Below are 554,245 nucleotides of genomic sequence, written 5' to 3'. Positions count from 1 at the left end.
AGGGGTGCCTCAGAGGTGATATGCCCTTTCCATTGTGTTGTATCAGGAGGACACGATGTCAGTATTTATTACCTGTGATGTCAACCTTGATCATTTGGTCAAGGTCATATACGACAGGTTTCACTCCAGTAAAGTTACTACTCTTTCCTTTGTGATTAATAGATATTTAGGGAGAGATACTTTGAGACTAGGCAAATATCACCATTAATTTTTCCATCCATGGTGGATATTACCTGTAGCAGATATTACTGCGGTGTTCCAAGGGTCACTTCCCATTTCTCTTATTCCTTCTTCATTTTTTAATTGGAATTCTTCTGTAAGGAAGAGTTGCCCCTAATCCCCCATTTATTCATTCACATCAGTATGGATTCGTGGATATTTATTTTATTCTTTGGGTTATTATAATCCAGTGCTATTGTTACGTACTTTCTTGTGCATGTTGTTCCAACTTTGGTCATTGGGAGTTCTTTCAGGTTGGCTCCTGTGTCCTTTTGACATGGTCCCAGCTTTTTTTTTTTTTAAAGCCCTTCCCTGCTTTCACCTGTTTCATGTAGTATTTTCCATGACTCAGCCCTGGAACCAATTGCTAATTGAAGGAGCCCTTGTTTCTTTTATTGGAAAATGGTATTTAGAAATATAGATCAGTTGTGTTTGTTGCTAGTGGTGTGTCATTGCTCTAGGACTCACTGTGGATAGATCTAGGAAGCATCTATATCTGTATCTGTATCTATATGCTCATGCATGCATATATACACATCTATACTTATTTCTGTATCTGTATATTAAACAAAAGCATGAGTCTACTAATGTCTCTGCAGTTTAGCACCAGTGGGTTCATTTTAACTTTGTCCTTTTCCTTATTTGTAACTTCTTTCTCCTTCAGTGAGGAAATTTGGCACTTATTATCTACAACATTTTTACATATTTGTTCAACTCCTAGTGTATGAGTTTCCTAGGGCTGCTGTAACAAATTACTACAGACTTGGTGACTTAAAACAACAGAAATGTATGTTCTGGGGGCCAGGAGCTGGCAGCACTGGCTCTTCCTTGAGGCTCTGAGGGAGGATCTGTTCCCTGCCTCTCCTGGCTTCTGGGGGCTGGTGACAATCCTGGGCATCCCTGGGCTTGTAGAGGGTCCCTCCAGTCTGCCTCTGTCTGCACATGGCTCTCCTCTCTGCATCCTTTTCTGTCTCATATGGACACTCATCATTGGATTCAAGGCCCACCTTAATCCAGGGTGATTGTTCTGGTTTGCTAATCCTGCCATTATGCAAAACACCAGAAATGGAATGGCTTTTATAAAGGGGGTTTATTTGGTTACAAAGTTACAGTCTGAAGGCCATAAAGTGTCCAAGGTAAGGCATCAACAATCGGGTACCTTCACTGAAGGATGGCCATTGGCATCCAGAAAACCTCTGTTAGCTTGGAAGTCACGTGGCTGGTGTCTGCTTGCTCCCAGGTTGCATTTCAAATGGCGTTCTCCAAAATGTTGCTCTTGGGGCATTTCGTCCTCTCTTAGCTGCAGCTCCTCTTCAAAATGTCACCCTCAGTTGCTCTGAGGTCCCTCTGTTTGTGAGCTCTTTTTATAGGACTCCAGTGAATTAATCAGGACCCACCCTGAATGGGCAGGGCCACATTTCCATGGAAACATTCAATCAAGAGGTCACACCCTAGTCAAAGGTGTCACTCACAGTTGGGTGGGTCACATCTCCATGGAAACAATCAGAAGGTTCCAACCTAATCAACACTAATACGTCTGAGATCACATTAAAGAATAAGGCTTTTGGGGGGACATAATACATCCAAACTAGCACAGTGATCTTATATCAAGATCCTTATTCCAAATCACATTCTGAGGTTTTGGGTAGACACACCTTTTAGGGGGACACCGTTCAACCCTACATATAGAGTAGTTTCAAGATTTACTCCTGTGAGAGAAAAATTGACCAACTGGAATAGCATTTGTGTTCAGTTCTTTATGCTTTTAATCTTACAGTATCCAGTCAAAGCCCCATTTGCCAAAGTTATTTAGGTTAGCTCCTCTCTTTCCCACCCCCTTCAGAGTGGTGGTGATTAATTTGTGACACCAAGTCGTTGGTCACCATCTGTATTCCTTCTTTCCCCATATTCTTGTTAATTTTTAAAAAAATTATTTACAGAAGATGTCTTTGTAATGCCTCATTGGATTTATATTTTGAATTTTGTTTCCCCCCTACCCCGAAAACAAGATGATCAGTAATAATTTATACTGAGGATGTGAAAAAGTTGATTTTTATACATTTTAGGCTCATGAAAACCAAGAAATCTGGAATGTATGCACCTGGGAGGATGTTGGAAATTCACCAAATCCCTCATTATAGCCAAAAGGGGTCACCTGGGGTGAAAGGTTTTAGTATTAATAAGCCTTCTTGACATCCTCTCTAGCACAAGTATAGTGCAGAATGGGTGGTGCTAAAGTATTACTTAGCTTTCATGTCTTTCTCAGCTCATTAGGGATGTGGTGAGCACTTGTTGGAAGTGGACATGCTAACCTTGCCGTGTTCACCTGAGCAATTAGTGCAGCTCTCCTGACACGACAGGTCCTGACTGGATCTGCCAGGGAAACGGTCCATGGCTCCTGCACTTCCTTTTCAAATCTATCCTGATATTTAGGCTTCTTCAAGCCTAATCTGATACAGTGAAAAGACAAAGGAACCTCCCCTCCCTCCCTCCCATGGAGAACAGAATGTTTGGGGGGATTGGAAGTGGGTTCCACAACTTAGTCCTTGTCGCTGAGGGTTTAGCTGTAGCCAAAGGACTATGTTTTACACTTGAGGTACTTGCCAGTTCTTGGATCCTCCGACCCTTTCATCTGAGTGGTCTACCCAGGGCTTCCCTCCCTCTTTCATCTTCCCAGGACCGTTCTGCAGGACTTCCCTCAAGTGTCCCTCACCTGAATGGATTCCTGGGACGTCTCTGTCCCCTGCTTTCTGTGGCTGCCCAGCTGGGGCCAGACCTGCTTGGGGTCGGTCTTGTACAGAGCTGGGACTCATGCATGCACACACCGCCCTCTGCTGGCAAAAAGCAAGAACTGCAGAGAGGATGGCTTCTTGGCTGTTTGTAGGTGGAAGTGAGCAGGGGTGGAAGGCTGTAGCTTGTAAGGCAGGGCACACAGAAAGCACTCGTGATGATTTGCCAAATGAATAAATAAAATCCTACTTTTTAAAGTGAAACAACACTTTTTTTTTTTTTTTTTAACGGGAGTACTTTTTACTGGAGAAAAAGTTCAGGTTTGAGAAGTAACCCGTTTTTTGACCCTGCCAGTTTGTCTTTTTTTTTCTTTCTTGTTAGATATTCCAGTTTCTTACCAGGGAGCTTGTGTCCCAGCAGATGTTACTTTGGACACTAGTGAGAATGACTGATTCTGTATCATAGCAAACCCCACACTGTCAATCCCATCAGTGCCACGAGAAGCAGCGTGGTCTTGGAGAAGTAGCCAGGCCTTTGCCCTTGAGTGTGAGTCCTGGCTCTGCCACCACTACTGTATGCTATTGGAGAAATAATTTTATCTTTCCGAGCCTCAATTTCCTCATCTGTGAAATGACCTAGCTCCCAGAGTTTGAAAGGATTAGAGAAAAGTCATGCAAAGCCGTGTGTGCCTGTCGTGGTCTCCATTGCAGGCAGCCACGTTTGGTAACTCAGTGTTCCAGTTTACTTAATGCTGCCATTATGCAAAAGACCAGAAATAGATTGGCTTTATAAAGGGGGTTTATTTGGTTACAAATTTACAGGCTGAAGGGCATGAAAATGTCCAAATTAAGGGATCAATACAAGTATACCTTCACTGAAGGAAGGCCAATGGCGTCCAGAAAACCTGTTAGCTGTGAAGGTACATGACTGGTGTCTGCTAATCCCGGGTTGCGTTCCAGCTCCTCTCTCAGCTCCTGTGCTTTTTTCAAAATGTCTCTCATAGTGCAGCTGCCTCTGGGCCTGTGCCAGTGTTTTTAAAGGACTTCAGTAAACTTAATCAAGACCCACACTGAACGGGCAGGGCCACAGCTCCATGGAAACAGCTTAATCCAAAGATTCCAACCTAATCAACACTAATACATCTGGCTCCACAAGACTGCATTAAAGAACGTGGCGGTTTGGGGGACATAATACATCCAAACTGGCACACTCAGTGTAGGCATGTGAAGAGGTCCAGCACACAGAGCTTCGTCCAAAAGTTGAGGTTCTTGCTCTGGAACTGAGCCACAGCGGAGGCGTGGAGTAGAGGAGGGTCCAAGTGTTGAGGAAGCAGAAGTAGAGAGGTAGAGAAAAGATCTGAGGATGAGGAGGCAGTGTGTGCAGTGGGCAGTGGGAACTCTACGAGCCCAGAACCTCTTCCTTCTGGGAATGGCACTTCCCTTCTTTGAAGAACTCTCCTCCTCCCTCCTAGAGCCCGTGTGTTTCTAGAAGGAGCTGCTGATCATGGTACCCTGCTCCCCTGACTGGCTGTACCTGCGTGGGGTGGCCACTGGCTGGATGGGGCTACTTCCTGGATGTATTCAAACTGGAGCTGGAGAAGGGCTTATTTCTCCGGTTACTAGTGGGCTCACGGTTTGTGGAGGCCATCTTTCTGGCTACAAGGAGGGCTCCCAAACATCAGGTTTCCATCTTGTATTAAAAGTGCATTTTTTAAAATAAAACAGATATGAGGGCAGGGAAGGATAAAAGAAACAGGTCAGTTTTAACGCTGTAAATATTCACTTCAAACAAATGCAGGCTTAAAATTGTAAATAAGCACAATTTCTGGTGTGTCCTACAGTTAAATGAAGAAAATAATGAGAATTAACAATATACTAAAATCAAAGTGCCCTCAAGATGTATTTTGCCTTGAGATGATCCTGAATGAAGTAGGCTAAAAAGGACTTACCTAGTTTAGAAACTGTAACATTATTAGAAGAGGTTCAGATATTGAGGTTCAGAGAGCTTTGGTGGTTATACGGGCTAACATTTAGTCATAAGGAAGAGTGTTGCGTGTTACTCATAAAAAGTAGTCAGATGTGACATCACCATCACTGGGTAATAAAATTGCAGCTAACAATGTTTACCTTCTGCTGGGTACTGTGCTAAGCACTTAGTACCCTGTGTTCTGGTTTGCTAAAGCTGCTGAATGCAAAATACCAGAAATGGATTGGCTTTTACAATGGGGGTTTATTAGTTCACAAATTTACAGTTCTAAGGCCATGAAAATGTCCCAATTAAGGCATAAATAGGATCATACCTTCTCTGAAGAAAGGCTGATGACATCTGGGGTTCCTCTGTCACATGAGAAGGCACATGGCGGGAATCTGCTGGGCCTCTCCGGGTATTAGCTTCTCGTTTCCAATGCTTTCTCCAAAATGTCTCTGGGCTTCTGTCTTGGCTTCTCTCTCTCAGCTACTGTGCATCCTTGCTTGTTTCTCCCAGGGCATTTCTCTCTAAGCATCTGGGGTCCTCTCTTAGCTTCTCTGGAGCAAACTCTGGATTTCATCTTTTAGCTTCTCTCCTGGTTTGGGTTTCAACAGCTGTCTCCAAAATGTCTCTGGGCATTTTCTTTCTAAGCTTCTCGGTCTGTGTTGGCTCTGAACTGTCTCCCTGAGCCCTCTTAAGGACTCCAGTAAACTAATTAAGACTCACTAGAATGGACAGGGTCACATCTCCATGGAAACAACTTAATCAAAAGATCCTACCCTCACAAGATTGGATTAAAAGAGCATGGCTTTCCTGGGGTGAATAACAGCACACCCTGTATCTCATTTAAACCTCATTACGGCCCTCACTGAGCACAGCCTTCACATCTACTCTGTAGGTGACGAAACAGAAAATTCAGGTCCTGTGATAATTGTCAAAACCCAAGTACCACTGATACTGGGTGACCTCAGAGATTTTACAGATAAGGCCTTGACTAACTTTTCCATTCTTTATTAAAATCTTTCCTAAGAATCAGAAAAATAACCTTCTTTCCCAACTGATTTCAGAACATATATTTTTACTAAATAAAATTGAATTGGTCATATCTCCACCACTTTGTTTCAAAGTTCCCTCACCTTTCAGATCCCAGAATTCACTTTAGGGTTGTGATTGTTGCATTCCCTGAAATAATGGAGATCAAAGGTTTTCTTTTCTTAGAAACTTTGAGTCTGTAAAGAAGTTTCATGTTTTGTTTCAGCCCGTCTTTTAGTCTAATGCCAGTAATCCACAGAGAGATTGTATTGTGTAGGCCTTTTAAAAGCAACAGCTTGTTGTTTAATTTGGGTTCAGTTGAGATTCTGCCATACTGACTGGCTGTGACTGTGGAGAATTTATTTAGCTTTTTGAGCCTCCATTTCTCCATCTGTGAAATGGGGATAATCATACTTACAACTCATAGGGTCAATGGGAAGTTAAGTGAGATGATGCATATGCAGAACGAAGAACTGTGCTTGGCTGTAGCAAATGCTCAAAACATGATAGTTTTTAAAAAGTTAAGCTATATTTGCATCTATAAAAAACAGAAGACAAAAACTATTACTTGATGCCTTCCAGAAATTATTACTGAATACAATTTCTATGTCAATAATTGTATTATTTGGTAAATTATTTTGAAGTGGTGTCTTTGCAGATATTTTCTTTTATTTATAATGCAGATTTTTTTCCTATAACATAAAGCTTAAATTAAATACCATAATAGTTCTTGTTGTTTTGTTTCCTGGCTGATGGCTGAAAATCTTAAACATTGTGATCTTATGTCTTTATATATTGCTGACTTAAAACCTTTGATTCCTTTCTGAGCTCTAACCTCAGAGAGAGCATCGATTGATGAGCAGAGACTGTCAACTCTCTGCCCTGTTAAAATTTCCTTTTTTATCTAAGATCCAAAGTTTTACATGTGCCATTCTCCATACCTTTGAGATATATTTTGGAGAATGGAAAAGGATGAGTAGGACCTGGAAATAAAATTATTTTGGAGGGACTATTTTTTTAAGTTGGTAACTGATGTCAACAGAAAATTTTATTGTTTTGCTTTCAAAATAAGAAAGTTCTGACTAAACAAATATTCTTATCAACCTGTCCCCCAACAGTCTCACTCATGTTAGTTTGGAATGTGTAGTTTTATTAAGGGAAATGAGTAAAATTCTTTGTCTACCTTCTAGTCTCTAGGCTATATTTTTCTACAGTTTTAGATTAACTATGCCAAAATGCTTAAAAGCAGTAAATAGAGAAGTCTCCTAAAAAATAGTCCAGTTTTGTCTATTTAAAAAGTGCTTTATATACATTAGTTCATTGGTTTTCTAAACCAGTAGCCTCCAAAATAGGTTTCACATACCCCAGGGGTGTGGAAAGAAAATATTAACACTCTATATTTAATTATTATCTCATCCCAGCATTGCTCTAAAAAGTATACAAAATATTAGTACCAGAGTACAGTGCAATTTGCAAATAAATAAACATATATTAAGGGTAAGAGTGCAAACCTTTTTTTATTGATAACTGATATTATCAAAAAGCTGTGGAGATCCCTGTTGTAGTCTTGGTGTTTCTCAAAGTGTGGCTGGAGAACCCCATCAGTGCAGAGGCCAGGGCCCCTCCTGAGACCTCGGAATCAAAATCTCTGAAGGACCAGGCCCAGAAATCTGCTTTTTAAACAAGCATTTCAGATGCTTCAGGGGCACAGTGAAGTTGGAGGACTTCTGCTTTCAACTCTGGGAAGTAAGAATGATCCCCATTTTACAGATGAGGAAGCTGAGGCTCAGGAAAATCACGTAACTTATGTTCTTTGTCTACCTTCTGATCACACAGAGCCTGGATCCAGCCCAGGTTTGACAGGACAAGAGTGGCTCGGGCATGTAAAGTCCCAGCATGCACCCTGTGGTCAGAGGTGACACACATGGTCGCAGTGTCACTGAAGAGCCAGCTCCCAATGCACTTTCCCCACCGCTAGGAGCCCATGGAAAAGTGAGATCTGAGGCTCACTATGCAAATACCCATTCTTTTTTTCTTTCTCCCTCAGGATTTTAAAGATGGCTTTCAAGGTGACTAACATGTGGTCAGCCAAGCTCCCCACTGCTTGGCTCCAAGCACTGTTTTCCTGAAGTTTTTGTTCTCACCTTGGTGGGCTTGCCATCCTCAGGGTCTCATGGCCTCCTCATGGAGACCAAACCTTCACCTGCTGCTCAAACCCTACTTTCTCTCTGCCCAGCTTTCCAGAGAACTCTAAAGCCTCATTATTCAAGTAGTGCAGGGCAGTCTGAGAGTGAAAAGCATGAATAAATGCAGTTTCTTTTCTCTCAAATACATATAGCCTTGTGCTTCCTCAGCGTTGCATTTATACTTTTATTGCAAGATACTGCAATCTCACAATTAGCATTCAGAAATTCTTAGTGAGCTGCATCATAACTCCTGAATAGACTGGAAACAGTTTTATTCTTTCATTCAACAAATAAAGTATAGAGTTTCCACCTTCTGCCATATGCCATCCTAGATTTGGGCAAAAGGCACATGTTTATTATAGTCACTTTAGTTGAAAATAAATTTGCTAGTAGTCACCTCTGAGAGGCTTACTTTAACAACCAGGTAGGGATCACCTGCTCTGAATGTTGTTTTTTAAAGTGGTTGAGGGTGCTTCAAAAATTACCAATCTGTTAAGATATGTTTACTCCAATCTGATAGATGGGAGAAACCTACACATTTAGTAAATATATAAATAACTTATTTTGTTATGAATTAACAGGCAGATCATTTACCATGGGAAAAAAGTGTCAGTTGGTCTCTGTTTAATTATCACAAATTCCAAGAGAGGATTTTTAAAATTAATGAGTTTACATTGAGAGGAAAAGAAAAATAAATAGAAGCACGAATTTCCACAATTTCATCATAAAAGACTCAGTGTACAAATAGGAGGCCCTTTTGGTAAGGAATAAAGTTAAATTCAAAGACAGAAGGCCACATCCTTTGTCCACTGTAGGTGATTGTGGAGATCGAAGGAAGAAGTAACGTTCCATCCTCTAAGTTACTTCACAATGATGACAGAACTAAGAAAGCCAGGAGCTCTGTGCTCACGTGCTGGCTTTTGGTGCCTTGTTCACTCTTGCTAGAGCTAGAGACACAGATGAGAGGGTTAGGAAGAGAGGAGAGAATCTTACTCTTTGAGTCAGAGGCAGCGTGGAGATAGAAAGGGGGAAATGGTCAATGTCAAACAGCTATTGAGTATGGACAGATAAGTGTGTGGTATAGACGAAATCTAAAATTCTCTTTACACTCTTGGGGGATCTACTTTGTCAATTATAACAATTTGCTAGTATCTGTAATGGAAACCAGAGAAAAGTATTTAATTCCGTATTTATAGGATAGCTTGATTTTCCCAGGAAATGTAATATATAAATGTAAATTACATATTAGATATGTAAATTTCATATTACGTGTAATTTCTTAGCTCAAGAAACCTATATGCAATATGTAAATAAGCTGAAATCGAGGTTTAACATGGTAAGAATCACGATACAATTTGCTAAGGAACTTGGAGAACTGCGACATCCACTCCTAATTGCATTTAGTGCCGTAGGTTCAGCGTGCATCTGTGATTTCAATTTGCCCAAAATGTTGGGAAAGGTTCACTATTTTCAACATCATTTTTCTGAAAAGATGTTGCACCAAGTTGCAGAAGTTCACTACCCACAGCAAGCTGCTCAGACAGCTCAGATAACCTGGTGGATGAGGCTAAAATCTGGAGTTGTTTTTCAGAAAGGATTCCGACTTTCCCTGACATCTTTTGGTGGAGCCTGGATATCGTGGTAAAAAAAGGGGGGGGCCAGATTGCTTAAAAGAGGTTTGAAATTCTTGGTCATCTGCAACCTTTTTGAAACAGTTTTTCACTCAGAAAGAATCCTTAATCTCTAAATGAGCTGTCAGTTACGGTGAACTCTCTGCAACAGTCCTAAAATGGAAAATTCACACACTCACACACACACACACACACACAGTCAATGCGGAAGTGTGTTTCTGTACAAGGAAAAGAGACCTATCTACACTAACAACTTACTCTATCCCCTTCCTTGTCTGAATTTTCTTCTTACATCCTTCTGTGATGGAGATATCAGGAGCAAGTTGGGATTGTGGGCCAGTCCTCCTTCCTCTGAACCAAAGACTTTACATGTCAAAGGTGCTACTGTAAATAAACTCTTTAACTTCTTGCTAACCAGCTCTATCCTGGGCTTTTGTGTTTTAAGGGCCTGGTGTGGCAGATTGTAAACCCACCCCAGTGCTAAAAGTCCATTCTTCCCCTTCTCGGTAGCATAATCTTGAATTATTTGGGGGAGCACAGAGCTAGGAAAACTACTTTTCCCAGTTTTTCTTGCAGCTAGATGTGGCCACATAACCAGATGCTGGGCAATCAGGTAAAAGTGGAAAAACTGATTATACTTTTGGGACGTCCTTAAAAGAGAGGGAGTGGACTTTTCTGATCCTTTATCTTTTGTCTTGCATGGAAAGCAAATGTAATGACTGTAACTCCAGCAGCCATTTTGGACCACAAGGTGACGTTGAGAATGGAAGCAAAGCAATAGAAGGAGCAGGGAGCCTTGATCCATGGCATGCCCTTCCTGCCTGGACTGCCACCTCCAGACTTCTTTTACATAAGGGATAAATATTTGAATAAACCATTATCATAGGCAGCTGTACCTAGTCTCCACTAAAAAGCTTAGGAAATTAAGGAATATGCACTCTGAAATATTAAGCATTTGATGTATACAGTGCAACAGCACACACACCTACAATGCAATTTACACTGCCAATTTTATCTCATAAGGGCTCTGAGAGACCCTGTAGAGCTGGCTTGTCATTGTCATAAAAGACTCGGGGTAATATATGCCCATTAAACATCTGTAAGAGTGCTATCCTTAAAGATGCTAGAAATCATGTTTTATGTTTATATTATAAATATTTAATAAAATTAGTGCTTTCAGTTGTGCGCATGTAAAAAATCTTAAAGGGCTCATTTCTAATTAATAAGACATCATTTTCAAGAGTGCTTACTGTGTGCCAGGCACTGTGCTAAACTCACTTGCAACATCTCATTTAATTCTCACACATACATGCTATTCTCACTGAACAGGCAGAGTAATGGAAAGGTAAGTTGCTTGCCCAAGGTCACATGGCCAAGCTGGAAATCAAACCAAGGTCAGTGAGACTTCAGAGCCCGTGTTATGAAACATCATATTACGGCGTCTTCCATGTTTTCATTTTTCTAACTCTTCCAAATTCTCCAATGAGCCACAACAGAATGGTTGTCTTTTGTTTATATAGATCAGAAGGCTGAAATACAGAGAGGGCTGGTTTTCCTTAATCTTAAGGTAAGTTTCGCACGTGTGGTCATGGTGTCCGAGTTTGAACTCTGGGGATGGAGAGCTATAGCTGTGCTCCATGCTCAGCTCATTGACTTGGTCTCCTCCTTGACTGCAATTTAGTAGCCTAGCTTTTTAAACTGACAAAAGCATTAATGGTAACTGATATTCAGTCTGGGAAAATTGGAACCACCTTTGAGTTAAGACAGACAGACACATATGTTATATTTTAATCAGAACTCAACATTTAATGGCATGGAACACTCCATAGATCACTTTGCTATTCCAAACCTCATGAACGTAAAACCCAAATATGACACAAGCAGTTTTAAGAATTATTTTGGCCAGCCTCCTCAATCCCAAAGGAGATTAAAAGGTAGTAACGTAAAAAAAGTGTTAAGGTCAAGGTGTCTTAATATCACAGCTAATGACTAACCATATGTTTACTGGTGACTTCTGCTCCACCCTGAAAGCCACTGAGCTTAACTCACTGTCAAACAAATGATTAGTTATTAGTTCCCTGGGTGATTGTCCCTGAAGATAAGCCATACTCTGGGAACACATTAGGCACTTTCACTGGGGTAGTTACCTGTTCCAGGGAGGGGCCGACATTTGGCTCCCAAAACAAGGTAAGGAATTTACAGTCAAACAGCACACTCCGCGACTCTGTGCTCTTGGGATTAAGGGTCTGGATCTCAGAGCATTCTCATGGACATCTTTACTAGATATTCTCGGGAGCTTGGAGGGTTGGCAAGCAGGTAGTTTAATTTCTAGATCTGCTGTGGACATGGGCGCAATGGCCAATCTGATTTTCTATTCTAGTGTCCTGAATGATCGCCCGTCTAAACAGAGTGATGCGCCAAGTATCTAAGAAGCAGTATGGCACAGATACCGGCAGTCGTAAGAGAGGATGCGTGTAAACACTGGTCAGGCTGTCCGGGTGCACGCTGGCGGAATGTCAGCCCTGGGTCTAAGGAGCAAACGCCTCCCTACACGCTCAGCGATGTCCAGACAGTAGCTTACTTCCTGCACAAACCCCCTCCCCTAACACGCCTCATCGACATCTTCTCCCGCAGTAGCAGCTTCTAACGCCGCAAGGGCTTCCGCCACTGCGGCGTCCTCGTCCACCGCCCCTCCATCCCGGCCTCCGAGGGAGCCCCGGGAGTCCTCCTGCTCATTTTTTGTATCACCCACAGGTGCAGCATGAGCAGGACCCATCTCCTTAAAGTAGACACTTAACACCTCTGTTGTCACCGCCTCGTTTAATGAATCCCAGCTTCTCCAGTCATGCTCCCCTGCCCTGGGGTGAATGCTCTCCAGGGGTTCATCCCCAGCGTGGTTCTGGAAAAGACAATCCCTTTCTTCATGAGCAACACTGTCTACTACTGAGCCCCAGAGTTGAGGGTAATCTGGGGCTGGGATCTGTATGATATGGTCTTGTACTTCTGCGGCATGGCTTTTGTCCTCGGAAGGAACCCTGAAGTCTCCATCCTGGATGACTGAGGTCTCTTTGGAAGCCGGCAGTGCATAATCCAGTTTCCTAGCACCCTCTCCATCGGGGAAGGGTTGCGTCGGGTGAACATCGTTTGCAGAACTGGCCAACGGGCCCCTGTCATCCCGGTGGGGCCTGGGATTCCCGGTGGGCTGCGAAGCAGCAGCAGGGGCAATGCCATCAACGGCACCTTCAGTCTCCTCCGTGCGGGGCGCCCCTCCGTCCCCCTGAGGCCAGCAAGGCACCTGCGGACTGGCTGTCCTGCTTCTGCTCTCGGCTCTCTCCAAGCCCTCATTCTGAAGGGCGTTTTTATGCACCAGGACATCACTGCTCTGCTTGCCTTTTAGTTTGACAGCATCATCTTCCTCTAACTTGCAAGTGCTTACTTCGTTGACATAGCCAGGGGAGGGCACTTGAACTGGATCAAAGATATAGCTGGGGGTGACAGAAAATTGAAAATCAGTCAGGTGGGTACCACTACTGATCCTTTCTACCACAGGCTTTGCTTCTTTCTACTATCACTGCTGATTTAATTTCTATGATCAGTTGTTCTTTTAAGCCTATATAGTGTGTCTAAATCAAATAGATGTAGTTGAGACAAACATGTTCTACCACTGGAAACAGAGCTTAAGAAGAGATCAAAAGAGGAGGAAAGGATGACCAAGTACAAAGTGCTTCATGGAATTTAAAAATAAAAATAAATAAAATGAATCCAATGCCAGGGAATAAATGGTTAAGTACTGAAGATCTATCCCCTCAATGGAATATTATGCAATCATGAAAACAATACTTTTGATGTCTGTAGCAGCATGAAAGTTAATTTTAGCAAATCTTTTTGAATGAAGCCTAACATCATATTATGATATCACTGGAATAAATTTATATATGTTATGTGTCTGGAAAAGAACCAGTGTATCGATAGTTTTATTTGTTAAGAAGGAAAGAGTGTCAGTTAACCATTTCCTTTTATTTTAGGTAGAATTCTATTCATTTAACCCAAATTTTTATGAATACAATATCGGCCAAATTAAAAGCACATTTTAATGTGGTTGGGGTTTTACTTTCAATGACGCAATTTATGCATCTCCTGAAAACTTAGCTTTTCTTTGTGTTGATACTCCCTGCAGTAATGTAAATTCAACCCAAATAAAATCAGTCTCAGAGACTGATGTTATTCTCAACATGCTCTCAACAGTGGGCAAAAACAGTTTACATATCCAGGCCACGTGTCCTCTTAAATGACATCAAAGCAGTTCCAAACTCTTAATTTATTGGCAATTTCAATCATGTCTCAAGCTGGAAAAATGCACTGAATCCATACATGGTCTTTAAAAGTGACTCCATGGGAATCCCAAGTTTCTCTGTTCAGATGAAGTAGTTCTTCAACATTACCTTTGAATCATTTTACAGCACCTGCACCCCATCTGGATTATTGTTTGTTACCATCTGGAAAAGAAGGTGTAAAAAGGAGAGAATACAGTGAATGATATTCTAAAAGGAATTAAGTTTGCTTTTTCTTTAGTAAACACTCAGAATCAGTAATCACAATTTTTGGCAAAAGGTTATTATGTGGGTTCGGGAGGGCACTGGTTACTGGGAACACCTTCACGCAACTGAAATCACGAACTCAGAGTTCCCAAACACATGTTGACACTTGTTTCTGTGCCAAACCCTTTCACCAATCCTATGAGTTAAGTATTTTCACCTCCATTTAACAAATGAATGAAGAAAACATGGGTCAAAGAATGCTAGGGAGAGAAGGATGGGGTTGAAAATGTTCTGTGCTGTCTTCTAATCCATTGCTTTCTACAGATGACACAACAGGAGCTGTGAACATGGTGAGAGGGTTCCTTGACAGGGGATTAGCTACTCACATATTAACAGGATGTCAGAATGATGGCTGATCTGTATGTGTTTGCAATATAGACCCCAAGGAATGTCACAGCCAGAGTCAGCATTGCAAGCTTAGCCTGTACGAAATTACTTCTGTTGTGCCTTTCCTATCTTGGGGCCAGTTCTGGCTATCAGCTGTGGACTCGAGTCTCTCACAGCTGGAGGATGTGCCCCTTCAGGCTTCCTGGCAGAAGAGGGACTTGGGTCTGTGCTTCTTTCATTTGCCACCTGCCCACTGTCCCCTGCTGCTTCTGCATTTTCCCTGCTTATTTCCCCCTGCACAAAAGCTTCTCTTCATGTAGAACTGATCAATGTTGCCCTGGTCTTTCCTTAGAAAACCATAAAAATTGGTGTAGAAGAATCTTTAAGTCTTTCTCCATTTCTACAGCCTTTAAAAAGATAAGTCCCAAGCCCTTAGTCTCTGTAAAACGTGTGCACTCCGTTCCCCCAGAGAACCTCTTTAGTTGCTCAGATGTGGTCTCTCTCTGTAAGCCAACTCTGCAGGTAAACTCACTGCCCTTCCCCTTATGTGGGACTTGACTCCCAGGAGTGTAAATCTGCCTGGCAACATGGGACATGACTCCCAGGGATAAACCTGGACCTGGCATCGTGGGATTGAGAAAGCCTTCTTGACCAAAAGGGGAAAGTGAAATGAAACAAAATAAAGTTTCAGTGGCTGAGAGATTTCAAATGGAGTTGAGAGGTCATTCTAGAGGTTATTCTTATGCCTTATATAGATATCCCTTTTTAGTTTTTAGTGTATTGGAATAGCTAGAAGGAAATACCTGAAACTGCTGAACTGCAACCTAGTAGTCTTGATTTTTGAAGACAATAGTATAACTATGTAGCTTACACAGTGTGACCTTGTAGCTCACACTCCCTTTATCCATTGTATGGACAGATGGGTAGAAAAATGGGAACAAAAAGTAAATGAATAATGGGGGGGATGGGATGTTTTGAGTGTTCTTTTTTGCTTGTATTTTTCTTCTTATTTTTTTTGGAGTAATGAAAATGTTCAAAAATTGACTTTGGTGATGAATGCACAACTATATATGAGGGTACTATGAACAATTGATTGTACGTTGTGGATGACTGTAGGGTATGTGAATATATCTCAATAAAACTGAATTGGAAAAAAAACCAAAACAACAACAACCACCATAATGTGTGCACTATGATGAGAGGGAGATCACTGTGGGCAGTGCCCTTGCTGCCCCCATTCTCTCTCCTTCCTTCTTCCAATCATGATGGATTTCCCAGGATGCTACTTTGTAAACCTTTGCCCATGGAGAAAATTATGGGTGCTTTTAAGATGTATAAATAGGATGCTTGTCATAGGGGACTAGATTTTACACTGATAAACAGAATCCACAAATAATTCCCTCTGGTAGGCAGAAAACTGCCCCCTCAAAAAATCCACATTCTAATTCCTGGAACCTGTGAATGTTACCTTATATGGCAAAAATAAATACATAAAGGAAGGAAGGAAGGAAAGAAGGAAGGAAGGGAGGAAAGAAGAAAGGAACGAAGGACAGGAGGGAGGAAAGAAAAGAAAGAAAATGAAAGGAAAGAGAAGAAAAGAAAAGGAAAGACAAGACAAAGACAAGACAAGACAAGACAAGACAAAAGACAAGACAAAAGACAAGACAAGACAAAAGACAAGACAAGACAAGACAAGACAAGACAAAAGACAAGACAAGACAAGACAAGACAAGACAAGACAAGACAAAAGACAAGACAAGACAAGACAAGACTGGACCAGGTCTTTGCAGATATGATTAAGCTCAGGATTTTGAGATGGGGAAATTTTCCTGGATCCTCTGGGAGGCAGAGGGAGATGTGATTACAGATGGAAGAGGAGGCATTGGAGTGAGGTGGCCACAAGGCAAGGAAGGCTGACAGCCACCAGAAGCTGGAAGAGCAAGGCACAGATTCCGCCCAGAGCCTCTAGGGGACTGCAGCTCTGCTGACACCTTGATTTCAGCACAGGGATACTGAGTTCAGACTTTCGGCCTTCAGAATGGTGACAAAATAAATTTCTGTTTTCATAAGCTGAGTCTATGGAAATTTGTTAAAGCAGCCACAGGAAACACACACATCCCTAAATCACTTCATTCATGAGCACCAAATCCCTTCTTGGTGAAACCCACTTGGGAGGGTGAAGGAATCTGTAGCCGAGTCCATTGGGCCACCCACCTCTCTCTTATCCACTTTTCTTTTCTTCCTCTGCTTGGTTTTTCTTTCTAGCATGTGTTACTACTGGACATTGTCATAGATTTATTTGTTTATGATCCATCTTTTCCACTACAGAGTAAGCTCTATGAGGACAGAGATTTTTTTCAAGTATGATTCTTTAGTATGTAGGATAGCTCCTGGCACTCAGTAGACGGTCAGTAAATATTTGGTGAATGAAGGTAGCACCTGACGGCTATCGATTAAAAGTGAAAGCAGTATTTTATGGGCTTTTGTGTCAAAAACCAATCCATACATTTTTAGTTTATGATGACCACGTCACATGGTTGTTGAGGGTGTGAGCTCTGGGGGACTGACAACCCTGGTTCAGAGTTGCCTCTTACTGGTTTCATGATGTTTGTCCTCAGCTACTTCATCTACAAATGGGGACGATAATACACGTGCTTTATGGTGTTTCAGGGGATTATGAGTTAGCATTCATAAAAAGTATAGATCAGCTCCTGGCACTTAGTAAATACTCAATAAATCATATTACCCAGCCCTGCTTGGATACAGTGTATTAAAAAGAGTAAGATGGTGGCCTTGCACCCAAAACAGATATAATCTGGTTGCCACGATACACATAGACAAACGAAGCATTAACAGTATCCAGTAGTATTTGTTTTTGGAATAAGGCCAAATGGTATATTTCTAACCACTTTGACACCAACTGAAAAGCAGAAACATCAAGCCCAACAAAAATTCCATAGAGAGAGAAATCATTAGGGGCTTAGCTAGTAATACGTGTACAACCTTTTGCTTTTTCCAAGCACTCTTGCTTAAATTATCCAAATTCCAAAGCCCAATCCAAAGGATTTTGTTCCCAGTCTCCACTCTCCACTTATGTTCATTTTCTGTTAATAATTCATAGATTAGATGGATAAATAGGATAAAAAGTAAGAAATACACTTCCTTCCCTCAACCAATACTGCCCCAGCCCCGTCCCCTGTGCCTTTTCTCATCCACAATCTATGCTAAAATCCTGCCTCTTTCTACACCTCTGTTTATCTCAGACTTTGTTAAAAAAAAAATCAGTCATGAGGATATGTGGCAAAAAATGTCAAAGAAAAGGAAAAAAGGGCTTTTAAGTATTTGAGAAAGAAAGAGGATAGATTGTGGTACATAGTCATGTAATTGAAGCAATAACAAAATATTCATTATTGAAAAATAAAGCTAGGTCAACTTTATGATGGTGAGTTCAAGAGTTGTACATGGGAAAGGTTTTCTTCTTCACAGAAGAAAGGAAGGAAGGGAGGGAAATAGATGGGGAGGGAGGGAGGGAAGGAGGGAAAGAATAAGGGAGGAGGCAGGCAGGAAGGAAGGGAAGGAGGGAGCAAGGGAGATAGAGAGATGGAAGGAGGGAGCAAGGGAAGGTGGGAGGGAGGAAGGAAGGGGAGGCACGTCTTAGACACCTTGTGTTCCCAGCTTCACAGAGGCTGACGAGATGGACCCTGCGAACACCGGCCATGTCCAGCCAGAAGGTTTATCCCCACCTCCACTTGTGCGGCCACAGCCACAGGAGCAACGTGCACTGGAATGAAACAACTGCTGAGCTTTAACAGTTCAACTGGAAAACCATCCCTTCCCTTCATCTTCCAGAACTTACACATCATCTGTGGCTTAGGAAAAGCCTCTTCCCCCAGGAAAACCAGAGGATCTATAGTTTTCTTCTAAGCCGTGTAACTAGTAGGGATGTTTGCATAGTCTTCCCCCTTGAGGATTGCATTTCCAGTTTGGCTTCTCTCCGGTCACCTCCCTTCAGGGCACACCGCATTGGTTTCCTGAAGACCTGGTCCCATACCCGAGGGCGATGCGGGTACGCCTCTCCCAAGGGTGACACCGGCCTCTGTCTGGTGAGAGGTCTGCCCTCTTTCATCTGCCTGTGCTGTCCTTCCCTAGGAACCTTCTTTCTCTCAATAAGACAGGCTCTAATGTCCAAGGTTGCGTGACCTGCTACTGAAAAGGGTGGGGTCTAATGTATTTATACCCAACCCCTGCATGGCCAGCACCTGCAGTTCTTCCTCGGACAGTGGGCCAAGAAACTTTTATCATTACATCATGTATAATTTCAAATCAATTCATTTATTTTTTCATTTGCTTTCCCACACCTTGTCTTTGTTTCTCCTATTTCCCGGTGCAAAAAAGAAAATTCTCCTTGCCCAGTCTGATGCAAGGAAATGGGAAAAAAAGTATGCTCTTTTGAAGTAAGATTGAATATAAAATGGACTGTTTATCTGATTTTTTTTTCTGTTTTTCCCTCTTTTGACAGTTAACTCAGAGGTGAGAACTCACCTTTCAGGTGCCCTTTATTACTAAACAATTACAATTTGCTTTCGCTTTGGAGAATAAAAAAGCAAAAGAGAAGCAAAGGGCAAATCCCTTGCAACCATCACCTGGTTTACACAAAGGAAAAACAAATACCATTAGCATGGCTGTGTTCACCCCCTGCTGGCGCCTGACGCCTGACCCCTGTGTCAGGGACTGACTGTCTCCCGTTTGTGTTCGAAGATGGCCATGCTAATGCCCTGTCAGTTGCTGGTGAAGTCTCCTTGCGGGAAAATCCTGTTTCACAGGGGTGGGGGTGAAGGTTAACAGTAGAGGTGGGCAAATGGGGGAGGAACAGTTTTCTAACCAGGTGGAGAAATTGGCTTGAGTTTTTATCAGGAAGTCAAAGGAATATAGAAAAAGGTTCAACCCATCTGGAAAAGGCTGCCTCTTTAAAATGAGAGACCCAAAGAATGACAAGGCCAGGTCAGGAGGACACAAAAGCTGGCTTTAGGGGTTCTATTGGCCAAATCTGGAACAATATTTGGGCATCAAAATAATTACTACCAGTAAGGATTATGACCCATTTAATACAACAAGAAGCCATGGGTCCACACTGATACAAATAAATAAAGAAGGGAAAGCTCTTTCTTGCAAGCATAAAGCCAGCTAACAGAGGAGAACTCAACTAGAAAATCACCATTTGGCAACCATAATAATAATAATTTATTCAGGCAAGAATCATCAATGGATGTTAAGACTAGTGAGTGAAACTTTGAGGCCAACAGAATATTTACATAGAATCAAAATATCTCCCCACCACATGCTTAGTAGTTACAAAGGATAAAATAGTAAAATAGTGGAGAAACCTGCTCCATAGCACCTTAAGCAAATGATCAATGTTTGCACTGCCAGTAATCAGCAGCCTGTGCCTCCTGATAGGATGCAATGAGAACTCAGTATCCTTCTGTGGTTTTCCTGCCAAAAATACACAGCTTGAATCTAAACATGAGGAAACATCAGACAAACCCAAATTGAGGGATATTCTGCAAAATAACTGGCCCCCAAATGTAATGTTACCAAAAACAGAAACTAAGGAATTATTCCAGATTAAAGGAGACTAAGGAGACGTGGCAACCCAAGTGCAATGCATGATCTGGAATTTTCTTTTCTTTCTTTTTTTTTTCCTCTTCATTCACAATTTCTATTTCTTACAAGTAATTTTTGTACCTTCAAAGTTGATTTGTCTTTTAAAGGAATTAATACTTCTTACTCATTGTATAATTCACCTCCCACTCCCCAACAAGGAAAACAAAACCAGAGAGGGAGTAATTTAGCATGCCATTGAAATGGGTACTGTAAGTTTGCAGCAAAGGCTTTCCAGCCCACCATCTTTGGACATGTAAAACAAAATGGCAAAACCTCAAGTTCACCTGAGTGAAGTCTCAAATTACAGTCTTAGGCCAAATGATGGGAGTGAATGTCATGGGAATAAGAAAAGGAAACTTGGTCATTGGTTTCCATTTACTTTACATACTAGTTAGCATGATCTTCCAACTATGACTCACTTGGGAAAGTCAAAAGGAAGCAAATACACGGAGCAACATCTTGACCTGGTCAGGAGTAATTATAAATGAAACCAGAAATAATTCACCTAAGTCATAGCAATGAAGTTGTTTTGTCATTTTTTCATTAAGTTGGAAGTAACAAGTTCTAATAATGGGCTTCTAAAAGCGTGCAGCTTTTCACACACAACTACCTAAAAGAATTTCTTCCAGGCAAACTCAGCACAATCAAAGACAGAATATTTGGAGGCACATGAAGAACACAAGAACAAGTAAGTATATGCTGAGGCCTTATGTATGACCAACATGGTATACTGCACAGATAGAAGCAGTGAATACTATTACAGTACTCCTTACAAAAGATAACACAACTGTAGTGCTAAATAGGATGTATGGCTTCTTTTTCCTTGCTCAGCCCCATCTAAAATACAGAACAAAACTACAGGAATGAATTTAGCAATCAATTAAAATCAGTAATATGTTGTAAAAATCATAATTTTTTTTTTTTTAAGTAACTCAGGGTAGTTAAATTATTTAAAGTACACGAAGTTCATACCTCCAGGGGTAAGGTTTCTCTCCAAGAAGGCTTCCTGGGGTAAGGGAGAGTGCCAGAGGGGAATCTTGGAGTTTAAAAGGCAAAGGGAACACACAACATCAAAATGCAGGCTAGCAATTTCCCTTTAAAGAAAATAACATCTCTGAAAATATTCATAAGGTCAACAACAGCACCTGCCAGTGGTTTTGTGGGGAAGGAGATGGCCTTGACACTAAAATGAGACAAGTGCTGAATTTAACCATGTTAACTGTGATAATGTATCTACTATAGATACCAGATGGTTAAAAGCTGGTAAAGGGTAATGATTCTAAAAGAAAACAAAAACAACAGCATTGACCTTTTCTCTCGATAACCCAGACCTCATTCATTTTATGCACTACAAAGAGCAAGGTGTGAGGCGTTTTATCATTATCAAATGTTGTATTAAAATAGACGATTTTTAGCCCCAGGTGTTTTTCCTGCATAAAAGACACCTATGTTTTTATGGACAATCTTTAAAAAGATGCCATTTTGGTCTTGATAAGCTTTAAAAAGATGTCATTTCGGTTTTTAACACATACCAACTGTTGTCAAAACTGAAATAAATACGCTGCCATGGCTCAGACCTTGCTCTGCTTCTCTGCGTCCACAATTCTGGCTGCCACAGACTGAGAGACACGTGGAGCTTTTTCCCACTGGCCCCTCCACTGTACTCTTAGGTCTTGGTATGGTAGAGACTGTCAGGCCAGGACTGTCCCCATGCTGCCCGGGGGCCTAGGAGTGGCTGGCTGGGAGCTGGGGGTTTGGTGCCCTAGTGCTAACAATGCAGGATAAGGTCAGCTCCCTTAGCATGGAATCCACCAGAAAGCTGGTTGCACGACGATCCCTTTCAACAGACTTTAGGGGAGTCTCTGCTTTTGCAGAGCACGAAATGAGCTTTTTAATTTTTTCTAAAGAATTGATCATCCATAGGTGTCCCAGGCTGTGTTATAATAGCTTAAGCTACCCAAGATTAATATTTGATTATCTTTTCTTGCATTACTATAGGTTTGATTTTGTTTGTTTTTAGGACTCCTTAAATGAGTCTACTCAATGCAGAATGAATAAGCTAGAAAAAAGAAAAAAAAGAGGATGGAATCTCCAATGTTCTTTTTTCAATTAAAATCAAGGAAATGTCACACAAGTTTTCTACTATCATTAGAAATTGTAATTTTTCCAATATGAATATTATAAATATTTGCTCAGCTGGGAGGCTCTGCCCCACTTTTATCTAAGCATTCACTTAAATACTGGTCTTTTGACCCTTTTGTTCAAGTTTATGTTTGTTTAGTTTTAAAGAGGAGATTGCATCATGAACCTAACTTAAGAGATTATTTGGATGGAATTGGCCCAGTCCTGCACTGTTATGTCACGATGGGGTCTAGGAAGTGGAGAAAAGTTTGACACTGGACTGGATTAACCCTCCTCGCTCCCAACACGCTGCCCGCTACTGCTGTCCTCACTGTCACCGCTGCTGGCGGGACTGATACTGTCCACGTCTCCACGGGAGAGCCCTGCGCTTTCAACATCCACCGCCGTTTCCTCTCGCTCCCAATCAGAACGATCTGAAGACACAGTTGATCCAGTGCTGTCCACTGGAATTCGTTCCATCTCGTGAGGACCCTGCAGCTGTTCCAATCACTGCTTCAAAAATCTCTGTTCTCATTCCAAGTTCTCGAGCTGGTGTTGGCTCTTCTTTCAGCTTCCTCAAGTCCCTTGAAGTGCGCTTTGGCTTCGTGGAGGAAACCTTGTCTGTGTCTGGTGCAGTCTGATCCCAGTGGAATCAGAACTTCTAAGTATTCTTTGAACACAAGTGCAGATGAACTCAATGATTTTCCCCCCCGGCTCATTGTGTGTAGATCTCAGTGTTGCTGTCTCCGCTGCGGTGTTTGTGCCCCGCTCAGCCTCGGTGCGGGCTTTGAATGCTGCAGCCGGGGGCGGCCTATACCATTGAAGGGCACGTAGGGGCGTAGCCGTGTTCACGCTCTCGCTCCTGGTGCTCCAAAACCTCGGGCGCCTATAGTATGCGCTGTGTGTTGATCCTTCGCACCCACTGTACGCACCTTTCCGCCGACAGGAATTTTATTTTGCTAAAAAAGGTCATTACTGGGACAATTGGTGAAATCTCAATAAGGTCTGCAGGTTATAGTATTAAATTAATGTTAACTTCCTGGGGTTATATGAGAGATTGTCCTTGTTTTTTTGGGAAATACACACTCAAGTATTTATGAGGAAAGAGGTGTGATAACTGTAAATGACTCCAATGATTCATAAAAAAAATAATGTGTGGCTGGATGTGCTGGATGTAGAGAGAGAGCATAAAGCAAATGTGGTCAAATCTTAACATCTGGAGACAATGTAGAGGGTATATGGGGATCCTTGTAATTTTCTTGCAATTTCTTTGTAAGTCTGAAATAATGTCAAAATAAAAAGTTAAAAAAAAAAAAGTGTAAAAATTTTTTTTTTTTAAGCATTAATGTCAGTTCTTGTTCTGTTTCCCCGGACTTAACATCTGTATGAAATCATTGATATTAAAAACAGTCCCTATAAAGAAGCACAAGAGAAAGATCTTGGAAAGCACCTTTCTCAGTTTAGCTGTCAATCTGCATCTATACCGAAGACCTGTACTCAATAGACAGTTCTAGGCACCAGAACTCCGAAGGCAAATAAAGTGTGATTCCTGCTCTCAGGTTGCTCCATTTTGGAGGGGGGTTTACGGGCTAGTGCTTCCATGTCTGTTTGCTGTCTGCCTCCCCTACTAAACCACCAGCTCCTCACAGGATCCAGCATTAACAATTGTTATTCAAATGAAGGGATGATTGGTGAGTGTATTAGTCACAATTCTCTAGGGAAACAGAATCAACAGGAGATATCTGTAAATATGAAATTTTATAAAAGTATCTCATGCGACTGTGAGCATGCACAAGTCCATACTCCGTACGGCAGGATGCACGAGTCCAAATTCTGTAGGGCAGGCAGTGAGCTGGCAATTCTGATGAAGGTCTTCAATGAATTCCCCAGGAGAGGCTGGCTAGCTGAAGAAGAGAAATTTCTCTCTCTTTTCCCTTAAAAGTCCTCTGATTGAATTAAACTGATTGGATTAAATCCAGTTGATTGAATTCTCTTATTGTGGAAGACACTCCCTTCATGTAATCAGCCACAGATGCAATCAACTGACTGATGATTTAACAAACCAGCCTGGTTTATTAACAAGCCACAAATGTCCTTGCAGTAACAGGCCAGTGCTTGATTGATCAGATCCCTGGGCACTATCACTTGGCCAAGGTGACACATGAACCTAATCATCACAGTGAGTGATAGGCAGGAATGAGTGAGTGATGGGTGTGAGGGTTTATAAATTATTTCAATAGAGGTTTACCTCTTCCCATGATCAAATTCTCACACTAAACAGTGGTCCAAAATTAAAAGTCAAGGACATGAATTCAGCAAAGTGGTGTGGTACAATATTAACAAAGAAAAATCAGTGATGTTTCTGTACAGCAACAATGAGCAATCCTCAAAGGAAATCAAGAAAACAATTCCATTCAGAATAGCAAATAAAATAACAAACTATCTAGTATAAATTTAACCAAGGATGTAAAGAACATACACAGAAAACTACAAATCATTATGGAAATAAATTTAAAAAGGTCTAAATAAATGGTAAGATATTCTGTACTTGTGAATTGGCAGAGTTTATATTGTTAAGATGTCAGTAGTACCCAAAGTGATTTATAGATTTAACACAATCTCAATCAAAATTCCAACAGTCTCCTTTGTGGAAATGGAAAAGCTAATCATTAAATTTGTATGGAAGGGCAAGGGACTCCAAATAGCCAAGACCATCTTGAAATAGAAGAACAAAGTTGGAGGACTCACTGTTCCCAATTTCAACACTTATTACAAAGCTATAGCAATCCAAACAGTGTGGTATTGGCACAAGGACAAACATATAGACCAATTTAATAGAATTGATAGCTCAGAAATAAACTTGTATATCTATGACCAATTGGTTTTTGACAAGGGAGTCAAATCCATTGTCACAGCCCGAGGGGGTTTTGCCAGTCAAAAGACCAAAGAACACCGAGCATTTTCTGAAACATGAACTTTATCTGGGGCTTATGCACAGGGAGGCTGAAATCAAATGGCTTTTTTCTCACCGTGTGGGTGCCTCTTTCACAGGGAAGTTGGCCACATGCTTGAAAGAGGACAACAAGCCAGTTATAAGGGTTTAAGACCAAGACATTCTTAGGGTGGGAGAGCATCTTGTGACATGGGGGTGGTGCAGGAAGGAAAGAATTATAGGATGAGGCTTTGTAAATAACCACAAGAGTGATAACACTTGGGGGCCAGGAAGCAGGTAGACCAGATTAACATTCTTGCTCTTTCGTGAGACCAAGAGTTTCTCATCTCCTGCTTACTTCTCGTTTGAAGTTACAATTTATCCTTTTTCTCTTTACTGGCTTACAAAGATGACAGGTTAAACATTAGCTGCCTAGGTCACGCAGACTGCTGTGCACCAAGGTCTGCACGCCTGTTCTGTTCAGGCCAGGGGCTGCCACATCCATTCAACAGGGAAAAAAGAGTCTCTTCAACAAATGGTGCTGGGAAAATGGGATATCCAAATGCAAAAGAATGAAAGTGGATCCTGACCTCACACCATATGCAAAAATTAACTCAAAATGTATTAATATGTTAAGTTAAATATAAGAGCCAAAACTATAAAACTTGTAGAAGGAAATATGGAGAACTATCTTCAGGACCTTGTATTAGGCAATGGATTCTTAGACTCTACACCCAAAGCACAAGCAACAGAAGAAAAATACACCAGTCTTCATCAAAATTAAAATCTTTTGTGCACCAAAGGATATTATCAAGAAAGTAAAAAGACAAACAACAGAATGGGAGAAAATATTTTGAAACCATACATTTGATAAGGGTTTAACATCCAGAATATATAAAGAATACTTACAACTCAATAACAAAAATACAAACAACCCAATTTAAAAAATGGTAAAGGACTTGAGTAGACATTTCTCTGAAGAAGATATATAAACAGTCAATAGCATATGAAAAGATGTTCAACATCATTAGCCATTAGTGAAATGTAAAGCAAAACCACAATGGGATACCACTTTATACTCACCAGAATGCTTACTATTTAAAAAAGGAAAATAGCAAGTACTGATGAGGATGTAGAGAATAGGAACTTTGATACACTGTTGGTGGGAATGTAAAATGGTGCAGCTGCTGTGGAAAACAGTCTGGAAGTTCCTCAAAAGTTAAACATAGAACTACCATATGACCAAGCAACCCTACTTCTAGTTATACCCAAAAGAATTGAAAGCAGGGACTTGAGCAGATATTTGCACACCCATGTTCACAGCAGTGTTATTCAAAATAGCCAAAAGGTGGAAGCAACCCAAATGTCCATCAGTAGATGAACAGACAGACAAAATGTGGTATACATATACAATGGAATATTACTCGCCCTAAGAAGCAATGGAATTCTGATACATGCTACCAGATGGATGAACCTGAAGACATAATGTTAAGTGCAATAAGTCAGACACAAAGGGACAGATACTATATGATTTCGCTTGCATGATATAGCTAGAATATGCTAATTCATAGACACAGAAAGTAGAGTTTAGGTTTTCAGGGGTGAGGTTGGGATGGAAGGGGGAAAGGGATTAGGGAATTAATGCATAATGGATGTAGGGTTTCTGTTTGGGGAGATGGGAAAGTTCTGGTAATGGATGGTGGTGAAGGTAGTGCAACATGGTAATTGTGATTAATCCCACTGAGTGGTATCCTTGGAAGTGGTTGAAGTGGGGAATTCTATGTTGTATATATGTTTCTACAATTTTTTAAAAAAAGAGTGACCAAAGTTACAATGGTAATTAAATGTAATACATGATCCTGAACTGGATCTAATCATCGAGGAGCATTGGGACATTAGGAACAAATTGTAATATAGATGGTAAACTTTATATGATTGTTAAATTTCCTAAACTTGGTAACTGTACTTGATAACTACATAGTGAATATCCTTGTTCTTAGGAAATGTACATGGAAGTATTAAGTGTTCAAGGAGCATAATGTCTATGACCTATTCTTAAGTATTGAGAAAATAGATGGTGTGCCAGTTTGAATATATTGTGCCCCCCAAACGCCATTATCTTTGATGTAATCTTGTGTGGGCAGATGTTATCAGTGTTGATAGATTATAATTCTTTGAGTGTTTCTGTGGAGATGTGCCCTACCCAGCTGTGGGTGATGACTCTAATTGGATAATTTTCATGGAGTGTTGGCCCACCCACTGGGTGGGCCTTGAACAGTGGAGCCATATAAATGAGCTGATGGGCAGAGGGAACTCAGTGAAGCTGTGAGTGACATTTTGAAGAGGAGCTACAGCCAAGAGGAACACTTTGAAGAATGCACTGGAACTGAGAGAGGAGCTTCAGCTTACAGAGACATTTTGAAGATGGCCGTTGAAAGCAGACTTTTGCTCCAGAAAAGCTAAGAGAGGACAAATACCTCAAGTGCAATTAAGAGTGACATTTTTGAGGAACTGCAGGCTAGAGAGGAATGTCCTGGGAAAAAGCCATTTTGAAACCAGAACTTTGGAGCAGATGCCAGCCACGTGCCTTTCCAGCTAACAGAGGTTTTCTGGACACCATTGGCCATCCTCCAGTGAAGGTACCCGATGGCTGATGTGTTACCTTGGACACTTTATGGCCTTAAGACTGTAACTGTGTAACCAAATAAACCCCCTTTTGTAAAAGCCAATCCATCTCTGGTGTTTTGCATTCTGGCAGCATTAGCAAATTAGAACAGATGGATAGATAGACAAATGGATATATAGTATCATATAGCAGATGTGGCAAAATGTTAAAAGTTAATGGATCTGGGTATATGGGTGGGGAGTATGTTGTAGTTCTCTGTATGGATTTTTGTATTATTTTTGCAACTATACTGTAAGTTTGAAATTATTTCCAAATAAAAAGTTTTAAAACAAACAAACCAACCAAGCACATGAGCTAAGAGAGATGGGAGAGACCATGGTTCCTCTTTCCCAGACTGGGAAACAGCAAAACCTCTGTTGTGTAATTCCAAGGGTCAGGGATATTCTGCTTCCAGAATTCTATTTAACAAGTTTTAAAGCTGCTTCTGGGCAGTGATTTGAGCTGGCAGTGAAGTTGGAGTACTTGAAAGAGAGATAACAATAACATTAAACACTTGAATTTCAACTCTGTTTTGAAAAACCAAGAAAGTACAGTCTGAGATTTCACATAAGCTGGCCAGCCCGCCAATTCGACAAATACTTAATGAGCTGTTTCTGGGTACTGAGCTCCTGGACTCAAAAGATACAAATGGAAATAACTCCTAGGCCCTGATCTCCCTTTATAGAAGGAATTGGAGCCTACCTGCTCAACTTCATAGACATCACCCAATCTGTAGTTTAAAAAGGCCTAGGAGATAAATTCTTGACTATCCAATCCATATCCCATTTTCTGGCAAGCTTTGAAAACTCACTGGACACATTTTCCTGGTGTGTATATTTTTCTCCTAAACAGGCTGAGCTTCTGTTATTTTGAGAAGGGGAGAGCCTGGAAGACTATGTCAAGATCATCACTATCCGCACCATCAATAGTCATTTTATGCACAATAGCTGATGTGCTATGATATATGTTAGCATCACCTGGAATGAGTTTGATGGGATATTCTGTGCAGAGATATAATCATTGATTATCCTCCCAATGAGGGTTGCCTGGTCAAGCAGGGTTGGAAAGAGCAGAGATTAAAGATGAACACACAACCACGGTTATGAAAAGGAAGTATTTTGCTTTGTTTAATCTAATGTTTTCCAAAATTATTTGGCCACAGAACCTTTTTTTTTTCATAAAAGGCTTATTAGTCAATAGAACTTGTGTTTTGTGGAATCTTTAGGAAAAACAACTGTCAAAATGACAGTCCTTATCATCAGGGCAGTTTTGTGTCCCACACAAATTCTGTAATAGGGTGTTCAGGCAAAGTCTGTGGCTCCATGCAGGAAGGTGGCAGCCTACAAGCCCTCTATCATGGAAATTGCCCTTAAGAAGCTCATTACTGCAAGGGAGAGGCTAGACTTGCATATAATTGTGCCTCCGAGTCTCCCCTAGTACCTCTTTGTTGCTTAGATGGACCTCTCTTCTCTCTCTCTAAATAAGCCACCTCGGCAGGTGAACTCACTGCCCTCCCCACTACATGGGACCCGACTCCCAGGGGTGTAAATCTCCCTGGCAATGCAGGATGAATCTGGACCCAGCATCATGGGATTGAGAACATCTTCTTGACCAAAAGGGGGATGAGAAATGAAATGAAATGAAGTTTCAGTGGCTGAGAGATTTCAAATGGAGTTGAGTGGTCACTCTGGTGGACATTCTTTTGCACTATATAGATAACACCTCTTAGGCTTTAATGCATTGGAATAGCTAGAAGTAAATACCTAAAACTATCAAACTCCAGCCCAGTAGCCTTGACTCTTGAAGACAATCGTATAACAATGTAGCTTACAAGGGGTGACAGTGTGATTGTGAAGGTCTTGTGGATCACATTCCCTTTATCTGGTGTATGGATGGGTAAGTAGAAAAATGGGGACAAACACTAAATGAAAAATAGGGTGGGATGGGGGGGATGATTTGGGTGTTCTTTTTTACTTTTATTTTTTATTCTTATTCTGATTCTTTCTGATGTAAGGAAAATGTTCAAAAATAGATTGGGGTGATGAATGCATGACTATATGATGGTACTATGAACAGCTGATTGTACACCATGGATGTTTGTATGGTATGTGAATATATCTCAATAAAACTAAATTTAATAAAAAAAAAAAAAAAAAAAAAAAGAAGAAGGCAGCCTAGCCACAGCTCTATCACCAACTGCATGGGTGTGGGGAAATCACTCAATCACTGTGATTCCTCAGTTTCTTTATCTGTAAAATAAGTCCAGGATATCAAATTTCTCTTCCAAGTTGGCAAAGGGGAGGAGGAGGGGAGCTTCTTTCTGTTCACTGACTTTGTTTTCTATCTAGTTTACACTGACAGGCAGGCATCACTATGCCACTTGTGCCGTTTGGGAACTGGCTTGGAGGTTTGTAAGCTACAGCCCGTCAGGACACTCTGGTAAGTGGCAGCGCTGAGATTCAACTTGAGGTCTGTTTGGATCCCAAGACCACACTCACAGCAGCCCATGGTCCTGACCAAAAGGAAAAAGCTTCTCCTCCCATTTCCTCCCTTCAGTCTCCCGTTCCCTGTTCTATTCCTTCCAGTTGCAGCTCCTTGGCGAAGGTCTTCTCAGCTTCTCTGCCCTGAAGAACTACTGATCAGTGCCCACAGGTTCCGAGATGGGGGAGGAGTGTGTGTAATAGCAAAGTCCCTGGGAGGGGTGCGGGACTCCGGTCAGGGAGACCCACTGCGAGTGGAGGGGGTGAGGTGCCCTGGGAGCCATTCTGCATTGGGAATGGGCTAAGGGGAGGCGCAGGCTACTGGGCTGGAGGGTTCCCAGTGGGTCCCAGGGCACTGGCTGGAGACCTTTGGCCTCCTGGATATATCTGTATTTTAATAGGGGACCATGTAAAAAGTCAGTTTTCTAAAGCTCAAATGGGTGCAGAGTTTCTGTTTGGGGAAGTCCTGGTAACAGCAGGTGGTGATGGTAGTACAACCCTGTGGATATAAATAATGTCACTAAATTGTATGCTTGAAAGCAGTTAAAATGGGAAATTTAATGTTGCAGATATGATATCGCAATAATAATAAAAAAAAAAGAAAACAAAACAAAAGTAAGTTTTCAGGAGCCAAAGGAATCAAGATGAAATATCAGGGTTGAAAGAGCTATTTCTTGGTCAAAGACTCTGCAGTGGGCCACTAGAACCACACCATATAAAGGGCTACCTCCCTGGCCTCTTCCCGAGGCCCTCCTTGCACTGCTGTTCACTTTTGGAGGGTGTCTGCATTGCCCCTGTGGAATTTTCATGGCCTGAACTCTGAGGAACAAGTCATGTCCTGGTCCCTGGCTTTCCTGCTGCTGGGTTCACAGGACCTTTGATGCTTGTGTTGAATGTGGAAACACAATTTCTTGAAACATATTTACAACTTTGCTCCATGGTTTTCTTCCTATGGCCCTTACACTGGTATATCAGAATCATTTTAACAGATCTTAAAAACACTTCATAGGGGTCCTTCCCTCTGTCCAAGATCTGACAACATTTGTTTTCATTTTCTGATGTAACAATTAGTCTGCTGTCTTGAAGACAGGCGTTTGATGAATGGTCATAGTTGCTATGTAGCATCTTCACTGACTCCACAACCCTCTATTGAGCATATAGTGTGAGAGGGCTTAGAGTTTCATGGGGGACAGGGGGGAGGGAAGGGGCATGGAGCGGGATGGATTCATATAAACATTTGGAAAGCTTCATCACAGCACGTGTCAGTTTCGCCTGATGCTTAGTGTTTAAGCAATTTAGAGCTGTGGATTCTAATTCCACCTCCATGGCTCATTAGCTTTATGACTCGAGGCAAGTTTCTTAGCCTCTGTGAGCTTCAGTCTTGTAATCTGCAAAGTAGGAATGATGCTAGTTCCTCTTGTTAGGATTGTTTTGGAAATTAAATGTGATAAAAGCATGTAAAAAGAATTTACTATGAAGTCTTGCATACTGCTAATACTTATTAATAATTATAGTAAGTAGTTAACATTTGACTGTTTATTACGTGTTAAGTACTGTTTTAGGAACTTTCATGTATTAATTCATTTTAACTTTACAACAACACTTTAAGGGGTTGTTGTAACTAGTATTTTATGGATGAGTAAAGGAATACAGAGAGTTCATGCAACTTGCTAGAAGTTATAAAAGTAAGAAAATGGTGTAGTGCAGCTATTATCAATGCTGTTGCTATTGTTCTCATTATTATTAATATTTGCTGGCATCCGTCTTAGTAGGTTCTGTTTTTTTTTTTGTTTGTTTTTGTTTTTTACCCTGAGTTCACTGGATTACACAACAGGAAGTAGCTTCAAGTACCTTTCGCAAATGGGCACTGGAGCCTCTTGATTTGGGCTGACAGAATTTTATAGTTGTGGTTTCACATATTTGCCACCAGGTGGCAGTATATAGAGGCGATGTTAATTGAATTTCCAGGGACTTGCTATAGGGAAGTTCTTTAGAAAGGAGAATTATGGCACAAATAGTGTAGGTGATTTACCACGTGGCAAAGTAAGGGAGTGGGTGATGTGGCAAATATTTCAGTTACTGTCAACTCTTCAATCCTGGTGGCTACAGCCCTATCATATGGCAGGGCCTCCTCCCACTCTGACCTGGTATAGGGTTTATTCCATAGTTTGACCAGACCATGACAAACTCCACAATTTGAGGATACTTTTTACACAATGACTGCTCATCAAGCCCCCAATGGGAGAGCCTGGGTTGACCACTTCCACCTGCATGTCTGGACTGTAATTTTGTCAGAGGCCGGGGAGCGACAAATATGCAGGCTGTGATCCTGTGATGTACCCCCCACCCCCAACCCCCAAGCCTCGGTTAGCCTCCATGCTGCTAGGCCTGGCCACGTGGCTGCTCCTCTCCTCATCTCCTTGACCTTCCTTGGCGCTCTCTCCCTGACCCCACGTGCTGCCCCTGGTCTCAGCTGGTCTTGGAGCCCCACCTCCTGGATAAGGCTATGTGGCCATAAACTAGGAGGTAAGAATAAGCCACAAAATAAACAAGGCCCATTCTGAAAGTTTTGGGGAAAGAAGCCCATTATTTTTATACTAAAATAAATTCAGAATATTGTGGATGAAAAGGAAAAATCTGCATGACTTTTTAGAATTAAACAGAAGATATAAAGAATTTTATGGCTGTGTCAGTATGTGTGGTCAACCCTCTAGACTCTCCATCAGTCCTTCATACCCTAAGGGAATTACTTTAGGGGAAATGTTTGAGAAGGTACACCCTTATTCTCTGCTTTGTAAACTCCTGGGAGCAGGTCTGGAGCAGATGAGGTGCAATTCATTGTTTAATAAAATCTGGGTTGGGGATCCTGGTAGACACCCAGAGAAAGGAGTAGAGGGCACTGGGCTGTTTAAAGAATCCAGTTAAGTCTGGATGGGGCCTGATAATTTGCATTTCTAGCAACCTCCCATATGATGCTGATGCTGCTGTCTGGGGACCAGACTTTGAGAACCACTGCTTTACCACTCAAAGGCCTCTGCTTTGTTGTGCTGCTGGTGGGTCTGGGTGAGCTTTATTCAAAGGTGGAGGATTAAAATCCCAAAACCTTTGTGGCTTGGTGAGTCCTTGGCAAACAGTGAAGGAGCTACCAGTACCACTGGTCCTTTTTGTTGACTGACTAAATGATTTGACCAATCACAAGATGGCCCATACAATCATTTAGTTAGAAGATAATTTTGGTCAGAAACTAGTATCTGTAATTGCTGTCCCCAATCCCATCCCCATGTAGTGCAGTTTTATAATTTTCTTCAATGTCTAAAAGTTTTGTCTGTTTTTCAGAATTTGCTCTTTAATGCTTTCTATTTTATGTTCAGCCAATTGTTCCTTCTCTTTGGGGATTGCAAGAGGGAAAAGTTAGAAGAAACAAAGTATGTGATAATATAGGATTAATGAGAACAGCCTAAATGTTTAATGATTGGCAAACAGTTGGAACAAACCTAAGATATTATGTTGATTCACTGCCTGTTTGCTCTCAGATCCATTTGCTGCCTTCCCTTGCTCAGCTCAGTATCTCAGTGAACCATATTGTAGAGACTCCTTTGCCCTCTGATCCCAGCAGGTCCCGCCAATGGAAGGTTCTGGTAGAAGACTCAATAGGGGATTTGGGGAGAAGCCAGGGTATTTCTGCCTTCTCCTCTCTCTCTGCTTTGGACAGTAGCTCTGGCAGTGGCCGTATCTCCTCCATAGCTACTGCCCCAGCTTCTGAGTCTGCTGAGATACTCCCTCCTAGTCTCCAACCCTAGTGGTGGTAACGTCTTCTTGCTTTGATACTCTCCATGTGGCCTCGCCATCTTATTTGGTTTCACAGCCTATACTAAATTCCTTCTATTTGAAGGGGGGCGGGGTTCCTTTTCATGACTGGATCTTGCCTAATACAGATAATGTCCTAGTCAAAGGTTTTCTGGCTAAGTTACTAAATAATACACCATATCAGCCATGGGTTTTGCAAAAATTGATGTCATCTAATGTACAGGTTGCTGCTTGCTGTGCGCCTGACATAGGGCTGGTCAGTGGAAGATGCAAGGCCGGCTGGGGAGGGACTTTAGCCTCTCCATCATCTCCATCAAGTTCTCCTCCCTTTCCCATCCAAAATCAGTCTATTTGCAACATTGGGACATATCTCCTAGCTTCCCTTCCAAACCCTGAAAACCCTTCTACACAGATTTTTTAAAACTGTCGCCTGGGAAAGTATAGGGGACAGCAGGGCTGTTGCACTATTTTCAATAATCTCATGAAAATATTCAACATCATTAATGGGTGTGAGTAACAGAAGTTAATAAATGAGTTTAGACGCTCTTTACGTTTTGCTAAAATACAGAATATACTCTGTATTATGTCTGAGAACGTCAGGCCCTATTAACCCATTCTCCATGACTAATATAGTGGTGGGAAGCTGATTTCAATAGGTCCTTCAACACATTAGTGAGCTCCAACTCAACAGTCTAAGAAAAATATCTAAAACTTGGATATTGCCATGTGCTTATCCCTGTGATTTTGAAGTATACGTTGAGGAAGTCATGCAAATTATCACAGACTCCCCTGAAGACAAAGTGGCTGAGACTATATAGATACCTCAAATAAAATCTCATATCTAAAATCAGATATTGCTGTCCTTTTGAAGTATACATTGAGGAAGTCATGCAAATTATCATGGACACCCCTGAAGAGAAAGTGGTTGAGACCACATGGAGACTTCAAATAAAATCTCATACAGAGTTAAATATTTTTTGGTGATACAGAATTGGGATGTTCCCCCCAGTTCTGCTAGTTGGGGTAGAACCTTGTTCACTGATGAACCAATAGACCATGTCATTCAAAACCAAACCAGGCTTCTTGGTAAGGGAGAATCACTGCAGCACCAAGATTCAAGCCTGACTGGCAATGGGTAAAGAGTACTGCCTTCTGGAAGGCTTTCAGTTTCTGAGAGTATGGTAAGAATCCTCAGATAATATATACATAGTTTATTTGAGAAGATTTAAAAAATTTTAAATGAAGATTCTTCACTCAACACTTGCAGTGTTTTGCATGTGGGATTCAGTGGATCCTCTTCTATCATAGTCTTGACCACTATGGGAACAGTATCATCAGGCAAAATTCATCTCAATGCAGCTTGTTAGGCTGGTTTAACTGACTTTAATTCAAGTTATATAGGAAGCTCTGTATCACCAATCTTTATTAGAGTACCTGCTTAAAACACAGAGACACCCTTGACATTAGTGAAGATTGTTTTCATTTTTATGGCCAATTACCAGAAGGACTGGTTAAAGAACATGTATAAAATCATATAGGAGGTCTAGTAAAAGACAAGGCAGAACTTAAAAGCCCAAAACATAGAAGACAGACTCAATATAGCAGTTAAGGGAGTGGCCTCTGGAGTCACAACCTGCACTGACCTATAATAAGCTGGGTGACCTTGGATAAGCTGTTTAACTTCTCTGAACCTCAGTTTTGCCATCCATTTGATGGGAAAATATTAATACCTCACTTTGTGGGGTTCTTATGAGGATCACAAGATTTAAACATGTGATGGGCCTCACACAGTGTGTCTGGCAAGTAGGAGGTTCTTAAAAAATGTTGACTGTTCTCATAGTTATGGTCACCATCTCTAGGAATAATCTTCAACCACTGTCATAGAACTCTTTTAGACACTGTGCATAGAAACGTGATGATCTGGTCAAATCCTCCTTGGAATCACATGGGAAAGAGGCATGTCTCTAACACAGGTATGCCTCCAATTTTGGTAATTAATGCATATACAGCTTTCAGAGTATACGGAGTATGGGGCATGAGCTGGTTCCACTGGAGTAAGTCATAGAAGACGTCATATTGCAAGATGGTCAGAGCTAGAGAGGAGATTTTCATCCCAAGATGAAAATGGCAGGGGAACTCGGGAGGAGAGCAAGTGAGAAATAAAGAGAAGGATGGTTCGTGGTCTTAGGACCTGGTTCCCAAACTTGAGAGTGCACTGGAATCACTGGATGGCTGAGATCACCCCCAGATTTTCTGGTCCAGTAGGTCTGGGTTGGTGCCTGAGAATGTGCATTTCTAACATGTTCCCAGATGAGGCTGATCCTCTGGTCTGGGGACTATGCTCTGAAAACCACTTTTCTGGGGTCTTCAGGAGAAACTCTGAAATGTCTATGGAGATAGATCGACTTAAAATCTTCCAGTGTGAAGATCTATTGCGTCATGCCTCATTACACACATTTTAGAATTGTATCCCAAAACAACAAAAGTAAAAAGGAAATAATGAAATTCTACTCAAACCTGAATGAACCAGAAAGAGATAGACTTTGGGGATTGCTCTGTCTCCTGACTTTAATGTTTTAGATAATAAAAAATGTAGTGAAAGACTGAGTAATAGAAAATTTAATGGAAAGGGGAAAAGATAGATTTTTTTTCCAATGCTTAGAAAAAGAAAATAAAATAGCTTACCTGTTGTGCTGATTGTCCATTAGTGTTCTCTATAAGTTTAACTTCTCTTCCTACAACAACAAAAAAATTGGAAATTGAGGACTTCAAGTTGCCTCCTTTACATAGGCAAGTCACACCGTGAATGCTGACAGCAGAAAGCGTTTCCTGAGGGCAATGGGCAGTGATGTGGAGGAGTGGAGGGCAATGGGCAGTGATGTGGGAGAGTGGAGTTTTCTGTGACAGCCCTGGCCCTGGTCTAAGGACCTTAGCTCGGGCTAGCAAGTGCTTTGAAATTTGTCAGTCCAGCTCCTGATACTCAGCAATCAACAACTGACTCACATTTCAGGTCTTCATTATAAAATAAGATTGTAGTGAGATTAAAATGGCATAACATGCAAGTTGTTTATCACATTCTGGGCATGTTGGACTTGTTCAGTAATCAAACGTTGTTATTGTTATTTATTACTGTTCATAAACATTAAGATGACAATACCCCTCTTCTCCGAAGGGTAAAGTTTCTACCATGCAGGAAGAAACCCTTCAAGGAATTTGTTCATTGGGGACATTTCAAACAAAGTGTCAATGAATAAATGCACAATGTTTCAATATAATACATAGTTTAGAAACTATATTTGCTTATTATAAAATATAGTAATGTTGAGAACTTGAGAAAAAAAAGCAAATGTTCAGATTTTTATCAACTTTTCTGCAATTCTTAGAATAATTCACTATTTATTCCCACACCTTTTCTGAGAAATGCTCTTTACTCTACCCCAAGTAAATTATATATTGAGATAATGAACCCTGCCTCAAATTTATTATATAATCTTGGAATGGTTACACCTTTTGGGCGATTCAATTCTATATTCTCGTCAGCAACATCATTTCACTCATTGCTTTTTACCGTTCAGTAATTCCTTAAAAATCTAACACATTGTTCAAATGTCACACTTTATTATGTTACTCATAATAGAATACCCTTTATTCTATTACTCATAATTCAATTCAAATATGATTATGTAAGGAAGACACTGAGGGTAGAGAGAGATGAGAAAGGCAAAGCCCGTACCCTCAGGGGCCTAACTGTCTAACTGGGGTGGGCAAGGAGATAAGAATATATAAATAACTAAAAATTTATGCAGAGTGCAAATAATGTTGCCTTAGTTTGCCAGGGCTGCTGTAACAAAGTACCACTGACTAGTTGGCTTGAACAACAGGATTTCTTGTCTCACAGTTTTGGAGGCTTGAAGTCCAAAATCAAGGTCATCACGGTTGGGTTTTCTCTGACGTCTACAGTGTTCTGGTGGTGGCTCGCTGGCAATCCGTAACTCAAGCTCTGCCTCCATCTCATGGTCGTCTGTTTCCCCATTGTCTCCTACTATTGTTTCCAAATTTCCTCTGCTTATTAGAAATTTAGCCATATTGGGTTAAGGGCCACCCGGATGCAGTCTGGCCTCACCTCAACTACTAACACCTTCCGCGACCTTATTTACATACGGGTTCACACCAACAGGACCAGGCATTAGGACTTGAGCATGTCTTTGTTGGGGACAGGATTCAATCCATAACAAACAACATCAAAGGAACACAAACCACACCCCGAGGACATTCAGGACTGGGAGATTATGTACATGGGCAGCTTCTAGAAGCTATGCTAGCCCCTGAGATGGGCACTGAAAAATGGGTGGTACAATGGCAGACAGGAAAACAAATATTTTGGGAAGGTCTTTTAGACAGAGAGAGCACTTGGCAAAGAGGAGGTAAGAAAAGATGGAAGAATATTAAGTCAACAAATAATTCTGTTTTCAAACTGTGTGCCAGGCCCTGGTAGGCACCGGAAAACTGGAGTAACAAGGACACCATGCTGTGAGCCATACCGAGTGACAGCATTAGTGCAGAAGATGAAATACTCTGAATTGTTTGGGGTTCAAAGAACAAGCAGTGAGGAGAGTTGTAGAAGATAAGGATTTACTTGGAGGACCATGAATCACTCCAAGTGAAAGGAGAAGAGGGTAAAAGAACTGTAAGGTTTGAAAATCTACGGTTATGGTGTGGAAAGGTTCTGGGCAAAAGAAAAAAGAAGAAGCTGTGGAAAAGGTTTAAGACGCAGGACTCGAGAGCATCACAGCTTGAGATATCAGGTCCTAATTAAACAATACCAATTGCTGTGCAGAGGACTGAGAAGATTCTTAAAGTAGAATCCTTCTCTTGACTTCAATAATACTGAACTTTATACACCAAATCCAAAATACACCCCTATAGCCATATCTTGGCTTCTAAAAATCAGACCAATATTTTGCATATGAGTGATACTGCATTTCTGAAGAGGAGAAGACTTTAACAGTCAGCTTGTGCAAAAGACAACGGAGAAAAGGACATTAACAGGACATGAAAAAACTGGAATATAGACTAGAGGCTTTATATCAGTGTTAAATTTCTTGAATTTGATAACTGGACTTAAGGTGGTTACATAACTACATATCCTAGTTAGGAAATGTACATGGAAATACTGAGTGTTCAAGGAGCATGATGTATATAACCTACTTTCAAAGGTTTAGAAAATAGGTAAATAGATAGCTAGATGGAAGATAAATAGAATGATATGGCAAATATGGCAAAACGTTAGAAGTTGGTAAATCTGGGTATCTGGGTGAGGGGTATATTGTAGTTTTCTGTATGGGTTTTGTATTATTTTTGCAATTGTCCTATAAATTTGAAATTATTTCAAAATTAAAAGTTAAAAAAGGACAATGAAAAGATCCTGTCATAGATTTTCGGAACACAAAATGGGTATGGAATATGTGATGAGGTTATTGAGGCCCTTGAAAGTAGGTCCAGATGAGTAAACGTGACATGTTCAGAAACAGGGAGCAGTGGTAGGTTCTTGAGCAGTAAATGGTATGACGGAAACAATTTCTTAGAAAGACTCACCTGGCAGTAGTAAACAGGGAAGGAAGGGAAAGGGTTTGGATACAGGGAGACGTGATAAGACTTTAGCTTTTGAATTAAGTGATGAGATGTGTGATGGTATCACAAGGAATTCCTGAGGAAAGGGAAAATCTGGTGAATTTTCTTTCAACCTTTTTTTGATTTTCAAGTTAGCATTGATTTCTACCTCTTGTTTCTCTTAGGAGCTTGTTTATACATCTGCTATGTGTAGTGCTTTGGGAAAGTTACAGTGCTCACTAAGCTCTGATTCCTTTTGTGTAAAATGACAATGATAATGGTATCTTTCTCATAGAGTATTAGGATTAAGTGAAAGAATATATGTAAAGTACTGAGCACTGTGTCTGGCATGAAGTATGGTCTCAGTGCTCACTATGACTCTTGATTGATCATCGTCAGCATTGTCATTGCCGTCGTCATCATCATAATTTATTAGTTTTCTAAGTTTTTCCCCTTGCCACTACACTGAAAGTTCCTTGAGTAAATGATTGCATCTCATTATCGTTGCTTCCTCAAAAGGGAATAAAAAGTAGAACTTCTACAAATCAGTACTGAATGTTAAGGAAAAAATGCAGATCTCCACAAAAGAAGGGATTTAAGAGATGAAAAGAAAGAATTATCAAAGTTATTCTTATTTTTGGAGGCTGACAGATGGGAAGAATGGTGATTCCAAAGCACGGCAGTTGTAAGGAGAATTCCATAGTGTTGGAGAGGCTATGAGTTCAGCGTTTAGCTTATTGAGTTGAAATTATGAAGCAGGGAGATGACAAAAAAAGATGGAAGACTGAAAAAATGCATCCAACCTCCTTCCATTAAAGGAAAAGAAAAGAACAGAAAAGAAAAGGAAAGGAATAAACCCACAGGGAGAACAGAGACAAAAGCAGAATGCACATGGATAGGAAGTAACTCACCTCACCTACCAAATCAACAGTTTGGAAAACCAAAAACTAGCCAATTCACATGGTAGAATCCTTAAAGGCCCTAGGAAATTTCAGTACTTGATACCTTTGGAAAATAGGAGTAAAGGGCGGGGGGCAGGGGGTGAGGCTAAAATAAGGATAAACTAGAAGTTGTTCAAGAAGCAGTTAGGTTCCTTAATCCCTGTCTGCACTCCTTGGGGTGGTTGCTATTCTCCATATCAACCAAAGTATAGAATTTTAGTTTCTGGAAAGGGTAAAACAGAAGGCTTCTGGACTGGGACACTAGAAATAGTAATTCCCAAAATAGGGATTAAGTGAATGTGTTTACATAGAATACTGTGAAGCTCAGCCCACCTCCCCTTCTTGGCTCTGGGAATGCTGGCAGCCATTCTCCTGGAAGGAGTTTGGAAGAATCTTCTCTGGGGAATCTGACCAGCATAAAAAGCCAAAGCTTCTGTGAATTTCCAGCAATTTACCCAGCCAGATCACTCTATAGTTCCCTCCACCATCAACAACTCCTCCCCCCACCCCAAACTGCTAGTAAGCTTTCCATTTCCCCAGTCTTAAACAAGCATTAATAACCAAGATACAAGCCAGATATCTGAGGAAAGTCTCTAACATGAAAGGGAGACATTGAAACCAACCAACTAATCAACAAACAAAAAAAGCACTTGGAGGAAACAAAGAGTAGGGAGAAGAAAACTTAAAAACAACAATTAAAAGCGAAAATGACAATAATATCCTCATCCTGTCATTTGCATCCAAATAGAACAGAAGGCTATTTTTTAAAGTCGGATAACAAAAAAGAGCTCTTGGAAATTAAAACAAGAAGGCAAAATGAATATTTCAATAGAGAAATCAGAATAAAAAGATGAAGAAAACTCCCATAAAGTAGTAAAAGAGACAAAGACAGAAAGCCAAGTAAAAAGATAAAAAAATTAGAGGACTAGTCCACACGGTCCAATATCCAAATAAAATAAGTTCAAAAGAAAACAAAGAATAGGTGGAAAGGATTCCTCAACAAAAAAATTTGAGAAAAAATTGCATAATGGAAGGAACTCAGTTACTAGACTAAAAAAGCTCACCATGTGCACAGCACAATGGATAAAGATAAGCTCACACCAAGAAACATCATGGTGACATTTCAGAACCAAGGTTAAAAATGAAGATCCTATAGGCTTTCAGAGAGAAAAGATAGATCATATAGGAATATCAGAATGCTTCTGGACTTCTTTAAAACAAAGGACCCTAGAATTCTAAACCTGTTCAAACTACCAATAAAGTGAGAAGGCAGGCTAAAGACATTTTACAATATGGAAGATCTCAAAATTTACTACCCATGCACTTTTTCTCAGGAGGCTACTGGAGGATGTAACAAACAATCGAGGAAGACAAGGGATACAGGAAATAGGGCATTAAACACAGAACAGAGGCAAAAGTAATCCCAGGATGAGGGATTTAGGGGATCCCAGGAAACCAGTGGTGTACAGGGTAGAAAGGACAACCCGCCCAAATTAAAGAAAGAAAGAAGGCTCTGGACAGCTTTCTTTTAAGAGATGCAAGTTATAGAATATCTGAGGTGTCCCTGTGATGGTGTGGTAGTTTGAAGCTGTTATATACCCAAGAAAATCATGTTCTTAATTTTAATCCATTCCTATTGGAGGTTTTGGACCTTTTGATTAAGCTATTTCAACTGAGATGTGAACCACCTCATTCAGGTGGGAAATAATCCACTTACTGGATTCCTTTAAAAGAGGATAAAATACTTACGGAAGCAGAGAGATGAAATTAGGAGAAGCTGAGAGATGGAGCAGCCAGAAGCTGAAAGCAACAAAACCCCGGAGGGAAGGACCAGCAGACCCCGCCATGCGTCTTCCCATGTGACAGAGGAGCCCATGATCTCCACGGCCTGCCTTCAGAGTACAGGTATCGCCCTGTTGATTCCTTGAGTTGGACGTTTTCACAGCTTAAGAACTGTAAATTGTTAGTTAATAAATCCCCATATTAAAAGCTAACCCATTTCTGGTATAATGCTTTCTGGCGGCTTTAGCACACCAAAACAGATGGTTACGTTTATGTGTCAACTTTGCTAGGTTATGGTGTCCAGTTGTTTGGTCAAGCAAGCACTGGCTTGATTGTTAACTTCATGGTTGAAATAATCAGTTGATTGCATCTATGGCTGATTGCATCTAAAATCAACAAAGGAAATTGCCTTCAGCAATGAGAGAAGTCTCATCCAATCAGTTAAAGGCCTAAGAGGGAGAACTGATGATTTCAGTCAGAAAGAAGAATTTCTATCTCTATTTCAGCCAGCCAGCTTCTCCTGGGGAATTCATCGAAACCTTCACTGGAGTTTCAGCTTGCGGCCTGCCCTACAGAATTCAGACTTGCAAATACCCATGGTCACATGAGCCAATTCTTATAATAAATCTGATGCATAGATACATACATTTTACACACACACACACACACACACCCGGTCATTCTGTTTCTCTAGAGAACCCTGAGAGATTCATACAATAGGGATGACTTTGTGGTTGAATTGGTGGTAAGTATATGGAACACTGAGTAAATGAAATGAAATGAAAAATGAGCCATTTGTCACCTCCAGAGAAAAAAGCTGTGTAGGAAAGGAAATGTAGGAAAGGAAACATAGTTATAATTTACTACCTTCCTTAGCTGTGAAGAGCATTTACATAGCCATAATAAATTAAATACTAGATATTTATCTAACCAAAACTGGTTGGAGGGGGTTTAAGTAGGGCAAGTGAACATTTGTCGTGTGTGGTGGGACAGGGGACAGAAGCGCTAAATCCTCTTTCATAGTGGAAGATAATACCTAACACTGTGGGGTGGAAATCAAGAAATGGTAATAGAAGCACCCATTTAGGGAAAAAGAGACAAATACCAAAACAAACAGATAAATATGTTAAAAGAGATTTCTTCTGAGGAACCAGAAATGTGGCAGAGAGGGGAATTGAGAACTTGTAGAACTAGAGAATTCTTTAATCTATCCACATGTGTATCTCTAATAAAAATGAAAATGTCAAAACATGATGGAGGATGGGAGAGGGTCAACCAGTGGTGGTGTCCCATAGGGATGCAAATGTGTGCCTAACATATAGGTGAATAGCCTGGCTCCAAATCTCCTTGACATTAAGTCATGAGAAAGGGTAATCAAGATGATAGCAAGCAAAAACAATGATGTTTTGGAAAAAGCCAACTCACATTCATTTGTTCAGTCTACATTTATTATTAAACATCTAATACTCTGGGCTATGCCAAGTCCTAGTAACTGATCGTAACAGGATGAAGTAGATATAAAGCTTACAATCTAGTGAGGTGGGCAAAACATAAAGTGTGGTAGGAATTAACCTTTCAGAATATTCTAGAGCTGTGCAGTTTTAACAAGCACATTCTAGCTACATATGGCTATTTAAATTAATTAAAATTATATAAAATAAAAAAAATTCAATTTCTTGGATCATTAGTTGCATTTCAAGGGCTCAAAAGCCATACGTGGCTAGTGGCTACCATAGTAGACAGGACCGACACAGAACACTTCCTACATTGCAGAAATTCTACTGGATAGCATTGGTCTAGAGGTTCTTAAATGCTGATTTTTATAGCATTTCCAAGGACAACATTAAACTCCTGAAAAGATCACATTCCATGATCTACTAGTAAATAGGGCCTTGCAGAGCTTAATATTTAACCAGCTAACTTGTCTGTGCATGGAATGGAATTTTTACTTTGTTAGCAATTTAGTTTCAAGTGGAGCTACTCCTGGAGCTAGTGAAGGGAACATTCTTCCTTCGCCTGATACTATTTGACCACCTACAGATGAGGGGGCAAAAGCTGTTCATAACTAGAACTCTGTCTTTGGGAAAATATGATTGTGTAGTGGAAAGAGGGGAGAGCTCTGAAGCCAGAAACCCCCGACTTAGTTTGAATTCTTACTCCACTATTTATAAGCTCTGAGGCCTCAAACAAATCTTTCGCCCTCTCTGGGTCTTAGTTTGTTCATATGAGGTGTAGAGATAATGCACTAATCAGGATTAGCGTGGTAGAAGCACAAGAATAGCAGCTGCCATTCTTACCGTTTTTAATCTCCAGCAGTCTATAACAGTAGGCCCGCTTCACCCCTCACTTCTAATCACTCCGCTATTTTCTGGCTTTTAAAGGATCTATCATTGCCCAAGAACTTAAGTACTTACAGAAGGAAGGAAGAATTTCTGTTTAAAGAAAGTGAAAGGAAAGAAAGGATGTGGAACGGGCACTGACATTTACTGAATGCCTGGGACATGCCAGACCCACTTGAAGCTACTTTATGCTGTTCTATAAATCCTCCCAACAAGGTCTGGGAGGAGCTGAAGGATTATGGAGCGTGGAAGGGAAGTGACGTTGGAGATGAATCCACAGAGATAGCCGGGGTTATATGGGGATTGGCATCTGAGTGCCATGCTAAGGGCCTCACTCTATGAGATTTGTGGTTCATAATAATAACTAGTGGCACCAAGGAGGGCTCACTGGTGAGGCAAGAGCAGACGTAGTGAAGATGAATACAGCCAGTCCATGAATTTTCTGCAAATAATCTTTTAACTCAGAGTTTATACCATAGAGTCCATCTCTGGACAGTCCATCCCTGTTACCTTTTTAAAATTCCATGAGGAGGAAAAACAAGTTTCTTTCCAAGTGGAGTTAAATTCTAAATGTGATAAGCCTGAGTCGGCACCCATACCAGTTGCAAGAATTTAACTTTTCCTTGTAATTTGTATATGCATTAGGTTTGTTTTCAGATTTTCTTTCATGGGCTTCCCCCATCCTCCATCCCCATGTAGGGCCAACATCTGAATAGAAAGAAAAGATCTCAAGCTGGGCTCCTTTCTCAGAACAAGCTTTGCAAGCTTTGCAACATCTTCCTTGGATACGATTCAGCTGCCGGCCTTCCCTGTAGTCCAAGAGCAACTCCAGCGTCCTCACACAGGAGCCTCTTTGTTGTCTGAGGTTATGAGAAGTTAACCACTATTTCGCACAAGGAAATATCTTTTCATTGTGTGAAGCAGTGATCAAAGAGGAATCCCATTTAAACCAAGAAAAACAAAACCGTGATTTATATCTAGAATCTCTACAGAAAAAAAAGAAAGATCCTGGTTACTTCAGGAAAGGACAATCAACTGCAGTGTGTAAAATTCACTCAGCTATTGATGGATTCTAAAGTTTAGTCCTCAGTATAGACCAAATTCTAAGTATTTTTTTTAAAGCATAACAGCATTTTTTCTTTTGCATCCCCTGTGCTCACAAATATCTCCAATCTTTTCAAAATGCTTGAAGTAATCCTGTTTCATAAACAGTTATATATTAAATACAACTGTGTGTGTGTATTTGTTATACACATGATTATACTTATACACACACATATAAAGTTTGGGAAAGAGAAAAAAATTTTTATCCATAATCATAGCCTCATAACATCAAGTTAGGTTAAATTTTTTCCTAGTATTGGTTTTAGTTTATGTCCACCTGCATACCAGTTTTACACAGCTTATAAACAACTTCCCATCTGCTTTTCTCATTAATCATTCGTCTTTATGGCTTAGCATCACTTTCAATTTTTTGAAAAAGCCACCCGCCTTGCAGCTTCCAAGGTCAATGTCTACAGTGCTGACTACAAACAATACATAATTTTAATATGTGAAATAATTTTGGTTTTCCTTGCCTTTGCATGATTTAATTTTCTTCTTACATGAAGTAAAGATGATCCACATAGGACCTATAACAGCTGCAGCCCAACAAGGTGGCTAATTTCCTCCATCACAACCAGGAAATGCTGGCTCCACAAGATATTACTGCCAGTTAAATTCAAAATTCCAGGTAAAAGTGCAAGAAAAACTTGCCCAACAATGACCTGTTTCAGGCAGAACATTTCATTCCAAATAGTTAAAGGCCCACACAATAGACCACAGAGAATTAGAGCCAAATTCATAACTCCAATTAAGTTAATTGTTTTTCTCTCTCTTTGCAGCCCCTTTCCAGATGAAGACAGCTAAGTGTGTCTCTCTTAGCAGCAGGGGACCCACAGGCAATGCTTGACTGTTATCCTATAAATCTGTAAGCACTCCAATGCCCTTTGAATATTGTCTTTTCTATTTATAAAATTTGTATTCCATTTGAATTGTCATGTATGTGGCATTAGAGATTTGTCTCAGATGTGTGAACTGTCTTGTGCACATCATTTACCAAGGGCGATGGGAGGGAGAAGAGGAGAGGACGGAGTAAGACAGGTTGTGGTGATTATAGCGGGATGATGGTGGTGGTGGTGATTGTGGTGTTGTTGGTAATGGTGGTGGTAGTGGTGGTGACAGTACTGGAAGTGGTGATGGTGGTGGTGGTGACGGTGGTGGTGGTGATGATGGTGATGATACATGATACTTGAGCATCTACTATGGGTTTAACACTTCATACTCACTAGCTCATCTTCCCAGCAATTCCGTAAAACAAACATGACTAGCTGCATTTTACAAATGAGGAAACTGGTTTGGCAAACTCAACGAACTTGCATAACATTACACATTGAGTGTAAATGGTGGAGCAAGGATTTATAGCTTAAGTTTTTTTCTTTTACACCATGGAATTTTCAGTATGACAGGATTATGGAATGAAGGCCATCATTGCCAGAGTAGGTGGAAATATGGGATACAGGAGATCAATTAACCTGGGCCTCAGCAGCATGATGCATGCTCAGAGCCATATTAACAGATTGCAAGAAGATATTGTTTCTCATATAGCGTTAAAGTTCAGTCTTATATTTCTATAATAAATCGCCAGTAGCTCATTAAGAACTAATACTTTATCAATTACAGGGGATCAATTAACCTGGGCCTCAGTAGCATGATGCATGCCCAGAGCCATATTGACAGATTGAAAGAAGATATTGTTTATCATATAGCTTTAAAGTTCAGCCCTATTTTTCTATAATAAATCGCCAGTAGCTCATTAAGAACTAATACTTTATCTTGAGCATAACAAAATTCCATCATTTTTATGTGTGTGTGCAACATTGCAAATTTGTACATGTAAGCTGTAGTATAATGAAAAACTTGGTTGGTCTTTATCCGCAGTTCCTGGGGAGGAACCTTCTGAATAGCTGGAATTTCCAGTGATAGGAGTGTCTTTTGTTACTCCTTGTGGGCCCAGGGCCACACCTGATAATTCATATGCTAACGAGATGGCAGGGTGGGGCCAGCCACACCTGCAGCCTTAAGGCTAGGGCTGGCCATACCAGGAAGACCAACCTTGTGATTAGGGGCTTGGGAAATGTGGATCTCCTTGACCTCTGGGAAGGAAGTGGGGCTGGAGATTGAGTTCAGCCAGTTGAGCCTTGATTCCATCAGTCATGTCCAGGTAACAGAACCCCATATAAACGTCTGACACGTGACATACCGGTGAGCTTCCGTGATTGATAATGACATTGCTCAGCCAAGAAGGTGACACATGGTAACTGCACATGGTGAGGACACAGAGCTTGCCTTGGAGACCCTCCTCAACCTCACCTTATGTATCTCTTCTTTTGGCTTATTTGTATCCTTTTACTATAATAAAGCTATCATCGTAAGTATTTCACTTTCAGTGAGTTCTGCGTCATTCTAGAGGGTTATTGAATCCAAGAGGGTAGTGGGGAACCCTGAATGGCAACCACTCGGTCTGAAGCGGTCAGAAGTGCAGATGGACCTGAACTTGGTACTGGTGCCTGAAGGGCCACTTTGTAGAGGGTCATCCTTAATGCATGGAATCTGGCCTAACTCCCAGGAAAGTCAGAATTGAATTGAACTGAGTTACCGCAGTGTTTGCAGCTGGCACCAGAAATTGTAGAGGATTTTGATAAACTACGTATGTGGGAACCCTGGACCCAGGGCCTTCCCCGAGGGCTTTGAAGACTGCACACAGCAGTATGCATGACCTAGGTCAGATAAGTCTTGACCTATTCTTGTAAAATCAGGAGCTAAATATAATCTATAACTTACCTCCCTCCTGAAACGACCTCCTCCCTGGAACTCCCTGAGACACTGTTATCTACAAGATAATCTATAATCCTCTTCTCCTCCCTGTTGATTACAATCAATCCCTCCCTACGTCACAAGACCCCTGCTCCCGCCTTATGCTCTCATACCTACTGGAATGTCGAGCCCTTATAACCAGTTTGTTCAGCTCCCCCTCCCCCAAATGGTGGAGTATCTTCACGTTGAGCTCTGAACCTGCCACCATTCAAAGCATCTCCTGAATCCAGGCAATGTGATCGACTTCCATTTTTCCTTGTAAGTAAAACCTGAATAAAAAGTTCATGCCTCTGAACATGCCCAGCTTCTTCTTTGGTCTCTCAGCAGCAAAGGCCCACTTGGGCCATGACAATTGGTGAGCCGCCAGCCTGGAGGCTAAAGAAATCCCAGGCATTGATGACATGAACTTGGGGAAGTGAAAGGGGAAATCACCGGATGGGACACTGGGGAAGCTTGAGACACCTTTATGAAGAGGGCTGGCTATTCTCCTAAATGAATGGGGCCCACCAAGAGAGTATGGAGGTGCATGCATCTCCCCAGCTGGACTAATCGCCATACTGCAGCAGACCGCAGGACTATTGGGACTTCAGAAAAAGTGTCGTCAAACTGCTGCCGCAGTAGGCTGGCTATTGTTAAGGGCTGTGCTCTAGTGGAAACCAGAGCCAAATGTACCCAAATATATGGAAAAAGACTACGAATCAGAGGCCCCGCATTAACCAATGCCAGGTATGGGGGCCAAGGAATTAAAGCAACACAGAGGCAGGTAGTAATGTAAATTGGCTGGCTGCCCCCTCAAACTTATACAGTGTATATATCCCCTATTCCAGAGTATATACTAGGAATTGACATTTTGCAGAATATTACCTTGCAAACTACCATAGAGGAGTTTCGTCTCTGGTGTCGAGTAGTCAAAGCTGTTCTCAGGGGCCCTGCTAAATGGTTGCCAGTGAAGGTGCCTCCTCCCAGGTGGACAGTAGCAGTATGTCAGTATAAGCTGCCTGGAGGCCACCAGGAGATCACTGTCACTATAAAGGAGCTAGAAAGAGTGGGTATCATTGTTCCCTCTTATAGTCCTTTCAGTAGCCTTGTTTGGCCACTAAAAAAACCTGATGGGACCTGGAGGATGACTATTGATTAGAGAGAACTAAATAAAGTAACACTCCCTTTTTAATGCTGCAGTACCAAACACTGCTATCCTGCTGCAAGATATCAGTACACAATTAGGCCTGTATCATTTTGTGTTAGATCTTGTTAATGCCTTTTTTGGCATTTCTTTAGATCCTTCCAGCCAATCCACATTCGCCTTCATGTGGGGAGGATGACAGTGGACTTTCACTGTGTTGCCACAAGGGTATCTCCGCAGTCCCACCATCTGCCATAGATTGGTAGCACAAGATATGAAGAAATGGACACCCCCTAAGAATGTTCTGTGTTTCAGTATATTGCATAATGCTAACCAGTAATTCTCTTCCAGAACTAGAAATCGCCACTAGCACAGTGGTGACCCACCTTGAAAGTTGGGGATGGGTGATAAATCAAAGCAAATTACAAGGGTCTGGACAGTCTGTCAAATTTTTGGGTGTTATCTGGTCAGGTAAAACTAAAACTATTCCTTCTGCCATTATTGATAAAGTGCAAAATTATCTTACCCCATGCACCCTCAAGCAATTAATGGCTTTCCTTAGTATGTTAGGTTATTGGAAACCCTTTATACCCCAATTGGCACAAATTCTAAAACCTTTATACTTGTTAGTGCGAAAGGGAAAAACTTGGGAATGGGATGTCCCCAAACAAACTGCCTTTGAAAGGTCTAAGCACGCAATAGTGCAAGTACAAGCTCTAAGAGAGGTGGACCCCAATATACCCTGTGAATTGGATGTGGCCAGTGCTCGTATTGGCTTTGCGTGGGGTTTGAGGCAAAGGTAACAGGCTAAATGTGTACCTATTGGATTCTGGTGGTCCCAGCTATGGAAGGATGCAGAATGCAGATATAGTCCTTTGGAAAAAGCAATTGTGTGCAGCTTATAATGCTCTGTTACAAGTTGAAGGGCTAACTCAAAGATGCCCAGTGACCTTACAGATGGCCATACCCATACAGGGGTAGATATGGGACACTATAAACAAGCCCCATTCAGAGAGTGCTCAGCTGAGCATGCTGACAAAATGGAAAGCCTACCTCCTGCAGTGCAGCATTTGTAATAACAGCCCTTTGAGTGCAGAAATGCATGAAATTTTAGGACAGGTCTCCTATGTGGACTAGCCGCATACCTCGCTTCCTGTTGATCCTCCTGAGGTGGCTCCTCCCATGCCCACCGTTGATGGACAAGGAGGTATACCTGACTCTGCATGGAATGGCACATGGCCAACCTGCTACCTGGATAGCCATGGCTGTCCAGTCCAGTACTGACACCATCTGGTGGGAAACTGGAACTTCGCAGAGCAGCCAGTGGCCTGACGTGCAGGCTGTATGGATGGTCATTGTCCATGAACCAGGGGATGCTTTGACTGTTTTTACAGACAACTGGGCTGTGTATTGGGGCTTAACTGTATGGATGGCCACCTGGAAGCAAGAACAATGGACAGTTGTCAGCCGTCCCCCGTGGGGAAAAGAAATGTGGGAAGACATCTGGACTGCCTGCCACAAACACAAGGTACCATTTTTCATGGCTCTGCCCATAACACCAGTTCATTACCAGGTAACATAGAAGCTGAAGCCCTAGCAAAAATCCGCAGCCTAGCACCAACAACGCATGAAGCTGCTGAGTGGATTCATTGGAAAACAGGGCACCGAGGATATCAGACCCTGTGGAGGCTGGTGCAGCAGTTTCAACTACCCATCACCAGACCCAATAAAAAGAAGTAGTGGACACTTGCCCCTCCTGCTCGCTTGCCCTTCCTGCTCGCTGCGATGGCCCAGAATGCTTCCTCACCGAGTTGGGCACTTGGCTGAGACCAGATCCTTGCCACCTGGTGGCCCCTTCCTCTGTCCAAAGGGGCAAAATATGCCTTCACTACAGTAGATATGGCTACAAGCCTGCTGCTGGCCTTCCAAGTGGGCAAGGCCAACCAACGGGCTAAAATACATAGTCTAGAAAAATTGAGTGCATTCTTTGGGGTTCCCATGCATGTGAACAGTGATAGAGAGACCCCATTTACCAGGCAGCTAACCCAAGCCTGGGCTGCTAAGCATGATGTCCTCTGGACATTCCACCTGCCCTACAACCCCACTGTGGCAGGGCTAATTGAGAGAATGAATGGCCTTTTAAAAGAACACTTGAAGGATGATAAAAATTCCCTGCAACCATGGACTTGATGACTGTACTCAACACTAATCAGTATCAACTCCAGGCCTAGGGCAGCTGCCCCTGCTCCAGTCGAAATGGTAACCACTGGGCCCATGCAAGCTTTGTGAATCCAGGTAAAGGGACCAGAAACCTTACAACCACAGTGAGGTAATGATAACATTTTACTCTTGCCTGTGCCACAAGCACTAGAATTGGGGAAAATAAGGTTGATTGGCCCTGGTCCTGGCCAATGCAGCCTCAATGGCTGGGTGTCCTAGCCCATGGGGGTTGGGATCACCCCAAAACTAAAGATTAGACCACAATTTATTTTAAAAATGCCAAAGGTTATATACATTGTTAACCTGGGGCCTCCTATTCCTCAAGGTACTATATGTATGACATTGACATTATGGACTCTTACTATGCCTAGGTTAACCATGGATGCAACCCTGGGGGTCCTTTGTAACCCCAAGGGGGAAAGATATGGTATTTAAGGCCCCCTCATAATGCCCTCTCACCTGGGACACTGTTATCTACTGATGGAAATGTAGCTTTATATTGTTAGACCACCAAGATTTGCCTCTTATTGTACCCCATAAACATTTTTCTTTTCGCCCACAGCACTGTAGGAAACACATTTCTACAGTGGGCATCTGCAGTAATCTCTGCACATAACAGGTCTTGGTGCCGGGTATGCACTGAGTTGCCGTCATCTGGCATCACCAGTACAAGATGGTTTGGGATGGCTCACTGCTGAGGCTGTAACCATAAATAAAGTGGCTCCAGTTTGTATGGAGCCTACTAAAGGATAGAAAGAAACAGGATGGTTGCCTCCTGAACTCTGTAGCATGATCATCCACCCAATAAAGAATAGCTATTTTCAGTGGCAAAATGTTAACAATAGCCAAGGAGCTTATCCATCCGCTAAGATATGGCTCTGGACCTGCAGGTGGAATGGCTGGCCCTACCTACCCTACAACTGGATTGGACAATGCACCTGCGGGCAAACCTATGTGCCTGCTACCCTCTATGACACTTTACCACATACACCCAGCAAGTGGGAAATGATAAAAACTAGATACAGAATAAGACAGACTGCCTGGTAGTTTTATCCTTTAGCTGTTTTAGCCCCAGGTGGTGCCACCATAGTAACTGAAGAGCATGTAGCTGCTTTAGCTAACCACATCATGCAAGCGCTTAATGAGTCAAAATTAGCGATATCATTGCTTAAGGATGAAACTACACAACTCAGGAAAGTAGTCTTTCAAAACAGAATGGCTCTGGATATTTTAACCGCTGCCCAAGGCAGTACCTGTGCTTTAAATAATAGTCAGTGTTGTATATATGTACCTGATAGCTCACAAAATGTAACACAAGCTCTTAATCACATGCAAGATCATCTACAAAATGTTGAACATTTATCTGATTATCCTTTGTCCAAATGGTTTAATTCTTTAGCTTGGTCATGGTGCCACTTATTAATAGGATTACTGTCCATATGTACTGGTTTACTTGTACTCTGCTGTTCACTGTATTGTTGTTGTGGATTATAGGTGCAATGTCTGTCCTATGATCAATGCAAATTGCATGGGGTGGACTGTGGGAACTCCGGGCCCAGGGCCTTCCCCAAGGGCCTTGAAGACTGCACACAGCAGCCTGCGTGACCTTGGTCAGTTAAGGTTTGGCATATTCTCCTTGTAAAATCAGGTGCTAAATGTAATCTATAACTTAGCTCCTTCCCAAAACTACCTCCTCACTGAAACTCCCCGAGATACTATTATCTACAAAATAATCTATAATCCTCTCCTCCTCCCTGCTGATTACAATCTATCCCTCCCTATGTCACAAGATCCCCACTCGCGCCTTATGCTCTCAGACCCATCAGAATGTCGAGCCCTTATAACCAGCTTGTTCAGCACCCTCAAAGGGTGGAATATCTCCTGAATCCAGGCAACCTGACCGACTTCCATTTTTCCTTGTAAGTAAGCCCCAAATAAAAAGTTCATGCCTCTGATCATGCCCTACATCTTCTTTGGTCTCTCGGCAGCAAAGGCCCACTTTGGGCCATGACATACATATAAGCATTTAAGGTATTTTTCAATTTTTATAATCCTGTTTTGTCATTACTTTACTACTTTAATATACTGAGAGCTTCAAAAACAACAACAAAAATAATGAGGCCTTTTTCAACCCCTGAGAAACCTTGATCTGATACCATGTTTGTTCTAGGAAAACCAGGTTGTATGTTCACCCTAAGCGTAATGTAAAAGGGAATGGGAGATATTAGGGACAGATTCCTGTGCAATTATTTAAGCAAAATTCTGGGGTGGAGGTGGGGGGTTAGCCTCACGTGCCTCTTTTAGAGACTCCACTATTTAGAGACCAACGCATCTTATGAGTTAAATAGTTTGTATTGGCACAGGGGACACAATCAATTGCCAGTAGCTGTTATTATGATGCCATTGGTCCTCACCTCCTGGGCCTCTCCTTTCCCAGGCAGGTGGGGAGGATCCCTGCTGCCATGAGCCCAGCTCTCTCTGACCCGAAGCTGGCCAGCCACGTCATGAGTGACTGAGACAACACACACTAAAAGTGGACATGGGCCGTCAATTAGTTATCCCTGGCTAAATCTCTCCCTTTCTGCAGTGAGGCTTGTAAAGTGTTTTGACACTCTGGTTAAGCTAACAGTTTTAGCAGAGACAGAGAGAACAAATAACTGGCTATTAAAATTGGTATGAATGAAGATTAGATTTAGAATTACAGCGTTTGTGGGGCTCCACCTATATCACAGTTTGGGAACTGAAGACCTGAGAGGCTGACTGCCGGGTTCATGGAGTGTGCCAAGATAGGACCAGGTCTCACCACAGTCAGTCCAGTATGATTTTTGCTAAACTCTGCTGCTGCCCTTGACGAGATCTAGAGCAGGGGTTGGGCTACCTGTTTTTGTAAATAAAATTTCACCGGAACACAGCCACGCCCATTCATTTACATATGGCCAAAGGCTGCTTTCATGCCACAGAGCAGAGTTGAGTTGTGATAGACACCATATGACCTGCAATGTCTTAAAATATTTACTATCCGGCCCTCTGGAAAAGAATTTTTGTGATTCCAAATCTACAGGAAAAACAAAGTACATGGTGAGGAATGAAGGGCCTGCTGGCAACCACATATGTGAGCTTGGAAGTGGATCTTCTGGGATCTGTCAGAAGCACTGGAGTGAGCTCGGAAGCAGATTCTCCAGCCCCAGCCAAGCCTTGAACTGACTGCAACCCCATGAGAAACCTTGAGCTGGAGGTATCCAGTTAAGTTGTGCCTGATTCCTGACCCACAGAAATTGTGAGATAATAAATGCTGGTTGTCTTCAGCTGCTAAATTGTGGGGTAATTTGTTAGTAGCACTAGTTAACTAATATAGTTGCTGTTTCTTCAGTTGAGCTCACCTTTTTAAGGTGAGTGAAATTGTGCCTCTTAGGTTAAATCCCCCAATGTGATCCGCTCTGTGGAACCCTTGGGCCTGGCGCCAAATGAAACCATCAAAGCACTGTGCCACCTGCTTATTCCGTGTATCTCATGGCCATATGATGAGTTATGTAGATGACTGTCTTGCAGCTGGTTCTGTGTCTTAATAAGTTTTACAATCACAGAATTAAATTTAGTGCATGTTATTCACAACAGAATAAGAATAATAAATATTTATCGGGTGCTTACTATGTGTCAAGAACTTTCTAGGCAGTATCTCATTTAACCCTCACAACAACCTAATGAGATAGGTACTAATTTTGAGCCCATGTAATAGGGGAGGAAACAAAGGTTACACAGAGGTTAAGGAACTTGCCTTAGCTCCTCTAGCTAGCAAGTAATGGAGGCAGGATTTGTACCTTGACTCCAAGGCTGCCATACTCCACTGCCCGAGACCCAAAGTTCCAGGATATGTGGTTCCAGTCTCGCCCATAAAGTGGTGGTGATGATGCCCTTTTCCTGTCTCTTAGGGTTATTGTGAGGAAAATCATACATCCTGAAATAGTTATTTTTAAGTTCTCAGTAAATGTGGAATCAAATGAATGATTTACTGATCTTCTGACTAAACAGCTCTCCCATGTAGTAGACCTGAAAGAAGATTAGAAAAACAGGCAGAGGTGGACAGAGGAAGAGAAGAGGAAAACTTAAATCTACCTTCCTTGGTCTTTTCCTGCTTCTGCTCCTCCCTCTCCTGCCCTTGGCCCTGCTCTGGTGCCACTCCGTCTACAATAATCCCAAACAGTGGTGGGTAGAGGGGCTGCAATAATGAGAAGAAATACACAATTCTTTGAAAAACACCTCATACTTTCACACTTCAGGTGTTTTCAATGGGACTGAGCCTTCTCTCCCTTCTCTCTGGAAAACTATCTTATCTGGTGATGTCTCACTCAATTTTGGCCTCTTCTGGAAAGCATCCTGGATCTCTCTAACCTGGATTAGTTGTCCCAGTTCTGAACTCCCCAAGCACCCTCTGCACCTTGCGTACGACAGAGTTTGAATTTTTCATAATCAAATCCTCAGTATATAGTAGAGTGTCCGATGCACAGAGGGCACTTGGTAGATTTTTGGTGAATAAAAGAAGAATTTTCACCCATTTCTAGGCTGTTCTCTGCCAGCAGCTAAATTCTCTCTCTTCACCATGATGTCCCTCGTGTTTAACACAATGGCAAGCATGTAGTGGGTGCCCAGTAAGTATTTGACCGGCCCCCAATACTGGCCTCATCCTATGTGATTCAGGACATTATGGTCAGATTAAGGGAAAGGTTAAGAAGACACCCAAACCAGAATGGACTCGCATGGACATGGGTTCTCATGACTTAAACTCTTGGACTTCATAATGCCATAACATCTCTGTTGTGAGTTCATCTTCTTGTTAAAGTATTATCTATCTATCATGATCAGACTGCAGCCAGTGACCTTGGATTTAAATTTCATCTTTCTTGTAGCAATGATTTTCAACATTAAAAAAAAAAAGTAAGATTATTATTTTTATATGTGTTACCTATCTCATCTTGCTTTCTTAAATGCCACTAAAAAAAGAAACAAAAAAAAAAACACTGCCTTTCCCCCAGCAACAACAAAATCCCAACAGACCAAAAATTTCCTGAGTTTCCTTTCAACATCATTTCTGATGAATTAAGTAAAATGGACATCCTAAGAAAATAAGGAACCTAGCATATTCTGAATATCAAAGCCATAAAAAAATTCTGCCTCATAATCACCAGGAAAATTTGCAGTGTATTTCCCACAATTACTGGGAAATATATTTAACTTTCCTAAGGGAGCCAAGAACTCTGTAGACATGATTTGTCTCCATAAGAGGATATTTAAACCTGAGTCAACTGTAACTTGCCCAGATACTATTTTTATCCCTGCCACTTAAGCACTCAGAAGGAAAGCAATTTTCCAGAAAATACTGGAAGGATCCCTAGTTGTTTTCATTCATTCATTTTTTTCATTCAATAAATATTAGATTTCCATTAGAGTAAGGTGGGAAGGAAGGCAGTACTCAAAATTTTGCAGGTCAAACAAAGTTTGCTTATTTAAAAGCTAAAATCAATAGAACAGCCCCACCTTTTGTAGTGTGGAATGTAATGCGGAAATATGGTTTGCGAAAACAATGTAAAACCAATTAACGTAGATTTAAGCAACCAAGCACATAAAAAATATGTGTGACAATCCACAGATCACAGCCATATTTCTAGCGAGTTTTACAGGATTGAAGTAAAACAATATTGGAAACTGATAAACTCTTAACCTACTTTTAATTCACTCAACTATGTAAATATGAGACAGGCTTAAATCCCCAATTTTTCAATCCTTAATGTTTTCGTAGCTTGATATACTAATACATAAGGTTCATCAACTTGCTTGTCATTGGAAACAAATCCTACTGCTTAAACCAGAGACTGCTGGAAATGGATACTATAATCCTCCTTAGCAAAAAGGGGTACATATGCGCACTGTAACAAAATGCATGACATTGCAGGAGACACTTATCAGTAACCTGCTCTGGGGTAGTCTGAAGACTTCTTGCTAGTAGTCACTGTTGCTAGTGAACTAACATGGAAAATCTGACCCCAGAAGTAGTCAGCCTGACTTTTAACTTCTCTTTATAAAAACAGGGTAAAAAGCTATGGTACCATTTCAGCTATGTTCAAAAATGTCATTGTTTTGGGGAAGGTATGATTTTTGTTCTGTATTTCTGGCAGGTCCAGGTTTGTAGACTAGTTGTACCTTACAGGCAGTGGTGTATTGGAAAATGTATTTTTTCAAGAATTGAAAGAACATTCACTTTGCTATAGTTATTAACCAGATCAAATCTCATGAAACAAAGATTCTAAGAGATCACTTGTTCTTTTATTTTATATGCATCTATAAACTCTATTCTTTATTCTGGATTTCAAGGATGCCAGGCATCAACTGATGAACCACACACAATTTCAGCCTACACAAAAAATTTCAAGCACAGAGGGGACATAAGTCTACCAGGAGTCAACCTAACTTTAAGATATAAGATACAGCATCAATAATCCACAGTCATATGGTTGGGGAGAAAATACAAAGGAAAACATAAATATGAGTCTTAAAGTTAGAAATACTAGAAGAAAAGAATTAATGGATGTAATCTAAAGTATTTAGATCTATCATAAATATACAGTACATTATTGAAGACAACTTGACATGTGTTTTTGGAAAGCACAGAATTTAGCCTAGAAACATTTTAGGGCATAAAGACTTTAGGTAATATATTGCTAAATTTAGCATCACTCTGAATTCAGAGATTTGCGTTCTAGCTGCTGTATCATCTTTCAAAACAACTCAAGCTAGCTTCCTGGGCTGAAAACATTCTAAATTGAAAAAAAGCACAAAATACGAACAGATGTCAAAATTAATATCTCAAAACATGAGCACTGAACCAGATGATTCAAATAAGATTTTTAGAATATTAAACAAGTATTTAAAATTATATATTTTAAGATAGAAGGAAGTAGGAAGCTTTTTCTCCTATTGCAGTTCACATAATATACACTTGGATTGCTCATGAGAATAGTTCCTTCAACTACAATATCATTTCAATTGAATATACACAGTTATACCATTTTATATGAATTTGGAAGGCATGCAAAGTAAATTTATGCAACTTGTCTTTCTAATTCAATCGCAAACCCTTCCTTTCCCACACTACAGTGGGCATATTTTCTGTCTAGGAAAGCATGGCTGTGAATCTCCTTGAGTTTCTTTCTCCCTCCCCACCCCCTCTTTTTTTTTGGTTTTTGCTTTTTTTCCCTTGAAGGGTTTTCTTACCTCACCAGGCTTCTGACTTCATCAGACATACACTGGAACTGTTTTCCTTTCTTTTCCAAAGATGAGCCCAGAAGGCTTGCGTCCCAAGGCTAAAATCCTAGCAGGATCTTAGAACTTCACTTGGTTGTGCAATGGTTAAAAACAAAACAGAAAATTCAGCCCTGGGCCTTCTTGGTGGGGTGTGGCTGCAGGTTGGATGTGTGGCTGCCTGCTATTGCGTAACAAAACCAAACACTCAGATAGCACTAACTGCTGCTGAGGTGTAGTGATTACCTATCAAATACAAGGAGCTGTACACCTTTCCTTGCTGAGGACATGAGTGATAACATGAAATCCCTTTAGTCAAAGCTCTTCAGGGACCGGATCAAATATTACAGAGCTTTTCAATAATTGGTATTCAACTAGCATCCGGAATAAAAACAAGCCAAGTGTTAACTTCCATTCCCTGGAGTTGGTGTTCAAAAGGCTTCTATTCAGTGGAAATGCAGGAACTCAAAAATTCTGAAGTGAAGCCAAATGTCACCATTCATATTTGTATTTTATGATTCATACTTTATGATTATCCCCAGATAAAGCTTGATATATGTTGAAACCAAGGCTGTGAGTTGACAAAAAAATACTATGCAAAATGTATATAATTTCCATCATTCATTGCAATGCTAAATTGCACTGAACTATTACATTATAAAAGCCCTTTTCTTCATTAAGTAGTAAAAGATGAGAAACCAGGGCAGAATGGTTATTAGGCTTGATAGTCGGCCTCCAAGCAGGCCCCCAGTGATCCCTGTCTCCAGGTACCACGCCCTTGTGTAGTTCACTTCCCACATTGAATCAGGGCTGGCCTGTGTGACAAACAGAATGTGGTAGAGTGACAGAGTGTGATTGCCAAGGCTAGGTTAGGAAAGGGATTGCGGCTTCGGCAATGGTCTCTCAAGCCAGCAGGCCCATGGAAAGGTCTCCGTGGGACGGCATCAACTTGCCAGCACCAACCTGAACCACGCTGGATGAAGGTCCTCCAGCCCCAGTCAAGCCTTGGCTGACTGAAGTCCCAGCCAATCTCTGATAGTGAATTCATGAGAGACGGCAAGCCAGAAATGTCCGACCTGGCTGCTCTAACATTCCTGACCCACAGAAACTGTCAGAGATGATAAGTATTTTCTGTTTTAAACTGCTGAGTTTTGGAGTAATTTACTGTGTAGCAATAGGCAACGAACCCATTAACAATGCATTTCCTGTTCTCAAAAGACCTCATGATGAAGATGATCTAATGCAGGCAAAGTATTTTGAGGAAGGAACCCTCTTTATATTTCACTTGTTACTCTTTGCCTCTGTCTTTTTGAAATGTAAATGACAGTTTATCTGTATGGGAATGTTATTATATATCAATATGTGGATATAATATGCAGAGTGTGTAGTTTTTGATAAATTAGAGGAAAACACAGAAAGCACATAATCCTCCCTTTGCTGTTATATAAAGACTGACTGGCAAACTCCAACAAGTCAGCCAAAGAACAGATTCAACCCCTGTTAGGCATATCAGGCTAAGGTTGTGGTAGTGACATCACTGTTAGTGACGACTTAATTATACAAGCAATGCATGGTTATTGGAGAAGAATTAGAAAATATAGATAAAGCAAAAATGTAATGAACACTGTTCAAAGACAGCCACCATGAACTTGTGGTTACCTCTAGCCTTTCCTTTTCTACTTCACTTAGAAACATATCATGAATATTTTTTCATGTCAAAAAGTATACATAGGTACTTTATAATTTTAATGAGTAGATAATAATCCTTGGAAATGGAAACCCTGGATCATTTTTTAACTATACTATTAAAAGTTTATGCCTACTTATCATCTCACAGACATGTATTAGAATACTCATTTTTCCATCAACAACACTGTATTATAGTCCCTTAAAATCTGTGATTAACTTCAAAGAAGATAAAATTTAATGATCTGTTAGATAATTCATTAAGTATTTGCTTTTAATGAGGGGGAAAGATTTCAAATGCTTGAAGCCTTGTGAATCCTTTCTCCCACTACAGTGTGACACTGGAATACTCATGCATGTCTGACCAATGTTACTTGCTCAGGACCGAGCTACTTGAGTTTCTGGTGTAGTTTAGACCCACGGTCTCCCAAATGGGGTGCCTGCACATCTGGGAGTTATGAAGATGAACCACTGGGGATTAGGAGGGAAATAAACTATGGATATTTGTTAATCACATCTTTGAAAACTTTCTATTTGGTGTATAATGCTGTTTAGAAAATATTAGTGTAGTAATACGTGTGTATTATACACACACAAACACATGGTTCATGGTAAATTTTTTACTGAGAGGTTGTATGATCCAAAAAACTCTGGGAAACACTAATTCACATCAGGTCTTCTTAAACTTGAGAGTGCTCATGAATCTCCAGGGGCATCATATCAAAGTCCAAGTTCTGATTCTGCAGGTTTCGGATTGGTTCCAAACTCTTTCTCACAAGCTCTCAGGTGAAATTGATGCTATTGGTCCACATGATCCCATTCTAAAGAGCAAGGATTTAGATAACTCTTCTGGACTTCACAGGACCATGTGCTTACTTAGAGAATTCATCACAGAATGTACGGTGTCCATACTCAAAGACTTTCTTTGTATAAACAAGTAAAGAATGAACAAAAAGCAGGAGGATTGTGTTCCAATCACTTGACAATGACTGCTACAGATAAGACATTTCATGTAAAACAAAGTTTAGAGGCAACTTGGTTTATTAAAATAAGCAGAGGATTTATTTTAGTCTGGGCCACTGATACATGCAAGATTTTGGTTCAGTTGTAAAATGAACTCAGCTGAGATTGTCAAATCATGTTCTGAAAAACAGTTAACTATTAGAAAGAAGAAAGGGCAAACTTCATTTTGCTCATTTGTTTTTTATTTTAGTTTTTCTAAGATTAAAAAAAGCCATTTATTTATTGCACTTCACCAATGTTGAAGAGACTTTTTAAACTATTGTCTCCATTTTGCAACTGCACAGGACAGCATGTTTCAAACTGAGGTTGGTGATCCACTAGTGGATTGGTAGGTCAAGTTAGTGGGTAATCACTGGCATTAAAAAAAAGGTAGACTAGAACATATCAGAATGCATTGCTTACACTACAGCTGAGTCTGGTATGACAAATTTTATTTTCTGAACATGGCCACAAGAATCTCTCCCATTTCACATGTTCTTCTTGCAAAGTGAACTTGACACTCCTCTCATTGAGTGGTGGGATCTTTTTCTCTTCCCCAGAAACCCAGATAGATGGAACTTTGTGATTGCCTTGACCAACCAAATACAGCAAAACTGACACAAAATATTTTCTGTGGTTAGTTCATAAAAATGCCATCCACTTCCATCTTTTTCTCTTAGATGCTTGCTCATAGAACCAAGCAACCTCTGGAGAGGACCCTGCCCCACAGCCTTAGCTGAGCTCCCAACTGAGAGCCAGCACCAAACTGAATCATCTTGAGGGTGGATTCAGTCCCTGCTGAGCTGTCCTAGCTAAGGTTGTATGGAGCAGAGACCAGGTGTCTGAATTGCAGATTTGTGAACAAAATAAATGTTTTTGTTTTAAAGAACCAAATTTTGGGGTGGTTTGTTATGCAGCAATAGAAACCAGAACATATATTTTATGAATTTTGTTAGGGCTGATATAAAATGTATTTTTTTTATTATGGGTCTCAGTCAAAGCAATGGGAATAGAAGGATCACAGAATAGGAAGATTTTAGAAGTGCCACAAAATCCAGATCCAGTGAGTGCTACTTTACCACAAGATATGATCTTCAAATCATTTCAGATATCTTGAGTTAGAAATATTCTGCTTCCTAAGATATCTGACTATTAAAGAGCTGGTAAATATACCACTTTTTGATGACCAGTTTCTCAACTCTGAATGGCTGCTATGATGGTCAATTTCACGTGTCAACTTTTACAGGTTATGGTATCTCCAGCTGTTTGGTCAAACACTGGCCTACTTATTACTGTGAAGGTATTTTGGAGGTTGAACTTGCATCTATAATCAGTTGATTGCATCTACAAGCAACAAAGGAGACTATGCTCAGCATTGTGGGTAATCCATTCATCCAATCAATTGGAGGTCTTAAAAGCCAGAACTGAGGGTTTCAAGGGGTCTGAAGAAGAATTTCTGCCTCAACTTAAACACTGAGTGGAATTTCCAGCCAGATAGCTTCCTTGGGGAATTTGGAATAAGGACTTAAACATCACCTTTATCAGAGTTTCCAACCTGAGGCCTCCCCTACAGAGTTCAGATTTGCCAGTCCCCACAGTCAAATTCCTTATAATAAATCTCTTAATATGTGTGTGTGTATTTACATGTATGTATGTGTGTGTGGGTATATATACATATAAACATTTATCTTCTTGGCTCTGTTTCTCTGAAGAACCCTAATACAATTGCTCAACAAATTCTCCCATCTCTCTCCATCCTTCCTTCCCAGAGATAAGAATCATCACATTTTCCTCAAGCATCAACTCCTCAATCAGTCAATACATGGTTTCTGTGTTGGTTTCCTACTACTATTCCAAAAGTCATCAGTGATCACAGTCATGAAATCTAATGACTTGTCCTCAATCCTCAACTCCCTTGAACCCTTTCAGCAACTGGAAGCAGATAGGTAGAACAGGCTTTGGAATTAGACTTAATTTTCAAATCAGGTCTAATTTTGATGAGCTGTGTGAGTATAAGGAGGTAATTTCAACTCTCAGGGTCTCTGTGACCTTTGTTATAAAATGGAAGGAAATGAGAGCTATTTCAAAGTGTTATATTAAAAATCAGTGATTTTCTGGGAGGGTAGGTACTGGCCGCTAGAAGGGGCATTAGGAAATTTGGGTGGGGGCTTTTTTATCATCTCAATTACTTGGGGCACTACTGCTAAGGTACTAACCGAAGTGTAATGTTTGGAATTGTCCAACACAACAAAGAATTGCGTTGCTCAAAATGCCATTTGCACCCTGTGCCGGTTTGCTAGAGTGTCTGTTATGCAAAATACCAGAAATGGATTGGCTTTTATAAAGAGGATTTATTAGGTCACAAATTTATAGTTCTAAGGCCATAAAAGTGTCCATACTAAGGCATCAACGAGAGGCTACTTTACTGAAGAACAGCCGATGGCATTCGGAACATCTCTGTCAGCTGGGAAGGCATGTGGCTGGCATCTGCTGGCCCTTTGCTCCCAGGTTGTGTTTCAAAATGGCTTTCTCCAAAATGTCTCTGTGTGTCTGTCTTAGCTCCTCCCTCTCAGCTCCTGTGCATCCTTGCTTCTTTCTCCCAGGATGTTCATCTCTAAGCATCTAGGGGTCCTCTCTTAGATTCTCCAGGGCAAACTCTGGGCTTCATCTCTTAGCTTAGCATCTCCAGATGTCCTTCTGTATGCATCTCCAAGCATCAGCAAACATCTGTGTCGGCTCTTGAGTTCTCCTAAGTAATCCGGTGAAACAATCAAGACTTGCCCTTAATGGGCGGGCCATACTTCCATGGAAATAATTTAATCAAAGGTATCACCCCTAGTTGGGTGAGTCACATCTCCATGGAAACACTCAATCGAGACTCTCCACCCAACAAGACTGGGTTAAAAGATCAAGACTTTTGTGGGGGACATAATATACCCAAACTGGCACACACCCCATTGAGGAAACAGTAGAAAAAAAACCATAAAGTGTCTGTACGGCAAATAATAGATGCCAATATTCACTTTCCTGATACTACTGGTAGTTTAAGGAATAGTTTCTCTTATCTGTAAAATGCTTAAGGCATTTTATAATTTGAATATAGTTGTATACTTTATCATTCATCTCATGATATCTACCTCTTATAATGAAAAGAGGTAGGATTCCAAGCTCCATAGCAAACCAGAGTACCATGGACAAAGCAGACACTCAATAAATGTTTGTTACTACATGATGATTCTCAAACTAATACACTAAGAAGGTATAGTTAACACAAACTTATGCTCACAAATGAATTATTTTTTTTTTCTAGTAATTTAAAAATATTATGTTGGAATCCTATAATTTGTCACCAATGAAAATGAACAATGACATATTCTTGGACCTCTGTGCTAGTATATACCATCTTTATTTAAATGTATATTGGTAGAACATCAGGTAAAGACAGTATTTAACAAAGCTAGCAATTGTGGTCTCTTCCAGAATCTTACTAACACTAGAATAAGAAGACATATATGAACTGGAAGAGGTGGAAGGTGGAAAGCAGGTAGATGAGTGATCACTCACTCGGCAGTCCTGAGAAAGTAGAAGGAGGAGATGGAAGAGGGACAGAAGAGTATCACCAATTTACACTGTAAGGTCCTCAAAAGGCTCCAGGCGTCTCAGGTACAGAGGGAGGCAGAGGCCAAAATAGTGTAAGAGTGGCTGAACCGTGTTTAGGAAGCAATCTGACCCGTCTCCCTCTTCAGCTACTGCAAGCTCCTGGGAGACTGCACCTCCTCCATCTCAGCTGGGAAGTTCATCCTCCAATGAGAGCAAATACCAGAGGATCTCTGGATTGGGGCATATATCAGGAAATATTCAGAGTAGGACACTATATAGAGACAAAGGATTAAGTGAATATGCGCACAGCAGACTGAGATACTTTTAGTCTATTTCCCATCCTCATGTCCCCAAAACTGGGAGCCAGGCCCTCACCCTCCAGGCATGATTTTGGAAGAGTTTTGTAGGGTCTCTGATCAGCCTGTGAGGAAAGCTTGAAAGGTACTATGGCATTGGAAGTTCCCCTAACAACCAGCTCAGCCAGATCATTACAGTCAATCTCACCGTGGTTGAGCTTTCCTCACTCCCATATGTCTAGAACTTCAATTTTTAGTACCCTGCTCTTAGCTATGAGCAGAACACCAACAATTATCAAACATCTGAGGAAAACCAAAAGCAATTTGGAGCGAGCAGAAACTATGAAAGAAAAAGAAAATTTCAAAAACTATTTTTTAAAAAACTCAGAGTTTTTAAAAAGAGAAATACAGTTGATTCTTATTATTTGTGGTAGTTGTGTTCTATCAAGTCTCTGGGAACACGAATTAGTGAAAAATGAACCATTGCCCCTCGGGGAAATATGGGTTAGGTTCCTGAGAGCCTCTGGCCACGTTTCCTCACAGATCAATATACAACCTTGTTTTATGGGTGTTTCTGGTTAAAGATACCTTAAATCTTTTGCTTCTTCCTTAAATTTTCATATGATTCCTAAGAAGTTTTGTTTCACCAGCCTTTTAGAGACCTCTCCCATTTAATCTCACCTAGAAACAGTATCATTTTCTTCAGAGCACTTTAGAGCAACATTTTAGACAAGGCTCTGATCATAAATTTAAGCAGTTTAATCATAAATCACATTGATTTAATCATAAATCACATTATGATTTATGATTTAATCATAAATCACATTGGGGAGGCAGATAATTGGAGCTCATTAAATAAGGTGTTAATTCATTAACACTGAACTCACAGTCAACAGCACTGTAACTTATGCCACAAAGAAGCTTTTCTCCACAAGGCATTTCACAGCCTTCTTGAACTTAGGAATACTAGACTGTACTTTGGCACTAAGCTTGGAGGCCATTTTAAACAGCAATAAAAATCACCAATAAAAAGCACAAAAATGTGAAAAACGTGTCACTAAATATACTGCAAAAATGACACTTGATTATAGGCTGAAACAAGAAGGCAATGTTGCCTTGTTCACTGAACCTCAATTGGGAACATGAGCATTGGGTTACTCAAATTTTTGCCTCTCTGTGTGTGTCCACAAATGACTGAGAAAGTGCCATGTTTACAGATTTAGCAAATAATGAGGGTTATATATTGCATCATGAAGTAAGAAAATCCTGTAAAAAAAGATTATTTGGAGAGAAAAAAAAGGCCCCAGCAATTAAAACTAACAGCATAAATAAAAAACTTGATTGAAAGAATGTAAGTTAAAATTGAAGAAATTATAGCAAAAAGACAAAGAAATGGATGGATAGGATAAAAAGATAAGAAAAGTATATGAACAATCCAGGAATTCCAGGAGATCTAGAAACCAAAAATAAACAAACAAAAACCCCAAACAAATCCACAGGAGAAAACATCAACAAAATAATTCATGAAAATTTCCCCAACCTGGAGGATAAATTTTCTGGATTTAAAGGATCCAATGAGTGTCCTGTATAATGGATGAAAATAAACTCACACCAAAGTATATCATTGTAAGATTTCAGAACATTAGGACAAAGAATATTCAGCCAACTTTCAGAGAAAATAAAGTTACATACAAAGGTTTGGGAATTGGAATGGTGCTATATTGTTCAATAGCCCACATTGTAAGCAAGGAGACAATGGAGCAATGCCTTCAAAATTATAAAGGAAGTAAAAACAGAAAAAAATTGGAACAAAAATGATTTCTAAGGGACAAATATTGTATGATCTCACTTATATGAAATAAGCAGAAGTATATTCATGAAGTCATAAACCAGCGTACAGGTTATCAAGGGCTGAATGGGGGAGGGGAATAGGGAGTTAATGTTTAATTGGTATGGAGTTTCTGTTTGGGGTGATATGAAAGTCTTGGCAATGGGTGATGGTAATTGAGGTACAACTTTGTGAATATAATTAACATCATTGAATTGTATATTCAAACAGGAAAAAAAAGCTACCACACATGCACAAACCCAAAGAACTGCACAACACAATGTAAACCCTGTGCTAAAGTTAACAGCATAATTATAATATAGTTTCATGAATTGTAACAAATGTACCATGCTAATGCAAAATGTTGATAATGTGAAAAACTGTGTGTGAGGCCGTATATGGGAATGCTGTAATTCCTGCATAACATTTCCGTAAACCTGTGTGGTGGTTTGAAGCTGAATGTCCCCCAGAAAAACACCTTCTTAAATCTAATCCATTCTTGTGGGTGTAAACCCATTGTAAGTAGGACCTTTGGATGAGGCTACTTCAGTTAAGGTGTGACAGACCTCATGTAGGGTAGGACTTAATCATATTACTGGAGTCCTTTATAAATGGAATGAATACAGAGGAGAGAGAAAGCCACAACAACAAGAAGCTGAAATCAACAAAACCCAGAAGAAAAGGGAGAGATCAGACGACATTGTGTGCCTTGCCATGTGGCAGAGGAGCCACAGATCATCAGCAGCTGGTCTTTGGGAAGAAAGCATCACCTCGATGATGCCTTGATTTGGATATTTTCCCAGTCTCAAAACTGTAAGCTACTAAGTTCCCATTGTTCAAGCTGAACCATTTAAAAGTATTTGCTTTAACCAGCCTAGAAAATTAAAACAACCTACAACTTCTGTAATTAAAACAATAATAATAAAGAATGATTTCCAACATAGAACTCTTTCTTGCAATCACTCTGTCAATCAAGTGGGAAGGTATAAGGTAGACCTTTTTAGACAGAAAGCTATTAAATAACTTTTACCTCCTATATACCTTTTCTGGAAAGCTACAGGAGGATGTGCTTTACCAAAACAAGGAAATAAAACAAAAAAGAGGAAGACATGACATGAGGTATAGGAAACAGGAGCTTCCACACAGGAGAGAAATGAAGTGATTCTTCAGGACAGCAATGACAGGATATTCCAGGATAACCAGAGAGGGCAACCAGTCCAAATAAGCAGGTCAAACGTCTCCAAGACAGACTTCTTCAGAAGCATGAAAGTGATATAATACCTGATAAGAAACTGACAGACTCACTGAAACTAGTAAGAGGATGTTTAGACAACTGGTAATGGTGTTGAATGAATGGTAGGAACACAAAAAATGAAACAAAACAACAATCCAAACAAAAAACAGACAAAAATAAATAAATAAAAAAAAAAGAAAATGATTAACTTCAGGGATGTTAACTTGTGCAACAAAGAAAACAAGTGTCTCATTTCTGGATAGCATTATCTAGTCATAATGTAAACCTTGAATATTTTTCTAATATATTTTAGAGATATGACTATATTGTAAGGATGGGAACTGACTGCATGTGGGGTGTGTGCTGGGTAGGTTCAGCAGCTGTCTCCCAGACCTTTCCTACCCCCCACTCCCCCATCCCCACTGCGCCTCATTTTCTATTGTGCACAACAGAAAATTTCTATTTGTTTCCATTCTACAACCTGGGGGGAGATGTCAGGTCTAAGGAAATGGCCCGGCCATACCTTAAACCCAGAAACTGGGAACGTGCAGCTCCAGATGCTCATCAGGGCAGGAATTCTCAGTGGCAGGGCACCTCACACTGGGATTTATAAATACTTCAAACTCAAACAGCAGAGCATCTCTCCCTTCCCAAAAGAAGAGGAATGTCCAGAGCTCTATCCACTGACCCTGACCCTAGCAATTTGGTCTCCCTGATACTCTGGCCATGATGGGATCTCTTTCCCTGCTCTTTTGGACTTCTTGTGCTTTATAAAGTGGTCATTTGCTGAAAGTTTCTGATGTGCCTGAGTCTGTGTTCTCAGCATGATTTAGCAATTCGCTCCACGGTGTCGATGGAAGACAAAGCTCAAGTTATCATCTGCCATAGAGGAAAATCAATGTACAATGCCCAAAACTAAAAAATCAGGAGGTGGCAATGCACTTGTGCTATTATGGTATATTGAGGTAAATACCAGCCAGAGAGTTGAAAGTGGTTTCTTTGGGGAGGGGGAAATGGGGAGCTGAGAAACTTGGGGAAGCTCTTTTTCTTAAGAAACCTTCTAGGGCTAGCAGATTGTTTAAACTGTACCCTAGTATATAACGCTGATGAATAAAGTATAACAGTAGATAGAGAGCTAAAAATTTCAAAATAATGTCTATATGGTTTAGGTACAAAATTTTTGGAGTGTTCACTTTCTTTTTTTATAAATTGAGACTTGGACTCTCATATACATAAATTTCTATATAATTTCCAAAGTCCCTTGGTATCTAAATGCCTATATTTCTTGTATTTCTATGTATGTTTACCTGTACTTATGAAAACAAAAACACAGATATTTCATAACCAACAGCAGAATTCCCCTGATTATTTTGATGAATAAAATTTAATATGTATTATATACACATCTACAAAGACACAACCCAATCCTACTAATAAGGCACAACAATCTACTGATTTGTGGAAAAGCACCCGAGGCTGTATTTCCGTCTTCCTCTGTCCACGTAACAGGAGACTCAGGGAAGAGACTAAAGTTCCCTGCTATTTGGACTCTGACCTGTGACATACAGTAGTGCTGACCTAAAAGTTAATATTTACCCATCTTAGTGAGTTGAATTTTGCTTGAGAACATGATGGGAAAAAGAAAGGAAAATAATTCGAACTCGGATAGAGATTTGTGTTAGGATGAACATTAATCTTGGTATCACAGCAATGTCACTTGTATCCTCTCTATTCAATGCCAAGGAAGAACATGACAGAGTCCCTTACTGATACCAAACTAAAACGGGGGTGGAAGGGGGGAGACATGGTCATGGAGCTCTGACTTAAAGAGAAAATGAAGACTTTCCAGTTCTAACCCTCCATTACTTATCAGTTTCATGATCTTAGGCAAGTCTCTATGCCTCAGTTTCCTCAACTATAAACTGGGGATAATAAAACATATTCCATGCAGTTGTTACAAGAATTACATGTGTTAACACCTGTAGGGCACTGAAAACAGTCTCTAAAAATAAATGTAAAGAACATAATTTGATTCACAGGGACCTTGGAGTCACAGCACTGTTTTTTTGTTTTGTTGAGTTTTTTGTTTGTTTTGTTTTGCTTTCAAAGATACATGACCTGGTCTTAAGAATGAAGGAAGAAGGGAAGATGGCAGAGTAGGGAGATGTAGGAGACACTGATCCACCCAGAACAGCTAGTAGACAGGCAGAAACTGTCTAAAACAATGGCTCTGGGGCTCTGTGGCCTAGGGAAGCACTGTACAGCTTCCAGGATAGACCAAGTTGGGGAGACCAAGAAGCTGCAGTGTATAAACCGTGAGTGAATTGTGCCACGGCAGTGGCCGGCACCCGTCTCCCACCTTTGAGGTACCATCTGTGGCCGGCTGCTATGCATGGAGAGGGTTGTGGAGGTCTTCCTCCCTGGGAAAAGTGGGAGCATGGATGAGGGCTGGGCGTGGCTTCTGATCAGTGAGTTTGGAACACTGAGTCTCGGCTCTGAATCTTGGTTCTAGCCTGCTCTGACAGGGTTCCCTGCAGACATTGTTTCCAAACTGCCCCCACCAGGGACAGAACCTGTGGAGGTTGAAAAAAAAACACTTTTTCCTTAGTGCTGCAAGGAATAGTTTGCCAAAAAGTGCCACATGCTGGGCATGCCAGGAAGCTGCAGCTTCTGGAAGCAGACAGAAAAGGCTTTTTGGCAACTTTCCTGACCCTCAACCCAGGGTCCCTTGGAACTGGTTTGTGCCCCCTTTGTGGACCCCTAGCCCTGTTTTGATTGAATACAGGCAATTCTAAAGATCTAGAATAAGGTGAACCAAGTGTCAAAGAAGAGACTTAACACAAAGCCAATCAATAATAAAACCCTAGGCAAGAGAAACTATCAGAGTAAACTCATCAAGAAAATCAGATGCTTAGACATCAGCAAAAACCATACTAAGAAACAGGAAGATATGGCCCAGTCAAAGGAACAAATTAAAAAGTCAGAGGAGACATAGAATTTGGAACAACCAATCAAGAATGTACAAATGAATCTCCTAAATCAATTCAAATCATGAAGGAAAATTTGGCTAAAGAGATACAGGATATTAAGAAGACACTGGACGAGCATAGAGAAGAATTTGAAACATACAAAGAAAAATAACAGAACTTATGGGAATGAAAGGAACAGAAGAGATTAAAAATAGACTAGAGGCATACAACAGCAGATTTGAACAGGCAGAAGAAAAGATTAGTGAATGAGAAATAGGACATCTGAAATCAAACAGACAGAAGAACAGATAGAGAAAAGAATGGAAATAATGGATGAAAATTTCCCAACTCTCATGAGAGACTTAACTATACATATTCAAGAAGCACAACATATTCCAAACAGAATAAATCCTAATAGATCTACTCTGGGAAACATACTAATCAGAATGCAAAATGCCAAAGCTGAAGAAAGAATTCTGAAAGCAGCAAGAGAAAAGTGATCCATCACATACAAGATATGCTCAATAAGACTAAGTATCAATTTCTCATCTGAAACCATGGAGGTGAGAAGGAAATGACACAATATATTTAAGGTACTGAAAGAGAAAAAATGCCAGTGGAGAATTCTTTATTTGGCAAAACTGTCCTTCAAAAATGAGGGAGAGTTCACAGATCAACAGAAACTGAGCAAGTTTGTCAACAAGAGACCTAACATACATGAAATACCACAGGGGCTTCTGCAGGCTGAGAGGAAAAAAAAGGAGAGAGAGGTTTGGAGAAGAGTGTAGAAATAAAGATTACCAGTAAGGGGTGACTAAAAGGGTAAAAAGAGAGATAAAAATATGATATGACATATAAAAGCCAAAGGATAAAATGGCTGAAGTAAGTATGGCCTTTATAGTAATAACATTGAATGCTAATGGATTAAGCTCCCCAATCAAAAGACAAAGATTGGCAGAATGGATTAAAAAAAAAAAGATGATCCATCTATGTGCTGTGTACAAGGGACTCACCTTAGAACCAAGGACACAAATAAGTTGAAAGTGAAAGGTTGGAAAAAGATATTTCACACAAACAGTAACCAAAAGAGATCTGGGGTAGCTATACTAATATAAGACAAAATAGACTTTACTGTTGTAAGAGACAAGGAAGACATTATGTGTTAATAAAAGGGGCAATCCACCAAGAAGAAATAATATAAATGTTTATGCACCTAAACAGATTGTCTCAAAATACATGAGGCAAATACTGGTAAAACTGAAGGGAGAAATAAGACATTTCCACAATAATAGTTGGAGACTTCAACACAGTACTCTCATCATTAGCTGGAACATCTAAACAGAGGATCAATAAGGAAACAAATAACTTGAATAATATGATAAATGATTAGACCTAACAGACATATAGAGAACATTCTACCCCAAAAGAGCAGGATATATGTTCTTCTCAAGTGCTCACGGATCACTGATAGAGCACATGTTAGGTCACAAAACAGATCTCAATAAAGTTAAAATGACTGAAATTATACAAAGCACTCACTCTCCCTGGACATAATGGAATGAAGCTGGAAAGCAATAAAAGACAGAAAACAAGAAAATTCACAAATATGTGGAGGTTAAACAACATACTCTTAAAGAATCAGTGGGTCAAAGATGAAATTGCAAGAGAAATCAGTAAATATCTCGAGATGAATGAAAACAAGAACACAACAAATCAAAGCTTTATGAGATGCATCAAAGGCAGTGCTGAGAGGGAAATTTATAGCTGTACCTGTTTGTATATATTATGTCCCCCAGAAAAAGCTATGCTCTTTGATGTAATCTTGTGTGGGCAGACATATCAGTGTTAATTAGATTGTAATTCTTTGAGTGTTTCCATGGAAATGTGCCCCGCCCAACTGGTGAAGACTCTGATTGGATAATTTCCATGCAGGTGTTACCCCACCCATTCAGGGTCGGTCTAAATTAAATCACTGGAGCCATATAAATGAGCTGGCAAACAGAAGGAACTCAGTGCTGCTGTGAGTGACATTTTGAAGAGGAGCTACAGCCAAGAGGGACACTTTGAGGGACGCCCAGGAGCTGAGAGAGGAGCTGCAGATGAGAGACAGTTTGAAGACAGCCATTGAAAGTAGACTCTTGCTCCAGAGAAGCTAAGAGAGGACAAATACCCCAAGTGCAACTAAGAGTGACATTTTTGAGGAACTGCAGCCTAGAGAGGAACGTCCTGGGAGAAAGCCATTTTGAAACCAGAACTTTGGAGCAGACACCAGCCACATGCCTTCCTGGCTAACAGAGGTTTTCCGTACACCATTGGCCATCCTCCAGTGAAGGTACCCGATGGCTGATGTGTTATCTTGGACACTTTATGGCCTTAAGACTGTAACTGTGTAACCAAATAAACCCCCTTTTATAAAAGCCAATCCGTCTCTGGCGTTTTGCATTCCGGCAGCATTAGCAAACTAGAACAATAGCCTAAATGCCTACATTAAAAAAGGAGAAAGAGCTAAAGATTAAAGACCTAACTCACACCTGGAGGAACTAGAAAAAGAACAGCAAACTAATCCCAAAGCAACCAGAAGGAAAGAATTAACAAATTTTAGAGCAGAAATAAATGAAATTGAGAATATGAAAACAATAGAGAGAATTAACGAAACCAAAATTTGGATCTCAGGAAAGAGCAATAAAATTGACAAACTCTTAGCTAGTCTGACAAAGTGAAAAAAAAAAGAGAGAGAGAGAGAGAGGATTGAAGATTATTAGGTTTTTTGAGCTGGAAGAGAAGAGACCAAAACTCAGTCAGAGAAAGTTTTATTTATGTGCAGGAGGGCTGAAGCCAAAAAATGGTGACAGCCCCAAACAAAGGAGGGAGTATAATTTTATAGCTTTTGGGAGGGGATTGGGGGAATAATTGTTGGCAGGTAAGATAGAGAAGTGAGGAGTTGACACTAAGGTATTGGTTTGCTCAAGGTCTGGAGTTTAAGCAGGGAGATTATTATGTTATGGGAAATTTTTGTTCTTGCTCAAACTGTCACCTCAGCTAAGGATGGGCTCCATGCAAACAGTCATGTTCATTGTGGGTGCAGGGAGCTCAAACCATCATGTCAGCTAAGGGTGGGTTCCATGCAAAAAGTCATGTTCATTGTGAGTGCGGAGAGCTTCTTGGAATATTTGCTAAAGGTGGGCTGTGTGTGTGTTGGGAGTGAGGAGTTCTGCCTAACAAAGGTGAAATAAATAAAATAAGAAATGAGAAGAGGGACCTCACTACTGAACCCACAGAAATAAAAAGGATCATATGAGGATACTATGACCAACTGTATTTCAACAAATTAGAAAACTTAAATGAAATGGACAAATTCCTAGAAACACATGAACAACCTATGCTGACTCTAGAAGAAATAGAAGATCTCAACGGACCAATTACAAGTAAAGAGATTGAATCAGTTATCCAAAACCTCCCAACAAAGAAAAGCCCAGGACCAAGTGGGCTGAATTCTAACAATCATTCCAAGAAGAATTAATACCAATCCCTCTCAAACTCTTCCAGAAAGTAGAATTAATGAACAAGTTCAGCAAAATGGCAGGATACAACATCAACAGGCAAACATCAGTAGTGTCACTATACACTAGTAATGAGCAATCCGAGGAGAAAATCAAGAAAAAATTCCATTTACAATAGGAAATAAAAGAACCAAATATCTAGGAATAAATTTAACCAAAGATGCAAAGATTTGTACACAAAAATACAAAATATTTCTTAAAGAAATCAAAGAAGTCCTAAATAAATGGAATGACAGTCTCTGTTCATGGATGGGAAGACTAAATATTGTTAAGTTGTCAATTCTACTCAAATTGATTTACAGATTCAATGCAATCCCAGTTAAAATTCCATCAGCCTACTTTGCAGAAATGGAAAAATCAATTATCAAATTTACATGGAAGGATAAGGGGCCCCAAATAGCCAAAAAACCATTTGAAAAAGAAAAACAAAGTTGGAGGACTTACACTTCCTGACTTTAAAGCATATTACAGAACTACAGTGGTCAAAACAGCATTGTACTGGCATTATGATAGTTATATTGACAAACGGACTCAAATTGAGAGTGCAGAAATAGACCTGCACATCTATGGTCAATTTATTTTTCATAAGTCTGCCAAGTCCACCCACCTAGCACAGAACTGTCTTCAACAAATGGTGCTGGGAGAACTGGATATCCATATCCATAAGAATGAAGGAGGACCCCTACTTCAAACCTTATACAAAAATTAACAAAAAATGGATCAAAGACCTAAATATAAGAACGAGGACCATAAAATTCTAGAAGAAAATGTAGGGAAGCATCTTCAAGATCTTGTGGTACGTAACGTTTTCTTAGACTTTGCAACCAAAGCACAAACAATGAAAGAAAAAAAAAATAAATGGGAACACCTCAAAATTAAAAACTTCTGTGCTCAAAGAACTTTGTCAAGAAAGTGAAAGGGACCCTACTCAATAGGAGAAAATATTTGGAAACTATATATCTGATTAGGGTTTAACATCTAGAATATATAAAGAAATCCTACAACTCAATAATAAAAAGACAAATAACTCAATTATAAAATGGGCAAAGACTTGAATAGACATTTCCCAAGGAGGAATTACAAATAGCCAAAAGCACATGAAAAGGTGCTCAACATCTCTAGCTATTAGGGAAATGCAAATTGAAAGCACAATGATATAGATTTCACACCCACTAGAATTGCCACTATCAAAAAACCGGAAAAGTACAAGTGTTGGAGAGGATGTGGAGAGAGGAATACTCATTCACTGCTGGTGGGAATATAAAATGTTGCAGCTGCTGTGGAAGACAGTTTGGCAGTTCCTTAGAAAGCTAACTACAGAATTGCCATATAATCTAGCAATCCTGTTATTAGCCATGTATCCAGAAGAACTGAAAGCAGGGATGTAAAAAGATATTTGCACACTGATGTTCAAAGTGGCATTACTCACAGTTGCCAAATGATGGAAGCAACCCAAGTATTCATCAACCAATGAATGGAAAAGCAAAATGTGGTATATACATATGACGGAATATTTTTCAGCTGTAAGGAGGAATGAAGTCCTGATGCATGTGACAACGTGGATGAACATGGAAAACTATGCTGAGTGATCTAAGCTAGGCACCAAAGGACAAATACTGCGTGATCTTACTGATATGAACTAATTATAATAAGCAAAATCATAGTTAGAATCTAGAATATAGATTAACAGGAGATAGAATGGAGTAGAGAATGGGGTGGTTGATGCTTAATTTGTGTAGAATTTCTATTTAGGTGATTGTAAATGTTTGGAAATGGACAGAGGTGATCGTAGCACGTTACTGTGAGTATTGTTAACAATGCTGAATTATGTGTGTGAATGATGTTGAAAGGGGAAGTTTTGGGTCGTGTATTTCATAAAAGGAAAGGCAGAAGATAAAACATGGGTCTGTATAACATAGTGAACCCTGTGATGGATGATTTTTGTGGTGAATAGCACAAATATAAAAATGTTCTTTCATGAACTGTAACAAATATGTTACTATGACAAGGCGTTAATAACTGGAGGGTATATGGGAAACATAACCCAATGCAAACTATGGACTATAAACAGTAATATTTTCATATTCTTTAAAAATAAATAAATCTATAGAGGCAGAATTAGATCAGAGGTTATGTAGGGCTGGGGAGGATAGAGGGATTGAAAGTTGACTGATAAGCAGTATGGGGTTTTTCTTTTTGAAAAAAAAGGAAAATGTTCTAAAATTAATTGTGGTGATGAATGCATAACTCTGTGATTATACTAAAAGCCACTGATTATATACCTTGGATGGATTTTATGGCATGTGAATATAACTCATTAAAACTGCTTAAATAAAAAATACAAAAGAAGGAGAGTTTCCCATGACAAAATTTGGACAAGTAGATCTCAAAAGGTTAAGGAACATATTGCACATTGACCATAGTAAATCCATTTGGTAAAATCTCAGGTTACATTCATTTGCACTAACATTCTGAATCTGACACTAAAGCTTTCTTTTAGTTGCCAGATTTATTTAGCACTCCGGATATGCCAGACAAACTTTGTGCTAGTGCCAAGTCAAGGAGTCCAACGGTTGGTTAAGGGACATTCTTTCTTTTTGTTATCTCAGGCCTTCAAGGAGAAGGTGCTCAATATATTCATTGAATTGAAAACAGAAAAATACATTGGTGTGTCTCTTACAGTCTAAAGTTACATAACTATACCTCATAGCCTTGTATTTGTCATTCATTTTTCTGTTTATACTAACACTTTTGTAGGTTAAACCACTAAATTAAATGGAGTTTTACCATACTATATTATAGTATATGTAATTCACATTTACAAAATTTAATAAGATTATCATCCTAGGGAAGTGGTACTCTTGATTGGTGAACTCTTTCACCTAAAAGCTTCCAAAAAGCTATGACAAAAATCAAAGCCATAACAACATAAATCAAACATCCCTCCCCCCCAAAAAATCAGACCAAAATATATATAATAATTTAGTGTATGAAAAATACAGAATTTTGAATCCATGGACTTTAGAATTATTTAACAAATATTGCTGGGACAACATACTTAATAGGAAAAATTTAGATCCTGAATTGTGTTATAAGAAAGCAAAAAATAATTGGAAAAAAATATAAATGAATATTTATCTAATTTGAGAATGAAGGAGGCTTTTTCAGGTACTAAAGATCTGGAAGAAACAAAGAAAAGATCAATAAATTACATAAAAAGTAAACATTATTTCACCTTAAAAACCCCATCAACAAAAAAGGCAAAAGACCAAATGGAACAATAGTTGTGACACAGATAATAAAGGGTTACTAGCCTTAACTTTAAAGGATTCTTAATTCCATTGCATATATATTAAAAACAACATTAAAATAAATAAGTTCATTGATTAAGGGTACTACTTCCTTAGGGTGAAAATAACATGATCAGCCAATTAAGATAAAAAAGATAAATCCAACAGTCAAGAAACATGAAAAATTATTAAATTACATTAACAAATAAATGTAAATAAAAATTGGATAACATTCAACTAATAAATTGACTTTTTGTATCGTGTTAAAGAGCCTTTAATACATCAAGAACTTTTGCTCCAAAAGTTCCAATTATTACAGATCAATCAAAGAGTATAATAAGAAAGATGCACAAAGATGTTTGGCCATGGGATTGGATTAAAATAATACAGGCAACAAATATATAGAAAGGGGCTGAATCCTGAAGAACACTTTTTTTTAATGTAAAAAAGACTATGAAGAAGATTCATAAAGAGCAACTATAGAAGTAAAAAAAGAAATAAAGACCTGTGTGTAGTAACAGAAGCAAGGGCATTGTTTCACTGGGTAGGGATTGGCCAGCAGTGTTCAATGATGCTAAAGGGTCAAGTAAGAAAGGACTATAAGTCCTTGGCATCAAGGCAGTTATTGGTGACCTTGGCAAAGGCAGTTTGGTGGCATGGCGAATCTGGAAACTAGACTGCTATGGGTTGGCCAGTAGTGGGAGGTGAGGAAGTGGAAACACTTTTCTTAGAAGAAAACTGTCTGTGAATGGAAGGTGACAGATATGTAGTAAGAAAGAAGGAAGGAGGACTAAGGAAAGGTTTGTTTAAATTGGGACAATCTTCTAGTGATCCGTATATATTGATAGGAGACAGCTGGAAGAAAGGGAGAGATTAAAGACACGTAAAGAGACAGGATAATTACTTGAGCAAGGTCTACTAGCAGGTAGGAGGGGTGGTAAAGGATTAATGAACCCTACCTAGGTAGGAGCTGGGTGATGGATAAGGTGGACTGATGCCCAGCGTCTTCATTTTATATGTCTTACTGCTCTTCAGAGGCTAGAGAGCTAAAAATCAGACTTCCCAGGCTCTCTTGAAGTGGGGTTCCCATAGGAGCTTACATTCAGGCTAAGAGATGAAAGATGAAAAAGGTGGAAGGAAGTGAGGCAGAAGCTGCACTTTGGCTACTTCTGCTGTCTCTGTTGGCAGGACCTGTGTGGACACACTGGATTTTTCTGCATCAGTGTTCTGCAGTCCAGGTACTTTGTGAGGGTCAAGAAGCAGAATGCAGAGCATTCGTTTTTTTACCTACGTGGATGGATCGGCCATGACATGACTGGGGCTACCATTTGCAGCAGCTCACCAGCTCAGGCAGTTTCCTGGAACCAAGAGTCCCAGTAATTATTTCCAATTCTCCTCCTTCCTGATTGTGGAGAGGAAGCAGCTACCCTGCAGGGTTAGTTCTGTGGTGGTGTTCTTGGTATTATTCCTGGAGGCTTCCCAGGCTGCTACTCCAGCCCTTCCCAGGATACCGCAAGCATTTAATTCCCTGTATCAAAGGTCATTTAGCTTGAAATAGCTAAAGCAGTTTCTGTTTGCTGCAAGACAACCCTGGTAGATACATAGAGACATCCTCTTGTATCAGGAGGGAAGGGGTGCAGATACAGATAAATTAGTTTTTCTGGTGATGGAAATTTCCTCAAATGCATTTTAAAATTAATTCATTAATTTTTAAAGTGGTAACAGATACATAACATAAAATTTGCCATTTTTACCATTTTAAGTATATAATTCAGTGGCATTAATTACACTTATAATATTGACATTCTTTTTTATTTTTATAGTTCTATGATTTAAAAAAAATTATTCCGGTAACATATAAAATCTAAAATTTCCCATTTTATCCATTTTCCTTGAATGCAATTTTTAAGTTGGGGTGCACAGAGCCCCAAGGAGTTCATGAATAAAATTCAGGGCATCTGTGAACTCAGGTGGGAAAAAGTTACCTAACTTTCTGCACTAATTCTAACTAAAAATTAGCAATTAAAAAAATTTCTGAATGTAGGCATCAAACTAAGGCATCAGCGCCAGCTGCTGTGACTTTGTCTCTAGTGAAATTCACAGATTTTTTATATTACATTAGAGTTGTTGCAGATCTCAAAATGCTGTTTACACTCATAACTGCGAAATTATGGTAGTTAGACTTGTTGCTAGACCTTGTTCTTTAATGCATTGATAAAGCACATATATTACTATAGCACAATTTAAAAATATTGAAAATTGTATTTCCTTTGTAATCTTACACACACAAAAAACAGCACATTGTATGTTTCATTTATATGAAGTTTTAAACACTAATCTCTGGTGGAAAAAAAATCAAAATAATGACTGACTCTGTGGGGGTAGGGACAAGGATTGACTGGGAAGGGGCATGAGGAAACTTCCTGGGGTGATGAAGGCATTATTTATTTTTTTGTTTACACAGTTATTCGCATTTGCCAAAACTCATCAACTGATACACTTAGATTTGTGCATTTCAAGATACACAAATCATACCTCAAAAAAGAAGGAGGAGGGGCAGAAAGAGAGGGAACAGGAGGAGAAGGAGGGGAAGAAAAAGAAGAGAACCATAAATAAAAATTGAACTCTAGTTAATGAAATGTACCCCTGAAGTGTTTAGGGGTGAAATGAACTGACGTCTGCAACATGCTTTGAAATATGTTAAAAACAAAAGATGGACTGACGGATAGAAGGATGGATAGATGGATAGACACGTGATAAAAGGAAATGCTGAAAATGTTAATTATGGATTCTAGGTGACAGTGTGGTTCATGCAAAATTCTTTCAATTTTTCTGTAGTTTGGAAATTTTCATGTTAAAAAAGGGAGTGGTTGGTGAGTGAGTATCTTTTTGCCTTTTTGAAGTATTTCATTAACCTTTGGGCAAAGAAAGCTGCTTCAAAAACAAGCAAAGCACTTCATATGGTTTTTACCCTATTTTAACAAATGGATCTTAAAATGTCATGCATATCATTTCGTTTTCAGTAATAGCAACCATCAATCACTACCTCAGCTGCTGCCACTTTCTAGATCACTTGGGCTGTGCCAGGCACTGTGCCAATTACTTTACATGTTAACCCCACACAGAGAAACTGATGACTTCTACTACTGTTTAACAGAAAGCTCTAGGCTGAGTCACATGTTCAGAACTTCCAGACAGCCAAGTACTAGGACAAAAGATGTCTTGGAGGAAGCTATGTCTGTGATGATGGTGAATATTTTTAGCAGAATATGATATTCAAATATGTTATGAAGGTATGGGACAGTGTGTATGTGTACGTGTGTTGGGGATGGTGAGCTGAGGTAGGAAAAGGAAAATGTATTTTACAGAGGATACACAATATAAGTCACAAAAAAGAAACAGTAACTAATCCAATTTCTCTATATAGAGAAGCCTTGTTCCTTTTCCCTTTTTTTCTTTCTTAAAGATCATATCCTTTGCCATATGATATCGTCACCAGGCAAAGGGGTGTGACAAAGTTTGCCTGGATTTGGTTACCTCCAGCTCTTTTGTGGCTCTCTTTTCTCTTTGACAAAGGTTGTGTGTTTGAAGGGCTGGGTTTTTCCTTGTTTGGCCTAAATGTTTCTTGCTTAACAGAATGATTAAACGTCTCTGAATGTCAACAAATAAGTGGTTTCAGTGAAGCTTTTTGGAATATATTTCCCTAAAGGCTGCTTGGTGGTGTGCCTGGAATTGGTTTGGTTTTGTGTGAAACTAGTAAATAAATGATGTAATTACCAGGCCACCAGGTCCCCATGGCTTATGATGCCTGCGGAGCCAGGCATGTGAGAAGAGAGCAGGGATAAAATATCTTCACCTAAAAGCAAGAATCAGAGGCTTTGAACTTCAACTTGACAAAATGACAAGGTGCTAAAGTGACAGAAGCCACAACTGAACTAAAGCAAGAGATCTCAGTAGCAATGGTGGAGCTGTCGGAGGTGCTAGAAAGAATATATGACTTATTTAATTATCTACTGGGGCAAAAAGACAAGCCAGCCTTGAATGAAGACATCTCAGTTTCCGATTAACTTTATTCTGTGTTATGGATAGAGGCCATACTTAAAGACTGATTCATGAAACAGTGCCTAACAGTACTGGCTGTGTACGGGGGAACATACTGGGACTGGGAATGCTATAGTAAAATCCCATATGGAACAAGTTCAGGGAGATCAGTTCATTTTATTTTCATGGATGGAATAGTGCTTCTTTGTAAAGCCAGGTCAAGTAATCTCTTCCCAGGAAGTAGCCAATTGACCTGCAAACTAAGCATCTTTTGCCTGACATGCAAGATACAGTGGACACATTTCATAAAATGACTTAATTAATGGCATCAAGGTTCCAAAAAGCCACAGACAGATTTTGAGACTTAATAGAATGCAGAAGTAAAAAACAAAACAAAACAAAACAAAAAAACCCAAACCAAAAAAACCCCCAGCTCCTTCTATTCAGCAAATAAGCAGGCAGTTTTTATTGGTTTGTGATTCATTTGGGACTTAATTGCAATAAAGATGATGTGAGGACATTTAAAAGCTTGGCTGAAATTAGAAACATGGAAAACTGGAGATGACTTTGGGACTTGTTGAGAATACAGAATATACAATGGAATGCAAAATAACAAAATGTTCACTTTTTGGGTGGGGGGTGGTAATTATGAGCTGCCTCGTACTTTCTGACAGACTGACCTCTTTACCAGTATGTAGCAATCAGTAGCTAAATTAACTGATGGAATGGGATATGTGAGGAATGGTCTTATACATACATTTATTTATTTATTAAAATAAAATAATCAATATAATCTTCTTAGCCATCTTCCCAGGATAAGAAACAGAGAAAAGTCTAACTAACGGCTTTCTTTCTTAGCAAGCAGTGAAGGAAGAATTTGAACTTCAGTCCCACATATCCCACTCCTCTCTCTATAAGAGACACCTGGCTGCATGGAAACTGGACTCCTGGACTGCAGACCCAGTGGAGTGGAGCAGACTGGTGTTTACCTGGGCTAAGGTGCTCTTCTGCTTCAAGGTGAAATGTTGGTCTCACCTGGTTAGAATAAAAATCCGAGAAATAGTCTGCCTCCTCCAGTAATATCTCCATCTTTGACATCTGGATATGGGGTTGATTAGAGGAATACTACTTGGTGCATTTTTTTCCTTATGGTTTTTACAGGATTCCTGATAAGAAATCTGATTAAGTAACAGAAATGTTGCCATAGCATGTACTGGGACTGTGCCATGAAGAGTGCTGAGGAATGAGACTTTTTAGGATGATTTTTCATGGCACGTGACACCCAGATACAGTGTAGGGTGTGGATTATCAGTGGTAGCACTGGCACTAAAACAGAAGTTAGAAGGGTTTCAAGAAATTGTGAAGTATCTTGAGAAAGAAGAATGAAGCAGGAGGTCTCACACACCTGGCTTTAAAGCATATTACAAAGCTACATGGTCAAAACAGCATGGTACTGGCATAGAGATAGATATACTGACCAATGGAATCAAATTGAGTGTTCAGAAATAGACCCTCTCTTCTACAAACAACTGATCTTTGATAAGACGGTCAAGACAACATAAATGGGACAGAGCAGCCTCTTCAATAAATGGTGTTTGGAGAATTGGATATCCATATCCAAAAGAATGAAAGAGGACTTCTATCTTACACTTTATACAAAAATTAACTCAAAATGGATCAAAAGACCTAACCATTAGAGCTAAGAACATAAAACTTTTAGAAGAAAATACAGAGAAATACTTAAAGATCTTGTGATAGGAGGTGGTTTCCTAGACCTTACACCCAAAGTGCAGGCAATGAAAGAATAAATAGATAAATGGGATCGCCTCAAAATTGAACACTTTTGTGCATCAAAGGACTTTGCCAGAAAAGTAAAAAGGCAACCTATGCAATGGGAGACAACATTTGGAAACCACATATAGATAAGGGTTTAATATCCAGAATATATAAAGAGATCATAAAACCCAACAACAAAAAGCCAAACACCCCAATTAAAAAATGGGCAAAAGACATGGGCAGACACTTTTCCAAACAGGAAACACAAATAGCTCAAAAAAACATGAAAAGATGCTGAACCTCACTGGCTACTAGGGAATGTAAATAAAAAACAGTGAGATATCATCTCACACCTAATAAATAGAATGGACATTATAAAAAAAATGGAAAATTACAAGTGCTAGAGAGAATGTAGAGAAAGAGGCACATTTACTCACTGTAGGTAGGAATGCAGAATGGTGCAACTGCTCTGCAAGGCAGTTTGGCAAGTCCTCAGGAAGCTAAGTTTAGAATTGCTATATGATCCAACAATCCCATTACAAAGGTATATATTTGGAGGAACTGAAGGCAGGGACACGAATGAACATTTACACACCAATATTTATAGCAGCATTACTCATGATTGCCAAGAGATGGAAACAGTCCAAATGTCCATCAATAGAAGAGTGGATAAACAAGCTGTGGTATATACATACAACGGAATATTATACAGTTGTAAGACAGAACAAAGTCATGAAGCATGCAACAATGTGGATGAGGCTTGAGGGCATTATGTTGAGTATAATTAGCCAGAAACAAAGGACAAATACTGTATGGTCTCACTAATATGAACTAACATTAATGAACGAACTTTAAGAGTTAAAGTTGAGAACACACGTTATCAGGAGATTGAAAGAGGGTAGAAATCAGGCATTTGATGCTGAAGGACTACAGAATGTTCAACAGGATTGACTGTATAGATCCAGAAATGGATAGAACAATACTGTGTGATGGTAGGACAATATTGTAAGTACACTGAACAAAGATGACTGTGAGTATGGCTGAAAGCTGGGGGCATGCATGACACCAGAGGGAAGATAGAAGTTAAAGATTGGGACTGCATAATTTAGCAAAATCTAGAGTGGTCAATGATGGTGATTAAATGTACAAATTTAAGAATGTTCTTACATGAGGGAGAGCAAATGAATGTCAACATTGCAAGGTGTTGAAAATAGGATTGTATAGTGAAAAAAAACAATCAATGCAACCTAGAGTTTATAGTTAACAGTAACACTGTAATATGCTCCCATTAGTTGTAACAAAGACAAGATACCAAAGATAAATGTCAATAAGAGGGGGATATAAGGGAGGGGGATAGGATTCTCGGTGCTGTCGTTGTTGTCTGACCTTTTTATTTTATTTTATGTATTTATTTATTTATTTATTCATTTATTCATTTATTTATTCTTCATTTATTTTTTCTCCTCTTTCTTTCTATTCCCAGAAGAAATGGAAATGTCCTCATATAGATTGTGGTGGTGAATGCCTAACCATGTGATTATGCCTAGCACCACTGATCATTTAATTAGGATGGATTGTATGGCATATGAATAAAACTGTTTAAAAAATAAATAGAGGGATACAAGTGCTGGAGAAAACATGGAAAGAGAGATGCACCTATTCACTGTTAGAGGGGAAGTAGAATGGGGCAGCTCATCTGGAGGGCAGTGTGGTAGTTCCACAGGAAGCTAACCATGGGGTTGCCATATGGTCCTGCAACCCCATTATTGGGTATATACTTGGAAGAACTGAGAGCATGGGCATGAATGGACATTTGCACACTAGTGTTTATGGCGGCAGAGTTCATGATTTGCAATGGATGGCAGTGACCTAAAGGTACATCGACTGATGAACAGAATGGTGAGCTGTGGTGTATGCATACAATGGAATATTGAGCAGCTGCAAGAAGAAATGAAGTTGTGAGGCATGCAATTAGGTGAATGACCTTGAGGACATATGTTGAGTGAAATAAGCCAGAAACGAAAAGACAAACATAACACCTCACTAACATGGACTAACTATAATGTACAAACTCTGAGAATTGAATTTTACAGCATAAGTCATCATGGGAAAGTGTATTGTAACGGTTCCTAGATTGTAAGTTTGTACTGCAGTCACATCTATTTCTGAGTTGTAATGATTATTTCTAAATTCTGAGATGCTGAGCTCTTTGTGTATAACCTGGTCAGTCCCTGGAACTTCGGGTATCTGTGTGACACCCGAGACTCAGAGCCAGAGTTCAGCAGCTGTGAATGTCAGCATTACCCCATATAGCAACTGTTAAAGAAGCTGAAAAAGAGATAAGACTTCAGTTAGAGATATGAATGAAATGGACTTGGTTAGGACTAAGGTAAATTAGGCTAAAGGGTAAAGAATGATATTGACTGTGTTTTAACACTTAAACTTTAGTGTGAGACCAAAGGAAGGTTTTTTTTGGTATAAAATCTGCATTTTATGTAGCACACTATATAATTTAACTTGTATGGTTAGTTTATTCAAACACCATTAATAACATGTACCCTTGAATAGGGAGTGAGATCTGGTTGGTTTGTACAGGTTAGTGTGAATCCCTGATACATCACAGAGTAATATGGGCAGAGAATAAAAATGTATTTGCAAAGCCCTCTTGAGGGACTGGGTTAAAATACGGAAATATTAAACTTCCCCTCCTAGGGAATTCCTGATATTCTTGCAAGAATTGGGGACTACCATTGTAGTAGGCCAAATCCTCGATCCTGGGGCTTGCCCTTATGAAGCTTGTTACTGCAAAGGAGAGTCTAAGCCTACTTATAATTGTGCCTGAGAGTCACCCCCAGAGAACCTCTTTTGTTGCTCAGATGTGGCTTCTCTCTCTAAGCCAACTCAGCAAGTAAACTCACTATCCTCTCCCCTATGTGGGACATGACCCCCAGGGGTATAAATCTCCCCGGCAATGTGACATGATTCCCAGGGATGAACCTGGACCTGGGCCTGGCATCATGGGATTGAGAAAGTCTTTTTGACCAAAAGGGGGAAGAGAAATGAAACAAGATAAAGTTTCAGTGGCTGAGGGATTTCAAATAGAGTTGAGAGTCATTCTGGAGGTTATTCTTATATTATATTTTGAATATTTCTTTAATCCACTTCTAAACTCTCACTGAAACCTAGACTATACCAACATTGCCTGACAATTTCATTTTCTAAATGTTTCTTGAATTAATTCACTTCTTTCATCTGAACTGCCATCAGAATCTGGACCAAACTACCTACATCCTCCTGCTTCATCTAATGCAAAATCTTTCTAACTAGTCTGTCCCCACCTCTCCAATCACTTCTCCACAACATAGCTGGATTAATCTTTTCGAAGTGCATGCTGTATTAAGTCAGCTGTCTGTTTAAGACATCTCAGGAGAAGACAAAGTTCCACTGCTTTCCTTCTAGCATCTTCCTCCCTGGGCTCCAGCTTCACAGGTTTCCTTTCAGTCCCACTTTGTTCTGTCCCCACCTACCACAGGGCCTGTGCGCATACTGCATCTTCTATGTGGTTAACTCCCATTATCGTCCTCAGAGAGGACTCCCTTCACTTCCTTTACCGGGGCAAACCCCTCCAACACTGACTCACATTGCTCTTGTCACTGTTGAAAATCTAGATCTGTGTGATTGGGTAATAATATTGGAATCTCCCTCTTCTGGGCTGCAAACTCCATGAGTTTGTAGAACACTTTTTTTTTTTTTTTTCAGCAAATGATTCCTTTTTATTACTTGCACAGTATAAAGAGTCCAGAGAGGGCAAATAATCTTCTTGTCACTTACATAGCACAGAGGGTCCAAAAGAGCAGGGTAAAATGTCCCATCTCGGCTGGTTTCTCGGAGTGACCTGCTCAAGTTGGGGTCAGTAGATGCAGCTCTGCGAGGCTCACTTTATGTCAGAGAAGAGACATAAATCTATACTATTTGAGTGTGCTTTCTATCCACCTCAGGAGGAGCAGTCCCTGCCACTGAGAATACCTGTTCTGGTAAGCATTTGAGGCTGCTTGTTCCTGATTTCTGGGTTAAGGTTTGTTTGGGCCCTTACATTAGATTTTTTTAAATTAAATTCAGTTTTATTGATATATATTCACATACCATACAATCATCCATGGTGTACAATCAACTGTTCACAGTACCATCATATATTTATGCATTCATCACCCCAACCTATCTTTGAACATTTTCCTTACACCAGAAAGAATCAGAATAAGAATAAAAAGTAAAAGTAAAAAAGAACACCCAAATCATCCCCCCATCCCACCCTATTTTTCATTTAGTTTTTGTCCCCATTTTTCTATCATCCATTCATACACTGGATAAAGTAAGTATGATCCACAGGGTTTTCACAATCACACTGTCACCTCTTGTAAGCTCAATTGTTATACAATTGTCTTCAAGAGTCAAGGCTCCTGGGTTGGAGTTTGATAGTTTCAGGTATTTACTTCTAGCTATTCCAATACATTAAAACCTAAAAAGTGTTATCTATACAGTGCATAAGAATGTCCACCAGAGTGACCTCTCGACTCCATTTGAAATCTCTCAGCCACTGAAACTTTATCTTGTTTCATTTCGCATCCCCCTTTTGGTCAAGAAGATGGTCTCAATCCCACAATGCCGGGTCCAGATTCATCCCTGGGAGTCATATCCTGTGTTGCCAGGGATATTTACACCCTTGGGAGTCAGGTCCCACGTAGTGGGGAGGGCAGTGAGATCACCTGTCGAGTTGGCTTAGCTAGAGAGAGAGAGGGCCACATCTGAGCAACAAAGAGACACTGAGAGGGTGACTCGGGCACAATTATAAGCAAGTTTAGCCTCTCCTTTGCAGTAATGAGCTTCATAAGGGCAGGCCCCAAGATAGAGGGCTCGGCATACCAAGCCGTCAGTCCTCAATGTTTGTGAGAACATTAGCAACAATCCAGGTGAGGAAGCCCAACACTTCCTCATTTTCCCCCAGCTCCTCAGGGGGGCCCTGCATATATATTTTTATTCTCTGCCCAAATTACTTTAGAATGTGTTGCTATTTCATGCTAACCTAAACAAACTTACCATATCTCACTTCCTATTCAAAGTTCCATGTAATTGTGGTGTTTGAACAAACTGACTGTAGAAGTTATATTGTTTAGAAAATACAGATTCTGTACCAAATAAACATCTTTTCTCTTGGTCTCACATGGAAGTTGAAGTTTAAAAACACAGTCAGTTTCAACCTTTACCCTTTGGCCTGATTTGCCCTAGTCTTAACCAGATCTGCTTCATTCATATCTCTAACTGAAGTCTGGACTTCTTTTCAGCTTTTTTCTTTCTTTTTTTTTTTTTTTAACAGTTGCTGTATGCGCTAATACTGACATTCATAACTGCCGAGCTCTAGCTCTGAGTTTCAGGTGTAGAACGCCTTTTGTGAAATACTCAATTTATTGATTAGAGTCTTGGGAGGGTACAGCTGAAACACAGTGTTCTGGAAGGATTCTTACAGAGAAAGGAAATGAAGGGCTTCAGAGAGAAATGGTTTGGGTTCTTGGAAGCATGAAGTATTTACTATAATTTAGCATCCTTTGAAATAAAAAGCCCATAAGAGAAATTGAAAAGGAAAGGTTATGATATTGGGTCTGAGTTCTAGAGATTTGTTTGGGTGTTTAACTTAAAAAAAGAAAAAAAAAACTTTTGATTTTGAAAACTTTCAAACCCACAGAAAATTTGAAAAACAAGCACAGTGAACTGCCACATACCTTACAGCAATATATTTAATGTTTTGATTGTGTTCTGAAAAAGCTGTTCTATAAGATTGACCTTCTCTGTTTGTGGTGGATAGTGTAATTCTGATTGTGCCTTCAGAAAGTTATAAGACTAGGTAATTGCAAGTCCAAAGCCCATACTTTAGGAAGAAAGGCTAGCTACGCCTACTGGCAAATAATTAATCAAGAAACATTCAGGGCCCTACCCTACATAAGGTACAGTGGAGGATAAAAAGAAGCTTACAGGCCTTACTTTGAAAACATTTACAGCTATTTGAGAAAATAACCAGCAATAAAAATAACAGCTAAATGAATGAGGGAGAGACAGAAAGTTCTGAGGGAGTTAAGAGAAGGACAAGATAATTTAAAGTTATATTTCTTCACAGCAAAGGGGGAGTTTTAAAGGATTCCTTCTGGCAAACAGCAAGACCTGTTGTCAATTAGTTACCTTGCACTAAAAGATGAACTTGGGATAATAATTTTACAAAACAAATTATAAATATGGTTATTGTGAACAGATGTGTAAGGAGTCTGATTCTTTATCTAAGTTCTATTTACAGTTATTTTAGTTCCTTATGGGAAGGACAACCCAAAGCTGGGGGAAGTAATTGTTCCTTTAAGAGCCAACCTTAGTGTGATGGACTTAGGCCAAATAACTAATCCTTTTTTTTTCCCCTAACAAAGAAAAGGCCACTACATTCACCTGAGGTACCAAGTCAGCCCCACACTAAGAGCCTGCTCTGGGGAGGGCGTGATTTGCAGTGAATCAGCTCACAGACCTGGAATTGGAGCAGCATTTCTCTCACAACCCATTATTTTCAGAGATCCATATCTAGGCTACAGAAATCAAACCAGTAAATAATTAATAAGAGCACAACTTGTTACAATGTTAATAATATAGGAATAAAAGAATCATGTAAATGATGGGTGGAGGAGGCCACTAATGACAGCTCAAAGTAAGTGAGGGTCTGCTTTCAAAATAGTATAAACTGTTACTGCATTTGGGCACTATACAACCAATACTAGACTGGAAATCTGCCCTCAGAATGATGAGATCTTCAGGTCCAAGGGCTCACTTTAAAGAAGGTTCTGTAAAGATGCAGTTCTCATATTGTGCTGGTTTGGAGGTGTATGTACCACAGAAAACCATGTTCTTAAACTTAGTCCGTTCCTGTGTGAACCCACTGTAAGTAGGACCTTTTGATGAGCTTTTGTGGCTCAGGATGGGTCTTAATCCTATTACTGGAGTCTTTATAAGTGGACTGAAACACAGACAGACAGAAAACCATGGGAAGCAAGAAGCTGAAATTCAACAGAACTGGAAGAAAACTGAGAAGCCAGGGGAGGCCAGTGTGTGCACAGCCATGTGACAGAGGAGCCCAGGACCAAGGATTGCTCAGCAGCCAGCCCCAAAATGCCAGTCTTCGGGAGAAAAAATTGCCTTGATGACGCCTTGATTTGGGTTTTCTCTTAGCTTCAAAACTGTGAGCTAATGAATTCCCATTGTTTAAAACAACTCATTGCATGGTATTTGCTTGAGCAGCAAGGAAATTAAAACAGGTACCAGGAGAGTGGGATGCTGCTGTTGTAAATACCAAAACACGTAGAAATGGCTTTAAAATTGGGAAATGAGTAAAGGCTGGAAGAACTGTGAGGTGCTTGATAGAAAAAGGCTCAACTGCTTTGAAGAGACCATTGGTAGACATATGGATGATAAAGACACTTCCAATGAAGCCTGAAAAGGAACTGATGCATGAGTTATTGAAAACTGGAGGAAAAGTGATCCTTGTTTTAAACTTGCAGAACACTTGGTGAAATTGAGTTCTGATGTTGGATGGAAGGCAGAACTTGAAAGTGATGAACTTAGATATTTAGCTGAGGAGATTTCCAAGTTTCGTGTGGAAGGCACAGTCTAGTTTCTCCTTGCTATTATAGTAAAACATGAGAGGAAAGGTATAAACTGAGAAATGAACTCTTATGCATAAAGAAACCAGAAATTGATTGTTTGGAAAATTCTGAACCTATGCAGATTGTGTGCTCTGAGACTAGGACCAGAAGTGACTCTATCAGGGACCTCCCTGAGCTTCTGGAAAGTGAGTACCCGGAGAATAGGGCTCCATGTTCAGTTCAACTGAAAGTGGATCCAGACAATGCCATTTCAGGGATGTCAGGATTGGAAATGCAATTATGCAGGAAAGAACTATGGAAAGTTCTTTTGTCTGATGGCTTAGATCCCTGTGAACTACTGCAAAGCTGACAGCTTTTTTGCAAAATTTGTATAAGTGCAACCACTGCCAGCTTGGACTGAAAGGGACAGAGAAGGGACAAATTGAAGGAAGAATGACTTCAAGGGCACAACCATGGAAGCTGAGGTCTATACCAAAGAGCTCTCCTTGGGCCAAGAGAGGCGGCCCACCCATGTTGGTAGAAAGTGTGGGTCTGCCCCTGCACTTGAGGGGTAGGCCTTGTACCCCATTGTTTAGGGACAGTACTTCCACCCCAATGCTCAGATGGTGGGGCCTGTGTCCTGGCATTTGTGGAGAGCCTGGCGGACATCCTAATGCTCAGAGGGGGTGGAGCCTTCACCCCAGTGTTTGGGGGAGAGCATGGCCCTGTGCAAACATTTGCAAAGGGTGGGGCTGCCAATCCTTCAGCCCCAGAGGACAAAACATCCATCTGTAGATGATGCTCAGTCCTTGAAATCTAATGGAGTTTGCCCTGCTGGGTTTTAAAGTTGTTTGGGACTGGTGCCCCATGTTTTCCTTCCAATTTCTTCCTATTATAATGGGAATTTTACTCTATGCCTGTCCCTCCATTGTGTATTGGAAACAGATAACTTATTTTCTAGATTTTACAAGTCCACAGACTGAGGAGAAATGTGCCCCAGGACAGACTATATCCTTAACCAATTTTTATGGGACTATGTACTCAGCATTGTTACTGAAATAACTTTAGGCTTTTGGAATGTTGTGATGGCATTAATGTATTTTGCATGTGGAAAGAACATGTCTTTTTGAGGTCCAGAGGGTGGAGTGTGTTAGTCTGGTGCTGTATGTACCCGAGAAAATCATGTTCTTAAATTTAATCCATTCCTGTGGGTGTGAACCCATTGAAAGTTGGACCCTTTGATGAGGCTACTTCAGTTAAGGTGTGGCCCAGGATAGGTCTTAATCCTATTACTGGAGTCCTTTATAAGCTGAATGAAACTAAGACCAACAGAGAAAGCCAAGGAACCAAGAAGCTGAAATTCAATGGAACCTGGAAGAAAACTGAGAGGCCAGGAGAGGCCACCATGTGCATAGCCATGTGACAGAAGAGACCAGGACCATGGATCAATGGGCAGCAGCCTCAAAATGCCAGTCTTCAGGAAGAAAGCACTGCCTTGAGGATGCCTTAATTTGGACTCTCTCTTCACCTCAAAACCATGAGCTAATAAAATTCCCATTGTTTAAGCCAGCCCATTGCATGGTATTTGCATGAGCAGCCAAGGAAACTAAAACACATATGTGCTTGGTTTTCTAAGTACAGAATTAGGAGTAAGAGTGTGGTTCTCTAAAATCTAAGTTTTAGATCAGAGTTTCCAATCTGGAAAGGGGCCAGGATGGGATATTGTTCTTAGAATGACAGGATTATTTGTGTTACTTAATTTACCCCTTGGACTTAAACTGATTTTTTCCCCCAATGAGTACATATTAATTTTACAATCAGGAAAAACCAATAAAGCTATTTAACAAAGATAAGAGTTAAAGCTTCTCATTTTTACAGATGGGAAAACTGCTGCTGTAGACAAGTAAGATTCTCAGACAAAAGCTACTGGGAAGTCATAGCCTAGGGATTGGGGGTATATCTGTGACGGGACAATTAATAAGTATCTACTGAACTCTTGACTAAAAACTTTAAGCTTAGAAGGCTACTGAAAGTACTAAGAAGTCTGTCATTTTATTATTTTAAATAGCTTTATTGAGATGTAATTCCATACCTTACAATTCACCATTTAAAGTGTACAATTCAATGATTTTTAGTATGTTCAGAGTTGTGCACCCATCACCACAATTAATTTTAGAACACTTTGTCATCACCTTCAAAAGAAACCCTGTATCCTCTAGCTGTCAATCCCAAGCCCCTGTTCTTTCTAGCACTAGGCAATCACCAATCTATTTTCTGTCTCTGTACATTTTCCTATTTTGGACATTTTATATGAATGGAATCATACAATAGATGGACTTTTATGATTGGCTTCCTTTACTTATAATGTTTTCAAAGCTCCCTGTTGTAGCATATATCAATGCTTCATTCCTTTTTACGGATATATCACATTTTATTTATCTAGTCTTCAGTTAATAGATATTTGGGTTGTTTCTATCTTTAGGCTATTTTGAATAATGTTGCTATAAACATTTGTGTATAAGCATTTGTGTGGACATGTGTTTTCCTTTTTCTTGGATATATGCCTAGAAGGAGAATTACTGAGTGATACGGTAACTCTATGTTTCACTGCCAGTGTTTTCCAAAACAGTTGCACAATTTTACATTCACACCAGTGGTGTGTGAGGGTTCCACTTTATATACCTCAGCAACATGCACTGCCTATCTCGTTGATTACAGCCATCCCAGGGGGTGTGAAGTGCACACTTGGTTATTTTAAACACGTTTTAAAATTGTTTTCTGATTACAGAAGTCACAGAAGTTAACATATAAAATTTTCTTTAGGAGTATGCATTGACTGGATTCCTAGCTTCTAGGCCAACAATAGTCTAATCAATGTGGTCGGCACAATTATTATCCTCATTTTACAGACAAAGAAATGGAGGCTCATGGAGATTAGGAAGCTCTAAAACTGGTATTTGAACCCAGATGTGTCTAAAAGCTTGTTATCCAGTTTCGATGACTACGATCTACATACATTAGCAAGTGAGGATCAAATGGGATAATAAAGATAACTGAACTTTATGAATTCAAGGTATCTAGTAATGATTAAAATATTAAAGGGACATGGCTTTTGGTTTATAGTAACAGGCAATGTGTTATCTGTTGAGAGTTTAAGGAACAGAAGTGATTTCTGCAACCAAAGAGCAATTTAAAGGAAAACCTGAGATTAAGCAGTCCCATGGCACTTTGGGTAAATTATTATCTTTCTCACCTCATTTGGAAAATTGGAACATTAATCTTCCTAAGGTTATGGTGATAAATAGCAACTACTTACGTGCTAAATGTATTTACTTTTCATTCCATGCACTTAAGAGAACTAGTACAGTTTCTCTTGAATTATTGCATTCTCTGAATGCAGTCAGATATGTTATTTCAGTTTTGTGATTATTTTGCACCTTATATGAAAATAGTCCTTTTTTCTCATTGTGGATGATGAAAAATTGGGAATAAAACTTATTTTGAATTTTGGCCATAATCACAAGCAATTCTGGAAATTAAAATCCCTCATACTCCGGTTAAATATTAATAAAAAGTTCCTGATCACTGAGGCCCCTTATCTATTCTGTCACATCACAGTTTCATTATTACATCTTTATCTAGGTTCTTTCCAATCTTCAATCTGTGACCCAATCAAATAGAAGCGCTCAAGGGAACTGATCTTCTGAATAACTAATTCATACACATTGCTAAAAGTGGTATATTTGTAAATGTAATTTCCTGAAGAGAAACTGGACAAAATTTCTCCCAACTTTAAAAATGTTAACAAAACAAGAAGTAGGCTACTTTTCACTGGGGCTATCTTAACAAAAGAGGCAGGTTAGTTTCAGTGGGACAGAGTTTATTCAAGAATGAGAAGTACAGACTAGAATAATTATTATTTTTAAAATGTTTATTTTGAGAAAAGGATCCTCCTTATCTCAATCTTTAGCTTGTATTTGGCATCTTGCATTTAAAGGGCTTATTCTCCAAGGGAGTAGGCTGGGCGTGCAGGTCGGGTGGAGGTGAATGAGATAGCAGTTCCAGTTTTACCACTCTTATTAATTTCATGCTAGGGCTGAAATGCTCAGTGGAAAAAAAGGAGCATTGTTTCTATGAACTGTATGAAGGAGAGGGAAGGAGGAAATGTTAGAAGGATGATTTCTCAATTTTATTTCTTAAAAGGTGCACCTGGGGCAGCTTCCTCCAAACCCAGTCCTCTGTATCCAGTTTGACTGAAACATATCCTTGTTGGTCTAGCTGTATATGGAAAGATAGAGACAAATTTTTCCTTAACCAGCAGTAGGTCAAACAGGAGACGTAGGAAAACGGAATGTGCTGATGTGCCTTCAGTGACAGTATTGATCTTTGAAATGATTAAGCCTTGGTATATCGATCTAAAAATGTGAAGTCAGTTACAAGCAAATGAAAATCATCTACTAAGTTGTATAAACGCTCCAATTTCAGAGTATCACTAGATCTTCACAGTTATATCAGTAATACCAATAAACATGTGGGAGGAAATCTAACCTAATGTGGAAGCGGCTTCTCTGAGGTGAGAAAAGGCAGTCAGTTGGCTAAGAGGGTGGGTTTGGGAGTCACACAGAGCTTCCTTGGCTTAGTCCTAGCTCTGTCACTTACTAGCTCCATCATTTTGAACAACTTGCTTAATGTCTCTGAGCCTCACCCCTCTGAGTTAGATAAAGCATAGGGACTCGGAATGCCTGGCCCAGAGTAGGTGCTCTCCTGACATACAGAAATGTAACTAATACCAACGTGACATGGGGCCTTCCCTTTCCATCTGTCCTAAATATGTATTAAATCATTCCATACTTTATTTGATTTTCATATCATCTGGTGACTTTCTGAGTGCCTCCTGTTAGGTACTGGGCATGGAGGAGACAAAGATGACCAAGCAACAAAGCAAGGAGGGTAAGCCTGATGATGTCATCAGCCAAGAGAGTAACGGGAGAGCAAATCGGTGGAGGTGGGCATGGGGCAAAGTGTTGAGTTTAAAGGATCTGTCCTGAGGGCAGAGATTTCAACAGATCTGTAGCTGCGTGGGGAAGGCAGGGCTGGAGAATCACATTAGGGTGAACGCTGTGACTCCAAGAGGTTGGTCTGGGAGACCAGAAGAGTGGAGAGAACAGTGGGAAGGGGAGAGGAAGGAGCTGGGACTTACCAATGCTAGAGATCAGGGGGTGGCAATTAGGGTTTTGGGCATCCCCTAGGTCCCCAAAAAACATTATTTGTGGCAACGTGGGTTTGTAAAATTAATATTTAACTTATTAAAATAACAAAGGCAAAAATGTGTTTTTCTTTCTTGAGTTTTTGAGTTCAACTATAAATCATGTATTCTGTTTAAAATTCTCTAAACCTTGTCAATCCTTCTAAGAGTTTTTGGACCAATAAACAAAACCTTTCCTAGTACTTAAGTCTGTTTATAAAATTAATATATTAAACTTATAAGCAAAGTGATGCATCAATTCTCTTAAAACATTTCAATACAGTATAAAAAAACAATATTATCTTAAAATTTCTAACCTAAAAATCCCGTCTATATCAATCACCCAATGACATTTTAAATTGGAATCACAAGGCTAATCATGTTAATAAGTTGTAAAACATTATAAATGCTTAATATACTAAATACAAATCCTCCCAACCTTATCTAAAAATATCAATACTTGGGGTTTTATTTAGTCCATTATATTTATACTTTATTCTAAACCTTCCCAGAGTTAAATACACTATCTTGTAAGGAAACAATTTGACTCTTCTAAGAAATCTGGGGTTATTTTCTTAGTGCAATTTCATAAGAGACTCAGCCCAGAATTCAGGATTTGATTTTCTCTTTGTATATTTGTTTTAATAAGGACTCCATACCTTACAAAGGGTTCAGTTTTCTTACTTATGTCCCTGAGATTCAAATTACTCTGTATCTAATTCTGAAGTCTGATTTAATTCTGAGTCCTCCCACATAGGTTGTCTTGTCAATTTATCTGAATCAATGAATCTGGTCATCATTTAATCCTACTCTGCATTCTTTGTATACCGTTCTTTGCTGACAGAGTCATAAATAATTGATATTTATAAGACCTAAGATTGGATTCTGCATCATCAAAGTCCCAGAATCAGGCTGATGATAGGTGGCTGAGGAAAAGGGACTGTACACAGAAGTAGAAGAACCAAGAGTGAAAAATATTAGTCAAAGGAAAGAGGACATTTCAAAAAGGAGGGCATCATCAATATCAATACTTTGAAATGTAGCAGGGAGGTTTATAAGGCAAGGGGATAAAATATGTCCATTTGATTTGATCAGTAAAATTTCCATGTCACGATGTGAATAGAAACCTAATAGCCACATATTAAGAGTAAACTGGAAGTGAGGAATTGGGAATTGCAGTTAAAGACAACGTTGACTCAAGAATTCTTTAACAACTTTTTTGTTTTGTTTTAAATAAGGGAAGCAGAGAGATAGGGTGGTAGCTAAAGGACTCAGAGGAAGATATATTTGTTAGATTTTTTTTAATTAAAAAAAGATTTAAGTGTGTTTACTGAGGAGAAAGAGCTGATTCTCTCACCTTTTTTTTTTTTTTTTTTTGGTGAGAAATTGAATAGGAGTGAGTAGAGAGACAAAATTAACTGGTGAACTTATGTCCCTGTCCCAGAGGATTGGGAGATGAAAATATGAGTCCACATGTAAAGGCCCACATGACCATGAACAGGGAAAAGAACTCTCATCCTCTGAGAATGGAAGGAATGAGGCTAGGATTGATACAGGTGTAGATAAATTTATGGATGAGGGCAGGGGCAGGAAGTAGAGGTAGCTCAAGCCTAACTGCCTGAAACTGGCACACCCTGGTGGGGCAGTTTCCAGGAACAGAGAACCTGGGCTAGGATGACGAAAGCTCCAGAAATGGCCCAAACAGAACCACCAGAGCTTTCCAGCAAGGCAAGAGTTCACATTAATCACAGATCAGGGAATAGAAGGAATTCTAGAGGTTTCTAGTCAATTCTGCTTTCTCAGTTAAAGAAAACACAACCAGAGGTTAAGATCTGCTCAAGAGCAATTACAAGGATCTCTTGAATAGAAACCAGGTTTCATGACCTGCAGAATTATGCCTCATTTTCTCAAGATCCATAACCAATTTTCTCCACCTCTTTCTAACTCCTCATTCTTCTGATCTTAGCATATCCCTTTCTTTGGCAAGCCTTCCATGAGCTCTCCCTTCCCACCCTATCTGAATTAGACCCCCATAACGGCTGTTATATGCCCATTTCCCTTTCCCTTGTTGCATCGCAATCTGCTATTCTATTTTTATTTAGAGGATTATTTATCATTAATATCTTTCTCAGAAGATATTATAAGCCACATGAGGACAGAGACTCTTCACTTCCGCATCGTGGTCAGCACATGGCACAACACTTAGCACTTAGTTATTATCCCAAATGCCCCAATATGATGAATGAACTTATATTTCAAATGTATGGTGTGGGAATATGGTATTCAATAATTTCATCTGTAAATTAAGGTTCTGCATTTGTAAAGAGAAGTCTGTGGTATTTCAGGAAGGCTGCTTTATACTCTCTGTAGGCCTAGGATATGGGAAATACTCAACACATATTTTTTGAGTGATAAGAGTTTCTGAAGTACTGGAATTTTAACTCCTTGAAGGAAAAAAAAAAAAAAATACATACCTTGTCTCCAAGCCACCCCAAATAATTTAAGGTTATTATCTAAGTATTACAATAAACCTAGGTAGACAAGCAAATTAAGATTTTTCACACTATGTTGTTTAGAATAAATATTAGGGTGCACTGATACTTAGTAACTGATTTATAATGAAAATACTGATTAAATACTTAAGGTAGCTTCTTGAGTAATACATAACTAGAAAACACAATGTTTAATTCCTGAAGTTTCACACTTGAAGGATCTCAGACACATCTTCTCTCAGCCCTGATGTTCAGATACTAAACGAACTTACCTACGCTTGGTGAAGAAATTTATGCATTTGCAAACATTTAAAAAGAAACGACATCACCAATGAACTGCCTATCACCTTTTTCACAGAGAAGGCAATTCACCAACATGTGTGCACCACAGAGTAGGCAAATATTTTTCCATGTCCCACCCAAAGCAAACAAATGAAAACAGAAACTTCAAGGACAATTAGAAATTATCTTCAAATTTAAAGACACAGCACCCTTTTCTACTTTGGCTTCCCACTTATTATCTTCATTAGAAATACACATTCCTTAATCAGCCCCAAGTGAGAAGTCCTAGCAGGAAAGCATTTCTATCCTTTTGATTATGAAGTAATTAATTTTTTCCTTACACTTCTTTACTCTGAAAACTTTATGAATCTCCCTCCCCCAACTGAACTGGATAGTAGTCACTCAAATATTTGTTGATTATGGAAAGTAAGTAATATAAGTGAGACCACTTGGTCTAGCCCGTAATCATAGACCTTATATCCTAATTCTTTCATAGAAATTTAAATTTCTGATAGAAGTTATTATCCCAAATGCCCCAATGTTTATGCATACAAATCCTATCTCCCAAAGTGTTGCAATGTTAGCATAAAAATGCTTTGCCATATCTGCTTGGGAGAAAATATGATCATCACTCTAGTGGCAAAGCAGATGATGGGTCTTTGCCCAGAAACGGAAGGGTCTAGTTACAGGGAACATCATTCCTTGAGTTTTCAGGGCAGACTGATTTCAAATAGTTGGTCTACCCTGTTCTGCTGTCTGTCCGACATATGTGCTATTTATTTAGAAAATTTGGTAACTATATCTCATACCAAGATTTCTATCAGTGTGATAGATTATTCCTCAGTCTGGCTATAGCTGAAAGAACAATGTAAAACACAACCTTTTCCAAGTACTTCTGAAGGTGCGCACACAGTCTAGGACTAGGTTGTATGGAGATAATACCGACTATCTCAATAACTCCTCTGGCACTGGACAATCCTGTTTTCGAATTTTTCTTTCTAAAATTTGTTGAACTGAGGTTCAGTCATATTCCTTCCTGTTCCATTTGCAATGAAGGTCCGCTGGCTATTACCCTACCCAATGTTGCAAATCCTTCCCATGACACATTCTCAGCTTCCACGTGAGATTGGTAATCAAGAGGCTTAGTGAGAACGAAATTTCTGCACTGGTAAAAAGAAAAAGGTGAGCCTCCTGAAAGACAGTCTTATAGTTGACTGAGGGGTAGCTGATTGGGGAGAAAATAATTATTAGTACTTTGCATTTATCCTGATTTCATTGTATCAAAATACTACTTTGCTTAATAACACTAGATATGCTTTCTGTTTTTCCCCAATTTTAAGATAAAATGTATAAATGCATTATATGGTTACCTTAAATACTTAAAGCATTGTTAATCCACATGAGACTAGCAACAGGAGAGAGAAAAAACTGGTTTGAAGGAGTGTAAAACTAAAGATATACACACACATATATTTTCCATTCTAAAAATCAAGCAGATGGTAGTTTTAAAAAGTGGAAAGGTCTAGGATATGGAAAAGGCTCACTTGAAATAAATTAATAAAATGTTGGAAACAAGCTCACCAAATTTGCAAACTGAGAGTGAGAGCGGAATAGATTGTGAAAGACAGCGGCTCATTTAGGTGATGAACACCAGAAGCCAAGTGCAGTTTAGCATAGACAAAAGTATTCTGATTAGGTTCAGGGGAAAAGAAGAAAAGAATCGGGCACCAGAGGTGAGAGAGCCAAACCCAGGCATTGAACAAGCTTGTGCAACTCCCATAACTGCCCCCGGCTAACTGCTGCTGGTCTAAGGACAAGGTGGTTCTCTATCCTCATTTCTGTGAGAGGAGGAGGTTTATGTCAGTGGAGAGTGATCGAGAAACATCCAATCCCTGAGCCACCCCACGATGAAGTCTGACAATCTAAAACACTGCTCTCGGCCCACAATCAGGCCAGGGTCGGCTACGTTTCTGTAAGATAAGAAAGAGCCTCTTTAGCAGACTCTGCGAAAAGGGCTCAGGCCAGTCCTCCTCGAAAGAGTTCTGACTACAGCTGTGGGAAATCATTGAACTTATCAACTAATTAAAAGTATGCCCTTCGTGGGACGGAGAACATCTTCTTGACCAAAAGGGGGATGTGAAAGGAAATGAAATAAGCTTCAGTGGCAGAGAGATTCCAAAACGAGCCGAGAGATCACTCTGGTGGGCACTCTTACGCACACTTTAGACAACCTTTTTTAGGTTCTAAAGAATTGGGGTAGCTGGTGGTGGATACCTGAAACTATTAAACTACAACCCAGAACCCATGAATCTCGAAGACAGTTGTATAAAAATGTAGCTTATGAGGGGTGACAGTGGGATTGGGAATGCCATAAGGACCAAACTCCACTTTGTCTAGTTTATGGATGGATGTGTAGAAAAGTAGGGGAAGGAAACAAACAGACAAAGGTACCCAGTGTTCTTTTTTACTTCAATTGCTCTTTTTCACTCTAATTATTATTCTTGTTATTTTTGTGTGTGTGCTAATGAAGGTGTCAGGGATTGATTTAGGTGATGAATGTACAACTATGTAATGGTACTGTAAACAATCGAAAGTACAATTTGTTTTGTATGACTGCGTGGTATGTGAATATATCTCAATAAAATGATGATTAAAAAAAAAAAAAAAAAAAAAAAGTATGCCTTGAAGCGATGCCATTTCCTTTAGGAAGTTCAGGATGTTGGTGTATTGTTGCAGAGAAAAGGGCACCCACTGACCTTCCCTTAGAGCCAATGTCCATTTCCCCAGCACAAGCAATTACGCAATGCAACCCAGTGCCCCTAACGCACTCGGTCTGTGTGTGTGTGAAAGAGAGAGAAACACAAAGGGAAGGAGGAAGAGGGGGTGGGTGGGAGTGGGGCGGGGGGTGGGGAAGAGAAAGCCTGTGAGCACGCCAAGTGTGGGAGTCTTTCTCCTGCCCAAATTTTAGTCTTATCTTCCATCTGAAGATAAACTAAAGTCTATCAATTGCTTTCATGACTACTTTCCAGTGTGTTGAACACAATGCTGGACGATGACTCTAAGTTTGAGCATGTAATTTACTGGAGGTAAAAGAAAGATTTATTTTCTTGACAGTCCAAGAAAAGCCAAGTTGTTCATAAATGCACTGAGCAGTAAAGGTGATTTAGCTTGCTGTAGAAGAATGTTAGGGTTCCTGGCCCTGGCCCTGTTATTAATTTAGGGTTTTGTGACTGTGGCCAAGTCATGAATGTCTTTAGGCCTCAGTTTTCTCATCTGTGAAATGGGGATTTTGAACGAAACGATCTCTAAGGCCCTTTTTTGAGCTAACATTCTGGAACGAGTGTGGTCTTTTCAGCAGAGGGAGCAATTCTTAGGGGATAGAATGATCAGATGGTTTCATGACCGAAATGGGATAGTTTGCTCATTTTCTGCAAAGTTTGTTTCCTCTGATTATAAAAGCAAACATGGGAATTTCAAAATATCCAGAGTATAGAAATACAAAATGCAGATTACAAATGTTCCTGGTAATCTGTGCCTTAGATCATTGTTACCTGTTTGGAATTTATTCTTCGAGACATTTTCTAGAAACTACTTGTGTGAAAATGGAACTTAGTGCATTTTTCTCCAATAATTTCTTTAAAACATAACAATATATTCTGGACATCTACTTCATTCTTTTCTAATCAGTGAAGAGTATTAGTGCAGAGTATTGCACTGTATCTATAAACTGTACTTCTATTTAACTGGTGTATATTGATGACATATGAAATGTTTCCATTTTTAAAAAATATGAACAATATTGTAATAAAACTCCTTATATGTCTGTGTTCTAAGGTTTGATCTTGATGTCTCTGCCAACTCATCCTTCCTTTTTCATTTTCCACCCTTCACCAGGTCTTGATGATTTTACCTGACACATTAGGAACCAATCCACTTCTGTCCATCTAACCGCCTACACATTATTCAAATTTGCATCATCTCTTGGAATAGCCCCATAATTGGTCTCCTCTCTCCCCAAGCCTAGCCTTCCCCAGTTTCCCATACTTTAGTCTGAGAGGCAAATCTTATTATCCCCCAGTTTAAAAGCTTCAATGGCTTCTCATGTTCTTAAGATAAAGACCACTGACCATAATGGTTGCATATTTATAATTTGCTTTCAGATATTTCAGAATAAAACACCTGGGATTTAAACGTGTATTGTTTTTAATTTGCACCCTAGGAAGTAGCTTAGTTGTCTTAATCAGGAACATATAATTCAGTGATGGTTAGTAAGAATTTTATCAGAAAGCTACAATCCAGAGGTGGCTTCTAGAGGTATGTTAGCTTCTCAGTCAACACAAAGGACTTTATTAATTAGCAAAATGGATGTTAGAGATTATTTTTCCTTAGTGAAATTAGTGTTATATATAAGATACATGCACTGGCTAGAAATATTATAGAGACATTCCACTCTTGCATCAACACAGTAGCTTATACCCTTCTGGAAAATGCCTTGTCTAGTGGCTAGTTCAAAGGATTCATGTTGCTTAAGTTAAACTTTTAGGCTAACTCAACCCTGCCTCTAGAAGAGTGTTACACTTGATGCTAATGAACCTTCCAAGAAGTATATACTTGGGGAACATAAAAGAACAGAGGGCTGGGACTTCACTGAGCTTACAGAACAGGGGCATGATTGTTTTTGTTCTAGCTTACTAATGTTGAAATGTTAGGCTGAATTGAGCCTGAGATTTGCTTTTGGACCAAGTGCAAGATTGTGAGGAAAGGAGACCCTTATCCTCACCCATCTGTAAATGGGGAAGGTTTTAATATCTACCAGAAGGAACCTAATAAGTATGAAGATCAAATTGGTTTATGTCCGTTTACAACATGTGGCTGACAAGGCTCTACTTCTCCTGGTAGTCCGGGGCTCCAGCCATATCCTGGAACAACCATCCCACCTCCGGACATTTGGGCACACTGTTCTTGCTGCCTGAGCCATGCCCACTTTCCCACCCTTGTGACTCCCTCTGCCTAGTTAGCTCCTACTTCCGATCTCAGCTGGACATCCTTACCTAAGGGAAGTCATTCCTGCCTGTCGGTCTGGATCACAACTCTCACTGTTCCCCTCACATCGCCCAGTGGTTCCCCCCTGCAGTGAGTACTGGAATGTGGAGTGATGACTGTACGGTTATACGATTGATATCTATTTCCCTCAGAGACTGAGCCCAGATCTGTTTTGTTCACCATCACGCAGCTCAATGCTTGCCCTCTATAGATTTGTTCAATAAGAATATTTGGAATGTATTCTACAAACATTAATAGAAAAGAACTTTTTTTTTTTGGCGGGGGAGTGGGGGCACCAGGTTCACTAGCTTCATTTTGGTACCAGGTTCATTAACCCTCCACAAGGAGAACACTTTAGTGATATATTAAAAAACAAATCCAATTAGACTCATAAAGGATGAAGAATATATAAAATACCAAAGGTGAATCATGGCTTTTTTTTCATATACTATAAATTCCAACTTAGTTATTTTGAAAATTATTCATAGAAACGATGACCAAGGAAAGGTCACAGTGATTGCCACCAACTTCCTTATCTCTCATTTCTCTGCATTTTAGAGGTTTTTTAGTCTCATTTTGTGGCAAGACCATTTCAGCATGAAAATAAATTCTGCTCTCTCAAAGAACTCCATTTTTACTTTATTTCCTCAAACTAAGCCCTCGGCACCTTTCTCACTTCAACCTAATGCAAACATAGAATTTTTACTACATTTCATCCCCAAGTACTTTACATGCTTGAGGTATAGTTACATTTTAAACTAAACCTGGATAGATATTTAAAACAGATATTTTTTTAAAAAAATACACAAAGTTATATATCTAGTTAGAAATTCAGAGGAACTTTCATGTGTTTAAGCTTAGAACTTTCTGTTACCGCTTGCGGTTTTTATCTCACGTAACGATGAGGTGAGCTGTGAGAAGACACCTGCAGCTTGAGCATCTCCCCCCTCCTTCCCTGCCACTCCTTCCCTCCATCCTATACTTCAAGACACTGCTCTGATCCAAACCCTTCATTTTGCAGTTGAGAAAACTGGCCGAAGTGACTCAGAATCAGATTTATTAAATATTTATGAAGTGCAGACTCAGCCAAGGTAGACTCACACTAAGAGAAGCAGTTAGTATCTCAGTTTTGTAGATAAGGAAAGTAAAACCCAAGGAGATTAAGTGAAATTCCTGTGGTCCTGAAACAAATGGCAGTGTCCAGATTCAAACCATTCCAGTTTCTTCAGGGGACAGCCAGTTCTGACTCCAAGTGGGTCACTTCTTTTCCTCCTTGGAGACTGACTCAAGAAGTGCAGTTGGCCAAAAGGCTCAGTGATGGAAGAAAATACAACCCTTTCCCACCCCCATTCATTTTCAAAGGGCTCGCTTAAAGTAAATAGACGGTAGGGCTCTGCAAACAGAAGTGAGTAAAGAGATTTACTAGTAAGAAACATGCATATGATGCTGTCATCTCTGTTTAAGAGGATGATTCTGCTGATTTCAGATTTATGGGCGTGGGTGTATGTGTGCCTCACCCACTCACACCTGCCAGTAGGAGGAACCTTGTAAGGTGCCAGGCAGTGAGCTCTTGAGGTTGGTTGGTTTGTTCTTTGTTGTTAACTATAACAAAACCACTGCATGTTGAGGTTGCATTTTCAGTAATTTTACTTTCTCTCAAGCTGCTTTAACTTTTTGTTGCTGTAGTTACATAAAAATAACACACCCATTTCCCTATTGAATTCTTGGAGTTAGGCAGGGTATTAAAAAAACAACCCTCTAGCTCTTGCTACACCAGTGGGCTGTGGCTTCACCATCCTTTATTTTCAGGCTTACCTCCCCTGAACTCAGCTGTAACTCAGCCCCATGTTTCAGCACCAGGAAACACCTGCCTTTCACCTTTGAAGAGGGAACGTGTCTCATCAATAGTAGAGACTGAACTCATGTCACGGCTAGGCGACAGGCCTCCGTTAGCGGTCTTCTGAGGTTGGCTGGCCTCTGCCTGGGCTGCAGCGTGTCTTTGAAGCCCTTTACTGTGTCTACTCCTAGAACATATGGTTTCCTTCACCAAAACCCAGTCTTTGTGAGAAGCATAAAACTTGTCCCATCAAGTTTTAAAGAGAATATGGACAAACTGCACTCTGCAAACCAAATCTTGATGGTCCAGGCAATTAAGTCTGCTTTATGATTCTATTTAGAGGTGACTGTAGCATTAAATGCATTTTGCTACATGGTGGATAGCTAGCAAGCCAGGATTCATACCTAGGTCATCTTTAATATGTGAGCTCTTTCAACTGCCCCTCACTGCCCATCAGAGGCTAGGAAATGTCACCACAGGGAAAGGGATTGCTTTAAAGCAGTTTAGTCACAGTGCTGGACTAAGGGATAAGGAATCTGGGTCTCAACCTCAGCTTTGCCTCCAACTTGTGGGGTTCTCTTGAACAAGTGACTTCCTTCCTCTGGCCAGGCCTTGCTTTTCTTATCTATAAAACAAGGGGTTTGGGACCAGTAAAAACCCCTTTCAGGTCATGATTTTACTACCTGTGAACATTCCTACAGCCTCAGCTTCATTGCTTAAGAAATAAGCTCAAGAAAAATTTATTTGGAAAACATTTTAATCTTTTCAGCATTCAAAGAATAAAAGGAAAGGGTTGTAAATAACTCACATCATTTGAAATACAAAGTGTGGCTTGTTGCCTTTGGGATCAATGTATGGATTCAATGAAATAAGATAATCAGGTGGGGGAGGAAATCAGTCTCTCTGAGGTATTTCAACTTTGCATGAAGTAACAATAATTACTTCAACATCACCGATATAAACTTTCAAACATCTGTCTGAGTTTGGCACAGTGTATATGGAGAAAACAGAAACAAAAAGTGATAAGTTTGATAATTTCCTCCAAAAACTAAGTACAAAAACTGCAGAGTGCTTTAATAGACAGATAGATGATTTGGCTTGGAGGTGGTACACATGGGTCCAAATCATGGCTCTAACCCCAGCTATGATCTTGGCTGAATAACAGATCTAAGTTTCAGTGTTCTGAATTGTGAAAGGGGCATAATGATACCTAATACTTAGATGTCACAGAATAGTTGGGAAGATCTAATGAACTGAAGAACTAGATAAAGAATGGTTTCGTAACACATAATTGCCTGCCACAAGAATTCTCCCACTAATATATAGGAAATTTACATGGGCATACAGATTTGCAATTTTAATGTTTGGACTGACTCTTGGCAAAAGTTGAAAAATTGTCACAGTTCAAAGGGATGGGGGCAGCTACCTTAAAACAAACAAACAAAACCACACCACCAAGCATCCTTCTTTTTCAATGGTAAAGAATGTGCAGATAGCATTCCAACCTAAGTTTGGGAAACATATTTCGGAATGTGGCAGTTCAGAATCATCTTCAACTCTTTTTATTTCCTTAGAATCCAATCTAGCATGAAGTCCTGTGGGATGTGCTTTGAAAAGCCTCTCAGATTGGACCTTTCTTCTCCATTCCCTTCAGCCCTAACTTGGTCCACACCTTCCTCACAAAGCCTGATGACTCAGGTTAATACAAGCAGCCTCTCTCCTCTCCAGCCCATTCCTGGTGCTGCCTGATTAACCTTCCTAAAAATCAGACTTCATCAGGATCCCCAGTGATTCCATCAGCCTCACACTATTTCCCTCTGCTCCAAAAAATACAACCCTCTTCTATTCAGGGAATTCTTTCACTTCCCTCAAACAGGTAAAATTGACTCTAGCCTCAGGGTGTATGCTCCTGCTGCTCTCCCTGCCTGGAATTCTCTTCTACCTTCCTTTGCCCATCTTAATACAATTCATGTTCCCTAGGTCCCCTTTAGTGTAGTGCTTCTCAGATTCTACTGAGCTTGGCTGTTCCCCTGTTGACTCAGCTGATGGTCAGCCAATCCCCAAAGGCAGAGCCACCTTGCTGGGCACAGATGCATGAGAGAGACTGGTTAGCCCAAACTGCTGAGCCACAGAATCACGAGCTAAGTAAATAGTGTTTTTTTTTAAACCATTATATTTGCATATATATGTATACACACACACACACATTTCTCAATAAACAGCAGTTATTAAAATACTTTGGGGGAAAAAAGGTACTTATTATAAAATGGATTTGTACATTTCAGTCAGTAGTGGGAAGATGATTGATCTGGGAATTGGTTCCAGCAGTTTTTCAATGGCCTTGGTTAAAATCATTTAACCTCTTTGAGTCTCTGTATCCTTATCTTTAAATTGGTTAGAGAAAGCAACTTTCAAAGTTCTTTTCCAGCTCTAAAAAGGATTAAGGGTGCATTTTTCTAAAATGCAGTACTTAGCTCCTTGCTAATAGACACTTCTGAACTCAATTTAACCTATTTCTTGTAGACTTAGGCTTCAATCACAACCTTCACTATGTTGTCTCTGCTGTCCACAGTTGGTTGTGATTGCATTTCATACTTATGGTGGACCTCCTTGCTGAATGTGCTTCTCCTCACCTGCTGTGAACCAGGAACTTGGATTGCCAAGCTCATTACAAATCAGATGTAAAATAAAGCCATGTAGGTTCTAGTGGGAATCCAAGTATGTGGCTTAAATCAACTATTTGCAGGTTCAGTGGACTTCTTTTGTTCATTTCTAGGTTGCAGTATTATAGAAGACTGAAGTTGTTGGCAATCTGACAACTGAATGAGAGGAATACTGTTTTACGGCCATAAAATAAGAATCATATCTTTGAATTTATCGCACACAAATGGCACAAGATGTGTACTGAATTATCAAATGGGAAAAAAAATTAAGAACCACATTAAAAGAAATTTCAAAACTCTTGCGTGTAGAGATCGACTCTGGTGCTAATTAACAAGTGAACTACAAATATATCCAAATACACTTTGTATTATATAGCCATGTATGTGACAGTGGGTTAGTAATGAGGGTGATTTTCACCTCTCAAATGCATTATGTGCCTCTTATATACCACTAGTATACACCCAAACACTGCACTTCTGCAAATATAATAACGTAGTCCTCTCTGCGACATACAGCAGGCAGGCCCTGTTGTGGCCAACTTGAAAAAAAATTAAAAGGCTGTTCTACTGTCTACTTCTATTAGTGTTAATCAATCGAACGTCAGGTTATTTTTAATCCCAGAAGTTAAGCTAAATCAGGGAATGTGTACACAATATGTGGGCAACAGTTCACCTTAACTTTGTCTTCAGACATATACATTTAAGCCCGCATAAAGAAGTACTAGGTTGTTGAAAATGTGAAATATAACTGACTCATTCTACAACAAATCCTTTTATTCTGTGATGGAAACGAATTAGGTGAGTCCTTAGAATAAATACATTGAGTATGGAGGGTATTGCAGTGAAATGTGGCTTATGTTTATCCAGCTGGAAAAAAAATGTATTTTGAAATGAAATTTAAATTAACTTCAGAGAAGCGAGCCACCTAATATTTTCTTAGAATTAAAATCCCAAATACCTTTGCTCCCTTAAATAACTTCTAAAATGATTTACTTCTCTTCCCTCTCATGTGGATTTTTGCAGCACTGCCTCTGGTCATTCTTCTTATTGCAGCCAGAGTGCACTTACTAAAATATAGATCTACTCATGTCACTTTTCCACTTGAAGTTCTTCATTGGCTTCTCCCAAGACTGTGAGATCCCTGAAGGCAAGGGCTGTGTCCCCAGCACCCTGCTGAGCTCTGGGTCTACACACATGTTGTCTCCAGGGCCAGATTGGGGATTCATTTTATTTTGGAGGGCCAGTTGTACACTGAATAGAACAGAGTTCACTATTTGTGGTAAAAGTCAAGGCACGATATTCCTTTAATCTTACGTTAATGACAGTTACTGCAGCTCAGGAGCGTCTTCTCTGAGATGCCTGACAACACTGTGAGTCCATATTTTGAATTCATTAAATCATCTGCTTCAGGACACATATTCATCTGATTGGTATGTTGCAGGTATGTTTTATAATAGCATCATTTTGATGATCTATGGTCCTTCCGAAGACTCCAAACTCTGTGGGACCATGGTATTCTCAGGTAAAAGGGGTGAGAGTAGACAAAACTTTTCATTTTTATTTTATACTCTTAAATAGCATTCAGCTGGTAACCAGAGTAAGGAAGGCCACAACTGGGTGACCCATCTGACCTGCCAGGTAGGTGAAGACTCTAAGTATGTCCTTTCCCAGGATAAGCCTACTAACTCTTCCCAACTATTCTTTTCTAGGTGTTTAGAAAGTCTACTTGCGACCAGAAAATCAGTCTAATGACTGCCTACCCCATTCTCCCCTTCCCCCCAAAACAGACAGGCAGGAGCAAGGTATTATTTAACTAAGATCCAAAAAGAGCCCAAGGTTCAGGATTATTGGAAAAAAATTAGGAGAATTTAAAACACAGTCCAGGGAGAGGAAATCCACTCCTGGGAGGCTGGTATTCAATTATTTGGAAATTAGAGTCCATTCCAAGAAGCACAGTCAATGGGCGCCCGAGGCACAAAGGATAGGGCCTTTCAGGGAGCCAAGAGGGCAGAACCTGCTCTGCACTTCGGTTGGGACTGGATTCTGGCCAGAGCTGAGCCAGGCTGTATTTCCAGGATCAGAGAAGTACTAGGTGAGAAATCAGGGGAATTTTTCCATTTTTAGGAAAACGGAGCACATTTAAGTTGAGATGTGAGTTTCGTTTTAAATTCCAGATGTGCAAACACTTATAGAACACGGCCAAGATTGGTCATACTTAATATCTTCAGAACCACTGAGGACAGCCCCTGGGACGAGGTGCTATGACATAAGCACGTATCACATACTTGCTGAATGAATGAATGGGCAGGGTCAATGGGTGGACACTGAGTGGGCAGAGAAGAGAAATTAAGCTGCCTCTCCCTTACTTAGTGTTTTCTGCTCCATTTCTCCTCAGAGATCAAGGCAGCTTGCTATATAACTGACTCTTCAAACCTAAGATAAATACAAATAACTCAGGACCTCAACTTTACTGTTAGATCTTCAAATTATTCTTTCAATTACCTGCTTCATGATAGTGGTTTTACAAGTTACCACTGAAGCTCTAGTATTTAGATTTAGAAGGCTTTTACATCTGTTTCTTCCCGTATAACATCTGTTGTCTTTAAAAGACGCAGCCATTTGCCATTTTTTTCTCATTCAACTTTCAAATGTTTCCCATGGTTTTCCCAACCATTGGTCCTCATAATGACTTGGTTACAATCACCCAGAGCAATTCACAAGCCACCATGAGTTGTAGTAAGTAACTCTCCAATACCTGTGATGGGGGCTGGGGGGCTGGGGGGTGGGGGGTGTCGGCAGACACAAACACCCTATTTTTTTAATTTCAACCGCCTCATAGAACAGTGACTTCCTTTTGCATTCATGGAGCAATCATGTATATGGTGAATGGAAAATAAAGTGTACTAAGTCACTAACGGAAGTTTTGCTTTGTTTATAAGGTTCAGTGCAGTGCTGGAGGAAAAAACATTGATTTCTGCCCTATATCACTGGAAAAATTCTTCAGTGGTGGTTTGTGAAAATCTCACCTCATCAGGGCTGTCAAGGTCAATGGGCCCTAATGTAATCGACCTGTGAGATGCTTGCCTAATTGTCAAATATTTCGCAAATAGTTTGTGACCATTTAACCCTTAGCAACTGTCACCTTTTTTCAACACATGCCTCTTCCGAGCACCTTATCCTCTCCCTTCCATGCCCTTCCCCTGTCCCAGCACCCAGGGCGCCATCTCTCCAAGGGAGGCAAATCCTGGATGCAAGCACATTTCAAAGAAACAGCTGCTGTCACATTCCATGTCCCCTTTATTCAAAAACACTCAGATGCTTTAGGTGAGTGTTGGGGGCGGGGGCACGGGGAGGGGACTTAAAATAAGGGAAAATATCTTGCAGTGTTTCCGATTCAAGTTTTCAGGCACTGCTCAAAGTTCATTAATTAGGGATTTAAGAACAAAAAAGTGTTTCATACGACCAATTCGATGCCAAGCTTTACAAACTGTCTTGGGCTTTAGTTTTGGGGATTTGGTCTTTAGTTTTTGGGAACTCCCCTCCCCTCTTTGCCCTTTGCCTCTCTCACCGTGCCACTGTTGAATTACGTGACTTTCTACAAAGAAATCAAACGAAGACATAGCTCACCCCCATTTTTAATTTTTCCAGGCAAAAACGAAAAAATAAACGAAAATGACCGCGAGAAGTCGGCAAAATAATGCCAAGTTCTGAAGGAGCCAACCCCCTTGCCCTCCCCACCGCGGGGCCCGAAGCGCTCGGCGGCTGACGGTCCCTACCTGGGGCCGGGCGGCGGCGGCGGCGGCGGCGGTGCGGTCGCGGCGCCCATGGCTTCGCCGGCCTCGGGCAGCCGCGCCGAAAACCGCGAGGGACTCTGCGCCGCCCGCAGCCCGCAGCGCTCGGAGCGGCCGCCCGGGTGCGGTCATTGGGCCGGCGCGTCACGTGGCGCGGCCCGCAGGCGACCCTCCCCGGCGCGCGTAACCCTTTACCTGCGCGCTCCGCGGCTCCCCTGGCCGCGCTGGGGCTGCACCGCGGCACCCGGAGCGCGCGCTCGGCCGGACGAGGCCTGGCACCGCTGGAACCCGACGTCCGACGTCCGACCTCCCCGGAGCGAGGGCCGGCAATCCCGGGCGCATTGAAGCAGAACATCCAGGACCCGGGCCTCTGCGGGCGGACACCCAGGTTGCACGCCCAGCCGCCTGCCTGTCCTGGGACACTTTTTGGTGCCGTTTTTCTGCCGTGGTGTAGGAACAGGGAAGCTTCCTATGTGGTTTTTGCTATTTAAGTGTGTGTGTGTGTGGATAAATAAATGTACTCACTAGCATATAGATTTGTATTTGTACCCCTGACCCCCGTGTGCTTGGGGTTTTCTGTTTCCTCCTCAATTCTGGCACCAACAGCTTGGACCAGTGTGTGTGCACTCTCTTCTGTGAAACAGCGGAGACGCTACCTTGGTGATCATTCCCGCGGATTCCACACACGCGCTTTCATCCTAAAGGCCACAGAGCGAGTTCACCTAAATCATGGTTCTCCGGCCGCCACCGTTTCCCTTTCTTTTCCTGGGTGTTGGGACCTGGGCTGCAACACTCCGTCCAACCTAACGGAACTCCACTCCCATAGTTCTTACAATCGATGTACCTAAGGTGGGTGGAGAATTGGTTGCTTCGCTCTAAAATACTCGTTTTTAAAAAGTATTCACCTGCGCTCAAAATAAATGCTGAGCTCAACAAGAAAATGTGTTACGCAACTGCGCCACCTAGTTTACCTTCTTTTCTCTGTTCCCTTCAACTCATCCAGGGAGTCAGAATAAAAGAGAAAGTTGTAAAAGTGAATGGAAGAAATATTATTTAAAGATTGACATTCTGTCCTTAGTTTTTCAATGTGTGTAATTCATTGATTCCACTGGCATTCAAAGGACATCTACCACGTTTTATAGGGGAAAATAATTATTTGATTGTCCTAGTTTTGTAGTTGCTGCGCCCTTTAAAATGAAAGATTTATAAGGGAAGTTCTATGGGTGTTACATCCTTTTTGGATAAAATTCTTTGTCACAATAAATGAGCCACGTGTACCACTTCTAGCTGATGCTTCACTAATGTCTATGGGATCTTGGTACATTTATCAGTTAGGTTATTCTGACCAAAAAGACTTTTTGGTGCTGTTTGAGTTTGAAATAAGTAGGGCCCCAAAATAGCTTTCTTGGTTATAGGTTATACATATTGAAATTCTGAGAAAATATTGTGTATTTAACCTTATGAGGGAATTATAAAATTATGTGACTCCAATGTTTTAGGTCATCTTGATCTAAAAAGAGACAAGGAATCTTATAATTATGATTTCCAAGGTATAAATTTGAGAATTAACGATTGTTATAGTTTTGATATCCACCTGTCTTTAAACTTACTTCTTTGAACAGAGTGGTTTCTCTTGCAGAATATTCAGTGGTGTCAATGGCAATTGGTTAAAGGTTTTGGAAATTATCTCTGTTAGAAAAAGTTAAAGGAACAAGGGTATTTGTCTTGGTTTCTAAAGTGTGGCTCCCAGACTAGCAAAATCAGCATCATTTGGGAGAAATTGGTAAAAAGGCAGATTCTTGGACCCCACCCCAGACAGCCAATTCAGAAATGGTTGTGGAGTGGAATGTATGAAGAAATCTGAGATTCAACAAGTGCTGCACACTCGGTTTGGGAACCACTACCGTTAAGTATATTCAAGTAGCTGGCTAAGTTAGTCTCATCTGGGAAAGGTTGGGGTTCTCTAAAGCCAGAGATGCTGTTATTATTGGTAACCTCAAATTACCAAAATAGAAATCTGAGGTGCCCTTGTAAAAAGGATGAAGAAAAACCTGTGGTTTTTGATACATGTGGAAATAAGAACACTAGGATTCATTTAGCTTTTTAGGTGTCTTCATTGGCATATAAATTGTTTCCAATTAATGAGTCATGGGAGATAGAAAAGCTAATGTGTTTGAGTGGATTTATTAACATGGTTCTAAATAAAAATAAAAGGAAATACTAAACAAAAAGTTTATGGTGTTTGCTTACATTATAACAACAACAAACCCACCATATGTTTAGACATATTATTAAGGACTTCTGGAGTCTCCATGGCTGGTGAGAAAGAGAAAACTAGTTGGATTCCTTATCTTCAATTCAAACTTTTCCAGTGGATGGACAGCATATTTCCATTTGCCTGCATGGAGGTCCTACCTTTAAACTTTACAGGTCCATGCTTATTTTATCATTTCCCCCAGTTTCATCCCTAACCTATTCATTTTACATTTATAACTCCGTTATCCACACATTTTTCAAACCTGGAATTTTTTGTTTCCCCTCTCCTTCATCACCCACCACTATCATTTAAGCCCTGAGATAGTCTTTGAATTGTTTCTCTTCTTTGCATCCTCACTGCCACTAACCTGAGATCAAGTGTTTCGATCTTAGATCACTGGAATAGTCTCTTCACTGGTTTCCCATCTTCTGGTTGCTTCCATTTCTAATTCTTCTGACACAGTCCAGCCTGAGTCATTCTAACATACCATTCCAATCAGGCCATTCCCTTTCTCAAAAAACATTTTTACAGCTCCCTACTGCCTACTGAATAAAGTTAAAAAATTCTAACATAGCATGTAAGTCATCAAAAACACGCTCTGACTCTCCCTGGTTTTGCTCTTGAGACTTCCTTCACATGAAATGTCTTTCTGACATTCTGACAGCAAAATCCTACTTGCCCTTCAATCCTCAGTTAATCTGTCACCTCCTCTGCGCCATCCTTTCCAGTTAGACTTAATTGCTCCTTCTGCAGTGTAACCTCAGCACCTGGCTTTGACTTTTATTAACAGCTTTTATCACAGTCTGTTTTACATCTGACTTGGTAGTGTTTCCTTTAGATTGTAGGCTTCTGGAGGGCAGGAGCCATGCAGAACTAATTTAAGCATCACCCTAGCGCACAGCATAATGCTTCCGACATTAAGAAGCAAGCAGTATTTGTATGTTCTTGTTCTTAGAAAAGATATTCTGCTAAACAATGATCTCCATGTGTATGAAATAATTTTATACAAATATTGATCAACTCTTCTGCACTCTTCTTGGAGAACAGAAAGAGAAGAGGTTTAACCTTTAACTTAGAAAATACAGATTAGACTCCATGAAGGAATTGCCTGGCATGGGTAATGGAATTGTTTTCAATGGGGGTACATTTTAAACGGAATTTAGTCTCAGCCACATGAAGATGAGAAGGCAATAAGCCAGACAGATAATTTCTTCAATATTTTCTTTAATATTTTCTTAACACTTCAATTTTATGTTTCACTGAGAACTATCATTTCATGGCTACTAGATACAAATTGTCACCTATTTCCTAGTCATCATTTAAACTCTCCAATGCTGCCTTTTTTAAAACAAAATTCTTTTCAGTGGTGGTGGTGGTGGTGGGGTTGTCTAAAATCCAAGAGGCCAGAAGTAAAGAAAGGCCAGATGAGAAGGCTCCCCCTCTTGATCTTGCTCTCTCACCTGAAGGGAATTTATGAGTGATACTATTGCTTTATCATCATCCTCCTCACCTCTGCCACCAGCCCTAGAGGGAGGTGCACATTCCTTGCACATAAACAGATAAAACCTTTTACATATCTGCTTTCCTGCTAAGACTGTGAAATATTTTATTTATCTTTGTGTTCCTGGTTAAATGCATGACTATCATGATTAACTTCACACATTAACTTGGTTAAATGATGGTATCTAGTTGTCTTGTCAAACACTGGCCTATTTGTTACTGGGAAGCTATTTCATAGATTGGACTTGTATCTACAATCAGTTGATTGCATCTACAAGTAACAAAAAAACGACTGGCTCAGCAATGTGTGTAATCTCTTCATCCAATCAGTTGAAGGTCTTAAAAGCCAGAAGTAAGGGTTTCAGAGGTCAGAAGAAAGTCTGCCTCAACTTCAATATTGGCTTTTGCTGAAATTTCCAGCCAGCCAGCTTCCCCTGAGGAATTCATACTAAAGACTTCCATATCACCTTTATCAGAATTTCCAGCCTGCGACTTGCCGTATGGAGTTCAGATTTTTTTCAGCCCCCGTGGTAACATAATTAATTTCCTTAAAATAAATATCTAATAATATTAAATTATTATTTACTAATAAATAATATATATTGTATAATATAAGTATAAATAAATACATATGTATGTATGTATCCTATTGGTTCTGTTTCTCTGGAGAATCCTGACTGATGTAATGACCAAATAAATATTTGCTGAATGAATATATCAACTATTTCTGTTTACCTGAGAAATTTGGGAGTTTGCAAAGACTTACAGTGATCTTCAGAGTCTAGCTTGGTCTCTAATATGCAAGTTAGACAATATCCTATAGGTCATTATTGGTAAATGTTACTGAATATGGAATGCAATATTTTATGTGCTTTGACAAAGTTAACAAAAATAAGATACTGATGGTGCACTGAAGTCCTGCTCAGCTTTTTTTCCTGCCCTTGGTTCCTAGGTGTCCTAATCTGTAAATATGGAATAACAGCAGTACCTACCTCATAGATTGTTGTGAAGATAACATGACTTGGGTACAATTCAAAGCTTTGAGGACAGTGCCAGGCACACAGTACGCATGAGCAATTATTGTTATTACTGAAGGTTTCTAACCACATACACCAAAACTGGGGGAGAAAAACAAACACCACACAAATCTGAGTAGTTTATCTTTTATTCATACAAACAATACATACACTAGACTGTACATGGTTTAAAGACTGCAATAATTTTCTAGTTTAACAACTCTGTAACAAAATTTAACTAAATGTAACATTTATGAAAATATAAATCTCTGATTGGGTAATTCTTCCCAACAATACAAAGTGTACGTAAAAACATTCAATCTGAGCTATCAATTGCAAACAAGTTAAGAAATGTCATTCAAGTCACTTGTTATATTCTATTGGCTTTTACATGGAACATTCACATACTACATTTAATCCATCTATTAGGCATTTAATTCTTAGAAATGTGTGGCATTGAGGTCCACCAGATAATGACAGGAATAAGTGTGTTGTCTCTGAAGAGCTAAAAAAGGACTGATTCATACAATCAACTCCAGGTGATCTGTACATGGGTTTGGGCATTTTTGGGCTACCATCTACCTGATTAGTATAGTAGCTAGACTAGGAGGAACACACTGAAAAAGTCTTTCACCATGGGGTGGGATATTTATTTCTGAATTACATCTTTGAATGCTTATGTGTCACACTGCTTTCCAGAGTGAAATACAAATGACTTGGCTTCTCTATGGGTTCAATCACTTTGTTTCTCCCATAAGCATCAATAAACAAGATGTCCCAGTATTCTCTGTTATGTAGCTCCCCAACATTCATACGAGGGCTGCAGTAGAAGCTATCGCTACCTACCTTTATTCTGCAGTTTACAAAAGCAATACCCTGGGGAGGTAAAGACCTGTCTATGGATACCTGATGAGTTCAGGGCAGAGCTGGACTGAAAGCAAGTCAGTTCCTTGTTCATTATTCTGCCTACTCAAGTCACTGTTGCAGCGTTCAAACCAAAGTAAACCAAACCAACCAAACCACCATTACTGATGCCCATTGAGAAGTTATCCAAGGACATGCCATGTGGAGGATGTGGAAGGGAGGAAATCACTTTCACCATTTGGGATGTAATATTTTCTATTAAATAGGTGAATAGTTTAAAAAACATTTAATACCATTTCACAGCTTCTGCTTTGAAACGTATAACACTAGAAAAGGCTCAGAACAGTCCTCAAGCAAGAATGTAACAGATAAAGAAGCATACATACAGTATGTAGAAGTAAGAAAGTAGTTACAAACTGAGACAATAAAGAACCTTTGGACACCCTTAAGATTTATGGAATATTTTAGCACAAAGATAGGCATATTCAGTTTGTCCCAGAGTATTTGGTCATCTATCTGCATTTTCCACAGGAAAGAGGAGGAATGAGAGTAAGGCAAATGTCTTCAGTATTTCATACATGGCATGTCGAGAAAGCTTACTTTCTATTAAGATTTACTGTAGGGATTTAGGAAATAATTTATGCTTCCATACAACTGTCTGAATAGTACAGACTTCTGTTAGTACAATGATAGAAGTGAACAGGTGTTTTGACCAAATTTGTAATGCCCTTTCCATGTTTCTTCTTTATAGCTGGCACAAATATGCATTTCAAAAGAGACAAGAAAAGATAGTGGTTTCTTAATAAACATATTCTTTTGCAACCCAGGAAATAGTTTAAAAATCATATTTTCCATTGTACAGAACCCCTTGCATGCAATTGCTGCAACTGTATTTTAATGAAGACTGACTCTCCATGTTCAGTAGCCCTATGATAGTGGTGGTTAGTTCTAGTCCCAGTCTAGTTCATGGCCTCGTGTTTCACTTGGCAAATGGGAAATACATCTGGGCATTTTTGTTACACTATTTTGCACCTTTATACCTTCCATATACAGACTGGGTTTACACAGTTTTCAGGATTGTAAAAGAGGGAGAGATTAAGGCTGTATTTATTTATGTCCACACAATCATTTGAAGTCAAACGACTCTCTGTCATGATTTCAACTCACTTTTGTAGAACTAATTTGAGTCCAAGTGGTCACTACAACTCTAGCCTCTCTTATCTGAACCAATGGGAGAAATTATTCTGCTTCTTACCACACAGCTAATTTTAAAACTAACCTATAACTTCCAGGTGAAGTAGCCATTTAAATACTATTTCTAGGAATTCTCTGTCAAGAATTCACTCATGGATAAACTTGGACAGAGACTGAAACCAAAACCAATTTCCTGTTTCTGTACATTTCCTAGAGCATCTTTCCTGCCTTTTAAGAAACAGTTTATCATTTGGGATATAGAAGACACAGTTTTTCCTTTTGTACGTGTATCATGTATTCCCACTGACCAAGACAGTCATTTTGTTAGTTATTGGGGGCAAAGCTGTGGCTCCTGGATTCCAGGACAGAGCACACCCGCTCATAACACGAATTGTGCTTCTTGGAGGGTGTTGCTTCACTGGACTCTGTGGAGTCACTCACCGTGATGGGGCTGTCTCTGGCAAAGACTTCGGTGGATTCTCTCCATAAGCAATCCACAGACACTTTAAAACAGTAACTGTTACACTTTGGTCTAGATATCTGTGTTGCATTGTTGAAAATCTGTCTGCTATTTGAAGTGGCGATTTTAATTTTCAGTGCGGCATCAACGCGGTCCACCACCGTGTATATCCCTATACTCCCATCGTCAAAGCCCACGATGATGTTCAAGTGTCTTTGTGAAAGTGCAAGAAAAGTTGGTGTTTTGTAAAGTGAACAAGCACCGATATTTTTGCCATCGGCCAGTCTCATTACAATTAAACTGGATATGGCACCATTTTCATCCTCCTCGTCTCCATTTCGGAAACAAATGTATACCAGGTAGCGGCCATCCCGAGACAACCTCTGCCGCCAGATGATCCCAGAGGCGTGAATCACCCGTAATTTACCACTGTGTAAATCAAGCACGTTGATATTTTCATCGCCCCGAGATATAATACCTAGCTTTCCATTTGGAGAGATTTCAAAATCCTCTAGGTTTTTCAAGAAGTTGTTTGGAAGTTGCACACGTCGGCATATCACTTCATCTGTCAGGCTCCAGATGTTCACAGTCTCAGCTGACGTGATAAACACCACGATATCGGGACAGTCAGGGATCAATTTAAAACTCACAATGGTGGTCCCATCTTCACAGCAAAATTTCTTGGTGATACTTCCTGTCCAAAGACTGACTGCTAGCACTTTGCTTTTGGTCATTCCAACCACAAAGGTATTTGCAGATGTTATAAAGGCGTTCTGCAAAGTGGTTAGAATGTTGCAAACTCTGTGGCCTGTAGCCAGTCTCCAAACCCTGGAGGCATTTTCCTCACAGAGTGAGACCACAAACTGGTCATTGTGTGTAATCAGCAGCTGAGATATTCTCTGTCCATTAATTCGGAAGAGGTTTTCACCACTGCTGGTGTGCCAGACGTACTGGCTGCTTTTGTCATCTGATGTTACCATGATGTCTCCAGAAGATGTTAACACACAGTGTTCAACTATTCCTTCATGCTTAAACACTGCTTCAATGAACCCGCTGCCAAAATTCCACTTATGAACACAATCAGAACCATCGAGGGAGTAAATTATTTCTCCTCTAGTCGGTAACATCAGACTTTGGATGGGTTTTCCAGTCTTATCTATGTTGGACATAGCTGTGATTATGTCTATATCCCATATGGAAAGAACACCACTGGTTGATAATGATAGCAGCATATTGTGGTGACTAGATTTAACCAACTTAACTATGGTACCTGAAATTTCTTGTAAGCTTGCCATGCATTGCCCTGTGTCCCGTCGCCAAAAGAACATAGCTGAGGTATTTTCCATGGTTGCTATTATGCAGTCTCCATTTTTGGACAGCACAGCAGATATAAAGCGCTCATTGTGCTTGGCTCTGAACTTCTCAGCCACCTTCCACATGCCAGTGTCTAAGAGTTCGATGCTGAGGGCTTTACAGATCAGAATTGCACTTTGGTCCTCTGAAAGTTCAATGCTGACCACCTCGCTATCTTCCCTTCGGCAGTCAAAGTCATCGGTCAGTTGGGGATTGGTGATGTCCTCAGTATTCCAAACAGAAAGGCTGCCTTCACTGTCTACCATGACCATTTCTTGAGCCGTGTCCAAGATAAGAAGAAACTTCACGAATCCACCTGAAAATTCAGATGTCACCGTACATAACTTTTCTCCACTTCCTAAATGAAATATGGTGGTAGTGTTCAGGTACTGTCCACAGAAAGCATATACACCATCCAGAGAGCACTGGACACAAGTCACTTCGTACCAGCAGTGGAACTGGTAAAGGGGCCACCCATAGAGCAGATCGATGACAGTGACATCTTTGCTGGCCTCCAGCCATGCAAGGGCATGGTTGACAGACAATGTGAATCCATTGATGTAGGTGGTCCCACTTCCATGCTTGGTTCCTTTAATTTCCACTTCAGAGAGGAGACAAGAATTTACATTGTCATAAACCAACAAGGTGTTATTTGTTGTAGCCACCACAAGGTACTTTTCATCACTGGTGAGTTTCATGCCCAGGATGACAGACTGGGCTGTGGTGATTTGCCTGAGGAGCTGGCGAGTTTCTACATCCCACGTGCTGATGGAACCATTTTCCAAGGCTGTGAGAACAGTACTGGGGTTACAGGTAGGCAAAATCTCTGTGACGTGCAGGTGACTAGAAGACAAGGGAAGGTGCTCTGGGCTGTAGGTCACATCCATGGATGAATGTAATGGCACGATGGAGCAATATTTGGGTCCGTCTTTGTCACATTCTAAAAGGAGGTGTCGAAGTTTGGGTAGGGAACTTACAACAGGCAGCAGTCTTTGCTGAAGCTCTGCTGAGAGGGAGCCAGGAAACACAACAACCTTGTTCTTGATACTGCGCAGGGTGCTGGCCAGGAACTTCAGCGCCTTCTCCTGTGAGTAGTTGTAAGCCAGCTCGATGTCTGAAAGCACTTTGTCGAACTGGCCAATTTTGATCATGGTATAGAGCCAGCTGAAGTTCATGATGATGCCGTAAAGCAGGTCGTCGGTTTTCCCACACCTTGTCAGGTGGTGCAAAAGCTCGGACATTTTCCGATGATTCACAAAAAAGATGTCAGGCTCCAGGGGATTGCACTGGAAAACCCAGGGCTGGTCCGGGGCCTGCCTGTCAAAGGAAGCCTGCTCCATGAAGTGCTTTTCTTCTTCAAGCAAGCTTCTGCTCTCCAAGTCAAGGCAGCCATTCAAGAAGGGGTCTTCAAGGCAGAAAGCTTTCCTTCTGCCCCCTGACCAGACACCCAGAAAATAATCTGCCAGGATGGTGTGCATTTCACGCAGGTTACTATTGTCCTGCAGATACAGTTTCTGGGCTATGAGCTGCAGGTGTCTATTGGCCCAGACAAGGAGTGTGACATTCTTCACATGTCTTTCTATTAAGTATCCACTGAGACCCTCCTTGAGCCTTGCAATGTACAAATAAGGTACTCTCAGAGGATTGCTGGGCCTAGTGTTCTCATTGAGCTCATTCATAACACTATTGTCTAGGGCCAAAACGTCCTCCAGTTCCATTTCACTCAAACCCATTTTGGCCATTGTGATGTAACCAAGAGCCCTGGAGACCAGCTTCTGACCACATTTCTTCTCCAAGGACCAGAATAACTGCTCTATGCTTTCATGAACGGTGAAGCAGAGAGAGGATTCATCGACGTCTTTGTGAGATCTCCAATGCCTCACCTCTCTGAAGGTCAGATTCACAAACATTGGCAGTGTGCACTTGGAGAATGCATTGTTCACGTAAATCTGCTGGCCGGATGTGACCTTCCTTTTGACCCGCAGCAGCTGGTGTTTGAGGACCTGGCTGCACATCTTCCTGTCCCGTGGAATCAGCTCGATGTAGTTATCTTCTTCGTGGATAAGGCACCTTAGTTTCTGCAGGATCCCATGCTTATTGGGCAGTGCAGAGAGCACTATCCGGACAAAGCGGGGAAGGTGAACAGGGAGCCACCAAAGCTTCCTGGCTTCGTCACTCTCTGACAGTTGCTCGAGGGCATCAAATATGATCACCAGGGGCCGCTGCAATGAAGACTCATTCAAAAGATTTATAAATAAGTCACGGAGGTCATGGATCTTTTTTGGGTAGCTTTGGACCACACACCGGTAGTTAACTGCCAATTGTTCACACACACTTAGAAGGAGAGTCCTAAGGTCAGTACTCATGTCTGTAGTTCCTAGAAATCTCACAACCACAACTGGGTCAGATTCTGGTCCTGTTTCTCCATGTAGCCAGCCATAAGCCTAAAACATAAAAGTGGAGGTTAGAATGGCAGTATATATGCACATAGTTGTACACAGCAACGTTCCCTCTCTCCAGGGATCAGACTTCTGTTAACCCCTACCAGGCAGAAGGGAGGGTAGAACTGGGACATGGAAAAATCTCCTGAGAAGGCCAAGGAGCTATCGCAAAGCTCATGCTCTAAGATCCATGGGTGAGACTCTCGGGATCACCCTTACTAAACTTAATAAAATAGTGATAATATTATTCAATAAGAAGGCAATGTTTAGCATGCATTCTAAGAACTATAAAGCATTTCATAATTAGTACATCCAAATATCTGGAATGGTCAGCTTCCAACACTGAATCTCCATTTCCCAGCAGAGATACTGGCACATGGTAATTGTTTAGCATTAGCATTTGTTTAAATAATTAATAGATTAATTAATGATAGAGACATTAAATTAGGTCAAATATTTGTGTTAATTGATATCACATAATGCATATATGGCTGATCAGATTTCAAATTAATTAGAATGAAATAAAAATAACCATTACTAAAATATTATATATAATCTTATATAACTCAGAAGACATTTTATTATATTGTGGTGCTATAGGGTAATCTTTATGATTATTGTCATAAAAATCTACATCATGCTGCTTAGAAGAGTTTGGTTAAAGTTTGTGCTTTATAATAGTTTACTATATAAATTTGCAGACATCAGCTCGCACATTATCTTTCTGAAGGACAGAAGGGATTACAGTGTCAAATAACAGCAGAGGAAACTCAGACCCATGTTTTATAAATGACTTGCTCAGAGTTAAATGGTTACTGAGAGAAAGAGTTGAATTATAAGTCATATTTAACTTTCATTCTAGTGCTTCTCCATTTCCTTTTTTAATAGCAGAGTTAAAGATACAATGTATATGAGGGGTCAGCTAAATTTACTATTTTTCTGCCTGGAAAGACAAAGAGAAGAAGGGATAAGATCAAAGTATACTTTTAGGGGTAGAGAAGGTCTTTCAGTAACCCTTGGAATTCATCAAAAAAGGTAAAGGATACTCCTTAGGAAAGGAACTCTTATTTTACACATTAGGAAGTAAGTGTATGAAACTTGTTTCCTCGAGATAGTTTGGGTTAAATTATGAATAGGTTTAGGAAAGATTTATGGAAGTTAGTTTCACAATGAGCTATTAAAGAAAATAAGCTTTTCTCGTTTTATTTTAGCTCCAACATTTGAAGCTGATATTGAGGAAGATAAACCTGCTATCCTACAGTTATGTGTTGGTGGCAAACTAGAAATAAAATAGTTTGTTTGCTCCTACACTGATTGCTATGATGATTATGTGCATCATTCTCCCTCCTCCAATCATGTGTTGCTGAATGCATGATGTCAATAGAGTGTTCATGAAAATATTGGGTAACAGGGGACACGAGATCACAGGAGAGCACTGGTGGTGGGAGACAGGAGGTAAGGCCCAGGCATTCTGGGCGAGAGAGGTAAGAGTACGGGGAGAGAATCTAGAAATAGGCAAGGCTTCTTGGGGGACCAGAATTCCAAACCATGAACACATGGACTCAGGTGTCTGGAAAAAAATGTGCAGAATGGTGAACACTCAGAAAGCCATTTCTCAAGCTGATCAACTCTGGACTCTGTCATCACACTCTGCCACAGCTGGTTCTGCTTATCTATTCAATGCATAGCAGCACATTTCCTCATATTTCTTTACCTTCTGTGCTAGAGCATGTGGAGCTGCATCACATGCAATTTAACTTAGAATCATTAATATGTGCCCTTCCAGCCACCTTTACTCCTCTCTCCCAACCAAGGGAAAACAGTCCTAGCTTGAGTGTGAAATACTAAACACGAATCTTTCCCCATTTCATTTCAGTTCCCATGTGACTCTCATAGTGCTAGTATTTCGCATACTTGTAATAATAATATGGGTAAGATACACATACCCATCAGTGTTTGCACACACACTCTCACACACACTTACTTTGATGCAATGTGGCCCCTAATACAAGCCTGCTATTTCTAGTGCTCAATTAAACAAAGAGTGATGTGTTCTAACATAAGAAGAAAAACCATCTGGGTTTGACATATTAAGAAATGGTAAATTATCCTTCCTAAGGCCTTTTCAAGGGTAAGGTTGATATAATTAATTTTCACCTCTAAACTTATTTTGCAACCTACACCCATGTCTGTACCCATTCTTGTCCTCAGGATGACCAACCTGAGATTGTGTAGCACACGACTGATTTGAGAATGTTCATTAGGTTAAAGAAAGCTCTGTTCTTAAGAGGGTGTTGGGGATCAAATCATGTCCCCCAACAAAAGGCACGTTCAAGTCCCAACCCCTGGTTTTATGAGTATGAATCCATTTGTAAAGAGGACCTTTGAAGATGTTATTAGTTAAGGTGTGCCCAAGCTAAATTAGAGTGGGCCTTAATCCAGTATGGCTGAAGTGCTTTATAAGAAAAAGAAATTGGACATGGAAGGAGAAGCCATGGGGAACAGCCAGAAGGAGGAAGTCAACAGAATCTGGAGGAGAAAGGAGAATACATTGCCATGTGCATTACCATGTGGCAGAAAAGCCAAGGAACCCCAAAGATTGCTGGCCAACCGTAAGATATCAACCCTGGGAGGAAGCAAACCTAGCCTCTGAAACTGTGAGTCAATGAATTCCTGTTAAGCCAATCCATTGTATGGTATTTGCTTTAGCAACTAGGAAACTGAAACAGAGGGTAATAAAAGGAAGGGCAATATAGATATTTTGAAGCAACACCAGAATAATAAGCCATTATACTTTGATACCAGGTTTAACAGGAAGTTAAAAATGGAACTAGTTTAGTACAGTTCAGGCTGAGATGCCAAGACAGTAGATAACACATTCCAAAGTGAGGTTCCAGACCATCATGTGGGAGTTGAAAGGGAGGCTGTGAAAACTACTTTTGCTACCTTTAGTGGACCACCCACCTGTAGCCTAAAAAAAAAGCAATTGGATAGGCTGATAATAAAGGTGGAATTATATCATTATATCAAAAGGTGGGTCATATCTATCACCACCCCACCCCAATAGAGAGGGCTGGGGGATGCCCACCTCTCACTTCCAGCCTAGGGAAAGGGACCTCAATATCACTCTCAGGATGCCCCCAAGAGCTTGGAGGACATGGTTATTTGGTGTCTGATGATATCTTAGAAAGATAAAGGATGGAGATGAGGCTGGCTACCTTCTCTGATGGAAGACTGATGGAGGGTTGATTTATAGGGACTGGCCTGTACTTACAGAGTGTTTCAGGGAGAAAATATACCTGAGTGGTTCCCATGTACCAGATGCAGGCCACAGGCAACAGTGAGCTGGCAATGGCCTTTGGTTTATCTTCTTTTTCCAGGTCCAAGAAGTTTGCTAAGCTGTGAGCAGATCATATAAGAAAGATACTGGAACAAGATGGTGGAGTGAGAAGCTTCAGGGCTCCAACTGCCAGAAAGCTTTGACAACCAGCAGGAACTGGCAGAAACCTTTCTCAAAGCTCCAGAAAATAGTTAAAGGATTTCAGTAACCGGGTGAGCACTGAATGAAGAAAAAGGCAGCATAAAAGCAGAAGAATCTCAAGGCACCCTGGCTGGTTCTTCCCCATCCCTTCAATGGCTTGGTGCCGAGCCAGCGCACGCTCCCAGTGAGAGACCCAGGTTCCAGTTCTGGAGGGAGCAGAGTAAGCCTCATACACATACTGGAAACATGTATGTCTGGCCCAATCTGCCTGCTTGTGTCCTGCGGCTCTCGCTGTCCCAGAACTTTCCCTGTGTGTAGGTGGCTTGTGGAACTCTCTTACAGAACACTCTGGGAGAGCAGTCAACTAATGCTGCCTGGGATGGGGGTTTGCTGGCTATAGGACACTCACTGCAGTGCCTGGGACTGTGAGGAAACTGTTTCCTAGGGAACAGGGGCAGTTGGAACCATGTAAATGTGGGAATTCCCAGAGGTGCATTTACATGGTGAAGAAAAGATGAATGCACAGAAAGGATCAGGAAGGCCCCTAGGCTTTGGCCTCAACCTATTCTCTAAAATCACTATATGGATAAGTTCTGAAGGAGAGCATTTGCACAGGTCTATCTGCAAAGACTGGGAAAGATGTTTCATTTTCTTAAAAAAAAATTTTTTTTGTTAGCATTCAAAGAAAGCTATGTTATAACACTAGCTGGATAAAATCTTAAGGAACAGATACCTCAGTGTATAAATTCAGTGAAAACATATTAGAATATCACAATATCCAGGTTTCAATAAAAGATTATGAAACATACAAAGAAACAGGAAATGATGGCCCAGGTAAAGGGGAGAATTAAACAGTTAGAGACCATCAGTGAGAAGGACCAGACCTGGGACATAACAGACAAAGACTTGTAAGAAATGGCCCTAAATATGCTCAAGCATGGACCAGGAACTAAAGGAAATCAGTAAAATGTAGGTGAGAAATGCTCAATGAGCAGAGCAGGGGGTACCGGAGGAAAGGAACTTCCTGGGACCCGCGTAAGGTCCCAGAAGAGTGGGGGGGGGGGCAGCTTTAAACACCTTCAAGACCAGAGAATACAGAGCCCAATTCACAACAGTAATGTTATATAAGAACTTTCTGGCGCTCTTACTTTCCTTACTTCCCTAAACCAGAACCCTAGAGGGGAAAGGAAAGGAGGGAAAGAAGTGCTATGTGGAGAAAGAAAGATGAAGATGGTCACGTTCCCATTTTTCACTGTAGATGCCTTGCTTATGGTTAAGCCTCAGCTGGGGGTAATAAATTTAATAATTACAGTGGACATATTCCTTACTAAACGAGGGATGTTTAGCAACCAAAGCCAGTTGGAGGGCTTTTCTCTATCTGAGAGAGATGAGAAGAGTCACAGGGTCTGCCCTAGTTTTTATCCAAACGGGAGTGGAGGTAAACTAGCCCCACAACATGAGTTTGACCAAACAGTGAGGGAAAAAATAGTTGCTTTATAATTGCACCCCATGAGTCATGCTCTTTCAATATAACTGTTATACAAGCACAAGAGAATCACTAAAGTATCCATTCAAAAAATACTAATTATAATTCAGATCGTAGTTAAGTACAGAAATCGGAAATGAATTTATTCCATTTTTCTTCTCCCCAAAGTAAAAGTTGTTCACAAATATACATGGAAAAGAATAGAGATTTACCTTTTTTGCTACTTCAGCTAGCAGAAGAGTCTTTCCAGTGCATGGTCCACCATATATAATAAGAGGGTTTATGTGCCCAGTTTTGCTTGGAAGAATGTATTTATGCACTATGTTTAGAGATTCACTTTTGTACTCGTAGAAGGAGGCATATGTTTTACATAATGATGAATGCTGGAGGATTTCATCATAGAGTGTATCAGTTTCAGTGTCAAAATTCTGTTGTACTGTTGCTTGAATGATATCAATCATGTCCTCATAAAATTGCTTACCCAGCCCTTCTATGTAATGATTTTCTATTTCTTGGGAATAGCCTAGTTTCATATCACAATGAGTAACAGATGTGTACACTCTCAGATTAGATGACGCAACAATGGTAGGAATAAATTCATCCCTGAGTTTTAAGAGCTTCTCTTGGGCTTCTGGGTCACGAATAATCCTTGGTTCTGTTCCAGTTATATCCATGTATTTTCCCATCTCTGGGATTTTCACAAAACGCTCAATGTTAGCAATTTTCCTAATGTAGCAAACACATTTCTTTAGGAATGCTGGAGTTTGCTTTCCTAGAGCGAAGTCAAACTCATCCTCTATAGCTGAAAGAAAATAAGACAAGTAGTTTATGGCCTAGAACAAGAAGCAATGAGCCCACATTTCAATACTCAACTCAGTCCTCGGTGGTAGATTGTTTTGCTTTTAGTTTGTAACACAGTTGTCTATAGAATAATTTCTTAATTCCCTAATTTCCTATTCCTTTGACTTTTTCTAAGCAGTCTGGAATCCAGAGGAATGGGTTTTAACTAAAATTACTTAATTTCCTCCGCAGTCTGAGGGAGATGTTGAACATGAACATAATAAAGGAAGCATCCTAAGTTTATCATTGATTCCTTAAAGTTGCTGCTTAGCTTGATCTCTCAGACTTCAGCCGTCCTAAGAGTGAAGAGCAGGGACCAATTTGGGCCAGGAAAGACAAAGGACAAGGCCAAATGGCAAATCTCATTTACATACTCCTTTACAGTCTATTCTTTGCAATGTGGCTTCACCATTTTATTTGCAGTACATGGTACCCAGGATATATACATTCGAATATAAATACAAAAGCTTGTTTCAAAATATAATCCTGTTCTGATTACTGAACAATCTGAATTATCCACGTCACTATTAAGTTCTACTATATCCATCAGAACAGGTAATGAGCAAATAATTTACATAACTTTACTTCTTCTAAAATAAACCATGTTATGGTTTATAATACACATGCTTACACACATGCAAATATGCATTATAAATCATTTGAGGTTCCATAAGTGCATTTGAAACTAGATTATTTGTAATGAAAACATCATTGTGCATGATTTTAAGGAAGAAAAATAAAAAGAAAGAAAACTAACGATTGGAAAGGAATTTTAAAACATGAAATCTTTTAAAATTGGCTGCCATTCATTCATTCATCTAATTGATCTTCAATGAGCATCAACTATGTGCCAGATACGCTGCTAGCTGCTCAAGATACAATGACAGAAAAATAGACAATTCCGAGAAAAATTGCTATTACGGAACTTCTAGTCCAGTAGAGGAAGGCAGAGTCACATAACATAGAGAAATACAAATAAGTGTATTAGGACTGTGCTAAGTCCTGCCTGAGGGGAAGAACATGGTGCAATGAGAACAAACAGTCAGCGGAGTTTAACCTACTGGGGAGATAAAGGAAGGCTTTCCTGAGGAGGTGACCATTGGCTGGGATCTGACAGAAGAATGGAGAGGCTCTGAATACACATGGCTGGTCTGTCCAAAAACTAAAACAATTTAATGTGCTATCCACAACTCCAATACTGCATAAAACTTACATAGAAATATTCTATAAAGTAATTATTAAGGAAATGGGAAATTTTATTAAAAATGGTTGAGTGCTTTTTAGTGGAACTCTTGTGACATTTTTCCCAGTAATGATAGTAACAGATAAAAATTTGTGAATCAAGTAAAACATACCCATTTATAGATCACCAGGGAGTTTTCTGTGAGCTGTGCCATGGGCATGACTATGTTTTACAAAGGCAAGTTGGTTAAGGAGGACAAAGTTACACAATCTATATCTACTCTTCTTTTTACAGAAGTGTGAGATCTTGTAATGTTGACAAGAGAAACTGCAAGAAATCTCTATATCATGTGCAACTGCAGCACATCTCATTCCCAGCCATCTGTGCAAAATGCTAGAAAGTCCAAGGGAGTAGCAGGAAGTTACCTTCCCAGAGTATCAAGAAAAGAAAGGAAGTTGTCAAATTGTAGTATCTATACATAATGGATGACATTCAGAAATATGCAATGTCACCTTTGACTCCCAGAAAACAGCTCAACTGGAACCTAACACTGTTGTCACAGCAACGGAAAGAGTGTGTCACTCAGGAGAGTGCATCATAAAAAGAGATACTAATAGACCAAGTAGGTGGTGCCCATCTGAGCTTGGCTTGGGGGAAAAAATGGCTCTGGAGAGAGTGCCTGGATGATGGTATAGACTTAATAAATATACCTGAATGAATGATGGGAGACAGTCAACTTTATAGAGTCGTTTGTAGAAGCAAAATATATCTCCTTGTGATTTGAAGGGATTTTATTAATAATTTCTGATATTTATCTATAGACTTTTTATCCTGTTTACTAGAATACTATATTTGTTCTCTGTCTTTGCATTTTCCTTACCATTCTAAAGCTCAATCAGACACAGTACCCAATGAATTTAACATCAGGGGTTGAGTTCCAGCCTGGCAACTGTCACCCAAGGGATATTAATCTCTTTACTATCCCTGAGACCACTCAGTTTTGAAGTACACAGAAAGGCACCATTTTGGTGTGTAATTTATTTCTTTTCCTCTCCATTGTTTAAGAAGATGATATCAGAAATAGTGTGAAAAATTATATCCAATGTAAATAGTACATCTATATAGATTCTATCTAGTATTCTTATTTTCAATATTTCTGGAAATATTAAAATAGTATACTATATCCATTTAGCAATTTTGATTGTGCAGGCATGGTCTTCAAATAACTTTGAAATGTCAAATAAATAAAATTGTCACGAACAAGCATATCATTAAGATGAACACCATTTGGACAGGTTCTTAGTGTGGAGTAATTAGGAGAAAATGTTTGCAGATGAAATACATGAAAACTTGAACTGTATGATTCTAAATAAGAGAGTGCTTTCCCAACGCTTGTTTGTGTTTTTACATAAAGAATAGGAAAGCTTATGCTTGGGTTATTTTTGCTAATATAGCAAATTTTTAGTAACAGAGTGGTTTTTTATCTTAAAGCTGAAGAGTTAGAGCCTCAAAAATAGATGAAAAAGTGCTAAAGGAAGCTGGATATATGTTAACCTATATATTTTAAAGATAAAGCTATTCCTGCCAATCTTAATATTTTCAGGGAAATCTAAAATATGATGTATTTTTTTGACAGCTTCCAGAAAGTGAATTTGCCAAAATGATTTATAATTTCTCTGAGCTCGAAATATATGTATCCTGGGAAGATGGTTTCAAGTTCCTTATAGGTTTTCACAAATGATTTTCCACTCTTTGAAAAAACAAAGTGAAAATTCAACTACTATTGCCCTTTTTTCAATAATTCTTTACTATCAACTTTCAAAATAAATGTACATATTTGATTATGTTTACCCAGTAGTATTTGTTCTCTGGAAACTATGACTGTAGTTTCTTGTGCAACTTCTAATAAAAAAGTTTCCTTTCCATTTCTGAGAAAGGCTAAAAAAAGTTAGTTGGCCTTTTTGCTCGTAGTTCGGAAGAATTTTTTTTTTTTTTTTAAGTTAAATTAGATCCTGCCACTCCCTTGTATCTCACTCTTATGTGGCTTCCCATTCTACCTAGAATAAAACATAAGGTCTTTATTAAGGTACGTGCCCACCCCTCGGACCCATCTCTGTCATTCTCTCTCTCCCTCTCTGGGCCTGGCCACTTCATTACTTTCTTTCTGCTACTAAGGACACGCGAAGCACATTCCTGTCCAGGGATCTTGAACTTGTTCATCCTTCTGCCTGGAATGCTCTACCTGGGATCTGGCGTCTGGGGCTCTGATTCCTTCTTGTCATTCAGTTCAAAAGTCATTCTGTTAATACTTACCCCACCTAAATCCGGATCCCCACACCCTTCAGCAGTCACTATTATTCTATTACTTCTTTATTTTATTCATAGCATGTATCACTTCTGAAATTATCTTGTTTGCTAATTTGATTACCTATCTTTTTTTTTTTTCCCCACTAAAAGGTAAGTTCCAGGAGACCAAGGACCTTGCTCTCTCACTCACTACTGCATCCCCAGTGCTTGGCACATAGTAAACACTTAAGAAATGTTTGTTGAATGAGTGAGTGAATGAATGAATGAATGGCTCAACTGAGAAACACTGGCAGAGTCTGGTTTATTATATCCAGATTCCTCTGACTTCTTTTTAAATCACATTTTCTGGAGACTTCCTCATGCTAAGTAAAAGCTTTTCTAGGAGTTAAAACAAAAGAACATTTGCCTCTCCAGGACACAAAGACATTTAGAAAAAATTAAATTTTCCCAGGCAGTTAAATGACATTAAAATTTTGGAATAATTAAAAGAAAGCAGTGAATGTATCTCTGATTTATCTATTCCTTAGTTTACTGAGGATGTGTGAAAATTACCTGAGAAAAGGTACCTCTTAGCTTGGCTGTGTTTCATTTTCCCCTTTTCATGTAACAGTTTTACAGAAGTCTTAAATATCTTCTTGATCTCATCTGATATCTCTTGCCATTTCTTCTCATTTTCAGCACTGGCAGAGGGCTGCGTCTATGGAAATGTAAAAGCAACATATTAGTCTTAAAGTCATCAAAGAGAATAATAATATTTAAGAACAAGAGAATTATTTTTTTTTGAGGGAATACTATGTGCCAACACTATGAAAGGTTCTTTACAAACAGTATCCCATTTAATCCCCCCAAATTTTTGATAGTTAGAAATTTTTTTCCATATTATGTGTGAACTTGCCCAAAGTGACACAAGGATGTGAACCCAAACAGGATTTAATTGGCTCCAGATCCCATGGGCATTTTTATTATACCATGTTTTTCCCTTTTGATTTTTTAAACTTTTTATTTTGAAATACTTCCAAGCATACAGGAAAGTTACAAAAATAATACAAACCCCAAGCAGAGAACCAACATACGCCAAACACCCCAGATACCCGTTCCAACAACTTTATTTTGCCACATTTGCTGTATCATTCTATCTGTGTCTATCTGTCAATTCACTTTGTGAACATTTAAGGGTAGGTTGTATACATCATGCTCCTTGAACACTTAATACTTTCATGTACATTTCCCAAGAACAGTATATTCACATATGTAACTGCCTTAAATGCAGTTATCAAGTTCAAGAAATCTAACATTGATATAAAGTTTATACTCTATATTCCAATTTTTTTCAATCATGTCCTTTTGACCCTTTACTCCTCACTTGTAAGAGCCCATCCAGGACCATATACTGCATTTAACTGTCACTGTCTTTTTAGTTGATTGCTTATTTTTTCCTTTATTAGAGAGTTGTGGCTTTAAAAAACAATCATGCATAACAGGATTCCCATATACCACCCTATTAGTAACATTTTGCATCAATGTGGAACATTCGTTACAATGGATGAAAGTACATTTTTATAATTGTACTATTAACTATAGTCCATGGTTTAAGGGTTCTCTGTGTAATGCAGTTCATTGGATTTTTAAAACATTTTTATTCTGTTACCATATATCCAAGTTAACATTTCTTCTTTTAATCACATTCAGTTAGGTATTTCGGCACTGTTAATTATGTTCACAATGTTGTGCTACCAACACCACCGTCCATAACCAAAACATTTCCATTGTTCTAAATAGAAACCCTTTACAGTTTAAGTCTTAACTTCCCATTCTCTATTCCCACTCTGTCCCCTGGTAACCTATATTCTAGATTCTCATTATTTGAGTTTGCTTATTCTAATTATTTTATTAGTGAGATAATGCAATATTTGTCCTTTTTTGTCTGCTTACTTCACTCAACATATTTCTGATGTCTTTAAGGCTGAATAACATTCCATTGTGGGTGTATGTGTGTAGGCAATATTTTGTTTATTCATTCATTGGTTAATGAATATTTGGGTTGCTTCCATCTTTTGGCAATTGTGAATATTGTTGCTATGAACATCAGTGTGCATTTTAGTTTCCTAGGCTACTCAAGCAAACACCATGAAACGGGTTGGGCTGTAGAGTGAGAATTTATTAACTTACGGTTTTGAGGCTAAAAGAAAGTTTAATTCAAGGTGTCAAGGCAATGCTTTCTTCCTGAAGTCTGGTGTTCAGGGCTGGCTGCTGGTGATCCTTGGTCCTTAGCTTGTCACATGGCAAGGCACATGACAGCACCTTCTGGTCTCTCCTCTTCTGTTCTCTCCTTCTCTTCTGGGTTCCGCTGATTTCAGCTTTTGACTGCTTCTACAGTGGCTTTCTCTCTGGGGACTCCAGTAAAAGAATTAAGACCCACCCTGATTGAGGTGGGCCCCACTTTCTTAACTGAAGTAACCTCATCAAAATTCTTACTTAAATGGGTTCACATCTACAGGAATGGATTAAATTTATGAACACGTTTTTCTGCATACATGCAGCTTCAAACTCTCACAGTGTGCAAACATCTGTTTGAAACCCTGCTTTAAATTCCTTTGGCTATACATATAGTAGTGGGATTGTCATCTCATACGGTAATTCTATACTTAACTTTCTGAGGAACTGCCAAACTGTCTTCCACAGTAGCTGCACCATTTTACATTCCCACCATCCATGAATGAGTGTTCCTTTATCTCTGCATCCTCTTCAACAACTGGAGTTTTCCGTTTTTATAATAGCAGCCACTGTAGATTTGATATGCATTTCTCTGATGGCTAACAATGTTGACCATCTTTTTCATGTGCTTTCTGGCTATTTGTATAATCTTCTTTGGAGAGATGTCTACTCAAGTCTTTTGCCCACTTTTTAATTGGGTTGTTTGTCCTTTTGTTGTTTGGTTGAAGGATTTCTTTATATATTCTGGACATTAAATCTTCATCAGATATGTGGTTTCCAAATATCTTCTCTCATTGTTTAAGCTCTTGTTTTCCTTTCATGATAAAGTTCTTTGAGGCTCAAAACTTTTTAATTTTGATGAGGTCTCATTTATCTATTTTTTCTTTTGTTGCTTGTACTTTGGGTGAAAAGTCTAAGAAACCATTGCGTAACACATGGTCCTGAAGATGCTTCCCTATGCTTTCTTCTAGGAGTTTGATAGTTCTGGCTCTTATAGTTAGGTCTTTGATCCATTTTGAGTTGCTTTTTGTAAAAGGTGTGAGGTAGGGGGGTCTTCTTATTTTTTTCTTTTCAAATGGAGATCCAGTTTTTCAAGTACCATTTGTTGAAGAGACTATTCTTTCCCAATTGAGTGGAGTTTGCCCCCTTGTCAAAAATCAGTTGATTTTTTTATTTGATAAATAAAGTAAAAGGAAAAAAAAAGAAAGAAAGGATTGGGTGGCTAAATTAAAGGAGATGGTGTCTAATTGTTTTATTGTTGTTTTTCTTTTCTATTCAGAAAGAGACAATAGTACCAGAAGGACTTCAGCTAAGAAAACATTCAGTGTTTAAAAGACCCACTTTCATGAGAATGGAGTAAAATAGCTAAAATGTAGACAATTCCAAAAGGACAAGACATGAGAAAAGCAGCCTTCTAATCTAGGGTGCCAAGGAAAAGAGGGATATAAAATTGGAAATTCAAGCCCCTGGAAATTCCAAGTTTGTGAAATAAGTAGGCATGTGAAGGAGCTAAAAGTAATTTTATTTCCTTTGTTACACATTTTATTTGTATTAAGAACAACTGGTACTCTCACTTAATTAAAGCAGTTCTGAAATTTTGGTATGTTTCATTGTTGGGCTATGCACAGAATGTTCCCATAGTCTTTGTTAATGTATTTTGAATAAAGGTAGATTTTATATTTAAAAATATCAGTTGGCCAAAAATGTTAGAGTTGATTTCTGAGCTTTCAATTTGATTCCATTGGTTTATATGTGTGTCATATATGTGTGTGCCAGTACCATGCTGTTTTGATTACCATGACTTTGTAATAAGTTTTAAGTATGAGTCCTCCAACTTCATTCTTCTTTTTGAAGATTGTTTTAGCTATTTAGATCCCCTTACTCTTCCATATAAATTTGATGAATGGCTTTTCCATTTCTGCAAAAAATATTGTTGAAGTTTTGTTTGGGATTGTGTTGAATCTATAAATTAATTTAGGTAGGACTGACATCTTAACAATATTTAGTCTTCCAATCCATAAACATGGAATGCTCTTCCATTTATTTAGTTTGTTTAAAATTTCTTTTAGTAATGTTGTGTAGTTTTCTATGTACAGATCCTTTATATCCTTAGTTAGATTTATTCATAGATATTTGATACTTTTTGTTGCAATTGTGAATGGAATTTTTCTTGATTTCTTCTTCCAACTGTTCATTGATTCTGTTCAAAAATCAACACCAGTGATTTTTGGGTGTTGATCTTGTATCCCACTACGTTACTGAATGCACTTATTAGCTCTGTTGTGGGAACATATATACCTCATAAAATTTCCCATCTCAAACACTCCCATGCATACCGTAACGTAGGATTAATCACACAATGTTGCAGTACACTCACTCCATTCCACTACTAAAACTTTCCTCCATCATCAAACAAAAACACTTTATCCATTATGCATTATGTGTCAACTCTCAATTTCCCTTGCCTCCAGCCTTTGGCAACCTATACTCTAATTTCTGTACTTATGAGCTTGCGTATTCTCCAATATTTTCTTCATAGTTACACGGGCTTAAATTTAACATCCCAAATCTATAACAATCTACTTTGATAATATATTAACTTCAATAGTATTAAAAACTATGTCCCTATACCTCTTTGTCACCTCACCTTTATGTAGTACCTATCATAAGTTACATGTTTGTACATTATGAGTCTCAAACCACTGATTTATTGTTATATTTTATGCAGATGCCTTTTAGATCCCATAGGAAGTAAAAAGTGCAGTTACAAACCAAAAATATAATTGTACTGGTATTTATATTTACTCATGTCATTACCCTCACAGGTTATCTTTATTTTTTCATTTGGCTTTGATCTACTGTCTATTGTCCTTTCCTTTTAGCCTGCAGAGCTCTCTTTAGTCTCTCTTGCAGGGCCAGTCTAGTGGTGACAAACTCCCTCAGCTTCTGTTTACCTGGGAATATCTTAATCTCTCTCATTTTTAATGCAATTTCATTGCTATATATTCACATACCAGATAATCACCCAAAGGGTACAATCAATGGTTCACAGTATCATCATATAGATGTACATTCATCACCACAATCAATTTTTGAACATTTTCATTACTCTAAAAAAAATTAGAATAAAAATACAAATAAAGAACACACCAAACATCCCATACCCTTTATTGCCGCCCCCTTCCCCCATTTTTTTGTCCTTGTTTCCTTACTCATCTGTCCATACACTGGATAAATGGAGTGTCAGTCACAAGGTTTCCGCAATTATACAGTCACACCTTAAAAACTATATAGTTATACAATTGTCTTCAAGAATCAAGGCTACTGGATTACAGTTCAACAGTTTCAAGTATTTCCTTCTAGCTATTCTAATACACTAAAAACTATAAAGAGACACCTATATAATGCATAAAAATAACCTCCAGAATGACCTCTTGACTATTTGAAATCTCTCAGCCACTGAAACTCTATTTTGTTTCATTTGTCTTCCCCCTTTTGGTCCATGAAGGCTTTCTCAATCCTATGATGCAAAGGCCAGACTCATCCCTGGGAGTCACGTCCCACGTTGCCAGGGAGACTTACACCCCTGGGAGTCATGTTGCATGTAGCGGGGAGGGTAGTGAGTTTACCTGAAGAGTTGGCTTAGAGTCTCTCTCATTTTTGTCAGATACAGTATTCTTGTTTGGCAATTCTTTTTTTGTTTTCAGCACTTTAAATGTCTTCCCATTTAAAGTGTCCAATGTCACTCTTAGTTGCTCTGCATCTGGGCCAGTGTGGCTCTTTTTGTACTCCAGTGATCCAATAAAGACCCACCCTGAATGGACGGGGCAACACCTCCATAGAAATAATCCAATGAAAGGTCTCGCCCACAGTTGATTGAGTCACATCTCCATGGAAACACTGAACCAATAGGTTCCAACCTAATCAACACTAATACATCAGTCCCCACAAGACTGCATCAAAGAATGTGGCTTTTTCTGGGGGACATAATATATACAAACCAGCACAATATATTACTATTCCATTGTCTCTGGTTGTTTCTTCTTAATTTTTCTCTATGATCCTATAAGTTATAAAACAGGAGAACTGCCTACTAAGAAAGTAATATTTAAACAACCTTGATAATAGTCTTATTCACACATTCACTTATTTAAGAATACTTTCGGCAGGAGTATCACGTGGGGTTTTGGGAGTAATTTAAATTTCCCTGTAAGATCATAGAACAAATGGAGAACTAACAGCAAGAGCCAATTAAATGGTAACAGATGAGAAAGTCCCTTCAAACCACTATGTAAATCTGGTTTCTTGAGGGATCATGTTCTTTGATATCTACATTTATCTGCTGTGATATTTACTCCTAGCATATTTGACTGGGGAATGATTCAAGTGAACCTTAATATTCCTATCCAGAAAGGTGATAGTCTCATAGATAACTATGTAGAATAAAGCATGTTAGGGGGAAGAAGAAAATTGAAGGATTCTGATATGATTTCATATTGCATGGAAAAAATGTTTATGTTGTATATATAAATGACAAATATACTAGGTCCTTAAATGAAGAACTGTGGTCAACCTCCTCTTGGAGCTGCTTGGGTGTTGACTGTATCAAGTATATTCTCTTTTTTTAAAAAAAGGGACATGTACCTAGGTCTTCTTTTCAATCATTCCATAAATCCATGCAATGAATAATCCCACCCCTTTTATCTTCCACCCACATTCAGGGGACACAAAGTAGGCAGACTTGGGACCCAAGGTGCAGAGGAGACAATATTTTTCCATCACACTCATGAGTGACTCAACATATAAAGGTTTACAATAAATTGATATGAGACTATAAATTAACTACATATAAAATGTTTAATGGCAAAATTTTTGAATTGAAAACAAAGACTATAAAACTGTTAGGCAAATTTTTAAAAGATGACTCCTGTGCCCTCACTCTCACCCCAAAAAAACTTTCACAAAATGAAAAATACAACTGTTGAACTCGAATACTCAATGTATGAACAGAGTGGACAGAGCTGAAGGGAAAATTGATGAACTGGAAAAATATAGGATGTAATCTCCTGGAAGGCAGCACACGGAAAGAAGGAAATTGACACTGTGAACGAGATTTAATAAGCATGGAGGATAGGCTGAGAAGGACTAATGTTCATCTAAATAAAGGCCAAAAAGGAAAGAACATGGAATAGAGGAGATGACTGAAAATTCTCCAGAAATGACAGAATATATGAATCCACAGATCTAGGAAGCATGACGTATACTAACCAGGAAACACAAAAGACACATTGTGGAAAAATGGGCAAAATAAGAATATTTTCAGATAAACACATGCCTAGAGAGTTTATCACTTCATAAAAGAGACTTGAGGAAGAAGTAAATACTTCAGGAAGATATGTTTAAGGAAGAAGGAAAATGGTCCCAGAAGGAAAGTCTGAGATGCTAAAAGAAACAATGAGTCAAAAAAGTTGGCAGGTCCCTTAGTTTTGGATTTAGTTGTTAAAAGGAACATTAGGGCCCATGGAAGAGCAGCTCTACTTTGTTTTTTTTCTGTGGAGAAAACCAGCCTTAAATGACATAAACGGTTTAAACTAATGGACAGATAAATCCTTGGGAGAGCAATATTTCAGAGAGGAAGGTAACTTACTGAATGTTTATTGCTTTTCAGCATTTCCAATTTGGGTCTGAGGTAATAAGCTGCTGGCACTGAGTTCTCATCTCGACAGAACCACTCTTCCAGTAATTTGGTATCCAGCTTTGCCTCTACGGCAGCATCCCAAATCATTTCAAACTCCGAGGCTTCGACTTCTCCAGGGATTCGGATGTTTCCATATTTTTCACCTAGTAGTCCCTGTGTATCAACCAAAAAGTTCAGTTTAGTGTATCACCAAGAAAGTTCATTTTGGGAGACGCATCATGCGGCCACTCAGTAAGTGTTAATAAATAGATAATGAGATACACTGTTTCATTAGTTTGCTCTAATGAAATAGTGTTTAATAACAGTGGGATATAGTTTAATCACAATGGGATATTAGTTTTCAATGGATTATTTAATAATTAGTTCATGTACAGTATAAATATGATAAACTATTCACATACTGAAAAATGAGACTCTCACCTCATAGAAATTCAAAATACAGTTTTTGCAGCAAATTTACTTTCTCAAAATATTTATATAATGAATCAAATGTTTTATTCTTAGATTTTTTTTTTTTTGTTACAAACATGAAAAGTCTTGAAGAAAATTGTTTGTAAGGAGTTGCCAGTAGGGTTCTAAGCCCAGAACTAGATTTACACAGCTACAAAGGGAAGAGATTAAAAATGATACCCCTTTCAGTGTCACTGGCAACTGAAAAACATTCAAAATATAAACAAAGTATCATCTTCTTCCTATTACATTAGCAAAAACAAAAACCAGAGAACAAAACATGTGGTCAAAGTTATGTGACCGTCTGAGGAAACCACAATAAAGTACAGGTGGGCAAGTAAATGGGTCCAATATTACTCTGAAGAGAATTCTGGCAGCATGTATTAAAAATCTTAAAAACGTATATAACTTTTGACTTGGAAATTTTTCTTCTGGGACTATGTCCTTAGAAAATCATTAAGGCTGTACATAAAGAATCTGGATGCCGAACCAGTTTTAACAGGAAAGAGACTGTTTAACAATGTAAACGTCCAGGAAAGGGGAATGTTTAAATAAATTTTGGTACATCTATTCAGCAGAATACTCCTCAGCCAATGAAATTACATTGCAGAACTATATTGATTTAGAAATACATTTATAATATATTATTATGTGAAAAGGCTCCATTAAAAACAGTATAAAGTGACTCTTATGTTATTATATATAGTATTTGTTGTGTGTATGCATATAAATTTGTATACCCATAAGAATACATAGCAAGATTATCAATGGTTATCTTTGAGTGGGTGGTTTTAAATTTACTTAGGTGGTTCTATGAATTTACTAATTTCTTTATTAAAATTATTTTGCAGTACACGTGTATTGTTTTGTAGTGAGAAAAACAGGTACTTAAAAAATTTAAAACCTAGTGATGCTGCCTGTGGTTTAGGCAACACTTCCAAGGTTGCTCTAACCATTTGCTGAAGTTAGTGGTTCCCAAAGTGTGGTCCCTGGACCCTAGTATCAGGAACACCAGGGAACTTATTAGATATACAAATTCTTGGGACCCACCCCAGACACAATGAATCAGAAACTTTGGATTTGGGGCTGATCAATCTGCATTTAAACAAACCCTCTAGGTGAATGAATCACTGGTTTAAGCTAAAATATTAGCTTACATAGTACCCAATATTTCAATTAATTTTCAATGTCTTAGAGGGAACATGGAGGAACTTGATCGATAGTATCCAAGGCAAATTTGTCCATTTAATACTATCCATGGAAAGCTTGTCTGTTTAATCTGTAGGCATCGTCATTCTTTCCTCTGGTTGACTAGCATCTTTAGTATGAACTTCAAGCCTTGTTTATCCACTGGAGTATGAAAAGTTGCTTTGGCTTCCTAGGGTTACTTCTTGGAACCTGTATTGCTAATTACTGCAATATCCACAGTATTCTTTTCATCTGTTACAGGCAGGTGAGACAATACAAAATGTTCTAGGTAGATCTGTGTCCAAAATAAGTTCATGACCTAGAATCTACTACAAGATGGCAAGCCCCATGATGTCAGAGGGCAGAGCTATTTGTTTCTAGCACATAAAAAGTATTAAAAAACATATTTGTTAAAGAAATGAATGAACCAAGACAGAGAAAGAAATTGTTAGAGTTCTGTTCTTTTCTTAAGCTTTCATTTGAGATGGCACAAATTGGGAAGTTTGTCAGTAGTACTCATTTCAATCCAGTTTAAGAAGGTCCTGGCTAAACACATCCCCAAATGGCTCATGACCTTTCTATCTCCTCAGGTTGTAATACATTTCATAAAACTGCCTACTGCAGGTGCTTGTGGTTAGCTGAACTCACTTCATCAAGCTCAGGTGTCCTCAGCACGTGCCTCCTTGACAGACAGGAGATAGAAACAACCCATTTGTTCTCTTTGGCTGCATAAGCCCCTTACAAAATGGGCTCAAACTCCACATTGTTGGGCTCCATTATTTCAGCATGGTAAGTGAGGGTGCATACAGGGTTCTTTAGAGCTAACAGTGCTGTAACTCCAGCTAACTGTATCACTAGAAGGCCAATTGAGAGCAGTTTAAAAAATCTGCATTTGTTTGGGGCCATTCTTGATAACAGGCTGTATGAAATAAAAATAATGTATGTCAAGTAGTTCTCATGTATAACAGTCCCTTTTCTAAAGTCTCTTATGATGAGATTGGGTAATTGTGCAGGCACAACCTCTCATTTTATCACAGATACAGAGGGATATGATCTTTTTCAGGGTAGCCAGACTGGTGATTATCCTATTCCCCTCGACTAATTATGGATAAGGATAGTCAGCACCCCCAGCCAGGGCTATCTGTCACGAGAAGGGTGTTTTTAGACTGAGATGAGGCACCCAGCAAACCCACATGGGCAGGTGAGAAATTCTAAGAAGTAACCACTGGGAGAAACTAAAAAGGCTGCAGTTGGAGTTTGGCCATGGCTGGAGGATCTGGTGGGTGCATGAACATTACATAAATGGGATTTGCCAATTGACAACTCTCCGTCAAGCAGCCAATGAAGCCCAGCAATACCATGGACCGAGCCACCACAATCTGAAGCAATATCCAGCCAGAATTTGGGCAGGAGTCAGGAAAGAGGGCAAAATAGTGACTTCTGAAACAAAATCTAGAGCCAGGGCACAAAACCAGGGCAAGACCTTCATCACAGCACTAACAATTTACTAACTGGTGTTCATGTTCTTTCTGCTGTAAGTAAGGTTGGTCTGAGATTAGTGCAGAGCCAAATCTATGGATCAATTTCTAAAATGTGCCCCAAGGGTTACCTGCACCTGAATCCCCCAGGATGCATGTTAATATGTAGGTTCCTAGATCCCTTTTCAGATCTACAGAAATATTGTGGAGGGAAAAGTCAGGAATCTTACATTTTAAAACGAGGTTTCAAATAAATCCAGAATTTGAGAATCACTCTATGGGTGAGGCATATGTGGTCTCATGAGTGACGGTAAGCAAGCACTGAAAGGGCAGGCTAGGAACACAGCAGATCATTACAAAAATCAAAATCACCTGGCACTATATACTAAAATTATTTGATCAATATAGTAAGGAGAAACATTCCTTAGAGTAGAGATTACCCAAGAGGAATAAATATCCTCATTGAATTCATATGACCAAAATATATATCGAGTGCCTACTATATATAAAGTTTTATATATATATATATATAGAATGTCAGAAAAGTAATAATGCACTGTAGGTTTAAAATTATGTATTGGATTGTTCTCTCCTGGTCTTTTCCTTCTCTCCATTGATTCTTTCCTTAGGTGGAATGCTCATAAATCATGAAGAAGTTATTTCTCAGAAATCCAAAACAGGATTCTACTTCAGGCTTATCTCATTATTTGAGAATAGCAACCAAAAAAATTATGACTACATTTTTCAGAAAGGCTCTCTGGGGTTGTGTGTGGTTACAGTTCTGAGGTAACATACTGAGAGTGGTTATACTTACCAGGGCCAGACAGAGTCAATTTAGAGAAAGAGTAAGTCAAACTCAGTAGTGAAGTCAGACAACTGCCTTAACTCTGAAACCACCTGGAGTATCCGGGATGATGCTAGGGAAGCTACAGAAACCATGTGCAAGAAGGCACCCTTCTCTGTTCACTGGCAATGGAACATGTACTACTCGACCAAAGGAGAAACAGACTTTCCAATCCTTCTGACTCCAATACCCAAGAAGCTTGTTTTTGCTTTGTTAAAACAACTTTGCCAGCTTGTAGGGGAAAACTTGGTGGGGAGTTGGGGTGGGGGGAGTACATTTGATTTTGCATTGAAGCCCATTTTTATTAGTTACACCATTGCTCAAACTGCCTGTGACCCTATATGGAAGACAGGAATATGACTAAAATAATTTTCAGCATTTTATTTAATTGTTTAAACACCCTGTCGATACACTTTTGGGCATAAACATATGAGATTTTGCATAACCACCTTTCCAATCCACCTTTTCAAATGTAAAACATGTTTGAATATCCCATTCTTTAAACACTGAGAATAATATTAGACAGAGAGCAGAATCCAATTGAGTTGCTTAAGTACAATCTGGGGAGTTAACTCCAAATGGTAGAATAGCCTACAATAATTTTCTAATATTGTTAGTTGTAGTTTCTGTATGTAAAATTCTAGCATAAGAAATGCTTTCTGAATTACTGGACTCTATAACTAGGAACTTAAATGTAAAAGGATTCTTTGTATTCCCTTTCCATCTTATATACTGATATAGATACATCTCACTGATTTTTTATATCCGTCTTTATATACTGATATAGATACATCTCATTGATTTTTCTTTTCTATTGGGTAAACACTGATTCCTGTAGTTAGTTCTGCTTGGGCTTGCAATTGAGAATCTTTGGGGGCTGAATCTGATGGTATGCACTTTCAATTGTAGCAGAAATACTGTGGAAAACAGCCAAGAGGAAATGAAGTATTGTTGAAGGTGTCGGTGAATTCAGTTATGTCCTTGACGTTACTTGGCTATGGGATGACATGAAACACAGACGCAGGAAGGCTTTTTGGGGTTATGGATTTCATGCTATGGAGGGAGGTGGCCAGATGTTCCCTGGACTGTCTGTTTATGAGCCATTGCTCATGGGAGCAGCTGGAAGGAAAAAAAAAGAGATTTTCCCTCAATTGGAGCTATAACAAACATGAAGCACATACTCAGTTAATGCCCTATTCCCCACAACCCAGTCTGCAAAGAAACGTAGGTGGAATTACTCCTTCCTTTCTATAAGCTTCCCTTTCACTAATTAAATTTTTAGATACAACTCTACCTCACACATGATCTCATTTAATGTTTACAATTCTGAAGAGTAGGGGGAGTTGTAGATGAGGACATAAGACTCAGAAGCCTCAGCTGACGTGCCACCTTGCTAAGAAGACATGGTGGTATCAGGACGTGAATAAGAGACTTTTGATCCAGTACCCTTGCTCTTTATACTCAAGTTATCACACTAGTCTCCCTTCCGAAAGCACCTGCAGGCGGCTTGTTTACTTGTGATGCCTCTTCTAGCCAGTGCCCTTGGCAGGGCTACAACGTATGGTCATGCAGGTGGAATGCTGCACACCTCCAGGGGGCACTGTTCACAAAGGCTACAGCATGATTAGTACCTTCTGGAGCTGTTTGATATTATGGCATTGGGTGTTGGCATTTAGTTTTATCTGATTCATTGCTGGGTGGAGGGATAAAGGTGGTTGTGATATATTCCCTGGAGGTGATAGCCAACCCTAATATTCAGAGCTTCAGTTGTGAAATGAGACCAACTGAACCCTGCCAAAGAGTCAACTGCACCTTCTTCACACACGTGATGTGGTGGAAGGATTGGGTGATAGAACCAGATGGGCTGGAGTCATTTTGGAGTTTGCAGTTAACTTACATCCGTTCCAAAGTTTACAGCCCTCCTCTTCACCAGCTGTCTTACAAAACTGAGGACTGAGACATGCAGAAGGAGTACTGGAATCCTTCTTGAATGCTAGAGAAAGAATTCATTGAGAAAGTGAATACAAAAGAGGAGGAGGTTTTTTGGGGTAGGCAGGGTAGTGAGGAGACAGTTTTGGCCATATGAGAAGTGAGACATACATGGATATTCATTAAGCAATTGGAAATACGGATCTGCTTGTCAGAAGAGTAACCTGGCTGAAAAAATTGTTTTGGAAGTTATGATGAGTCCATTCAACAAATACTTATTGAGCACCTGGCTTACTTTGTAGGGTGACCCACTGTCTTTTGCTCAGGATTGTCCCAGTTTGAGCACTGAACATCCCAGGAAACCCCTCAGTCCCAGACAAGTTAGGAGAGTTGGTGACACTGTGAACAAGGCAGTCCCAGTCACTGCCCCCTGAACTTTCATTCTAGAAGAACAGTCAGATATTGGCAAGGATCAGATCAAGGAGAATTAAAGAGTAGAAAAAGAGCAGGGTTGAGGACCACCAACTTTCAGTGTGGCCAAAGAGGCAGGAGGAGGGAGAGCAGAACAGTGTCACATAAGTCAAGATGACACAGTTTTAAGGAGAGAATGGGAATATTGAAAACATTTATAAAGAGCACTAATAAAGCAGTGGAAAAATGGAAGGAGGACATGAACTGGTGCTTCATAGAACCAGAAAAAAAATGCCAACAAGCATGAAAGTAATATTCAGGTCTATTCAAATCAAAGAACTAAAAATTAAAGCATGAATGTGACACAGTCCTTTTGCTTATCATACTCATGAGGAAATAATACTCAGTGATGTCAGGCAAAAAGAAAATGGGCACTCTCAGACAGAGAGTGTCAATAAAAATGGGCATAACCTTGCTGAGAAGGCAATTTGGCAGTAGGTATAAAATTCTTCTTAATACATGCATAAAGAGTTATGTACAGAGGAGATCCAAGATGGTGGATTAGGAGACACAGAAGAAAATTCTCCTCCATGAAAAACACTAGATAAAAGACAGAAAGTGCTCCAAAATACCAGTTCCAGGTTCCACCGCCTGGGCAGGGACTTACATATTGGTAGTGACTGAACACTTGGAGAAACTAAGAGCCTGGGTTCGGAATCGTGTAAGTCTTTGACCTGGAGAGCTGCTGGGAAAACAGCAGCCGGACTCATGCTGTGTTTGGAGGTGGGTCAGAGTGGGACCTGGGGAATGGCCAGGTAGATGTCAGAGGGAGCTGCGGTTGATTGAGGTGGGGAGTACCTTCCATGCCCCGGGCACTGGCCTCGGTAACTGGTGTGAGTGATAGCCTTTTGCACACCCACGGGTGAAGGCCCCCGAGTCACAGACAAGCCACTGCAGCAAGCAGATGATTGTGGAAGTGGGTTATTTTCCACACCCAGCAGAATCATCTTTGAAGTGGGCTGGGAGCCACCCCTTCAAAGCACTGCAGCTGAGAGCCTCCTAAAGGGAACTCAGGATTCAGCTGGCTCATGACAGCGCAATTCCTCCTCTGCAGAAGCCCAGGGGGTGCACATCCTAGAGGCAGGGAACCTGCACAGAAGTGATAAGAGCCCTACACCAAGCACAGGGACTTGTAGGTCCACAGCAGAGAGGGACTGAGGGGAGTCTAAGCTGAAGGGGTGGATGCCTGGTGCAGCCCCAGGGTATCATAGCCACAAGTCCAGGAACAGCCGGGAGTTCTGGGTTTTAAAGACTTTTTTCCTGCCAAACTGCACAGGACACAACCCCTACTCACAGGGCTGGCGGTCCCCACTGCACATGGAAAACTGGTGCACTGATGGGGCATCCACATGGTTTGGACCCCTACTCGCCATATAAACGAAGTTGGGGAGAACTGGATTGAGGATAAGAGGTGGCTTGGGAGCGCCATCTGATGGGATGTCAGGGAAAGTGCACTGCATCAAGCTGTAGCTCTGTCAAATTATAGATAATTGTTTAAATAAGCCTGCATATCCCAAAAGAACCCTGTCAAGATAAGCAAATGCCAAGAGGCCAAAAACAACAGAAAATTATAAAGCATATGAAGAAACCAGAAGATATGGATAACCCAAACACCCAAATTAAAAAATCAGAGGAGATACAGAACTTGGAGAAATTAATCAAAGAAGTCACAAACACCAATACCATGGCTCAGGATATAAAGGACATCAAGAAGATCCTAGAAGGGCATAAAGAAGAATTTGCAAGAGTAAATAAAAAAAATAGCAGCTCTTATGGAAATAAAAGAAACTTTTGATCAAATTAAAAAGAGTCTTGACACATATAGTAACCATCAAAGATTTAGAACATTCACAAATCTCTACACACTCCTAAACAATCAGTGGGTTAAAGAAGAAATAGCAAGATAAATTGCTAAATATCTACAGACGAATGAAAATGAGAGCACAATATATCAAAACTTATCAGATGCAGTGAAGGTGGTATTGAGGGGAAATTTATAGCTCTACATGCGTACATTGAAAAGGAAGAAAGAGCTAAAACCAAAGAAATAATGTAACAACTGAAGAAGCTAGAAAATGAACAGCAAACTAATCCTAAACCAAGCAGAAGAAAAGTAATAACTAGGATTAAAGCAGAAATAAACAACATAGAGAAGAACAACAACAAAGAAACAATAGAGAGAATAAATAAAACCAAAAATTGGTTCCTTGAGAAAATCAACAAGATTGACAAGCCCTTAGCTAGACTGACAAAATCAAAAAAGGAGAAGACCCAAATAAACAAAATAATAAAAGAGAGTGGGGACATTACTGTGGATCCTGAAGAAATTTAAAAAAGCATAAGAGGATACTATGAACAAATGTCTGCCAACAAATAAGATAATGTAGAGGAAATGGACAATTTCTTGGAAACACATGAACAACCCAGACTGTCCAGAGAACAAATAGAAGACCTCAACAAGCCAATCACAAGAAAAGAGATCCACTCAGTCATCAAAAAGCTTCCCACAAATAAATGCCCAGGGTCAGATGGCTTCACAGGGGAATTTTACCAAACTTTCCAAAAAGAACTGACACCTATCATACTTAAACTCTTTCAAAAAATTGAAGAAAATGGAACACTATATAACTCATTTAATGAAGCTAACATCACTCTAATACCAAAACTAGGTAAAGATGTTACAAGAAAGGAAAACTGCAGACCAGTCTCCCTCATGAAAATAGACACAAAAATTCTCAACAAAATACTTGCAAATCGAACCCAAAGAGACATTAAAAAAATCATACACCATGAGCAAGTGGGGTTCATTCCAGGCATGCAAGGATGGTTTAACATAAGAAAATCAATCAGTGTAATACAATACATTAACAAATCAAAAAGGGAAAAATCAAATGATCATTTCAATAGATGCTGAAAAGGCATTTGACAAAATCCAACATCCCTTTTTGATAAAAACACTGCAAAAGGTAGGAATTGAAGGAAACTTCCTCAATATGATAAAGAGCATATATGAAAAACCCACAGCCAGCATAGTACTCAACAGTGAGAGACTGAAAGCTTTCCCTCTAAGATCAGGAACGAGACAAGGATGCTCGCTGTCACCACTGTTATTCAACAAATGCTAGCCAGGGCAATCCAGCAAAACAAAGAAATAAAAGGCATCCAAATTGGAAAGGAAGAAGTAAAACTGTCATTATTTGCAGATGATAAGATCTTATATTTGGAAAACCCTGAGAAATCGACGATACAGCTACTTGAGCTAATAAACAAATTTAGCAAAGTAGTGGGATACAAGATTAATGCACATAAGTCAGTAATGTTCCTATACACTAGAAATGACCTAACTGAAGAGACACTCAAGAAAAGGATACCATTCTCAATAGCAACTAAAAACATCACGTACCTAGGAATAAACTTAACCAAGGATGTAAAAGACCTATACATAGAAGATTACATAACTTTACTAAAAGAAATAGAAGGTGCTCCGGTTTGCTAATGCTGCCATTAAGCAAAATGCCAGAAATGGACTGGCTTTTATAAAGGAGGTATATTTGGTTACAAAGGTATAGTCTGAAGGCTACGAAAATGTGCAAATGGAGGCATCAACACAGTACACCTTCATGAAGGAAGGCCGATGTCATCTGTTAGCTGGGAAGGCATTTGGCTGGTGTCTGCTTATCCCAGATTGCATTCCAGCTCCACTCTCAGCTTCTGTGCATTCTTCAAAGTGTCTATCTTCGCTGCAGCACCTCCTTCTTACTGTGAACTTTTTTTTATAGGACTCCAGTGATTCAATTAAGACCCACCCTGAATGGGTGGGGTAATACCTTCATGGAAATTATCCATTCAAAGGTCCTGCCCACTGTGGATTGAGTCACGTCTCCCTGGAAACACTCAAAGGATTCCAACCTAATCAACACTAATACGTCTGCCCCCACAAGATTGCATCAAAGAACATGGTGTTTTGGGGGACATAATACATTCAAACCGGCACAGAAGGAGACCTAAAAAGATGGATAGGAAGGCTAGATGTCATTAAGATGTCAATTCTACCCAAACTCATCTACAAATTCAAAGCAATTTCAACAAAATTCCAACAATCTATTTTGCAGACTTGGAAAAGCTAGTTATCAAACTTATTTGGAAGGGAAAGATGCCTCAAATTGCTAAAAACATTTTAAAAAAGAAAAACAAAGCAGGAGGACTTACACTTCCTGACTTTGAAGCTTACTATAAAGCCACAGTAGTCAAAACAGCATGGTACTGGCACAAAGATAGACATATTGATCAATGGAATTGAATTGAGAATTTGGACATAGACTCCCAGATCTTTAGTCGATTGATCTTTGATAAGGCCCCCAAAACCACTGAATTGGGACATAACAGTTTCTTCAACAAATGGGGCTGGGAGAACTGGTTATCTATATCCAAAAGAATGAAAGAGGACCCTTACCTCACACCCTACACAAAAATTAAATCAAAGTGGATTAAGGACCTCAATATAAGAGACAGTAACATAAAACTCCTAGATGATAATGCAGGGAATCATCTTCGAGACCTTGTATTAGAAGGTCACTTCTTATACCTTACACCCAAAGCACAAGCAACAAAAGAAAAAATGGATAAATGGGAACTCCTCAAAATTAAAAGTTTCTGTACCGCAAAGGAATTTGTCAAAAAAAGTGAAGAGGCAGCCAACTCAATGGGAAAAAAATATTTGGAAACCAAGTATCTGACAAAAGACTGATATCTTGTATATATGAAGAAATCCTACAACTCAATAACAATAGTACAGGCAGCCCAATTATAAAATGGGCAAAAGATATGAAAAGACATTTCACGGAAGAGGAAATGCAAATGGCTAAAAAACACATGAAAAAATGTTCATCTTCACTAGCTATTAGGGAGATGCAAATTAAGACCACAATGAGATATCTCACACCAATTAGAATGGCTGCCACTAAACAAACAGGAAATTACAAATGCTGGAGAGGATGTGGAGAAATTGGAACTCTTATTCATTGTTGTTGGGACTGTATAATGGTTCAGCCACTCTGGAAGTCAGTCTGGTGGTTCCTTAGAAAATCAGATATCATTACCCTTCGATACAGCAATTTCACTTCTAGGTATATACCCAGAAGATCTGAAAGCAGTGACACGAACAGATATCTGCACAACAATGTTCATAGTGGCATTATTCACAATTGTCAAGAAATGGAAACAATCCAAATGCCCTTCAACAGATGAGTGGATAAACAAAATGTGGTATATACACATGATGGAATACGACGCAGCAGTAAGAAGGAATGAGGTTGTGAATCTTCTGACAACATGTGTGAACCCTGAAAACATAATGCTGAGTGAAATAAGCCAGACACAAAAAGGGAGATATTGTATGTTACCACTAATGTAAACTCTGTGAAAAATGTAAAATAAATATTTTATATTGTGGAATGTAGGGGACCTAGAGATACACAGCAACTAGTGAAAGTGGAACGATGATCTAATAACAGATAAGCTATTGAGGGTAATCTCAATGTTATGGGAATGCTCAGGAATGATTCTGGTTTGCAAACATTCTTGGATATGGGAGGATCATGTTGGAAGCAATGTAGTTATTTTAGGTTATTTGTTTTTCTTACTCCTTTGTTTTGTTAGGGTTTGTTAATTTTCTTGGGTTATGGTAGGGGCATGTTGGAAGTCACACAGTTATTTTAGGTTAAAAAAAAAGAGTTATGTACAAAGATCAACAATTTTAGTTGATATTCTGGTCTTATTCAAAGAAATTTAAAATTTACCAGTGTTGATATAAACAAGAAAATCAAGCATCGGGACACAGTGGAAGGGAGTAAAAATGCCAATGATAATTACTAATTCACACAGCATATGGAAACCAATCCTGTTCCAAGTTTCCTTTTTTCTAATTCTGAGAAATTTTAAAAATAGAGAAACTTCTGAAGAGTAAAATAATCAGCGATGTTCCCACAGTCCAGCATTGACATCTCAACACTTGGTCATATTCTGAACAGCTCTTCTTTTAAAAAATTAATATACTTTAGTTTTTAGAACAGTTTTCAACTTACAAAAAATTGAGTGGCTAGTACAGAGATCTCATAACCCCACCTCCCCTCAAAGCCCCATATACAGCTTCCCCAATTAACATCTCATATTAGGGTGGAACATCCTTGTTTTTTCCCTAATGTCCTTTTCTGTTCTTGGATACCATCCAGAATACCACATTATGTTTCACTGCTCTGTCTCCTTAGGCTCCTCTTGGCTGTGACAGTCTCTCAGAATTTTTTTTGTGATGACCTTTGGATGACCTTGACAGTTTTTAGGAATACAGGTCAGGTGTGTTGAGATTTTCTGATGTTTTCCTCTTGATTAGACTGGGGTTATGGGTTTTTGAGAGGAAGATCACCAAGGTCAAGTGCTATTCTCATCACATCACACCAAGGGGACATATTAGCAACATGACATCACTGCTGAAATTGATCTTTATCATCTGGCTGAGACAGTGTTTGTCAGGGTTCTCTCTTTTCCCCCTGTAGTCTTTGGAAGAAAGTCACTATGTGCAGCCTACATTTAAGGGGTAGGGAATTATGTCCTCCCTTCTTTATTTGGGATTCTCCAGAAGATATCTGTCTCTTCTCCCCCATTTATTAATTTATCCAATCACTTAATTATACCAGAATGAACTCACAGATATTTCATTTATATGCTGGGTCATAATTCAATATTGATTTATTTTGTTTCTTAAATTGTTCCAACTCTTTCAGTTGGCTCATGTGTCCCTTTGACATACCTTCATCATTGTGGGATTTGTGTGTGTGTGTTTTTAAGAACTTCTTTACTTTCTATAAGATAATCTGGACTCATTTTATGTATTTCCAGCCCCAGTCCTAGAATCAGCCATTTATCCAAGGAGCCCTGGCTCCTTTTATTGGAGAAGAGTGTTAGAAATCAAGATCTGGGTGTTGGATGTCCCTGTTGCTATTGGGGTGTTGCTTTTTCTAGGCCCTCTCAGCTGACAGAGAAATGAAATATATGTGTATAGGAACCTGGGTATACATATACCTATCTATAAATATTTCTATATGTAACCATCCATATCTATATTAAGTTAAATGTGTTCCTTTTGATGTCTCCAACTCTAATCTCCTTGCATCACTATAAATTTCCACTCCAACAGTAAGAAAACTGATTCCACCATCCACCATCCATTTACCTAATATTTCTCTTCCACTATACCTGGAGAGCAGTATCAGGATTCTAGTCAGCAACAACCTTATTGATTAGAGTACGGTACTTCTATGTAGTTCCTTTTGCATTTAGTTTTACAGATTCATTTCCAACACATCTCTCTCTTAAGAAGTAAAGCATAACAGATAAAGTTGAATTTCCCTTTGAACAGCAAATCCAGGCCAACTGCCCCCCACTTTCCAAGATGCAACTATTATTATAATTTTGCTGTATACCTTTCAGTTCATTTAATATTCACATACATATTTACATCTATATGCTTTCTATTTAAAATTTACATAAATTATGAGATACATTCTGCAAATTTTTTCATTCATATTTTTTTGCAATGGCTCTATGTTGATAAATTTAGATTTAGTCCATTCCACTGAATAGCTGCAATATTCTGTATTCCATCATAACAATATACCACATTTTCTGTATACATTTTCTTGCTGATGGATATTTAGATTTCTACCTATTTCCTTTTTTGCTTTTACAAGTAATACCTTTTTAAATAGCTCATTATTAAGCCAATAAATATTGGGACCATTATGTCAGTGGAAATAGTACATACATATATATATTTTGTTGTACACCCTTTATAAAGATCATGTATGTTTTCATATTCAATAAGTTTATTTTAAACCGTTTTAGTACACACCATACAATGTATCCAAAATGTACAATCAATGGCCCTTGTATAATCACATAATTCTGCATTCACCACCACAATCAATATGAGAACATTCTTATACTGAAATTCTTATATTGAGAATTGAACATTCTCAATTTATATTTAACATATAAAAAGTTCCGTGTTCAGGCCTGACTTTTCCATATTTGAAAAAAAGGATTCCTGCCGTGTTTCAGTGCCTCATGGGGCCGATGCCTGCAGCCGCTGTCCTGCTGGCCTGCTCCTTCTCCCAGCTTGTAAGCATCACACAATGCCTGGCCCGCAGCAGCTCTCACCTCGCATCCTCCTACCTTGTAGGAGTCAGCCCTGTTCAGTGTGCCTAAGGGTTCTTTCAAAACTGCCTGTGTGTGTGTGTGTGTGTAGTCCTTGCTGAGGAGGCCTTTTAGGGCTGCTTTGAAAGCCTTACAAAAAGCCTTAGAAAAGAGGAAACTTTTCTCAGAACTGTAGACAGAACAGACAGGCTCAGGAGGAAGCCTGGTATGTGTGTCTCAGGCCCGAGAGCTGGATGGAAGGAAAGCTGGTTCATTCAGTGTTAACTGTGTCAGTGATGACACCAGCATTATTAATGGGAATTCATTAATAAGGCCTGGACTCATGACAGCCTATGCAACTTACAGTTGCATTGAAAGTGTTCCTTTCAGTAGATGCTTAATTTTCAATTGGATTTTCACATTTATAAGTCCCTCTAATATCTTGCACAATATTCTCTTTCCTTAGATGGTATTAAGTTGACCCAGTATTTAAATATGCATTTAAGTAGTTATCATCAAAAGGGATTTTAATTTTATCATCTTTCCTGATGGACTAAGATATTGAGTTACATGTTATAGAGCCTTTCCAATGTGTGAAAATGGTATTTATGTCATCCATGTTTCCCAGGATCTAACAGCTGGTGATAAACTTGGTCAAAATTATTGCCATAAAATAGGATTTCTCTGGCTTTGCTTCCATCCACTCTGTGGAGCTCAGAATTCCTCGAATACATCCAGAAGAGGTTGGAGAGGACTCGGGAGGATTTCGGGTATGGACTGGGGTCTGGTGGTCTCTGCATCACTGCTCTGGTTTTACTTTTAATGCCTTCCTTGTCTAAGGCCATGTCTCTGAACACAGTTGCCAAATGCAGCACCTGGGATGTTGAGCCCCAAGAAGGTGCAACCACTGCTACCAGTATCCACCATGGATCTTGATGCTGGCACAGGTGCCCAAAACCTTTAGGCCATGGTTGCCGGTAACTGGTGTTAAAGCTAGGAGTTTACAGAAGCAGGTCGTTTCTATCTGCCCGGGTGGCTGGCGCTGCCTCCTCTGGTCACTGCAGATGCACTGGCTCAAGCACTCCTGTGGTCTAAGGGTCTGTATGGTTTGCTTGCTACATTTGGCCTGACCCCACTTCTGCACCCCACTTCCTCATCTTGGGGGCTCAGACTGGATGGCAGATGCACTGTACTCAGACCACCCCTCCCTTCCACCCTGGCCCATTTCTTTGGGACCAATCCTAGTGGTCTAAATCCACCAGGGACCAAATCCTAGTGGTCCGAATCCATCTGGGACCAAACCCAAGTCTTGGTTTACCTTTCCTCAAGATGGAACTTTCCATAGGCTTTTCCTGTAAGCTTCTTGCAAAAGGGTCAGACCCACCATTCCTCCCACTTATGCAGACATGTCTGAATTCTGGGGCAAGGACAATTTACTTAGGCTCATTCTAGGATTTCTCTATTTAGCAAAGACTTCCAGTAACTTTGGTGGTCATAATCTGGATATTAGATATTTTCTGCCAATTATAAAGTAACAACTCATTTATACAGCCCTGTCAGCTTTTTCGCATGAGGAGGAAGAATAACATGGACTCATTTTCTTATATCAACTCATTTGATACTTATAACAACCCTGTGAACTACTGAGAAATCTGAGGATCAGAGTAGTCAAGTAACTTGTTTAAGATCACACATCTGGTTAACGATAAGGTTAGACTCTGAATCAGATTTCTCTAATGCCAAAGTCCATGCTTTTTCTACCATATCATGCTTTCTTCACAGAGATTTCTAAGTAGCCAATTTGTTCATTTAAATACCTTAAAAACTCTTTAAAACAAATTTCAAAAGTCAAAAAAGGCAAAACTATCTTTCATACTTTTATTCCACACTTCACATATGTTCTTGAACAGAAGACACTGGATGCATTTTAACTTTTATTGGCAAGGCAGCACCAAGAATGGTTAAGAGCATAGGCTCTCTGCTGTGTGACTTTAGGTAAATTACTTAACCCGTCTGTGCCCCAGTTTCCTCATCTGTTACCATGTGGATTAAGAAAATTAATATAAGTAAGGGAAGTAGAATGGTACCTGCAACACAAATGCTCAATAAAAGCTAATACTTTCATTATTAATGATATAGTCAACATTATAATCTATCATTGTATGTGTTGATCAATTCTTTTCCACTAATACACTTTTTTGTTTCTTTTCTAAATGTCAGCCTTGAGCTGTCATTTTTCCTGTTGTCACTGTACCCACTTTCGGCAGTCTTCCTTTTCTAAATCTGATTTAGAATGAAGAACAGACAAGCCAACTTTTTTAGAGCTGAACGTTAAGTAAGTCTGAAGGATGTATGGAGAGGGAGGATTCATGGCTTTAGTGGAGTTTTCATTACAGCCACTTCTGGAGTATAAAGGTAATTTATCTTTGTTCATTTCTGACTGTTGGGCTTTTATTTTTTTAGACAGCTGAGGCCACTGGAAGGCTGATCCCCAGATGAGCAGGATGTAGTTCTTTATAGTGTGAAGAAATCTAGCATAGGCAGTAGTTATTTTAAGAAAAATGGCTTTTCCATAAAAACTCTTAAACATACCCTAAAGTAGAGAGACTAGTATAACAAGCCCCTAGGTACCTATTACCTAGCTTCAACAGTTATCAACATGAAATTTTGGTTCATCTATCCTTAGGCAGCCTTGTCATTTCATCCAAAAATATTTCAGCATGCATATTTAACTTAAAAGTTTTAAATGTAATCATCATGTGATTATTACACTCTTAATTTAATCCCACACTCAGACCATATTTATATTTCCTCAAAAATTTCTTTTTACAGTTGGTTTGAATCAGGATCTACAAGATGAGGTTCATATATTTTCATTAGGTCTGTATATTTTTAAAATCTATTTTATTCTGTAACATCCCAATTCCTCTCATGTCACTGATTCATTATACAAACAGAATAGATAAAGACCAGTGGTTTGCAAAGTGTGTTCCCTAAAAAATCACCATCATCATTTCCTAGGAACTCATCAGAAATGCAAATTCCTGGGCCCCATCCCTGACCTACTGAATCAGAAACTTGGGGAGTCAGGCCCAGTAATTTGTATTTTAGCAGGCTCTCCGGAGGAACTCTGATACATGCTAAAGTTTGAGCCTCACTTCACTGTTGCAGAAGCTTCCTTGTTGTAGATTTGGCTGACTGCCACCTCCCGGTGCCGTTTAACTTCTTTACTCAGCCACCATGTTTGGAGAAATGGAAGGCCTCCTGGCTTAACAAACTATAGAGCAGGGCCTTCCCAAAGCTCCGGATGTCTGAAAGCGGACACTGGGCTAGGAAAAGGCCAAAAGCTTTGCATGTCTGAAAGCAGACTGCAATTTAGATGAGGGAATAATCTCTGAGCTCCTGCTGGGTTCCTTCCGTGCTCCTGTCTCCCGCCCCCACTGTTTCCCATCTAGCCCCCGAAGAAATTGTCCCTTAAGACTAAAGATATGTAAATACACCTCATGGCTTTAGAAAAATGTACCCTCCCTGAAATGCCTGAGAGCAGTCACGTAGGAAACTACCTTGTATGCTATAAAAACTTGTAGAAATGAGTAAAAAAAAACTTTCTTTTGCAGGAACACAGAGGACGGAGTGGGCTCCCTTCTTTCACAATTGGTGCCCTGTGTGAGGCTCACGAATCCTGACCACGACGTTTGGAAGCTGCGCAGTAAGTACAAGCGAGTTGTCTTGCAGTGGGTCAGTAGTTTCAGCCACTCAACGATATGGGTCAGTCTCTCAGTGTTCCCCACCGCAACGGCTGCTGCAGGCTAGTGAGGCTTGTTTCAGAAAATACTTTGTACTCTTTATTGTATGATGCTGTTCAACGTAACCCTTTGTTTCCTGAGGAAGGCACGTTAGACCTAGATGTGTGGGAGCGCATTGGATGAAATTTAAAGCGCCACTTTGAGCGAGGACAAAAAGTTTCCTCTAAAACATTTACTACATGGGCTCTTATTGGCACTGCCCTGGCCCCTCTTCATATTGCCGAGACTGAGAGTTCTAAAACTGAGGTCCCTGAAAGAGAAACCGCAGCTCTCTCTGATAAATGCCTCCCACCCCCCAAGCCCTTGGTCCCCATACCGCCAGCTGATAAAGGCGGCGGGGAAATGACCACAGCCTCGCTCCTTCCCCTTTCTCCCTTACCGCCGCCTTCACGGCCGCCACCGGCACCGCCACCACTGCCACCACCGCAGCCTTCCCTCTCTAAAAGTGCTGCACCAGTTTTGCAATGCTGTCTTCACAAGGCAACATTAGCTGGAAATTTTGTTTGCCTCACTATGCTTAACCAGTTGCCCAGAAATTTTTCCTAGAGTACCGGGACTAGGAAGTCCAGATGAAAGTGCCTGCCACAGACAAACACCAAATGCGTCTGAATTAAGGTAGCTTTACCATTCAAACTTTCCCTGTGCTGGGTGAGTGTGTAATTTTTTGTTTATTGTCTTCACTTTGCTTTCTTTTATTTCAGTCTATTGTGTAGTAAAGCTAATTAAGTTAATCCAAGGTTCATGCATGCAAACTCAGTGGGTTTGAGCCCCACTAACAGTAACCCCAGATATGTAGTTCTCCTTTTAAATTTTGTGCAGTTTGCATAGTTCGCATTTGTGTAAAAAACCAGTAACATTTAAACAGCTCCTACTCCTATGTTCTGTCTTTATAATTTCTTTTGCTGTTGTTCAGCCTCAAAACGTGCCGGTTTCATCTTCCTTAAAAACTATTCTTGATAATTGGCCTAAATCTAAAAAATGTCATTAAAATTGTTAATGAGCTATAGCCGTAGCCAGCTGGACTTTGTGTGATATAGCTAGCTATAGCAAACTGTCTCAAAAAAGACAAAGAAATCTGTATGTTAAAAGAAAAGTTACAGTTTAAAAAATAAATGCAGAACTTTCACATCTGCTTTAATATCAAGACTTCAAAAGCAATTAAAATAAAAGAAATAATAATGTAAATGTACTAGCCTATCTGTTTTTAAATTAAGAAGTCAAAAGAGTCCTTACAAAAACCTAAAATTGCTAAAAGAACATCAAAAATAACTAATACAATTTAAAAATCAGCAAAAGTGCAAATTTTCAAACCAGTGTCATAAAATAAGATCTCTTCTGAGGAGTCTGATAATGAGAACTCTGACTCTCTCTCTCTATAAAGAATGTTTAAAAATATTTAGCATCATTCTAAGAAGTTTAATTTTGGTGGTAATAGCATGTTGTATAGCAGGTATAAAGAATGTTTTTCTAATTGAGGGAAAAAGGCAAGTAGCTTTGTCTTAAATGACTGTTTGGGAATGTAAAATAAAGCCTGGAAGGATAGGAATGTGGGATAAAGCTTAGATGGATACAGAAAGTTGTAGGTTTGTAGAAAGTGGAAAATTTATTTCTCTGGTCAAGGTTAAAAGATAAATACAGAAAGCTGTAAAAAGTTTGTAAAAACAATTATTTCTGTGGTCAAAGTAAAAACCAGTAATAACACTGCTTAACAATAAAATCTCACAACTTAAAGAAAAAAAGGTTTTATAAAACAAAATAGCATTAAATATTTTAACCACCACTCAAAGCAATAATTAATATTCAATGTTGTGAGTATGTGCCTAATAATTCACAGAATATAAACATTCCTCACCGTACTGCAAGCTCCTCACGTTACGGTCTGCGGTTTTTATTAAGAAAAAGGTTTCCTTAAATTATTAAGGTGTTACCTCTTGATAAAAAGTTATAGAAGTGTTTTTCTAAGTAATCAGTATAGGATGCAAAAAGTCTCTTTTATCAAAATAACTTCTTGCACTCAACATATGTCTTCTCACTTTTAAAAAAGCTAAGTCTTTTCCTTAACTTTAACTAAATAAAAAAATATATATATATACTGTTTCAAACCTAATAACTTTTAACATTTTACTTTCTCAAGGTCAAACTCTAAAGAATGTCTTTTTATTCCCAGCAGTTACAAAGAATTTATTCTTTCACCTTAAAAAAACAAATAAATAAATTAACTACTAAAAAATAATTAAATACATGCAGTATGTTATAAATTGCAGAAAAAATGTTTAGACAATGTTATAAAAATTAAAAACTTCTAAATTTCTTTTGGTTCCTAATGTGCATAACATCAAACAAGAATATAATACTAATAATTATAATTTCAGTTATTTTTAAAAGGTTATCTGTCACAAAACAGCCCAGTGGAACCCTGAAGCCCACCGTCCTGCTTCCCAGAGGACCAACGATGCTGTAACAACTGTACAAAGAAGATACCTCCGAAAGCTGACTCCAGTGAGGATGGACCAGCCTAAGAAGACGTGGCACCCGTTCCCAAAACCCCCATGATATCCCTATGTATAAGTTTTATGTCACTACACCAAATTTAATCATAATAAAAAGGGGGGAGAGGTGGAGACGTGGAAGGCCCCCTGGCTTAACAAACTATAGAGCAGGGCATTCCCAAAGCTCCGGATGTCTGAAAGCGGACACTGGGCTAGGAAAAGGCCAAAAGCCTTGCATGTCTGAAAGCGGACTGCAATTTAGATGAGGGAATAATCTCTGAGCTCCTCCTGGGCTCCTTCCATGCTCCTGTCTCCCGCCCCCACTGTTTCCCATCTAGCCCCCAAAGAAATTGTCCCTTAAGACTAAAGATATGTAAATACATCTCATGGCTTTAGAAAAAATGTACCTGAGAACAGTCACGTAGGAGACTACCTTGTATGCTATAAAGACCCGTAGAAATGGGTAGAAAAAAACCTTCTTTTGCATAAACACTGAAGACGGAGTGTGCTCCCCTTCTTTCACAACCATGTTTTCTATAAAGTGGCAGTTAGACCCAGAGCTTTGATTACACTCAGGTTCAATTTTTTAGGTAAGAATCCTTCAGAGGTGGTGCTGCCCTTTCCTATTGCATCAATCATGAGGCCCGCCATGTCTGTTTGACCCATTCAGGAACGCTGAGAGTGGCCAGTGCTGGGGGTGTCAGCCTGGTTCTCATTTTAGCATCCACCGATGACTGTTGTCTAGGCCCATTATTCCCTTTGGGATTTGTAACATGATTTTCTAATATTGATTCATTTATTAATCATTCTTATTCCTTTCTGGTTGTTGTTTCTTACTTGGGACCATGGCAACCACGAGGGCAGATTTATAGTATACAATATGTATGAATTCATATGCTTTTTGCTTAAAAATTAGAAAACATGTCTTGAGTATCTTGGAATGTGTATGATAATTGAAAGTGTGTATGATAATCATAGACACCATAAGCAGCTTAGAAACCACTCATTTAATCAGTGAAGAAACTATGAGTCAAGAGTTTTGAATCTGGGTTCTGGTTCTGAATCAATTACTGACCACCTGTCTGCCTGTGTTAGGACACGTAGAGCAGTCTCTAATTAGATTAGTCTCTAACTGCTTTACACATGAGTTCACACCCACAGGAAGGTAGATTAAGATTAAGAAGATGTCTTTTCTAGAGGACATGATTCAATCTATCACACTCTTTTACTCTAAGATGACAATATCACATATTCCTTTCTACCTACCTGAGAAGGGTAATAAAATGTTCACAGCACTTTGGGTGAAATTATAAAAATGTGTCCCTTATGACTTTTTAATCTATGAGGTACAGCAATGTTTCTCAAACTTTTCTTCACTGAGACCCATAGTAGAAAACACATTTTATACTGTGACACTGTTTAAACACACACATGTACACACGTACACTCCCACTTGTTCAAAGTGGAAAGTCTTGGCCTCCACTCCAAACCTACTGAATCAGAAATTCTGGGAGGGGGACTAGTGATCTGTTTCACCAAATAATTGTTAACTGGACTACATGCAGTGCACCATGATATTTTCTCTTTTATTCTTGGTTCTGTTCTATTCTATTCCATTCCACTAAAAATTTCTGTAGCAACCCACTAAAGAAGAATGATTTCCTGATCCACTATTTTATCACAAGCCACATTTTGAAATATGTATACTCATCCAGAGAAAAACCTCTTCTCTTACTTAGTTCTAGAGTTACTCTTCATAAGATTGCTTCATTCTTATATTTTGCTTGCCTGCACTCAAGTGTCCTTGATCTCAGGCACACACAACTCACTGCAATGCAAGGTGGTGCTGTCATAATATTCTAAAAGGAGTTGACAGAGGTGGGTGCTATTGATTTGAACTAGAGACACAAAGGAGGCTTAACAGTGAGGGTAAGAATTCATTCATTCATTCATTCATCTTTCAGGTGAAGAGGAAGATACAGTAAACGGAGGGCATGATTCCTACCCTCCCTGAGGTTACAGGCTGTATGGGAAAGAACACAGGCACGTAGGACAGGGAAGTAACCATAAAGGCAGAGTAAGATTCAAGAACAAACAGCATTACATGGTAGTGTCAGTAAGGGTTTTCAGACCTCAGAGAAGGTGGGACTAATCAGAAAGCTGGCTGTAGATGGAGAAACAAGCAAAACTTGAACAAGCCCCTGCTGGAATAAAAGCATTTAAATAGGCATATATGGGTGAAGGTGGGAAAGGATTTTTCAGATGGGGCTAGCAGTATATCAAATGCTTGCAGTTATCAGTGAAAAGGGGGACTTAAAAACGGCAACCAGAAGGCTGACAAAAACAATAACAACAACAAAGCTTTTATTTTTATTAATACTAATAGTATTTACTAAACATTTACTGGGAAGTTATGTTAAGTGGCAGTGCTCCCAAAGGTGAAAAGGTCTAACTTGGTCACACAGCAAGTAAATGGCAGAATGGGGATCTGAGCTCACATCTGCACAACTTCAGATTTCACAGTCTTGTCCATTATGCTCTAAGCCTGACTGGGACAGAGAGCTCATGTTAAGAGTGAGCATGAAATAGTAGGTAGTGGTTTTAAGGGGCAGGTGGCTTGAGCGGGAACTGGCTGAGGAATCTGGACTTAATTCTACAGGCCCCTGATTATTATAACTTGATCAGCTGCAAGATATCAATTTTTACTGAAAAGAAATTACTAAAGTTTGTGAATGAAAGCTTATTAGAGCTACTAATAGCACCATTCTTACTAGTTTCCATTCTGATATAGACACTTGAATGGGACTAAAAGGGCTGGAGTTTCAGCCAGACCACCACAAATTGCCCATTATCTAAGACTTCTCTCTTTTATGCCTCAGGCCAAACAAGTATCTGTGTCTACCCAAAGAAATGTGTCACAAATGTAAAACCTATCTTGAGGTGTCTGTTTTGGAAAAACAAGTCAGGAGTTGTGCTATAGGACATCTAAGATCACCTATGCCTTTTAGCTTTTGCCCTAGAAAGGATTTGAGCTTTGAATTGGGTCTGAAGTTGCCTCAATTTTAGAGGAGTCATCTCCATTGGGGAAACTGGATCTGACTCCCAGGAGTTTGTTTTCCAGTGGAACAGACCCACTGAAGTCCTGACTTACAGTTGGGCAGCTTGCTGGGTGCTCCCTGATATTTGCATGTGTGGCTGCTTTAATCATTGTAGTCCCAGCTGAGAAGTCTCTCCAGCTAGCCCTTACTGGTCCACCAGAAGTAAATCAGTCATTTAAGTATCTATTACAACACCATGTCTTATTATTTTCCTGACCCTTATCAACAGCTCACAAGGCCTTTTGGAAATTTTTCTTGTTTTATTTGTTTTCTCGTCTACATTATAAGCTCCAAGAGTACAAGGCCTTTGTCTACTCATCACTGTATTCTCATGCCTAGAACAGTGCCTGGCACATAATAAGAGACAAATAAATGTTTGCTATATAAATAGATGGATGGATAGAGGAAAGCTCACAGGAATGACCAGCTGTGGGCTTGGCAATCTTCCCATGACCTTTTCTTCCAGTAGACTTTGTTCTTAGGGGCCACATAGAAAGATTAGGAAGAAGTGGACCTTTTATTCCTCTTTCTCAGGGGTTTAATTACTTGGGTTGGGGCCTCCTAGCCATCAAGAAATCCTCAGAGAATTCCAAAGATTTTGAATTTCATGGGATAGTCAACTCTAAATGCTTTTCTTATGAAATGTGGTTCATCATACTCAGTAACTAATAGATTTTGTATAAGAAAAGCTGACAACAGATAATGGCAATGGATGAAATAAAAAAAAAAAATCTTAGACTTGGTAGAAACCTTAAGGAGAATGTAGTACTGACCCCTCAGTTCATAGATGAGGAAACTAAGTCTTCCCGAAAGAATAAACGGCATGCTTAGAACCCACGCAGCTGGGTTAGCGGAAGATCCAGGGCTAAAACCTAGAATACCGAGTCTCAGCCCTTTCTTTCTACTTTACATATAAGCCTTTGTTTTGGTTTGCTAAAGCTGCTGGGATGCAATATACCAGAAATGGGGTGGCTTTTACAATGGGGGTTTGTTAGTTCACAAATTTACAGTACTAAAGCCATGAAAATGCCCCAATTGAGGCATCAACAGGACAATACCTTCTCTGAAGAAAGGCTGATGGCATCTGGGGTTCCTCTGTCACATGGGAAGGCACATGGCTGGAGTCTGCTTGTCCTTCTCTCCCAGGTTTAGTTTCTGGTTTCCATGACTTTCTCCAAAATGCCTCTCGGTTTCTGTCTAAACTCTCTCCAAAATGTCTCTCTGGGCATTTCTCTCTTAGCTTCTCTGAGCTTTCTCTGTGGGCTCTCTTAAAGGACTCCAGTAAATGATAAAGACCTGCATTGAATTGGGCACGTCAAATTTCCATGGAAACAACCTAATAAAAAGCTCCACCCACAATAGGTCTGCCTCCACAAGAATGGGTTAACAGAACACAGGCTTTTCTGGGGTACATAACAGATTCAAACCAGCATAGCTTCTATACCACCTTCTTAAGATGACAATTTAATTGATCGATAGGCACATATTCTGGATATGAATGAAGTAAATTGCATTTAAGTAATATAGGAGAGTATGAAAATGACTGATAAAAATCAAGTAAAATCATTTTCTTTTCCACATACATCTGTGAGCATTCAACAGTTTAACAGCACACAATTTGATCTGATGTGTGTGCTGGATTGAAATTGTTATGGGACCCTGAAGGGCCATGGTCTTTTAACCAAATCTTGTTGGGTGGAACATTTTGATTGAGTGTTTCCATGGAGATGTGACTCACCCAACTGGAGGTGACACCTTTGATGGGTTATTTCCATGGAGGTGTGGAACCTGCCCATTCAAGGTGGATCTTGATTGGTTTACTGGAGTACTTAAGAGAGCTCAGGAGCCAACACAGGGCTGATGTTTAGAGATGCTTATAGTTGCAGACAGGAGGACGTTTGGAGAAGCTAAGCTAAGAGATGAAGCCCAGAGTTTGCCCCGGAGAAGCTGAGAGGACCCCCCAGATGCTTAGAAAGAAAAGCCCTGGGAGAAAGAAGCAAGGATTCACAGGAGCTGAGAGATAGGAGCTGAAACACAACCCAGGACCAGAAGATGCCAGCCATATGCCTTCCCAGCTGAGAGAGGTGTTCTGGACACCATCAGTCTTCCTTCAGTGAAGGTATCCTCTTGTTGATGCCTTAGTTTGGACACTTTTATGGCCATAGAACTGTAAATTTGTAGCCAAATAAACTCCCTTTATAAAAGCCAATCCATTTTTGATATTTGCTTAATGGCAGCATTAGCAAACCAGAACAGCATGTAAGCATAAAATCTAGGTAAATTACCATGTTTGTCTCTGGGAAAGAGAAAAAGATGGAAAGGATACTGCCCCTGATCTCAGGCAGAAGCTACTGACTACAATGCATAAGGCAGTGCTGTAACGAAAGTTTAAAATGGGTCCAAAGAGGTGAGTGCCATTGATGTGAATTAAAGGCACTGGGAAAGGTTTTGCACCAGGAAAGGTTTCACACAAGGACAAGAATTTCAATCAGCAGAGAAAAAACATTCCAGATAAGGGGACTAGAAAGAGCAAACGTTCCGAGGTCAGAAGGTGGATGCTGATGCTATAAGAACAGTTGGCAGCTGTGCAAGGCTGGAAAGAGATGTGTGCAGAAGACAGCGATTCTGGCAAGGAAAACAGATGGATTGTGGAGGACCTTGAGACTAACATTAAGAATTTCTTTTTCTAATTCCTTTTGGACATCACTGAACCTAGGAAATGTCCAAAGTAATGGAAGGCAAGTTACAAATGGGGGAGGCACTGCTGTATTTGTAAACCATGTGGAGACACTAATAGAGGGGTAGGAATTGTAGGCACAACTGTGTTATGAGTTGAACTGTGTCTCTCCAAAAGACATATTCAAGTCCTAACACCTGTTCCTGTGAATGTGACCTTATTTGGAAATAGGGATTTTAAAGATGTTATTAGTTAAGATGAGGTCAAACTACTTAATCAAATATGGCTGGTGTCCTTTTAAGAAGGGGAGAACTGGACCCAGAGACACAGCAGAGACTGCCATTTGACAATGGAGGCAGAGAAGGCCCCATGGACTGCCAGCAAACCACCAAAAACTAGAGGAGGCAAGGAAAGATTCTCTAGTACACACTTCAGAGGGGGTACAGCTCTGCCAATACCTTGATTTAATATTTCTACCCTCAGGAACTGTGTCTGTTGTTTTAAGCCATCAATCTATGATACATTTTTATGGCAACCCCAAGAAATTAAGACAAGTAGAGAAAGAGATAACTGGTTAAGAAGATTCCAGGGGTAGAGAGCAACTGAGGCTGAAGTATCTTTGGAGATAGCTTTTCTTGCTAGACAGTCAGGAAACAGGGCCAAAAGGAGGTGAGTGGATATGGTGAACTGGAGACGAGCTGGGGCAGTCAGGGGTTCGTGGCTGATGTCTTCTATTTCTCATTGAGGTGGGCAATGGGGACCCTTGCTACAGAGAAGAGAAAGCAGAGGGATTTAGGGATCAGATGAATGAAAAAGGCTACACAAAAAATATATTGTGGGCTATTGCAGGAGATACGGCCCCTAATTTACCAAGTGGTTCATTGATATTCATACGTATCTCTCTCTATTTTTAAATGAATGTTATTTTCACTTGTCCAGACTGGTAAAATATTAGTGCCTTGTACAAAATGTATGCAACATCAATAAATGATAGCACATGTTACTGAATCCTTAATATCTTTCTGTACAAATAAATCTTGTTTATGTCCACTTTTAAGGATACCTATAGAAAATATAAGAAGAAATTATTAGTTTTATTTAGGGAAAGGCTATCTGACTTTTCCAAATCTCATTTCAAGACATGCAAAATGATTGCGAATAAGATGAATGACTTTTTATTTTGTTTATAAAGCAGTAATTGTCACCATAAAAGCAAAACACTTCCATCATGGCTCCATAAAATATCCATTTGTCAGCCCCTTGTCAAGAACAAGTACACAAGTGAGTAAAAAAAATTGAAATAAAATGTTTGAGAATATTAGGTTGGCTTTCTAAACTTTGCCATGAATCAGGGATTTTTTTTGTTTTGTTTTTTTTGTTTTTTTTTTAATGTTACCTCTAAGGGAATTAGTGGCTGGAAACGCTGCCTCATACAAGCGGGAAAGACACACCACTACTCCAGTTTTCTGATTAAGAAAGGGCAATTCCTCCCCACTGCAGTTTGGTTAATAGCCACAGGCAAATGGAAAAATCCATGCTGAATAGCAAGCCTGACACCCCAACACAGAAAGTAATTTCTCTTTATTTTCCTGCTGGAAAGACTGCCGAGGAAATTGAGCTGTTTGCTCTGGGCTTCTTCATTACTTAAGATGCACAGGACAGACAGGAACCCATTTGGAGCCTAACAACAGGAATATCAGAGAGGATGGGAAGGAGAAGTAATGATAAAGGATTTAAAAAGAAGCAATTTACCCATGTGTACCTGTTTAGATTCGGTCAATTTCTAAGGTTGTTGAATCTTCCAAATTTTGAGAGTCTACAATCTGGCTTAGCTACTATTCCTTACTGATTTAGAAAACATGGAAGACAGAAGAGAAGTGCCTGAAAGCTTGAGAAAGAATAACCTGGTGCAGTGGTGCTCACACTTCAGCATGCATTGGAAGGCCCTGGAAGGCTTGTTAAAACACAGATTGCTGGGACCCATCCAGAGTTTCTTATTTAGTATGTCTGGCCTGGGGCCAGAGAATCTATATTCCTAACAAACTTCCAGGTATACTGATGCTGCTGCTCTGGAACCACATTGGGAAGAAACCACAGTGAAGTACAATCCTGATATCAAGACTGGACTGGCTTTAAGAATTTTTGTATTTGATTTGTTCTACTTTCACATCATCTCCAGTTAGCTGATACACATAAGTGACAACTGTAGAAGCCTGGATATCCATCAACACAAATGAAGGAATAATGTTTGTTTCTAAGGCATCATATATTCCCATGGCAGAACTGGGGTTAATGTAGAATTTATTTTCACACTCAAATGCTTCAAATTGTGCGTCCCAAGATAAGAATGTCCCCATCCAACTGCCTCTGCAACAGGGCTAAACTGGCCATATCTCCCCATGGAATAACTTGATTTCAATGGACCAAACCAATTTTGAACTGTCCAACAGCCACAATTTTCTCTTCTGGATAATTTAAATTCTCATTGAAGTCTCCTCTAACAATATGAACGACACTAGTCAGAGTCTTGAGATAGTCATAACTCTCTTCGGTGCAAAGGCTGTTTCCAGTGCCGCGAATGTGCTGCATCTTTCCTGGCACCAGCAATTTTTTTAAATTTAGCTGAAAAATTGTTGCACTGGTATGGGATATGCAGATCTCCTAAAACCGCACCAATCTGTGCCCAGCCATCCTGTCAAGTGACTCTTTTCAGACACCACAACTGCAACTGCCCTCTTCCTCAGGCACCTCAGTCTGTATAATTCTTTTAATATGCTGTTGGATTTGGTTTGCTAGTATTTTATTGAGGATTTTTGCATCTATATTCATAAGAGATACTGGTCTGTAGTTCTCTTTTCTTGTGGTACCTTTATCTGGCTTTGATATGAGGGTGATGTTGGCCTTGTAGAATAAATTAGGGAATATTTCCTCTTCTTCATTTTTTTGGAAGAGTTTGAGCAGAATGTTTGGTAGAATTCCCTGTGAAGCTATCTGGTCCTGGACTTTTCTTTGTTGGGAGGTTTTTGATTACTGATTCAATGGAATTGAATTGAGAACAAAAATTAATCCTCACATGTATGGTCAACTGATTTTTAACAATGAGGCAAAGACCACTCAATTGGGAAAGAATAGTCTCTTCAACAAATGGTGCTGGAAAATTGGATCTCTATTTGCAAAACAAGGAGGACCGCTACTTCATACCTTATATAAAAATCAACTCAAAATGGATCAAAGACCTAAATATAAGAGTCAGAACTATCAAACTCCCAGAAGAAAACTTAAGGGAGCATCTTCAGGATCTCGTGACAGCCAATGGTTTCTTAGACTTTACAGCCAAAGTACAAGAAACAAAAGAAAAAATAAATAGACCACATATCCAATGAAGATTTAATATACAGAAAATTTAAAGAAATCCTTCAATGTAACAACAAAAGGACAAACAACCCAATTAAAAAGAGAGCAAAAGACTTGAATTGACATGTCTCCAAAGAAGATATACAAATGGCCAGAAAGCACATGGAAAGGTGCTCAACATCATTAGTGATCAGGGAGATGCAAATCAAAACCACAACGAGATACCATTTTATACTCATTAGAATGGCTGCAATTTGAAAAAATGGGCAGTTACAAGTGTTGGAGAGGATGCAGAGAAATATGAACATTCATTCACTGATGGCGGTGATGTAAAATGGTGCAGCCACTGTGAAGACAGTTTGGCAGTTCCTCAGAAACTAAGTATAGGGCTACCATATGACCCAGCATTCCCACTACTAGGTATATACCCAAAAGAACTAAAAGCAGGGACACAAACAGATATTTGTACACCCATGTTCATAGTGGCATTATTCACAATTGCCAAAAGATGGAAGCAACCCAAGTGTCCATCAACTGATGAATGGATAAACAAAATGTGGCATATACATACAATGCAGTATTACTCAGCCATAAAAAGGAATGAAGTAGTGATACATGTGACAACATGGATGAGCCTTGAAGATATGTTAAGTGAAATAAGCCAGACACAAAAGGACATATATTGTATGATTTCACTGATATGAAATAATTAGAATAAGCAAACTCACAGGAGTCAGAATCTTGAAAGGTTACCAGGGGTTGGGGTGGGGATAGAGAATGGGAAGTTAAGGCTTAAAATGTACAAACTTCCTATTTGGAATGATGGAAGTGTTTTGGTAATGGATGGTGGAGATAGTACACAACATTGTTTGCATAATTAACAGCACTGAAATATGAATGGGATTAAAAGTGGAAATGTTAGAGTGTATATATGGTAATAGAATAAAAAAATTTTAAAAAATCCATGGAACTACACAAACAGTGAACCCTAAGTTAAACCATGGACTATAGTTAATAGTACAGTTATAAAAATGTGGTATCATCAATTGTGGCAGGTTTCCACTCCAGTGTAAGCTATTGGTCATGGGGTTGTATATGGGAATCCTGTGTTATTTGCATGATTGTTCTGTGAACCCACAACTTCTCTAATAAAGAAAAAAAAAATGACAAAAAACACATAATAGGAAGAATTGGAGAAAGTGGCCTTACATGGCAAGGAGAGTAATTTTAAAGTTAGGTATAAGGAAAATATTTGGCCACCAAGTTATAGCCTTCAGATGAGTGATCTAAAAGAGAAATTCTTCATCATTTTAATAAAAAAACAATACTTTTAAGATTTGTAGCTAAGAAAATAAATGAATTTGAAAGAAACAAAAATATCCCTTGCTTTAAAAATACTTATGCTAACCAAGATGTTTGGAATTTAAGGAAAACACAACAGAATCTGGTATTCTTAAAGAACGTCTATAAGGAATTATACTCATGTTTGAAGCATGATTATTTACCATTGGAAGCCTATTCCTTTGGCAATTCTCTACTAAAGTAAAGGATTGCTTTTCAAAGGTTAGCCTTTTCCACTAGCCAAGGGGTAAAGGGAATCAGGCCAATTCACATGGCTGAAGCATGGCTTTGAGCCTCAAGGACAGGAGAGAGGACGCTGGCTTAGATGAAAACAACAGAAGGAGCAGTAGCTGGCAAAGTCCATGTTACGTCAGGAGTTGTAAAGAGTGCAGGCAGAGGGAAATTAGGAAGCCAGTATCCCCAGATTCACACCTGCAGAGTGGTAGCTCCTGTGCAGAATTCAGCTTTCCAATGTATTTTGGAAGAAAGACCTAGTAGTGGTCCCCACTGAAACACAACAGGGTCCATTCACATGTCTGTGTACTATTTGCATCCATTTTGCATTTTATATATGCCTGGAATATCTTCTCTGGAAATTTTCAAATTATAATCATATTCGGTAGCTATGGATTTTCTTTACTCTTTATCACATGTTCAGATATTTATTCTCATGACAACACATAGTTCAATAAATAATGAAAAGCCTTGATAAAAAGAAAAAAACAATTAAAATTTATTGAGAACCTCTTCTAAAAATTTGCTTTAAGGGTCAATAGTTTCCCTTGTAAATTAGGTAATGTAGATGCTTCTGACAGAGAAATGCTATGATAAAAAGTTCACAAGAAAGATGATTATTTATAACATTACAGGCAGTTTTCTCTGAATTCTATCATTTTTGATTATAATCAAGGTCAGAGTTTTCTCCGGATGTGTTTTGCTGGCCAAAAGTGGATCCTTTGTTTTCTAAGAAGAAGGCCCAACGTTCAGGGCTTGGCCTCGCTGGCTGCTCCCTCCTTCCCACTTCCTGAGGCTCAGTGGGTCCGAGCCAAAGCAGTTCAGAGAAGGGCACTGAAGGACAGCTTGCTCCCAGTCGGCTGTTCACTTGAGTATGGCAGGAAATGATTTTATGTCAGTCGGAGTCTGGGGTCAAGAGAGTTCCGACACAAACACAACTTTCACAGACACCCAAGTGTGAACAAGAGACTTCCTTGATACTCGGAAATTCTCCAGAGAGACCAGTTCATCTCATTTTAAGGAGCCTCTAGAAGGGGTCAGACAACTCTGACTGGTGGAGATAATGCTAAGGTGAATACACTCCCAATGGCTGAGCCAGTCTTCACTCAGAGGCGTTTACTGAGGGCCCTGCCAAGTGCAGAGCTCTGTAGGAGCAATTAGCAAAGCTATGCTCAAACTGTACAAAATCGTGGTATCACAGTTCAGGGAGGTACACCGCTGGCTACTCTTGCCCACTTCGTCATCTAATACTAAATGAACTAACTGTATCTCAAGCTACTGGTTCTCAATCAGGTGATTCTGCTCCCCTGGAGACCTATTTTGTTGTAACAACCCAGAGGCAGAGGGTATGTTGGGTAGTGCTGGAGTGGTTGTTACTGGCATCTAGTGGGTAGAGGTCAAGGATTTTGCTAAACATCCTACCTGCACAGGACAGCCTCATGACAAAGAATTATCCATAGGGCCAAGGTGGTGAAACTCTGATCTACGTGGTCTGGTTTAAGTTTTTCAATTTTGTTTTATTATCTAAATAATAATCTTTAGCTTTTATGGGGCTGATGTGGCTCAAGTCTACCTAATACCCTGTTAGTAAGCATATGAACTTAAAAGGCTGTTTTTGCTTTTATTTATTCATAGTTGAATGAACTTAGTTTACAATTTAGTTTAGCACCTAGTCTAATGACACAGCTTAAATGTACAGTTTTAAGTCAATGAACACATGCTCAGAATATAGTGATTCTTAATTATCTCTCCAATTTGGTGAGATGAGGTAGTGTATTATAGCCGAGGGAAGATTCCAGAGCAGGAGTGAGGGAGAAGTTGTGGGGACTGATTGTGCAGCCTTGTTGAAGTCTCAGCTTCTGCATTTGGACCATAAGGAGGATGGCCTTTGTCTCCAACTTCTTTTTGGGTTCTGACATTGTATCACAAAAAACCTCTTAATAATGGAAACCTGTATACTCTTTTCACCCATTCCATGTCTTTACCAAATGCGTCCCTCCTTCCCTCCCTCCCACCTACCAAGACACGTTCCCAAAGATTCTCATTTTCCATTACAAAAGATTTCTACTCTAATTTAAACAAGATGATAATTAAATAAGTTATTTTAGGACTTTATTTAAATCTAAACTCCTTCTCCCCACTCAAAAATCTTCTTTTCAAAACCTCTCCTGACCCCAAACACACCTATGACTCCAGGACATGCATATTACCATGTCCTCCAGCTGTCGTCACATTTATTTATAATGAATATTTTCATATTGTAGCTATTTTTTAAATGTCCTTTTAATCCTAAAAAAAAATCTGTGTATCTTCTCCCTCAACAGATCACAGAATTCTTGAATATGAAGGCATGCCATTTAATTAATCATCATACTTTATTACGTGTGGAGTTTTTGACAGTCTTTCAGTGATTGCCAGAGACAAGGCATCACCAACCCCTAAACTCAGTTTCTGAAGGAAAAATGAAAGAGGTGAGTAAAATCACCTTGATGCACTCAGAGATGTAGGTGGTAAATGTCTTCAAACTGGATATTTGTGAAAACAAAAATTCAGCTATGTAGAGTTTGTTGACACACAGAATCTAATTTTAACTAACTCTGTAAATGAAAATGTAACAGATAAATTGCACAGAGTTATTTTTTATAACTTCACTTGGGAAACAGATTAGACAGATGTGATCGAGTCTCCATTCTGGTTCTCCCTTCCTTTTCAAAAGCCTCTAAAAAATGAAATGCCATATTCACTTGATTTTTGATAAATTCCAAAACATCCATCAGGGTTCTTCATGAAGCTTCTCTACTACGAGTGTGACTTCTGGCAAGTTATTTAAACTCTCCTGATCTCAGTTATTTCATGTAAAAATCTAAGAGAACTGACCATCATCTCTAAGTCTTTCTGGATCCAATTTTTGATGGATTTAAGACAGTAAGTCTCAACATCGGCTACACATTGGAATCCGCTGATTAGTTTTAAACAATCCTGATGCCCAAGAGACCCCCAGATCAAATAAATTAGAATCTCTGGGGCTAGGCTGAAACAATGGTATTTTTAAAAACTCACCAGATAATTACAATGTTTAGCCCAAATTAAGCCCAATTTTCACCCCAATTAAAGATAACCAAGTTTCCTAGACTAGTGGCTTTCCAAAGGTTTAAAAAATGACCTATTATTGAGGCGGGGCAAGATGGCAGTGTAGGGAGGTGTGGAATTTTGTTAGTCCTCTAGAGCAGCTAGTAAAACAGGAACAACTAGTAAATACTCTGGAACAACTGTTTGGGGGACATCCGTGACCAGACACACATGGTACACCAGTCTGGAATGGGTGGAGTGGCTGAGATCACAGTATTAAACTGTAAGCAAAGCCCCTCAAACTGCAGAGCTGGCACCCCTTCTCCACTGGCATGGCAGGCTGAGTTGGAACTTCTCTGTGGGAAAAGGAAGTGGTCTTTGCTGGGAGCAAGGGAAGGTAGTTCAACCAAGCTCCAACTGCAGTTTTAATTAACAAATTTGGACTACTGAATACAAGCTACAAGCATGGATAAACCCGGAGCAAGCAGGAAAGGAATGCTGAGGTCTCTCCCAGCAGAGTGGAGGCAGGGCTGATGGAAAAAGAATACTCAATAAATAAAAACAGAGGCTTTTGGAGTCAACTGAACTCAGAATACCAGAAAAGGGCTGTGTGTCAAGAAAAGGGGCACACAGAACCGGGTATCCACTCTGGCTCTTGACTGGTGAAAAACAGGGGGCTCAGGACTGGCTCCGAAAGGGTATTTCTTTCTTTTTTTTTTTTTTCTCTTATGCTGAGTAGCTCATTAGAGAAAGCCTCAGGAATTTTCAATTGTCAGCAGGGGTGGAGTTAACAGAGTCAGAGACACAAAGGAGGAATTCAAGTGAAGGAGATAATTCCCTAAAGGGCATATTTTCCCTAAGAATGGGGATGTAGGGCCCAGCTCAAGTGGCCTCCCTCCCTCACAGAATTCAGACCCCAGGGCCTGGGGAAAATAAACAAAAACAAAAACAGAAGCAGTGTAAGCTTGGCTTCTGACTCCCCTTCAGTTCCAGGGAGAATTTAAATTCTGCTGAGAATTTAAGGCACCACACCTCTTTATGCCAGTGGGGAGCTGCAGGCTGGCAAGTGCCACCTGCTGGGCGAGATATGAAAAGCACAGAATCTAGAGGCCTCACAGGAAAGTCTGACAACATGCTGGGCCTCTTCCTCAGGGAAACTTGCTACTGATTGCACCTTCCTCCTGAGACCTGGGCTGGTCTGGTTTGGAAAACTCTGTTTGGGGTAATCAAGGAAACCAGATGCCAAGAAAACAAAAAATTACAAGTCACACTAGGAAAATGAAGATATGACCCAGTCAAAGGAACAAATTTACATTTCAAATGAGATACAGGAGTTGAAACAACTAATTAAAGATGTCCAAACAAATAAAGTAAATCAATTCAAAAATCAAATCAATGTGTTGAGGAAAGATAAAGCAAAAGAGATGGAGGACATAAAGAAGACACTGGGCAAATGTAAGGAAGAACTTGAAAGTTTTAAAAACAAATGGCAGAACTTATGGGAATGAAAGGCACAATAGAAGAGATGAAAAACACAATGGGGACATACAACAGCAGATTTGAAGAGGCAGAAGAAAGGCTTCATGAGTTAGAGGAAAGGACATCTGAAATTTTACACACCAAAGAATAGACAGGGAAAAGAATGGAAAAATTTGAGCAGGGTCTCATGGAATTGAATTACATGAAGCACATGAATGTATGTGTCATAAGTGTCCCAGAAGGAGAAGAGAAGGGAAAAGGGGCAGAAAGAACAATGGAGGAAATAATCACCCAAAATTTCCCATCTCCAATGAAAGACATAAAATTGCAGATCCAAGAAGCGCAGCATACCCCAAGCAGAATAGATCTAAACAGACCTACTCCAAGACACTTAATAATCAAAAGCCAAAGACAAAAAGAGAATACTGAAAACTGCAAGGGAAAAATGATCCATCACATACAAGGGCAGCTTGGTAAGACTATATGCGAATTTCTCAGTAGAAGTCATGAAGGCAAGAAGGCAGTGGTATGATATATTTAAGATACTGAAAGAGAAAAACTGCTATCCAAGAATTCTATATCTGGCCAAACTGCCCTTCAAAAATGAGGGAGAGTTTAAAATATTTTCAGACAAAAAACATTGAGATAGTTTGTGAACAAGAGACCTGCTCTATAAGAAATACTAAAGGGAGCACTACAGGCAGATAGGAAAAGACAGGAGAGACAGAGTTAGAAAAGATGTAGAAATGAAGACTATCAGTAAGGGTAAAAAGAGAGAGAGAGAAAAAAATAAAAATAAAATAAGATATGACATAAAATCCAAAAGACAAAATGGTGGACAGTAGACATTACATTGAGTGAAATTAGCTACAAACAAAAGGACAAATACTGTATGGTCTCACTAATATGAACTAAGAATAATGAGAGAACACAGGTTATGGGAGATAGAAAGAGGGTAGAGATTAGGTATTTGACACTGGAGGAGTACAGAATGTTCAACAGGATTGATTGTATAGATCCAGAAATGGATAGCACAATACTGTGTGATGGTAGCACAATATTGTAAGTACTCTGAACAAAGATGAGTGTGAGTACAGTTGAAAGAGGAAGGCTAGGAAAGAGGAAAGATAGAAAATAAATACTGGGATTGTGTAACTTAGTGAAACTTAGAGTGGTAAATTACAGTGATTAAATGTTCAAATAAAGTTTTTACATGAAGGAGAACAAATGAATGTCAACATTGCAGGGTATTGAAAATTGGATGGTATAGGGAAAAAATACAATCAATGGAAACTAGAGTCTATAGTTAACAGTAACATTGTAATATGCTTCCATTAATTGTAACAAACGCAATATAACAAAGCTAAATGTCTATGAGAGGGAGATACAAGAGAGTGATATGGGATTCTTGGTGGTGGTGTCGTCTGACCTTTCCATTGTATTTTATTTTAATTTTGTTTTCTCTTCTATCTTTTATATTTTATTCTTCATTTTTTTTTTTTCTCCTCTTCCTCTTTCTTTGCAGAAGAAATGGAAATATCCTTATATAGATTGTGGTGGTGAATGCGTAACTATGTGATTAGTCCAGGAATCAGTTTACTCAGGGTGGGCTGGATGTTACATGCATAAAACTGTTTAAAAAATAAACAGAGAGATACAAGAGATGGAGAAAATGTGGACAAAGGGATGTACCTATTCACTGTTGGTGGGGAAGTAGAATGGTGCAGCCCACCTGGAGGGCAGTGTGGTGGTTCCACAGGAAGCTAAGTATGGGGTTGCCATATGGCCCTCCAACCCTGTTATTGGGTATATACTTAGAAGAAATGAGAGCAGGGACATGAATGGACATTTGCTCACTGGTGTTTTTGGTAGCAGTATTCAAGAATTTCAATGGATGGAGGTGACCTGAGGCTACACTGAATGGTGAGCTGTGTTGTATACATACAATGGAATAATGGAATAATGAGGGGCGGCAAGAAGGAATGAAGTTAGAGGTACACAAGTATGCTACTAGGTGAATGAACCTTGAGGACAGCATACTGAGTGAATTAAGCCAGAAATGAAAAGACAAAGATTATAGCGCCTCACTAATATGGACTAACTATAATGTGCCAACTCTGAGAACTGAATCTTAGAGCATTGGTTATCAGGGAAGGCTTCTGGTAAAGGTTCCTAGATTGTAAGCTCTTACAGCAGTCACATCTATTTCTGAGTTGTCACAGTTATTTCTAAATTCTGGGATGCTGAGCTGTTAGTGTATAACCTGGCTGGTCCCTGGAACTTTGGGTATGTGGTGACACCTGAGACTAGAGACAAAGTTTTGGAGATATGAATGTCAGCATTACCCCATACAGCAAATGTTAGAGATATGAATGAAACGGACATGGTTAGTATTAAGGTAAATCAGACTAATGGGTAAAGGATGAGATTGACTGTGTTTTAAAACTTCAACTTCTATCTGAGACCAAAGGACGAGATGTTTGTTTGATGTAAAATCTATATTTTTTGTAGCACACCATATAATTTAACTTGTATGGTCAGTTTATTCGATCACCATAATTACATGGAACCTTGAATAGGAGTGAGATCTGGTTGGTTTGTACAATTAGTGTAAAGCCCTGATACATCCCAGAGTAATTTGTGCAGAGAATAAAAGATATTTGCAAAGCCCCCTTGAGGCACTGGGGAAAAGTGTGGAAATATTAAACTTCCCCACCTGGGGAATTCTGGATATTCTCAAAAGCACTCAGTACTACCAGTTTAGTAGGCTGAGCCCTCAATCTTGGGGTTTGTCCTTATTAAGCTTGTTACTGCAAAGGAGAGGCTAAGCCTACTTATAATTGTGCCAAAGAGTCACCCCCAGGGAACTTCTTTTGTGGCTCAGATGTGGCCTCTCTGTCTAAGCCAACTTGGCAGGTGGATTTGCTGCCTTCCCCTTACGTGGGACATGACTCCCAGGGGTGTAAATCTCCCTGGCAACGTGTGATATAACCCCTGGAGATGTGACTATAACCAGCATTGTAGGATTCAGAAAGCCTTCCCAACCAAAAGGTGGAAGAGACATGAAACAAAGTAAAGTTTCAGTGGCTGAGATATCTCAAATAGAGGCGAGAGGTCTTTCTGGAGGTTATTCTTATGCAATAGATATCTCTTTTTAGTTTTTAGTTTATTAGAGTAGCTAGAAGGAAATACCTGAAACTGTTGAACTGCAATCCAGTAGCCTTGATTCTTGAAGACGACTGTATAACTATACAGCGTATATGATAGTGACCACGTGATGTGAACACCTTGTGGCTCACACTGCCTTTATCCAGTGTATGGACGTGAGTAGAAAAATGGGGACAAAAAGTAAATGAATAATAGGGGTTTTGGGGGGTACTGGATGTTTTGGATGTTCTTTTTTTACTTTTATTTTTATTTTTTAATTATTACTATATATTTTTGGCGTAATGAAAATGTTAAAAAACTGATCGTGATGATGAATGTAGAACTATATGAAGATACTGTGAATAACTGATTGTACACTTTGGATGATTGTATGGTATGTGCATATATCTCAATAAAATTGCATAAAAAATGACCTCCTGTCAGAAAGAACATGGCATATTGTGCCCAAGTGTATACACACAGAAACATATTTTAATATTTAAATATTCAATAAAATAATTTTACGGAAGGTATGTTACATTTTATAAAACAATTTGCATGCACTCTGGTATTTTATACTTCTTTTGTTCCATAGATATATATTTTTTAAATTTCATGACCCACAGATGGAAAAACATTGTCCTAGGCACAGCTCATGTCCTACTTTTGGCCACTAGATGGAAACCTCATATTTGGAGAAGTGAAAAGTGCAACCCCAGGTTAGGAACTTTGCATTGCAAAGCAAAATTAACATGCATATAATTTAACATTAATCTTATATCCAGACAAAGTTATTTATTTTTACAAGAAAAGGAAAATGTTGGAAAAATGAGAGTTATAATAAGAGTAGGTAACACTGATTTAGGGCTTATCACGAGACACTGTGTTGAGTATTTAAGCTGGCTCCTTCATCGCCACAACCACCTGATGAAGGTTGACTCCTTTGTCCATGGGGTAAAGTGAGACCCAGAAAGGCTTAGTCACATGACAAGCACTCAGTAAAATTCAGCCCTTGTCACTGTGGAGCTAGCACTGGGCAAAGATGGGTTTGAAATCTAGACACAAAGTTACAAGGAAGCAGAGGCTCTTATCACTGTAATAAAATGAAAAAGATCTAATGTTTATGTGGTAGACTGAATTATGTCCTCCAACAAAAGGCATGTTCTTGACCTTAATCCACCTTTCTGAGGGCCTGAACCCATTCGTAAGAAGTTAAGGTGTCGGCCAAATGATTCAGGGTGGGTGTTAATCAGGATTCCTGGTGGCCTTATAAAAAGAAGAAACCAGAAGTCAGAGGTCAGAGAAAACCACACCGGAAGAAGGCAAAAGTTAGCGGAAACCAGAAGAGCAGACATAAGAAGACAGGATCGCCCATGTGATGAGAGGCAGAGATGCAAGCCAAGGAACTCCAAGGGCTACGGCAGGCAACACCAGAATGCTACAGACTTTGGGGAGAAAGCCTGGCCTTGTTGATGCCTTGATTTTGGATGCCCAGACATCCACACCGTAAGGTAACAAACGCTTGTTGTTTTTAAGCCAACACACTCTGTGGTGTTTGTCATAGCAGCCTAGCAAACTAAGACAGTTCATAGCATCAATATGCAGATATAAGTTGTTAAAACAGAAGCATACTTTTTTTTCGTTCTCATGAATCTAGGCTTAAAAAGTCATACCCATTTAATCAGATTCCACTGAGGGATTTTCAGTAGGGAAATGGTGTGGTGGGATTTCTGCATGGCTCCCTCAGTTCTTTTCCTCAGAGATGCCTTTCTGATCAGCCCATTTGTAATAGCATCCCCAACCTCCATCCCCTTAGCAGTTTTATTTTTCATCAGCATGTAGCACTAGCAGAAATTATGTTAACTATATCTTTATTTACTATCTTTTGCTCCTCAACTACATGTGACTCCATTAGTTAGAAAGTCAGTAACCCAAAATTCATGCCTGCAAAGTGGCTTAAAAAAAAAAAAAAAAACTACTGCTATAATCTTTCTGAATACTCACTATGTATGTACCAAGCACTCTACATCAATTAACTCACTGAATCCTCACAATGACCCCATGAGGTAGATACTATTATTGTTCCCATTTTACAGATGAGGAAACTGAAGCACAGATTGGTTTAGCAACTTGCTTAAGGTCACTCAGCCAGGAAGTAGCAGAGGCAGGATTTGAATCTGGACCAGTGGCTCTTAACCATTACCCTATTGATGTGTCCAGCACCTAAATCAGAGCCTGGCACATAGCCACTTAAGAAATATGTGTTAGAAGAATAAATGTTTCAAAAGGGTCACTTGGGCTGTTGCATGGAGAATAGACTAGAAGGGATGAAAAGGGAGATTTGGGGATTGGTTGGAGGGCCTGGTAGAAGGTAAAAGGTAAAGATGGTAGTGAAGGTACCTACCGCTAGGTAGATGGTTTTCTTACATTTAGCAGCAGAGGTAAGAGGATATGCTGATGGATCTGGTTTGAGGAATGAGAGATAAAACATCTAAGTAAGACTGCTCTGTCAAATATGATAGCCACTAGGACACGTGGCTATTGAGCACTTGAAATGTGGTTAGTGCCAAACAAAATGTACACACACTGGATTTATAAAAGAGTACAAAAAGGTAAAATATTTCATTCATAATTTTTATATTGCTATAAAGATGATAATATTTTGGACATAGAGAGTTAAGTACAACATATTAAAATTAATTTCATCTATTATCTTTTATGATGACTACGTGAAAACGGAAAATGACACAAGTGGCTTGCATGAAATTTCTATTTGGGTGGCACTGATCTAGGATAACATCCTGGTTTCTTGCTTGGACAATGCAATGAACGGTGCTGGTGCATTTACTGGCATGGAAAGATGGCATAGGAGGGAAAAGCAGGTTTAAGAACAAAAATAAAGATTTCTGCTCTGGGTATAAAGAGTTCTATAAAGAACATTTGAGAAATCCAGGTGGAAAAAATGGGGAGCCCGGAGCTCAAAGCAGAGGTCAGAGCTGAGGCTACACAGTTGGATGTCATGAGCATGCAGATGGCACTGAGAGCTGAGTTAGTGTATGAACCCCTTCTGCAGATCCTATTGTAGGCAGGGTCCAATAAGGACCTGGGAACTAGCTCTGGGACATCCCAACGCTTAGAGATTGGTAGCAGTTGGAGGCCAGATATTTCAGAAACAGTACCACATTTCTATGCCCAGTTTCCTAGCTTGGATAATACTTATACATTCAACATGGTTTTATGTCAATATATCCTTGTTTGGAATTTATGTTTTCTGAGAACTGCAGTTTATTTCAGTATACATTAAGGATTACTTTCTATATTTTTCTCAACATTAGCTCAGTTTAGCTGCAGAAATCCCTGGAAAGCTTTCTTTACATAGGAATAACAAAACTCATTATGATGAACAAGTATCGGAGATAAATCTCACAAAATCCCTAAATATCCAACACCAAGGAAAGAAATAAAACCGCTTGAGCTCTAATTCAACATCTCCGTGGCAACTGCCTTGGTAAGGCGATGTGCTGAGAGAGGAGAACGTTTTCAGAGATTAAAAAATCATTTAATGCTCAAATTAAGTATTTCTTTCTAGAACTCAGTTTTAGACAATAATGTATAGTGAGGTAGTTAACAGCGCAAACCCTGGCACGTCGGAGTTAATGAAGCACTTAGCTGAGTTCCTGGCATCATGCAGTGAGCCCTCAGACACTCTGTTGTTGTTGTTATTATTAATTCTAGAAATCGCTCCTCACCTTTTAATTTCTAACATACCTATAAGGGACCATATATCATGATAAAATCGTATCAAACTAGTTTCTGTGTTTCCCACTCTTTTTCTGACAATCTTCTCCTGACAGGGTAGCCCATCCCTGGTGGGGGTTTCCCAGGTTTGGTGTTCAGGTGGAATGTCCACTGTGCTCCTGATGTCTCCATGTGGAGGGACGTCTCGTTAGGGAAACACTCCGGTCTCTTGCCCTCCTTCAGTCACTCCTGTTGAGAGTGAGGGAATGACTCTTTGGAGGCTTTGGGAGATGGAGCTGAGCATTTCTTTTTGGTGTCTAACTGTTGGCAGAGAACACATTCTCCTCTACTCCTTCTAGCAGCAATTTTCTCAGGGAACAGTCCCCTTTGGGAGAGGCCGGAGGCTGTCCAGCCATGGGTGGTTAAGTCAGGAATGCGGTTCCTAGCAAACTCATTTGCCCGCAGATCTCCAACAGCTATATTCATAGAAAAGGTGGTATTTTGATTGCCACCTGCCTGACTCCTGTGTTTATTTCTCAGTTGGTTCAGAATTTAAGTAGGGAAAAGGGGGGGGAGGGAGTGTTATTTACTGATGCCCCCCAAATCCCAATATCTAGAGCATTATACTGAGGACTCTGAGAAACAGATCAAGAGTAGAGAGGTTTTCAGTGGGAAGAGGATATACAACTTTGGGCCTCTGTGGCAAGCAGAGAGGAGTCATGGGTTGAAAACCAGGTGGTAGAAGTTGTCTATATCACGCCGTGCAACTGGCTTTTACTGTTGGCTTTTAACTGGTGTGGCTGGGCAGAAGGCTGAAGGCTTTGGTAAGTCTGGGTCCTGGCTTAGAGAGGCTTTGTCCACAGATGAATGGCTGTTTTTAGACAGGCAAGAAGATATTTATATTGTAGCCAGGGCTGTAGTAGCCAGCCTTAGAAAGTAGTCAGAACTGAGGCCAAGATGGAAAAAAAATCTGTTTAAATATAAACCTCTAGGTATTGGGGAGCAGAATGACATTTTACTGCTGTTTCTCAGCCATGTCTGTTGGCTGGAACTCACAACAAGCAGACAGAGCTGAGGCTCTGTGTGCACACAGGGCACTGGTGGGTTCTAACTTTAAATTATTAGTGCCAAGCTCAGGGAGATGGAATTATTCTGGCTGACTCAGTATCTGTGAACTACATTCAGGGTCAAAAGAAGGAATTAATATATCTAACCTCTTGTAGTATGTGGCTTGCCAAAAGCTCTCAAGGGTCACCTGTGAAAGGTAGTGTTTTCAGAATGATTAAATAGAATATGCCATCTTTTTCAGTAGAGATAGAGTACTCAACAAAACTACTACAAGCTCAAATGCTAAGGAGGCAATTGAAAAGGCCTGTCACTATAATTCAGGGAACGAAAGAAGTATTCAAGTGCTTTGAAAAATGTGCTTCAGTCTGACAGTCATATCAGAAGCAGCAGAAGAGTAGAAACAAAATAATGAAGACAAATGATTAAAAGCTAGAGGAAAGAAAAATTTCCTTGAGTGAAAGGCTGACATCATAGAAGACAGGCTAAATAGACATAAAACCTTTGAAGGCCAGGCGATGGGCCTGTCTATCTGCACCAAAAAAAGCATATCAGAAGAGAGGAGAGACCTTTGAGTTGTTATTAGATCAGAAAGGGTGACTTGGACCCAAAGAAACTCAACACAGGGCAGAAGGCAAGATCTCGGAAAACTACCTAGAATTACTCCCCCAGAGGATGCTGGAATCAAGAAAACTTCTGCAAACACCCTCTCAGTTCACAGTAAGAACCACTGGGGACCCATGTTCTGAAGATTAGGTTAGTGTACAACATAGTTACATATGTGGACAGATTTTATATAAAAAGACAGGAAAGCAGTGCAAAATAGTCATTGACCTCTTAAGTGAGATTCCAGAAGACAGAGCCATTGGAGGAGGCATGCAGGTAGGTTTTCCTTCTGCCTCGAGGGACTTGCTCAAGAAATTTATGGGATTAGGACTCTAAGAGAAAACAGAGATGAGACAAGATGAGACATTACATGTGAACAGGCAAAAAATAATGGATCAAGGGAATATCTGACAGCAGAATACTGTCTAAGGATTCTCTAACTCATGGAGGGAAGAGTCAGTGTGATCTGTTTGTAAAGTAAAAGTATTTGGCATACTCAAGAACTCGTAACTTTGTATTTCTCACCATAGGAGACTCACATGATGAAATCTAAAGAGTTATCTTAGAACATAAAAGGTTTTGGTCGTAATTCAAAGAGAAAGAAAGAAATAGGGCCCCAGATTCCATAAATAGAGCTAGGCCCATATATATTAGAAAAGGAAAGAGACCAAGCTATGGATTAGGTTAAACCATTGGAAATTCCCTTGAACTTTCCTGAAAGACTAGATGATGCTGCTGCAGAGAAAGATTACCCCAGAAAAATGCTCCTTAGGCTTGGAAAAGTCATAAACTAAGGGAAGAGTGTCTTAAGGCGCACACGGCAGAGGAAATGGTTCTCAGTTGGCTCCCGAGACACTGACAGCCACTTCAGTTCAAGAATCCTCTTAGGGTGATTCTCCAGTTGGAACAAATTTGTGGACTCAGGGAAAATCTCCTCTAGGAAGCACATTTCACTGACTTAAGCAATGTCATAGTAAGAGCCAGTAGCAGTCATGTGGCCCAGGAGTTTCATTGAAGATGGATTATGTCAATAGAGTCTGTACCTTCCACATAGCACTGGGGTGCCAGAAACACAGGGTTCAGAGGGGAAACAGGGAGGGAGAGGTTTGGGATAACAACATTAGAAAAGACAGGAAACTCTCAAATAAACTTGAGTCGTGGTGTTGTCACTATTCCAAATATTCAAATATGCAAGAAGGAAGGAATATCTCATTGTCACAATTTGTAAGGGGAAGATGGTACATCCAGGAGAAATTTCCTCTTTATTATTACTAATCTTAAACTATTGGGTGCAGTGCCCAAAATTCATCTCTTGATGGAAGTCTTCTCCCAAATGAACCTCAGTTCACAAGTCGTCATCATTGAAGCACATGCACAGACCACCCAGCATCCGGGCATGACAGAAACCAGGACCTTCTCTGTTGACTCCGTTTCACTTGCTACCACTTCCCGAAACTTTGCTGTGGGTTTCGACATGAAGTATGGGTTTTGAGACCATAAAGGTGCCTGGGTTAACTTCTTTAGGTTCTTGGATTGGCTTGTTTTCTAAATTTCATTGGTGTGGGGCCAGTGCTAAGATAATTATTTGTGTTTTGTTAACTCTTTGGAAAAATGAAATTATAGTTCATTTATGAGATGCTGAAGGAAGAACACCTATCCAGAGGACGGTCTGAGCTGTAGTGGTAGCCAGGTATCAAGAAAGACCGAATGAAACTGAGCAGTATCAGATATTGGAGAAAATCAATTTCAAACTTTAATTTTTTCTACTCTCAACCCACAAAATCAATAGAATTTTATCTTCCACTAAAAATATTCTAGAATTTTACTTAACTATCTTGTACTTTAATTCTTTGGAACGTTAATCTTTACACTTTAATTTATCCCTGTGCAATTAATGGAATAGGGTTTATATTCAATATAGGACTGTCATATTACTAGCATATTATTAATAGAATAGCTATACACCATCATTTAATCTCATTCTGGAACCTCTGAAGGCTGTTGGACAAAGCGGATGGAAATAATTTGGCATGGGAAACAGAAAACAGTCTGAATTTCAGATCTAGATACAGAGTAGCTTGGTATTAATTTAATAGTTGCACATTTCTGATCTGTTTTAGAACTTTCTGGGGACAAAATGAATGCTGCCTAGCTATGGGTCAGTGAAGGTACCAAAGAAACTGCAGTTGTATTGGGGGAGAAGCCTCGGGAAGTTGAGAACAGTCTTGCCCTGGCAGATGTTAATCTCACCTGAGGGGACAGTCACCCACCTGGTGGACTGAAGGTTGAACCCAGTGAAGTTGAGAAATCACAGATCCTTGACGGAGAATGGGATTACCAGTCTCCACTCAGGGTGTTTCCATCTGGGGGAGCTCCACTGGAGTACATCCTTGGTCTCTCTCTGCCCTTCACTCACTTCTCCCAAGAGGGAAGTCACTTACCTGATTGGTGATGTGGAAGCAAAGACAGGACATGGTGACTTAGCCTTTTTTTCTTTCTGGGACTGTCTGCCTGAGGAAGATATATTCACTGAGCTCTAATATTGCACATGGCACAAGAGGCTGGAGGTATTAGGCTGCAGTAGATGGGCCATTCTGTCTCTTGCAGGGATGAAAGAGTTAATGATTTTGTTGGCATCGGATCTAAGCCATGTTCTTCAACAGCTTTATGAGCAAAAAAGGTGACATCTTTATCCGCATCTACCTGATGCCTGTACTGCTTCTCATTTGGTTCTGAATTTATGGAGAGGAAAGAAGGGACCTTTACCACTCAGTTCTTCCGGGGAGAATAAAATGATTCCTTAGCTTGTTGAAAGATACCATGGGGTAAAGAAGTGGATTCCTAATTGTGTTCCATGGAGATGTTTAAGGGGCTTCCGGGAGTGGAGTGGAAACAGCTGGGGAAAGAACTCTAGGTTCCCCTTTGTCCGCTTCAACAGGGCAGTTCTGTCTTCATCTGTCTTATAAAGAGATACTTTGAATACATTCTAATTTTAAAAAACAAAACAAAACAAACAAAACTTCCTTGAGACTTGCTGGCATGGGAGAAGAGTCCTCTGCCTGCAGGCTGGGGGCTGAGTCAATGTCATCATTTATCAGAGTATGGTTTGGGTCAATTCTGCTTAGTTAGTCTGTCTCAGTTCATCCAGGTGAAGAAAGAGAATAAAAAACCTTAGTATCTCTTGGGGGATATTAAGAGGACTGAATGATAAAATATTATGGAATGTTCTTTGTAAAACCAAAATGCTTGGCACAAAAGTGAAAGTATCCTGGACTAGACTGTCTGGGTTTGAATCCCCGTTCTACTACTTAACAGTGTGACCCCTGGCAAGTCGTTCAACCTCTGTGCCTCAGTTTATGCTTTTATAAAGTAGAGCTAATAACAGTACCCTCCCCATAGGGCTGTTGGAAGGATTAAATAGTTTAAAAATCTTTAAAGCACTTAGAACAGTACTTGGCATGCACTAAGTGCTTGGTAAGTATTTGCTATACATATTCTTTTTTGTTTTGGTTGCTATATTTATTCTTATTCTTAGGTTTAGATGACTATATTAGCTTTGCCCATCACAATTCTTTCTGTGGAAACCCTGCAAAACAACAGCACAGAAAGGGTGGCAATTTTCTGAACCTTATAAATATGATAAGACATTGGGAAAATTCATGAACCATGTCATGTGGCGTTCCATTGAATTACCCAGACAGTTGAAATCAAAGAGGCTGGGGAGAGGGGGAATCCAAATTACCAAGCATTTGCCAAGGTTTGACTTCCCTTTATATGATCAGCTTGATCTTTGAATTATAAATGTGAGCTGAAATTGCAGGCAGTTTTATAGCCTCAACATAAATGAAATCAAACTATTCTATTAGTTTTATAGTTCTTAATTGTAAAACTATAAAACAAATGTTCCTTCCCCAAACAACTTTAAAACAACAAACGTCTTTGTGAATTTCAACAAAATGTCCAGGTCTTTAAACGTCTCAATTTTTAAAGAAATCAGTAGTTGAGCCCACCATTACAGAAAAAGCACAATCTTTTAAAAATTATTTATAAAATTACATTTGAGGAGGACACATGGGGGTTGTATTGAAAGCACCACTTTTACAAGATCCAGCAAATTGTATGTCCCTCTGACTCAAAGGTCACTCAAATAAAAAACATATTCAGGGAAAAAAGGCAAAACACAAGAGCCAGCAGAAAGATAATTATATAACTGGCTAAGGAATTGTCCTAAGATCCTGGCAAAACCAGGTTGAATTTGGCTGGCATTACCCATGGCTGCCAGGGAAAATGGAGTTCCAGGCTACCTTTTTTGAAGTTGTGGGTCTGTCACCCAAAAAGAAGTACGAATAAATGAAATGAGTGACTCCTGTCGCACTGCTCACTTCCTTAATCAAGAGCTTCATTATTATTGTTATTTCTTGGCCTGTGTTTCAATTTTCTCTTTGAGGAAGTTTAGATAAAATTGCACTCAAATCTGTCCTAAAATGACTGTCACATATGTCCTTTATTTTTTAGACACCAGTATAGAAAAGCATAATAATAGAACATTAAAGGGTCATATTTTTTATTATAAAAAAGATGTTCTAACCTAAGATATATTTAAGTTATTTTATTCTAAATACGTTTTTTTTTTCCCTGAACTTTTGAAGTATATTTGGCCTGACAGAGAAAACAATAAAAACAATTTGACTTTTGTAAATCCTTATAAAACCTTATCAGTGAACTTCAGGCTACTGAACTGAGTTTTGTTTTTTTTGTACAGTTTTACGACACCAAACATCGAGAAATATTTTTGAAAGCATTTCTTTTTTCCTTCTTTACAATGGAAAGAGAAGGAAGGGGGTGAGCACTTCTCTATTTTCTGAGGTTCACATTGTGGTTGCTGCATCTTTGCTCCTGAAATCACAATGTAATTTGAGTGGTCACGACTCTTGCATCTGCCCTTGAGTTCAGCCTTATGGCACTGGCCTGTAATTGAGTCTATCCTTACGAAAGTGGCCAGCAAATACTAAGAGCTCTAAAAAGCTGCCTTTGAGGATACTTTAAAAAAACATTTGCTACTGGAATCATGATACTTAATATCACAGAATGTCCTTTGGAAGTGGAGTAATTTTACATTCAACCTAATACTGCTTATCAGGCAGTAAGCTAGGTACTGGGGAGTTGGGACAAAGATAAAAATCCCTTCTCAGAATTCAAAGTCTATTGTGGGAGAATGTCAGGTAAACAGAAAACTCTAATGTAAGTCTTAACAGGGCTCCAGGCAAATGATGTGAAAGCACAGAACCCATTCTTAAAATTAGTTACCATTTGGGGACTGCTTATTATGCACTAAACACTTTCCATACATTATCTTGTTTAAAACTGCCAATAAACCAGTGAAGTATTATTACTATCTGGACTTTAAAGATGAGGAGACCAAGGTTCAGTAAAATTAAGGTTTGTAGCATCAGAATTATCTTTGATTTCAGGAATAACTGGATAACTTCCATTCCAGGCTTCACGCCAGAACAATATATCTAGTATAGAGATGTTCTATTTCTTAAAAGATGAAAAGCATTCATCTTGCTCAAGAGCTTCTGACAAAAATGACTGTGTTCTCAACCATTAGCTATATTACTTTCTCTGAGGCAGGAATTAAGAGGTAAATCACAAAAGTCAGTGCTATTTGTAGGTGTTGTTGCTGTTACTATTATTATTTCAATATCTGTGATTAAATCTCCCTTTTTATTCCTAATTTTGCATCTGTATATTTTCTCTATTTTGTTAGATTCATCAAAGCTTTATGTTTATATTGCTAGTAAAAATTATATGTCAGCTCCAGAATTTTTTCTACAATTATATTTTTGATGATTGCTTCTGTCCCTAGTGTTCTTGGGTCCTCCCTAAAAACACCTGTAATTTTAGGGTTGGATTCACATTCTCTGCTCTGTACCTCTATTATTTTTTCCCTTTTATTTTTCTTCTGTATTTTTCTTCTGTACACTAAGAAACCATTTCACGTTTTATTCTCTATATCACTGACTTGATTTTTACTGTAAATTCTATTCTTTTGTCTTCTTTGCAACCCATCCCTATCACTTGGCTGTCTTTGCACATGAGTCTTTTCTTTATATATGGTTTTCAGTCTTAACAGAATATTTTGCATCTTACTGACATGCCAACAGGTTTTCTGAAGTCTGCTGTTTCCTGCAGCAAATTATTTTCCGATACACTCTTCAGAGTCCATTTTGTAAAATGTTTCCAAAGGCTTTTTTTTTTTTTAAGCCAAACTTGGTATTAGTGAAATATAGGATGTCTGGCTTGCTCTTTTGTCCTGATCATGTTCCATCTGGGTGTTGGTTAACTCCTCTTCTTCATCTGCTGCTGGAGGACAAACTGATTGCCTTTCTCCTAATTCAGAAACCACTGTGTATAGGCACTCAGATTGAACTGGATCTTCTATCCATCAGTGTTGCTAATTCTCTAAATGTCTTCCAGGTTGAATAAATAAATATTTAGAAGTCTCAGAATGCAGTGGTATTAAGGTGTTTCCAACCATCATTCTGTTTACTGGTGATATCCATGCCAAAATACAACCACCAAACCTGTATTATGTTCCTTGTTTATGGTGATTTGCAGCTGCCGAATTTGAACCAATTGCGCTTTTGAGATTTGGCAACCCATCTAGAAAGCTACTTGGACACAGCAATGGAGAGTTTCCCAGTGTTTTTCACAGTATAGACCTGGGTTTTGTGGCAAAGGTTAGGTATGGGGTCAGAATGAAGAGTCTTCTCACCACATGTCAAGTAGCAAGTAAAATGTCTAAAGAAAGCATGGAGAAGACCATGAATTTCAAAGCCAGTCTGTCTGGCTTCAAATTCCAGCTTTTCTGTACCTGTTTTCTTGTCTGTAAAACTGGGATTATAATAGCACTTCCCCTCATAGTATTGTTGCAAGGTTACAGTATATGTAAAACGCAGAACATTGCCTGGCACATAAATAATGCCAAGTAAATGTCTGCTATTATTATTTATTGTCCAGAGTTGGTGAGTCTTAATTTAGCTCTATAGGTCTTATAACTAGTTGAATTTCCTCAATGATTCAGTCTTATTTTACCATTATGAATTATCACCTTTGCCTTGTAACTTCTCAGTTCAATAGGAGGCTGGGAGAGGCTGCATGGAATATGACAGCTGGAGGGCACTGACAATGTACCTTTTAATTCTGTATCACTTATTTCACTGTCTTCAAGGATTAGAGGGACAAAATAGATGGCTATTATGGGAGACAAAGGAACATGAACTCATAATTCCCAGAAATAAATAGTGGTTTCTGTGCTGCAGGGCACATTGGCTTGTGGTGTGCCTCAAGACAGGTGGTTCTAGATTTGGGAACCAAAAGGAAAGAATGAAAGAAAAAAAAATAGAATGGAATTGAGAGACAGGTGGAAGTCAGGAATGATATTCTTTGATCTTGATATATACGTATACACACACACATACACACAAGCGCACACAATAAAATGTGTTTAGTAGACACCACTTCTTCAAAGGGGACTTCAAAACCCATTGATTAAGAGGACCTTTATAGACTAACTGAAATGAACATACCTTAACTCAGGGAAAACAAAAGCTGAGTGAAGAAAAATTAAGAAGCAACGTGGTGGAGCGGTTAAAATTTAAAACTCAGAACAAGATCACCAGGGTGCATGTTCTACTCTGTTTCTTACTTGCAGTGTGTTTTTGCATCAGTCAGGAATCCTCTTTCCCTTGGTTTGCTCATCTGTACAATGGTAATAACAATGGTAGCTACCTCAAAAATTACTGGGAATAAACAAATACACAAAAACTCTTAAGAATCCAGCCTGAATAAGTGTTCCACTATGTTTTACATGTTTATATAGATCCTTGATTCTTCAAATATAAGATGCCAGATCTTTTTTTTTTCATGAATAATAAGAGTCAAACAAATCAGTGTGTTCAGTTTTAATAAAATTGTTTGGTAGAGATAATAAAGATAGTATATAAAATAAGATACAAAGAAAAAGCTATTTAAATTAATAAGATAAAACTCTTACTTTAATTTCATCTATGAGTTATTTGAAAAGATTCTATACTATTTATGAGCATTACCCTAATTGTCTTATTTAAAATACACTGCATTTCAACAAATAGAAATAATTTCCTGAATCCCTGAAATTTACGTGTATTCTTTTCTCACATTTTATGAATGTTATTACCATGAATACAGCTTTCCTTCACTCTAGAAGGAAATTGTTAAAATACAAAAAAGCTAGCTATTGTAAAATGCCATTTCTCTGCATTCAAAAACTTTTAAGAAATGAAAAATAATTCTGCACTAGAGGGCAGAATTAGATAGAATATGAGCACATGTTTCAGTATTTTCTCCAGGGGAATAAAAAGGCATACCCCACTAAATTCAGCTGGTAGGTGTGCCGGTTTGGATACATTATGTCCCCCAAAAGTCATGTTCTTGAATGCAATCTTGTGAGGGCAGACATTAATCTTTTGATTGAGTTTTTCCATGGAGATGTGACTTAATCAACTATGGGCAAGACCTTTGATTAAATTATTTCCATGGAGGTGTGACCCATACATTCAGGGTGGGTCTTGAGTAGTTCACTGGAGTATTTAAGAAAGAACCTAAGAGGCGACACAGACCCAGATGCTTGCTGACACTTAGAGATGCTTGGAGATGTGGAGAGAAGGATGTTTGGAGAGCTAAGCTAAGATGAAGCCTGGAGTTTGCCCCGGAGAAGCTAAGAGACAAACCCCAAATGCTTAGAGAGAAATGCCCTGGGAGAACAAGGAAAGATGCACAGGAGCTGAGAGAGAGAAGCTAAATGAGACAGAAGGCCAGAGACATTTTGGAGAAAGCCATTTTGAAACCAGAACCTGGGAGCAAAGGACCAGCAGACACCAGCCACATGCCTTCCCAGCTGACGGAGGTTACAGACTTTGGTACCAGAGAAGTGGGATGCTGCTGAGTTTGCAAATACCAAACATGTTTGAATAGTTTATTAAATGGATAAGAGGAAGATTCTAGAAGAATTGTGAGGAGCTTGATAGAAAAGGTCTAGACCGTTTTGAAGAGACTGTTGGTAGAAATATGGACTCTAAAGATATCTCTGATGAGGCCTTAAACAAAAATGATGAATGTGTCATTGCCAACTGGAAGAAAGGCCATTGTTGTTTTAAAGTGGCAGAGAATTTGGCAAAATTGAATCTTGGTGTTTGATGGAAGGCAGAATTTGAAAGTGACAATCTGAAATACTTAGCTGAAGAGAACTCCAAACTAAAAGTGGAAAATGCAGCCTGGCTTCTCATTGCAGCTTATAGTAAAATGTGAGAGGAAAATGATAAGCTGAGAACTGTGCTCTTGGGTACAAAGAAACCAGAAATTGATGGTCTGGAAAATTCTGGGCTTCCAGAAAGTAAAACCCCAGAGGCTACAGCTCCATGTGAGGATATGATGAAACCTAGAACCAGCCAGCCATTTCCGTATAAGCCAGGATTTGAGATGGAGTTATCCAGAAAGGATTTGTGGAAAGTCCTATAGTCTGATGGTTTTGACTCCTGTATGCTGCATGTCAAACCAACAAATTTTTTGTGAGATCTCTATAGAAAGAATCACTGCCAGTCTGACTAAAAGGGACAGAAATAGAACAGATTGAAGGAAAGATTTCTTCAGAGAAGGGAGAACCATGAAAGCCAAAGTCTGGAGCCAAGAACTCTTGGGCAAGGAGAGCAGAGAAACCAATGCATGTGGAAAGGGTAAGTTTGCCCCAGAGACAAAAGGCAGACCTTCTGCCTTGATGCTCAGGAAGAGTGCTGCCACACCATTCCTCAGAGAGGGTGGAGCACATTCCCCAGAGACTGGGGAGAGCTCTGTCACCACCCCACTGTTCTGAAGGGGTTGAGCATGTGCCCTACAGATGGAAGAGAGTCCAGGTGCCACCCTGACACTTGAGGATGTTGGGGCCGAGACGAGGGTGGTCTCCCCAATGTGTAGATATGTTGGAGCACTCACTCCAGCGTTTGGAGAGAAAAGGGCTGCCACATAAGCCTTTGGAAAAGATGGAAGTGATGCTCTCTCAAGCCCCGAGGATAAAACATCATTCTATAAATGACTCTCAGACTTTGAAATCTAATGAAGTCTGCTCTGTGGGTTTTAGGAACTGTTTCAGACCTTTGAAGTCTCTTTTCCTTTCAATTTCTTCCCACAGTAATGAGAACATTTATCCTATGACTGTCCCTCCTTTGTATATTGGCAGCAGATAACTTGTTCTAAATTTCACAGGTCCACAGCTAGAGGGGAATTTTGCCTTAGGACAGACCATGCCTGTAACTGATTTTGATAAGATCTTGTACTTACCTATTGTTACTGAAATGATTTAAGCTTTTGTGATATTGTGATGGAACGAATGTATTTTGTATATGGACAGACCATGTCTTTTTGGGGTCCGGGGGGTGGAATGTCACAGTTTGGATGTATTATGTCCCCAAAAAGCCATGTTCTTTAATGCAATCATGCAAGGGCAGACATTAATCTTTTGATTTAGTGTTTCCATGGAGATGTGACTCAATCAACTGTGGGTGGGAGCATCGACTAAATTATTTCCTTGGAGATATGGACCCCACCTATTCAGGGTGGGTCTTAATTAAATCAGTGAATTCCTATAAGAGAGCTCACAAACAGAAGGAGCTCAGAGCAGCTGAGAGAGACTTTTGGAGAGACGCTTGCTGATGCTTTGAGATGCTTGGAGACATTTGGAGATACTAGCCCAAAGTTTGCTCCCAAAGAGCTAAGAGAAGACCCCGACACTTGGATGCACAGGAGCTGAAGAAGCTAAGAGAGACAAGTACAGAGACATTTCAGAGAAAGCCATTTTGAAATACAACCCAGGAGCAAAGGACCAGCCAGCTGACAGAGGTGTTCCAGATGCCATCAACCATTCTTCAGTGAAGGTATCCTCTTATTGATTCCTTAGTTTGGACATTTTCCTGGCCTTAGGACTTCAAATTTGTAACTGAATAAATCCCTTTGATAAAAGCCAATCCATTTCTGGTATTTTACATAATGGCAACCTTAGCAAACCAGAACAGTAGGCTGTGATGCCAAAAGGAGAATTGGGTGCAACACTTAGTAACCTCAAGCAAACACAAGCTAGCTCCTATCAACTCATGATTATGGATTATACACAATAAAGTAAGAAAAGAGAAGTCTCTTGCCTCCTTCAGTTCCTGAACTGCTTCAACAGATTTAACAAGAATAAAACACCATGGAGAAAAATTAACAGGATTAGCTTTCCATACTGAAGTTTATTTAAAAAACTGCTTAATAGTCTATTTTGGCCATCTTTTAAGAGAGAATTAGAAAGAATAACAGTGGCTAAAAAGGAAATACAGAAATCCTTATTGATTAAAATTTTACCCAATACTGTTAAATGTATTTTTAAATTGGGCAGTGACTTTACCTTCTGTAAATTTAAGCTTCTGGGTTAATCCATAGTGTGTGTGTGTGTGTGTGTGTGTGTGTGTGTCTGTGTGTGTGCCTGTGTCTGTGTGTGTGTGTGTGTGTGTGTCTGTGTCTCTGTGTCTGTCTCTGTGTGTGTGTGTGTGTCTGTGTGTGTGTGTGTGTGTGTGTGTAGGTAAGCATGGTGTTCCACGTGGGTGTACCAAGACCCTAGGTGTAATGTGCATTGTACAGGACCCAAATTAACAACAGGTAGACAAAAATAATAAACACTGCCTAAATTCAATCTGTAGGTTTTGTTCATGCCAGATGGCATAGTTAGAAAAGGGGTGAAGGCTATACTTAGTAAAATGACATAGAAAGCTACTCAAAACTAAGGCCAGGCTGAACATTTTCTAATTAAGCTTTAGCCTTATTATTTACCTATCTTGAAGAAATGAGGTATAGAGTTGGCTATAATGACCAATCTAGATTCTTTTAAATCATATCTCATCTGCTACATTTTGGAACAAGTTCAGAGTCTGGTACTTCATTGAGACTGCTACAGGCAATTAAGATACAGTTGTTTCCCTGCTGTTGGTTAATCAGGGTCACCTCTATATTTACAACTGATTCAGGGTTGAGACCAATTAATACCCATTTTCACAGAGATAAAATTCAAAGCCTCTTCCCCATGCTTACTCAGCTGGCTCTTCCAAAGGTGGGTAAAAAGCTATAAGACTGCTCCCATTTTGGGCAAGAGAATAATTCATAGTTAAGGGAAAGCACCATGGATAATCCATTTGTATGAGGCGATATGTTTTAAGTTATGTATTGCTGGTGGTATATATGTACTAGATTCTAGTCCAAATACATTAATCTTAACAATAACGTTTGTAAACTCATTAATAACAATGATACGTGTTTTCGTATAATGATAGGCAATGTGAACATATTTCCCTCACCTCAAGTTAAAATAAAAGAGTTATAACTATTACTTCCTCCTAAATCATAGATATCATATGTTCTGGCCTTTGGAAGTTGCATTAAAAAAAACTGAAATATTTAAATGGTCTCAAACCATTCAGTTCAGATCTGCAGAACACTTGTGAAGATGGTTTCACACCTTTTCATAGCAAAGGAGGGAAGGGGTGAGGTGCAGCGCTAATCCAATAATTAAATCTGCACATTCTCCAACATTTTTGAAGCAAAAGAAGGAAAAGAATAGGAAGAAGGCGGGGACCTCGTGGTAACTGGGGACAGCTGGGACAACAGAGTGTGCTGTAAAGCTGAGACGTCTCACAAGGCCATGGGGTATCTGTGCATATTTCAAAGCTGGGAGAGGAACATCTGCTTGACTACATCTCCACATTTGAACCCTGGCATACCTTTACAAAATTGCTCCTTCCTTGAGACCTTAAAGAAAGAAAGTAAAAAAGCAATATGAGAAGTGCTTATAGGATTTTAATGGTCTACATTGATTTTGTGATTTGACTTGTTCCTTATTCACTTTGGTTACTGACTTCACTCTCCTCCTATGCTGCCAAAGACAGAAGAGAGACTATGATTAATCAAGAATATTGTACATTCTTGCTGGTTAAAATAGATTTTATTTTTTAGCAAATAATTACCTTTTATAAATTATGAATTGTAGGTTGCTCCTTACCATGTGTTTCTGTGTGTATATTTAAGCATCCTGATAGTGGACTGTGTGGAAGAGCTAATACCCCGGGCACTATCACAACTTTTAACTCATCCTTTTCCCTCAACCCCACAATGAAATTGTCAACAAGTCCTCATCAGCTCCGTGTCTGACCTCTCAACACACCTGTTTAACTTCCACCTGGCTCATGACATTGACTGGGTTCCTAGTTAGATATCTCCCCCTGACCTCTTTGTCTCGCTGCCTCCAAAGTTACAAATCTGGACAGGACATTCCCCTCACTACTAATAAGTTCAAGCTGAAACTTACTGATCTGCAATATATTGTTCACAGTATGGCCTCAAACTACATTTCTTGCCTCATGTTTTCAGGAATTGCTGATCTCTGGACAATTAAGGCAGCTTCACATCCTCTGCCCCAGATCCAGAGATGGAAAACTGCTGGTTCTCAACCCCCTGAAAGTATTACCTCTTCTGCAGTTGTCTTCTGACCCACAGAGTCAGAACAAATCGGTTTCTCCATTCTGCTCCCACAGTACTTATCTAGTACCACATTATTGAGCTTATCCCACTATATCATATCCAACTGCACCTGCATCTCTCTCTCTATTTAGGTGGATGCTTAAGAGAACAGAGGTACAAAAGTGAACACTTTTGTGCATCAAAAGACTTTGGTAGAAAAGTAAAAAAAGCAGCATATGCAATGGGAGACAATATTTGGAAACTACCTATCAGATAAGGGTTTCATATCCAGACTATGTAAAGAGATCCCACAACTCAACAACAAAAAGACAAACAACCCAATTAAAAAACTGGCAAAAGACATGGACAGACACTTTCCTGAAGAGAAGATACAAGTGGCTCTAAAACATGAAAAGATGCTCAACTTCACTGGCTATTAGGGAAATGAAAATCAAAACCATGATGAGATATCATCTGACATCTACTAGAATGGCCACTATTCAAAAAAAAAAAAAGCAGACAATTACAAGTGCTGAAGAGGAAGTGGAGAAAGTGGCACAGTTATTCACTGTTGGTGGGAATGCAGAATGGTGCAATCACTCTGGAAGGCAGTGTGGCAGTACCTTAGGGAGTTAAGCATAGAATTGCCATATGATTCAGGAATTCCATTACTAGGAATACATATGGAGGAACTGAATGGACATTTGCACACTTATGTTTATAGTGGCATTATTCACTATTACCAAGAGATGGAAACAGCCCAAATGTCAATCACCGGATGCATGGATAAACAAACTGTGGTATATATATACTATTGAATATTAAGCAGCTGTAAGACAATAAAATCATGAAGCATGCAAAAACATGGATGAACCTTGAGGACATTATGTTGAGCGAAATTAGCCAGAAACACAAGGACAAATACTGCATGGTCTCACTAATATGAACTAATATTAATAAGCAAACTTTGAGAGTTAAAGTTGAGAACACAGGTTATCAGGAGATAGAAAGAGAGTACAGACTGAGCATTTGATGATGAAGGAGTACAGAATGTTCAACAGGTTTGACTGTAAAGATACAGAAATGGATAGTGTAATACTTTGTGATGGCAGCACAATATTGTAAGTACAATGAACAAAGCTGAGTGTATGGTTGAAAGAGGAAGGCTAGGGACATGTATGACACCAGAAGGAAAGATAGAAAATAAAAACTGGTACTGTATAACTCAGTGAAACCTAGAGTGAACAATGATGGTGATTAAATGTACAAACATAAAAATGTTTTTACATAAAGGAGAAAAAATGAATGTCAACATTGCAAGGTACAGAAAATGGGATGGTGTATGGAAAAATACAATCAATGCAAACTAGAGTCTATAGTTAATAATAACATTGTAAAATACTTCCATGAAATATAACAAAGGCAATGTACAAAAGCTTAAATGTAAATAAGAGGGGGATATAAGGGGAGGGGTATGGGATTCTTATCATTGTTGTTGTTTCTCCTTTTATTTTATTTTACTTTAATTTTTATTTTATTTTTATTTTTTATGCTTCATTTTTTCCCCTCTTCTTCTTTCTTTGTGGAAGAAATGGAAATGTCCTTGTTCTCATTTGCTAATGCTGCTGGAAAGCAAAACACCAGGAATGGATTGGCTTTTATAAAGGGGGTTTATTTGGTTACACAGTTACAGTCTTAAGGCCATAAAGTGTCCAAGGTAACACATCAGCAATCGGGTACCTTCACTGGAGGATGGCCAATGGTGTGCGGAAAACCTCTGTTATCTGGGAAGGCACGTGGCTGGTGTCTGCTCCAAACTTCTGGTTTCAAAATAGCTTTCTTCCAGGACGTTTCTCTCTAGGCTGCAGTTCCTCAAAAATGTCACTCTTTGTTGCACTTGGGATATTTGTCCTCTGTCAGCTTCTTCAGAGCAAGAGTCTGCTTTTAACAGCTGTCTTCAAACTGTCTCTCATCTGCAGCTCCTGTGCTTTCTTCGAAGTGTCCCTCTTGGCTGTAGCTCTTCAGAATGTAACTCACAGCTGCACTGAGTTCCTTCTGCTTGTCAGCTCATTTATATGGCTCCACTGATCAAGGCCCACCCTGAATGGGTGGGGCCATGCCTCCATGGAAATTATCTCATCAGAGTTATCACCTACAGTTGGGTGGGGCTTATTTCCATGCAAACGACCTAATCCAAACATTCCAACTTAATCCCCACTAATATGCCTGCCCCACAAGATTGCATCAAAGAATATGGCTTTTTCTGGGGGGCATAATACATTCAAACCAGTACAGTCCTCATATAGATTGTGGTGGTGAATGCATAACTATGTGATTATATCGGGAATCACTGATTGTTTACTTGGGATGGATTGTATAGTGTATGAATAAAACTGCTTAAAAATAAACAGAAAGATACAACTGCTGGAGAAAATGTGGAGAGAGGGATATACCTACCCACTCTTGGTAGGTAAGTAGAATGGTGCAGCCCCTCTGGAGGGAAGTGTGGTGGTTCCACAGGAGGCTAAGTACAAGATTACCATGATCCTGCAATCCATTATTAGTATAAACTTGGAAGAACTGAAAGTAGGGACAGGAATGGACATTTGCACACTGGTGTTTACGGTGGCAGTATTCATGATTTGCAATGGATGGAGGTGGTCTAAGGGTACATTGACTGATGAATGGAAGGGCGAACTATGGTGTATACATACAATGGAATATTGAGCAGCTGCAAGAAGGAATGCAGTTGTGAGGCATGCAACTAGGTGAATGAACCTTGAGGACAGTATGTGGAGTGAAATAAGCCAGAAATGAAAAGACAAATATTATAAAGCCTCACTAATATGGACTAAATATAATGTGCAAAATCTGAGAACTGAATTCGAGAGTATAGGTTATCAGAGGTAGGCTTATTGTAAATGTTCCTAGACTGCACACTCTTACAGCTGTCACATACAATCTTGAGTTGTTATGGTTATTTCTAAATCCTGAGAGGCTGAGCTCTGTGTTTATAACCTGGTTGTTCCCTGGAACTTTGGGTATCTGTGTGATAACAAAGACTCAGAGCTAGAGTTCTGCAACTATGAAAGTCAGCATTATCCCTTACAGTAACTGTAATAAAAGCTGAAAAAGAGATCAGATTTCAAGTAGAAATATGAATGAAGCTGATCTGGTTAGGAATAAGGCAAATCAGGCTAAAGGGTAAAGGATGATACTGATTGTGTTTTAAAACTTCAACTTCTGTGTGAGACCAAAGGAAGAGATGTTTATTTAGTGCAAAATTTTTATTTTTGGGGCATACTATCTAATTTAACTCGTATGGTCAGTTTATTTGAACACCATAATTACATGGAATCTTGAACAGGGAGTTGGATCTTGTTGGTTTGTACAGGTTAATGTGGTGCCTGATCCATCCCAGATTAATTTGGGCAGAGAATAAAAGAGTATTTGCAAATCCCCCTTGAGGGACTGGGGAAAAATGTGGAAATATTAAACTTCCCCACCTGGGGAATTCCTGATATTCTCACAAGCATTGGAGACTACCAAGTTAATAGGCCAATCCCTCAATCTTGGGACTTGCCCTTCAGAAATCTATTCCTGCAAAGGAGTAGCTAAGCCTACTCATAGTTGTGGTGATGATTCACCCCCAGAGAACTTTTTTGTTGCTAAGATATGGCCTCTCTCTCTAAGCCAATTCTTCAGGTAAACTCACTGCCCTCCCTGCTACATGGGACATGACTCCCAGGGGTGTAAATCTCCCTGGCAGCATCAGACATGATTCCCGGGCATGAGCCTGGCCCTGGCATCAGGGAATTGAGAAAGGCTTCTTGGACCAAAAAGGGGGAAAAGAAATGAAACAAAATAAAGTTTCAGTGGCTGAGAGATTTCAAATAGAGTGGAGAGGTCATTCTGGAGGTTATTCTTATGCATTATATAGACTATAATATTCTAGTTTTTAGTGTATTAGAATAGCCAGAAGGAAATGCCTGAAACTGTTGAACTATAATCCAGTAGCCTTGATTCTTGAAGATGATTGTATAACTATATAGCTTTTACTGTGTGACTGTGTACTTGTGAAAACCCTGAGACTGACACTCCCTTTATCCAGTGTATGGACAGATGAGTAATAAAATAAAGACAATAAATAAATAAAGAGGGAGATAAGGGGAATGGGATGTTTTGGGTGTTCTTTTTTATTTGTATTCATATATATATATATATATATATATATATATATACTTTGAGTAATGAAAATGTTCAAAAATCGATTGTGGTGATGAAGGTACAACTATATGATGATACCATGATATTTGGATGATTATCTGGTATGTTAATATATCTCAATAAAATTGCATTTAAAAAAAAAGAGAACAGTGGTAATATGTTACTTCATAGCCTGAGCACAGAGCACTTAGGCAAAGCTCAGACAACTTAGCACAGAGTCTTACATGTGATAAGCATGCCATAAATTTGCTTGTTGTGCTTTACTGAACTGTGTTAACTATGCATTTCCAAAACCAGACTGTAATTTTAGGTTGGTTCTGTATAGCAGACCTGGACCTTGCACTATGAGCAGATACCAGGAAAATGGAAGGGGAAATTTTTTAACAAACTTTTACACTGTTTTCACAATTTGCATTTATGGTATTTTCAAACATAGGTTTTGGCAGCTCCAGTTTCTCTGTACAAGGAAACTAGATTAAAAAGTCAAGTTTTTTTTTTTTGTAGAATGTAATGGTTGACTTAAGCAATGTTTTGAAAGACTTGGACGACACAGCTTCATTCCCCACCAGAGAAAAGCACATTGCTTATTAGGCCTGTGATTATTTAATCCAACTTATTCAACCTATGTGAGAATGCTGCAAAGAAAACTGGAACAGGAAGTTATGGTACAATTCTTGTACTTCTGTAACGGAAAAAAGTAATGGACTAGGAGAAAGGGACTTGGGTTCTAGAGACCTATGTTGGAATCCTGGCTCTATCCTATGCTAGTTGTGAGACTTCGGGTAAGTTACCAAAACCTCTTAAGTCTCAGTGTCCTCATTGATAGAAGTGGAAAAATAACAATTGCCTCAATAGGTTGGTGTGAAGATTATATGAAATAATACGTGAAAAGTGTTCAGCATGGCACCTGGTATATTTCAGTCACTCAGGAAATAATGGTTTCCTTTACTTCATTAAGTCTCAGTTTCTACCAGTATAAAATCAGTACTTTTAACTACTTAGTTACTAGATGATCCCAGGCTCCTAAAAGCTCTAAAATCTTATCTGTTTATCCTTGGTGGCACAAATAGTATCAGGATTATTTGGAAGTGTTTTAAAAGCTATTACATTTCAATAAACATGCTTTTTCCCTCCTACTCTCTTTAGGTTAAATTTTCTCTTTTTCTGGCCTCTTGAGATGGACATTTAAATCATTAATTTCCAACGTCTCTTCTTTTCTAATATATGCATTTAAGGCTACACATTTCTTTCTAAGCACTGCTTTCACTGAATACCACAAGTTTTGATATGTTGTATTTTCATTTTAGTTCAGTTTAAATATTAAAAAGTTTCCCTTGTAGATTTTCTTCTATGACCCATAGTTCATTTAGAACTGTGTTGCTCAATTTCCAAATATTTTAAACTTTTGTAGTCATCTTCCAGATTTTGTTTTGTTTTGTTTTTAATTCCATGAAAGTCAGAGCAAAAATGTAATATGACTTCAATTCTTTGAAATTTCTTGAGATTTGTGCTCTCACCCACAATACAGGTGGGTCATACTTTACAATTTAGCTTTACACTTTAGCAAAGTTCCATGTGTAATTGAAAGAAGTGTACTCTACAGTTGTTGGATGTGGCATTCCATAAATGTAAGTTAGGTCACTGTCAATAACCAGTTTATTCAAATCTTCTACATACTGATTTTTGTTTTCTGCTTGTTCAAAGGAGTTCTGTAAAAATCTCCAAATATGATCATGACTTTATTGATTTCTCCTTTTAGTGCTGTCAAATTCATTTTGAAACATGTTATTAGGTGCATACAGATTGCAGAGTATTATGTTTCATGTTGAATTGACCCTTTTATCATTATGAAATATCCCAAGTTATCTTCTTAACTTAAAGTCTATTTCGTGGTACTGGTATAAATAACTTTCTTTTGATTACTGTTTTCATGATGTGTATTTTTCTATTATTTTACTCTTAACCTATCTGTGTTCTTATAATTAAAGGGAACTGTAATTAAAAGTATATATCTGTATTTTAACTGAAGTGTTTAACCCATTTACATTTAATGGAACATTTGTGTTTAAGGCTACCATCTTTTATTTGTTCTTTATGCTTCCTTTCTGCTCTCTTTTAGATGAATTAAATTTTTATTACCCTATTTTATCTCTTCCATAAGATTATTTATTTACACTTTTTGTATTTCTATTTTGGTGTTTTTCCTACATAACAGGATATTACAATATTCCTCCTTGTGTTATCACAGTTCACCTTAAATTTGTACTTTTACCACTTCTCAGATAATGCAAGATCACCTTTAAGAGAGGTAACTAAATTTATCTCTTTTGCCTTTGTATTATTTTGGTCTTATATTTACTTCCTTATATGTTATCAACTTCACAAGGCATTAACTATTGTTGTTGTACACAGTCAAAATTCTTCCATGTTACCCCTTGCAATGTTCTTAATTCCTTCTTATGGTTTCCAGCTTCCATCTGTGATTGTTTTCTCTAAGGCAGAAACACTTCTTTTAGTTTCTCTTTAAATGTAGTTGAATGATGACACATTCTTTGTTTTTGTCTGAAAACATCTTTATTTCATCTTCACTTTTCCAGGATATTTTCATTATGTTTAGCATTGTAGTTTGGCTTTTTTTTTTTTTTTTCCTTTTAGCTCTTAAATGATGACATTCCATTGTCTTTTAACTTCTATAGCTTCTTGATTAAAGAGTAAGTCTAAAGTCCTTTTGTTTTTTGAAAGTAATGAATATATTTGTCTCTGCCAGCTTTTAAGATTTTTTTTTCTCTTTTTAATTTTGGTTATTAAGCAGTTTTATCATAGGTACTCAGATGTTTACTGAGCTTCTTGGATTTGTGAGTTGATATCTTTCAACAGTTTTGGAAAATTCTAACTTGTTTTAACTTCTTCAACAATTTCTTTCTTTCTCTTTTTCTAGGACTCCAATTACACTTATGTGAAACTGTTTGATGATGCCTCTCATATCATTTATGCTTGTTCTGTTTCTCCCATTCCTCCTCTTCTTTTTTTATTTCAAATCTTCACTTCAGTTCGTATATTTTCTATTGCTCTGTCTTTGCATTGATTAATTCAGTTTTATCCTCTGTTCAAACTGCTTTTAGCCCATCAAATGAGTTTTTCAGTTTAGACACTACATCTTTTAGTTCTAAAATATTCATTTTTTATAGATTCAATTTCTTTGCTGAAATTATCCATTTCCATCCACTTTATCAAAATTTTCTTCTATTTTCTTTAACAAATTTTAATAATTATTTATAATAATTAATTAAGTTCTTGACTGCCAACTCCAACATCTCAGTCATCTGGGGCATATTCTTTAATTGTCTATTTTTTCTCTTAATTTTTTGTTATATTTCTTTGATTCTTTGCATATCTTGTAATTTTTCATTGTACCCTTGACATCGTGTATGAAATAACTATTATTTAGGGTCTCCCATTCCTTTGTTAGAGTGATAGGATGAGAGGCTGATCATATCAATCAATCAGTAATTGAACTGGGCTAGGCTAGGTTGCAGCTGCAGGCAGATTCAATTTACCTTTGAATTAAAATGTCTCATGGACAAGATTTATTAAATGTTTGTTTTAGGTTCTAGTTGACTCTTTTTCCTAAATACCAAGCACTTGTGAATGCCTTTACCTTGCCTTTCCATCCCACCTTCCTACACTCCTATGTTGTCCAGTGCTAGGCAAATGTCTCATGGAGAAAACCATTGAAGCTTTTGGAGATTCTCTATCTGTAAAAAACCAGCCCACCTAGAAAAATCTGCTTCCTCTGGAAAGTAAGTGTGTCTAATCATCTTAGTTTCCACAGCTCTACTACCTCTTTAAAAGCAGGATTTTTGTAATTTGTCTTTTTTTTTTAGTTCTTGAAATTAAACCCAGAAACATAAGACCTTTGGAATATATTTTTAAGTGAACATTTCTCTTACCAATTAGATAATAAGGGGTTTGTGTGCCCTCCCATTTACTTTCTTTGCTTTTCTTTTATCTCACAAAAATATGCTGTTTTATTTTAACTGAAATGATGGTTTAAACTATGGAAATACATACGTATTTGTAAACATTTACTGGGGAAATATTTTGTATAATATCAATGATTTAATAAATGGCTCTCTCTTGGATTCTACCAGAAAGAGAGTTTAGTGTTTTCGAAAAGAAAGCCAGTTTCAATTTTTGCCCATTCTAAATGGTAAATCAATCATGTGTTGGCATGTGGATAAAATGAAATATTTTCTAATAAAAACTGTTTAAATAAAACAGTTTTGAGAGTTCATAAATCACTAAATATATGGTTTTCTTTAACTGAAAATTACTTAAAGTAAGAATTATAATGTAAGTCTGAACTGTCAAGGAGGCATAATTAAATTCTTAATTTTGGTGACAAAATTAGATGATAAAGAAGTGATCTCTGTGTTGTATCCTTAATGTAGCAGTGTCACTCAGTGATGCACAAACAGAATGGTTGTAGTTTTTACTTGTAACAGCTACTGTCATTGCCTTGTCTTGTCTTTACTAGTCTGCCTGGTGGAAAAACTTAAACTTGTTGAATGATAGATTTCTCAGTGCAGTTCATTATGCTTGTATATTTCTGCTTTAAAATACAGTCCAGTCCATTTAAAAAACATAGATCTCTGGGCTTCCTTATTCTCCTTTTGTGCATACTGGTCTTATGGGCAGTTGCCAGGACCTGCTTGTGGCAGGCAACAGCATGGCCTGATCTTGTTCCCTGTCCTCTATTATCCGTGTCACTGAGGACAGTGTGGGGGGGATGGGTGCCAAGTCTGCTTAGGTATCTGCTTAACAACACAAGTATAAATGATGGCAATAATCCCATTCTTTTGGTCTTTGCTACTACTCTATCCAATGCAGACAAATTATGTCTATTTATATCTGTGCAATCTGGTAACCCCAATGCCATATGGGCTTTGGCTCACTGATAGGTCTGTGGCGTTGACAAAATATGGCATAGGCCGTGTTTCCTTCACTCTCTTCTGAATGTGAAGTCATGGAATTTTCTGTCACCTGCCTCCATCAGTGTAACTGGTCCTCCCCTCACTGGATGCAGGTGTCTGTCTTGGCTCTCTTAGGGTAGCCTGCCAATGCCTCTCTCTCATTAAATAACTGTTGCATCCCTCAGAGCTGCCACACACTTGGGTGCCTCAATGCTCTCACTAAGACTTTCAAGTTCCAGTTCTTTAAGCTGGCAGAACATGAGGAACTTTTATGAGTCACCCATCTTTATCAACTTCTGCCAAGAGGCAGGCCCTCACTCAGGGTCCAGGGTCAATACTCAAATTCTACAAGCAACTCTTTTGGGGGTGTTGTAATTTTTGGGGTACAAGAAGAACTTCTGCTCCCTCCATTAACACACCATGGAGGGGGGTGGGAATAAGATAGTTAGCATTACATGAACTCTCCAAAAGGCAGTATTCCTTCTCTCCCTCCACTTTTATATGGACAATGGAGGTGAAACAGCTTGGCGGGGAAGACACTCCTGAATTTCCCATACTTCGTAAAAGCTGAGGCAATGCTACATACTTAAGGGGTGAGGCAGATGGTGACTTCAGACTCAACCACGAGCTGTCTCTTCTTGTTAACTGCAGCCTTGGTCCAAAGCCATCCTTGGGAGCAGGTAAGGGTATTAATCAGTAAATTCCAGCAAATTCATATGTAGCACGGTAACATATACTGTCTATATATTTCACCAAGTCTCTTGACTCAGAAATATGAATGAATTCAACATCCTTTAATATTTGTCTGTTTGAATCAAGTCTTAATACTTTCTACATTTAGACTACCATCAATATTTTTAAAAATAAAAATTTCCAATATCAAATGAATGTCCAGTATGAATGATAGTTTTTTATTCTCATTGGAAAATAATTTAGATCACAGTTTAACAATAACTAATGGCTGTATAGCCCTTTATAGTTTACAAAGAACTCTTATGTACATTATCACATTTGGTTCCTGTATTAGGGTTTCCTAGGGAAACAGAACCTACAGGAGATATCTGAAAATATGAGATTTTATAGAAGTGTCTCACGCAACTGTGGGGATGCATGAGTACAAATTGTGTAGGTCTGTCACAAGCAGGCAACTCTGATGAAGTTCCTCGATGAACTTCCCAGGAGAGGTTGGCTGGCTGAAGATGAGATGAAAATTCTCCCTTCTCCCTCAATAGTCTTCAACTGTTTGGATTAAATCCAACTGATTGAATTCTCTCACTGTGGAAGACACTCCCTTAGTTGATCATAGATGTAATCAACCACAGATGCAATCAATTGACTGATTATTTAATAAACCAGCTTTCTGGTTTATTAATCAGCCATGAAATGTCCCTGATTCACCCAACAACTGGGCACCATCACCTGGCGAAGTTGACATATGAACCTAACCATCACAAACAGACATGTATTCAAAGTTTACTTTTACTTTTAGTTTACTGTTATTATTTTCCCATTTACAGATGAAATAATTAAAGCATAGTGCAGGTAAGTGACTTGCTCTGATAAAACCAGGGCTCTATCTCAGGTTCTGAAATGAAAATTCTGCACTTTTCTCACTCCCTTTGCCTCCCTCCTAAACACGTGCACAAATGCTGTTCTTTCTCAGTAGAGATGGTGTATTCTCAGTATATGTCTCCTGAGTTAATCCTCTGAGAGTGGAACCAGACATATGTACAGTCATTCTTACCCTATAACCCTGCTTTCTTTGTAACCAAAAGCATGTGTCTACACAGCTGTTCAGTATTATCAGCATACTCTGCATGTCAATAGGACCTCAAAGCCATATCCAAAATGACAACTTTTAGAAAATGAAGTTGAAAAGCACCAAGTACATACAATATTTAAGTCTCTGTTACCTGGATATTTAAAAGGGAAGTTTTGTTTGGTCCTGAACTTATTTGTATCTAATGTAAAGGCTAATATCTGTGAAGTCTTTGAAGATACAAAAATGTTTTTCATTCAGCAATGGTGAATTTCCTTGCCAAAGACTTTAGCATTTAGGGAAGTATTATGCCATGCTTTGCATCCCACATGGGTCATCATGACTTCTAGAAATATCATAAGGGAGCTTCCAGCAAGGAAACTAGAGCTCCAAAGCAACACATGCAAACCAACTGTTACCATAGATACAATGGGAAAGGCCATAAGAGATGGATTTTTTCCAATAAGCAGTGAGATGAGCCTTGTGCAATTTAGGATCACTGGGGTGAATAGTTCCGGCTCTATCCACAGGATCTCATGATTGCCCTGAGCTTCAACACATAACAAACAGGAAGGAGGGACAAATTATTTGTTTATGCTTAATAAAATAGTTACTGATGTTCTATCAGTTATCCTTTACTCAGAATCTGCACAAATGCACAGTCTTGAAATGATTCAGACCCATACAAGCAAATTGTTGGAATCAAGGGCCATGACTAATTTTAGTTAGTTTAGGTATGATGTTCCTCACGGTCATAAAAGGGGGAAAATTTCTCTCATTCCCAAATTTCTGAGGCTGGCTCAGGTTAGAGGTAAGAGAGCAGGGAATACCCTTAATGCTTTGTGCCACCCAAATCTGGTTTCCAAGCATGATGGCATCTGGCTTTATCTTCCAATGTTTGAGTGTATTCTACAGCACTTCTGCCAGAGTGGATTCTACTCTTTACTTTGATAATAACTTTGCTGGTGACTCACTCATTATAATTTTAGCCAGGTTATTTGATCTTTAGACAGCTTTGACAGATAATGATAATGATAACAATAACAACAATAAACTAACACTTACTGTGGGTTACTACATGTAGGCCATTATAAAATTTCGGCTAAAGCAGCCGAAATGCAATACACCAGAAATGGACTGGCTTTTACAATGGGGGTTTATTAGTTCACAATTTACAGTTCTAAGGTCATGACAATGCCCCAATTAAGGCACCAAGAGGTAGAAACCTTCTCTGAGGAAAGGCTGATGGCATGTGGGGTTCCTCTGTCCCATGAGAAGGCACATGGCTGGCTCTGCTGAACCTTCTCTCCTGGTTTAGCTTCTGGTTTCATTGACTCTCTCCAAAATGTCTCTGGGCTTCTGCCTTAGCTTCTCTTGGCTCTCTGCTTGTTTCTCCCAGGGCGTTTCTGTCTAAGCATCTTTCTTAGCTTCTCTCAGCTCCTGCAGGTCCTCCCTGCTTCTCCTGGAGTCAAATTCTGGATTACATATATATCTTAGCTTCTCTCCAAAATGTCTCTATCAGCTTCTCCAGAAGAAACTCTGGGCTTCATTTCTTAGCTTAGCATCTCCAAATGTCTTTCTGTCTGCATCTCCAAGTGTCTGGGTTTGTGTCGGCTCTGAGCTCTCTCTCCCTGAGCTCTCTTAAGGACTCCAGTCCTTAACAAAGACCCACCTTGAATGGTCAGGGTCACACCTCCATGGAAATAATCTAATCAAAAGGTCTTGCCCACAATTGGGTGGGTCACATCTCTGTAAAACAATCTAATCAAGAGATTCCATCCACAATATGTCTGCACCCACAAGACTGGGTTAAAAGAGCCTGGCTTGTTGGGGTACAGATAGTTTCAAACTGGCACAATTACCATGTAATGTCATTTGATTCTCAGAATGACCACATGAGGTGGATACTATTATTATTATTCCCATTTTAGAGATGAGGAAACAGAGACTTAGAATAGTGAATTAACTCCCCAATGTTATACAGCTATGACATGTCAGAGTCAGACCCAGGTACATAAGACCCCAAAACCTGAAAGAAAGCTATATCCTGCAACTTGTCCTTCACTGTAGCTGAACACTACCTTCTTGTCATTTCCATCTACTGGCCCTAATTCTACTCTCTGAGGACACGTAGAATAAGTCTTCATTCCTCTTCCACTAGTAGTTTTTCAGATATTTACACTGGGTTTCAGGTCTCTTTCAGTTCTTTCAATAGCTTCTCAACTGCTTTCTCTGCTCTACTCTTACATTCTATCCTGTACCCAGCAGCCACATTAGTCCTTGCTCCAGTTCACTAAGGCTGCCATTATGCAAAATATCAGAAATGGACTGGCTTTTATAAAGGGCGTTTATTTGGTTACAAAGTTATAGTCTTATAGCCATGAAAATATCCAAACAAAGGCATCAACAGTAGGGTATCTTCACCGAAGAACACGGATGGCATCTGGAAAACCTCTGTTAGCTGAGAAGGTACATGGCTAGTGGCTGCTTGCTCCTAGGTTGCGTTTGAAACTGGCATTCTCCAAAATGTCTAAGCTGCAGCACCTCCTTCTGTCTGTGGACACTTTTATAGGACTTCAGTGATTCAATGAAGACCCACCCTGAATGGGTGGGGTACCACCTCCATGGAAATTATCCAATCGAAGCTCTCTCCTACAGTTGATTGAGTCACATCTCCATGGAAACACTCAAAGGATTCCAACCCGATCAACACTAATACGTCTGCCCCCACAAGACTGCATCAAAGAGCATGGCGTTTTGGGGGACATAATACATCCAACCTGGCACAGTCCTCTTTAAATATGTTGGATCACTGTGGTCCTCTGCTCAAACCATTTTTGTGCTGTCTCATGTCACTCAGGGTAAATGTAAAATCTTCATAGCTAATTTCAAGATTAGAAAGCCCCATGACCTCCCAAACTCTCTCCTGTGCCCCTACTGCTCCAGGCACACTGGCCTGCTCCTTCCTGTTCCTTGGGCATTCCCAGCACACTCCCAGCCCCTCTCTCTGAAATGCTCTGATCTAGAATATCCACAGGGCTCCCTCCTTGTCCTCTTGCAGTCTCCCTTCCAAAGCCACGTTATCCATGAGGCTTGCTAGGACCAAGCTATTGAAAATAACAAATCCCTCCCCTCCCTTGTATTCCCTCTCCTCCTTTCTTTCTGTATTTTTCTCCATAGCACTTGTCACCACTTGACCTACTATTTATTTTACTTAGTTTGTTTTTTCTCCTATCTTCTACCTCCTGCACCTGCTTAAGAATGCAAGTTCCATGAGGGCAGAACATTTCATCTATTTAGCTCAATTATTTGGATGAAACATAAGGAATTGACTCACAAAAATGCCTGTTTCATGTGGGCCAACCCAAGATACTCAATCACTAAGTAGCACTCAACACAGCAGAGCAGCACTCAAAAGGAGTTGATGAATAAATGAATAATTTAAATTTACCAATATACTGAATACTAAAAACATTAAATTATCGAGATTTTATGTACTCTATTATTCTTGGTAAGAACTTTACAATCAACTGTTTAGATTTTTTATATTATCTATCTTCCTATTCCTATGTGGAGCTGAATACAGATGGATGTGTAAATATATATTAAAAACATATTTGTTAATACAAAAAGCCTACCTTTTAATGGTACAATATGATATGTTTGCCACGGCACTCACTTGTAATTTCAATACTCATCCATCAGCGTCAAAGCATCCCTATCAATTGGCAGCATCTGTCTGGATTCAAGATAAGGCTCTCTTTTTTTTTTTTTAAGCAAAATTAAGGCAGTGATTTTGAACAATAAACTGCCATAGAGTGATCTACTTAACTCACCACCATTGCATTTACAGAGAAGAATGGGTATTCTTCAGAAAATAATAATGAACTAATAATAATGTTTCATGTAAGAAATCTCTTGTTAATTTGTAGCTTATACTGGGCATCTAGCTCAAAATTATTGCAGAAACGAACTTTTCCACAGGGAACCATTTCCTACTGGCAGACCTGACATAGTATATTTGGTTTACTTCACCAATGTTTCAGCTGCTGTGCTAAAAAAAAAAAAAATTAAAAGAAATTCTAATGTTAAGAAACAGAGAAACTATGATAGAATAAATTACACAGTATCATAAGAAAAATTGGGATGATTATTGCAGGACTGACACAGTAGTCCTTATTTCTGATCACAAGGTGTTGTTGAAAATGTTTTCAAACCTAAGTCATCCCTTTGATTACCATTTCAAATTATTCACAGTTAATTTGCAGCACTTCTTATGGAAAGCTGGAGAAGGTTTTATTCTCACACATTAAGGGCCAGGAGACAGTTGAGAAATTTTGAAAAGACATAAAAAAGAGAATATGGTTTCTTGCCCATTAAAATACCCCTTAATGATCACAAATCAGCAAGATTTCTCAAATTCATTTATAATTTGATATAAAGCATTAGTTTTTTATACCCACAACAAAACATGGACCTGCAGAAGTTTTCAAACAATCCTCTAGCAGCTTCATGCGGATCTTCTGGAGCTCTGGGTTGTCCCATTCATCTTCTTCAACTCCCCAGTACAGATCTATGACCTGGAAACAAATGCATGAGGCAGCATTAATTTATCTGTGGGGAAATTTAATTTACCAGTGGGCTTTGCTCTCGTTCATAATGTGAAGCTAATGTGGCTTTTAACTTTTCTCTTTACAGCATGCTTTCCCTTACAGAGGGAAAATGATTTTAAAGATCCATTTAAAGAAATGCCTTTTTAAAAAAAATGCCATAATGAGTAGGGGATGAATATTATAATTCTTTTTTTGTTCCTGAGGATACTGTTGATGTGGGCCCAGAGAAAATGAAATGCTAAATGTTTCAGATTTTGCAGCACAGACTTTCATTATTTTGAAATGGTAACAGAATTTCAAGAAAATGTCTGAAAGCAGTTGGGATAAGATTACTACATTATTTGAGACAATTAAATAAAAAAATATAATGTTACCATATATTTAAATGTGAGAAGGTGAAACCACAATGGGCATTAACATATACTGATTGGAAGTCAAACATCCACATTTCTTAAAGCAAAACAAAACATAAAAAACAAACCCAGTTATTATCATGCTTTATCCCATGGGGACATTTTGCTTATGTCTGCTCTATGTAACCACTCTAGCTTTCATCAATATATATCTGAAAACCATGCTGTTAGAAAACAATGAAAGCTATGCCTTACTAAGAATTGAGCATTACAGTATTCACCATTTTCCTACTTCAAAGACTACTAGGGAAGATTCTGAGAGTCTATAAAAACTTTTACACAGCTACACTCTTTGAAAAGTGCTATGAAGAACAGTATCAATTTCTCTCCCTTTCTTGACTGCTATCTGCATAAGGTAATGTTACCAATTGCAGCTTTGAAGATTTCTTCTTTTCCCTTCTTTGTTTCCCATAACAGAAACATAAACCTCCCCCTCCCTATTTGCTATTTGCATGGCATTCAGTGAAATGGAAGCACAAAGAGTGGGGGTCCTCTCCTGGGGCCCAAGTAGACCCAGGGAACTTTGTGTGGTTTCCATCTCTCAGCTGCGGCCCCTGCATGGGTGTGTTTGGACCAGATATTTGTCTATCTGCATTTGAGTTTTCATAGGACTGATAAGTACTTTTAAAAGAAGTATTCCCATGGCCCATTCCATGAGTTTCATAATATTTGAAACTATCAGTACCAATTGGGGGTTCCTTCTTATGAGGTTCTACCTTAGAGGGTTTAATCACACAGTATAAAGGAAGGGGACATGTGAAATTATAACTGCACTATACAATATGAAAGACTCTACCTGTGACTATTGAAATTTAAATCTATTAAAATTAAAATTCATTTCCTCAAGTGCTCAATAGTCTCATGTGGCTAGTGGTTTTTTCATGTTGGACAGTGAAGATATAGAACATTTCCAGCATCAGAGAAAGTTTTATTGGACAGTGCTATAAATTGCCGAGCTTCAGAAGAGCACAGACATCATCGAGTAATAAAAGGGGAAGTGATGACCTTGCTTTCCTTTTAACCCACCCCTTTCTTATAAATACCTCCTCATTAATCTTTTTTTTATTAAAAATTTTTTTATTCATTGAGATTGTTCACATACCATACAATTATCCAAAGATCCAAAGTGTACAATCAATTGCCCCCAGTACCATCATACAGCTGTGCAACCATCACAATTTTTTTTCAATTTTTAGAACATTTTCATTACTCCAGAAAAGAAATACAGACAAAAAAAGGAAACTCAAATCCTCCCATACCCCTAACTGTATGTACCCACCAGTGTTGACTCACAGTATTGGTATAGTACATTTGTTACTGTTGATGAAAGAACATTAAAATACTAACTGTAGTTAGTTTGCAATAGGTATATTTTTCCCTATATGCCCCTCTATTATTTTTTTTTAAGTTTCAGAATAGTATTTAATTTTCAGATATTTATTGTGTTATAAATTTTACAGATGAGGATATTGTTGCACTATTATCACCATACATAGGTTGCAGAATAAATCTGAATACAGATCAATACTTCCCCTTCCTTCTCCTTTGTATATTTACAAACATGCCTACATATAACCCTTGCTATTCAAATTATTTTTATCTGAACCAAGGAACTAAATGCATTGAGATGATTTTGATTTGTTTATAGGAATTTTCACTGTAAACTATACAAGCTTAGAGATCAGAGAGTAACTAGATTTTTTTTTTTGCCAAACCCTCTATATGAACTCTGAAGCTAAAATGGTTCAGTATTTTCCATTATGCAATAACTAGCAAATCTTGGGTCCACCATTAATGTTTTTTTGTTTCAGTGTATGAAATAGAAGTTAATAATTGCCACTTAAATTTAGTGGCTCAATGACTACAATAACAGATGTCTCTCCATATATAAATCGACATTTTCACCAACACTGCTCTCTATATGCCTTTGCTCTATATATCCCATGCCTATCTCCAGACAATGGCATCTAATCTACACCAACCAATAAAACATAATTGAGAATACACATTTTCCAATGCTCTCAAGAAGTATAAGTGTATTCCTTTGGATTTTCAAAAGAAGTCTATATTTTCAGACTTAAATTTAATAGTTTTTTATTATTTTAATTCCTGTTTTATCAATTAGGAAACTAAGAGCCATCTTACAAGTTAAGTGAGATGACTAGATTTACAATTAGCAAGTCAGAAAAGTGAGGCAAGTATCTTCATCTTCTGACTTCTAGTCTTTCAGAAAGAATGCCATACCATAAACCTGAGTTATCGATTTGAAACAGAGTGAAAGAAACGGTAGCATGGAATAAGATGTGATACCACGTATGTTTTCTCCTTCATAATGTCACCATTCTGCAATGTCTGTTTATTCCTCTCTGAAATACAGAATTAAAAATTTAATATAGGGTTGTGTCTTATGATGACTGTGATAATAAAGCCAAACTTATATTCAGTGGTCACTATATGGCTTAAAAAATGCATCTTCATCTAATATTATGGAACCTTTCTCCATCTCTCTCTCTCCTTTCTTTGTTTCTCTGTTGATAGGGCTCCCTTTAGTATCTCAAGTAGGGCAGGTCTTTTATTAGCAAAATCTCTCAGCATTTGTTTGTCTGTGAAAAATTTAAGCTCTCCCTCAAATCTGAAGGAGAGCTTTGCTGGATAAAGTATTCTTGGTTGGCAATTTTTCTCTCTCAGAATTTTAAATATGTCTTGCCACTGCCTTCTTGCCTCCATGGTGGCTGCTGAGTAGTTGCTACTTAGTCTTAAGTTTTTTCCTTTGTATGTGGTGAATTGCTTTTCTCTTGCTGCTTTCAGAACTTGCTCCTTCTCTTCAGTATTTGGCAGTCTGATTAGAATATGTCTCGGAGTGGGTTTATTTGGATTTATTCTATTTGGAGTTTGCTGGGCATTTATGCTTTGTGTATTTATGTTGTGTAGAAGGTTTGGGAAATTTTCCCCAACAATTAAAAATACGGAACGCTTCACGAATTTGCATGTCATCCTTGAGTAGGGGCCATGCTAATCTTCTCTGTATTGTTCCAATTTTAGTATATGTGCCACTGAAGCAAGCACCTCATTAATCTTATATCTCCTCTATCTATTCATTCTATACTGAATACCCATTGTGTGTCTAGCACCGAGCTAGACAGAATAGGGATATAAGAGCATTTAATTCAGTAAACAATGGATTACCCAAGGCATCATACTTCTAGCAAAATGAAAGGGTAAAGAAGTAATTATTCCTAGTACATCTATTTTGAATATTTCTGGGTGGTCTCGATGCCACAGAGTACCTTGTAGTGAATTAATATCCTGCCCCATGATGACTTATTTATGCTGTTTTAGGATTCAAAAGCTGAACCTTTCCAAAACATCACTAAACCAGGAGATATTCAAAGGGCTTTGGCAAGTGCTGGGACACTAGTCTCAGGGGGTGCAGCAGAATCCTTCTGATATGCTGCTGGTCTCCTGTCCTGCAAGGACTGTCACATCCTTGGACTACTGCTATTATGAACAATGGGTTAAAAAATCAGCTGGCAAGTGGAGGAAGAGAAGGGGTGGTTTAACTGGTTGGTCAGAGCTTGGGAGCCATTGGGCTTTACTGGTGGGCAGGGTCATGTTGGCAAACTCAAAGCCCATGTGTGGTAAGACCTCATGTCCTGTCTCTCACTTCTTGGATCTCTGATGCGGGCATAGAAGGAGGGCTAGAACCAGGTCGGGTTCTTCTCCCCAGCCCCTCTCTGGCCTGTCCATGAGAGAAGGCCATGTGGTGATATAGTTGGATAAACTAAATGGCTGAGGCCCGCTGAATGCTCAAAAGCCAGACTTATTTAGTGATAGGCACTGAAATCAAACCTACTCGTCTTATTTGCTGTTGATCCTTTGACTGGGTTGAGGCAAGAACACTACACGGCTCTTAGTTTCAGGTCCCTCTTGGGATTCTACTAGCTTTCCCTTTTGTTTGACTTAGAAAGTCACCTCTTCCATACACTTTATTTCCATGTACCAGAAAATTGTTATGATATGCTAACATCATTAGAACAAGATATTTCTGGCCATCCGCCAATATGCTGTCAAAATAAATATCTGAATCCACTGCAATGTGAATGGCAGCCCCTTAGTTGTGCTGTGCTTAACCAAATACCTGTACACAAAGCCCAGTCTCTGTCCCTGTGTCTGAGACTTGGTGTATTTCATAAGGGTCCTGATTTAGATACTAGGTGGGAAACAAATGGCTCTATATTCTAAGACAACATTTCAAATCCATTTTCTGCCAGAGCTTTTCACTGGAGCATCTAGTACCTTCCCGTCTATTAATAATACAGACCTTTGCTTGGGTGCACGAATGCACCATTGGTTGGAATGCCAGCAGAGGCCAGTTAGCAAGCATGAAAGAGGTCAGTTCTGAACTATGGCAATTTTAGTAAAACTGGAAATGATACACATTTGCGAGATGAAACCCCAAATCTTAGAGAACAACTAGTGGATGAAACAAGAGGCAAGGTTGAGCAGGTGGGTGTGGTTGCAAAGAGAGAAGAGTCAAATGCAATTCCAAATGGGAACTTTCTCCTGAGTTGTACAGAGAATATGCTGCCTTATCTTCCAGTTAATTCTGACTATGTAGAAATGCAGTAGATAATGCTCACAATGATTATTACCACTGAATTCCTAAAGTATCAGCTTCAAGGTTTAGCTTAAATACAACCTACTATAAGAAATCTTCCCTCATTCCCAAAAGACATGAATATTTTTCTGCTGAATCTCTAGCATCTTTTGTACTTTTTATTTAACGTGATGCTTCCTGGAGTTCCACTCTGGAATGGCAGCACAAAGAGCTCTGCGAATATACTCCCTAATGAAACAAGCATAACTGATGAAAATTACAACAAAATAAAACCATTTTAAAGTCTGTGGTAATGTCTTAGGGGCATATAGGAAATGAAGAAACATTTATTCAAGAAAATCTACTGAACTTTGGTAAGAACAGTCAGAGTCAGTGGCATCTGAACCATGACCCATTGCTCCCAACTCCCTCCTAGCACAATGTGAAGAAATCTTCACTCCAGGTGGGTGCAGCCAAGGGAACAACAGTCTCTCTTCACCCAACTCTCAGTCAACAGCTATCATATTTTTCTAGGAGGGGCAGGTTGCTAGTATCTTTCATCCTTCCCCCATTAGCTACATGATGGAGAGGCTAAATTCCAGATGAATATCACTGAAAAGTCAGGGTCCCCTTCTTCCACCCAGTACCAACTCTTCGGGTAGAGGTTCTATCTTAAGTATGGCCTCTGAGACTACAAGGACCCTGATCATCCTCACGCTTGCTCTTTCATAGAGATTCCATGCCAGAAGAAGAAAGCCAAAGAGATCATAGGTTCCTGCCCCCATCCAGTGCTCTGCTCCTCAAGCAACGCTTATGCAGAGAGAAGTGTGCCATTGTCCCTGCCTCCACCTCCAGAGCAAAGTGTTCTTGTGGCTCAGAGTTTTAGCTCAGAAGGAGAGGCAGGTCATAAAACAGAGTTCTGAAACTCTCCTCAAACAGAATGTAGGAAAGTCCAAACCCAAGGGCGCTCTCAAAAACAATGGAGGTTTCAGTGGAAAGCAAGTTAAGAATGGCTGGGAGCTTTATGTGAGATACGAGCTAAACCTTAGGCCAACTACTTTACCAGAGAGAACCAGGGAAAGAGACAGCCAACAAGAGCCCTCCAGGGCTTAGAAGAAACCTCAAACAATGACCTCAAAAACTACTTCTGAAAAGGAGTCCAAATTTAATTGGACCAGATTGAGGAACAATTTATTCCCCAGGGCACTGTCCAAAACAGAGCAATCAGCCAGCAATTAGTAGAGCCTATCAGCTTGGCATGAGAAAAAGAGTCAGTAAAATAAAGTTGCTACAATGACTGTCATCCCAGCATGACTGCATGCATATCCAAGGCTCAGCATAGGAACAATATCAAATGCTTCACTCTGAGGGAGGAACAGACTTCACTAAAATGGTCCAGCTGGTCACTAAAAAAATACACAAGCAAATTACAGTAACAGGCCCTGGAAGGTGTCACCACAAAATATTATCTAAAATGTTTCATTTTCATAAAAAAATTTACTAGATATAAAGCCAGAAAGTGTGATCCCTACACAGGAAAAAAAGCAGGGAATAGAAACTGCTTGTGAGACGGACCAGATGTTGGGTTTAACAGACAAAGACTTTAAGGGAGACATTATAAATATGTTCAAAGAACCAAATGAAATCATACTTAAAGAATTAAGAAAGGTATGATGCTAATGTCTCATTAAATAGAGACTATCAAATAAGAGATAGAAATTATTAAAAAAAAAACCAGATGGAAATTCTGTAGTTGAAAAGTACAATAACTGAAATGAAAATTCACTAGAGGAGCTCAACAGCAGATTTGAACTGGCAGAAGAAAGAATTAAACTTGAAAATAAAATGATACAGATTATGCAATTAAACAGAGAAAAAAGAATGAAGAAAAATAAACAAAGCCTCACAAAAGGTAGAACATCTTTAAGCACACCAACATACAAGTAATGAGAATACCAGAATGAGAGGAGAGAATGAAAGGAACAGAAACTGTATTTTAAGAAATAATGGCTGAAAATTTCCCAAATTTGATGAAAAACATTAATCTACACATTCAAGAAGATCTACAAACTCCAAGTAAGATAAACACAAAGAGATTCACACACAGACACATCATAGCAGAAAGGGTGCAAGTCAAACCAAAAAACATAATCTTAAAATAGGACAAGAAAATGGACTTGTCACTTACAAGAGAACCCCAAAAAGATTAACAATGACTTCTCATCAGAAACAATGGAGACCAGAAGGCAGGGGGATAACATATTCAAAGGGTTGAAAAGAAAAAAAAAAACCATTGCTAGCCAATTAGCCTTAAAAACAATGCTCAAAGAAGTCCATCGGGCTGAAAGTTGTGATAACATACAGCAATTTAAATTAACACAGGAGAAGCAAAGAGTACCAATAAAGATAATTGTGTAAATATAAAAGTATAAATGAATATTTATTCTCCTGATTTAAAAAACATTTATGTGAAACAATATATGTATATAAATGTAGTCAAGCCTATTATTTATAAAAAAAATAATGTATTTGTCAATAACAGCACAAAGGAGTGGAGGAAAGTAGTATTGGATGAAGGAAGTGGCAGCCAATGGTAACCTGAATCCACAGAAACAAATGAAGAGAACCAGAATGGTAAATATATATTTGCTCTCTTTCTCTTCGCTTCATCAAAAGGCATACAATTATATAAAATCATTAAAACAAGGTACCACTGGGTTTGTAACATATACAGATGTCATAAATATAACAATAATAGCACAAAGGTGGAGAAAAGGGAATAACACTATATAGAAGTAATGTTTCTCTGTCTTGCTGGAATTTAGTTAGCATAAATCTGACATAGTTTCTAATAAGTTAAGACATATATGATAAGCCCTAAACCAACCACTGAGAAAATAACTTTAAAAACAGTGAAAAAAATCAATAAACAAATTAAAACGTTACACTTGAAAATTTTCACTTATATTCATTTATGCAATAGAAAGAAGTAAAGGAAGAATACAGGAACAAAAAAGCAACGAGACATATAGAAAACAAAAAGTAAAATGGCAGATAAAAATTCAACTATATCAATAATAAAATTAAATGTGAATGGATTAAACAATCCAATTAAAAGGCTGACCTTGTCAGACTAGGTAAGAAGCAAGGTTGATCTATATGCTGTCTACAGAATACACAACTCAGATTCAATGATACAAACAGATTGTAAGTAAAAGGAGGGGAAAAGAAATATCATGAAAATAGCAACCACAAGAAAGCTGGAGTGTCTATACTCATATCAAATGAAATAAATTAAAGAGTGAAATATACAATTCAAGATTGGTAGTTGGAGACTTCAATTCCCTACTTTCAACAAAGGCTAGAACAACTAGGTAGAAGATTAATAAAGAAATAGAAGACTTGAAAAATATTATAAACCAACTGTTTTAACATACATCTGTAGAACAATCTGCCCAACAAAAGCAGGATATGCATTCTTGTCCAGTGCACATGGGACATTCCCAAAACAGAACATATGTCAAGCTATAAAACAAATCTAAGTAAACTTAAAAGGATTTAAACATACCAAGTATGTTCTCTAACTATAATGGAATAAAATTAGAAATTAGTAACAGAAAGAAATTTGGGAAATTCAAAAACATGAAAATTAAACTCCTAAATAACAAATGGGCCAAAAAAAACAAAGGGGAAATTACAAAGTATTTGCGGTGAATGAAAAATGAAGATACAATATAGCAAATCTAAAACATAAGATTTAGTGCAGCTAAAGAAGTACTTAGAGGGGAATTAATAGCTGTGAACACCAGCATTAAAAAAGAAGAAATATGTCAAATCAATAGCCTAATTTTCCACCTTAGGACACTAAAAGAGAAGAGCCAGATAAACCTAAAGCAAGCAGCAGAAAAATAATAAATATTAGAGACAATTAATGAAATAGAGGATTAAGGATCAGTAGAGAAAATCAATAAAACCAAAAGTTGATTCTTTGAAAATACCAACAAATTGGTAAAACTTTAGCTGAAATGGCAATGATAAAGAGAAGACTCCAGTTACTAAAATCAGGAATGAAAGATGGAACATTATTATGGACCTACAGAAATAAAAAGGATTACAGAGATTAGTATGAACAACTGCATGCTAATGAATTTGATAGCTTAGATGAAATGGGCAATTTCTTTAAAGGATACTGTGCTGGTTTGGATGTATTATGCCCCCCCAAAATGCCATGTTCTTTGATGCAGTCTTGTGGGGGCAGATGTATTAGTGTTGATTAGATTGGAATCATTTGATTTGACTGTTTCCATGGAGATCTGACTCAATCAACTATGAGTGAAATGTTTCATTGGATAATTTCCATGGAGGTGTTTACTCCACCCATTCAGGGTGGGTGTTAATTGGATCACTGGAGTCATATAAAGGAATTCACAAAGAGAAGGACCTCAGAGCAGCTAAGAGTGACATTTTAGAGAGCAACTGAGAGTGACATTTTGGAGAGGAGCTGCAGCTGAGACAGACATTTTGAAGATGGCCGTTGAAGCTGACACTGACATTTTGGAGAAAGCCATTTTGAAACATAACCTGGGAGCAAGCAGATACCAGCCACATGCCTTCCCAGCTAACAGAGGTTTTCCGGATGCCATTGGCCATCCTCCAGTGAGGGTACCCAATTGTTAATGCCTTACCTTGGACACTTTATGGCCTTAAGACTGTAACTGTGCAACCAAATAAACTCCCTTTATAAAAGCCAATCCATTTCTGGTGTTTTGCTAAACAGGAGCATTAGCAAACCAGAACAGATTTTTGTACCAGAGAAGAGGGGTGTTGCTGAGTTTGCAAATATCAAACACGTTGGAATGGCTTTTTGAAGGATAAGGAAGGATTCTGGAAGAAGTGTGAGAAGCTTGATAGAAAAGGCCTAGATTGCTTTGAAGAGACTGTTGGTAGAAATCTGAACACTAAAGATACTCCTGATGAGGCCTTGAAAAGAAATAATGAATGTGTTATTGCTAACTAGAAGAAAGGCAATCCTTGCTTTAAAGTGGTAGAGAATTTTGCAAAATTGTGTCCTGGTATTGGATGGAAGGCAGAATTAGAAAGCGATGAGCTAGGATACTTAGCTGAGGAGATTTTGAGACTAAATATCGAAGGTGAGGCGTGGCTTTTCCTTGCAGCTTATAGTAAAATGCAACAGGACAGAAATAAGCTGAGAAATGAACTCTTGGGTATGAAGAAATCAGAAACTGATAGTTTGGAAAATTCTCGGCTTCCAGAAAGTGAGAACCCAGAGGCTACAGTCCCACATGAAGATTTTACCAAACATGGAACCCAACCACCATTTCAGTACAAGCCAGGACTGGAGATGCAGTTATCCAGAAAGGATTTGTGGAAAGTCCTATTGTCTGATGTTTTTGACCCGTGTGCTTCATGCCAAGCCAACAAGATTTCTGAGACAACTGTATAGATGGAGCCATGGCCGGCCTAGACTGGAGGGGACAAGGGAACAAATTGAAGGAAACATTTCTTCAAAGACTGAGCCATAGAAATTGAGATCTGGAGTCAAAAGGTCTCGAGCTGGGAGAGTAAAGCAGCCCATGCACGTGGAAAGGGTGAGTTTTCCCGAGGCAGAACACGGGCCTTCTGCCTCGATGCTCAGGAAGAGTACTGCCACACCAGGGCCCAGAGAGGGTGGAACACATTCCCTGGAGATTGGGGAGAGCCTGGCTGCCACCACACTGTTCAGAGAGAGGAGAGCCTTTGCCCCAGACAGGCAGAGTCCGGGTGGCAACCCAGTATTTGAGGAGGGTGGGGCCAAAAAGAAGGTGGTCTCCCCAGTGTGTGGATACATTGGAGCACTCACCCAAGCATTTGGAGAGAAAAGGGCTGCTGCATAGGCCCTTGGAAAGGGTTGGACTCCCGCTGTCTCATGCTCCAAGGATAAATGACTTTCAGACTTTGAAATCTAACGAGTTTGCCCTGCAGGTTTTAGGAACTGTTTTGGTCCTGTGAACCCTGTTTTCCTTACTGTTTCTCCTTATGGCAATGGAATGTTTAGCCTATGAGCTTCCCTCCTTTGTGCATTGGAAGCAGATAACTTGTTCTAAGTTTCAACAGGTTCACAGCCAGAGGGGAATTATGCTTTAGGACACACCAAGCTTGTAACTGATTTTGATGGGATCCTGTACTTAACTATTGTTACTGAAATGATTTAAGTTTCTGTGATACTGTTATGGGATGAATGTATTTTGTATATGGAAAGATAATGTTTTTCGGGGGTCCAGGGGGTGGAATGTGCTGGTTTGGATGTATTATGTCCCACAAAACACCATGTTCTTTGATGCAATCTTGTAGGGGCAGATGTATTAGTATTTATTAGATTGGAATCATTTGATCGAGTGTTTCCATGTAGCTCTGACTCAATCAGCTGTGAGTGAAATGTCTGATTGGATAATTTCCATGGAGGTGTTACCCTGCCCATTCAGGGTCAGTGTTAATTGGATCACTGGAGTCACATAAAGGAGTTCCCAGACAAAAGGTCCTCAGAGCAGCTAATAGTGTCATTTTAGAGAGCAAGTGAGAGTGACATTTTGAAGAGGAGCTGGAGTAAGAGAGGAGAAAACACCTCAAGAGCAACATTTTGGAGAATGCCATTTTGAAATGCAAGCTGGGAGCAAGCGGACGCCAGCCACATGCCTTCTGAACTAACAGAGGTTTTCCGGACTCCAAAGGCCATCCTTCAGTGAAGGTACCCAATTGTTGATGCCTTACTTTGGACACTTTATGTCCTTCAAACTGCAACTTTGTAACTAAATAAACCCCCTTTATAAAAGCCAATCCATTTCTGGTATTTTGCATATCATCAGCATTAGCAAACCAGAACAGATACAAACTACTGAAACGTACTGAAAGAAAAATAGAAAATCTTAATAGAACTTTAGAAAGAAATTGAATCAATAATCAAAAAACTACCCTCAAAGAAAATTCCAAGCTCAGATGATTATTGGTGAATTCTACCAAATATATAGAAAGAAAAAAAAATAGCAAATTTTCACAAACTTTTCCAAAAAATATAAAAGATAATACTTCCCAAATCATTCTATGAGGCCAGTGTAACCCTAGTACCAAAACCAGACAGGGGTATCACAAGAAAAGAGAAGTACAGGTCAATATCTCCTTTTTGTGTCATTATTCTAGTTGTTATAATTTATTTATTTATTAGAGAAGTTGTGGGTTACAGAAAAATCATGCATAAAGTTCAGGATTTCCTATACCTGCCAACCACCAACACCTTGTAACATTTGTTACAATTGATGATAGCACATTTTTATAATTGTACTATTAATTAAAGTCCATTGTTTAACTTTGGGTTCACTGTTTGTGTAGTGTGGTTTCACTGATTTTTAAAAATTTTATTCTGTTACCATCTATAAATCTAACATTTCCCCTTTTAATCATATTCAGATATATATTTCATTGCTATTAATTGCACTCACAATGTTGTGCTACCATAACCACCATCCATTACCAAAACATTTCTATCATTCCAAACTGGAACTCTGTATGTTTTAAGCCTTTACTTCCCATTTTCTATTCCCACACGCCCTCTGGTAACCTATATTCTAGATTCTGACTCTATGAGTTTGCTTATTCTAATTGTTTCAGAACAATGAGGTCACACAACGTATCTCTTTTTTTGTCTGACTTATTTCACTCTACATGATGTCTTCAAGATTCATCCACGTTGCCACATGTATCAGGATATCATTCCTTTTTATGATTGAATAATACTTCAGTGTATGTATATGCCACCTTTTATTTATTCATTCATCTGTTGATGGAGCCTTGGGTTGCTTCCATCTTTTGGCAATTGTGAATAAAGCTGCTATGATCAACAGTGTGCAAATATCTGTTCATGTCACTGCTTTCAATTCTTTTGGGTAGATACCTAGTAATGGGATTGCCAGGTCATATGGTAGTTCTATACTTAGATTTCTGAGGAACCACAGAACTGTCTTCCACAGCAGCTGCACCATTTCACATTGCCACAGCAATGAATAAGTGTTCTTATTTTTCCACATCCTCTCTAATCCTTGTTATTTTCCATTTTGTAATAGCAGTTATTCTAATGGGTATAAAATGGTATCTCATTGTGGTTTTGATTTGAACTTCCCTAATGGCTTATGATGTTGAACACCTTTTCATGTGCTTCCTAGCCATTTGTGTATCTTGGCTTGGTCTCAGAAAATCATTCAATATAATACATCATATCAATAGAATAAAAGACAAAAACCACATAATAGTCTTAGTGGATGAGGAGTAAGTATCTGACAAAATCCAACAACCTTTCATGATTTAAACAGTCAACAAACTAGGAATAGAAATTAACTTCAACCTGATAAAAGGCACTTAAAATGCACAACTAATATCGTACTTAATGGTGAACGAATGGATGCTTTCCCCTTAAGATTAGGAACAGGAAAACAATGCACACTCTTACCTCTTCTATTCAATACTGTCCTAGAAGTTCTAGCCAGGGAAATTAGGTAAGAAAAAGATAAAAGGCATCCAGATAGGAAGGAAGAAGTAAAGCTATCTATGTTCATAGATGACATGATGTTGTATACAGAAAATCCTAAGGAATCCACTAAAAAACTGTTAAAACAAACAAGTTCATGCATTTGCAATGAACAATTCACAAATGAAATTAAGAACACATTTGCATTTACAATGGCATCAAAAATAAAATTCTTAGGGATGAGTTTAACAAAGGAAGAACATAGCTTCTGAAAACTGCAAAATGTTGTTGAAAGAATCTAAAGAATATCTAAATAAATGGAAATACTTCCTATGTTCATTATCAATATTAATATTAACAGACATCTTAATTAATTTGGCAATTCTTCCCAAATCAATCTATTGATTAAATACAATCCCTATCAAAATCTCAGCTGGCTCCCTTACAGTGATTGACAAGCTGATCCTAAAATTCATTTGGAAATTAAACGGACCTAGAATAGCCAAAACAATGTGAAAAAAGAACCAAGTTGAAAGACTCTCACTTGTTAATTTCAAAATTTACCAAAAGGCTACAGTATGGTACTGCCATAAGGACAGACATATAGATCAATGGAATATAATTGAGAGTTCAGAAATAAATCCTTATATTTATGGGCAACTGATTTTTGACAAAGGTACCATGATTAATTCAACTGGGAAAAGAGGAGTCTTTTCAACAAATGGTCCTGGGACAAATTCAACCAGCAAAAGGGTAAATTTAGACCTCTACCTCACACCATATACAAATATCAAATCAAAATAGATCAAATATATAAATGTAATTGCTAAAACTAGAGAACTCTTACAGAAAATAAAGGTGCAAAGCTTCATGACTCTGAATTTGGCAAAGGTTTCTTAAGAATGACACCAAAGCACAAGCAACCAAAAAATATATAGATAAATTGGGCTTCATCAAAATTGAAAAAAAAAAATTTCTGCTTTAAAAGACACCATCAAGCAAGTGAAAAGACCACCCATAGAATGGGAGTAATATATTTGCAAATCATATATCTGATAAAGTATTTGCAACTGGAATATATAAATAAATCTTAACAACCTCAATAACCCATTAAAATTGGGAAAAATATGAATAAACATTTTTCCACTATACACACACATACACACACACACACAAATGGTCAGTAAATAAATGAAAAGATGCACAACATCATTAGTCATTAGGGAAATGCAAATCAAAACCACAATGAGTTAACAAGCACACTCACTAGAATGGCTATAATAAACAAAGATAATAGTGTTGGCAAAGATGTGGAGAAATTGGAAGCCTCATAAACTGCTGATGGGAATAGAAAATGATGCAGCCACTTTGGAAGACAGGCTGGCAGTTCATCAAACAGAACAACAGAATTGCCACATGACCCAGGAGTCCACTCCTAGGTATATACCCAAGATAAATGAAAGCATATGTCCACACAATAACTTGTGTACAAATGTTCATAACAACATTATAATAGCTAAAAAGTAGAAATAATCCAAATTTCCAGCAATGGATGAACAGATAAATAAATGTGGTGTACACAAGGGAATATTATTCAGCAATAAAAAATAATGAAGTACTGATAAACACTACAACATGGATGAATTTTGAAAACATTACACTAAGTGGAAGCAGCCAGTTACAAAAGACCACAAACTGTATGATTCCATTTATATGAAATGTCCAGAATAGGCAAATCTACAGAAACAAGAAGTACATTAGTGGTTGGGGAGACTGGGGAGTGATGGCTAAAAGGGACAGGGTTTCTTTTTGAGGTGATGAAATGTTCTAAAATTGATTGTGGTGATGACTACATAACTGAGAACATAATAAAAACCATTGAACTGTACACTTTAAATGATACTTGAATAAAGTGGCTACAAAAAATGATACATTGCACATGTAACTTGTATAGTAATTTTTCTACAAGTCCTTATAATCCATTACCATAGAATAGTTCTTGAGTGCAAGAAGAGTATCTGTTTAAGTTAAGCACCTAGCACAGTGACAGCTAAACAATAAGATCTAAATAAATATGTGTGGAACAAATGACTTTGGAGAAGATGTCAAAACAAGGCTTTCATTTATAAAATTTTTTTTTTTATCAGAAGCCTGAAGGATATTACATGATGTATTTGCCATCTATGGGAGTCATTGGTAAAAGTTTTTGTATCTATGTTTTCTTTAAAGTTTGGCCACCACTGCTCTCATCCATGCCTTCTTCAAATCTATTTTCTTTAGTATCTTCTTTAAAAGTTGTCCTGCCTTCATCCTTCTTCCCTTAAACTCCTCTTTCCTGTATATATTCATGGTCAGAAAATGCCAAAAAAGATAAATCAAACAACTATGAACACACAGAAGAAATAAATAAATGAAACGTCCAACTTATGCAGTAACAAAACACCAATTTTGGCAAACACATATGCCATATATCCACATGATCAATAACTGGCAAAAAGCACTTGGGAACTTCAGTCCTCAAAAAGACAAGATTTATTATATACTTAAAAAAATTAAATTTAGCTTTTAGCCTGATGTCCAGAACACTGCAGACACTGGAATCTAATTTGCCATTTATTGGAATACGAACTTGTTGACAGCACATTTTATGTGCCTTTACTTGTTTCATAATTAAGTATAAAAGCTCAAGAGATTAGTTTGATTTTATTTTTTTTACTTAAAACCACCTAACTTGTATTAAAATCTTGTAAGGAAGCTAATTTGTCATGCTTATTATAAGGTGCTGAATTTGTCTGGAAAGACAAAGGAAGCAAATAAAAAGTCTTAGCAAATCTCACCACTTGAAATCAGACATAATCATTTAAATACTAAGATTACCTAACACAAAATCAACATTTAAAGAAATAAATAACTTTATACCTTGCTAAAAAATAAAAAAAGTCAAATTTGAATTCATAATGGCCCCATGCCACCATTTCTTCAGAGTATTTGAATTGAAGTATTTTACCAAATATTTTCTTTCTCAATTTTCCAGGCCATATAATACTATCTGAATGCAAAATAGAAATGCAATTACAGAGATGATATGACTGATTTTTCTTAATAAACACAGTTCTGAAATGAAGGTTGTTTTTATTTTCAAAATTATTACAATGGGGGACTACACACTCATTCCAATAATGCTGCCTCTGCCCAGAACATCTCTTCTTTTGGAATTATCTTACTTCCCACTGAAAAAAAATCCTGTCACTTCAGAGTTGGAGCCTGTTTTGATTTTTAAAATGACATTTCTCCAGTCTTGCTGTCCTTTATGTGTATAAGACACAGCTTTGAAAAAAACTTTAGTTCTTTCAAAAAGTGAAATCTGTTTTTAAAAGAATTAATATTTGTCACCACTAAAAATATTCAAATGAACAAAGGGCAGGTTCAAATATGTTGGACAGAGACAATATTATTGTGTTAGGGTCATAGCTTTCCCAGGTAAATGTGGTGATGAGGAAAGCACTCATTTGAATTTGTTTTAGTATTTATGTCTCGAGAATGTCCATCTCAGTGCAGAAGGTATGTGGGAAGAAGTAAAAACTCCTCCTTAGTCTTGGTTTACTGGATGCTGTTGGCCAGAGGTGAGTATGGTTTATAGCTGTGATCATTCTCACCCAGATGCATGGGACACAGGTCCACTAGTACCACTGCAAGAGTCAGTTTAAGTCACCTGAAATTATTCTCTTGGTCATGAAATAGATGACTAAGGGATACATGGGAGCATCACTAAAACAGGCAATTCCGGGAACAATACTAGATCAATCCTAGGAAGGTCGTTTGTGATCACCAGAAAGTGTCCAACAGTATGAAGTAGGATGAAACTTCATCCAAAGCCTCACAAAGACAGCTAACTTCTCAGACTTGAAGCCCCCTGTGGCTTAACAATTATAATACAATGTCCCAAAGGTCTAAACCAGGAACTAAGGCTGGATTTCTGGCTTTTAAGGCTTGAAGAATGCAGAGACTGAGAGAAGGTACCAGGAGATGCTAGAGGCAGAGAAGCAGCGGCCAGACAGGAGTGGTGTGCATGTGTGCCAACTGTAAGTCAGAGAAACTAAAACGCATAAAGGAACCTTAGTCAGGCTACAAGAGATACCAGCTTCCCTTGGTGGCAGTACACCTGACCAGAAACAGAGTGTGCCTCGGTGAAAAACCCTAAATTGTCTCTTTTCCTGTCACCAGATTCCAGCAACTACAGTAGAGTGGCGTGTGTCAACACAGGTATTCGAGTGACCCTCTGGTTGTACATGTGTCTGTATTACTACCGTGGCTTCCTCAAGTATTTTCTAGCTTCCATTCTTGCTTTTTCTAACCCATTAACCACATTTCAGGGACAGGGATCTTTGAAAACTTCAAATCTGATCATAGTAGCTAAGATCCCCTTTTACAGTGTCAGACACTACATGTAATAACTAATTTAATCCTTAAATAAGTAGATATTTTTATTATCCCATTTTACAGAAGAAAATGCAGAGGCATAGAGAAGTTAACTTGCTCAAAGTCACACAGGGAGCAAGTAGCAGTGGTGGAATGTGAACTTGGGCTCTTACCATTATTGTACAGTGCTTTCCATCCTAAGGCTTCCCAATTCCCTGAAGATAAAGTCTAGAATCCCTGACATGATTTCTGAGACATGCCAAGATCTGGTGCCTGCCCGACTCTCCACCCTTATTTCATATCATGTTCTCCCTTTTTGTTTATGCTCTAGCTATATGCAAACACATGCACACACACCTAGAGAGAGAAACGTGTGTGTGTGTGTGTGTGTGTGTGTGTGTGTCTGCAGTTTCTCAGATGTGAGCATGTAGGAGGCTATAAGTTATTGTTTAAGAGCATGGGTACTAGGGGCCATTGGTTCAAATCTTGACTCTGCCACTTATTAGCTGTGTGCTCTTCAGCAGTAACTTACTTCTGTATATCTAAGTTTCCTCATCTAATAAAACAGGGATGATAGAATTTAGCTCTTAGGCTCACAGTAAGGATTAAACAAGTCCACATATACATAGCACTTGGAATCAGTGCCTGGAAGGTATTAAGAACTACATAAAACTAAAGTTCTCTCCCACATTTGTCTATGAAAAAGGGTTCTGTCTGCCTGGAATTTTCTTCTTTTAACCTAGCCACAACCCCCCCCCCCCCCACTCATCCTTCAGGATTTGGCTTCAATATCAGCTCCTCATCAGGCTTTCCTGATGCCTCCAGATGTGAGGAGGTCCCTATTATGCATGATACGAGTACCATGCATTTTCTTTGCAGCATACATCACCTGGTCTCTCTTCTTATGACTCTATGCTCTGTGAGACTGTAAAGTCCACAAGGGCAGGGACTACTTTTGTTTTCAGCACTTTTGCTATCTACCACACCCCAAACTCAGCCTGGTGCAGAGTAGAGGCTCATTAAATATCTGTGCATGAATGAAGTCCAGAGGACCAAGAACCTTAAACAGCTCCTGGGGTTTTGCGGCAGACTTCATTGAGGAGTTAACATAATTGTTTGGTTCCGAAGGACATGGACATAGGACGCCGTTCTTCAGAGGGCGTAGAAAGGCATTCTAGGAACAGAGGACAGTGCTGCAAAGACAGAAATAGAACACTGCTTGTCCATGTGGACATGATGAGAAGAAGGTCATGGCATCATACACTTTGGAGGCTAGAAGGAAACACTCTGTAGATGAGAAAACTGAGGTTCAAGGATCTATAACTAATTATTGACAAAACAGACCTCTTAAAGGACTTAAGCAGTCTTTATTCCCCTTCCTATAAGAAGCAAAAATGAGGGTGGAAAGAGATAGCTATTTTGTATTCACAATTTGAGAAAGTTCTCATGGTGACTTTACCCAGTTGCGAGACTTAAAATTCCCCTGTAAATGGGGACCACTTCTCATTCTGTTTATTGATGGACTGATCCTCTTGGGGGATTTCTATCACTGAGGCAATCAGACTGCCACAAGAAACAGTTTCTCAATAAATTCTGGAGCTCCCCACAATGCCTCTGCTATATATTTAGGAAAAACATTGGGCAGAAGATTGTCCATGAGCACACTTCAGTAAAGGAGGAACAAAAATGCTTGGGGAGTCAGGAGTGAGAATTCCAGAACAGCCATGCCATGCTAAAGAAATAGTCAAGATTTACAATAAAATTGGAGAGATGAAGGTCAACTACAACACAACATTCCTTCCCTTCTGCTTTTTATCATCTTACGTAGCTTCCATCTCCTTTTCTATAAACTGGCTCACTCCCTTGTATGAGAGAAGGACAATTGATGTAACATGCTTATAATTCTTCTAGAGAGTATCAACTTGATAAGGCCTGTCTCAGCTTTGATGGATGGCAGTGAAATGTAAAGTGATCTGGAAAAATTGGAGCACTGGTCTGAGTGAAATGAGATATGCATTTCACTTGAGAACAAAGCATGCATTTGACTAATAGAAAATGGAAGAGGGGTGATTAATTAACAATGTGATGAAAAGATCAAGGGGATCACAACAAATCCTGTCAATTATAAAGCCAATGATGTATTTTGGTAACTCAGGAGGCAAATTGCATTTTGAGATCCCAGAGCAGGCAGGCAGTGTGGAGAAGGAAGGACGAGCACAGAGGAAACCAGACTCAATAGAACAGGAGGGTTGTGGTGGAAGTATGGAATGGTGGAGGAAAAGTAGGTAGGGGCAGCTGATGATAAATCCTCAGTGTGGCTTTAAGTAACATTCCAGTCAATAATTAATAATCTGGTCAAACTAATTTGCAGACACATAATTTAACTTAACCTACAACCTTCAGGTACATAAAGAATGTAACTTCTTTATTTTGTCTAAAAGTATTCTGGGCTTCCTGTTCAAGTTGTTTGTTGGATAAAGTGAGTTTTTAGCTCAGTATAAAACAGTATAAAACATAGCTTGAATTGATATTTTTGAGGACCTTTTATTTAGTGTCCATTCTCTCCTGGATCAAGATGACCAGTCTCTCAAAAGGCTTCCCCATTCCCCTGCTATTTTCTTCCCTAAGAAGACGTCCAAATGACTTCACGTCCTAAAGACAAAATTGGAGTTTTGGTGGGAGGGGGGAAATGGAGTTCACAGGTGCAGTGTTGACTTCTTTAGCCTCAGGTGATGTCCACTGTCTGCCTGGTTGCTGGCAGTCACGGCAGGTTTAGGGCAGGTATAACCCCTGGACTGGTCTTTCCCTCTCAGCCTGGTCAGAGGCTGGTGCTGCTCTGCAGCTGACCCAGCTCAACCTCACCACCTTCATATGAAGAGCCCCCAATTTCTGCCCCATGATTTATCCATCTATTCACTCCAGGCCTTTTGTGTGGTTGCCTCTTCCTGCCATTGGGACTGGCAGTGGCTTTCAACTCAGTGTATTAATATACAGTCATTGAGGGCATATCAGAAAAGTCAAACCTCATGGTCTCTGGTTGGCATGTCCTTGGTGTGACCATGCCCAGGTTGGGGGTGTTTGTGATGATGGGGAATTGTATGTACCCTAGGAAAACATGTTCTTAAAGTTAATCCATTCCTATGAGTATGAACCCATTGTACGTAGGACCTTTTGATGAAGCTACTCAGGTAAGGTGTGACCCACCTCAACCAGGATGGGTCTTAAATCCTATTACTGGAGTCCTTTATAAGGCAATGAAATTCAGACAAAGACAGAGAAAGCCACAGATGGAGCAGCCAGAAGCTGAACATCAGTGGAACCCAGAAGAGAAGGGAGACACCAGGAGACCCTGACATGTGCCTTGCCATGTGACAAACTAAGGACCCAGGCAGTCAGTCCCAGAACACCACAGTCTTTCAGGAGAAAGCATTGCCTTGATGATGCCTTGATTTGGACATTTTCCCTGTCTCAAAACTGTAAGCAGGGAGAACCTAAGAGGGTGGCTAGGTGAGACAGGGCAAAAAAAACACCTCCGTGAAAAATACTAGATAAAAGCCAGAAAGTGATCCAGGACACCACTTCCAGTGATGCACCGGCTGGACAAAGTCTGCTAAATCCACAGGGACCTTGCATTTGGTGAAAATGGGAGTCTGCATTCTGAAACAAGTGAGTAAGCCGGCAGAAAGCCCAGCGGCCACACTGCGGTGTGGGGAAACCTTGGGTTGGCATTTGGAGACGGACTAGTTCTTTTTTTTTTAAAAAAAAAAAAACTTGGAAGCGGCTGCAGATATGGCAGTGAGAACTGCACAGTGAAGCACTGCAGGAGCAGGCTGTAGCCAACGCCTTGGTGTCTGGTGTGGAGGATAGCACTCCCCACACCCACTGCTGACTGTCTCAGGGCCAGGGGGATAGAGGGGAGCCAAAAGGAGAAAGAAACCGCGCCCCTTGCAGCCATCTCCCTGGCGGGCTAGAGACACTCCTGCCCGGGGATGGAGCCATAGCCCAGAGTCGCGCCAAGAGTGTTTCCCACAGTGCCACACACATGCCACAATATCGGCCGTGGACAGTGGCCTTTAGTGCACACACAGCTAATTGTCCCGGAGCTGGGAAGGCAGCGCTGTGTGAAAAGGGGGAAATTAATACACCCCATTCAATCATCTTTATAGCAGGCTGGGAACGCCCCTGCACGGCCCAGCAGCCCAGGGCTTCCCTGGAGGGCCGGTGTGCACTTGTGACATGGCACAGCCTTCCCTCAGCAGAGGTCCTGGAAGAGCACAGCTGGGAGGGGAGGGGACTCATTCGGAAATCCCAGGGACCCTACACCAATGCCAGGGATTTGTGGGTCAGCGGTAGAGACAATCTGTGCCAAGACTGCAACGAAGGCTTAGATTCTTGTAACAGCCTTAAATCTCCAGGAACACGTGGGAGGTTTGATTTTTAAAGCTGCCCTGCCTCCCTAATCACCCAGACACATGCCCCACATTCAGGGCAGACAGCTCCAACAACACACCCAAACTCAGTGCACCAACTGAATACCACAAGAATCAGATCCCCACACACCACAAAGACAAAGTCGGGGAGAACTGACTTGAGGGGAATAGGTGACTTGTGGATGCCATCTGCTGGCTAGTTAAAGTATATGCCACCAAGCTGTAGATCTGAAAAATTAGATATCGGTATTATATCCAGAAAGAACCCGATCAAGTAAAGCAAATGCCTAGAGGCCAAAAACAACAGAAAATCTTAAAGCATATGATAAAACCAGACAATATGGAGAACTCAAACCGAAACACCCAAATCAAAAGATGAGAAGGGACACAGTACTTGGCACAATTAATCAAAGGCCTAAAATCAAACAAGAGCATGGCACAGGACATAAAGGATATGAAGAAGAGCATGGCACAGGATACAAAGGACATAAAGAAGACCCTAGAAGAGCATAAAGAAGAAATTGCAAGAGTAAATAAAAAAATAGAAGATCTTATGAAAATAAAAGAAACTGTTGGCCAAATTAAAAAGACTCTGGAAACTCATAATACAAGATTAGAGGAAGCTGAACAATGACTCAGTGCCCTTGATGACCACAGAAAGGAAAATGAAAGAGCAAAAGAAAGAATGGGGAAAAAAAAAATAGAAAAAATCGAAATGGATCTCAGGGATATAATAAATAAAATAAAACATCCCAATTTAAGACTCACTGATGTCCCAGAAGGGGAAGAGAAGGGTAAAGGTCTTGAAAGAGTATTCAAAGAAATCACTGGGGAAAACTTCCCAAACCTTCTACACAATATAAATACACAAAGCATAAATGCCCAGCAAACTCCAAATGAATAAATCCCAATAGACCTACTCCAAGACATATTCTGATCAGACTGTCAAATACTGAAGAGAAGGAGCAAGTTCTGAAAGCAGCAAGAGAAAAGCAATTCACCACATACAAAGGAAACAAGATAAGACTAAGTAGTGACTACTCAGCAGCCACCATGGAGGCGAGAAGGCAGTGGCATGACCTATTGAAAATTCTGAGAGAGAAAAATTTCCAACCAAGAATACTTTATCCAGCAAAACTCGCCTTCGAATTTGAGGGAGAGCTTAAATTTTTCACAAATAAATGCTGAGAGATTTTGCTAATAAAAGACCTGCCCTACTTCAGATACTAAAGGGAGCCCTACTGACAGAGAAACAAAGAAAAGAGAGAGAGAGAGAAAAAAATTTAACAGACATATATAGAACATTACATCCCAAATCACCAGGACAAACAGTTTTCTCTAGTGACCATGGATCTTTCTCCAGAACAGACCATATGCTGGGACATAAAACAAGCCTCAATAAATCTAAAAAAAAAAAAATTAAATATATTCAAAGCACATTCTCTGACCACAACAGAATACAAATAGAAGTCAATAATTTTTGATTTGTAACTCCACTATTTACTTCCTACAGGATATAAAATACATAAACTCTAATGACAAATCAGTGGCTTTGGACTCAATGTATAATATGTAATTTCTGACAAGAACTACATAAAGGTGGGGGAATGGAGGAGTATAGGAACATAGTTTACGTGTCCTATTGAAGTTAAGTTGGTATCAAAGAAAAACAAAATTGTTATAGATTTAAGAGGTTAAATTTAAGTGCCATAGTAAACACAAAGAAATTATCAGAGAATATGACCATAGAGATGAAAAGTAGAGTATGGGTTATGAGAAGTAGGGGAAGGGGCAATGGGGAGTTAAGAAATGATGGTAGGGTTGCTGTTTGGGGTGAAGGGACATTTCTAGTAATGGATGGTGGGAAGGTGATAGCATTACAACATTCTAAATGTGATTAATCACACTAATGGAATGCTAGGGAGGGATTGGAATGGGAAGATTTAGGCTGTATATGTTTCCACAATTGAGAAAAAAAAAAAAGAAAAAGGCAGTCTAAATAGGCAATGATAATTAAATGCCAAGGATGATCCTGGATGGGATCTGAGGATGGAGGAGAGGAGGCTAAAAGGGACACAGCTGGGACATAAGGAAAAAAAAAAGGAAATATAGAATGTAAGCTTTGCATCAATGTTGAATTTCTTGAACTTCTTAGCTGCGCTTAATGGGGATGCATAAAAGAATGTTCTTGTTCATGGGAAATTTATATGTGAATTATACTGTTTGTTCAAGGATCTGTGCAGCCTGCTCTCATGTGTTCAGAAGACAGAGCAATAGATGATGGATGTAGGGAGGGAGGGAGGGAAGGAAAGAAAGAAATGGTGATGTGACAGGATGTTAAAGTTGGTGGATCGGGGTATCAGGGGAGGGGGGTCAGGGTATGCTGGAGTTCTTTGTACGGGTTTTGTATTGTTTTTGCAACTGTTCCTGTAACTTTGAATTTATTTAAAAACAAAACAAAACAAAACAAAACAAAACTGTAAGCAAATAAATACCCGTTGTTTAACTCAACCCATTTAATAGTATTTGCTTAAGCAGCCTAGGAAATTAAAACAGATTTTGGTACCAGAAGAGTGGGGTGCTGTTATTGCAAATATCAAAAATGCAGAAATGGCTTTAGAATTGGGTAATGTGTAGAGGCTGGAAAAATTGTAAGACGCTTGATAGAAAAGGTCTAGATTGCTTTGATGATACTGTTAGTGGAAATATGGATGCTAAAGGTACCTCCGATGAGAACTTAGATGGAAATGATGAATGCTGGAAACTGGAGGAAAGGCAATCCTTGTTTTAAAGTGGCAGAGAACTTGGTGAAATTGAGTTCTGATGTCAGACGGAAGGCAGAGCTTAAGAGTGAACTTGGATATTTAGCTGAGGAGATTTCCAAGCTATGTGTGGAAAGTCTAACCTCATTTCTCTTTGCATCTTACAGTAAAATGTGAGAGGAAAGGGATAAGTTGAGAACTGAAACCTAGGCACAAAGGAACCAGATATTGATGGCTTGGAAGATTCTGAGTTTTCAGAAAATGAGTCCCCAGAGCATAGTGTTCCATGTGAGGGTTTAACTGAACATGGATCCAGTCAGCCACTTCAGTGCCAGTCAAGACTGGCGGTGCAGTTACCCAGGAAGGACCTGTGGAAAGTCCTATTATCTGATGGTTTGGACTCCTGTGTACTACATGCAACAGAAAAGTTTTTTTGCAAGATCAGTATGAATGGAACCACTGCCAGCCTAGACTTAAAAGGACAGAAAAGGGACAGATTGAAGGAAAAATCAGTTCAAAGACAGAACAAAGAAGCTGAGGTCTGTACCAAAAACATCATCTCAGGCCAAGAGAGTGGGCCCACCCATGTGTGTGGAAAGGGGAATCTGCTCTGGTACTTGTTCAGGAAGAATGCTGCTGCATCAGTGCTCAGAGAGGGTGGAGCGCATGTCTCGAGGCTTGTGGACAGTCTCGCCACCCCCACTGCTCTGAGAGGTTGGAGGAGCCTGTGCCCAGGGATCACAGTGAGTCTCCCACCCTGTTTCTTGGAGATGGTGGAGACTTTACGTAAGTGTTTAGGGAGAGCATGGTCACTGGGTAAGTGCTTGGAAGGGGTGGGGCTGCTGCTTCAATAAGTCCAGAGAACAAAATATTGTTCCAGAGATGACTCCAAGAACTTGAAATCTAATGGCATATGCCCTCCTAGATTTCGGAACTGCATGGGACATGTGATCCCTGTTTTCCTTCCATTTTTTCCCTATGGGAATGCAAATGTTTAGGCTATGCCTGTCCCACCATTGTATCAGAGGCAAATAATTTGTTGTCTATTTCACATGTTCACAGAGGAGGGGAATTGTGCCCCAGGACAGACTATACTCATGACCAATTTTGATAAAACTTTGTACTTAGCATTGTTTCCAAAACGACTTAAGGTTTTTGGGATGTTGTGATGGAATGAATGCATTTTGCATGTAGAAAGAACATGTCTTTTTGGGGTCCAGAAGGTGGAATCGGATGATTTGGAACTATATGTACCCTAGAAAAACATGTTCTTAAATTTTATTCATTCCTGTTGGTGTGAACCCATCATAAGTAGGACCATTTTTTTAAATTCAATTTTATTGAGATATATTGACATACCATACAATCATCCAAAGTGTACAATCAATTGTTCACAGTAAACTTATATGGTTGTGCATTCATCAACACAATCTATTTTTTTTAACATTTTCCCTGTACCATAAAAAGTATAAATAAGAATAAAAAATAAAAGTAAAAAAGAATATCCAAATCATCCCTCTTCTCCCACCGTATTTTTCATTTAGTTTTTTGTTCCCAATTTTCTATTCACCCATACATACACTGGATAAAAGGAATGTGATCCACAAGGTTTTCACAATCACACTGTCACCCCTTGTAAGCTACATTGCTATACAATCATCTTCAAGAGTCAAGGCTACTGGGTTGCAGTTTGATAGTTTCAGGTATTTACTTCTAACTATTCAAATGCATTGAAACCTAAAAAGAGTTATCTATATAGTGCATAAGAATGCCCACCAAAGTGACCTCTCAACTCCATTTGGAATCTCTCAGCCACTGAAACTATTTTGTTTCATTTTGCATCCCCCTTTTGGTCAAGAAGATGTTCTCAATCCCACGATGTCGGGTCCAGATTCATCCCCGGGAGTCAAATCCTATGTTGCCAGGGAGATTTACACCCCTGGGAGTCAGAACCCACGTAGGGGGGAGGGCAGTGAGTTTACCTGCAGAGTTGGCTTAGCTAGAGAGAAAGGGCCACATCTGAGCAACAAAGAGGTACTCAGGGAGACTCTTAGGCACAATTATAAGCAGGTTTAGCCTCTCCTTTGCAGTAACGAGCTTCATAAGGGCAAGTCCCATGATAGAGGGCTTAGCACATCAAACTGCCAGTCTACAGTGTTAGTGAGAACATCAGCAACAGTCCAGGTGAGGAAGCCCATCACCTCTGCACTTTCCCCCAGCTCCTCAGGGGGGCCCTGCATATATATTTTTATTCTCTGTCCAAATTACTTTGGGATATGTCGTTATTTCACACTAACCTATGCAAACCTACCAGGTCTCACTTCTTATTAAAAGTTCCATGTAATTATGGTATTTGAACAAACTGTATGAGTTAAACTGTTCAGGAAATATAGATCTTGCACCAACTAAACTTTTCTTCCCTTGGTCTCACATGGAATTTGAAGTTTTATGTTTTGACCCAATTTTCCTGAGTCCTAACCACATATGCTTCATTCATATCTCTAGTTGAAGTCTGGACTCTTTTTCAGCTTTTTTAACAGTTGCTATATATGCTAATACCGACATTCATATCTGCCGAGCCCTAGCTCTGAGTTTCAGGTATCACACAGATACCCAAAGTTCCAGGGATTGTTCAGGTTATACACAAAGGGATCAGCATCTCGGAATCAGGAGATAGCCAATACAATTCAGAAACAGATTTGACTGCTGTAAGAGCTTACTATCTAGAGACTGTTACAATAAGCATTCCCCTGATAAGCTGTGCTCTAAGGTTCAATTCTGAGTTTACAAATTGTAGTTAGTCCATATTGGTGAGGCATTATAGTGTTTGCCTTTGTTTCCGGCATACTTCACTCAAAATGCTGTCTACAGGATCCTTTCACCTCACTGTGTGTCTCTCAGCTTCACTCCTTCTCACAGTTGCCCAATATTCCATTGTATGCACACAAGCTTTCTGTTGCTCAGTCGATGTGCCCTTAGGCCACCTCCGCCCATTGCAAATCATGCATACTCTCTCCACAGACACCAGTGTGCAAACGTCCATTCATGTCCCTGCTCTCAGATCCTCCAAGTAAATGCCCCTTAATGAGGTTGCAGGACCTTATAGCACCCACATACTTAGCTTTGTGTGGGAACCACCCCACTATCCTCCAGAAAGGCTATACCATTCTGCCTCCTAACCAACAGTAAATATGTACATCCCTCTCTCCATGTTTTCTCCAGCACCTTTATCCCTGTTTATATTTTTCCATACAATTTTATAGAGCTATATTCACATACCATATAATTATCCACAATGTATAATCAGTTGTTCATGGTATCATCATACAGTTGTTCATTTATCACCATAGTCAGCAATTGAACATACTGATCACTAAGGAAAAAAAGTTTTTTTAAACAATAAAAAAGATAATAAAAAGAAAAATAAAATATCATATAATACAATATAATAGTAGGGTCAGACAACACTACCACTACCAAGAATCCCATATCCCTCCCTTGTATCCCCCTCTCATACATATTTAGCTTTGGTATATTGCCTTTGTTACATTCAATGGAAGCATACTACAATGTTACTGTTGACTGTAGACTCTAGTTTGCTTTGATTATATTTTTTTCCCAACACCATCTCCTTTCCAACACTCTGCATAGTTGACATTCGTTTGTTCTTCCATTTGCAAGAACAGTTTTATATCTGTACATTTAGTCACAATCATTGCAAGAACAGTTTTATATCTGTACATTTAGTCACAATCATTGACCACTCCAGTTTTTGCTGAGTTAAACACTCCCAGTCTTTATCTTCTATCTTTAACTCAGGTGTCATACATGCCCCTAGCCCACCTCATTCAGCTTTACTCACGGATATCTTTGTTCAGTGTAGTTACAATATTGTACTACCATCACACAGTATTATGCTATCTATTTCTGGATCTATATGATCAATCCTGCTGAACATTCATTAGTCCTTCAGCATCAAATGCCTGATCTCTACCCTCTTTCTATCTCCTGATAGCCTGTGTTATCAGCTTTTAACTTTCAAAGTTTGCTCATTAAATGTTAGTTCATATTAGTTAGACCATACAGTATTTTTCCTTTTGTTGCTGGCTAACTTTGCTCAACATAATGTCCTCAAGGTTCATCCATGTTATTGCATGTTTTGTGTCTTTGTTCTGTCTTACAACTGCATAATATTCCATTGCATGTATGTACCACAGTTTGTTTATCCACTCATTATCAGCTTTTAACTGATGGATATTTGGGCTGTTTCCATCTCTTGCCTACTGTGAATAATGCTGTGATAAACATTGGTTTACAAATGTCCGTTTGTGTCTTAACTTTCTGTTCCTCTGAGTATATACCTAGTAGTGGAATAGCTGGGTCATATGGCAAATGTATACTTAGCATCCTGACATGCTGCCACACTATTTTCCAGAGTGGTTGCACCATTCTACACTCCCACCAACAGTGAATAAGTGTGCCTCTTTCTCCACATCCTCTCCAGCACTTGTCATTTTCTGTTTTTTGGATAATGGCCATTCTGGTAGGTGTGAGATGATATCTCATCATGATTTTGATTTGCATTTCCCTAATAGCCAGTGAAACTGAGCATTTTTCATATATTTTTGAGCCATTTGTATTTCCTCTTCAGAAAAGTGTCTGTCCATGTCTTTTGCCCATTTTTCAATTGGGTTGTTTGTCTTGTAGGCTGCCATTTTGCTATATTCATTGATTAGTTCTAATAGCTTTGCGATAGATTTTTCTGGATTTTCTACATTTAGAATCATGTCATTTGCAGAGTGAAACTTTTACTTCTTCCTTTCCAATTTGGATGCCTTTTATTTCTTTTTCTTGCCTAATTGCTCTATCTAGAACTTCCAGCACAATGTTGAATTAACAATGGTGACAGTGGGCATCCCTGTCCTGTTCCTGATCTTAGAGGGAAAGCTTTCAGTCTCTCCCCATTGAGTACAATGTTAGCTGTGGATTTTTCATATATTGCCTTTATCATATTGAGAAAGTTCCCTTCTATTCCTATCTTTTGAAGTGTTTTCATCAAGAAAGGATATTGAATTTTGTCAAATGCCTTTTCTACATCAATCGAGATGATCATGTGGTTACTCTGCTTTGATTTATTGATGTGGTGTATTACATTAATTGATTTTCTTGTGTTGAACCAGCCTTGCATACCTGGAATAAACCCCACCTGGTCATGGTATATAATTCTTTTAATGTGCTGCTGGACTCAATTTGTGAGTATTTTGTTGAAGATTTTTGCATCTATATTCATTAAAGAGATTGGTCTATAATTTTCTTTTCTTGTAGTATCTTTGTCTGATTTTGGTATTAGGGTGATGTTAGCTTCATAGAATGAGTTGGGTAGCTTTCCCTCCTCTTCAGTTTTTTTGAAAGTTTTGAGCAGGATTGGTACTAATTCTTTCTTGAGTGCTTGGGAGAATTCACATGTCAAGCCATCTGGTCCTGGGCTTTTCTTTTTGGGGAGCTTTCTCATGACTGACTCAATCTCTTTACTTGTGATTGGTTTGCTGAGGTTATCTATTTCTTCTCAAGTCCGTTGGTTGTTTATGCCTTTTTAGGAAGTTGTCCATTTCATCTAAGTTGTCTAGTTTTAGCATATAGTTACTCATAGAATGTTCTCATTATCTCCTTTATTTCTGCAGGGTCAGTATATATGTTTTCTTTCCCGCTTCTGATCGCATTTATTTGCATCTGCTCTCTTTTTTTTTTTTTTGTTAGCCTAGTTAGGGGTCCATCAATTTTGTTGATTTTCTCAAAGAACAAACTTCTGGTTTTGTTGATTCCCTCTATTTTTTCCTGTTCCCAATTTCATTTATTTCTGTTCTAATCTTTGTTATTTCTTTCCTTCTGTTTGCTTTGGGTTTAGTTTGCTGTTCTTTCTCTAGTTCTTCCAGGTGAACAGTTAATTCCTCAATTTTTGCTCTCTCTTCTCTTTTAATATAGGTATTTAGGACAATAAATTTCCCTCTCAGCACCACCTCTGATGCATCCCATTAAGTTTTGATATGTTTTCATTGCCATTTGCCTCAAGGTATTTACTAATTTCTTCCTTTACCCACTGGTTTTCTAAGAGTGTGTTGTTTAGCCTCCATGTATTTGTGAATTTTATAATCTTCTGCCTGTTATTTATTTCCAACTTTATTCCATTATGATCTGAGAAAGTGTTTTTTATAATATCAATATTTTTAAATTTGTTGAGACTTGCTTTGTGACCCAACATGTGATCTATCCTAGAGAATGTTCCATGAGCATTTGAGAAAAATGTGTATCCTGCTGTTGTGGGGTGTAGTGTTCTATAAATGTCTGTGAAGTCTAGTTCATTTATCATACAATTCAACATTTCTGTTTCCTTATTGATCCTCTGTCTAGATGTTTTATTCACCGATGAGAGTGGTGTACTTAAGTCTTCAACTATTATTGTAGAGGCATTTACTTCTCCTTTCAGTGTTCTCAGGGTTTGCCTCATGAATTTTGGGGCACTCTGGCTTGGTGCATAAATATTTATGATTGTTATTTGTTTTCTCGATGAATTGAACCCTTTATTAATATAGTGTCCTTCTTTGCCTCGTTTAATTGTTTTACTTTCGAAGTCTAATTTGTCTGATATTAATATAGCTACTCCCATATTTCTGGTTGCTGTTTGCATGAAATATCTTTTTCCAACCTTCCACTTTCAGCCTATTTTTGTCCTTGTATCTAAAGTTAGTTTCTTGTAGACAGCACATAGATGGGTCCTGTTTTTTAATCCATTCTGCCAGTCTGTGTCTTTTTATTGAGGAGTTTAATCCATTAATATTTAGTGTTATCACTGTAAGGGCAGTACTTTCTTCTATCACTTTGTCTTATGGATTTTATATATCATGTCTTATTTTTTCCTCTTTCTCCTTTTACTCTTCCTGATAATCTTCATTTCTACACTCTTCTCCAAACCTCTTTTTTCTGTTTTTTCCTATCAGCCTGTAGCACTCCTTTTAGTATGTCTTGTAGCACCAGTCTCTTATTCACAAACTCTCTTAGTGTCTGTTTGTCTGAAAATATTTTAATCTTTCCCTCATTTTTGAGGACAGTTTTGCTGGATATAGAATTCTTGGTTGGCAGTTCTCCTCTTTCAGTATTTTAAATATATCATACTACTGCCTTCTCGCCTCATGGTTTCTGCAGAGAAATCTGTACATAGTCTTATTGAGCTCCTGTTGTATGCGATGGATTGCTTTTCTCTTGCTGCTTTCAGAATTCTCTCTTTGTCTTTGACATTAGACAACCTGATAAGTAAGTGTCTTGGAGTAGGTCCATTGGGATCTATTCTGTTTGGGGTATGCTGTACTTCTTGAATCTGCAATTTTCTGTCTAGAGTTGGGAAATTTTCAGTGAATATTTCTTCTATTATTCTTTCTGCCCCCTTTCCCCTCTCTTCTCCCTCTGGGACACCAATAACATGTATATTTGTGTGCTTCATGTTGTTACTTAGTTCCCTAAGACCCTGCTCATATTTTTCCATTCTTCTCACCATCTGTTCTTTTGTGTGTATGAATTAAAATGTCTTGTCTTCCAATTCACTGATCCTTTCTTCTGCCTGTTCAAATCTACTGTTGTATCCCTCCATTGTCTTTTTCATCTCTTCCATTATGCCCTTAATTCCCATAAGTTCTGCCATTTGTTTTTTCAAGTTTATGAATTCTTCTTTATGGTCATCTAGTGTCTTCCTTATATCTTTCATCTCTTTTGCTATATCTTCCCTCAGTTCATTGACTTGATTTTTTAATTAATTTAGGAGATTTGTTTCAACATCTCTAATTAGTTCTTCCTTCAGTTCATTGAATTGATTTAGCATTAGTTGCCTCAACTCCTCTATCTTGGTTGAACTATTAGTTTGTTCCTTGGGTTGGGCCACATTTTCATGTTTTCTAGTATGGCTCACTATCTTAAGCTGTCTAGGCATCTGACTTTCTTGACTACTTTATTCTGGGGCTTGTTTTCACTCTTTTACCTAGGGTTTTCTTGTTGGTTGGCTTTGTTCTCTAAACTTTGGTGTTTAGTTCAGCTTCATTCTAGGCCTCTAACATAGGTTCTATTTAATTGATCAGAGTTTTTTCACCTCTTGTTTTTCTGTTTCTTGCCCTGCCTCTATGTAGCCTTTTTGTGTGAGGGTCTCCTCAGATATGGTCAACCCTAGTCAGATTTTCCCAGTCCAGAGAGGCCCAGGTCTCAGGAAGAGGGTATGGAGTTTCCTTGAGAATGAGTCCCTCCTGTGAGGTCTTTAGATTCTGTGCTCTTCCCATCCTGTCCAGCAGGTGGCACTTGCTAGCCCACAGCTCCCCACCAGTGTGAGGAGGTGTGGAGCCTTTAGTTCTCCCGGTGACCCTGACCTTGTCAGGGGTGTCGCTGACTGAATTTGGTTTCTGAATTCCAGCCCCTGAAGTCTTGAGTTCCCTGAAGGAGTGCTGCCACTCGAGCTGGACCATGCCCCCCTTTTCTTGGGGAAGTTATGGCCTTCAGCGAATTGTCTCCTCCACTAGACTTATTGCTTTGTCTCTCAGAGCTATCTTAGCTGTGCTCCTGCCTGGGCCCAAATTGCAAGTCTTTGAGACTTTCATTAATGGGCTACTTAGAATAGTTATTTAAAAAGAAAAAAAGAGAGAAAAAGATCAAAAATAAAAAAAAAAAAAAAAAAAAAAAAAAAGAAAAAAAAAAAAAGAAAAGTCCAGTATAGACTATTTAAAGAAAAGTGCTTTAATTCCATCCTTGCAGTCTGATGGGCTACTGAAATGCAAAAAGACACGGAGTTGGAGAGCAACTGGGGAACAATCAAGAAACCAGAAAAACTGGCTTTTTAGAGAAGGTCCTGGCCCCCTGGGTTTGCATATGTGCCTGATTCTGTTTGAGCCCAACCCTGCTCTGTATTATGTTCACCCCTAACTCCAAAAGTCTCTGTTTTTCTAAGCTGTTTTTTTTTTTTTTTTTTTTTTTGCTGTTTTTGCCAGCCCTATCTCCTCTCCACTGGGCTGACTACTCTCAGATTCTCCAGTTTCTGGTCTCATTTTATCTATGGTTGGAGTTTTTGTTCAGCAATCTGAGTTTTTAATCAGTTCTGCAACTGGAGTTCTCCCTCCTGGTTCCCAACAGCAACAGCCCCTCCTGCCTCAGGAAACCTGGCTGGGAGGGTCTCAGGCCCCCTCACCACAAGAACTTACAGATTTCGCTGATCTCAGCTGGTCCACACACTGGAGATTGTTGTATGACGTGTGCCCAAACTCAGATTCCCCTGAGGTGTTTGGTCCACACAGTTCCTGGCTATATACCAGCTGCCCCAGAGGAGTAACTAAAACTCACACCTCACTACTCTGCCATCTTGTCCCACCCCCCATAAGTAGGACCTTTAGAGAGATTACCTCAGTTAAGGTGTGACCCATCTCAATCAGGATGGGTCTTAATCCTATTACTGGAGTCCTTTATAAGGTAATTAAATTCAGACACAAAGAGAAAGCCACAGATGGAGCGCCCAGAAGCTAAACCTTGACGGAGAGACCAGAAGACCCCACCATGTGCCTTGCTATGTGGCAAACTAAGGACTCAGGATTTCCAGTAGCCAGCCTCAGAAAGTATGGGGAATGAATTTTAATGATGCATTGATCTGGACATTTTCCTGGTTTCAAAACCATGAGCAATTAAATTCCCATTGTTTAACCTGACCCACTTCATGGTATTTGCTTAAGAAGCCTGGGAAACTAAAACAGGATTTCTTTCCACTTTCTAGAGTTCTAAATAGAGAAATGATACAACCCACCCTCAGTGTTACCTTCACTTATGTAACCCACTTTCTCCTTTCTGAAGCAAAGCCATAAGAAAGGAAATGGGCAAGAAAATGTGCTGAACTCTACCAAATTTCTTCCTTGTGCCTCCCTATTTCTGTCTCCTTCCAACATTCTCCTAGACTTCTGTCTTGCTGCATAATCCTATCTTGTATGTGAGACAATAAAATATTTCCTGAATTTTCTTCCATTCACATTCCTTCTATAACATATCCTAAGCCACCTTCAGATGGACAGATGCCCCAGAATGACCAGGACAAAGATCTTTTATTGTCCTCAGAAAGGCAAAGGAAACATACATAGGAATAATTTCATTACATTAAGTTCTTTTTTTAAAAAATTTTTCCCTACATTTTTTTTTTTAATTAGAAAAGTTGTGGGTTTACAGAACAATCATGTCAAATTAGGTTCTTTATCAGAAGAAAGAGTTACAAGGTGAGAGACAAAGAAATTAACATTGGTTCAGTGTCTGCCATGTGCCAGGCACTTCATGTTAGTTATCTCATTTAATTCTCACAATAATCCTGAAGTCTGTAATACCTGGAAATGTAGTGATTAAGAAATGGGCAGAGGGGAAAAGAGGATGAGTTCTATTTTAGACGTAGTAACATTCAAAAAAACAGAGAACTATGTCCAGAGAACTACTGGAGGGGAGAGATCTGGTGTAATGGTTTGGAGGCTTTATGGACCCCAGAAATGTATGTTTTTGAAGTTAATCCATTCCTGTGGCTGTGGACCCACTGTAATCAGGATCTTTTGTGACTACCTCATTTAGGGTGGGTTTGAATCCACTTACTGGAGTCCTGTACAAAAGAATGAAATTCAGACACAGAGAAAAAAGCCACAGGAACAGAGAGGAAGCTACAGAAGCCAGAAGCTGGAAGCACCGAAGCCCAGGAGAGAAGGCAGGGACCAGAAGATGCCACCATGTGCCTTGCCATGTGACAGAGGAGTCCAGGATCGCTGGCAGCTGGTCTTCAAGAAGAAGGTATCATCTTGATGATGCCTTGATTCAGTCGTTTTTGTGGCCTCAGAACTATGTTTGTAAACTAATAAATTCCCATTTTGTTAAAAGCCAGCCCACTTCTGGCATATTGCACTTCGGCAGCTTTAGCAAACTGAAACAGCTAGAGATGCTGGGATGAGGAATAACCAGGCAGGCAGCAGCTCAAAATTAGGGGCCTAGGGATGAAGAAAGCCAGGTAGACAGGTCTGAACCAGTGGGTATGCTGCAAAAGGAAACATGTAGAGACAGAAGTACAAGTGAACAAGAGAAGACCAAATCCCAGACTGTTTTAGCTTCTTAGGCTGCTCAAAGCAAATACTATGAAATGGGTCCAGTTAAAGAATGAGAATTTATTTGCTCATGGTTTTGAGTCCAGGCAAGTGTCCAAATTAAGGCATAACAAGGAGATGCTTTCTTCCCAAAGACTAGCTGCTGGCAATCCTTTGCTCCGTGGTCCCATGGCAAGGCACCTGGCAGCATCTGCTAGTCCTTCCCTTCTATTCTGGGTTTTGTTGATTTCAGTAGTCTCATCAAAAGGAAGTAGTAGAGACTATGGAAGCAGTCTCATTCAAAGGTCCTACCTGTAATGAGTTCACACCCACAGGAATGAATTAACTGTTTTTCTGGGGTACACACAGACCAAAGGGGCATCAGGAGGCACCTTTGAAAAGGATGAGCATCCATATCTTTGGTGCCTTCAGGTGGCAAGATCTTCCTGCTGGTAGGAGCTGTAGATTCCCTACACACTTCCCTACACACCTAGGAACCCAATACTTGCCTGCCAGAGTTAGGAAAAAGGGCTGGGGCCAGAACACGGGAGCTTCTGCTTTGAGACCATCTTGTTACACTTCAGTGCAAGGGTATATGGGGGAAAACTTTTTTAAAGCTACATTTAGCAAAGGTGTAAAAGGTAGTAAATGACCCTCACCAAGACAAATACTGTTAATTTAAGATATGAAAATAAGAAGGATTAGCTTTCCCATCACTTACCTCTCTTGATTTCAAAGAAAGTGTCCAGTATAAATATAGCCGGCTCATGAATTACAGTCATTCAGTCCTGATTCCACAGTAATTTTGAAAGTTGCAGAAACTATTTCATTTTATGCACCCTATTAATGCAATGTCCCAAAGTGATCACATAAGGGAAAAATTTACTTATCTGACAAGTGGAAAATTATTTTTTTAATCAATATTTGGATTTTTTTTTTGCATGTACAAATGAATCTCCCTTCCTACCGTGGCTCGTCTAATTAAGGCCCTCCATCTTGCTCAGCTTGACTGTCATAGCCTACTTCCAAGCACTCAGGCTTTCGTCCCTGTCACAATGATCCCACTCTGACCTTGCTACTGTCTAGAACTTAGTTGTCCAGCACAGGAGCCAATGGCCACATGCTGTTGCCAAGCACCTGAAATGTGGCCATCTAAACTGGGATGCGTTGTGAGTGTAAACCATGCACTGGATTTTGAAGACTTGGTATGAAATAAAAGAATGTAAAATAATAATTTGGATCATGTAATATGGATTACATGATGAAATGATGTTTGGAATATATTAGTTTAAATAAGATATACTATTATAATAAATTTTACCTGTTTTAAAATTTGGTTAGCAGAAATTTTAAAATTCCATGTATGGTGCACATCTGTGGCTCACATTACACTTCTTTTGAACAGTGCCAGTCTAGACTGTCAGCTTCTGGAACTTGTTCAGTTAATCAATCAATTCAGTTCAATGAAGTAACATTTATTATGAATCTAGCATGTATCATGCACTGTGCAAGGTGCTGGTGATATGAGGCTATAAACAATGTGATTGCTGACTTCTTAGATCTTCCAGTTAGTGGGGGAGGGGTATTTAAAACAGTACGACAAATGCTATTAAAGATTAGAAACAAAACACAATGGAATCTCAAAAAGAGGAAGTTCACTGACTCTTAAAGAATGAGTATAAATTTTTCTATTCATTTGTGTGGGGATGCAATCAAGAGCCTCTCAGACAGAGGGTACAGTGGGGATGAAGGCTCAGGGAAAAGAAAGAACATGCTTGGCGAATTGAATGTAGCTCAGAAAGGCTAGAACAGGCTGCCTGTGGGAAAGGGTGACAGATGACCTCAACGGTACACAGCAGTGGAAAAAAGAATCTTGCATGCCACAATAAGAAGTGTGGTCTCTATCTTACAGACAAAAGTGTCAATTTGTGTTTCAGAAATTCCACTCCAGCAACATTGTGGATGATGGACCAGATGGATAGAGAGGTTCGTTAAGGAGGAAAAAGGAGAGATGAAAGGTAAATAGAGACCAGTTAGGACACCTATTACAATAGTTAAGGTGACAATAGTATAGATTTGAACAAAAGAGATGGATTAGAGAAATATTTAGGGGGGTAGAAGTGGCAGGACTTTGGGATTTACTTGTTAGAGGTAAAGAAAACAACTGATTTATGAACTTTGATCACTAAGATGAAGTCAAATATGTACCAAGGGCTCACTAAAGAAGCTGGCTATTAGAAGTCATTCTTTTTTTTAATGCAATTTTATCGAGATATAGTTACATACCAGATAATCATCCAAAGCATACAATCAATGGTTCATGGTATCATCATATAGTTGTGCATTCATCTACTACAAGCGATATTTGAACATTTTAATTACTCCAAAAAAAGGCATAAAAATAAAAACAAAAAAGAACACTGAAAACATCCCAAACCTTATACCCCCAATTTATTTATTTCTTTGTTGTCTTTATTTTCTTACTCATCTGTCCATACACTGGATAAAGGGAGTGTCAGTCACCAGGTTTTCACAATTACACTGTCACACCATAAAAGCTATATAGTTATACAATCATCTTCAAGAATCAAGGATACTGGATTACAGTTCAACAGTTTCAGGTATCTTCTAGAAGGCATTCTTAAGAAGCTAAGCAGAGTGGCTTGACTCAAATGAAAATTGCTTTCAAAATAGGAGTGCTCTACATGCCCTAACTAGGTTATCTGTGGCTCCGTATTTTAGTGGGGGCCGTGTGCAGCAGGTTTATAGGGGTTTTGAGAGTAGGAGTGGGGTATACTAGGGAATCAGAAAAGACTTCTTGGGAAAGCTAGGCATGGAGTTGGATTTTGAAAGAGGGGTAAAACTGGAACAGGATTTGGGGGGAAGAACAGTATTTCTGATAGGAGGGGAGAATTGAAATAAATATGAGACCTTGGAGTCAGGAATGAATAATCAGCAAGACAAGCTCCAAGGAAGGTTGAGAATGGCTTGACTAGCACAGAGTGTTTATGCTGAAGTGGGAAATGAATTAGAGAGACAGGTGGGGTCCTATTAAAGAGAGCCCATAGGCAGCATGGATCCAATTAAGAGCTTCTAAGCAAAGGAACTGAAAGTATGACATTTAAATAAGATTACTCTGGTGGCATTGTGTAGAAAAACCCAAATAGGGTGATGGTGTAATCAGTTCTGCTTAGGACATTTTTATTAAACCCCACTAAATACCAAACACTGTTCCTGGTCCCAGGGATTTAAAAATAAACAAGATATGTCCTCTTCCTCAAGGACTTGCAATCTATTGGAGAAAGGAGGCAACAAGTCTGGCTAAGATGCTTTGAGTCATCCAAGTTTTGAAGTAGTGAGGGCTACATCAGAGTCTTGACAATGGGAATGGGGAGGAAACAGCTGAGAGGAAGAATGAATGGTATTTTATGAGTATACTCTCAAGTTCTATATTTATTAGGTCCTATACCACCTGTTTTTGTCCTGGACTATCTTTATTTTTTACAATTTATTCCCCTTCTTCCTATTTTCCATCCTCTTCTCTGTAACTGAGGTCACTTAATGAATACTGGCAAATCAAATAACATATCATTTAAACATCATGTCTTTTTTCTGAAGCCATGTGTGTTCTCTGTTCTGAGTGGGTGTGGCTTTCTTTCCACTCAGTTGTTTCCATCTGTGATATATCTGTAATGTGTGTGTGCATATAAAACTAACTGAAGTTCACATAACCCAAGTGTAGTGCATTTTCATTAATTATCTCATTTTAACACAAAAACAAAGAAAATACTACAGCCTGCCAAATAGGCAGACAGATAAAAAGTTTATGGGCTCACTTAAATTGAACACCCTATTCTGTCAATTTAATTCAATTTAACAAAGATTTAGCAAACTCACTCACTATGTGCCAGATACCTGACTACCTAACTATTGGGATATGTTGATTAAGACACAGCTCCAGTTGGAGAATTTTTAGACTTGACAACCAAGGATAAATGTATCCAACCAGATGATGCGTCTTTATCTCCATTGCTCACCCTAGTCCATGCCACGATCATTTCTGGCTTGAATTGGCTTCCTGCTTCTCCCGTTCCTCTCCACTCTCCTCACAGCACCTGACTGAACCTCTTAAATGTAAATCAGATCCTGTCACTGCTTCCTTTCTTGTTCAGTAAAATTCTAAGTCCTTCACTTTGGCCTCTAAGGTCCCATACGATGTGACCTTCCTGTCATCTCTGACAGTGATTCACCTTGCTCACTTTACTTCACTCACAATTGGCTTCTTTATTGTACCCAGAATATTCCAAAAAGTCTCCCACCTCAGGCCCTATTCCTTATCCCCTCTGCCTGGAATCCTCATCTCCTGGACATCTGCCTGACTCGCTCCCTGACACCATGCAGGTCTCTGCTGAGAGTATACCTTACACCAAGGCCCCCTCTGACCACCTGGCATTCCCTAACTTCCTCATCCTGCTTTATTTTGCTTTATTTTTCTTAAAAGCAGTTATCTCCACTGAGATAAAAAATATTTATCTGTTTATTGTCTGCCACCTCCAACAAAAATGGAAGCTCTACAAGAAGAGGGTCTATTTAGTTCACACCTGAATCAGCAGCACTTAGAATGTTGACTGACATACGGCCAATGCTCAACTAATATTTCTCGAAGGAAGTGGATGAATGACTGGGAGCTATGCACGGGAATTTAGGGGAGCAAAGAGGAGGGTGCATGGAATTTCCTGGGAAGAAAGGGTCAGGGAGTCAGAGAAGGCTTCCTAGAGAAGTAATGTTTGGGTGACTATGCATTCATTTGTTCATGCAGGCATTAATTCATTCAACAAATTCTTACTGTGTGTTCCCATGTGCCAGGCACTATTCTAGGTACTGTCAATGTAAACTGCCATGAAGTCAGACAAGTCCCTGTTCTTACGGAACTTAGAATCCAGTGGGAGAAGGACACTAAGCAAGTCATTACATGAATAAACAAGAAAAACTTCTCAAAGTGATATGTGCTATGCAAAGAGCTAAAATAGGGCAATATGATGGAGAGCACATGGGTGGTTACCTTTAGACTGGTACTTAAGGAAGCATCTCTGAAGAAGTGATGTTTCAGTGGAGTCCTGGGGATAATAACAGGGATAATAAGAAATTGGACATGTGAAGAGGAGGGGGTGAGCATTCCTGGCAGAGAGAACAGCCAGGGCAAAAGCCTTAAGTGGGAACAGGCTTAGAATGTTCCAGGAGCCAAAAGAAGGCCAGGGAGCTGCTGCAAAGTCAGAAAGGGCAAGGGGCACAACTCAAGAACAGACGGGGAAAGTTTTCAGAATGGGTATGAGCTAGGAGGCGAAGCAGGGGAAGAAACAGATCAAAAAGCTTCCTGGGTGGAGAGAACAGCACAAGTAAAGACAAGGAGGCATAAATAGATGAGTCTGTTTGAGTAACTCCAGGAAATTCATTTCTGCTGGTTTCAATGCACAGCCTAAAGTGGAAACCAGAATCCTGTATGGGTAAACTGTTCTTTTTTTTTTTTTGAAACTTCTGGAAGTAATATTTTGTTGCAGTTGAGGAAAGAGAAACATCTTGCTAAAAAACATATCCTCTGGGAGATCTATAATCAATATATAAGACAATACTAAAAAGTATGTTCTTCCAAGATTCAGATATCACAAATACGAGCTCCTGTTAAGCTTAGAGCTGTGAAGCAAATGCAATCTTGAATACTTTATTTTATTCTAACCATAACCGCAGATGTAAAAGCTTATCACCATACCCATTTTAGAGACTGAACTCAAGGACCCACAGGTTGTTACTGCCAGTGGAGAACAGGGACTCAGTCCCACATCTTCTGTGCCTACTGCTGCCTGCCATCTCATCGAATGATCCTGTGCTCCTGCCTGGAACGGTCCTTGCCATCATTTATTCTATGTCCAGGGCCTTCTTACTCTTCTGCTTTGTCTTTATCTGTCTTCTGCTGTGCCTATAATTTAGAAAATACACATTTTCTTTTTTCCCCTCAGCTAATCCTAATAAACACAATGTTTCATGGAGGCTGTTTTGTAGCTCAAAGACTTCCTCCCTCTACTGACAAAAATGATGCACATCAAAACAAACTCAAAGATGGGATTAGCAAGCTTGGACACATTTCTTCCCCTACAGTAACTGAGACCCAGAGGTGCGTCTAAGTCTTTGGGAATCTTGACAGCTCAGAAGTTTTGTAACAATCAAGATCCTGTTATCAGTAGCACCAGATTTCTCAGAGAAGGTTGTGCTGAATTCATGACAAGGAAGTTAATTTAGGTTCACAGTTTATCAAGTAAATGGTGACTTATGAGTAACATTCAATATTTGTGTCATAGTGGCCTGCCACCAACTGATATTATGCATTGAGACTGCAGCCTTTTTCAGACTGTTACTTTTTCCATCACATTAGAAAGCTGCAAGAGGTATACTAAGATAAATATTTATCCAAGAAGAAAGAAATGAAGGGTGAAATTTTCTTCCACTAACAATGGTGCATTCTGCACTCTTACACCACAAGCCTCTATTGCCTACTCATCACTTGAAAATGTAAATATGTAGTTGAGATAGCATTGAAAAATTAAGTTTTACCTTGTAAATGAGGTTGAAAAATAAATAATGTTATCTGTTGTAGGAGCCACTTACTTTTTCAATTGTTATTATGTCCAAAATATGGCCAATGTTTTCAAGCACTTACTTTCCAATCAGGTGGCAAAATCAGTGGTGTAAAAAAATGCCAGGGTGTTCATAAATTTTAGCAACAACACGCAGAGTTATCTTTTGAAAGGCTGAAGTAATTTTTTTTTTTTTTTTTTTTTGTAAATGGTAAAGGCCTAAAATGCTCAGGAATAAAGGATATTCTACAATGTGAAAAACACTAAAAGGTAAAATACAAGCAAGGACTGGCCAGGCTGCTTAAAGAAAATACTGTTTTTAAAAGTCAATCCCAATTTTTAGATATAAAACATTTCTGTAAAACAGATCCTAAGGCAGGTGCTCTGTAAACTTCACATTTTTTCTAATAGTGGAGACTGTCATAAAAACAAATAGATGGGTTTGAAGAAAAAGATGGGCTAATCCCAGGCAGGGTCAAACAAGAAGAGCACAGAAGCGCAAAACACAAAAATGGCTACAAATTTTATTGCATCTTTCCAATGTTTGATTTCACCCGTGTTGATTAAAGAAAGGATTTTTTCAGGGCTTAGGATTTATCTTTCGTAACACTCAAGTTGTGACGAAAACAAAGACTAATTCTTTACTTGACATAATTAAAAATGAGATTAGTATCAGAGTTACCTGAAATTCCAATCCATAGTTTTCTCTGCAGAATTCTCTCAGTTTAGGATACACATTTTCTCTTAGTGCCTGTCTTTCTGCTCCCGTGTCTGTAGTAGAAAAACAAACACACAGAGAAGGTGAGCACGTCCACATGGATATTTCTGGGGAATATGAGCAGTACGAAAAAACAACGAAAGCTTCAAACATAAATGTTGACATTAATGTAATCAAGTTTGGCGCTGAAATTGTAGAATGGTGGGAAATTAGGCTGCTGGAGAGACCTGCTCTTAATTCCGCAGGGATCCATCCAACAGGCAGGTACAAGAAGCCCCGAGGATGGATGGGAGCCTCACTGGTGAGATCTGTGTGCTGGCAGAACTGAGAAATCACAGGTGATTCTTTATGCTCACGGAGGCCCTCACTTCAGGCTCTTAAATAGCCATGACTACACTCTCTTTGGCAGAGGTAGAGGGAAACACTGTAGAGCCATCAGATGTGTTAGCCCTGTAATGTGTAAACAGTTTCAATATATACACATTCATTGATTTGGTTACTGATTTCCACAAAATAACCAAAGCCTATATTATTTCCTATAATATTAAGAAACAATGTGACTTTTTAAAAAATTTGGCAACGCATTCCTGCAAACAAAACAATAATTAGGAGAGAGAAATTGCAGAAGCAAACAACATAAACTAGCAAATTCCATGCATGGTAGATTCGATTGGTCATTGGTTTAATAGAGTAAAGTCTCTCACCCAGGGTGTTCAGACTCACCATTATTATCAAGGAGGAAAATCGTTTTCTATGGGCCATGTCATGCAAAAGTTCTGAAATAAAATATTTTTTATTATCCCTATTATTAAACAAATACAGCAAGAAGAAACAGGGAACCTGAAGTCAGAAGAATCACAGAACATTTAAGGATTTTTTTCTGATGGTATTTCACAGGAAGAGATTACAAAGCCACCTGTGCTAAATGATACTCTTGGGGCAGTGATGACACTGTGAGGATCACTATATCAAGGGAAGTCTGTTCATTGCCCAACTGACTTCAGTGAGAGATAAGAAACATAGTTTTTAAAAATTAGGTTAACATATTGTCCTATGAAAAGTACCATCTGCTAAATGTATCTCAGTTATAACGATGAAATATTTGCTTACCACATTTATAATAAGGAATCAGTTTAAAGGAGTTTCCTTATTTTTCTCTAGCACATCTGTCCATGCAAATTCAACCATATGTGTGTTGACCTACTCTACTTTCCCACTGTTCTCAAGCCTATTTTGGGAAGCAGATAACCTGTCTCAAGAGTTGGAAATGCAGCTGCAGCTTGTATGAGTGACAGGAACCAGTGTTTACACAGAAACCAAAGATTCAGAGGATTACAAAGTTCTTCTAGATTACTCTTTAAACTCAACAGATGGTGTATTTTCAAACCTTAGATCCAATATGGTCCTAAATCAAAAGGAAAAGTCAGAGGACCAAGATCAGCGGCTGTATATTTAAGCAGGGCCCATGCACAATGCTGGTGAAGGCAGGATGTCAGTCAAGCTTTTACATAATTTATATTATCTTGGGATCACACATTCATCTCCCCTCACCACATTTTAAGGGCTGAAGATATTAACTTCACAATAATAACATTCAATCAGTCTCTCTAAAAGGCTACCGTGGAATCTTTTTCCATTTTTCATGCAATTTTATTAAGACATATTCACAAACCACACAATCATCCAAAGTGTACAATTAATTGTTCACAGTATCATCATATAGTACTGCATTCATTACCACAATCTATTTTTTAAACATTTTCATTACTCCAAAAAATAAAAATAAGAATAAGAATAAAAATAAAAGGAAATAGAAACACCCAAAACTTCTCATACTCCCTCCCCTCCCACCATTGTTCATTTACTTTTTGTCCCCCTTTTTTCTACTCATCTGTCCATACATTGGATAAACGGAGTGTAAGCCACAAGGTTTTCACAATCACATAGCTACCCTGTATAAGCTGTATAGTTATACGATCATCTTCAAGAATCAACTACTGGGTTGCAGTTCAACAGTTTCAGGTATTTCCTTCTAGCTCTTCTAGTACACTAAAAACTAAAAAAGGATATCTATATAATACATAAGAATAACCTCCAGAATGACCTCTCAACTCCATTTGAAATCTGTCAGCCATTGAAACTTCATTTTCTTTCATTTCTCTTCCCCCTTTGGTCAGGAAGGCTTTCTCAGTCCTATGATGCCAGGTCCAGGCACATCCCTGGGAGACATGTCCACTTTGCCAGGGAGATTTACACCCTTGGAAGTCATGTCCCACATGGGGTGGGAGGGGAGCGGGGCAGAGAGTTTACCTGCCAAGTCGGGTTAACGAGAGAGACCACATCTGATCAACAAAAGAGGTTCTCTGGGGGTGACCCTTAGGCACAATTATAAGTAGGATTAGCCTCTGCTTTGCAGTAACAAGCTTCATAAGGGCAAGCCCCAAGATCGAGGGATTGGCCTACTGTAATGGTAATCCCCAATGTCTCTGAGAATAGCGGGAATTCCCTAGGTGAGGAAGTTTAATATTTCCACATTTTACCCCAGTCCCTCAAGGGGGCTTTGCAAATACTTTTTATTCTCTGCCCAAATCACGCTGGGATGTATAAGGGTTTCACACTAACTTTTACAAACCAATCAGATTTCACCCCCTATTCAAGTTTCCATGTAATTTTGGTGTTTGAGTAACAATTTAAATTATATAGTGTGCTATAAAAAATACAGATTTTGCACCAAATAAACATCTCTTCCTTTGATCTCATACAGAAGTTGAGGTTTTAGAACACAGTCAGTATCATCCTTTTTCCTTTAGTCAGGTTTACTTTAGTTCTAATCAAGTCCATTTCAGTCATATCTCTAACTGAAGTCTAATCTCTTGTTTGGTTTCTTTAATATTTGCTGTATGAGGTAATGCTGACATTCATAGCTGCTGAACTCTGGCTCTGAGTCTCAGGTGTCACACAGATACCCAAAGTTCCAGGGACCAACCAGGTTATACACAAAAAGCTCAGTATCTCAGAATTTATAGATAACTGTTACAACTCATGAATAGGTATGACTGCTAGCTTACAATCTAGGAATCTTTACCATAAGCTTTCCCTATGCTCTCAGATTCAATTCTCAGAGTTTGCACATTACAGTTAGTCCAGATTCGTGAGGTGTTATAATGTTTGTCTTTTTGATTCTGGCTAATTTCACACAACATATTGTCCTCAAGGTCCATTCACCTAGGTGCATACCTCACAACTTCATCTCTTATTGCCGCTGCTCAGTATTCCATTGTATGTATACACCACAGTTCACTATTCCATTTATCGGTCAATGTACCCTTAGGCCACCTCCTTCCACTGCGAATTGTGAATACAGCTGCCATAAACACCACTATGCATTGTCTGCTCATGTCCCTGTTCTCAGCTCTTCCAAGTATATACCCAATAACGGGGCTGCAGGACCATATGGCAACACCATAGTTAGCTTCCTGTGGAACCACCACACTGCTCTCCAGCTTGACTGTGCCATTCTACTTCCCTACCAACAGGGAATAGGTACATCTCTCTCTCCACATTTTCTCCAGCACTTGCATCCCACTGTTTATATTTTAAATAGTTTTATTCACACATCATACAATCCATCCTAAGTAAACAATCAGTGATTCCCAGCATAATCACATAATTATACATTCACTACCACAGTCTATATGAAGACATTTCCATTTCTTCTGCAAAGAAAAAGGAAAAGGAGAAAACAAAATGATAAATAAAAATAAAAAGATAGAAGAAAAATAAGCATAAAATAAAATACAATGAAAAAGTCAGACAATGACACCACCACGAAGAATCCCATATCACTCCCTTATATCCACCTCATAGACATTTAGCTTTTGTATATTGCCTTTGCTACAATTAATGGAAGCATCTGACAATGTTACCATTAACTAAAGACTCTAGTTTGCATTGATTGTATTTTTCCCCTATACCATCTGTGCCAGTTTGTATAAATTACGTCCCCCAGAAAAAGCCATGATCTTTTAATCCAATCTTGTGGGATATTGGGATCAGGTTGTTTCATGGAGATGTGACCCACCCAAATATGAGTGACACCTTTGATTAGGGTGTGACCCCTTGATTTAATGTTTCCATGGAAGTGTGGCCCTGCCCATTCAGCCTGGGTCTTGATTAGTTTACCTGAGCACCAAAAGAGCTCAGAAAGAAGGAGCCCAGAAGAGCTGGAGCTAAGACAGACATTCTGAAGATGGCCATTGGAAGCTGATGCAGACATTTTGGAGAATGCCATTTTGATATGCAATCTGGGAGCAAGCAGACACTAGCTACATGATATTTGATAGTCTGATTATTAAGTGTCTTGGAGTAGGTCTATTTGGATCTATTCTGTTTGTGGTATGTTGCACTTACTGGATCTGCAGTTTTATGTCTTTCATAAGAGATGGGAAATTCTCAGTGATTATTTCCTCTATTATCATTTCTGCCCTTTTCCCTTCTCTTCTCCTTCTGGGATACCCATGACATGTATGCGCTCGTATTTTTCCATTTTTTTCCCTATCTATACTTTTGCGTGTAGGATTTCTGATGTCCTGTCCTCTAGTTCCTGACTCCTTTCTTCTGCCACTTCAAATCTGCTGTTGTATGTCTCTATCATGTTTTTCATCTCTTCTATTGTGCCTTTAATTCCCTTAAGTTCTGCCAATTGTTTTTTCAAACTTTTAAGATCTTATGTTCACCCAATGTCTTTTTTCTGTCCATCTCTTTTGCCATATCTTCCTTCAACTCACTGATTTGCTTTCTGAATTTATTTAGCTTATTTTTTGAAAATCTTTAATTGGTTGTTTCAACTCCTGTGTCTCATTTGAAGTGTAAGTTTGTTCCTTTGACTGGGCCATATCTTCATTTTTTCTAGTGTGATTAGTAATGTTTTGTTGTCTAGGCATCTGGTTTCCTTGATTACCCCAATCAGATTTTCCCAGACCACATGGGCCCAGATCTCAGGAAGAGGGTTGTTCTGGTTTGCTAATGCTGCCGGAATGCAAAATACCAGAAATGGACTGGCTTTTATAAAGGAGGTTTATTTGGTTACAAAGTTACAGTCTTAAGGCCACAAAGTGTCCAAGGTAAGGCATCAACAATTGGGTACTTTCAATGAAGGATGGCCATTGGCGTCCGGAAAACCTCTGTTAGCTTGGAAGGCATGTGGCTGGTGTCCACTTGCTCGCAGGTTGCATTTCAAAATGGCATTCTCCAAAATGTTGCTCTTGGGCATTTTGTCCTCTCCAAAATATCACCCCTTAGCTGCTCTGAGGTCCTTTTGTTTGTGAGCATTTTATAGGGCTCCAGCAATTAAATCAAGACCCACCCTGTAGGGGTGGGGTCCACATCTTCATGGAAATAATCCAATTCAATATTTCAATCAAGTTGATTGAGTCCATGGAAACACTCAGTCAAAGGATTCCAAACCTGATCAACACTAATACATCTATCCCCACAAGATTACATCAAAGAACATGGCATTCTGGGGGACATAACACATCCTAACTGGCACATTCCACCTCTGGACCCCAGGATGACATGATCTTTCCTTATACAAAATACATTTATACCATCACAATATCACAAATACTTAAAACATTTCAGTAACAATAGGTAAGTACAAGATACTATCAAAATCAGTTACAAGTGTGATCTGTCCTAAAGCAAAATTCCCCTCTGGTTGTGGACCTGTGAAACTCAGAACAAGTTATCTGCTGCCAATATACAAAGGAGGGACAGTGATAGGATAAGCATTCCCATTGCCATAAGGAGAAACTGAAAGGAAAACAGGGTTTAAGGGACCAGAACAGTTCCTAAAACCCACAGGGCAAACTCCATTAGATTTCAAAGTCTGAAAGTCATACACAGAACAACGTTTTATCACTGAGGCTTGGGAGAGCGGGAGTCCAACCTTTCCATGGGCCTTCATGGCAGCCCTTTTCTCTGCAAACACTGGGGTGAGTGCTCCAGCATATCCACACAATGGGGAGACCACCTTCTTCTCAGCCCCACCCTCCTCAAATAACGGGGTGCCACCTGGACTCTGCCTCTGTGGGACAAAGGCTCTCCCCTCTCTGAACAGTGGGGTGGTGGCCAGGCTCTCCCAAATCCCTGGGGAATGTGCTCCACCCTCTCTGGGGTCTGGGGTGGCAGCACTCTTCCTGAACATTGAAGTGGAAGGCCCTTGCTTGCCTCCAGGGCAAACTCACAATTTCCACTTTCGTGGGCTGCTCCACTCTCCCCACCGGAGACTTCCTGACTCCAGACCTCAACCTCTATGGTTCTGTTTTTGAAGAAATTTTTCCTTCAGTTTGTTCCTTCTTCAGCTCCTTCAGTCCATACCAGCAGTGGTTCTATTTACACAAATTTTGCAAAAATTATGTAGGCTTGGCATGCAGTTTACAGGGGTCAAAACCATCAGATAATAGGACTTTCCATAAATTCTTTCTTGATAACTCCATCTCCAATCTTGGCTTGTACTGAAATGGTGGTCTGGTTCTGTGTTTGTTTAAATCCTCACATCGGGCTGTAGCTTCTGGGGTCTAATTTTTTGGAAGCCCAGAATTTTCCAAATGATCAGTTTCTGGTTTCTTTGTACCCAAGAGTTCGTTTCTCAACTTATCTCTGTTCTGTCACATTTTACTATAAGCTGCAAGTAGAAGCCAAGCTATATCCTCCACACGTAGTCTGGAGATCTCCTCAAGCTAAGTATTACAGCTTGTCGCTTTCAAATTCTGCCTTCCATCAGACACCAGGACTCAATTTTGCCAAATTCTCTGCCACGTTAAACAAGGATCACCTTTCTTCCAGTTTGCAATGACACATAGAACATTTCTGTTCAAGGCCTCAATGGAAATACCTTTAGAGTCCATATATCTACCAACAGTCTCTTCAAAGAAATCTAGCCTTTTATATCAAGCTCCTCACAATTCTTCTGGAATCTTCCCCTTATTCATTTAAAAACCGTTCCAACATGTTTGGTATTTGGAAACTCAGCAGCACCCCCACTTCTGGTACCAAAAATCTGTTCCCATGTGCTAATTCTGCTGTTTTCCAAAAAACCAGAAACAGATTGGATTTTATAAAGGGGGTTTATTTGGTTACAAAGTTACAGTCTTACGTCCACAAAGTGTCCAAGGCAAGGCATCAACAACTGGGTACCTTCACTGGAGGAAGACCAATGGTGTCCGGAAAACCTCTGTTAGCTTGGAAGGCACGTGGCTGGTGTCTGCTTGCTCCCAGGGTTGCATTTCAAAATGGTATTCTCCAAAACGTCAGTGTCAGCTTCAATGGCTGTCTTCAAAATATCTGTCTCAGCTGCAGCTACTCCTTCTGTCTGAGCTTTTACAGGGCTTTAGAATCAATGCCCATGCTGAATGGGCCCAGCCACACCTTCATGGAAATTATCTAATCAGAGTTATCACCTACAGTTTGGTGGGTCACATCTCCATGGAAACAACCTAGTCCAAAGGTTCCAACCTAATCAACACTAATACATCTGCTCCCACAAGGTTGCATCAAAGAACATGGAGTTTTGGGGGACATAATACATCCAAGCCAGCAAAAGGGTGTAATCAGTATCAATTTTCCTTGAGGATAATATCCAGAAAGTTGTCAGATTTCCTGTAAGGCCTCTAGATGCTGTTCTTTTCCTATCTTGCCCAGCAGGTAATGCCTGTCAGTGCACAGCTCCCCAACAGCATAAAGAGGTGCACTGCCTTTAATTCTCAGTAGACCCTGTCCCTGACAGGGTCTGAGTGTCAGAAGCCAATCTTAACATTTTTCTGTTTTTTTTTCTTTCCCCCAGGTCATAGGGTCTGAGTTTTCTAAGGGAGGGCTGCCACTTTTGCTGGTCCACACCCCGCTGCCTCCTGCCTTTTCTTAGGGAAAAATAATCCCCTTAGGGAATTATCTCCTACACTTGAGTTCTTCCTTTGACTGACTATCTTTACTCCACCCTTGCCTGGGTCAGTGCTGACAAGTGAAAACACCTGAGGCTTTCTGTAATTAGCTACTTAGAATGAGAGAAAAAAAAAAGAAAAGAAAAAAGCAAGAATTCCCCTTTTCACAGCCAGTCCCCAGTCCTCCAGTTCACCAGCAAGAACCAGAGTTGGTACTCGGTTCAGTGTGCCTCTTTTCTTGTGGCACAGCCCTTTTCCTGTTTCTGAGCTCAGTCGACTCCAACAGCCTCTGTTTTTATTTATGTATGTATTTTTTTTTCCATCAGCCCCACCTCCTCTCTGCTGGGAGAAACCTCCGGATTACTATCCTGCTCGCTCTGGGTTTATCTGTGCTCATAGGTTGTATTCAGTAGTCCAAATATGTTAATTAAAACCACAATTGGAGCTTGGTTGAGCTACATTCCCATGCTCCCAGCAGGGACTGTTTCTTTTTCCCACATGTTCCAAATCAGCCTGCAGTGCCAGTGGGGAAGGGGTGCCAGCTCCTCATTTGGGGAAGCTTTATTTACAGTTCTATGCTGTGACCTTAGCCATTCCACCCATTTCAGACTGGTATGCTATGTTGTCCGGTCACAGAAGTCCCCCTAACATTTGTTCCAGATTATTTACTAGTTGTTCCTGTCTATTTGCTAGATTTTCTAGGGACTAACTAAATTCCACACCTCCCTATGCTATCATCTTGCCCTGCTTTCTATCATGGACTTTTAAAACCCAAATGACAAAGAAGTCACTTCTAAAATAAACAAATACTGCCAGATGTAGAACTGAGACTATCTTAAACAAGGATTATGGTTAAGAAATTCTGAAAATTAGTATCAAGATAATATATGAAAAATTATGAAATAAGTATCAGAAACTTGTTTCTTAAAAAAAAGACACTGCAACTCTTAATAATAGATACTGAGACCTGAGTGTGCAATAGTAAGGAAGACAAGACAGAAATGTAGTATACAATTGCTAAGATTTATTGAATACCTACTATACCAGTCTAGCAGTGTGCTAATAGTTCTATGTGCAATTTCTTAATCATTTCCAACAACCACCCTATGTGATAGATAAAATTATCATCCCATTTTTTTTTCAGAAGAGGAAATGGAAACATTGAGGGATTAAGAAACTTGCCAGAGTCATATGGCCACTAAATTGCAGACCTGGATTCAAATCCAGGCACCCAAACACCATAGTGGCTCTAATCATGGTAACATGCAACTGTGAAACAAATTCAACCTTCAAAAATGAACAATAAGATAACTAAAAAATGGTTAAGGGATGTCGATGTGCTAAAGTTTATCACCACCCAAATATGTGAGTTAGTCCTTACGGATTCCTTTCTTTCTATAACACCCTCTGCAACATTAATAAATTCTCTGACTCTACCTCTAAACAGAGCCTGACATAGGCTACTACTGTCATCTCTGCTACTGGGTGCAAACCAACTTCATCTCTCATTTGGACTTTACCTCTCTGCTTCCACACTTGCCCCCTTTAACCTATTCTCTACAGAACAGCCAGACTGAGCTTTTCAGAACAGAAATCAGATCATGGCTCTCCCTTATTTAGAAACCTCCAGTTACTCTTCATGGAACTTGGACTAGAACCCACACTCCTTACCTTGAACGTTTTCTCTTTCCCTAAGCTCTTACCATTTTCCCAATCCACATCATTCCAGCATTCATTTGATTCCTGGATTGTAAACAATGCACTCCCACTCACAGTACTTGGCTCCAGCTGTGACATCTGTAGGGAATGCTTTTTCCTGAGACCCTCTCATGGATAGCTCCTCCTTGTCATTCAAGTGTCAGCCTTTATTGCCACCTCTTCAGAGAGGCCTGCTCTGAGCACCCATCTACAGATGCCACTGAGCCACCTTCCATCACATCACCTCATTTTAATCCCTTACACAGTACTTATCTCTATTGTCCTTGCTGTTTGTTTTCTGTCTGCCTCCCCCACTGGAGTGTAAGCGCAAAGGAAGTGGGAATCTTCTTTTGTCGCATTCACTCCTGCCTCCCCAGGGCTTGGAATGGTGCTCAATTCATGAATGAGTGCACGAGGAAACCCACATATAAACCACCGACAAATATGGGCTGACAGGCAATACTCCTTTGCAATTGCCTCCAGAAACAGAAAGGCTTCCAACATTACAAGTTGTCTTTGGATGGACATAGACTCATGTGCCGGTTTGAATGTATTATGTCCCCCAGAAAAAGCCATATTCTTTGATGCAGTCTTGTGGGGCAGACATAATACTGGGGATTAAGTTGGAATGTTTGGATTGGTTGTTTGCATGGACATGCACCCCACCCAACTGTGGATGATAACTGATGGGATATTTCCGTGGAGGCATGGCCCCACCCATTGAGGGTGGGCGTTGATCAGTGGAGCCATATAAACATGCTGACTCAGAGATGGAACTGAGTGCAGCTGTGAGTGACGTTTTGAAGAGGAGCAAGCTTGCTAGAGAGGAATGTCCTGGGAGAAAGCCATTTGAAACCAGAACTTTGGAGCAGACACCAGCCATGTGCCTTCCCAGCTAACAGAGGTTTTCCGGATGCCATTGGCCATCCTCCAGTGAAGGTACCCGATTACTGATATGTTACGTTGGACACTTTATGGCCTTAAGACTGTAACTGTTAGCCAAATAAACCCCCTTTTTATAAAAGCCAATCCATCTCTGGTGTTTTGCATTCTGCAGCATTAGCAAACTAGAACAACTCAAGACTGCAAAGTTCTCAGAAATAAATGATGGGGAGGAAGCTGATATCATGAAGTAAGTGAATGAACTGAAATACTGATGTCTTTTCTGGTTTCTGTGTTTCTAGCAGAATATTCCCCCATTTTGACCAAGTTATTTTGAACCTCACTAAGAATACGAAGGAAGTGTATGCACATATCTGATGGGCATTCTGTGCTATAACTCATATTACAAAAATGAGTCAGATTTCTTATATTTGTTTTAATATATGATGGTTGGCTCTGGAAATGGAAAATTAACTTAGATGTACTGGATTAATTATGATGGATTGACAGAGAAGCTGGCTTAATTAAACAGAATAAACTGATTCATACCAACAGCAAATCTGGATGGTTGGCAATTAAAAAAACATTAGAATGTCATACACAGGAAAAATTTACTCGTAACATATCAACAAATGAATATGCACCTTTCAAAAAAGTGCAGATCAAAGACCAGGTATGTCATAATTAATTCTTTATACCTAATCATACTATCCATTTATATTTCTCCAGCTCCTTAATCCTTTGAAAAGATGCATTAACTTTTTGGTAGCAAAAACTATTAGGTTGTATTCTCTAAATGATTCACTGGTAATTTCAGAGTGAATGAAAATCTCTGTACAGTGACTGAGTTCCCCACAGGAAGTATGTTAGTTGGGGGAGAATTATTAATCAATACCATTGTCCTTGAAGCATCTTGATTTTAATTCAAAAAGGGTTTAGATTAATTTCATAGTTTTATTAGAAATAAAAGAAGTGTCTAATGACCACTGGGTTGGAATCTTGTACCATTTGCCCCTTCCCCTACCTAAGACCATGTGTATTAGATTGAGTCATTTTTCTCATGCACTTAGCAGCTCTGAAAATTTATTTAGGATCCACCACACATCCTCTGCTAACACTCTTACCAGTCTTGTCTCCCAAGTTTTTGTACATTTATCTTCGCACAAAGAATAGGGTTGGGTTCTCTCTCTTTTTTTTGCTTGGCTGATGATTTATACAGACATCCTATCTGGCTTTTTTACTGTTGTTTGGTTTGATTTCTTGTTTGGTGGCTTTCTCCCTAGGCCTCTGGTAAGTGGTGACTTCCTGTCCTCACCCTTCCTTATTTCAGTGTCACTATATCCTGCCCATTTTACTTCACGAACACCTTTTAAATTTAGCCACTGTCTATTTTCACACTCACCCTTTTCTCAACCCAAGAGTCTCCTATTTGATTGACCTGTTATCTGCCTCTGCTCACTGCAATCTTATGCTCCATAGAGACGCCAGAGATCAATTCCAAGACAAAAGTAAACCTAATTTGATCATTAAGGGCCCTGGGGGCATCTGGTGGCTCAGAGAATAAAGGCTAGAATGCTCAGCAGGTATAAATAAATCTCCCAGCTAATTTCCATCTTCTACTGCTGCTTAACATGTACCCTCCAGAGAATGAGTTTTCAGATGTTACTTGAATCTGGGCTTCATCTTTGCACAAACTGCTTTCCTTGTGCAAAAGTCGTTTCTATTGCCTCTCCTTTGCTTGGCAGACTCTGCTTTGAGTCTCAAATCAAAAGGCAGAATCTTTGTGAATGCTTGGCAGTCAGACAGGGCCTCCCCTCTCCGGGTCTCCCATAGCACTGTGACCACCCCTGTATAATGGCACTTACTGGGTTGTATTGTAGTTGAGTATATTCATTATTTTGCGTTTGTGTCCCTCATTAAGCTGTGAATTCCAGGAAGGCAGGGACTTCTTGTATTTCCATCTTAACATCACAGACAATTAGAGCAGACCTTAGTACCATAGTTGGGACTCATATTTGTTGAAGGTATTTATTCAGTGTGCACATGGATGCTATGGAAACGCTGACTAATCCAAACTAAGGAATTAATTTCTCTCCATAAAGCCACATAAATCAAAATCCAATGTCATTTTCAAGTAATTGTGACTATGTCGACAGCATTATAGTCATGGGTACAGAGTCAGTCTAGGGTGATGTTACAAAAGAATATGACAGAGTATGGCAGAGGGTAGAGCCTGATTTTTCCTCCCAAAAAAGCAATGCAAAAACTGGACAAAGATGTCAAATAACCATTTCAGTAACAGTAAAGTCACTACCATAATCATGTATCTTTTACTGCATTCCTTAAATGACTCAAATATCCTATAGTTTTTTTCAAAGCTATAGGTCAAATAATTAATTAAAAAACAGATTTCTATATATTTTTTCATAACATCAGTTTATCAAAAGTACTTTGAAGTTCCAGTTGGGATCCACTAACTGTATTATTTCCACACCTTAATACATTTTAGGGGAAAATAAAGAGTAAATGAGAAAAGGTAATGTTGGATTCTGATAAGATGAAGAACAAGAAACCTGCATAAAAATCACAGTGAAAACAACTAGCATATGGCAGAAAATATTTTAAAATCAGTCTTTTAAAATGTGTTATGCAGCTGGGAAAAAACTAAGCAATGCACAGAGGCCAAAGACACAGTAAAAGCAAGAGTCCTGGAATGTAAGTGATCCCTGAGACCAGCTTTTGCTTATTTTTTTATCAAATCCTGGTGACCTCTACATTGGTTAATCATGTGTGGCTGCAATCAAAGGGAGAAATCTAATAAGAACACCCTTCAGAAGCTGTAATGTCAAAGATCTACATCTTTAGTGTGAGGATGAACAACAAATATGCAACAGCAAGAAATTGGCTTCACATTAGGTAGAAGAAAAACAATATCCCCCAATATTTGCTCTCACAAGCTGGGCCTCCTGCAGGGTTGCAATATTTGCAAAATAATATTTGCAATATTTGAAGAAATAATGGCTGAAAACTCCCCAATCTGTTGAATGATACCAGTCCCCAGATTCAGGAAAGCAAACAAATTCAAGGTAGGAAAAAATATAAAAGAGTCTCATAATATATAGAAATTCCATCTCAGAAAGAAAATGAAAAACACCAAAAACAAAAGAGGGTCCTAAAACCAGCCAGAGAGCAAAAGATGGATTACCTACAATATAATGACAATTATATTTTCAGCTGACTTCACAATACAACAATGGAAGCTCCAAACTGTGAAATATTATCTTTACTATGCTGAGAGAATATCAACTGACAGCCTAGAATTCAATAACCAGCAAAATTATATTTCAAGAAAAAGGGCAAAAAAAGGACATTTTTAGAAACAAAAATAGTGACTTTACTGCCACCTTCCATTAGAAGAAATTCTAACAGATATATTTCAGGTAGAAGAAAAACTGTCCAAAATGTAACATCTGAGATGCAAGAGGTTATTAATGTATAAAGAAAGTGTTACATACATAGTTAACTTTAAATAAACATTAACTTCATAAAGTAATAATATCTAATTTATGGATATAAAGGAGATAAAATTAAAAATCCTAGTTAAATCATCATATCAATCAGCAGTGACAAGAATTAAAACCTTCTTAGTTCTTTACACTTCTAGAAGAATAATAATGTTACTAAGCAACTGTATTTTTTGTTCAGCTGTTTGTTAAAATTTCTATAGTAACCACTGAACTAGATATTAATATCACAACAAAGTGTGCTATTGATGAAATTAGTACTTCTTCATGCTTTCTATAACAAAATAAGCCCAGGAAATTACAAACTAGGTTGTGCTCTTTGGTAAAATGATTCATCTTAAATAACCTAGAATCAACTGCCAATTGGTGGCTCACTAAAGATAGCACTGTTAGAAAACAACATTAATTCCAAACCGTTGTGTTCATAATATTCCATTAGAATATGGAAGTCCTAGAGACATTAGAGGTTGTCCACTACAAAAACAAAATTGGAAGCTCTTAAATCCGTCTTACTACATCAACTCTGTGGTTCCCTTGAATTACTTTCCCTCACCTGACAATATAGAAAATCTTTCTCTCCTTAAGAGTCTAGTGTGGAGGAATGACTTCCTGTGATTTGTGGAAAACCCTTGACCTGTGTTCAGGCTTTTACTTATAATCCCTTAACAGTGCTTTTGATTAGAAAAGAGAAGAATGTTGAGTGGCAGGCCTCCTCTGGTTTGCTAAAGTCTAAACTTTTTCCCTTTTTCTTTTTTTAATGCACAGTGTCCTAGGCTTACCACATGTTTAAATACTAAACATAATGCATGGCTTACAACAGCTGGTAGGAATAACAATAGTTGAAGGCTCATTCCACTAATAAGAGAGCTCTTTTAAAACCTTAATATTGTTAATTAAAAGCAAATATTTATTCTTCATATAAATTTATTCAATATATACTGTCAACACAGTCCCCCCCAATAAAAATGTAATGCATCATCTGGTTACAAAAAGCTAAATGTACAAATCACTTACAGGTGAGATGTTCTTTAAAGAGAATTCAGTAATACACTCTACACAGCTGGAAAGGTAGGTGTGGTGATTTGGCACTGTATGTACCACAGAAAACTACGTTCTTAAAGTTAATCCATTCCTGTGAGTGTGAACCCATGGTAAGAGTAGGACAGTATGATGAGGATACTTCAGTTAAGGCATGGTCCAGTGTTGGGTCGTAATCCTCTTACTGGAGGACCCTTATAAAGAATGGACTTCAGACAGAGAAAAAGCTAAAGAAGCAAGAAGGTGAAAGCAATGAAACCTGGAAGAGAAGGGAGAGACTAGCAGACGTCACCATATGACATGCCTTGTGGCAAAGGACCCAAGGATCGCCAGTGGCCAGTCTTTGGGAAGAAAGCATCGCCTTGATGATGCCTTGATATTGGACATTTTTGTTGGCCTCAAAACCATAAGCTAATAAATTCCCATTGTTAAGCCAACCTATTTCATGGTATCTGCTTTCAGTAGCCTAGCAAACTAAAACTGTAGATAATTGATCTATTTTGGCAACAAATGAAATATGAAAGTGATAAACATTCATGTCGTGGTTGATGTCCAACAACAGTTGGCAAGTTTGAAGATTATATTCAAGTTGACATTCTTGTCTTAAAAAAAGTTCTCAAAAAAACATCAGTTAGGCATTAAAATAATTCCCATAGTGGCTGCTTTGGAGAACAAAGGAGTAAATAACAGCCAAACTTACATGGCTTTGATTTGTTAGATGCCCCCATTGAATTTAATTATTATCAAACATACATTGCCTCCTTTCTATGCACAGAGCACTGTTGTAGGTTATGGAGAATATGAAAAAAAAAACATGATCTCACTCCTGCAGGTAGGCAGTTTAACCTCTATTGGGCAAATAGATATTGACACAAATAACTACAAATCAAGGGAGCATGTGATGTTACAAGTTAAAGAAAATCATTTTATGGTTTCATAAACATGGGGGTGAGGAGGAGAGAGAGGGAGACTAATATATTGAGATTGATTGACTTCATGTAGAAATTAAGAAAAATAAGACAGCAAATCCTGACTTTTTCAAACAAACTATTTTGCTGGGAAAAAAATGTGTTAATGTTAGTGTCAGAGCCGGCCCACTGACATTTGACCAGACACTGGGCATTACCAGTTGATGCATTTTCTAAAATAGATTAAATCTGTTTTATAGGCATATGTATTTTAGAGAACACAGTTTGGATACCTAGGGATGCCAGGACACCTCATGTTTGAACGGAAGCCTGGAGCAGGAGGTGAGCAGGGTAAGACTCACCCTCCCTTGTTAACCCTGCAGAGGTCTTTGGAGCATCTGGGAGTTTGCCTGGCAATAAATCTGGTAAGGGAAGGCAAGAGGCTAAGCAGAGAAGGCAGTGAACATACTAAGACAACACTCTTTGAAATATTTGAGAATCATTAAATTTGACCTTATAGCAACTGAAAAAAAAATCTAATGCTGTGTGATCCTGTTTCAATGATTAACCCAAAGTGATTTTTACAAATGCTTTGGTGTCCAAGGATTCTGGTTACACTCAGAAAGTGTTTCCCATCTTTTCAAAACGATGATATAAATTCCAGTAAAGAGCTTAAGCTGTTACAGATATCAAAGGTATATGATGAATGATGCCTTAATTTTAGTGTTTTGGGATACATTTAAATATCTTGACCGTTAAATATTTATGGATCTGTTTCTTCATCTTGGATTCGTCAGAGAAGGGATGAACTATCTTGGTCAAATCACACCATATGAAGAACATTAATACAGTTTTACATGAAAGAAAAGAGAAAAACAGAAAAAGTTTTAGTAAAGCTATTCTCTCACTCTAATGCATTTATGAATAATATATTAATGTTTTTAGTGTGAACTTCTAAATACTACTCACAGATAAAGGTTGTAAAGGTTTTCTTTTAATCCATTAAAGGATGTTTTCACTTTACTTTTCCCCAAAGTATCAATATTGAATGTTATAAAAAATACTTTTAGCATTTGCTTTCAAATAAAATATTCAACGCTCAATGCTCTCATGGAACATTTTCCCTTAAAAATCCATTAACTAAACATAAATATCTGCACAGAAACCACTAGACTGATGTAATTAAAATTAAATTTACAAAAAAGGTAATGGAGATTGTATCAGCAATAGCATGCAATCCAGTGCAGTAGCTAACTACTCTGGATTTTTTCCATGTAATCTTATCTGGGATGAACAAAAAGTTGCATTTAAGGCATTTTCTCAGTCCCATAGCAATATTAAGACTGGATTATTATTTTCGCCATGGCTACTTATTAATTTTATTACAAAGTCTTAGTAGTGCAAGAATATCAAAGAGATATAGAGATGAGAGCTTGGCAACATTTAGCTATTTTTAAATTGCTGAACTAACTACTCAGGGCTGGTTTGCCAACGAATCTGCTTATCAGTGAAGCATGTCCTGGGCCTCTGAAGGTGTAGGTTAAGTTCAGGCTCTGGTCAAGGGATCCCTGTGATCACTTTTAGGTTTGTTCTGGGGGCTTCAGACTAGACAGAATTTCACAGTTAAAGAAGTCCTATTAAACCCAAACCTCATCCTATCATTCCTTAACTATAAGACCTACTTTTTAACTCTATCTCTTGGTATTGCTGAAACAGTACCACAATCAATTTCACATTAAATTCAGAAGCTGATCCAAGAGTCAATAATGTATAGGGGAGAGTTGAGTGAAGAGTGGAAGTGATGATGGTTTAACATGTCAAATACTCTAACTTCTTGTGATAAATGTTATGGGAACTGACATGATTTACCTTATCTCCTTTCTCTAGCCTTCACCTTTTATCACTTTCCTCCTTGCTCTCTACAGTCCAGTCTATCTGAATTATTTCAGTTTAAACAAAATGCCATACATTTCTCATGCTGTTTCCACATGCCTGCAATCTAATCCCTGCATATCCCTTTTACTTTAGTTTTTTCATATTTGTCCTTTAGATATAGGCTTAAAGGCGATTTCCTCCAGGAAGCCTTCCTTGACTACCTACTGCCTTCCAGAAATCTAAATCATATCTAACCACTATCCACTCCTGTAACTCCCTGCATCTGATCTGTAATCCTCAGCACATTTGAAATCACTAATTAATATTTTCATCTCTTGATGTAAGCTCTTGAGGGCTGAAACCATGTTTATCTTGCTCAGTGCTGTACCCCCATTGCCTGGCAAAGGGCCAGACATAGTAGAGGCTTAACAAATATGTTTGAACACAATACCTGAATAGATACCTAATAGTTATTGGTTTATGTGTCAGTCTCCCTTACTGAGTTTCCCATTTAGTTTACTCATCTTAATATTGCCTATATCTAGCCCAGTACCTGGTACAAAGTTAGCCCTTAATAAAGAATTAGTGTCTTTGATCTTAATTCATTTTACAATCTTCTATGGCAGAACATATCATGTATAATATACAGAGAACCTTTTTATTATGACCTTTTAAAGCTAGACATGATTACATCATATTACAACCAAATGCTCTGTTCCCTTTAGGGAAGGAAGCAGATGGTGATGATCAGGATTTTAACTAAGTGAACAATGACTTATTTCTTAAAAACAATAAGCTGAAGCCTATATGGCAAAATATTTGTTAAACTAGGTAGTTGAAGCACTTTCTGAATGTTTAAAATTTTTCAGAATTAAAATTTAATAATTAAATTAAAGAAAAAAAAGGTGATCACTACACTACGAGTGCCAGTGATGTCAACAAACCACAGAATATATAGAGTTTTCTGGGATCTACTTACCAGGGAAAGGAAGGGAAAAATGAAAGGAAAATGCAACTATCCAAATAATAACACAGTTTCTAATAAAATTGCTCTTCTAATAGATTCATTCTCAAAAGTATTCATTCTCAAAAGTTTTCCTTCATATGAAATAATGGATGACATGGGTGAGAAATGGGTGAAATGACCCTAAATTTTTCAGGAAACAATTCTCATTAGTATGATAATTATTGACATGTAATAATACTTACAATGTACTCATTAAACACTCAGTGAAATGCTTATATTTGAGAATTGGTGCCTCTCTGCAAAGATGTGTGTGGTAGTTTGAATTTGTATGTGCCCCAGAAAGGATCATGTTCTTTTAATCCATCCCTGTGGGTGCAGACTTACTGTAGGCAGGACCTTTTGATTAGGTTGTTTCAATTGAGATGTGACACACCCCATTCATGGTGGGTCTTAATCCACCTACTGGAGTCCCTTTATCCTCCTTTATTAGAAGATAAAAGCCACAGAGAAGCTAAGAGATGACATTAAGAGAAGCTCACAGCACAAAGCCCAGAAGAGTTGAGAGAGGAAGCCACTGAAGCCAGAAGCTGGAAGCAACAAAACCTGAGAGAGGACCAGCAGACGTTTGCCATGTACCTTCCCATGTGACAGAGGAACCCAAGCTCCCCAGTAACCAGTCTAAAGAGAAGGCATCATCTTACTGATGGCCAAATTTGGACATTTTCATGGCCTTAGAATTGTAAACTTGTAAGCTAATAAATCTCTATTGCTAAATGCCAATCTGCTTCTGGTATATTGCATTTCATCTGCTTTAACAAACCAAAACAATGCAGTATTAGCATCTTAAAATGAGAACTGCTGCTGATGAATCTGGAAAAAATACAGTAAGTTACATGGAAATTGCCAATTTATATCATCTGAAGCTAGATTATTATTTGTGATAGTAACATTTAAATAGTACAATCATATTGGAGACATCTGTACAAAAATCCACCAATATTTAGATACCAGCTTGAATTCTGGGCTAAGGTAGTCATTATGAAAGGTCCTTGGAAACCTCAGGGGCTAAAAAGAAAATAAGGCACAGCTAAAATACTGTATACAAACCATATGTGGAATTAACATAAGGACAATAAAAATCAATTACTAATAATTCAGCATATTTTTATAACTTTTTTTCCCCTCGAGCTCAAGATTATTTAAATAATTAACAAATTAATAAATGATTCATCCGATACGTGTGCTTATTCCTTTATGTTCCTAAAACAATCTGGGTTCAGTTAGGCTTATGAAAACTAACTACCCCTGCCAATTCAGTTCTACTGTTCAGTATTGTGTAATAAATGGGCAATCACAGCAATTTCCACAAGTCCGCTGTCAGCATATGGACATTGCCACAGGAGGCAGAAGAGATTGTGATGCCTGAATTCTATTCCAGAATGTAACCACTAGACCTCCATGGTAATAACAACTTGCTGATTAGATTTCTGCACATGCTACCCTGAGAAATTAATACTCAGGCTGACAATTAAGAACACTATAAATAACATGTTTAATTTGATAGCTTCGTTATTGAAATGAATCTAACAACTGTTTCTCCCTTTTGCCAGATTCATTTTCACCTTGGGTTAAGTGATACTGGCTAAAGTGATTCTGGAACTGAAGGCATTTGCAGAAAGCTAAAGTGTGAAATTAATTTTCCTCATGCTGGCTGTATTCCTGTTGACGGAAAGGATCCACATACAACATTTCACACTAGAAACTATCCTGTCTTTTTTATACTGATTTTTTTCTTTTAATGTCATCAAACTAAATTAAGCTCTGTGAGGATACAAACAAAAAGGCTCATATTCAACTAACATTTATTAAGACCTCCTCAGTAGCTGCTAGGTACTTTCACATACATTGTTTCACTAAGCCTCCTCACAACAGCCATGTGAAGTAAGTATTGCGAACTCTATATTACATGAGGAAACTCAGAGTTGCTAAGTAACTTGCCTAGGGGCAAACAAGTTGCTATTGGTTAACTCATGGTTTAATCCTGGTCTACACATTCAGTCTCTCTCTCTCCATCTCTTTCTCTTCTTCCCTCCCTCCCTCCCTCTCTTTCTCTCTCTCTCTCTCATTTTTTTTAATTAGAGAATTTGTAGGTTTACAGAAAAGTCATGCATAAAATACACAGAATACAGAGTTCTTTATATTTTAACTATAGCCCATCATTCATAATAAGGTACACTGTGTTGTATAGTTCTATTTTTCAAAAAAAACTTTTATGCTACTAACATATATACAACCTAAAATTTCCCCTTTTAAACACATTCACATGTATAATCCAGTGTGTAAATTACATTCACAATGCTGTACCACCATCACCAATACCCATTACCAAAACTTTACAATCAATCCAAATTGAAGTTCTGTACAATCCAAGCATTAACTTCCCATTCCCTACCCCCAACCCAACCCCTGGTAACCTCTAGTCTAGATTCTGACTCTATGAGTTTGCTTTTTCTAATTATTACATATCAGTGAGATCATACAATGTTTCCTTTTAGTGTCTGGCTTATTTCATGCAACATGATGTCTTCAAGATTCATGCATGCAGTCATATGCATCAGAACTTCTTTCCTTTTTATGGCTGAACAATATTCCATCATATGTATATACCAAATTTTGTTTATACATTAATTGGTTGATGGACACATGGTTGTCTATCTTTTGGCAATTGTGAATAATGCCACTGTGAACATCAGTGTGCAAATATCTGTTTGAGTTGCTCCTTTCAATTCTCTTGGGTATAACTTATAAGTGGGATTGCCAGGTGTTCTAGTTTGCTAATGCTGCCGGAATGCAAAACACCAGAGATGGATTGGCTTTTATAAAAGGGGGTTTATTTGGTTACACAGTTACAGTCTTAAGGCCATAAAGTATCCAAGGTAATACACCAGCAATCAGGTACCTTCACTGGAAGATGGCCAGTGGTGTCCAGAAAACCTCTGTTAGCTGGGAAGGCATGTGGCTGGGGTCTGCTCCAAAGTTCTGGTTTCAAAATAGCTTTCTCCCAGGATGTTCCTCTCAAGGCTGCAGTTCTCAAAAATGTCACTCTTATTTGCACTTGGGGTATTTGTCCTCTTTTAGCTTCTCCAGAGCAAGAGTCTGCTTTCAACAGCCATCTTCAAACTGTCTCTCATCTGCAGCTCCTGTGCTTTCTTCAAAGTGTCTCTCTTGGCTGTAGCTCCTCTTCAAAACATCACTCACAGCTGCCTGAGTTCCCTCTGCTTGTCAGCTCAATTATATGGCTCCACTGATCAAGGCCCACCCTGAATGGGTGGGGCCACACCTCCATGGAAATATCTAATCAGTTATCACCTACAGTTGGGTGGGGTACATTCCATGGAAACACTCAAAGAATTCCAATCTAATCAGCACTAAAATGTCTGCCCCACAAAATTGCATCAAAGATAATGGCATTTGGGGGACATAATACATTCAAACTGGCACACCAGGTCTTAGGATAATTCTATAATTAACTTTCTGAGGAACTGCCACACTGTTTTCCACAGTGGCTGCTTCAGTTTACATTCCCACCAGCAATGAATGAGTGTTCCTAATTCTTCACATCCTCTCCAACACTTGTATTTTCCTGTTTGTTTATTTTTTAAATAGTAGCTAGGCTACACATTCTTGAGTCCTCCTTTTCAACTGCCCCACACCACTGATTCTAGTTCACAGCACTTTTGCTCCATACTATCCCATGTAATTGTCTTTGCACATGCATACTTTCAATGTGAGTTGAGCTTCTGTCTTTTGAATTTCTAAGTTAGTGTCTCATGAAGGTATCATGAAGGCACTTTCTGGTTCAGGGTTGCAAGGGTGCCATTCAAGGCAATCTAGTATGGCAAGAAAGAGTTAATGTACTTCTACTCTAACCTAATTCAGGCATTGGGGGAACCTGACCCAATACGCGTAAGTGCAATTTGGATGATATTTCAACACTAGGATGTCTTGAGGATATCATCAGCATTTTTGTCATTGTTAACAGACGTGCTAAGTAAAGAGGAGTCTCCAAGGCTGATGACAGATACAACTCAATACTATATAACAGTGATTAACTTAACAAATCACATTAGAGAGTTAATTTGTTTTACAGAAGACAAAATTTATTTGAAAATAACCATTATGCATTTTTAAGTGATACTCTGTGATTCTATATTCTATTTGTTCAGTCAACTAAATACAGAAGATAGTTCTCTTTAGATTTCTATTGCCAAGACTTCTAAATCATTCCCCAACAACACATACGGCCTAAGGCCAACTGATGTAAAGATTTAACACTGAACCACTTTAAAATCCTCATATGCATCTTATGAGTCTTTAAAGAAGCAGAGTGAAATTCTTTTCAGTATAGGTTTGATACTAAAGTAATTTTAAAGACTTGCTATCATTTGAATGATATAAATACACTATTAAATAGAATACCCTATATTCTGAGCTTCATAGAGAAAATTTTCTGTATTTACAACTTTTTGTTGAAAAAAAAACATTGCTGCAATATTCTGCATAAAACTTTCAACAAAATCATGTGAACATAAAATATATAGACATATATAAGAATCCCAAATAATAAAAATGTATTATTAACCAAAGATAACTTAGAAAATATTAGCTAGTCCCAAAGAAACCAAAGCATATATGCTTTCCTGAAGCAAATTAATTAAATATTAGGAAACAACATCCTTCATATAGACAGGAAACAGTTGATTTAATAAAAATTAATTTGTAAAAGCAAGCCCTGATTATTTTTTCATTTGATTCCTAGGTACACATAAAATTATGTATCTGGATTACCTTACTTTCTCTTCTATATTTCTATAAACATGGTATTATATTGTGTATTACCAGAAGGTATTAGAGATCAGCCAATGAAATCATACTTCAAAATACAGGAGAAATTTTTAGAATAATTATCGACAAATGGGTTTTGACCCCTATTGTTTTTATTTTTCCTGACAATTCCAGATCTATGCAAAAAAATAGCCCAATGTTATTAAATTACAAGGAACATATATGCAGATAATTTTTAAAATAATCTATCTCCTTAAAAGATACATAGTCACAGAAATGTTGCTATATTAGGAAACTTTCTTGGGGTAGAGTAGGAACATGTTGGAAGCAAAGTAGTTAGCTTAGGTTAGTTGTCTTTTTCTTACTCACTTGTTATGGTCTCTTTGAAATGTTCTTTTATTGCATGTCTTTTTAAATTTCTTTTATGATTTTTTATTTGTCATACAGTTGGTTTAAAAAAAAAAAGTTTAAAAAAAAAAAACAAGGAAAAAATATGCAGAGCCCCCTTGAGGAGCTGGTGGAGAATGGGGGTATTGGCCTGCCCCACCGTGATGGTTGCTAACATGCCCACAGACATAGGGAACTGGTGGTTTGATGGGTTGAGCCCTCTACCACAGGATTTGCCCTTGGGAAGACTGTTGCTGCAAAGGAGAGGCTAGGCCTCCCTATGGTTGTGCCTAAGAGCCTCCTCCCGAATGCCTCTTTGTTGCTCAGATGTGGCCCTCTCTCTCTAGCTAAGCCAACTTGAAAGGTGAAATCACTGCCTTCCCCCCTGCGTGGGATCAGACACCCAGGGGAGTGAATCTCCCTGGCAACGTGGAATATGACTCCCGGGGAGGAATGTAGACCCGGCATCGTGGGATGGAGAACATCTTCTTGACCAAAAGGGGGATGTGAAAGGAAATGAAATAAGCTTCAGTAGCAGAGAGATTCCAAAAGGAGCCGAGAGGTCACTCTGGTGGGCACTCTTACGCACAATATAGACAACCCTTTTTAGGTTCTAATGAATTGGGGTAGCTGGTGGTAGATACCTGAAACTATCAAACTACAACCCAGAACCCATGAATCTCGAAGACAGTTGTATAAAAATGTAGCTTATGAGGGGTGACAATGGGATTGGGAAAGCCGTAAGGACCCCACTCCCCTTTGTCTAGTTTATGGATGGATGAGTAGAAAAATAGGGGAAGGAAACAAACAAACAAACAAACAGACAAAGGCACCCAGTGTTCTTTTTACTTTAATTGCTCTTTTTCACTTTAATTATTATTCTTGTTATTTTTGTGTGCGGTGATGAAGGTGTCAGGGATTGATTTTGGTGATGAAGATACAACTATGTAACGGTACTTGAATAATTGTACGATTTGTTTTGTATGACTGTGTGGTATGTGAATATATTTCAATAAAACGAATAAAAAAGATACATAGTGTGCTGGAAAATTCACTGGAATGGAAGTCATGTGAATTAAATTCAAATTCTGACAGTAATTACTTTGGCTTGAAGAAGGCTTCTGTTCGTCACTGGTAAAATGAGTGTACGTGGGAGTGGTGGGATGGGGAGAAGGAAGGATTGTTACTTTATCCAGTATCCAAGGTCTCCTACAGTTCCAAGGACTTCTTATTATTAGTATGCCATGTGACAGAGGAGTCCAGGATCGCTGGCAGCTGGTCTTCAAGAAGAAGGTATCATCTTGATGATGCCTTGATTCAGTCGTTTTTGTGGCCTCAGAACTATGTTTGTAAACTAATAAATTCCCATTTTGTTAAAAGCCAGCCCACTTCTGGCATATTGCACTTCGGCAGCTTTAGCAAACTGAAACAGCTAGAGATGCTGGGATGAGGAATAACCAGGCAGGCAGCAGCTCAAAATTAGGGGCCTAGGGATGAAGAAAGCCAGGTAGACAGGTCTGAACCAGTGGGTATGCTGCAAAAGGAAACATGTAGAGACAGAAGTACAAGTGAACAAGAGAAGACCAAATCCCAGACTGTTTTAGCTTCTTAGGCTGCTCAAAGCAAATACTATGAAATGGGTCCAGTTAAAGAATGAGAATTTATTTGCTCATGGTTTTGAGTCCAGGCAAGTGTCCAAATTAAGGCATAACAAGGAGATGCTTTCTTCCCAAAGACTAGCTGCTGGCAATCCTTTGCTCCGTGGTCCCATGGCAAGGCACCTGGCAGCATCTGCTAGTCCTTCCCTTCTATTCTGGGTTTTGTTGATTTCAGTAGTCTCATCAAAAGGAAGTAGTAGAGACTATGGAAGCAGTCTCATTCAAAGGTCCTACCTGTAATGAGTTCACACCCACAGGAATGAATTAACTGTTTTTCTGGGGTCACACAGACCAAAGGGGCATCAGGAGGCACCTTTGAAAAGGATGAGCATCCATATCTTTGGTGCCTTCAGGTGGCAAGATCTTCCTGCTGGTAGGAGCTGTAGATTCCCTACACACTTCCCTACACACCTAGGAACCCAATACTTGCCTGCCAGAGTTAGGAAAAAGGGCTGGGGCCAGAACACGGGAGCTTCTGCTTTGAGACCATCTTGTTACACTTCAGTGCAAGGGTATATGGGGGAAAACTTTTTTAAAGCTACATTTAGCAAAGGTGTAAAAGGTAGTAAATGACCCTCACCAAGACAAATACTGTTAATTTAAGATATGAAAATAAGAAGGATTAGCTTTCCCATCACTTACCTCTCTTGATTTCAAAGAAAGTGTCCAGTATAAATACAGCCGGCTCATGAATTACAGTCATTCAGTCCTGATTCCACAGTAATTTTGAAAGTTGCAGAAACTATTTCATTTTATGCACCCTATTAATGCAATGTCCCAAAGTGATCACATAAGGGAAAAATTTACTTATCTGACAAGTGGAAAATTATTTTTTTAATCAATATTTGGATTTTTTTTTTGCATGTACAAATGAATCTCCCTTCCTACCGTGGCTCGTCTAATTAAGGCCCTCCATCTTGCTCAGCTTGACTGTCATAGCCTACTTCCAAGCACTCAGGCTTTCGTCCCTGTCACAATGATCCCACTCTGACCTTGCTACTGTCTAGAACTTAGTTGTCCAGCACAGGAGCCAATGGCCACATGCTGTTGCCAAGCACCTGAAATGTGGCCATCTAAACTGGGATGCGTTGTGAGTGTAAACCATGCACTGGATTTTGAAGACTTGGTATGAAATAAAAGAATGTAAAATAATAATTTGGATCATGTAATATGGATTACATGATGAAATGATGTTTGGAATATATTAGTTTAAATAAGATATACTATTATAATAAATTTTACCTGTTTTAAAATTTGGTTAGCAGAAATTTTAAAATTCCATGTATGGTGCACATCTGTGGCTCACATTACACTTCTTTTGAACAGTGCCAGTCTAGACTGTCAGCTTCTGGAACTTGTTCAGTTAATCAATCAATTCAGTTCAATGAAGTAACATTTATTATGAATCTAGCATGTATCATGCACTGTGCAAGGTGCTGGTGATATGAGGCTATAAACAATGTGATTGCTGACTTCTTAGATCTTCCAGTTAGTGGGGGAGGGGTATTTAAAACAGTACGACAAATGCTATTAAAGATTAGAAACAAAACACAATGGAATCTCAAAAAGAGGAAGTTCACTGACTCTTAAAGAATGAGTATAAATTTTTCTCATTTGTGTGGGGATGCAATCAAGAGCCTCTCAGACAGAGGGTACAGTGGGGATGAAGGCTCAGGGAAAAGAAAGAACATGCTTGGCGAATTGAATGTAGCTCAGAAAGGCTAGAACAGGCTGCCTGTGGGAAAGGGTGACAGATGACCTCAACGGTACACAGCAGTGGAAAAAAGAATCTTGCATGCCACAATAAGAAGTGTGGTCTCTATCTTACAGACAAAAGTGTCAATTTGTGTTTCAGAAATTCCACTCCAGCAACATTGTGGATGATGGACCAGATGGATAGAGAGGTTCGTTAAGGAGGAAAAAGGAGAGATGAAAGGTAAATAGAGACCAGTTAGGACACCTATTACAATAGTTAAGGTGACAATAGTATAGATTTGAACAAAAGAGATGGATTAGAGAAATATTTAGGGGGTAGAAGTGGCAGGACTTTGGGATTTACTTGTTAGAGGTAAAGAAACAACTGATTTATGAACTTTGATCACTAAGATGAAGTCAAATATGTACCAAGGGCTCACTAAAGAAGCTGGCTATTAGAAGTCATTCTTTTTTTTAATGCAATTTTATCGAGATATAGTTACATACCAGATAATCATCCAAAGCATACAATCAATGGTTCATGGTATCATCATATAGTTGTGCATTCATCTACTACAAGCGATATTTGAACATTTTAATTACTCCAAAAAAAGGCATAAAAATAAAAACAAAAAAGAACACTGAAAACATCCCAAACCTTATACCCCCAATTTATTTATTTCTTGTTGTCTTTATTTTCTTACTCATCTGTCCATACACTGGATAAAGGGAGTGTCAGTCACCAGGTTTTCACAATTACACTGTCACACCATAAAAGCTATATAGTTATACAATCATCTTCAAGAATCAAGGATACTGGATTACAGTTCAACAGTTTCAGGTATCTTCTAGAAGGCATTCTTAAGAAGCTAAGCAGAGTGGCTTGACTCAAATGAAAATTGCTTTCAAAATAGGAGTGCTCTACATGCCCTAACTAGGTTATCTGTGGCTCCGTATTTTAGTGGGGGCCGTGTGCAGCAGGTTTATAGGGGTTTTGAGAGTAGGAGTGGGGTATACTAGGGAATCAGAAAAGACTTCTTGGGAAAGCTAGGCATGGAGTTGGATTTTGAAAGAGGGGTAAAACTGGAACAGGATTTGGGGGGAAGAACAGTATTTCTGATAGGAGGGGAGAATTGAAATAAATATGAGACCTTGGAGTCAGGAATGAATAATCAGCAAGACAAGCTCCAAGGAAGGTTGAGAATGGCTTGATAGCACAGAGTGTTTATGCTGAAGTGGGAAATGAATTAGAGAGACAGGTGGGGTCCTATTAAAGAGAGCCCATAGGCAGCATGGATCCAATTAAGAGCTTCTAAGCAAAGGAACTGAAAGTATGACATTTAAATAAGATTACTCTGGTGGCATTGTGTAGAAAAACCCAAATAGGGTGATGGTGTAATCAGTTCTGCTTAGGACATTTTTATTAAACCCCACTAAATACCAAACACTGTTCCTGGTCCCAGGGATTTAAAAATAAACAAGATATGTCCTCTTCCTCAAGGACTTGCAATCTATTGGAGAAAGGAGGCAACAAGTCTGGCTAAGATGCTTTGAGTCATCCAAGTTTTGAAGTAGTGAGGGCTACATCAGAGTCTTGACAATGGGAATGGGGAGGAAACAGCTGAGAGGAAGAATGAATGGTATTTTATGAGTATATCTCAAGTTCTATATTTATTAGGTCCTATACCACCTGTTTTTGTCCTGGACTATCTTTATTTTTTACAATTTATTCCCCTTCTTCCTATTTTCCATCCTCTTCTCTGTAACTGAGGTCACTTAATGAATACTGGCAAATCAAATAACATATCATTTAAACATCATGTCTTTTTTCTGAAGCCATGTGTGTTCTCTGTTCTGAGTGGGTGTGGCTTTCTTTCCACTCAGTTGTTTCCATCTGTGATATATCTGTAATGTGTGTGCATATAAAACTAACTGAAGTTCACATAACCCAAGTGTAGTGCATTTTCATTAATTATCTCATTTTAACACAAAAACAAAGAAAATACTACAGCCTGCCAAATAGGCAGACAGATAAAAAGTTTATGGGCTCACTTAAATTGAACACCCTATTCTGTCAATTTAATTCAATTTAACAAAGATTTAGCAAACTCACTCACTATGTGCCAGATACCTGACTACCTAACTATTGGGATATGTTGATTAAGACACAGCTCCAGTTGGAGAATTTTTAGACTTGACAACCAAGGATAAATGTATCCAACCAGATGATGCGTCTTTATCTCCATTGCTCACCCTAGTCCATGCCACGATCATTTCTGGCTTGAATTGGCTTCTGCTTCTCCCGTTCCTCTCCACTCTCCTCACAGCACCTGACTGAACCTCTTAAATGTAAATCAGATCCTGTCACTGCTTCCTTTCTTGTTCAGTAAAATTCTAAGTCCTTCACTTTGGCCTCTAAGGTCCCATACGATGTGACCTTCCTGTCATCTCTGACAGTGATTCACCTTGCTCACTTTACTTCACTCACAATTGGCTTCTTTATTGTACCCAGAATATTCCAAAAAGTCTCCCACCTCAGGCCCTATTCCTTATCCCCTCTGCCTGGAATCCTCATCTCCTGGACATCTGCCTGACTCACTCCCTGACACCATGCAGGTCTCTGCTGAGAGTATACCTTACACCAAGGCCCCCTCTGACCACCTGGCATTCCCTAACTTCCTCATCCTGCTTTATTTTGCTTTATTTTTCTTAAAAGCAGTTATCTCCACTGAGATAAAAAATATTTATCTGTTTATTGTCTGCCACCTCCAACAAAATGGAAGCTCTACAAGAAGAGGGTCTATTTAGTTCACACCTGAATCAGCAGCACTTAGAATGTTGACTGACATACGGCCAATGCTCAACTAATATTTCTCGAAGGAAGTGGATGAATGACTGGGAGCTATGCACGGGAATTTAGGGGAGCAAAGAGGAGGGTGCATGGAATTTCCTGGGAAGAAAGGGTCAGGGAGTCAGAGAAGGCTTCCTAGAGAAGTAATGTTTGGGTGACTATGCATTCATTTGTTCATGCAGGCATTAATTCATTCAACAAATTCTTACTGTGTGTTCCCATGTGCCAGGCACTATTCTAGGTACTGTCAATGTAAACTGCCATGAAGTCAGACAAGTCCCTGTTCTTACGGAACTTAGAATCCAGTGGGAGAAGGACACTAAGCAAGTCATTACATGAATAAACAAGAAAAACTTCTCAAAGTGATATGTGCTATGCAAAGAGCTAAAATAGGGCAATATGATGGAGAGCACATGGGTGGTTACCTTTAGACTGGTACTTAAGGAAGCATCTCTGAAGAAGTGATGTTTCAGTGGAGTCCTGGGGATAATAACAGGGATAATAAGAAATTGGACATGTGAAGAGGAGGGGGTGAGCATTCCTGGCAGAGAGAACAGCCAGGGCAAAAGCCTTAAGTGGGAACAGGCTTAGAATGTTCCAGGAGCCAAAAGAAGGCCAGGGAGCTGCTGCAAAGTCAGAAAGGGCAAGGGGCACAACTCAAGAACAGACGGGGAAAGTTTTCAGAATGGGTATGAGCTAGGAGGCGAAGCAGGGGAAGAAACAGATCAAAAAGCTTCCTGGGTGGAGAGAACAGCACAAGTAAAGACAAGGAGGCATAAATAGATGAGTCTGTTTGAGTAACTCCAGGAAATTCATTTCTGCTGGTTTCAATGCACAGCCTAAAGTGGAAACCAGAATCCTGTATGGGTAAACTGTTCTTTTTTTTTTTTGAAACTTCTGGAAGTAATATTTTGTTGCAGTTGAGGAAAGAGAAACATCTTGCTAAAAAACATATCCTCTGGGAGATCTATAATCAATATATAAGACAATACTAAAAAGTATGTTCTTCCAAGATTCAGATATCACAAATACGAGCTCCTGTTAAGCTTAGAGCTGTGAAGCAAATGCAATCTTGAATACTTTATTTTATTCTAACCATAACCGCAGATGTAAAAGCTTATCACCATACCCATTTTAGAGACTGAACTCAAGGACCCACAGGTTGTTACTGCCAGTGGAGAACAGGGACTCAGTCCCACATCTTCTGTGCCTACTGCTGCCTGCCATCTCATCGAATGATCCTGTGCTCCTGCCTGGAACGGTCCTTGCCATCATTTATTCTATGTCCAGGGCCTTCTTACTCTTCTGCTTTGTCTTTATCTGTCTTCTGCTGTGCCTATAATTTAGAAAATACACATTTTCTTTTTTCCCCTCAGCTAATCCTAATAAACACAATGTTTCATGGAGGCTGTTTTGTAGCTCAAAGACTTCCTCCCTCTACTGACAAAAATGATGCACATCAAAACAAACTCAAAGATGGGATTAGCAAGCTTGGACACATTTCTTCCCCTACAGTAACTGAGACCCAGAGGTGCGTCTAAGTCTTTGGGAATCTTGACAGCTCAGAAGTTTTGTAACAATCAAGATCCTATTATCAGTAGCACCAGATTTCTCAGAGAAGGTTGTGCTGAATTCATGACAAGGAAGTTAATTTAGGTTCACAGTTTATCAAGTAAATGGTGACTTATGAGTAACATTCAATATTTGTGTCATAGTGGCCTGCCACCAACTGATATTATGCATTGAGACTGCAGCCTTTTTCAGACTGTTACTTTTTCCATCACATTAGAAAGCTGCAAGAGGTATACTAAGATAAATATTTATCCAAGAAGAAAGAAATGAAGGGTGAAATTTTCTTCCACTAACAATGGTGCATTCTGCACTCTTACACCACAAGCCTCTATTGCCTACTCATCACTTGAAAATGTAAATATGTAGTTGAGATAGCATTGAAAAATTAAGTTTTACCTTGTAAATGAGGTTGAAAAATAAATAATGTTATCTGTTGTAGGAGCCACTTACTTTTTCAATTGTTATTATGTCCAAAATATGGCCAATGTTTTCAAGCACTTACTTTCCAATCAGGTGGCAAAATCAGTGGTGTAAAAAAATGCCAGGGTGTTCATAAATTTTAGCAACAACACGCAGAGTTATCTTTTGAAAGGCTGAAGTAATTTTTTTTTTTTTTTTTTTGTAAATGGTAAAGGCCTAAAATGCTCAGGAATAAAGGATATTCTACAATGTGAAAAACACTAAAAGGTAAAATACAAGCAAGGACTGGCCAGGCTGCTTAAAGAAAATACTGTTTTTAAAAGTCAATCCCAATTTTTAGATATAAAACATTTCTGTAAAACAGATCCTAAGGCAGGTGCTCTGTAAACTTCACATTTTTTCTAATAGTGGAGACTGTCATAAAAACAAATAGATGGGTTTGAAGAAAAAGATGGGCTAATCCCAGGCAGGGTCAAACAAAGAGAGCACAGAAGCGCAAAACAAAAATGGCTACAAATTTTATTGCATCTTTCCAATGTTTGATTTCACCCGTGTTGATTAAAGAAAGGATTTTTTCAGGGCTTAGGATTTATCTTTTGTAGCACTCAAGTTGTGACGAAAACAAAGACTAATTCTTTACTTGACATAATTAAAAATGAGATTAGTATCAGAGTTACCTGAAATTCCAATCCATAGTTTTCTCTGCAGAATTCTCTCAGTTTAGGATACACATTTTCTCTTAGTGCCTGTCTTTCTGCTCCCGTGTCTGTAGTAGAAAACAAACACACAGAGAAGGTGAGCACGTCCACATGGATATTTCTGGGGAATATGAGCAGTACGAAAAAACAACGAAAGCTTCAAACATAAATGTTGACATTAATGTAATCAAGTTTGGCGCTGAAATTGTAGAACGGTGGGAAATTAGGCTGCTGGAGAGACCTGCTCTTAATTCCGCAGGGATCCATCCAACAGGCAGGTACAAGAGCCCTGAGGATGGATGGGAGCCTCACTGGTGAGATCTGTGTGCTGGCAGAACTGAGAAATCACAGGTGATTCTTTATGCTCACGGAGGCCCTCACTTCAGGCTCTTAAATAGCCATGACTACACTCTCTTTGGCAGAGGTAGAGGGAAACACTGTAGAGCCATCAGATGTGTTAGCCCTGTAATGTGTAAACAGTTTCAATATATACACATTCATTGATTTGGTTACTGATTTCCACAAAATAACCAAAGCCTATATTATTTCCTATAATATTAAGAAACAATGTGACTTTTTAAAAATTTGGCAACGCATTCCTGCAAACAAAACAATAATTAGGAGAGAGAAATTGCAGAAGCAAACAACATAAACTAGCAAATTCCATGCATGGTAGATTCGATGGGTCATTGGTTTAATAGAGTAAAGTCTCTCACCCAGGGTGTTCAGACTCACCATTATTATCAAGGAGGAAATCGTTTTCTATGGGCCATGTCATGCAAAAGTTCTGAAATAAAATATTTTTTATTATCCCTATTATTAAACAAATACAGCAAGAAGAAACAGGGAACCTGAAGTCAGAAGAATCACAGAACATTTAAGGATTTTTTTCTGATGGTATTTCACAGGAAGAGATTACAAAGCCACCTGTGCTAAATGATACTCTTGGGGCAGTGATGACACTGTGAGGATCACTATATCAAGGGAAGTCTGTTCATTGCCCAACTGACTTCAGTGAGAGATAAGAAACATAGTTTTTAAAAATTAGGTTAACATATTGTCCTATGAAAAGTACCATCTGCTAAATGTATCTCAGTTATAACGATGAAATATTTGCTTACCACATTTATAATAGGAATCAGTTTAAAGGAGTTTCCTTATTTTTCTCTAGCACATCTGTCCATGCAAATTCAACCATATGTGTGTTGACCTACTCTACTTTCCCACTGTTCTCAAGCCTATTTTGGGAAGCAGATAACCTGTCTCAAGAGTTGGAAATGCAGCTGCAGCTTGTATGAGTGACAGGAACCAGTGTTTACACAGAAACCAAAGATTCAGAGGATTACAAAGTTCTTCTAGATTACTCTTTAAACTCAACAGATGGTGTATTTTCAAACCTTAGATCCAATATGGTCCTAAATCAAAAGGAAAAGTCAGAGGACCAAGATCAGCGGCTGTATATTTAAGCAGGGCCCATGCACAATGCTGGTGAAGGCAGGATGTCAGTCAAGCTTTTACATAATTTATATTATCTTGGGATCACACATTCATCTCCCCTCACCACATTTTAAGGGCTGAAGATATTAACTTCACAATAATAACATTCAATCAGTCTCTCTAAAAGGCTACCGTGGAATCTTTTTCCATTTTTCATGCAATTTTATTAAGACATATTCACAAACCACACAATCATCCAAAAGTGTACAATTAATTGTTCACAGTATCATCATATAGTACTGCATTCATTACCACAATCTATTTTTTAAACATTTTCATTACTCCAAAAAATAAAATAAGAATAAGAATAAAATAAAAGGAAATAGAAACACCCAAAACTTCTCATACTCCCTCCCCTCCCACCATTGTTCATTTACTTTTTGTCCCCCTTTTTCTACTCATCTGTCCATACATTGGATAAACGGAGTGTAAGCCACAAGGTTTTCACAATCACATAGCTACCCTGTATAAGCTGTATAGTTATACGATCATCTTCAAGAATCAACTACTGGGTTGCAGTTCAACAGTTCAGGTATTTCCTTCTAGCTCTTCTAGTACACTAAAAACTAAAAAAGGATATCTATATAATACATAAGAATAACCTCCAGAATGACCTCTCAACTCCATTTGAAATCTGTCAGCCATTGAAACTTCATTTTCTTTCATTTCTCTCTCCCCCTTTGGTCAGGAAGGCTTTCTCAGTCCTATGATGCCAGGTCCAGGCACATCCTGGGAGACATGTCCACTTTGCCAGGGAGATTTACACCCTTGGAAGTCATGTCCCACATGGGGTGGGAGGGGAGCGGGGCAGAGAGTTTACCTGCCAAGTCGGGTTAACGAGAGAGACCACATCTGATCAACAAAAGAGGTTCTCTGGGGGTGACCCTTAGGCACAATTATAAGTAGGATTAGCCTCTGCTTTGCAGTAACAAGCTTCATAAGGGCAAGCCCCAAGATCGAGGGATTGGCCTACTGTAATGGTAATCCCCAATGTCTCTGAGAATAGCGGGAATTCCCTAGGTGAGGAAGTTTAATATTTCCACATTTTACCCCAGTCCCTCAAGGGGGCTTGCAAATACTTTTTATTCTCTGCCCAAATCACGCTGGGATGTATAGGGTTTCACACTAACTTTTACAAACCAATCAGATTTCACCCCCTATTCAAGTTTCCATGTAATTTTGGTGTTTGAGTAACAATTTAAATTATATAGTGTGCTATAAAAAATACAGATTTTGCACCAAATAAACATCTCTTCCTTTGATCTCATACAGAAGTTGAGGTTTTAGAACACAGTCAGTATCATCCTTTTCCTTTAGTCAGGTTTACTTTAGTTCTAATCAAGTCCATTTCAGTCATATCTCTAACTGAAGTCTAATCTCTTGTTTGGTTTCTTTAATATTTGCTGTATGAGGTAATGCTGACATTCATAGCTGCTGAACTCTGGCTCTGAGTCTCAGGTGTCACACAGATACCCAAAGTTCCAGGGACCAACCAGGTTATACACAAAAGCTCAGTATCTCAGAATTTATAGATAACTGTTACAACTCATGAATAGGTATGACTGCTAGCTTACAATCTAGGAATCTTACCATAAGCTTTCCCTATGCTCTCAGATTCAATTCTCAGAGTTTGCACATTACAGTTAGTCCAGATTCGTGAGGTGTTATAATGTTTGTCTTTTTGATTCTGGCTAATTTCACACAACATATTGTCCTCAAGGTCCATTCACCTAGGTGCATACCTCACAACTTCATCTCTTATTGCCGCTGCTCAGTATTCCATTGTATGTATACACCACAGTTCACTATTCCATTTATCGGTCAATGTACCCTTAGGCCACCTCCTTCCACTGCGAATTGGTGAATACAGCTGCCATAAACACCACTATGCATTGTCTGCTCATGTCCCTGTTCTCAGCTCTTCCAAGTATATACCCAATAACGGGGCTGCAGGACCATATGGCAACACCATAGTTAGCTTCCTGTGGAACCACCACACTGCTCTCCAGCTTGACTGTGCCATTCTACTTCCCTACCAACAGGGAATAGGTACATCTCTCTCTCCACATTTTCTCCAGCACTTGCATCCCACTGTTTATATTTTAAATAGTTTTATTCACACATCATACAATCCATCCTAAGTAAACAATCAGTGATTCCCAGCATAATCACATAATTATACATTCACTACCACAGTCTATATGAAGACATTTCCATTTCTTCTGCAAAGAAAAAGGAAAAGGAGAAAAACAAAATGATAAATAAAAATAAAAAGATAGAAGAAAAATAAGCATAAAATAAAATACAATGAAAAAGTCAGACAATGACACCACCACGAAGAATCCCATATCACTCCCCTTATATCCACCTCATAGACATTTAGCTTTTGTATATTGCCTTTGCTACAATTAATGGAAGCATCTGACAATGTTACCATTAACTAAAGACTCTAGTTTGCATTGATTGTATTTTTCCCCTATACCATCTGTGCCAGTTTGTATAAATTACGTCCCCCAGAAAAAGCCATGATCTTTTAATCCAATCTTGTGGGATATTGGGATCAGGTTGTTTCATGGAGATGTGACCCACCCAAATATGAGTGACACCTTTGATTAGGGTGTGACCCCTGATTTAATGTTTCCATGGAAGTGTGGGCCCTGCCCATTCAGCCTGGGTCTTGATTAGTTTACCTGAGCACCAAAAGAGCTCAGAAAGAAGGAGCCCAGAAGAGCTGGAGCTAAGAAGACATTCTGAAGATGGCCATTGGAAGCTGATGCAGACATTTTGGAGAATGCCATTTTGATATGCAATCTGGGAGCAAGCAGACACTAGCTACATGATATTTGATAGTCTGATTATTAAGTGTCTTGGAGTAGGTCTATTTGGATCTATTCTGTTTGTGGTATGTTGCACTTACTGGATCTGCAGTTTTATGTCTTTCATAAGAGATGGGAAATTCTCAGTGATTATTTCCTCTATTATCATTTCTGCCCTTTTCCCTTCTCTTCTCCTTCTGGGATACCCATGACATGTATGCGCTCGTATTTTTCCATTTTTTTCCCTATCTATACTTTGCGTGTAGGATTTCTGATGTCCTGTCCTCTAGTTCCTGACTCCTTTCTTCTGCCACTTCAAATCTGCTGTTGTATGTCTCTATCATGTTTTTCATCTCTTCTATTGTGCCTTTAATTCCCTTAAGTTCTGCCAATTGTTTTTTCAAACTTTTAAGATCTTATGTTCACCCAATGTCTTTTTTCTGTCCATCTCTTTTGCCATATCTTCCTTCAACTCACTGATTTGCTTTCTGAATTTATTTAGCTTATTTTTTGAAAATCTTTAATTGGTTGTTTCAACTCCTGTGTCTCATTTGAAGTGTAAGTTTGTTCCTTTGACTGGGCCATATCTTCATTTTTTCTAGTGTGAATTAGTAATGTTTTGTTGTCTAGGCATCTGGTTTCCTTGATTACCCCAATCAGATTTTCCCAGACCACATGGGCCCAGATCTCAGGAAGAGGGTTGTTCTGGTTTGCTAATGCTGCCGGAATGCAAAATACCAGAAATGGACTGGCTTTTATAAAGGAGGTTTATTTGGTTACAAAGTTACAGTCTTAAGGCCACAAAGTGTCCAAGGTAAGGCATCAACAATTGGGTACTTTCAATGAAGGATGGCCATTGGCGTCCGGAAACCTCTGTTAGCTTGGAAGGCATGTGGCTGGTGTCCACTTGCTCGCAGGTTGCATTTCAAAATGGCATTCTCCAAAATGTTGCTCTTGGGCATTTTGTCCTCTCCAAAATATCACCCCTTAGCTGCTCTGAGGTCCTTTTGTTTGTGAGCATTTTATAGGGCTCCAGCAATTAAATCAAGACCCACCCTGTAGGGGTGGGGTCCACATCTTCATGGAAATAATCCAATTCAATATTTCAATCAAGTTGATTGAGTCCATGGAAACACTCAGTCAAAGGATTCCAAACCTGATCAACACTAATACATCTATCCCCACAAGATTACATCAAAGAACATGGCATTCTGGGGGACATAACACATCCTAACTGGCACATTCCACCTCTGGACCCAGGATGACATGATCTTTCCTTATACAAAATACATTTATACCATCACAATATCACAAATACTTAAAACATTTCAGTAACAATAGGTAAGTACAAGATACTATCAAAATCAGTTACAAGTGTGATCTGTCCTAAAGCAAAATTCCCCTCTGGTTGTGGACCTGTGAAACTCAGAACAAGTTATCTGCTGCCAATATACAAAGGAGGGACAGTGATAGGATAAGCATTCCCATTGCCATAAGGAGAAACTGAAAGGAAAACAGGGTTTAAGGGACCAGAACAGTTCCTAAAACCCACAGGGCAAACTCCATTAGATTTCAAAGTCTGAAAGTCATACACAGAACAACGTTTTATCACTGAGGCTTGGGAGAGCGGGAGTCCAACCTTTCCATGGGCCTTCATGGCAGCCCTTTTCTCTGCAAACACTGGGGTGAGTGCTCCAGCATATCCACACAATGGGGAGACCACCTTCTTCTCAGCCCCACCCTCCTCAAATAACGGGGTGCCACCTGGACTCTGCCTCTGTGGGACAAAGGCTCTCCCCTCTCTGAACAGTGGGGGTGGTGGCCAGGCTCTCCCAAATCCCTGGGGAATGTGCTCCACCCTCTCTGGGGTCTGGGGTGGCAGCACTCTTCCTGAACATTGAAGTGGAAGGCCCTTGCTTGCCTCCAGGGCAAACTCACAATTTCCACTTTCGTGGGCTGCTCCACTCTCCCCACCGGAGACTTCCTGACTCCAGACCTCAACCTCTATGGTTCTGTTTTTGAAGAAATTTTTCCTTCAGTTTGTTCCTTCTTCAGCTCCTTCAGTCCATACCAGCAGTGGTTCTATTTACACAAATTTTGCAAAAATTAGTAGGCTTGGCATGCAGTTTACAGGGGTCAAAACCATCAGATAATAGGACTTTCCATAAATTCTTTCTTGATAACTCCATCTCCAATCTTGGCTTGTACTGAAATGGTGGTCTGGTTCTGTGTTTGTTTAAATCCTCACATCGGGCTGTAGCTTCTGGGGTCTAATTTTTTGGAAGCCCAGAATTTTCCAAATGATCAGTTTCTGGTTTCTTTGTACCCAAGAGTTCGTTTCTCAACTTATCTCTGTTCTGTCACATTTTACTATAAGCTGCAAGTAGAAGCCAAGCTATATCCTCCACACGTAGTCTGGAGATCTCCTCAAGCTAAGTATTACAGCTTGTCGCTTTCAAATTCTGCCTTCCATCAGACACCAGGACTCAATTTTGCCAAATTCTCTGCCACGTTAAAACAAGGATCACCTTTCTTCCAGTTTGCAATGACACATAGAACATTTCTGTTCAAGGCCTCAATGGAAATACCTTTAGAGTCCATATATCTACCAACAGTCTCTTCAAAGAAATCTAGCCTTTTATATCAAGCTCCTCACAATTCTTCTGGAATCTTCCCCTTATTCATTTAAAAACCGTTCCAACATGTTTGGTATTTGGAAACTCAGCAGCACCCCACTTCTGGTACCAAAAATCTGTTCCCATGTGCTAATTCTGCTGTTTTCCAAAAAACCAGAAACAGATTGGATTTTATAAAGGGGGTTTATTTGGTTACAAAGTTACAGTCTTACGTCCACAAAGTGTCCAAGGCAAGGCATCAACAACTGGGTACCTTCACTGGAGGAAGACCAATGGTGTCCGGAAAACCTCTGTTAGCTTGGAAGGCACGTGGCTGGTGTCTGCTTGCTCCCAGGTTGCATTTCAAAATGGTATTCTCCAAAACGTCAGTGTCAGCTTCAATGGCTGTCTTCAAAATATCTGTCTCAGCTGCAGCTACTCCTTCTGTCTGAGCTTTTACAGGGCTTTAGAATCAATGCCCATGCTGAATGGGCCCAGCCACACCTTCATGGAAATTATCTAATCAGAGTTATCACCTACAGTTTGGTGGGTCACATCTCCATGGAAACAACCTAGTCCAAAGGTTCCAACCTAATCAACACTAATACATCTGCTCCCACAAGGTTGCATCAAAGAACATGGAGTTTTGGGGGACATAATACATCCAAGCCAGCAAAAGGGTGTAATCAGTATCAATTTTCCTTGAGGATAATATCCAGAAAGTTGTCAGATTTCCTGTAAGGCCTCTAGATGCTGTTCTTTTCCTATCTTGCCCAGCAGGTAATGCCTGTCAGTGCACAGCTCCCCAACAGCATAAAGAGGTGCACTGCCTTTAATTCTCAGTAGAACCCTGTCCCTGACAGGGTCTGAGTGTCAGAAGCCAATCTTAACATTTTTCTGTTTTTTTTCTTTCCCCCAGGTCATAGGGTCTGAGTTTTCTAAGGGAGGGCTGCCACTTTTGCTGGTCCCACACCCCGCTGCCTCCTGCCTTTTCTTAGGGAAAAATAATCCCCTTAGGGAATTATCTCCTACACTTGAGTTCTTCCTTTGACTGACTATCTTTACTCCACCCTTGCCTGGGTCAGTGCTGACAAGTGAAAACACCTGAGGCTTTCTGTAATTAGCTACTTAGAATGAGAGAAAAAAAAAAGAAAAGAAAAAAGCAAGAATTCCCCTTTTCACAGCCAGTCCCCAGTCCTCCAGTTCACCAGCAAGAACCAGAGTTGGTACTCGGTTCAGTGTGCCTCTTTTCTTGTGGCACAGCCCTTTTCCTGTTTCTGAGCTCAGTCGACTCCAACAGCCTCTGTTTTTATTTATGTATGTATTTTTTTTCCATCAGCCCCACCTCCTCTCTGCTGGGAGAAACCTCCGGATTACTATCCTGCTCGCTCTGGGTTTATCTGTGCTCATAGGTTGTATTCAGTAGTCCAAATATGTTAATTAAAACCACAATTGGAGCTTGGTTGAGCTACATTCCCATGCTCCCAGCAGGGACTGTTTCTTTTTCCCACATGTTCCAAATCAGCCTGCAGTGCCAGTGGGGAAGGGGTGCCAGCTCCTCATTTGGGGAAGCTTTATTTACAGTTCTATGCTGTGACCTTAGCCATTCCACCCATTTCAGACTGGTATGCTATGTTGTCCGGTCACAGAAGTCCCCCTAACATTTGTTCCAGATTATTTACTAGTTGTTCCTGTCTATTTGCTAGATTTTCTAGGGACTAACTAAATTCCACACCTCCCTATGCTATCATCTTGCCCTGCTTTCTATCATGGACTTTTAAAACCCAAATGACAAAGAAGTCACTTCTAAAATAAACAAATACTGCCAGATGTAGAACTGAGACTATCTTAAACAAGGATTATGGTTAAGAAATTCTGAAAATTAGTATCAAGATAATATATGAAAAATTATGAAATAAGTATCAGAAACTTGTTTCTTAAAAAAAAGACACTGCAACTCTTAATAATAGATACTGAGACCTGAGTGTGCAATAGTAAGGAAGACAAGACAGAAATGTAGTATACAATTGCTAAGATTTATTGAATACCTACTATACCAGTCTAGCAGTGTGCTAATAGTTCTATGTGCAATTTCTATCATTTCCAACAACCACCCTATGTGATAGATAAAATTATCATCCCATTTTTTTTTCAGAAGAGGAAATGGAAACATTGAGGGATTAAGAAACTTGCCAGAGTCATATGGCCACTAAATTGCAGACCTGGATTCAAATCCAGGCACCCAAACACCATAGTGGCTCTAATCATGGTAACATGCAACTGTGAACAAATTCAACCTTCAAAAATGAACAATAAGATAACTAAAAAATGGTTAAGGGATGTCGATGTGCTAAAGTTTATCACCACCCAAATATGTGAGTTAGTCCTTACGGATTCCTTTCTTTCTATAACACCCTCTGCAACATTAATAAATTCTCTGACTCTACCTCTAAACAGAGCCTGACATAGGCTACTACTGTCATCTCTGCTACTGGGTGCAAACCAACTTCATCTCTCATTTGGACTTTACCTCTCTGCTTCCACACTTGCCCCCTTTAACCTATTCTCTACAGAACAGCCAGACTGAGCTTTTCAGAACAGAAATCAGATCATGGCTCTCCCTTATTTAGAAACCTCCAGTTACTCTTCATGGAACTTGGACTAGAACCCACACTCCTTACCTTGAACGTTTTCTCTTTCCCTAAGCTCTTACCATTTTCCCAATCCACATCATTCCAGCATTCATTTGATTCCTGGATTGTAAACAATGCACTCCCACTCACAGTACTTGGCTCCAGCTGTGACATCTGTAGGGAATGCTTTTTCCTGAGACCCTCTCATGGATAGCTCCTCCTTGTCATTCAAGTGTCAGCCTTTATTGCCACCTCTTCAGAGAGGCCTGCTCTGAGCACCCCATCTACAGATGCCACTGAGCCACCTTCCATCACATCACCTCATTTTAATCCCTTACACAGTACTTATCTCTATTGTCCTTGCTGTTTGTTTTCTGTCTGCCTCCCCCACTGGAGTGTAAGCGCAAAGGAAGTGGGAATCTTCTTTTGTCGCATTCACTCCTGCCTCCCCAGGGCTTGGAATGGTGCTCAATTCATGAATGAGTGCACGAGGAAACCCACATATAAACCACCGACAAATATGGGCTGACAGGCAATACTCCTTTGCAATTGCCTCCAGAAACAGAAAGGCTTCCAACATTACAAGTTGTCTTTGGATGGACATAGACTCATGTGCCGGTTTGAATGTATTATGTCCCCCAGAAAAAGCCATATTCTTTGATGCAGTCTTGTGGGGCAGACATAATACTGGGGATTAAGTTGGAATGTTTGGATTGGTTGTTTGCATGGACATGCACCCCACCCAACTGTGGATGATAACTGATGGGATATTTCCGTGGAGGCATGGCCCACCCATTGAGGGTGGGCGTTGATCAGTGGAGCCATATAAACATGCTGACTCAGAGATGGAACTGAGTGCAGCTGTGAGTGACGTTTTGAAGAGGAGCAAGCTTGCTAGAGAGGAATGTCCTGGGAGAAAGCCATTTTGAAACCAGAACTTTGGAGCAGACACCAGCCATGTGCCTTCCCAGCTAACAGAGGTTTTCCGGATGCCATTGGCCATCCTCCAGTGAAGGTACCCGATTACTGATATGTTACGTTGGACACTTTATGGCCTTAAGACTGTAACTGTTTAGCCAAATAAACCCCCTTTTTATAAAAGCCAATCCATCTCTGGTGTTTTGCATTCTGCAGCATTAGCAAACTAGAACAACTCAAGACTGCAAAGTTCTCAGAAATAAATGATGGGGAGGAAGCTGATATCATGAAGTAAGTGAATGAACTGAAATACTGATGTCTTTTCTGGTTTCTGTGTTTCTAGCAGAATATTCCCCCATTTTGACCAAGTTATTTTGAACCTCACTAAGAATACGAAGGAAGTGTATGCACATATCTGATGGGCATTCTGTGCTATAACTCATATTACAAAAATGAGTCAGATTTTCTTATATTTGTTTTAATATATGATGGTTGGCTCTGGAAATGGAAAATTAACTTAGATGTACTGGATTAATTATGATGGATGACAGAGAAGCTGGCTTAATTAAACAGAATAAACTGATTCATACCAACAGCAAATCTGGATGGTTGGCAATTAAAAAACATTAGAATGTCATACACAGGAAAAATTTACTCGTAACATATCACAAATGAATATGCACCTTTCAAAAAAGTGCAGATCAAAGACCAGGTATGTCATAATTAATTCTTTATACCTAATCATACTATCCATTTATATTTCTCCAGCTCCTTAATCCTTTGAAAAGATGCATTAACTTTTTGGTAGCAAAAACTATTAGGTTGTATTCTCTAAATGATTCACTGGTAATTTCAGAGTGAATGAAAATCTCTGTACAGTGACTGAGTTCCCCACAGGAAGTATGTTAGTTGGGGGAGAATTATTAATCAATACCATTGTCCTTGAAGCATCTTGATTTTAATTCAAAAAGGGTTTAGATTAATTTCATAGTTTTATTAGAAATAAAAGAAGTGTCTAATGACCACTGGGTTGGAATCTTGTACCATTTGCCCCTTCCCCTACCTAAGACCATGTGTATTAGATTGAGTCATTTTTCTCATGCACTTAGCAGCTCTGAAAATTTATTTAGGATCCACCACACATCCTCTGCTAACACTCTTACCAGTCTTGTCTCCCAAGTTTTTGTACATTTATCTTCGCACAAAGAATAGGGTTGGGTTCTCTCTCTTTTTTTGCTTGGCTGATGATTTATACAGACATCCTATCTGGCTTTTTTACTGTTGTTTGGTTTGATTTCTTGTTTGGTGGCTTTCTCCCTAGGCCTCTGGTAAGTGGTGACTTCCTGTCCTCACCCTTCCTTATTTCAGTGTCACTATATCCTGCCCATTTTACTTCACGAACACCTTTTAAATTTAGCCACTGTCTATTTTCACACTCACCCTTTCTCAACCCAAGAGTCTCCTATTTGATTGACCTGTTATCTGCCTCTGCTCACTGCAATCTTATGCTCCATAGAGACGCCAGAGATCAATTCCAAGACAAAAGTGAAACCTAATTTGATCATTAAGGGCCCTGGGGGGCATCTGGTGGCTCAGAGAATAAAGGCTAGAATGCTCAGCAGGTATAAATAAATCTCCCAGCTAATTTCCATCTTCTACTGCTGCTTAACATGTACCCTCCAGAGAATGAGTTTTCAGATGTTACTTGAATCTGGGCTTCATCTTTGCACAAACTGCTTTCCTTGTGCAAAAGTCGTTTCTATTGCCTCTCCTTTGCTTGGCAGACTCTGCTTTGAGTCTCAAATCAAAAGGCAGAATCTTTGTGAATGCTTGGCAGTCAGACAGGCCTCCCCTCTCCGGGTCTCCCCATAGCACTGTGACCACCCCTGTATAATGGCACTTACTGGGTTGTATTGTAGTTGAGTATATTCATTATTTTGCGTTTGTGTCCCTCATTAAGCTGTGAATTCCAGGAAGGCAGGGACTTCTTGTATTTCCATCTTAACATCACAGAAATTAGAGCAGACCTTAGTACATAGTTGGGACTCATATTTGTTGAAGGTATTTATTCAGTGTGCACATGGATGCTATGGAAACGCTGACTAATCCAAACTAAGGAATTAATTTCTCTCCATAAAGCCAACATAAATCAAAATCCAATGTCATTTTCAAGTAATTGTGACTATGTCGACAGCATTATAGTCATGGGTACAAGAGTCAGTCTAGGGTGATGTTACAAAAGAATATGACAGAGTATGGCAGAGGGTAGAGCCTGATTTTTCCTCCCAAAAAAGCAATGCAAAAACTGGACAAAGATGTCAAAATAACCATTTCAGTAACAGTAAAGTCACTACCATAATCATGTATCTTTTACTGCATTCCTTAAAATGACTCAAATATCCTATAGTTTTTTCAAAGCTATAGGTCAAATAATTAATTAAAAAACAGATTTCTATATATTTTTTCATAACATCAGTTTATCAAAAGTACTTTGAAGTTTCCAGTTGGGATCCACTAACTGTATTATTTCCACACCTTAATACATTTTAGGGGAAAATAAAAGAGTAAATGAGAAAAGGTAATGTTGGATTCTGATAAGATGAAGAACAAGAAACCTGCATAAAAATCACAGTGAAAACAACTAGCATATGGCAGAAAATATTTTAAAATCAGTCTTTTAAAATGTGTTATGCAGCTGGGAAAAAACTAAGCAATGCACAGAGGCCAAAGACACAGTAAAAGCAAGAGTCCTGGAATGTAAGTGATCCCTGAGACCAGCTTTTGCTTATTTTTTATCAAATCCTGGTGACCTCTACATTGGTTAATCATGTGTGGCTGCAATCAAAGGGAGAAATCTAATAAGAACACCCTTCAAGAAGCTGTAATGTCAAAGATCTACATCTTTAGTGTGAGGATGAACAACAAATATGCAACAGCAAGAAATTGGCTTCACATTAGGTAGAAGAAAAACAATATCCCCAATATTTGCTCTCACAAGCTGGGCCTCCTGCAGGGTTGCAATATTTGCAAAATAATATTTGCAATATTTGAAGAAATAATGGCTGAAAACTCCCCAAATCTGTTGAATGATACCAGTCCCCAGATTCAGGAAAGCAAACAAATTCAAGGTAGGAAAAATATAAAAGAGTCTCATAAATATATAGAAATTCCATCTCAGAAAGAAAATGAAAAACACCAAAAACAAAAGAGGGTCCTAAAACCAGCCAGAGAGCAAAGATGGATTACCTACAATATAATGACAATTATATTTTCAGCTGACTTCACAATACAACAATGGAAGCTCCAAACTGTGAAATATTATCTTTACTATGCTGAGAGAATATCAACTGACAGCCTAGAATTCAATAACCAGCAAAATTATATTTCAAGAAAAAGGGCAAAAAAGGACATTTTTAGAAACAAAAATAGTGACTTTACTGCCACCTTCCATTAGAAGGAAATTCTAACAGATATATTTCAGGTAGAAGAAAAACTGTCCAAAATGTAACATCTGAGATGCAAGAGGTATTAATGTATAAAGAAAGTGTTACATACATAGTTAACTTTAAATAAACATTAACTTCATAAAGTAATAATATCTAATTTATGGATATAAAGGAGATAAAATTAAAAATCCTAGTTAAAATCATCATATCAATCAGCAGTGACAAGAATTAAAACCTTCTTAGTTCTTTACACTTCTAGAAGAATAATAATGTTACTAAGCAACTGTATTTTTTGTTCAGCCTGTTTGTTAAAATTTCTATAGTAACCACTGAACTAGATATTAATATCACAACAAAGTGTGCTATTGATGAAATTAGTACTTCTTCATGCTTTTCTATAACAAAATAAGCCCAGGAAATTACAAACTAGGTTGTGCTCTTTGGTAAAATGATTCATCTTAAATAACCTAGAATCAACTGCCAATTGGTGGCTCACTAAAGATAGCACTGTTAAGAAAACAACATTAATTCCAAACCGTTGTGTTCATAATATTCCATTAGAATATGGAAGTCCTAGAGACATTAGAGGTTGTCCACTACAAAAACAAAATTGGAAGCTCTTAAATCCGTCTTACTACATCAACTCTGTGGTTCCCTTGAATTACTTTCCCTCACCTGACAATATAGAAATCTTTCTCTCCTTAAGAGTCTATGTGTGGAGGAATGACTTCCTGTGATTTGTGGAAAACCCTTGACCTGTGTTCAGGCTTTTACTTATAATCCCTTAACAGTGCTTTTGATTAGAAAAGAGAAGAATGTTGAGTGGCAGGCCTCCTCTGGTTTGCTAAAGTCTAACTTTTTCCTTTTTCTTTTTTTAATGCACAGTGTCCTAGGCTTACCACATGTTAAATACTAAAACATAATGCATGGCTTACAACAGCTGGTAGGAATAACAATAGTTGAAGGCTCATTCCACTAATAAGAGAGCTCTTTAAAACCTTAATATTGTTAATAAAGCAAATATTTATTCTTCATATAAATTTATTCAATATATACTGTCAACACAGTCCCCCCAATAAAAATGTAATGCATCATCTGGTTACAAAAAGCTAAATGTACAAATCACTTACAGGTGAGATGTTCTTTAAAGAGAATTCAGTAATACACTCTACACAGCTGGAAAGGTAGGTGTGGTGATTTGGCACTGTATGTACCACAGAAAACTACGTTCTTAAAGTTAATCCATTCCTGTGAGTGTGAACCCATGGTAAGTAGGACAGTATGATGAGGATACTTCAGTTAAGGCATGGTCCAGTGTGGGTCGTAATCCTCTTACTGGAGACCCTTATAAAAGAATGGACTTCAGACAGAGAAAAAGCTAAAGAAGCAAGAAGGTGAAAGCAATGAAACCTGGAAGAGAAGGGAGAGACTAGCAGACGTCACCATATGACATGCCTTGTGGCAAAGGACCCAAGGATCGCCAGTGGCCAGTCTTTGGGAAGAAAGCATCGCCTTGATGATGCCTTGATTTGGACATTTTTGTTGGCCTCAAAACCATAAGCTAATAAATTCCCATTGTTAAGCCAACCTATTTCATGGTATCTGCTTTCAGTAGCCTAGCAAACTAAAACTGTAGATAATTGATCTATTTTGGCAACAAATGAAATATGAAAGTGATAAACATTCATGTCGTGGTTGATGTCCAACAACAGTTGGCAAGTTTGAAGATTATATTCAAGTTGACATTCTTGTCTTAAAAAAAGTTCTCAAAAAAACATCAGTTAGGCATTAAAATAATTCCCATAGTGGCTGCTTTGGAGAACAAAGGAGTAAATAACAGCCAAACTTACATGGCTTTGATTTGTTAGATGCCCCCATTGAATTTAATTATTATCAAACATACATTGCCTCCTTTCTATGCACAGAGCACTGTTGTAGGGGTTATGGAGAATATGAAAAAAAAAAACATGATCTCACTCCTGCAGGTAGGCAGTTTAACCTCTATTGGGCAAATAGATATTGACACAAATAACTACAAATCAAGGGAGCATGTGATGTTACAAGTTAAAGAAAATCATTTTATGGTTTCATAAACATGGGGGTGAGGAGGAGAGAGAGGGAGACTAATATATTGAGATTGATTGACTTCATGTAGAAATTAAGAAAAATAAGACAGCAAATCTTGACTTTTTCAAACAAACTATTTTGCTGGAGAAAAAAATGTGTTAATGTTAGTGTCAGAGCCGGCCCACTGACATTTGACTGGACACTGGGCATTACCAGTTGATGCATTTTCTAAAATAGATTAAATCTGTTTTATAGGCATATGTATTTTAGAGAACACAGTTTGGATACCTAGGGATGCCAGGACACCTCATGTTTGAATGGAAGCCTGGAGCAGGAGGTGAGCAGGGTAAGACTCACCCTCCCTTGTTAACCCTGCAGAGGTCTTTGGAGCATCTGGGAGTTTGCCTGGCAATAAATCTGGTAAGGGAAGGCAAGAGGCTAAGCAGAGAAGGCAGTGAACATACTAAGGCAACACTCTTTGAAATATTTGAGAATCATTAAATTTGACCTTATACCAACTGAAAAAAAAATCTAATGCTGTGTGATCCTGTTTCAATGATTAACCCAAAGTGATTTTTACAGATGCTTTGGTGTCCAAGGATTCTGGTTACACTCAGAAAGTGTTTCCCATCTTTTCAAAAAGATGATATAAATTCCAGTAAAGAGCTTAAGCTGTTACAGATATCAAAGGTATATGATGAATGATGCCTTAATTTTAGTGTTTTGGGATATATTTAAATATCTTGACCGTTAAATATTTATGGATCTGTTTCTTCATCTTGGATTCGTCAGAGAAGGGATGAACTATCTTGGTCAAATCACACCATATGAAGAACATTAATACAGTTTTACATGAAAGAAAAGAGAAAAACAGAAAAAGTTTTAGTAAAGCTATTCTCTCACTCTAATGCATTTATGAATAATATATTAATGTTTTTAGTGTGAACTTCTAAATACCACTCACAGATAAAGGGTGTAAAGGTTTTCTTTTAATCCATTAAAGGATGTTTTCACTTTACTTTTCCCCAAAGTATCAATATTGAATGTTATAAAAAATACTTTTAGCATTTGCTTTCAAATAAAATATTCAACACTCAATGCTCTCATGGAACATTTTCCCTTAAAAATCCATTATACTAAACATAAATATCTGCACAGAAACCACTAGACTGATGTAATTAAAATTAAATTTACAAAAAGGTAATGGAGATTGTATCAGCAATAGCATGCAATCCAGTGCAGTAGCTAACTACTCTGGATTTTTTCGCATGTAATCTTATCTGGGATGAACAAAAGGTTGCATTTAAGGCATTTTCTCAGTCCCATAGCAATATTAAGACTGGATTATTATTTTCGCCATGGCTACTTATTAATTTTATTACAAAGTCTTAGTAGTGCAAGAATATCAAAGAGATACAGAGGTGAGAGCTTGGCAACATTTAGCTATTTTTAAATTGCTGAACTAACTACTCAGGGCTGGTTTGCCAATGAATCTGCTTATCAGTGAAGCATGTCCTGGGCCTCTGAAGGTGTAGGTTAAGTTCAGGCTCTGGTCAAGGGATCCCTGTGATCACTTTTAGGTTTGTTCTGGGGGCTTCAGACTAGACGGAATTTCACAGTTAAAGAAGTCCTATTAAACCCAAACCTCATCCTATCATTCCTTAACTATAAGACCTACTTTTTAACTCTATCTCTTGGTATTGCTGAAACAGTACCACAACCAATTTCACATTAAATTCAGAAGCTGATCCAAAGAGTCAATAATGTATAGGGGAGAGTTGAGTGAAGAGTGGAAGTGATGATGGTTTAACATGTCAAATACTCTAACTTCTTGTGATAAATGTTATGGGAACTGACATGATTTACCTTATCTCCTTTCTCTAGCCTTCACCTTTTATCACCTTCCTCCTTGCTCTCTACAGTCCAGTCTATCTGAATTATTTCAGTTTAAACAAAATGCCATACATTTCTCATGCTGTTTCCACATGCCTGCAATCTAATCCCTGCATATCCCTTTTACTTTAGTTTTTTCATATTTGTCCTTTAGATATAGGCTTAAAGGCGATTTCCTCCAGGAAGCCTTCCTTGACTACCTACTGCCTTCCAGAAATCTAAATCATATCTAACCACTATCCACTCCTGTAACTCCCTGCATCTGATCTGTAATCCTCAGCACATTTGAAATCACTAATTAATATTTTCATCTCTTGATGTAAGCTCTTGAGGGCTGAAACCATGTTTATCTTGCTCAGTGCTGCACCCCCATTGCCTGGCAAAGGGCCAGGCACATAGTAGAGGCTTAATAAATATGTTTGAACACAATACCTGAATAGATACCTAATAGTTATTGGTTTATGTGTCAGTCTCCCTTACTGAGTTTCCCATTTATTTTACTCATCTTAATATTGCCTATATCTAGCCCAGTACCTGGTACAAAGTTAGCCCTTAATCAAGAATTAGTGTCTTTGATCTTAATTCATTTTACAATCTTCTATGGCAGAACATATCATGTATAATATACAGAAAACCTTTTTATTATGACCTTTTAAAGCTAGACATGATTACATCATATTACAACCAAATGCTCTGTTCCCTTTAGGGAAGGAAGCAGATGGTGATGATCAGGATTTTAACTAAGTGAACAATGACTTATTTCTTAAAAACAATAAACTGAAGCCTATATAGCAAAATATTTGTTAAACTAGGTGGTTGAAGCACTTTCTGAATGTTTAAAATTTTTCAGAATTAAAAATTTAATAATTAAATTAAAGAAAAAAAAGGTGATCACTACACTATGAGTGCCAGTGATCTCAACAAACCACAGAATATATAGAGTTTTCTGGGATCTACTTACCAGGGAAAGGAAGGGAAAAATGAAAGGAAAATGCAACTATCCAAATAATAACACAGTTTCTAATAAAATTGCTCTTCTAATAGATTCCTTCTCAAAAGTATTCATTCTCAAAAGTTTTCCTTCATATGAAATAATGGATGAAATGGGTGAGAAATGGGTGAAATGACCCTAATTTTTCAGGAAACGATTCTCATTAGTATGATAATTATTGACATGTAATAATACTTACAATGTACTCATTAAACACTCAGTGAAATGCTTATATTTGAGAATTGGTGCCTCTCTGCAAAGATGTGTGTGGTAGTTTGAATTTGTATGTGCCCCAGAAAGGATCATGTTCTTTTAATCCATTCCTGTGGGTGCAGACTTACTGTAGGCAGGACCTTTTGATTAGGTTGTTTCAATTGAGATGTGACACACCCCATTCATGGTGGGTCTTAATCCACCTACTGGAGTCCCTTTATCCTCCTTTATTAGAAGATAAAAGCCACAGAGAAGCTAAGAGATGACATTAAGAGAAGCTCACAGCAAAAAGCCCAGAAGAGTTGAGAGAGGAAGCCACTGAAGCCAGAAGCTGGAAGCAACAAAACCTGAGAGAGGACCAGCAGACGTTTGCCATGTACCTTCCCATGTGACAGAGGAACCCAAGCTCCCCAGTAACCAGTCTAAAGAGAAGGCATCATCTTACTGATGGCCAAATTTGGACATTTTCATGGCCTTAGAATTGTAAACTTGTAAGCTAATAAATCTCTATTGCTAAATGCCAATCTGCTTCTGGTATATTGCATTTCATCTGCTTTAACAAACCAAAACAATGCAGTATTAGCATCTTAAAATGAGAACTGCTGCTGATGAATCTGGAAAAAATACAGTAAGTTACATGGAAATTGCCAATTTATATCATCTGAAGCTAGATTATTATTTGTGATAGTAACATTTAAATAGTACAATCATATTGGAGACATCTGTACAAAAATCCACCAATAATTTAGATACCAGCTTGAATTCTGGGCTAAGGTAGTCATTATGAAAGGTCCTTGGAAACCTCAGGGGCTAAAAAGAAAATAAGGCACAGCTAAAATACTGTATACAAACCATATGTGGAATTAACATAAGGACAATAAAAATCAATTACTAATAATTCAGCATATTTTTATAACTTTTTTTCCCCTCGAGCTCAAGATTATTTAAATAATTAAGAAATTAATAAATGATTCATCCGATACGTGTGCTTATTCCTTTATGTTCCTAAAACAATCTGGGTTCAGTTAGGCTTATAAAACTAACTACACACCGCCAATTCAGTTCTACTGTTCAGTATTGTGTAATAAATGGGCAATCACAGCAATTTCCACAAGTCCTGCTGTCAGCATATGGACATTGCCACAGGAGGCAGAAGAGATTGTGATGCCTGAATTCTATTCCAGAATGTAACCACTAGACCTCCATGGTAATAACAACTTGCTGATTAGATTTCTGCACATGCTACCCTGAAAAATTAATACTCAGGCTGACAATTAGAAACACTATAAATAACATGTTTAATTTGATAGCTTCGTTATTGAAATGAATCTAACAACTGTTTCTCCCTTTTGCCAGATTCATTTTCACCTTGGGTTAAGTGATACTGGCTAAAGTGATTCTGGAACTGAAGGCATTTGCAGAAAGCTAAAGTGTGAAATTAATTTTCCTCATGCTGGCTGTATTCCTGTTGACGGAAAGGATCCACATACATACAACATTTCACACTAGAAACTATCCTATCTTTTTTATACTGATTTTTTTCTTTTAATGTCATCAAACTAAATTAAGCTCTGTGAGGATACAAACAAAAAGGCTCATATTCAACTAACATTTATTAAGACCTCCTCAGTAGCTGCTAGGTACTTTCACATACATTGTTTCACTAAGCCTCACAACAGCCATGTGAAGTAAGTATTGCGAACTCTATATTACATGAGGAAACTCAGAGTTGCTAAGTAACTTGCCTAGGGGCAAACAAGTTGCTATTGGTTAACTCATGGTTTAATCCTGGTCTACACATTCAGTCTCTCTCTCTCCATCTCTTTCTCTTCTTCCCTCCCTCCCTCCCTCTCTCTCTTTCTCTCTCTCTCTCATTTTTTTTAATTAGAGAATTTGTAAGTTTACAGAAAAGTCATGCATAAAATACACAGAATACAGAGTTCTTTATATTTTAACTATAGCCCATCATTCATAATAAGGTACACTGTGTTGTATAGTTCTATTTTTCAAAAAAAAACTTTTATGCTACTAACATATATACAACCTAAAATTTCCCCTTTTAAACACATTCACATGTATAATCCAGTGTGTAAATTACATTCACAATGCTGTACCACCATCACCAATACCCATTACCAAAACTTTACAATCAATCCAAATTGAAGTTCTGTACAATCCAAGCATTAACTTCCCATTCCCTACCCCCAACCCAACCCCCGGTAACCTCTAGTCCAGATTCTGACTCTATGAGTTTGCTTTTTCTAATTATTACATATCAGTGAGATCATACAATGTTTCCTTTTAGTGTCTGGCTTATTTCACGCAACATGATGTCTTCAAGATTCATGCATGCAGTCATATGCATCAGAACTTCTTTCCTTTTTATGGCTGAACAATATTCCATCATATGTATATACCAAATTTTGTTTATACATTAATTGGTTGATGGACACATGGTTGTCTACCTTTTGGCAATTGTGAATAACGCCACTATGAACATCAGTGTGCAAATATCTGTTTGAGTTGCTCCTTTCAATTCTCTTGGGTATATACTTATAAGTGGGATTGCCAGGTGTTCTAGTTTGCTAATGCTGCCAGAATGCAAAACACCAGAGATGGATTGGCTTTTATAAAAGGGGGTTTATTTGGTTACACAGTTACAGTCTTAAGGCCATAAAGTATCCAAGGTAATACACCAGCAATCAGGTACCTTCACTGGAAGATGGCCAGTGGTGTCCAGAAAACCTCTGTTAGCTGGGAAGGCATGTGGCTGGGGTCTGCTCCAAAGTTCTGGTTTCAAAATAGCTTTCTCCCAGGATGTTCCTCTCGAGGCTGCAGTTCTCAAAAATGTCACTCTTATTTGCACTTGGGGTATTTGTCCTCTTTTAGCTTCTCCAGAGCAAGAGTCTGCTTTCAACAGCCATCTTCAAACTGTCTCTCATCTGCAGCTCCTGTGCTTTCTTCAAAGTGTCTCTCTTGGCTGTAGCTCCTCTTCAAAACATCACTCACAGCTGCACTGAGTTCCCTCTGCTTGTCAGCTCAATTATATGGCTCCACTGATCAAGGCCCACCCTGAATGGGTGGGGCCACGCCTCCATGGAAATATCTAATCAGTTATCACCTACAGTTGGGTGGGGTACATTCCATGGAAACACTCAAAGAATTCCAATCTAATCAGCACTAAAATGTCTGCCCCACAAAATTGCATCAAAGATAATGGCATTTGGGGGACATAATACATTCAAACTGGCACACCAGGTCTTAGGATAATTCTATAATTAACTTTCTGAGGAACTGCCACACTGTTTTCCACAGTGGCTGCTTCAGTTTACATTCCCACCAGCAATGAATGAGTGTTCCTAATTCTTCACATCCTCTCCAACACTTGTATTTTCCTGTTTATTTATTTTTTAAATAGTAGCCAGGCTACACATTCTTGAGTCCTGACTTTTCAACTGCCCACACCACTGATTCTAGTTCACAGCACTTTTGCTCCATACTATCCCATGTAATTGTCTTTGCACATGCATACTTTCAATGTGAGTTGAGCTTCTGTCTTTTGAATTTCTAAGTTAGTGTCTCATGAAGGTATCATGAAGGCACTTTCTGGTTCAGGGTTGCAAGGGTGCCATTCAAGGCAATCTAGTATGGCAAGAAAGAGTTAATGTACTTCTACTCTAACCTAATTCAGGCATTGGGGGAACCTGACCCAATACGCGTAAGTGCAATTTGGATGATATTTCAACACTAGGATGTCTTGAGGATATCATCAGCATTTTTGTCATTGTTAACAGACGTGCTAAGTAAAGAGGAGTCTCCAAGGCTGATGACAGATACAACTCAATACTATATAACAGTGATTAACTTAACAAATCACATTAGAGAGTTAATTTGTTTTTACAGAAGACAAAAATTTATTTGAAAATAACCATTATGCATTTTTTAAGTGATACTCTGTGATTCTATATTCTATTTGTTCAGTCAACTAAATACAGAAGATAGTTCTCTTTAGATTTCTATTGCCAAGACTTCTAAATCATTCCCCAACATACACATATGGCCTAAGGCCAACTGATGTAAAGATTTAACACTGAACCGCTTTAAAATCCTCATATGCATCTTATGAGTCTTTAAAGAAGCAGAGTGAAATTCTTTTCAGTATAGGTTTGATACTAAAGTAATTTTAAAGACTTGCTATCATTTGAATGATATAAATACACTATTAAATAGAATACCCTATATTCTGAGCTTCATAGAGAAAATTTTCTGTATTTACAACTTTTTGTTGAAAAAAAAACATTGCTGCAATATTCTGCATAAAACTTTCAACAAAATCATGTGAACATAAAATATATAGACATATATAAGAATCCCAAATAATAAAAATGTATTATTAACCAAAGATAACTTAGAAAATATTAGCTAGTCCCAAAGAAACCAAAGCATATATGCTTTCCTGAAGCAAATTAATTAAATATTAGGAAACAACATCCCTCATATAGACAGGAAACAGTTGATTTAATAAAAATTAATTTGTAAAAGCAAGCCCTGATTATTTTTTCATTTGATTCCTAGGTACACATAAAATTATGTATCTGGATTACCTTACTTTCTCTTCTATATTTCTATAAACATGGTATTATATTGTGTATTACCAGAAGGTATTAGAGATCAGCCAATGAAATCATACTTCAAAATACAGGAGAAATTTTTAGAATAATTATCGACAAATGGGTTTTGACCCCTATTGTTTTTATTTTTCTGACAATTCCAGATCTATGCAAAAAAATAGCCCAATGTTATTAAATTACAAGGAACATATATTGCAGATAATTTTTTAAAATAATCTATCTCCTTAAAAGATACATAGTCACAGAAATGTTGCTATATTAGGAAACTTTCTTGGGGTAGAGTAGGAACATGTTGGAAGCAAAGTAGTTAGCTTAGGTTAGTTGTCTTTTTCTTACTCACTTGTTATGGTCTCTTTGAAATGTTCTTTTATTGCATGTCTTTTTAAATTTCTTTTATGATTTTTTATTTGTCATACAGTTGGTTTAAAAAAAAAAAAGTTTAAAAAAAAAAAACAAGGAAAAAAATATGCAGAGCCCCCTTGAGGAGCTGGTGGAGAATGGGGGTATTGGCCTGCCCCACCGTGATGGTTGCTAACATGCCCACAGACATAGGGAACTGGTGGTTTGATGGGTTGAGCCCTCTACCACAGGATTTGCCCTTGGGAAGACTGTTGCTGCAAAGGAGAGGCTAGGCCTCCCTATGGTTGTGCCTAAGAGCCTCCTCCCAAATGCCTCTTTGTTGCTCAGATGTGGCCCTCTCTCTCTAGCTAAGCCAACTTGAAAGGTGAAATCACTGCCCTCCCCCCTACGTGGGATCAGACACCCAGGGGAGTGAATCTCCCTGGCAATGTGGAATATGACTCCCGGGGAGGAATGTAGACCCGGCATCGTGGGATGGAGAACATCTTCTTGACCAAAAGGGGGATGTGAAAGGAAATGAAATAAGCTTCAGTAGCAGAGAGATTCCAAAAGGAGCCGAGAGGTCACTCTGGTGGGCACTCTTACGCACAATATAGACAACCCTTTTTAGGTTCTAATGAATTGGGGTAGCTGGTGGTAGATACCTGAAACTATCAAACTACAACCCAGAACCCATGAATCTCGAAGACAGTTGTATAAAAATGTAGCTTATGAGGGGTGACAATGGGATTGGGAAAGCCGTAAGGACCCCACTCCCCTTTGTCTAGTTTATGGATGGATGAGTAGAAAAATAGGGGAAGGAAACAAACAAACAAACAAACAGACAAAGGCACCCAGTGTTCTTTTTTACTTTAATTGCTCTTTTTCACTTTACTTATTATTCTTGTTATTTTTGTGTGCGGTGATGAAGGTGTCAGGGATTGATTTTGGTGATGAAGATACAACTATGTAACGGTACTTGAATAATTGTACGATTTGTTTTGTATGACTGTGTGGTATGTGAATATATTTCAATAAAACGAATAAAAAAAGATACATAGTGTGCTGGAAAATTCACTGGAATGGAAGTCATGTGAATTAAATTCAAATTCTGACAGTAATTACTTTGGCTTGAAGAAGGCTTCTGTTCGTCACTGGTAAAATGAGTGTACGTGGGAGTGGTGGGATGGGGGAGAAGGAAGGATTGTTACTTTATCCAGTATCCAAGGTCTCCTACAGTTCCAGGACTTCTTATTATTAGTCCTACCTTCCCTTAGACATGGGAGCAAGTGTCCATGGGGCTGGGAGAGGCCCTCATTGGTGAAATGAATGCTGTGGTGTCATCCCCAAAGGCAAACAAGCTAAGTGCCCCAGGAATTCTCACCAGCATTTATGTCCTCAACCTTCTTTGATGCTTCCACCACAGGGCTCCAGCCATTAAAGGGACATAAGGAGAGTGTGCAGCTGAAAAGACACAAATATGCAACCGTGGTCTGGAGCACAATCAACCACGAATGCTATCAGCATCAGTGAGCACCAGACACCTGTCAGTATTGGACAGAGGTGTGCGCCCTGGGTTTACATTCTACTCTTCCAAATGGAAAAATGCTTTCCTTCAATCACTAAGTTTAAGTGATTCATGTTAAAGAGATGTTTCCTGCAGATGGGCTGTGGAGATAGAGCCATCAGATTTGTGGGGCTATCCTAGGCTTAAAGAAGAAACTAGATCTCTGGAATCCTGTGAGGGAATCTAGAGGGAGGCCAGTGGGGCTGAGGACATGAGAGCTCTTCCAGATGGGCTGTGAGGATGGTGGAGCACTCTGGGCTTTTGGATTGGATGGGTTAAATCGATTTATAAATCAGTTCAATACCAGTGGCCTTCCAGAGAATAGTGCCAAAATATTTCCAAAATGAAATTTAAATTAAAAATTTGCAGTATCGTTTCAATTTCATAGAATGTACATTGATTAAGGGCCAACCCCTTAGTTTAAATGATGAGAAAACCGAAGCCCAAAATGCTTAGGGGACATTCCCCAGAATCTTTGGTTTCCTGACCCCACTCAAGAACACACAACCACACCCCACAGAAAGGCCCTAGATACACTCCCAGAGATGACGTTTTTCTTCAAAACTGTATACTACTTAGAAACTATTGAGATAGTGAGAAAAATCTTGGTCAAACTATCCAACATGTTTTCAGTGAGCAGGATCCCACCACTACATGTAAATTTCCATATGATTTATGTTAATAAAATTTACATTCCAACTCTTTAAAAATACACAAATCATAAGACTTATACATTATTGAGTCTTATCCAGTTTTGTTTCCAATCACTGCTAATACACAAGGTTTTTAGAAAGATGTAATGCTATTTTCAGGAAGCATGAGATTTCAATAACTTGTAGTAATAATACAATTCTGCATTTGTAATTTATTAAAACACTGACAACTACAATTACCACAAGATAGAAACAAAATCTCCCAATGTCATTAAGAACTCTCAGATGGCATGGACAAGCACACTGAATCACAAAAATTAAAAAAAAAACCCACTCATTAAAAAGAACATAAATGCTCTTTAAGAAATGATTTTGTCAGTTTGGTTCGTCCTCATAGAAAATTTTTCCTAAAGTTCTGTGTTATTGAGTCTACTATTTCTCCATATTTAGATAAAACAGATTATTTTATATTAATATATTACCAATATTAATTCTGATAATTTATACATTGAGTGGGGGAAGGCTTTCCATTGGTTTCAGAAGGCTGGATTTAAGGCGAATCCAGTAGACATGATTATTTAATGACTGCAAGGCAGCACAGCTAGTGGTTATGAGCTTTAGAGTCAGGCAGATCAGGATTTGAGTCCTGGCTCATCCATACACCAGCTGCATGACTTGGGACAAGTTACTAAATCTCTTTGAGGCTTCACTTTCCCCATCTGTATAAGAGGGATAATAATAGTGTCTTCCTAATAATCTGTAAATAATTTAGTAATCATGTAACAATCATGTATGCACCTGGGTAAGTGTTCAATAAACTGTCATCTATTACAATTACACTATTAGTATCTATCAATAAATTTATTTCTCCCAACAATCCTAAAAGGGAGTGACTATGATACAAATTTTACAAATGTGAAAATGGAAGCACTGAGAGTTTAACTTCTCTGAGGATACACATGGTATAACTTTAGCCACAATATTCAGTAAATGCTATACATGCAGACTGAAGGACAGAATAAGTCAGTGTCTGAAAATATGCTCAGCATAATAGCTAGAACCAAATATAAATACATAGTGAATATGAATGATGGAACCGCACTTGAAAATTTTACAATTCAAATTGTATGAGGATCCCCAGATTGACTGGAAGGTCAATGGGTCTGACTTAAAGAATTACTGATTTTAAACTGGGAGAGTGTTTACTATTTTTACAGTCACAGACTGCAGTCATTGTGCAAGAAAAGGTATCTGAGTAGACAAAAAAACCTTAGCGCGCTTTCTTAAGCACCTAAATTACTTCAGGGCCAGGAAATAAAGCATGCTCTAGAGAGAAAAATCATTGTTGTTCTGCTGTTTTTTTCCTATCTCAGAAAAAAAAATACAGCTACAATGTAATCAGTTTCATAAGCAACAATTTTGTTTCAATTTGAGCAGTAGACTAGCATCCTATGCATAAGGTCTTCAGTGTTTTGATTTTCATCTTTTAGCAGCCTACCATTGAAAGAATTGTGGCTTTTTCAATATGGTGGTATTTTAAATTGAGAGATATTCATTTACACAACTGCACATTAAAGACTTGTGAAGAGCTGCTCTAAAATACTGCCTGAGATAAGCAAAATTGTATTCACTGTAGTGAAGAGAAATCCTGAAGACAGTTTAAGTATGGAAAAGACAGATCTTTCTATGGAACCATAAATGCTGTAATTTTTAGCCAGACTACCCTGATTTAGATAGCAGGGTGTTACTGTTTGAGTAAAACAGATTTCAAGTTATTTATGATTTTTATACCCCTAAATTAGTTTAAAATAAAATTATTTTCATAAGAACCACAGTGATTAAAATGTTAGACAACAGAGAGCAAGAATATAAATAAGGAATTAGAAGTTCTTTAAATTGATCTTGCTATTTTTTTTGCTAATATTTGTTTGCTAGCATTGCTGCTATTTTTAAACAATGATGAATTTCATTCTATCATCATACATGATGGATGCAAGGAACCCAGTGCAAACTATTCATAAAGCTGTGAGGTGGGGTTTGAAGAACTATTACTCTGTGCTTTCAACCTCTTTACAATATGGGTGGTTTGGTACAATTAAATAAACATTACTTGATTATTTAACACTGGAAGAGGCTTGGTAGGCTAAAAGAGAAGGCCTGTTAAGTGGTTAGCATAATGCTGATTCATAGAAGTTCCTCAATAAATGACAGTTATTACCATCAATAAAAATGTCTCCTCTTATCTCCCTTAGTCTTTTTGAGTGTTACCTTTCTGAGCTGGGAAGCAGGTGGGAGGGTGCTGTAATGGTTAAGAATGGAGGAGGATTGGGGCTCAAGCCACACTACCTAGCTCAAATCCCAGCCCAACCTCACTGCTTACTTACTGTGTGACCATGGGCATGTTATTTAACCTTCCTGTGCCTCAGTCAGTTTCCTATACATAAAAATGAGGATGATAGTGGAATGAATTCCATAGGGTTGGTAAAAGAAAGAATGGTATAGAGTGCTTAGATGAGAGATGGATCCCAGTTCTCCTTCTTATTTGTCTGTTCTGTTCTCTCTTAATTGATCTAACTGAAAATACGGACTAAGGGTGTCTTTCCTTCCTCTTATCCTATCAGGCCCTTGATGGCTGGAATTAAGTCTTTATATTATCAACTTTTAATGAACTAACACATAGTAGGTTTTAAAAAAACATAGAATTCTATTAAGCTCCTCAACTGATCCCAAGAATACTTTTATGGTTCAAAAGAGATGGGACCTAAAACTTCTTTAATAAAAAAAAAAATGTATTTAACAAAAGAGATAAGGGATGAAAGACTGACCAAAGGGGACAACCATGGGATAGTTTATCTGAGAGGCGTAGTTTATCTAATCTGAACTTTAAAAAGTTTAGATCTGAGTTCTGCAACTGACATTTATGCTTGTCTCTTTAGTGTTCATACTGAATTTACTTATGGTTGTTTTTAACCATATCTCTCCATGGGACTGTAAGTTTTGTAAGATCACCATTCTAAAATAGTACTTGGGTCACCTTTCTTCGATTTGTCCCTCCAGATCCATGCTGTACTTTCTCCACTGGCTCTCTAGCTCTGCCAGGAGGCTGAATGGTAAGGACCATGTCAATGGGGAGCCACAGCAAGATACTCATCAAAGAAAGGAGAGGAAGGTCATGGTATTTATTCCCCAGGGCACCTCCCTCTAAGGTCACCTCAGACTTGCTATGTCCCCCAACCAAAGACTGCAGCTCCCCTCAGGCAGACCTTCTCTTTATAACTCTGCAGTGTTCTTTCCCATGGGTCCTTTGGAGCTGGGGTGGTATTTCAGTTGGCTAAAGCTGCTGAAATGCAATATACAAGAAATGGGTTGGCTTTTCCAATGGGATTTATTAGGTTAGAAATTTACAGTTCTAAGTCGATAAAAATGTCCAAGTTAAGGCATCAAGAGGAAGAAACCTTCTGTGAAGAAAGGCTGCTGGCATCTGGGGTTCCTCTGTCACATAAGAAGGCACATGGTGACGTCTGCTGGTCCTTCTCTCCTGGGTTCTGGTTTGGCTCTCTCCAAAATGTCTCTGGGTGTTTCCTTCAGAGTGTCTGTGGGTCCTCTCTTAGCTTCTTGAAGGCAAACTCTGGATTTCATCTCATGGCTTTTCTGAACTCTCTTAAATGACTGCAGTAAAGGATTGAGACCCACCATAAATGGGCTGGGTCATAGCTTCATGGAAACAACCTAATCTAAAGGTCCCACCCACAACAGGTCTGCAACCAAAGAATGGATTAAAAGGACATGGTGGGGAGGGGCAAGATGGCAGCACAGAAAGGAGTGGAATTTAGTTAGTCCCCTGGAACAGCTAATGAACAACCAGGAACAACTAGTAAATGATCTGGAATAACCGCTGGACTGGACTGGGAGGAATGCCTGAGATAGCAGTGTAGAATCTGTAAGTAAAAGCTGTGGAACCGTGCCGAGAGCTCCTCCGCCACGGCAGGCTGAGTTGCGAAACCTCACTGTGGTAGAGAATGGCACTCTCCAAGCGAGCAAATGTACCTCAGCTGAGCTCCAACTGGGGTTTTAATTAACAAAAAGTGGACTGCTGAATACAAGCTACAAACCCCCAACAAGCAGACAGAGGCTTTTAGTGACAACTGACCTTAAAGAATCAGAAGACTCATCTGGCTCAGGAGGGAGAGCCCAGAAAAGCAGGTATTACCTCTGGCCATGAGTGAAACTGGGGGGTCATGTACTGGCTCTAAAAGGCAGCTTTCTGTCCCTTTTTCTCTCTCTTAACCTAAGGGGCTCAGAGGAGAGAGCCACAACCATTTTCAGTTCGCAGCACTCTGACCCAGATAGGTGGAGATAACAGAGTCAGAGAGACAATTTAAATGCAGATGATAACTCCCTAGATGGGGGTATCTTCCGTAAGAGTAAGGAGGTGGGGCCCAGCTTTCTCTTCAGAACAAGACTCCAGAGACGGGGGAAAACAGCCAAAACAGAAACTAAGGAGGCCACACCTCCTTACACCAGTCAGGAGCGAAAGGCTGACAGGAACCACCTGCTGGGCAGGTTAGGAAAAGCATAGCGAATGGAACCCTCACAGGAAAGTCATTCCTCTAAGATACACCCTGAATATAACTGTGTTCTAGTTTGCTAATGCTGCCGGAATGCAAAACACCAGAAATGGATTGGCTTTTACAAAAGGGGGTTTCTTTGCTTACAAAGTTGTAGTCTTAAGGCCATAAAGTATCCATCAACAAAGGGTACCTTCACTGGAGGATGGCCAATGGTGTCCGGAAAACCGCTTTTAGCTGGGAAGGCACCTGGCTGGTGTCTGCTCCAAAGTTCTGGTTTCAAAATGGCTTTCTCCCAGGATGTTCCTCTCTAGGCTGCAGTTCCTCAAAAATGTCATTCTTAGTTGCTCTTGGGGTATCTGTCCTCTCTTAGCTTCTCTGGAGCAAGAGTCTGCTTTCAACAGCTGTCTTCAAATTGTCTCTCATCTGCAGCTACTCTCTCAGCCTCTGCATTCTTCAATGTGTCCCTCTTGGCTGTAGCTCCTCTTCAAAATGTCACTCTCAGCTGCACTGAGTTCCTTCTGTTTGTCAGCTCATTTGTATGGCTCCAGTGATTTAATTTAGACCCACCCTGAATTGGTGGGGTAACACCTCCATGGAAATTATCCAATTAGAGTCATCACCCACCTTTGGGCGGGGTGCATTTCCATGCAAGCAACCTAATCCAACTGTTCCAACTTAATCCCCACTAATATGTCTGCCCCACAATATTACATCAAAGATAATGGCATTTTGGGGGACATAATACATTCAAACTGGTACAAACCCCATTCTGAGACCTGAATCCATTCTGATCTGGGAAAACCTGACTGGGGTAAGCAAGGAAGCCAGATGCCTAGACAATAGAAAACTACAATCTATACTAGGAAAAAGGAAGATATGGCCCAGTGAAAGGAACAAACTTACACCTCAATCAAGACAGAGTTGAGATATTGTTTCACTGTAATGAAACAATCTATTAAAGATTTTCAAAGAAATATGCTAAGTCAAACCAAAACCCAAATCAACAAGTTCAGGGAAGATATAACAAAAGAGATGAAGGCTATAAAGAAAACACTGGGTGAACACAAGGTAGAAATAAAAAGTTTGAAAAAATAACTGGTAGAATATATGGAAATGAAAGGCACAACACAAGAGATGAAAAACACAATGGAGACATACAAGAGCAGATCTCAAGAGGCAGAAGGAAACACCCAGGAACTGGAGAACAAGATAGGTGAAATCCTATACACATAAGAACAGATAGGGAAAAGAATGGAAAAATATGAGCAATGTCTCAGGGAATTGAATGACAACATGAAACACATGATTGTATATCTCATGGTTATCTCAGAAGGAGAAGAGAAAGGAAAGGGGGCAGAAGCAATAATAGAGAAAATAATCAATGAAAATTTCCCATCTCTTATGAAAGACATAAAATTACAGATCAAAGAAGCGCAGCATACCCCAAACAGAACGGATTTGAACAGACGTACGCAAAGACACTTAATAATCAGATTATCAAATGTCAAAGGCAGAGAGAATCCTGAAAGCAGCAAGAGAAAAGTGATCTATCACATACAAAGGAAGCTGGATAAGACTATATGCAGATTTCTCAGTAGAAAGCATGGAGGCAAGAAGGAAGTGGTATCACATATTTAAGATATTAAAAGAGTGAAACCGCTAACCAAGAATCCTATATCTGGCAAAACTGTCCTTCAAATATGAGGGAGAGTTTATAATATTCTCTGACAAACAGACCATGAGAAAATTTGTGAACAAGATACCTGTGCTACAGGAAATACTAAATGGAGCACTACAGACAGATAGGAAAAGACAGGAGTGAGAGATTTGGAACACCATTTTGGGTGATGGTAGCACAACAATGTAAGTACACTGAACAAAGATGACTGTGAATATGGTTGAAAGGGGAAGGTTAGGAGCATGTGGGACACCAGAAGGAAAGAGAAAGATGAAGACTGGGACTGTATAATTCAGTGAAATCTAGAGTGCTCAACAATTGTGATCAAATGTACAAATATGTTTTTACATGAGGGAGAACAAATGAATGTCAACCTTGCAAGGTGTTAAAAATAGGGTGGTATTGGGGAAAAAATATGATCAAAGCAAACTAGAGACTATAGTTAATAGAAACATTGTATTATGCTTCCTTTAATGCGACAAAGGCAACATGCCAAAGCTAAATGCATTTAAGAGAGAGACATAAAGGAGGAGTATGGGACTCTTATTCCACTTTAGGTTAACCTTATCTTTCCTTTTGTTGCTTTTTAGCTGTCATGTTCTTTTTTTCTTTCTTTTTCTTTTTCTTTTGTCTCTCTACCTTCTTTGACTCTTCCTCCTTCTTTGTGGAAGAAATGGAGATGTCCTTGTATAGATAATGGTGATGGTGATGAATACATAAATAGAAGACTGTACAGGGAACCACTGATTGTTTACTTAGGACAGAAATATGGTGGGTTAACAAAACCATCTGTAAAATAAAAATAAATGGATTGATGAAGAGACCTTGAGGGAACTACACTGAGTGAAATAAGTCAGACACATAAGAACAAATATTACAGGGTCTCACTGATATGAACTAATTATAGTAAGTAAACTCATAGACATGAAATATAAGTTACCAGGATATAGAATGAGGTTAAAGAATGGGGAGTGGTTACTTATTATGAGCAGAATATTCAACTAGGTTGAACTTAAGTGCTGAAATGGACAGAGGTGATGGTGGCACGTTATTATGAGAATAACTAACAGTGCTGAATGGTGTGTGAATGTGGTGGAAAGGGGAAGCTTAGACTCACAAATGTTACCAGAAAGAAAGCTGGAGGTTAAAATATGGGAATATATAGAACAGTGAATCTTGTGGTGGACAATCTCTGTGATTAACTGTGCAAATATTAGAAATCTCTTTCATGAACTAGAACAAATGTAAGGAACTATAACTAGAAGTTAATAATAGAGGGATATATGGGGGAAAATATAGATATTGCAAAGTATGTACTACAGTTAGTAGTATTTTAACATTCTTTCATCAATAGTAACAAATGCACTACACCAATACTATGAGTCAATAATGGAGGGGTGGTAGTTAGGGGTATGGGATTTGAGTTTTCTTCTATCTTTATTCCTTTTCTGGAGTAATGAAAATGTTCTAAAAAATTAAAAAAAAATTGTGGTGATGGATGCACAGCTGTATGATGGTACTGTGGGCAACTGGTTGTGCACCTTGGATCTTTGGATAATTGTATGGTATGAGAACAATCGCAATAAAACTAAATAAAAAAAAAATGACATGGCCTTTTCTGGGGTACATAACAGTTTCAAACCGCCACAAGTGGTAACAGCTCTATGGTTAGCTCCAGGGGGCTGCACTCTCTTGTAATTTTTCTCAACTCTATCCACAGCTTTGCTGACAAGCCTTTTCTTAAACTCTTCTAGAATTAACCTAGTTTGAGGGTGCCATCTGTTTCCAGTTGTAACCCCGACTGATACAGTAGTTCAGATACACAAAGAGAACAATAAAATAAGAGTCAAGTTTCCTCTGGCTATGCAGCCAATTAGCAACCACTTTTCCTCTTTCATACCCAAATATGTTCCTCTTCACTGCTCACAGGTGACTCTTATAAATCTCTCCATGCATTCTGAAATGAGAAAGGCTCCTCTCTTCATTCTTATTCTTCTGCAGGGAATTCTTTAAAGGGAAAAGATGCCTGCCATAATTTAGGGATACTTTCTATTTCCTGGTTTTATTTTTTGTTTTTGGTTTGAGTTTGTACTTGTTGAAGGCATCCATTCACTTGATTATATTCTGCTGTGCATGTTTAAATTTAGCTACGGGTGATACTGTAACCTGAGAATCTTTCAAAAGAAAGTTTGCTCTATAATAACTGAATTTTCTCCATGAATAAATGAATAAGAGTTGTAAATAAATTTACAAACATGCCATTGGCAAGAAAACAATGTAAGCCATTATTTTCAATGTAACGCAGATAAAACAGAGATGCTTCTATTTTTTAGAAACTTTTTCTGCAAATTTCCTGCAATCCAGTCTGACTTTTAAGATAACTTTAAAACAAACTTGGGCATAAGCAAATGCATTAATTTACACTGAACTTCTGTCTCTATGTATTATTTCTAGAGATTCCATTATGGAGTTATAAAAATGAAAAGAAAATTATTATGTTAAATTTTTCCCTGCAGGTATAGTCTTATTGTTACATGACTTTTGTTGTCCATAACTCAACCCCCTTCCATTTGGTATGAGGGATTTTCCATCAAATGCTTTGTTCTATTTCTATTTATTTTGGCTTCTGAAGGGATGAATATTCAGGCAAACAATAGAAATGTGGAGCTAGAAATCTGTCAGGCAAAGTTCCTTACCACAAATTGATCTAAAGCCCAGAAAAGTCTAGCAAAATATCTACACCTTCTCTATTTAAAAATACGGTTATCAAACATGTATATTCCTCTATCTTATACTTATTTTCATCTTTTTTTGCATTCTGTCATCTTTTTTTCTCACTATTTTTCTGGATGTTGTGTGTGATGGTTAGGTTCATGTGTCAACTTGCCCAGGTAATGGTGCCTAGTCGTTTGGTCAAGCAAGCACTGGCCTAACCATTACTGCAAGGACATTCGTGGCTAGTTAATGAACCAGAAGGCTGGTTCATTAAACCATCCGTCAATTGATTGCATCTGTGGCTGATTACATCAATGGAGGGAGTGTCTTCTGCAATGAGAGAATTCAAAGCTGGATTTGATTCAAACAGTTGAAGACTTTTAAGGGAGAAGAGAGAACTTTTACTTCTTCTCCAGTCAGCCACCTCTTCCGGGGAGATCACGGAAAACCTTCATCAGAGTTGCGGCCTGCCCTACAGAATTTGGACTCATGCATCCCCTTAGTTGCATGAGACACTTTTATATCATCTCATATTTACAGATAGCTCCTTTTGGTTCTGTTTCCCTAGAGAACCCTGACTAATATATTGAGCAAAAAGCCAAATGCAATGAGGGTAAGTACCCTAACTGAGTCAATTTTGTTCTGTCTTTCGATGGACTTGACAATCACATCCATAACAGAGTATCTTTTCATGGGCTTGAATAAGCTGAACTAAACAAAGCTGACTACATGCCCTGCCTCTTTCGGAAAAGGAGGCTTTAAAGACACAATTGTGAGCCAACTGTATATAATGGGACAGGTGAGGATGGTAGTAAAGTCATAAAATGGGCTAAATGTTTATCTTGTGGGTGTGTGTTTTTGTGGAGTACCCCATATCTCTGCTGCCATGTCTGGGTCAAGTACAGTCTGTTGACAAGTTAGTACTGGGTTTTTGATGGCACAATGATCAAAACCCTAACAAAGGTAGCAATACATTTCATGATTCATTTAAATGCTACTTTTCTAACTGATATACCATGTTTCAATTCTTAGTGAACATTTGCTCACATTTGAAGAAAAATGTCACTTACAATTTATGGTGTCTTACTATTGATGTTGGCCAGACAGCCATTAAGACTTAGTTGTCATTGATCTTGGTTATAGACGTTCATCACATCAAGTTAGTTGTGGACATTCTTGGTATGGCAAGTGTTGAGTTTAACTTGTTTATCGTGTCTTCAAAAATATTATAATCTACTTTTTCTTGAGAGAAAAAGTTACTGAGCACACAAAAGGCATGAAAATGAGATACACTTAATATTAGTGAATCACAAGTTTCTGGAATTGCATTTAGCCCATTTTCTGACTTTACTATACCACCCTCACTTGTCCCATTAGGTACAACCGGCTCACAATTGTGCTTTTAAAGCCCTCTTTTCCAAAAGAGGCAGGGCACGTGGTAAGTCAGTTTTGTTTAAGTCAGTTTATTCAAGCCCATAAGAAGATACTCTGACAGTTGTTTTCAATTTCATCAAAAGATGAGGACAATCTGCAATTCCATAATGTCTTGCAAAGTAACATAAAAGTGCTTCACGGGACCCAAGAAAGGAAGATACCTTTAAGTAGTTGATACTGTGTTAACATTTTTTACTGAGATACATGCACAAGTATTGCCTGTCCCATAAGCCAAGCAAAGTACTGAAGGCAGGAGAAGCAGTCAAATCCCTCAGGATAAATGGAAGAAATTTTGAAGTAACAAGAGTCTTCTGTGACTCTTCCGGTTTGCTAATGCTGCCGTTACGCAAAATACTAGAAATGGATTGGCTTTTATAAAGGGGGTTTATTTGGTTACAAAGTTACAGTCCTAAGGCCATAAAGTGTCAAAGGTAAGGCATCAACAATAGGGTACCTTCACTGAAGGATGGCCATTGGCATCTGGAAAACCTCTGCTAGCCTGGAAGGCATGTGGCTGGTGTCCACTTGCTCCCAGGTTGCATTTCAAAATGGCGTTCTCCAAAATGTTGATCTTGGGGTATTTTGTCCTCTCTTAGTTGCAGCTCCTCTTCAAAATGTCACTCTCATTTGCTCTGAGGTCCTTCTGTTTGTGAACTCCTTTATATGACTCTAGTGATCCAATTAACATCTATCCTGAGTTGGCGGGGCAAAACCTCCATGGAAATTAATCCAACCAAATGTTTCATTCACAGTTGACTGAGTTACATCTCCATGGAGACACTCAATCAAAGGATTCCAATCTAATCAACACTAATACGTCTGCTCCCACAAGACTGCATTAAAGAATATGGCTTTTTCTGGGGGACATAATATATACAAATCAGCACAGTGACTAATTCATGCAATGCAGAGAACTGTTGAGACATTTTGTCAAAATTTAATTGGCCACTCTTTTCCCTTTATTAATGATTTATGAAATAATTATGTTTCTTAAAATTAATGGTGACTTTTATTTGACAAAATATAGTAAATGCAATATCACAGAAAGTAAGGCAATAAATCATGTCAAGGCTAAAAAATGTTCCTACTTTTACTATTTTTTTTTCTTTTTTTTTTTTTTCCTGTTTGTCAGCTTTTAACTCCCAAAGTTTGTTCATTAATATCTGTTCATATTAGTGAGTTCCTACTTTTACTATTGTAAGGTTTTTACATTTTATATAAAGTGGCATAATGTTAACTCTAAGTAGACTGTGATATGTTAAGGATGCATAATGCAAACCTAGAACAATTCCTCAAAAATAATAAAAAGAGGTATAGTTAGAAAGCCAATGGAGATATTAAAATTGTATACTAAAAATATATGATTAAACCAAAAGAAGACAGGAAACAAAAACTAGACGGTACATCAAGAAAATGTGACAATTACAATAAATATAAATGGGCTAAACATACCAACTAAAAACATATATTGCCAGATGAGGTTGAAAAGCAAGAACCAACTATATGCTGTCTACAGGAGATGCACATTAAATAAAAAGACAGCTGAAAGTAAAGGAATGAATAAAATATATCTTGCAGGCAGTAAGTATTGGAAGCCAGTATGCCTATAAATCAGACAAAGTATACTTCAAGATAAGAAGTTTTAGCAGACATAATGAGAAACATAAAATTTCCAACATGCATAAACCTAATTATAAAGCTTCAAAATACATGAAGTAATGACTGAAAGAAATAAAGGGAGATACAAAGAATTTCACAATAATTTTAACATCCTTCTCTCAATAATTAATAGAATTCAATGAAAAATACTAAGGATATAAAAGATCTTACCAACACTGTCATCAACACTGGCTGTCTTGGTTTGCTAGGGTTGCTATAACAAATACCACAGACTGGCTTAAACTGCAGAATTTACTGTCTCACATTTTTGGAGGGTGACAATCCAAATTCAAGGTGTTGGCAGGCCATGCTTTCTCCAAAGTCTGTGGTGTTCTGATAGTGACTTGCCAGCAATCCATTACTCAATCTCTAGTTTTATCATATGCCATCCGACTACTCTCTCTCCTCCTCTCTCCTACCAACGCTGTGTCCAAATTTCCTCTGCTTATAAGTATTCCAGTCATATTGGATTAAGGCTTGCCCTGATTCAGATAGGTATCATCTGAATAGGATCTTCAAAGATCCATTTCACAAATGAGCACACATCCACAGGACTGGACATAGGATATAAACATGCCTTTGTGGGGAAACGATTCAATCCATAAAACTGACTTACCTGACATTTTAAAAATACTACCCTAAAACTGCAAAATGCACATTTTGTTTTCAAGTGCACATGAAACTTTCATCAAGACAGACTACAGACAATAAAATAAGTTTCAATACATTTTAAAAGGCTGAAACATTATACAGTGTTGTCTGGACACAAGATAATTAAATTAAAAAACCAATGAAAGTGAGGTAAGCAGAAATCTCCAAATATTTGGAAGTTAAATAATACACTTGTAAAAAACCCACCGGTCAATCAAAAAAGCATAAGTTAAATTAGAAAAGTAATTGAACCAAGTAACAGAGAAAATAATACATATCAAACTGTGAGGGATGAGGCAAAAGCAGAGCTTACAGGAAATCTTATAGTTTTCAGTATTTCTATTAGGACTTCCAGCTATGGCCAAATGAGGAGATCAGCAACTATTATCAAAACCCAACCATAAAGTTGGAAAATGGACAAAAATAACTCAGCATCCTGGAAATGGACCAAAGATATACTACAATTGAGAAGGGTTTATACTTGAAAAACACTGAACTTCAGGTAAGAACAGTGAGAATCTCTAGCTCTTATGGCCTGGCACTGCTCCCACCAGAGCTGCGTTGCCATGGAGATTCTGCCAGGGTAAGGCAGGCCATGGTGCTTTGTCTGTTGCAGGGAAGGGGAATCACTCAATTTGGGGTCACAGGTTACACACACCACCTAGTAGTGATAATCTCAGTGGTAGGAAAGTGGGGAGGGCAATGACTTTATCAGCCTAAAGCTGCACTCACAGTTGAAGCAAGTGTAATTCTGACTGATGCTGTATGCATATGTAGCAGAGACCTGTGAGAAGATCCAAGTTCTTCACACAATTCCGACCAACCCTGAGGTACACAAGTGCACTCAAGAGACCTTGAAGGGTCCAGCTAAAATCGAGGCTGTGGAACAAATTAAAATGACCTGAGCTTTGAATGTGTTCCCCACCACCTACACAATTCTTCAGCAGAAGACAGGATACCTACTGGCTCAAGGTAACTCCTAGGAAACCAGACCTACCTAACACTAAAATAAGAAAATATCTTTATCTATGTCACTATCCATGCCACGTGTACTGTATACATACAAACCGAGCAGCTAAATCAGTGGGTACATACTGAAAGAGAAAGAAATTTCACAGAATTAGCTCAGGAAAATTACTAAACAGTGAAACAAAGTACAGAAACAACAATCCCTAAGGTAAAATTCAGAATCCAGAGTTTTACAATATATTATTAAAATTCCTAGTTTTCATTAAAAATTACAGGACATGAAGAAATAGGAAAGGGCTACACACACACACACACACACACACACACACACATACACACACACACGAAAAAATCTGTCAATAGAAACTATCTCTGTATATTCCCTGATATTGTGGCAAAGACTTCAAAGTAGCTATTACAAATATGTTCAGAGAACTAAAGGAAATCATATTTAAAGAATTAAAGAAAAGTATGGCCACAATACAGTCAGAGAGATTATCAAGAAGGAGAAAAAATTATATTAAAATAAAAACCAAACAGAAATTTTAGAGGTGAAAATGACAATCAAAATAAAGAATTTACTAGAGGGATTAACAGCAGACTTGAGATGGCAGAAGAAAGAGTCAGAGAAATTGAAAACACATCAATAGAAATTATCCAACCTGAAGAACAGAGAGAATAAAGATAAATGAACAGAAGTTCAGAGACCTGTGGAACATCAAACATGCCAACACTGGAGTCTTATTAGAGAAGAGACAGAGAGACAGGGGAAGAAACATTTTTTGAAGAAATATGGCTGAAAACTTCCAAAACTTGATGAAAAATATTAATTTACACACCCAAGAAGCTCAATAAACTCTAAGTAAGTTAAGTGCAGAAAGTTCCACCTAGACAAATCATAGTCCAACTGTGGAAAGTCAAAATCAAGGAGAAACTGTTGAAAGCAGCAAAAGAAAAACAACTCATCATGTACGAGAGGATCCATATAATCAATGGGTGGCATTTCATCAGAAACAATGGAAGCCAGCAGACAGTGGCATGACATAATCAAAATGCCTACAGAAAAAGAAAATTAACAAAACCAAACTCTGTAAAGCAAGGATTGTATACCCAGCAAAACTATCCTTCAAGAATAAGGGATCCATTCTCAGATAAACAAGTACTGAGAGTATTTGTTGCTAGTAGACCTGCCTTACAAGAAATACTAAAAGACTACATTTAGGCAGAAAGAAACTGACTCTAGACAGTGATCTGAATCAACTGGATGAAATGAAGGGCAGCAGGAATGGCAAATATGTGGGTTAATATAAAATACTCTATAGAAATTTTATCTCATTTCCTAATTTCTTTAAAAGATAAGCTGTATAAAGCAATAATGTTATAACATTTAGGAGGTAATTATATATATATATATAATATATATTACATATATATAATATATAATAGTAATACTTAGAAGGAGGGAAGGGGATATATTGGTGCAAAGTTTTAATTTTTTACCAGAATTAAATCAATGTCACATTGAAGAGGATTGTGATAAGATGTATATTATAAACCCTAGAACAACCATTAAGAAAATAATTGGTTTAAAGATAGTTTAAAAATAAACAGAGGTTTAAAATTATACACAAATTCTTCAGAAACAAGTCACAGAGAAAACAAATAGCAAAATGGGAATTGTAAATTCAACCATATGAATTATAAAATTAAATGTGAATGGTCTAAACATTCCAATTAATAGGCGGAAATTGTCAGAATTGGTTTTTAAAAAGCAAGATCCAACTACATGATGTCTAAGAGAAACATCTTGGATTCAGGATACAACTAGGTGGAAAATGAAAGATTGGAAAAGATATACCATAGAAACAGTAATCATGAAAGCTGAAGTGGCTATATTAATATCAGACAAAATAGACTTGAAGACAAGAACTATTACTAGAAATAAAGGGGGGACATTTTAAGCCATAAAAGTTTCAATATATCAAGAATACTCAACTGCAAAAAAGGTAGTATGTATTTAACAACTGTCTCATTATACGTGAAACAAACATTGAGAGAATTGAAAGGAGATATTGACAATTTAAAATAATTTGATATTTCAATACCCATGCTTAATAACTGATAGAATAACTGGGCAGAATATCAACAAGGATAGGAAAGACTGAACAAAACTTACCAACCACCTCAACCTAACAAACATTCACAGACACTCTACCCAACTTTGGCAGAATACCTGTTCTTTCCTAGCTCGCCTGGGACCATATTTTAGGTTATAAATACTTAGAAAAGAAGAGTGGTTTAAATCAATAATCTAAATTTCCACTCTAATAAAAAAGAACAAGAAGGGCAAATTAAACCCAAATTAAGCAGAAAGCCAAAAATAATAAACAGCAGAAAGCAATGAAATAGAAAACAAAGAACAGATAAAATTATCATAGCCAAATGACAGTTGCATGAAAATATAAACACTATTAATAAAAATAATAGAATGATTAAGATTAGCAAAATTAATTAAGAAAAATATTACAAATATCAAGAATAAAAGAGAGGATACAACTAGATATTCTACAAGGATCAGAAAAATAACAATGCAACATTATGAACAATTTTATGCCAATAAATTCAAAACACCTTTAATGAAATGGTCAACTTCTTTGAAAAACTCAATCTACCCAAACTGACACAAGAGAAAACAGAAAATTTAAAATATTCTTATCTATTAAAACTTAAAGAAAACTTCAGCCCAGACGTTTTCAGTGCTAATTTGTATTAACCATTCAATTAAGAAATAATACCAATCTTACACTATTCCAAAATAGATGTGAAAGGAAAACTTCTGAACTCATTTTATGAGGCCAGAAATACTGATACTAAAATTAGACAAATACATTTTAAGAAAAGAAAACTACAGATTAATATGATTCATGAATAGATACAACAATCCTGAAATATTAGCAAATCAAATCCAACAATATATAAAAAGCTAATACATCACAACCTACCTGGTTTACTCCAGGAATGAAAGATTGGTTTAACATTTGAAAATCAATCAATGTAATTCACCACACTAAGAAAATCAAAGAGGAAAAAACCATGTAATTATCTTCAAATGATGCATAAAAAGTCTTTGATAAAATGCAAACCCATTCATAACAGAAGCTCTAAACAAAATAAGAATAGACAGGAACATCTTCAGTCTTATGAAGAGCAGCTACAAGAGACCAACAGTTAACATTATACTTACAAATACTTTCTCCCTAAGATTGTAAACAGTCAAGAATATCTGTTTTTATCACTTCTGTTCAACAACTTATGCTTTTGCACAATAAACTAGTGCAAAAAGGCAATAAATAATAATAAAAGATAAAAAGGTTTAAAGCATACAAAAAGGTGCTAGGCGAAGACATAAAATGCAGAAGCTAACTATTTTTATTTCCAGATTACAGGATTGTGTCTATGGAAAATACTAAGGGATTTATACTAAAGAATTACTAGAACTCCTAAGTGAATTTAGTAAAATTGCAGGGTTTAAATTCAATACAGAAATCAATGGATTTCTATATTCTAGCAGAAAACACTTGGAAATTATATAAAATAATTCCACTGAAATTAGCATACAAAATTAAAATATTTAGAAAATAATTTAACAAAAGACCTGAAAGACCTCTTCACTGAAATCTACCAAACTGTTGACATATCCATGTCCATGGATTATAAGATGCAATATTGTTAGGATGTCAGTTATCCCCAAAGTCATCTACAGATTTAATGGAAGCCAAATGAAAACCACAGTAAGCTGTGTTATATAAATTAACTGATTTTAGATTACATGGAAATAAAGAGCTGAAATGGCCCAAACGATCTCAAAGTTGGGAGACTTACTGTACTTGATTTCAGGACTTACTACATAACTGCATAATCACGGCAGTGTGGTACAAGATAGACAAAGTAACTAATGAAACAAATAAAGGTTCTAGAAATATACCCACACATACCGGGCCAACAGATTTTCGACAAAGATGCCAAGGAAATTCAATGGCAAAAAGAAAACCTCTTCCATAAATGACATGTGGGCAAATGGATAAACAGTAAAAAGTGAGTATCTACCCCTACCTTATACCACATACAAAATCGACTCAAGCTTAATTATAAAGCTAAAAATACACAGCTTCTAGAAGAAAGTGTAGGTGATTATTTACAGTCCATGAACAGGAAAAGACATCTTTGTTCCCAAAATACTAAATAAAAAGGAAAAATTTGATAAATTTGATAAATCAAAATTTAAAACTTCTGCTTATTAAAAGACATTTAGAAAATGAAGAGTATGCTATAGTCTGAGAGATAATATTCATAATATATATATACATACATATATCTGAAAAAGGACCTCATATCCAGAATATATAAAAAAATCTACAAACCAATAATAAAAAGACAGCCTGACTAAAAATGAGTTAAAACTTTGAACATGCAGGTGGCAGGCTGAATTATGTACACCAGGAAAAAACATAATCCTAATCCATTCCTGTGGGTGTGAACCCATTGTAAATAGGATTTTTTGAAGATATTATTTTTATTAAAGGTGTGGCCAACTGAATCAGGTTGGGCTTTAATCAAAGTTACCAGAATCTTTTATAAGCAATGAAATTCAGATACATAGAGGGAAAGTCAGGGTAAGAAGCTGGAAGTCAATGGAATCCAGAAGAGAAAGGAGAAGGCACTGTCACATGCATTGCCGTTGACAGAAAAGTCAAGGAAGCCCAAAGATTGCTGGCCAGCCAGAAGATACTGTCCCTGCCAGGAAGCAAATCTAGCCTCTGAAACCATGAGCCAATAAATTCCTGTTGTTAAGCCAATCCACCGTATATTTGTTTCAGCTGCTGTGAACCTAAGACAATGCATCTCTCACACGCACACAAAAGATACATGAACGGCCAAAGAAAAGTTGTCTCAAATTAATAGTCCTCAGAGAAATGCAAATAAAAACCACAATAAGATACTACTTCACACTCACTAAAAGACTGACAATACCAAATGATGTGAAACAACTGAGCTGCTCATACGTAGCTGACAGGAGTGCAAAAGGGTACAACTATTTTCGGAAACTGTTTGACAGTTTCTTATAAAGTTCAACATCCATCTTCCAATTCAATCAAGAAATGAAAAAATAAAGCAAGATCTGTAAAAAAAAGTTAACAGCAGCTTAATTAAAAAATGCCAAAACCTGGAAACAGCCTAAATGTCTATATGAAAGATAATTCATAAACAATTTATGGTATGTTCATAAATAGAATAGTACTCAGCAATTAAGAGGAATGAACTACTCATGCGCACACAATGTGATTACCTGAAACCTATTCTGAGTAGTCAAACCCAGAAGCAAAAGAGTACCTATTGTATCATTCCATTTAAATGAAGTTCAAGAACAAACAAAAAAAATCAATAGTGATGGAAATCAGAAGAACAGTGCTTATGTGAGGAAAAGATTGACAGGTGGAGAGCACAAGGGTAGTTTTTGGAGTGATGGAAGTGTTCCATAGGTGATGAAAGTACATAGTACAGCTTCGCTAGGGTGTAGTCACACAAGTGAATCCACTGTAAAAACTCATCAAATTTTACACTGAAGATATATGTATTTCACAGTATAAATTTTATCTCAGTAAAAAGATTGTTAGTAATATGATTCTGGACTAACCTTTCACATTTTACATTAATATTCTAAAAATAATGCATGCACAGCTCAAGTTCTCTCTAATTAAAAGCACAGCCAAACACTGAGAGCAGTATGAGATGAGGCAAACATCTGGGGGTCCTAAATCAGACAATAGTGAGTGACACCATCATTTCCAATATGTTGCATTTTGATTTTTAAAATAAACTGATCTGTGACAAGTATGTGAACTTTACTAGAGCCAAAGACCCAAGCTATCATATTTAATTCCTATAAAACCCATGATGCAAACATCTACATAATAGTAATAAAAATAAATTTCATAGTGGCAAAAGGATTCCTCAAATACTAGGCTTAGAAATCACTGCCATAGGAAATCTGGAATTCTCTCCAACTGACCTTACTTGGTTAAAAATCAGATTTTCTTTGATCAGTTAATGGAAATAAATTCTGATGATTTGCATTTGTCAAATGAGCTTTAGCACCACTTCAATAATTATGGGTGCTAATGGGCTACGCCAGGCATTTAGTAGAATCCTGGACCAGGCACTCATTTGTCTCACATACCTGATGTACAGCAACAGCCTCGTAGCTTGTCTACCTGCTCCTGTCTCCCTGCTCGTCAATCCACCATGCATATGACTGCAAGATTAATTTCCTTAGAATACTGATTCCTTCATGCCAACAGTCTGCTTTTCTTCCCCTTGAATACTTCTAAATAGCTCTATAAGACCTACAATTGCAGGACATGTTGCTAGTGCCAAAGAGTCTTACCACATAAAAGTACCATATTTCTATTTACAGTTGTTAATTGTCTTGTCAACATTCAAGTTCTGTATTGCAACACCACATATTCATTATGCAACTTTCTGGCAAGGCACTGTCTAAGGTGCTCAGAATCTATACACAAATAGTTCTTTCTTTATTAGCTAACTACGAATTTAGGAAACAAGCCATAAACATTAGATAAAGTGAAGCAATATTGTAATAGATCTATGATTAAACATCAAAATTTAAGTGATAATTACTCTGGGCGATCATTCAGGAAGGCTTCCTGCAGGAGGTAGACCTTAAACAGGCATTTGAAAAACTCATGGTTTTTGATGAATAGTGGGCAAGGAGAAGAACACTCCAGGAGGTAAAAATGAAAAACCAAAAGCGTCATTTGGAGGGGAATATGTAAGTGTAGGGGACAAGGAACAAATCAGCTGGCTGGCAGGATGATATTGAATTATGGAAAGTTTGCCCTATCAGGATCTTGGGTGTGGACTTTATCCCAAGGTAGTGAGAGGTAGTTAGACACTTCTAAGTCGAGAGCCGGCAAATGGAAAACAAATCATATCGTTTGTACAGAAGATTCCGGTGGAAATTAAGACAAGCCATAGAGCAGGGAGAATCAGAAGAGAAAGAGTGGTCAAGATTCAAGGAATCAGGACTGGGGGCAAGAAACACAGTAGTCTCATAACACCAGGTTCAAACAGCTTTCACAGCTCTAATCACATCTAATTTTAACTTTCTGTTTCTGTGTTTGTCTCCCTCATTAGACACAAAGTCCTTGGAAGCAGAGCCCATTTGTTGCTGATTTTGTAACTATATCAATTACTGCTTTAAATTATGCTGTAATGATATTAATTATAATTAATTCCTGGCACTCAATAAATCTTTGCTTATTTTAAAGAATTAGAACCAGGACATATGTGCACACCTGTAGATATACAGAATGCAGCTCTGTCTGGCTAGACAGATCCCTGAGTGAGGTCCTTGATTCAAAATCCATGATCTTGTTAAGGCTACAACATTTCAGAGAGAAGAGGCATATAAAAAAATGTCTGGGTCCTTCAGTGTTTGCATAGAGGTTAAGGACACCTCTTATGGCCTGATAGGTTCTTATAAATTCTTAAAAGTCGTAGGCTCTGATGGAGTTGATACGGCCAGGGTGGCACTGCTTTCTTCCAATTCTCTCTCAGTGCTCTTCTCCCTAAGCTCCTTCCCTCCCTCTTTGAAGGAGTAGGCGCCTTAATATGAGTCATAGCCCTTACTATGCATAAATCATCATAGTAAACCGTCAATAAATAATTAAATGAATGACTGAAAGAATCACTACAAAATAAGGGGAAAAAACCCTGCTCTTCTGCAATGACAATTTCTAATTAATGTGAACATGAAATATTTATGGCAACAGTGTCATAGATGAGGTCCCAGAACCAGGAGACAATATCAACTCATAATTTAGTTTTATGTTTCTCCACATTTCCTTTATGGTCATATGCATTCTGTACCAACCCATACTCTTTGCTATAAGCCTTTCTTTTTCTACCAAAATTGCACTCATCTATCAAGTTCCAGCTCAGTCTGTAACATTTTCTCATCTCATTAAACTCCATAGTGAACTTAATTTCTCTTGAGTTGCCACCACTTATTTTAATTAACCTAGAGCTTCCTTGAAATATCTCTTCTTCTGAGGTGTTACTTTCAACTCATTTTAACATTAACCATACATTTACCATCAGCAATGCATAGTGCTAGCCAAAAAGGGTGGGGTGAAGATGAGGAAGCTACAGATAAACACTTCTCTTAAGGACTCAGGATGTCAGAGAAAAATATGATCAATGATAGAAGAAACACATAGAGAAGATAAAATAAAGATTGTGTAAGTTACAGTAACAAATTTAAAAACAAAATGTAATGAAGTTTGAGAAGTCACATCCGGGTGGTAGCTGCAGGAAGTATTATTTTTTCTGCACAACACCTTTTCCCTTCCTTTCATCTGATAACCCAGATTCTTTTCCCTATTTCCCATCTCCAGCTTCACTACATAACCATCTGGCCACAGGGATTGGTCTAAGGGTTGGTGTGATCTAAGCCAGGCCAATCAGAGTCTTTCTCTCAGAATTTTTTTTCAAAATCCAGCTGAGGGAGAGAGCCTCTTTTTCTGATTAAAGTTTGCAAAACTGTGAGAGTGAAGGTACTTTGGCCACACTCACCTCTGCCAACAGTTTACAGAGGTGCCCTGAGATAATTTGGTGGGCATGTGCTGACAAGTTAAAACAAGAAGACGATGGAGTCCTTATAGTGTTCAAATCCCTGATCATAGCTGTTTCTGAGGCCAGATCACCTGTGCTAAAACACAATTCAGCTAACCTAAAAACGTCAGCCGTTCTTGCTTAAATCACTGGAGCTAGTTTTCTGTCACCTGCAACCAAAGTGTCATGGCTGATACGGAAAAAATCAGAAATACTGAATGGAGAAACAGATCTTGAGAATGGCCTTGGAGGATGGCTAGGATTCTGAAAACAAGAGGATACATGAGGATTCACAAGAAAAGGAAGAGAGGAGGGAAAGGGCAGGATTGTGGCCAGGAAGGATGTACTTAGGGGTTTGGTGGGAAAGAACTGGAAGAGGAAGGCTGTGGCATTGTTATAAGATTTTGAAATGGAAGTTGGATATGAAGATTTGTTTTCTTAGAGCCTCCAATGTTGTGGTTTCTCAAAGCTTCCAATGTTCCATGCCATCGATAATATTTTGCTTTGCATGAACCTCCTGACATACTGAGTCCTCAAAGGAAGTATTATGTGTTTCTCATCTGAATAAAAGCTCCCCAAAGATGTCCATGTCCTAATCCCTAGAACCTGTGAGTTACTTTTACATGGCAAAAGCATCTTTGCAGGTGTGATTAAGTTAAGGATCTTGAGATGGGATATTATTTTGGATTATCCAGGGAGGGGGCAATGTAATCTCAAGGATCCTTTTAAGTGGGAGGCAAGAGGGTAAGAGTGAGAGCAGGTGATGCAACTATGAAAGCAGAATCAGAGAAGATGTGATGATGGAGACGGGGGACACCATTGGAGAGATATATACTACACTACTTGCTTTGAAGATGGAGGAAGGGGCCATGGCTAAGGCACGCAGGCAAAAGCTAGAAAAGAGACATTTTCCTCTGGAGGCTAGAGAAGGAACCAGCCCTCCTGACACCTTAACCTTAGCCCAGTGAGACTGATTTTGGACATCTGACTCCAGAACTCTAAGATAATAAATCTGTATTGTTTTAAGCCACTAAATTTGTGGTAAATTGTTACAGAGGCAATAGGAGACCAATACAGATGTTTTGGTTTATTAAATTTGCTTTTTTGAGTTTTCATATTTCAATGTAAGTGCTATACTGTAAGCTCCTTGGTATAAATCCTATTCTCATACTTCTGGGTGTAGGGTCAATGAAAAGTTACTAGTTCGTATAATTCACTACAGGTCACCTTATTAGAAGTGTATCATTTTATATCTGGATCTTGAGGTCTTACCATTAAGAATTATTCAGTATTCTCATCGCTGTCACAAAACTTTCCTTCTCCCACTAATCTGCCTTTTTTTTTTTTTTTTTTTTTTTTGGTAGAAAACTTCGCAATGAATTCACAGAATGGGCAGGGCTTGGATTAGAAATACAATAGCTTGCGTTGGTCTGATTTTAATGTTATTGACAGTTGTGTCAATTTACTAGCTGGAGACTTGTTTTCTGGTTCATTCTACACTATAGGTTCTGTAGTAAGCACCTGCCAGCATTTTTGATAGTTTAACTGCTATGGCAGAAAGGTTATGCCAGAAACAAAGACAATGCATATTTGTATCTTCTGGATGCCATTCTGGTTGGCAAACAGAACAACACTACTAAAATATTTTTAAAAATACATACATTATATACTTGTAAATATTACCAGTCTAATAGAATTTAAATGATAAATTAAATTTTTATATTATATAGAGAACACAACTGCATTAACATAAAAGGGCTAGATCTTATATATATTTTTGCTTCTAATGTTATTTCTTATAGATTTAAGCTTCATTTTTACATTTTACCTTAGAGTTTTTGAAAATGTCTGATTATATGTTGAGATCATTCACTTTTATTATATTTTTCTGGAGCAGGGTATTTCACAGTGCTACAGACTTAACAGCTTCAAATACAGATTGAAATATTAGTTTGACATATGGACACATCCAGATATAAATATATTCAACCTCCTCGGGCAAAAATCTCCAGAACACCACATTTTCTCACTGCACAACAAAAAGACTTATTTAGGGAAAAGGTCAACTGGTTATAAAAAGACAAAATGATAAGTAAAACAACTTTAGAAGGAATGGAATAGAGAAACATCAATTTACTTAAGGGAAGGGAAACTAGCAAAATTGGACCTTCCCCTCTCCCCCAATAAAGTTCGTTCTTTGGAAACGCCAGGAACATATGAGGTTTATTGCAGATATTAAGTTTCAGAGAGTCACTTAAATTTTCCATGCCTTGTTATTATGTAGGAAAGGACTGATTAAAAAAAAAAATGAATCACCTCATCTCATCTGAACTATGCCAGGACTTAAATTAAACTGCAAGTTACATCAGAATTGGGAGTAGATGGATTGAAGAAGTCACAATCCAAAATCTCCTTTAGTTTAAATGAGTGCATTGAAATCCAATTGAAATGACTGGAGCTGCTATCAACTGCCCTGTTGCTCCACTCTAGAATATCCATTTAATAATCATCGGATACAATCCTAATGCTCTCTTTAATTACTACCTCGTTCCAGAGATGCCCATGAGGTATTCTTCACCTCCCTGTTTACAGGGACTCAGTTAATGCTCAGGAAAAAATACAATAATCAGTTGCTTCCAATGACCATCCAAAACCCTATTGCTAAAATCATTTCTTATTTTTCTTTTATAATTTAAAACCCATGTCAGCCTATCATTCTCTTGTCTTTAAATCTACTCTCTGGCTCTATTACATTTATAAGGAATGTGAACATTTTGTCTTCACCCAGCTTGACACACTTATTAGGAATTTTCCTTCTGTACTTTTCCTCAATTTTCTCCTCCCCTCCAACCCTTCCTCTCTCCACTCTCCTTCCTTCTCTTCTCTCCCTTTCTCTTTATCATATCTTCCCTGCCCCCTCTCTCTTTATAATTCTACTCCCACTTTGAGCCATCATAACAATAAGTAGTATAAATGTGTCTACCTTGTGCCAGGCATAGTGCTAAGTGCTTTCCATACATCATCATTACAAGACAGTACTATTACTAGCCCCATATCACAAGTGAGGAAACCAAGGATCAAAGAGATTAAGGAAGAAGTCACATTGCCAGAAAGTGGTGGAGCCCAGATACCAGATGCTTTAGTTTCCTAGGCTGCTTAAGGCAAATATCATAAAGTGGGTCGGCTTAAACAATGGAAATTTATTAGCTCACAGGTGAGGATGGAAAATGTCCAAATCAAGGCATCATCAAAGAAATGCTTTCCTCCTGAAGACCAGCTGCTGGCATCCTCAGCTCCTCTGCCACATGGCAAGGCACATGGTGGCATTTTCTGGTCTCTCCCCTGTCTTCTGGGTTTCATTGTTTTCAGTTTCTTGCTTCTATGGTTTTCTCTCTCTGCATTCACTCCATTTATAAAGGACTCTGATAATATGATTAATACCCATCCTGATTGAGATGAGCCACACCTTACTGAAGTAACCTCATAAAAAGGCCCTACTTATCATGGATTTACATCCCCAGGAACAGATTAAATTTAAGAATATGCTTTTCTGGGGTATATACAGCTTCAGACAACCACACCAGACCTAGCACATTCTGATTCCAGAGCCAAGACCTACACAATTCTGTACTATTATTACTCTCATGTACAACCCATGCTCCCTCAGCTACCGAACCAGACTGGGGAAGGGAAAATGGTGGACAGCTCCAGGTATGCAATAAGTGTTCCCTGAAGGAATGGATACATGCATGAATGAAAAAGTAATAAAGAAAATATTATATTCTTGGTTAATTTGTGGACCTGCTCTCAACCACATGGCTTATACGTTCATTCTCCTTGGGGTCATTAAATTTTCCTGCTGCAACAATTATGGGTCCTAATATATATATACAAAGTGCTCTGAGATCTTAGCTGCCAAAGCTGTCCATGCAGCCTCCTGTTGTCCCCGATCGGGGTCACATCACAGCTGCTGTATCATAGTTGCAAGATGCCCCAGGTGATAATGAACTAGGCCTCTGATGTTGATCTTTATCTATCTCATCACTGCTGTTCATGACTTCACTGAGACAGATCTGGTAGCGGTGGTGGTCCTTGTCCCTTCAGCCTTGTGATGGACTCCCTAATTGCTGCTTTAGTCTCCCATCTTTCAAAGAACTGTTGATGGGTGTCCTAGGTGCTTTGGATAGAAGACGTGGCAAGAAATCCACCTGGTACTGTACCAAGAAGCATCCTGTTTCACTTGCCAGCACCCAGAGATCAAGACTGAATCCCCCTTCTGTCACCTCACAGAGGGTTCCTGTCTCTCCAGGTCATGTGTGATAAGGTGCCTCTTTCCTCTCTATATGAGTATATTACTTCAAGGTTTGGGACACTGAACCGCCTGATACCTCTGAAGCTCCAATCACTGTGTATGTCATCCCTTTTCCATTTTAGTTCCTAGAGGCCTGGGCAGCCTGAGGAGAAGGTACATTGAAGGAGATGCAGAACTTGCAGGAAAAGAACCAATCACATTTGTTTAACAAGCCCACCAAAACATACATCCAAGTAGCACTGTCATGCTCTCTTTCCAACATGGCTGTCAGCAGAAAATACTGTTGGAATCCTCTCTTAAAATCACTTCGGAACCTGTGCGTGGTGTGTGTGTGTGTGTGTGTGTGTGTGTGTGTGTGTGTGTGTGTGTGTGTTAAATATGTTGAAGCAGTGAGTGACTATATTCCCTAAATAAATAGTGAAAATCCTTATCCTTTGTGGGTAAAATCGGTTTCTGGAGCTAAGACTAGTAACCATGGTGAGTAACCCCACATGACTTGGCTTCCACAAGATCCTTGACTTTGTATCCCACCAAGGTTCACACTCAACAGGGACACAAGGATACAGCTTACTAGCAGTGTATAGATGGTATCTGCTCAGGTTGGTTGGTGTCCCACCATACTGGGGGTGTTCATTAAGTTCATGTGTCAACCAGGCTAGGACTTGGTGTCCAGGTGTCTGGTCAAGCAAGCACTGTCCTGGTTGTTACTGTAAGGACATTTCATGGACTTCAATCCTCTCAGTAAGTTGACTGCATCTATGGCTGATTACATCTACAGTCAACTTAGGAGATAGCTTTCAGAAATGAGAAACATTTCATCTAATGATTTGAAGGCCTTAAAGAGAGAACTGATGATTTCAGCAGTCAGAAGGAAGAATTTCCCTCTCTACTTCAGCCAGCCAGCTTCTCTTGCGGAATTCATTGAGACACCTTCATTGGAGTTCCCAGCTTGCAGCCTGTCCTATGGTATTCAAATTTACCTATCCCCACAGTTGCATGAGCTAATTCCTATAATAAATCTCACCATATATGTATATATATCCTATAATTTCTGTTTCTCTGAAGAACCCTGACTAATATACCAGGATGTTAACTTTTTTGAAAACTGCCTTTGTCTCCACTTACTCTGCATCACACTGACCTTGCTCTTCTTTGAACACTCTTGAAGTGCTCTGCTGCAGGGCCTTTGCACTGGCTGTTTTCCTCTGGTGGAAATACTCGTCCTCCTCATGTGTGCTTGCTCCCTCTCTCACTCCATTCATATCTTCGTTCAAATATTATCTCATCAGACAAACTTACCCCAACCACCCATTACTGGGAAAGAGTAACTCTGCCCATTACTCTTTAATTACCTTGCTTCATTATTCTTTACAGTGCTTATCACTAATTCCACAATCTTTACAAACATATTCTATTTTAAAGTGTACTTGTATATTTACATTATGCTCCCTCCATTAGAATGTGAGCGCCAGGTAGGCAGGAGCTATGTTTGGTTAAATTCTGTATCCCTGTGTCAGTTTGAATGTATTATGTCCCCCAAATGCCATTATCTTTTATGTAATCTTGTGTGGGCAGACCTATCAGTGTTAATTAGATTGTAATTCTTCGAGTGTTTCCATGGAGATGCGTCCCACCCAACTGTGGGTGATGACTCTGATTGGATAACTTCTATGGAGGTGTTGGCCCGCCCATTGGATGGGTCTGAATTAAATTACTGGTGCACTATAATAAGATCAGACAGAAGGAGCGAGCTTGCTATAGCCAAGAGAGACACTTTGAAGAAAGCACAGGAGCTGCAGATGAGGGAGTTTGAAGACGGCTGTTGAAAGCAGACACTTTCTCCGGAGAAGCTAAGAGAGGACAAATACCCCAAGTGCAACTAAGAGTGACATTTTTGAGGAACTGCAGCCTAGAGAGCAACGTCCTGGGAGAAAGCCATTTTGAAACCAGAACTTTGGAGCACATGCCAGCCACGTGCCTTCCCAGCTAACAGAGGTTTTCTGGACACCATGGGCCATCCTCCAGTGAAAGTACCCAATTGCTGATGCGTTACCTTGGACACTTTATGGCCTTAAGACTGTAACTATGTAACCAAATAAACCCCCTTTATAAAAGCCAATCCATTTCTGGTGTTTTTCATTCCAGCAGCATTAGCAAACTAGGACAATCCCCATGGCTTAAAACAGGGCCTGGCATGCAGAAAGTCATCAACAAGTATCTGTTGAATGACTGTTGTGAATTTCTGATTTAAAATGGGGTTCGACTATAAAATAGAAGATATGTCTGCTCTTGTAGCTTATAAACTAATTTCTGATGATAATTTCACAAAAGCACTTTTAAAAATGATTATAACAAACATGGCCTCTTAAGATGTCAATATTGACAGACAGTTGGAAATAAACATTCTGACTTAATATAAACAAAGAGAAAATAAATGTTTCCTAACTGTGTCATCATGTCACCCATCTTTTCCTTTCCTATGGAGTGGGCAATAAATACACCACTAGCAGATGAGTACTTTTCTTAGTGATTTCCAGCTGGTTGAGCCAGGCTGGATGTCTTCTCTTTACAGGCTGTGTTGTCAGCGTTTCTTAGGGGAGAAGATAATGAAGCTAATAATAATAGTAAGAGTAATAATTCTAGTTAATATTTAATGAGTGCACTGTGTGCCAGGCACTGTGTTACGCAAGCTTTATCTTATTTAAGTCTCGTAAGTATCCTATGATTATTTCAATTTTAGGCATAAGGAAACCTAGAGCTTAGAGAAATTAAGCAACTTGCTTGAGGTCACCAATTAAGAAATGGCACAGAGCAAGGTTTCATCTCCAAGTGTTTCCAACTCTTGACTCTGGCCTTTCACCTCTATTATTCACCATATCCTGTACATATCCTGTGTTGAATGTTGCACACACACTGGGTTGCATCACACAATTCAGGGTTGAGAGGTATGCGGTCGGGGTTACTGCTTCTAGGGGGAGTGGCGGCCGGTAGCCGAGCCCTCAGCTCTCGGGGCTGCTTAAAGGGTACCGGCGGCGGGGGCTCTTTCCCGGAGGCGAGGGCGAGGCGGAGGACGTGGCCGGGTCCTCGGCGAGAGGCGTGCAAGGTGTGGAGGGCGGCGATAAGGACAAAAACACTCTTCATCCAGTAGGAGTATGCGCCAAAGAGATTTATTCAGGGGTGATCACAGGTTATATAGGTTGGTAAGAGGGGCAGGGCTGGAAAGGAGGTGAAGCAGCCTTAAATGGCAATATTGAAGGGAGAGGGGCTAGGATTGGTTCTGAGAGGACGCAGGAGCCGTTGCAACGGGCGGGGGTTGTTTTGGCCACGGTGCATGCGCACTGGCGGTGGCAGGAGTGGCCTTGGCACAAGGGAGTATGTGGGTAAGATAAGGAAGTGGGGAAAGGGCAGTTGGGAGAAAGGCGGTTTCCTCCGGCAAGCCTCCCCTGCCAGTGGCATTTTGGGTGAGGAAAAGGGAGCTGCCTTGACCTCGCTCCCCAGGCTCGGGGGGGCTGCAGAGGGCACTCACGCCCGTACCTACTACCCTCCCCAGGGGGTGATATCAGGTCCCCTGGCCCAGGCCTGGCAAGCCGAGGTACAAGCTCAGTCCCCGCAGAGGTACAATCACTTCTATCCAGGAGTTGACGGTCATCCACCTTACCTAACATCCTAATCATTTTTATCAACCTTAAATTCTTTTTGTGGACCAAAGGAAGTGGTCCTTTTGGCTTATTCATCCTACTCAGACTCTCAGGATTTAATCCTGAATGTTTGGGAAAGAGTTTCTAGATTCTGATGATATTTGCCACTAATTTGTTATATTCTCCCCATTCAAATTATAAATGGTTTACAATTATGTAGTGCATTGAAGTTTCTAAAGTGCTTTTCCATCTATTGCCAAGACAAGCTGATGAGGCAGGAAGGGCAGGTGTTATTATTTCTATTTTTCATGCCATGGAATAAACACCTTCACAGAGTTAGGAAAAAGAGCCAGGTTCCACACTTACTCTCCTAAAAAAGAAATAAAACTGGAGCTGTGGGAGAGTTTCAAAGAAATGGAATGATGTTATGTTGGAGTTTTAAGGGGTCCCAGAGGTCCTGTTTTTCAATCACCTCATTCTACAGATGAGGAAACAGAGTCCCAGAGAGAATGCCGGGTCCCAGAGCCAGTGTCCCAACCAGAATTAGAAGCCAAGATATTTAAGTCCCCCTTACCGCCTTCTGATGTCTTGAGGACAAGAACATTATACGACATGCACAAACTATACTATTAGAAAACAAGGAGAAAGCTCTCCAGCGCAAACTCTCAAATCTCTCCAACTTCTAAATGGTTGTAACACAAGCCTGACTGTACATGATTTAAATGGAAAACAAAATGAAACTTTCCATAAAAATAATGTTACAGAAGGTGGCTAGGTTCCTAACTGGTCCCCAAAGTCAAAATGCAGTTAGACCATAATACTAGCAGTACTCAGTTTCTCATTGTTTTTGTGGAAAATGCACAGGAATTTAAAACCTTGCTGCTGTTGTCTAGTTTCATGATAGAAATCACCTCACACTTCTCATTCCTCAGTTTCCCTGCTTCCCTGGAGGGTATATAAGTACCCTCCTCCTCTCACTTCCCTCTCTATCTGGTGGTGATAACAGAAAATGGGGAATTGTTCCTATGGAATATGGTTGGTTGAGGGCTCTGCCTTCAGGGTGTAGGAACTCTAGGGCTGGGTCTCTACAACCATTCCTCTGGGGATCTAATTTCCCTCTGAGTGGGGCCCTATCACCCTGGGGTAAAAGGACAGGGGAGTGGTACTTGGAATGAAGAGTTTGGGAATACTGACAGAGGTTAACTCTACTGGTGGCAGGGCTGGGAGATGTTAGGGGCAGGGTCATAGGGGGATGGGATTTGGGAATCTGGTGGTAGCAGGGCCTGCAAGAATGCGTGAGAAGGTCAGCTCAGGAGGAGGACACATCATCCAAATCTTCCTCTTCATTTTCCCTTCTCTTAAGTCTTTTTAAATTCAACAAGTATTTCTGGAGTACCTACTCTGGGTGTGTGCTAAATGTTAGTTACTTTATTAGAATGTGACAGTTACTTAATGTGGGTTTAAGACAGTTTATCTCTCTCCTGTGTTTGGAAGAGTTTAAAATAAAGAAAAGTGTTTTGTTTCTATGGTGCACTCATAGTTTGTACACTTCATCAGAGTTAAATTTATCCTCAAGAACTCCAGAAGATACACATGAGAGATTTTATATATTTTTTTTAACAGAAGGATAAATTGAATCTTAAAAGTTCTAGAATCTACCCTAGGTCACAAAGCTGGCAAATATTTGGCAGTGCAGAACTCTAATGCTGTGATTCTTAAATGCTCTGATATCAAAAGAAACTCATGCCATGGAAATCCTCACTTGCAGCCCCTACCTACAAGTAAGAGCTGGCCAAGGAAATTTACCTATACATTTTGAGGTCAACACTATGTTAAAAGGGGAACCTTGTGAGTAGATACCTTACCTGCTGGAGCTGCCCCTGGAGCAGGGCCTGCTTTCACCCTTCTCTGATATCAGCAGAAATAAAATCCTTATTTCCCTTTGACCTAGTGGACATAGACTGCAATTTTCCAGAGAGTATAAAGGTTAGGAAAAAAAAAAAGGAAAAGATTATCCAAGAAGTATAAAAGCCAAAGAATGAATTTCAAATTAAAAAAAACAAATCTCAGTAAAAGAACCAAAGCATTCAACTATCCTGTTAATTTCCATTTCTTCAGATAATCAGAATAGGTAAATGCAGGACAGGAGGCTCACTGCCTTCCCCCAGTCAGCTGAAGCTCAGTGCCCTGTCTTCCCACCACAGAGGGACTGAACTATCTAAGTTTCTAGCCTTTTTAAAGTAGCACCACAGTACAAACTTAAAAACAGAAGCCAAATCCATTTGTGTTCCCAAAGTCCTAGGTGCAAGAACCTTTTCCCTCAATCCATTCCAATCTCTGATTTGCAAGGCAGAATCAGTGAATAAATGAATGATCAACACTTTACAAATTCAAGTCATTATCCACTGACCCCTGGCCCATGCTCAACTTACTCCTACTTTCTCTTCACAACTCCTCTCCATCCTCCTCCACCTCCAAACATCACCATCTATAGGAATGCGTACATTACTTTCTAAAAATGTGGGCTTACAAAAACCATGACAGGCATGCAATTGGAACTATCAATTTAGGGTAAGAGTTGGGTCATTCTACCTCAGTAACCACTTAGATTCATTTTTCAATCATGCATGATTTTGTCTTCGCATCCTTATTAAACAACAGCAGCTGCTCATTTTTATCGCAGGGTCCTCCTACATAAATGTGGGCACCTCATGCTCTTGGGAACATCTGTGACAAGCAAACTGTGTATCAAGGTCTAAAAGATTAACAGGACTGAAAAGATAAAATAGGAACCTTTATGTAGATTTAAAGCAACATTAAAGGGATTCTTTTTCTAAGGGATTCTTTATGTGTGAAAAAATATGATTTTCAGTATAAGATTTTAGCACATCTTACATTAAATGGTGCAAGTGCTAACCTTTTATTCTCTCTGAATACCATCTTATTGAAATCTGCTTGTTGCCTATAGTTTCAAAAGAATGGTCTTTTCTGCCAGCTACTATTTTTGAAAATAAATTATAAGTAATTGATGATCTGTTATTTAGAGATAGAAGTTATTAACTTAATACTTTATAGTTTGGGCTGAATTCACATTTTTTAAAGTTAAAGCAACATTTAAAAATATGCATTATTTTTATATAGTTCACTTTTGATGAAAGCATATGTGATAACATAGGTGGCATAATTTGGGAAATGATATCATTCTGGGATTTATAAAAAAAGGAGTTATTTAAGTAAATCTCATTCTCTAACAATTCTTACAACCCTTCTTTATCTCCTAAGGCTTTTTGCAAATTCTGACCTGTAATTTTTTAGTACTTGCTATTTTTCAGGCACTGTTTTATTTGCTTATTTACAGCATTTCATTTATTTCTCACAACAACCCTGTGAAGTTGTTGTTATTATCCTCAACTCTCAGAAGAGAGACTGAAGCTTGAGGAAATTAAATAATTTAACCCAAGCTTATAACAAATCCCCATGTGGCGGAGGTAGGATTCACTTCCAGATCCAGCCCCAAATTCTTCATTCTTAGCCAGCATTTGTTTCATTTCCCTAATTGTGCTTATCTATTACTGCGTAACAAGCCAAAATTAGTGGGTTAAAACAACAATTTATATTGTCCTCAAATCTGGAAATGGGCAGGGCTAGGTGGAGAAGGCTCGTCTCTGCTCCACACAGCATTAGCTGGGACGGCTCAACGGGGCATGGAGGATCTACTTTTGAGACAGCACACTCTCTTGGCTGGCAAGATGCTGCTGGCTATTGGCTCCTTCTCCACAGGGTTATCTCCATGGGGTGGTTTGGTTCCAAGAGCAAGTGTTTAAAAAGAGAGAAAATGGAGTGATCAATTTCTTATGGCCTAGACTGAGGAACTGGCATGGTGCCACATCTTCCATATTCTATTGACCAAAGCAGTCACGGAGCCCAGAATCAAGAGGAGATGTTAGAGATCCCACCTCTCAGTGGGAGGTATACCAAAGAATTTGCAGGCCATATTGTAAAACAAAACAAAACAAAAACAGACAAAAAAAACCATACCTTGCAGATTTCCAGTTCAGCAGTGATTTTATTAAGTTACAAAATTCGCTAATTTATAAGTGTTCTCCCCATGATTTTGCAGATAAATACCTCCAAATAGCAGCTACTTAGAGAGCAGAAGGTCTAGATCTTTCTTCATTTTTCCTACTCTTTTCCTTTTTGTTATTGCAATTGCTTTTGAATGCAGATTACTTAAGTTTCTGAATAGCGAACCTGGGTTTAAAAGGAACTTTTATTTTCGTGTGTTTTCAGTAGTCTCAGAAGATTTTCTTTAACATTTTAACATTATTTTTGGTTAACTTTATCTCCTTTTGTCTCACAAGGGCCTCAGTAGTTTCTGAATTCCATTTTAATTTGAAAGTTTTCTAGTACATCATCAATGGAGCGTGATCTGCTAAAATTATACTCTTTGCTTAGTAACTAACTAGTCGGCAGGTCCTACCTCATGCCAAGTAGATTTTCAGTCAATTTAATAGTTTCAACACATTTTCCCCCTTTGGAAAGCTGTGATTCTACTAGTCATTTTGGGTGATAAAATGTCTCACTAGTTAATTCTTTTTTTCATTTTTATTTTAATAACATATACAATCTAAAGATTCCCCTTTAACTACATTCAGGTTTATAATTCAGTAGTGTTAATTACATTTACAATGTTATGCAACCATCACTATCATCCATTACCTCACATTTTCCATCACCCCCAACAGAAATTCTGTACCAATTAAGTTTTAACTCCCCCTTCCCTAGCTTTCCCAAGCCCCTAGTAATCTATATGCAAGTTTGTGACTGTATAACTTTGCTTATGCAAATTGTTTTGTATCAGTGACATATTAAAATACTTATCCTTTTCTGTCTAACTAGTTTTACTCAACATGAAGTCTTCAAGGTTCACCCATGTTGTTGCATGTATCAAAATCTTGTTCTTTTTCATGGCTGAATAATATTCTATTTTATGTATACATCATATTTTGCTTATACATTTAATCTGTTCACGGAGACCTGGGTTGCTTCCATCTTTTGGCAACTGTGAATGATGCTGTTATGAACATCAGTGTGCAAATATGTTTGAGTCCCTGCTTTCAAATCTTTTGGGTATATGCCTAAGAAGTGGGATTGCCAGTTCATACCGTAATGTTCTACTTAATTTTCTAAGGAACGCCAAACTGTTCTCAAGAGTGGCTGTACCATGTGAATTCCCACCAACAATGAATGAGTGTTCCTATTTCTCCACATTCTCTCCAACACTTGTTAGTTTTGATTTTTTTTTAAAGTGGCCGTTCTAGTAGGTATGAAATGGTAGCTTGTTGGGGTTTGATTTTAATTTCCCTGATAGCTAATTATGTTGAGAATCTTTTCATGTGTTTTTTTGGCCATTTGTACGTCTTCTTTGGAGAAATGTCTATTCAAGTCTATTGACCTTTTCTTGACTGGGTTGTTTGCATTTTTGTTGTTAAGTTGTAGAATTTCTTTATAGATTCTGGAAATTAAACACTTACCAGATACATGGTTTCCAAGTATTTACTCCCATTCTGTAGGTTGTCTTTTTACTTTCTTGATTAAGTCCTTTGATGAGGCCCCATTTATTGAATTTTTCTTTTATGGCTTGTGCTTTCAGTGTAAGGTCTAAGAAACCATTTGTCTAACACAAGGCCTGAAGATGCTACCCTACATTTTCTTCAAGGAGTTTTAGAGTCCTGGTTCTTATATGTAGATCTTTGGTCCATTTTTAGTTAATTTTTGTATATGGGATGATAAAGAGGTCCCCTTTCATTCTTTTGCATATGGATATCCAGTTCTCCCAGCACCATTTGTTGAAGAGACTATTCTTTCCCGATTGAGTGGACTTGACACCCTACTCAAAATACAAGTGGTCATAGATCTGAAGATCTATTTCAGAACTCTCAATTAGATTCTATTGATCCATATATCTGTCCTTGTGCCAGTACAACGTTGCTTTCACCACTGCAGTTTTGAAACAATTTTAAAATAAGGAAGTATGAGTCCTCCAACTTCACCCTTCTTTCTAAAGTTGGTTTTGGCTATTTGGGGGTCCCCTGCCCTTCCAAATAAATTTGATGACTGGCTTTTCCAGCTATGCAAAGGCAGTTTTTAGAATTTTGCTTGGGATTACATTGAATCTGTAAATCATTTTGGGTAGAATTGACATCTTGATAATATTTAGTCTTCTAATCCATGAGCACAAAATGTCCTTCCATTTATGTGGGTCTTCTTTGATTTCTTTTAGCAATGTTTTGTAGTTTTCCATGTAAAGTCCTTTGCATCCTTGGTTAAATTTATTCACGTATATTTTATTCTTTTAGTTGGAATTGGAATTGGAATTTTTTTTTAACTTACTCTTCAGATGGTTCATGACTAATATATAGAAACACTGCTGATTTTTTTTATGTTGATCTTGTACTCCACCACTTTGCTGAATTTGCTTATCATTAGCAGCTTTGTTGCAGATTTTTCAGGACACTATATAGGATCATGTCTGCATATGGTAAAAGTTTTACTTATTGCTTTCCAATTTGGATACCTTCTATTTCTTTTCTCTTTCCTAATTTGCTCTGGTGAGGACTTCCAGTACATTGTTGAACAACAGGGGTGACAGTGGGCATCCTTGTCTTGTTCCAGATCTTAGAAGGAAAGCGTTTTAGTAGTGAGTCTTTCATAAATGCCCTTCATCATGTTAAGGAAGGTTCTTTCTAGTCCTATTTTTCTAAGTGTTTCTTGTTGTTGTTGTTGTTGTTGTTTTTACCAAGAAAGGGTGCTGGATTTTGTCAAAAGCATTTTTTGCATCAATTGAGATGTTCATGTGGTGTTTTTCCCTTTGCTCTGTTAATGTGGTAATTACACTAATCAAGGTTATTATGTTGAACCATCCTTGCTTACTTGGGATAAACTGCATTTGATCATGGTATATATTTCTTATAATGTGCTGTTGGATTTGGTGTGCTAGTATCTTTTGCATCTGTATGCTTAAGAGATATTGGTCTGTAATCTTCTCTTCTTGTGGTATCTTTATCTGGCTTTGGTATTTGGGTAATGTTGGCCACATAAAATGAGATAGGTAGTGTTCTCACCTCTTCAATTTTTTAGAAGAGTTTGTACAGGCATGGTATTAATTCTTCTTGGAATGTTTGGTAGGATTCACCTGTGAAGCCCATCTGGTTCTGAGATTTTCTTTGTTGGGAGGCTTTTGATGACTGATTCAACCTCTTTACTTGTAATTGGTCTGTTGAGATCTTTTATTTCTTCTAGAGATAGCCTAGCTTGTTTGTGCATTTGTAGGAGATTGTCCATTTCATCTAGGTTGTCTACTTTGGTGGCATATAGTTGTTCATAGTATTCTCTTAAGATCCTTTTTATTTTTGTGAGGTTAGTAATAATGTCCCCCCCTTCATTTCTGATTTCAATTATTTGTATCCCTCTCTTTTTTTCTTTGTGAGTCTAGCTAAAGGTTTATTGATCTTTTCAAAGAACCAACTTTTGTTTTAGTTGATTGTCTCTTGTTTTATTATTCTTTGTATTATTATTATTATTTTGCTCTAATCTTGGGATTATTTCCTTCCTTCTGCTCTCTTTAGTTTTAGTTTGTTGTTCTTTTTCTAGTTCCTCCGGGTGTGCAGTTAGGTCTCTGATTTGAGCTCTTTCTTCTTTCTTAATGCAAGGGCTATAAAATTTTAGGGCTATAAAGTTTCCTCTGAGCACTGCTTTCATTGCATTCCACAAGTTTTTATATGCTTGTTCTCATTTTTATTTGTTTCAAGATATTTGCAGATTTCCCTTGTGATTTCTTTTTTGATCCACTGGTTGTTGAAGAGTGTATTATTTAACTTTCATATATGTGTGGATTTTCCAGTCTCTGTTGTTGATTTCTAGCTTCATACCATGAAGTCAGAGGAGATGCTTCACATAATTTAAATCTTTTTAAATTTATTGAGACTTCTTTTGTGACCTAACATATGGTCTGTCCTGGAGAATGATCTGTGTGCACTTGAGAAGAAAGTGTATCCTGTTGTTAAGTGGTGAAATTATTCTGTATGTGTCTGTTAGGTTTACTTCATTTCTCATATTATTCAAGTTCTCTGTTTCCTTATTGATCTTCTGTCTAGATGTTCTATCCATTGAAGAAACTGTTGTACTGAAGTTTCCAATTGTTATTGTAGAGACATCTACTTCTCACTTCAGTTTTGCCAGTGTTTGCTTCCTGTATTTTGGGGTGCTGTGGTTAGGTACATAGAATTTGACTATAATTCCTTCTTGATGGATTGACCTTTTCATTAATTTACAGTGTTCTTTGTCTCGTGTAACAGCTTTTGTCTTAAAGTCTATTTTGTGTGTTACTACAGCTACCCCAGCTCTCTTCTGGTTAACTATTTGCATGGATTATCTTTTTCTACCCTTTTACTTTCAACTTATTTGTGTCTTTGGGTCTAAGGTGAGTCTCTTGTGAGGAAAATATAGTTGGATTATGCTTTTTAAAAAAATCTATTCAGTATATCTGTTTTATTTCTTTTTGATTGGAGGGTTTAATCCATTAACATTCAGTGTTATTACTGTAGAGGCAGGACTTACTTCAGGCATTTTATCCTTTGTTTTTAGTATGTTCATATCTATTTTGTTTCTCTTTTCCTTTATTGCAGCCTCCTTTTGGGTACAGTTGACCTTTTGTATTGAATCTGATTGATCCCCTTTTCATTTCCACTTACGTATATTTTTAAAACACTTTCTTTGTGGCTATCAGGGGTTTCTATTATACCACCTAAATCTATGACCTACTTATTTGGAAATAATACCAACTTAACTTCAACAGCATACACATTCTCTGTTATCATATCCCTCTATTTCCCCTAATTACATTGTTTTTATCCCACATTACCTGTTTATATTCTGCATGTTCATTTTCAGGAAATATGATTAATTCTTGTTCAATAGTCTTCTAACTCCTATAGAAATTAAAGAGTAGAATTATGTATTGAGGCTACACTATGATAGAGTTTTGCATTTACCCATTTAGTTACCTTTACTGAAGGACTCTCTTTAGCAATTATTATAGGACAGCTCTTTTATGACAAACTCTCTTAGAGTCTGTTTATCTGTGGATGTCTTAAACTGTCCTTTATTTTTTTGAAGGACACTTTTTTTCAGATACAGAATTTTGGGCTGGTAGTTTTTCTCTTTCAGTACCTTAAATATATCATATCCCTGCCTTCCCCCTCCATGGTTTCTGATGAGAAACTGGCAGTTAATATTATTGACGATCCCTTGTATGTGATGAATCATTTTTCTCTTGCTGCTTTCAGGTTTTTCTCTTTATCTCTGTCATTTGACATTCAGATTAGTATGTGTCTTGGAGTAGGTACATTAGAGTTTACCTTATTTGTAGTACATTGCAGTTCTTGGTCGTGTTTGTTTATTTCTTGTGTAAGAGAACTGGGAATTTTTTGGCAATTATTTCCTCAAATATTCCTTCTGCCCCTTTCCCTTCTCTTCTCTTCAGTCTGCCACACGTCCCTTAGACACTGCTCATTTTTCTATTCTTTTCTGTATTCGTTCTTTTGACTATATGAGTTTGATTGTCCTGTCTTCTAGTTCATTGATTCTTTCCTCTGCTTGTTCCAATCTGCTGTACCTTTCCTCTAGTGTATTTTCAATTTCCATTAGTGTTCCATGTCCGTAATTTGTTTTGTTTCTTTTATAAACTTTCTAATTCTTATTTTTGCTCACACATTTTCTTCTTAGTATCTTTTAGCTCTATATCCACATTTAGTTTATTTCTATCCATATTTTCCTTCTACTACTTGAACTGATTTAAGAGATTTGACTGAAAGTCTTTAATTGTTCTAAAATCTGTGTCTCATATGAAGTTTTAATTTGTTCATCTGGCTTAACCATATCTTCCTGTTTCTTTGTATGGCTTGCAATTGTTTACTGATGTCTGGGCATTCAATTATTTTGACATGCTAACTCTGAAAGCCTGTTTCTCCCTCTCGCCTAGAGCTTTATTATAGATTGGCTGTGTGTTAAGACTCTCCTTTGAGGCTTGGTCCAACTTATGCTGAACCTTTAGAGCAGCCTGTGTTTAAATGTTCACTTTTTTTTTCAGATCATCTGCACCTGTTTCTTGCCCTATACATGAGGTACAACTTCTAAGATTGCCCTTTTATGTGCGATTGTTTAACCTCCAGGAGAAGGCTTCCTTTCATATATTCCTTCTCCAGGAGGCCTGAGCTATTCTGTTTGTGTGTGTGTGTGTGTGTGTGTGTGTGCACGCACGCAGAATTTTCTCCCCAGCCCCTGTAATTTGCTTGACTGCTTTCCCTCACTCAGTGCCCCCTTTTCATTACACTTTTCTGTCCTTGGGCCTGTCCTGCATTACTGCAGTTAGGCTTTACCTTGTTCTCCTGGAGGCTTTTCTGACTAACTTCTCTATGGGGTATCCCTCCTCAGGTAGACAGATGGGGCCAGTGTTAAAAAACTTCCATTTCTCATTTAGGTTTTCCAGCAATTAGAGACCAGGTTGGGTACGTGCACCTCTTGCCAGCAGTTCCACTGCAGGTCTCTTTTGGTTCCTGGGGGCCCTTTTGCATGCCTGGTGTTCACCAGCCACTTGGCTTCTGTGCTCAGTCTATCTGGCTTTGCTTTCCTGTGACTAGATATGCATGGGTTTCTAACTCGCTGCTGTGAGTGGCTCTGTGGTCTGCACCCATGTCAGCAGGTACTCCTGCCAGAGTGCTGTCACTGACTCTTAAGCCACGCAGACCAAGTGAGGGGGAGGGGTCCACACTGGCAGGTCCTAATTGCAGGTCTCTACCTTCTTGTTTGGTGTTTTTAATTTTTTTTCTCTTTTTCCTTTGATTTAGCTTTTGTGGAGTTCTTTGCCAAGTCTCTATCTTCCTCCTGAATTCCAAGCAAGTGGAATTTGTCATTGTATTAGTTGTTTCTGAGAAGAGACTGTCCCAGAGTATGTCTTATATTGCCATCTTGACATCTTACCAGTTAATTCTTGGGCAAAAGTTTCCTATCTCATTCCAGCTTGTCCTCTCTGCTTTGGCCAAACAAAATAAAGCAGAAGGCTCTTCCCTGTTTATTGCTTATGCTTTCCCATTCCTCTACCCTACAATCTTCACAGACACAAATATACTGCACAAATAGGATTTACAGCATTCCTCACCCACGGCAGACATTACTAATCACTGCTGTTCTTCCTACTGAGCCTGAATGCGACCCCACATCCTCTTTACAAAGCTTTCCAGGCAACCACTACTGATCGAGAACTGAGATTTACCAAACTTCCAGGATATATACTATTCCTTCTTTCTGGAACGTCTCATCTTCTTCAACTAAGATGATCAAGTCTTTCTCAACTTTCAAATATTGTTCTAAATTCCTGACTCTTGCTGAATAACCCTTCCTGCTGCCCAGTCCCTGCATCCATTCTCTGACACACCTGGAGCCACATGATGTGCCACCTGCAGTGCTAGCTTTTATCAGTCTCTTGGCCCAATAGTGACCACAGCCTGGAAATGTTGAACTATTCTTTCCCAGCCCTCGGGGCCTCAGTATTAAATTACTCAGGCAGCTGTTCTGGCTCTGGCTTTGGGATCTGGTCCATGGAACATACTTGTACCTTGCCCCAAGGCTTCGGTTCCATCTTATAACATGAAGCTGGCATCCTGTCTTGCTTTTGCTAGACCCTCCCTGCTGACTCTTTTTCCCCATATGTCCCCACTTCAAGATGGAGAGATCTTTTGCCCAAACCCTCATTTCACTTCCAGGCTCTGTACCTACCCAAACACCTCCAGTTGTTATCTGTGTACTTTCCTGAGTTATTCTTCTGACACTTAAGGAAATTAAATACATTTCAGTATATGCTTTGCTCATTTGCTGGGAAATTCTAAAGGTTCTATCAGCTTTTTTTGTTACAAATGCTTTATCTTCAAAAACTGTGTCTGGAATTGCTCTGATCACCTAAGACTAGACTAGTTCCCCAGTGGCTACCCCATTAGAGTAGATGGCTCTGCTTTTCAGATCTGTTCTTTCTTGCTCTATCTCTTTTGGCTAAATTTGACTGGCTTATGCCTCACTGAGATACAAGATATGAGAACCTGATTCCATTCATTCCAATTGTTCTTAGTGTGTAAATAGCCCCCTCCCAACCGTAGTGTTGGTATTTTTTTATTTGTATTTGTCCTGCTTCCTAGATTTATTAAAGAATAAAGAGAGCAGCATGTATTTCTTACTTCCTTTGTAACTCTTCACATCAACCAATTAGGAATCTGTCTGTATATAAAGGGTATCTAACAAATATTGCAGTTGATGCACAGAATAAAATACAAAGGAAATATATTCAGTGGCAAGAATCTCTGTGAATGGCACTATACATAATGGATCAGACTAAGCATTATGAAGGATACTCTTTCAATTTTGTGGTTTCATTTCTCAATTAGATTCCATAATCACTCCTGGAATAAGACACCTGACACTTGTGTTTGCTCTTCGTTTCAAGTGTGCCCATGTCAAACTCGTTGAAATATTTTCGACTGAAAATGAGGTTTCAAGGAAGTATTTCATTGGAAAGGGTTAGTATTCCCTCTTAACTGCATCCAAAGCCAGAGATTTTCATTCTTCTATTAACTTTCTATCACATAACTCCTTTTTCTAATTAGACATTAGCCAACATATTTTAATTTGCAGCCTCCTTCATCCAGGGAACTCCAGAGACCTGCCTGGTCTGTTTTGTTTACTGCTGTAACTTAAGTACCTAGAATTCCATATGGAAGTAGGTGCTTCATTATTATTTACTGGTTGAGTAAGTGGAGGAGAGAATGAATGAATGTGCCTGCTTCTCCTGGGGCTAGATCCTATTTCTTCGCTATCCATTATGACTTCCTTCCATGCTCTCCCTTGCAGTGCAGGGGCTGGAAGTATGGAAGTTCCCACACTCCCTTGTTGCCAGGGTTCCAAATGCAGTTCTGGTTCTGCCACAGGGATGCACCTGCACAAGACGTGGAGGGAGAAGGGAGCCCAGGAAATTCTCCCATTGCCAGTTGTGGTGGCTGACACACAGGTTTCAGCAAATGTGCATTTGCAGAGGTTGGTCAGCTACCCGGTACCCAGGTACCCGGTACCCAGGAGCAGCTGTGATACTGTCAGTGGCTTCTGCAGTCTCCTGACCTCTGGCTGGCAGCTTTAGCAAAATGGCCTGAATGCCCAGTGGTGCTCCTGGCTTCTGATCTCAACCCTTCCAATGACAGTTGGAAGCACCTATTTCTCTGGAATAGCTAGAGTGGGTTCTGTTTTACTGTTGCATTCTAACTGAATCATGTCTATAAACTATATTCCCTGAGACCAGGAAATTCCTTATTTTTCTTCACTCATCCATAACCACACAATATCTGAATCACAGTAAAAAATAACAACAAAGGTAATAATAATAGCAAACATTTATCTAAATTTTTAATATGCATCTGCCACTGTTCTAAGTGCTTTATCTCTATTAGCTTATTTACTCTATTTAAGAACCCTGTAAGGCAGGTGCTATTATTGTCATGACTTAACAGATTAGGAAACTAAGAAGAGGTTAAGCAACTTGCTCAAGGAATCACAGCATTAAATGGTGGATTCGGGATTCAAACTCAGGACATCTGAGGACTCAGAAATACAATCACAAGATTTCAGAAATAACACTTTTATTATAAATATCCTATGTATGTTTAGGATAAAATAGCAGATCCGTATTTTCTCCTTAAAGGCTCTTAATTATTAAAGATGTTTCTAAGGTATCAAATCAGTTATTAGGCTGTTGTGTGTGTACAAATGTGTCTATAAACATATATACACATACACATACATATATAGATCTGTAAAGATCTATATAGACATATTTACATATTTTATGATATACATTTCTTCTATTAGAGACATATATAAAGATATGTCTATCTGTATCTAGCTATGTTTATATGTTGCTCTGCTTAATTGTATTTTTCCCATTGCTTGAAAAAGAAATGAAAGAACAAGGAGCTGGAAATAACAAATATTGTAGGAATAGTAAAAAGAACAAAGGTGAAGAATATTCATAGGTTGCATGTGTATTCCTTGATGCAAGTTTTTGCACCTTTTGCCTGGGAAAACAAGCTAAAGCAAAGGGACATTGGTCACAGCATCTGTGCCTGTGTACACATATGAAAGGAAAACATTTCTCTCTTTACTGTGGCTTCCACCAAAATGTAGATCAAGCCTTTCAACTGTGATGATCTGAAGTTGTATGTGCCTCAGAAAAACACGTTCTTAAACTTAATCCATTCTTGTAGGTGTGAACCCATTGTAAGTAGGGTATTTTGATGAGATTACTTCAATTAAGGTGTGGCCCAACCCAATGGGGATGGGTCTTAAATCATATTACTGGAGTCCTTTGTAAGTAGACTGAAATTCAGACAGAGACAGAGAAAGTCACAGAAAGAGAGAAGCAGAGCATTAATGGAACACAGAAGAGAAGGTAGAGGCCAGGAGATGCCGCCATGTGTCTTACCATGTGATAAGCTAAGGACCAAGGATCACCAGCAGCCAGGCCTGCAACACCACAGTCTCAGGGAGGAAAGCATTGCCTTGACGCCACCTTGATTTATACTTCTCCCCACCCTCAAACAGCGAGCAAATAAATTTCCATTGTTTAACCTGATCCATTTCATGGTATTTGCTTGAGCAGCCTAGGAAACTAATACACCAACAAAGACCCCAAGAACATGGAGAAAAGTCAGAGAAGATGCAACAAACATGTAGAGAAAAAAAATCACATAGGAATGACTGAGCATCTGTTCATCAACACTGTGGACAAAAGTAGAGGACGCTCAAAAGATGACCAACACATAAAACTGGGTGGACAGAAAAATGCACAAAGCTAGGTGTTAGGGTATATTTATATTTATCTCAACTCTAGCAGTCTATTTGCATGTGGAGAGAGATTCATTTGTACAGAAGCCCTGGACAGTCTATGCCATCACTTACTCCTCAGGGAAAAAATGTCTTAATCTGATGGATGTGTTTAGAAGGAAAATCTGAGCATGGATAGCCTAGGCCTTTCTCTTCTCTTGTGAGTAACCTGCCATTTTTCTCTTCTTTTCCATATCCTAAATTTTCTGAGGCAGACCCTGTCCCTGTAGAGGAAGCTCTGTACCCCATCCATTGCTGAGAATGACTGGGAGGGTAAGTCTGTGTAATTCTGAGGTTCTATATCAGGAAGCCCACTTGTCTAGATTTAAAAGTCACATTCTCCAATAAAGATTCAAATCCCTCACCTGCAATTACCAAATCCCCAAATCTTAGAACACAAAAAGTTCTCCTGTTCATTTGGTAGCAAAACCTGAAGTGACAAAATCTGACCTGAACTGACCTGAAGCTACTTATGATCTTTATTACTCCACTTGGAGCTCTGCTGTCTTATACAGTAGCCACTAGCCAACTGTGACTATTAAAGCTTAAAGTAATTGAAATAAAACCAAGTTAAATTAAAAACTCATTTCCTCAGTCACAGTAGCCACACCTCAAGTGCCCATGTGAAAGAGTTACAATATTGGACAGCACAGATAAAGAACATTTCCAGCACTGCAGAAAGTTCTACTGTGCAGAACTGAGTAAGAGTAAAGTTATGTTTCCTTAAAGATACATTAATTTTTATGTGATTATGTGTGTGTTTATGTGATTATGGGATGCTACCCCAGACTCCACATAATAAGAGGTATATTTACCATTTTTCCCAAACTTTAAAAAATTCAGAATTCCAAAATTATACCTGGCTCAGAGGATCACGGATAAGCAACTGGGGGCCTGTATCAGTTTTCATCAATAATAAAGGTGATACGTTTGTCTTCCTTCTGCTTTAGATTTTGCCTTATTTTAAACTGGTTAAGAATCAAGGCAGGGGAGAGGAGCATTATTTTGGGGGGCCCTCAAACCTCAATAATAGAGAATCATGCAGGCTCCTCTCCTCTTCAAATTCATGAACTGTTCAGGCTAATCAGGTGGAGGAGTTTATATGTTGTAGAATCATCATTCCAAGGAGTTATAAGTACCATTCTGGCAGAAATACAGCAGCAAAATGACTAGAAGACTTCTGAGGGTTAATAAGATGCCACAGGCGGGATTTCAACACTGGGTGGGTGGTGGGGACTAGATGAAGTCCAAGCCTATCCATGTAAGAGAATCGAAAACAATGCCAATGCCTTTCCTATGCCGGTTTTGCTGTAGTGTCTTCTTGTGGTGGGGACTGCTGAGATGCAGATATACGTTTGGATATGAACATGTCCATTAGAGTCCTGCACATTCTGAAATTTCCTTGAATGCCTTCATGGCAACCTCTCCATGGGAGCAAAGTGAGCCCATGCAGCCATGTTCTCTTCCCAATACTCACCACCTTCCTGCTTTCAGCTTCAAGCACATGAATAGCACCTAATTCAAAGAAATCTGGCATGTGCCTAGGAAGCCAAAAAGTACCAAGAGAGGAGTGTGGAGTGCCCTGGTGGGCTCCACCATGTTTCACTCTCTTATGTGAGTTCTGGCAAGTAGCTTTACCTCATGCAACCTCAGTGTTTTTCCTCTGCAAAATAGGGAGAACACTTCCTGCTCCAACACCCTCACAGGATTGTTTTGAGGATGAAATAAAAATTAACATACTGCATGGGCTAATAAGTGGGAAGGTAATTTTTTTTCACTCTAAAGACATGTATTATCTTTATTACTGAAGGGAAAAGCCCACCCAAGCCTTTCAAAGCAGTGCCTATTAAAACAAAAACCTAAGCTGGAGCCTGGATGGATTCTTAAAGAGTTGCTGTGGGTTCAACACAAAGTAGCTTTTATTTAGAGCATAAATTGGATTTCTGCTTGCAAAGGAAAACATGAGATAATGTTCTTTGTCTTAATTTGACAATGGAGAGGCTCTTCAGTATTGGCCAGGAATCTAATATTGGATCGTACCAAAACACAACCATTTGCTTCCTGAAATTGCATCCATAAAGGTCCAGCAGTAAAATGCTGCCTCTTACAGAGCATTTACCAAGATTGCAAGGCTTTCCATTCAGATTGCAAAATAATGACCCTCTCTGTCTTTTTTATTCAATATACCCTCGGGTGTCCAGTTTGGATAAAATTTGAGGTCCAGCGCCTATCAAAGCTCCTCAGGTAAGTTCATTTCTGGACTTCTAATATCAGTGTGGGAACTGCCAAGCTCAAACAGTGACCAGAAGGCATGATGGGCTCCTCCCTCCTGTTTGCATTCTAGGATTAATGTATGCTAAAGCTTTTATTTCCAGAAACAAGGGAATTTGAGGAATCACATGGACAGGCTTAAGAAAACGACTTTATTCTTGTCCATATTAGTTAATTATACTAAGCTGACTCAATACAAATTCATTATTACCAATTTTCATCCTCTAACTTGCAAATCTAAAGCAAAGAAAATTTAACTACTGATGACATTAACAAGAATTTTATTTCATTGTATTTTAGAAGCAATTTGTGTAAAGCAAGGGATTGTAAGCCGGCTTTACAACCACAGCTTTAAACACTTTTTATAAACATTTTTTTTTTAGGTCAGGTTAATTGAAATTTTAAGGTTAATTAAACATTTTCTAACCCTTCTCTCAAACACTTTAAAATGTTTAGTAATGTTTTTAAAACCACACTGAAAAATTAAGGTGCACATTTCCTTAAATAAGCTTCACATGTAAATTATGTTTTCTTTATCTATTTTTAAGTAAATATCTTGGCAGACATAATGAGGTAAAATTATTTTTAAGTGAAATATAGTTTCCTAAAAAGCCTCCTTAATTATTAAATTCAGTGAAAGTGAGTTGTATACTGATAAAAAGGAGAGGCCATACCCTCCCTCCAAGAATGCAGGCTTTCTAATACTTACTAATGTATGTGACTATTTCACTGTTTCCCCAATTTCCTTGTCATAAAGTGAGTTTTACCTGAAACTTCTGCTAGTGCCTTTACTTTGAAAGGATAATTTTTTAGTAAAGTTGTTTTTGTTGGTCCTCGCTGAATGCTTTTCACAGGCAACCAGTCTGGGGTTTTCAAATGAGAATTCTATACAGTGACTGGATATAAACTTTCTGGCTATTCTGTTCTTTCACTTTTTAATTAGACCCAAAGCCTGTTAGAGTGCAGGAAAGTTAAATTTCGGGTCTCGCATGTCTATTTCAATCCCCTTTAAACTATTTTACGGCCAAACATTTTTTTTTCTAGAAATGTGCAATTCTTGCAGTTTTATCCAGCACTAAGTCAAATGCATCCTCCTTTTTTTTTTTTTTTTTTTTTTTTTTTTTTTAAAAAAAAAGAACACCTACAGGGAATGAAAGTTAACATTCAGGAATGAGAAATGAAAGTGGTGAAAAGCAAGGCGTTAATATACCTAGCGCTAAGCCGCTATGATTTGTGAATGCAATAGAACAACATGCTTTCACTGAGCGCCTACCAGGTGCTCAGTCTTGAGCAGAAACACGATTTAGCAGGCCTGGTTCTAGACCTGGGAAATCAAGCCTAGGGACTCTACTGCGGAGATGAGCTGCCCCTGAGAGCTCCACCGCGAAACCAGTGCTGAGCTGAGCCCACTCAGTCCCGGGACCCCACACACAGCTCTCGGACCTCCGCGGGTCTTCGATTCAGAAGGGTGTCCTCCGCTCCACAAAGCGACTCGCAAAAAGCGGATCTCCAGGAACCCTGCGCTCACCCTGCCCGGGCTAGAACAAGTGGCAAAGGAAGCAGCCCCCAGTCAGGAACCTGCCTCCAAGTCGAGAGCGAGAAGAGCTACTACTTGTGTTTGCGATAACCTCGGAAAAGAAACCTCTTAAAAGACAGGAGAGGGTGTGTAGGTTGGGCAGGATGGGGCTTGGAGAAGTGCCTGCCAATGTCTCGGATATTTCTTAGCTGTACCCGGGGTGGGGGTTGGGGTCACCAAGAGAGCGAGTGTCCTAGTGGAAGTCAGCAGGCGGAGGAGATGAGAGAGAGGTGAATAAAAGTCATTCAAATTAAATTCCCAAGCGCGCTCAGGGCAGCCAGGGATTTAGCAGGAGGAAGGGAGTGCCGGGAACGCAGGGTGCATCGGGCCGTGCAGCTAAAACACTTGCCGGCTTACGCCGCGCGGACGGACAGAAGGACAGACGGATAAAACCAAGCGAGGGACTTACCTTCAGGATTGGCACTGATGAACACCCGGACGCTGCGGCCGGCGGGTACGAGGTGAGAAGGCAAGGCGGTGAGGTTCCCGGAGAAAGCTGCCCGCCGGAGCGCAGAGTCCCGGGGACAGGGCAGCTTGGTGCCCGCTCCGGCCGGCCACATCGCCCTCTGGGAGGAACAGCGGCCGCCGGCGCCACCTCCTTCTGCTCCTCGGGTCCGGCCCGCGGCTCCGCGGAATGGCTAGGTCGAACCCCGCAGACGGTGGGGCTCAGAGCCGCTTCGAGACCGAGGCTCCAATGGCGAGCTCCTTGGCGCGCACCACCCGCCGGTGGGGAGCGGCCATACGGACCCTCGGGCTCCTGTCGCCGCCGCCGCAGCCTGCTGCCCTTTTCGGTGTCCGCCTTGGCTCACTGCCGGGGCTCTGCACGGCAGTCGGGCGGAGCGGGAGGTCAGCGTGGTGGCAGCTACGCGCCCGGGGCCCGTTTGCGCCTGGAAGCGCCCGCGCCGGCCGCTGAATCCGCGGCCATCTCCCCGCCCGCCTCCCCGCCCGCGCCCGTCGCGACAGAAGGGGGGGGTGGTACCAGGCGGCGGGGTCCTAGTGGGCGAGGGGAGAAGACCAAACTTTATCTGCTTTGAAAGGCTTCGGGAGTTTATGGCAAGGAGCTTTGCGCCGGCAGCCGCGTGGCCCCGCCCCCCGCGCGGCGCAGAAACACCCCGCAGTTTAAAGGGCAGCAGATGTGGGGTGCAGGGACCTCCGGGGTACCTCTAGGGACAGGCCTGGGAGCTCGTTGCTGCCTGCTTTGTGTAGGGCAGTAAATAAATTAGCCTGAGGTTCCTACTATTGCTCCTCCAATCTCCTAAAGGTCAAACAAGATTTGAGCATTTTCGGGAATCCACGCGTGCCGGCGTTTTTGCGCTTATGCAAGGAATCCGGCCTCAAAGTTAGACGCGCCACCGAGATCGCACCCTGAGACCAGACCCCGAGAGTCAAAACGAATATCAAGACTCGGGAGCGACTTGGTGGCAACTTGGATGTCCTGAAGGGAGGGCTAACGTTTCCCGGTCTCCCGGTGGTGGCCGACGTCCTGCCGCTCGGCTCGCTCTCCTCTAGCGGCCGACGGGGTTTTTATAGCGAAGCGGTGCCTCTCACGTGCTCCTCTCCGCGTGGTGTCGGAAGCTTTCTGGGAGCGGATCACCGCGGGGAGCTCTCCCGGGGCCTCTAAGCTTCCCGGGGTTTCTTTTCGGTCCAGTTGAGGCGCGTACCGCGGCTGTTCCTCCGGGGGCGGTGGCTCCTGGGCCCGTGGGCCGCGAGGATGCCGGGAGTCCAGTGTGGCCAGGTGTGCGCCTAGGCCGGGTGGATGCCCCGCGCGAGTTCTTCAAGGAACGTGCGAGGGTTCCGAGTTGGCATTTACCCGCGATTCCTTATGTTTGCACTTCAGCCCCCATTTCTAAATCCGTGAAAAGCAAGTGTCGGTCCACCTGACGCTGATCCAGGGTGGCCAGAGCGTACGTAGGATAGTGCAATCTGGGGTCGGGGCGCGAGGTGGATGGAAGGGGGGGCCCGGGTGACGTGAGATATAGAGAGACCCAGGCGCAAAATTGCCATGCAGGGACTACACCCCACTACACCCATAGAAATACTACAAATTTCAAGACAGGAAGGAAGACCTCAAGGAATAAAAGTGTGACTATGGTGCTTGTGGGATGGGGGAAGGAGATGGTTTCCAAACTCCTGATTTTGAGCTTTAGAGGAGAAACGCTTGTCTTTTAAGGAGGAAGAACTGTTTTTCTTTATGTTTGAAATTGGGCATAGGAAGGGTGGGCACTGGATGAGGGCAGCTCCTCGGCAAGTTTTATGCTACCCTCCTGGGGGCTTCTGCTCTAGGCAGCTGCTGGCCTCTTCGGGGCTGGCCTGCACTTCCTCTGGGCCCTGCCGGGGGCAGTGATGCACTACACACTGCACTTTGCTGTGTTACCCCCACCCCACCCACGGCAGCGCACTTTCTGGGGTACCTCTTTGGAGGAGTTGGATCTCTAGGTTTTTAAGACTGTCTCTTCATTCCTGAAAATCAGGGGGCAGACGGTTACTTTGGGGTAATTTCATGCAACCCATAAAGAAGCTCTGAACATACCCAAATATTTGTTCAGTTGATTCTATTTAGCAAATTATCTTCTCCCCATTTTTAGTCTTATCACTCCCAGGTGGCAACCTTCCCATCAAGAAGGGGGTCTCTGAAAGATCCTCTTTTGTTCCAAGAGTTACAGACTGAGAGCTTTGGAACAGGCTATGAATGTGCAGTATCTATTACAGTACCATCCTTTATGAATATACAGCTCTGTTACTGGGGAAGGGAGCAGGCCCACTTTATGCCTGGTCTCAACTCACTATTGTTTATAAGAGATTGGATAAGGAAACCTCCATATTGTCAAGGACCTTCCTTCCTTTTTTTTCCTTTTTTATTTGTGGGTGTTTTTTTTTTTTAAACTCTGTTCTTAAAAATGGGACTCGTGTTTGTGTCTTTTGACCTCTGCCTCAGACCTCTAAGTATTGTGCTTTCTTAATATGACTTTGGGATTTTGACAGCCTTTATAACCTAATTGTCTGTTCTAGACAGGCCAAAGTTTAGCATCTGCCAGTGTCACTGCAGACCAGTGCTGCAGAGGAGAGAGAATTTCACATTGCCTGTGGAGCCATGCTTTAAAAGGCTCCCTGCATGGCCAGCCTCACTTCAGGCAGAGTGGACTTCTGTCTCTGGGATATGAGGGAGATTTCTGCCTAAGGATACCTCTTCCCCAACTCCTTCCCCATGTTCTTCTTCCACCCTGTCACTTGGTAACATCTGATACTCTAAAACCAGAGATCATTTGTTAGCATGCAAATGGCATAGGGAGGGTCACCTTGGTACCAATACCTTGTTATCAATTAATTAGATCTAACTACACAACATCAAACCTGAGGAACTTTTGGCTGCACAAGTTAAGTGGAGAGAGAGAGAAAGAGAAACTGAAAAGGGTAGGAGAGGGCATAAATGTAGTGGGCAGACCCTAATTTAAAGTTTGGAGCCTACTTTATTTTTTATCTGTTTAGAACACTTTACAAACTTTTTCTCCTCTTCAATAAATATTGCAAGTGTTATTCTTATGGTCGTTTCACACATGAGAAAACCAAGGCTCAGAAAAGTGAAATGACTTGTCCAAGGTCACATAACTGGTTAGAAGTAAAGCTGGGATCCAGGTATTCTAGCTCCTGCCCTGGCGCTCTTTGCATCATCTCTGTTTCCTAATTTTGCTCAGGTCTGGCCCTGGCTGAGCATCCTGGAAAATAGATGCTCTGGCCTGTGTTCACAGCTGTGGAAGGCTGGTTATCACTTCTGCTTTCCAGATAGGAACGATCTATGTCCACAAGATCACAATGGACTAGGCTCTTCCAACTTCTTGGATATTGCCAAGATGAGAAAGATTTCCAAATTCCTTTATCCTTCAGTTCTTGCTCTTTCCTCATGAGATCCCAGGTAAATCCCTCCATTCTTGAAGTAGAGGGAAGAACTTAAAGTATATAGAAATGGGAAGCCAATGTACATGAAAAGTGGCCCTGGGATCAAGCCTGTTATCTCAAATGGTTATTTTCCCAAGAACAGGCATCCCTCTCTCCATTCTCTCATACACTCCCCAGTTGATAGGCTGGAGGAGCACAGAGAGGATTAAGTGTCCTGTGCTGAGACCAAAGGGCTTCTGGGTTCATCCTACTCATAGAGCTAGAAGGAAACTTTCTGATTATGGAATCCAAACCCTTTGTTGAACAGGTGATGCTCACTCCCCAGTATAATTTTATACAAAGGAGGAAGGACAGAAGGAAGGAAAGCTAATATCTAACAATACAAGAGTGTCTTCTATATGCCAGACACTGTTTTAGACTTTTAATCCATATCTCATTTAATTCCATTGCATCCTGGATCTGAGCTGGAATCTTTCAGTCTGATGTCTCTTCTTGGACACAGCTGCCCCTTGTATACTTGTTGAATACCTTTTCTGATGTGTGTGCACTTTGCTTGTTCCACAGTGCATGGAACACAAATGTACCTGACTAACTTCCCTTTACTGCAGTGGCTGGTGATTTTTCTTCCAGCTGCATAATGGTAGCACATCTTCAGTCCATCCTCCTTATATAATGGCAGTGGTGAATGTAAAGCACACAAGTGGAGACCCTGTTACTGATTCTGACTCAACAGAAGAAATACTCATCACCCAACCTGTTTTTGTCTGCATGCACACATTTTGGTACATCAAATATCCTGGCCTGGAAACTTCTGCATCTCTGTACTATATGTGTCCTATTGTGGATTGAAGTGGAAATAGAGCCCCTAGTGTTGTAAAGAAGACTAAATTAACATACCGTACCACTGTAATTTTCTCAGGAAATCTAGTCAACAAAGCCAAGGATGTGTTTGTGTTTCCCAAACTTATATTCACAGTGTTTCTCTGATTTGGGTGATGAATATTTAACTCTACGTTGCCAGTGTGAGAAAATGGTCATGCAAGCCAAGACTCCACTTCCCAAAGTTCCAGCTGAGGATATAAGCTAGACCATCAGAAACCCACTCACTTGTTTACAAAGTGGAAATTTTCAGTCTATGTGAGAATTCGTCAGCATAACAATTTGCCAAAAGAGAAAGTTGATTCAGAGGTGTCTGCAGCAAGATAGAATTCACAGCAGCTCAGTTTTAAATAAAGTTACACCTTTCTGAAATCGTTATCTGATGTTTTCATGACTCAGAAATTCTAACTTTATATCCACCCCTTCTAAATCTGTTTAATGTATTTTTTGATCAGTCTGCCTCTTACAACCTACCAAACACTTGCATTGTTATGAGAGCACTATGTGTATCAGCAAAGTAGAAGAAAGTAAGATTTTTAATTAAAATTTATAGATTTTGATATATTTTTATAAATTAATTTTTTCATTTTATAATTGCAAAGGTTTTTTTTATTCCTATGACATTAATAACAATTACATTATTTAAAAAATCCTTTTCCTTTTTGTTGCCTTATCTGACATTATTTGGGGAATTGCTTTTTACAAAAGCACTTTCATACATGTTAGCTCATTTTGATTCTAACCTTAGGAGACACATTCTGTATTAACTATAGTTCCCTCCTCTAACTCCTTTTTTGAGTACAAAAAAAAAAAAAAAAAAAAAAAGCAGATCAAGAGATTTCAATGGTATGTCCAAATTCACTTAGTTGGTCGGTGACAAAGCCAGTATCAAACCTGGATCTGCAGACACCAAGCCATGCTCGTTTACATTATCCCAAGTGGTCACCAAATTATAACAAGGTCCATTCAGCTAAAGATTAAAGATGAACATCCTTTGCACCTCGTTGGGAGATTTATACTGATTATTAGTTGTTTTTAGTCAGAGTTCTCCAGTGAAAGAGAACCAACAGGGTGTGTGTGTGTGTATATGTGTGTGTGCGTGTGTGCGTGCGCATGAATATTAAGAGACCTTGGGATTGGCAAATCCAAATTCTGTAGGGCAGTCTGCGAATTAGAAACTCTGATGAAGATGAGCTTAAATTCCTCAGGAGAAGCTGACTGGCTGAAGAAAAAGCAGAAGTTCTTTTTTCTGACTTCTGAAATTCTCGATTCTGGTTTTAAGACCTCCAACTGATTGCATGAGAAGACATCTTTCAGTGCTGAAGGCAATCTGCTTTGTTGATTGTAGATGCAGTCAACTGATTATAGATGCAAATCCATCTGTGAAATACTCTCACAATAACTAGCAGGTCAGTGCTTGCCTAACCAAACAACTGGACTCCATAACCTAGCAAGTTGAGACACAAAATTAACCATCACATTAGGCAAACTAAATTAATATTTGGTAAAAACAAAAACACTACTTGGAGGGAAATGGTAACTACATTGCCTATTTACATTGAATTCTATACTTTCATTAAGCAAGAGCTAAATGCCATATCCTTTAATTACATCAACAATCCAGTTTTGCAGATGGGTACAGGAGGCTCAGAGAGTTAGAGAGTCACAAAGGCAGATAGCTAGGAAGTGGAGAAACTAAAATGTGAAGCCAGATTTTTCTTTCCCATTATATAGACACAGTCTTTCACCATGCAACACTGAGTCCACAATGAATAAGATAAGAAAATCTTCTTAGAGTGTTCCATACTGACATGCCCCAAATATCTCAAATATTTTGCCCACATCAATTATTGTATTTGCTTTCTCATTGTTTAAATGTTTACTACAAAAGCACTAAGCTTGAAAATATGTTGAATTTACTTTTATTTCCAAAATACTCTAGTGGGACAAAAAAATCTTGGATATTTTCCCTGAAAAAATCAAATATAGATGACAATTCTGTATAATATTGTAACAATTTCTCTAAACACAATCATATGGGTTCTATTTTCTAAAAATAAATTACGGTTTTGCCTTTTTTGCTTTTCTCTCTACTCTTATAGTTCTGATTTTATGTATGTTAGTTGACAGAATTCAGGAGAGAATGCCCCCGCAACAGTCTTTTAGCCTAAAATAGTTGCAAAGTTGCATCTTTTTGGGACACACTCCATAATGTAAATGATCTTATTGCCTAAATTTAGAAAACTATATGTGGAAACTGACAGGTCATTTGCATTTAGTTTGAGAAAGAAAATAGGCAGCCAATTTATCTTTGCTGTGAAGTTTTGAGAAATAAATACAAATCAAATACTTCAGGAACAGATTTTAAACTTAATTCCTGTCACATCTAAATAGGCATAGGTAGATCAGTTCCCTTTGGGTATCATTTGGTGCACATTTAAAACTTAGGATACTTTTTCCTCCCAAAATAAAGGTAATATAGCTTTTATTATGAAACTGAAAACTATGGACATTTTTTTAAAAAACAAAAAGTATTGTTCTATTTCTGCATTAGTCAAGATTTGTTGAGGGTAAATAACTGAAAACAACAGGAAGTTCCTTATAAGAATACAGGAGTTCATTACAGAATCCAAGGGCAGAAAAGGATTTGGGTCTCAAGAAACACTGGAAGCAGGAATTGGACATCCCTTAGATAAATGGAGATTATTTTTTTGCATTTCATCTCTGGTTCTCTCTCAGCATCATGAACACCTTTGTCTTTGTTTCTCTCTCACACACATACACACTCACACACCCACACCCACTGACACAACACCCACATACACAACCATTCACACATATCTCTTTGGCCTGTAACGCTTATGATGGAATATGGCCAACCCACAGCTCAGGCACATAGAAAGACTGATCAACTTTTTCTTGAAACTATTTTTTCAAAAGCTGTTAGATAGCAAATTAATTGAGTAAATACATTTTTTGTTAGTTTTGAATTGATATTTGACTTCAATGAAGTTATCATACCTTACACAAATACTGAAGTCAGATTGTGATAGTTGCTACATTACTTCTTAGGAAGTAATGGAGAATTATCTAAAATATTTTTATTCCTAGATTTCCAAAAATAACTGCTATGTACTTCATATTAGTGAGGATATCATAGTGTTGCTCCAAACTAATATTTCTTTGTAAATACTTCTGCAAGTCTTTTCTAGGCAAGAAAAGTGATTTTTTTTTTTTAATGATTTAAACATTAGTTGCTCAGTTGCAGGATTCTCAGGGGAAGAAAACTAAATAGGAAGTAGTAAGTTAAAATGGAATGTTACCACCTTCTCTGCATAATTGTGATAATAAGGATATGACAATAAAAGCTGCTGAACATAATCCAATGTATGACTAAACTATCCTTGGAAATCAATAGCTTGATACACACACACGCACACACACACACACACACACACACATATGATTTAGAAAAATAAGATATCACCCACCTGTCCTGCACAGAGTTCTTGGCTGCAAACAGGACTGATGTTGATTGACTTAAAAATATTAGCAATTTACTGGAAAATTATTGGGGAGTCACAGTATTGATGGGAGGGCTGGAGAACTAGGTTTGGAAAATGGGAGGGACCCAGATGGGGCCAATTGATCAGACACAAAGCCAAAGTAGCAACACAGGAGCGGACATCTAGGATAGAACTGGTGTTGCTGTTGCTAAATCCTGAACCCTCTGGCTGCACCCTTGCCATCATTGGTACTACTTGCGTGACACCGCCACTGGCTTCATTACCACTGGGTACAAGATGCTGCTATCGCATTTGCCCCATATGGTTCTTCACTCTGGCTTCTGGAGCTAGGGAGAGTGGCTATCTGCCCTCACCAAGACGCACACTGTGCAGAGATCTCTAAACTCTGGAATGAACCAAAATCCCTTGTACCCCTCCTCCCAACAAATGACCAGTACATTTCCTCTGCTGTAATGTGATGCAGAACATTCAGAGGCCATGAACAAAAGATGAGTTGGATGATTTTTGCATTTCCTAAGAATAATATTAGCGCAGTGATGCTCTACCTATCCAAGTCACTGACGTCTGGCAAGCTCACCCCTTCTGGACCACAACCAAGAATAAGAATGTGACCTAAAAAGAATCCTCTAGGCAGCCAGACTATTTGTTACAATGTTCACACACTGATGCTCACTCCCTTGACTAATGGGAGACCCCCAGACGTTCTCTGTTAGGGTCTCTTCATGCTTACTGTGTACATGATTCAAACAAGCTGGGTTTTCCTGGTTGGCAAACCCATGGCACATTAGAGACAACAAATTATATGAGGAAGGGCTGCTATTAGCAAATACATTGCTGGAAATGAGAAATGACCACTGACACCAAAGAGTCAGGAGACAGAAGATGGCAGACTTGGGGATGGAGGTGATAGGTATTCACACGCACACACACAAAGACACACCACTCAGCGATCTAAGGACCACTTGATTTGGTAACAGTAGAACTTTATACATCTCAAAGTGGGACAGACCAGGAATGAATAGACTCTGAAGGTGAAATAGACTAACTTCAGGGTATTGCAAGTGCTTGGGACAATTGTCAGCAGCAAACAAACCAAAGAGTTTAGACAGAGGGACAAGTGACACTAGTGATATTCAGTAATAAACACCAAGTAGTAGGTAGGTGGAGATTAATACCAAATGAAGCAGGTAGAAATTCAGGCAGAATCCTACTTCTAGGTGCCTGAAGTAGTGGTAATAATAATGATAAAAATAATTATAATAAATAGTAGTATGAAACATGTATTGAGTGCCTGTAATAGGACTGGATATGGTTCTACAAACTTGACTTATTTACCTTACTTAGCTATAAAATGTTATCCCTGGGAGAAAGGTACAATTATTATCTACTTCAGGACACTGCAATAAACGCTAGGAGGCAGCTGGGCCTTGACTTTAACGCAGGCAGTCTGGCTGCAGAATCAGTTTTAATCACTATTATATTCTTTTTATTTATAAAAAGGGGAGAGGAGACATAGACAGACTCAGGGAAGAAGGCCATGTGAAGATGGACACAAGAAAGACAGCCAGGTGAAGATAAAAGCAGATGCGTCTACAAGCCAAGGAACATCTGAGGCCACCAGAAGCCAGGAGAGAATCATGGGAGAGATCTCCATTTCTAGCCTCCAGAACTGTGAGACAATAAATTTTCTGTTGTTTTAAGCCATTATTTGTGGTACTCTGTTATGGAAGCATTAGGAAACTAAGACAATGCCTATGTAGGGCAAGACTCTAATGAAATGAACATTAATCTATTTGGTGGGTTCCCAAACACAAGTAAACAAAATAAGACTTGTGTTCCCAAACAAAAGTAAACAAAATAAGATACTTGTTTTGACCCCTGCCCTTATTTATTTATTTATTTTTTGGCATTTTGACCCCTCATTCTATCAAGCCCCTTTTATGCGTTATGATAGATTGAATTATATACCCCAGAAAAAAATATGTTCTTAACCCCATTCTTGTGGGTGTGAACCCATTGTAAATAGGACCTTTCAAAAATTGGTTAAGGCATGGCCCAAGTGAATCAGGTTGGGCCTTAATCTGGATTATTGGTGTGCTTTATAAACAAAATGAAATTCAGACATAAATAGAGAAAGCCATGGAGAGGAGCTAGAAAAAAGAAGTAAACAAAACTTGTAAAAGAAAAGAGAAGACATTGCCATGTGACAGGAAAGCCAAGAAATCCAAGGATTTCCATACTGCCAGAAGGCTACCAAACTTAGGAGGAAGCAACCTTCTATCCTCTTCACTGTGAGCCAGTGCATTCCCAGTGTTAAGCTAACCCATTGAGGTGTATTTGTCTTAACAGCCAGGGCATGTTAAGAATGGGATTAAGAACATGTTTTTTTCTGGGGTATATAATTCAAGCTATCATAACATGTAAACGGGGCTTGATAGAATAAGGGGTCAAAATGCCAAAAAAAAAAAATAAGGCCAGGGGTAAAAAAGGGGTTTGGTGAACAAAGGCTGCAGTAGGCTATAACGGTGAGGTATGGGTTTTGGAGATGGATAAATAAATCTTGGTTCCAGTACTGGGTCGAACACTTACTGGCTGTGACCATAGTCGAGTAAATCTCCTCTAAGCCTCAGTGTCCTCCTCTGTGAAATGGATATCAGATGCCTACTTTACAGTGGAGAATCGTAAACATCTTAATTTGAATAAAGGACCTAGCAGCATGTCTGCTACTAAGTGATGGCAGTTATTGTTAGTACAGAAGCACAGTAGGACATCTAGTTATTGATTCAAAAGAGGACTGTGGCAGCAAAACTGTTAGATTTCTTAAGCTTTGTAGTTTTTGTCATCTCTGGTTTATATCCCTGGAGTCTAGTAAAACAAAAAATCAAATAAACCAATCAACAAAAACACCTTTTGAGGAATTTTACCACTTTGTGTCTTGTTTTTGGGGGTTGAGAACAAGGGCTTCAGGGCCACCAATAGGAGGTAAGGACATTGGATTTTACTCCATAGCCAGTCTCACTGAAATGTGAAAATCTAGGTAAGGTATGTGCTGGAGCAGCATGAACAAGGAGAGGAAAGCAGGTGGAGTCCTTGGAGCTGTGTCAAAGAACAAAAAGAGATCATAAAATCCCAAAGAAAATCTTGCTATCTGAAAGTAGAAAAGCACAATACCTTCCCTGGTATTGAAGTCCAAGATGAGAGTGGGCCAAGGGACAAGTTTCATCTGTTTAGATTCATGCTCAGTAGGCAGTAAATATCCTCTGGCTTGGAGATAAGGACTCTAGATGCTTGGGAAGGTGGGAGGTAGGTAGTGTTGAGGCTGTAAATATGAACGATGAAGGGATCTGGCAACAGGAAACAGGCAGCACTATCTTGTCCTTTGCAAGACCCTCCTAATTGACTTCTCCATCTCCATTCTTAATCTCCAGTACAGATTTTCACAAATATTCTGTTCCTAACTTGTGTTTACTGTCTTCTCTTCCACTCTTCCTTTACATGTTTCTCCTGAAGTCAAGATACAGAACTTAAGATTCTGTTTCCCCATGCTGAATGGCTTTGCTCCCATCCTTCAAGGTTTATCCTCCCCAGGTCACCTCTTTGGAAAGAATTACCTGATTTTGCCAACTAAATGGAATCCATCTGTATTTTGTTCCTGTTTGTATTTGCATTATTAATAACTGGGTTCATATCTATATCAGTCAAGATAGGAGAAGTTATGCTACAATAACAAACACCCTCAAAATATCCCAGTTTCTTTTCTCCGACATTGTCCTGGAGGTTCTAGCCAGGGTGATTAGGAAAGATAAAGAAACAAAAGGCATTTTAGTTTGGAAGGAAGAAGTAAAACTGTATTTGCAGATGGTATGATCCCGTATGTAGAAAATCTCAAGGAATCCACTAAAAAACTACTAGAACTAATAAAATAAGTTCATTAAGGTTGGAGTATACAAGAACAAAATACAAAGTCAATTGCATTTCTATATATTCCAACGAACATGGAAAAAAATTAAGAAAACAAGTTCATTCACAGTAGTATCAAAAATAATAAAATAATAAATTTAACAGAATTGTAAGATTTAAATGCCAAAAACTACAAAACATTACTGGAAAAGATTAAAGAAGACCTAAATAAACAGAAAGACTTCCCATGTCAATAGATCAAAAGACTCTTCTTAAGATGGCAGTACTAAAACTCCCAAATAGCTAAAACAATCCTGCAAAAAAGGACAGAGTTGGGGGATTTACACTTCTGGATTTCACGACTTATTTCAATATTAATACATGGTGGTACTTTATGGTACTGGAATAAGAATAAATATGTGTAGACTAAAATAGAATTGGAATCTTGAGAGCCCAGAAATAAGACCTTATGCTTTTGGGCAATTGATTTTTATCAAAGGTGCCAAGACAATTCAATGGAATAAAGAGGAGTCTTTTCAAAAAATGGTTCTTGGGCAACTGGATATCCAAAAGGATGAATGCAAAAGGATGAATTTCTGTCCCTACTTCACATGATGCACAAAGATGTACTCAAAATGAATCACAGATCTAAATGTAAGAGCTAATACTCTAAAACACTTACAAGAAGACATAGGAGTAAATCTGTATGACTTTGGGTTAGGCAATGATTTCTTAGATGACACCAAAAGCACAAGTGATAAAAGAAAATATTGAAACACTGGACTTCACCAAAATTAAAAACTTTTGTCTTATAAACAGTATCATCAGGAATGTGAAAAGACAACCTACAGAACAGAAGAAATCTTTGCAAGTCGTATCAGTGATAAGGGACTTGTATCCAGAATATATAAAGAACTCTTTTAACTCAACAATAAGAAGACAAATAACCCCATTGTAAAATGCTCAAAGAATTTTAGTAGACACTTCTTCAAACAAGATTTACTGAGTACAACAAAGTGTATTCAACATTGTTTCTAATTAGGGAAATGCAAAGTACAACCTCAGTGGGATTTCACTCACACCCACTTGACTGGCTATAATAAAAAAAAATCCACACAATGCTTGAACACGAATTTTTGTAGCAGCGTGATACATAAATACCACAAAGTGGAAATAACCTAAATGTCCATCAATGAAAGGATAAACAAATGTGATATATACATACAATGGAATGCTATTCAGCAATAAAAAGGAACAAACTACTGAGAGATACCACAACATGGATGAACTTCAAAAACAGTATGCTTAGTGAAAGAAGCCAGTCATACAAGACCACATATTATAAAAAGTCTGTTATGTGAAATGTCCAGTATAGGAAACTCTACAGGGATAGAAAGTAGATTAGTGATTACCTAGGGCTGTGGGACAAGGGGGAAATGGGGCATGACTCCTGATGGGTATATGATTTCTTGGCATGATGAACTGTTCTAAAATTAGATTATAGTGATGGTTACACAACTCTGTAAATATACTAAAAACCACTGAACACTTTAAATGGGAGAATTCTATGGCATATAAATTATATCTCAATAAGGATGCTTTAACATTTTTCAGTGGTTTGACACAATAAAAGTTTCTCATGCTACATAGTCAATGCAGGCTGAGGAAGTGGCTCTGATCATAGCAGACACTCAAAGGCTCTGGTTGATGAGAGCTCCAAGGTGAGAACACCAAGGTAAGACAAAAGGAAGGTGGGGCATTGCCTACTGGCCTTAAAGCTCCAAGCATGGAACAATGCACATTACTTTAACTCATGTTTCATTGGTCAAAAGAAGTCACTTATTCACATCCACCTTCAGAAAGACAGGGAATTTCAATTCTACTTTAAGCCCAGGAGAAGAGATGAATTGGAATATTTGTCGAGAGTTCTAATAAACACCACAGTGTCCTACCTTGTTTCCTGGATTATGATTCCTGAGGACAGTGAGTACAAATTCCTCTCTGCAATGGAAAAGCATGTTTCCTCAAATTCTTTCTTCTTTTCTTTTTAAATAAGATGGAGGTATTTAAGTTTACAAAGGAAAAACCTTAGGCACCAGCCTGGCATAGAGTTCTCTTTACACTAAATGTTTCATAGTTGTGTACCAGTTGAATAAGTGAACATGAAATGATTCAGCAGCAATGGAGACTAGTGAATGATTAAAAGCACCATGTGAGAGTCAAGGATGAGTACAGCAGGAGTTCAGAAAGGAGGAGATCAAGGTGAGCCGAGGTCTCGCCAGCATGGTAGTTGATGTTCCCAACCCATATATCGTGTATCAGTACAGATGGATCACTAAGAACTGCTGCAGTGACCCAGATGGAAGGTGTAATCTGTGTCACGGTTTGTTTTCTTCCCAGATATGGCTCGGGCAAAGCCCTGCAAGCTTAATGAGGACAGAGGAAGAATTGGATCTGGAATCACTTAACCTTTCTGAATCTCTGTTTGCAAATCAAGATAGTAAAATGTAGCTGTATAACACTTTAAAGCCCTGTGATAAAAGATGTCATTAGTATTGTGTGCAGAATCTATTAAGAGCAAAACCGTACTCCATGGATATGGAGTTGCTGAATATGTCAAAGCCTTAATAGCCAGTCGGGAGGGAAATCCTATTTATCTGCTGAATTCAGAGATTTCACAGAAATGCTTTATTAAAGACCTCCTTCTTTCCAACCATTCATTAGCAGTATAGTTACATGCACACTTAAGTCATTTTTACATTATGGAGGGGTGTTAAATTAAAAGGAGTGCTGACAGTGCATTCAAGACGTGGCTAATTCATTTCATATGGTCTTTAAAGCAAAAGTTTATTGCTGTGTCAGCTGATAATTTCCATTTCCTTCACATTCCTATTAGATATATGCCTTTGTTAATTTCAGTTCTTCATGCCAGGACCTTTTTCCCCTAAGGAGGTTTTTTATGTGTCCACTCTTGGTATTGGTTGATACAGTGATCTGAGTAAACTGATACTGACCATGTCTTCTCCATCTGGTTTGCAGACAACTCTAAACACCTTCTTTTAGAAGGTTAACCTTCTTTTAAAAAAGGTTAACCTTCTTTTAGAAAAGTCTGCTAATTTTTTTATCTTCAGTTTTTCTAAGAAAAAGTTTAAAAGCATTTTTTTTTTCTTCCACCAGAAGGGAACATAATAATTTCAGTTTTTCTTCTTGGGGAAGAAAAAAAAAGCCACATACATTTAAATCTTAGTTTAAGCTATTTTAAAATAAGGAAAAAATAACCAAGAGATAAGGAGCAGCTTTCAACTTTTGAAAACTACTTATGATTATGGAAAGAGTAGAAACGTGACAAACCATCAGAAAACTGGAATGGCAGACAAACCATAACTTAAAATTTATATACTCAATCTTAATAGTTATGGTTTTTGGAAAGATGTAGAATTTCTATCAGGAAGGTAAAGCAAAACCATTTCTTTGCCATACCCACTGATCTTAGGTTTTGATTTATTAGAATTATGCAATGCTTGGAATAGAGGAGCTGCTTAATAAATGTTTCTAGAATGAATTGCTCTTGCCCTGGCAAATGATCTGGAATATATTAAAATAGCATATAGGCTGTTGCATCTAGCAGGGAAGTGCATACCTGCAATAGCACCAAGAAAACCATATGTGGAGCAGAATATTTTTAGTCCTTCCCTAGGGGAACCACACCTACTGCTAATTCTAAAAAAGAAAAACTCACAGTCTAGAGTTGCAAAGACAATAATGAATAATGTTCTGGACATTTCCATAAAGGACTTCCAACATTTATTTACATAGATTTAAAATTTACCCCTGCTCTTTTTGCTTGCCCGTCAGAGGAGAAGAGGCAAAATCTAACATGCAATGCTTTACACCTATGAGATACAGTTAATTTCAGCAAGAATGCCTTGAGCTCCTATTATCTTATTTGGATTGCGAGGTGCATGATTGAAGGTAGGACCCTGAGGAAAGATAGAGTCAGGGAGAAAAAAAATGACATTAAAATTTTAGTCCTGATAAAATTATAAAGGAGCAGAAATTGATATTTACTTTATGCATTGTTATTTTCTAATTCCCTTACTTCTATTTGGCTTAATGATATGAGAATTATGGTAAGTGAAGAAAGCCCTCCATCTGTTAAAAATTTATAATAAAGCATTTAATCTTATGGACAAGTACATAGAGACCTAGGAATTTTCTCACAATTGAAGTAAGTGCAGGCGCCCACCTTTAGTTAAGTGTAGCTGAAATAGATTTTTGAAAGATTGATGTCTAATACATGGAAAGATTTGCAACAATTTCTAAGGGTCTAGTACTTTTCTCTGTTCTCAAGTGAGATTATATATATATATACACACACACAGTAGGCAACCGGTGTGATGCTAATAGTATTTACTTACAAATTAGAAAGACAATTCACCATGTAGTATAAATAAATCATGCAGCAGATATCTATTATGTTCTTTCTCTCTCCATAATCCATTCCATGTTTTCATTCCAAGTGCTTGCAGGACTGGCTCTGACTGCCATGTCCATATAACATTATCCCAGCACCTTCCACATTGATCAGTTCAAGGGTGGGATGGTCAGAGTCCTTTCTCTGATAATTTGGACCTGTAGCAGATATAGCCAGGAGGCATCAGTGGTCATGTTCTTTTCTGTGGACAAGAGAAGTGAGGAAGCTAGTCTGGACAGAGAGAGTAGGGTCAAGAGGTAGAATAAGCATCAGAGTGAGAGAGTGAGCTGGAATGCAAGAGAGAAGAGGAAGAGAGGGAAATCAATGCACTTAGATAAGAGACAAATGGCAGAGAAAGGGTCTAGGCAGAACCTGAGTCCTGAGGTCCCAGTTACTCTCGAGGCCTTGCTGCATCCAGCCATTAGGTTCCATGGGAAACTGTTCCCTTATGAGGAAGTGCCTAACTATCTCCAATGGTTTCAGTTTTTGCCACCATGCCAGTGTTATATCTCCAAGGAATAGTCTAGTTTTTTTCTGGGTTTTTATCTCCCCATCTTCTCTCTTACTTGATTGGGGGGCCTTTTTCCCTCCACCACACCACCACAAAGGAGAAACAATGATTTGAAGAAACCTACCAAACTGACAGAGAAGAAGCTTGTTTGGAGGCCCATTTCTCCTCCTCCACCCCTTGGAGCCATTAGATAACACAGTGCCTTGGGAAGGTGAGAGAGAAGGCAGAGAATTACCTAAAAATGAATGAAAGGGGGAGGGTGGCTTGGAGGGACAAGGGTGAAAACTTTCAGTCACAGGGGACCTAGGGCAGAGTGGAAGGACTGAGAGGTGGAGCACCTCCCTCCCTGCCCACTCGTCACCTACCATTCAATAGCCCGGGGCCCTGGTAGATCAGAGGGCAGAAGATTTAATCCCCTTCATGGGGCTGGGGACATGAAGAAAGATTTTTCTCCTCATCAAAATGGAACTAAGCAGGCCTATGAGTGAGCAGGGAAGGAGGATCCAGCATGACTGTTAGCACTACTGCAAAGAGTTACAGCCAAACCACAACCACAGTTCCCAACATCGTGGCTGTGTCTCTATAAGCAGAGGGAAGAGCAAGTGATTATTTGGATATCTGGGATAATTAAAAGGAAAGTATATAAGACTGAAACCATTACCTAACTTATCACAATGTTCAGATTAAGATCTGTGATGTTAACAATTGTCGTTGGATGTTTGTCTTCTGTTTGAGGAAGAGCTCACTTGAGGCTATACTTGGAGTAGAACCAGTTTAAGTGTCAAGAAGAAATGTAATTAAAATAAGACTTGAGGAGAAAAGGATGCAATCTTTCTTTCTAAACTGTAGCCAAGAATGTAAAGATACCTCTGATATCACTGGGATAATTCAATCTAAATACACCCCTCTTCCATTTGGAATAGACTGGTCTTGGGAGAATGAATTAACAAGAAGTATTAACAAGCATATGAATGTTTAGCTAATCCTGCTGTCCTTTTGTCTCCAAGAAACAGATCTTTGATGAGGCACAGGATGATCATGTGTGCTTGGCCCTGTCTGCTTCTCCCTGTTGCACTCATCTAAGAAGGAATAGCAGCTGACATTAGGCCCTGGTCAGACAGCAAGTCAACCAACTGTCATTAACAGTCTGTATCCATTGCCACCTTTGTCATATCTTTGCCCACTTGACTTCTGGCCTGCCCGATATCTCCAATCTTAGCTGCTCTCCCACTCAGTTTCTTCCAAGCTTCACAACCCTCTATATTCTGATCATGCGCTCAACTCCCAGATTACTGATACCTGCCTACACCAGCCATGGAGGAAGCCATCTGCTTCAGGGGAAGTGGGAGTTCCCATCTGCTCAAACACATGACTGAGAACTCTGGTTGCAAGGAAGTGGGGCAAAGGGAAGCCTGGAATTAGGCAGGAAGTGGAAGGAATAGAGACAGTTTGTCACACAGTATAAAGGCTTCTTAATTGGGCACAATTTTAAGCATTGGGATATAGAGATAAATATGAGCCTCACTTTCTTAGTGGTGTCGGCAGAAAGGAAACAGCTCAATAAATAGTTCAAGATACTTTAGGTATTAAGAACTATGATTTTAAAAGGGAGATGGCAATAAGGATAGGCAATCCAATTTAGATAGGGTGGTCTTTCTGAGGAGGTGATATTTGAGCTGGACCTGAATGATGGAAAGGAGTCACTCATGCAGCAGCCCAGAGGAAGAGCATCCCAGGCGGGGGAAATGACCAGTGCAGGAGTCTTCAGTTGGAAAAACTTGGATGTGTTGGAAGGTCACTGGGGCTGGGGCATAATTAATGAGGAGCAGGATGGGTTGCCAATTCCTACAGGGTATTGCATGCTATAGTAAGGTGCTTAGGCAGCCTTTGGAGGGTTTTAAGTCAAGAAGTAACATCATCAGATTTATGATATAAAAAAGCTAAGTTTGGCTTGTATGTGGAAAAAAGCTGCTGGAAGGCCAGAGTAAAAGCAGAGAGATCCCAGGAGGGTCGAGGGCATGAACTAGAGATGCTGAGTAATTTGCCAATAGATACTCAGCTATTAAATCACGAACAAGTGGCAAGTGGCCTGTGGGAGTAGAACAGGTGAACAGAAGCACGCTACCCTCCTCTGGTCCTCTTATTCTCTCTCACCTAGAATGTCAGACAATATTCCAATTTGCCCAGCATTCCAACTTGCCAAGGAACCAAGGGAATGGATGTTTGTCATTGTTTTTGGCAATCTGACACCTTTAAACATGACTACCTAAGGTTTTCTACCTTAAATGTCCATCTGTCTCTTAAGTAAGATATTAGGAACTAATTTTTCCAGCCTTTTTAAAGATATGGCACAAGCCCCGGATCTAGCTGCTGCCCACCAGAGATGCCCACAAGCAGGTCACAGGTTTGGAAGGTACTGCTGATGGGGAGAAGCAGGTGCTGAGAAGGACCCATTCTGGTGAGGGCAGACCCGGAGACATGTGGTTTGCGAAAGAGGAAGAGGAGGACGCTCAGGGCTGCTGATGTGAGATGCTGTGCGGGGCCTCCAGGCCTGGTTCTCCATCCTCCTAAAGATGCCAAAAATTTCCTAGTGTCCTTAAAACATTACTTTTCTGTTTAAATCAATTGGTTCTTTTTGTTGGCTACTTAAGAACCATGGCTGATATGTCCATTATCTGATGAAATGCGATTGTGGAGTTGAAATCGGAGGAGAGAGAATTCCCATTCAAGTTAAAGGCTGTGGTTTCAAAAAACCCTCCCCTGCCCTGGCTTGCCGGTAGGTTCCACAGAATTTCCCCCTTTCCATTAGAAAATAGCACTAGAGCAGTGCTTTATGTGCCCAATTTGCCTCTGGTGAGAAAAGGCAAACTGAAATTTGTCAGTGGGCTGCAAATAGCGTAGACAAGCCCTGCCTGTTACCAAAAGCAAATTTTCTTCAAATGGATAGGGCAAAGTGAAAGCCAGTTTTGGACTCTTTCACAGAAATCATTTTGCAAATGGTTATGCTCACTCAGTACTTGGCTTCTCACAGACGTTAGCAGAGAATGTGTAGTTTCTGACTCATCGGCAATATTTGTAGGCACTTCTCCCACTACAATGGGAAACCAAAAAAAGTGAGTGAAAAAAGAAAAAAGAAAAAGAAAAAGCATCAACTACCCCTTGTGAGGAAAACTAGTGAATAAGCAAATCTTGAAAGGTGCTATGAGCTCCCAATTTCCCGGGTCTAGGATAGCTGCCCACCGTTAAATTATGAGGAAATAATAAGAGAAGAAAAATGAGACTTTCTGCAACAAGATTTAAGAATATGCTTTATAGTATTAATTTTAATTATTCATTATTTCTAAATAGATTTCTCTCAAGAGAAAAATTGAAAATATATGATAAATCTGAATCTCAAATGCAGGCTTACTTTTTTTATGGGTGGCTTTCTCCTTGAGGGTCTAAGTTTAACCTTAGTGGTGAGCTAGCGTCTCTAGCACTGATTCCCTTGGTCCACAAAAGGAAAAAGGAAACACTTCTCACCGATGACCACTGACAAGCGTCTTCCTCTCTCATGCCATTCCTAAGAAGTATGCACTAGTAAAAATGCCTTATGAGTAATATCCTTTAGGAATTGATGTTTCTCAATCTGAAGTATTTATTTTACATGTCTGACTTCAAAACTAGGTGAATTCTCATCATTTTGTCCTAACTTACCCAATTCTTCCATAATTGTCAGCACCAGTCTTAGTGACACTACTGCCACTAGGAGAAAATCTGCAACACCATCTCCTTAGGAGGGTGGGATCAGGGACAGGGAAGGGGCTTGATAGGTGTGTGAACAGCTTGATGTTGGACCCTCTGTGAGCACGTCTCCAAAGTGCACTTTCCCTTCCATTTATGACATGCTTCCCAATGAATTAATTCATTTATTTATTAACTGATTATTAATTAATTGGCCAAAGAGGTCAATTGGGCTTTGGAGGTCACAGCCGAGGTCAACTAACTCTGCCCCAGGGATTAGCACATGCTTTATGAAGCTGATCTTTTGAGCTAAGCCTTGAAGGGTGGCAAGGATTTCAAAGGAAGAAGTCTTTTTGGATAAGCAAAGGTAAGAAAGCAGAATTAAGTGGATTGTCATGGAACTTCAGCTGTATAGAGTTTTTGTACAGGACAGATGTGGGAACTGTCTAGGGGATTGAAGCGCCATGTTCCCTGCTATCTCCCCACGGCCTGGCCTCACTCATAGTAAGTGTATCAGTCTGGGTTCTCCAGAGAAACAGAATCAATAGAAGGTGGGGACAGATCTATATGTCCATCTGTCTATCTATCTATCTATCTATCTATCTATCTATCTATCTATCTATCCTATCTATTTTTCTATGTATCTAAAGATGTTTATGTTAAGGAATTGACTTACACAACTGTGGAAGTTGGCAAGTCTGAAACCCATAGGGGCTGGCAGGCTAGAAACTCAAGCAGGAGTTAATATTGTCGTCTTGAAGCAGAAATCTGTATGGCTGGTAATCAGGCTGGAAACTCAGGGAGGATTTCTGTCAGGTCTTGAGGCAGAGATTGGAGTGGTGCATCTACAAGCCAAGGAGTGCCAAGGATTGCTGGCAAACACCAGAAGCTGGAAGAGGCAAGGGAAGTTTGATTCTCTCCTATTGCTTTCAGAAAGAGTGTGGCCTTACCGACAACTTGATTTTGGATTTCTATACTTCAAAACTGTGAGAGAATAATTTTCTTTTGTTTTAAGCTACCTAGTTCCTGGTAGTTTGTTACAGTGATACCAGGAAGCAAACCAAGTAAGTATTGCACAACTATTTGTTGAATTAATCATGTTTTGTGTAGGGGATTGAATTTTATGTGAGGGTAAGAAGGAGTCCTTAAAAGTTATTAAAAACATCTTGGGAACTTTATTGAACGTGAATGATATTCATAGTGTTTTTTTATTTTATTTTATCAAATTTCATCTTTACCTTCACCTCCTTTACCCATTCTTGTCAAGTAATGCCACTACTTCTGAATTTGTAATCTACATTTCAGTGATGCTTGACTTTGTCTGTCATTCCATTAGAATTGTGTGCTGACATTTACTTTGTCAATATGCTGCTATTCCAAAATATTCTTTATCAAAAGATTGTAAACTCCTTGAAGATGAATTCAGGAGAAACACTCCAGGATACCCCTACATAGAAAATACACTCTAGTGTTTTTGACAAATGTCTCAGCTCACTTATGGTGACAACTCTGGGCTAGACACTTTTAGCTTGGGAAGACAGGACAGCAGGAAGTAGAACATAATTTCTCTTTCTGCTCTTAAGTCAATCAGATAAGGTATACAAAGATAAGAATACCCAATGTAGCTTGGAGCACTGATGAGATGGTATAACCCAGAGTGCTGTAAATTTTAGTTGAAGTTTAGATAAGCTTTGATGGCAGATGAACTTTATAAACACAATTTACACTTGGACCTATTTCCCCCCTAATCTTCCCTTAGATTCTGGCAGCTCTGTGTTTAACCAATCAGAGGAGACATGAAATGAGTTATGTGCTGCTGTGATTTATTTTATTAACACTTGGTTCACGTATCAAATACTAAAATCATTTCTCAAGATACTTTGGCCAGAATTTTCTATCTCAAGTTTTATTGTTGAAAAAAATTGGAATATACAAATCTTGTAGTACCAGGTAGAGTGATGAGAGTTGACTTTAGCTTATCATGTGAATAAAAGGTTGGGAACTAACAAAAATCAGATAATGTTAAAAATAATAATATAGGACTTAATTGTCTCTTTTTTTGTATCTTGCAACTACTGTGGCTGATTATATCAGTTTTACAGGTGAAGAAACAGAGAGATTAAATGACTTACTTATTTTAGGCAGACCCAAGACTAAAATTCCTATATTCCCCTGCTGTTCAATCTCTGATTGGTCTCATCAGTGAGAAATTACTTTAACCTTTAATCATTGATCTAACTTACAGAGCAATTTGCGTTTGGTTTCTGTTTGCTTTGTGAAAGATAAAATTTGTTGCAAGAAAAGAAAAGTAATAAAAGGTGAAATATCAAAGGAAGGAATTAAAAAAGAAGAAAACTTGCAAAACAGATGGTGTCTTTTCAATAGCAGGTGATTGTGATGGTCTTTCCCATGTGACTTCTCAGCAACTCTCCCTCAAGCCAGTCTCATTATGCATTTATCAACTAAATTGATTAGCTGAAGCTTTTCATCCTTAGTCTCGGTATGTTGAAAACCAGAAGTGTTATTTGCTCTGATTATATTATTTTGTAGAGATGGACAGTGGTGATTGGTGGGACTAAAAGTTATGATTGGAATTCCCTAGAATGACAGTTGGCAGGACATGTGGGAGAGAATTCTGAGTGATGTATTCAAATTCCTGCCTCTCTGTTGCCCTTTCAGCCATTTTGCTCATGCAAAGGCATAAAAGGGAAGAATACTTTTCTTCTTTTTGTTTTTTTTGGGACTTGAACCTGGGCAGTTTGGCTCAAGTAGATGCCCTTAATAAATATACTATGCTGCTCCTCATTTATATCCTTTTTTTCTTGAATAAAAGGACAGAAATGGAACTAAGTGTCAGGCCCTTGATAACAATAATTCTGCTACTTTATGGATGTCAGGCAGCTGGGCATCAACCCCCACTGTGCTTCTAACTAGCTTGCTGATATGAATAACCAACTAAACATTTCTAACTCTGCTTCCTCAACTGAAAAATGAGGTCAGATAATCATTTTCAGAGCTTCCACCTCCTCATCTATAAAATGAAGACTACATGACCCTTAAAAAGACTCTAATTTGAAAAATCATTAGGCTTTATGACATTTTCATTACATTGGATTTGTGTGCAATGACAATCTTCTAGTAACTTTTGAAAGCTGTTATCCAGCCTGATGGATTTTAAGAGCACGTGGAGAGACAAAAAATTTTATATATGTATACACGCACACATACACACGCACATGAATGGAGTTATTTGCCTATTAGTTTTTTCCATGCATCTAAATGATAATAACTCAAATGTCAATTTTCACATAAAAACATGCACCAAACTTTTATTGCTTAAATAACTCAGTGGCCCATTGACTCTGAAATAACTAGCATAACTGAGTGTTGTATTTGGATAATTATTTTTTTAAAGGCACTTACTTTAATTTAGTATCTATTTACATTTTCGATATTGTATGTCTATGATGTATAGATACATACCAATAATAGTATGTCTCTTCTCAAGACAATTATATAAGGAATTACCGTTAGCAAGATAACATGTCCATTACAGAGTATTCTCGTATTTAGCAGAAAGAGAAGGCATTCTATTTTTGATAGTGAGCATCCTTCCCTCCCCCACCCCTGCGGGAGGACAATGACAAGAAAATAATTAATGACTGCATTCCACATTGCTGTCAGCAGGGATCCAGTCCAGGCATAGGGGAAGACTAAATAATTGAAGGGAAGAAATAACGGTGATAACATTAGTTATAACAGGTCAGAGAAGCTTTATTCCTGGGCACTCTGGGCCCAGTTCAAAGGATCGTTTACACATTTCAGAGTTTGCGGTTTGCTTTGCTAATTGGTAAGCAACCATTATGGCTTGGAATCATAGCACAAGGGTTTCTGCTAAGGATGGAGAGCAAGGCTGCAAAGAATTGAGTATTCTCCTCATTACCGAAACACTTCATGATAGCATTTGCAGTAGGAGTTTTACCTAATGGGTGATAAATGACCATGTGCCAGATAGGCACTCCTTTACTTAAAATGAAGGGGCAGGAGACCACCTCTCATTTATCATCAGCTCTGGAGTGGAGTGTCACTTGAGTAAGAATCAAAACTATTGATGAGTATTATAATTTGGGTTTGCTTGGGATATCTTTGTATTTTTTCCCCCTCCAAAACAGATAACACTGTATAGTTAGTATAATTGGGGCAGCCTTGAAGGGATATGTAAGACAAAGTACTTTACCCATTAACTGAAGCACTTTAATAGAGTGGATCTGTGGCATTCCATGAAACCAAAAGCAGACCAAACTGCAGCCTTGGAGTGGGAGCAGATTAATCTGTGAAAGCACAATGTGAAAGCAAGAGGCAGAGTTGTAATGACTGACAATTGAGAGTGTGGATTGCACTGCACAGCCTGAGGTGAAGGACCTGCTTTACAACAGGCTGCAGGCGTCCCTGCCTCCAGGTTTTGGGTCTTGTTAGCTACCTGGCCAGGTGGATAATGACCTGTCTATAGAAGTAACTTTAAATATGAAAGAGATGGCATATGTCCATTCATACAAACACATACACACAAACACTAAGACTATATGGAGCTATTGTGGGGATGTTAAAGGGGTTAATGCTTTATTGGCTATCTTAGTTTGCCAAGGCTGCTATGACAAATACCACACAATGGGTTGGCTTAAACGATAATTTATTGTCTCATGGTTTTGAGGCTAGAAGTTTAGAATCAAGGTGTTGGCAAGGCCACGTGTCATCCCAGAAGTCTGTAACAGTCTAGTGTTGGCTTGCTGCTACCCTCAGGGATCCTTGGCTTGAATTTCTGCCTCCCATCAATGGGTGATCTCTTTCTCCTTGGGTATGCTCTTTTGGTTTCTGGTTTCTACTGACTGACTTCTGGCTTCTTCCTGTGATAGAATTACCTCTTTATAAGGCAACCAGTAATATGGATTAAGGCCCACCCTGATTCAGTTTGTCACACCTAAATAGAATCTTCTAAGATCCTGTTCACAAATGAGTCACACTTTGACTCACTTTGACTTATTCAAAGACACTATTTACAAATGGTTTTACACCCACAGCAATGTGGATTAAGATTAAGAGCACTGTCTTTTGTTAGGGTACATGATTTAGTCTACCACACTGTCTGAACTTCAAGGGATTATGATACCATAAAAGTCAACAAAATTAAGGATGCTTCTTTTGAAATAGATTTTTTAGAAAAAGGAATTTTTTTATTTTTGTAAACTAAAAATTTACATGCAGTGCTTAACAATTTTAGGGAAAAATTGTCACCCTATTTAATATTATAAATAACCATGGGAGAGGTTAAGAATTCTAGAATCTTTCATAAAAATCAAATTCTAATGTAAAATTGAATTGCACCAAATATAAAAAGTGAAATTAAATAAGTTCAGTGAGAATGTATTTGTAAAAGTTGCTCCAAGGTTGGGATTAACAGAGTCTGGCAATGTAATTACAGAAAACAGAACTCATTTTAAGTGCAAAAATCAATGTATTTGAGAAGGAATACATTTTAGGCCTATTTCTAATTCTTTGTGTTTTATATCCTATGTTACAATGTTAAAATATCAAACAAACATAAAAGAAACAATTATAAAATATTACACATGGTAAATGGGTTGGAAAAAGTTTTGCTTTGATTTTTATTCCCATATAGAGATTTTTAAATAGTGATTCACCTTACGAACAGGTTGATATTTGTAAATATAAGGTATATAAAAGATACCATTAATTTAGCCTTTGTGTCACTCCCATTTTTATCTCAGTTATTAAAATATTTTAAGTAAAATGTTTTTAGATATCCTCACCTCAATTGCTTATTACAGACCTAGCAGAGATGAACTGAATACATCTAAAAGGAGGTGGTTCATCACTTAGGACCAAACTAACCCCTGTATTCCTAAATGGATGGCAATTTTCTCCCAACAAAGGATCAAAAATATCCTCCTAGTATGGAAATACACTTTACCTTTCTCTTTGTAGGACTGTTTAATTTCCACCTACCCACACAATTCTGAAACATGCAAAGCTCATTTTAATCAAGAAAAATAAATCTGTAAGGTGGAAACAGGTAGTTAACATAGAAAGTGTATGATTTGTTCTCCAGAGCTGGGGTCATTCAAATCTAACTGGGTGGTCAACTTACTGTTTTCTTCAAATGCAGAATTCCCATTCTTTTTGTGATAAGCTTCAGAGACAAATGCTCAATTTTGGTCAAAATTACTCTCTACATTGCCACTAGAACTTTACTTGTGGTTCTTTTATATCCTGAATTCTGCCCAACACATCTTTAGCAAGTTCACTTCCTTAAGCTTCGTGTGCTAAACATATATTCTTTTGCTGTTAATGCAGTTATGAACAGAGCAGGCTCTAGAGGCAATACTCTGGTTCTATCACTTATAGCTGTGGGACTTGGGGAAATTTTCTCCATATTTCGAGATTACTCATTGTTAGTGGAAATATTAAATGATACAACTTTGAAGAACAATTTGGCGTGATTAAATATTTGCATTCTTTACAACCCAGAAATTACTTAGCAATGCAAACTAAGAAAAATGGAAAAGAATGTTAATACATTTCCCTCATGTCCCACAACATGTCTCGAGATTTAAGATAGGCCAATATTTAGTATGTTTCGACCATCTCATTCCCCAACCCAAATATCCATGGCCGACGTCACTAATTGATCTTGGCAGTCTTGCCTGATGAATCCAGGATGAGCCTCATGATGCTTTCCCACTCAGCCAGCAGGCAACCACCACCAGTCAACTGGAATCTTGCAAAGATACTTTCCTGCCTTCTTGACCTTGGAATAGGACTGGGTGAACTTGGGCAGTTTATTAAAAATAGTTTTGACTGTAGGTAATGATAAGCAGATTTCCAAAGGCTTATTTCTTCCCTCAAATCATCTTATCCTTTTGACAGACAGGCTAATTTCACAAATATTTGCAAGTTGTCTTTTCCCTTAGACTTTTATTACTGGTTTATATAATGGTTTTAGGGTGAAAAATTATGTTCTCATCTCTTGAATGTTTTTTAACTTCTTGGCAAAATGTTCAGATTTATTTTGCTTTTATAATTCATATTGATCTGTTATGTAATGCAGCTAATTTTCAACTGCCATAAGATTATTTTATGACATTTTCTTTTTAGATTATTGACACCAGTTTTCTGTAAATTGCTTTTCCCTCTTTTATACATAGCAATCAATGGAAAACAAGAGCCTAATAACATATGGGATGGATTATGTTAACATTCCATAGATCTACACATGGATTCCCAAAATGCAGGGGAAAATCGCCAAAATCTGTAACTTCCTTCTTCCCAAATGGTGATACATCATACTGAGCCACAACATATACTGCAGTTCTTTACAGAAATAAGTTTAGAAGGGGAATCATTGAGTTTCTGAGCAATAATTTTAAATTATTTTGGCAAAGGAATGAGAAAAAATTCAACTTCACATATAACATGATAATTTTCTACATTTCCCATGGCTGACGATTATAGGCTTTTTATTTTTGGACTTAAGAGATCCTGGTTAATAAGGTATTACTATAGAAATGGTATAGGTAGCTGAGTGTCAATATAGTTAAAAGATACCTTCCTGGGAAAGGTGAAAAAAATACCCACACTTATAGATTGATTTCATCACTGAGGTAAAGTTCCTCAACAGGATTTCCTTTCAATTAAATGTCTGGGAGAAAAATTACATTAAATTGATGCGCTTGGAGGCATAGGGCGTCTATATTTCATTTCTACAACAATAATAAATGGGTAGTGTTTGCTTCCAATTAGATCCAGATCTGAGCTGTGAACTGATGAGTTAAGGCATCAGGAAAAGATCGCAATTAGAAAGACGGTCCTTAGAGATGAGTGTCCTTAATTTTATGACCCTGCACTATATTCCCATTATACACTTATTATTCCTTTAATAAATTTAGTAAGTATTTGACAATGAGGGTCCAAGATTTGGGGAAGTTCTCCAGTAGGTCTAGAGGCGGGGGGAAGAAGGAAAAACAACTTGGCACCCAGGGGCCATTGGACAAACTTCTAAGAATTGCAGAGTTCAAGGAATTAAGCTCTGCCCCCCCCCCCGAGATAGAACAGTACTTGAAATATTTGTAAAGATGGTGAGTTTCTCTCATCCCTTAGTAATGCTGTAAAGGTATAAAATAAGTTTTGTCTGAGTACAGATTAGAAGAGGAAGTAGCAATAACTCAATTTTACAAATGCTGAAATTTAATCCCTGTTCCAAAGTCAACACAATAGTATGAGGTCATAACCAGGGATTCCTGACTCATGAACACCTAACTAGGATACCTAATGTCACATCTCTGTCAATCTCTCTGTCTGTTTCTCTTCTTTTTCCTCCTTCCCCTCCCACAACAGGCAGTTTTGCATAATCACTATGAGCATGAATTTTGGAATCAGAATGCATGGCTATGCCACTCGCTAGCACTGAGACTATGGGCATGTTCTTTGACATCCTGTTGCCACAGGTTCCTCATCTGTAAGACAGGAGTAATAATATTATCTACTTCAGATGGCTATTATGCAGACTAAATAGGTTATTATAGGGAAAGTGCCTGTCACAAATGAAACTCTCAATAAATGTTAGATATTATTATCTATCTCTATAGCTCCTCTGTGAAGAATTCCTCCTAAGCAACCTCCTCTTGGCTTCTTTTCATCCCCAGGTACCTTCACATCTTTCATCAGTTCCTGGTTCCCATACCTCCATCTTGGTTGGTACCTCTCTTTCCAGACTCTTCTGCATAGCCTTATTATAACCCATGGTCTGCACTTGTTTATTGGTCTGCTGATGAACAGAAAACTTTGGACATTGAAATTACATGACGGGATGTGCATGATAATGAGATCATCTGGAGCTGGGCAGCAGAGGTTTTGGAAGGAATAGGAGTGGAGGCAAGAAGACTAGTAAGGAAGAAATTGCAGCTGCCTAGACAAAGGCCTAAGCCAGGGGAATGGCAATGGGATGGAGAAGAGGGCAGAGGGAGAAGAGCTACGTAGGAGGCACAATCTACAGAATCTGATTGTGAAGACTGCATAGGATGGAGACAATTTCCAACTTAGACGATTGTGTGGGCCTGGTGATACAGCTCTGGGTGTCAATGCTGTACCAGGGATAGTTGAAATAGCGGGCATAGGTAAGACTTCCCTGGGAGCAGCAGTATATAGAGGAAGAAGAGAAGAGGGCCAAGGTAGAACTTAGGGAAGCACCAACATTTATGCATTGGGAAGAAATAGAGTATTTTTAAACATGTGGAAAAAAACCTAAGACTGAAAAAGTAAGCCCAGACTGAGTGGTGAAACCTGGGTGATACAGCACAAAATTATGTGTTCTGGTTTTATCAAGGAGTTAGATTTTCATATTGAACTTTATGAAAACTTTAAGAAAACAATGAATATTTATTAAAACTCTGCAGCAGCCCTAAGTTTCTTAACTTAAAAAAAATCACATTGGAAAAGAGAGATTTGTATAAACATAAAACTAAACCTTTCCTATGTTAAAGTGATTTTTTAAAAAGGCAAACAAGCATCAAACTGAGGAAAATCTTGCAAAGGTCTGTGGTCAGGAAAATACCATCTTTATCAAGGGAACTTGTACAAATTATTAAAGAAAAAGCACTAAGAATGGAATGGATGAATGGGTAAAAGACATGACAGAACTTTCAAAAGAGAAGATACAACTAATAAGCATACAGGGAAATGTTTATTTTCATTAATAGAATAGAAATGTAATTTAGAAAAGAGAATAATTGTTTTCCTGTAATTAAATTAGCAAATTTTAATTAATAATATAACAAATCTAACAAGTATTTGGAGAAACCAGAATTCCTAATGACTGGTACAGACTTTTGGGAATCACAAATTGTTCTTGTGCAAAGTTTTTCTAATGTCTTCTAAAACCTCCAAATGAAAGCATATATGTACAAAGTATTTTTGTTAAGTCACAGAATTACAAGTAATTATCATTTACCAATAGGAATGTTAAATAGTACATAGTGTGGACTATTATGAAGCTGTTATAAACAAAGTTTATAAAGGTCATGTAACAACTCACAAAATAATTATGTTTTAACGCTTGTGAATTACAAACAGGACACGTATTTACTTGTGTATTGTATACAGCTATGCAGACTACAGATGTTCAAAACTAGAAAGAGCTACCATAAAATGTTGTCAGTGGTTGAATATGGTATTTCAATGGGTTAAACATGGTATTTCTTCCTCTATTTTCTACCATATTTTCTTTAGTGTTAGATTGCTTGTATAACTAAAATGAATAGAATCACTGAATAATTACTGGGTCATCATTTATTTTTCTCTTTTTCAGGCTTTTTAAAACTATATTGTTCAAGCTTTGTTGAAATATGCTTTTCTATCATTAAAATTGTCTTGATATCTGAAAGTTAAGTAAAACCGTTTCAATGCTAATATTTGCTATCAACTGACAGATTTCCCTAACAAACCTTTTAGAAAGTGATCCACTGATGATATTAATATTATATAACATTATGATAATATTGACAATAATTATGACATAATGATGATAACACAGTCAATGTAGGTGAAAGTCTTATAATTTTCAAAATTCCTTTTTTTAATATCTTTTCATTTGATCCTTGAAATAATTCTATAAGATCGGGATGACTACTATTATCCTATGTATAGTAAGGTGTTACTATTTACTGTTTGGCTTTGGACAAGTTAAACTCTGGGGATATCACTCGTTTCATCAACAAATGAAGATGATAGTACCTCCTTCAGCATTTGGTAAAATTAAGGTAAAATTAAGGTATTTTGTCTGCAGATAGTAGACACTCAATATACTTTGGTTCCAGTTCTCTAAATGGAAGTATGACCCTGAAGAAGGCTATTTGGTCAACTACGATGGATGTAAACTATGTGATTACAGCCTCACAAATGAATGTGCATGATAATCGCCTGGAGGTTTAGAGGTCAGAATTCCTGGCCCACCATCTTGCATGTTCTTTGGGTTTTCCTCGGCACTTCTGTGAAGTGAGTCAAGATGTTCTGCTATTAAGAAATAAACTTTTTTTTTCTATTTGCAGAAATGTCAAGTAAAAACACTGGAAGATCCATTTTCAATGTTAAGTTTTTCTTCTGAGTTTTCCTTAAACCTTTTGTACTATCACTTGTCTACGCTAGCATAATATTATATCCAATTTAGCACACCAATTTATTTTTAATATTTTGAGTTTGATGGAACTCTATTTCATAGCTCTCCTCAGGAGGTCTATGGCTTTGGGTGCTCTGCCTTCTGAACATGTGTGGGAACTAATGGTCTAGGCCAGGGTTTTCGAGATGTACAATATGTTTTAGTACAGACTAATTTTTACAAGTGTGAGAATTGCTCCCACTTTCTCTCAAATACCAAATGCTAAACAAAGACATCAGAATAATTGCTTGAAACATGAGTCAGGACTTTTTTTTTTTTATGATTAAGAGCATCAACATAAATGGATGTATCTTGGAAACTATAAAACACTATATATTTGTAAGGCAGTATTACTTTATTTTGATGATCTGTTGTATTATCTTGTATTATCTAGCTTCTCTATCTATAGGTTTTATCTCCCTAACAGAACTTTAAATCCATCAAAGGTATGGATTATAGCTTCTACCCATTGGGTGCTCAGCAGTTTTATGTACCAGTGTAGGACCGGGAGAGATAAGACTTGGTTTCATATCTTGCTTCACTACCCTTTTAACGGAGTGACCAAGGGCAAGTTACTCAAGTTGATTTACCTCTCTCTCAGTTTCTGTATCTACAAAATTGATATAAAAATACTGAACTCAGAATTTCTGATGAGATAAGTTACCTGTCAGATGGGAGTCACTAAGTACTAGATTTTATCTCCTACTTATTTATACAAATTTGTCGGATTAAAAAAAAAACCTCAAAAACTTTTATTTATTAGGAGTGACTGCACTCCTAATGTATATTCACTGTATTCAATGACAGCTTTTCAGCAAATGCTGCATTGCTGAATTGTTGATGTTACTTGAGCCAGTACTTATAAATCACAATAGACTCTACCCTTTTGGTTTCACAGAAATTAAAGGACTTTTCATCTTTTAGGTCTAAAACCAAGGAAATGTGTCCCTTGCAATCAATAGCATGTGGTCATTAGCAAACCTGTACCCTAACTTGAGGTCTTGGTGTAGGTATTACAGGTGAAAACTCTCAAGTTCCTTACAAATTCCATGAGTCGTTTGGTTAATTACTTATTGATAATGTTAAATTACTCCACATAATGAGGCATCTGTTCAGAATAAGAATAAGATTCTGACAAGGTCTGGACAATTGACCATCTCCCCTGTCTAGACAGGAGCTATTAGGGAGCATTAACAGACAGTGAGCCTAAACTTCCCTGACATCTAATTCATGAAATGTTATTTTTGCATGATGTAACTCAGTATTCTGTTTTCTTTTAATGGGTGATGTCTTTCTCCCGGGGTCTTTGATCCCATTCAAGTTGACATAGTATTGACTGAAAAGCTCAATGCACCCCAACTTTTCCTTCACCTAAATTTGAAATTCCTGGCACTTAAGGAGCTCCTTCAGATTGGTTTTTATGATGCACCAGGTACATCCATTCTCTTAAAGTACAATCACGGTACTCGTTGGTGGTTGAAAGGAAAGAACACCATTCATAACATTTTGAGACTGAAGACTCATATTTGACAATCTGAGTTTGACTTTTCGAAAGTTTTAATCAATTTTTTAAATTATTTTCTTTGTCCTCTTTCTAGTTAGTTTTCCTCCAGTACTACTTGAATATAAAGTCCACGGAATTTTATAGGTTACACAAAGGCAGTGATTTTTGTGTTTTTTGTTCACATGTGCAGAACAGTGTCTGCTGCATGTTAGGCACTTGGTGAATGATTGTTGAAGGAACATGGCCCCAAAATGAGAGAGAAGTGGGACTTCTTTAACAAGCTGTTTATTCCATTCACATTTATTCTTGCCGTGCTGCACATCTGTTTACTCAGAGAAAGAAGCTGAAAATGTGTGTATGGAAAAGGAGAGAGAGAGGGCATAGAATCATTTGTTTGTGTTGATGGCTTGAAGGATGGAGCTTTCTCTATAGATGGTATGGCAAGTTGGAAAAGCTCATAGAGGTTCACAGATAGTCAATGGATATAATCTTGAAGGGCTGCTTTTCATGGAATTTGAAAGACAGTCTGTGAAGCTGCTTCATTTTGGGGTGACTTGCAGGAGGTTCTTATCCCCTCAGGTGGAGGTAGTCTGATGTATGAATTGATTATGAATCCCCAGTTGTGGTGGAACTCTTCTCCCTTCATGGCTCTGAGGCCTCCCACCCTTCTCTTCTGGTGTTTGGACCTCTTTGCCTTGCTTTTACTTAGTATTCTAGATAATTTTCTCTCTGGGGATTTTCTTAGCCCTAATGGCTTCACACATATTTTTATCCTGTATTAACTTCAGTAGTGTACAAAGACAAAGACAGCTGGTAGATGCACTATATTTGTCACAGTAGTGGATCAAGACAAAGAGAACATTCTTTGTTTTCTAGGGGTTTCAGGATGCTAGCCTTGTTCAGTGTTTTCACTTGTCTAAATTTACCTCTATTTCCATAAATATCAACCTCACATTTATAAACCTAATGTCACCAGCACTCCTGAGCTGGAAGTGAAGTTATGGAGCATAAGAAAAGATGGGGCTTTCAGCAAGGTGAAGAATCTCTCCTAAAAGCCTCTCAGCCACATGGGGAATCTTTAGTAAGAAATGTCTTTGAGACATGTTTTTTATTTTCATCTATGTAAAGGAAACAATAATAATCCTGGTAAATAAACATTAGTTGAATGGATGAAATAATTATTGTATGAATGAGAATGAACATTAGTACATTAGTGACTCATCATCCATGCTTTTGTTCTGGTAAGTGGGTTGCAGGGTATAGTGAGAGCTCATTTGTCTGAGAAGACAATGTAGGCTCACTGATGGTGTGGTTACTGACTCATGCTGAATGCAGTGTGCACTTTTTGGATTTCACCCAAGCATTTATTGCTCATTTGTTCTGCTATAGACCCCATAATTTTTCTAAGGAGAATTCAAATTTCCCTTATTCTCATACATGTGGCTTGGGTGTGTTTACCCCAGTCCAGCTTCAAGAAGACTCCCATGGGTTTGTTGAAAAGACTAAATAAGTTGGGATGACTAAGTGAGAAAACAACTTAGAACAATGCCTGGCACTTAATAAGTGTTGGTTATTGTATTAGGGTTCCCTAGGGAAACAGAATCAGCAAGAGATATCTATAAATATTATGAAATCTTTATAAGAATTGTCTCATGTGACTGTGGGGATGGGCAAGTTCAAATTCCGAAGGGCAGCCTGCAAGCTGGGAATTCTGATGAAGGTTTTCAATGAATTCCACAGAAGAAGGTGGTTGGCTGAAGTGGAGATGGAAATTCTTCTGACTGCTGAAATCATCACTTCTAATAAAGCCTTTGGCTGATTGGATGAGACTTCTCTCATAGTTGATTGTAGATGTAATCAGCCCCAGATACAATCAACTTATTGATTGTTTAAGCCCATGAAATATTCTTACAGTAACAATCAGGCCAATGCAAGCTTGACCAAGCAACTGGACACCAAATTCTGGCCAAGTTGACACATGCACTTTACCATCACAGTCCACCCCTTTTCAACTTGGTAGTCATACACATCTCCTTAAACTGTACTCAATCTTAAATAAAAACAGTAACAGTCATATTTTCACCTAACAATGTTCAACTGTCCTGCATAAAACCAGAAATTCACTGATGTTCCCCATAATAGGTGCAAGTCCTTGGTAATACTCACTCAAACTTGATATCCTATAACTTAAATACTATAAAATGAAGCTAATACAACTTATGCCTTATGTAAGGGATAAGACAGGGAAGAAAACAAAAATATTTGCTTTATGTACATATACAAACATACACATAACCAAACAAGGAAGAAATATTCACAACTGTTACAGTTCTTGTATTTGTAACTGGCCATTTGGTTACAGGAAGTTCTTATCCCCTCAGGTGGAGTTATTTATAACCACCTTTCTCCACTACCCGTTCCATATTCCCTTTACCCTCACCAAGGACCTCAGCTAGATGAGTTCTTTGCCTGGTGGGGTGACCCAAACTCTCATGCCTGAAGTTTCTGGGCCATTGGTAGTCCTGCACAGATTGGATTGTTGCAGTTTTCATTTGTCTTTAATAACAAGGCATGTTAGTACTAAAAGACACACTAGGGGATCTCCTGTATTCCAGGCAAGCTCTTCTTTGCCTCCATTGTGTAGTTGCAGTCTTATTTCCCCTTGAAAGCTAGGATCAATCGTCCCAGCCAGCACAGTAATTCCATTCTTTGCATGTTGATTCAGAAGCATGAGGAGCCCAAAGTGTCCAGATGCCAGTCTTAACTTCAGTAGAATCATTGTTGTGGCACCTGGGGGAAGCACTCCTCCTTTTTGAACTAAGACCTGTAAACTTGTGAGCTTAAGGTTGTGAGACAGGAAGCAAAAATGTTTCTAGTGAATCATAGGGGGGCAATAATGGTTAGTGCTACTCCCATTTCCAGCTCTTAATTACTGGCCCAATGAGTCATAGCTATGGGAGAAAAAGAACCATAAAGTGGACCCTGATTTAGAGCATACATAGCCTCCTGGATTACATTTCCCCTGCAAGGTATTGCCACCTAGTTGGCTCCATAATTGAGTCTTCAAAAGGCCATTCCACCAGTCTATCAATCCAGCTGTTTCAGGATAATAGGAACATAGTAAGACCAGTGAATTAATGACTTCTATTTGTGTATGCACATTCCTGCACTTCATATTCTATGATGTGGGTTCCTTGATCAAAAGCAATGCAGTGTGGAATACCATGATGGTGGCTAAGGCATTCTGTAAATCCACAGATGGTGGTTTTGCTAGAAACATTGCATTCAGGGAAGGCAGACCCATGTTTGGAATATGTGTCTATCCAGTTAGACAAATTGTTGCCCTTCCATGATGGAAGTGGTCTAATTTAATCAACAAGTGATCAGGTAGCATGCTGATCACCTTGAGCAATGGTGTTGGTGTCTGCTATTGGCTATGGCTGTAGCCTGGTCAGACCTGGTGAGGGGAAGTCCATGTTGCTGAGATCATGCATAACCTCCATGCCTACCAACAAGTTCACTTTGTTCATGGGTCTATTGGGTAATGACAAGAGTGGCAGGGGAGAGAGGTTGACTGGTATCCACAGAATGATTCATCTTATCCACTTGATTGTTAAAATCTTCCTCTGCTGAGTCACCCTCTGGTGAGAATTCACATGGGACACAAATATCTTCATGGTTTTTTGCCCACTCAGAAAGAACTATTTACATACCTCTTCCCCATACCCCTTGGTCACCAATTTTTCAATCAGGTTCCTTACAAGTCCCTGACCATTCAGCAAAACCATTGGTGACAGCTCATAAATCAGTATACAAATGCATCTCTGGCCGTTTATCCTCCCAAGCAAAATAAACAACCAGGTGCACTGCTCAAAGTTCTGACAACTAGGAGGATTTTCCCTCACCACTGTCCTTCAGTGATGTCCCAGAAAAGGGCTATAGTGCTGGAGCTGTCCACTTTAGGTTGGTATCTGTATATTGTGCTGAGCCATCTTAAACCAGGCCCAAGTTTTCTCTTTCTCAGTCAACTGATCATAAGGAACTCCTCAAAAGGCCGTAGCTGTGGGCTAGGAAAGAGAAGGTAATGTGGTATTTGGGCCACTTCCAACATGTAACTTTCTTGTGCCTTTAGGAGCCCTATCTTGTATATACCACTTCCATTTTATGATAGACTGCTGCTGTGTACACCCAACTTTATGGCTTGGTGGGTCAGACAACACCCAGTTCATGGGCAACTTGGGTCTCATGGTAACGAGGTGGCCCATATTTAAGCATGAAGTCTCTATTAAGGCCCTGTAGCAGGCCAAAAGCTGTTTCTCAAGATGAGAGAAGTTATCTGCAGAGAGTGGCAAGGCTTTGCTCCAAAATCCTAAGGGTCTGTGTCATGATTCTCCTATAGAGGCCTGCCAAAGGCTTTAGACAGCATCTCTATTTGCCACTGACACTTACAGCACTATTGGATCTGCTGGATTAAGTGGCAGAGCAGATTTCCCAACAGCCTGGACCTATCTCAGAGCCTCCTCTTGTTCCAGTTCCCACTCAAAACTAGCAGCTTTTTGGATCACTTTGTAAATGGGTGGAGTAGCACACCCAAATGAGGAATATGTGCCTCCAAAATCCAGAGGTACACTAGATGTTGTGCCTCTTTATTCATTGTAGGAAGAGCCAGATGCAACCACTTATCCTTCATCTTAGCTTTCAAGGGGAAATAAGACTGCAGCTACACAATGGAGGTAAATGAGAGTTTGCCTGGAATACAGGAGATCCCCTAGTGTGTCTTTTAGTACTAACATGCCCTGTTATTAAAGACAAATGAAAACCACAACAACCCAATCCATGCAGAAGGGATATCTCAATGTGGCCCACACCATGGGATACCTAGAAATTTCACTGAAATGAAAGGCCCCTGAATTTTTGTGGGATTTATCTCCCACCCTCTGACATGTAAATGCCTTGCTAATAAGTCTAGAGTAATTACTACTTCTTGCTTACTAGGTCTGATCAACATGATATCATCAGTATAATGAACCAGTATGATGTCTTGTGGGAAAGAGAGATGCTCAAGTTCCCTGCAGACTAGATTATGACATAGGGCTGGTGAGTTTATATACCCCTGAGGTAGGATAGTAAAGGTGTATTGCTGGCATTACCAGCTGGAAGCAAACTGTTTCTGGTGATCTTTACTAACAATTGAGAAAAAGCATTTTCCAGATCAATAACTATATACCAGAAACCAGGGAATGGGTTGATTTTCTCAAGCAACAATACAACATCTGGAACAGCAGCTGCAATTGGAGTCATCACATGGGTAAGTTTACTATAATCCACTGTCATCCTCCAAGATCCACCTGTCTTCTACACAGATCAAATAAGATAATTGAATGGTGATGTGGTGGAAATCACCACTCCTGCATTATTCAAATACTTGATGGTGGCACCAATCTCTTCAGGAATCCAGTGTTGCTTTTCTTTCTCATATATTTTTTAATTGTAGAAAATAACATATGGTTTGGTGGGTCAGACAACACGCAGCTCATGATAGGCAACTCAGATTTCATGGTAACTTGGTGGCCCATGGTTAAGTGTTCTGTCTATACTAAGGCCCGATAGCAGGCCAAAAGCTGTTTCTCAAAAGGAGAATAATTATCTGCAAAAGATGGTAAGGCTTTTCTCCAAAATCCTAAGGGCCTGCATTGTGAGTCTCCTTTAGGAGCTTGCCAAAGGCTCCAAAGAGCATCTCTATTTGCCACTGATACTTCCAGCACCATTGGATCAGCTGGATCATATGCCAAGTGGCAGAGCAGCTTGCACAGAAGCCTTGACTTGTAGAGCCTCTTCTTGTTCTGGTCCCCACTCAAAACTTGGCAAACAGGCCAGAGTAGCACACACAAATGAGGAATATGTTGTCTCCAAAATCCAAAGAGGACAACTAGGCATTGTGCCTCTTGTTTTTGTCATAGGTGAGACCAGATGCAATAGCTTATCCTTCATCTTAGAAGGGATATCTCTACATGCCCCACACCATTGGACACCTAGAAATTTTACTGAGGTGGAAGACCACTGAATTTTTGTTGGATTTCTCTCCCATACTTTGACATGCAAATGCCCTACCAATAAATCTAGAGTAGTGGCTACTTCTTCCCCACTAGGTCCAATCAACATGATATCATCAATATAATGGACCAATGTGATGTCTTGTGGGAGGGAGAAATGATCAAGTTCCCTGTGGACAATATGATGACATAGGGCTGGAGAGTTGATATACCCCTGAAATAGCACAGTGAATTATACTGTTGGCCTTGCTGGCTGAATGCAAACTGTTTCTGGTGGTCCTTACTAACAGTTATTGAGATAAAAGCATTTGCCAGATCATTAGCTTCATACCAGGTACCAGGGAATGTGTTGATTTGTTCAAGCAATGATACCACATCTGGAGCATCAGATGCAATTGGAGTCACCACCTGGTTAAGCTTACAAGAATCCACTGTCATCCTCCAAGACCCATCTGTTTTCTGCACAGGTCAAATAGGAGAGTTGAATGGGGATGTGGTGAGAATCACCACCCCTGCATCCTTCAAGTCCTTAAGAGTGGCATTAATCTTTGGAATCCCTCCAGGAGTCAGTATTGCTTCTGATTTACTATTTTGCTAGGCAGGAGTAGTTCTAGTGGTTTCCACTTGGCCTTTCCTACTGTAATAGACCTCATTCCATGAGTCAGGGAACTAATGTGGGGATTCTGCCAGTTGTTGAGTGTGTCTGTTCTAATTATGCATTCTGGAACTGGGGAAATAACCTCAGAAAGCATCCAGTGACCCACTGGACCTACTGTGAGATGGACCTGAGCTAAAACTCCATCTATCACCTGACCTCCATAACACCTATTCTGACTGGTGGACAAGAGAGTTTTGGGTCTCCTAGAATTAATGTCACTTATGAGACAGTGTCTAATAATCCCGAACATATCTGATCATTTCCTTTCCTCAATGCACAGTTACCCTGGTAAAAGGCCATAGGTCCCCATGGCAAAGGCTGGGAGGAAGATTAACGGTATAAATTTTTTGCAATTTAACAGGGTCCTTCCCCGAGGGTGCCTGGCCTTCCCTTCATTCAAGGGGCTCTGGTTCTGTAAACTTTCTCAAGTCTGGGAATTGATTAAGGGGCCATGACTTTCTGTTTTTGTAATTCAAGGTAGACTTTTGTTCACTTGACCTAGAATTCTGCTTATACAGATCAAACAGGAATTTAGTAGACTGTCCATCTATTTTACTTGTAGGTACTCCAAGATCTACTAGCCAGTGCCATAAGTCTCTGTGAGTCAGATTATTTTGACTGCTGCTTTGAACCTGTATTCCATTATGGTAGCCATGGCCACCTTGTTTTTGGTGATCTAACTGCTGCCATGTGGCCCTTGCTGACTCAGGATCTTATTATCCCCATTGTGTTTAAGGATTCCAGCTCAGTGAGAGTAGTTTCCATGGTAATATCTGACCTACAGAGAAGGGTGGCTACAGAACTCTTCAGAGATGACAGAGCAAATCTCAGAAATTTATTCTCCACAGTTCTGGTAAAATGTGTGTCTCTGGACATTCCAAGGGTGTGTGAGCAGGTCTACCATGATAAATCCACTTTAACATTCTAATCTCTCTTAGCCTTTGAATCCCCTCCTCTACATGGAAATGTCAGGGCAATTCTGGCATTTCTACCTTAGTTCATGTCAGCCACCTTTTGATCCATGTTTCAGCCAACCACCCAAATAACTGTTAACACCCTTTCTAACCCCTCAAGCTGCAACATTGAATGCAGAATCTCTGTAACATTGTGGCCAAGTCGACACATGAACCTAACCATATCAATAAACTCAGCCTGATCCAACTTTATATTCCTTCCACCATTACCCCACACCCTTAATATCCATTCCCACATATATTCCCTGATTTCTGTCTAAGTTGGAAAACTCATGCAGTTGTTTTGGAGTATAGCGTACTTCTTCATCGGTCACACTTTGTACCTCACCCTTTGGGGCCTGTTGGGACTTCAGTCTAGTTATAGGTATTGAAGAAAAAAATGGTGTTAGGGGTGGGTCATGAAAAGAATTAGAAGTGTCCCTCAAGCTAATTACCTCAGGACATTCCATTGCAGTTTCATCTTGTGAAACAGGATTAATCTCTCCAGACAGAGAAGTGAGGTCTGTTTTCTCAGGGGAGGTTATTACAGGCACTGAGGGATTAATCTCTTTAGGTGGAGGTTGGATGGCAGGCTCCTCAGGACAGACTGGAGGTTGGGAAGCTGTTTCCTCAAAGCAGGCTGGAAGTTGGATAGCTCTCTCCTCAGGGTATACTGGAGGTTGGGGGACTGTTTCCTCAGTGAAGACCATACAAGTATATCTAACAAAGACTCAGCAGAATCCCGGGTTCCAATGTCCTCACTGCCATTACTATCAATCCATATGTCCCTATCCCAAGTTTCAGAATCCCATTCTTTTCCAATCAATGCCTTTACTTTAATAGCTGACACCCTGCGAAATTGAGATTTTAGTTTATGTTGTAAATCTGCTACTTGTACAATGAGATTCTGTGTCTGGTTTTCAGAAATCTCAAGTCTGTAACCACAGGAATAAGATTTTCTTTTAGGGCACAGAAAGAAACCTTTACATCTATCATACAGTGGTTAAGTTTCAAATTTGAAGTCTTTAGCTCATCCTTTTCCCTTATAACTTTATCCAGTGTGTCTAAGAGCAACCAGCCAACATCATTTACCTCTTAACTTCACAAACCTCTGTTAAGGTGTCAAAAACATGGTCACCCAGAGCCTTGCTTCATATAGGAGTATGATTAGGAAAATCGAATGGTGACGTTTTGCATATTTCCATTGCCAATACATGCCATGGACTGTCAGTGCCATCTTGATTATTGGAAAAGGAGTCATTGGAAAAGGAGTCATTGGTGCCTTTGAATCTAATCAGAGAAAAAAAAAAAAAAACAATTGTAGAAGCCCATTTTAAGATTCTGTTTTTCAAGAATAACCCTTGGTACCAAGCTATATTAGTTAGGGTTCTCTAGGGAAACAGAACCAACAGGAGATATCTGTAAGTATGACATTTTATAAAAGTGTCTCATGCAACTGTGGGGATGCATGAGTCCAAATTCCATAGGGCAGACAGTGAGTCCAAATTCCATAGGGTAGGATGCACTAGCCCAAATTCTATAGGGCAGACAGCAAACTTGTTACTCCGATGAAGGTGTTTGATGAACTCCCAAGGAGATGCTGGCTAGCCAAGAAGAAATGAAGGTTCTTTCTCTTCTCCCTTAAAAGTCTTCAACTGATTGGATTAAATCCAGCTGATTGAATTCTCTCATTGCAGAAGACATGTCCTTTGTTGATGCGATCAGTCACAGATGCAGTCAAGTGATGTTTTAATAAACTAGCCTTCTGGTTTATTAACCAGCCACAAATGTCCTTGCAGTAATGGTTAGGCCAGTGCTTGCTTGACCAGACACCTGGGCACCATCACCTGGCCAAGTTGACACATGAACCTAGCCATCACATACAGCTTTGAATTCTGTGCATGTTAGGAAGAGAGCCCATTGCTTGGCAACATTATTGTCAGTTGAATAAAGTGAAGGAGTGCTGTAATTGAAACAATGATCAGGCAAAGATGTTAGGATGGTTTGATCAAAATAAGTGCATTAAAAGCAAAATCTCCCAATTCTTGTATAGTAGATATCACATCACCTTATCTTTCCTTTGTGGTATTAGTTCAGAGTGAAGATTTGCTAGCAATTGGCATGGAAGCAGGTATTATGAACACTTGAAGTACAAGACACAGTGGAACTTGGAGACATTCTCATTCCCTCACTGGTTATTTTCCATAAGCAGTCTGAATTTTCTCCTCCAAACTTTGAGTCTGCTGTGATTGTAAAGATAAAATAGGAAGGAATGCTGCTGATCTGTAATTGCTCAGGACATTTTCCAGCTGCCCTCTCAGCAGGTCCTTCTGTGTAACTTGTTTTCTCATCATTCTAACTCCAGCAAAAGCAATTTAAAAAAGTCTCTGGGAGTTGGTAAATAGAATTAAGTTGAACCATGACTCAGAACATCAGGCTTTCATGTGGACTTGATGCAGAAGTTGTTGGCACACTAGAAGGTTAATGGCTCAAGCTGTAGGAGTCTCAGCCAATAAAATGTGCCTTTCTATACAGAGAGCTCTACTGAGTTGCTATGGACTTTTAGTGAGTCTAACAAGGAAGTCAGGAAGTGTGTGAGGAAAAAAAAACACAAACCCATCACAGGATTAGATCTGCTGCTGAGCACATTTTGTACTGCAGTGATTTTTGAAGTCAAACACATGGGGCTTCTACTCAAGCCTTGACACCTTCTAATCTGGGTGGCCTAGTCACCTTCTCTCCTTGATCCTCAGTTTCCTCATAGGTGCAATGGGGATGACACCATCTATCTTATAAGATTTCTGGGAGGATAAAGAAACAAATTTAGGGCTTCAAGAATGATCAATCACCACTTTTTTCCTTGTGGGTTTCTTCTTTCTCAATAAAGAGATAATTACGAAGTAAAGGGTTTAGACTTCTCAGGATCAGAATAATCCTTTTTAAGTTTTTCTTTTAAAATTCTTCTACTTCATTCAAACACTTCAGATGTAAAAAGAAAAAAAAAACCAGTTCCTTTTTTTCTCAGAAGTCCTTAGAAAACTCTGCTATAGATATAGGTTATAGATAAAGGTTAACAGTTGAATTAGATTTTCTTTCTTTTATTGAAGGGGTGGGGAGGGACCCAATTCCAGGAATGGAATGCAGGGAGAAGATGTTCTGATTAAACTTTGTATTTGCTCTGTCTATGGGACGCTAGGCTCAGTGATGTCAGGAAGGAGCTGACACGAGGGAGACACAGCAGGAAGAGGCAGGCAAGATACTGAGGCAAGGCATGACAGATACCAGCAGGGAAGATTCCTTGAAGGTCTCAGAAGGTGGTTGTGATGGGGTTTGATGACATCTAAATGTAGAAGCACAAATTGGGCCAGGCAGATTAGGTTCAAGATGCGTACTTGGAGAAGGCAAGGGTACAGAAGGAAAGAAGCGTTGCAGAATGGTATAAGATGGAAATAATGATAATAATTATAGCTAATAAATAATGAGCTAAAGAATGATAGCATGCTGATGATTTAGAACCTACTGTGGGTTGGCTAGCGTGCTAAATGCTTAGTAATTGCTGTCTCATTCAATCTTTAAAATAGCTCAGTGTGGCGGTTCCTGTCATTATCCGTACTTTACAGTCAAGGAAACTGCAGCTTTTTAAGTTTAAGTAGCTTCCCAAGAAAGTAAATGGTCAAGTCAGGGCTTGAACCCAGTTCTGCTTGATGACAAATTCTGTTTCTCCCAACCCCCACATACTTTGCTGTGCTGTCTCCATGCTATTGAGTTTGCAAGTCTTTTGGCTTCTCAAAAGGCTGCACAGAGCAGATGTGAGAGAGCAAAGGAATCAAGCTGAACAATTAAGAGGAGAGTTTAGATACTGGAGAGTTTACCTGGATTATGTAAGGAACGTAAAATTGCCCTGTGGCTGTCTCTGGTTTAACTCCCAATGGGGAGTAAGCTCTGGTTCTTCCTTGGTCCTGATTTTGCCAATGGTCTATCACAATTTAACCAGCGGAGTCTCCATTCCCTTAGTCACCTGTGATTTTAGAAATGATGACTGCTGAGATCAGGAGTTGACAATGTTTGAAAACATGACATAGAAGTTTGGCAGTTTTCTTTCCTCTCAGGATATAGGGTACTGAGGGAAAACAGCTGTAATGCCTTAAAGCTAGTACCCACTTTGTTCAATGCTGAAGCACTCTCATAGTCAATGGAAAAAATCCAGCAACCAAAAGTAATTGTAAAGCAATCCAAATATTTATTGGTATTCTTGTTTCTTAAGCATCATGATTCTTAGAATCCCCACTCAATTCATAGAAGGTCCATATACTGTTCCATCCGCTGCTGTCTTATGTCACAGCTGTTTCCATGTCTTTCACTTTGGAACTCTGAAAACTCTCTTCTCCCAGTCTAAATCTACATACACTTATCCTTTTCCTCTTAGCCCCTTTCATGCATCACAAAGCTTCTTGTCTGATGGTGGAGGACGCAAACAGACTGAGACCACCAAACTCAAATCCTCTTTAGCCAGGTGATGAGGAAAATCCCTGGGGAAACCCTTACACATACGAATTTTGTCCCATCATACAAACATTTGTTGGTGGGATGTTTGTGGGGATTCAGGGTGGGGAGTAGAGCAGCTGCTTTTGCAAATGGTGTGGAAAGGATCACAGTGTGCCAGTAGCCCAATTTGCCACCCTCGATACATAGGTCCTTAGTTTATGATTATCCAGAGAGCCATGGAAAGCTATTAGTTTAAATTTAATCTGCACTGGAGAAACCTCTTAATATAGGCAGGCACAAAGAGTCAGCTCTCAATCATGCTCAAATGCTTGCAGAGGGACGTGTTTGGCCTCTGGGAGTAATTCATACTCAGTAGTCCAGAAAGGCAACCCCCCCAGAAGCCTAAATGAAAGTATTTTTCTCCCATACATAGAATAAAATGTAGTACTGCTTCAAGCCAAACACCTACAGTTCATAATCGTTTCTCATTATGGTTCCTTAACCCTAGTGCCATTGCAGTCTTGTTCAGTGCAGAAGGCAAATGTTTATTAATTTGAGGCCGGATGGGAAGCTTGATAGATTTTATTATTCCGCCCAAGAGAGTACTGTTTGAGAAATATAATTGGTGCTTAGCAAATTGAATACATACTTTGATTGCAATACTTTCCTGCTCAGGTTTAGTGCATCATTTTCTGAACCATAGTAAGGTGCAAACATTTTGAATAATCTAAACATTTTAAGGTAAGAACTTGTAGATATACTAGAACTACACACATAATTTTAAAAGGGCTGTGATAACTATACTTTTTGAAAAGGGTTGTGATAACTGTACTTTTTATAGTAAGCAAGATTTATATCACTGGAGTGGAAAATAGGGAAAATAATGTTGACAATTTACTTTCCCATCTCTAATAAAAAAGGGATATATGTAAGCTGACTCAGAGGTTAGTGATTCCATAAAATAGAAGCATTTATGTGCAGACTGATACATTGTGATCATATATATGCCTGATTTTATAGAGTAACTGCAGCAATAATAAGATAATAAAGGAGAACATAAATGATAAAAATACTAAGGTAACCAGAAACCTCACATAGACCAACAATACAACCATTTCCCCATAACCCCTTTTGTCTTTATGCTTAACATGTAGGAAAAAGGAGAAATGTGTGTTTACATGATCATTTATGTCCAATATCCACTTCTCTCATTTCCCTTTCAGTAAGGGTACCTCTCAGGTTTGATGGGGCACATTGCTGACCTGTTAAAACCTAAATTTCTGAGTCTTGCTTGTGATTAGATGGGGCCATATGATTAAGCACAGGCCAAATGAAATGTGAGTAGTTGTGATATGTGTAAATTCCAAAAAAATTACCTATAACTGAAAAAGCATGCTTCCACATCTGCTTCCCTCTTTCTTACTTTCCAGAAGTGCACATGATGTTGAGGGTGTGGCAGTCATTTTGGAAGCAGAGATGGAGATTTCATGGTGAGGATGGTGGGCTATGCTTCCAGAACTTGACCACCCATTTCCTGGACTATTACAAGAAAAAGAATTGAAGTTCTATTTTGTTAACCTCTGTATTTTGTGTTTCTTAAATAACAGCTTGGATAGTGTCTTAATTCTTATGGAATTCCTCTGATCCTTCTTGCCCATTCTTTGGGAGTAGGTTGTCAATGAGCAATAAAATCCTCACCAAAGGCAGTTGGAAGAAGGATCCTCAGTGGTACTATGAATAAAATGTGACAGAAGAAAGGAGAAGGTGACATTAATTCTGTGTGAAATGTTGGGAAAATCTTTACAGAAAAAGTGGCATTTGTGTTGAGGTTTGAGCAATAAGTTGCATTTGCCAGCTAGAGAAAATCTGAACAAAGGTATGGAAGGATGTGGATAAAGATGTAGAATTCCCAGTGAAATTGTAAAAGTGGGTTCATGAGGCTATATTTGCAAGATCATTGTGAAGTTTGCTAAGGAGTTCGGGTTTTATTTGAAAAGCAACTGAGCAATGTCACAACTTAAATTTTGGAATTGAAAATAACAAATCTGTGTTCGGAAAAAATCTCTGGCAGCACAGAAGAAGAAAATATGGAATGGGGAGATAGTGGAGGCCGTGTAGAAAGGTGGAACAGGGAGGCCATGCAGAAAGAGCCATAGTTTCCAAACTCCAGTGATTCACCTAATATTTGCCAATGGTGCTTACTACCCTGTGCGTGCATGCGCGTGCGCGCACACACACACACTTCAAAATTAGCTTCAGTGTTTTATATTTTTAAATATAAAATAAAGACAACTTATTTCTGAAGTTCGTATATATCCCTCTTTAAATTATAATATATACCTCCATGGCACAAATACCACACTCAGGGCAAATAGTCAGCTGGTACATAATGGTGCGATTATTTAGTTGTTAAACTATTGAAATACCCCCTTATTGGTGGTTAAGTAGCTGCTGCCCTGAGCCTCTGAGTATCCATCTCCTGTCAGCCTTGGCTACCTGGTACAGCCCTAGGACCTCCAGGATCTCCTCTTGATCTAGTAGCCAGGGTGTCTCCTGGGTCCCTCCCTGTGTTAGATCTGGTTTGTGTTCTGATTGGTTGAGTACATACTGTACCAGTTAAATATTTTTCAATATCACTGACCCCTGGAGCACTTGTGTGGATCATAGATAGTTTGGGCTAGGAAAACAGCAGTATCCAAGGAGACTTTGAGAGACATTTTTACCTGTAAAATGTAGGGGACTTCGTGACTGATTAAATGTGGGAGTGAGGAAGAGGAAGGATTAACATTTTGGGGGGAGGGTAACTTGCATAAGTAGATAGTGATGCTATTAACAGAAATAAGGAATACAGGATTGCAGAAACTTGGAGGTGGAGGATAATAAGTTTGGTTTTAGACATACGGAGATTGAGATGCCTTTGCAGCACCCAGATGGAGATGGTTCAGAAATAATACAGTGATGTTCTGGTAAATGTTTAACAAATGACTCTCAAATAATGAATAAAAAGCTCTTGTTTGTAGCATTAGCTGATTTCCATATGTAAATACTTTTACCATGGCCAATTTTAAGCTACCAACGTGATGTCATTAAATGCAGAGTTGGGAAGAGATGTGCAGTCTGTTTTACAAGCTGGCTCCAGAACACCATTGGTTGGATATACACGCGTGGTGTTCAGGATACGCAAGCTTGACAGTTAGTATACTCAGTGTTTTAGAACTTTAAATAATTGTTGAGCTTTGCTTTTTGCCTCAGTATTTGGTAAATTTTAAAAATATTCTGCTGTGTGCTTTAATAGACTACATATGCTGCAGATGTTAGATGAAGTGTTCTTTATATGTCTCTATTAATTTTGTTATCCAAATCTTCTACATCTTTATTGAGTTCTTATCTGCTTGTTTATTAGTTACTGAGAGAGGTTGTTAAATTTTCCTACTATTATTGTGGATTTGTCCTAAATTTATATACTATGAAGCCATGTTATTATATGCAGAGAAATTATAACATCTTTCTGGTGAATTGATTTTTTTATTGTTGTGAAGTATCCCTTTTTATATCTAGAAATGTTTTTTGTCTTAAAGTCTATACATCTGTATTTCGGTTTGCTAATAATGCCATTTAGCAAAATACCAGAAATGGATTGGCTACTATAAAGGAGGTTTATTTGGTTACAAAGTTACAGTCTTAAGGCCATAAAGGGTCCAAGGTAAGGCATCAACAACTGGGTACCTTCACTGAAGGATGGCCACTGGTGTCTGGAAAACCTCTGTTAGCTCGGAAGGCACATGGCTGGCGTCTGCTTGCTCCCAGGTTGCATTTCAAAATGGCATTCTCCAAAATGTTGCTCTTGGGGCATTTTGTCCTCTCTTAGCTGCAGCTCCTCTTCAAAATGTCACTCTCAGTTGCTCTCCAAAGTGTCACTCACAGCTGCACTGAGTTCCCTCTGTTTGCCAGTTTTTTATATGGCTCCACTGATTTAATTCAGACCCACCCTGAATGGGTGGGGTAACACCTCCATGGAAATTATCCAATCAAAGGTCTTGCACACAGTTGATTGAGTCACATCTCCATGGAAACACTCAATCAATAGGTTCCAACCTAATCAACACCAACACATCTGCCCCCACAAGACTGTATCAAAGAACATGGCATTTTGAGGGACATAGTACATCCAAACTGGCACAATCTGATATTTATGCAACTATTCCAGCTTATTTTTACATGGTATATCTTTTCTCTTTCAGTAACCTTTCACCCTTTCTGTATCCTTAAGTTTTAAATATTTCTCTTATAAATAACATAGGGTTTTGTTTTGTTTTAAATTAATCTGTGACTTTTCAATTGGAGTATTTATTCCATTTGCTTTTATATCATCCACAGTCCAGTCAGGAGACAGAAACTACACAGTAATTCAAATAATGAAGATGTAATATAAAGTAATATAAGCATTATAAACCACAGGGGATTGACTATTAAGGAGGAATAAAAGAGAATTCTAAAGAATACCAAGGTTTTCTTAGGGATACCCAAAGGATTGGATTCTCAGGGAAAGAGTCTGAGGAAGGATACAGTTGACAGACCTCCCTCCCCTTGCCCCATGCAAGGATAGGATTGAAGAAGATATGGCTGTGGTCCTCCGGCTGGTGGTGAGCATCTTTGGGCTGCTCTGAGCTGAAGCTGGCTCACAATTGGGAACTGTGGACAGGGACTCACTAGAAGAAAATAGTTAGCACATACAAATAAATTCATCGTATTAGAAGCAAAGAGAAAATATGCAAAACCACTATATTCCTTGTTGCAATTTTTTTTCACAAGGTTATAGTTTGCATCTATGGCTTATGTCTTCCACTCTCCAGTACATATTTCTCACCCTCTTAGAGATAACTTCAACTGGTTGGGGTTCTGTACCTGATGGAGTCACCCAAGCTTTCATTTTTGAAGTCTCTAAGTCCTCAACTTCCCTGTTTTTTTTTTCCTGCTATTGGTTTTCATGAACCCTTACACCCTTGCTAGTGGGCATGGATGTACTATGAAGTGCCATGGAATCCTCTAATTTCCAGATATAGTTCCCCTTGCCTTTGTTGTGTTGTGAGGATCCCTTGGAAATTGGAATGAATATCTCCTAGAGTATACTTGTTTCTACATCCCTGATGTTTCAGTGGCATAAATAGCCCCAAATTGTCAGATGACAGTTTCATCTAATTCAGTGGTACCATTGTTGTGTGCCCTAGTAGAAGTCTTCTCCCTTTGGAGACGAAGACCTCCAAACTATATGGCTCAAAGTTGGTAGGAAGGGAAGCTAAAATTCTGCAAGTGGGTTATTAGGTTTAATAGCAAAAGGAACAACTCTCACTTCTATCCCTGATTCCTGGACCTGTGAATTCTGGATATGAGGAGAGAGCATCATATGATGATTTCTAATTCAAAGCATATACTGTATTCTGTAATATAGAGCTGCAAACTGGTGCTGTAGCTGAGACTTCGGCAAGCTTCTCCATTTTTTTCAATTAGATCAGCTGAATCTGGTTGATGGAGTATGTTGTAAGACAAGTTAATTCCATGGTTGTGAGCCCACTGCTGTACTTCCTTTCCTGTGAAAGTATTTCTTTTATTGGAAGCAATACTATAGGAAATCCTATGATGATGGATAAAGATTTCTGTGAGGCAATGGGTGGTAGTTCTGTTAGAAGAATTACAGGCAGGAAAGGTGAATCCATATCCAGAATGTATCTCTATTCCAGTGAGCACAAATCTCTCCTCCATGATAGAAGAGGTCCATTGTAATCAACCTAACACCACGTGGCTAGCTGGTCCCTCCTGGGAATGGTGGCAAATTGGTGGCATAGTGTTGATCTCTGCTTTTGGCAGATTAGGCACTAATAGAATTATCCAAGTCAGCCTTGAAGAGAGGATGTCTATATTGTCAAGCCCATGCATAGCTTCTATCCCTGCCACCGTGGCCTATTTGTTCATGGGACCATTGAGAAAGTATTAGGGGAAAGAGAATGACTGACATCCACAGAGTACATAATTTTGTCCATCTATTAAAAGCCTCCACTGAAGTGGAAGCTCATTGGTGGATTTTCACAGTGGACACAAATATATTCACAGTCTGTGTCCATTCTGAGAGGTCTTTCCCAGAATTCATTGGCACCGATTTTCTAATCTTTTTCCTTCCAAATCCCTGACCAGAAAACCCATCATTGTCTGCCCATAAATAAGTGTGGATATGTACTTCTGACCATCTTTAACTCCAGAAAAAGTGAACAGTAAAGTACTGTTTGAAGTACTGCCATTGGAGGATTTTCCTTTGCTACTGTCCTTCAGGGTCACCCCCAAGAGGGGCTATAGTATTGCAGCACACTAGAATATTGTATAGGTCCATTTGTAAGTCAGACTCAAGCTTTTTCTTCTTCTGTCACCTGCTGTTGAGGAACATGGAGTTCATAAGAATGAATTGAGTGGGAGGAGGCAGGGAAGGAACAAATTTGGGAGGAGGACAATTCCTAATGGCAAGATTCAATTGTGTCTAAGATAATATGCTGCTAGTCCCACTCACTGAGTTCTTAATTGAAACAATTTTATTTTTCAGTTTCAGAATTTCTATTTGGTTCTTCTTCAAACTCTGTCAATTTGCACAGTTTCCAGTCCTCCACTAAGTTTTTTCAAACTTTGTTTTCATGATCATTGTAATCATGGTTATTTTAAAGCCCATTTCTGATAATTCCCTGTATCTGGAGACAATGTGAATCTGTTTCTATTGGCTATTATTTCTATTGGTTCATTTTTTATCATTTTTTTTTGTTGTGGAATATAACATATACACATAAAAGTGATAACTTTCCAACTGCAATTTAACAAGTAGTTAGAGAGTAAATTTCAAAGAATTTTATAGGTTACAATTCCACAGTTTCAGTTATTTCCTTATTATTAAGCATAACACATATACAAAAAGGTAACCTCTTTCAAAGTATGATTTAACAAGTAGATATATAGGAAATTTCCAAAGTTATTATGAGTGATAGCACCATATTTTCAGTTATTTCCTTACTGTGAAATCTAACACCTATACAAAAAGGTGTAGCTTTCAAATTGCAATTTAACAAGCAGCTATAGAACAAATTTCAAAGGATGCTATGGGTGACAGTTCCACCATTTCAATTCTTTCCTTCTAACCATCATAATACCCTAGCAACTATAAAAAAGAAAATTATATAAAGATTCAGTATTCATAATCCTTTGTTATATTCCATCTTGTCTCTTGCTACCCCTTCCTTTAGTTTAATCACTTTCCTGATCTTCAGGGGTGTCTAGGCAGTGTCTGTTGGTTCTTATTTATGATGTTTTATTTTATTTCCTCATGTGTATTATTATCTTGTACTATATGCTTAACATTAGATTTGAAGCCTGTGATCACATTAGTGATCATATTACAGAGAAATTTCCTTTGCTTTTCCAAGTGCTTGGGAAATGATCAGCCTGGAACTTGATCCAATTTCAATGATTTAGATTTTCTGGTCCACTTAGCTGACAGAGAGCTGAGGTACAGACTGTACAAGAACTGGGTTACTTTTGGTTCACCCTTACTTCTAGAATGTAGCCATTCAGAAGCTCAACCAAAGAAAAACATAGGAATTAATTGATTTTCCCAACAGGTACTGGATTCTAACTTTTGTCCTTTTAGCTCCTTGAGACAATTTGAAGCCTTGGTCAAGATCTTCATCTCAGTCATCTGTTCCAGATATACTGTGCTGGCTATTCTGTGCTTGCCCTTCTAGACCCACTTCCCACCCCTTTCTACTGCGCCTCATGTCTGGGAAGACTGACCCCCTCCAGCTCATAAGTGGGCCTCTCCCTCTGTTTGCTGCTTGGGTTTGACCAATGGAAGGCACTATCAGGAGATATGAGGATGGGCGTGGGGTGATAAATATGAAGTCAGGTTATTTGTTCTCTTAGTTCCCATCTTGCTGATTCATGGGCTACTAATGGCTACACTCTACTGAAGCCCCAAACTTATTCAGGCAGATCTTTTCTTCACCTCTTTCCAGATTCAGTAACTATCTGCTTTCCTTTTCCTTTTCAGGCTAGGGATTGTAATAATACAACAAACCATTGTTGCCAGTGCTTAAGTATTTCCCCATCCTGCATTGGTTTCTCTTAACCCTATCTACCTGTTTATAGATTATACTTTCATTGACTGCTCCTCAGTTATGCCCCTTGGTTTTGCCATATGTTTCTTGCTGGATCCCTTAGTCATATAAGCACTAAGTTCTTAGCTCCACTGTGTGGACTTTCATCTTCTCATGGTGATCCTTAATTAATTGTTAGTGTTCCAGTGCTTTCAAGTTGAACATTTATATATTTTGTCTACTTTTTGTAGTTATCCTTATCAGGAGAATAATTAATATGCTATTACTTAATATATCATTACTGGAAGCAAAATTCCCCTCACTATTGCCTTTCTTTAAGTTTTACCACACGTGATTTTGTCACTAAACAATCTATTGCTTAGTTGTGCATAATTTTGCATATATGAATGATACCATACCGCATGTAGACTTCTGTGATATTCTATTCTCCTTCAACATTATATTTTGTGAATCCCTTCATTTTGATTTGCAAAGCTGTAGTTCATTCATTTCACTATTTGACTATATCAAAATACAACTATCTATCCTCCTGTTGTTTAACGCTTTCTTAGTTTGTTGGTCTGATCTTCTGTCCTTCACCCAGCTCTCTTGGTTGACTCATGTGATACCTGTTTTGGAATTGTTTCCACAGCTGTGCCTTTGGTACCTCTTCAGGCCTTGACATCTTTGTCTCATGCAGTATTTGGATGTGGTGTTCTACCCTGTCCCCATCTTTTTTCACCTTCCCCCAAGATCCTACCTTCTGTTTTCCTTTTCTTTCACTACACATTTTATCCATATCTCTATAGTCTAAAGCTTATCTAGCCATGAGTAGACCTGAGGATGTAATGCAATAGCTTCTTCCTTTGGTTTGGGGGAATCACTATGCTTTTCATTTAAAAATGTAAAATATTATGAAATAAGAGCATACTGGTACAGAACTAAATTACCTTGATATTTGAAAGTTCACATTTCTAAAAGAAGTTAAAAAGGGATTAATGATTCCTTTACAAAAGGATTCATCATGTGATAAATTTAAAATAACAAGCCTCCCCAGTGCATTTAATATATAATTTGATTTATAAAAATTCGATTTACACTGCTGGTCAGAGGTAAATCTATTAAGTAAAGCAAGGTACATCTGAAATTATATTTGGAAATACTGTCACTCTTTGCAAAGCTTGCTTTTTATTTAATAACACCAAATTGTTTTCACCCCCAGAGGGAACAATGAAATAAATTTTTATGGCTTTTAGAGTGCTAACATTTTTTACTGAGGAGCAAATATATACAGAGCTAAGAGAATTCAGAAAAAGCTTAATGAAAATATAACTTTAAATAATTTCTAAAAAAGGTAAGTATTAAATCTTAGGAAAGGATTATGTGTTTTGAGTATTCAAGAGTTTTAAACTGTTGAATAGACAGACACACAATCCTGTTTTCCTGTGTTGTTGCTGAGCTTTTCATCTTCATATCTCACATTCAGATGACAGAAGGAATACATAATAAATTGTCAGTAGCATAAAATCCCCTCTAAGCTTGGTTGCCAGTTGTGAATTGCTTGTGAATCAATGAGATAAAATGATGACAAATTATATTTAAAAGGGAATATGTCTTCATGCTTAATAAATAATACTTCCAAATATATAGAATAATATCTAATAATACAATAAATTTTCTTGAATCAGTGTAACTTCTTGTCATAATCATTCAGTGGTTCTCATGTTATAGATGCAGTTGCAAAACCCAATGCAAATGTAGAAATATTCTTGTATATCCTGTACAAGATAAATGTCAATCTCAAGTTATATTAAGGTATATTGGAAATCAAGATGGGGTGGGAAAAGAACTAAAAGTAGGCTGAAATCTTTGTCTTATATAGTGAGTAGTCCACAGATGCTTTCATTCTTGGTGGTGCTAATCTTGGAAATATTGATTAAAGAAATTTGGGAATATCTTAATAAATAAACAAAAACTAAACAAAACTTGTATCTTTTGAATGGAGAAGAAAAAATCCTATAGAAACAAAATAATGGCAAGGTAATATTGAAAATGAAAGCATAAAACAAGATATAATAAGATCAAATATATCAATTTTGTCAATATTGGTAGTATATTAGAATCCTATTAAATGGCAAAGATATGCAGCCTCACTAGATCAAAGAATTAAATGTGAAAAAAAAAGGTTATAGGGAAGGATTTTCCATTTATCAAAATATTGGAACAATTGATAAAGAGATCAATATATTTGATCATTAATATACATATTCTATATCTCAAAATTCATCACAACCAAAATTATGGACAATTTATAAACCAAGATTCCTGTAACATGTATCAATGTTACAATTCCTAATATATAAAATTTTTACAAGTCAATGATTAAAATTAAAAGACACTAAAAATATGGGCAAAAGACATGACAAATACTAATGGTGAAAAACTATAGCAATTCACTATAATCAGGGAAATGCACATGTAAACAAGTTATAAATATTCATTTGTCAAATTGGCAAAGATTCAAAAAAGATGTTATTTAATGCTGATAAGAGTTTGCTGAGACTGATACTATTCTATGCTGGTTGAAGCATTAACTGGTATATGATTTGTGAAAAACAGTTTTTCCATATATGTATCTAGAAGATTAAAGATTTCTGTTTTTTTATCAGTAATTTCACTTCTCTGAATCTATTACAAAGAAATAAACAGAGATGCAGACAAAGGTCAATATATAAGGACATTCATTTTTAGCAGAAATTATTATGGAAATGGCCTTAATTTTCAAAATTAGGAGAATATTATATATAGATTATGGAATATCATGTGAAAAGCTATAATGCAGTCAATAAAATTATGTTTCCAAATGTATGTCCCTGTAATGATCCATAATTATGGTTTTCTGGTAAGTGAAAAAGATCACATTTTCTGCAGTTTTCCCCAGTATCTCTGGACTTTTTTCCATTTTTTCTTTTATACATTGTGATGGTTTGAAGCAGTATGTACCCCAAGAAAAAATCATTTTCTTTTAATCCATACCTGTGGTGTTGACCTATTGTGGGTGGGACCTTTTGATTAGGCTATTTCAGTTGAGGAGTGCCCCAGGTGGGTCTTAATTCTCTTATTGGAGTCCTTTGTAAGAGGATAAAAGACAGAGAGAAGACACAGAGAAAAGCCCTACAGACACTTAGAGAGACAGAAGCTAAAAGAGAGAAACACACAGAAGCTCAGAGAAGAAGCCACTGAAGCCAGAAGCTGAAAGCAATGAAACCAGGGACCAGCAGACATTGCAACATGCCTGGCCCTGTGACAGAGGAGCGGAGGATCACTGGTAGGTAGCTGGTCTGGTCTTCAGGGAGAAGGTTTTGTCTTGTTGATGCTTTGATTCATGGCCTCAGAACTGTAAACTTGTAAGTTAATAAATCTCCATTGCAAAAGCCATCACATTTCTGATAAATTGCATTTTGTCAGCTTTAACAAACTAAAACATGCATTTTCAGAAATTTCTTCATTGATCATATATTATTTTCACATTCACCAATATTTTTATATACATAAGGTACAGTAGCTTTTGTGAGCATTCTTGTTTCTGTTTAGTTAAGTGATAACCTCAGAATGTTAGTGGAAATGTGGACATCACTGTCATCATGCTCAACCTTCCTGTTCAATCAAGGATATTAACTAAGAATTTATATGTGCGACTTTTCTACTCTTCTGCTTACTAATGCCACAAGAAATAACTGAGGCAGTGGTATATTCAGGGATGGGGAAAGGCCAAACCTTTCCAACTCTTTTCTTTTTCTACCTTATAAAATTACTCTTCCCATGCTTGTAGATTGGATCAAAGGTTTGAGATACTGGTCATTTAATGCTTATTCCGGTTGCCATAATTTATGGAATCATAAAGTAGTATTGATTATGAGTCTTTAAGGTATTTTTGAAGTTACAAGGAACTATCAAAGCTTGAATGGTTTTGAGATGAGTCCAACACCAAGGCAGGATATCTGGGGCAAGGAGAACGATTCTAGAACTTCATTGTTTCCCTGGGACCAATAATCCTTAGAGATTGTTGGGATACTTTGTAGGATAATTTTGAAAGTTGATTGCATTTGGTTTAAAAATAAAACAATAAGAATTTGTTTAAACTTTTTTTCTCCAATGTCTTTTTTCATTAGATGATGCCAAATGATCAGTTTGACAGAGTATTCTTCAAATTCCCATCATGTGGTTTTATTATGGGTAGATCAGCTTTCAATGTATTAGACTACTTAAATGGAACCAAAATACTTTATTTCTTCTTTTCTTTCCCCTCCTTCCTCCATCCTTTCTTCCTTTTATTTCCTCCTTCTTAACTTCTTTTCTTTCTGGATTTGGGTTTGAGAAAGGCTGTCCCCACTGATTGGCAAAATTATGTTCATTCCCCAAAGCAAAGTTTCACTGCTTACTTGTTTTTAATCTTCTTGGGAGAGTAAGAGCTTCTCCCTCTGGAAGAAGAGGAATTCCCTTCTCCACTTGGAAATGATGCTGGCACAATGCCTCATATTGTGTCAGAGTTGAGTTGTGTCTTCCCCATTAGACTCAGTTTTATCTCCAGAGCCCAGCCCAATGTCTAGGACAAAACTGATCTTTCATAAATGGTGAATGAATTCAGTTTTTTTGGTAATTTCATATTATCCCCCAAGTTTAATCCCTCCCTGTTATTTAACTTGTGGGAAACTTTGAGAAATGGAAGTAGAAAAATATCCAGGAGCTTTGTACTCCATTCCCTCTAGACATTTAAATCCTAACTGGAAATAGGCAATGCCCCTAATAGAAGGAAGTCAACAATAGTTAAGTTGAAAAACAAAACAAAACAAATATTAATGTTTAAAAATATGTGGGGTTTCATTGCTAAATGAAATCTTACATTGGTAAGATTTCAGAATTAATCTGAGCTATTTGCTGAATCTTAAATTATCACTGAGCTTCTGACATAAACTCTCTCTCTCCTGCAGAAAACACTTTTTCCCTTACTTAAGCATCACATTTCCCTTAGGGGGAATAAAGGGCAACAATGTAGTTATTTACTGCTTCATAAAAAGTAATATATACATATATATATATATAAAAATACCTGATAGGCATATAATATTTGATTGTAAAGGACATGCATCATTGGGAAATTATATACATATAATTGGTTTTGATTTTTAAAAAGTTTTATATTTTCATATTTCCATAACATCCTAAACAAAAATAAATTAGAAAGCCTTTGGAAAAATCTAGATATATATTATCAGTCAAGAGAATTTTTTAACAGGGCTAGGTCATGAGGGGAAGAGATAGAGGCTAGTGACTTAGCCTGCAAAATTCATCTTATTCTGGCAGGCTGCTCTCAGCCTGACACTTGGTTAACACAGACATTTAGGGTGTCTGCTCCAGGTAAGAAAGAGCATTAGCTGCAATAGATTTAACAATACAAAGCACTGTATTGAGAATGCTGTTTTGATGAAGAAGTCTGCATTGTCTAAATGGCAGTTCCTTGAAGAGAGAGGTTATTTCATGCATCTATTGCTTGTGTTGTAAAACAGATCTCTCATTTGATTACGTGTGCTTTAGTGCTGCAAAGAGTCATATTCTATTACAGTAGTACTAAAAGAAGAGAAATAGGATATAGAAGGAGACAAAGCCAACATTCTGCAGACATCGGGGTAGAGGTCAGATCCCTCCTATAGGAACAATAAAGAGAAGACGAATTGTAGAAGATGCAGGGACAATGAAGTGGCTTGAAGTCAGACAGTTATCATTTGCATGGGAGGGGGTGACGCAGAGAAAGGAGGGGATCCCGAGAGGGAACTAATTTCCATCCCTCTTTCTTCTATACACAGGGCAGAGGAACGATAAATTAATCATATCATTGTAAAGGTAGAGAAAGCATTTTTATCTTGAAAACTCTATGTTCTTGAGGCAAATGATTTTTCTTTCTCTTTGAATTTCCAGATAATTACTTTATTTCCCACCTTGTAATATATGTGAAAGTCACTTATTTTCCTTTTTTATGTTTATCATAACTACAGAAAGATGATGGTTTCTGTGGTTGGAGGCTCACCACATTCCTAGAAATACGAAATAAATTGGTTAAGGAGCTGGCAGACTGTTTATACCAAGTATCCTGGATTGCTTTAATTTTGTGGACTTCAAGGGTATATTTTTGGCTTTAAAGATCTGGAAAGTTGATTGTCAATTTTTTCAGAGTTGATTTGATCCAAGAGATATGGACTGATATCTCCATCAAATGGCCATTTATGTAATTTATTAAATAAACATTTATGAAGTTCACTGCTTTAGGTGCTGGGATACAGCAATGAACACAATAGACAAAATCTGTCTTTGTGGACCTCACTTCTATTCACTCATTCATACCCTAAGTATCTATGGGAAATAGCAAGACATAATAGAAATGACTCAGGATCTTCAGTTAGAGTGCTTCTGAACTGATCTCAATTGTGTATAAAATGGATTTATTTTGTTTGGGAATTTTTTTTTTTTTTTTTTTTTTTGAACAGGGAATTTGTATAGGATATTGGTCAATGGCAAGAGCTCAGGATTCAGGCTCCAGGATTTAAATTTCAATTAACTTTTTGATAGCTGGGTGATTTTGTGAAGGTTATTTAACCACTCCATATCTATTTCCTAATGTGTAAAATGTAGAGGATGATACATATGTTTATGTTGTAGGGTTATGTGAGGACTTAAAGCAGGGCCTAGGGAGTGCTCATTAAATGTTAGCTGATGTTATGACAATTCCTACTTTAGGAGTTGTAAGGATCGAATGTAAATCTCCAGGCAAACAGTAAAGAACTAGTCATGTGTTATTCATTCACTCATTCATTAACAATATTTAATGAGTGCAATGCACTGTGCTAAGACCTGGGGAAAATAAATGAATATGAGATGGTGCTTGCAGTAAAACAAACAAACAAACAAAAAACCCTCAGTATTACAGATAATTTTTACTGTACAATATGTGATGGTTAAGTTCATGTGTTCACTTAGCCAGGTTATGGTGCCCAGTTGTTTGGTCAAGCAAGCATGGGCCTGATTGTTACTGTGAGGATATTTCATGGACTTGAATCATCAGTAAGTTCATTGCATCTATGGCTGATTATATCTACAATCATCTGAGGGGATTGCCTTCAACAATGAGAGAAGTCTCAACCAATCAGTTGAAGGCTTTAAAAGGAGAAGTCATGATTTTAGCCCTCAGAAGAGAGAATTTCCATGTCTATTTCAGCCAGCTAGCTTCTCCTGGGGAATTCACTGAAAACCTTAATTGGAATTCCAGCTTGGGGAGACTTGCCCATTCCCACAGCTGTGTGAGACAATTCTTATAAAAATATTGTAATATTTGCAGATATCTCCTGTCAGTTCTAGAGAACCCTAATACATAGTGTTATGGTTCAAGAAATGTTTCTTAATATTACTGATCAAAGAATGAGGTAATAAATTTTTGGATTAAATAAGTGTAATAAATATTTAGATGCTTACAACTTAGAAAAGAAGAGATAGGGCAGTTATAGAAATTATGTGATAGAAACTGCTAACTACCTTAGGGAGGTATAGAATATGTACTACAGACCTTCAAGGAGATATTCCTTGTAGCTAAAGGGGGGTCCCTGGAAGGTTGTTATTATAAAGGAGATGTTTGAGTTAGGTTCTGGAAGCTATAAAACATTTTTAGAATTCACTTTTAATTTAACTTTCCTTGTGATTATTTTTGAAAGAGAGTTTTTACAAGCTGTTTGGACCCCTTGTATGCATGACCCTGGCTTGTTGCCTGGAGAGCTTCACCATAGGGTGATTGGATGGGGACTAACTAGTTTTCTGGGGGTGCTTCAAATAGCTGTAGGTCTTTTGTATTGGGACAGTTAGTTTCTCTAGGGAGAAATCCTCCAGTCTCTTGCCTGGGGTGTGTAAACCTGGCTTCTAGAATTCTGGTAGCTGAGTGAAAGGAGGCGTCTGGGGTGTTTCTCCAAACAGGAGATGATGTTTCCTATACTTCCTGCTTTGTGCTATTCTTGGCCTCCAGGTTCCAAGTCTCTATGGTTCAACTTTTCTAGAGAGTAAATGTGGCAGGCATAATTCTAGAGATGTCCCTCCAAGATTCCCATCTCCTTGTTATTCAATCAAATAGTAATCTCGGACTTTATAGTTGGAATTAAGGTTAGCAATCAGCTGATTTTAAAATAGATTGTTCTAGAATATCTGGGTGGACACAACATAATCAACTGAGTCCTTTGAAACAGAAGAGGAATATACAAGAGGAAGGCAGAAGAGGAGTTAGAAGAAATGTGGCAGGAGGAAAGTCAAAGATATTTGAAGTGTGAGAAGTATTCAATGTGCCATTAATTGTTTTGAAGATGGAGTGGGTAATGTGGTGAAGAATGCAGGTGGCCTTTAAGAGCTAATGGAAGCAAGAATTGGGGACCTCAATCCTATAACCACAAGGAACTGATTTCTGTCAACAACCTGAATGTGCTTGGGAGAGTATTTTTCCCAGAGCCTCCCAATAAGTGTTTAGCTGGTTGACACTATGATTTCAGCCCTGGGAAACCTGGAGCTGAGAAATGGGTTGAGCCAATCCAGGCTCCTGACTGACAGAACAGTGAGATAATAAATAGGTGTTCTTTTAGGCTGCTAGGATTGTGGAAATTTATTATAGCAGCAATAGAAAGTCAATATAATAACTGCTCATGTGCTGGTAGCCTGAGTGAGGATGGGGTGTAGTTGCCCGGTAAGTTGGTGGAGGAGTAGGGGATGGAATATGTTCTATCTGCTCATTATACAAACTTTCAATCAATTTCTGAGGCTTTAGTCCCACTCCTCACTCGATTGTCAGAGTTACATGGTACTTGAATTTTCAAGTCTTTCTGGAGTTTTGTAGAGCAAACCAGCTTATTTGTAATTGGCCTACACTTTACAGGCACTTGAATTTCAGCATTTCTTTGCTTGAAAATCAATTGCTACTCACTATTCCAATTTTCAAATTTTGTTGACTTATCTCAACTTTTATCATTTACTTTCCAGTTCTCCCTGTCCTTGAGAAATTTTCTTCTAAAATTTCTATATTGTCCTTTCAGTGGGAGCCAGGGGTAGTGCTGAGGATAAGTCTGTTTAATCAATCTGTCATAGCAAGCTGGAATTATTTAAGTAGAGATATAATAAAAATATGTGAAAGAGAAGAAAATTCTAAAAAATGAAAATGTAAGGATACATGGGAGAGAGAAAGCTTAGGATAAAAGTAGGAGGATTAGGTAGTTTGTTTTGATTAGAGATGCCCAGGGAAGTTGAAGGAAATAATGCTGGAAGGATTGTAGAAGACAAATAATTGAGGACCATAAAGGGCCAGGGGTTAAGAAATTTGGATTTGATCCACAGGCATGGAAAGCCAATGAAGTTCTTTGAACAGAAATAAGCATGTATTTGCTTTAGAATGATTAATTTACCAATTATATATAAAAGGATTGGGTTGGAAAGGAGTTTGAAAGAGAGAGAGAAATGATTTAGGAGACTGACAGTAATCTGAGAAAGTAATGTTTCTGAACCTGTACTACCCAATATGGTAGTCACCTGCCGTACATAGCTATTGAAAGCCCTTGAGACGTGACTAGTGAAACTGAGGAAATTAATTTTAAGTTCAGTTAAATTTAAATTTAAAAACTGCTACTTAATTAAGTTTTCAGAAAAATTCTAAATATGTTAAGGACAACATGGGTATGTAAGCCTGTTTTTTTTCAACTGTCAATTTTATGAAGCCTAAAGACCAATCAAGTATTTCCAACTAAAATTTAGCATTCAAACTCAAATCATATTTTGAATACTCATTTCATAAGGAATGCAAAGTATCTCATGAACACTTTTTATATTGGTTACATGTTGAAATTATAATATTTTTCATATATTGTTTAAAAAATATATTATTAAAATTAATTTTACCAGTTTCTTTTTACTTTTCTTAATTTTGGCTACTGAAAAATTACATATTGGACCGCAGTGGTCTGAACTAAGGTTGTTGTAGGGGTAAGGAGAGGATGAACTGCATTTCAGAAGCATTATTGAGGTAGAGTAGACTGGATTGTAACAGCAGAGATGGATTCATGCATATATAATGGAGCTCTGGCATTGTAGAAGGTGAGAAAATGTGAATGGGGCAGAAAGCTACCCTCTTCTCTGGGACTTCAAGCTGGGGGAGGGGAGAATCATGCAAATGACCTGGAAAGAGCATTTGGTTGTTTGAGTCATGTAATCTTAGGGAAAACAGTAGTCTTAGAACTGACATTTGAAGTGGTAACTAGAGCCAGAACATCCAAGCATGTGGACTGAGCCTAACAATGTGGAATTCAGAAATGGCAAGGTCAATGGTGCAGTTCTGGCAGAAATATCAACATATAGTAGAGACATAGGGAAAGAAATGAATTCTATGGAAAGGAATTGAGATGAGCCAAACAATGCATCAGAACCCATTTCACGGGGACTAAGGTATAAGATGGTGTTCTGGTTTGCTAATGCTGCTGTTAGGCAAAATACCAGAAAATGGATTGGCTTTTATAAAGGGGGTTTATTTGGTTACAAAGTTATTGTCCTAAGGCCATAAAAGTGTCTAAACAAAGGCATCAACAATAGGTTACTGTTCTAGTTTGCTAATGCTGCTGGAGTGCAAAACACTGGAAATGGATTGGCTTTTATAAAAAGGGGTTTATTTGGTTACACAGTTACAGTCTTAAGGTCATAAAGTGTCCAAGGTAAGTCACCAAAAATTGGGTACCTTCACTGGAGGATGGCCAATGGCATCCAGAAAACCTCTATTAGCTGGGAAGAAACGTGGCTGGCATCTGCTCCAGAGTTCTAATTTCAAAATGGCTTTCTCCCAGGACATTCCTCTCTAGGCCACAGCTCCTCTTCAAAATGTCACTCTCAGTTGTTCTTGGGGCGTTTGCCCTCTCTTAGCTTCTCTGGAGCAAAAGTCTGCTTTCAAAGGCCATCTCCAAAATGTCTCTGTAAACTGCAGTTCCTTGCTCAGCTCCTGTGCATTCTTCAAAGTGTCCCTCTTGGCTGTAGCAAGTCCGCTCCTTCTGTCTGAGCTTATATAGTGCTCCAGTAAACTAATCAAGGCCCATGCTGAATGGGTGGGGTCACACCTCCATGGAAATTATCCAATCAGAGTTATCACCCACAGTTGGGTGGAGCACATTTCTGTGGAAACAACCTAATCCAAACGTTCCAACTTAATCCCCACTAATATGTCTGCCCCCACAAGATTACATCAAAGAACATGGCTTTTTCTGGGGGACATAATATAAACAAACCAGTACAGTTACCGTCACTGAAGAATACTGATGACGTCTGGAAAACTTCTGTTAGCTGGGAAGGCACAGGCCCATGGCTGGCATCTGTTCCAGAGTTCTGATTTCAAGATGGCTGTCTCCCAGGACATTTCCTCTCTCTAGGCATCTGGGGTGTTCTCTTAATTTCTCCCAGGAAAACTCTGGGCTACAAAGGTGTGCTTTCAACTACCTTCTCTCTTTGCTGCAGCTGTGAGCTCCTTCTGCCTGAGCTCTTATATAGGACTCCAGTGATTAAATCAAGACCTACACTGAATGGGCAAGGCCACACCTCCATGGAAAGAATTCAGTAAAACATTTCACCCACAGCAGATTGCATCACATCTCCATGGAAACACTCAATCTAAAGTTTCTAACCCAATCAACAGCAATACCTCTGCCTGCACAAGATTGCATTAAAGAACATAGTGTTTTGGGGGACATAATACATTCAAACTGGCGCAGATGTGCTCCAGTGTTACTGGGTGGAACTACTGGAAGAGTGGTGGTGCTTTGACTTGACCTGTGATTCATGTGTATGCTCAGGACTTGGCATTGCATAATTAGGTCTTAGGTTAGTTGGCAGGAAAGAAATCTGAACATTCAGCAATTATACCTGGATACTGGTCCTGGGTGTGGAAACTGCATTAATTTTAAGACCCAATGTATTATAAAAGGAGAGGTTGCTAGAATTATTGACATACTTCAAATTGCCTTGAGATTGGCAATAGAATTGATGAGGGCATTTCTGGATTTAGAGGTGAAAATCCAGGGAAGACAAAAGCAGGGAGTGGTAGATGATGAAAGATACAATGATTATGTTGAACAGGAGTAAAAAGGGAGAGCAGAGGACAGTAAGATTCTTACCTGGTTGATGAAAATGACAGTAAAAGAAAACCAAGGTAAAGGATTGGTTTTGGGTGAGGAGATGAAGGATTCTATTTACTTTATATGTAATTTCCTTATGTGAATTTAAGGTGTTGGGAAGACATCAGCCAGGACTAGAGTATGGAAAAGTTGTCAGAGTTGTAACCACAGATTTGAAGAGTTTTTCTCATATGATAAATTATTCTGGATGAGATTGCCAACACTGAAGTTAATGAAAGAGTAGAGGCCAGGGACAATTTCTTTTGGGAACCCACTTGTTAAGGGGTGGGAGGATCTAAAATATGTAAAGTGTTTTACTATTTTTAAGAAACTTTACCTCCTTTATGACCAGAATAATAATCATTAACTAGTAATGAGATGTGGAATATTCTTGTTGGCTGCTACTCAGTATGTTATTTCTCTAATAGGAAACATAGACCATAATTTGGAAAGTAAAATTGGAAATGTATAATGAGGGAAAAACAGAATAGGATGGTTTTAAGAATTAGTTTCACTAGGGTATGGGATTCTAGTGAATCACAGTTTTCTGTTAAATGGAAAAAAAATCTTTAAAGTATTGGTGTGTGTTCTATATTTAGCCAGATAGAATAATTTTTCCCCAGCCATGTTTTTGAAACAATTAACATCTTCTTCTAGATTCCAGGAGTACTGCTTTTTGTTTGTAATGACTTTGTAACATTATCTCTCATTTTGACAGACCTTCATGATAGGTTATACTTTATTTTACATTGGTTATTTCTTTAGTTGGTGTATAGGGAAGTCCTTTATCTTATCAGAACTAATCATTTTATCTGACGGTTAGAGTTTAGAAGTCTTCCTGTATGCATCTTATTTCATCCCTGTTCGGGGACAGGGTTGGTCTTTGTCAGCAACTTCATCACAAAGGGATGTTGATTTGGCCAGAAAAGGCTAGGATATACAGTGTAACAGGTGATACCAAAATATTGCTGGCTTATGATAATGTCTACCATGGACAATGTAAATTGTAACTACTCCACATTGCCTTCACTCTGGGACCCAAGCCAATAGACCATCCTTGTCTGGAACAATTCCATAGGGAAGTCCATACCTGCTCCTGACATTTCCACTGCTGTGTCAACTCAAGGGGCCTCATCTAAGTTCATTAGGGTAGGAATCTTCACATAGGGAAGGATAGCCAATATCGATGAGTCTATCACAAAAGTCCCTGTGGAATATCCTTTCTATTTATGGCTAGTGAATCAGTCTCCCATTGCCTAAGATCTTAGAATCCAAGTACTATATTTTGACTACTGTTTTGCTTCAATAGAAAGATAATTTGATACATCATAGTGGATATATGATGCTTTGCCCAGAGATGAGCAGACGGAATTCTTTTCAGATTATACTTTGATGGAATGAGGAAGGAAAGCATAGTCCTGAGGCAAGAGAATTAATGTGAACTGTTATGGACTTATGGTTCTGAGAATGGCTTTTGATTCTCCTTGATGGTGTTGAAAACAATGCACTTACCAGATCAATAGACACATATCAAGTGTTGAAGTCCACATTGGTGTGTTCTAGTGAAGGTATCACATCTGGGACAGCTGCTGCAATTAGGCTATTTGGTTAATTTTATGGTAGTCTTTTATGATCTGTCATGATCTCTAGGGCTTTTCCAGGGGCTATGCTGTGCAGACTTTAAATTTTTGAGAGCAATATTAACCTTTGCCATTCTGCCTGACATTTAGTAGTGTTTCTGATTTACACTCTTGGTTGAGGATAGGAGACAGTTTCAGTAATTTGATCATTCCTGTCATGATGAATCTTATTCCACAGGTCAGGCATCTATTGGGAGAGTTGAATAATGGCTACATGTATCCTTCCAAGTTATGCACTCAGTCTTTAGGGGGATGATAAAAAGATGGATTCTTGGAATTATTGACCTACAGTAATATGATGTTTGGTCAGGACTCCATTTATATCCCACCTTTGTAGGTCCCATTTTAACAGAGGAGTCATGGTATTTTAGTTTCTTTGGTGTCTGTTACCACTGAGATCCTATATCTAGTATTTAGAACATTTTCCTTTTAATGGTTTGATTCATCTAGTAAATGGTCATCAGTTGCTTTGGGGAAGGATTTTGAGAATCTTAATCATATATTATCTCAGTGGCATTGCAGGATACTTCCATAAAGCATTCCAGTTTCCCCTGCAATTGATGAACTCCAGAATTGAAAATCGGTCAGGTCTGGAAGGTGGAAGAAGGATTGTGCTTTACCAATGTAGCGGTTAAACTCATCAACTCTTGACTATTTTTCCTCGTATAAGCCATGCTATTCCCTTATTGCCTGCCCAACTTATCTTGCTCTTAGTAAGACAGTGTCCATTAGATATCACTAGATTTTTGTGGGTCAATGTCCTCTTGTTGCCATTCTAGCTTCTTTCTGTTATAATAACTGTACTCATCTTTCCTATTATGGTTAAGTGGTGTTTCCTTGGTGCTCAAGCAAATACCATGCAATGGGCTGGCTTAAACAATGGGAATTTATTAGCTCGTGGTTTTGAGCTGGGAAAGTCCAAATCAAGGAATCATTAAGGGATGCTTTCTTCCTGAAGATGGTATAAATTTATAACAATGTATACAAATATATAAACAATGTATAAAAATGTATAAACAATCAAAAACAAACTCTCACAGGACAAAAATCAGACTCTATAGTCACTACAACATATTATTACAATGTCTAGTCATTTTTGAAAAAGCCATTTTGAAACACAACCTGGGTGCAAAGGACCAGCAGACACCAGCCCTGTGCCTTCCCAGTTGACAGAGTTGTTCTGGACGCCACTGGCCTTTCTTCAGTGAAGGTGTGCTGGTTTGTATATGTTATGCCCCCCAAAAAAGCCATATTCTTTAATGCATTCTTGTAGGGGAAGATGTATTAGTGTGGATTAGGTTGTGTCCATGGAGATGTGACCTACCTACCTGTAGGTGATAACTCTGATTAGATAATTTCCTTGGAGGTATGGCCCCACCTATTCAGCATGGGCCTTGATTGGTTCACTGGAGCTGTATAAAAGCTCAGACAGAAGGAGCTCACAGCTAGCTGTAGCTGAGACAGACATATTGAAGATGGCTGTTGGAAGCTGATGCAGACATTTTGGAGAACATCATTTTGAAATGCAGCCTGGGAGCAAGCAGACACCAGCCACGTGCCTTCCCAGCTAACAGAGATTATCCGGATGCCAATGGCTTTTTTCCAGTGTAGGTGCCCTTTGTTGATGGATACTTTATGGCCCTAAGACTGTAACTTTGTAACCAAATAAACCCCTTTTATAAAAGCCAATCCAGTTCTGGTGTTTTGCATTCTGGCAGCAATAGCAAACGGAACAGAAAGTATCTTCTGTGTTGAAGCCTTAGTTTGGATACTTTTATGGCCTTAGAACTATAAATTTGTAACCTAATAAATCCCTTTTATAAAAATCGATTCATTTCTGGGGTTTGAATAATGGCAGCTTTAGCAAACCAGAACAGTTGGTAATATGGATGGGCAATGTTTTTAAAAGTGCAAATGATTGAGAACATGATAAACATGCTTTTTTATATACTTTTGTTTGCTTATTTACAACAGCACTATAATGAATGATACATTCATACTTGGTTTGTGGTATGTTATGATTCTCCTTACCCCAAAATAAAACTCCTCAGTTTTTTTCTTGGACAGAGGAGAAGAGCATTAGTGGTAAGCAGTTGTCCATTTCAATAAAGCCAAGGTCTGCCCTGATTGGACTCTTACAAGCTTCCACATCTAAGGGAGCGTAGGCCCTCAATGGGCATTCTAGAAATTCGTATTTAAAAGGTATAAACAAGACAAAATATTACCATTTCAAAAATTAAATTTTTTTTATATATTTAATTTTAAATATAATGATTCAGTCACTGAGTGAATTTCAAGGTAATAAAATAAGCCATAATATACTCTTTGAAGGAGACTGTTGCTGTCCAATTAATATTAGGATTTGGCTCCTCATCTCAGCATACCACTCCCTCCTTGTAAGTAAGCATGTCACTCTGTGAGGCAAACAAAGATCAATTGTTATAAATTTCAGATGGTCAGCTGAAAGCCATCACATGATATTTAGACATTTCCAAGGAAACAGCTTTGCTTGTCAGCAGCTGTCTTCACAGAAAGACCAACTTTAAATATACCACTTCCTGGATACAGAAGCAATCATCTAGGTTACTTGTACCACTGAAAAACCAACAAATCTTATTTAAACCATACTGTAGACAAAAATAAAGCATCTTAAGATCTTTTTAATTTGAAAGATCCAGTGAAATATATAATTTAGATTCTAGCATTTTCAGTACAAATGAAGGTCTTGTGCATAAAATTCATAAAATATTAAATCATCTATTTTGGGCACAATATTTGAATTGTATTGATTTTTCCTGCCTCATGGCATTACTTTAAGCAAGATATTTTTATAATTTTATGTTTGGGACTTTATGATATGGTACTTTAATCTGTATAGCTGGTTCAATAAGTAAATTAATAATAGCTCTAGAACAAGCCCTGGAGTACAGTGTAAATTTGGACCATGATTTCTATGATCTAGAATTTTAGTAAAATTTGAGAATCTGTTCCTATACAATATTTTAAATTTCTCACATGGAAGAAAATTAAGTGTATTCAGAGGAGTGCTACCCGAATTACATAAATTCCTTTGACATTGAGGAAACATTGTCACCACAGTTCTACACATCTGCAAAAAGCATAATTACATGGCTCCCAATCCAGCCAACAATGTCAAGGAGACCTCTATAGGGTAACCTGCATGGGTGACCTGGTTCTCTCTAAATGCACTGTGGATGTGTATACAGATCTCTTCCACAGAGCTGAGAATAAACTTGTCAAAAATACACTTCAGTATTGATTAGTTAACCTTTAAAATAACATCTTGCCTTAGAGGTTTTAAAATTTCTTTACATTTTCTTTTCCAGGGAATGCACTAATAAGCAAGTAAAAGGACAGAGAAGCAAATATTACTAGTTGGGGAAGATGGTTTTAGACTAATTTTATTTACTTTCTAATTGGACCCAATGTTGATCTGATGTCCTTAATGGATCATATCAAGGAAAATAATGGATCATATCAAGGAAAATATATTTATATTTTAATTTACATGTATATTTATCTCCAAGAGTTTACAAAGTTGCAATGGTGAAAGTTGAGAGCCTTATAGTCAGAGAAGGTTTCATGAAGAGGTTAGACCCAAGTAGGACCTTGAAAAAACATAGAATATTTTCAGTTTAAATGTGCAACAAAGGGAGGTTTAAAGAATGAGATATTTATAAGGTAATGGATGCTGCTTCTTGAAATTTATCCAAAAGACATAATTTGGGAGAGTGAACACAGATGTGTGCATATGTTGGTTTGTTAGATCATTTCACCTTTGTTTATATGTACTTTGATGACGATCAATACGGGATTTATAATAATTAATTTATGATATTATCATTTAATTGAAATTTTAGACAGTAGCTAAAAAGATATTACAGATTTATGTCTTTGGATATTGAGTGAAAAATAGTCTATAGAAGAGTATGATGCTTTTCCTAGTGTTTCTATGGTCTTTGAATACTTTACTCTGATGAATGCTTGTTCTTTATAGTGATGCTATTACTCCTCATCCTCCTGGTTTAGTCTTTGCATATGCTAAGCATTGTGTGTTGCATTTTGCACATACTATTTTTATAAGCCTCACAAACACTCTGTGAGATAAATATTATTTTATGGGTGAGTATATTGAGAGGTTAAGTAACTTGTTCAAGTTTGCACAGCTATTTGGTTACAGATGTTCAAACTCAGGATTACCTGGGTGTAAATAAGATCAATCAATCTGCAACTTAATAGTGTTCTTTTTCAAAAAAAATTTTTTTTTTTTTACTTTTATTGTCTTATTTTATGATCACAACAACCCTGTGAGATAGACTGAGCAAACATTAAACAATTTTACATTTGACAAGACTCAGGTTCAGAGAGGTTGAGCAATCTCTTCCTGGTCACAAAGTTAAGATAAGAATTTAGATGACAACTTTTTGATCATGCCATTCAATATGAATAGAACATGTTTTAAAATTCTGGAGGATGTCATTTTCAGGGAAGAAAACCAATTCCAATCTTGATGTTTTTTCTTTATACCTAAGCATATAAATTATTGTAACACTCTGTCCTTTATTTTCCTTCACTTCTTTCTCCTCTCTGTGGAGATGGGGTAAGATTGTTGAGTTTGGGAGAGGAATTGGGAGGTAGTAGTCCTGCCTCTTCCTTCTTCTTCTTTTGGGACCCCAAATGCCTGTAGAAAGGATACATTCAACTCAGCTTCTCCATGCTTTCTGTAAGCTTTATAAAGGCAGGCTCCTTTGTAAGGTGCTTTCTCTGATGGGGGTGGCTAAGTCTATGAAATTCTGAGTTAGTATTAGGATGCTCATTGTTGTTCTGTATTTAAACAACATCTACAATATTTCATAAGAAATAAATATGCTGATTTTATTTCCCATCTTCCACAGCTTTTGGTTTAATTTCTCAGTTGAATCAGAACTAGGGAAGAGTAAATAAGGGTGCATTTACTGGGTCCCTCTAAGGACAACAGCTATGATGCATCAAAGTAAATCTGGTAACTGTCATGGAGGGCAAAAGCAGGAACTTTAACAGTTGTAAATTATAAAATTGTTCTTAGAGAGTAATATATAATTACTTAAGTATGAGAGGGGAAAACTTGTTTGGCAATAATTTGCATGAAGAAACTCAGAGTTTTAGTTTATCACAAATGCAGCGATTGGAGACTACTGCAGGATTGTGGGAAGGTGTAAACCAGATGACGAGTGGTCTGTAAGTAATTTTATTTCAGTCAATAAATACTTCTGAGTGCCTTCTATAGGCCATAATTTGCTGAGTATTTATGCATTTAGACTTTGGAGCAACATTGCCTGTGTTTAATTCTCTGTTCTGCCACTTAGTCACTCTGTGCTTGAATCAACTGACCTAACCTTTCTGAGACTCATGTACCTCATCTGTAAAATGGGGATAATGAATACACTTGCCACAGGTTGTTGTAAGGTTTGAATTAATATCTGCTAAGCCATTAAGAAATTGACAGGCATATAAAAATATTGATAAATGGTAGCCATTATTATGAATTTTATTATTATTTTTATATTCTGGGGTGAGCATATCTGTGAATTTAATTACTATCCAAAAACTGACTCCTAAATTAATGTCTGTTACTTAATACTTACTACATCTGCACTCCAGGTTTGCTTATTTATCCCCTCCAAACTTAATGCATTGCAAGCTGCATTTATGGTTGTCCTTGAAATGTACTTCCCTCTCAGTATTCCCCATATCAATGAATTGTATCATCTTCCTAGCTGTACATGGTAGAAATGTAGGTATCACCCTGTGCCAGTTTGTATGTATTATGTCCCCCAGAAAAAGCCATATTCTTTGATGCAATCTTGTGGGGGCAGATGTATTAGCATTGATTAAGTTGGAGCCTTTGGATTAGATTGTTTCCGTGGAGATGTGACCCACCCAACTATAGGTGATAACTCTGATGACATGATTTCCATGGAGGCATGGCACCTCCCATTCAGCATGGGCCTTGATTAGTTTACTAGGGCCCTATTTTATAAGTGCTCAGACAGAAGGTGCTCAGAGTTTCAGCTAAGAGAGAGCAACTGAGAGTGAAATTTTGAAGAGGAGCTGCAGCTAAGAGAGGACAAAATGTGCCAAGAACATTTTAGAGAACTCCGTTTTGAAACACAGCCTGGGAGGAAGCAGACACCAACCACATGCCTTTCCAGCTAACAGAGGTTTTCCAGATGCCAATGGCCATCCTCCAGTGAAGGTACCTGATTGTTGATGCCTTACCTTGGATACTTTATGGCCTAAAGACTATAACTGTGTAACCAAATAAGCCCCCTTTTATAAAAGCCAATCCGTTTCTGGTGTTTTGCATTCTGGCAGCATTAGCAAACCAGAACACACCCTTAACATCCTTTTCCTTTACTTGCCTTATCAAACCCTTCAACATTTACTTGCCTTACCAGGCTCTGTCAGTTTTACCTTCCGACTGCAACATCACCACCTTGGCAAAAGCTACCATCGTATCTTGCTGGAAATACTGCACTAGCTTTGTAAAAGTTCTCTCTGCATCTATTCTTTCCACTCAGCCAATCCATTATACGAACAGAAGTCAGAGTGATAAAAAGGCATATCTATATCTAATCATGTCACTTTTCTGCTTAAAACCCTTTGGAGGCTACCTGCTGTCATATTCTTGCTTCAAGACCTCCACACATTGCATCTGCTGCTCCCTTCCCTGGACTTCCTCCCATCCCTCACTCAGGCAGCAACCATAAATCCCTCATTTTTCAGCTTAAATGTTATTTCCATAGGAAAGTCTTCCCTCATACCCTGTTCTCGCTCAGGACCATATTCATATTCTCCATATACCCTGTATTTTCCACAAAAATAGCATATGGAGTTTTTCAACTTTTTAAATGAGATATATTCACATACCATACAATACAATCATCCAAAGTGTACAATCAATTGTTCAAAATATCATCATATAGTTGGGCATTCATCACCACAACGAATGCTTAACATTTTCATTACTCCAAAAAAAATTAAAATAATGATAAAAATTAAAGTAAAAAAGAACACCCAAAACATCCCATCCCCCATCTCCCCACTATTCACTTAATTTTTGTCCCCATTTTTCTATTCATCTATCCATATACTTGATAAAGGGATTGTGAGACACAGGGTATTCGCAATCACATGATCATACCATGTCAGCTATACAATTATACAATTGTCTTCAAAAACCAAGGCTACTGGGTTGCAGTTCAGCAGTTTCAGGTATTACCTTCTAGTATTCCAATGCACTAAAAACTAAAAAGGGATATCTATATAATGCATAAAAAGAACCTCCAGAATAAACTCTCAACTCCATCTCTCAGCCACTGAAACTTTATTCTGTTTCACTTATCTTCCTCCTTTTGGTCCAGAAGGCTTTCTCAATCCCATGAGCTGGAACCCAGCTCATACCTGGGAGTTATGTCCCATGTTGCCAGGGAGATTTCCTCTGGGTCATGCCCCATGTAGGGGGGCGTGAAGTGAGTTTACCTGCAGAGTTGGCTCAGAGAGAGAGGCCAAATCTGAGCAACAATATGGGTTCTCTGGGGGTGACTCTTAGACACAATTGTAAGTAGGTTCAGCCTCTCCATTGCAGTAACAAGCTTCATAAGGGCAAGCCCCAAGATCAAGGGCTCGGCCTTCTAAATTGGTAGTCCCCAATGGTTCTGAGAATATCAGTAATTTCCCAGGTGGGGAAGTTTATTATTTCCACATTTTTCCCCCAGTCCCTCAAGCGGGCTTTGTGAATATATTTTTATTCTCTGCACAAATTATGGTAGGATATATTGGGGCTTCACACTAACCTGTACAAACCAACAAAATCTCACTCCCTATTCAAAGTTCCACGTAATTATGATGTTTAAACAAACTGACCATACAAGTTAAATTGTATGGTGTGCTACAGAACATATAGATTTTTCACTGAATAAACATCTCTTCCTTAGGTCACACACAGAAGTTGAGGCTTTAAAACACTGTCAATATCATCCTTTACTCTTTAGGCTGGTTTACCTTAGTCCTAACCAAGTCAATTTCTTGTTCATGTCTCCAATTGAAGTCTAATCTCTTTCTCAGTCTCTTTCACATTTGCTGTATGGGGTAATGCTGACATTCACAGCTGCTGAACTCTGGCTCTGAGTCTCAGGTGTCACACAGATACCCAAAGTCCAGGGATCAACCAGGTTATACACAAAGAGCTCAGCATATCAGAATTTAGAAATAACCATTACAACGCAGGAATAGATGCAACTGCTCTAAGAGCTTACAATTTAGGAACCTTTACCATAAGCCTTCCCCTGATAACCTATGCTCTCAGATTCAGTTCTCAGAGTATGCTCATTATAGTTAGTCCATATTAGTGAGGCATTATAATGTTTATCTTTTCATTTCTGGTTTATTTCATTCAACATACTGTCCTCAGTGTCCATTCACCTAGTTGCATAACTCACAACTTCATTCTTTCTTGTAGCCACTCAATATTCCATTGTATGTACGCACCACAGTTCACCATTCCGTTCATCTGTCTATGTACTCTTAGATCACCTCCATCCATTGTGAATTGTGAGTACTTCCAACATAAGTGCCAGTGTGCAAATGTCCATTTGTGTCCCTGCTCCATTATTCCAAGTATATACACAATAACAGGGTGGCAGGACCATATGGCAACCCCATTCTTAGTATCCCTGTGGAACCACCACACTGCCCTCAAGATGGGCTGCCCCATTCTACTTCCCCACTAAGAATGAATAGGTACATCACTTTCTCCACATTTTCTCCAGAACTTGTATCCCTCTGTTTATTTCTTAAACAGTTCTATTCACATGCCATATCATATAATATATCCTAAGTAAACAATCAATGGTTCCCACTATAAACACATAGTTATGCATTCACCACCACAATCTATATGATGACATTTCCATTTCTTTCACAAAGAAAGAGGAAGAGGAGAAAAAAGAAAAAGAAAAAAAAAATGGTGAATAAAAAAAATAAAAAAAAAAATAAAAAAATAAAATACAATAAACAGTTCAGAAAACACCACCACTGCCATGAATCCCACACCACTCCCTTATATTCCCCTCTTATAGACATTTGCTTTGTATATTGCCTTTGTTAAAATTAATGGAAGCATATTACAGTGTTACTATTAACTATAGACTCTAGTTTGCGTTGATTGTATTTTGCCCCCATACCATCCCATTTTCAACACCTTGCAAAGTTGACATTCGTTTGTTCTTCCTCATGTAAAAACATTCTTATATTTCTACATTTAAGCCCAATCATTGACTGCTCTAGGATTCGCTAAGGTATATAGTCCTAGTCTCCATCTTATGTCTTTCCTTCTGGTGTCATACATGCCCCTAACCTTCCTCTTTCAACCATACTCACCATCATCTTTGTTCAGTGTACTTACAATATTGTGCTACCATCACACAGTATTGTGCTATCAATTTGTGGATCTATACAATCAATCTTGTTGAACATTCTGTACTCCTTCATCATCAAATGCCCAATCTCTATCCTCTTCCTAACTCCTGATAACCTGTGTACCCTTTTAGTTACCCTTACTGCTAATCTTCATTACTACACCTTTCTCCAAACCTCTCTCTCTCTTGTCTTTTCCTGTCTGTCTATATCATTCCCTTTAGTGTTTCCTGTAGAGGCAGTCTCCTGTTCATGAACTCTCTGTATTTATTTGTAAATATTTTAAACTGTCCCTCATTTTTGAATGACAGTTTTGCTAGATATAGGATTCTTTGTTGGAAGTTTCTGTCTTTCAGTATTTTGAATTTATTATAACACTGTTTTCTCACTTCCATGGTTTCTGCTGAGAGATCCACATTTAGCCTTATCAAGCTTCCCTTGTATATGATGGATCACTTTTCTCTTGCTGCTTTCAGAATTCTCTCTTTGTCTTTGACATTTGACAATCTGATTAGTAAGTGTCTTGGAGTAGGTCTATTTGTATCGGTTCTGTTTGGGGTATGCTGAGATTTTTGGATCTGAAATTGCATGTCTTTCATAAGGAGTTGCGAAATTTTCATTGATTATTTCCTCTATTATTCTTTCTGCCCCTTTTCCCTTCTTATCTTCTTCTGGGACACCTATAATACACATATTTGTGTGCTTTATGTTGTCATTTGGTTCCCTGGGACCCTGCTTGTATTTTTCCTTTCTTTTCCTTATCTGTTCTTTTGTATGTAAGGTTTCAGATGTCCTGTCCTCCAGTTTATTAATCCTTTCTTCTGCCTCTTCAAGTCTTCTGTTGTATGTTTCCATTGTGTTTTTCATTTCTTCTATTGTGCCTGTTATTCCTATAAGTTCTATTTGTTTTTTCAAACTTTTGAGTCCTTCCTTATGTTTGCCCAATATCTTCTTTATAGCCTTCATCTCTTTTGCCATATCTTCCTTCAACTCATTGATTTGATTTTTGAATTGCTTTAGCATGTTTGTTTGAACACCTTTAATTAGTTGGTTCAACTCCTGAATGTCAGTTGAGGTATTAGTTTGTTCCTTTGACTGGGCCATATTTTTGTGTTTTCTGGTATGACTCATGATTTTTTGCTGTCTAGGCATCTGATTTTATTGATTAATTTATTCTGGAGGTCATTTTCTCTCTTTTGCCTTGAGTTTTCTTGTTGGTTGTATTTGGTCTCTATCTGTTCTTTACTTCTCTCACTGGTAAGTTGTCAGATTGGCTCTGCCCCCAGTCTTTCCCCCCCAAAAATCAGGTGCCCATGGTGGCCTGTCACAGGGATGGGAAATAGGCACTAGGCACCCCAGCAAGTTCCCTCTGTGTGGTAAAACAAATCTGCTGGCTTCCAGTGGTGCTCTGTTTTTCACTGGCCCATGAGACCTGGGTTTGTTTCAGATCCTTGCTTTAACAGTTGGGTTGTCTGTATTTCTCAGCCTAAACAGGTCTGGGTTTCCATGTGGAGTGTGTAGACCAGCTCCTGTGGTCTCAAGGAAGGGAATGGAGCATATTTTTAAGGTTTTAATTTCCTTGCACCTTCCACATTGTCCAGCAGATAGAAGCGTTTGGTAACTTAATTGACTTCAGAAGCTGCTTTGCCTCTGAGCACAGGCTGCATCTACATTAATGAGCTGAAACTGTGGGATTCCTAAGTCCTCATTTTGCTGGCCAAAATCTGTTTCAATGTGGGGCCCCACCTGTGGCAAAGGACTCCTTCAGCTAACCCAGTACTCCAGCCATCCCCCCACAGCCACCTACTGTTGCTTCCCTCAAGGGTGGGGGAAGGGCTTTCAGACCCAGGGCTGGAAACCTAGTCTCTTGTGGGAATACTATGGATAAAAGATTTATAGTATGTGTTGCTTGCTGTCCCCGATTCCTATAGCAAATGATAGAAATGTCATGTCTTTACTCATTCCTACTGTAAATGATGGGAACACCCTGCTTCGCTATGTTCCAGTGCCCAGCACTTACCGCTCTTAGTTTAGCATTCACAATGGACTTTGTTTTTTGTAAACTTACAGCACTGCCTTCCCTCACATCCCCGCTCTTGTTTTTTGGTTATAAATACTCAAGAAACTATGGCTCGAGAGCACACTCCATTTGAGCTGTTCTTGCTTTTGCAACTTGTGGTTTCGCCTCAAGTTATTTCGCTGCATCACTGTGGGTCCGGCTAGTTCAGCTCCCACAGTCTCTGTCCACATTTTTTTCAGTCTCTTTTTTCCTCACTGACCTGGGTCTTGAAATGACCTTCCTTGTCCTTTGGGTCTTCAAATGGTGGGGGTATGTCTCACTTCTGTGGGAGATTTCGTAGTCTGTGTCCCTGGTGGGAGGGGTCCCATCTGCTGATTCTGTGCCTTTCCCACACTGAGACAGAGTGAAGAGGGGAGAGGACTGGCTGGTCTGGGATGGAAGATTCCTACCTGATATTTCTTCTCTTTCTTAAATTTGGCATTTTCAGGGTTCTTCTCCAGTCAATATCCTCCTTCAGAGTTTCAAACAATTCAGAATTGTCCTTTTTTTTCATTGAATCTCTGGAGAGAAGTTTTCAGTCACTGTTTACATCACCATGTTGACGAAATCACTCCAAATATGGATTTAAAAAAATTGTTAGAGAATTTGTGGGTTTACAGAACAGTTGTGCATAAAATACAGGGTTCCATATGCCACCTCACCACCAACACCTTGCACTGGTGTGGAACATACATTACAATTGCTGATAGCACTCTTTTGCAATTGTACTATTTTTTAACAGTAGTTACCTCTGTTACAAATGATGAAAGATTATTAAAATTATTAACCATCTTCCATATTTTAAATTAGGTGTTTTTTCCCCATATACTGCCCTATTATTAACTCTTTGTATTAATGTCACACATTTGTTACAATTCATGAAGGAGCATTCTTATACTTGTACCATTAACTATAGTCTGTTGTCTATAATAGGGTTCACTGTGTTGTACAGTCCTATGGTTTGCCTTTTAATTTTTATTCTAGTAACATACATGACTGTGCTAGTTTGAATGTATTCTGTCCCCCAGGAAAAGCTATATTCTTTGATGCAATCATGTGGGGCAGATATATAGTGGGGATTAAGTTGGAACATATGGATTAGTTTGTTTCCATGGAAATGTGCCCCACCCAACTGTGGGTGATAACTCTGATTGGGCAATTTCCATGGAGATGTTGCCCCACCCATTCAGGATGGGTCTGAATTAAATTACTGGAGCACTATATAAGCTCAGACAGAAGGAGTGATATTGCCACAATCAAGAGAGACACTTTGAAGAATGCACAGGAGCTGAGAGAGGAACTGCAGTTTGCAGAGACATTTTGGAGATGGCCTTTGAAAGCAGACTTTTGCTCTGGAGAAGCTAAGAGAGAACAAATGCCCCAAGAGCAACTGAGAGTGACATTTTGTAGAGAAGCTGAAGCCTAGAGAGGAATGTCCTGGGAGAAAGCCATTTTGAAACCAGAATTCCAGAGAAGATGCCCACCATGTGCCTTCCCAGCTCACAGAGGTTTTCCAGATACCATTGGCCATCCTCCAGTGAAGGTACCTGATTGTTGATGCCTTACGTTGGACACTTTATGGCCTTAAGACTGTAACTGTGTAGCCAAATAAATCCCCTTTTATAAAAGCCAATCCATTTCTGGTGTTTTGCATCCCAGCAGCATTAGCAAACTAGAGCAATGACTAAGTTTTTTCCTTTTAGCCGCACCCACCAATATAATTCAGTGCTGTTAATTTCATTCATAATGATGTGCTACCACCATCAACATCCATTTTCCAACCTTTAGAATCAACCTAAATAGAAATTCTGTACAAATTAAACATCCACTCTCCATTCTGTAACCCCAGTTGATCTGACAACCTATATTCTAGATTCTAACTCTGTGAGTTTGCTTATTATAATTAGTTCACATCAGTGAAATCACACAATATTTATCCTTTTGTGTCTGGCTTATTTTACTCAACATAATGTCCTCAAGGTTCATTTCTCTTGGTGCATGCATCAGGATTTTATTTCTTTTTATAGCTGCCTAATATTCCCTTGCATGTGTACACCATATTTTGTTAATCCATTCTTCTGTTGATGGACAGTGGGTTGCTTCCATCTTTTGGCAAATGTGAATAATGCTGCCATGAACATCGATGTGAATGTATCTGTGTGAGTCCCTGCTTTCAGTTCTTTTGTGTATATACCTAGTAGTGGGATTGCCAGGTCATATGGAAATTCTATACTTAGCTTTCCGAGGAACTGCCAAACTATCTTCCAGAGTGGCTTCAGCATTTTACATTCCCACCAGTCGTGAATGAGTGTTCCTATTTCTCCTCATCCTCTCCAAGACTTGTAGTTTTCTTTTTTTTTTTAATAGTGGCATTTCTATTGTGAAATTAGATCTCATTGTGGTTTTGATTAGCATTTCCCCATTAGCTAGTGATGACCATCTTTACATGTGCTTTTTAGCCATTTGTTTATTGTTTTTGGATAAATGTCTATTCACATCTTTTGCACATTTTTAAATTGGGTTTCTTGTCTTTTTATTGTTGAGTTGTAGGATTTTTTATATATATACTGCATATTAAACCCTGATTGGATATATGGTTTCCAAATATTTTTTCCCATTCTGTAGGCTGTCTCTTTACTTTCATGGCAATGTCTTTTGATGGACAGAAGTTTTTTTTTAATTTTGAGGCAGTCCCGTTTATCTATTTTTTCTTTTGTTGCTTGTGCTTTTGGTGTAAAGTCTAATAAACCATTGCCTAACACAAGATCCTAAAGAATGCTCACTTATATTTTCTTCTTGGAGTATCATTGTCATGGTTCTTATATTTATGTCTGTATTAGTTAGGCTTCTCTAGTGAAACAGAATCAATGAGAGATATCTATAGATATAAGATTTATAAAAGTGTCTCACACAACTGCGGGTATGCATGAGTCCAAATTCTGTAAGGCAGGCAGCAAACTGGCAACCCCAATGAAGATGTTCAATGAACTTCTCAGGCACCAAACCAGCAACTTTGACGAATGTGCTCAATGAACTCCTCAGGAAACGAACTGGCAACTTTGATGAACTCAGGAAATGCTTCACTGGTCAGCTGAAGAAGAAGTGAAGGTCTTCTACCTGTCTCACTTAAAAGTCTTCAACTGATTGTATTAAATCCAGTCAAATGCATTCTCTCATTGTGGAAGACCCATCCTTCATTGACATCATCAGTCACAGCTGCAGCCAATTGACTGATGATTTAATAAACCAGCCTGTTGGTTTATTAACCGGACATACACATCCTCACAGTAATGGTTAGGCCAGTGCTTGCTTGACCAGAAACCTGAATACCATCACCTGACCAAGTTGACACATGAACCTAACCATCACAATGTCTTTGATCAATATTGAGGTAATTTTTGTATATGTTATGGTATAGGGGTCTTGTTTCATTCTTTGGCATTTGGACATCCAGTTCTCCCAGCACCATTTGTTGAAGAGACTATTCTGTCCCAGTTGAGTGGACTTGGCAGCATTGTCAAATACCAATTGACTATAGATGTGAGGGTCTATTTCTGAACTCTCAATTCAATTCCATTGGTCAATATATCTATCCTTGTGTTAATACCATACTGTTTTGACCACTGTAGCTTTGTAATATGCTTTAAAGTCAGGCAGAGTCCTCCAAATTCATTCTTCTTTTTGAATACATTTTTGGCTATTCAGGGCCCCTTAGCAATCCAAATAAATTTGATAATTGGCTTTTACATTTCTGCAATGTAGACTATTATAATTTTGATTAAAATTGTGTTGAATCTGTAGATCATTTTGGGTAGAGTTGACATCTTAACAATATTTATTCTTCCAATCCATTAACACTGACTGTCCTTCCACCTATTTAGGTCTTCTTTATTTTAGCGATGTTTTATAGTTTTCTGTGTAAAAGCTCTTTACAACAGTGGTTATATTTATTCCTAGATATTTCATTCTTCTAGTTGCTATTTTAAATGGATTTTGTTTTCTTGATTTCCTCCTCAAGTTGCTTGTTACTAGTACATGGAAACCATACTGATTTTTTCATGTTGATCTTGTACTTCACCACTTTGCTGAATTCATTTATTAGCTCTAGTAATTTTGTTGTAGATTTTTTGGGACTTTCTATATATAGGATCATGTCATCTGCAAATAGTGAAATTTTTACTCTTTCCTTTCCAATTTGAATGCCTTTTATTTCTTTTTCTTACCTAACTGCTATACCTAGAACTTCTAACACAATGTTGGATAATAGTAGTGACAGTAGGCATCCTTATCTTGTTCCTGATCTTAGGAGGAAATCTTTCAGTCTTTTATCATGAGCATGACATTGGCTGTGGGTTCTTTATATATGTCATTTATCAGGTTGGTGAAGTTTCCTTCTATTCCTATTTTTCTATGTGTTTTTATTAAGAAAAGATGCTGGATTTTGTCAAATGCCTTTTCTGCATCAATTGACATAATCATGTGGTTTTCCCCCTTCAATTTGTTAATGTAGTGTATTATATTAATTGATTTTCTTGTGTTGAAGCATTCTTGTGTACCCGGGATAAAACCCACTTGAGCATGGTGTATAAATCATTTGATGTATTGTTGAAATCTATTTGTAAGTATTTTGTTGAGGATTGTTGCATCCATATTCTTTAGAGAAATTGGCCTGCAATTTTCTTTTCTTGTATTTCTTTTCTTTATTTGGCTTTGGTATTAGGGTGATGTTGGCCTCATAAAATGAGTTAGCTAGTATTCCCTCCTCTTCAATTTTTTGGAAGAGTTTGAGAAGAATTGGGACTAATTCTTGGGATAACTGTTAGAATTCACCTGTGAATCCATCTGGTCCTGGTCTTTCTTTTTGAGAGATTTTTGATGACTGAGTCAATCTCTTTACCTGCAATTGGTCTGCTGAGATCTTCTATGTCTTCTAGAGTCACTGTAGGTTATTTTGTGTGTTTCTAGGAACTTGTCTATTTCATCTAACTTGTCTATTTCATCTAACTTGTCTAAATGTCATCTTATGATCCTTTTTATTTCTGTTGGTTCAGTAGTAATGTTTTTCCTCTCATTTCTGATTTTATTTATTTGTGTTGTCTCTTTTTTAACTTTCCAGTATAGCTAAATGTTTGTGAACTTTATTCATGTTTTCAAAGAACCAATTTTTAGTTTTGCTAATTCTCTCCATTGTTTTTATGTTCTCCATTTCATTTCTTTCTGCTGTAATCTTTGTTATTTCTTTCTTTTGATTACCTCAGGATTAGTTTGCTGTTCTTTTTCTAGTTCCTTCAGGTGTACAGTTATTTCTTTGATTTAATCTCTATCTTCTTTATTAATGTAACATTTGAGCTGTAAATTTCCCTCTCAGCACTGCCTTCACTGCATCCCATAAGTTTTGATATGTTGTGCTCCCATTTTATTTGTTGAATAAATATGTGAATGAATGAATGATATGAAATCTGAGCTGGGTTTTGAAGAATATGTAGGAGTTAGTCACATGACTGGAGCTAGGGAGGGTAGGGAATACTGGGCAGAAGGAGGAGCAGATGGAGGTATGAAAGAGGAAGGAAGATAAGACACGCAGGAGTCAAGCTGGACATTCAAGCAGAAACAATGAGGAGTGAGCATACTTTTCTAAGAGGTGCGGATGCTGTCCTAAAGATAAATGAAAACTATAAAATAAATTTAAATAGTAAAGTGTCAGATAAGATTTGGACTTTTTTTCACAAATATTAACAGAAATGTATGGAATGGGTTGAAGAGAGTAATTTTTGGGACAGTGACTCAAGTTATGAATCTGTTAGACTAATAGATTGAAATGTTAACTAAGGCATTTATGTAGGGAGGAAGAGGGGATGGATTCTGATGATAATAAAGGAGTGTAATTGGATTTGGAGAATAAGGGGAGTAGGCTATGGATTAGTCCTTGGCTTATGTCTTGGGCAATTGGATGGGTAGTGATTGAATTCATAAAGACAGTAGGTACTATATAAGAGATGAATTTAATGGTGGTAATTATCATTTAAAATTAATATATTTGTTTTTGCATTGTTGTGTTTGAGGCATACATGAGACATCCATGTAGCTGCCTACTATGTATACAAGAGGTAGTTGATGTTATAGAAGTGTATGAGATTTTCCAGGGAGCAATGTAGAGTAATGATTACTTATTTTATAGCTAAAGAAGCCTTTTGACTTTTGAGTACTTAATAAATACTCCCAATCCTAGTAATATGCACACATACACATGGAATTTTGAATACAATGTAGGGGCTTTACAGATATCCTGAAGGCTACTTTTTTTTTGTTTTTGTTTTTGTTTTTCGCTTTAAAGTGAAAAGAAAATGGAGGAGGAAAACTTGAGTGAGTTTCAAGGAGTGACCAAACAGGATAAGTCCGAGAAGGAGACTGCAATGGAATGACCAGCAACATGGATGGGAATCAGTCAAGAATTGTGTCACACATTAAAAAAAAAAAAAAAGGATAAGAGAAGTTTAAGAAGGAAAATGTGATCAGGAGTGTGACTTAGAAAGGTAGATTGAGAAGACTAAAAATTGCAGCTTCAATGGTGTTATGGGTTTGAAAGTGTAACTGCTTCCAAAGTCAGTAGAAATTAAGGAAGTAGAAACAATATACAATATTTTTTTTTCCAGAAACTTGATATTATAGAAGAAGAGAGCATGGCAATAGGTTGAGAAGGCATAGGATCAAGGGAAGGACTTTTTTGTTATTTTATAATTTTAAATTTTTTATTGCTGCATCACACATTTCTGTATTGAGGACAAAAGGGCATTAAAAGATTATTTGAGGAAAAGTCAATACAATTTTCTTTTAATTAGGCAGAAGAGAAGATCTAAAAGTTCTGAAAGTGGAGGTCAAGTATCTAATTTATAATTTGTAGGAGAGTGTTTAATTTCCTAGAGTGCTTAAAGCAATTACCATGAAATGGGTTGGGCTAAAAAATGGGAATTTATTTCCTCACAGTTTCAAGGCTAAGAGAAAGTCCCAAATAAAGCCAACATCAAGGTGATACTTTCTTCCCAAAGACCAGCTGCCAATGATCCTTGGCTCCTCTGCCACATGGCAAGGCACACGGCAGCGTCTGCTGATCTCTCCCTTCTCTTTTGGGTTTTGTTGATCCCACCTTCTTGCTTCCATGGTCTGAACTTCATTCTCTTATAAAAGACTCCACTAATAGGATTAAGACACATCCTGATTGAAGTGGGCCACACCTTAACTGAATTAACCTCATCAAAAGATCTTATTTAAAATGGGTTTGCACCCACAGGAATGGATTAAATTTAAGAATATATTTATCTGGGACATATATGGCTTCAAACCACCACAGAAAGGCAATAACTTATTGCTGACCTAGAGTGCAGAATAGGACCAATGGGTGTTGCCACGGCAGCAAGTGCACTGTCACAGGAAGTGTGCAGGCAAAGACTGATGATAGCTTGTCAGAAATACTGTAGAGGGAATTCTCAGTTTTGTGGGAAATTGAACTATGTGAACATCAATGTCCCTTCCACTTCTGGGATGCTATGTTTGTTTCAGGAATTTCAGGGAAAATCAGAAAGCTCATTTGTCTTTCTTGTTTGAGAAAATTGATGCCTTAACTTCAGAAAGGGGTTTACACTGAACATAGCATTTGAATAGTTTGGGGCTGATATGCCATGGGAACTAACTGTCACATCTAGTTACAAAAAACATGTGATAAATTAGATTTAATCAAAGTTGATTTGTCAGAACCTCTGCCTGGGGAGTTCGCTAATGATGATATGTTATTTTTCTTTTTGAAGGCATCTGACACATCTTGGGATCAGAGTGATATTTGCTACTTGTAGTTTAATTTTTAAAAATAAATGATTATTTTTATGCTCCCCTCCTTCTTTATGTGCAAAATATTAAAACATTTGAGATAAGAATGGATGCAAGATTTAGGAAGATTCTACATGTGCAAAGATTCAAGATGTGGTCATAACAGAAGTCTTCAAGAATATATTGGGAAACTTCAAGGGCATAGTTTTATCATGAACAATTTCATAATATGAGCTTGTTTATGCAGCAACTTTAATTTTAAAGCATTGTTTAAAGCTCCCAAATGCCCAAACTGGGCAGTTTCAATGAATTTGACAAAGTAAAAGTATTAAACATTGCAGAATTAGAGTTTAATAGTTGGGTGACCCAAACAGACTTCATACATCAAAAAAGAGAGACTGTGTTATCCTTCTCTCTCTCTTTTGTTTTTTTAAATGTACTTGTCTGTCTAGGTATATGTGAGCCTTACACAACAGCTCTTAATGCCTGACATTGTAAGGGAAAGGACACCAAGCAGAACGAGGCCCTCTTTAGTCCCCATTTTGTAAGGGAAATTGCTTATTTGATGAATTTGGGCAGCAAGATGACATTAAATATACTGTGGTGGTATATTTAACTCTAGACTTCATAAGAATAGCAAAAGGATTAAACTCACACAATGGTGTGAGTTTTTTCATTTAGCTACTCTTTTTTGCCCACTAACACAGTAGATGAAGCCCATAGCCAGGAGTAATTAGATTAGTGTGTGGGCCCTGCTTTTCAAGACATTGGTTTTGTTTCTCCCTCCCATCTTATATTTATTCATGTATGTAACAAATATTTATTAGACACCTACAATGTGTTAAATACTGTACTATCCTCTAGTCCAGTGCCTCTCAAACTTTAGTGTGCATAAGAATAGAAGCTTGTTAAAATTGTGGTTTGGGGGCATCCTCCCTAGAGATTCTATTTCGCTAGGTTTGGATAGTGCCCAAGAATTTGCATTCCTAATTAGCTTCCAGGTAATGTGATGCTCCTGTTGAGCCCATACTTGGAATAGCACTGCCTTATTACAAACAAAGCCTTTTAAGAATAACAAATTAAGCTTTACCAGTGATTTAGTCACTGGTTGTTAATTTTTCAGGAATTCTGTGAATTCAGTCATGCTTAAAACTGGTAATGGTGGGAGTATTTACATCTCAGAAATTAGCAAATACTGCATACCAGGGCTTTTATCAGCAGAGAGTCAGTTTTAAACACTTAACAGCCCTACTGTCTGAATTGAATTGCTTTTCAAAAGTCTTGGAGGGCAAAGAGAAGTTAAGTACATGAGACTATAGGGAATCCCACAAAGTGGAAAGACTCAGAGGGGAGATACAAAGTGACTGAAGACTTATGTCCACTACTTCACAATTTAATCAAAGAACCTGATTTTATTATTGCATTAACAATTCCAGCAGACCACCTTCAACCAGGAGCAAGAGCGTTCTTTTTCTTACAAAGATGTAAGGACAGGATAATTTGAGATGATTCTTCCATCTTCGAGCCTGTGCAGTTCTGAATTCAGTGACCTAGTGAAGTGCCGTATGCCATGCCTCAGATTCCCACCCACTCCAAGTCAGATTTTTGGTTTTGAGGTTCAAAATCTCTGGAGTTTAGAATTGTGTAAATGTCTTGACTGATGGGAACATGAGCTTGTCTCAATTGCCCCTCAAGGTGAATGTGAAGATTAAATGAGATCACGCACTAACGGAGCTTTACAAACTCTATAAGGTTGTACAAATGCAAAGCAAATGAACACTAGTTTATGATTTGGGATTTTGGCTGGAGACTGATACAGAAAATTTGGGAGCTTATTCTATGGTATTATATTAGTCAATAGGACTGTTCTTAGCATACCTTTCATGTCTGCAAGAAGTGGATAAGTGAGTTACAGCAATTTTAATTTAGCAGCAGTTAGCAGAAGAATCTCACAGGTGAGAGTTTTTCCTTCAAACCAAAAATATGTTCATTTTCATGCCTGTCATCATTTGCGTTAATTTTTTCATTGTGCATTCTTTCAATACATATTTACTGAGTTTTACTATGTGCCAATTTTGAGTTAGTTGCTGTGGATGGAGAGAGAATAAGGCAGCCATGTCCCCTGTTCACAGGGTGCTTTCAAATATAGAAAGAGTAAAGACTACAGGGCATTCAAAAATAAAAAGTATGGTGTTTTATTGGAAATATACATGTATTTTCTTTTAGGTTTTGTTATACTAAAAGAAGATGCCTTTTCTTTTGGAGAAAGTGGTGGGATGATTAGTGTTTGGGTGTGTGTATTATACAGATTAATTATATGTATTAGACTAATTGTAGTAACTGTGTAAGCACTACAACTAATCTTGTTTGAATGTAAGCTGGAAAGTAATTCTTTATTCAAAGACTTAACTGACTAAGCCTGAATCTTTACATGTCAGGGAGTGTGAAAAATCACAGCAATTACTTGGAAAATAAGGACCCCAAAACTGCCTAACCCAAAACTATCTGAACAGTAGAGGAATTTTATTTTGAAAAAAAGTAGGCTTTTAACTGTGTGTATCTTGTTCATATATAAGATTCTGGGAACTAGATACCCACAAAGCAGAGAAGACAATTTAAAATACATACCACTAAAATACTGTCAACTGACAAACACAAAACTGGGACCCAAGTCCCAAGAATGAGGCAATCTCAGGAGGAAGTCATACGTCCAGGTAGGTTAGAAATGCTGTTGTTCAAGTAGAGGAAATGTCTGCACAGGGAGCGATCAATCTGCCAGGAGCCATCTGATAACAGAATGGAGGAGACAGAGAGGAAAGCTATGTGGGGATGATAAATAATCATCAAAATGAAAACCAGGCCTATTCAGTCATCCATCTATGGCCCAAAGCTGATAGCTGCAAAAATCTTCAACCTGCGTATTGCTCAGTCAAATCCTGAGGAAAGGACATTTTTTGATCAACCCTTCTCAATCCTGAATGAATTAGTGGAAACATATGACAACAAGGCAGCCAGTAGGCACAGCTTACAGCTGCCTTTGGGGGGTAGTTTTCAAGACAGCAGCTCAGTTTTCTATACTCACACATGCACCAGCTTGATCACTCTTCCCGTTGGGATCTGAAGACCTGACATACAGGTGAGGCCAAAACACTTTCCCTTGCCAATGGAGCACTAAAGAAAGGTAGCTGTAATGTTATTTAGCTACTGTGGTTTAAGGTCCCTTTTGTGGGTTTACGTGTTGGGGGCTGTGTGGGATATTCTCTGCCACTCCGGATCTGACTCCCTCCACTGCCCTGCACCCCAGGACTGCCTTCTCTGGACAGTATCAAACATGTTCTCCTGGGGGGGGTGAGGGGCATGAGTGGGGCAGTGGCAGGCTCTGGTGGGACATCCCAGGGTGAGAAGAGAAAGAGAGGTTGGGGTAGTTGTTTTTCTGGTTCCTTCCTTGCCTGGCCATAGTCCAGCAGTTGTTCTCTTCCTCTCTCCTACAGCCACAGCTTTTTACATGTTCTGGTAACCATGCTTGCCCTCCTCCCGTCACTCCTCAGGCCTTTGATGGAGATGGCTACCGTACAACCTACTCTTGTTAGTGTCAGAATGTGTCAATATTCTTTTTCTCCTTCCTTTAACCCTGTCCACAGCATCGTGAGCCACCCCTCCATTCAACTCTTTCAGTCTCCTGCCATCTGTTTCTTGCTGCGACCACAAATGATAAAGAGGGAACCTTATTTCTCCAACCTCATGCTTCCATGAGGTGCCTTCGGTTCCATGCCTCAGAAGGAGCAGAGGTGGATTAATATTTCTGGGTGTTTCCCTATCCTCTATCTTGCTTGTCCCCACAGGAGGAGGAGTAGGGGAAGTATGAGTGCTTGGGCATCACCTGGTGTCTTGCTTGCTCTGGAGCCAGCCTGCCTACAAGCAGTCCACACATCCTCTCCTTTCCTTGCTGCTGTGGGGAAGCTCCCTGGGGCAGGGCTTTTGGGTCCTCCTGATGCCTGTGACTGAGTAGAGGTAAATTTTAGGAGGTACAGTGTGCTGCCTCCTCTGGTCCATTTTCAGCAGTATTCAAGTTGTTATTTTGATCCCTGTTTCTTGGGTATAATTCTTAATTTGTTCAGAATCAAGAAGGGAGGAAAGAATGATGGATTTGGGTTTTTCACAACCTCAGTAATAATAGAATTTTATCTGGGGAAGTAACTCAGGAGACATGCTAGTTTATTTCTTGCCACAAAACTTTTTGTGACTTCTATAAATCTATTTTGCTGGTAATTAAATTGCTATAATTATCCATGATCACAATCCAAAGTTACCTAATAGACCTTATTATTTACCTTTCACATTTTAACATAGAAGTTATTAAAAATAACATTCAGATATTGACATTTATAATTCAAGAGAAGGCTTAATACCCTAAGTTGTTTTTGACTTACTCTATGATCTTGGGCAAGCCAAGGAGCCTCTTTGGGTCTGGATTTGTTTGTTTATTAAGCAAGAGGTTTAAATTAGTGGAAGATATTTCATCCAAACAAAATCTAATTTGAAGCATAAAAGCATAAAACAGAATCAACCTATGTTAATATAAATGTATCTCATATGTTTAACTTTAGGACATTTATTTATACAATTAGAAAATAACATTTAAACCCTTGTTAGAATTACAACTATTGTATTGCATCAGCCTTAACCTCTAATTTATTTCAATATTCTTGTTTTAGTTGAACAATATCTGGAAAAGTAGGATTTCTTATTGTTAAACAGCTAAACAGGTCTTTTAAAAAACGTTTTCCTTATAATCTCATTATAATTTTCAGTTAAATTAATCAAGAAACTTGAGAAAAGAGTAGCAAGATTTTCTTTATTCACAGTCGAGTTACCAATAACGCCTATGAACTGTTTAAATTCCCAGGCATTGCCTGTCTTCTAACTTTGTTTTGAGTGTCTTTGTGAAGAACTTCTACAGTCAATAAGACCACACACAACCAAACAGAAAAATGGTTAATTTTAGCAGAAAGGGAATCCTGCATGATCTATAAGTATATGTTAAGTCTACTAAATTTTTTTTTTGTGTGTGTGGCTTAAAACAAATGAAATTTATTTTTTCACAGTTCAGGAGGCCAAAAGTTCAGAAGCAAAGTGTGGCAGGGCTTATTTCTTCTGGAGGCTCTGAGGGAAAGTCCATTCACTGTCTTTTCCCGCTTCTGGTGGTTGCGAGCCATCCTTGGTGCCCTTTGGTTTGTGGATGCGTCACTCCCATCTCCGCCTCCGTCTGCACATGGCCTTCCCCGCCTTGTCCCTGTATGTGTCTGCCTTTCCTTTCCCTTGTTAAGACACCAGGCTCATTGGATTTCAGGTCCACCCTAAATCCAGGATGATCTCATTGCAAGATCCTTAACTTAAATTACATCTGCATTTTAGTTATTCTAAGCAAAGTCACATTCTGAGGTTCCCTGTGGGCTGGTCTTGGGGGGGAAGGCACTCCTCAACCCTCTTTGGTAAATGCCGTGTTCTTTGCTCCTTACTCAAGCTTGGGCAGACAGAATTCCTTTGCTGTCAAATTAATCTTTTCCATTTTCAATTTCCACAGGTTTCTATTTCAAATCTCAACACTTATCCTCAAAAAACACAACACAGTGGGGTGAATTCAAGTTCTCCAGGGCAGGCTTTGGAAAGTCTAGGGAGTAAAAGTCAAGTATCAAACCCACAAATCCCTGTCTTTCACCCACCCATCCAGCCAAACACATTAGCTCTATGTTTATGTACAGAACGTAGCATTCTTACTTATTCACATTACTCATCATGGCCAGTGTGCCTGTTATTTTGTTTGTATCATAAGCTTCCAGAGGTATAAATTTTCTATTGATTAATTTACATTGTCTAATTTGTGCTTTGTATGTCTTCTTTAGGAAATCCTCTCTACCCTAAAGTCTTATATGTCATAAACTTATTCTCTTTTATTATCTTCTAAAAGTTCTGAAGTTTAGTCCTTTTATAATTGTCTTTAATTTCCCTTAATCTTTGTCTATCATTGGAAACTGATTTTATTTTAATATAGGTACAATTTTTCTAGCATCATTTACGAATAGTCCCTCCTTTCCTACTGATCTGTAATTCACCACCTTTATATATCAAGCCTGCATATAGGCCGGCATGTTTCTGAGCTTTCTATTCTGTTCCATTAATCTTTATTTCTATGCCAGTGTCACCCTCTTTTAATTGCTGTAGTTTAAATATTAGTCATGATGTCTACTAGGAAAGTGATTCTCAACCTTTAGTGGGTATCAGAGTTACCTGGGGAAGTTAGTAAAAATACAAAGACATGGAGTTTAACCTTCTTCAACAAACCTAAGTCTCTGTTCTTTATTAGCTCATACACCGATATATGAGAACCACAGTCCTGTGGCAAATGTTCCTTTCCCAACCCCAATACAAACAGATATTTTTTTCCTCTTTAGGAGTCTTGATCTTTGCTCTTTTAATTAATTTTAAAAACCTGCTTGTTAGGTTTTACACAAATTCTTTTTGGACTTAAATGGTGATAAGATTAAATCTATAGGTCACTCTGTAAAATCTTAGTTTTAAATTGTTCTTTCTCTTTCTTATCTTATCTCATGTAACTTGGTTTCTATCTCACCATGCCACTGAAATATAAATTCATGACTTCTGCCAACCACTTTTGTATGAAATTTTCATTACAAAATATCTGTTTCAAAAATAGCAGAAAACAAAAGAATTGCATCCAGGGGAAGATGTTCTGTGGGTAGATTTATATCAATATGTTGTTTACAAGACTTGTGTAGCTAAATAAATTGGGACCTGATTAAGGGAAATGTGTTCCCTATGTTCATCTTTCTCACAAATGCTAACAAGCTAAACTGTGTGCATGCTAAGAGACTGTATCATGATTCACTTGAATTTATCTGTAAGACTCCAGAGTAAGTAAAGTGCTTAATTTATATCAGGGCAAATGTTCTCACTTTATTGATTGCCAGAAAACAGTCAATAAGAGTATTGACAAGAAGCAAAAGAAATGGTGCTTAAAACTAGAAAGATGAAAAGCAACACTATCTTTACCTCTATATATTGCTGCTCAGAGATAAGAAAACCCATTAACTAGACAGGACGACGAAGTTTTCTTGAGCTGTGTGCTCATTTCCACAAATTTTGATAAGGAATGGCAGGGTGGCCACAATTTGCCTTCCACTACAGGCATCTCCGTTGAATTTGGGGCAATTTTCTAGCCCTAACCCCTTTCTTAGAGCTGATACTGAAGCTGATATAAGGGGCAAAAGAAAATGTTTAGAGGAAATACCGATATTTCTTCATTTTTTCTCTTTGATTTCTCTTCTTTTTAAGCATTTTATGCACTGACCAAGAGATTGAAATGTATGTAACAATTTATTAATCTATGTTGTAATCCCCACTGTATCATTTATGAGTTATCAGACTTCAGGACAGCTGTTAAAGCATGTACCTCACTAGGAAAAAAAACATGGAATAATAATAAGTTATTTGGAAGGTACTAAATGAGTAAGTACATGAAGATTTGTAGCATTGGACAGTCTTTTCAAACTTTTCCAAACTTCATGAAATTATGAACATTTCATATAATATTATGGATATTATTATGAAATACAAAATCAATTATGAAGTTAATATTATTACGAACCAGCTTAAAAACGCAAGTAAAAGAGAAAATAGAGTTGTATCACATGTAGTGAGAGTATGTATTAGATAGCGAAATTTTTGTTTCAGTTTCTCTCTTACACACATCCGTAAATCACACATGTATATCCCTGTCCACTATGAAAAAAACGTGCTCCTTACCATAGGTTAAGGGAAGCAAAGTTTGAAAAACACTGATACAGGGTAAAGTAGCTGGTCAATAAATAATAACATCTTTCTTTTCCTTTTCACTTTTCACTAGCTCTGATATACTGGAATTGGTCACAGGTACAGTTGACACTTAGAATTTCTGAGTGGACAACCTAAGACTTTTATAAATATACGGAGTTCCTTCATACTGGGGGCTTGGTTCTAAATCCAGTGTAATTACTGTTAAATCTCTTACATTTTTCTTAAAATATTGTAGTCACCCTATAAGATCCAAATCAGAGTCAGATTTCTATGAGATCCAAATCAGTGAAGTGGTAGTAGCAGTTCATTTCTCCCATCTAACATTCATTTTTGCTTTTTGGGTGGAAGGGAGGACAAAATGTTCTACGCCTTCATTAAAAAACAAAATTATTTCTGTTTTTCTTTCTTTCCTTTAGCATAAAGTATATATTTGTATTTAAGAAGTTAATGCAGTGTATGCTGAGGTTCCACTTCACCATTATAGCTTACAAGGAAGAGAAGAAACCAATACATTCCATTAAAATGTGGCCCCTGGATGGTGTCTCAGGCACTGTCACTAGTAAAGATCCCTTCTCTGAACAGTAATTTCAGAACATGTCATATAAATGGAGCTATAGCAATTACAATTTACAGTATGTCATGGATCATCAGATATACTTGCAGGTAATAAAAACCTCTGTGGAAATCTAAATTTCCGTAAGAGCCAACAAATTAGATATGCCCCAAATCTAATTTTCAAATCATCATACTAGGCTTTGTGTAAGTCATTTAACCTCTCTGAATCTAAAAGTTCTCATCTATCATATGGGCATATTATTTTTTGTGCGTGAGCATTTAATGAATTAACATGTAAAATATATAGCACATAATAAGCATTCCACAAATGTTAGCTCTTGTCTCAGGTAGGGCACCTAGAAAAACAGAATCCGAATGAAGATTAGCATGCAGGAAGAGTTTTTGGGAATGATCTCAGGATGAGGTCAAATGAGGGAGGTATGATTCTGTAGAATGTTGAATGTGAAGCAGTTGTAACACAAGCCTCAGTTAATCCCCATGGGGAGCTTTGGAGCTGGGATAGCCTTTCAGAGTAGTATTAAATTGAGGCAAGGGAATCAGACTCTTTTCACCTGGGCATCATACATGGGTAATTTTGGGTGAGATGATTCCCTTCATTGAGGGCAATGACCAGCAAGAGACTCAGATGAGACCATCAGCAGCCACCCCTCCCAGCAGCTGTGGGAATGAGCATGTCCCAGTTCCAAAGGTGATGTCTGGGAAGCACATTATAGCGTCTGTCACAGTCCGCTGCATGTGGCACTTGGGTCCACTTGCTTCACCTAAAAATTTATCCCATCTGAGAACACTGCCTGCAGGATTTTCCTTGGGAAACATACAGGTGGAAGTCTAATGGGATGAACTAGAGTCTTCACCACTACAGTTAGTCTCAAAGCCACCACTGATATTCCTCATCTCCCTCCTCTGCTCTATATCATAGATTCCTCTCACCCCCAGCTCATACCTCTCCTGGTCTGGGTGGCACACCTGGTGAGGTGACACAGACCTTCATCTCTGAGGGTGCTAGGACATTGGTCTCCATGCCCATCTCAAGCCATGGTTGTTGTCCTTGTCCATTTACCATCAGATTTGGGCAGAGTAGTAGCAAGAAAGAGTACACAATATAATCTTCCCTGCCTCCCTGGTGCAACAGCTGCTGATCTCCTGCCAAAATGGTGTCTTCTTTCCTTGCCTGTTGGTCTCTTGGAATGAACAGCTTGAAGTGACTGGTAAAAAGCTGTAGCTTAATGATGTTTGATGGGACCCTTACTCTGTCCTCTGGTGAAAGTGTTCAGTCCTGGAAACCAGGACCTTTAGACACGTGGCACTGAAGTTGTGGAAATGGGGAACATAAATACCCTCTGGGAACTAGATCCCCCAGATACACAGAGGCTAAAATTATGGGACAGAAAGCACAGATTCCCCAAATGGGTCCTTATAAGTGATGGTGAATGAGACTATTTCTATTTCCACTCCTTTGTTCTCTCACAAGGACACAACAATAATATCCATTATGGTCATCAATTTAGTGTGTATAAGATGTCCTGGAGGATGGCCTCTCATCTTCCCAAGGCACTATACTGAGTGAGTGTCTCAGCTCTGCCTTCAAATGACCACATCACTGTTTATCAGGTCAGCTGCTGCTGGATGGTGTAATATGTGCTAGGACCACTGCATCTCATTATTATGCACCCAGGGTATCACCTCTTTGCTACAGAATGGGTCCCTTGCTTTGTGGAGATATTATATGGAATTCCATGTTGGTGTAGCATGCGGATAACAATGGTGCTAGCCAAGGCCATGTGAGCTGCCAGTAGTCACTGACCACATCATCAGAGGGTTGGCCTCAGAACGATGACAATACTGAGGAAAACAAAACTGAAAAATGAAGAAAGGAACACCTTTAATACATTTTTTGAGCATTTGGTTATTTTAGGCCCTGAAATAAGATCTCCCCAGAATTTTCAGCTAAGTGAGTCAATCATTAATGATGACAATGATGATTACTGTCATTTGAGTTGGACATTGTCATTTGCATCCAAAGGAGTCCTATGTATCCATCAATTTGACTTCTATGGCTGCTATACATTGTTTTCTAGGCTAAGTTAATACAAAAATTAGGACTCACTATCCCTTGAGAGTGATTTTGTATACTTAGGCTGACTCAGAATGTCTCTTATGTGATCTATATTGTGATGGTTTTATAGTTTAATTTTCAGAAACAGGGATTCCAAGTTCTTGTGGGTTTCACAGTGTTTCCCAGCAAAGGTAGTGAGTGCCATGAGAGGGGGCTAGAAGTGTGGAGAACGCAAGAACAGCTACCATTTATTGACTGCTTATTATTCCAAATGCTTTCATAATTATCAAAGTTCATTGTCCTTACAACCCTGTGAGACTGGCATTGGCTTTCCCATTTTACACAGAGGAAACAGGATGAAAGAATTAGGAAACTTGCTTTTGTTCACTCAGTTAATAAGTAGAAGCACCATAAATTCAGAACATGTAGCACTACTGTATTGGCAGCAGGAGTCCTGACAAATGAGAGATCAATGCAGGCAGCAGGGATCAGAAAAGCCTCCTGGAGAAGTGTGAGCAAAGCCTCGTTTTTTCTTTTCACTATTTCACAGCTTGTAGTAAAACAGTGATCTTGCGGCCTGAAGGCATCTTTCAAATTATTTGAACTATTGTTGAAATGTGTGAAAATTTATTTCAATCTGTTTCTCAAGTTTTCCACTATGAAAAGACATTCAGCAAATGGAGGTAAAATATTTATTCCAAAACAATCATTCTGTTAATATACTATACATTATACATATTAGTGTATATATATTATACATTCTGTTAATCATTCTGTTAATTGTTTCAGACCAGGAAACAGAATATTAAATGACTTGCCCCATGTCAAACAGTCATTAAGATCCTGTACTGGCCTCCCTATTTTCAGAGAAGAAAATTGAGGTCCAGGGAGAGCAAATGATATGTCCAAAGTCTCCCAGTTGATAGGTGGATAATAAAGCACTTACTTCAGTGCACTGAAATCATTTACCTAATACATGTGTCTCCTATTAAACAGTAAGAAAAGGCCTTCTGTCATTTGTTTTACTTTGCTTCCAAATCTGCCATATTCTACAACAAAAAAGTATTCAATAAATGATGAATGGAAGGAAGTTGAATGAAAGGAAGTTATAGTCTATTAAGCTTTGAGACCCATGCAATAAATGTGAAAAACTATGAACACCACTTTTGAGCTAGATGTTAGGGCAGGTCGGAATTGCAAATTTAGCTGACTTCTTCTTGGAGTTGCAATGAAGTTATGTCTTCTGAATAGTGGACTTCACACTCTTTTTAGGAATTTTGAATGTCAAAAATAACTCTATACCTACAATGTAAAAAAGGTTTAGTAATAATAAAAATCAGGACAGCTATAAAGAGTTTACATAAAAACCAAACTGTTTGAAAAATTTTGAAAATTGTTTTATATATCTTGGAAGACATTTTTAGGAGTCAAAAATAGCTGGGTAATTTTGAGTACCTTTTCATGATTGCTTTCCAGTGGGTTCTCTTTTGTCATTATTACAATGTTTCTTGGATCTGTTTCTGGGATATCAAGCCTTAAGAATAAAAGATGAGTACTTTGGATATTCTCAAGACATTGATCATCTCTCATCTACCTCTCTCCTGGGGCTGCTATATAACAATTTCTGTTAAAGGGCTGTGCACATAGTGAATTGCTTTACAGATGTGAATCCTTTATGGTCATTGTTCTCAAAGCAGCAGAAGGAGGAAAGATGACAGTAAGGCTGTGGACAGGCTGATCATAATTGTTGGCCTAATGTCTAGTTGTCTTGGCCTATGTGGATTTTGTCTTTGAGAAATTCTTGAACTTTGAAGGGAACCACTAGAGGACTGGAAGAGAGCTTCCCAAGAAGGAAGTGAACAATCTAAACAACACTGCCTATGGATACATGGTGAACTCTGGCTCTTCCACAGCCAAGTCTATCTAAGATGGATATGGCAGGGCATCTGTTCTCGTTAACACTGATTCTTGTTGTCAGCTGGTGTCACTCTGCTTTGTTGGAGTCATACCAATAAGTTATGAGTAAAAGGATAGCTTTCAGTTTTTAAGAGAGTACTTAGCAGTACAGTGCAGTGACAGGATTTCTTTCTCAGAGTTGCCCTGGTCTACAAATCAGAAACTGCAGTGAACATCCAGAGATGTGTCTGGAAAAAACTTTGGTAGTGATTGGATGGAACATTGTCATTCAGTGGGCAAGAAACAATAAGCTCTCATTATTAGAGTCAGAACCCTTTCTTGAAACCCTGGCTAGAAATTCAATCACATTAAGAACAAATAAATGTGATTTAGGCCCCAAACTCATTGATGTCTGAATGACATTCACATTTTCTTCCTTTGCTTTTTATCTGGAGCACACTATTAAGATTACAAAATTTTATAAGTCGATTGAAACAACATTCTTCCCCCTGCAGACATCTCTTTGATTCATAAAACCCACAGTTTTTTCAGATGGAAGTTGCAAAGAAATGTATTGTCAGGAGTGAATTCTAGGATATCTTATCAGTGAGCTTGCCCTTTGACCATTAGAGTGCTGCCAAGGAACAAGATTAACTGTAGTGTTGTGTATGCAGTGTGTTCCTCAACAAGTATGGTTTAGTGTAAGGAACACAACTTTTAGAGTCAGCTGGACAAGTGTTTAAATTCTGATTTGTCTGTTACAATGTGTGTAGTCTTGGACATTTTGCTTCAGTTGCCTTCTCAATAAGTTGAAAATAATAAAGTGTATTTCCTGGGGTTGTTAAGAGGAACTGTGAGAAAATGCATGTAGAGTGATTATCATAGTACCTCTCTGGTACATTGTAATTGGTGGCTAGGATGAATTGGTAGAGAAAGTGGTCATTCACGGGAGATGTAAAGAAGTTCCTTGAATGGACAAGGGGCTGTGGCTACATTGGTCTTTTTGCAAATCTTTTCCCCATTGCTGGGAAGCTTTTGATTGTTTCTTCCTTGCCTACAATGTAAACTTAATCATCCCTTCATCCATCCATCCATCCATCCATCCATCCACCTATCTATCCACTCAATCATCAAACATGAATATATAAACAAAAAGATTTCTTATCCAAAAGAATCTAGTAGAGAAGGACAGTCTTAGACACATAAAATAAATCAAGCTTCACCTGTGTTCTGATGGGTGCATTTATAGAGCGTAGTGGGGGAACCAGTGAAGGGGTATTCAGATTGGAGGCAGGCTGGGCGACAGAACTACTTGCTGTTCCACAGCAGGTCATGTCTCTCACTCTCCCTATCCCACAAATCTAACATACTGTTTCCTGTACCTGAAGTGAGTCATTACATTGTTTGCCTGACTCTTCTATGCCTCCTTTAAGACTCTGTACAAAAGTTATCTTAGGGAAGCTTTCCAGAAACCACTAAGCCCCTGCTATGCATTTTCTTAATGTGCCCTGCTTATCTTTAGGGCAGCATTCTTAACTGTTTAAATTCATTTTTCTCCCATGAGACTCTGAGCTCTTAGGGAGAAGAGTCTGTGTCTTACTCATCTTTGTTTATTTCCAGTATATACCAGAGTGTCTGGCACAGAGATGGTGCTCAATAAATGTTGGCCCAAAGTCAAATGATCAGTATTAATCCTAGAGACATAAGCTTTTGTCTAATGTCATCCTTTTTGAGAAACTTCAGAAATCATCTTTTCTATGATTTATCTGATTATTTGGAGAAAAACTATGGCCTCTCTTTGCCATCCCTCCACTGGGCTGCCACACTCACCCCTTACTGTCCACATCCAACCCAGGCAGCCATATCTTCAACCTTATCGTGAGTTTAATGGTTAATATTTATTTATTTGATGTTTTCACTTCAAAAATGCAATGTAAAGTATTGCAATAAGGGAAGGCAATTCAATACAAAATTGCATAAAGGCCACACTAACCATTTTCCAAGTGAGTCAACCAATGATAAAGGCTTGGAGCATATCATTCCTTCTTGCCTTTACGCATCTATGGCATACTAGATACTCATACACACTTATAATAGCAGTTTGAGGCTGTATTTTTTTTAAATTTTTAATTAAATTCAGTTTTATTGAGATATATTCACATACCATACAATCATCTATGGTGTACAATCATATAGTTATGCATTCATCACCCCAATCTATTTTTGAACATTTTCCTTACACCAGAAAGAATAAGAAGAAAAACTAAAACAGCACCCAAATCATCCCACCCTATTTTACATTTAGTTTTTGTTCTCATTTTTCTACTCATGCATCCATACACTGGATAAAGGGAGTGTGATCCACAGGGTTTTCACAATCACACTGTTACCCCTTGTAAGCTACATTGTTATACACTCGTCTTCAGGAGTCAAGGCTACTGGGTTGGAGTTTGATAGTTTCAGGTATTTACTTCTAGCTATTCCAATACATCAAAACCTAAAAAGTATTATCTATACAGTGCATAAGAATGTCCACCAGAGCGACCTCTCTACTTCATTTGAAATTTCGCAGCCACTGAAGCTTTATTTTGCTTCATTTTGCATCTCCCTTTTGGTCAAGAAGATGTTCTCAATCTCACGATGCTGGGCCCAGATTCATCCCCAGGAGTCATATCCTGCGTTGCCAGGGAAATTTACACCCCTGGGAGTCAGGTCCCACGTAGGGGGGAGGGCAGTGAGTTCACCTGCTGAGTTGGCTTAGCTAGAGAGAGAGGGCCACATCTGAGCAACAAAGAGGCACTCAGGGGGAGACTCCTAGGCACAATTATAAGCAGGTTTAGCCTCTCCTTGCAGTAACAAGCTTCATAAGGGAAGCCCCAAGACAGGGAGCTCGGCATACCAAGCCTTCAGTCCTCAGTGTTTGTGAGAACATCAGCAACCATCCAGGTGAGGAAGCCCAACACTTCCATGTTTTCCACTAGCTCCTCAGGGGGGCCCTGCATGTGTATTTTTATTCTCCACCCAAAGTACTTTAGAATGTGTTGCTATTTCACGCTAACCTAAACAAACCTACCATATCTCACTTCCTATTCAAAGTTTCATGTAATTGTGGTGTTTGAACAAACTGACTGTAGAAGTTATATTGTTTAGAAAATATAGTTCCTGTACCAAATAAACATCTCTTCCCTTGGTCTCACATGGAAGTTGGAGTTTTAAAACACAGTCAGTTTCAACCTTTACCCTTTGGCCCGATTTGCCCTAGTCTTAATCAGGTCTGCTTCATTCATATCTCTAATTGAAGTCTGGGCTCTTTTTCAGCTTTGTTTTTTTTTAATAGTTACGGTATGCACTAATGTTGACATTCATATCTGCCGAGGTCTAGCTCTGAGTTTCAGGTGTCACACAGATACCCAATGTTCCAAAGACCAATCAGGTTATACACAAAGGAATCGGTATCTCAGAGTTTGGAGACAGCCATTACAATTCAGGAATAGATTTGACTGCTGTAAGAGCTTACAATATAGGGACCATTACAATAATCATTTCCCTGTTAGGCTGTGCTCTAAGATTCAATTCTGAGTTTACACATTGTATTTAGTCCACATTGGTGAGGCATAGTGTTTGCCTTTGTTTCTGGTGTACTTCACTCAAAATGCTGTCTACAGGATTCAGTCACCTCACTTTTTGTCTCACAGCTTCACTCCTTCTCATAGTTGCTCAATATTCCATTGCATGCACACACCACAGTTCACCACTCTGTTCATCAGTCAGTGTACCCTTAGGCCACCACCATCCATTGCAAATCATGAATACTGCCTCCATAAACACCAGTCTGCAAATGTCTATTCATGTCTCTGCTCTCGGATCTTCCAAGTCCATACCCCATAATGAGGTTACAGGACCTTGTGGCCCCCACATACTTAGTTAGCTTCTTGTGGAACAACTACACTGACCTCCAGAAAGGCTAAACCATTTTGCCTCCTCATCAATTGAAGCTGTATTTTTAATTAAATGGAATCATGCTTTGCAGTATGATTTTTCTTTTTTTTCCCCTCTCAACACTACATAATGGCATTCCCACCAATAAATATAGATTGAAGTTTATTTTTAAATTCTTATTCTGTTATGCATGCATATTCATCCAGATACATGATTTTTATGTGAAAGGGTTTATTTCATACTTGCTTTTCAAGTATTTTCTTGATTTATTAATCAGTAACAGTCATTGTTGTTATTGTAACGCAGACACGTTTGCCTGGACTTTTCTGGTCTGGTCTCTATCTCTGATCTGCTGTGAATGGGCAGAGAGGAGGGTGTTTTCACTCAGAGTCTCTGTCTTTGTGCTCCACCTGAGCTCAGCCTCCTCCATGTCGTCAGACTCCTTTGTGTGGGTTTTGAGAGTCTGAGATATTTTCTTCAAAGCAAGTCCCTTCAACTTGTCCCTGATATTCATAGACAATATTATTTCTTATGCTTAATTCCCCATATACCAGTTTCTAATTGCATGTGCAAGGTTATTTTTAAAAATTTTTCTGAGCCCTTGATTGAAAGTATTTAAAGAACTTTCTAGGGACCATGTCAGCTCGGGGAAAAATAAGCCCATGGAGCCTGTGATTCTAAGTCCTGTATTCATATCTAGTCTAGGTCAAGAATGAGTGGCAGCAACAACTTTAGCACCCCTGGGGAGTGGAACTAATTTCATTTCTGGACCTAGTCAGTTTGATCTTATCTTTTGATACTTACAGGAAGAAGTCTAGGAGAGCTGTAAAACTTTGCTTGGGAGGTGCAATCTAGGGTCAGCAATCTAGGGTTTTGTCCTGTTTTTGTTTATACCATGCAACCTGGGGGGAGGATATTTCACCTCTGTTTGACTTAGTTTCCTCATCTTCAAAACTGGGATAATAGTATAGGCCCTGTAGGGATTGCTGTGAGCATTAAATGACACAGTAAATATATGACACTTATCACACAGTAGGAACTGGAAATTTTTAATATGTATTTAAATACATATTTAAATACATATACACACAAATTTACATGTCTATAAATATAGACACAATACATATATGTATATGTTTTATACATAAAGTCATACATATAGTGTTTAAGTGTATACATACTATTCGAAACACTGTATAAATATTAAATCTTTTAATATTCATAATAACCTATGAAGGGGAAGTTACTAGTATGATGCTCATTTTACAGATGAGGAAATGGAGACTCAGAGTGATTAAGTAATTTAGCCATAGTCAAACAGCTAATAAGTGGTAGAACTGGGTTTCAAATCCAGGCAGTCTGGTTCCAGCGTCCATGCTTTTAACTATTACTATGCTACCTCAAATAGTAGCTATTTTTACAGGCTACTTTTAAAACATGTAATTCAGGGACTACATGTTGCAAGATGCATGTGTGTGTGCATGCTTCTGTAGGACATTTTACTACAGTTGCTTTCAAATAGGAATTCAAATGAGCTTCACTTAGTTTTAGGGCTTTGATGAAAATAAAATAGAAACATGGCATTTAAAATAGATTACTTGAGAGTGATTTGAGAATTTCTAAATTTCTCTAGACTGTTCTGTAAAGTCAGTGTACTTTTCCATGAATTGAGAACAATTAGATATACTGATTAGTAAATTAAAGAAATACTTTTTCTCTTAGAACCCAGCACTTACACTGACATTAAACACACACAAACACACACAGAGGCACACACACAGAATCTCATTACAGAGTTTCCCTGGTTTTACAATATAGAAATATACCAAAAACATCAGATATCACACCGATAAGCAAACATTACTGAGTTTCCACACTAAATCCACAAGCAGTGGATCAGTGATTTCAGCAAGTATGGGAAATTATAGATCAAACTTGAACAGTTTATTTATTTTAAACTCAAGGACTTTGCCAAGGTTCTGCTACACTATTGTGCTTGTAAGTCCCTCAGAGTCCGTTGCATGGTGTGTTGTGTTTCCCTAATTTGCTGGCCATGGAACCTATGGGGTCTTCATAACATGTCAACTCGGCTAGGCTAAGCCACATTTTCCAGAGTTCCCTCCTCTTCTGTTTTCAGTAAGGGTGGAACAGAAGAGACATTCTTATGGGAGATTCAGAAGGTGGAAATTAAGTAGCAGCCATTTTGTAGCTCACACACATTGTCACTTTTCTGCTGGTTCACCTCATTGATGTGGGTAGTAGTCAGGTCACAACTACTACACTTGCCTTGAATCTTCCTTTAGCTTCTCCAACTCCTGAGGCAGGTATGTGTTTAGCTGTATGACCAAGAGTACCAGTTTCTCCTGAGGATGTCTGCATCATCAAAGTCAGGGCAGTGAGAACTGACTTGGGTTCCAGCTGCACTCAGGGGTTTTAGCTTATCCTTGTTCTTCCCCACTTCCCATCCATCTTTCCTTCCTGATTGCTCAGTCTGTGGACTTTAAGCTCCGGCATCTTGTATGGTGGAAACTGCTTTATAGAGATTGCTTAAACAGTTCCCACAAGTTTATAAGATAAAATCCCTTATAATATATAGTATGATATATGATACGTTAAATAGTCTATGACATAAGATATTTAGTATGTCATATACGATGCATAATATGTACTGTCTACTTGGTTCTGTTTCTTTGATTGAGTCATGGCACAGCTAATTACACCGTAAGAAATAGCATTCTGAAGAACATCAGTTAGGAAACCTTAATGTAGTTGAGTCATATTTTATGGAATTTTTATGGAATTTTCTAGCAGTTAAGTAGAAACACATTTAGAGTGAGTTATCACATGGGAGCATCTAATTTGCCACTTCACTGTAGGTTGTGGTAAGAAATGATATTTAGGGTGCTAAATTATTTTCCTGAGGCTTATTTTTCTTTTCCTTGCAATTTTATTCAGATATAGTCATATACCATACAATCATCCAAAGTGTACAATCAATTGTTTACGGTATCATCATATAGTTGTGTATTCATTACACAGTCAATTTTTGAACATTTTTCATCACTCCAAAAAAATAGTAAAAATAAAGATAAGAATAAAAACTGAAGTAAAAAAGAACACCCAAAACAACCTATACCCCTATTATTCATTTACTATTTTGTCCTCATTTTTCTACTCATCTGTCCATATACTGGATAAAGGGAGTGTGAGCCAAAAGGTCTTCTATAATCACATGGTCACATCATTTAAGCTGTCTAGTTATACACTCATCTTCAAGAATCAAGGCTTGAAGGGTTGCAGTTCAACAGTTTCAGGTATTTCCTTCTTGCTATTCTAATATGCTAAAAACTAAAAAGGAATATCTATATAATGTATAAGAATAACCTCCAGAATTACCTCGTGACTCCATTTGAAATTTCTCAGCCCCTGAAACTTTACTTTGTTTCATTTCTCTCCCCACTTTTGGTCAAGAAAACTTCCTCAATCCCAAGATACTGGGTCCAGATTCATACCTGGGAGTCATGTCCCACATTGCCAGGGAGAATTTACACCCCTGGGAGTCATGTCCCATGTAGGAGGATGGGCATTGAGTCCACCTGCCAAGTTGGCTTAGAGAAAGAGACCACATCTGAGAACAAAAGAGGTTCTCTGGGGTGACTCTCAGGCACAATTATAAGTAGGCTTAGCCTCTCCTTTGTGGTAACAGGCTTCATAAGGGCAAGCCCCAAGATCAAGGGCTCAGCCTACTAAATTGATATTCCCCATTGTTTGTGAGAATATAAGGAACTCCCCAGGTGGATAAATTTAATATTTCCACATTTTCCCCCTGTCCCTCAAGGGAGCTTTTCAAATACTTTTTATCCTCTGCCCAAATTACTCTGGAATGTACTGGGACTTCACACTAACCTGTGTAAAGAAACCAGATCTCACTCCGTATTCAAGGTTTCCTAAAGCCCATTTTGATGGTCTTGGCCTGATCTCCACATTTCCTAAACTCCTCTGAAGGACAAAGCTAAAAGGAACCTTGGTGACCATCTAGGAAGTCTCAGTAATTGTGCTCCTTTTAAGGAGTGTTTTGAATTAAACCCAAGTTAAGAGTTTCAAATTATTTCATGCTACCATCATGCCACCAGGTCCATATACCTCATATAACATCTGTGTATTGCAAACATCTAAGATGCTCAGGATAGGCAGAAACCAGGGAAGCATCTCCAGGCATATTTTCAAACTGATGCTCAAAAAGCAACAGGCTGACTCTGGGCAGTTGGTGGTCCTCTTTGGATGTGAGGGAGAGGGGCAACTTAGAACTAAGTAGATCTTGCTGCAGCTCCCATGTACCCTCAAAGAAAAATTTTTCCTTACCCTTCCATCATAGCCTTCAGTCCTATTAACCTTGAAGTTTTTACATTTCTTCCTCTCTGGGAAGGGTCATTTATCTAACATTTTCTAGTATAAAACCTCATTCTTTAGGTTTGTATCTGAATCTTCTTAACTTAAGCGGATTTTATTTTTGTTTCAGTTTCTATAGTGGGATATAAGCTGCAGGCAGTGGTAGGAGTGGGTAGAAAATGCAGAGAGTGGGAGGAGGCCTTTGGGAAAGAAACACAATTAAGACTAAGAAATATTATCCCATTTTATGAGATTTTTCCTTTTCCTCCTTCCCTCCCTTTTTCCTCCAGCCTTTCCTTTTTCCTTCCTTCTTTCCTTCCTTCCCTTCCTCTCTTTCTGCCTTTCTCTCTCCCTTCCCCCTTTCTCTTACTTTTCCCCTCCCCATCCCTTCCTTCCTCCCTTCCTCTGTTTCCCCTCCCTCTCCCTCCTTTCCTCCTTGTCTTCCTTTCTTCTCATGCTGATCACACACATATGGATCACATAATATCCTTGCTAATCATTGGGCCACAGTGTTCCATGTTTGCTTCAGAGCTCACAACCAGAGATATAGATCTAACAAAGTGCTGCTTACTTAATATGGGGCCTTTCTTTACCTCCCATGGTGCAGTGAGAGTGGGGAGCTGAGCTTTCCAAACAGAAGACATAGCATGGGCAAAACCCCAAGGTGCACATGTCTCTTCATAAAGCTGTATTGAGGGGAATGGTAAGAAGTTAGCCTGGAAAGTGAGTAAGATTTTTAAAGGGATTTGAATGACATACAAGACTAGAAGGAATTTGAAATTTATCTTTACCAAATAGAGCACTATGAAAATTTCCAAAGTTTCAGAGAAAGGAAATGATCACTGTAGTGTAGATTTACCTTTCTAAGGATCCTGTGCATAGCATGTAATCCTCCAGTTGGACTATAATTCCACAATGGTAGGGATGATGTCTATCTTGTTATCCTCAGAACCTGGTGCAGGGATGGTGCTCCCTTATTGTGTGTTGGGTGAATGAATGAACTTAGAGAAGTAATTATACATTTCCAAAGTTTGACATTTGAATCATGATGCTGGGAGATGTCTAAGGGATAATATAAAATAAACCAGAGAACCTCATCAGCTCTGTTCTACCATCATGTTTCTTAAATTTACTCTAAATTGCTCATGCTATGATTAGGTCCAGAGCCCTTGTCCATTGTGTAATTAGAGGGTATGGCCTTAGAACTGAATTTGCAACCTAGTAAATCCCCTTTATAAAAGCCAATCCATTTCTGATATTTCACATAATGGCAACTTTAGCAAACTGGAACAGTCCCTAATAGAACAAATTCTGGCCAAATAAAAAGGGCTGCAAATCGGTATATAGGAATTGCTTCACATCTAGTCTTTGGAGAATATTTGGATTCTAGTCAATAAACCAACAAGAATTTACTAAGTTACTATATTTCTGATTTCAGAAGAATTAGAATTCAATAAAATACACAACACTAAAATTTTCAGGAAATGCTTTCTAGATTGTTGATAAACCAAGGTGATGTGCTTTAACATAAGAGAATAAACAATAAATGAGTACCTGCCATATACTAGGGACTTTGCATTCTAGGTTTATTTTAATTCTTAAAACAATCCCAAGAAGCAGGTATTTATCCCTGCCTCATAAATGAGAAGATAAACATTAGAGAGCTTAAGTAACTTGTCCAAGGTCACCAGCTAATGACTGACAGAACTTGAACTGAAGTCTATCTATAAAGCCAAGGCTCTTTGCCCATTATCCTGAGATTGAAATAGAAGGAATTAGGGTGCTGGGCCATTTATAAAAATTGCCCCCACCATTTATTGAGCACCTCTTTTGTATTAGGACTTAGGTTGTATAGTGTCATGTAAAGTTTGCTATAAAATTTAATCTACTCTTTGCTGTAAATCTATTTCCTGAGAATTATTATTCACATTTCAAAAATAACAAAACAGAGGCCCAGAGAATTTAAATGGCTCATCCATTTTTGCCTGGTTAGTAGGGGGCAGAACTGGGAGTCCTGGCTCCATGGATATTGTGTTTTGCACTTCATCACAGCACTATCAGTTGTGTGAGCAAGCAAGGCTGCTCCAGGTACAAAAGCAGGTTCCAGGAGGGGCAACAATTGGGAGCAACCATGGCCTTATAAGAGCTACAGCACTAAGTTGAGCGGTAGCTGGATCTCACTTTTACCATTTGACAATTTTGGTCCCTGAGCAATCGAACTCAAAGTTAACAAAGGACACCATTTTTACCTTAGAGGGTTTTGTACCTTGGAAGATTGGGACAGTTACTCTAACCAATTAGTGCATTTTTATTGGTATAAGGAGTAGAGTGGTTCTCAAACTTTGAAGTTAGTAGACTCACCTTGGGTACCTTACTAAAATGTGATTCCTGGACTCCACCCCCAGAAATTCTGACTCTGTAGGCCTGGGGTGGACCTGAGGAATCTGCATCTTTAACATGTACTGAATCAGATATTTCTGATTAAGGTAGTCTGCATCTGCCTCTTGAAACCATTGGGTAGTGGTCAAAATTCTGAATCTGAATCTCTGGCTCTATTGTTATTAACTGTGTGATGGTTGATGGTCGAGGAGTTGCTCAACCTCTGTTAGCCTCAGGTTTCCTAGCTATAAATTGAGAATAATGATGATACCCACCTCTTAGCTATATAAATCATTTATTGCATTTCTGACAGGTAGTAAATGCTGTTAATGTTGGCTATTATTACAGTAAGGTGAAGTTCTTTATTTAGAGAGAAAAAAATTGTCATTCTCTGTACCAGACATTTTTTATTTCTTTATGACTATGGGTTACCATTTCTGTACAATGGGATGAAGGGAGTGAGGATGAAGATGGGGTGGAGGAGTGAACTAACCTGATTCTGGAAAGGTCAGGAAGAAGATTTTACTCCCCTGGGGTCTCTGTCATGTTTTTGTTTTTCTTTTTGTGAGGGGTGTAAATTTACCTTTGTGGTGTCAATGGATTCTTTGGAAAGGAATTTCTTTCTCATTGATAATCACCAAATAGCTTTGGTGATGGGCTGGGATGGTATTCTGCAATGGACCCTGGAGGATCTGCTTGGGAAATTTCCTTTCCTCTGGCTTTTTAAGAGAAAAGATAATAGAAGAAGTAAAAGTCTTAAAGTCCAGAATACGATCTGCTGACAACTATCTGCTGGCTCCAGTTGGGATAAAATCTAAACTCTTTCACACTGTGTATGTGGCTCTTCAAGCTTTGGTGTCCAGGATCCTGGTTCTCTCCAATCTCCTTTCCTGCCACTCCTGTCACCTCCTCTTTTGCCCAGAAATTCTTTCAGGATTTTTGTTACTGTTGTTGGATATTTTCTCTCCACTCCAGACTTTTCTCATGTGGATGTAATTTTCTATGGTAAATCTTAACTAGGTATTAGCTGCCCTCCTAATGTGTTTCTATAACCTAACGTTTATCGCAGTCATAACAATGAACAAAATAAAGCATCACTACTTACCTTTGTATTTGTCTCCCCTACTTGAGAGGCAACATCTCGACTCAGAGACCTTGTCTCTTGTTCACTTTCCATCCCCAGTGTGAATAAACAAGTTATCTTCTAGCATCTGCTTGAGTACCTCTAATGCTGAGAAATTCATTACCTCCTGAAGCTGCCAGATCCATTTTTGGAAGGTTATGTCTATTTGAAAGCTCTTCCTGATTAATGAACTGAAATCAGTGGTTGTGAAACCTTCCAGGAGAGCAAAATGCTACATCTTGGAAGTTGAAACAAAATCTCTGGTCCTGCCATCAAGTAACAGTCTTGGAAAGACATGCTTTCAAGCCATAGGCTCAAATGCAAAACGAGACTGCTTTCTTAAGGAAGGACTATTACAAAGAGAGATAGAAATGCAAATGCTGAAAGAGTAATACTGTTGCTCATCCTGGATAGAGAGCAGTGCCATTTTCTTGGTACTCAAACAATAGAGGAAAAAGGAGTGCTTCTGAAGAACAGGGAGGGAGTGGCCGTAAGCCCTTCAAACTTTCCTGAGTGCTGTGCTCTTTTTTTCTAGTAGAAATCCTGGGGAGTTAGGATTGAGAGAGGGAGCAGAAGTAGATAAAAGGATGCTTTGTGGCTGGAACAACAGACTTGAGAGTTTACTAAGAAAACTTTGAATTTTACTAGGACATTCTGATTCATGATTGAAGATACTTGAGTGAAGAAGCTAACGCTCTTTATTTTAAGAACGGATGGAGAGACTAAGAAGTGTTATCATCTATTGTGTTCCAGGTGGTGTCAGGTGTGGTGGTTTATATTTCATTAATTGTTTTTCCTCACCACAACCTCTAGAGGGAGATTTATTTATCACTGTTTTATATAAGGAAATTGAAATTTCAGTAAGTAATTTACCCAAAGTGACACAGTTAATCATGGGCAGGAACACTTCTTCTAGTTTTCCCCCATCTCTTAATGGACTTAAATTCATTTATTTTTATAATATATAAAACATATTATATTAATGTAAACACAATACTTCAAAAGATGAGATTCCAGTACCCCCTTTCAAAAATATCTTGTCTTTAAAATCTCTTTCGTTTGAGAAGTCACATACAATGATCTCTAAACACTAAATTACATAAAACAAAAGGATCTAAAATGTTCTCATTTTTCACCTCCTGATACAAGTTTTAACATCTTAAAACAGCAACAATAGTACATAATTTCCCAATATTAGTAAGAGGATTACCCATATTGCCTCAGATAACTCTGTGGTTATAATCTTTTTTCATCAAAGTTTTTCTGCCTGGTAGAATGTTTCCAGATCAGAGATAAATTTATAGATATAACCAAACAACCAATTGAAAACTGACAGACAGTCCACTATACCAGAGTAGTGATACATTTCTCTTCAAAATAGCTGAGGTAAGAGTATAAAACCAGCTATTAATCTTCCTCGTCCAAGTGCGGAGACACAGAAGCCAACACACTCTGGCAGTCCTCGTTATTTGCCGAGGGTGCAACCACTGCAGCTCCTCCTTAACCCCAACACCCATCAAAATCAATGAGCTCCCTGAGTCTGAGGGTCACACAAGAAGTGCTAGCCAGACCGCAGAGCCAAACCCTTACTCAGAGAGTTATGGGATCGGTTCCATCTGTAGATGAAGATCGTAACTTACAAAGGAAAAGCTGGTCCTTGAAAGAGAAGTCATGGAAAGGAATAGTCAGGGCCATTCCTAGGGACACTGTCAGGTAGGCAACTATTTTAGTTAAGTTTTTTTCCAGTTTTCTTGAGCCCTTCATTTCTTGGTAGTCCACTAGTCAAGTACTTTCCTGAAACATCAAACCCAGGACCCATCCATTTCCCCACTTTCTCTACCTGAATGTGAATCAAAATTTTCCTGCCTCAGTCCCATTCATTCAAAACCTTTACAAATGACTGAACTAATTTCTGATAAATTGATGTTCTAATACAAATGCATAAAGTAATGATAAATCTATGATTTTGAACATACAGTGTATAAAGATATAAAATGTAATAAGTTCAACAAATTGGTGGTGGGCAGAGGGTCATAGGAACAGTGGTGGTGTGTGCTATTGAAGTTAAGTTGCTCCCAAATCAAATGTGATTGCTATAGATTTAGGATGTTAAATGTAAGCCTTATGATAACCACAAAGAAAATATCTGAAATATATGCAGAAGGAAATGAAAAAGGACTGAAAATGGCACACTATAAAAAACGAATAAATATGACAGTTAACATTAACGGAAGAATTAAGGGACAAAAAATGTTTAAGTCTTACAAAGACCATGTAGCAAAGGAATAATGCAGATGAAGCTCTTGCATTACTCACCAGTTGCTTGAAATGTAAATTAATTAAACTCTCCAGTCAAAAGATAGAGATTGGCAGAATGGATTAAAAAAAACAAAAAAACAAAAACATGACCCAACTATATGCTGTTTACAAAAGACTCACCTTAAATTCAAAGACACACAAGTAGGTTGAAAGTGAAAGGATGCAAAAAATATTCTATGCAAATAGCAGCCCAAAGAGCTAGGGTAGTTATACTAATATCAGATAAAATAGACTTTAAGCCAAAAACTACTATGAGGTGCAAAGAAGGACACTGTCTACTGATAAAGTGGTCAATTAAACAAGAAAATACAATGATTATATATATATATATATATATATATATATATATATATATATATCCACACAACAATAAAACCCAAAAATATATGAGGCAAATATTGAGAGATTTGAAGGTAGAACTAGATGGTTCTTCACTAATAGTTGAGGACTATAATATGACACTTTAAAAAATGGATAAAACATCTATACAGAAGTTCAGTAAGGAAATGGAAGACTTGAATAATACTATGAGCCAAGCAGACCTAACAAACACAGATAGTACACTTCACCTAACAACAGCAAAATATACATTTTTCCCCAGTGCATACAGGTCATTCTCAGTATGCACCATATGTAAGGTCACAAAACAAGTCTCAATAAATTTAAAAATATTGAAACCATATAATGTATCTTCTCTGACCACAATGGAATGATACTATAAATCAATAAGAGAGGGATAACTAGAAAATTCACAAATATGTTGAATTAAAACAACACACTATTAAACAGCAAATGGATCAAAAAATAAATCACAGGGGAAATTAGAAAATATCTTGAAGAAATGAAAATGAAAACACAACATAAAATTTATGGAATGAAGCTAAGGAAGTGCTGAGTGGGAAATTTATATCTCTAAATGCCTACATTAAAAAAGAAGAAAGATCTCAAATCAGAGACCTAAACTCACAATTGGAGGATCTGGAAAAAGAGAAGCAAGTTAAACCCAAAGTGAACAAAAGAAAGGAAATAAAAAAGGTTAGAGTGGAGGTAAATGAAACAGAGAATTAAAAAAAATTGAAAGAATCAATGAAACCAAAGTTGTTTCTTTGGAAAGATCAATAAATGAAAGGAGGGACATTACTACTGACCCCACAGAAATAAATAGGCTTTTAATGGACAAATTTGTAGAAGTACACAATATATTTACACTGACTCAAAAATAAATAGAACATCAGAAGATCTCAACAGACTAATAACAAAATAAGGAGATAGAACCAGTAATCATAAACCTCCCAACAAAGAAAAACCCAGGACCAGAGGGGTTCACTATGGAATTTTTTCACATATTTCATGAAAAATTAACACCTATCCTGCTAAAACTCTTCAAAATATTGAAGAGTTGGGAACACTACCTAACTCATTCTATGAGGACAGCATCACCCTATTACTAAAGCCAGATAAAGATACCACAAGAAAGCAAAATTACAGATTATGCTGGTTTGAATCCATTATGTACTCTGACAAAAGCCTTGTTCCTTTAATGCAATCTTGTGGGGGCAGACCTATTGTGGGTGGGATCTTTGATTAAGGTGTTTCCATAGAGATGTGGCCCACCCAATTGTGGGTAAGACTTTTTGATTAGATCGTTTCCATTCAACGTGGGTCTTAATTAGTTTACTGGAGTCCTTAAGAGAGACACTTAGAGAGAAAATGCCCAGAGACATTTTGGAGACAGCCACTGAAACCAGATATTTGGAACTGCCAAGATAAGAGATAAAGTCCAGAGTTTGCCCTGGAGAAACCAAGTGAAAACCCACAGATGCTTAAAGAGAAGGCCACTGGAATCAGAAACTGAAAGCAATGCAAACTGGGAGCAAAGGACAAGCAGATGCTAGCCATGTGCCTTTGCAGCTAACAAAGGTGTTCTGGATGCCATCAGCCTCTCCTCAGTGAAGGTATTCTCTTGTTGATGCCTTAATTTGGACACTTTTATGATCCTAGAACTGTAAGTTTGTAACTTAATAAATCCCCTTTATAAAAGCCAATTCATTTCTGGTATTTTGCATTCTGGTGACTTTAGCAAACTGGAACACAGACCAAGATTGCTTATGAATATGGAAGCAAAAATCTTCAATAAAATACTAGCAAACTGAAACCAACAGCATATTAAAAGAAGTATATACCATGATCAAGTGGGATTTATCCCAGGTATATAAGGGTGGTTCAACATAAGAAAACCAATTAATGTAATATGCCACATTAATAAAATGAAAAAACAATTTAGATGAAAATGTGGAAAAAACCCACATATTCATCTAAATTGATGCAGAAAAGGCTTTTGACAAAATCCACCACCACTTTGTGATAAAAACACATAGAAAACTAGGAATTGAAAGAAACTTCCTCAACATGATTAAGAGAACATCTGAAAGACCCACAGCTAACATCATACTCAATGGTGAAAGACTGAAATCTTTCCCCCTAATATCAGGAACAAGACAAGGATGCCCCCTGCCACTACTATTTTTCAACGTTGTCCTAAAGGTTCTAGCCAGAATAATTATGCAAGAAAAAGAAACAAAAGGCAATCAAATTTGAAAGGAAGAAGTAAAACTTTCACTTTTTATACATGGCGTGATCCTATACAGGCATAACTTGGAGATACTGGGGGCTCAATTCCAGACCACCACAATAAAGCAACCATTGCTGTAAAGTGAGTCCCATAACTTTTTTGGTTTCCCAGTACAAATAAAAGTTATGTTTACACTGTATTGTAGTATATTAAGTGTACAGTAGAATTATGTCTAAAAACACAATATACATACCTTAATTAAAATGTGACACAGAGACATGAAGTGAGCACATGCTGTTGGAAAAGTGGTGCTGATAGACTTGCTCAGCACAGAGTTGCTACAAACCGGAGTGGTTGCTTACTATGTGCAGAATATTTCACTAGGTTGAACTTAATCATTTGGAAATGTACAGGGATGATGGTAGTTCGTTATTGTGAAAATAATTACAGTGCTGAATGATGTGTGAATGTGGCAGAACGGGGAAACTTAGAGTCATGTATGTCACCAGAAGGAAAGTTGGAGGTTAAAACATGGAAATGGGAATGCAGTGGACATTGTCTGTGATTAACTGTACAAATATAAAAAGTTATTTCATGAACTAGAGCAAATTTGTGACACTATTATACAGAATTAATAATAAAGGATTTTATGGGAAAGATGTACTTAATTGAAACTATGGACTATAGTTAACAGTAATATTTTAATACTGTTTCATTAACAGTAACAAATGTACCACACCAATACTGTAGGTCAATAATAGTGTGGAATAAGTAGTTTAGGAGGATTTGGGTTTGCTTTTTAATGTTTATTTCTTTTCTGGAGTAATGAGAATATTCTAAATTTGATCATGGGTATGTATGCACAACCATGTGATGATACTGTGAGGAATGATTGTATACTTTGGATAATTAGTATGGTTCATGAATATATCTCAATAAAACTGTAAAAAAGATAGAAAGAAAAAAGATCAGTTGACAATATATGATTAATAAAAATATGTAGGTCTATTTCTGGTCTCTCTGTTCTGTTCCATTCACCTGTGCCAATTCTTTCACTAATACTTTAATTACTGTAGGTTTGTACTAATTCTTGAAATTGGGTTATATGGGGCCTCCAATTTTTTTCATCCTTTTTCAAAGTTGTTTTAGCTATTTTAGGTCCTATGTATTTTAGTATGAATTTAGAATCAGCCTGTCAGTTTCTGAAAAAAGTGCCTGCTGCAATTTTGACTGGAATTGTGTTGGCTCTATAGACTAATTTTGGGAGAACTGGCCTCTTAACAGTATTGTGCCTGCTGATCTAGAACATGGTATATCTCTAAATATAGTTGGAGACTCTGATTTCTCTCAGGTATGTTTTATTATTTCCATGTATATGTCTTACGTATTTTGTCAGATTTATCTCTAAATTTTTCAATAAATTTACAATATATTTAAATTAGTACAATGGTATACGAATTTCAAGTTCTGATTTTTTCATTACTGGTGTTAGAAATACAGTTTGTGTGTATTGATTTCATATTGTAAGACTTTGCTGAAAAACATTTAGTAATTCTAGTAGCTTTTTTTTTGTAGATTCCATTGGATTTTCTACACAATCATGTTAACTGCAAATAAAGTTTTACTTTTTTGTTTCCAACCTGGGTGGCTTTTATTTTTTATTTTTCTTGCCTTATATCACTTGATAGAAACTTCAGTATAGTGAGAAATAGAAGTTGGTGAGAACAGCTGTTTCATCTTGCTCCTGATCTTTAAAGGACAGTGTTCAGTTTCTCATTAAGTATGATGTTAGCTATGGGTTTTTGTAGACGTCCTTTATCAGGTTATGTAGTATGCTAGAGTTTTTAGTTAGCTAAGAGTTTTTATCAACAGTGGATGCTGAATTTTGCTGAATGTTTTTTCTCCATCTATTGAGACAATCATAAGCATAAAATATTTTTTAGTCTGTTAATAGGGTGAATTAAATTAATTGACTTTTGAATGTTAAACCAATCTGGCATTCCTTGGATAAACTCCATCTGGTCATGATGTTTTTATCTTATTCATATATTATTGGATTCAATTTGCCAAACTTTTATTAAGAATTTTTGTATTCATGCCTATGAAGGATATTGATTTGTAGTTTTCTTTTCTTGAGATATCTTTATCTCTTTTGTTATCAGAATACTGCTTGCTTCAGAATGAATTGGGAAGTATTCCATCCTTTTCAAATTTCTGGAGGCATTTGTGTAGCAATGGCATTATTTCTTCCTTAAACGTTTGGTAGAATTTACCAGTGAGGGCATCTGGACCTGAAGTTTTCTCTGTGGGAAGAGTTTTAAATACAAATTTATCACTTTGGTAGGTATGAAACTAATCAGGCTATTTCTTCTTGATTGAGCTTTGCTTGTTTATATCTTCCATGTCATTTGTCCACTTCATCTAAGTTGTGTAATTTATTGGTTTAACATAACTTTTTCTTATTATCATTTTAATATTTGTAGAATCTATAGTGCTATCACCTTTTATTCATGAAATCGGTAAATTTCGTCTTCTTTCTTTTTGTCCTCATCAGTCTGGCTAGTGGTTCATTGATTTTAGCGATTATAGTGATTTCCAAACCATATTGTGATATCAATCATTTTTTCCATTTAATTGATTTCTGCTCTGATTTTAATAAATTATTTTCTTCTGATAACTCTGGGTTTAATTTGCTATTCTCTTTTTAGTTTCTTAAGATGGAAGTAAAGGTCATTAATTTGAGTTCTTTTTTTCTTATACAAGTTATTTAGTGCCATAATGTCCCCTCTAAGTACAGCATCCCACAAATGTCAGTATTTTGTATTTCATTTTTATTTGGTTCAAATACTTTCCAATTATCCTTGCGTTCTTTTCTTTGAACCATGTGTTATTTAGAAGTGTTATAATTAGTTTCTAAATATTTGGGGTGATTTTCCAGATATATTTCTATTAATGATTTCAAATTTAATTCCATTGTGGTCAAAGAACATACTTTGTATGATGTGGATCATTTTATATTTATTGAGATTTTCCTGATGGCCCAGATCATGGTCTAAATTGGTAACTGTTCCGTGTGTCCATGAAAAGAAAGTGTGTTCTGCTGTTGTTGGGTGGAGAGTTCTATCAATGTAAATTACATCAAGATGAATGATCCTTACTAATTCCTTTCCCTTTGCTCTATCAATTATTGAGAGAGGGGTATTGCAATCTCTGAATCTAATTGTGTAAACGGTATTTTTGTATCATGCATCTGGAAGCTCTCATTAGCAACCTGGTCATTTACGACTCTTATATCCTTCTGACGAATTGGCCCCTTCATCATTAAGAAATGATTCTTTTTATGCCTGGTAGAATTATTTCCTCTAAAATATACTGTGTACAATATTAACATACCAGTCTAGCTTTCTTTCAGCTAGAGTTAGTGTGATATTTCCCCTTTTTTTTTGCTTTTAACTTATTATGTCCTTATATAAAACAAAAACTTGGGTTTTGCTATATATTCAATTTGACAGGCTCTTCCTTTGAATTAGTGTGTTCTGATCAGGGGTCAGCAAACTACAGCCTGCTATCGTTTTTTGCAACCAAAGATTTATTGGAATACATTCATGCTCATTTGTTTACATATTGTCTATGGCTGTTTTTGTTCTACAGTAGCAGAGTTGAGTAGTTGCCACAGACACCATATGGCCTACAAAGCCAAAAATATTTGCTATATGGCCCTTTACAGAAAAAGTTTGCCAACCCTTGGTTTAATCTATTTACATTTAAAGAGAGTTTTGATATGTTGGGATACAGCTACCCTCCTGTTATTTGTTTTTTATTTGTCCCATCTGTTCTCTGTTACTAATTTATTTTGGATGGGGTGTATTTTATGATTACATTTTATTTCCTTTGTTGGCTTACTAGTTGTTATAATTTGTTGTGTTATTTTCACGGTTCCTTTAAGGGTCTATAATATACATCTTAAAAACATCACAGTCTCTCTTCAAGTGATTTTATACTACTTCATGTAAATTCTCTACCTACACCATATACTATAAAAATACATTGTTACGAACTTTGCAGTAAACCTCAGTTGTCTTGTAAAGAGATTTATGTAATAAGAAAAGCTTTATAAATTTAGTTACTATTTCCTGTGTTCTTCATTCCTTTGTGTAGATCTGCATTTCCGTCTGTTATCATTTTCCTTCTGCTCCAAGAACTTCCTTTAATATGTTTGTAGTGCAGGTCTGCTGGTGTTGAATTATCTCAGAGTCTTAAATGTGACTTATATATGTTTTTATATCTCTTAAAATTGTTTATTTTTCCTTTATTTCTAAAAAGTTTCTTTGGGTTTAGAATTCTGTATCAAAAAAAAATTTTTTTTTTCTTTCAGTATATTAAAGCAGTTGTCTCACTGTCCTCTGGCTTGCGTTGTTTCCTGTGAGCTTTTTGATGCTATCTTTCTCTTTATTCCATTGTACATAATGTGTCTTTTTCCCTGGATGCTTTTTAGATATTCTCTTTATTACTATTTTAAGCAAATACATTATGATGAGTTTTATTTAGTTTTATTCTTGTTTCTTTTATATTCTTTATATTCATCTCTGGGTTTATAGCTTTCATGAAATTTGAAACATTTCAACCATAAATTCTTCAAAAAATGTTGACCCCTCCCATCTTTTCTCTTGTAGGGTCTCCAAAACTATGTATATTAGACTGCTCTGTGAATTTCATTCAGTCTTTTTATCTTTCTGGGCTTCATTTTGGATAATTTCTGTTTCTATGTTATCCAGTTCACTGATCTTTTCTTTTTTTGATGTTCACTCTGCTGTCAAACCCATCCTTTGTATTTTTCCTCTCAAGCATTGTGGTTTTCATCTCCAGATGTTTGATTTGGGCCTTTTTAATATCTTCCATTACTCAGTTTATGGCTATTGCAGTAGTTACATACTCCACTAGTGCTCCTTTACCAGGCATGTGCTATAAAAAACTATAAAAATATGGCTGTGAAACAACTAGAAAAATTTCAAATTATTCCAGCCTCTAAGCATGCAGTAACATTTTGTTACCTATCTTTGGAAGGTTTTTTCTTCTCTATTTGATTATGCAATTTCTATACCCATTACTACCCAGCTTACCTGTCACCTTCTTCCTGAAGCATTCTCAAGACTACTTGATTTACAATGATTTTGCTCTCAGCTAAACTTGTATTGCTTTCTTCATCAGGTTTACCAAGATACATTCTCTGAAGCCTAGTTCCTATGGCTGACTAATAGGTATTGGGCAAAAAACATTCTGTGGCTGGAAAAAATAAGTTGATGAAACTCAGTGTTAAAAAATGTGAGTGATTTTATTTTCTTAATGTTCATTGTGATTCTTCAGAATAGGAAGGGGACAGTTATTATGAAACATTCTTCAAATTTATTAATCTAACTTTTTTTCTTTTGACTATTTCAAAGAACTAGTATTTCAAGGAATACATTTTGGGATACACTAACACATAAGAATTACGGCAATTTAACATGTGCATCCTCAACTCAAATGCACTTTACTTTTATTTGTTTATGCTTATCTTCCCAATGATATCATGATATACATTGGGATTTATAATTTACAAAGCAAATTTTCAAAAATTTCTTAAATTACTTATTTACAACTATACTCTGAGCTGCTGATTTTTAAAGAGACAACCTGAAGGTCCCATTCAAACTTTCAACCAATATTTACTGAGCCATGATTTACCAGGCACCATGCTAAGCTTTGGGAATGCAGTGGTGACCAAGAGAGATTCCATGGGAGGGAGGCAGACATTTAACAAAATTTTCACAAAATACATAAGTGTTTTGAAGAAGAATGGTAATTGCTGCTAGTTCTAAGTACTTAAATAATCCTCACAATAACCTAGAGGGAGGTCCCTATTATCATCCTTATTTTATGGATAAGGAAACTAAGGCATAGAGAGATTCAATGACTTATCCCAAATCACACAGAACCAGGATGAAATCCAGGAATTCTGGCTCTAGAGACTGCACTTTGCTATATATATATATATATCCATATAGAAGTAAGGGGTAAAGCAAGAACATGTAACTGGAGAACTTGTCTAGCTTGAATTATCTGTGAAAGCTTCTTGGAAGAACTAATATTTAAGGTAAATCTTCAATAATGAGTAGGATTAGGCCAGTAAACTGTGTGGAAAAGAGCATTTTAAGCGCAAGTTAAACCATTTATGAAGGCTCCAAGTCAGGAACAATTTTGGCACAAATAAGGAATTGTATAAAGGCCAGAATACTTGACTGTAGTGATCCAAGGTAGAGAAGGGGCATAAATTGATATGAGGGAAATAGGCAGAAAACAGATCAGGCATGGACTTGTCCTCTCAGAAAATTTAATCTTCAACCTAAAATAATGAACCGCTGAAAAATTTTAAGGATAGCAACATGATCGAATTTTAAGATTATCATTTGATGCTGTGTGAAGGAAAAAATTGTTGGGAAACAAAAGTGGATTTTATATGATTGGGCAAAAGAATAATATTTGGTCTAGGGTGGAGGCAGTAGTCATGAGGAAAAGTGAATGTTATTTACACATATTTAGGATGGAGCATAATAAAACCTGGTAATTGATTGGATGAATAACATTTCTGGGATGAGCTATGGAGTGGATGTTGGAGGAGGTAAGAAGGCAAGAAGAAAACCAGGAGAATGTGGTGATATGGAAGTCAAAGAAGGGGTGGTCAATGTTGAATGCTGAGAAGAGTTCAAGTGACATGATGCTGGAATTAGGAATACAGAGAGTGTTTATAACTGGAGCAAGAGGAATTTTGGTAGAGTAGTGGGTGAGAGGCAGTTAGGAATAAATTGAGTAGTGAACAGAATGTGAAGGCATTTTTTCAAGAGGTATGATTCTGAAGGGTAGGTATGAGAAAGATATTGAATAACCTAGAGTGAAATGGTGTTGTTGTTTTTAATTAAGATGGGAAAGAACTGAGCATATTTAAAAGCTGATAGGAAGTCCACTGTTTGGGGAAGGGCTAAATAGATTTATACTTTGAAACAGTTAAAAATGTTCCAGACCCCCTCTCTCTCTCTAACTGAGCCACCTCGGCAGGTGAACACACTGCCCTACCCTCTACGTGGGACCCGACTCCCGGGGGTATAAATCTCCCTGGCAATGCAGGATATGACTCCTGGGGATGAATCTGGACCCGGCATCATGGGATTGAGAATATCTTCTTGACCAAAAGGGGAATGCGAAATGAGACGAAATAGTCTCGGTGGCTGAGAGATTTCAAATGGAGTCAAGAGGTCTCTCTGGTGGACATTCTTATGCACTGTATAGATAATCCTTTTTAGGTTTTAATGTATTGGAGTAGCTAGAAGTAAATACCTGAAACTATCAAACTCTAACCCAGTAGTCTGGACTCCTGAAGACAACTGTATAATAATGTAGATTACAAGGGGTGACAGTGTGATTGTGAAAACCTTGTGGATCACACTCTCTTTATCTAGTGTATGGATGGATAAGTAGAAAAATGGGAACAAAAAACTAAATGAAAAATAGGGTGGGATGAGGGGGGATGGTTTGGGTGTTCTTTTTTACTTTTATTTTTTATTCTTATTCTGATTCTTTCTGATGTAAGGAAAATGTTCAGAAATAGATTGTGGTGATGAATGCATAACTATATCATCATACTGTGAACGGTTGATTGTATACCATGGATGATTGTATGGTATGTGAATGTATTTCAATAAAACTGAATTTAATTTAAAAAAAAAAAAAAAAAAAAAAAAAAAAAGCTGATAGGAAGATCCAGCAGAGAGGTAGTCGTTGGACCAAGGTGGGAAGGGATGGGATCTAGAGCAGGGGTTGGCAAAACTTTTCCTTAAAGGGCCAGAAATGTAAATATTTTAAGCAGCACAGTCTATAAGGTTTCTGTTACAGCTACTCAGTTCTGATGCTGTAGCAAAAAGGCAGCCATAGATAATAAGTCAATGAGTGAGCATGCTGTGTCCCAATAAAACTTGTTTTATGGATATGGAAATTTGAATTTCATTTAATTTGAATGTATCACAGCATGATATTCTTCTTTGGATTTTAAAAAAATCATTAAAAAAAATATGGCTGTCTGGCCATTTAAAAACAGACAGGATTTGGCCACGGGGCATCATTGCTAACTCTTGCTCTAGAGCACAAGTGAAGAGGTGGACTCTTTCCAAAAGAAATATAACGTAAAAGAAGGAAAGAAGGAAAGGTAGGTGCAGGCAGAATTGTCGACATGGGATTGGGGAAGTGAGGAAATTTCTAGTTGGTAGTTTCTATTTGTTCAGTGAAAAATAATTAAAAAACATAAAAAAACCACTTTTATTGAGGACATATTGATAACAGGCACTATTTAAAAATATTTACATGTGCTAACTCATTTACAACTTAAAACAACCTTATGAGGTAGGAAATATTATTGACTCTATTTTATTGCCTAATGTCTCATTTATAGGCAGTTTGCCTCCAGAGCCCACATTAACCACAAGTCATATTTGACTGTCATCCACTGATGGTGAATGGGATATATGAGGGTTCAGCCATCCAAGGAGTGTGAAGGGTGGAAACAATCTCTGCAGAAACTGGTAGCACACTGATTGGAATAACGTGATAAGATCATAAGGAATGTTGAGAGCCCAGTTGAAATTGGGAACTACAAATTGAAAGTACTATCAATTAACCTAATGATGTGATTTGTTCCCAAAGATCTCTGCTGCTTGAGGCAGGCACTGAGAAGACAGACTTCTGGGTTTATCTAAGGTTAAGACTTATCAGGTGTGGCAGAAGGACAAAGAGAATAGAGAGTGAGGGTAGTTGTGACAATCTACAGAGAAGGGCTTTTTGAGATCATAACCCTCTTACATAAGAGCTCTTTCCACTACGACAGTATCTTTTCTGTCACTGCTCTCTTCCTGCAAAGAATTTTGGTGAATAGAGCAAAACCTTGCAATTCAGCTAAGTACAACACATTGTTATTTTTAAGGTTTGAATAGGATTCGCTCCAAAAGAAATATACCTAAGAAATTTCTAACCTCTGGTTCATGAATCTGACATTATTTGGAAATAGGGTCTTTGAAGATGGGATTAGTTAAGATGAGGCTAAACTTGATTAAGGTGAGCCCTAACCCAGTATGACTGGATTTTTTAAAAGAGGACGTAGTTTGGACAGAGACATAGACAGACACTGGGGAGCAGGCTATGTAAAGATGGAAAATACAGAATTTGCAGTGATGCATCTATTATCCAAGAAAGACCAAGGATTGCCAGCAAACACCAGAAGTGAGAAAAGGCAAGAAGGATTTTCCCCTATTAGTTTCAGATGGAGCATGGCCCTGCTGGCTCATTGATTTTGGACTTCAGCCTCCAAATCTATGAGACAATAAATTTCTGTTGTTTTAAGCCATCCAGTTTGTGATAACTTGTAATAGCAAACCCAGGAAACTAATGCAGTTTAAATAATTTAGTATTTGCTAGCCCCTGCTAGGTGCGAGGTATTTTGAACTAGGACTTTGTTGTTTATTGACTATTAATGACATTGGTGCCAAGAGATTCTTTCCAAAAGCAGTATATCACATACTTGCGCGCCTTTTTCTCTGGGCTCCTATTTACTCCATCTGGGTTAGAAGGTCATATTATTGATTACTTTGAAGTTTCTTTTATACCACTTAAATCACTCCATAATAGAAAATGTTAATGTTGTAGTAATATGAATAGGTCCTGAATTTATACCTTGAATTTTATTTTATAATTAAAAAAATTAAAATTTGCATCTTAGAAGGATCAAAAACAAAGAATCAAATATAACATTCTGTATGCCATCATAAATGACTCATCCCAGAAAACTTTTAGGAACTAAGACTTGAGTAACTATATAGCTCAAATAATCTTTGGGGTCAGTTGGACATTAGTTGCTCATTGACATACTGTGAAAAACTTTCTTTTACGACGATTCTGATGGACTGGAATTCTAGACTGGATTCGGAATCACTAAATGTTGACCTAGGTTAGGCCATAATGAGAAGGATCATTAAAAGGGATTTTATTTTGTACCTATTAATGCAGTGCATGGCTGTGGACCTTGAATCCAAGGGCACTATTCTTTCACTAAACTCCAAATTACCTGCAGATAGGATGATATCTGTCAAGGGTGTTGAGGTTAATTTACCCCATACGCATGGCATCCACAAACATGCACCTTAAAAGAAGGCCACACATTGCCCAAAATTAATTAAATAGAACCATTTTGATTCAGTTCGAGTTTTCTCAGGCTATAAGCTGATTCTTGGAAATCCATTAGGAAGAAATATTAAATTTGTCAGGCTTTTTGGTTCTGCCAGTAAAAGTGCCTTCAACTGGGGAGCTACTAAATAAGAATTTGCATTTTAATGTGACTCCCTGAGGATTCTTATCACATTACAGTTTGAGACACATTAGTCTAGATGACCATTACCGTCCCTGTGATAGTAATCAGAGATGCTGGTGGGGTGAAATTCAAGCTCATATAGGCCACCTGTTGATTTTTATGGTTTTGGCCTAGTAATGAGCTGACCACATACGAGCCCAAATATTTTTTAAGTAAAGTGCTAATTTGAGAGTAAAATGGGGAGAAAAGGGGTTTCCTTTTTATTTTAGATATTGTTGTGACTATCTGGTGGGCAAAAGTATCCATTCACAACTCTGATATCCATTTTCTCTAGTCTTCTTTGTAGCCATACTCTGACTTCCCTCTTGAATTCTGAAATTTTCCATGCTCTTCAATTTAAAATCCCTGATTTGCAAAAGAAATAGTTTCTAGAATGTCAGCAGCCAGGTATTTGTTGGGTAGAAAAGAGTTACTGCAAAAGACGTCTATAAAGTTTGCAGAACTCTGGCAGTTGAGGAAATTTTGAAAGTCATCACATGAGGCTCTAACTATTGAAACAGTTGGCAATTTTTTTTTCATGCTATGGCACAATGGTGACCCATAGGAATTAATGTGATTAACCTTCACCCAGGGCATGTTTGAGGCAAAGAGGTCAATCAGACTCATTAGTTTCTAGTTCTGGAGCAATGAAGGATCGAGACATTCACCCTGACCGTGTCCTTCCAGACATAGACCACACCAATTATGTCATTATCGCATCTTTTTTTTTTCTTCTGTATCATATATATTTTTTTCAAAAGCACAGACATCAAGGTGAATGGTTGATAGTGTATATAGCAAATACAACCAAGCTAAGGTTTACTTCTTGTCAAATATCTCCATTGAGAGCACTTTTATTTTATCCTCTCTGTGCTATCTTCTTGGAAATGCAACAAATGAGAGATTATAGCACAAGATCAGACAATGGAAGGTCTCCAAATAGACAGACAAAGCAGCTTCTTTCTATCACTTTTTGTCTGATATCCCCCTCATCCTTAGGATTTAGGTGGATGCTTTTAAATAGATAATGTCCTCTGGAGCAAAAGGAAAAATGCTTTTCTTTCAGAAATTATCCTGTATATTAAAGCCAGTTTCATTTTTAAAAAATCGATGTTAGATATTCAAGAGAATGAATTAATTCTGGTTGCATTTATGAGTTTAAAAGCAAACAGAATAGTAACATTTCTTGAGGACTATTCCATAGACTATCTCATTTAATCCTCAGAATAATTTTTATGAAAGTAGTACTATTATAACTCCCTATCTCCAAAGAAGGAAACTGAGGCCCAGAAAGATTAAACATCCTGCTCAAGGTCTCCTTGTTGGTCAGTGTCCTAACAGGAGTCCATTCCTGGTACTCCATCTAACCTCCCCACCGCTAATCCACAGGATGCAATGAAATGTGGATATCTTTTATCCATGATTTCTCTATTCTCTCCACCTATATTCTCTCACATATCTCATAAAGCCCTTTACTACACTAAGAGACATTTCAAAGTCATGTCTGTCCCAATCACCAAATAAATTTGAGAATGTATTAATAATTATGAACAGGAGGGATTATTTCTCTCTGATAGCCACCGATAAGATATTGTTTTAGAGCATATGTTATCGTCCCCTCAGTTCATGAATTAAAGCAAAAATTGGCTATGAAGAGAATCCTAAAAACAGACCCCTAATAAACCCTCTAGACTCAAATGGAGGAAAGCAAACAAGCAAGGACTCCCTTTGGCAATACCCTCACTTCTAATTCCCAGGGGCTTCACTCTCCAGTATGTATCAACTCTCTCCAACTCCAAAAAGGAAATGACTAAACAAATCAGTGAGCTCTTTGTTAGATGGGCTACATCAGTCATCTTATTTATTCAACATGTCCTCCTCCTTAATTCTTGAATACCTTGCCCCAACAATTATTTTCACTTGCCCCGATTATTATCTTCAACTTTCCTCTATTGACTTTTTCCCATCAACGTTTAAATGTGCCAAATACCTCCTATCAAAACAATAATTATGATAACAATAAACTATCCATATATTGCTGTAGCTACAGCTCTACTTTATTCCCCTTTGCAGTCAGGAATTCAAAAGAGTTGTTGAAAGTTACACTAGTTCTTCATTTTGTTCACTCCCCAACCCACTGCAATCTGTTCTCTACTTGTTTACCAAACCAGCATTCCAAAGATCACCAATGGCCTAATTGTTTCTAAATCTAATGGGAAAAAAAATTAACTCGTAATCTACTTGGGCTCAAAGCAGCATTTGATAAGGTCAGCCACTTGCTTCTTTAGAAATCCTCTCTCCCCACCCTTGTTTCATGACACAAACATGTTCCTGTTTTTCCTTCCACATCCCTAATTGAACAGTCACAATTACAGCCCCTCTCCCCTGCCCGCTCCTTCTTTTTGGTATTGCTTAGGACTTCATCCTGTCTTTTTTCATTTTATATCTTCTCCTTAGGCAATATTATTCACTATCCTAGCTTCAATTATCATCTACATGCCAATGATATCAATAATAATAACATTTATTGAATGATTGCAATGTGCAAGGCATGGTGCTAAGCTCATCATATGAAGTCTCTAATTTATTCCTCATGATAGACCTTAAATGTTTAATTCTCTCCCCATGCTTTCTCCTAAGTCCCAGAACTGCTTATATAAATGTGTGCCAGAAAATTCCCTTTACTGTCTGTCTTGAAGTCACCTCAAAAGCAAAATGTTCAGAATGTTGTTCTTCATCTTCCCCACTTCACCCCACTCCAAACTTACTATTTTAACATTGCTCCTTAATTTGTAGTATCATGGTGTCACTGATCACCAATTGCTCAAGAGAGAAAGCAGAGATTCAAACTTTTTAAGAAATTTTTTATGACTGACCCCTCTAATCACTAAATCCTACTAATTCTATCACCTAAATATTTTTCAAATATGCCAATTCTCTTCATTCCCATTTTCTTCACACTAGTTCTGATCTTTAACCTTGGTATCATTGACATTTTGGAACAGATGATTTTTTGCTGTGGGAGACAGTCCTGTCCATTGTAGACTGTTTAGCAACATCCCTGTCCTGTAGATGCCCAGAGCAGCCCTCCCCCCAGTAGTGACTGTCAGAGATGTCTTCAGACATTGTCAACTATCCACTGGGGAACATAAATACCTCCAGTTGAGAACCACTGCTTTAGTCCAAGGCAATATCATCTCCCTCTCTAGTAATGTAACAGACCTAATTCATCCTAAATGATTCAAGAGGCATATCTGATTATATCATTCATTTTAAAAACATTATATGTTTTCTCTATGTCTTTAGAATAAAATTTAAAATTCTTTAAAGCATTCCCAGTGTTGACCCTTGTTTAACACTTTAGTTTCTTTTTCTGCCATATTGGATTACATTCATTTCCTTAAAATGCCAACACCCTATCCTGGGGATTCTTCACACAGCTTTCACCTTTGCTTGGAATGTTTTCACTTGCCCCTCTACCATCACCTAGTCAATTGTTCATCATCCTTCTGGTCTGTTGACATGTTACTTTCTCCCTAACTGGCAACAATCTCCTGTACCAGACTAGATCAATAGCCCATGCTACCAAACTACATGCTTCTGTGGCACACTGTACTTCCTCTTTTACAGTGTATTTTTGTTATCATTACCTACTCAATATTTCTCTTTCTTGTCAAACTGAATTTAAAAATTGTGTCCCTGGGTAGGAGGCCAGTCTCGCAAGTTGGGGATTGAAGGGGCTGCTGTCAGCCAGTTCTGGGACTTTTCTCATACTGTTGGCCTATGGTATGAGGATGTGGGTTGAACCAACTAGTTTAATTTATGGTTTAATCTTAAAGGTTGGTTTTGAGAGCACTGTCCTGTCCTCTGCTTAGACTATGGTCTCAGGGACATTCACCTCTTTGGATTGATTGTTTTTCTCTTGCTGTTGCTTTGCCAAAGCTTTGACCATCATTAACAGAACACTTCCACAGGATGCCTAGTGCTAATGGCTTACGTTTTTGGCATGCTTTACAAGGTGACACTGTTTAGGAGGTGATGTCTGTTGAGGACCTGGTACCTGCTGGAATCTTTAGGTGGAATCTCTCATTTCCTTCTCCCTGAAGGTATGCATCTTAAAGACGAGAGAGCTAGAGCTCAGGCAGGCCAGGTAACTTGCACACAGTCTTGGAGCCCCTGCATGGGGGCTGATGGCTACCATCTCCATCGTATATGCTGTTGTACACTTAGTACCCGGCACAATGCTGCCACATAAAATGGGTTCAGTAAATATTTGTTGAATGAATGGTTTGGAGAATCTAGTGAGAATAAGCAGTGGTGTTTTGTAGACTATCAGGTCAAGAAATACAGTGAGGTCTTATTAGAGACTAGAAGTAGGAACTAGAAAGTCAGGACCAAGATTGTAGTCTCCAGTTTCTGAGGCCAAAAGGACTGATAGGAATGCCTGCTAAGAATACCCTTGGAATGGTCTTGAATATTAAATCAATGGAGAGATGTAACCATTTCAGGTAGCAAGTAGGAAAAAGTGAAGCATTGGAGAATTTTTATATCCTGATCATCTCACGAGCTTGCCATGGAAACAAAGCCAAGAATTCTTCAAATTCTGACAGGGCCGCCCTGCCATGTGGAAGCCTGCCAACATGGGCCGACCCTTTCCTTTCTTGGCAAATGGTCTAATAGGAAATGATAATCTGTGCAAAAACTGACTTAGTTTGTTTGATGGCCCCACATAGACAAAGTTTTACTTTTGTTTAAACAGACCAGAAATAGTTGCTTTTTCCCCTAATTTTTATTTCACTTAAAAGGATTGCTAACAGGCATAGGGAATTGTATCCTGTTGAAAAGCCTGTGCAGTAGAGCAGATGCATCTATGTCGAGACACATTCAGAGAGGAAAAGTGGGCAAATTATGTAGGGACATATGGGCTTTGGCAGCACACTTAGTCGACTGTCCCCACATCTCAAGCAAGACTCATCTTACTTTTGGGAATAACTAAATCAGGCTTCTTTTTTTGTGGACATAGATGAACATTCAAAGATTTCTCTGGGATACATCAGGCAGCAGAGGCTGCCACTTGGAGCAATGCTGATTTATTTTAGGAAAAAGAAGCCAGGAGAAACTAATAATTTTCTAAGGAATAGATTTTGCAATCATCTTTAAACTTTCAAATGTTAATTCCTATCTTATTTCTATAATCACCCACTCCAGAACATGTTTAATGAAAATAAGGGATGATGGCTGTCATATCTTAAGTGAACTAAATTTTATCTGTGCTGAAAATCACTGTGAAATAATCTCTAATTATAAAGCTGGGAAACAGAACATTTCAGCACATGTGCATTGAAGGAGTGAGTCCCCAGTTCTTACCACTAGAGCTGTCTTGAACATTACTCACATTTGCTAAATGGGGAAAAGATTGAGCTTCTTTAACAGTGTTTTAAAAATCTAAATATTTAGTAACCGAACTGAAGTTTGGCCTGAAGACCTATTTTTTCTCAGTTGGTGATTAGAGACATTTTATTATACATGAAAAATGTCTTTGATTTTTGAATATCAAATGTAGAAATTTTGTAGCATACTATACATAATTTTGCAAATGCCCAAAGGGTGCTATGTGCCAGATATCATGTTAAATACTTCACATGTTATCTGCCTTATGTTTACTCTCAGCAAAGATAACATTAAAGTGGTAAAACTCCAAATGGTATTTACTTTGACTAAGAAATTTCCAGACTGTTCAGAAATCTACTTCAAGTCTTCAGACTACAAGAACAGCAAAAGGATATTGAGAAGTATGAAAAAAATGCCTTCTCTGATATACAGCTGCTTTTAATATTTTAAAGGGTTAGATTTTTTATGGATCAAGAAATATGATAACGTTCATTATTTACTCTTGTACTTAAAAAAACAATACTTTTTTTCAAAATCACATCATTCATCTACATATGCTATACACTGCCATGTGCTGAGCTACCTAAGGGGTTTTCCACACAGATCTAAACCCATAAACTAATTCCTTCATTTTTCTTTCTCTTTCAATTGAATAGTCCTCCTTCAAAATTGTGACTAACAAAGAGGCAACCTACAGCAGAAATAAGAGGATTCTTGAAAATGTCACAAGTGATTGTGCTGCATAACAATTAATAGTCTTTGCTTTTATTGTTACTCACATTTTGAAAACTGCATATTCTCTTTCTTTCTCCAAAACAACTAGTTAAAAAAATGATTTTTGCGGGGGCATTAAAGGCCCTATAACAGCTGAATGGATCAATGATCACCTACACCATGTGAGTAATTCTTTCTAGAGTGGCCATCTTTATCCATAAAAGTGCATATATCTTTATGCTGGAATTTGTGTTAAATTCAGCATGATGTACTGATCCTATATCAACTGTCAGATTGTTCTTTGGTTTAGAGATAGACTCTATGGAAATGTTACCAGTAGCTTGAAATTCTCATTTGGGGTCATTAAAAAACAAACAAAAAACCAAAACAAAAAAAAAAACTGCCAATAAACTTCAAAAATCCTAAACTACATCAGGTCTCACTAAGTGAAAATGCATTTGATCACATTTACCTACACGAGAAGGAAAATTAACCTAACTGACTTTTACAAGGCTCCATTAAATCTTTTCAAATTGTTGTAACAGGCATTAGTGGAATATTGACTATTAACCAAAAACCAAAATAGACTTAGTTGATCAAGGGACAAAAAATAACTGGAAAATGTTGATCTGATTATTTCAGTTCTTCAGGCACATCCTTAAAGCTGGGTTAAATCGATCCATCAACAACCCTATCGAACACTTGATATTCTACCTTGGAACAATGAAACACATCTATTGATCACTCCAACATCGTCTGAGACACACTAAATCACTCTCACTTTGATAGTCTTTTAAGCAGAGAATGTCAAAAACTCTTATGCCAAAAGAAATATGATTTCATGGCTGAAATCTATGGAATTTTGTGCATTTCTTGGTGAAATAATGTTGACCCTCAGTATACTTCAGTATCTTCTGGCCCAAAAGTTTGTCTACATCTTACAACTACTGAGTTGGGATGTCTATTTTATATTAAAAAATTCTATATTTACCACTCTACAAGGGCCCTGCAGGGGACAGAAAGGAAATTTTTACATCACTCTGAAGCAGGCTATCTTTAAGAAACTACCCTGACTGACAGTCACATTCCGTTGTAAGTTTTTGTGAAGCCACTTGTCAGAAATGCATCTCATCATTCACCTAGCATTTCAACTTGTCTTTTCAGTATGAACTCCAGGCCACTTAACTGTGAACAATATTTAATTATACCCTCACTTCTTTATTGAAAATGACGGGATCTTATACATACATTTGTCAAATTGACTATTAATGTGAAATGAAGATTGGGTGTAAATCTGGAGGCACAACTACCACAGTTACATAATAGAAAGTGCCCATCCTTTCCACTTAGACTATTTGGGCCTCAAGAATCCTAAGAAGTGGATTTTATGGTATTGTCAAATGTCAGACAGTCAGTAATTTATTAAGTACCTGCTGTATGTGTAGCTTTATTGGATAATAAATTGCAATATTTTCAGCTTAGATGACAAAACTAAAGCCCAAAGAGCACAATTCAATTGTCTTACCTCTGTATTGTATGGGGGTTTTGCTCTAGTCCCTCAGTGCCCAAAACATGGCCTGCAGCTCAGCAGTATCAACATCACCTGGAGCTTGTTAGAAGTACAGCATCTCATGCCCTTCTCCAGATCTTCTGAATCAAAATTTTCATTTTAACATGATCTGTTGGTGTTTGGTAAGCATATTAAAGTTTGAGAGGTACTTTTATCGATTGTACCAGGGAATCATATGAACAACCTAGACTGACCAGAGAAGAAACAGAAGACCTCAACCAACCAATCACAGTCAAAGAGATCCAATCAGTCATCAAAAAGCTTCCCACAAATAAATGCCCAGGGCCAGATGGCTTCACAGGGGAATTCTACCAAACTTTCCAGAAAGAACTGACACCAATCTTACTCAAACTCTTTCAAAACATTGAAGAAAATGGAACACTACCTAACTCATTTTATGAAGCTAACATCAATCTAATACCAAAACCAGGCAAAGATGCTACAAAAAAGGAAAACTACTGGCCAATCTCCCTAATGAATATAGATGCAAAAATCCTCAACAAAATACTTGCAAATCGAATCCAAAGACACATTAAAAAAATCATACACCATGACCAAGTGGGGTTCATTCCAGGCATGCAAGGATGGTTCAACATAAGAAAATCAGTCAATGTATTACAACACATTAACAAATCAAAAGGGAAAAATCAAATGACCATCTCAATAGATGCTGAAAAAGCATTTGACAAAATCCAACATCCGTTTTTGATAAAAACACTTCAAAAGGTAGGAATTGAAGGAAACTTCCTCAATATGATAAAGAGCATATATAAAAAACCCACAGCCAGCATAGTACTCAATGGTGAGAAACTGAAGGCCTTCCCCCTAAGATCAGGAACAAGACAAGAATGCCCTCTATCATCACAGTTATTCAACATTCTGCTAGAAGTGCTAACCAGGGCAATCTGGCAAGACAAAGAAATAAAAGGCATCCAAATTGGAAAGGAAGAAGTAAAACTGTCATTGTTTGCAGATGATATGATCTTATATCTGGAAAACCCTGAGAAATCTACGATACAGCTACTAGAGCTAATAAACAAATTTAGCAAAGTAGCAGGATACAAGATTAATGCACACAAGTCAGTAATGTTTCTATATGCTAGAAATGAACAAACTGAAGAGACACTCAAGAAAAAGATACCATTTTCAATAGCAACTAAAAAAATCAAGTACCTAGGAATAAACTTAACCAAAGATGTAAAAGACCTATACAAAGAAAACTACATAACTCTATTAAAAGAAATAGAAGCGGACCTTAAAAGATGGAAAAATATTCCATGTTCATGGATAGGAAGGCTAAATGTCATTAAGATGTCAATTCTACCCAAACTCATCTACAGATTCAATGCAATCCCAATCAAAATTCTATCAACCTACTTTGCAGACTTGGAAAAGCTAGTTATCAAATTTATTTGGAAAGGGAAGATGCCTCGAATTGCTAAAGACACTCTAAAAAAGAAAAACCAAGTGGGAGGACTTACACTCCCTGACTTTGAAGCTTATTATAAAGCCACAGTTGTCAAAACAGCATGGTACTGGCACAAAGATAGACATATAGATTAATGGAATCAAATTGAGAATTCAGAGATAGACCCCCAGATCTATGGCTGATTGATCTTTGATAAGTCCCCTAAAGTCACTGAACTGGGTCATAAAGTTCTTTTCAATAAATGGGGCTGGGAGGGTTGGATATCCATATCCAAAAGAATGAAAGAGGACCCCTACCTCACACCCTACACAAAAACTAACTCAAAATGGATGAAAGATCTCAATATAAAAGAAAGTACCATAAAACTCCTAGAAGATAATGTAGGAAAACATCTTCAAGACCTTGTACTAGGTGGACACTTCCTAGACTTTACACCCAAAGCACAAGCAACAAAAGAAAAAATAGATAAATGGGAACTCCTCAAGCCTAGAAGTTTCTGTACCTCAAAGAAATTTCTCAAAAAGGTAAAGAGGCAGCCAACTCAATGGGAAAAAATTTTTGGAAACCATCTATCTGACAAAAGACTGATATCTTGCATATATAAAGAAATCCTACAACTCAACGATGATAGTACAGACAGGCTAATTATAAAATAGGCAAAGGATATGAAAAGACAGTTCTCTGAAGAGGAAATACAAATGGCCAAGAAACACATGAAAAAATGTTCAGCTTCACTAGCTATTAAAGAGATGCAAATTAAGACCACAATGAGATACCATCTCACACTGATTAGAATGGCTGCCATTAATCAAACAGGAAACTACAAATGCTGGAGGGGATGTGGAGAAATTGGAACTCTTATTCATTGTTGGTGGGACTGTATAATGGTTCAGCCCCTCTGGAAGTCAGTCTGGTAGTTCCTTAGAAAACTAGATATAGAGATACCCTTCGATCCACCGATTGCACTTCTCGGTATATACCCGGAATATCGGAGAGCAGTGATACGAACAGATATCTGCATGCCAATGTTCATAGCAGCATTATTCACAATTGCCAAGAGACGGAAACAACCCAAATGTCCTTCATCAGATGAGTGGATAAATAAAATGTGGTACATACACACGATGGACTACTACACGGCAGTAAGAAGGAGCGAACTCGTGTAACATATGACAACATGGATGAACCTTGAAGACATAATGCTGAGCGAAATAAGCCAGGCACCAAATGAGAAATATTATATGCTACCACTAATGTGAACTTTGAAAAATGTAAAACAAATGGTTTATAATGTAGAATGTAGGGGAACTAGTTTTAGAGAACAATTAAGGACGGGGGAACAATAATCCAAGAAGAACAGATAAGCTATCATGGGTAAATTTAATGTTCTGGGAATGCCCAGGAATGACTATGGTCTGTTAATTTCTGATGGGTATAGCAGGACCAAGTTCACAGAAATGTTGCTATATTAGGTTACTTTCTTGGGATAGAGTAAGAAAACGTTAGAAGTAAAGTAGTTAGGTTAGTTGTCTTTTTCTTACTCCCTTGTTATGGTCTCTTTGAAATGTTCTTTTATTGTATGTTTTGTTTTTATTTTTTTTAATTTTTTGTTATTTTTCATACAGTTGATTTAGAAAAAAAAGTTAAAAAAAACAAACAAACAAGGAAAAAAATATGCAGAGCCCCCTTGAGGAGCTGGTGGAGAATCCAGGGATATTGGCCTGCCCTATCTTGATGGTTGCTAACATGCCCACAGACATAGAGGACTGGTGGTTTGATGGATTGAGCCCTCTACCATGGAATTTGCCCTTGGGAAGACTGTTGCTGCAAAGGAGAGGCTAGGCCTCCCTATAATTGGGCCTAAGAGCCTCCTCCTGAATGCCTCTTTGTTGCTCAGATGTGGCCCTCTCTCTCTGGCTAAGCCAACTTGAAAGGTGAAATCACTGCCCTCCCCCCTACGTGGGATCAGACACCCAGGGGAGTGAATCTCCCTGGCAACGTGGAATATGACTCCCGGGGAGGAATGTAGACCCGGCATCGTGGGATGGAGAACATCTTCTTGACCAAAAGGGGGATGTGAAAGGAAATGAAATAAGCTTCAGTGGCAGAGAGATTCCAAAAGGAGCCGAGAGGTCACTCTGGTGGGCACTCTTACGCACACTTTAGACAACCCTTTTTAGGTTCTAATGAATTGTGGTAGCTGGTGGTAGATACCTGAAACTATCAAACTACAACCCAGAACCCATGAATCTTGAAGACAATTGTATAAAAATATGGCTTATGAGGGGGGACAGTGGGATTGGGGGGGCCATAGGGATCACACTCCCGTTTGTCTAGTTTGTGGATGGATGAGTGGAAAGGTGGGGGAAGGAAACAAACAAACAGACAAGGGTGCCCAGTGTTCTTTTTTACTTTAGTTGCTCCTTTTCACTTTAATTATTATTCTGGTTATTTTTGTGTGTGTGGTAATGAGGGTGTCGGGGATTGATTTTGGTAATGAATGTACAACTATGTAATGGTACTGTGAACAATCAAATGTACGATTTGTTTTGTATGACTGCGCGGTATGTGAATATATCTCAATAAAATGAATAAAAAAAAGTCTAAAAAAAATTTAACTGCAATGTTGGAGGAAAGAGCTATTATTTACTATAGCTTTTAAGTGATTAAACTGTTAAGTGAATTGAGAAAGAATTATTCATTGTTATTAATTATTGGTTTATAAATAGATTGAAGTTTTTAATTTTCTTTGATGAGCAATATTTAGACATCAAAATAACTATTTAAGGATTTAGAAATATAACACTTAAGATGTTTTTACTTAATTCTAAATAATCCCCTTGGGTTCTGTATTAATCTGAATACAATATTTTGGAGGGATATATGTGAAGTTTATTGTTTGAATAATCTATTATTAGGTAATATATCCTGCCCACCTAAGATGTTAGGTCTCATTACAATTTCTCTGGTCCATAGGCACAGTAGATGGCATTATCTAAATTTTACAGGTAAAGAAAATGAGCCAAAGGGTTTAAACCATTACCCAACATAATGTGCTGCATATGTTGGAACTCTTTGATTTTCCAGTGACAGAAAGTATGCTCAAACCAGAATATACATAGCTAAAAATCCTGGCATATTTGGATGTAGGGACTCTTATCTCTCAAAGAGACTGAATATGGCAGACATGAGGACTGTCTAGTTCAAGATACATCCTACCAGCTTAAAATCCTCTGTGGAAAAAGTGAGACTTCTCCTTTCCTAAGTTGCTCTGGCAGAAATTTCTGGCGAACACCCTCACTCTCACTGGCTCGGGGTCCCTGTGGCCAGAAAGGAAAATTTGATCAGAAGAAGCTGGATCATGTGACCACTCATGTGGCCAGTGGGAGGGGACTTAAAAGGGGCAGACTTCAGCCTCACAAGGCACAAGGGAGAGACTGGCCTTGGAAAGAGGTGTTCTGGCACAAGAAGGGTGAAAAAAAATTGATATGATGGTGTTTGAATGGGGTCAAGATCCTAAATCCTTGTGTTTTGACTGCTCTTTTCAATTATACTCTGCTGAAGCACCAAAGCAGTCATTTTCATTTGGATGTAGTGATGGGAGCTGTGCCAGTTTGAAACTGTTATGTACCCCAGAAAAACCATGCTCTATTAATCCAATCTTGTGGGTGCAGACTTATTGTGGGTGGGATCGTTTTTTTTTAAGTTGGGTTTTTATTTAAATTCAGTTTTATTGAGATATATTCATATACCATACAATCATCCATGATGTACAATCAACTGTTCACAGTACCATCATATAGTTTGCACTCATCACCCCAATCTATTTTTTGACCATTTTCCTTATACCAGAAAGAATAAAAATAAGAATAAAAAAAAAGTAAAAAAGAACAAAAGAACAGTCAAACCATCCCCCCATTCCACCCTATTTTTTATTTAGTTTTTGTCCAAATTTTTCTACTCATCTATCCATACACTGGATAAAGGGAGTGCGAGTCACAAGGTTTTCACAATCACACTGTCACCCCTTGTAAGCTACATGAGTATACAATCATCTTCAAGAGTCAAGGCTCCTGGGTTGGACTTCGATAGTTTCAGGTATTTGCTTCTAGCTATTCCAATACATTAAAACCTAAAAAGGGTTATCTATATAGTGTGTAAGAATGCCCACCAGAGTGATCTCTCGACTCCATTTGAAATCTCTCAGCCACTGAAACTTTATTTTGTTTCATGTTGCATCCCCCTTTTGGTCAAGGTGTTCTTATTCAGGATCTTTTGATTAGGCTTTTTTCCATGGAGATGTGACCCACCCAACTGTGGGTGGGGCCTTTTGATTAGATTATTTCCATGGATGTGTGACCTGCCCCTTCAAGGTGGGTCTTAACTAGTTTACTGGAGTCCTTAAGAGAGCTCAGGGAGAGAGAATAAACTCAGAGCTGAAAGTGACCCAGAAGCTTGGAGATGCAGACAGAAAGACAATTAGAGACGCTAAGCTATGAGATGAAGCTCAGAGTTTGCACTGGAGAAGGCAAGTGAGAACCAACAGATGCTTAAAGAGAAAGCCACCAGAATCAGAAGCTGAAAGCAGTGCAACCCAGGAACAAAGGACCAGAAGATGCCAGTCATGTGCCTTCCCAGCTGTTCTTGTTTGGATGTATTATGTCCCCCAAAACACCATTAACTTTGATGCAGTCTTGTGTGGACTGGAAACATATTGGTGTTGATTGGGTTGGAGACTTTTGATTGGATGTTTCTGTGGAGATGTGATCACTCAATTGAAGGTAAGATCTTTCACTGGATAACTTCCATGGAGATGTGGCCCTGCCCATTCAGCATGGACCTTGATTAGTTTACTGGAGCACTATGTAAGCTCAGACAGAAGGAGCAAGCTTGCTACAGCCAAGAGGGACACTTCGAAGAATGCACAGAAGCTGAGAGAGTAGCTGCAGATGAGAGACAGTTTGAAGATGGCTGTTGAAAGTAGACTCTTGCTCCGGAGAAGCTAAGAGAGTACAAATGCCCCAAGAGCAACTGAGAGTGACATTTTTGAGGAACTGCAGCCTAGAGAGGAACATCCTGGGAGAAAGCCATTTTGAAACGAGAACTTTGGAGCAGATGCCAGCCACATGCCTTCCCAGCTAACAGAGGTTTTCCTGATACCATTGGCCATCCTCCAGTGAAGGTACCCTATTGTTGATGCCTTACCTTGGACACTTTATGGCCTTAAGACTGTAACTGTAACAAAATAACACCCCTTTTATAAAAGTCAATCCATTTCTGGTGTTTTGCATCCTGGCAGCATTAGCAAACTAGAACACCAGCTGACAGGTGTTTCAGATGCCATCGGCCTTTCTTCAGTGAAGGTATCCTCTTGTTGATGCCTTAGTTTGGACATTTTCATGGCCTTCAAACTGTAAATTTGTGAACTAATAAACCCTCATTGTAAAAGCCAATCCATTTCTCGTTAATTCATTTTGGTAGCTTTAGTGAACAGATATAGGAGTGTTCATATCAAAATCATCTGGAGGCATTTTTAAGTCCACTCTCATCTGAATAAAATCCTAAATTAATATAGTAAGGATCTTGGATGGGAGTGGGTGGACAAATATAGGGGTAGAATCTAGAGTTTCAAGAGATACCTATCTGTACCTAGCTGTTTGAATTTATTTAAAATCTTCTCTAAATTGGGTCTCAATTGATCGTGACTAATGCTTATAAAGTATTGGACTCCTTGGCTTTAATAATTTTACCTTTTTATTTAAAAAAAAGATAAATGTGTGTCATGCTTCCTTTTCAGGGAACCATATCTGTCCAGATTAAGAATTCATGTTAGTATAGTAGGCAGCAGTCAGGGTCTTACCTGGGAAGAAATAAGTAGCCCCTAAGTATTTTTCATGTAAAGCCTGGCACGTTGCACGTTATTAAAACTCAACTTAGTTGTTTGTCATGTTTCTTTGATGCTCTTGGTATGTATGATGATCAGCCCTAATGCTTAAAAGGAGAATAACCAGTCTTGAGAGTACCAATTACTAAGGTCTTTCTAACCACATTTGCAGGAATAAATGAGAGAAAAACATTGATCAGTGCTGTCTTGCTTAAGTAATCTTGTCACTGCATACCTCTGCAGTTAGGCCATAGTTATGAGCCTTCCAGTCCACAGGAAAAGATACCCTTACTCAACCCTTCATTAAACTTGTATTAATGTAGACTTTATCTCCTCTTTAATGGTTTCTAAATGTTTTTTGTTTGTTTTTGACTGGATTTTTTTTGGAAAATTGTTTTATTGAAATCTCTCTTTTTTAGTCTCTACAGGTAGTAGCTAATGGATCATCCCCAAATCAACTGTTCATGTCTTTTTTTGGTTACATAATTAATCATAACTCCAGGTATCTGACAACAACTATAATAATAGAATCTTTCTTATCCTTTAAGTCCTTTTGCTCATTCTAATATCTGTCTTTCTATAAGCTTTCCCTTTTTCAACAGAGTGCTTGACAAGCTATTCATCTTTAATCATTCAGTTCATAGAAAAATTCCCTAAAGTCTTTTCAGCCTGTTTCTTTTCAGATTAAAACACTGAAATCCTCTCCCATGGAGTACAAGTCTCTTTTCCTTTTCTGAAAGTCTCTTCAAAAGGTGTTTCTTTTTTTTAAGAAAACTAATAAATCTTATTATAATCCATTGTCATCTTGTTCAAAGCTTTTAATACTTTGTTTTAGGCATACAACTAAAATGCTAGAGTAAGACCTATCACATGTAAAGATATTTACAGTGTATGAGTGGGTTGTGAAATTCAACCACCTTGGACAACATAGCCAGAATGTGAAAAAAAAGAGCACTAAAATTAAGTTGCTCTCTTTCTATTCTTTGACTGTAGCTACTTTCAACTTCACACCTTTTCAAAATCAAAGGCCACTATTAAAATAAAATCAGAGAGGAATAACTCTTTTTTTATTCACAGTAACCACGAATTAATTGTAACTTCAAGCGCTTGATAAATATTGATTTGAATTTAATAGATGCTTCTTAAATTCAGCTCTCTCTGGCTTCATTTTCAACATTAGCAACACCAAGTACCATAAAAAAGATATCAAAATTGAAAAGTCTGCACTTAATCTTCCACTGCTAAATTTAAGAAGCTTTGCATGGCGTGGACATGAAATATGCCTATGTATTCAGAAGATATTTTAAGCATAAAGGCAAGCCATCTGTCCATCTTCGTGTCTCCCCACTCATCATGCTATTTTCCTTCCTACCCTTGAAAGCTCTTCTTTTCAGTTTTAAAACAATGGACAAATTTAAGAAAAAAGATGGACACACGGAGCTCTTTTGTTAACAAAAACTATGTATGTAACATTTCTGTTTGTAAGAAGTCTATTTGTGTGTAAGTACCAATATGAATGCATAGGAAAAAAAAGAGAAAAAAGTTGGAGAATATTTATCAAGTTATCAGTAGTTGTTACCTCTGAGGGGAAGTGGGATGGGTTGGGATGGGGGACAGAGTATGAAGAGAGTATTTTATTTTTCACATTACGGTGAACACACTTACGTTTAACTTATGTGAACATTTTAAAAATTAAAGGGACTTGCAAACTCTTGCTGCTGATATAGAAATTTGAGGGTGAGGGTGAAATACCAACTTCTCAATCATGGACCTTCTCACCCTCCAAGGATGAGTTTTAATAAAACAGCAAATAAGAAACACTAAATATAGAGAGGTTGAAGAATTTGAAGAATGGAAAAGAGCTATTGATTTGGTAACATGAGTTGATGGGTGACTTCAAAAATACTTTTCAGTGGCGTAGGACGAGCAGAAAGCAGAAGTTGAAATAAGAAGGGGGTACAACATTAATACTTCAGGGAATTACAGAAACAGAATCCTAGCTCAAACGAAAATAGGGAAAAATATTTTTGTTGTGGGAGGGAAGACTGTAGCATGTTGAGGGCTGAGGGAATCAAAGAAAACTCATGGAAATCTCTAGCAGAAATCTCATGGAAATAAAAGAACTCAGGTACTTGTTGGAACAAACTCCATCAGGAGGCCTTGAGGTGATGGGGAAAGTTTTAAAACATATTTACTCATAAGATGTGATGATGGCTTATGGTATTGAAAGGCTGTAATCTACACTTAATAAAAATAAATTCAGCCAAATAAACACTGGCCTCTCTACAAAGAAAAGAATTACAGCATAAGTTTTCTATCTAAAAGGACTCCAATAAATAAAGAATATATAATTTACGCTTTATTTAGGAACTACTTTTGTGTCTACCTCAACATTAATACAGCAATGATCAGCCACTCCAACAAATCCTTGTAACCCAGTTAACTTTTCCATTCCTCCTAGCATGTGATGTTGAAATCTCACAGGGAGAACTGTGCTACTTTTTAATAAAAAACTATCTGGACAGAAGTTAACTGGAGCATTAACCTATTCTGGAGAAAAATAAATCTGCTGACATTTGCATGTCTCTGGAAATTAAGTGACCAAAAGAAACATACAAGGGACACTTCTAAATTTAGAGAGTGAAGAAATATAAATTAAGGATCCAGGTAGATACATTTATGTAAAATCATATAAATAGAAATTTATAGGGTACCTAAAGCAAGGTGCTACTTTAGGTATTGGGGTAAACAAAAGATGCTTAAGTATTAAAGGAACATTAATACATTTACAAGATATTTAGGATTTTGTAGTCCTTAAATATTTGAACTTTAAAAAATTTTTCATTTATTATTTTACTCATCCCTCTGAAAGCGTTACTATCTCCTTAGGCCATGTGTCTCTCATCAGGTCTGCCTAGTTTTCTTGAGATTTAAATTTTTTATCTCCTATATAATTATAATCCTGCTATAAAATATTACATGAACATTAAAGAAATTTTGGAAAATATGGACAAGATAAAAATGGAAAAGTAAAGTCACCTTAATCCCTCTATTCAGAAATGGCCACTATTACTGTTTTGTTGTATTTACTTGGAGTCTTTCACATGCATTGCTTTTTTTTACATGGCAAATAATCTCTTACCTCTGTTGGATGGAACCCTAGGAACGGAATTACTGGATCAAAGAGTACAGATAATTTTAATGCTCTTGAAACATAGTACTACATTTATTTTTATTATTTATTAAGAAAGGTGGCATCAGTTTCTGAGTACTGCCTGCATTAAGTGTATATCTTTTACAATTCTTCACCAATGTACTAGATGAAAAATTCAGTCTCATTATTTTAATTTTCATTTTTTAACTAATCTGAACAACTAACATTCATTGAAAACCTACTATATACCAGGCACCATTCTAGGCCCTATTTAGGCATAAATGTGGATATGATGGTCTCTGTCCACAGGACTTTGAATTAGGGGAAAACTCACACCAAAGAGGCAGGTGCATAAATGTTCTGATGGTGGCACAGTCCAGACTGTAAGTGATGGGAGGAAAGGAATAAGTAGTTAACATTTCTTGGAGGAATGTAATAAATGGAATTTCTTTTCCTCTTGTGAGATTGTGGTAGATTGAATTTTGTAGTCCACTTTAGACATGTTTTAAATCTGCATCCCTGTTGGTGTGAATCTATTGTAAATAGGACTTTTTGAAGATGTTATTTTTAGTTGAATTGTGGACAACTGAAGTAAGGTGAGCCTTAATCTGGATTACTGGAGTCCTTTATAAACAAAGAAATTCAGAGATAGAGAAAGCCACAGGGAGGAGCCGGTAGCTGGAAGTCAAAGGAACCCAGGAGAGAAAGGAGAGGACATGGCCATATGATGTGAAGCAGGGATACAAACCAAGAAACCCCAGGGATTGCTAGCAACCAGCACCAGAATGGCACAAACTGTTGGGAGAAAGCATCACCATATTGATGCCTTGATTTGGGACTTCTCCTAGCCTCAAAACCATGAACCAATAGATTCCCTTTGTTTAAGTCAATCCATTGTGTAGTATTAAGTCAATCCATTGTGTGGTATTTGTCACAGCAGCCTGGCAGACTGAGACAGGGATGAACAGTGAACTGACATTTGTGAATACCCTTTAATTTGACTATAACATGATGAAAGGTTATTTTCCTTTTATGGTAAGGAAACTGCAATTTAAAGAAGTCATAATTTACCCCAGGTGACAGATCTAGCGAACAATAGAGAACAACTGAGAACACATCTCTCATAACTTCAAAGCCCCCACATTTTATCATCTTCCTACACAGTTCCTGTGGAACTCCTAAGAGGATATTAACTTCTTCTTCCTTTTTATTTAAACCTGAGAATCTTGGCTTAAGTCAGAGATCAGTTTGATTTCTCAGTCTTATTCCTGCTCAGATGTTCAAGTTTCGAGTAAGTATCAGAGCAATCCATGGAGGCCCACTCTTGTTTCAGAAATGAAGTTCCAACAGAGGGCTGACTGAGTCAGGGTCACATAGCTAGGTGTGGTGGAACCTAGACGAGAACTCACGTTTCCTGATTTCTACTCCAGTGGATTCCTCCATACCACATGGTCCTTGTTTAATTTTTGGTTAGATAAAATTTGAGGCTTTGAGTCCCCAAATCAAGTGCAAGTTTTAAACACTTGGGAAGCCAACATTCACTTTTGTTTAAATTCTTGCTCGGTGTTAGTTGAACCATGCAGAGACATTTAGAAAGTCTGCTCTGCTCTTTCCCATATAGGAGAGGAAGGGAAAAAACATTTGAGTGCCTACTCACTCTATGCCAGACACTTACAAACTTCATATCATGCAATCCTCACAGCAACTGTTTGGTGTAGCTATTATAATCTCTAAGGCACAGATCGGTACAAAGGGAAAAATGTACAGGGAGTTTAAAGAATGTGCTTAAGTTAAAGGCTTAGCTTCTAAGTGGAAGTGGGGGGATTGGAACTCATGTCTGTCTGATACGTAAACCTACGCTCTTCCCACTGTATCCCACGGATTCTAAATCCTCATCAAGGGGTGATGAAATCATGAGTTTGGGCAGATATGACTATTATCTGTCATAAACGCTAACTTCTGCTTCCTTTCCTGCCATAACCTAATCCACAGCCCTGCCCCTGGAATTCTCAGCTCCTAGCAGATAGAACTTATTTTAATTCCTGGAATGAGTCATGTGATTTCTTACCTGAGATTCAGAGAGAGGCAGTGCAGAATAGCAGTTAAGGATGGGGATTCTGAAGCCAGATTCATTGGGTTCAAGTCTCGGTTCAGTTACTTATGAGCTGTATCACCTTGAACCAGATATGTAAATTCTTTGTTCCTCAGTTTTCCTATCTGGAAAATGGATTTAATAAAAGTGGTACCTCAATGGGATATGTGTGTTGTGAAGAGGACATGAGATTGTGTATGTAAAGTGCTATGGAGGCCTGACTTTTGTACCCCAGTTTAGACATGTTTTTGGTCTTGATCTGCATTCTATGGGTGTGAACCCATTGTAAATAGGATTTCTTAAAGATATTATTTTTACTTAAGGTGAGCCCAAGAGAATGAGGTTGGTTCTTAATTAAGGTTACTGGATTCTTTTATAAGCAAGAGAAATTCAGACAGAGAGAGGGAAAGCCATGGGGAAGCTGGAAGTCAAGAGAACCCAGAAGAGACAGCAGACAACATTGCCAGGTGATGTGAGGCAGAGACACAAGCCAAGGAACCCCAAGGATTGTAGCAGCCAGCACTAGAATGTTATAGACCTTGGGGAAACATTATTGCTTTACTGATGCCTCAATTTTGGACTTCTCCTAGCCTCAAAACCATGAGTCGATAAATTCCTGTTGTTAAGCCAATACCATCTTGTGGATTTGTTATAGCAGCTCAGGAAAACTAAGACAAGCACTTGGCACAGGGCCCAGCATACTGTAAAAACTACAGAAATGTTGGTGATTTTTACTCTTGCCTCCACACTTAGCCATATTCCATCTGCCTGGAAGGCTCTTTGTCAATACCCTCTTTTATCTAGCTAATTTCTATCCGTTCTTCATGTCTAGTTTCAATGCCATTTCCTCAGGGAAGCCTTCCCTGATCGTCTAAGCTGTTAAGTGCTTCTCCGGTGTGGCCATACAGAAGCCCATATTTCCCTAACAAAGGGCATACGTGCTGTATGATATTTACCTCTTGTCTATACTTCTCCCTAAATTGGGGGCAAGGGACGGTGCCTATCCTCTCCACCATTTTATTTCCTCCCCTAAATAAATGGGCATAGAGTAGGAAAGGCATGTCCCTGGGCAGGAGCAGAATTGTTCTTTAGTATTCTAGCAGTGGACTTGTGGAGATGTTCCTTTTCAGGAAAGACCAGTGTCATGAAAAGCAACAGGAAAGAGGTTTGTCTCTACTGCCTTCCTGAAGTCACAGCTGTTAGACTGGGCCAGGCTGTCTGATGGTGAATCACACTTGAGTTTTGCTGGTGGTGAATTAATTGATAATAGCTGTGCAGTTGTGAGGCTCAATAATGAATAGTTTAGGGAATGAAAAAATAAAAGAAATAAATGGCCCCAGAGGTGAACAGAGATGCAGTGATGCAAAAAAGAATGAGATCATCTGGAAGCTGGCTAACAGATAGTTGAGGCTGCCATGCTGACTTCACCCTGCAGTTTGGATGTTCCAAGTACCTCCCTGGTCTCCCAGCTCATGGAGCCAAGCTCACTGCTTTGATAGGTAGTGTATTAGTTTTCTATGGCTGTGGTCACAAGTTATCGCAAACTTGGTGGCTTAAACAATATACGTTCATTATTTTTTAGTTCTGTAGATCAGAACTATAAACTAAGGTTTCTTACTGGATTAAAATGCAGAGTTAGAGGCTCCAGGAGAGAATCTGTTTCTTTGCCTTTGCCAGCTCTGGAAGCTGCCTGTATGTTAGGGCTGTGGTTTCCTTCCTCTGTTTTTCTTTTTTTATTAGAGAAGCTGCAGGTTTACAGAAAAATCTTGCAGACAATAGAGTTCCCATAAACCCCGTTATTAACACCTTGCATTAGTGTAGTTTATAGTTATTAATACAATTATAATAATATTCTTTCATCAATTGTAAGAAATGAGTCTTCCTCCATTTTTAATGTCAGCAATGGCAGGTGGAGTCGCTCTGACATGGCTATCTCTCTGGTTTTCTGCAGTCTGAAAAAGTTCTTCACTATTAAGGACTTGTGTGATTGCATTGGGCCCACCTGGATAATCCAGGACAATTGCCTTATCTCAAGGTCCATAGCTGATAATATCTGCAAAGTCTCTTTTGCCATGTAAGGTGACATATACACAGGTTCTGGGATTAGGGCATAGACAACTTTGGGGCCATTATTCTGCCATTGCAGGTGGTTGCATCCATTGTTAAGCACCACTGTGACTGTCTCCAAATATATAAGTCACTAGAAATGTCCTCTTGTTTGGAACTGTGCAGTGGGTGTTGGGGTGCAGAGCCCATTTTCTCTCCCCATGACTCACTCAGGCACTCATTTCCCAGCTGCTGGGAGTGTTGAGAGTGACTGTGTACAGCTGGGTCCCTCTTTGGGAATTGTATTCAATGACTTGTCATGCAGGGGTATGGGAGTGGTTATAAAGAGCCAACCCCTCTGCCTCAACATGGGACAACTCTGAAGGCCATTCTAGTTCCTGATGCCTTTGTTGTGAATTCATTGCAGTTTAGTGTCCCCCTCTGCCCAATCTTGCTTCTTTAATTTTCCCACTGGTGTTGATCCTAATACTGCTTCACAGTAAACCTCCTGCACACAAATCACCTCAGAGCCTCAGACAAGTGTGACAGACACAAATATTTGTCGGTTTCCTGCACGTATTTGGAGCTTTTCTAAATCTAAAGTTTTCAACAATGCACTCTTAAAATGAAGCTAAAAATTACCTCCTTGATTTGCACCCACTAACATCCTAACATTCATACTTCATATATATGTATATACATTACAGACGATGCCTGTAGCAGCTAATAGGAGTAAAATGGGAAGGAGAATCATAATGAGGCTAACTAGCTGGAGATAAAATGTAAGTAAGATAATGCCAGACCATGCGTTATCATCTCCAACTTGCAGAGTGATCAAGCTAAAGAGTTTTCAAACTGCAGGTTGGAGAAACAGAACTCCCTAAGTATGAACTTGAGAAGTGGAGTTTACTCACCAATCTACAAATGATCCTAATCAATTCTGCTCCACTTCCCACAGAATTTCCTTGCTTCTCTTTTTGCCCTGCCCTCATGATTATGAGCATGAGTTCTCACGTCTTCATTGATGAACTAATCATTCCCCCTCTTTAGTGAAATTTCTTATTTTCAGATGCGACCAACTTAGTGTGGTTCAGGCCCTGGTGTCACATCTCAGCAGGTTGTTCCCTCTTTCCCATACATGTGGGCCTATTTTCTCATTCATGTTAATGTCAGTTTCTTATGACTGAATTCTGTCCAAAGAAGGCACTCTGCTCCCTCAGCACTATAAGAATGTGGATGCACATTTAGTATATACCTGAGTTTTGTTAGTATTCCAAAGTGTTGACAGATCTTAAACAGGTTTGTTTTAGACAATTGATAAGGTCCTCAAAATTACAGTTCTGTAATTCCAACTGTATTTTATGTACACTAAGAGTGTTGGATTTTTAAGTGACCTATGGTGCATTATTATATAAAGCGAAACTTTTTTCATAAAAACAAATATTCACCTCATAATGCATCTCTGCTGTTGATCTGTATTTTGTATGTGCTTGAAGAGGTTATTACTTTCTCAACGGCCAATACTAGAGTACGAAGAAAAATCTGACAATGTTTTTCTAAGAAATAAATTTAATTTTCATCTGAAGTCCCCCTTTCCTCCTGATGAAGTCTTTTCTGGGCATTGACAGTTAACTCCTGGTTTTCTCAGGTAATCATTAACTTTACTCCTGACAATCCCAATGTTTTGCTGAAATTCCTGAGAATCTGGCCTAGTGCTAAAGTATGAGGATGAGGATGTGGAGTGGGGGGAGGTGGGTAAAGACCAACTGGTCCCACGCTTCAGTGCTGTTGTCCCCTGAGACATCCTCACCAGCATCCTCCATTCTCCACTCATTGATCCATGTAGTTTATCTCTGAGGACTTGCCATCCCAACCATCCTGCCTGTCCAGGTGTAGTAGGACTCAAGACCATACCCTCACTGCACTTGGCCACATGGGGACAATTCTGCCTCATCTTGTGCCACACCAGGGAACATGAGAACTCTACAGTGCCACATTTGGCATGTCTGCCTAACTGCGTTTTGTAGATATTTTCACCTGGCTGCTTCCATTCATGCTGATCATGAGCATCTTGTCTTCACTTGCAAGGAAAAGTCAGATTCCAAATCTCTGCCTTCAGTTCTTCAAACCTGTATGCACATCTAGAGTGTATAACATGTAATTGGAATTATAAAATATAATTTACTTAAACTTTTGAGAAACTCAACAATTGTGTCTAGACACAGAGTCCTCATCAGGGCACACAAGTATGGTCTCACTTCTTTCCCTTTGAAACTCCTCCTCTCCTTGTTTATAGAGATTATCCTGGCCTTCAGTCATTCCCCCAAATTTATTCTTTTTATGGCATAAACTTTATGTCTAGAATCCTTCATGACTTTGCTTTGTTTCCCAAACCATCTTTTCTTTCAACTAGTGTCTCTGCCATAAATAGCAAAAGACTTTAGAAATTCAAACATGAAGATGCTTCTCTTGTGATCTGTGTTTAACTGTTATGACCTACCCTGTGACAATGGATACACCAATCTAGCTTTAGTGGGGAGGGGTCAGGTGATCCAAGTGTGTTCAGAAGAGGCTGGGGGCATATGGGGTACAATCATTCATATTTTAAACTATTTTTCAGATACACATGTTTTGATTATACATGTACCTTGTACTTCGAGGTCTTTATTCTGAAAAGTTTTAGAACATATTATCCTTCCTTCTTTATTTCCCTTCTTTTACATAATATAACACAACTCAGAAGTCACATTACCTTGTAAGAAATAACTATTTGATGATGTGTCATTTCTTTAAGCCAACTAATAGACCAAAGGTTTCTAAATATGCCAGCATCCATAGAAATCAACCAGCACTCTGCTGTTTGTAATATGCTACCTAAATTTAGCCATCTGTCATTATATGACTTCATTTGAGGCAGATTAAAGGAAAGTAAACTTCAATTTTTTTCATTTTCTTTTCAGCTGCTCTTTCATGTCCCATCTCTTGATGAAGCAGTGAATTCTAGCAGCCCATTCTTGTCTCCAAAAACACAAAGGCATTTGTTTTATTGTGGAAAAGTTTAATGAGAAGTGACACCTGCCTCCTCATCATGATTCAATTTTTATGCTATCTAAAATCTGCTAATTAATTTATTTTCAGTGGAATTTCTATCTTAGCATTTTATTAATTCAGATATTAATCAACTGTAGCATTTCTACTCAAAACAATTGCAAAAGTAATTCAAGTAATTTCTGCTTGTCGGAGCTTACCTTCCAATGTTCTTACCTGAACCCTAATTCCCAAGACAAAGAAACATTTTTTTGAATATATTTCGGAAGTACTGTGGTAGTTTGAAGCCATTATGTACCACAGAAAATGCCATGCTCTTTTAATCCATTCCCATGGGTGTTGACCTATTATAGGTTGGACCTTTTGATTAGGTTATTTCAGTTGAGATGTGATCCACCTCATTCAGGGTAGGTTTTGATCCTTTTGCTGGAGTCCTTTAAAAGAGGATAAAACACATATAGAAGCTAAGAGATGAAACAAGAAATTCAGAGAAGCCCCAGAGAAGCTGAGAAACAGAGCAGCCAGATGTGAAAGCAACAAAACCCAGTAGAGAAGGACCAGCAGAAACCACCATATGCCTTCCCATGTGACAGAGGAGGCAAGCTTGCCTATAGCCAGTCTTCTGAATCCAGGTATCATCCTGTTGATGCCTTGAATTGGGACATTTTCATGACCTCAGAACTATAAACTTGTAAGCTAATAAATCCCTATTGTAAAAGCCAATATATTTCTGCTATATGGCATTTCATCACCTTTACCAAACAAACAAGTACCATTTGCCCTACTCCATCCCAGAATCAAGTATTCCCATCTTTTCTCCTAGCCATCATTTTTATTTTATTTTCACTTTCTCCTTTGCCAACTTAGATTTAACATTTGTCACTATAAAGATGCTCTTTCACGTATTACATTGCTCCTTTGTTCTTTGTCAACATTTGTAGCTACTGTAATCCTAAATAAACTTAACCAACTTCTTTTTCATTGCCCTCACTCAAGCATCTCTGAGACGGAATGCAATTGCCATTAGGAAAAGAAGCATCCAGGCCAAAACAATGAGCAAATGAACAATGAACTAACAGATAGAACAGAAGGTTTGTATTTTAAGATTACACCCGGCCTCAGACGATTACAGATAGAGATATTGAAAATTCCCTCAATTAGCATATTCTGAAACAAAGAACCAATCTGGCCAGCATAAACTTAATTAGGAAGCAGATTCAGATGTCTTATGAAAGAGACATGAAATCAAGGTAATGATTTAGGAGGTAGGTTTAAAACTAGGTGGACTAGTTACTAACTGGCCTAATCCCTAATGGATCTGGATTGGTAACTAACATCAGGACCATGTTGTACTACTCTCTGGAATTTGCCATATATTTAGTATACATTCATATTTAGCAAATGATGTTCAAGCTGCTTTTACCTTGCTTATTCTGTTCCATTTTAATGAAATTTCTAATTATTCATTGAGTTACTTTTAATGATGCATCCAATGAATAGTTTGGTGAGCATCATGTGATCTATGCTCAATTTCGACTTGTACCACTTTCTAGTCATGGGACTTTGGGCAACTCAATTTTTCTGCCTTAGTTGCATCATCCATGCCATGTGATAGCAGTTTTCATCTCATAGGGCTGTTTTGAGAATTAAATGAATTAGTATTCGTTAAGTGCTAGGACCATTCCTAAAGATGGCTGGCACATTCCTTTTGTCTCTTCATCCCTTCCTTCATCCTGCTGACCAGGACACAGTTCCGCCATATTGGATCACAAGGGTAAGGGCTGCAGCCTAGGGATGGTGGGAATGTGAAGATGAAGGAGCCTGTGTCGTTGAGATTTCATGGAGCAGAGCTTCCATAGTAGCCCTGGGTACCAGTCTCCAAACTCCATTTATAGGAGAGAGAAATAAACTTCTACCTTGGTTAAGCACTATTTTTGTCTTTTCTGTCACTCATAGAACATAATCCTGTCTAAATACAGAGTATGTCTTTTCCATCCTGTTATTTTTGGCCATCTGTGTGGTTTGTTTTAGGTGTGTCTCTTCAGCATAAAACTAGGTTTTGTTTTATTTATCGGGTCTAATAATCTCTGTTTTTAAATAGGGATGTTTAATTATTATAATTTATTTTAATTATACCCATAGAACATCTTTCCTATTGATGTTTTTCCAGAAGAATGCCTTAATCTACTTAGAACATTTGTATCTTTCGATGCAGCGTATTCCCACTGATGTTCACGTATAAAAATTTTATATTTATATTCAGTTTAGTACAAAAAATTTCAACAAATTGATGTATGAAAAAACTCATGTATTGTATTCTAAATGCAATTAGTAGAACTTCAGAATCACTTGTGGGCATTTTGAAAAGTGCACCCCTGTCAACAAAAGTGATTTGTGACTCAGATGTTTGTGGCTCTGAGGCAGGTCATGTCACTGGATATAAAGGTAGGGTTTGTTAACAACCATATTAGTTGGTGATCAGGAAGGGATGGTCCAAGCATTTCACATCCTATCATGATAATTCGTTACTTATACACATAGACATTATACTTGGTTTCTATCTTTTTGAATATTGTACTGTCAGTTTCATTTTAGAAAAATTGTAAATTGGTTAGGAATTTTGAATCAAACTGTGTCATTTTATGTTTTTTCTCCTTAAAATGAAAAAATATAGTTTTCTAGTTGTCTTTCTATCTAAAACATCTGGTTTTAAGGACCAGATTATTGACTTTAAATAAAAAATTTTTCTATTAGGACTTGTTTCTGCCATCTTATTTTAAATATTCTGTTTGCCATCCCTTCTTTTTACTTCTTTGTCCCTCCTTCACTATTTTCTGTAGGAAAGTAAATAATTCTATATTTCTTTTCTTTCACTCGTATGCTTTATAAGGTATAGATTGTACCTATATTATTTTGGTGATTGCCCTTAAATTTTGTAAATGCATACTAAATCATAATTTTGTATTTTTTTATTCCTTCTGAAAAGTCAATGAACCAGATTTAACTGTTCACCTCTTGTTTCATGCTATTATTGTTTTATAGAATTTTAATTTTTTTCTTTGTAACATGAAAAGTAGGGTTCTAAAAATCGAGATCACCAACACATTTTACTGACTGGTTCACATTTTTTTTTTTTTTTTCTTGATTAACCTCTCTTTTGTTAATTCCTTTAATGAAGATCTTTGGCAGATACGTTCTTGTAGTCTTTGTGTGGGTCAGATATGTCATTATCTTTGCTCTCACTGTTGAATAACATTAGGTTGAATATAAAATTCAGGGTTGAAAGATATTTCTTTCCTCAGCACTTTGAAGAGCCTGTATTCTTAAACACTATACAATACTGATAAATAGCTTAATTTCTGCACCTATATTCCCTCAACTGTAAAATCGTGGAGATGATTTAGATCAAGGGTCTCAAACTGATATCAAGTGGACCAAATAAGATATACAAATGAGTTTTGTTTGGACACTTGGCATTTTTATTTTATTTTAATTTTTAGAGTGCCTTATTATTTTAGTTTGCTAATGCTGTGAAATGCAAAACACTAGAGATGGATTGGCTTTTATAAAAGGGGGTTTATTTAGTTACACAGTTACAGTCTTAAGGCCATAAAGTGTCCAAGGTAATGCATCGACAATCAGGTATCTTCACTGGAGGATGGCCAATGGCATCCGGAAAACCTCTGTTAGCTCAGAAGGCACGTGGCTGAGTCTGCTAGCTCCCAGGTTGCGTTTCAAAGTGGTGTTCTCCAAAATGTCTGCATCAGCTTCCAACGGCCGTCTTCAAAATGTCTGTCTCAGCTTCAGCTAGCTATGAGTAACTTCTGTCTGAGCTTATATAGTGCTCTAGTAAACTAAACAAGACCCATGCTGAATAGGCAGGGCCACGCCTCCATGGAAATTATCCAATCAGAGTTGTCACCTACAGTTGGGTGTGCCACATCTCCATGGACACTGAACCAATAGGTTCCAACCCAATCCACACTAATACATCTGCCCCCACAAGAATGCATTAAAGAATATGGCTTTTTCTGGGCGACATAAATATACAAACCAGCACACTTATGTAGGGCATTCACTTTCTAGTTCTGCCTTTTGGCATTTATTGTTACTAATAAAAACTCCATTGTCAATCTAGTTGTCATGTCTTTGTAGTTAGTCTCTCTTTTCCCTCTGGAAACTTTTCTGATTTTACCTCCTTTTCCTTGATGTTCTGTATTTCAGTAAGATAGACCTATGTTTAGATTTATTTTTATTTTCCCTGATCTATACTTATCCTTGACTTTTGATTTTCAGACTCATATCTTTAACTGTGAAAACTCCTCGGCCACATGGTGGCATTTGCTGGTCTCTCTCTTCTAGCTTTCCTTGGTTTCAACTTCTTGCTTCCATAGGATTCTCTGTTTTCTCTGCATTCATTCCATGTATAAAGGACTCCAGTCATAGGATTAAGACCCATACTGAATGAGGTGGGTCACACCTTAACTGAAGTAGCCTCATTGAAAGGTTATACTTACAATGGGTTCACACTCACAGAAATGGATTAGATTTAAGAACATGTTTCACTGGGGGTACAAACTGCTTTAAACCACCACACTCTTGGAGTTTTATTTCTCACTTTTTCTAATAAACAATTTCTAGTTCATTTTTAGTGAATATTATTCCTTCATTCAACTCTTCGACTATCCTAAACACAGCTAAAAATAACTCAGTGTGCAAAGTAAATGTTTTGAAATTACTATAATCCCTCTTTAATAAATACATGTATACACATATGCACATGTATCAAATAACACTAATTTTTATGAGGCTAATCTAAATCAATCTTGTTTTGCCTCTAGTTTTAGGCAGGGCTGATAGGTATCTGTATGGTCAGTATCTGTTCTGATTTGTTGAATTGTCTGTGCTATACTGGTTTTCAAGGTTTTTGATATCCCCTGGCTTTAGGTATAATAAGAAACTAGAACAGGAATTCCTATTGCATTTTCTTAAGTAAGGAAGAGCAGAGAAACTGCAGCACCAAACACCATATAAATACCACCTAACCCACTGTGATGATTTGAAGCTTTAGTACCCAGAAAAGTATGTTCTTAAAACTAATCCATTCCCGTGTGTGTGGACCCATTGTAAATAGGATCTTTTGCTGAATAGGATCTTAAGTTGAGATGTGACCCACCTTGTTCAGGATGGTTCTTAATCCTCCTACTGGAGCCCTATATAAGAGAGAAGCTACAGGAGACAGAAGCTAAAAGAGGGTAACGCACAGAAGCTCAGAAACAAAGCCACAGGCAGAGCAGCCAGAAGCTGAAAGCAACGAAACCCAGGAGAGAAGGACCAGCAGACACCGCCGTGTGCTTTACCATGTGACAGAGGAGTCCTGGATAACCAGTAGCCTCTCTTCAGAAAGAAGATATCATCCTACTGATGTCTCTATTTGGAGATTTTCATGGCCTTAGAATTGTATACTTGTAATCTAATAAATCCCCATTGTTGAAATCTCCATTGTTAAAAGCCAGTCCATTTCTGATATGTAGCATTTCATCAGCATGGAGAACTAACATACTCACTAAGTCAAAGTTGGCCTCAACTCTGGAATTCATGGCCACCTTGCTAATAATACTTAAAAAGGAAAAGCCTGCATTCAGTCTTGGCATTTTTTTCCTAGATGATGAAATACTGCACAGAACCATACAATATCAGAAGTTAGGGCTATCATATATTCCAACAGGTAAAACCCTGTCATTTTAGAAAGTAAGAAACTGAGAAATGGAGGAATTCATGTGCCAAAATCCTCTGGCTAGAGAGTGTTCACAGAGAGGGCCACTGCCCCTGACATCCAAACCCTAACTCTTTCCAGTGTCATGGCTGCCTTTAGTACCCAGAAGATTGGAGCCTCCTTCACATTTTTTTAAGGAATCTGACATATGCCAGCAAAAATGTTCAACTATGTCAACTTCTGCTCATCTTCACTTTGCCAGATTTTCACTAACTTTATCTCCCTTGAAGGAAGCATGAGAAGTAGTTCTCTTTAGCATGTAAAACAGCAAGACAAATTCCTAAAAACAGTTGTTTGGTTTCATATGCTTTAATTAGCAAAGTGATTTTTTGGTAGTTTTTTTTCCCCCACAGTGTTATTCTCAAAATAATTTTAAGCGTGATTGTTTTCTAAAAATATTGAGCACATGTGGAAAGCATGTTTTAATTTAGTGTTAAATGCATTTTAACTCCCTAACAAAGGTCAATTTCTAACCAATTAACATCTTAAAAACATAGGCAATGCCTCTTCACACTAATCTTCTGTGCTGTTTTAATAAAATGAAAACATATGATATTAAATTAATATTTAAATAATTAAAATATAGAGTCTTTCCTTGTATATTTCCTATATCTCATCCTTTGTTTTGTAAATATGTGTTTGTACATGTAAGTTTGCTTTGCAAAACTTCTTAAGATGCCCACTCAATTGTGTGGTGTCCATTATGACGATTATTATGGATAAATAGCATATATTGAGAATACACCAAGTGTCAAATTCAATGTTTTACATCCTTCATCTTTCTTGGTTCTTACAGTAATCCAATAAGGTAGATATATTGTCCACATGTCTCTCATAGGACATAGGAAATGAGGAACACAGAGTTTGGAAAGTTTTCCAAGGAAATTGCTAGTTGGTGCAGAGTTGAAATATAATGCTCATCTTCTCTTTTCCTATTCTTTGTAGCTCTTTTAGTTTATTCTAATTATTCTGATTTTTTTTCATGTTTCCACTCTCCTGTTTTTGCAGTCCAATAATTTGAATTCCCCTTCCTAAGTCCTTAACTTTTTATATATTCTTCTCATTGTTTCCACAAAATGGGACTACATTAAACTGTATAGACTCAAAAATTGGAACAAAAATATTGAATATTTAAATCTAGAATAAGTTTTGCTGTTTATAGTGTTTGACATTCATTTTCCCTAGATATCTGCCAGCTTACTCCTTTACTTCTTTCAAAGTTATGTCCAAATGGTACTTTCTCAGAGAGGCATCTCTATTTTTTTCTTTTCTTTTCTTTTCCTTTTTTCTCTTCTTCTCTTTTTTTCTCTTCTTTTATTATTAAGTTGTAATTTCATATACCATAAACTTCACCATTTTAAAGTGTACAATTCAATGACTTTTAGTGTATTCATAAGATTGTACAATGTCTACCTAATTCCAAAAAGAGACTTTGTACCTATTATCAATTGCTCCCAATTCCTCCCTCCTCCAAGCCCCTGGCAAACCCTCATCTACTTTCTGTCTCTGTGGATTTGCTATTCTAACATTTCACATAAATGGAATCATACAATATGTGGTCTTTTGTGTCTGGTTTCTTTCACTTGGCATAATGTTTTCAAGGTTTATCCATGGAGTAACATGAACTCGTACTCATTCTTTATCGGCTGACTACCCATTGCATGCATATAGCACATTTTATGAACCATTTATCAGTTCATGGATATTTGGGTTGTTTCCACAGTTTGGATTTTATGAATAATTTTCTATGGATATTTGCATGCAAGTTTTTGTGGACATATGTTTTCAATTCTCTTGTGTACACACCTAGGAGCAGAATGGCTATATCATACGGTGTCTCTAACTTTAACTCTGCCAGGAACCACCCAACTGTTCTTCAAAGTTGTTGCACCATTTTACATTCTTACCAGTAATGTATGAGGTTACCAATTTCTCCACATCCTTGCCAACACTTCTTACTACTTATCTTTTTCATTATACCTGTTCTAATGGGTGTGAAATGGTATCTTGTGGTTTTGATTTGCATTTCTCTAATGATTAATTTACTTGAGCATCTTTTCATATGCTTATAAGCCTTTTGTATATCTTTGTAGAGTGAAATATTTTGCCAAATTTCATTGGGTTATTTATCTTTTTATTGTTGCATTCTAAGAGTTCTTTATATATTATAGATTCTAGATCCTTATCAGATATACGAATTGCAGTATTCTTCTGTTCTGTGGATTGTCTTTATGCTTTCTTGATAGTATCCTTTGATGAACTCCAATTTATCTACAGGCATATCTAATTTTGTTGTGCTTTGCTTTATTGTGCTTCATAGGCATTGTACTTTTTTTACAAATTGAAGGTTTGTGGCTACACTGATCAGTCAGTAACCACCAATATTGAGGCAAGACCCTCCATTAGCAAAAAGATTACAGCTCACTGAAGGTTCAGATGGTGGTTAGCATTTTTGACAGTTTGGATGTATTATGTCCCCCGAAATGCCATGTTCTTTGATGCAGTCTTGTTGGGGCGGATGTATTAGTGTTGATTAGGTTGGAATCTTTGGATTAGACTATTTCCATGGAGAAGTGACCCACCCAACTATGGGTAACACCTTTGATTAGATTATTTCCATGGAGGAGTGGCCCCACCCATTCAGTATGGGTTTTGATTAGTTTACTAGAGCCCTGTGAAAGCTCACAAACAGAAGAGACTCAGAACAGCTGCAAGCTTGGAGAAACATTTTGAAGATAGCCATTGAAAGCTGACACTGACATTTTGGAGAACACAATTTTGAAATGCAACCTGGGAGCAAGCAGACGCCAGCCACGTGCCTTCCCAGCTAACAGAAGTTTTCCGGACACTATTGGCCTTCCTTCAGTGAAGGTATACTCATTTTGATGCCTTGCTTTGGACATTTTCATGGCCTTCAGATTGTAAATTTGTAACCAAATAAACCTGCTTTATAAAAGCCAACCCATTTCTAGTATTTTGCATTCTGGCAGTATTAGCAAACCACAACAGCATTTTAAGCAATAAAGCATTTTAAATTAAGGTATGCACATTTTTTTTTTTTTTTTTTTTTTTAGACATAATGCTATTGTACCCCTGTATACCTGCTTACTGATTTATGGGCCACTGCCAACAGCTTACTCAGTTTCATGGAAGGAATGTGATTGGAAAGTCAAAGGTTCCCCAGTGTGGAGAAGGGCCTTTGGAAACAATTGGTGACATGGAAAGTCATCATCTGTTACCCATTTTGATGAGCACAGCAAGGGTTCTTATCAAGATAAGCATCAGTGGAATGATCCAGCCAATAAAGGATGCACCAAGCTGCTTCTCATCCCTGATGAGGCTGGAGATCTTCCTGGGAGAGAGGCAGAGAATGAGACTTCCCTGGAATATGAGGACCTTGAACTTAACCTTGACGACATCCATGAAATAGCTGAACTTCCCATGGCTGCTTCCGCTGCTGGGTAGATCCACCACTGAACTGGACATGGAAATTATGATACCATGAAAATATGGGCCCAGGAACATCAATTAACCCTCTCATTAAAAGATGTCCCAACTGCCATTTACCAATGTGAGAGAAGTCAACTACAAGACAGAGCTCAAAAAGGGCATTTAGGGGCTATTCCTAGGGGGTCACGCCTGGCCACTCAGGGCAAGAGTATTACATTTGCCCTCTCCTGCCTTCCTAAGGTATGTCCTACATCTTGGTGATGGTGGACACCTATTTAGGCTATGGCCTTTCTTCCCCAGTTCATCTTGTGGTTGCTAAAATGCTTTATTTTTTTGCAAAAATTTTTTTATGTATGACTTATGATTAATTTCCAGCACAGTGTTATATAAGGGGGGAAATACTTCATAAGCACCAAGGATACTTGATAACATTTTATTCCACTAGAATTATATCAAATCCAAAATAATTCCCAAATTCTCAGAAAGTACATTTATAGAGCTTAGAGACAGACAATAGAGTCTTAATAAGGAAAAAGAAGCCCCTTAATTGTGTAAGGTGGACAAAGAAGAAATAGTGGAACCACACCTTATAACTTGAATTTAAAGGAAAAGAAAAAAGTGAATAAAAAAGAGTCTTGATGATAGAAGAGGAGAAAGTGTAATCATTCTTTCACTAACTCTGAATGGAAACTAGAGGGAAGGAGAAAGTAGAAGAAAATAATATTTCTTGAGTACCTACTATGTGCCAGGCACTGTCATAGGTACTGCAACAAGAATTTTTTCATTTAACTGTCACAATAATATCTTTAAAGTAGATATTAAGAAACTTTTTTTTTTTGACGAGAAAATTGAGGCTAAGAGAAATTGAATGATTTCCAAGGTCATACAGCCAGTAACAAGCAAAACTGGGATACAAGTTCAAATATTTCTTGATACCAAAGCCCATGCAAGTGGCACAGTGTATAGTGTACTCTTTTCCAGGTCTCAGTGTTAGCTTGACATTTTCCCAAGTTCTCCTGTGTCTGAACACCTCTGCATATTACTGCCATGCTTTCTACTATATTGAATGTGTCACATTAATTATTTGCTTAATATTTTTCTTTAAAATGTCCATGATTTTACTTAAAAAATGGAAGTTTGCATGATAGCTGGAAGGTGGAGAACCAGTATCACTTGCCTTAAATAGCTGGTAACTTAATTTTATGGTATGCATTGTTGTTCCAGTTTGTTAATGCTGCCATTTCACAAAACACAAGAAATGGATTGGCTTTTATAAAGGAGGTTTATTTGGTTATAAAGTTACAGTCTGAAGGCCATAAAGTGTCTAAGGTAAGACATCAACAACAGGGTACCTTTGCTGAAGGATGGTCATTGGCGTCTGGAAAACCTGTGTTAACTGGGAAGGCATATGGCTAGTGTCTGCTTGGTCCCAGGTTGTATTTCAAAATGGCACTCTCCCAAATGTTGCTCTTGGGGCATTTCGTCCTCTCTTAGCTGCAACTCCTCTTCAAAATGTCACTCTCAGTTGCTCTGAGGTCCTTCTGTCTATGAACTCCTTTATACAACTCCAGTGATCCAATTAACAACCACCCTGAATGGGTGGGGCAACATTTCCATGGAAATTATCCAATCAATCATTTCACTCACAGTTGATTGAGTCACATCTCCATGGAAACACTCAATCAAAGAATTCCAATCTAATTAACACTAATACATCTGCCCCCACAAAATTGCATCAAAGATAATGGCATATTATCTTTTTGGGGGACATAATACATCCAAACTGGCACAATTATTATTAAATTTTATCTAAATATTATTGTTGTTGAAGGCTCTGAGCCTGAGACTTTTTTTCTGTTGGTTGAAAGGGGGAGATTAGCAAATGTGGAAGGGTTTTAAAGACCTGCCAGCACCAGAGAGGATCATAATCAGAAGGATGGAGAGGAAATTGGAAGGAAAATCAGCCTCACCAGATGATACCATGATGTTTAATGCTGTGCCTGTGTATTAAGTCAAACCGAAAATATTTCATATTCTACTGGTTCAACACTTTGGGAAACAATAATTAGATAGACATCAGTCTTTGCCCCAACAGTTCAAGTTAATGAACTTATCTCATTAAATGTTTTCTCACTTGTAAAATGGAAATGTACTTTAGAGATTGTTGGCACTATTAAATGTAGTAGCTTATGGAAATCCCATAACATAGCATGTTAGTGAATATTCAGGGAAAATTAACCATTATCATCATGGTCTTTACACGTTATAATCGTGTTATTGCTGTGACTACCTAAGATTGCAATTGTAGTAATGAAAGTACTATTTTCCTTCTTCTGTACTCAAGGGGTCTTTGAGATGCTTTTTACTAATCACAGTCTACTTGCCACATAACAGCTGGGGAGAAGGTCAATGAGGAGATACCTGAGATTAAGACATGTTTACTGATTGCTAGGACTTATATGTAGGGTAAAACACTTTTTGCTTTGCATAAAGGCACTGGGGCTGAGAGGGCAACTGTGGGTTGAAATTTGGCTTGTGCTGTGCAAGCAAAACCATGGGCTCTGGGATGGTGATGCATCATCCTCAAGGACTGCCTTTCCCTAATTTGAGCAAAAGTGCCTTATCTGCAGCAGTAGATCTCCTGAGCAACCATTATTTACATGTGGCATTGATCTGTGCACTATGAGTGATAACAGAAGAATCAGACAAAGGACGCTTTAGAGAAGGAACTACGGAAGCCCTAAGCTAGGGGCTTGGCCAAGGAGAACCAAGGCAGAGATGGTTCCAGAACCCTGACAAGCTCTGTCCCACACACGGCTGTCTTTCCCTACTGTGTCAGCAGGTGCTCCAACAGCACTCATTGTCTTTCCAAACAATGTTCAGTTTTAAAGTAAAAGTTTAATTCCCCATGGCATTTTGAAGATGGAGTTGAAGGATGGATAAGGACTTGGAAAAACAAGAAAGGGGAGCAGAGTAGAGAAAGAAATACAAATCTAGCTAAGCATAGTTAGGTTATTTTTATTTTGGCTAATAAGCAAAATTTAGAAAGGGATCTTTTCTCTTTTGCTAACTTTAAAATAAGGGAACTCTGCTTCACTACAGTGGTTTCAGACACTATATTTATTCTTCTAAGAGAAGTGTAAGGAGACAATTGTGTGGCCAGGTTTCTCGGCTCTTATTTTACCTGATTTTCCTCACCTATTTGCACCATACCCATCAGCAAGCCAGGATAGCCGAAGAGACCCATACCTCACCAACAGACAAAGAATTACCCCTCTCAGACCTCCCTCCCCTCTGCCTGCACAAGATCTTGAGCAGGTCTCCCAGTCTCTCTTCATCAGGGTCACTGATTGAGCTCTCACCAAGAGCCAGACACTGAAAAGTACATTGTATGTGTCATTTCATTCAGTCTTCATAATCCTATGAAAAGTTGTGTTGTTCAATATTTCTCTTATTATTATTCCCATTTTGCAGAAGGAAAAAGTGAGGACAACTTGCTCAAGGAAGTACAAATATTAAGCGGGGGAACTTCATCTAGAAGGTGGGACTTGATTTTTTTTTTAATTCATTTTTATTGAGATAAATTCACATATCATGTAGTCATACAAAGCATACATTAAATTGTTCATAGTACCATTATATAGTTGTGCGTTCATCACCAAAATTAAACTGAAAAAGAACAATTAAAGTAAAAAAGTACACTGGGTGCCTTTTTTTGGGACTCGATTTTTTCACCGAGGGGGGGCGCCTGTTTTCAGGTCCTTATCAGTGCTTAGACCTCTCTTTGTAGACTTAACTAGCTCTCAACAAATCATGTGACTTATTAATCAGTGTATACATTTTTTTATCTTTAGAGACTTAAAGTGTGTAAACGTGTTGTTTGTTCAGCCTTACGTTGTGAGACGTTCTGTATACAGCAGACAGCTAAGAGAATTAAAGAACCCTGGGGAGAAGGAGCGGCGCTGGCGGCTCCAAGGATGCTGTACTGTCGTGTACCGCTGGGGGCAGTGTGAGCACCTAGAAAGCCCAGTCGCGATCCTCGGTGGCCCCTGCTGAGTTGAATATTCCCTTCACCTAGTGGAGAAGAAAAGAACTGACTCAGTGTCTCTTTTAGGTTCCAGGAAAGTAGATAGGAAGAGAGCATGGTCAGAAAAGGAGAGGCTTTCTGCCTGTGAATACCTTGGTAGAGGTTGGAAAAAGGAAAAAAAAGCAGTAAACAAACATAAAGTTACCTCTGAATTAGCTACTACTGTATCTATAATGTGGAGTCTGCTATAAATGAAGGTGAACTTGCAGACAAGGGGCTGGGCTTCCAATCTGGAGACTCTGGGTGTGGTCCTGGATAGGTGTGTGAGAACTTCTCCAGGTTAGATTACAAAATGAGATCACATTCTTTATGATTCTCAAATGAAATGTCTCTGGCTGCCCAGGAAACCTATTGCAAAATGTCTTTCTTTTCACATGGAAGACATTCCCTTAATAACTCCATGAAAGTCATGGCTTCTCAATCCAAGGTGCCAGAGCTGATCCTTATCCCCAGGGAGAAAGAACACTTGGAGGCCTGCCCACTATTGTATTTGCAAAGATTCATTGGTGATCCTGCAGTGGGATGCCATCACTGCCTGCCTTGGGGTCTGAGGCACTGATCTGGGGATGTTTCTCAAGTGCAGGAATTCTTGATCTCGAGTGTTAAGTTTACTTCATCCTGTGGCAATCCGGGGCTATCACAGATTCAGCTTCATGCAAAATTTCTCCTTAAGGGCCTCCCCCCAATTCCCTCTTCCTCTTCTGCATCCCCAAGGCATTTTCTTGGGTTTACCCCATCATATGAGGATTTCTGGGTCCATAATCTTTAAGTATCCCAAAAGATACAGTGCCTGGAACTCGTTGTTATGGAAGACTTTGAGCAAGAACGCTGTTTTCCTTGTGTTACACCTAGTGGAGGGACCCTATCAAATGGGGTTACAGTATTACTTTTGTAACTGCTCCTACTGCCTCCATCACCAGCAAAAGAAAAGGAGTGGGGAGTGGGACCAGAAGTCCCTGCCACCATGAAATCAGGGCCATTTACTTCTACCACTGTAACTGTGGAGCTCATTAGTCAGATGTTTTATTTTGTTTCTCCTCTCTTCCCAAAGCTTGGTTATTTCTTGCCCCTGTTAAATGGCAGTTGGACTAATCTTCCCATTGATCACTCAGTTACATGTGTATCCATATACCTTCCTATTTTTTTGCTTGGAGACTGGCTTAAAATGAAGGAACTGGAGGAGACTTAGCTTCAATAGGTGCCCTGGATCATGCTTTGGAACCACCTTACAGGCCTCCATCTTGTGCAGGCCAACTAATGGCTACTTCTATTCCCCACAGAGTAGGTGGATCCATAAGTAGAAAGATCCAAGATAGTAGAAAAATTATGATGCAAGAGGAGGTAGGAGAGAGAAAGCCATGGGAATTGGGTAACTCTGTCATGTTAGAGTAAAGAAATGATTGGAAAGTCACTGAAAGATGGTGGAGAAGAGAAAGGATGAGTAGCGATTGTATGACTTAGCTGTTGAGCACATTGGCTATTTGGTCACACAGACAAGGGTTTGAATCCCAGCTCTGACCCTGCTTCTCTGACTTTAAATAAATTACTTTATCTTTCCAGGCTCCAGTTTCTTCACCTATAATTGAGGATAGAAAAGAACCTGTCTCACAAGGTTGCTCTATGAATTAAACAAGAAAATGCATATACAACACCCAGTGCCTGGACCTGGTAAATATCCAGTTAATGATCCCTCTCCTTCTCAAGACCACATTTTGACATTATTGGTAAGTTGCTGGTGGATTTAAGGATCTTCTTTGATACCTGTGATTTCCAAGGAATGACTTTTGATATAGCAGAGTCACATTTTATCAAAATCCTATCTTCAAGTATGTTAGAGAAATTTTATATGATTTCATTTTAGACTTATGAGAAAAGGTTAGACTGAACTTTTATTGGCTATCTTTAGAAACAAACAAACAAAATAGATAACTCAAGGAAACGGGCTAAGAAATAAAACATGAATATTGTGATTTTTTTAGGCTCAGCCTAACCCTGAATAGCTTGGCAGTCCTTGGCTGTGCTCAGGGTTGGAGGAAGGAAAGGGGACTTGAATCCTTTTACTATCTTCCCTGGCTAGCTGCCTGCCCACTTTAGTAGATTGAACGAAAGGGAATGCAAGCAGAGGAAGAGAAAAGAGAAATGGATGGAGGTGAACCACAGGGCAGTGACGAAAAGACGAGAAGAGAAGAAAAGGAATGTAAATGGAGATTTAACTACTGGATAGTAACTGGGAAAAGTCTCAGTCCTAATTCACCTCTTCCTCTCTGCCCTGTTTGAGAAGCAATATGCTAATGTGCCCAATCAGCATCTGTTAATGCTTTAACATTTCTCTGTAGCCTCCATGCATTCTGGCACATTCTTTGCCTCAGGCATGCAAATTTGCATTTTCCCTTGACACTCTTTTAATATGCACTTGTACAAGTAGCTTTCTAAATTTGCCTGAGATATAGCAGTTTCAAGGTATTTTGGGAGACTTACAAAGAACAAGGCTAGAGCTAAGCTTAATTATTACATTACACACCTTTTTTCTTCCTCCCATTTAATTTCTAAGGAAACTGTTAAACTGTCTATGATTTAAGAAATTTAAAATAATAAAATAAAAATAACTGTTACACAGAGACCATCTCTTATTGGCAGTAAGAAGGATGAGATGATTAAAGATTTTTTTCAAATTAATTAAAAAGAGTTTTAACCACAGCAAGTACTGTGTTAAGATTCTAACGTAGACAAAGGTTATGTATATTATGTAAATATATGTAATGAATCACTCAAAGTCCTCTCCACTTTTATATGGATTGAGAAAGACTGCGTTTCTTGGAAGTGAAGTCCAAATTTTTCCTGGTTAGATTGACATTTTCACAAATTTTGCTTTAGCTCCTTTTTTTCACTAATCACTAGTCTGTTCTACAGTTTCAAAGGACCTCATTAAACAGTTTAGAGAATTGAATTAACAGCAATTTAGGAAATCATTAGGGTTTATTCTTAGTTGTTTAAGAGGTTTAAGGAGTTGTTTAAGAGTTGTTTAAGGAGGTTTAGCTGCTTTTAGTTGGTCTGAAAATGAGACCGGATGTTTGAAATTGGGAAAAGGCTGATTTGGGGTTGAGGTGGCGCAGGGTCTTCTGAGGAATTGTAGGTAAAGGCCTGTCCTCTGTCCCTGACTGCCTAAATTGCTTATGAAACAGATGAGATGCTGGGAACAAAGCTGAAATCAGATTCCCACCTTGTCCCCCTTGTCTCAGTTGAAATGATTATAGTTTAGCCCATGTTCACTGTCATCTGGTTCCTTTACCTATTTCTTTCAGCCCTCAAAGCTTGCTTCCTTCTTTTCCTATTAGTGTGTGTCAGGAAAAATGTAATGCTGTTCATTATGTTTATTTTAACCAGATATTGATTAGCTGTTCAGAGCACAGACTTAGGTTAAACACAAATTCGGGGGTTTAATTCAACTTTTCTGGTTTTAGGCAAATTACTCTAAACTCTATTTCTTCATCCTCCTACTTTTCTGGTTTTAGGCAAATTAGTCTCAACTGTATTTCTTCATCCATAAAATGGGAATAATATTGCCTACCTAATAGTGTTACTGTAGTGTATTAAGGTATCTGAGAAGAATTCAGAGTAGAATCCACAATATTGTGTTTGTGAAACTGGTAAGATGGTGACTCACATAAGTGAGACTTGGTTTTGCTAAACATAGAGAAAAGAAATTGTCTAGGATACCTATTAAGCAGGTAGAGGGATAGATGAGTTGGATGAGGGAGATGGACAAGGTATGATGCTCTTTGTCACCTTCCCAGTCCCCTGGTTTGATCTCGTGTTCTTGTGGACAGAGAGATGGGAGCCAGAAGTGACAAAAAGTGCTCCTCCAATTATAGGTTACAATATGACATCTTTTGGGAGAGAGGAGACATTCTCTTCACTTCTGCATGGACCCCAGTACTGCTCTAGCACGTTGAGGGTTATTGGAGGTTTGCATAGTGAACATCTTCTGCTGTGGCAGTGGAGAGGCACACTCCGGTGGCTTAGAGGACAGTGGATGTTAACCAGATAGAGGAGGGGCACGAGGAACAAAAATATCACAGAAATTTGCCTCGAGGTGATTTGAATTTCGGATCGAATAGGAACCACCCTATGGAAACACTATTCTCCCCAGAAAACATGTTCTTAAACTTATTCCATTCCTGTGGGTGTAAACCCTTGTAAATAGGACCTTTTGATAAGTTTACTGCAGTTAATATGTGGCCCAACTGAATCAGAAGAGTCTTTAATTCTATTACTAAAGGCCTTATCTGGAAATTTACAGAGAGAAAGCCAGAGGAAAGAGCCAGAAGCAGAACCCGGAAGAGAGAGGAGAGGCCAGGAAAGGCTGCCCTGTGCATTACAATGGGACAGAAAAGCCAGGGACCACGGGTTGCTGGCAGCCAGCCCCTGAACACGACAGTCTTCTGGAAGAAAGCATCACCTTGATGATTCCTTGATTATGGACTTCTCCTAGCTTCAAATTCATGAGCCAATAAATTCCCAATGTTTAAACCTACCCGTTGCATGGTGTTTGTTTTAGCCGCTAGGAAACTGAAACAGTTATATTACAAAAACATATAAGGGCATTAAATAAGGGAATGCATATAAAGTGCCTAAAACTGGAAGAGATCAACTTATCCTAGATGACAATTTCTGTTATTATTTATTCATTATTTATTATTTATTCACAAATTTATTGAGACTCTACTATGTGCTTGATACTTCTAGGCACTGGGGATATAGCAATGAACAACAAAAATAATAATATGAAGACCTGCTCTCATGAAGCTTATATTCTATTGGGGGGATAAAAGTAAACAAATAATATAATTTCAGATAATGTTATTCTTTAAGAAACAAAATGGAACAGGAATAGAGAGCTGGAGAGGTTGAAAAGAATTAAGGATATATAATATTTTAGAAAAGGTTGGGTGTGTATGTGTGTGTGTGGCACAGGGTTGTGTGTGAGAAGGTAGTATAAGGGGAGTTCCCTAATCACACTGTTTGATTGACACAGCTCAACTGGATGACTCTGCAGATAGACAACTCGCATTCCATATGCAAATATTTCAACATGCGTAGATAACTCAGTGTTTTTTTCGTTGTCCCAATTTTGTGTTCTTTTAAAAATAAACTGTCACAATCATTTTCTTCAGCATTCCAATAGTTCACTACAATTCAAACCCCAGTGCTCTGGAAAGGCCCCCACCATCAAAAGATATCCTCTGGATAGCCTGGAGAAATCAGAGTATGACAAGTCTCAATTCCTTTAAGTGACTTTATTTTATCTGTCTCCCATCTCCTCATGTGGCAGCAGAATTGGTCTTGCACAGCAGAAACAAAAATTATCTTCAGTTGTTTGGTGTTTTCTCTTCCAATAGTCTGCCTATGTAGCCTCTAGTTCCAGCCGATTTGCTTTGCAAATACTTTTGTCCTATGACAATCTCTGCCACCCAATGTGTGCAATTTACTCTTTGAGCAGGGCGCTCCCTGCTGGCACTCACTGGTAAGGCAAAATTGGTTGCAGAGTCAGTTTGGGTTCGTACCCAAAGATTGATAGCAGAGTCAGTTTGGTTTGGTGCCCAAACTGTACCAGTTGTTAAATGTTTTGGATCACACTCCTGCTTTTAAGCACATCTCAATGAAGCTATTTTTTTAAAGCCCAGCAGAGTATATAAAAATACATCTCTACTCATTTTTTTGCCCATACCCTTGCCCATCTTTCCTTAGGACTTGAGAAAGCATCTCCGTATACATCTCTCTTCCACATTCCTACTGGTGTTTTTGTCTTCTTCCCTGATCCCATGACTCATTTGTTAAGGCAGAAGCCAAGTCGTACTGATTGTTGCTTCACAGAAGCCAGCTGAGTGTGTCTCATGAAGGAGGCACCTAATGAAAGCTCCAATTAAGAAATGGTGTCCTAACTTATTTCTTTCCTTGTACAGAGGAAGTGAACTTTTTTTTTTTAATGTTGAAAGCTCTTTCACACACCCATCTGAAATGTCATTTGGGTTGGTGAGGCAGCTTCTAATCTTTAAATGTGAAATGCTTTCCAGCTGGGATAGTAATAGCTTCTCTAGACCATTTAGCTTTTTGATAAGCCCAGACCCACTTAGAGGACATTTTCTGATTCTGCAGGACCCCCTCAGCCAAAAATCTAAGGGCATTGGACTATAAACTCGGGGAGGACAGGGTGATTTATTATTTCCAAAGCTATTTCATAAGAAGGTTTATTAACAGTGAATCAAAAATCATTCCTATTTTCCTAGAAATGGAAAAATAGGAATGTGCATGCCTATTGGTGCCCAGACGACATCTGCTTGAATCATCAAATGAATAGAAAATTAAAATCCATTGGCAGGACTTGTTTAGATTGCAAATACTGTGCAAATATGGGCAATTTTTAAAGTTATTATGACAGATAATCTTGTGCATATTCTCTTAATGCAATTTACTTTTAAGCATTAATTAAAACATCAATTCATCTTGCACTTCCAAACACCTGGATTTCTGTCCAAGTAGGTCTTGCTGCAGCTTTAGGTTCAAATATAAATACATATGTGAACAGTCTTTAGTGGGGCCTTGTATATTAGTTAAGTTCTAATGAAAATGAACTAGATGGTATATTTTAAGAGCCAGTTTTGTTATACTTTAGTCTATACCAAAGTTGATAAAGATGTACACTGACATACTAGAAAATTACCTGCCTGATCCAGCTAGTGATGAGTTTGATTTCTAATCCAGGTGAGATCAATGATAAATTTTTGAGTGACTCCTCCAGTTGGAACTGTGTGGGAGAAATAAAAATACATTTCATAAAAAATATTAAAGCATTTACATTTTGTATACTATTTTTAAAAAGCACAGTGCTTCTTAAAGAGACAGTTAAATTTTTAAAGTATGATTTTTTTATTAGCATATCCCAAGAGTTACATGGCCTAGAGTGGTCAACAGTTGAGAAAATCTACTTTATTTTCTTCCTGGGCACAAAGCCAGACTACATTTTGCAGTCTCCCTTGCGATTAGGTGCGGTCATGTGACTGAATTCTAGCCAAAGGAATGTAGGTGGAAGCAGAAATGTGTTTTGCTTTCAGATCTGAGTATAAAATACCTCCATTGGTTGATCCTTCATGTTCTTTCCCTTTCAGGATTGAAGCAGACATGCATGGTGACCTTGGAGACACGAAGGCAAAGAGTCTGAGCTCCTGAATCACTGATTGGAAAAGAGCTACTGGCAGATTAGGAGTATCTATTTGAAATTTAATTGAGTGAGAATAAATATTTATCCTGTTTGATAATGATATGTTTTGGAGTTTATTAGGGTAGATACATGTGCTGACTCTTGATTTCCAAGCAACCTGTGAATAAGAACAGCTGCTGCCACCTGCTCTCCCCATTCCCTTCCACATGGGTGTGCGAGGTGCTTCTGCTTCGCATCTCGTCTCTCAAACTTGGACGGTATTAGGGGATGGTGTCTTGCAATGTGACACTAGCAATTTTCTCATCAAAACTGGGAGAGAGAAAGAGTTCAGGCTTTGGAGAAGCTCAGGACTTTTAGTACATGTATATTATGAGCTAAAGCAGTTATATTAAATCAGGTTGGCCTGGGTACCTGTGGGGGTTCTGTTGACAGTCATTACAAATGAATATCAAGGAGGTGGGGAGGCACAAATGGGAATACAGAATATGTTCTTCCCCCTCTCTCCATATTCCAGGCCAAAAGGAAAAATTGTGGGTCATTATGATTATGTAAGCATGATTTCAAAAATAATTCACTTTTTTCCTTAATTTGAAGGCCATCTTTCAGGGATATGTCTTTCTGGCTGTCTCTTTCCAAATGTCTTTCTCTGACTTTGATCCCTTCATTCTCTCCCATCACTGACTTTTTGTTAATGAGATTGACAACTGCTGGGAGAGATTGTATGAGGACAATAGTTTTCCAGAGTTGGAAGAAACATCATCATATTGTGGTACAAAGATTTTCTAGGATCATGGACAGGATTGTACTGTCTTCCCCAAAATAACCATGTCAGTGGCCCTTATACTATATCCATAGTAGGTTGAAGAAGTAGGATGTTGCTCTATTTTTACCCAAACAGACTGAGGTGGGAGGAGGTTGTCTCTCATTTATTTCCTGATGCTCAGGAAGGTATATTATGAATTAAAAATAACTCTCTTTACTAGTTTCATAAAATACAAATGGTTTCTAAGCTAAGAACTGCCTACATGTCAGGAGTCATAATAGCAACTAATGGGAAAACTATTACTCCCTGTTTATATTATATTAATCAACATTACATCTTTTGGGAAAAATAATCCTATTTTGTTGGCTAGAGTGTTGCTTGTGTCATACATGCTAACATTAGTTCAATGTGATAAGGGTTATCTGACATCTAAGCAAAGCCATAGAAGGAAACAGCATCATTTCAGTCATGTATTATCCGGTAGAACACTTATCTAAGACTCACTCAACAACAACAAGAGTAATAGTAGTATTAATAACAGTTTTTGAGACCTTATTATGTGTCAGACATCATCTCCAACAGTCTTATGAATTTGGTATTACTATAAGCATAAAATCAGAATATAATTGCTCATGTATTAAATGAAAAATGGAAGCACAGAAGGTTAAATAGCATGACCAGTGTTAGTGCATTTAATACCATTCCATTTTAGATAAGCCTACAAATTCGAAAGAAGCAGCCACAAACACACTTACTGTAAGATTTGATTACATTTCGAATTTAGTTAACCAAGGATGCAAATTATTATTGGAAATGGGCTGACCACTCAGAGGAGGAAAAGATGTACTGTATCACAGCCTAGATCTCCTAGCCCACAAATTCTCTAATGGGGGTGTACCGCTGTTTGAACAAGGAGAACTTTGGATATTAGAAATCCATCTCTTGCTGTGCTTTAGGCCTTTAATTATCAGGATGCACATTGCCATTCAGAGAGAATTTAGAAAAAACTACACCTTTAGCCAACTATATTTATACATATCTAAGACCTTTTTGGCCGTTGTTGTCTATACAGATCAACAAGATCATATCCTCACAGAAAACCTATTTACCTGTGGCCAATCTCCTAATTGGGGATGTTTTTGATACCGAGTTCTGGGACCTTGCTCACAAACTCATTTTCCCATAGTACATACTTGAACCTTGATGGGGCAGACATGTGGTCATCTCTGCAGCTACCATTGGTCATACATTATGTTGTTGGTAATTTGCCATCCGTAAAATAACTCATCCATGTATATGATTTCTTTCTAGCTAAGTTTATAATGTTTATTCATTTTGATAATTATCATGAATTTATGGCTGCTCTCCATCTCAGTTGGGTCCAATAAATGCACTCATTGTTAGCTTTTATCACAGCACAATTCTTGTGCTTTAGTTGGGACAGTATGGCCAATGGAAGCCCATTGGATTTCGGTTCTTTAGCTTAGCCATAGAGTGCTTTGGAATATTCTTGCTTTCTTGCAATAACAAAGTATCACAAGCTAACCTTGAGTTTTTCTGCTCCAAATAGAGTCAACTACTCTCCAAGAACTCTTGATTCTTCTCAGGGGAAATGGCAAAATGTAAATTCATGTCATGAATTCTAATCTACTTCTTTTTTTAATTAAGTTTCTTTAGATCTTGCTTTAATATGAGGACTTATTCATCTAATAGTCCTTTCTGCTCTCTCCCCACTTTTTACTTTGAGCTAGGGGTGTTGTTGTTGTTGTTTTCCCCTAAGAGGTTGTGTAGTTAGGAGAATGTGCTCTGGAGTCAGTCTGCTTAAATTTAATTTCCAGCTTCACCAATTTCTAGTTGTATGCATTCTGCATGTTACTTAATCTCTCTGCTTTAGTTTTCTACTCTGTAAAATACCTGATAGGGTTTTTGTCTTGGTGACTGCGAACCTCTTAGAATAACATCTGGTTCTAAGTACTAAATAAACAATAGCAATTATTAATTTTGGAGCTCTATGGAGCTCCAAACCCATGGATTCAAATTGAAATATTGCCTCCAAACTCAAAACTTTTCACTTTATTTTCATACTTGTATCTTTGACTTGAGCATCCTGGAATTGACTCAAGTGTTCTAACTAAGACGATCATCCTTGGGCAGTATCAGTTTAAAAGAATAGCTAACTACTAAGAAAAGGAATCCTAAATGCCTTCCAAGTGGACACCAAAATAATACAGTAACAGAATCCCTAGATTCTTTTATTAACATTAACAAAGAAAGGCATAACAATGACAAACATACAGTTTTAAGTTTTTATTTAAAATTGCCTTTTAATTCTTTATTACTTTTCTTCTATTACAAATGATTTTACTTTTGAATTCTAAATGTTTAACAATTTTAAGTAAAACTACAACCATAATTCATTACTTCTGTAATTTTCCAATTCAACTTCCCAAAAGTCATTTACAAATGCCAGAAGTAGAATCAAATTAATGTCAAGAATCATCAGAAGCTTTTAAACACTTCACTTCTAAAGTTCATGTGGAACAATTTAAACAAGTTCAGTTTCCCTTGTTATCTGGGTTCCATAATGTTTGCACCCCCCACACCAAAATTATATAAATATACAAGCACAAATACTCTTTATAGTATGTATTATTAGCCCATATTCTAGTGACAAAGCAGCCTTAGATAGGATCACATTTGCGCCTTTCTTGTGAATTCTCTTCATTATCTGCTTCTAGCAGCAACTGAGCAAGAACCAGGACTCTTTCTACAAACCTTAAGACTTTGTAATGTATCGGAGTCACTGGACTTCAATTATTCTATCTTAACTTCATCATCATTTTTCTCTATGCAAATCTTATGCCCTGGTAATATTAGTTTTTTCATGTTCTTTCAACTATGTCTACATTCCTACCACTGCATGTTTGTTCACATTGGTCTCCCCTTAGAAAGTCCCTCCACTTCCACTCTTGGCTCCTGAACTCTTATTCCACCTGAAGAGCTGACTCAAAAAACCCATTCTCTTTAAAATGTCCCAGTTCTGCCCAAATGGAAAAGATCTTCCACCACTAATGTACGTGCTGTGCATGCATTACTTATCATTCACTTCTGTTCTTTTTGTTATTTCTCCAATTAGATTTTAAGCTCTTTGGCATCTGTTGGTCACAACAGCTAGATACCATACTTGACTTTTTAGGGGTTGAATGGATGGATATAAACCTAGTTTTCACTTGCTGGGAAGAGTGAAGTAATATGGTGACAGGGGTTGCATTGAATCAGGGGCCTGATATCTACGCCCAACTCTACTGTGTATTACTTTGGAAAAGTAACCTTTCTGACAAGTGTTCTCAGCTCTAAAGTAAGTGAATGCACTAGGTAAATTTTAAGGCTGTTCTTGCTCTAACATTGCTTTACTTGGTAATAACTTCCTCTTACTCTTTGCAGATGAAAATGTGCACTGATTGCTCATTCATAACCATTTTAATTTTAGAAAATATTTTATATGCAGCATTTTACATTCAACAGGAAATTATTGTAGCAACTGGTAACCACTATGCTAGAAAGAGATATTTAAAAATATTTGGATTCCATGCAAAAGGATTTCATTATCAAGAGTATATGAGAAGAATTTCATTTTATTGTCAATAGTTACAAAGACTCTAAAGATGTTAGTTTAGAAAGAATTCACTCAAACATTTAAAATATATATTAAATGCCTTTAGCTTGAAATATGACTGTAGAAAGAAGTATTCATCTATTCTGTTAATTTAGACAAGTATAAAATATTCCTTTGATATTTTCCAAAGTTTGTCAGCTTTACCCTTAAAAGGAAAGATGAAGTTAATGTCCGACAGAATCGTACTAACTTTTATTCCTTTTCCAATTAGAATATATTTGACTTCATGTGTTCAAAAAATCAAGCAAGGAAAGAGAAAATTATGCTGATTTTAAAACAACTTAAGATTTTGCCATATTTTCATTGCTCACTTTTATCCAAATTTAATTCTAAATAAGGGAAATCATCTTCATTATAATTAAATATGATCTTAGCTGCTAATGAACATAGCATTAAAGACATGTTACCTAAATCACCTCAATTTCACAGAAATTAACATTTCAATGTGTCTTGCTCCGAAATGAAAATATCTTTGAAGACAATAATTATTTATGAAATAAAACATCTGGTAGAGTTGACTCAGTCTGAGATATTCTGTTGAAACAGACATCTTGATAATCAACAGTTCTGGGAAGTAGTTTGATGAATTATTTGACTAAAATAAAGATTTTTAATATTCTAGAGAAATCTAGTGTTTCAGTGTTCTTTCCTGGCTCCTATTTCTACAAAGAGCTTGAGATTGACAACATGGATGTTCCGGTTTGCTAATGCTGCCATTAGGCAAAATATCAGAAATGGATTGGCTTTTACAAAGGGGGTTTATTTGGTTACAAATTTACAGTCTGTAGGCCATGAAAATGTCCAAATTAAGGCATCATCAAGAATATACCTTCACCAAAGAAAGGCCAATGGCATCTGGAAAACCTCTGTTAGCTGGGAAGGCATGTGGCTGGCATCTGCTGATCCTGGGTTGTGTTCCAGCTCCTCTCTCAGCTCCTGTGCATTCTTCAAAATGTTGTTCTTGGGGTGTTTTGTCCTCTCTTACCTTCTCTGGAGCAAACTCTGGGCTAGCAACTCCAAAGTGTTAGCAAAAGTCTGCTTTCAACAGCTGTCTCCAAAATGTCTCTCTCAGCTGCTCTGAGTTCCTTCCATTTGTGAGCTCTTTTATAGGACTCCAGTGATTAAATCAAGACCCATCCTGAATGGGCAGGGTGCATATCTGCATGGAAATAATTTAATCAGAGTTATCACCTACAGTAGAGTGGGTCACATCACCATGGAAACAACCCAATCCAAAGGTTCCAACCTAGTGAGACTAAATACATTTGCCCCCACAAGATTGCATCAAAGAACATGGCTTTTTCTGGGGGACATAAAATATCCAAACTGGCGCAATGGGATTTCCTTTTTAATGGCATAAAACATATTCTCAGAAAACAAAGAAAACATATTTTTTTCCAAAAAATATTCACTTTGAGAGGTCTTATTGTCTAATGAGCTAAGTTTTTTCTTTAGCTTCCAAGGAAGTTTCCCTCTCAACATCAATCCACTCCCCTCAAAAAAGAAAACTTGTTACTGATGTATTCCACCCCACCCTGCCTCCATGGACAGAAGAGATTCTGTAACACCTTAGACTTCGGTTTGATAGAGGCTAGATCTTCTCTAACTTATTAGGACTGGAGGATTTCTTGGTGATAGCTTCTCTCTCAGTTCCTGAGTCTAGTTTGCTACTGAATTAAATTTCAGGTTTTATGTTGAAGGAGGGTTTCTCAGCTTTGCCACTACTGACATGTAGGGCCAGATAATTCTTTGTTGTGGGTGGCTGTCCTCTGTATTACAGGATGTTCAGCAGCATCTCTGGCCTCCCCCGACTAGATACCAGTAGCACAAAGTCCCCCATCCCTCTGTAGGGCAAACAAAAATTTCTCCAGACATTGCTAATACCCACTGGGGTAGGGTTGAGGGGAAACGGGTTAAAATTGCGCCCTGTTGAGAAAAACTGTTTTAAGGCATTGCATTAGTATTGGCTCTGGAGATCCCCTTCCCCACCACACATCCAGATTTGAAGTCCTGCTCCAACAATTACTAGCAATGTGGCCTTAAGCAGATTAATTAACCTCTGTCTGAGCCTTAGTGAGGTTATCTCCAGCTAAAATGAGGATAACAAGGGTACCTTCCTCAGGGGGCCATTGTGAGGTCACAATAACCACTTAGAAGAGTATTAGGAACATAGTAATCCTTTAGTCAGTGTTGGGCCTTATTTTTATTATAATCCCCATAGCCTTTGAATAAAACTTGAATTTTCATAATAATGTAAAATTTAGAGGTTTCCTCACCAACTCTCCAAGAGTTATATAATTGATAATAATTAATGGGTATTTTTTCCTGCTTAATCCTAGTTAAAATAATTACACTGACAATTCATTTCTCCAACTGGTTTTCAAGAGATATAATAGTAGGGTTACATAGCATAAGCCTCCCTAGGATGATAAGTGAAATATTGCCATCCTGGAGATATAATCCGGAACATGTTCAAAGGAAAACATTTTATGAATTTTTTATCACAGGCTTACTCAAGAGACTCTGGTTGGGCTCAACCTTTAGTTTAATAGTAATTGATACAAATGCTAATTGCTCAGTGCCTCTAGATTTCAGAGCACAGCAGTAGCTGAAGCTGCATTTAAAATCGCAGCAGGCCCTGCTCTTATGCTGCCCATAAAACTTTATGGCTATGGAAGAAGAGGGTATGATTAAGAACAGCACTCAGTAACACCACAGGGATCTCCCCGTTTGGAAATGGCAACTGAATCCTTTCCTTAATTTGAGTTTAAAACAGTGACCTGACATCTTGTCAAAATAAACAGGTTGAGTCTTAAAATACAGTCCTGTGGGGCTGAGGTGTTAAGAAAATAGATACTCAAATCATCACTCTTGGTAACTGCTTTACTTTCCTAGGCTTCGCAAAGCAGATACCATAAAATGGGTTGCTTTTAAACTATGAGAATTTATTAGCATACAGTTCAAGACTGAGAAAAAAGGTGATGCTTTCTTCTTGAGGACTGTCTGCTGGTGATCCCTGGCTCCTTTGCCACATGGCAAGGCATGTGATCGTGTCTGCTGGTCTCTCCCATTTCTTCCAAGTTTCGTTGCTTTCCGCTTCTGACTTCTATTCTCCTCTCTCTCTCTCTCTCTCTCTCTCTCTCTCTCTCTCTCTCTCTCTGTATTCATTCCATTCATAAAGGACTCCTGTAATAGTATTAAGACCCATCCTGAATGAGGTTGGTCAAACCTTAACTGAAGTAACCTCATCGAAAGTTCCTACCTACAAAGGGATTATACTAACAGGAATGGATTGGCTTTAAGAACATGATTTTCTGGGGTGCATACAATTTCAAACTATCACACTCCACTGTCTGGACCCCAAAAAGACACAGTCTTTCTGTATGAAGAATACATTCATTCCATCACAGTATCTCAAAAGCCTTAAGTCATTTCAGTAACATACTATGTATAAAAATCTTGTCAAAATCAGTTATAGGTGTAGTCTGTCCTAGGGCAAAATTCCCCTCCATCTGTAGGCCTGTGAAACCTAGAGAACAAGATATTTGCTTCCAAGATCCAAAAGAGTGATAGGAATAGGATAAACATTTCCATTTCCATTGGAAGGAAAACAGGGGTCACTGGTCCCAAACAATTCCAAAACCATGCAGGTCATACTCAATTAGATTTCAAGGTCTGAGTGACATCTATGGAACAACGTCTTATCCTCTGGACCTGATGGAATGGTAGCCCCACCCTTTGCAAGTGCTTGAGGAGAGGCCATGATTTCTCAAAATACTGAGGTGAAGGTTCCAACTTTTGAGAACACTCAGGTGGTGGCCAAACTCTCCAAAATTTTGTCACATTCTCTGTCACTTTAAAACAAAGATCACGGTTCTTTACGTTTGTGATAACACAGTCATCATTTTCATCTAAGGCCTCATGGACGGTACCTTTAGCATCCATGTTTCTACAGACTCTTTAAAGCAATCTAGGCCTTTTCTATCAAGCACCACACAATTCTTCCAGCCTCTACCCATTACCCAATTCTAGAGCCATTTCCACATTTTAGGTATTTGCAATAGCAACACTCCACTCTCCTTGTACCAAAATCTGTTCTGGTTTTCTAAGGTGCACAAAACGGATACCATAGAATGGGTCAAACAATTGGAATTTATTACCTTGCAGTTTGAGGCTGAGACAAATATCCAATCAAGGCATCATCAAGGCGATGCTTTCTTCCAGAAGACTGGTACTGGTGATCCTTGATTCCTTTGCCATATGGCAAGGCACATGGTGGCATCTGCTGGTCTCTCCCTTCTTTCTGGGTTTCATGGCTTTCCAGCTTCTTTTTTCCATAGCTTTCTCTCTATCTCTCTGTATTTATTACATTTATAAAGGACTCCAGTAAGAGGATTAAGACCCATCCTGAATGAGGTGGGTCACACCTTAACCAAAATAGCCTGATTAAGACATCCTACTTACAATGGGTTCACATCCAAGGAAAGAATCAGCTTTAAGATATGATTTTCTGGGGTATGTGCAGTTCCAAACCACCACAATAACATTTTAACATGCATTAAAAATACAGATACCTAGACCCCACTGCCTGACATTTTGATTCAGTAATATCTGCAGTATCGCTCTGGAATTTGATTAATATGAAGCTCTCCAGATTTCCAGATTTTCACATAGCTTTGGAAAATGCTGCCTAAAGAAACAGAGGACCACCTATAGAGCTTAAGTAAATTTCTTCAAATAAAAATTCCCTGATGATGTTGATGATAAAATGAAAAATTAATTTATTCCTTCCATATATATTGATTGAGAACCTGCTATTTGCCAGGGACTGAGCTAGACACAGGAAATGTAAAGGCTAACAAGATAGATATGGTCCCTGCCTTCATGGAGATCATTATCTACATCTCAGTTTTGAGCTTCAGAGTTCATAAGACAGAGCTGGATTTGCTAATCCCCAGAAAGTCTGATCTAGTAGGTGTGGAGAGGACAAGGAATCTGCATTCATAAGTTCCCTGAGTGACAAATGCAGGGCATAGAGATACCTTCCTTTGAGAAACCTTGGTGTTTATGGGCCTGCCATTTGTTACATTAGGAATGCACCATCTGGGGTCAAATCACAAGGACCCAGGAGTCAGCTTCAAGGGCTCACATGGGCCAGATCTTTGACAATTTGAGCACCAAAATAATTAAGCAATCAATTCAGAAACATTGAAGAAAATAGGAATCCATGATTCCATATTCATTATAAATAAGTAAATAATTAGTGAGAAGGGAGGGCTCTTGGTTACAGTAGAAGAAGAGTGATGAGTTGTAAAAGTGCAGGATTTGCTAGATTTTGAACTAAAGATGGCTTTATGCAAGAAACATCAATGAATGATAAATCAAGGGGAAATTTTTTGATGAGGAACAGGGTATTAATTGGTCTTATTAATTGCAAGAGAAAAAAATAGTAAGTATACTGGACAATAGCTTGTTGGTTGATCAAAATTTACATCAATGAGGGGCAGATAGACATCATGTAACCCCACACATGATACCCTGAGAAGGACATAAAATTCTTACATAATACTTGTGTTAAGACTGCTAACTTGAATCTAAGGGAGAGGACACATTTGACAAATTCCAAATGAGGAAACTTCTATTAAAAGTGGTAGTTGTGGTATTCTTCAAATGTATTAATGTCATAAAAGATAAAGAAAGGCTGAAGAATTTTTCTAGATTAAAGGAGACTAAAGAACCCTGCAGAATAAATGCACTATGTGCTACTAGCCTGGATCCTGTACTGAAGAAACAAGAAGCTATATATGCTTTTGTTTGGTATGTCGACAAAGTAGCAATACAGTTGGTAGATCATTAAAAGCTGAGGGGGAAATATGGCAATATAGAAAGGAGTGGAATTAGTTAGTCTCCTGGAACAACTAATGAACAACCAGGAACAATTGGTAAATAATTTGGAATAACTGCTGGGGGACAACCATGACTGTCCACACACAATACACCAACCTAGATTGGGAGGAATGCCTGAGATTGCAGCATAAGATCTGTAAGTAAAAACTGCAGACATGTGCCAGGAGCCCCCCCCCCCCCCACAGGCTGAGCTGCAAAACTTCACTGTGGTAGAAAGCAGCATTCTCCAAGCAAGTGAATATAGGTCGACCAAGCTCCAACTGGGGTTTTAATGAACAAATGTGGACTGCTGAATACAAGCTACAAACCCCCAACAAGCAGAGGATTTTAGTGGCAACTGACCTTAAAGAACTAGAAGACTCATTGGCCCCGGGACAGGGAGCCCAGAAGACCAAGTGTTACTTCTTGCTGATGAGTAAAACTGGAGTCCATGTACTGACTCTAAAAGGGGGCTTTGTGTCCCTTTTTCTCTCTCTCAACCTGAGGGGGTCAGTGGAGAGAGTTGCAGCCATTTTCAGTTCACAGTGCTGTGACCCAGACAGGGGTGGAGATTAACAGAGTCAGAAAGACTATTCAAATGCAGATGATAATTCCCTAGGGGGTGTATCTTTCCTACGAGTAAGGAGGTGGGGCCCAGATTTCCCTTCAGAACCAGACCCCAGAGCCTGGGGGAAAACAGCCAAAACAGAAACTGAAGGGGCTACATTTTCTTACATCAGTTAGGAGTGATAGGCTGACAGGCACCACTGATTGGGCAAGTTAGGAAAGCACAGTGTCTGGAGACCTCACAGGCAAGTCTGTCATTCTTCTAAGATACACTATGACTATAACCCCATTCTAAGACCTGAACCTGTTCTGGTCTGGGAAAATCTGATTGGGGTAACCAAGGATATCAGATGGCTAGACAACAGAAAACTACAATCTATACTAGATAAAATGAAGACGTGGCCCAGTCAAAGGAACAAACTTACACCTCAATCAAGATAAAGCTGAGATATTGTTTCACTTTAATGAAACCATCTATTAAGGATTCTCAAAGAAATATGCTAAATCAAATCAAAAACCAAATCAATGAGTTCAGGGAAGATATAGCAAAAGAGATGAAGGCTGTAAAAAAAACACTGGGAGAACATAAGGTAGAAATTGAAAGTTTGAAAAAACTACAGGCAGAATCTATGGAAATGAAAGGCACAACACAAGAGATGAAAAACACAATGGAGACATACAACAGCAGATCTCAAGAGATGGAAGAAAACACCAGGAACTGGAGAACAAGGCACACAAAAGAACATATAGAGAAAAGAATGGAAAAATATGAGCAGAGTCTCAGGGAAATGAATGACAACATGAAGCACATGAATGTATGTGTCATGGGTGTCCCAGAAGGAGAAGAGAAAGGAAAAGGGGCAGAAGCAATAATAGAGGAAATAATCAATGAAAATTTCCCATCTCTTTTGAAAGACATAAAATTACAGATCCAAGAAGCACAGCATACCCTAAACATAATTAATCTGAATAGACCTATGCCATGACATAGTAATCAGATTATCAAACATCAAAGACAAAGAGAGAATCCTGAAAGCATCAAGAGAAAAGTGATCCGTCACAAACAAAGGAAGCTTGATAAGACTATGTGTGGATTTCTGAGTAGAAACCATGGAGGCAAGAAGGAAGTGGTGTGATATATTTAAGATACTGAAAGAGAAAAACTGCCAACCCAAAATCCCATATCTGGAAAAACTGTCCTTCAAATATGAGGGAGAGTTTAAAATATTCTCTGACAAACAGACAATGAGAGAGTTTGTGAACAAGATACCTGCTCTACAGGAAATACTAAAGGGAGCACTACAGACAGACAGGAAAAGACAGGAGTGAGAGGTTTGGAACACAATTTTGGGTGATGGTAGCAAAGCAATGTAAGTACACTGAACAAAGATGACTATGAGCATTGTTGAAAGAGAAAGGTTAGGAGCATGCAGGACACCAGAAGGAAAGAGGAAAGATAAAGACTGGGACTGTATAACTCAGTGAAACCTAAAGTGCTCAGCAATTGTGATCAGATGTACAAATATGTTTTTACATGAGGGAGAACAAATGAATGTCAACCTTGCAAGGTGTTAAAAATGAGGTGGTATTGCGGAAAAATTACCATCAATGCAAACTAGAGACTACAATTAACAGAAACATTGTATTATGCTCCCTTTAATATAACAAAGGCAATATGCCAAAGCTAAAAGCCTTTAAGAGGGGAACATAAGGGAGGGGTATGGGACTCTTGGCATTGGTGATGTTGTGTTACTCTTTTATTCTACTTTAGTTTAATGCTATCTTTCCTTGTTTTGCTTTTTAGCTGACTTTTTTTCTTTCTTTTTCTTTTTCTTTTGTCTCTCTACCTTCTTTGACTCTTCCTCCTCCTCTGTGGAAGAAATGGAGATGTCCTTATATAGATAGTGGTGATGGTGGTGAACACATAAACATATGACTATAGAGGGAACCACTGATTGTTTACTTTAGAGAGAAAGTATGGTTGGTGAACAAAATCATCTTTAAAACAATGGTTTGATGAAGAAACTTTGAGGGCAATACATTGAGGGAAATAACTCAGACACATATGGACAAATATTGCATATTCTCACTGATAATGAACTAATTATAATATGTGAATTCATAGACATGAAATATAAGTTACCAGGATATAGAATGAAGTTAAATAATGGGGAGTGGCTGCTTATTATGAGCAGAATGTTCAACGAGGTTGAACTTAAGTGTTTGGAAATGGACAGAAGTGATGGTAGCATGTTATTGTGAGAATAACTAACAGTGCAGAATGGTATGTGAATGTGGTGGAAAGGGGAAGCTTAGAGTCACATATTTCACCAGAAGGAAAGTTGGAGGTTAAACAATGGGAATGTATAAAACAGTGAATTTTGTGGTGGACAATGTCCATGATTGTTCTAGTTTGCTAATGCTGCAGAATGCAAAACACCAGAGATGGATTGGCTTTTATAAATAGGGGGTTTATTTGGCTATACAGTTACAGTCTTAAGGCCATAAACTGTCCAAGGTAACTCATCAGTAATCGGGTACCTTCACTGGAGGATGGCCCGGAAAACCTGTTAGCTGGGAAGGCACGTGGTGGGGGTCTGCTCCAAAGTCTGGTTTTTCAAAATGGCTTTCTCCCAGGATGTTCCTCTCTGTCAAGCTTGCTCCTCTTCAAAACATCACTCACAGCTGCACTCTGTTCCTTCTCTTTGAGTCAGCTCATTTATATGGCTCCACTGATCAAGGCCCACCCTGAATGGGTGGGTCCATGCTTCCATGGGAATATCCCATCAGAGTCATCACCCACAGGTGGGTGGGGCACATTCCAAGCAAATCTAATCAGCACCAAAAGGTCTGC

At 38.6% G+C, this 554,245-nt stretch overlaps 2 protein-coding genes, 1 long non-coding RNA gene, 1 other non-coding gene and 2 pseudogenes across 5 annotated transcripts; 1 reads left to right on the top strand and 5 right to left on the bottom strand.

Annotated features, from left to right (window-relative positions):
• Positions 1-11,562: 11,562 nt before the first annotated feature.
• C3H4orf19 (chromosome 3 C4orf19 homolog) lies at positions 11,563-114,093 on the bottom strand. 2 transcript variants are annotated; one of them, XM_037829558.1, is made up of 4 exons: positions 113,871-114,093; positions 37,046-37,095; positions 14,209-14,262; positions 11,563-13,251 (listed from the first exon to the last, which is right to left on the bottom strand). In XM_037829558.1, the coding sequence occupies exons 3-4, from the start codon at positions 14,238-14,240 to the stop codon at positions 12,369-12,371; spliced, it is 915 nt and encodes a 304-aa protein (XP_037685486.1). In that variant the 5' UTR covers positions 14,241-14,262; positions 37,046-37,095; positions 113,871-114,093; the 3' UTR covers positions 11,563-12,368. The 2 variants fall into 2 exon arrangements, with proteins under 2 accessions (XP_037685486.1, XP_037685487.1); XM_037829559.1 differs by lacking the exons at positions 37,046-37,095; positions 113,871-114,093 and adding an exon at positions 18,354-18,407.
• Positions 22,699-23,449, bottom strand: LOC119530240 (annotated as a pseudogene).
• A 4,793-nt stretch (positions 114,094-118,886) lies between the features above and the next one.
• NWD2 (NACHT and WD repeat domain containing 2) lies at positions 118,887-368,748 on the bottom strand. Its single transcript, XM_037828918.1, has 7 exons — positions 368,385-368,748; positions 292,529-292,617; positions 215,836-215,952; positions 142,129-142,332; positions 134,820-134,964; positions 130,150-130,739; positions 118,887-124,973 (listed from the first exon to the last, which is right to left on the bottom strand). The coding sequence occupies exons 1-7, from the start codon at positions 368,533-368,535 to the stop codon at positions 121,041-121,043; spliced, it is 5,229 nt and encodes a 1,742-aa protein (XP_037684846.1). The 5' UTR covers positions 368,536-368,748; the 3' UTR covers positions 118,887-121,040.
• On the bottom strand, positions 170,932-171,490 carry LOC119528588 (annotated as a pseudogene).
• On the bottom strand, positions 219,358-219,464 carry LOC119530751. The gene has a single exon (XR_005216132.1). It is a non-coding gene; the product is annotated as a U6 spliceosomal RNA (small nuclear RNA).
• LOC119528589 lies at positions 366,241-532,698 on the top strand. Its single transcript, XR_005215753.1, has 3 exons — positions 366,241-366,372; positions 377,776-377,946; positions 532,668-532,698. It is a non-coding gene; the product is annotated as an uncharacterized LOC119528589 (long non-coding RNA).
• The last annotated feature ends 21,547 nt before the right edge of the window (positions 532,699-554,245 follow it).

Source organism: Choloepus didactylus, chromosome 3, assembly GCF_015220235.1.
Source record: "Choloepus didactylus isolate mChoDid1 chromosome 3, mChoDid1.pri, whole genome shotgun sequence".
Lineage (NCBI taxonomy): Eukaryota > Metazoa > Chordata > Mammalia > Pilosa > Megalonychidae > Choloepus > Choloepus didactylus.
This window is presented reverse-complemented; position numbering and strand designations above follow the sequence as displayed.

What these genes read in the sequence shown, in the direction of transcription:
- NWD2 (XM_037828918.1), bottom strand. Translation starts at nt 368,535, where the DNA reads ATGTGGCCGGCCGGAGCGGGCACCAAGCTGCCCTGTCCCCGGGACTCT. An exon ending in TGAAAAGCAATAAACATTCA is followed by an intron (nt 134,965 to 142,128) that starts GTAAGTTACCTT and finishes ACATTTCCATAG; the next exon opens with ACGCAGCCCTCTGCCAGTGC. An exon ending in TAAGAGGTACCTTTTCTCAG is followed by an intron (nt 130,740 to 134,819) that starts GTAATTTTCACA and finishes ATTTTCTTTCAG; the next exon opens with CTATAGAGGATGAGTTTGAC.
- C3H4orf19 (XM_037829558.1), bottom strand. Translation starts at nt 14,240, where the DNA reads ATGGGGTGCAGGTGCTGTAAAATGATTCAAAG. An exon ending in TGCTGTAAAATGATTCAAAG is followed by an intron (nt 13,252 to 14,208) that starts GTAATGTTGAAG and finishes TGTCACCCCCAG; the next exon opens with CTATATCTTTGATCCAGTTC.